The sequence below is a fragment of the Pelobates fuscus genome, chromosome 4 (genome assembly GCF_036172605.1).
Source record: "Pelobates fuscus isolate aPelFus1 chromosome 4, aPelFus1.pri, whole genome shotgun sequence".
Taxonomy (NCBI): Eukaryota; Metazoa; Chordata; class Amphibia; order Anura; family Pelobatidae; genus Pelobates; species Pelobates fuscus.
Genome location: NC_086320.1, coordinates 200,229,375 through 200,806,090, shown reverse-complemented (window position 1 = coordinate 200,806,090; position 576,716 = coordinate 200,229,375). Strand labels below are relative to the sequence as shown.

Here is a 576,716-nt window from a genome sequence, read left to right as displayed (position 1 = left end):
CCTCACTCACTCCCTTACGTTGTTAATTATTATTATATTATGTATATATTTTACAGTATAGTGAAAGGTTCATTTTTGTGCCATTTTAGTTTATATGAATAGGTTTTCCTGAATCATGTGTATTGTCAGGATATTTATATCGGCAGACATTTTGTGCTATGATAGAAATTAAAAGTGTATACTGCCTGAATCACTCAGAACAGAGCAGACTCCATTTTGGATTTCAAGCTAACAAAGACACAAATTTCTATCCTTTCTGTGACTAACCTAGCCGGAGCTAAAGAATGCAAGAAACCAAGTGATAAGAAATGAGAATGGGGGATGGAAGAGTGTCTAAATGTTAATGGAATAGAAATAATTCTAAACCCAGACATTAGTGACAGAGAAGATTAGTAATTAATTTTACTTTCTAAATTTTACAAGATTCCCATTGTAAGTGAAAGGTGAGACTAAGTTTCTAACTGTCATTTTAGAAATTACAGCAGGAATTGGAGACACACTGTCTGGGCAAAATCCAAAGAAATGTTTTGAACTGACAAGTAACTTAAAATTATGGCAACCATAAAGATAAGCTAAATGATGTCAAAATAGCCACCAGGAAAAGTTAACTCTTTCCTGGATAGGAATGTTTAGTGGGACGAGACTGCCCTCTATAGACCAAATACTTAAATTTCTATCTGGAAGGTAACCACACCTCCAGTTTTCTATTGGTCTATCACCTAGTGACGAACAGAGAATTTTTCCCTTTAAAAAGTTAAGACAAAGGGAAGAGAGGGGGCAAAGCAGTCGGAAGCGGGCAAAGTCAAAGAGTCGGAGTTGAAGTAAATTGGAGTTTGGGTTTCAGATTTGGCCATGCAGAGAAATCCATGACAGATATCCACTCCAGGGCACTCAGAATTTCTTACACACCAATCACACGTCCATTCAGTTCCTGAGACTACCTACTCATCTGATGAGAATGTCTACTTAACTGGTAATTATACTGGTTTCATTTAATTAATCTAAATTAATTAACATTTTCTAATAGCATGATATATGACTGGATAAATCACGATCAGATTTCGATATTTAGAAATCTTAGTTACTAAAGAATATATAGTTATAGCATCCCATTCTGCAGGTGGGAAAATAATAATTATATATTAGTGTGATTACATCACATGTTAGCATATCGTGATATTTATCCAGGTGTATTGATTTGCTCTAAAATAAGATAAGATATCTGTTTAGGCAAGTTTAAATTCTGCTTATAGAACATGGTAGATTAGTCTTATTGGATGGTTCCAGAAAATGACTAATGAGCTGGTTTAAATGTTATGTTATTTAAAATTAGATGAGAATAGATCTTATATGTCCAGAAAGATCTAACCAGCATTGAAAGGGTTATTCTAACTGTTAGGTAAAGTTTTATGGCCTTGCGAAAGTTTTTCTTTGTCTCTGTGAAGCCCATCATAAATCTTGTCTTGACAATTGCTATGTTAACCATTGGAATGTGTATTGCCATAGTATTGCATACCATGTTATACTAAATATTCATTGATTATTATCACGCATGTTACATATTATTATTTAATTTGTCACAATAAATTGTATCTATTTTTATAACAAATTGTGATTTTTATTTATATGGAATACATTTCACTTACACGATAACGATCTTTGGGATCTGAGAATTGAAATAGTGGGCAATTCTAAACTGTTTACTATTATTATCCCATAAATATCCCCACAGTATGGAGAAGCTGAACTGCCACATAGATGAAATTCAGTCTGACAGAATTTGTTTTTCTTCTGACTAAATGATTTGACCAAACCAAATTTTACCAGCATGTACAAGTCTTTTCTTTACATTAAAAGTTCCATAACCACTACATGCCACAATACTGGCCATTAGACTGCAAATGTCACCCCATGTTTTTGGTCAGAACTTTTTCAGGTGGTTTATGCAAAACTAATGGCCTCCAAAGCACTAACAGCCTAACCATATGGTCCTGCCGTTTCACGTCGGCATTAGTTATATCAATTATGTTGCTATTTTAAAGTCATTCTGAGTGCAAGGCCAGTACTGCATAAAGACCTTAGGGCACTCCATCAGTGGCGCTCGGAGTGCACCCCAGCTGGCATATGCAGAGGGTGCTGTGTCCCTTCATGGGCCAATAGGAAGATCAAAGATCTCTCTGTCTTTCCAGTACAACCACAGGGAGCAAAACCAGGTTGTCTTCACCTCTGCTGGGTGTAAACCCTGTGTAATGTTCCGGGACCTCCGGCTATTTAGAGCATTTACATGGGTTACCACAGCAGCACTCTGAGAATAACAGGGCCAGACCTAGTGGGAGCACTACACAAGGTCTGTACCAGGTAGAGCGGCAGAAGATCTTACTAATAGACCATCAGGGATCAACATTCCCTCCTTCCCTTGCTCAAGGTAACAAGAGGGAATAAACGTTGTTTTAATTCTAATAACGAAAAAATGAAATTGCTCCAGCAAATGAAATTCCTATCTTACACACACACACACACACACACACACACACAGTTCATCCCCTATTCCATCCCACATTACTTTTGCAAACACACACAACGCATCCCCTACAGACAAACTGCATCTCCTACACATGCACACTGCATCTCCTACACAGACTGCATCTCATACATACATACTAAACATCCTCTATAAAGACAGACACACACTACATCCCCCATACACTCTTACATACTACATCCCCTAAACACAGACAAACCGTGCATCACACACTAACACTGCATCTCCTACACACAGTACATACACTACAAACACAGACATATTACATCCCCTATACAAACATACACTGCATCCTCTATACACACAGGCACTATACCCCCTATTATACAGACAGGGCCGGCCTTAGGCATTTGGGCGCCCTGTGCAAAAAATCTTCACAGCGCCCCCCCTTCCCGTCCCCCCCTCCCCCACTCCTTACCCCTTCCCACACACCCTGTCACACACACGCAGACAGTCACACACACACGCGCAGACAGTCTCACACACACAGGCAAACAGACACACACAGGCAGACAGCCACACACACACACACAGTCAGACACACACACTCACTAACAGACAAACACACTCACAGACACAGACACACACTAACAGACACACACTAACATACACACACACACTAACAGACACAGACACACACTAACACACACACACACACACACACACACACACACACACACTAACAGACACAGACACACACTAACATACACACTAACAGACACACACTAACATACACACACACACACACACACTAACATACACACACACTAACAGACACACACACACTCACCCACATTAGCACATTTTTTAACATTTATTGAGACCCCCCCCCCAGCCTCCTTACCTTTGGGAATGCTGGGGGGGGGTCTCTTCCTCCCTGGTGGTCCAGTGGCTGCTGGGCTGGGCGGGCGGCTGGCGAGGGAGCACTTCCTCTGAGCTGTATGCTCAGCTCACTCGCGTGCTGCAGAGTGAGGCTGGGAGCCGGAATATGACGTCATATTCCGGCTCCCAGCCTCACTCTGCGGCGCGCGAGGGAGCTGAGCATACAGCTCAGAGGAAGTGCTCCCTCGCCAGCCGCCCGCCAGCGCCGCCCGACCGCCAGGCATGTCTGTTAGCCGCAAGGCTAACAAGACATTTGCCTTGGGCATTGGGGGCGGCTTTTTTTGCCGCCCCCTGGAAAATGCCGCCCAAGGCAAATGTCTTGTTAGCATTGCGGCTAACAGACATGCCGCATTGGCGGATCCAGGGGGGGGGCAACGGGGCAATTGCCCCCCCCGAGATTCCCCCCGGCCGGCTAGTGCAGGGCTGGCATTGCCCAAGTGCCAGCCCTGCAATGTGCCTGCGGACCGGGAAGAGAGATCAGTGATCTCCCTCCCCGGTCCGCAAGCACTGTGCTGGCAGCCGGCAGGAGAGTGAGAGAGGACCCGGCAGGAGCTCAGCCTGCAGCTCCTCCGGGTCCTCCTCTCACTAGCATGGAGCGTTGCCGCGGTAACCACGGCAACGCTCCAAATCTCGCGAGAGTGAACTCTAGCCCTGGAGCGCGGGCTAGAGTTCACTCTCCCCACCTGACCACCAGGGAATCACACTGGGACCACCAGGGACGGAGAAATGTCCCCCCTCCTCCTCCTCAATAAAGGTAAGAAGGGAGGGGGGACATAAATATATTCATTTTATTAAATACATTTTTTTTTTATTAAAAAAACCTCCCTTCCCTCCTCCCCCAGTACACACACTGCCCCACAAACACACACTGTCCCCATACACACACTGACCCCTTAAAAACACTGACCCCATAAACACACTGACCCCATACACACACTGACCCCTTAAAAACACTGACCCCATAAACACACTGACCCCATACACACACTGACCCCATAAACACACTGACCCCATAATCACACACTGACCCCATAAACACACTGACCCCATAAACACACTGACCCCATACACACACTGACCCCATAATCACACTGACCCCATACACACACTGACCCCATACACACACTGACCCCATAAACACACTGACCCCATAAACACACTGACCCCATACACACACTGACCCCATACACACACTGACCCCATAATCACACACTGACCCCATAATCACACTGACCCCATACACACACTGACCCCATACACACACTGACCCCATAAACACACTGACCCCATAATCACACACTGACCCCATACACACACGTCCCCATAATCACACTGACCCCATACACACACTGACCCCATACACACACGTCCCCATAATCACACTGACCCCATACACACACTGACCCCATAAACACACTGACCCATACACACACTGCCCCAAAAACACACACTGACCCCATAAACACACACTGACCCCATAAACACACTGTCCCCATACACACACTGACCCCATAAACACACTGACCCCTTAAAAACACTGACCCCATACACACACTGCCCCACAAACACACACTGTCCCCATACACACACTGTCCCCATAAACACACTGTCCCCATACACACACTGTCCCCATACACACACTGACCCCATAAACACACTGACCCCATAAACACACTGACCCCATAAACACTGTCCCCATACACACACTGACCCCATACACACACTGTCCCCATACACACACTGTCCCCATACACACACTGCCCCCATACACACACTGCCCCCATACACACACTGCCCCCATACACACACTGCCCCACAAACACTGTCCCCATACACACACTGCACACCCATACACACACTCCACACACACACACACAGACACATACAGTGCCGTACACACACTGCTGCCCCCCATACACGCATTGCCCCACACACACGACCCCCCCATACACACACTGCCCCACACATACATACAGTGCCTCCCCATACATACAGTGCTCCCCATACACACACTGCCCCACAGACATACAGTGCCCCCCATACACACACTGCCACCCTCACACACACACTGCCCCACACATACACTGCCCCCTAACACACACACTGCAACCCTGAAATACACTGCCGCCCTTACGCACTCACACACACTTTACCGCTCACACACACACTGCACCTTTCACACACACCACTTCTCCTATGCCCTATATCCCAGCAGACCCCAGGTAAGTTGTCAAACTGTTCTTAAACGGTATGACTACTTACTCTGGGGTGGGATCCTGGCACTACTGGCACCATAACTACTACACTGAGCTGTAGTGGTTATTGTGCCATGATTATTTATTTAAATAATCTACAAGTGCCCCTCCCGAGATCAGGCTCTGGATCCGCCACTGACATGCCGTGTGAGCTATGCGGCCGCAGGGCGCCCCCTGCATCATGGCGCCCTGTGCGGCCGCACAGCTCGCACACCCCTAAGGCCGGCCCTGTATACAGACACCCACTACATCCCTTAAACACGTACACACCACATACCCTGTAAACACACATACACATACTACAGCCCCTGTGCATACACGCACTATTTCTCTTCAAGCCCCCTACACACACTGTCTACAACCCATAGCCACACTAAAAAAATTACAAACACAGTCTTGCCTATTTACACATACACCACAAGCAGCCTCCTCTGCACATGTGCAATCCCACAAACAGCTTGCATTTGCAGCTGTACTAAGTTACTTCTGTGATGTTGCGTCCTTATGTTACGGTAACCCAGCACTTACACCCACATAAAATCAGATACTTACTGTTCATTTAGAAAAGTTTAATGTATTTATTGATATTTATGAACCACTTTATTTATAGTATTGCATAGGATATACATTTATACCTTAGTATCCCCTTTTTGCTATTTTCACTTTTATTGATATTGCTTTGTTTAACCATTAACCTATGTATAATTATATCAAAAACATGTTTATTGATATTTTTTTTTTATATTCATTGATTTATTTTAATTATACAGCATGCCTACAGTCTTTTAGTATTTTATTACCTGTTCATGAATAGCTCAGGAAGTAAAGTCTTAATAATTCTGTTTTGCCATTTATTTAATTTTTAATTTTGTGTTATTTTATTCAGTTATTATATATTTCCCAGTATAGATTGTTAGTGTATACAATAAATAGCTGCATCAGAGTATGGCAGAGAAAAGACTATAACAACTGAAAGAAAAAAAAGGGGGTAATTAATAGACATGATTTTCAAATCTTTTGCCTTCTAATTCATTGATGCCCAGAAAGGTTCAGCCCTGACATAATGCCATGTATTTTAATGGGATGTATGTCTGAGAGGTTTGATCCAAAATAATTATTCAGTGAATCTTGGCTATTGTGCTATAAATAAATGAGTTAGAATATTATACTTGGATCTTGACTCTCCATAATGTAATGTAATTATAAAGTATCATATGTGTATTTGAATAAAATAAAAGACCTTTGTGAGTTTTAATGGCATAATAATTGGCAACATTTAATTGTATTTTTGTACAAATTAGCTTTCTGAGTCCATTTTAATGATCATGAAATGTAAGAAGATTTTTGTCATAGGCATATTATCTTTTCCGTTCGGTAGGCTATTGTTGTAGTAACCAAACTGTACATAGTAACATATAAACAGAGGCAGCCATTCATATTATAAAAAGTCATTATTTAGTGATGTTTTCTACTTTCTTTAACTCGTAATAAGTGAGTGGAAAGTCACAACCAGTAAAAGAATGACTTTTAACACTGTATACGTATTGGTTTTCACAATTCATAATCCCTAATATTAATTAGGTGCCCCACTAGAATGACTCAAACACCTCTTTTCTTTAAAAGCTTTAACATAACTTTGGTAACCACCCTGACAAGATGACCATAAAACAATCTGAAGGAATTTGTCTACTGAACAGAGTATGTGGGATCATGCATCAAACTATTAGTGTCTGCACATTGAAGCACTAAAGGAATGCTTTCAAACCCATATTTAACAGAGTAAACCCTCCTACATATGTGGATTATTTCAGCATTCTTGACATTGTGTTTAAGAAGCCCACAAATTGGCCTGTAAAGTCCAGATATTGGGCTAGATTCTATTATAGTACCAGAGTAAAAGCGACACTAAAGGCATTGAGACTACTTCATCTCAATGTAAAACCCTTGATATAAAACATTGCCATTCTTCCGGAATGATAGTGTTTACTAGAGTAAAGTTTAACATACCTGACAGCAACTGGAGGTGCACCCTCTGCTATTACTGAGCAAAAAAAACAACAAACAAATTTTGGTATTGATCAAATTCTGCCCTTGGAGCAGAATTGTATAGGCGCAGTGCAGCATTTTGCCCCTCGTCTTTCTATAGGGAAACATTGGATTAGCTGAGATCACCAACATTGATGATCTCAACCAAAGAGGCAGGACCAGTCGCAAAATGAGCAGTGTGGAGAGGGCTGAAAGGTAAGCAATACTCACCTTTCAAACCCTCACACAAGGGAGAGGGGAATTCTAGATAGGTAGGTAACTAATCCGCAGGAATTTTTCCGGGGGACGGGGGACGGGACATAATTGTAATGACATCCATGCTTGGCCCCTTTTTGACAGTGTCATGAAGGGGAAGGGCATAGTCATTATCACATAAAACCAGGGTGACCAGATTTTGGAAATAAAAAATCCAGGACACCCATGGGGGGGGAGGGGGAAGTGGGGGGGAGGGGGGAGAGGGAGTGGGGTGGGCAGGATACGTAAATAGCGTTTTCACAACTATGGTGTCAGGAATACATGTTTGTAATTCTGACACTATAGTGTTCCTTTAAGAAAATTAAAGGAACATTCTGGTTACCATAACAACTGCATCTAAATGAAAATGCTATGATGCCAGGAGGCCCCTGGGCACTCTCTTTCTTTTAAGGGGTTAAACCCAAAGGCTTCCTCCTGCTCCAGATCTCCAGGTTGCTCAGTGGTATTCGGCTTCTGAAACGGAGTGTCAGGAAGTGCAGATTTATGTCAGGCATGGGTGCCGCTGATTGGCTAGAGTGGTCAGCTGATCTAAGCCAATCGCTAGTTCCCGGTTCATAAAAATGTTTTAGTTTTTTTAAGAATGGGGATCTAGTGATTGGCTTAGAGTGCCAGCTGACCACTCTGCAGCACCCCTACCAGCGGCACTCTGTGCTTCCTGACACTTAGTAAATACAAGTGAACACATTAACACCGATATTTTTTTATTACCAGGGGAGATGAGAAGGTCCAAAGTTTTCCTGCCAGGCCCAGGGACCAAAGCCTTGTGATGTGGTGTCCAGAATGAAGTGGAGGGATCACTTCACTTGTCCTTCCTGCTCCAATCTTCTTTTCTTCTTCTTCATTTAACACATTCTTCTTTTTATTCTGACACTGTCTTCTCTTCTCCTTGGCTACTTCTACTCCTTTACCTTTCAGCTTATTTTGTGCCCTTCTGCTCCTTTCTCTTTCTGATCCCTTTCTGCTACTTTTGCTTCCTTCTGCTCCTTATGATCCTCCCTGCTACTTGCAGACCATTCCTGCTCATTTCTGTTCCTTTCTGCAACTTCTCCTACTTTACCTTTGTGCTCCTTCTGCCCCTTTCAGCTCCACGTTGACCCTTTCTGCTCCTTGCTGCCCTTTACAGCTCCTTGCTGACCCTTTCTGAGTCTTCTCCTACTTTACCGTTGTGCTCCTTCTGTCCCTTTCTGCTCCTTGCTGACCCTTTCTGCTTTTTGCTGACCCTGCCTGCTCCTTGCTACCCCTTTATGCTCCTTCTCCTACTTTACCTTTGTGCAACTTCTGATTCTTTCTGCTCCTTTACCTTTGTGCTCCTTCTGTCCCTTTCTGATGTTTCTGCTCCTTGCTAACCCTTCTTACTTCTTGCTGCCCCTTTCTGCTCCTTCTCCTACGTTACCTTTGTGCTCCTTCTGATTATTTCGGCTATTTTACCTTTGTGTTTCTTCTCCTCCTGGCTCAGTGCTGCACAATAGGCAGCAGTGCCATTCAGCATCTTCACGTTCTGCATGGGGACGCAGAATTGTACTCATAGAGAAGCATTGATTCAAATGTGGGGCGGGGCCAGCGCCGGCAAACCCGTGCCGTGCTGGAAATAAGGTGAGTTTTCTTAACTTTTAAGCGGGCTAAGGAGGGCAAGCCACCTAAATGGTGGGTTTTGCACTATAGGGTCAGGAATACATGTTTGTGTTCCTGGCCCTTTAGTGTTCCTTTAATGTCCCTTCCTGCTCATATCTGCTCCTTCTCCTATCTGCTCTTTCTTCTACTTTCCTTCCAGCTGCTTTCCGACCCTTCCTGTAAGCTGCCCCCATGCTTCACTTACCTGAACTGTAGACTGCCCCCCCACCATGCCTCACTTACCTGATCTGTAGGCTACCCCCATCCCTCACTTACCTGATCTGTAGGTTGCCCCCCATCCCTCACTTACCTGATCTGTAATCTGCCCCATCCCTCACTTACCTGTTATGTAGGCTGCCCCACCATCCCTCACTTACCTGATCTGTAGTCTTCCCCCCATCCCTCACTTACCTGATCTGTAGGCTACCCACCATCCCTCATTTACCTGATCTGTAGTCTGCCCACATCCCTCACTTCCCTGATCTGTAGGCTGCACCCCTATCCCTCACTTACCTGATCTGTAGGCTTTCTCTGCAGTCTGGGAGTTGCTGGCTGCATGTGCTGCTCCCCTGCACATTCAGTCATGAGAGGGAAGCAGGGATAAGATGTAGCTTCCTATCCCTGCCTTTCTCCATACACAACCTACTGGTCGGCGCCGGCATTGCAGTGTATTCTCAATCTCAAAAGGAAAATATCAACACCAGCTAAAAAAATGAGGGGGAGGTAACAGGACATTATAGTGTTAGGAATACATGTCTGTATTCCTAATGCTATATTGTTACTCTAAGTTTACCTTTTAACAAGTCTTGTAATAAAATCCAGTCTATAGCTGGAAATCAAGATTACTTTCTTTAGGGTTGCTGTCTGTTATATTGTGCTGTGCATGCGAGTATATTAAAGTGTTCATTTTTGGATGTTAGTGTAAGCATGACAGTATATTTTCGATGGGCATGTGTGTTATATGTATGAGAGCTCATTTAAGTGTAAGATAAGTGTGAGCGAATGTGTATACACGTGTCATCTAAGTGTGAGATATGTGAGTATGTATGCAGGTGCAAAGTCATTGTATGAAGGGGCAAATAGAATGTTAAGAACATAATGAAAGTTAATTTTTTAAAGTGATAGTAAAGTATACTTTAGTTTATATTAATATTCAGAAAGTCCTTACAAAATGAATATCTGTTGTTGCTATATTTTGTTATACTTATAGCCCCAAGGAAGTCACCTAGGAAATTTAATATGCTGAATTTCTCAAGCCAGAAGTGCCCAATATCTAGTATTTTATGTGTTTTCCCGGAGCCCCTTGATTGTGTCATTAAAGTTTATCTTAACATTATTGAAACCCTAGGGCAATAAAAGGTTAAAAGGAAACTATAGTTATCAAAACAACTTAGCTTAATGAAGACGGTTTGGTGTATAGATCATGTCCAGTGAATTGAGCAGTGAAACTTCAGAAGCATGATCTAAACACACAACCTGCTTCATTAAGTAAAAGTTTTGGTGACTATAATTGTGTTCCTTTAATTGAAAATAACATAATATTGACACTCATAATCTCTATCACGTGTCTTAATCTGCTTAATCTTCTTAATCTGCAGATGGTCCTAAAGAACACCGGTTCTGTCTCATACCACAGCGCAAACCAAAAAAAAAGCCAAGCACATGCCAACTTAGTGACCCACCTCCTGCGCATGTTTACAGTTAAAACATCTAGTGCAGGGGTTATCAACCCAGTCCTCAGGACCCCCTACCAGTCCAGGATTTGGGGATTACCTGGGTGTGTCTAAGGTGTTTAGAAAAAGGGGGAAAAAACACCTTAGACTCTAAGGTGTATTTTTTTTTCTTTTTCTAAACACCTTAGACACACCCAGGTAATCGCTAAACCCTGGACTGGTAGGGGGTCCTTGAGGACAAGGTTGAGAACCCCTGATCTAGTGGTATAAAAAAAAAATATGCATCTGGGAAAAAATCAAGGAAGGCTTAATTCACTGGCAAGTACAGTCTATTTTATGGCCAGGCAGATGTGCTGTAATCAAAATGTCAGTCTTGGCAGAATTCTTATATTTATTTAAAAGAACAATGAAGGTTCAAAAGTGTCTCCCCACACATGAAGGCAGTAAGTACACTTTATTTCTATCCATATAAGTATGTTATGTATGGTATTGTGTGATTTGTTGCAATCCTGATGAAAACCCATGTATGGGGCTGATACGTCGATGATTTTTTTAATTAAATGATGTTAATTAAAAGTTATATTTTATGGGGGGGGGCGTGGCCTGGAGGTGAACCGGAGCGGTCGCATGTGTTAGCAGCTCCGCTCCGAAAACGGCTTCAAAGGTGCAATTAAGCCCGAAAACTATCATATATATACAAAATGTTGCAACCTAAAGGGAAAAGAAACACGGAGAAGACAGAGAAGAACAATTTCTTTGTCTCCAGAGCAAACAAGAACCCAGCCACCACAAGAGCAGGCCCAAGATGGCGCCGACGACACGGCGGACCACAGGGAACACCCGGAGGACACAGAACCTGTGCTAACGCACAGTACACTAAAAGCACTGCTGGACGAAATGTCAACTAAAATTCTACTAAAGCTAGAGTCCGCAATGAAGGACCTTAGAAAAGACATGCAGGAGCTGGGGATGAGAACCTCACGAGTGGAGGACAAGGCGGACTATGACACAGCTCATAACAACCTCGCGGGCACAGTGGACTCCATCCTAGCCAGAATGGATGCACAGGACATGAAACTCGCGGACATGGAAGACCGCGCCCGAAGGAACAATCTCCGCATAAGGGGCATAACAGCAACAGTGAGTGCACCAGACCTCATGGCCCATGTAACAGGCCTTCTGAAACACCTATTGCCAGACTGGCCCCAAGAGATGCTATTGATTGACAGGATACACCACACAGCAAAACCGAGCTTTTTACCCCCAGAAATACCACGAGATGTTCTGCTGCACATGCATTATTTCCACGCCAAAGAGGCTGTCCTGAATGCAAATAGAATGAACAAAAGCTTACCAGAGCCATACAAACAAATTGCAATATACACTGACATCTCAGCCTTCACATTGAAACGCCGCAGAGACTTCAGAGACATAACTCAGAGCCTACGGGAACACCATCTTCCATACCGCTGGGGATACCCGACAAAAATCCTGGTCAACAGAAGAGGAAAAATCACGGCTATCCAGACGCCAGAGGAAGGCCGAAAAATTTTGCAAACATGGGACATCTCTGTACCAGCCCCGGCGACCACAGAGACAGGAGCTTCCGGACTTTCCCCAGACTGGAGAAAATCGAAGAAAAAATTAACGATCCGACAAGAAAATCATTCACAAACCGGGGGTGAACCCCTTAACAGAGACTAAGCCAGATTGAAACCAGGGACGGGTAATGTACTGGAACTTTAAATGTACTAAGCAGGGCAGATATAGAAAATGTGACTTTGCATGCCAAACACCCAGGGAAAAATGCGGAGGGAGGCCACAGAAAGAGAGAGGGTTCAGATCCCCAAATATAGCCTAAAAACAAAACTGGGTATTCAGAGGGCAAGAAAGGGAGATTCACAACCACTATACTGCACACGTACAGACAACACACCCAAACCCTACTGGCAAGGAGATTATTAGAAACACCCCACCGGTAGACTAACTATTAATCCTTTTAAAAATAAAATAAAAAATTTAGCAACGATACCAACATTTAATAAGGTTAAGAGAAGCTATAGGTGCGGAGAAACACCAGGCGAAGAGGCCTAGCTTCAACCCCAAGGCACGTCAATGCAGTGCCCAGCCATACTACTGGCAGTATTATTGACTGTATATACTTTTGTTGTTATGTTACTGTTGAATTTTATATTTTTCTGTTCGGTTTATGGTACCCTTGAAAAACAAAAAGTGGGGAGCAATACATATGACCCCACACAGACATTTTTCTTGCACACAATACTACTGCTTATTACCTATTCTGTACACAGATCTACCCCAACAGCTCTACGGGTCACTCACACCCTGCATACCAGAGGGGAACCAGCACTCGGCTTGCAGAAGCTGGGAGGAGTGCTGACCCCAGACGAAACACACAACATGACACACTACAGCCAGCCAAAACACAAGAAACCACCGTGAGGATATGTACATATAACGTACGGGGATTGAATACCCCCGCAAAAAGACACATGCTAAACAGAGAGCTCAAGTCCCTAAACGCTGATATCGTATGTCTCCAGGAGACTCACTTCAGACATAATGATCACCCCACTATCCAACCGATACAATTCCCGCACCAATATCATGCCACATCACCAGCTAAATCCAGAGGCGCCTCTATCCTCTTAAGCAAACACATAAAATTTGAACCACAACACCATGAAGCAGATGCCAATGGCAGATACGTCCTCTTGCAGGGCAAAATAGATTATAGGACTTACACAATAGTCAACATCTACACACCCAATACGAACCAACGAAATTTCCTACAGAGCATTCTTAAAAAAACAAATGCTATACAACAGGGAATCACGATAATCTGTGGAGATTTCAATCACATTTTGGACCCCAAATTAGACACCACACTATCGCAACACAGGCGTAGACAATGCCCTCTGAAAAGACAATGCAAAGCACTGCAGAAATTCATACACGAGTACCATTTCTATGATACATGGAGAATCACACACCCGGGGGACAAAACATTTACTCATTTCTCAAATGTCCATAACTCTTACTCCCAAATAGATGGGTTCCTCATTTCGGGGCCACACCTAAACCAAATCCATGCCTGTGAAATAAAACAAATCACATAGTCCGACCACGCTCCAGAGCTCCTTGATGTGAAAAACATGTACGATTTCAAACACCGCAGCCCCTGGAAGCTAAATGACACATTACTCCAAAACAACGAATACACGAAAGAACTCACAGCCGATCTCACATTGTATTTTACACTGAACGACAACGGAGAGGTGTCACCGACCACTATCTGGCAGGCACACAAGACAGTAATAAGAGGGCTGCTAATTAGGAAGGCAGCACACATTACAAAAAAGGTGCAGACTAAACTAAAAACATGGCAACAAGAACTATACGACTTAAACACTAGTAACCAACTACAACAAACAGCAGAAAAAAGACGCTGCATCACAACCGTTTCTAGGCTATTACATCAACAGGCACTAGAACAAACACAAACTAACATGACCAAAACTTAAAATATCCCATTACATGCAGGGAAACAAAGTGAGCAAACTCCTAGCTAACCAATTGAAGCAAAAACAGGCCAACCAAAAAATTGCCTATATTCTAGACAACAAAGGCCAGAAACACACCACACCCAGAGAAATAAGCGAAGAGTTCGCTAAGTACTACCACACCCTGTACAACCTAAATGGAGATCTAAACACGACACAACCCACGGACGCCGGCATAAAGGCCTATTTAGACAAACTAAACCTACCACAACTCACACCACAACAACAGGCAGACTTAACCAAACCCATAGACACACAGGAGATTAAAGTCATCCATACACTGCCAACGGGCAAATCACAAGGCACAGATGGCTTGACAAACCTATACTACAAAAAATTCAGCCACATATTAGCACCCTACCTAACAATGGCATTCAATCATGCTACATCCAAGAAATCTCTACCTAAAGAGATGATGTTAGCACATATCGTTACACTGCCGAAACCAAACAAACCCCCCACAGTGGCGCAAAATTTTAGGCCTATTTCGCTTCTAAACACAGATGCGAAGTTGTTCGCCAAACTATATGCCACAAGACTGGGACTAATTATACCACACCTAATACATAACGACCAGGTGGGATTTGTGAAAGGGAGACAGGGAGCAGACAACACAAGGAAAACCATAAACCTGCTATACAAACTACAGACACAAAAAGAGGGAGGACTGTTCCTATCCCTGGACGCTGAAAAAGCCTTTGATAGACTACATTGGGGCTTTTTAAAAGCGGTCCTAAGAAAGTTCGGAATGCCGGACGAATTTGGAGCAATGGTGGAAGCACTATACAGCTCACCCGAGGCACAATAACATGATAATGACATCATGTTGACAATAACACAGCCACATATCTCACTACCAAACCTTCTCGCCGAAATCAAGGAATATGGGGACCAGTCATACTATAAATAGAACGTTACCAAAACACAAGCCATGGGGATAGGGATGACACATACCTCGACAGACAAATTGAAAGACAATTTCCAATTCGACTGGAGGGAGGACTGCATCACTTTCTTGGGATTAAAATTACCAAAACACCCTAACCAATTACTCGAGCTAAACTATGGCAAACTCATGAAGGAGATCGAAGAAACACTGAAGGGATGGGAAGACAAATATTTGTCGTTGGTAGGTAGGCTGACGGCCCTAAAAATGGTTTTACTACTTAAATTCCAATACCTCATAAGAACACTGCAGATTTTCCTCCCAAACACGTACCTGACCAAGCTGCAACGCATATTCACATCATTTGTATGGGCACATAAGAAAATAAGGGTGGCATCAGCAATTCTGAGTAAACCCATCTCCCAAGGGGCCTGGGTCTGCCAGACGTACGCCTCTATTACAGGGCTGCCCTTATGTCCGTCAGTCTCACTCTACACGCAGAAGGAAACATGCCTCAATGGGCAGAGATGGAGGCTGCAGGGATATACCCGGGGGGCATAAAATACATGTTCTGGGTGCCTCATAAACTGAGACCCAAACACAAAGACTTCCTCACAACCACTTCTCTACTCTTAGACACCTGGGATGCAACGACAAAACTCCTAGGGCAGAACAAGAGCTGATGTCAACCCCGATACAGAGCTTACACATCGTAAATCCCTCTCTAGACCACCGACCCTGGATTCAGCAAGGATGCACACGAATTAAACACCTATACCATGAGGGCAAACTAGAGCCATATCCCACACTGAAACAAAAATATCAACTACCAAATACCACTCTGTTTACATACCTCCAAATAAAATTACTTCTGGAGAACGAGACTAACACAACCACACCTACGCCCCTAAAACAAATTAAACACATATGCGACACGGGTACCATCCCAAAAAAGACACTTTCTATACTCTACACAACGCTCAATGATAACCCCAAAACACCACCAGAAGAAAAATTCAAGGAGTACTGGCAAAAGGACCTACACAAACACTTCACTGACAGCCAATGGCAAAAAGCCTTCACCGCCCACAAGGGGAGATCTAGATGTGCATCACATCTGGAACTCATGAGGAAATTGCAATATAGGTGGTACATGGTGCCGACCAGACTGGCAGCCATATATCCACAAACGTCAAAACTGTGTTGGAGATGCGGGATAGAGGAGGGCAACATGTACCACATATGGTGGACATGCAGCCAAATACAACCATATTGGAAAGAAGTAGGAGACATTATCCAGAACACACTAAATACAAAGATGCCCCTACAGCCAGAATGTGGTTTGCTGTTCATGAAACTAGAGACGTACAACAGGCCACAAGCGAAGTATCTTCCATATCCTGATAGCCGCAAACACACTGATCGCAAGGGCCTGGAAACAAACCACGAGACCTGAAAACACTTAATTACTGGCTCAAATCTCTACCAACCTAATGTACGAAAACAAGCTAAACGTCCAATTTGGAGCATCCGCTCATACAATACAAGCCAAAGAGAGATGGGAAGAGGTTATAGAGAACCACATGATGTAAGAACGGGGTACCAAGATATAAAAGACAGCAAGGGGGGTGAAAATAAGAGAGAGAGGAGAAAAAAACAAAAACAAAAAAAAAACAGAGCTGACGAGAGCTGAAAACAAATCACGGCTAAAAAAACACAGGGAAAACCCGGACACACACACCAGTAACAAAAGAGAGCGAGGGAAATATGACAGACAGGTACCAAGTATGTAAATAGTTATGACAGGGAAAGCGAATGAAGTGGCATGCGCTGTACACAGAATAAGCCAACAAAACACCCATGGCGGCATTACACCACTGGGAATAGATGATGTGCAAAGATAAAACTGTTTCCACAAAGGTTATCGCTACACCCTGCTATGTTGAAACCCCCTCCCGTAGGAATCTTGGATGTAACACGAACGAATGTCATAACTTGTACAATGATTCCCTTCCTTTTCATTTCTGTACCCAAACACGAAAATGTTTAAAAAAAAAAAATCAATTGGTAAAAAAGTTATATTTTATTATACTCTACAAAAGACCTGAGAGTGCGGTCATCCCTTGTTTATATATATATATATATATTTGTGTACGAGATAATAGTGGAACGTATGGTTGTAATATAATGTAATTTGATAAGAACAAAGTCGGTTGAGGTGGGCCGACACCAACGTGAGGTTTGACCTGTAAAAAAGAGGGCCCACCTGGATAAATTGATATGAAATAATAAAGGGTGAGGTGGGAGGGGAACTTCCGAAATCGTCAACGACAGGTAAGAAGGGGCTTCTGGGTTTAATAGTCCCTCCCACAATTTCAGGCATAGCCTTCCACTTGTGTACGGGATAATAGTGGAATGTATGGTTGTAATATAATGTAATTTGATAAAAAACAAAGTCAGTTGAGGTGTGCCGAAACCAACGTTAGGTTAGACTTGTAAAAACGAGGGCAAAAGCTTTGAAAAATTATTTGATTTATTTCGCAAGACATTATTTAGACATTTCATGGAAAGCAAGTCTGATTTCCTTTTCTGGGTTTGGAATGTACCTGTTGTATGCAGAGGATTTCCATTGTCCCATATTCTTAATGATATGTGTTGGGACGTGACTACTGGAAGCTGCAGTGGCTGCCTCAATATGGAATGAATGGCCGGAGAATGAATGTGGATTGTGGCCTAGCCTGAGTAATAGTGTGCGTATGTATAGCATGAATTGTTTGGTGGTCAGAGGTTTCCTTTGAAGGGATTATAGAGGGTATTCGGGGTTTGTTGTAAACTGCTTCTTAATTAAGTTATCCAATGTTAATATTGGACACCATTTGGAAGAGGTAGGATAATACTTAATTTCTCCTGGGGGGCCAGACTGGCTAGTTTTGGTATGAGGGATTGACAGTATATAATGGCCGTCCACTTTTGCGAAGTGTTTTTGCTTAAGGCATGACTTAAAGTCTGATGTTTTTTTCCACTGAAAATTCTTTGGGTCTCAAGAAACCGTAAAATGCCGCTGACTTGATTACCATATTAGTGAGGCTGTCAAAAGGGTTACTATCGGAAGTCTTTTAACCCCTTAAGGACACATGACATGTGTGACATGTCATGATTCCCTTTTATTCCAGAAGTTTGGTCCTTAAGGGGTTAAGGGGATTCTGATGTGTTAGCCTCGGCATACCTCTCGAGACACTTTTGACTGGATATGAGGCTAAGATTGGAGCTCCGTTTGGGTAAATAGTTAACATGTAATGTTGGATGCTGTGACGAAACCAATCTCGCCACATTGTATTGGAGGAGCCTGGTTGCCCGCCTGCTGCCTTTGGACTATGGCCCTGGGAGATTGGGCCCTTTACAAACACTATTCGGCCCTAACAGAGTGCATGTCACTCATTCTGGCCCTTTAAATACAGTGGGGCCATTCGGTACTTGCCCTGTGTGAGCAGTGATACCCCCCAGATAGCTATGCCATGGAGCCTATTCATATAATGAAAGACTATGGGAAAGACTTTGGCTCCATGGCAATTAAACTGTATTTGTGTGGTCTGCGTGCCATTCACCTAATAATGTGCACGCAGACCTGAGCTATCTGGGGATATGTTAAATGTCTGTGTTTAATGTATAAAATGTGACTTTATGTATTTTAAAGAGTTTTATGTTGTTTTGCAACCATGTGGTTAATGGAGGCTGCCTCTAGTCCTGGATAATTAGATTTCTTCTCCAATTATCTCCAGGGCAGAAGGGAGGAAGCCAGGATGCATTGTGGGGATGTTTTACTTTTACTGTTTGAGCCAGGGGGAATAAAAGATACTTTTACTAACTTTTTAACCCCTGGTCTGATTCATGCCATTTTTAATATGTTGTTCCCCTGAATGGATTGATTGTGAATATGTATTTTTATGTGAATGTGATGTATGGTTTTAAAGTTATGAAAGTTGTGTAAAAGTATATTTTGAACTGTACACATAATGGGATTAAGTGTCACACTAAGGGGAGGGGATGTGTGGGAGGTAACATCTATGTTATTGGTTATTTTATGCCTCCCCCTGGGTGTGGCCTGTATGTGTACTCATGTAATAAAAACCAGGCTGGGTGCCCAGCACCTCAGACCACTGCTTGACCTTCAACACGGAGCCTTGTCTCGTTCTTGGGGGGATTCACTGTATGCTGTTGGAGATTTGACTGCTAGGAGTGTAAGCTGATGTCTGCTTTTCCTATTCATCTGCTAGCAGCTATTTGTGAGGTTCCAGCTGGAGTGCTACCTTATTCCCCTATATCCAGTTCGTGAGTTCTGATGTTCTGCAGTAGCTGTGCCTTTCTGAGAAAAGGGGATTATCGCCTAAACGGATTTTAACCCCTCATATGCTGAAACGGTCCGTTACAATTGGTGGCAGCGGTGGGATCGTTCCTACAGCCAGAAGGACAGCTACAGGAGACACCATTACTCTGGATTGTACAATTTGAGGGCAACGCATGTCCCAGTACAGCGACCCTAAAAGCAACAGCATGGAACCAGCAGTGGAGTACAATAAGGGTGACATGGATGACCGGGATGCAATAAGGAAAGGCATCTGGTACCAGGCCCTGGATAATGTACAATACCAGCGGGGTGAGAGTCTCCCCAGTGAAGAGCAGCGGTTGCAGAAGCAAGTGGCCCTGCGGATGCCCTTCCTGGGAGAGCAGCCCCTGGAGGAATGGGTGAAGGAACTAGAGCACCGGGTATGGCAGGAGCTATGGCTGGAGGATGCCTACCAGGCGCTCTGGTGGTATATGGCACAGTATATACCCTGGACAGCCGAACATGACAAGCCAGAGGGAGAGGAGTTTGATGGTCCTGGCTTGTTATGGGAGTCCTTTGCAGAGCCTGGCTTCGGGAGCCCTGCGCAAACCAGACTGCAGGACATTTTCTATGAGAGGGAGGCTAGGCATGAGTGGGATGACCCCCATGAGGTAGAGCAAGACCTGGCTCACCTAGCAGCCCTGGAGTGGGAACTGGAGCAAAACTACCAAGATCTCTTCCGCTTCATTGGGAAGGCTCAGCAGGACAGTAAGGTGACAGACCCAGATCCAGACCCCTTCCGCTGGGAAGATATTGTAGAGATTTACTGGGAAGAACCCCAGGTGGCCTGTAGAGATGGGACCGAGGTCTCTCCACCGGTCCTGCAGGGAATTGGGAGCCCAGTCTCCATTCCCCAGCGGCAGGCTGAGTTACAGGGGGCAGAGGTAGTTGGTCCCACCCCCCAGCAGCAGAGTGATATGCCGGGAAGGCAGTGTGAAGTGCAGGGAGAGGAGAGCAGCGTCCTCCCTCCCCAGCGGCAGGCTGAGTTACAGGGGGCAGAAGTAGTTGGTCCTACCCCCCAGCAGCAGAGTGATATGCCGGGAAGGCAGTGTGAAATGCAGGGAGAGGAGAGCAGCGTCCTCCCTCCCCAGCGGCAGGCTGAGTTACAGGGGGCAGAGGTAGTTGGTCCTACCCCCCAGCAGCAGAGTGATATGCCGGGAAGGCAGTGTGAAGTGCAGGGAGAGGAGAGCAGCGTCCTCCCTCCCCAGCGGCAGGCTGAGTTACAGGGGGCAGAGGTAGTTGGTCCTACCCCCCAGCAGCAGCGTGATTTATTGGGAATTGGGAGCCCAGTCTCCATTCCCCAGCGGCAGTGTAAAGTGCAGGGAGAGGAGAGCAGCGTCCTCCCTCCCCAGCGGCAGGCTGAGTTACAGTGGGCAGAGGTAGTTGGTCCTACCCCCCAGCAGCAGCGTGATTTATTGGGAATTGGGAGCCCAGTCTCCATTCCCCAGCGGCAGTGTAAAGTGCAGGGAGAGGAGAGCAGTGTCCTCCCTCCCCAGCGGCAGGCTGAGTTACAGGGGGCAGAGGTAGTTGGTCCTACCCCCCAACAGCAGCGTGATGTTTTGGGAATAGAGAGCCCAGTCTCCTTTCCCCAAAGGCAGAATGTCCAGCAGGGAATAGAGAGCCCAGTCTCCTTTCCCCAACAGCAGGACACTGTATTGGGAGGAGAGACAGTCGGTCTACCTCCACAAAGGTGGAAAGTATGTATGGGAGAGGAGCTTGCTACCACCTCTCCCCAGCGGCGGATCCGTAATGGGCAGGGAATAGAGAGCCCAGTCTCCTTTCCCCAGCGGCAGAGTGTTCTAGTGGGAGAGGAGCCTGTTACCCCCTCTCCCCAGCGGCAGCTTAATATACCAGGGGGAGACTGTAAACCCCCCACCGGTGCAGATGGGACCGTGGTCTCTGCACTCACCACACAGGGGGTAGGGACGGTCGGTCCTAACCCCCCACGAAAGAGCTGTGTATCCAAGGGGGAGACAACCGGTCTCCCCACTCAGCAGCAGAGCTATGCAACTAAGGGGGAGACAGTCCGTCTCCAGCAACCAGGCTCCAACCAGACTACTCCGGTGGTAGTGCTGGCACCAGGACAGAGTACCGCTGGTCTCTGCCCACTCAGCAACCCACCAAGGCAGCCTACCAGTCCCCTACACAGCCGTGGTGAGGCACCTGGACATGGACAAACTTCTCCTCTACCCAGGTGTAGTAACTATTTATTGTGGGTGGGCTGTACTGTTTTTTTTGCTTTATGGGTGGGTTGCTGGACTAACAAGGGCACTGACCGGCAGGAGGTCAGGTACCCTGTTAGTCTTTTTGGAAAGGGGGAGAGATGTGACGAAACCAATCTCGCCACATTGTATTGGAGGAGCCTGGTTGCCCGCCTGCTGCCTTTGGACTATGGCCCTGGGAGATTGGGCCCTTTACAAACACTATTCGGCCCTAACAGAGTGCATGTCACTCATTCTGGCCCTTTAAATACAGTGGGGCCATTCGGTACTTGCCCTGTGTGAGCAGTGATACCCCCCAGATAGCTATGCCATGGAGCCTATTCATATAATGAAAGACTATGGGAAAGACTTTGGCTCCATGGCAATTAAACTGTATTTGTGTGGTCTGCGTGCCATTCACCTAATAATGTGCACGCAGACCTGAGCTATCTGGGGATATGTTAAATGTCTGTGTTTAATGTATAAAATGTGACTTTATGTATTTTAAAGAGTTTTATGTTGTTTTGCAACCATGTGGTTAATGGAGTCTGCCTCTAGTCCTGGATAATTAGATTTCTTCTCCAATTATCTCCAGGGCAGAAGGGAGGAAGCCAGGATGCATTGTGGGGATGTTTTACTTTTACTGTTTGAGCCAGGGGGAATAAAAGATACTTTTACTAACTTTTTAACCCCTGGTCTGATTCATGCCATTTTTTAATATGTTGTTCCCCTGAATGGATTGATTGTGAATATGTATTTTTATGTGAATGTGATGTATGGTTTTAAAGTTATGAAAGTTGTGTAAAAGTATATTTTGAACTGTACACATAATGGGATTAAGTGTCACACTAAGGGGAGGGGATGTGTGGGAGGTAACATCTATGTTATTGGTTATTTTATGCCTCCCCCTGGGTGTGGCCTGTATGTGTACTCATGTAATAAAAACCAGGCTGGGTGCCCAGCACCTCAGACCACTGCTTGACCATCAACACGGAGCCTTGTCTCGTTCTTGGGGGGATTCACTGTATGCTGTTGGAGATTTGACTGCTAGGAGTGTAAGCTGATGTCTGCTTTTCCTATTCATCTGCTAGCAGCTATTTGTGAGGTTCCAGCTGGAGTGCTACCTTATTCCCCTATATCCAGTTCGTGAGTTCTGATGTTCTGCAGTAGCTGTGCCTTTCTGAGAAAAGGGGATTATCGCCTAAACGGATTTTAACCCCTCATATGCTGAAACGGTCCGTTACAGATGCCTGTTAAGTAACGTTTGATTGTATTGTATGCTAGGCTCAAAGAGATGTGGCAAAAGGTTGTGAATGCAACCATGGTTTCTATAGAAAAAAACATTTTTTCTATTATATTCACGCACAAACTTTTTAAACAAATCATTTGCTCTAGCGTAGGCTTTTTTTGTATTGATTGACAAACCAGCTTGTGCTAGTGACCTACTGTGTTCTAACAGCGTATTCAAAGCATAATTAGGTCTGTGTACTGTGGAGGTTCTTTGGGCTGAACGTTCGCTGTAGGATGTATTCTGAAAAACTCCTGTAAATTAGAATGTGACAGAGCGTCAGCTGCGTTGTTCAGAATGTATGGAAGAAGGGGAAGAGAGAGACATGGAAGGAGGGGTGAGTGAGAAACATGGAAGGAGGGTGAAGAGAGTCATGGAAGGAGTGAGGAGAGAGAAATGAAATGCATCTGGTGAACTGGGTACAATATCTAGTGCTGTGGGAAAAGCTATGGGGAAATCTGGTGCCCCCAAATTGTTTGTTAATTACAGGGTGAGTAAACAGAATATTAAAATCCTTGTAAATCCTTATAAAATATATTTTCCTTTAAATATGTGTTTCATCTGGTTGCTCATTTTAATTTAATACTACAATACATCTAGGACTGTTCTATTTTTTTTAACTTGTAATCTATATAGGAACCAGAAGATGGCACTGTAAGTGACAGACTAAACCACTGTAAATGCAAAAATACAGAATGAACTACAAGACTGAACGCAAATACTGCATGTGTAAGGGCATTGCAAGATAAAGCAGCCGTATGAGATAAGCATTTTGAATAGACTTATGAGGACAATAATATTGGAATTTATTAAAATGTGACTTATTACTATTGGCACAAGCTGACATTTCTAAGGAAAATCAAAATAGTAGTTATTCAATTGCAAAGTTCATTGTAAAACAAAGTTGTTTAATTGTACAGCGCTACGGAATTTGATGGCGCTATATATAAAAAAATAATACTAATAATTCAAATAGTATTTATTTTTCTGAGGTTAATTTTAATGCATATTTATAAGGAAAGGAAAGAAAATACAATAAAGAAAGTAGATAAATAAAATTATGTATACATGTATACATTCCTACTTTGGGAAGTACAATAAAGAAGGATGCTATATTAAATCTGTGCTCCTCTGATCTCAGTTAAGTAACGGATTGAAGGTCACTGGAGAGATATAATCAAGGACTTTAAGGCAGCAAGTAATTTTACTATGAGTGGTGTCCTCTATAATCCTAGAGCAAGGGAGGGGGGCAGGTAATATGCCTAATCATACCAGCATCATGTTGGTGGCGAAGGCAGACAAACTGACCAACATAAAAGAAAATGGAAATTAATGGAAATAAAATATATTATAGAAAAGAAAGAGAAATATATGTTCAACAGGAAAACATTCTGACACCATAGAAGTGTGTTAACAATCTGATCCAGTCCATCTCCTCTTGGAGAACTGGAAACACCCAATCTCTTATGCTGTACAAGGAGTGAAGGGAACTACCTGGGACATGTCCCAGGAGTGACTGGGCCCAGCTGAAGTGTTGGTGGATGGAGAGAGGTCTAGGGCAAGCAAGAAGGCAGCAGGTGATGAGAGTGGCCATACTTGAATGCCGTCAGTCTGCAAGAAGGCCCCTATCTGTAAGTTCTGTTTGTGCATCTTAGGGTGTTTGTGATCTGTGTGAAGGACCTTCTCCAGTCCAGGGTAGATCGGCAGAGATACTGTAAGAATAGAAGCTGCATCTCCTCGTAATCTCTTAAACCGTCATCCTATCCAAATCTTGCCCTTCAGTAGTTTAGACCGTGCTGCAGAATTTAAAGTTATTGTGCATTCGCTCATCATTTAGAGCATCCATTGTGACCTGTATAGCCGGGTGGGAAGCTGATAGTTTTTTCATCATATCCTTGGTGACTGTTTGCTTTTGGTCTTCAGCACAGACCTCTTCCTCCGTCCGCTTAACTCTAGCAGTGATCGCTGTAAGCTCTTCCCCTACTGACAGGTCAGCGTTAAAAAGTTGTTGTGCTTTAAAGTTGCCATTGTTGACTGGAGCCATTAGATCTTCCTCCGGCAGTGGAGCACGGAGGCCCCCTCTGCTTGGTATTTTGTCTGGGGGGAGGAGAGGCATGGATCTGGCTGCGCTGCCATTTTAGCTATAGGCCGCGATTGGCAGCAGGTCGCTGATGTCGCATGAACCTTCCCCCATGAGGGCTTTGAGCTTCTTTTCCCTATGTCGACCCAAAGAATCAATAGCGGATCTATGTGGGTATCTGCGGACGGAAAGGTAATAACTGCGGTCTAAATCAGGTAAGCGGTGGGAGCTCGGCCGACATGCGTCCGTTCTCCTCAAGTGCCAAGCCTTGTTTTAAAGACAAATAGATCACAAATGAATTTTAAAAATAGTAGAAAGGAAATTTTGAGGGGACATAGACACTTAAAGACTTATCCTCCTCCCCATTTTGGATTTCCATCTAATTCTGGATGTATCTTATTAACAAATGTATAATAAGATATGCAGATAAGTAATGCAACTAACAACTGATTTTTTTTGCATCAAAATCAGTCGTATGAAACTGGGACAATTTTGTTCCATCAAATTACTGCCAGTTTGAAGACAAATGTGGATATGAAGTCAGCAATGAGCATAAAGCATTTCTAATCACATATACAAAAAGAGATGTCCTGCGCTCCCTCCCATCACTACTGGGCCGGCAAGAAGGGCTACAGTACACATCAGCCCCAATATATAGTAAAAACCAAAGAAAAGAAACAGTTACCTGCGCTCTCTCCTTAATCCCTATGTATATTTAGACACATGGAGGTCATTTAGTTGCTCCAATGGCCATTGGAGGGAATGCCCACCTGCCAACGTCAAGGTAGACCCCCCCTATATACTTATTAACCCTTAATAGGGAACACATGGGATGGGCGGCAGCATTGTAACCAGGCTGTGTGATACAAAGTAAATACAAATACAAAAAGAGAAGTCCTGCGCTCACTCCCATCACTACTGGGCTGGCAGCAAGGACTACAGTACACATCAGCCCCAATATATAGTAAAAACCATGTGTTCCTTATTAAGGGTTAATAAGTATATAGGGGTGTATATAAAAAATACCCCTCTCTGTCTCATTAGAGATATCTTTGCCCGAAGCTCAAGGAAGCAGGCTGAAGGTTCAGTGTTAGGACCCGCTTAGGGGGTCTGCCTTGACGGTGGCAGGCGGGCATTCCCTCCAATGGCCATTGGAGCAACTAAATGACCTCCATTTGTCTAAATATACATAGGGATTAAGGAGAGAGCGCAGATTTCTAATTACATACCTGTATAACTGGAAATCTCTATATTCTATAAGATATGGAAAATTATTTTCACATTATAGCTTTTACTATTTTTTTAATTGTGTGTATCTTATTTAATATTGTATATAACTAAAGGTAAATATGTATTTTCGGGCAGATGATTAATGATAATGATTCTCTTTAGACATGAAGTTGTCTGTATTTTTAAATATAATATTTAATGAGGATACAATTAAGTAAACCATCTTGACAGAATCAAAAAATAACAAGTATTGTAACATTAATTTTACACTATGGGTGGTCCTCTGGTCTTAGTGGTCTGGTTGTTTTACGCAAATTTGTAAATGTACCTTACTTGGGTGTCTTCCAAGTATATCTGGCAGAGCACATAAAACATTAAAGAAATAAAACATGCTGTACTCTGATATCCTCTAGTGCATAAAGCCTTGACCTAAAGATAAATTTAACTTAAAGCATTATTATTAATAGTATACTCTTGCTATAAAAGTAATTAGAGCTTTATGACTTTTACATTTGTGCAGGACCTCACATAAAAATGAAAAAATTGACCATTATCACAATTTTTGGCTAGAAGAAGAAGTTCAGTTTTCTTTGGCATGGTAAAAGGGTCCCGAGGCAATGAGGCAAACAATGGTGGCATGGACAAGTAGTCAATGTTACATTTTAGAACATTTTATAGGTAAAAGAAGCAGATAGACGACATTATGAATAGTTTCACTGTGTCTTGGCATATTTGATAGAGAACTCCTGCAGTTATGTTTATTCAAATCTATCTTTTTCCAAATCAGTTTTACACTGTAGTGTTTATGGTGCTTACAGTGCTCATATCCACTGCGGCAACCTAAAGGAGCACCCTAAAAACTATAACCATTGTAGCCCACTGTAGTGGTTATGGTGCCATTAGTTCAATGACGTTGAAGAGGTCAAACTGTAAAAAGATTGCACCACTTCCAATCTGCTCTTTACAGCTAAAGTGGACTTCTGAATAAGGCTTTAGCGATTTAGCTTTAGTGTATGTTTTCAAGTTGTCCTTAAATGAAAGTGTCAAATTTGACATAGCCATTGCAGAATACAAACTTCTGTGCTTGATATTTGAAGGAGACTGGAAGAGGTGCAGGCATCAATGAACACCCAAATTGTTCACAAAATGATATAATGCCAGGGGACTCCTGGCACTATAGTCACTACAGCAAGAGTGCTGCTTTAAGGTACTGTAGAGGATATGATTTTTTAAAAGCATTTAATACAATATAACACACAGACATTCATTTTACCTACTGAAAGTGGGAGAATGGTAGAGGGAACATGGTTGTATATGGGTTGAAAACTGGCTTTAGTTTTACTGTACTATGAATGGTTATCTAATAGATCAGCTTATCTGAAACCAGTTCTTAGATTTTCTATCAAGGCAGGTTTTCAGGCAAGATGCTTAATCCACGTCTCGTTTTTCTGTAAGCCGTATCTATGTTTATAAAAAGGATCCTGTATCTTAGTACAATCTGACATTTTAAATCAATGGGTCAGCCTCTTCCTCTTTACTCCTTTCCACTTCTGACTATAACAGGTCTCTGAACTACTGCCATCCTGATGTTATGCATTCTCACTTTGAATATTTCTTGAACTATCTCCAACCTTCAATCATCCCTACAACTGTTCTTGCTCAACAAGCAAAGCCTTCGAGCTGTCAAGGAGATACACTTCATTTTCCTCACTCCTTCATTTAATATGATGGGCCTCGCAATACACCATTCCACTTTAATATGAAAAACATATCCATAATCTTACCTTTTTTGCACAGACACATTGAACAATTCCTTTATTTGACCCTATGTATATACACACACACTGCCCCCATCATATACACACACTGCCCCCCCCACACACACACTGCTCACCCATACACACACACTGGCTCCCCTATACACACACACTGCCTCCCCATACACACACGCTGCCCCCATACACACACACTGTTCCCCCATACACACACACACACTGCTTACCCGTACACACACACTGCCCCCATACACACACGCTGTTCCCCCATATACACCCACTGCTTACCTTAAACACACACACGGCTCCCCCATACACTCACTGCCCCTATACACACACACTGCCCCGTCATACACACTGCTCCCCCATACACACACACTGCCCCTCCCATACACACACTGCCCTTCCATCCACACACAATGTCCCCCAAACACACAAAAAAACATACACACACACTGCCCTTCCATCCACACAAACTGTACCCCTCACACACTGTACCCCTCACACAACCTGCCCTCACACACACACACACACACTGTACCCCTCACACACACAATGTGCCCCTCATACAACCTGCCCTCACACACACACACACTATACCCCTCACCCACAAACTTCCCCACATACACACACTGCACCCCTCACACACGCGCACTGCACCCCCCACACACACGCGCACTGCACCCCTTACACACACACATTCCACCACTCACACACGCATATTGCAACCCTTATACACACTACTGCGCCTTCCTCCGTCTACAGCCCCTCCCAAGATTAGGTTCTGGATTTGCGCTTGAACGGCAAGCATTTCTGACGAACAGGGGCCCAGTATATGCCGCTGCGCTTTACATATATACAAATTAGACTTAGGGGCGCCTTGGAAAAATATTAAAATATTAATGGCACCTTGAACCTAGAAAGTTTGGGAACCACTGGTCTACTTCATGACTCATCAGCCTTTTTAGATGTTCCTTAACAATGAGACCTACTGGCTACCATCTTGTACTATCTAAAATCATTTGAAATGCATATTCACAGAGGTATCCATCACAAACATATCTTACCAGTGCATTGTCCTTTGGATATTGCAAACTGTTTCCACTGACCTGTAAAGTTTATGATAATCAATAATAAAGAGAGTAAGAAGTTGAAAAAAGAAACAAAATGACACATGACACTCCTATGACACATACAAATAAAAGCACAAAAAAAGCAGCTGAAATGTATTACCACAATCGACAAATAGATATTAGAAGAAATATATAAAATATGTAATTACAAAAAAAGTAAAAAAAAATCAAAGATGTTAAAAATTAAGAAAATAAGAATAAATATACAACACTAATTCAATTTCTTCAAAATAATGCTAAAAAATCTGTTAACTAAGAGATACTCCATTATTTTAACCTCAACTTCTGTTAAGTATTATTATTTTTTTGTTACAGTAGGGGCTTTGTGGAGTGCTTGGGGGATAAGAGCTACAATATGTGTTCGGGAGGAAATTAAGTCTGTAGTGTGTGGTTAGGGGTTAATTACAGCATGGAGTATGGAGAGTTAAGCTGTAGTGTGTGTGTGTGTGTGTGTGTAGGAATAAGCAAATCTGATTATAGAAAACCCATATTAGACCCAATTATAAGATCATTAATAAGATTCCATTTTAAAATACCTCAAGCAGTCAGATCCCACTGTTTACAGACTGCAGTGGTGTTCTATTATTACAATAACTGTCAATAAGATCCCATTATGACTTATACCTAAAGGGTTAATAAGGCTAACGTGTGCCAAACTCTATGACCCTTAATTACATAAGAACATAGAAACATACATCATACACACATACTGCCATCATAAACACACACTGCCCCCCCCCCCCCCCCCCCATGCACACACAATGCCCCTCCCTCCCATACATACAATAATCCCCAATATACGCACACTAACAGGTGAAAAGGCTCAGAAGATGTTCCTAGTCTTTAAATTGTCTTTTAGATCAGAGGAAGCCCCATCTCCTAGCTTTTAAAGATTTGATTAGACCAGAGGATGGCCAATTCCCTGGCCCTAAACTGTTAAATAATGCCAAATGATTCCAATCCATTTGGTCCTTAACAGGTTAACAGGATCAGGTGATGCCCGATTTAGTGTTCTTATCTATTTAAAAGGGCCCATAGATGCAAATCTCTTGGATTTTAAAGAGTTAAATGTGGCAGAGGATTCCCAATCTCCTGACACTGAAAGTTTAAATTGTTCCCATCCCTCTGGCCCTTAACAAATTTAAAAAGGGCAAGGAGATGCTCAATTTATGGTCCTTATCTTGGTAAAAGGGCCAACAGATACCCAATCTCTGCTTTAAAGGCCTGATAAAGCATTTTTATGTTCAACCTGGCATTAAAGAGTTAGTAGGACCAAATGATGATCATCCCTCTTGCCATTAACAGGCTAAAATGTTGTGAAATGCCCTATCCCTATCTCTGAACTGGTTAAAATGGCCAGGAGATGCCTAACCCTTACCATTTTTCAAAGGCCCTAGCCATCCGCGTCAACACATCCCTTTCTACCTTTTACACTAATACGTTTGTTTATTTTACTCCAGACATATAATTGAATCAGTGGGTTAAAATAAATTGTCATTTTTTTTCATCGCTCCACAGAACAGAATCCCAAAGTCCCAGAGCATATTGGAGCTGACTTTGTTTGTGCTTTTGGGTAAGTAGTGTTGTATGTCTTGAAGTTATGGCATTGAAACCTTCTGTGTTTAGTACGCGCCTTACTGTGCTCACCGAAACCTCAGTTCCTGTTGCCACAAAGTCTTGCTGCAATTCTTTTGCAGTCACTCAAAGGTTTTTCACAACCTGCCTTCTCAGAAATCTGGTTGCAACCATTCATCGCTTCCTTTTCTGCCCCAGCCAGGTATTGTAACCACTGTTCCTTCAACTTTGAACTTGTGAACTATGCTTCAAACAGTGTCTCTAGGGAATTCAGAGACTTCCCTATCTTTTTATATCCTGTTTCTTGTTTGTGAAGGGTGGTGATCTCTTCTCTTAACATTTTGGACCATTCTTTTGACTTATTGATATTTGATTTGATATTTCTAACATGCAGTCAAATGTGACATTCAACAGACCCCTGGCCAGTTTATGTATTTTAAGTGTTCCAACTCAAGTACACCTGGTGCAACTAATGAAGCCCTTGATTAGTTGCATGAGGTGTTTTGCATATTTGTGCTGTTTTGATGGATTCATGTTTGAATGTTTGAAAATAAACTTGATTTTCAATGGAGGTTGAATAATCTTGCGTACAACTATATTTGCTATATGTTTTTCTTTCATTATATATGTTCTTGTCCTACCTTTTCCCCACAGTTAACTAGATCACAACTTAAAAATAAATATATATTTATTAGTAGAGATTTTAGATTTAAGAAAATTATTTTATTTACCTCCCCTTCTCATTTTTTTATACCAACGATATACTAATTTTTAAAGTGAACTAAACAGTAACATTTTTTCTCTAAACATTATTTTGTATGTTTCCATGTCCACTGTTTTGAATTATGTTCACTTAGAAAGAAAAATCAATGCCAGGGAGAAAATAAATGCTCATAAGAAATTCTGAGTTCCATTTAGCATGTGATCAACTTCACTTCCTATGTCTTGCAAACTCCGCCAAGCACACCTGTCATATATGTTGTATCAACAAAATTCTAAACTGCAGATTGGCTGGATAACTACAAATACTTGTTACTGACCAAAAATCAACAACTCCGTGCTAACAGCATGAACAGCTAAATAAACACTACTTACATTTTAATTGCAGATCACTAAGAGAATATTGAAGCAGTCTTAAATTACATTAATCCTCTCATAAAAATATGTGTCTGGTGAGGAAAATAAACATTTTGAACAAGGCACTAGCTAAATGTAAATAAGCCACCATATAAATATACCACATGAATATTTAATAATTGTGTATCTCACAGTAGGGGAGAGGGAATCAGTGATAACATGCCCTCTATCTTTAAGGTCAGCATGTTTTATTGTTAAAAAGAGGCTATGGAGAATAGAAATACAATTGTTAAGGTTTTTTTTTTTTTAATTTTATGTTTTCAGTTTCTTACCAGTTAAACACAAGATTCATTTGTTTTTAAAATATATTGTTACCATGCAATATATGCAGGCCTGGCGCTTCCTATAGGCCAAATAGGCGTCCACCAAGGGCGCATCTCAAGTGGGGGCACCTGCAGTGGCTTTACAGCATTTGGGCCGCCCTTCTATCATGTTGGACAAATTATATTTTGCCGTTCAGCGACCATGGCTCCAGGTGCTAGGGAGAAGTTACATGGCTGCAGACTAACACCCAGTACTCGCCAGCTTCCACCTAAGAGTTTACTTGGAACTAGGCTGCCCTCCCAGACAACCCCTACGGCAGCGCAAGATCACATCATTCACTCAATCCCGCTCTTTGCTTTGTACTTAAGGCCAAGTGGGCGGGAGGAGACAGAGACTGAATACAGCCAGGCAACTTCAAGATGGATCATTCCTGAAACACAAACTGCAAACTGATAAATTAAATTAGGTAAGAAGGTTAACTGGACCTCGCAATGTGTGTCAGTCTGCTTCAGTCATTATGTTTGTGTATGTCAGTCTGCTTAGGTCAGTGTGTGTCTGCATGGATCAGTGTGGGTGTATATGTGTGTGCGTCTGCATAGGTCAATATGTGTGTGTGTGTGTGTGTGTGACTGTATGGATCAGTGTGTGTGTGTGTGTGTGTGTCAGCCTGTCAGTCTATTTGGGTCAGTGTGTGTGTGTGTGTGTGTGTGTATATATGTGTGTGTCTGTATGGGTCAATGTATGTGTGCATGTGTATGTCTACTTGGGTCAGCGTGTGTGTATATGTTGTTATGGATGTTATGTTTGGTTTACCTGCAACTAACTCTGGTCAGGGTGTGTGTACTTGAGTCAGGGTTTGTGTCAGTTTGCATTAGTGGGTGGAGCGAATGGGGTGGCAAAATAGTTTTTTTGCCTAGAGAGCCAAAAATCCTTGCACCGGCCCTGGATATATGATAATGTTAACAATGCTGTAATAGTACATTATTATTTCTTGTTTAAAGTTCCTCATAATCTACAATATTAAACATAAACACACCAATAACAAATGCTCTGTACATAGTATGCCATTATACTTGGTAATATATATATATATATATATATATAATAATTACAGTAACTCAGGGTTTTTCAGTGTTCAAATAATAATTAAACAATGTAAAACAAGTCCCATCATCACAATTATCAGAACAGCACCTGAGTAAAAAAGCATTCATTTTTATTAAAAACACTCCAAAGATCAAAACCCCTACAGACTCCCTGTAGTAGTTATGGTGTCAGTGATCTAGTGCCCTTCAAGTGAACATAGACAAATTAGACTTTACCATTTACCAAGGTACCGCTGGGCACCCACCAGTGCCTTCCCTGCTGCAGAAAACTTATGCTATGTAGGTTAGCCTGCTGTGCAGGCTGTGGTCATTGGGTGAGAGCACAGCAGTTCTGGTGCTTGAAGAGTTCCGTTAACTTCAGTATAACAATAATATATAACTATGTGAAATATTGTCTCCATTACTGCAATGTCAATTGGCCACCAAGAGGTAAACCCAGATAGTAAATGTTTTTTGTCTTCAAAACTCTGAGTTAGACCTTGAACATATGATACAGCTACATTTTCGAGCTGGAAATAATCCAGATAAGGACAAGAGAGGGAATAAGGAGGATGGAAATTTTTAGTTATGAGCAAATGCAAGAGGAATTGGGTTTGTTTATGTTGAAAAAAATGCATGGATCCATTTATTTCACTACAAGGACTTCTCAGTGGGATCTTCTACTCCATAGCCCTTAAACAGCACACATTTAAAGTATCTATTTAGAATCTGATTTTATTTTGTAGGGCAGTTCCCATGGCTCTCTTAGCTAAAGTTAACTTATTGCCTTGATTCACCACTCCTGTAGTACTAAATACCAGGATGATACTTTCCTGCAATGCAGTCTGGAACACTAAATCTATAAAAAACAAACAAAAACAAAACGACGAACGCTATGGACTAGTACTGGCTAATGGGAGAGCGAGGAGGGAGGAATAGTCTATGAGTGGTTAATGGGAGAGACAGGAGGGGAGAATAGAGTAGCAGTGGCTAATGGGAGAGACAAGAGGTAAGAACAGTCTATTAGTGGCTAATGGGAGAGACAGGAGGGGAGAATAGACTAGCAGTGGCTAATGGGAGAGACAGGAGGGGAGAATAGACTAGCAGTGGCTAATGAGAGAGACAATAGACTAGCAGTGGCTAATGGGAGAGACAGGATGGGAGAATGGACTAGTAGTGGCTAATGGGAGAGACTAGTAGTGGCTAATGGGAGAGACAGGAGGGGAGAAACATAGAATGTGACGGCAGATAAGAACCATTCAGCCCATCTAGTCTGCCCAATTTTCTAAATACTTTCATTAGTCCCTGGCCTTATCTTATAGTTAGGATAGCCTTATGCCTATCCCACGCATGCTTAAACTCCTTTACTGTGTTAACCTCTACCACTTCAGCTGGAAGGCTATTCCATGCATCCACTACCCTCTCAGTAAAGTCATACTTCCTGATATTATTTTTAAACCTTTGCCCCTCTAATTTAAGACTGTGTCCTCTTGTTGTGGTAGTTTTTATTATTTTAAATATTCTCCTCCTTTGCTGTGTTGATTCCATTTATGTATTTAAATGTTTCTATCATATCCCCCCTGTCTCGTCTTTCCTCCAAGCTATACATGTTAAGTTCCTTTAACCTTTCCTAGTAAGTTTTATCCTGCAATCGATGAACCAATTTAGTAGCCCTTCTGTGAACTCTCTCTAACGTATCAATATCCTTCTGGAAATACAGTCTCCACTCCAGTACTGCGTACAATACTCCAAGTGAGGTCTCATCAGTGTTCTGTACAATGGCATGAGCACTTACCTCTTTCTACTGCTCTCCCTATACAACCAAGTATTCTGCTATAATTTCCTGCTGCTCTATTGCATTGTCTGCCTACCTTTAAGTCATCAGAAATAATCACCCCTAAATCTTTTTCCTCATATGGTGAGGTAAGGACTCTATCAAATATTCTGTACTCTGCCCTTGCGTTTTTTACGTCCAAGATGCATTATCTTGCACTTATCCACATTTAATGTCAGTTGCCACAACTCTGACCATTTTTCTAGTTTACCGAAATCATTTGCAATTTGGCTTATCCCTCCTGGAACATCAACCCTGTTACATATCTTAGTATCATCAGCAAAAAGACATACCTTACCATCAAGACGTTCTGCAATATCACTAATAGAAATATTACAGAGCATGGGTCCAAGTACAGATCCCTGAGGTACCCCACTGGTGACAAGCCCATGCTTCGAATATACTCCATTGACTACAACCCTCTGTTGCCTGTCACTCAGCCACTGCCTTACCCATTCAACAATATTGGAATCCAAATTTAAATATTGCAGTTTATTGATAAGCCTTCTATGTGCAACAGTGTCAAAAGCCTTACTGAAATCTAGGTAAGCAATGTCTACTGCACCACCCTGATATATTATTTTAGTTACCCAGTCAAAAAAATCAATAAGATAAGTTTGGCATGATCTCCCTGAAGTAAACCCATGTTGTCTCTGAACTTGAAATCCATGTGATTTTAGATGTTCAACAATCCTATCCTTTAACATGGTTTCCATTACATTCCCCACTACTGAAGCAAGGCTTTCTGGCCTATAGTTGCCTGACTCCTACCTACTAACTTTCTTGTGAATGGGCACAAAATTCGCTAACTTCCAATCTTCTGGGACTACTCCTGTTAACAATGATTGGTTAAATAAATCTGTTAATGGTTTTGCTAGTACACCACTAAATTTGTTTAATAACTTTGGGTGTATTCCATCAGGTCCAATTGACTTATATGTCTTTACTTGTGAAAGTTGAAATAGAACCTCTTCCTCTGTAAACTCACATGTAACAAATTACTCATTTGTCTTTTTTCCTAACTGAGGCCCCTTTCCTTCATTTTCATCCATAAATATTGAACAAAAATATTAATTGAGGCAGTCAACTAGACCTTTATCCTCTTCTACATACCTTACTTCTTTTCGTTTTTAATCTAACTAATCCTGTTATGTAATGTTTTACTTTCCTTTTCTCATTTATGTATCTAAAAAAATGTTTTGTCCCCCTTTTTTTTTACTGACTGTGCTATTTTCTCTTCTGTGTGTGATTTGGAAGCTCTTATAACTTGCTTAGCCTCTTTCTGCCTAATCGTATAGATCAGGGGTAGGCAACCATTTGGTAGTGTTGTGCCGAAGTAAACCTTTGACGTCCCTTGGTGTGCCGGCAATATAGTCAGAGGAATGCATGGTTAAGAAAGTTAAATGTTTTATTAATGATAACAACAAATAAAGAAGGTCAGTTTTAAGACAACTAATCGTATTGATTTATCTTTTTCATTTTAATGTAATTTCTAATTACATTTAAACTTGTTGAGAATATTTTAAAAACGTAATAACAAAGAACATACCAGGGCACTACCTGGTTTTTGGCTCAGCACAGGCTGCTCAAGGCAGGAGATCGGTTGCCTCTCCCTTCCCTGGTGCTCACCAGGCCGCAATATACTCGAAGCCCCCTCCAGGACCGTGTCTGCCACAATCACCGCTTGTCGCCAGTAGGAGGGTAAACCCAAGTTAGGGCTACTGCAATATCGATTTAGAATGTGGCAGGGCCCACCAGGGTCCCCAAAAACAAGAACCATAATAATTTCTATTTATCTAAGTAGTTATGTTGCCTGGAGTCCGTGGGTGCCAGGATCCTTGTCATTACTTAATGGTTTTCTCACCATTTAGCAAAGCAGGTTGGTCCCCAGGAACCAGGCCTCCAATGATGATGCAGAGGAGACAGAACTATGCTTCCATCTCACGGCATACCAGAGATTAGGACAGTGATTGTTTGAGAGTGCTTAGTTTACACGCTCAGCCTCACTGACGCTAACTATGTTATGGTGTGAACCTGCATAGAAATTTACGGCATTTAAGTTTATCACAGGTCTCAAACTATGTACGGAGCGTATTTATTGTATCCAGTGGTGTATTTTGGATTTGTGCTGCCCCAGGCATGAGGAACTCTGGAACCCCCTAATTTAAATTTGCCCCACACCTTCCTGCCAAGGTGACACCTCTTCCTGTTAAAGACTAACATTTTAACTGACAGACCCACACTGACACACCCACTCACGGACAAGCACACACTCTCAGATACACTGACATATACACACACACACTCACTGATTTGACACAATTTGACACACACAATCACTCACACACACACACACTCAGACACACACTGAGAGACGCGCACACGCACTGACAGGCACACACGCACTGACAGGCACGCACATGCACTGACAAACAAGAACACTCACTCAGACACACCCACATGCACTGACAGACACACACTCCCTGCCAGACACTGACTCACTGACAGACACTCACTCACATACACACACAAACCCACATTTACTGGCCGACAGACACTGACATAAACACACATTCACAGATACACACAAAAACATTTACTGACAGGCCAACTCAAACTCACTGACAGACACACACAGACACACACACACACACACACACACATTCACTCACAGACACACACATTCGCTGAGAGACCAACAAACACACACACATTCACTGACAAACATACTCATTCACTAACAAACACACACATTTTCCCAAAACACTCACAAATTATTGTTATTTTATTTTTTTAATTTAAATCCAACAGTAACAGTAAGCAGGCTGGGTGGATTATTCACCTGGGGTCCAGTGGGGCTGCTGAGCGGACAGGCAGATGAGGTTGCGAGCAGGCATACAGGAAGGTAGGCAGACTCGCAAAGTAGGCAGCGAGGGAGCTGTGATCTTCGTGCTCAGCTCCCTCGCGCGCCACTTAGTCATGCTGGCATAACTAAGCGGCGCCTGCCTGGAAAACAACTGGCTGCCTGCCCCTGGGGGCCCACAGCCGGACAGCTCTTGGGCCCCCATAAAATCAAAGTGAGTGCATAATTTCATCACAGAGCTCCACAGCAATAAAACTCAGTTATGTGGTTCAGATTGCATCAGTGTTCTACTACTGTGTGTGGAATTATGTGGAATGTATGTGTATTGTGTGGCTGAGTGTAGCTGTATGTGTGGTGGGAGTAGCTGTTGTGCGTATGGTTGGCTGAGTGTGATTTGTGTGAGAGTTTTGGCAATGTAGCAGGGCAGTTGAGTGTGGTTTGTGTGTGTGGATGGTGGAGTTGGTCGCACTTCATATCTGATCTCTCCTAGTCTCTCACACTGCAGGAATGGCTCCAAGAGCTTGCAATCTAACTCAAGCTAGCATTTTTGTTTGTATTCTTTACAGAAGTAGGAAATGATAACTTGACTTTGATTGCAAGCTTTTGGGGCCATTACCTCAAACCTTTACATATAGAAACCAGGGCATGTAGGGAATGGTCTGTACAGCTTGCAATCTAACACAAGTTAAAGGGAAACTCCAGTGCCAGGAAAACGATCCGTTTTCCTGGCACTGGAGGGTCCCTCGCCCTCCCACCCCCCAATCCCCGGTTACTGAAGGGGTGAAAACCCCTTCAGTGACTTACCTGAGGCAGCGGCGATGTCCCTCGTCGCTGTCTCCGCCTCCGCGACGCTCCTCCTCTTCATTGCGTCGGCCAGTGGGCGAGACTGATCTCGCCCACCGGCCGAGGGGACCTAATGCGCATGCCCGGCAATGCCGCGCATGCGCATTACGTCTCCCCATAGGAAAGCATTGAAAAATCATTTCAATGCTTTCCTATGGGGTTTTGAGCGACGCTGGAGGTACTCACACAGCGTGAGGCCGTCCAGCGACGCTCTAGCACAGGTTTCCTGTGCTAGAACCCAGGAAGTGACCTCTAGTGGCTGTCTAATAGACAGCCACTAGAGGTGGAGTTAACCCTGCAAGGTAATTATTGCAGTTTATAAAAAACTGCAATAATTACACTTGCAGGGTTAAGAGTAGTGGGAGTTGGCACCCAGACCACTCCAATGAGCAGAAGTGGTCTGGGTGCCTAGAGTGTCCCTTTAACATTTATGTGATATGAAGAACTGTCTGTATCAGACAGTCCATTTATATCACAGTTAAGTTCACTTAAGTTAGATTGCAAGTTCCTGGGGACCATCCCTTTATGCCCTGATGAGCAATTATTTGTAACATAGTGTGGCACTGGCACCTGGTATATTAAGGGAATTTACCTGATAGTTCAGGGTCAGGGACTGACAGGCAGACACAAGTGAAGAGGTAGTAACAGACACAAGGGTAGTAGTAGAGGCAAACACAAGACACAAGGCAATCTGATTTTGTGAGACAAGTCAGCAGCAGAAGTGATCCCTATGATAACTACTGTTTCTGATTGGCTCCCATAAACAAAAAGCCCCACACAAATTTGCTTGGAGTGACCTGTAAATAACTCACCCAGGCAGAGGATGCTGCTAACAGAGTGGGAGGGCTGGAGGTGGGGCTAAAGCCTGGACAGGAGGTGGGGCTGAAATCAAGACAGGAGGCGGGGCTAAAGTCATGGCAGGAGCTAGGGCTGAGGATGCTGCTAACAGAGTGGGAGGGCCGGAGGCGGGGCTGAAGCCTGGACAGGAGGTGGAGCTAAAATCAAGACAGGAGGTGGGGCTAAAGGCTAGGCAAGAGGCGGGGCTAAATTCTAGGCAAGAGGTGGGGCTTAAGTTTTGGCAGGAGGCGGGGCTTAATGTTAGGTAGGAGGCAGGGCTGAGGATGCTGTTGACAGAGTGGGAGGACTGGAGGCAGTGCACACAGTGGCGGACGTCATTGGAGCCGTGGTAAGAACAGCCTAATATGCGTTACTCCAGATCGCAAGTTCTTGCGATGCTGGAAGTTCCGCCGCCACGCAAGGTCCTCTCTGCTTTCGCTCAATGAAGATCGGTCGGCAGCCTCGCGTGCCGGTTAAATGCACCCTAACATAACCCAAACGGAACTATGTTCACCTCACTAACTTTTATTAGGCTAGATTTTATGCTACCCTTCACATACAGGGCCACCCCTCCCCCTTTCTTGCCTTCCCTGGCAGTAGTGGCTAATGGGAGGGAAAGGAGGGTAGATTGGACTAGTGGTGGCTAATTGGAGAGACAGGAGGGGAGAATAGACTATTAGTGGCTGAGGGGAGAATGGACTAGTTGTGGCTAATAGGAGAGACAGGAGGGGCGAATAGACTAGCAGTGGGTAATGGGAGAGACATGAGAGGAGAATGGACATGAGGTGGCAAATGAGAGAGACAGGCGGGAAGAATAGACTAGCAGTAGCTAATGGGAGAGACAGGAGGGAAGAATGGACAAGAGGTGGCTAATGGTGATAGGAGAGAAGAACAGACTAGCAGTGGCTAATGGGAGAGACAGGAGGGGAGAATGGACAAGCAGTGGCTAATGGTAGAGACAGGAGGGGAGAATGGACTAGCGGTGACTAATGGGAGAGATAGGAGTAGAGATTAAACTAGTAGTCCAGTCTCAAGAGATGTTGATGATATCATTGTTGTGATATGTTTTATTGTTTTAAAACACTCATATTTGTGTTCTGCAAAGTCTCCCGAGTATAACAGTACCCTCCATGTACCGGTTTTATATAGTTTTTAAAGTCAAAATATAAGGCTTGTCCATTTCATTTTTTTTCATTGAAATTTGCCAAATTGGTTATGTTGCCTTTGAGACCGTATGGTAGCCCAGGAATAAGAATTACCCCCATGATGACATACCATTTGCAAAGGTGGACAATCAAAGGTTTTGCAAATAGGGTATGTCCAGTTTTTTCTTGTAGCCACTTAGTCACAAACACTAGCCAAAGTTAGCGTTCATATACGTTTTTTGCATTTTTCACACACAAACAAATATACATGCTAACTTTGGCCAGTGTTTGTGACTAGGTGGCTATGACAAAAGACTGGAGTTACCCCATTTTGAATACCCTGGGCTGTCTACTTTTTCAAATGGTATGTCTTGGTGGGCTTGATTTTCATATCTGGGCTGCCATACCGTCTCAAAGGTAACAAAGCCAATCTGGCAAATAACAATTTGCAAAAATAGAAATTGGCAAATCGGATGTTTGACCCTGTAACTTCCCAAATCAACATTAAAATTATACTTGAGGGGTACTGTTGTACTTGTAAGACATTGCTGTACACAAATATAAGTGTTTTAAAGCAGTTTAACCCCTTAACACCGTTACGCCGTTCTATGCCACCCTGCATTAAATGGGCTTTAAAGCCGTTGCGGCGGCATAGAACGCCGTAACGGCTGAAGCCCCCGAGGAGATCGGAGGTACTTACCTCCGCCATGATCCTCTTCGGGAGGACTACCTGACAGCCCATGGCCCCCTATAGCTGGCTGTGGATCTGCCAGCAGGGGGACTGTCTGAAATGTCAGACAGTACCCCTGCTGGTGGGAAGTGTAAAAAAAAAAAATATTAAACATGTTTTAAAATAAATTAAATGTGTATATATATATATATATATATATATATATATATATATATATATATATTAATAAATTAAATATATAATATATATACATCTTATATATATATATGTAACGTCATACGTAATGTATTTTAATATTAATATAAGTATATAAATTAGTATTAAAATACACTTAGAATGACGTTACATATATATATAATATATATATATTATATATATATAATACATCTACATATATTTTATATGTATATGTACACGTATAATTACAATAACAAATAAATAAAATAATAAAATAAATAAAGAATTTGAATTGCAAGCACTATATTTAACCCTGTAACTTTCCAAGACACCATAAAACCTGTACATGGGGGCTACTGTTTTACTTGGGAGACTCCGCTGAACACAAATATTAGTGTTTCAAAATGGTAACTTGTATTACAACAATGATATTTTTAGTAAAAGTTAGGTTTTTTGCATTTTTCACACATGAACGGCACTTTTACTGACGATATTATTGTTGTAATACAAGTTACCATTTTGAAACACTAATATTTATGTTCAGTGAAGTCTCCCCAGTACAGGTTTTATAGGAATAAGAATTACCCCCATGATGACATACCATTTGCAAAATTAGACAACCCAAGGTATTGCAAACGGGGTATGTCAAGTCATTTTTAGTAGCCACCTAGTTACAAACACTGGCCAAATATTAGTTTTTTGCTTTTTTCATACAAAAACAAATATGAATGCTAACTTTGGCCACTGTTTGTGACTAAGTGGCTACTACAAAAGCCTCGACATACCCCACTTGCAATACCTTGGGTAGTCTACTTTGCAAATGGTATGCCATCATGGGGGTAAATCTTATTCCTGGTCTACCACACGGTCTCAAAGGTAACATACTAATCTGGCAAATTTCAATGTGAAAAAACTGAAAAATTTAATGTGCTATATTTGACCCTTTAACTTTCCAAAACACCGTAAAACCTGTTAATGGGGGCTACTGTTGTACTCGTGAGACTTTGCTGAATCCAAATATGTGCTTTTTTTTTGCAGTAAAAGCTAACAGTATTATGACATTTACAGCTAAAATGTGAGGCGGAACTACAATTTAAAAAAAAAAATGTAAATTTTCTTACAGTTTTTTTTATTTTATTCATAATGAATTATGTTTTATATATAAATATTTGATAATAAATTAAAGCCCTGTTTCTCCTGAACAAAATGATATATAATAAGTGTGGGTGCATATAATATGAAAGAGGTGAATTACGGTTGAACAGACATGTAGCGCAAATTCCAGTTTTTGTTTACATTTTGTTTTGATCAGAACGTGTACTATTGACTCCGTCCTGAAGGGGTTAATGTAATATACTGTTATTAACATCTGTGAAATGGCAGTTTATGTGTAGAAAATGCAAAAAATAAATAAATATATAAATGCTAATTTTGGACAGGGTTTGTGACTAAGTTGCTACTAAAAAAGAATACCCTATTTTGAATACTGTGAGTTGTCTACTTTAAAAAAAATATATGGTTTGATGGAGGTAAATTACATTGGCCAGCTTCAAAAATTTCCCAAATAGGACATGGGTGCATGATGACCAGCTGTGAAAATTCCAAGTTGGAAAACTGGAATGCGCACCCTGGTCACTAAGGGGTTAAACGCGTTTGGCATACAATGCCCATAATCTTTTTTGGCCGGCCACATGACACAGCATCATATTCGCGTGTCACGTGATCAGTCTATTAAATTCAAAATAACCATAGGCGTGCGCAGCCTATTGCATTAGGGTGTGCACCCTAAAGCACAATCACTGTGTGTGTGTGTGTGTATGTATGTACATGGAAAGTTGGGAATGTGAGTGTCAAAGCATGGGTGTCAAGGCGTGTATAGTGTATCCATAAGGTATTGGGCACCTATCACTCATTCAGCCATAAAAACCACACTCATAATTACGCTCTCAAACACACACATAATACCTTTAAAATTACACACCAAACACATTCACAATTACATCCTCAAACATACATACACACACACACACACAATTACATCCTCAAACACACACACACACACACACAATTACATCCTCAAACATACATACAATTACACCTTAAGAATCAGTTAAATAAACATGAATACCTGGGTGCCACTGCCCACTTTGCTCCTTGAAAGCTCTGCGCTCAGCTCCTGACTGAAACTTCTGCTTAAATAGTTGAATTTCCTGCTTCCAACAGAAGGGGAGAAATCAAGAGCACAGTGATAAATGGTACATTGTGGGTCAAAGGTCACCCCCATCCTCTCACCGCCAGCAGCTCTGGACTCCCTGCTCTCCCCCCCTCCCCTCACTGCCAGCAGCTCTGGACTCCCTGCTCACCCCCCTCCCCTCACCGCCAGCAGCTCTGGACTCCCTGCTCACCCCCCCCACCCCTCACTGCCAGCAGCTCTGGACTCCCTGCTACCCCCCCCCTCCCCTCACTGCCAGCAGCTCTGGACTCCCTGCTCACCCCCCTCCCCTCATTGCCAGCAGCTCTGGACTCCCTGCTACCACCCCCCCCCCTCCCCTCACTGCCAGCAGCTCTGGACTCCCTGCTCACCCCCCTCCCCTCATTGCCAGCAGCTCTGGACTCCCTGCTCACCCCCCCCCTCCCCTCATTGCCAGCAGCTCTGGACTCCCTGCTCACCCCCCTCCCCTCACTGCCAGCAGCTCTGGACTCCCTGCTCACCCCCCCTCCCCTCACTGCCAGCAGCACTGGACTCCCTGCTACCCCCCCTCCCCTCACTGCTAGCAGCTCTGGACTCCCTGCTCACCCCCCCCCCCCCTCCCCTCACTGCCAGCAGCTCTGGACTCCCTGCTCACCCCCCCCTCCCCTCACTGCCAGCAGCTCTGGACTCCCTGCTCACCCCCCTCCCCTCATTGCCAGCAGCTCTGGACTCCCTGCTCACCCCCCACCCCCCTCCCATCATTGCCAGCAGCTCTGGACTCCCTGCTCACCCCCAGTCCCCTCACTGCCAGCAGCTCTGGACTACCTGCTACCCCCCCTCCCCTCACTGCCAGCAGCTCTGGACTCCCTGCTCACCCCCCCCCCCCTCCCCTCACTGCCAGCAGCTCTGGACTCCCTGCTCACCCCTCCCCTCACTGCCAGCAGCTCTGGACTCCCTGCTACCCCCCCTCCCCTCACTGCCAGCAGCTCTGGACTCCCTGCTCACCCCCTTCCCCCTCACTGCCAGCAGCTCTGGACTCCCTGCTCACCCCCCTCCCCTCATTGCCAGCAGCTCTGGACTCCCTGCTCACCCCCCCCCCTCCCCTCATTGCCAGCAGCTCTGGACTCCCTGCTCACCCCCCCTCCCCTCACTGCCAGCAGCCCTGGACTCCCTGCTCACCCCCCCCCCCCCCCCTCACTGCCAGCAGCTCTGGACTCCCTGCTACCCCCCCTCCCCTCACTGCTAGCAGCTCTGGACTCCCTGCTCACCCCCCCCTCCCCTCCCCTCACTGCCAGCAGCTCTGGACTCCCTGCTCACCCCCCCCACCCCCTCCCCTCACTGCCAGCAGCTCTGGACTCCCTGCTCACCCCCCCCCCCCACCCCCTCCCCTCACTGCCAGCAGCTCTGGACTCCCTGCTCACCCCCCCCTCCCCTCATTGCCAGCAGCTCTGGACTCCCAGCTCACTCCCCCCCCCCCTCACTGCCAGCAGCTCTAGACTCCCTGCTCACACCCCCCTCTCCTCACTGCCAGCAGCTCTGGACTCCCTGCTACCCCCCCTCCCCTCACTGCCAGCAGCTCTGGACTCCCTGCTCACCCCCCCCCTCACTGCCAGCAGCTCTGGACTCCCTGCTCACCCCCCTCCCCTCATTGCCAGCAGCTCTGGACTCCCTGCTCACCCCCCCCTCCCCTCATTGCCAGCAGCTCTGGACTCCCTGCTCACCCCCCCCTCCCCTCACTGCCAGCAGCCCTGGACTCCCTGCTCACCCCCCCCCCCCCACTGCCAGCAGCTCTGGACTCCCTGCTACCCCCCTCCCCTCACTGCTAGCAGCTCTGGACTCCCTGCTCACCCCCCCCCCCCCTCCCCTCACTGCCAGCAGCTCTGGACTCCCTGCTCACCCCCCCCACCCCCTCCCCTCACTGCCAGCAGCTCTGGACTCCCTGCTCACCCCCCCCCCACCCCTCATTGCCAGCAGCTCTGGACTCCCAGCTCACTCCCCCCCCCCTCACTGCCAGCAGCTCTAGACTCCCTGCTCACACCCCCCTCTCCTCACTGCCAGCAGCTCTGGACTCCCTGCTCACCCCCAGTCCCCTCACTGCCAGCAGCTCTGGACTCCCTGCTACCCCCCCTCCCCTCACTGCCAGCAGCTCTGGACACCCTGCTCACCCCCCTCCCCTCACTGCCAGCAGCTCTAGACTCCCTGCTCACACCCCCCTCTCCTCACTGCCAGCAGCTCTGGACTCCCTGCTCACCCCCAGTCCCCTCATTGCCAGCAGCTCTGGACTCCCTGCTCACCCCCCCTCCCCTCACTGCCAGCAGCCCTGGACTCCCTGCTCACCCCCCCCCCTCCCCTCACTGCTCACCCCCCCCCCTCCCCTCCCCTCACTGCCAGCAGCTCTGGACTCCCTGCTCACCCCCCCCTCCCCTCCCCTCACTGCCAGCAGCTCTGGACTCCCTGCTCACCCCCCCCCCCCTCCCCTCACTGCCAGCAGCTCTGGACTCCCTGCTCACCCCCCCCCCTCCCCTCCCCTCACTGCCAGCAGCTCTGGACTTCCTGCTCACCCCCCCCCCCCCACCCCCTCCCCTCACTGCCAGCAGCTCTGGACTCCCTGCTCACCCCCCCCTCCCCTCCCCTCACTGCCAGCAGCTCTGGACTTCCTGCTCACCCCCCCCCCCACCCCCTCCCCTCACTGCCAGCAGCTCTGGACTCCCTGCTCACCCCCCCCCCTCCCCTCCCCTCACTGCCAGCAGCTCTGGACTTCCTGCTCACCCCCCCCCCCCCCACCCCCTCCCCTCACTGCCAGCAGCTCTGGACTCCCTGCTCACCCCCCCCACCCCCTCCCCTCACTGCCAGCAGCTCTGGACTCCCTGCTCACCCCCCCCCCCCCTCCCCTCACTGCCAGCAGCTCTGGACTCCCTGCTCACCCCCAGTCCCCTCACTGCCAGCAGCTCTGGACTCCCTGCTACCCCCCCTCCCCTCACTTCCAGCAGCTCTGGACACCCTGCTCACCCCCCTCCCCCCCCCCCCTCACTGCCAGCAGCTCTGGACTCCCTGCTCACCTCCCTGCCTGACAGCCTTTCACACAGACAGGAAACAGACCTTTAAGTCCCGCTTGGGCTGCCCGTCTGTGCCTGAATAACAGGTCACATGCTTCCTGTGTGTAAAGGCTGTCAGACGGAGCAGGATCACCAGGGTGGTTTCTCTCCAGAATCGATCCTCCTGGCTGCCTGCTTCATATGTTCAGCTGCTGTGAGTGGAAACACAGTGAAGGCTGTTCCAGGACCCCAGCGTGAGTGTGCTGCTGATGCACTGTGGAGCCCCAGCTGCCGGGAACAGTGAGCCGACAGGGGAGATCTCTCCCCTGCCGGTCTCACTCCAGAGGCGTGCTGCGGGGATTAGGGTGTGCCCAGGCACACCCCGTGCGCACGCCTATGAAAATAACAATTTTTTAACCTTAGTTTCTAAACAAAAATGAAAGGATCACCTACTCATAATGCAAGGTTTTCATCTATAACTCTTCTAATTTGTTTTATAATGTATATTTTAATTTTCTGTCTCATGCTGTCATTTTGGCGCCAAAAATTAACTTGCCATATTGTATGTATTGCCTACATATACCCTAATGTACCAAGTTATATGATTCTATCACCATTTGAAAAAGCCCTGTGTTGGCAAAATGCGTTTTGTTTGTTTTTAAAGCTTATTGAATTATTAAAGGAAAATTGGCCATTTTATCCTGTTTTGCCATGTACCCGTTTCTTTTTATCCTTTTTTATTCATTTTAACCTGGTCACCTAGAATTTTGTAGAACAACTCACCAAAGAATCGCCCTAAAAAAATGAGCAGTAGTTCCTGCTCAACAAATTGTGAGTATAAGACCTTTTATTGGTTATTTTATGTACATTTTATGCAGAGAGCACTATTTTGCCTTGTCTTTTTCCTTTTTGGGACACCCGAAAATCTGTGAGTAGTCACCTATATCCTGCCAGTGGGGGATCAACGCCACTGAATGTGAATCACATCAGATCTTGTACTAGCTTCAAAGTTTGTGAGTAGGACTATTACGCTCTATACACCACTCATCATCTGTTTGTGACATACTACACTATATCAGTCTTTTCTTCTTTTTCATGGTTAAAATGGACTGAAAAGGAAGAATCTTCAGATTCCCCCAAGAAAATCAACAGGATTAAGGTCCTTATTTATTGTACCTCAAACCTTGGACTTTTTTATTCACATTTTATGCTTTAATTTCCAATTGTTTCTGCATTTGAAAGTTTCTGATTGTTATTTTACTGATCAGTATTTTTATCACTATTATAATAGTATTTACCTGTGGCGCAACCTATTTTATTCTATTGTGTACGCCCTTTTACTTTGAGGTTTATGAGGGAGCCCTATATTTTAGAATTTGCTGCCTGTATTCACAGATTTTCTGACTGGTCACTCAGCGCTGATCCATTTGTTGTGTATTTACTCTTTTTACTCTATAATTGTCTAGCCAGCTACCATTTGAGTTATCTTTTATAACACTATTTTAACTTGGCTACACTATGTACAGGGCCATCTATAATATGATTAGGACCCTGGGCATTGTATTTTCTTGGGCCCCATGGGCCCTGCCCCTCCCACCGCCTCACCCCCCAATTACGCCCAACCCGTAATCACACTGACAGACGTACTGGCACATACACACACAGACAGACATTAAAACATTCACAGATAAATACTGACACACACAGTCACTGATACACAAATATATAGTGGCAGACATACTGACACACACACAGACATACATACATACACAGACACATACGCTGACAGATATACTGACACACACAGACACATACACTGACAGACGTAGTGACACACACACACACAGGTATACTGACATACACACTGACACACACACACACAGGCATACTGACATACACACAGACAGACGTACTGGCACATACACACAGACAGACATTAAAACATTCACAGATACATACTGACACACATACACTGACACACAAATATATCCTGGCAGACATACTGACACACACACAGACACACATACACACACACACAGGCACATACACTGACAGACATACTGACATACATAGGCCTACTGACACACACATACACACACACAGACATACTGACATACACACACACAGACATACTGACATACACACACAGACATACTGACACACACACAGACATACTGACATACACACACACAGACATACTGACATACACACACACAGACAGACACACACACACAGACATACTGACACACATACAGACATACGGACACACACACAGACATACTGACACACAGACATACTGACACACACACAGACCTACTGACATACATTTAGCCACCCTCCAGGTTCTTACCTTTTTCTAGAGGGTGGTTTCCCTGGTCCAGTGGCAGGCTAAGGCAGATGGTTTTCCTCTGGAACTCCCCTCCTCCCTGCCTTCCTCCTCCCGCGTGGCTATTATCTCCGGTGGGAGGAAGTGACGTCACTTCCTCCTAGCCGGCTGCTGAACAGGAAGAGGCCCGGTCGCGCTGTTTAAGCGTCGCAGCGCCCGATCGGGCCCCTGCTGACACATGCTCCTCGGGTGGCACTTAGTGCATGGGCCACCCGGGGAGCCTCCTCAGTGTGCGGGCCGGTGCGGCTCTGGGCAGCCGCAACGCCCGGTCCATAGGGGCTGCGCAAATCGCAGGGCCCACGGAGCAGCTGCTCTGGGCCCCCAGGAGCAACTGGGCCTGGGGCAGCTGCCCCGTTTGCCCCGCATTAAAGACGGCCCTGACTGTGTAGTTAAGCATGTTCTCATGCATTATCTTTATGCAACTAATATCTATGTCTGGGAAGTCTTGCTAAAATTTTCACTTAGTTGAACCTACTCACTTTATACATAAATGCCTAGCCTGAATATACCAAAACATAAAATTAGTGCTGTATTCTCACAATGCCACATGTTTATTTGACTGTTATTGTGGATGTGCTTGCCTTGGCTGTTGGGGCATTGCATGCTTATTTGCATTTTTGTAAATGCACTGCAAAAATAAAGAATAAAATAAAAGTAATTTTAAGAGGCATTACAGGCACGCTATAGTATCAGGAATACAAACATGTATTCCAGACATTATAGTGTTAATGTCCCGCCTCCATGGCTGAAATCATACATTTTAAAGATCTCAGTCATTCCATTGCTTTCCTATAGGAAAGCATCAGAAGGTTATTACCTATGCACAATGCTGATTGAGCCAATCCCTTTAGCTGTGAAAAAAGTGGTCAGCAATATTTATAGGTAGCCCTTAACTAATCAGCTATACCTTTATTTTTGTTATATAGTTATATAGAATTACATGAGTATCAGCATCTATTTTATAAAAAAAAACATTTTACATTGAGTGATTATAAATTAATTTCTTCTATGCATTCTTTGACAATCTTTCTTTTATTGAGGCAAGAGAGGTATACGTTACAGAGAAAGAAAAAGGAAGCATAACAATAATACACATATCGGATAGCAATTAAATATACTCCTATTGCAGAACAGCCTCCTTTTTAAGAATAATAAATAATAACTGGAAGCTTTTATGCTAAGTACATGTTGTAGGCACGATGGGCTGCAAGAACCTTTATGTAAGGCAACATGCTGTAGCCTGGACCTCAGTTAAACTGAGTTAAATATTATACTGTGTATCCAGCTAACAACAGCAAATGAGCTTTAATACCACTGGGCACGTATCGCTATTAAAAAAAATAAAGAGGAAAAAGCTTAATGGCTCTGCACTATTAACAGGAGTTATATAAACCACTTGGTTTTAAGATTTAACTATAGCAGATACTCAATTAGGGTACATCAACATTAAATAACAGCTGGATAGTTGCAGGTAAGTTGCAAAGTTTGGTTACCGATGATACCACCAAGCTGCAAACGTGGTATGGGACTCAGTCAGCCGATTCCTGATGGAGGGTACAAGCCACCGCCAATCTCTGGCTCTTGGCCGGATACCGTGGCTGCTGACTGCAGGTCTTGTAGACCCAGGAGCTTGTGTAGTGGGTAGTTGATGCAAGTTGATTGTACAAGGGGTGTGCCTGCTTGCCTGCCCGCTGTGGGGACGAGCCAAGGCTCATATGAGGGTCAGAGTGAAGAGGTACTGAGTGCTGCAGTGGCTTCTTGTACCTTCTTCCCCGCAATACCAAACCAGAGCTGGACTGTCGTATTCAGCATGTATTTCTCCATGCCTGTGAGCGCTTAGTGAAGGTTGCCCCCCACTCCTGTCTGACACATACTAGGAGTAAGCCAGGTGGGTGCCTGCTTAGGGTTGCTGTTTGGCGGGGACTTTCCCCTCCTCTGAGCCCCATTTCTCCCAGCTCCTACCTGAAGCGTTTTCTGGGAGGGCTCCAACAGTGTTTGTAGCTTAGCCCAAAAGCATTGTAATATTACCTCCAGCCGCTGTAGGCAATGATCAATAGAGTTGAGATGAGCTGATCGTAGGCTTAACTCCGGCCTGGTTGGCATGAGTGCGTCCGCCATCTTGGTTTGTGTAGCGCTGTCTGGTAACGGCTGAATTCTGCAGGTATAATCAGTGGAGACCGGGATGACCCCCACCGGTCCAAAGGGGCAGGGAGTAGAAGTCCAGTAGGACTGTATGAGGAGTGTAGAAGCAGGAGGAGTGGCAGCCTCATCCAACTCCAGAGCAAACAGGCTGCGGTGCAGGGTATCGGGTCCCCAGCATTAACAGGTTCGAGTGAGGTGCACCCACGGGAGTTTTGTGGCTATGTGCTATGTTTACACTGGGGGTTAATCCAGCCTCTAGAGCCTCTAGTGGCTGTCTCATTGACAGCCGCTAGAGGCGCTTGCGTGCTTCTCACTGTGAAAATCACAGTGAGAAGACGCCATCATCCATAGGAAAGCATTGCGCATTCAGCCGATGACGTCGCTAGGAAGGAGGAAAGCTCCCTGCCCGGCGCTGGAGAAAGGTAAGATTTTAACCCCTTCCTCTCTCCAGAGCCCGGAGGGAGGGGGATCCTGAGGGTGGGGGCACCCTCAGGGCACTATAGTGCCAGAAAAACGAGTATGTTTTCCTGGCACTATAGTTGTCCTTTAAAGGATTTTAGGCCTGGGGAAAATTTTAAAGTGTGCGGGAGGTCGTTCCATAATTTTGGCGCTCTGTAGGAAAAGGAGGATCAAGACGCTTTCTTTTTGTATTGAGGTAGACTAAATAAAGTGCTGGTACTGGATCGGAGCTTATAGGAGGTGGGAACAGCCGAGGAGAGCATTTTGCTTAGGTAAAGTAGGGGCTTCCCAGAAAAGCTCTTAAACACAAGGATGGAAAGATGAAGGGTGCATCTGGATTCCAGCAACAGTTTATATGCAAGTTTTTCTATGAGGAGGCCAAAAGATAGATTGGGGTCTAACAACATACTCAAGTATTCGAAAGAGTGGACTGTGATCAGTGTGCTATTTGATTTTGTTTTGATGGATAGATGGGAATTTTGTAATTTGTGTAATAATCTGATTTTGTAACAAAGATTATGCTCACTTTTCATGTCTTTCTTTCTTTAGTTAGTTTCTGAATATTTTTCTGCAGTTTGGGAGTGTCAGACAGTGGTTAAATTGCACTCTATAAAATTCAAGCACTGGATCATTAAAATAGTGTAATCAAAGCTTTACTTTTTATAGGTTTCAAATGGCATTCACTTTAAAATGATGTGTGTGGCTTTATATTCTAGGCAATTTTCCTCAGAAATGATGTGGTAGCAAAAAGTATATGTTTTTCTTTTTGTTTTGTTTTAGATTATATTTTTTCATCAGTGTGCTTTTTGTTGAATTATTGGAAAGAAAGGCTTTTGGCAATTATATATAAAAACATAGAAGCAAACATTTTGAGTTTTAACAACAGTCTGTTAATAGTGAGCAATGGAGAAGAAGGACTGGTTTTCACTTAAACTATAAAGTTGTATGCATAATTCCTTACCAAATAATGTATTTTGTTATAGATATAACCCAGATATTCATAAACTCCTATAGTGATAGAAAAAGAACAACAGAAAAAAAAAAAGATACAGAGATACGCAGGGATGAATACATATAGGATGATGCACAGTAGTCTGATGACAGGCTTACATCCTTTACTGCAAGAAGTAAGAAACTGTGATTGAACAGCTGGACAAGTATTTAGAGTTTGTGAGTGTAGAAGCCACAGGGTGCGGCTGATCTGAAACTTAAACTTCCGGGAATCGGATTGTTGAGTGGAACCAGCTGCTGACAAGATGCCCACATTTCTTGAGAGCCTGATTGGACAAAAAACGAACAGCAGCACGTACTACCAAGCCACCCATTTACAAAGATTAGTCGACTGGCATGCCAACCCAAGCCCAAAACTATGGGTGCATATGGAGACATACCAAGCCCACGGAACGATACCGTCTAGACTTTGGCTAGGGAGCTCCACATACGCAGAGCTCCGAACAGGTAATCCGGTAACTGACGCCACGCTACGCGTGTGGTGTTCTGTACGATTCGCCAAACGCCTGACATCCTCACCTAGCCCACTCACCCCCATCACACACAACCCTGATCTGGCAGGAGGACTACACCCCTCCGCTCTGAGGAACTTTCAAGCATCTGACTGGGAATACATACACAAGTGGAGCACCGCACACACGCTCAGGCCGCAAACAGACTTACTCGCACAAAACAGACCATCCCAATTAGACAACTTCCACTACTACCAGATCAAAAGCTATTACACGACACTTACAGGAAAGGGACACTTGCACAGACCGCTGACAAGTTTAGAAACCATATGCACAGCCAGGCAACACCTCTCTCACGGGGTGTCACAACTGTACGCCACCCTCATAACTAACGAAGGCAGACCCCCACTGAGATTCACGACTAAATGGGAGAGGGACACGGGGACCACGCTCACTGACCAGGAATGGGCCAAAATCTTCCTATTAACACACAAGGGATCCATCTCCTCGAAGTACCAGGAGACAAACTACAAACTGCTAACATACTGGTACAGAACTCCCGACACACTACGACACATACATGACACAATCCCCAGCAATTGTTGGAGATGTGGGGGGGGGCACCGGCACCGGAATGCATATCTGGTGGTCGTGCCCACTCATCACACCATACTGGCGGATGATAAACAACAAGGTCAGGGACATCACCGGAGCCGACATACCACTCCAGCCACTAGCGATGCTCCTTAACCACACAACACTACCCACAGCAGTCTACCGGAAAAGTCTAACGATGCAATTGCTCACGGCCGCAAAATCACTCATCCCGACACTCTGGAAACAAACGGTATCGCCCACCTTCCAGCAATGGGTGGCCAGAGTGGAGGACATATACAATATGGAGATAATGACCGCCTCCCTGCAGGGACGTTCTGACAAATGCGCTCAAACCTGGTACCCTTGGAGGGAGTTTGTCTCTAGGGGGATTGGAGACGGGCCCGGGACCACATAATGACCCAACCCCAATCCCACCGCGAAAGACAGTCGTCGCAACCCAACTGAACCAACAACCCCCCCTCCCGCAGACTTGACACAGCCACTTACTCTTCAGGGACATACCCACTTCCCGACACACGTACACACAGAGAAAAAGACGGAATACACAAGTCGTCCCTCGCATCACTAAGACACAAAACATAACGTCGGCAATACCGATAGTAACTGAGACACCAGTGCGCAAGTTAAGCACACACGCACACACACACACACCCAGTTCAGACAACCTACTACACCACACCCACACTCCCCAACTCACCATGCCACTACCCAATTACTGCCGATGATACCCCAGCCAAGAAGGTAACTCATGTGCTCTGCACCTATTTACTGAAAGCCAGTATACAATTACCTACCCACAGTCGCCCAGGTTGTATCTGCGTAATGTTCATTGTTTGCCACTGTTACCATGTACTGATAACCCTGACCAGAGCTGGTTTACAATTATCTACCCACAAGTCGCACAGATTGTACCTGCGCAATGCTCACTGATAGCTTATATCGCCATATACTGTTGACCCTGTTCAGAACCTGCTTACAACCACCTACTCATAAGCCGCCTAGGCTGTACCTGCGCAATGATATTTGTTTACCTCTGTCACCATGTATTGTTAACCATGATCAGAGACTGTTTACAACTACCTACTCATTAGCCACCTAGGCTGTACCTGCGCAATGTTCTTTGTTTGCCTTTGTTACCATGCACTGTTGACCTTGATCAGAAACTGTACAACACATAAAATGACAAAAATGATAAAATAAAGATTGTCAAAAAAAAACGAACAGCAGGACTAATAATGGAACGGGACATGGATTTAAAAGGAGGAAATGAGAGGAAATTTGACAACTTCGATTGAGAAAGCCCGAGGAAAGGGCGGAACGCCTCTCAAAGCAAGCAAGCCCTATATGAGGACACTTTTTATTGTTTTGTATATTTATGTGTATTTTTACGTTTTAATAAATGTATCCACTGGATTTTTAAAGTCCCATTGGCTGCAGACTCCATCTACCTCCAACAAGAAGGTTTACCCCCCTTTGGTGGGTAATATGTTTTTTCTACCCAGAGCCAGGTTATCTATACTGGCTTTGGAAAAGGTGAGCAAATTAAAAATGATTACTATCTGGTTTATTCACCCATACATAATATCTGGCTTACTACACTAGAAGCAATTTATCTGTGTTTTCCTTTGAGCATACGAGGAAAGAAAGAAGAAGAGGGAGGGTGTCACCTTAATACACCAAAGTGGTCGTGATTTGAGCCAGTCCTATACTTGGCTCTTTATTTGTGAGTTTGTTCTTTATATATTTTTGTATTAGCAATACAGTACTTAACATACTTCACCATTAGAATTTTCTCTCTCCATTTTTAAATATGTCCCCATTGGATTTATTGGTACCCTTATATTAAGGGGTATTTGTATACAGTGCTCCACTTAAAGGGACACTATAGTCACCCAGATCACTTCAGCTCAATGAAGTCGTCTGGATGCCAGGTCCCCCAGGTTTTAACCCTTCAGATGTAAACATAGCAGTTTCAGAGCTATGTTTACATTGCAGGGTTAATCCAGCCTCTAATGGCTGTCTTCCCGACAGCCGCTAGAGGCGCTTCTGCGAACCTGGATGTGAAAATCGAATTTGACGTGCAGAAAGTCCTTAGGAAAGCATTGAGAAGTGCTTTCCTGTGGACTGTTTGAATGAGCGCACGGCTCTTGCCACGCATGCGCATTCTGCTCCACTCGGGAGCCAACGTTGAAGTGGGAGGAGAGGTCACCAGCGCCGAGGGAGCCCGCCGCTGGATTAAGGTAAGTGGCTGGTGGGGTTTTAACCCCTCCAGCGCCAAGGGAGGTGGACCCTGCAGGTGGAAGGGACCTAAGGGTTGTATAGTGTCAGGAAAACGAGTTTGTTTTCCTGACACTATAGTGATCCTTTAAGGGATTAATGGTAGATGTTTAATTTTAACTTCCTTTTAATTCCCTTTTTTTTTTCTTTATCTGAATACTTGGTGGATTAGAGAGATCTACACAATAGTGTTGTAGCAGCTAATAGATTGGCATTTCGAATAGTTTTGTCTTATACGCCTACTTTTATACCCAGAGCACTTTTTCACAAAATATATAGTTGAGGCTAACCCTAAAGAACTCACATTTGTAACTGCTGCCAAAGATGGTTCTACCTGTAGATTCATTTATGGGATGGGGAACGCTTATGCAATCAATATGTGTTTTTTTATTGTTTTATAACATTCTTTCATCACAATAAAAATATATTGCAATAGATTCTTATGTATCTTGTGTAAAACAAATGGTAAAAAAATATAAATTTAATTCCAGGCTATAATACTACGAACTATGAAAACATCCTATAAGAGTGTACTTATTCAAGGCACTGTATAAATATAAGTATAATTAAAGTATTCTCGGACACATTCTAAGATGACCTGCATCCATATGTCTCTGGTTTATTTTTGTTTTTCTTTTCAAGAAGGAAAGTATTAGTAGGTTTGGCTTCGAAACATAATATCATCAAATACCAAATTGCTTCTAGCAATGGCAATGTATTTCTATTTTTTTTTTTTTTTCTTTTGACAGGAACATGTTCTTTGCCAAATCGGCCTAAAAATTGAGACTATGGATTCTCCTTTCCTTTCTTTCAAAGTCTGCATATAATTATAGTTAGAAGTGGTTCACATACATCTGTTTACATAAATGTCTATGGTGCGGAGCAAATAGCACATATAGGTACATTAATCTCAGAGTGACTCTATCCATTGCATGAAAACGCAGACTGAAGGTATCCTTTCCTCCATAACATGTTTGTATAGTCTGGCTCTGCGGTAACTGTGGAGATGGCAAGATGTTCGAAAATTCCTCACTGTACTTTTGTCCTTGTGGGTTTATTAGGATATACAATACCACAAGGATATGATTCCAACAAAATAGATTGAGTTTCTTGTTGTCCAATTTGCGCAAAAAAATGTGGTCATTGCAAATTAATCCATTCACTGTCAAATAAGCATAGCTTTTAAAAAATGTATTCTCGCTGAAAATAGTCTACATTTGTTTGCAATATTTCAATACAAAAATCTAAATAAATGGGGATAATGAAAGCTCCCCCTTTTAAATCGAGAAGGATACAACACTCTTCCTGCTTCCATACATGCATGTGTCCAGTCAGAAACAAATACTTTCAAGTAATTGGCCATGTGACTATATGAAACAACCAGCAAAACACAATTAAATATCTAATGACAGGGGGGTATAAAATGGTCATGTGTTCTGTTGGAGCAAATGTTTCTCAAAGACAGGCTATGTTAATTTATTTTTTCTTTTGTGTTTCCATTCTTTTCTCTATACAGAACTCAACAATACTGTGTTAAGGGGTTTTATAGTTAAAGCGACACTGTAGGCACCCAGATAACTTTGTCTCGTTGAATTGGTCTGGTCGCAGTGTCCCTGTCCCCCTTATTCCTGCAATTTTAAACTGAAGTGTTTACATTGCAGTACTAAGACTGCATGAGGACATCCACCGTCAGAGAAAGCCCCATAGAAAAGCATGGAGGCAATGCTTTCCTATGAAGAAGGCCTAATATGCGGGCGCTGCTCGCCAAGCATGCGCATTAGGTCCACCCTGTGGCTGACGTGAGAGGTGGAGCGTGACCCATTACCGAGGTACATCAGCGCTGGAATCGGGTAAGTGAATAAACATTTTTTATCCCTTTATGTGCCACACAGGGGTCACCAAAGGGGTGGAGCAGAGGGCACTATAGTAGTATATATGGAATACAGCTCTCCTAACACTATAGTTTTCCATTAATTGATGTTTATTTTTTAGCAGAAAGTGAGGACTCAAGTCATAGTTTTACCATTCTTAATAATGGTATTAACTATTATATATTTATTTAAAATGGTTGAGATATACATCTCCGTGTCCACATATACATACTACATCCCATATACTAACACTACCAGTGCTGGAATGGCATGCAGAACTAAACCTATGTAGACTCCTAGTAGAATTATTTTATTTTTTTGTCTAAATCTATTCAAACCCTTCAATCTAGCCCTCTAAAATAGATTTATTCCACAAAAAAAATCATAATGTCTATATCTTATCTTTTTTCCATTACTTTTTACTTTGTAAACTTGTCATGCCAAGTTCCCAATCTAAAATAATTTCCATTTTACTTACCATATGTCATGATTTCCTTTCCCAATTTAAGACACTCATGTAAGGTTAACTGAGGTCCGGCATTAGGAACAATTAAATCACTATAAAAACATTTCTGCATGGTATGCCACGTGATTTCCCAGAACCTTAGTTTACCTACAGTATCATGCAGATACTAACATGCATATGATGCACAGTATAGAACAGGCTTTGCTAGGTAAACTAGAAAGGTACCACAGAAAAACTTTCACCACTGAAACATAAATATACATCAACAAGCTGTATTATCATTTGCACTTGCTATTCTTATTTTTTGCATGAACAGGTAACTTGTTTATTGACTATGTAAACCCTTGCAGAATAATGACATTGAATCAACTTCCACAGCCAGACAGCTGAAATCAGACCAAATCCACTGCCTGGATTTAAAAAAAAAAAACATCTGAACTAGTGGCCTGCTGGCAGCTCTAGCAGTCTGAAGACAAATACTTAAATAACCCTCGATGGCACGAGATTTAATTATGTGGCGACTCTCCAGGGCTTGCTATAAATAGAAGCCTATGGGACCAATCAGACCCCCATATTACTGTAAGGAGGTTTACACCTTCCTATTCTCCTATCTGCCAACTACTAACTTGTTAAAACCATTGCCGCCCAGTCGCTAGAAAAGCCCCATTTCATTGGGATAGGGCTGTGAAATAATGGACATTGGATGAGGGACATTAAAACAAGTAATGGGGGTGGACAGGTCACTGTTCACCCACTGCCCCCTCTTTGGCAGCGTGTGGGGGCTATTTAATAAAATAAATGGAGAAAACATCCTTATGCCCAATGATACCGGTAAGAATTTATATATTTTTAACAGGTATTATATTTATTGTCCCCCCTCACTACTGAACGGTGAAGGTGGGTAGGTAAGGTTATTTATTTTTAATAGGGTGTGACTACAGGATTGGAAACTGCTTGCCACTCGGGGGTACACTATGATCCCTGCAATACTTCACAGGTTCTATTCCCATGAGATTGGGTCTATTTTAGTGTCTGGGCAGCAATGACTGTCCAGTCCCTAGTTTTACCAAATTGGTAGATGTCCCTCTACCTGCCGCATGGCAAAAGGGTGGGTAATAGGGAGGTTTAAAATCTCCCTTACAGCAATATGGTGGTCTTATTGACCCCCACAGGCTTTTCATTTGTTTCACTTTTTAATGTGGTGGCTGGCTAGTAAGCGCTGGCTAGCCTTCAAATATTTGACCCTCATGCTGCAGACGGTCAATCAGACATCAGCAGTAGTTCAGGGGATGGAAGGCAATGATGTTAGACAGTAACATCAGTTCAAGCAAGGGACTAGAGGAAGGGATGGTAGAAGGAAACAAACTTTAATCCGCACCGTTTTCCAGCAGTCTAACGTGAACTGAATAAGGACACGTAATCATTTAGCATGGCCAGCAGTCTGACCAGCCCAAGCTAAGACATCCCACCATGAAATCCATTAGCCAGTCCAGCACTGGTAGTGTGGGTATAGGGAATGTATGTATGTGTTTAGATGTAGTGTGTATGTATGTGTATAGAGGCTGTATGTGTATCTACCGGAGTTCTGTGGAAGTGTGTAGCTTATAATTATTAAAATAAAGGCGTGTGCCCCCCCCCCCTCACTTTGTTACCCTTTGCCATGGGTGGGGGGGACATTTGGTGGTCTGAGCGAACTCTGTGGCTAGTGCAGAATATATGTTTATTAACTGAGCTCCAACATGGTAACCTGCAACAACACTCTCAGTGACTGGAGCTAAGTATTTGACCAGTCAAAGGTACAGACCAGCTGCTCTGTTTACACTGGGCCAGTGATGGAGATCTTTGATTTCTCCACCGGTCCATGACTGACTTAATTCCATCTTTGAGAAAGTGTTCACTGAGCATTGTCCAGCATGGGTCGGCTGGGGAGACTGTGCATTCTCACAGGTTAGTCTTGGCCCATGCCCATGATGGCCCAACAGGCATTTGCCAGTTTGTCTGATGGCCAGTCTGTACCTGGTTCCAAGGACACAACAGAAGTTCAATATCAGTATCAGTAGGCACTTTGTGGAGAATCACAATGATATGCACTATACGTTGCATCATCGTTAAAACCAGATGGAACCCACAAATGGAATTGTGGGAAAGTTATTGAATTAGCATATATTAAATTCCTTTCTATGTTAGTACAGAAAGACATTTAATTAAATTAACATTGAAAACAGAAACAGAGTTTTGTAAAAAAAAAAAAAAAATAAGAACAATGAATTGCTATTTTTGTCAGTCATATGAAAATATAAACATGGCCAAAGTCCATATGTGATAGTACATCTTTAAAAAAGCAAAAAAATAAATTCTTTGCAATGACATCATTTATGTGGATCTGCTTAAAATAATTGTCTGGTTTGTGCTCTTTTCTTGCGTCTGTAGCATTTTCAAGCTTATTTTCTTCATTGTATCCTCCTTTTCCAGGCAGGGTTCATTATCTGTATGGGAGAGCAGAACAGTCTTGTTGTCATTCTGCTCAGCAGGGGATACTAATTGTCTGGCTTTTCTATCCTCAGCTGAATGTCACTTATGCAAATAGGCATTTGGGAGCTTTCATTGAACTAACCAATTATGCTGTGTATTTACAGTATGTGACAATAATTCAGGCTTAATATGGACACATGCATAAAGATTGGCTGAACTGACCTGTGTGCTAAGCTGAGCTGAAAAGTATTCTTTTATATTGGATGTGCTTGGCAGCTTATTTGAGTCTGAAATACTCTGAGGGAATTTGTATTCTGGAAGAGACTATGTGTTCTGTTGCTACTTTATTTAAAATTAAGCAACTTTTCCAAGTTAATCCATTGTCTGGCATCTTTGAATTTCTTATAGTATTTCATTAAAGGGGTAGGAAAGCCACAAAACATTTGAACTTACGCATCAGTAGACTTCGGTCATTATTAAAGTCCAGCTCCCATGCTGCTCAGTCAGCCATTTTCACAGACCAGGCATTCTGAGAATTATGGGTAGTTTGTTCTCTTTATGTTAGGTGACGGCAAACGTGTTTGATGATAGATTTATGTGCTTCTGGGTGACAGTGGTTAAAAAATACAACAGAAACTAAATATCAGTCATATATATTTCCAAGCACAATAGCAAATAAAAAGACTGTACTGCAAATAATTGGAAAATTAATATCTGTCATTGATATTCAAAATATCCCTAAATCTGTTATATTATAGAAGGATATGTGTGCAATAGTTTGGAAGCTTAAGAAAGGTTTCATTTTAAATTAACATTTGCTGCAGGTTTACTGTAGTAATAGTGATGTCTATACAGCATTGAAATTATATATTTGGCATACTGACCTATGAATCCCATTGAGTTAAATAACAACTGTTACCTCAAAACTATGTTTTAATAAAATAATGGAATGGAAAACTGACAGTCTCTATGATCATCTCTGTTTCACACCCTGCAAAGAACTTGGTAAGACTATAGAGACTGTCAGTTGACAGTATTCAGATCGTTTGCTATGACACTTGAAATTTAGCTACGATGTAACCATTTTCTAATTTTATGTTAGATGTTTCTAAACTTTGACTAGACTCCACCTCCAATTGATTGAACATTATTTGGAACGGCACCCACCGTGTCTAACTAAGGTTTCACAGCCGTAAAAACATAGAGTAAAAAAATGAAGAATTGGGTCACAAGAAATGTCAACAGAGCTCAGAGACAGGACTTGGTCGAGGCACAGATCTGGGGAAGGCTACAAAAACATTTTGACTGCATTGAATGTTTCCAAGAGCACAGAGCCCTTCATAAATGAGGTTTGGAAAGACCAAGACTTTTCCTAGATGTTGCTGCCAGTTCAAAGTGAGCAATCATGAGAGAAGGACCTTGGTAGGAGAGGTGACAAAGAACCCAATGGTCACTCTGGGTGAGCTCAGGGCCGGCGCGTCCTATAGGAGACTTTGGCAGTCGCCTAGGGCGCACTGGCATGGGGGTTGCCAAATGGGGGTTGCCAAATTTGAGTGACCCAGTAGGAGGGAAGCGCACAGCGCTCCCTCCTACCTGTCACTCAGTGTAGCATGGGCAGGCGGTGCGGACAGCGGTACAGGAGTTCAGTTTCCTGTTCCTGGCCGGACTCAAAGGAAGTGCTCTCTCAGTGAGCACTTCCTGTCAGTCCGGCTGGGTACAGGAAACAGAACTCCTGTACCGCGTTCTGCGCCACTCGGCCACGCTACACTGAGGTAGGAGGCACACAAGGGAAGGGAGTTGGAGAGACCACCAGGGGAGGGGGGAGTGGAAGAGATCATCAGAGGAGGGGGGAAGTGGGAGAGAGACCACCATGGGAGGGGAGAGGGGAAGAGAGGCACAACCAGGGGAGAGGGGGGGAGAGACCACCAGGGGGTGTGGGGGGGAGACCACTAAAGGACAGGGGAGAGGAGAGACCACTAAGGGAAAGGGGAGGGGTGGAGATCACTAAGGAACAGGGAAGCAGGGGAGAGCACTAAGGGACAGGAGGGGAGGGAAGATTAATAAGGGAGACACAGAGGGGCTCAGGAGGGAGAAGCACAGGGGGACCTGGAGTGGGAGGGGAAAGACACACAGAGGGGCCACAACCCCTCTCTTTCACACTACACACATACACAATGCATCCTTACACATACACAGAAACACACAATGCATCCCTATACACACACACATGCCCAGAAACATACAATGCATCCCTACTCACACACCAAAACATACAGTGAACCCTACACACACCAAAACATAGTGAACCCTACACACACAGAAACACACCATGCTTCCCGTACACACTCACCTTTACACACAATGTATCCCTTACACACACAATGCATACCACACATACACAGAAGCACACAATGCATCCCTTACACACACACACACACACACACACTGCTTCTCTTAATGCATCTCTTACACACACTCAATGCACCCATTACAGACACAGATCCTGCATTACATTACATACACAAACACATATTGCATCCCTTACACATACAAACACAATGCATCCCCCACACACACACACACACACACACACATCTGGTGGTATGTAGGCAATCCAGTATATTATTAGTGGCACTATTCTCTAATTTACCTCACATTAAAGGGCCATTATAGTCACCAGAACCACTACAGCTTAATGTAGTGGCTCTGGTGTCTATAGCCTGTCCCTGCTGGCTTTTTAAGTTAAACACACTGCCTTTTCAGAAACACTGCCTTTGCAGATTATATGGGTGGGGTATTGTGATGTAATATGGTGGGCAGAGCAAATTTTTTTTGCCTGAGGCGGCAAAAACCCTTGCACCGGCCCTGGGTGAGCTCAATAGAGCATGTCTGCAGAGGTGAGAAACTTGCAGAAAGACAACCATCACTACAACACTCCCTTGATTTAGCCGTTATGGCAGACTTGCCAAATGGAAGCCTCTCCTCACTGCAAGATGTATGAAAGTCCATCTGGGATTTGAAAAAAAGCATGTAAAGGATTCTCATGTTTTGTTTTTGCTAAAACTTTCTATCCCTAGATAAAAGATTTGCAAAGTTTCAATGATTTTATGATTTTCAATGCTACATTAACAAATAAATAGACAATTAATTTACTAAAGTGAAAATTCTAAGTGAATTTTAAAGATTAGGCCAATGTAGCTGAACTATTTCCAATTTGGTTATTTTAGCCTTAAATTTGAAATTCACTTTGAGTTTGCTTTGACGTCTCACTTTAGTGAATAACCCCAATAATGTTAGAAACAGTTATTTTTCATTTTTGTTGTGTAATAACATTTTTTTTAAAGGTTTTTTTCATACTCCGCTTAGAACCTAATTTTATGTCTCTAAACTTCAAAGTGACTTTGATGGTCTCAAATTAAAATTGAGTGTACTTAGATCATGATCAGTTGAAAGCCCTCAGCAATATCATAATTCACAAAACAGCTGTCATTAGTCCTGAACCAGTTCTCACTGACAACATGAGCTGAGATTAACTGTAGAACCTCAGGTTTCTAGGAACTTGGGCTAATTTTAGTTATTGAATAGCAAAGGTGACCTGTCTCTTTAATCAAAAACAATGGCTATTCAGGTCTGCTAGGCCCAATGCAATCCCTAAAAATGTACTCTTTGTGTGTATGTGTGTATGTGCATTTGAGAAAAAGAGGTACATTACAAACTGGTTCTGTTTCAGTCAACACTCAGTTTTCATGTTTTTATGAAGGAAGGATTTAATCCAGTTTAGAGCAGGTTATACTAACCTCACCACTTGGACTAAACTCGTACATCTGATCTTATAATCAAGATTGAGGAGGTGCATATGAACTTTACCATCAGTCTCTTGTGTCATAGGCATTACTGTATTACTGTGGGATAGAGACAACAATTGATTAAGGGAAGATTTAATTTACCGTAAATAAGAACTCTAATTAGATGAGCCTAATTAAATAAACAGAAATTGTATGGATTTACAGTTTACAATTACACAAATTGTTGTCTTTGTACATGAAACATCACAATATGGGACATAAACATGGCTAATGTGTTTAACTGTATATTGAAACCATACATTGAAGCCAAATGACATTGGTTTATAAAATAAGGTTACTTAGACTCAGGCAGACGACATTGGCTCCCTGGATCTCTTTTTTCCAAACCTGCAATTTTCACAAATCTTTGCCTTTTGTCAACCCACTTTTAGGAAAATATTTTATTAAATCAATTACACTTTTTTTTTTTTCCAATCATTTTACTTGTACACTTTAAAGAAAAGATTAAGTTTGCTGCTAATTATAAAAGGTTTGTATGCTGCAAACTAAATAAATGTTCTAATATTCTAAATTTTTGTTTCATGCTTTATAATGGCATACTGAATTGTTTCAATGATCCCAGAAGCTTACATTTGATACCTTGTGGATGTTCACTGGGTTAAGGCACTGCATTATGGTTTCATTATAAGACACTACAAATGCCGGCTTTTCGTTGATTTTCTTAAAATGTCGTTTTAAAACGTATGTGTTTCTAGATTCAAAAATTAAAAATTGTATAGACTTATGCTTCTCAAAGACTGTGCATGTGCTAACATGGGTTTTGAGAAGAGGTGGGAGACAGTAAAAGTCAGGTGTCAGTTGGTGACCTATGGTAAGAGACATTCCTGAAGAAGAAAACATATTCCATAGACATTTGAGTACTTTAGGGCGTGAGAGGGAGCCCATGAGGCTGAAGGAAAGACACATTCCTTAGGAATAAGGAGGAAACTGGGGCCTGTGGACAGTGGCAAACAAAGGCATGCTCATTTACCTGCTATTTTAATGTATTTGGAGGGTTTATATTTAAGTTATTCAATTTGTCAAGTTATACCATTCCTTTGTTAATTTATACCTATAAAACTATCTCAGTTAGCTAATAGTGATGTCGCAAACACATATTTGTTAGTTCGCACGGGAACTTCCGCAAACGTTCGCGAACAGGGCGAACCGCCATTGACTTCAATGGGCAGGCGAATTTTCAAACCCACAGGGACTCTTTCTGGCCACAAAAGTGATGGAAAAGTTGTTTCAAGGGGACTAACACCTGGACTGTAGCATGCCAGAGCGGGACCCATGGCAAAACTCCCATGGAAAATTCCCCAGTTGATGCAGAGTCTGGTTTTAATCCATAAAGGGCAGAAATCACCTAACATTCCTAAATCACAATGAATATGGATTGACACCTGACATATGACATATTGACACCTTGACATATGGATTGACACCTGTCCTCAGAGCCCCTGATACACACTGACACAGAGCAGAATAGGGACTGTTCCCCCTACATAGGGTCACTTGGCAGATATGGATTGACACCTTTCCTAAGGATCCCTGATACACACTGACACAGAGCAGAATAGGGACTGTTCCCCCTACATAGGGTCACTCAGTTGAAAGTCCTCAGCAATATCATAATTCACAAAACAGCTGTCATTAGTCCTGAACCAGTTCTCACTGACAACATGAGCTGAGATTAACTGTAGAACCTCAGGTTTCTAGGAACTTGGGCTAATTTTAGTTATTGAATAGCAAAGGTGACCTGTGTCTTTATCCAAGAACAATGGCTATTCAGGTCTGCTAGGCCCAATGCAATCCCTAAAAATGTACTCTTTGTGTGTATGTGTGTATGTGCATTTGAGAAAAAGAGGTACATTACAAACTGGTTCTGTTTCAGTCAACACTCAGTTTTCATGTTTTTATGAAGGAAGGATTTAATCCAGTTTAGAGCAGGTTATACTAACCTCACCACTTGGACTAAACTCGTACATCTGATCTTATAATCAAGATTGAGGAGGTGCATATGAAATTTACCATCAGTCTCTTATGTCATAGGCATTACTGTATTACTGTGGAATAGAGACAACAATTGATTAAGGGAAGATTTAATTTAAATAAGAACACTAATTAGATGAGCCTAATTAAATAAACAGAAATTGTATGGATTTACAGTTTACAATTACACAAATTGTTGTCTTTGTACATGAAACATCACAATATGGGACATAAACATGGCTAATGTGTTTAACTGTATATTGAAACCATACATTGAAGCCAAATGACATTGGTTTATAAAATAATGTTACTTAGACTCAGGCAGACGACATTGGCTCCCTGGATCTCTTTTTTCCAAACCTGCAATTTTCACAAATCTTTGCCTTTTGTCAACCCACTTTTAGGAAAATATTTTATTAAATCAATTACACTTTTTTTTTTCAATCATTTTACTTGTACACTAAAGAAAAGATTAAGTTTGCTGCCAATTATAAAAGGTTTGTATGCTGCAAACTAAATAAATGTTCTAATATTCTAAGTTTTTGTTTCATGCTTTATAATGGCATACTGAATTGTTTCAATGATCCCAGAAGCTTACATTTGATACCTTGTGGATATTCACTGGGTTAAGGCACTGCATTATGGTTTCATTATAAGACACTACGAATGCCGGCTTTTCGTTGATTTTCTTAAAATGTCGTTTTAAAACGTATGTGTTTCTAGATTCAAAAATAAAAAATTGTATAGACTTATGCTTCTCAAAGACTGTGCATGTGCTAGCATGGGTTTTGAGAAGAGGTGGGAGACAGTAAAAGTCAGGTGTCAGTTGGTGACCTATGGTAAGAGACATTCCTGAAGAAGAAAACATATTCCATAGGCATTTGAGTACTTTAGGGCGTGAGAGGGAGCCCAGGAGGCTGAAGGAAAGACACATTCCTTAGGAATAAGGAGGAAACTGGGGCCTGTGGACAGTGGCAAACAAAGGCATGCTCATTTACCTGCTATTTTAATGTATTTGGAGGGTTTATATTTAAGTTATTCAATTTGTCAAGTTATACAATTTCTTTGTTAATTTATACCTATAAAACTATCTCCGTTAGCTAATAAAGGTATCATCTGTGCATCAATTTTATCACAACGGTACCTTTTTTCTACTAGTCAAGTTAACAAGATAGGTGGAATTAGAGCCAGGGGGAGTTTTGATGAGATAAACATAACTTGTAAACTTACAGCCACAATATTTGATTTTGGAATTTTTTCCAGCTCTACTATTTTCGATTAAAGCTTAAAGTCAGCTTCTGAACTCATCATAACTCACAGTTTAGTAAATAGGCTCATAAGTTTGCAGCCAATGTGAAAAGTTGTTCCTTAACCTAGGACAATTCTCCCACCCTGCTTTTTTATTCACTGCCTTTGAGAGTTTCCTTTTAAGGAATCACAGATGCAACTTGAGCACCCAGGGGACTGAGACAAGTTGCTAAACTGTACTATGACAGTTTGCCATAAAAATGTGGGATAACTACTACATTGTGCTCCCTCCCACAGAGGTCTCCCACAGTAAGTCTTTTATTTGTACCCCCAAATACACTCCCCTATGAAAACCTTAGCTTTCCACAAAGGCTCGATTAGGACAAATATTCAATCCAAACTGACAGTGGTTTTGTATGTGTTTGAAAGAGGCTAGTGAGGTTGCAGGTGTGGGATTGGCCACCTGTGGTGCTCTTTGTGGTAGATTACCTGTGATGTTGTGTGTGTGGAGAGCCTGCTTGTGTAGTTGAATGTGTGTAGTAGATTACCTCTGGTGTTGTATGTATTTGTGAGGAGGCAACTTGAGGGGTTGTGTGTTTGGGGATTCTTCTTTTGGAGTTATGTGCATAGGGTTGAATGTAGAGCGGAGGCTGCTTGTGTTGTTGTGTGTGGGGTAGATTATTTGTGGTGGTGGTTGTGGCTGCAGGTGGGATTGTTTGTGTGTATTTTGCTCTTTGTTTAATATGTGTGTGTGTGAAGAGGCTGCTTGAGGGGTTGCATGACAAGTTAGACTTATTGTAGGGTTGTGTGTATTTGAATGCGGCTGTTTGCATTGTAGTGTGCTTGTGTAAACAAGGTTGTTGGTGTAGTGAATCTCTGTGTGAGGGGATGTAGGATATGCAATTTGCAAGTGTCTGTAGAGTGTGTGGGATGGAGACTGTAGTGTATGGGGGGTTAGGGCCTGTTGTGCACGTATGTAAATTAGAAACTGTAGTGTATGTGTGGGGGCTAGAAGTTATAGTGTATGTATAGGGTTTAGAAGCTGTGGTGTATGTGTGTGTGGAATAGGAGCTGTAGTATGTGGATACGATAAGGACTGTATTGTGTGGGAATAGGAGGTGTATTGTTTGTGATTGTTAGGGGCAGAAGTTCGTGGGGAGAATTGAGGCCATAGAGCATGGATGTGCAACCTTTTGACTTCCCTGGGCCACATTGAGCGCAGAGGAATTGTCTTGGGCCACACATCAAATATATCATATTGATTATAGATAATGCACACAAGTAATATATCTTTAAAAACCCTTTTCTTAATTTTGATATTTCAATTGTTTAGTAGTAACTCCCATATTTGTTATCCTTGTGTGGGATTGGCATATTTAAAGGGACTCTCCAGGGCCAGCAAAAAATATTGTTTTCCTGGCATGCAGGTTCCTGCAGTGTCCCTCTCCCTCTCACCCTCCATCCCATGTTGCTGAAGGGGTTAAAACCCCTTCAGTGACTTACCTGAATCCAGCACCGATGTCCCTTGGTGCTGGTGCAGGATCCTGCCGTCATCAGCTGGTGGGGGAGACCTAATGCGCATGCGCCCATTAGACCTCCCCATAGGAAAGCAGGTGAAGAAGTTGTGCTGGAGGAGCACAGAATGTAATGGGCTCAGAGGTGTACCTAGAGCTTCCCCAATATAAATGTAAAAAAACCCCACTATTTTTTGTTAATTTTTTTTAATGTTTTCTAGTTCAAATTTTTTTTAAATGCCTCATACAACAGTAGTAGGCAATAAAAAAACCCTTCTAAACCCCCTTCCCCTTCTACAAAACACCTTCCCCCTTTACAAAAACCTGTGCTCAGGCCCCATTTCTACAAAACCCCTGCCCAATCCCACTTCTACAACTTCCCACCTTCTACAAACCCCTGCCCAGTCCCCCTTCTACAAATCCCCTGCCCCACTCCACAAAAACTCTGCCCCCTCTATAAAATCCCCTGCCAAGTCCCCCCCATCCCTCTACAAAATCTCCTGCCCAGTCCCCCTCTACAAAATCTCCTCCCCAGTCCCCCCTCTACAAAATCTCTGCAAAGTCCCCTCTCTACAAAAACCACTGCACAGTCCCTCTCTACAAAATCCACTCCCAGCTCCATTTCTACAATCACCCACCTTCTACAAAACCCATGCCCAGTCCCCTTTCTACAAATCCCCTGCCCCTCCACAAAAACTCTGCCCCCTCTATAAAATCCCCTGCCCAGCCCCCCCTCTACAAAATCCCCTGCCAAGTCCCCGTCTACAAATAATTTATGCCCCCTCTACAATAAACCCTGCCCACCCCCTCCACAATAACCCCTGCTCACCCCCTCTACAAGAACTTTGTCCACCACCTACAAACCCCCTGCATCCCCATTAAAAAAAAACTGCCCCCTCTACAAAGACCCCTGCCCCCCTCTACAAAAAAACCCTTTCCTCCTACAAATCCATTCACAATAAACCCTGCTCCCTCTCAAGACCCTTGCACAAAAAATAAAAAAATAAACACTTTTAAACAAAAAAACAAAACACAACAATATTAGCAAGCACTTACCCTGCTCCCCCGCCTGCTTGCTGCTCCCTGCTGATCCGGACTCCAGACTCTCCCGCCGTGGCGCCGCACGCACAGAGTGTCAGAGCGCGTCTGCTCAGAACACCGTGAGGGCGGAGCATGTGGACAGCGCATTATTGCGCACCTCCGTAATCCTCCTCCTGCTGCCCCCTACACCACTGAATGAGCTCCCTGCCTCCCTCTCTGCCCGGCTTGGACACCCATGCCATAAAGTATATGGAGGATAAGGGCTGTCATATACCCATAAACATTGACATTGATATATTGACACACACTGACAGCACATGCAGGGGCGATGGGTGGGGTGAGTGTAAAACCATTGCTGTCTGTGTCTATCCCTGAATAAGTATGTATTGTGAGCTCTATAAGTTGGACAGCCACTAGTGGAGGATTTAACCTGGCATTTTTTCTAAAAAAAAAATGCAATGTTTTACATTGCAGGGTTAAAACTAAAGGACCACTGCACCCAGACCAATTCATTGAGATGAAGTGGTCTGGGTGACTTTAGTAGTCCCTTCACAAATTTCAGAACTTTTGATCCCACAATACTCTGTTTCATTTCATTGCAATTTATAGATATGTTGGTAGAGATATATCACCACCCAATCTGATATTTAAGAAATATCTAGTGTACTCCCTTTTAATAAGCTTTCCTGGAATGTCCCTGACATAAGGACCACACATATACAGTTCATAAATCTCGTTTACTGTTTAGTGTTGAGCAAACAGCTTCATGAACTTTATTGGATGTTTTGTGGCTTCTGTGGAACATACTTGGCTCCTACTTTTTTTAGTGCTGGGCAAGGAAAGCAATTCAGAAAATTTCAAACATCCCTTACATCCAGATTTTCAACCAAAACAATCCGATAATAGATAATGGATAAATTGGAAAGAACAAATAACTTGGCTAACAGCACCTCTATCTCTTTACGTTTGGATTGCCTTGTTATGTAACCTGTCGATGCATGTGATAATTTACTGTATACTGTCTATTACTTTTTATTGTCTGTTAAATATATATAAGTAATATTGCACAATAACTATGTTCTGTTGTTACAATTGTACTTTAAATGTTTGTTGTGTGTGTGATGTGCCTGCAATACTTCTGGTGATTTTCATTGACAATCAACTCCCATACAAAGAAGCTCTGCTGCTCCACACAAGTGTCTGAACATTGAGTTAATTCTGGTTAGTCTGATAGATGCCATGACCACAAATAGTTATTTTAAAAAACTTTAACAACCCCAAAATGGTTTGCAACACCAATTCAGCAGAGGTATAATATAAAGGCGGCACACTATTTCTTTAAGATAGGAACCAAAAATACAAACCTGAACTGTTTGAATTTAAAAATACTCAAATTTTTTAAAAGAATCAAAAACATAAAGGTGGGTGAAACAATTATTAGATAAACCTTCATTAACAATCAAGGTAAAACTCTAAAACCTTGTAATACAAATATAAATATATTTTTCTTTATTGTATCATATCTGTATCATATATATATTTCATATAATGTTCACAATTTAACCCTCCAACGTTATATATGGCTAATTATATATGATACAATACAGAAAAATAAAATAAATGTAAGAGTAACTATTTAGTAGCTATAGCTCAAATGAAAACATGCATCTATTTTTTACAGTATGTTGTCAATTGGGGGGTATATCTAAAAAGAGCTTACAAAAGCTGTAGCTTTTATCAACACAGCCTTTGCAGGCCCTCCCCTTCTTTTGCAGAAGAGACTACTCGGGTTAAACTTAATGAACGTTAGTCTTTTTTTCAATCTAGGCTACTTTGTAACTAAGTAACTTGAAAAGGTTAAAAGAACACTTTAGGGTCAGATGTTGTGAACTACACCTTCCATGATGCTTTGCTAGCATTATGGCTGTAAGAGCATTATGGGAGATGTAGTCCAAAACATATGGGGTGCCGAAGGTTGCCTACCCCTGGCCCTCTGACGCCCTCTTGCTCTTCTAAATATAGTGAAATCTTAACTTTGTTCCAATCTGCCTCCTTGTTTTCCTCCTTTTTGGAATGGTCGATGGCTCGTGTGGTGGGGTAAGGCACAAGACGGTGGGTCTGGTTACGGTTTTATCCTATTTGGGTCTAGAAATGTACTCGGTAAGCATGGTTTTTTATTTGCCGGTTGTTAAGTTGATTGTTCTTTTGCAGATGGTGGATCTGGTGAAGGGCGCTAAAAAAGTGCAGTTCAGGCAATTGCAGGTTTTGGCTTTTGCGTGTCGGGTTCTGCCTACGGGGAGGGCGCTTTGCAGGCATCTGTCTATGATGACAGTGAGGATTTGCAAGCCTTTTCATTACATCATGGTCTCCCATTGCCTGCAGAATGACTTGCAAGTGTGGATCTCTTTTTTGGAGCGATACAATGGTCATTCATGTCGATTGCGGGAAGCGACATCAAATTCCACAATGGATTTGTTTACGGATGCATCGGGTTCCCTCGGGTTTGGGTCATATTTTCAGGGACAATGGTGTGCGGAGGCGTGGACTCTCGTCTGGGGAGACACACAGTGAATGAAGAATTTGATGTTCTTTGAGTTGTCCCCGATTGTAGTAGCTTTGGAGCTCTGGGGTCCGAAGTTTCGGGAGCATACATTCATTTTTCACATGAACAACATTAGTGTGGTCCACGTGATCAATCGTCTTCGGCTTCCCCACCAGTTTTGGCATTGCTGCGACGGTTGGTATTCTTAAGTTTGCAGTTTAATGTTTGGGTTAAAGTGTGTAATGTTCCAGGGGTGTTGAACGTTGTGACTGATGCTCTGTCTCACTTTCAGTGGCAGTGGTTTCAGCAGGCGGCACCGGAGGTGGAGTCCGTCGGCCTGAGCTGTCCGGCATCCTTATGAGACCTTTATGTTGAGATCTGATGCACCTGTTTGCGGAGTCATTGTCTGAGGCATCTTGGAAAATATATTGGGTAGTCTGGCAACATTGACTTTCACTGTCTACTCCCAATACGGGTTTGTCCTCAGAATTGAGGTTACACTGCTGTACTTGAATGATCTGCTCTGACAAGGTAAGTCTTTTTGTGTTTGTAGAGAGGGTGCTTGTGGCGTAGTACTTCTTGTTTCACTTCACTGGCTGGTGGAATATTACTAAGGAATTTTGTGTCCAGTGCGTCCTTCGGGGTTGGAGGCACAGAAGGGGCGGCGATCGTCAGCATCCTATCTCTGTGGACTGGTTATGGAGGTTATTGTTGGCGTTGCCCGAGGTGTGTTCAGAGTACAAGACATTTTTATTTTGGGTGGCCTTTTCCCTTTTTGTTTTTTTGGGGTGCTTCGGGTGAGCGAATTGGTTTCCAGTAACAGGTGATCGGAGCCATCATTGTCATTGGTTGACCTGAGGTTGTCCGAGGAGGCGGTTGATGTCCAGGTACAGCATTCCAAAACAGATCAGGCGAGCAGAAGAGCACCCTTATGGACAAAACTTGGGTCTCTTTCTTGAGGTAGCCGGGTTAGGTGGAATCAGGTTTACCCCGAGTGTGTGGATTTGAGTAGGTTTATGTCTGGTGCAGTTACATTAGCGGTAATGACCTAGGACGTACATGAACCGTAGTTTGGGTTCATGCGATCAAGCACGACCTTGCTCGTTGTCTCGCTCTCTTTCAGGATATCACCTTGATATGGTCGAAGATTGTTCATAGGCAGGGCCAGCACTTCCTATAAGGCAAACTAGGCAGCCTAGGGCATCATATAGGAGGGGGCGCCCTGCGCCCCCATCGCCGGCCCTTTAAATGCTGCAGCGACCTGGGCGCTCTTTAAAGAGCCTCAAGCGGCTGCAGCACTGCCTCTCTCCTCACCTCCCCTTCCCTGTAGTGTGGCTGAGCTCCTCTCCGGTCCACGGTCCTGGCCAGACTGATAGGAAGTGCCCTCTCAGTGTGCACATCCTGTCAGTCCAGCGGGGTACAGGAAACAGAAACTCCTGTACCGTGGACCGGAGAGGAGAGAGGCCAAGCTACAGGGAAGGGGAGGTGAGGAGAACACAGGGAGGGGAGGGGGGAGAAGATGAGGGGAGGGGGGAGTAAGAATAAGATGGGAGGGGGAGTAAGAAGAAGTGGGGGGTTTAAGAAGAAGAGGGGAGGGGGAGTAAGAAGAAGAGGGGAGGGGGAGTAAGAAGAAGATGGGAGGGGGAGTAAGAAGAAGATGGGAGGGGGGAGTAAGAAGAAGATGGGAGGGGGGAGTAAGAAGAAGAGGGGAGGGAGGAGTAAGAAGAAGAAGAGGGGAGGGAGGAGTAAGAAGAAGAAGAGGGGAGGGGGGGAGTAAGAAGAGGGGAGGGGGGAGTAAGAAGTGGGGAGGGGGGAGTAAAAAGAAGAGGGGAGGGGGGAGTAAGAAGGAGAGGGGAGAGAAGAAGCACGAAGAAGAGGTGTGGTGGGGGAGTAAGAAGAACACAGGGAGGAGGGGTGACTAGAACACAGGGAGGGGGAGGTGAGAAGAACACAGGGAGGGGGGAGTAAGAAGAACTGGTGGAGTAAGAAGAAGATGGGAGGGTGGAGTAAGAAGAAGATGGGAGGGGGGAGTAAGAAGAAGAAGGAAGGGGGGAGTAAGAAGAAGAAGGAAGGGGGGAGTAAGAAGAAGAGGGGGAGGGGGAGTAAGAAGAAGAGGGGAGGGGGAATAAGAAAAAGAGGGGGAGTAAGAAGAAGAGGGGAGGGGGCAGTAAGAAGAAAACAGGGGGATTGGGGAGTAAGAAGAACACGGGGTGAGGAGAAGGGGAGAACATGGGGGGAGTGAGAAGAACACGGGGGGAGTGAGAATAACACAGGGAGGGGGGGAGTAAGAAGAAGAGGGGAGGGGGAAATAAGATAAAGAGGGGGAGGGTGAGTAAGAAGAAGGGGGGAGTAAGAAGAAAACAGGGAAGGGGAGTAAGAAGAAAACAGGGAGATTGGGGAGTAAGAAGAACACGGGGGTGAGGAGAAGGGGAGATGAGGAGAACATGGGGGAGTGAGAAGAACACGGGGGGCGTGAGAATAACACAGGGAGGGGGGGAGTGAGAATAACACGGGGAGTGAGAAGAACACAGGGAGAGGGGGTGAGGAGAAGGGGAGGGGGAGGTAAGGAAGACACAGGGAGGGGGAGGTGAGAAGAACACGGGGCTGAGAAGAACACGGGAGAGGGGGTGAGGAGAAGGGGAGGTGAGGAGCACACAGGGAGGGTGGGGGGTGAGAAGAACACAGGGATGGTGGGTGGGTGTGAGAAGAGACCACTAGGGGAGGGTGGGGGGAGAGGAGAGACCACTAAGGGGCAGGGGAGAGCTCTAAGGGACAGAAGGGAGAGCTCTATAGGTCAGGGTGCAGGACAGGGAGCTCTTTCACACTACGCACACACACACACACAATGCATCCCTACACACACAGAAACAATACATGCTTCCCTTACACACAGAGAAACACACAATGCATCCATTACACACACACAATGCATCCATTAAACACACACACAATGCAACCCTTACACACAAAGACAATGCATCCTTTACACACATACACAGAAACACACAATGCATCCCTTACACACACATGCAAACACACACACTGCTTCTCTTACATACACACAGAAACACAATGCCTTTCTTACACACACTCAATGCACACACTTACAGACACACACCTTGCATCCCTTATGCATACAAACACAGATTCACACAATGCATCCCTTACACACAACCAGAAACACACAATACATCCCTTATACACAAACACATACTGCTTCCACTACACACAAACCCACCTACACAAATTGGTATCCCTATACACTACATTCCATAAGCACACACATAAGATCCTCTACAATAACACATAACACATCCCCTACACACTCCACTCCCTGTGAGTGAACATATAGGTGGACTTATGGGCATACTCACCGTCAGGCCCTGGGGCCCAGACCTTGAGCTGTGTAACGGCCCACTAAAAATGGAGCTGCTTCCCATTCTCCCAGAACATTGAATTTTGTGACCACAGGTACAAACAACCTCCAGATATCCTCTTCTTCACCAGACCAGTGGAGCCAAACTGCAGCCAGAGCCCATCACCATCCTCATCTGGTTGTAAGTAGGCAATCTAGTATATTATCAGTGACTCTAATCTCTAATTCACCTCACATTAAAGGGACACTATAGTTCCCAGAACCACTGCAGCTTAATGAAGTGGTTCCAGTGTCTATAGCCTGTCCCTGCAGGCTTTTTAATGTAAACACACACTGTGTGCAGCACTGGCGTTAGTTCATATGGCAGATCATATGGGTGGGGCATTGTGATGTCACATGGGGAGGGGCGGCAAATTTTATTTTGCCAACGGCGGTAAAACTCCTTGCACCGGCCCTGTTCATAGGCCCTGTTGATACACTTGGGGGCTTAAAAGGAGTAGAAGAAAGCTTAACATGACGGTTGCCAGATTCGCTCACCGTCTCGATGGGTTTGTGGTTAGGCACAGGGAACTTGAAGGGGACAACTTGAATTTAATGTGGAAGATTAGGGTTCACCTCATCTTGATTGGGCTGAACATATTCAATAAGGGTCTCCAGTCAGGGTTGGAAGCGGCGCTGTCTGCGGTAAGCGCGATGATGACATCGCAGTGGCGGTTTTCCTGGCCAGCGCAAATATAGTGGATGATAATGTCAGATCAGCTTGGGGAGTCTCAGCCTGCCCTGAACTTTTGGATTTCAGAGACAGAGCTGTGTGTTGGAGAAACACCCCAACATCTGCCAGATTAATTGTGTTTGCTGGCATGTTGTGTTTAACACATTTGCCCTTACCCAAATTATATAAGTCTCATGTGATTATTGGGCAACGGGGGTTGGGGGAATTCAAGATTAGCAGTCTGAAAAAAACTGTGTTTGCTGCAGAATGCCTGCAGGGACTGACTATACTCATCAGAACAATTACATTAAGATGTAGTTGTTCTGGTGACTATAGTGTGAAATTTACATCTAGGAAATAATGCACTGTCATGTATGTGTTTGTAAGTTCAATATTTTTTTAATGTCAATTGTGTGCTTGTTACATTTTACACTATGGAAGTTTTTATTTATTTATTTTTTATTTATTTTTTAAACGCTCATATCGGGATGACAATTTGGTTTTCAAGTCTTATTTTTTATTTTATTTTTATCTGTAATTCAATCATTTATTGACAGATAAGTATTATACGTTCTAGATATCTGCAATACAGTATGATATGCAATATAAGTAGCAATTGGCAGAGGTAAAAACAGTATATGCAAGAAAAGGGTAGCATGATAAAATAGTTAATGCGTATTGTCCTATGCCATGGAGAATAGCATTGCATTATATCATAAGCAGCTTTTTTCCAACCAAGTTAACTAAATGAAAGAAAATGTTAAGCTAAAATAAACTATTCTATACTTGGCATAGGGCTTGGATTGAAGAATTATAGTGTACAATGTAAATACAATGCAGATGTTATACATTATAGATAGCAGCATTATGGTGTGTGATATTGGTAGCAATTGACAAAGATAAAACAGATAAACTAACGATATTTAAAAATAAGAAAGGTAGGTTGAGAAAATAAAATGAATGCGCATCTGTCAACTATTGACTATATTCCCAAGTCATACACTGTGGAGAATAGCACTCCAGTGTGTATATTGCTCCTTATGTATAAAAAGAGCACTTGAGAAGAAAGTTAAGCAGGGAAGTAATAATATGGTAGTTAGAGAATTATCACAAGGGAAAAGAAATAAAGCAGAAGAGAGAAGAGAAAAACAATTGAGAATAGAATGAGCAAATTAGGAAAGTGAGAAGAAAAACATGGAACAAAAAAGGAATAAAAATAGTGAATAACCTTCATAAAGATCTAATGGCATGTCCTGGTGAGCAATTAATTGTTCTAGTACAAACCAGGAGATCCAGTCCTAGCATGCCCAGTGAAATAACAATTGTGAGCATAAGATAAGCATGTCTGTCCAGAAGCGACTATGTTGCGCCAGAGTTAACTAAATAAAATGAGAAAAATTAATTTGAATCACCCCCGCCCCAGTGCAAAGGAGGCAAAGGCAAAATATGAAGGACTATAGAGATATATCTAATATATTTTATGACTAAAAGCTTGACAGGGAAACAGCTTTAGAGAACTCCATAAACCAGTCCACAGAGATGTAACAACCTCCACTACTCATCCCAAAATAGCACGCACAAAGCCAACTGAACTGGTAAGATGAGTCCAACTTCTCTGTGGGGTCCCCAAGGGCACAGAGGTCACTCGGAGAACCATCTGACCAGCTCTACCTCCCCTCCCCGAAGGACTCAAAGACCAGTAGTCACTGCATCTCCACTCAACCATGCAAGTCCCAGCTGAATCTAACCTGAGCTTCAAAATATTTCTCCTCTTGCCAGCCACTCGTGTGAATTGGAACTCCAACTACCGGCTGTCAGAAATCACCTTGCTTTGATCCCACATGGCTTGCAGCAAAGCAGACACTATTCAGGTCCCTACTACAAAGGCTAGGTTTTTATGATTCAGTAAATGCAAATTAATATTATTTAAAGGTATTCTCTATACCAATTAAGCTAAATCCCTATACACTACATTCCATAATGTAATGTAAAATGTATATTTTTTTAAGTAATTCTTAGGTGGAAAATAAAATGAAAAAAAGTGTCACTATATTTTTGTGGTTTGTCTTTTCTATTTTGCTGAACGTCTATTATTGACTATTATTGACTATTGATTTTCTAGCTACTGACCAAACCCGGGTTTATTGGATTGCCTGATATCTGTTTCCCTGGTCATGGATTTTTATTTCCCAGCTTTTTGTAAACCGTCCTAGACCTTGTCAAGTCTATTTATGTTAGGCTTTACCTGTTATCTATCTAGGACATGGGTCGTCAACCTGGTCCCTACCGCCCACTAGTGGGTGTTTTAGGATTTCAGGTGGGCGGTAGGGATTTCCAGGTTTTGACGACCTGACGACCGGGCGGGCGGGTGCGAGCTGGCGGTACCCCTGCGACTGGGTACCGCCGTGACAATTTGCGGCCCCGGCCCGCGCGGCAAACCGCCGGGGCCGCATATGGAGGGGTCCATCGGGTGGCCCATGCTGTCAGGGCCACCCGATGGATGTGGATTGTGAGGGGGCCCGGTCAGCGCTGGGCGCTTTAACAGCGCGACCGGGCCCCCTGTGATGACATCGCAGAGCTGGGAGGAAGTGACTGCACGTCACTCCTCCCACTAACCCTGAGAGCCGCGCGGGAGGAAGACCAGGGAGTCAGAGTGGGAACTCTGACTCCCATCCACCTGAGCCACCACTGGACCCCAGGGAAAGTCACCCTCCTGAATCTAAAAGGTAGGAAACAGGAGGGTGACTTAAATATAATGTGTGTGTGTGTCTTTGTATGTATGTCTTGTGTGTGTGTGTCTGTATATATGTGTGTCTTGTGTGTGTGTATATATGTGTGTCTTGTGTGTGTCTGTATGTATGTGTCGTGTGTGTATGTGTGTCTGTCTGTGTTCCTGTATGTGTCGTGTGTGTCTTGTGTATGTGTGTGTGTCTTGTGTATGTGTGTGTGTGTCTGTATGTGTTGTGTGTGTCTGTATGTGGTGTGTGTGTCTATCTGTATGTGTGTGTGTGTCTGTATGTGTCGTGTGTGTGTCTGTGTGTGTCTGTATGTGTTGTGTGTGTGTGTGTGTGTGTGTATGTATGTGTCGTGTGTGTGTGTATGTATGTGTCGTGTGTGTGTATATGTGTGTCTGTATGTGTGTCTGTATGTGTGTGTGTGTGTATGTATGTGTGTCTGCGTATGTATGTGTGTCGTGTGTGTGTATGTGTCGTGTGTGTGTATGTATGTGTCGTGTGTGTGTGTTTGTATGTGTCGTGTGTGTGTATGTGTGTCTGTATGTGTGTCTGTATGTGTGTCTGTGTGTGTGTCTGTGTGTGTGTCTGTGTCTGTGTGTGTGTGTGTGTCTGTGTGTGTGTGTGTGTTTGTGTGTGTGTGTGTCTGTGTGTGTGTGTCTGTGTGTCTGTCTGTTATAGTGGACTATATAGTAAGTGGGCTACCTAGCTCAGCCTTCCTACTGGGCATTGCTACAAGGAAGGTTAAAAAATAGAAAAAAGGGGAAAAAAAAGGTGGGGAGGGAAATTGAGGAGGGAGAGGAGATGAGCTGACGCACAAATGAGAAATCATATTATGCGCAAACAGAGAAGTCGTCTGAATATCACTGAAAGAGACCTTCGTTTGTTCCTTACGAAAATCGAACCAGATATCAAATATTTAGTCTTGCAGCATCAACCTCAAGGATCTCATTAATCACTAGTAAAGGTAATTTCAATTTACTTTATTGTTTTCTCATTAAACTTTATAAAGTTAAAAACCTTATAAACCTGCATTAAGTAGAAATAAAAAGATAAATGTACGTACATTTATTTTTTGTAAAACACCCTCCTTTCTAAAAATATTCTGCATTTGCGCGAAAACTGGTGGGCGGTAAGCAAATTTTTTTCAACCAAAAAGATGCATTAGTGGGCGGTAGGTAAAAAAAAGGTTGACTACCACTGATCTAGGAAGATCCTGTGTTTCATTCAGCCTAGCCACTCTAAGGTTATATAATACTAATTTCTAGCCATTTTGTTTCATTCTTAGTGCAACAAAAATGGGTATTGCATAACCCTTGCAGTGCTGCTGAAAACTTGGCCTGCTACAACTACTGGCAATCCTTGCAATTGTGCATTGTGTCTAAATAATTACATGCAAAAGAATTACTTGTATACTTGTTAAAGTCTAAAAGATGGCTTCTCTCTGCTAACCAGTAACATCACACAGAAGCCCTTTTTATTGTATATGTTACAGAATATTTTGTTAGCATTTGCAGGATGTGAAAAAAAAAGTGTCTGGGTAGTGTGAGGGGAGCTATTGTAGTAGTTTAAATAAGGGCAGCTTCGTGAAGATCCCATAAACAGAGGCCAAACACATGCATTTTGGTGGCTGAAATCTCACATCACTTAATACTTTCCCTAGAGATAGCTATGAACGCCAACCACTTTGGCTCAGAGAGCAGTCATGGTGAACGGCAGCCAGCCTCAACTGAACTTGTGGTCAAACACTTTTTTTTTCAACTTGCAACAGAATTACAGATTCTAGTTTAATATAAGTTAAATGGCCTGGAAAAAGTCAAATGAAGTAGGATTTTTGCACTCAAAATGTTCCATCTGGTCTGCAATACAATTACTTTAAAACCAAGATTAGTCTAAGAGACAGTGATACAAAACTGTATGTGTACACTGATACTTTGAACTATGCAAATTATGCAGGTGTCCATGTGTGTGTCTCAAGTTTCAAATGGTAGGTAATGGAAAACACACTTCCACCTTTTAGTATTATAGGTGGAAGGCACAGGTTAAAGGGACACTATTGTCACCAGTGCAGCTTAATGTAGTGGTTCTGATATTCTATAGCTTGTCCTGCATGTTTTTTTAATGGAAACACTACGTTTTCAGAGAAAAGGCAGTGTTTACATTACAACCTAAGGACACCTCCAGTAGTCGTCCCTTAAAGGTCACTGGAGGTGATTCCTGTGAACTGGTGTTCAGCATCTCCAGGCAGAGTGTGGATACACTGAAAATTCCCATAGAGATGCACTGATTCAATGCATCTCTATGAGGAGATGCTGATTGGTGCAGCCCAGCATTTTTCTGCACATGTGCAATAGTCTCCCAATGCTTTCTTATGGGAAAGTATCGGAATGGCTCAGATAATTAAGTTTGATGATCTCAGCCAGGGGGACGAGTGAGGTTGGGCTATTCGGTAGAATGCAGTTCTGCCTTCTTTTTCGGTTGTGTTTATTGCTGCCTAGCAACAACAATCGTATATTCATAGGAACTGCACAAAAAGCCAAGAGCGCTAAACTGGACAACATGCCAGCACAATCCCATTCCCAAAGGAGTCAGTTCAGCATATTTATCCTTCAAAAGGTAAGTATAATATATATGTAGTATAGGACATCATTGTCCTAGTGAACCACCAACATTCCAGTATTTCAGAGCATATGTTGTGCACAGGTGTCACACTACCCGCCAACACTTACCTTCCCCGTGGCGCCCGCAGTCCTTGGAGGTCTCGGGCACTCATGGCTCTGTACCACCGTACTCCCACTGTGGCTCCTTTGGCCCCAGACACTGCTGCCCAGCCCTGGGATCCACTTAGATTGTGCTGCTACAGAAAGATGGCAATGGCCATGTAGACACTGTTGTGGCATGTGGGAGGGATTGGAGAGAGGGCTGGTGGGAGAGTGGCCTGGACAGACTAAGGGGAGGAACTGGGGAATAAATTATATGGCGCTCAGTCTCCTCCCCTCCTTTTTAGGCAGTTGGTGAGCACCTGTGGGAGCTGATCATGTGATCGGCTTAGTCAGTGCTTGGTTGTTCTGGTGCTTGCTCTCAGTCTCCTGGCATTCAACTTTTTGTTCCCGGTTCCTGGTTCTTGATTTCCGGTTACTGGTTCCTGATTCTTGGTAATACTTCTCGGGTTCTGACCTTTGGATTTGGCCCTGACCCTGCTTCTTGTCTTTAACTCTTGGCTTCTGACATCCTGCTCTCCATTCATGGATATCCTGGCTTCTGACCTTGAGCTTGACTCAGCTTCCAGCCCTGACCTTTGGACCACATGACACCACTTCCTGCCTGCTCTTCTCTGGCTTCTTCGCTAACTCTGTAAATAAAGGCCCCGATGCCTTCATAGATCACACAGGTTTCTGTATCACTCTCAGGCACCTGGGAAGATCATGTTTGCAAGGGGTTACCATTGCACGTCCATTCTCTCCAAACAAACCAATCAGTAGGTTGTCACAACAGGAGGCTCACTGAAAATGAACATTTAACTGATCAAAGCAGGAATGTCATGAAATTCTGAACTACTAGGTAACTGCTGAAGACAGGTATGAAGATCACTGACCTAGAACATGGCTGAAAAATAAATAGACATGTATTCTCTCCAGTAAATTAGGGAGGGTGTGTGTGTGTGTGTGTGTGTGTGTGTGGTTTGTTTTTTTACAATATGAAATTAAGTATTTTAACATTCATTAACTCAGCTACAAAGCCTTCTATGTTTGACAGGATACAATCTCTATTTTCATTATTTTAAATATTTACATCCATTTATTTCTTTGCAAATAGCAAAAAATTGTGAAATTAAATGACAACAATTTTGGGTTTATTCACTAAACAAAATGCCAGATAAAAAAAAAAAAAAAGAAAAAATCTCCGTCTCAGCTACACTTATTTCTTGGGTATCTTTCAGTTCCTTACAATTCATGTAATATGATTTTCTAGTCATTTTCTCTTCTGCCGTACATGTAAATTACTGGGTTATTTTATCCGTATTTTTTTTTTTTTTTTTAAATAACAATTTAGAATGCAATATTTTACAGTATACAATAAATAATACTTAATAGAGAAAGAGAAAAAAACTGCAATTACCTTTCCAGGGTTAAGGGGCCACTTCAAGTGGTCTGGGTACCTATAGTGTCTCTTTAACTACTAACTTATTATTCTCTCTATTTCCTTGCAACTGTCACCTATCTGCAACCTCTTGTGAAAATTGCTGAGGTTGTATGGCAAATGTAACCTAGTCTCTCCGGATTTATTGATGGCTTTTATGCCATTTCTTTAATTGTAGTGAAGGTTAACTTATTATTCTCTCTATTTCCTTGCAACTGTCACCTATCTGCAACCTCTTGTGAAAATTGCTGAGGTTGTATGGCAAATGTAACCTAGTCTCTCCGGATCTATTGATGGCTTTTATGCCATTTCTTTAATTGTAGTGAAGGTTGTTATTTTTAAACTTATCGCAAAGAATCTCCATTTCTCATTTGAGATTTCACTACCCAGGTCACATTCAAAGAGTATCTGGCATGGGTCTTTTATCTACTTTTCAATTCTTTATTTTTATTGTGCTTTGAGTGAAAACATAAAAACATAGATTTTCGTGGTGCCTCAATAGCAATCCACAAGCTTTTAAATGACCACTGGAGTCGAGTTAACCCCTGTAACGCTGTTAGGTTCTGTGCAAGGCATGTGGAGAGTAGTTAATAGAGGATAGAATGTTTGGCTGCGATTTATTGTAGGGTGCTTTAGGTCTTAGGCTGCAGGCTATGGACATGAGGTTGCTGCTTCTTGTAAAGTCCATGTACTGTGAGTTTTGAGAGTCTCTGTGTTTGTATGGAGTGCTTGATCCTTGATACTTGTTTAGTAGCATTCAGTTCATATGCCTGTCAAAGGTAGTAGGGACCCTCCCGTCCATCCGGGTGTCTCAGGTGTTCTACTGAGTGCGGTAGGTCTCTCACACCTGTCAGGCATAATGTCCAGTGGAGCGTCACCCGTGTCCTGCGTGTGGGTAGTTATAAAGGTCCCTTTGCAGAAAAACGCTGCGGCTTGGAATCCTTGCTCGCTTCCCACTCCTGGCTCAGCTTTGGGCATCTGGTTCGGTCGGAGGGTCTCTCTTCTCCAGACCGGGGTGGTCGGTGGGTCTTTCAGGTACCCTTCTTTGATGTGTACCACCAGGGCGCATGGCGTGGCTGAGGCTCGCAGGATCTCTGTGGTGTGGGAGTAGGTGGTAAAGTGCAGCGAGCAGCCGCCATTTTATGAGGGAGGCCTTAAGTGCGCTGTATCCCCCAGACGCCTCACAACCTGGGTTCTCTTCAGTAGGGACCAGAATGACCCCCCCGATCCGGGGGGGGGGGGAATGGGAACGGCCAGCAACTCAGGCAGTGGGCATGTGGTAGCCGGGAGGGGAGACCCGGCAGCGGCCGTCCACCTCGCTCTCCCCCCGAGTAGGCCGTGGTACCCAAAGCCTTGTGTACCTCCCAGGGGGCTCTAAACGCCCGGTCTCGGGATCTGCCACTTTTCCCACAGTCGTGGGCATATCGTGGGTTTCAAATTTTTTTTTTGTGTAGCTCTGCTTTTTGTAGCTTAAGAGGCCCGATTTAACGGTTAGCATGGCGGTCCGGCCCCGCCCTCCCTTTTATCTACTTTTGAGTTGATTCTGGAGACTTGATCTTGGCATAGTATGTTTTATTAAATAGTTGGATTGTACCTTTATCTCCAAAGATTATACGTGTGCGAGGTTGTGATTGTTATTAAAAAAAACTCAATATGTAGAGATTACATGATCTATATGCTAATTTAGCCAGTGTTCAGTATACATGAGTTTTTTTTATTTTTTTATTTTGAATTTACATCATGCACTTGTTTAAAAAAAATAATTCTTAAATAAATAAATATATATCTATAAATCTATATACCTATATATCCATTCTGCATCAATTATGTATGACTAATTCCACACAAGGCCAAAACTTTGCTTCTGTTGTGCTCAATAAACAGCTATCTAAGGGCTCGTTTCTATGCTTAATGGTAAAACGCAGCTGTTAAACATCATTAATACCAACATCTGGTAGATGTTTGCAGTTACAAAACAGAAACATTTTCATGTTCCATTGCTGTCTCTAAAATCTATATTTTACATATAAAATAAACTTAGATTTGTTTGTGCTTTAATCATGAGGTATATGCTTATCAACTCTATCAGTATACCAATTTGGAGTTTTTTCAATAAAACGAAGCTGCTACAACACTAAATGTGTAATTCTCCCAAAACCACACAAATACTTGCATATACAGAAAATAGTGGAGCGCTATCTTAGTGTAATACATAGACAATTCATATATACATATGTACTAAAAGACACTTAGCTTCATTCACTATTGAGGAACTTCAATTCTGTGTGTGTTCCTTCAAATAGAGAAATATGAATTTCCAGAGCTATATAACCTAGCTCTGGTATGTATCGCTTATTGGTCCGTTATGGGCGACCACTCAATCTTGTAGTTATGGTACTCTTTCCTTGTTTTACTTGGGATAAAAGAAACACAGTAATGGTGCAGATCCGCGTATACTTCCATATGATGAATAAACAGCAATTATTATACTCACAAGTGTGAAGCCTGAATGCTGGCTCAGTAAAGGTGCATAGTGTGGTTAAGGACCACATACCCTTCTTTAAAACTGCAGGAGTCCAAGTTGATTTTTGAAAATGGATATTTATTTCAACATTTAAAAAATAAAAAATGCAATAAAACAAACTTATTAAATATCAAATATGAAGGTGAAGTCTATAGTAGTCCAGATACGCGTTTCGCCGTCCTATGGATTCCTCAGTCCGGTTATAATATGACTCCTCTGTCTGATTTCTTCTCTTTTATACCTTCTTTATTAGTGTTAACCTACTCCAGCTGATGATGATTGTATCACCCCTCTTTCCGGGTATGCATTGTGTTCCAAGCCAATTTTAAATTCTATTTCCGTTTTTAGTCTCGTCATGTCATTTCCAGTTTCATAAATAACAAATTGAATACATTTTTAAAATTCTGGGTCTCAGAATTAAAATCCTTTATTATACGCCTATGATTATTTGTCCTGTTGCATGCTGTACATTGTCCACAACCATAAAACCCTACATTTTCACTGAATTGATACGTTCCTGTTTTGTCTTTTAAGTGACTTCTTACCACCTCACGTTTAATATCACTGACCCCTCTATGTATAATGTTAGGTTGATCCATTAAAACTTATTTTAAAACAGGGTTCTGCTGCAATATATGCCATTTCCGTTTAATAGTACTTCTCACTTTTCTGTTATTGCTACTAAAATCACATATAAAAGGTACTTGATTAATTTTCTCTTTCTCATTCTTTTTAGGGTTATGTTCCAGCAATTCTTTCCTATCCCTTTTTTTTTTTATTTCTATTCTTGTTTTCTCTAAGTCGGCTTTTCCATATCCCTTCTGTATAAAATCTTGTTTTATTTTTCATAAATGTTCTTATCCGTACAGTTCCTCCCTTTGGGTGCATTTTTCAGCCAGGGTGAATAATGGAAGCTGACCCTTTCAATAAAACTGTTCGTGTCAACCGGTTTAAAATGGTTCTTCATTTTTAAAAATCCATTTTCTATAAAAATATTAAAATCTAAAAATATCACCTCTTTCTTGCTCCACACACTATTGAGTTCTATACCCCATGAGTTATTATTCAGAAATTCTATGAATTTAAACAGGTTCTCTTCAGTGCCATTCCATACGAAAAAAATATCATCGATATATCGGCCATAGGTGACCAAGTTCTGCTGCCAGTCATGTTGACCATAAATAGAGGACTCTTCCCAAAATGACCTAGACAAATTCGTATAACTAGGAGCAAACTTGGTCCCCATGGCCGTACCTTTAACCTGTATAAAAAAAGTTGTCACCGTACCAAAAGTAATTATTTTGCAATATAAGATCATTGCCTTCAATTAAAAATTCCATCTGGACTGGTAAAATTTCTGCTGATTTCACTAGAAAGTTGCTCACAGCGTCGCATCCCTTTACATGTGTGTCACAGCACAGCCCGAGCCCTGCAGACAGCAAGGTATAGCTGCCCCTTTAGGAGACCTGGCTGGGTTTGAACTCACAGCTCCAGCATCCCAGTCAGGTTCTCTGCCGTTCTGTCCACCAGGGGGCTTCATTTTCTGTCTACCTTATTCTGCTTCCTGACCTCTTTCCTGGAATGAGCAGTACTTTGCAGGCTGTAAAAGCCAGCCCTTTCCTGAAACCTATGATCTGGTCATTTTGCCTGTTTGGTGTTTCCTGACGGATCTCTGCTTCGCTACTGACTGATTTCCTGGACTCTGACCTCTGATTTCCTGAAACCTATGATCTGGTCATTTTGCCTGTTTGGTGTTTCCTGACGGATCTCTGCTTCGCTACTGACTGATTTCCTGGACTCTGACCTCTGATTTCCTGGACTCTGGCCTCTTACTGACTATGTTACTCCGCTGCCAGCCCTGACTTCTGTCTGACCCTGCCTTTGGATTACCCCTTTATCTGTACTGTGTTTTTGGATTTTGCCTCCTCCTTGTGCTATCTCCTGCAACTGGGCTCCAACTCCTGGTAAACTGTTACATAAGTCCCCTGGTGACTGTTACAATGTGGGATGTTGCTGTAGAGTGGACATATTGATTTTACACCTGCAGCGCTCTAAGGCCTTACCATTACCCTTAATCTCCAAACCAGTCGAGGGACAATTTCCGACCAAATTAGTGTTAGGTCTTGAGACTGTGAAAAACAGCACGTTATATCATGTCTCACTGCATGAATGAGATCGACCGACCGCCATCGGCCGATGTCATTCCCACCCACATGCAATACTAGGGTCACCGGACCCGAAACGCAGCGGCTGAGCATCCAACATTCTGCATACAGCTGGTCCCAAAACAATTCCCGCCAATGTACCCTTACTGAATGATACAGGAAGCCCAAATTGCAGCCATACCCTCTATCCTCCGCCCTCTTTGCAGTCCAGTATATATATATATATGAATATCCCACAATCCAAACATAACGTGTAACTCCTCCTACAAAACAAACAACACGTTTTAAAACATTAACATACCCATATAGGGGGGGTATGAGGTGGTTTGGTGCTGTTAATTGTTTATAGTGGGTGTGGTGGATTGGGGGATGAGGTTTTCGGGGGGGGGGGTTCTTGCTGTCCTCCCGGGGTCTCCCCCGGGTCCCGGTTGGGTGATTTGGGTGGGTGGTGGGGTTCGTGTTGGTTATCTTAACGGTGTTTGCTGATCAGTGGAGAGAGTGTGAATTGTAATGGTTTTTACCATGGTGGGGCGGTGGGGTTCTCGAGCCATGGGTCCCAGATTTTGTGGAAGGATTTCGGGGTATCATGTATTTGTGCTGTTAGTTTGTCCATGTCGATGTTGTCCGTTATTTTTTGGAGTATTTGGTTGTGGGTAGGTACGTGTGGGGTGGACCATGTTTCCGCTATTGCTCTGCGGGTGGCTAAGGCTATTCTAGCTATTAATTTGTTTTCGTTGCGGGTGAAGGCGTCGATGGGTTTAGAGAGCAAGAGCGCCCATGGGTCCAGGGGTACAGGTCTGCAGAGGAGTTTGGTTAGGCGGTTTGTGATGGACGTCCATAGGGGGATGAGCTTGGGGCAGGTCCACCAGCAGTGGAGGAAGGTGCCTGTGTCCCCTCATAGTTTCCAGCAGAGGTTTGAGGGGGATCGTTTCATGGCCCTCAGGCGGTGGGGTGTGAGGTACCACCTGAAGAGCATTTTATAAGCCTGCTCCTTGTGGGTGACGCAAATTGAAATGGATTTGGTGGTCGCCCATATGTCAGCCCAATCTGTGGGTTCCTCTGGGGGTCCTAAGTCTTTTTCCCATGCAGAGATGTATGGGAGTGTGACCTGGGTGTGGTGAGTTGTTAGTGTTAGGTATAGTTCGGATATTTGGCTTTTACGAGATGGTGCGAGGAGGCTTGTTTTTTCGAATTGCGTGAGGGTTGATGTGGCTGCCAGTCTGACTTCGTTTGTTGATGCAAAGCTGCGGAGCTGTAGGTAGCGAAAGTAGTCGAATGTCGTCAGGGAGTCGGGGTTGGGTAAGTCTGTGAATTGTAGGAGTTTGCCGTCTGGGTAGAGGTGTTTTAGTCTGCTGATGGTCCTCTCTTCAAAATGGGCATAGTGTTGTGGTGTTAGGCCAGGTGGGAACATTTTGTTACGTAATATAGGGGTGAGGGGGGATATGCCAGTGGATAGATCGAATTTGTCGCTGAGGTGGTCCCAGAGGTCTAATGAGTGGGTGATTGTTGGGGATGTGGGGGGTGGTATTTGTCTATGTTGTCTCGGTAGCCACATGTATTGGGATGGGTGGTCGTGTCCGAAGATGAGGTGTTCGAGGTCTACCCATCGCTTGTGAGTTGGGGGGAGGGGCCAGTGTTGGATTTGCGTTAGATGCGCTGCATGAAGGTAATGTGTGAAGTTGGGGAGACCTAGTCCACCTGATGGTGTAGGGACATATAGGGTGGATTGGCGGATCCGAGGTTTCTTTCCGTTCCATATAAAGTGATCTATTGCCGTTTGTAGTTGTTTGAGGTCTGTCTTTTTACATGGGATGGGTAGTGCTTGGAAGGCGTAGAGAAACTTGGGTAGTAGGTTCATCTTTATAGATGTTATTCTACCTAGCCATGAGATGTTCATGGGTTTCCAGCGTTGGAGGTCCGCGTGTGCTTTGCGGAAGAGTGGATGGTAGTTAGTATCGTACAGGGTGGCGGTGTCGTTGGTGATTTGTATGCCTAGGTAGGTTATCGCCGTTGGGCGGATGCGGAAGGGAAATGTATGTTTTAAAGTGTGGAGAGTGTCTGTTGAGAGGTTGAGTGGAAGGAGTTCCGATTTGGCGGCGTTAAGTTGGTATCCAGAGATTGTGGAATAAGTTTGTAGTGTTGACAGGAGTGCAGTGAGGGACGGGGTGGGGTTGGACAATGTCAGGAGAATGTCATCTGCGTATGCTGCAATGGTGAATGTCTTGTCTCTTATGCGTATTCCCTCGATTTGCTGGTTGTTTCTTATGGCTTCTAGGAGGGATAGGGCAAAAAGGAGGGGGGATAGTGGGCAGCCTTGGCGCGTGCCGTTGAAGATGGGGAAGGAGGGGGGCTATGTTCGGGATCAGGAGTTGTGTCGTTGGGTTGTGGTACATGGCTTGCAGGAATCGAGCAAGCTCGGGTGGGAATCCGAACTTGCTCAAGACCTTGTATAGATAGGGCCATAAAAGGCGGTCGAAAGCTTTTTCCGCATCCTGTGAGAGTATTGCTGTTGGGATGTGTCTGTGGTTGGCTACCCATATTAGGTCGATGACTCGCCTTGTGTTGTCTTGTGCTTGTCTCTGTGGGATGAAGCCGACCTGGTCTGGGTTGATCAGTTTGTTTAAGAGGGGGTTTATCCTGTTTGTCATTACTTTGGTCAGCAGTTTTAGGTCCTGGTTCAGGAGGGAGATGGGGCGGTAGTGACCTGGTTCCTCATGTGGCTTTCCTGGCTTTGGTATGAGGGTGATATTTGCTTGTGTCATGTCTTGAGGTAAGTGTTCACCTGAAAGCATTGCATTGTAGACTTTGCATAGTCTGGGGGTGAGGATGTCTCCGTAGGTCTTATAGTATAGGGCGGTTAGGCCGTCTGGGCCTGGGCTTTTGTTAGGTTTTAATGTTTTTATTGCTGCCGTGAGTTCCTCGGGTGTGATTTCCGCTGCTATGGAGGTTCTGGCTTCGCTGGTGAGGGATGGGAGGGAGAGTTTTTGAAGAAAGGTGTCAGTCTGGGCAAGGATTATGTCGGTGGGGGGGTCCAGGGAGTGGTTGTATAGGGTTGCGAAGTATTTTTGAAAGGTTTCGCCTATCTTGCCTGGGATGTCGGTGGGTGTTCCGTCTGTGGTGCGTATTTTGGTGATTCGCTTTGTTTCTGTGAGGGTTCTGAGTCTTTTGGCTAGCATAGAGTCAGCCTTGTTTCCCTTCTCATAGAATTTTTGCTTCGTCCAGGCCAGTGCTTTAGTGGTGGCTATTAGGGAGAGGCTTCTGAGTAGGGCTCTGGCTGCTGTAAGTTGCTCAAGGGTGGAGGGGTTCGGGTCTTGTTTGTGTTGCGTTTCTAGGTGGCCGATCTCTGCCAGGGTATCGACTAATTGTCTATTGTGGTTTTTTTTGCGTGCCGTTGCTATAGCTATCAATTTGCCTCTTATTACAGGTTTGTGGGCTGCCCAGAGTGTGATCGGGGATGCAACTGATTGGTCGTTTAGTGTGAAGTATTCTGTTATTTCTTTGGCTAGGGTGGAAGTGACCACTTTGTCGTGGAGAAGTTGTGGGTTTAGTTTCCATGTCCATGGTCTGGTCATGTTGGGGATTGTGAATGTGAGTGAGATGTCTGCATGATCAGACCATGTGATGTTGCCAATGGAGGTTTGTGTGATTCGTGGTGTGAGGCCTGGGGAGGTAAGGAAGTAGTCTATACGGGAGTAGGTGTCATGGGGGTGGGAGTAAAATGTGTAGTCATGGGCCGAGGGGTGTTGGGCTCTCCATATGTCCAGGAGGTTGCTTTTGGTCAGGAAATATGAGAAGAGTGCGTCGTTGGGTGATGGGCGCATTCCACTGGGGTGTTTGGTAGTCCGGTCTAAGATCGGTGTGTGGGCTGCATTACAGTCTCCTCCTATTATTGTGAAGGTGGCATTGTGCGTTGCTAGGTGTGCTGAGAATGTAGGCCAGAACGTCGGGTCAGGAGATGTGGGGGCATATAGGGATGAGATGGCGTAGGTTGTAGGGCCGATTTTGCCTGTTATCGTTACGTATCTAGCTTGCTTGACTGGGAAGGCTTGTATGTCTGAGAGGGGGCAGGAGGTTTTGAGAACAATTGCTGTGCCCTTGGATTTTGAATCCGGCAAGTTGGCTGTGAAAGATCGGTTGTAGTGTTTTTTGAGGGGGAAGTTTTTTTGAGGGGTGAAATGGGTTTCTTGGATTAGCAGGATATCTGCGTGTTGTGTGTGGGCCCATGGTAGTAGTGAATGTCGTTTTTTGGGATTATTGAGACCTGTAGCGTTAATGGAGATGCATTTTAGTTTGAGGGGCATCATTACGCACGGTGTTTCAGTAGGATGTTATTGTGTTTGGGTGGTATTGTTAAATTCAGGGATTAGGGTCGGAGCTCCGGGAGGAGTCGGGAGGACAGCAAGGGGATGTATCGGGGTTGGTGTGAGGGGTGGTTGCTGGGCTTATCCCTAGTGCCAGCAGGGGTGTTCTGTGTTGCCAACGGGCTCTCTTGCTTGAGGTGCCAAGAGAGGGTGGCAAGGGTCAGAGTGTGTGGGGGAAGTGGCCTGTGTCCCGAGAGAGGGCGGCAGGCAAGTAGCTTATTTTGGCGTGGTGGGACGCGACCGGTCCCATGGTGGGTGGGGGTTTGTGAAGTGGAGGGGGGGTTGGCCTTCTTTTCCTTTATCTCTTCGCTCTTAGGTTAGGATAGTGGGGAAGGCAATTTCAACCTAGGTCCTGGAGGGGTGTTTAAAGTGGAATTGCTGGGATAGTCAACTTATGTACATATGTAGTGGCGTGACAGGCTGCCTCGAGCTTCGGGTTACTCTGGTGGGTTAGGTCCCCTGCATACGGTGTGGGCGACTGTGGCTACGGGCGGGGGCGGGGGGGACCATGCCATCCTGGGCTCCGCAGCAGTGGTCGGGTTGGCGCGGTATGCAGTACAAGGCATTCCTGTGCATCACATTATAGTATATTACATTTCAATTCCCACGACGACCCCCGCCCCACACCCAAGCCTGTCGCTCCCCACCGCCCCCCCGACCCCGTGGGGGGCGCCTCCCGTTCCTTTTTGTCATGAGATTGTCATTGTGCATCTCGTCCGGGGCCGTCATGGCCCCCCGACCCCTGAGTACCCCGATGAGGGGGGGGGGGGGAGGGCTGCAAGAGCCCCGGAACGTCATCCCCCATCTAAGGGTCCTTAGGAGCAATGTCGGAGTAGCTGTTCTGTACGGGGTAGTTCCCAGTTGTCATATAGTTATCTTTCTCGTCATTCTTCGGTCGGGACAGTGGGGAGTGTAGCTGCAATCCGGGGTTTGGTGGGGTATCTTAAGCGGGATTGCCAGGGCAGTCCACCCATGCACATATACGGTGGTGTGTCAGGCAACGTTGTGCTCCGAGTCATTTTGACGGGTTGGGTCTCCTGCATATGGCGTGGGTGACCATGGTCGCTGGCGGGGGGGGAGAGGTCGTGTCGTCCTGGGCCCTGCATCGGTTGTCGGGTCAGTGTGGCATGTGGAACATGGCATTTCAATACATTACATTGTAATACATTACATTTCATGTCCAGAGTTGACTCTCGCCCCCCCCCTCCAAATTTTGGTCTGTCGCGGTCCGCCGCCCCCCCGGACCCGTTAAGGGGGGGGGGAGCGCGAGAGCACCGCTTCCCGTTCCCTCTTTTGTGATGATGACAGCCCCGGAGCAGGGCCGTTACAGCCCCCCGTCCCCCGAGTCCCTCCATGAGGGGGGGAGGGCTGCGAGAGCCCCGGACTGTCACCCCCCTCCCACGGGCCCCCGACAGCAATGTTAGGATAGTTATCCTATATGGTGTAGTTCATAAGTGTCTTACTATGAGCTTTTTGGTAGAGCAGTCTCTGGTTTTGGGCCGGAGCCCCCCATCAATGCGCTGGTGGTTCTGTCCGTAGGGGCTCGGGAAACTGCCCGTCTGTCTGGGGTTTTGCGTTGGTGTTCTCGGAGTTCTGCTCAGGTCTCGTGGCACGGTGCAGTGTGGCGATGGGTCAGCAGCGGTACTTGTGTCTGGTGCCGGTGGGCGAGCCGGGGGCCTGTGCTTCGGGTGTGCTCACAGCGTGCTTGTTCACCTTGTAGGATGGGACGGCTTCAGTTGGATTGTCAGGTCTGCTCTGTGGGCTTTTGGTACAGTCTCGCTTCATTTGGTCCGGGGAGCCGAGGGAGGCCCGAGCCCGGGCAGCCTGGTTGTTTAGTCTTTAGGGGTTGTGTAGCATGGGTGTCTTTATGGGTCGGGATCAGAGGGTTTCTCGGCCCGACTGTCCTGTTCGATTAGTGCTGTGGGGACTGGGTTGGACGCAGTCCACGTCTGGGGTCTCGGTTTCTCTGGGGCAGTTGGTTTTCGGGTCTTCTTGAGGGTGTAGGTTGATGATCGGCTGTAGCGAGGTCTCGACTGAGATCCCGAAGGCCCAGTTGTTCTGCCAGATTCCGGGCCTCTGATGGTTTGTGCAATAGGTAGGTATGATTTTCATGCCGCACCATTAGTTTGAATGGGTGGCCCCAAGAGTAGTGGATGCGTCTGGCTTGCAGGGCTTGTGTTAAAGGCCTCAATTCGCGCCGTTTGCGGATGGTGGTCGGTGCGAGGTCCTGGAACAGTTGGACCGTGTGGCCTTCAATTTGTAGTGGTGCTTCTCTCGTCGCCCTCATGATTGCTTCTTTTACATGGAAGTAGTGACAGCGAATGATTATATCTCGTGGTTGTGTGGCATTCGCTGATGGTGGGCGAAGGGCTCTATGGGCCCTGTCCAGGAGAAGGTCGGATGGCGGGGCGCCAGGGAGTAGGCTGCTGAACGCTTTGTGGAGGATAGTGGTGAGTGCCTCCGGGTTAGATGATTCGGGCAGACCTCTTATGCGTATATTGTTTCGCCTGGACCTGTTGTTTAGGTCCTCTTGTGTGTCTTCCAGATCAGCTATTTGTTCTTTAAGTTCTTTGAGCGCTATTTCTTGAGAGGATGTAGTGGCTGTTATGTCGTCCATTTTGTCTTCTAGCTCACATGTGCGTTTGTTAAGGTCTGATAGGCCTTCTTTGAGTGGGGCCAGTTGTTTGGTGAGCTCAGATGCCACTAGAGATTTCATCTCTAGTAAAAGGTCTTGCAGATCTTTTTTAGTGAGGAGAGCAGGGCCTTTCTTGTGGCTGGTGGTGCTGGCGTCCGATTCTGTGTCAGAGGCCTGCTGCTCCCCTGCGGCTGATGTGTCCCTGTCCGTCCTTATTTTAAAGATCGGGGCCACGGCCGCGCCGGACTTAGATTTTCGTCCCCCTCCCATTCCGGGTGAGTGTTGTGGGGTTCGGGAGTGTGGTGCGGGGTTCGTGGTGTTGTGGGTGGGTGTTTCGCCGCTAGTGTAGGCTGTTATTTTGCCTGCCGCCTCAGAGCCTCTCTAGATCGCGGCCATCTTCTTCAGCGGTCAGGCCCAATGAGTTCTTTTAAGATTGAGCTTCCTATTTTCACAAGAAGCAGCTGTGTGGCAGCCTGGAGTCCTGGTGGGGGCCAATTAGGTGTTTGAAACAGTGCCCCTTGGTAAGGTGATCGATTAAGCAGGGGGAACTAGGTGTGCCTGATATCCTGTACAGGATTGGGGCTCAGCTGTGGTTGTGGGGTTCTGTACCTGCCTGGTGCGGTATACACCGCGGGTATCCCTCCACCGCTGATGTTGGGAGCCCTCAGGGGGTCTCTTCTCCGTGCTGGGAGAGAGATCCAGCTGCTGCTGCTAGGTGGCGGTGGCGGCCCGTCCTATAGTGTCCCTTTAAATAAAGAATTTAATTAAAAAAAAATCAATGCAGACCCTGCAATGATACACGAATACCGTTTTACTGTTAATTTATATTATACGTTAGTGGACAATCTACATGCAGACTTGTAGTTACTTTTGCTTGCGTGTACCTTCTGTCACATTTTGACAGGTCTTCATCAGACCTGCTTGTAGTTCATAACGTTTTTCTTTGGGCAGTTAAGCTTTAGATTTTAGAATATCCTGTGCCTCACTGATGGGTATAATTCTTTGGGACGTACAACCTGTAAGTTATGTTTTAGAACTTTAGCAGATTTCAAATGAATGCATGACTTACTGGCAAACTAGTACAGACAAACAGATCAAAAAGGAACAGTAAATTACTGTCAAACTTGGCAGGAACAGGAAACATTGCATTCTAATGTAGTTTGCTATGGAGTTACCTGCTGTCAGATCTGTTAAACACATACATTATATTTAATAAATGAAGACGTGCTCACGCAGGTAAATGGAAGCTAATTTACAGCTTGTAGGTCACAGTCCTCTCAGTCAGACATCATATGCCTGTGTGTGCTGTCTGGTCCAAATTACTTTAAATCCATATGTTTCAATTAGTGCCCCACTGAGGATACCTTGACTACACTGCCTATTAACATCTCTCACCATAATGCACACACTCTACCCCAGGTTGTCCTATGTGAAATATTTGGAAGAAAGCCAGAGCTTACTGACTTACTCATACAAAAGGCTAGCTCTCTAATTTAATTTAAATTAAATAAAAATTGTTTGTATGAAAAACATTGCTGAATTTTCTCTCTTTTAATTACAGCCACTTGTAATTATAAACTGAATTACAAAATCCATTACCGTCAAATAACTAAAGTGAACATACATTTTCCACTGTTTGCATTTTTCATTCCTGCTGTTTTCTTTTTCTAAGCACAGTCACAAAAACATAGTTTAACACTGATTTCCCCGGGGTACAATTGGAATGACACTATCGTAGGCTTCCGTAAATGGTTTGGACTGGCAGGTCAATGCCTTTACTTAATCTGGAAAATATCTTACTCAAAGAAAAAGTAATCGGGATACATATGCAAATTGAATAATAATTGCTGTATTGTAAGTACATATACCACAGCATCTGGGAAAGAAATGGTAATAAAATCGCTTTATCTTACATTATATAAGAATGTATTTAGAGAAGTTAAAACATAGAATTTTTGTTTTTCATTTTAGATTCGGCAACTTTATGGGTCTGTTATTTGCAGTTGTCTGCTTTTTCTGTTTCTTTGTCATTTACCTTCATTACCTGCTTTCTTTAACATGCTGAATGCCTTGCAACTGTAGAAAATGTCAATCTTATATCTTTTACATATACATTTCTTGTTTTTTTTAAGAGAAGCACTGACATCAATTGACAATGTAATTATTAACCACTACTTATTTTCTTTTTTACAGGACACCCTCCTTATTTTGGTTTTCTGCATCATCCTTAGTACTAGAGGTGTATGTGGGATCCTAATAAAAAGGTCTCCATGCACCATATTTCACGAGGAGGAGAGAAAATCAATCATATTTCTTATATTTTACAAGGGTCCTGAATACAGATGTAATGTAATGTGATGTTTAATATTGCAGATTTTTCTTTATCACATCATTGAGCTATGCACTGTGCCAATCTCTGCTGTGGAACTGAAAGGTTGGGTTTAGTGAGTGTTGTATAAGGTTACTAAGATACCTCCCAACATTAGAAGGTATAGAGTGAGCACAGCCGTCAAGCATGCCTCATCCAGCTCCAATCTACAAAACCATGCTGAAAGTGCTGCAAGAGCATTTAGTGATGTACTCACACTGTGCTGCTGTCTGAAATATAATTGTAGATAATACTAAGGTAGTGTACTTATAATATAAATTTTAGTAATGACAGGCAGTGACTATTTTGCATAAACTTTCTTTACTAAAATCTCCAGCCGTGCAGATCAAGCAAGATAAATGAACCAATCAAAATAAAGTATCTAAACATATATAAGACTCTAACACCCAAAACTCCTCTTTCTTTTGTGTGGAGTAGTGATGTACCGAACTGTACGCCGGCGAACAGTTCCCGGCGAACTTAGCGTGTTCGCGTTCGCCGTGGCGGGCGGACACATGCGCAGTTCGATCCGCCCCCTATTCGTCATCATTGGGCAAACTTTGACCCTGTGCCTCTCGGTCAGCAGACACATTCCAGCCAATCAGCAGCACTACCTCCCTTCCACACCCTCCAACCTCCCTCCCAGCATCCATTTTCGATTCATTCTGAAGCTGCATGCTTAGTGAGAGGAGGGAAAGTTTAGCTGCTGCTGATTAGATAGGGAAATTGATAGCTAGGCTAGGGTATTCAGTGTCCACTACAATCCTAAAGGACTCATCTGATCTCTGCTGTAAGGACAGCACCCCAAAAAGCCCTTTTTAGGGCTAGAACATCAGGCTGCTTTTTTTTTTTTTTCTGTGTAATGTAATTGCAGGTGCCTGCCTGACAGCTTCTGTGTGAGGTTCACATTGGATACTGTGCCCACTTGCCCAGTGCCACCACTCATATCTGTTTTTTCAATAGCTTAAGCTTTAGATTAAAAACAATATTTTTTTCACTGTAATAGAAGAGCAGTTGCCTGCCTGCCAGCTTCTGTGTGAGGTTCACTTAGGATACTGTGCCCACTTGCCCAGTGCCACCACTCATATCTGTTTTACAATAGCTTAAGCTTTAGATTAAAAACAATATTTTTTTCACTGTAATAGAAGAGCAGTTGCCTGCCTGCCAGCTTCTGTGTGAGGTTCACATTAGATACTGTGCCCACTTGCCCAGTGCCACCACTCATATCTGTTTTTACAATAGCTTAAGCTTTAGATTAAAAAAAATATATTTTTTTTCACTGTAATAGAAGAGCAGTTGCCTGCCTGCCAGCTTCTGTGTGAGGTTCACATTGGATACTGTGCCCACTTGCCCAGTGCCACCACTCATATCTGTTTTTACAATAGCTTAAGCTTTAGATTAAAAAAAATATATTTTTTTTCACTGTAATAGAAGAGCAGTTGCCTGCCTGCCATCTTCTGTGTGAGGTTCACATTGGATACTGTGCCCACTTGCCCAGTGCCACCACTCATATCTGTTTTTACAATAGCTTAAGCTTTAGATTAAAAAAAATATTTTTTTCACTGTAATAGAAGAGCAGTTGCCTGCCTGCCAGCTTCTGTGTGAGGTTCACATTGGATACTGTGCCCACTTGCCCAGTGCCACCACTCATATCTGTTTTTACAATAGCTTAAGCTTTAGATTAAAAAAAACATTTTTTTCACTGTAATAGAAGAGCAGTTGCCTGCCTGCCAGCTTCTGTGTGAGGTTCACATTGGATACTGTGCCCACTTGCCCAGTGCCACCACTCATATCTGTTTTTACCATAGCTTAAGCTTTAGATTAAAAAAATACATATTTTTTCACTGTAATAGAAGAGCAGTTGCCTGCCTGCCAGCTTCTGTGTGAGGTTCACATTGGATACTGTGCCCACTTGCCCAGTGCCACCACTCATATCTGTTTTTACAATAGCTTAAGCTTTAGATTAAAAAAATACATATTTTTTCACTGTAATAGAAGAGCAGTTGCCTGCCTGCCAGCTTCTGTGTGAGGTTCACATTGGATACTGTGCCCACTTGCCCAGTGCCACCACTCATATCTGTTTTTACAATAGCTTAAGCTTTAGATTAAAAAAAATATATTTTTTTTCACTGTAATAGAAGAGCACTTGCCTGCCTGCCAGCTTCTGTGTGAGGTTCACATTGGATACTGTGCCCACTTGCCCAGTGCCACCACTCATATCTGTTTTTACAATAGCTTAAGGTTTAGATTTAAAATAAATAATTTTTTTTCACTGTAATAGAAGAGCAGTTAGTTGTCTGCAAGCGTCTGGGTGTCAGGCCTCCTTCAGCGTGTGCTCTGCAGACCTTTGCCAGCGTACTTTGACAGTTGCCAATCATATCTGGTGTCTCTATAGCGTGCTTTTACAAAGAAAAAAGGTTTCCAGTGTAAGCTAATAGCAGCCAGTCAGTGTCCTTCAAGCGGCTCTGTCAGGCCTACAGTGTGTGCTCTCCAGAACTGTTCAAGTGCACATTGCCAATCATATCTGGTGTCTCTATAGCGTGCTTTTAAAACCAAAATTTTGTTTCCACTCTAATAGAAGAGCAGTTGCCTGCCTGCCAGCTTCTGTTTGAGTTTCACAGTGGATACTGTGCCCTCTTGCCCAGTGCCACCACTCATATCTGTTTTTACAATAGCTTAAGCTTTAGATTTAAAATAAATATTTTTTTTTCACTGTAATAGAAGAGCAGTTAGTTGTCTGCAAGCGTCTGGGTGTCAGGCCTCCTTCAGCGTGTGCTCTGCAGACCTTTGCCAGCGTACTTTGACAGTTGCCAATCATATCTGGTGTCTCTATAGCGTGCTTTTACAAAGAAAAAAGGTTTCCAGTGTAAGCTAATAGCAGCCAGTCAGTGTCCTTCAAGCGGCTCTGTCAGGCCTACAGTGTGTGCTCTTCAGAACTGTTCAAGTGCACATTGCCAATCATATCTGGTGTCTCTATAGCGTGCTTTTAAAACCAAAATTTTGTTTCCACTGTAATAGAAGAGCAGTTGCCTGCTTGCCAGCTTCTGTGTGAGTTTCACAGTGGATACTGTGCCCTCTTGCCCAGTGCCACCACTCATATCTGTTTTTACAATAGCTTAAGCTTAAAATAAATAATTTTTTTTCACTGTAATAGAAGAGCAGTTAGTTGTCTGCAAGCGTCTGGGTGTCAGGCCTCCTTCAGCGTGTGCTCTGCAGACCTGTGCCAGCGTACTTTGACAGTTGCCAATCATATCTGGTGTCTCTATAGCGTGCTTTTAAAACCAAAATTTAGTTTCCACTGTAATAGAAGAGCAGTTGCCTGCCTGCCAGCTTCTGTGTGAGTTTCACAGTGGATACTGTGCCCACTTGCCCAGTGCCACCACTCATATCTGTTTTTACAATAGCTTAAGCTTTAGATTTAAAATAAATAATTTTTTTTCACTGTAATAGAAGAGCAGTTAGTTGTCTGCAAGCGTCTGGGTGTCAGGCCTCCTTCAGCGTGTGCTCTGCAGACCTTTGCCAGCGTACTTTGACAGTTGCCAATCATATCTGGTGTCTCTATAGCGTGCTTTTACAAAGAAAAAAGGTTTCCAGTGTAAGCTAATAGCAGCCAGTCAGTGTCCTTCAAGCGGCTCTGTCAGGCCTACAGTGTGTGCTCTCCAGAACTGTTCAAGTGCACATTGCCAATCATATCTGGTGTCTCTATAGCGTGCTTTTAAAACCAAAATTTTGTTTCCACTCTAATAGAAGAGCAGTTGCCTGCCTGCCAGCTTCTGTGTGAGTTTCACAGTGGATACTGTGCCCTCTTGCCCAGTGCCACCACTCATATCTGTTTTTACAATAGCTTAAGCTTTAGATTTAAAATAAATATTTTTTTTTCACTGTAATAGAAGAGCAGTTAGTTGTCTGCAAGCGTCTGGGTGTCAGGCCTCCTTCAGCGTGTGCTCTGCAGACCTTTGCCAGCGTACTTTGACAGTTGCCAATCATATCTGGTGTCTCTATAGCGTGCTTTTACAAAGAAAAAAGGTTTCCAGTGTAAGCTAATAGCAGCCAGTCAGTGTCCTTCAAGCGGCTCTGTCAGGCCTACAGTGTGTGCTCTTCAGAACTGTTCAAGTGCACATTGCCAATCATATCTGGTGTCTCTATAGCGTGCTTTTAAAACCAAAATTTTGTTTCCACTGTAATAGAAGAGCAGTTGCCTGCCTGCCAGCTTCTGTGTGAGTTTCACAGTGGATACTGTGCCCTCTTGCCCAGTGCCACCACTCATATATGTTTTTACAATAGCTTAAGCTTTAGATTTAAAATAAATAATTTTTTTTCACTGTAATAGAAGAGCAGTTAGTTGTCTGCAAGCGTCTGGGTGTCAGGCCTCCTTCAGCGTGTGCTCTGCAGACCTGTGCCAGCGTACTTTGACAGTTGCCAATCATATCTGGTGTCTCTATAGCGTGCTTTTAAAACCAAAATTTTGTTTCCACTGTAATAGAAGAGCAGTTGCCTGCCTGCCAGCTTCTGTGTGAGTTTCACAGTGGATACTGTGCCCACTTGCCCAGTGCCACCACTCATATCTGTTTTTACAATAGCTTAAGCTTTAGATTTAAAATAAATAATTTTTTTTCACTGTAATAGAAGAGCAGTTAGACCTGAGGTAAAGGTGAGCGCTGGGAAGGTGTCCCTACTGTGCCTCATTGTCAGCCAGTCCCTTGAGGCTGTCTTGGGTCCGAGGACCGAGAGCTTCTGTTCCGCGGTACAAACGTTGCGGGGCGCTCTGGATCCCGAATGGTAGTAGAGGGTCTTGAGGGTGAGTTGGCGGTCGGTGGGTCCAGTCCCAAGGCCTGTGTTTTTGTGGGTGCCTCTTCCATGGAGGCAAGTGTGAGTTGGGATCCGTTCTGTGGTATCACCAGGGATCCGTGTGCCCCCCATCAATAGGTGATGTCTGCTGCCCTCAGTCTGTTGGTGAGGGAGCTGAAGGTTTTGCGCCACATGAGGGTAGACTTTGTAAGATCCTGGAAAAAGGTTAGGCTAGCGCCCTCAAATATCAGGGGTGTTTTACCTTTTAATGCAGACATGACCTGAATCTTGTCGTGTACATTTGGGCACCTGAGTATCACATCTCTGGGTGTGTTTGAGCGTACCTTTGTGTGAGGCAGAATAGTGGCCAGAAGGCGCCTTGTGTAGTGCGGTAGTTCATCTGGCAAGATGGCTGCCGGGATGCCTCTAATTTTTATATTAGTGCGCCGATGGCGTTCCTCCATGGTTGTCTGCTGTGCCATTATGGCTCTTTGTTGCGCCTGAAGGTGGTGCATTGATTCTTGCAGCTCAGCTAGGTGAGTTTGCATGTCTGTAATGTGTTTTTCATTAGTGTGTACCCTGTTTATAGTGGCAGTGATGTCCTTTTTGATGGGGGCCAGTTCTGCCGCAAGGATTTTATGGAAGTCCGATAATAGGATTTTTAAATCATGCCTGGATGTTGGGGTCATGTCTGCTGTAGGGTCTAGTTGGTGTTGTGGCCCTATGTGGGCTTCTGAGGTTGTTTCTGCCTCCGGTTGATCCGTGTGTTGGTAGTGGGGCGCCGTACGCAGCATGTCTGCGGGAGTAGTTTTAGCCGGAGCAGGCCTTTGAAGCATGGTCCCTATGTCCCGGTTTTGTTCTATGGCTTGTGGGCGCTGTGAGCGGCAGCCCATGGCTGGTGTGTGTGCCGGATGGTCTGACCTTTGGAGGGAGGCTTCGTCCCGCGCTTGTCGCGCTCCGTAGCCGCCGAGTAGTTTCTCCAGGTCTGGGATTGTGAGCGTGGGGTAGGCCCCAACCTTCCGTCTCTGCTTCTGCTGGGTGGAAGCCGCAAAGAAGGGCATCGATTGGCTCGGGAGTAGGTAGGGAGTCCAGCTGGGGGCTGGAGGAGGTTGGATCGGCTGAGGGTGTTGGGATTTTTAATAGATTGTGCCCGTTTACTGGGGAGCTTGTCGAGATGGCGTCCGTTTAGCTCGCTGGTTAAGCTCTGCCCCCCACGCTGCTGTATTTTAGCTCTGAATGACGTTTGACTTGCGTGACTTATTCGCCACCAACTAGGGTTCAAGCCGCCATGATTTAGGGCACTTTCTGCCTGTGAAACAAACATCAATTTTTCTGCCCGCTGCTACAGCAGCGGCTGCAACAATACCAAATTTTTCAGGCATGTGTACATGCCTAATTTTTAGGCCCACTGGTGCAGCACTGTGGCTTCAAAAACCAAACCCAAAAAAAATCCTCCAAGATGGCACCAATATACAAGTGGTCTAAGCATCTTCCCACCTTGGCCTAAAAAGGGGAGGTGATTCAACAATTAAAAATCGCTGCCATTTACACGTCCACTGATAGGAGACGCGGAAGGTATTAAACTGATATGAACAATACTAAACTCACCACTCCTATCTGGTGGCACATTAGCTTGCCCGCGCAGTGCCCCAAATTTCAAGTAAGAGGACCGACCAAGCATCTTCTTCCATCTCCCTGTTACATAAATCAATGCCATATCCATATAAATTGTACATAATATCCAGGAGAGTTTTACAGGGACAAATCTTGTCGCCTGTTGAAAGAGGTGACCTTGCTCGGGTCCCAGGTGTGCGGTTCCTAAAATGGCTGCCATATACACGTCCACTGATAGGAGACGCGGAAGGTATTAAACTGATATGAACATTTACTAAACTCACCACTCCGAGTGCTGTTATTTATTTAATTTTTTTGTGGTGAGGCTTTACAGGACAGAGTGCTTCTCCACGGGACATGTTAACTCACGGGCAGCTGGCTCATCAAGGAACCAGAGCAGCTTGAACGAGGTGACCTTGCTCGGGTCCCAGGTGTGCGGTTCCTAAAATGGCTGCCATATACACGTCCACTGATAGGAGACGCGGAAGGTATTAAACTGATATGAACAATACTCCACTCCTATCAGTAGGTCCGTCCCATTGTGATTTATGCCCCCCACCCACCGCGCAGGGATGGGGGCCTGGGGGGAGGAAAGTAGGCCCCCCATTGTGATTTATGGCCCCCACCCACCGCGCAGGGGTGGGGGCCGAGGGGGGGAGGACAGTAGGTCCCCCATTGTGATTTATGGCCCCCACTCACCGCGCAGGGGTTGCTCCCCCCAGTGTGTATCATGGGCTTTGAGGACAGGTGTCAATCCATACCTGCCAAGTGACCCTATGTAGGGGGAACAGTCTCTATTCTGCTCTGTGTCAGTGTGTATCATGGTCTCTGTGGACAGGGAACAGTCTCTATTCTGCTCTGTGTCAGTGTGTATCAGGGGCTTTGAGGACAGGTGTCTATCCATACCTGCCAAGTGACCCTATGTAGGGGGAACAGTCTCTATTCTGCTCTGTGTCAGTGTGTATCATGGTCTCTGTGGACGGGGAACAGTCTCTATTCTGCTCTGTGTCAGTGTGTATCATGGTCTCTGTGGACAGGGAACAGTCTCTATTCTGCTCTGTGTCAGTGTGTATCAGGGGCTTTGAGGACAGGTGTCAATCCATATCTGCCAAGTGACCCTATGTAGGGGGAACAGTCCCTATTCTGCTCTGTGTCAGTGTGTATCAGGGGTTTTGAGGACAGGTGTCAATCCATATCTGCCAAGTGACCCTATGTAGGAGGAACAGTCCCTATTCTGCTCTGTGTCAGTGTGTATCAGGGGTTTTGAGGACAGGTGTCAATCCATATCTGCCAAGTGACCCTATGTAGGAGGAACAGTCCCTATTCTGCTCTGTGCCAATGTGTATCAGGGGTTTTGAGGACAGGTGTCAATCCATAGCTGCCAAGTGACCCTATGTAGGAGGAACAGTCCCTATTCTGCTCTGTGTCAGTGTGTATCAGGGGTTTTGAGGACAGGTGTCAATCCATATCTGCCAAGTGACCCTATGTAGGGGGAACATTCTCTATTCTGCTCTGTGTCAGTGTGTATCAGGGATCATTAGGATAGGTGTCAATCCATATCTGCCAAGTGACCCTATGTAGGGGGAACAGTCCCTATTCTGCTCTGTGTCAGTGTGTATCAGGGATTTGACTATCTTTATTCAGATTCAAAAATTACAATTCCAGGAAAAATTTAACAAACATTTACAAGAACATGTTATGCACATCATAGAAACAACGTGAACCTCTTTAAAGCCACAAACTTAAGACAAAAAATACGTACACACAATGTGTAAGGGTTTGAAAGAATATTATGAATCCTTACATGTTTACTTTATCGTTTGTTTGATTTTTGTGAACCATATATAAACTACAAGCAGCGTGAAAACTATAAAAACTCAAGTGGCCATGCTGATCAAATTAAAAAGTATGCTTTACACAGCGTATAAGGGTGATGTCACAGCACAACGGGAATCTAACAGGGGAAGAGGTTAAAGTCATCCTCCCCCTCCCACGACCCCGCCATATCTGCCAAGCAACCCTATGTAGGTGTAACAGTCTCTATTCTGCTCTGTGTCAGTGTGCATCAGGGTCTCTGAGGACAGGTGTCAATCCATATGTCAAGGTGTCAATATGTCATATGTCAGGTGTCAATCCATATCCATTGTTATTTAGGAATGTTAGGTGATTTCTGCCCTTTATGGATTAAAAGCAGACTCTGCGGGGGCGTGGCCAACCACGGAGCTGTATGGACATGCTTTAACTCAGCTCCTCCAGGCCTGATTGTGTATCCGCGTGCATCGGAGACTTAATCGAAAATGGGGAATCCCAAAAAACAGGGGAATAATCAGGAGAAAACGGGGAAGACCCCTCTATCGAAAACGGGCACCCTAAATCATTTCTTCAAAGAAAATTTGGATAGCGACCTCTGCACTGAATCCAACAAAATGGCCGCGCCTGACCTGGGGCCGGAGCAGAATCCCTCCAGCCCATCGGGCTCAGAGCAATCAGTTAAAATATTTGATTCAAGGAAAGTAGCCGATCTTAGAGATTTAATCAAAAACTTACCTTCCAAGTCGGATTTAGCCTCCATGATGGGCAGATTGGAAGCTAAAATGGAGTCCGTCGAGGCCGCAATGCAACAGGTGGCCAACCGTGTCTCAGACCTGGAGGAAGAGAGAGACGTCACCCAGGCACAAATCACCAACCTAGCTAATATGGTTGAATCACAAGGCAACACACTGGCCGGCTTTCAGAGATATGTCGACGACCTAGACAATAGAGGCCGTCGAAATAATCTAAGAGTAAGAGGCCTGCCGGAGCTACAAGGGGAAGACGTAACCTCTACTCTTACCGAGTTATTTAACCTACTCCTAAACAAACCAGGAGATAGCCCAATTTTATTTGACAGGGCACACAGATCCCTTAGACCCAGGGGCCTGGCGCAAGACGCACCCAGGGACATAATTTGCAGACTACATTAATTTTCCGTTAAAGAAGACATCCTCCACTCTCTTAGAGATACATCTCAACCACTTCTATTTCATGAATCACCAATTCAAATATTTCCAGACCTGACCTGGTACACTCTCCAAGCAAGGAGATGCTTGAGACCAATTACATCACTACTGCGCCAATGCTCTATTAAATACCGCTGGGGCTTCCCTTTTGCCCTAATTGTACAGCACAAGGGCACCCTATTTACTATTACCTCTTATCTGGATGTCAAACCATTCTTGAGAGCCTTGGATCTCCCAGACACGGGCGTAATGGACTGGAATTCGCCTCCCACATCTGCAGAAAGCTCCTCCGTTCTTCCAACACAGCGGGGATATACCCCTTTGAAGAAACGCCGACCAGACATCCGTCTATTTTCTCCCAACAGACGAGCTACAACAGCCCATAGAGAGAACAGAAAGTAAAACTTCATCCCATCCCAGCACTCTCGTATCAATTTCTTAATCTTATGGGAATCGACATCATAATCCCCTTATCCACACGCAAACTCTAAGAACTTTCTCTCTGCTTAACACCACTTATCGACCTGTTCCAGCTTTCATTACCTGGAAGACCCACAACATGCTCTTCACCTACTCGCAACTCATCCGAGAATACACCGGAGATGCAACTTGTTCTTGCGATGAAACTGGACTTATAAACTTTTACTCCATGTCCCCTATAGGGAGCCGTCACCCAAAGGGAACTTGCAAATGACTTTCACGGAGGCTTGGATTTCCGCAAAAAAACCTTCTTAAACATATGAATATGGGGACGTTGTTGGTACATCTCCGGTCAGGTTGTATTATCCCCAGCCGTAGAGGCTTCATATCGATTGTAATATACGGTCTACTATCTGGTTTACATCTGGTACAATTCCCCCTATCATCCCTACCATTACCAATCCCTTAATACCCCTCCTACCTAGGTGTTGAATTTAAACCCATGCCTCAACTAAACTAACCAAAGGCAGCAAAGTATAGCGACTAACTAGATGCATTAATATCCTTGCAGATTCACCCACTCCGACAACCCTTACAATACCCCGTCAACCAAAAAAAAATAAAAATAAAAAATATATACCAAGACATTTAGTCCTGCGGTTTTACACCACTATAGACGTATTGAGCTATTAAGCTCTTCAATTATAGCAATATTTTCTTCAAGGTATATTTCGTTCAAGACATTTATATAATATTGTATAACTACCACACGAATCCCTCCTTTCCTCTCTTCGCCTTCCCCACCTCCTATCACCCCCCTCCCCCCCCCTCCCCCCTTCAAATTCATCAACCGCAGGGGGAAGATTTAGGACACACCGGTCGATATCAAAAACCTTACCTATCCGCTTAAGGCCGATCTCCTCCAACACAGGCATTGGGTATATTAGGATCTTGACATATGGGGTCTGTGACGCACATCTTACCTCCTCCTCATCGCTACCTCTCTCACCTCTCCACACAACTTAATGTCTCCACAATATCGCTATATCTCCAATTGCAGTTACTAAATAATGTGAATTTTTGTGTGACACTTACTCACCTTTCCTCGTTCATAAAGAGGGGAGGCGATATTTTCTTATAACCATTTACGCATTGGAATAACCCTATGGAATTATGAATCTATGATCATCTCTGTATATTACAGGTAATGCACACTATTCCATAAGATATTTTTGTAATTACACCACCTATATCCTTGCCTATCCACTTATACTTCCTCCCTCCTCACTCCACCAGATTTACGGTAGAATTGATTTTGCATCTGTCATCCCATACCACTCCTATTCACACCTAACTACCTCAACGTCCCCCCCTCCTTCCCCTCTCTCAGAATAACCCACTCAAAGGGAGACGAGGTACTTACCAGGATGTGCCCAGATTTGATCGGATTTAATATATACAATTGTTTCTCTAACCTAAAGAAACGCCTATGACATAAGGGTCTCATACTATTTTTCCCGGCTTCATATAAATGACAAGTGAAATAGACGAAGCTCGCCCCCCTACATCACCCGTCCCCCCCCCACCCTCTTTCCCTTTATCCTCTCCCCTTCTATATCTTAGTACCAAACACACACCACTAGGTCACGATACAAACACTCAACGAAAGTTCTATAGCTTTATCACCCAATTTGTATTTGAAATGATTGTATGGTTTTATATTATAATGTTTTACGATGTATGCCTGTATATAATGTATATATTACCTAAGCTTTGCCTGGAACTCACACCTGTCCCCCTCTTCTCTCCACTCCTCCCCTCCCCCTATATCCCACATTCATTGGAGAGTTTTGCGTTACAACTAAATTAGAAAACTCACTTTTGGGTATATTTTAAGCATCCCCTAACACAAAGACTCACTTGTCTCCTAACAAAATAAAAAAATCAAATTCTAATAGTGGATTTCACTAATCAGGGCCACTTCTTGACCACCCGCCCAAGAAATTAGCTGTTCCTCTTGTGCACGGAGAGAGAACCAGCACCCCGGTCACCGCTATATAGCGTGACACGCCTCAGGTAGGCACCAGTTGTATCACCACTGTCTGGGTATTCAAGATTGTTCAAAGGGGGGCATACAGTCCGGGGCCCCTCTTGCAACCACCAGACATACATCAGACGAACATTGCTGCTTCCGGGCACACTGCCGTCTGATTACAGTCATTTATCCTTAATACTTTTACCTAATCTTGTTACTTTTATCTATTTTCCTCAGTTTGATTCTATTCTTATCACACAGTTAATAAAAGCGCTAGTTGTCCGCAGCTTGCTAGGCACTTAACCATATACACACACACAAAAAAAAAAAGATTAATAATAAAAAAAAAAAAAAAACATATAAAAAAAAAAAATAAAAAAAAAAAAAAACAACTTCAAATTATAAAGGAATAAATAGAAATATAAAAAAAAAAAAAAAAAAAACAAACAAAGCAAAAAAGATAAAAACAAAGGGAACTCATCTACTTGCAGGGAACAAAGCAGAGATATAAGATAGGCCTTTATTAGGACATCTTTTGGGTTCATTTGTTATAGAAGCAACATACACACACAATCTCACACCATACTTAGCTTGAGCCAACCGCTTAAGACACATTTCTTTTTACAACTCTTGGAGATTTAAGTCACATCGAGCAAACTTAAAAAGACTGATACCACTCCATATTCACTAGGAAGAGATTTCACCTAACCTTAACCAATACCACCGCCATACCCCGTTTTCTCAACTTTGAATATATATAGCCCCCCCCCTCCGTCCCCCCCTCATCTTCCCCTTTTTTCTTTTTTCTTCTCCTGAAGGCACCTAAAATGGCAACTATTAAACTACTAACACAAAATGCAAGAGGTCTAAATACCCCTGAAAAAAGAAGCATAGCTTTATCTGACTTCAAAAGACATAAAGCTGACATTATATTTGTTCAAGAAACACATTTCCGAGCTGATTCGATACCCAATTTGCGAAATAAGGACTATCCGACATCATACTATGGCAACTACACAGGCTCCAAATCCAGGGGAGTGGCGATTTTGATAGGAAACCGTACCCAGTTTGTTTATCAGGACCACCACTCCGATGACTCAGGGAGGTTTGTCTTTGTAAAAGGGAAAATAGGAGACACCCAGGTAACCTTAGCTAATATTTATCTGCCCAACAGAAAACAAAACGCAACACTGAAAAAGATACTACACAAATTAACCTCTTATCAAGAGGGCATTCTTATAGTAGGCGGTGACATAAATATTTCATTGGACGGTGACCTTGACTCCACTGCCACATCTCAACTACACCTAACACAAGCACGGAAACAAATTAACTCAACACTTTTCGAAGCCCAACTATTCGATAGTTGGAGAACTATTCACCCTACACGGAAAGATTTTTCATTTTACTCCCCCCCCCACGGGGACTTACTCCCGTATTGACACCTTCTTCCTCCAACACAGATTCCTCCACTTAGGTAAATCAGCTGCCTACGGGCCGATCACTTGGTCGGACCACGCACCTCTGACACTGATCTGTTGATCCCCTCCATACCTAACCCGACATCCCAATGGAAACTTAACGACCTGATCCTAAACGACACTGAGGTAATTTCACAGCTCCATCATACCATTACTTCCTATTTTTCAGACAACGCACACCCAGACAGCTCACCTGCTCTAATATGGGAGGCACACAAAGCGGTAGTAAGGGGCGAACTGATTAAAATAGCTGCCCAATTAAAGCGGAAGAGAGAACATACAATCACGCAACTGATTCGTGAACTAAAATTACTTGAAAGTAGACACCAGCAAGGTCCCCAAGGCCTGGATGATTATAAAAACATACTAAAAAAGAGATCCGAATTGACTATACTTCTACATCTTCACGCCAAACGTAAAATCTCACTGGTTAAACATACGTACTACACAAAGGGTGGAAAAGCAGGCAAACTCTTGGCACAAACTCTACAACAACCAAAACAGTCCACATTCATCTCTGAAATCAAAACGGAAGATGGCTCTATTTCCAGACATATGCCAGACATCATAAATTCCTTCCATAAGTACTACACTAACTTATACAACCTTAATAATTCAATGCCTTCTTCGGAAGATATCCAACACTTCCTGTGTCCTAGGATCAGACAAACCCTTCCTTCAAGCGATATCGCATACCTAGAGAAACCCATCACAGTAGAAGAATTCACTAACACTGTCAAATCGCTTCGAATGGGTAAAAGCCCTGGTCCAGACGGGTACACTGGGAAATATTATAAATTACTCTCCTCAACACTAGCCCAACACTTCATTGCAGCATTTAACGTACAAAACTTAGCATCCTCACTGCCCACTTCGGCACTGGAGGCTAATATATCTTTAATTCCTAAATCAGGCAAAGATCCCTCACTTTGTGGAAATTATAGGCCAATTTCTTTAATTAACATTGACTTAAAAATTTTAACCAAAATACTTGCCACTAGACTAAAACCCTTTCTTCCTCTACTCATACACCAAGACCAAGCAGGTTTCATCCCCGCTAGAGAAGCTAAACACAACACAACGAAAATTATAAACATCATACACTGGGCACAGAAACACAAGATAAGCAGTGCACTGTTGGCCATAGATGCGGAAAAAGCATTTGATAGGGTTAACTGGGCACTGCTTACACATACAATGAATCACTTAGGCTTTGGTCCCCGATGGATGACTTGGTTGTCTACCATCTACTCCGTTCCGACGGCAAGAATTTGCATCAATGGCCAACTCTCTCGCCCAGTCACAATTACGAACGGTACAAGACAGGGGTGCCCTCTTTCCCCTCTCTTGTTCGTCCTAGTTTTAGAGCCCTTTTTACAAGGGATCAGAGATAATAATCTTATCCAAGGAGTTCGAATTGCAAACTGCGAATACAAGGTTACGGCGTTTGCAGACGACCTCCTGTTCACCATTTCTAACCCTCTTACCACCTTACCACACATCCTCGCAGAAATGAAGACCTATGGTATGGTTTCCAACTTTCAAGCCAACCTGTCTAAATGTGAACTAATGCCCATATGCTCCCCCCCCTCCCACAATAAAATACTCCGGGAAAACTTTCATTTCTCTTGGGCCCCTCACTCAATTAAATACTTAGGAGTTCACATTCCGTCAAACCTAAACAACCTCTTCGATCTTAACTTTCCTCCCCTATTGAAATCCATTGTCCGGGACCTACAATCATGGCAGAAGCCTTGTTTTGGCTGGTTCTGTAGATCTAATATAATAAAGATGAACATCTTGCCACGACTGTTATACCCGCTTCAAACATTGCCCATCACAGTACCGAACAAGTTCTTCAAAACAATCAGATCCTTAATTAATAACTTTATATGGACCAACAAGCATCCACGTTTATCCCTCTCAACGCTAAACAACCCTAGGGAACAAGGAGGAATCAATCTCCCGGACCTTGAAACATACCACAAAGCAACCCACCTGGCCCGAATTTATGAATGGACACGAACTAATCCGAACCTGCACTGGGTACAGATTGAAAACGCAGCTTCGCTGATACCCTTGCAATTAAGACCTTGGCTATTCACAAACCCAGCCCAACGCCATCTCACAATTGATAATCACCCCACGATTAGGCCCACTCTTCAAATCTGGCAGAAACTAATCAAAGTATCATCAATTGCCCCGCACCCCTCCCCCACCTACCCTCTCACACACAATCCAGATTTCCAGAGAGGGCAATCAGGGAACTCGTACGACCTCTACCATTCTGGTGAGGCCTTGCAACTTAAAGACGTCACTGACACCGACAATAACATAAAAGCCTTAACTCAACTACTACCCAATACGATCCCAACAGGCAACCAGCGATTACAATATGCCCAACTGATCCATTTCATTAAAAGCGCTAATCTCCTTCTTACGGAGAAAAGACCACTGACTGACTTTGAACAACTTTGCACTGACCACACAATCACAAAGAAATTACTTTCTACCATGTATAAACTAATAAGGAAATCTAGAGATATATCTTTACCCACTTGCACAGGCCATTGGATGGAGGAACTGCAAATAGACATACCTCAAACAGATTGGAGAACCATTTTTATAACAGCACACAAATCCACTTCATCCACTGCAGCTCAAGAAAGCAACTATAAGCGCATCACCCGCTGGCATTACACCCCAGCCAAACTTCAAAAAATACATAAGCTAACACAACAGACATGCTGGAGATGCAAACACGAGTTAGCGCATCATGCCCACATTTGGTGGCTCTGTCCACAAATAGCAACATTTTGGAAAAGGATACAGGTCATAACACAGCTGATACTTGCTACTATCGTTCCGCTTACACCGCAACATTACTTATTCTCCTTAGCCCCTCCAGGTATGGGTAAAAACAAATAATATAACAACAAAAATAAAGTATATACACTAAAGATGTACACGTATACTATGGGTAGCCCCAGGTGAACTTCACAATCACCTATAGAAATATATAGTGAACAAACAAAAGTGGAAACCACCCAGAATACGTATAGATATATAAAGATTAAATTAAATTGAAAAATGGGACAACCTGATATGGGTCAGCTGTCCTTTGAATCAAAATCTATGAAAGAATTGAAATAGCCTGCATAGCGTAAAAAAGTATATATAAATGGTGAAATATAAGTGAGATAGGAAATGCACTCACAAACGAACGATAATTCAGGCCTTTTACCCTCTCAGGGGTTATGTGATGAGTGTAGATATCCTCCAACACGATATATGTAAATGTAGAAAGTGTAAAAAATGCAATATAGTGAAGTATGTTTAGAAAGGTACAAAATCACATTTATTCATTGCACTTACAAGATGGCAGTTTTAAACTGCCATCTTGTAAGTGCAATGAATAAATGTGATTTTGTACCTTTCTAAACATACTTCACTATATTGCATTTTTTACACTTTCTACATTTACATATATCGTGTTGGAGGATATCTACACTCATCACATAACCCCTGAGAGGGTAAAAGGCCTGAATTATCGTTCGTTTGTGAGTGCATTTCCTATCTCACTTATATTTCACCATTTATATATACTTTTTTACGCTATGCAGGCTATTTCAATTCTTTCATAGATTTTGATTCAAAGGACAGCTGACCCATATCAGGTTGTCCCATTTTTCAATTTAATTTAATCTTTATATATCTATACGTATTTTGGGTGGTTTCCACTTTTGTTTGTTCATGGGTAAAAACAAAGCCTCGCTGTTCAACTTCTTAGTAATGGCGGCGTCACAACTTATCCCTATTTACTGGAAGCAGACGCAGATCCCCTCTATCAGAGAGTGGATTAGTAAAGTAGACGAGGTCAGACAAATGGAAGAAATAACCTATGCGCAAACTAAAAATTATCAAACCTTTACAAAAATTTGGAAGCCATGGCTGCACTTCCTTGCAACTAAAGGCATCGATTACTCAAAGCCCCAACCTGCCTAAGTTTCCTCCTTCCTCCCCTCTCTCCCCTCCCCTCTCCCCCCACGTAACTCATGCTATTTACCATCCTAATGCCCACTTTACGCACATTCTAATGTCACTCTCCTAGCTCAGTAAGGCTACACACACATTTAATGTAATGCTTGAATTTACCCAATGTTTTTGTCCAAACGATTTCATTGATTTACTCATTTAATCCCTGCCATAACTGGCAACACTGCAACAACTGCGCCGCTCTTCTTCGTTAGGATATTTCCTGTTAATTCTACATAGTTGAATTTTGAATATTGTTTTAGATTATGGTTTCTATCTGACCAACGTGTTTATTAACTGAGTAACTACCTTGCCATGACAGTTTATTGATAAGCCTACTCACTTACTTTGTTTTAAAACTCATTTACTGTGTCCCCCACTGTAATGCATTCATTCTCTGAAAATTTATACTGTGAAACTCAAGCACTGTGTTTTCTACTGTATTGTACTCAATGGATGAAAATGCATTCTGTGACACAATTTAATGCTTTATATTTCAATTGCAAAATAAAAACTTAAATAAAAAAAAATAAAAAAAAGCAGACTCTGCATCAACTGTGTAATTTTCCATGGGAGTTTTGCCATGGATCCCCCTCCGGCATGCCACAGTCCAGGTGTTAGTCCCCTTGAAACAACTTTTCCATCACTTTTGTGGCCAGAAAGAGTCCCTGTTGGTTTTAAAATTCGCCTGCCCATTGAAGTCAATGGCGGTTCACGCGGTTCGCCGGTTCGCGAACATTTGCGGAAGTTCGCGTTCGCCGTTCGCAAACCGAAAATTTCGGGTTCGCGACAACACTAGTGTGGAGTAAACAGTTAAAACGGAAATAGGAGGATGGAATTGTAGATAACTTGGTCATATCCAACAGAAGAACCATAATGATATGCATCTTTGGTAGTAGGCATGGAGTTTCACACTGAAAAGAACAGAAACTAGTGTAAGGCGTTTGAAGTGACAACTTGTCCATATATTTAACTTAAGCATTATCATCAGAGTGCTAAGCACATATATATATATATATATATGAGCAGCCGAAATGGCCAACCGCTATACGTTAATGAAGCAATAATGAATGCAGGAAAAGAACAGGTGCAGTACAGTGATTGGAATCTCTCTTCAAACACAAACTAGTCCACTTGTTCCAGGCAGCAAGGTATCTACATCACAACGGCCAGTTCTTGTATGGAATTGGAAGGGATTATATTGCATGTAACCGTACGGACTGTACATATGTATCACTCTGTATACACTTCTGATGTTTAAACTGAGGGTACTAGCTGTCAGAGTGTCCACTGACTCACTGGGGATTCAAGTGAGTTCACGATGATATGTTGAATTATGGCATCTTTATTCGATGACTATCGACTTTAATTAATCGTAACCTCTACAGGTGACGATTTAAAAAAACTAAACGATCAGATTTAACTGTGGATATGGCATCAAAACAATAGGGACAAAATTAATTCATCCATTTAATTAACTATCATGACGTTTTTTCAGCAGTTCAAACTAGTATCCGGCATACTACAGGGTTAATAGCCGACTGTTTTTACTTTTGCACTAACCTGATGCGATTGGACCATTTGAACAGCCTCATTTGCATAACGAGGCACCGGAGTTTTGGCGCCCGACAACGGATACATGCTGAACACTGATAGGTGCATTCTGAATTTTGAGCAACGGACATACACATATAAATAGAGAGCCTGAGGTCAGTTTTTTCTTAGCCCCTCACGAAGGTGCACTATAGAGGCACCGAAACGCGCGTCGGGTTTCCTTCTCTTTCTATCACTTAGTTTCACTGGGCACTCTTTTCGGTATGTGCAGGCAACCAACATTCTAAGTATGGTTCTGCACATCAGCACGTTTGATTTTTAGTTATTTTTTTCACCTCCTGTCTGGCTTTGAACCTTTCTCTATATAGTGAACTATTAAGGCTTATTTAGAAGTAGAAAGGACTGTAGCACATTCAGCCCTGAATTACAAACTGCAGCAGCAAGTGATACTGTGTCTAAGTTGCATCATATATTCAACTTTAGCATTTATATCTTCAGCTACATTGTAGGCGGTTTGCAATCTTGTTTCTACATTGGCCTATGGTTTCACTTATTATACTATCTGTATTCTTGGACTTACTAGACTTACTCTAGGTTAAGTGACCATTTAGTCACAGGTAGTTCATTTGGATATACAGCTAAGATTGGGTTCCTGACCAGTCCCCTATAGATATTTTTACTTATCTTTGCTTTCTTTAATTTTTTGGGATATGACTAGTGATGTCGCGAACACAAAATTTTCGGTTCGCGAACGGCGGACGCGAACTTCCGCAAACTTCAATGGGCAGGCGAATTTTAAAACCCACAGGGACTCTTTCTGGCCACAATAGTGATGGAAAAGTTGTTTCAAGGGGACTAACACCTGGACTGTGGCATGCCGGAGGGGGATCCATGGCAAAACTCCCATGGAAAATTACACAGTTGATGCAGAGTCTGGTTTTAATCCATAAAGGGCATAAATCACGTAACATTCCTAAATCACAATGGATACTGACATAGCGAAGAATAGGGACTGTTCCCCCTACATAGGGTCACTTGGCAGATATGGATTGACACCTATACTAAGGATCCCTGATACACACTGACACACAGCAGAATAGGGACTGTTCCCCCTACATAGGGTCACAGCAAAAGCATATGTGAGGAAGGCTGAACTTGATGGACGCAAGTCTCTTTTCAGCTATGTAACTATGTAATAGGGACTGTTCCTCCTACATAGGGTCACTTGGCAGATATATTGACACCTGTCCTCAGAGACCCTGATACACACTGACACAGAGCAGAATAGGGACTGTTCCCCCCACATAGGGTCACTTGGCAGATATGGATTGACACCTGTCCTCAGGGACCCTGATACACACTGACACAGAGGAGAATATGGACTGTTCCTCCTACATAGGGTCACTTGGCAGATATGGATTAACACCTATCATAAGGATCCCTGATACACACTGACACAGAGCAGAATAGGCACTGTTCCCCCTACATAGGGTCACTTGGCAGATATGGATTGACACCTGTCCTCAGGGACCCTGATGCACACTGACACAGAGCAGAATAGGGACTGTTCCTCCTACATAGGGTCACTTGGCAGATATGGATTGACACCTGTCCTCAGGGACCCTGATACACACTGACACAGAGCAGAATATGGACTGTTCCTCCTACATAGGGTCACCATTTTTAGCCTAAGGCAGCTCATCTCATCAGGCCTTTTTTAGTCGAATGTATCGCCCACTCTCAGTCCCTTCGGTATCCAATCCTCATTCATCTTAATAAAGGTGAGGTAATCTAGACTTTTTTGAACTAGGCAACTTCTCTTCTCAGTGACAATATCTCCTGCTGCACTGAAGGTCCTTTCTGACAGGACACTAGAAGCGGGGCAGGCCAGAAGTTCTATCGCAAATTGGGATAGCTCAGGCCACAGGTCAAGCCTGCACACCCAGTAGTCAAGGGGTTCATCGCTCCTCAGAGTGTCGATATCTGCAGTTAAGGCGAGGTAGTCTGCTACCTGTCGGTCGAGTCATTCTCTGAGGGTGGATCCCGAAGGGCTGTGGCGATGCGTAGGACTTAAAAAGCTCTGCATGTCCTCCATCAACAACACATCTTTGAAGCGTCCTGTCCTTGCCGGCGTGGTCGTGGGAGGAGGAGGATTACTTTCACCTCTTCCCCTGTTAGATTCCCGTTGTGCTGTGACATCACCCTTATACGCTGTGTAAAGCATACTTTAAAATGTATTTTGCAAATGCTGCATCCTTTCCGACTTGTTGTAATTTGGTAACATTTCAGCCACTTTCTGCTTATACCGGGGGTCTAGTAGCGTGGACACCCAGTACAGGTCGTTCTCCTTCAGCCTTTTTATACGAGGGTCCCTCAACAGGCACGACAGCATGAAAGACCCCATTTGCACAAGGTTGGATGCTGAGCTACTCATGGTGACCACAACTCTTCCTCTTCCTCTTCACGCTCATCTGCGGCCTGATTCAGCACTCTTCGCAGGGCACGCTACAGGAAGAAAACAAATTATATGATGTCGCTAATGGTGCCTTCGGTGCGACTGACAAGGTTTGTCACCTCCTCAAAAGGACGCATGAGCCTACAGGCATTGCGCATGAGCGTCCAGTAACGTGGCAAAAAAATTCCCAGCTCCGCAGAGGCTGTCCTAGCACCCCTGTCATTCAAATAGTCGTTAACGGCTTTTTCTTGTTGGAGCAGGCGGTCGAACATTAGGAGTGTTGAATTCCAATGTGTCGGGCTGTCGCAAATCAAGCGCCTCACTGGCATGTTGTTTCGCCGCTGGATATCTGAAAAGTGCGCCATGGCCGTGTAGGAACGCCTGAAATGGCCACACACCTTCCTGGCCTGCTTCAGGACGTCCTGTATGCCTGGGTACTTATGCACAAAGCGTTGTACGATCAGATTACACACATGTGCCATTCACAGCACATGTGTCAACTTGCCCAAATTCAATGCCGCCAACAAATTTCTTCCGTTGTCACAAACCACTTTGCCGATCTCCAGTTGGTGTGGAGTCAGCCACTGATCCACCTGTGCGTTCAGGGCGGACAGGAGTGCTGGTCCGGTGTGACTCTCTGCTTTCAGGCAAGTCAACCCCAAGATGGCGTGACACTGCGTATCCAGGATGTGGAATAGTACCTGGGGAGCTGGAGGGGTGCCGTTGATGTGGAGCAAGACGCAGCAGCAGAAGAGGACTCAGCCGATGAGGTTATGGAAGAGGATGGAGTAGGATGAGTAGAGGAGGTGGCAGCAGGCCTGCCTGCAAGTCGTGGCGGTGTCACCAACTCCTCTGCAGAGCCACGCGTTCCATGCTTGGCAGCCGTCAGCAGGTTTACCCAATGCGCAGTGTAGGTGATATACCTGCCCTGACCATGCTTTGCCCCAACACTGTGTGCCAGACATGCCATTACTTCCTTTTGCACAATCGAGTACAGGTTGGGGATTGCCTTTTGTGCAAAGAAATTTCGGCCGGGTACCTTCCACTGCGGTGTCCCAATAGCTACAAATTTTTGGAACGCCTCAGACTCCATCAGCTTGTATGGTAAAAGCTGGCGGGCTAAGAGTTCAGACAAGCCAGCCGTCAGACGCCGGGCAAGGGGGTGACTTTGTGACATTGGCTTCTTATGCTCAAACATGTCCTTGACAGACACCTGACTGTGGGCAGATGAGCAGGAACTGCTCAAGGCGAGAGACGGAGTGGCGGATGGTTGAGAGGGGGCAAGGAGGACAGCAGTGGTTGACGTGGCTGAAGATGCTGGACCAGGAGGAGGATGGCGGCTTAGAGTAGGCGTGCTGCTTGTACTCATGTGTTGATCCCATAGGCGTTTGTGATGTGCGATCATGTGCCTTCGCAAAGCAGTTGTACCTAGGTGGGTGTTGGACTTCCCACGACTCAGTTTCTTTTAGCACAGGTTGCAAATGGCATCGCTGTTGTCAGAGGCAGACACACAAAAAAAATGCCACACTGCTGAGCTCTGCAATGAGGGCATTCTGGTGGTGGCAACAGCATGCGTTGATTGGTGTGCTGTCTGGCTGACCCCGAGTGCCGATGCATGCACTCTGACTGTGCCACTAGCTCCTTGCGACGACCTCGGCCCTGCTTCCAACTCGTCTCCTCCTCCTCTCTGTCTCCCCATCTGAACTTTCCCCCTGTTCTTCTTCTCTTCTAGCGGGCACCCACTGGACATCCACGGATGCATCGTCATCATCAACCGCTTCACTTGTATCTGACAACTCAGCAAAGGAAGCAGCAGCGGGTACAACATCATCATCATCACACCGTATGTCCATGTGTGTAATGCTGCCTGACTGAGACATATCCCTGTTATCTACATCCTCTGGCAATAATGGTTGCGCATCACTCATTTCTTCCAACAAATGTGTAAATAACTCCTCTGACAGATCAAGTGAAGCGGCTGTGGTGCTAGTGTTGGTGGTGGCGGCAGGCGGGTGAGTGGTAACTTGAGAGGTGCCCGAAGCTAAGCTGGAGGAGGATGGTGCGTCAAGGTTCCGAGTTGAAGCTGTAGAAGATTGGGTGTCCTGTGTTAGCCAGTCAACTATGTCCTCAGAACTTTTCGAATTCAGGGTACGTGGCCTCTGAACACTGGGCATTATTCAAGGGCCAAAAGGAATCACAGCACCACGACCACGACGGCCCCTGCGGGGTGGCCTGCCTCTGCCTGTCATTTTTTTTTTTCGATTAGTGGTACTATGCGTGCAAGCTACTGTGACAACAGATATGAGTGGCACTGTGCACTGGCAGAAGTTGGCAGAGTAGACGCTGTAGGCCTGACACACACGCTTGCAGACAACTAACTGCTATTCAATCTATTACAGTCAAAATTTTATTTTATTTTTTTAAATGTACACTACTGTTACACCAGATATGAGTTGCACTGGTGTGACACTGTGCCCTGGCAGACCCTGAAACGCACACGCGTGAAGGAAACTGACTGCTATTATTATATTACAGTCAAAAAAGTTTTTTGTTTTTTTTTAAATGCAAGCTATTGTGACACCAGATATGAGTGGTGGCACTGGGCAAGTGGGCACAGTATATGCTGTGAGCCTGAAACACACGGTGGCAGGCAGGCAACTGCAATTAGATTACACAGGAAAAAAAAAAGCAGACTGATGTTCTAGCCCTAAAAAGGGCTTTTTGGGGTGCTGTCCTTTCAGCAGAGATCAGGTGAGTCCTTCAGGACTGTAGTGGACAATGAATACACTAGCCTAGCTATCGATTTCCCTATTAAATCAGCAGCAGCACACTATCCCTCTTCTCACTAAGAATGCAGCTTCAGAATGAATCTAAAATGGATGCTGTCCAGGAGGTGGGAGGCTCTGGGAGGGAGGGTCTGCTGCTGATTGGCTGGAATGTGTCAGCTGACTGTGAGGTACAGGGTCAAAGTTTACTCAATGATGACGAATAGGGGGCGGACCGAACATCGCATATGTTCGCCCGCCGTGGCGAACGCGAACAAGCTATGTTCGCAAGGAACTTGTCAGGATCGGGACAGGGATCCAACACGCAGAGTACAAACAGTAGCCAGATACGTATACCGGACCTTAGAATGGCCGGACTAACGTAAGTAGTACAGTATAGAATGGTCAAAGACAAGCCGAGGTCGAGGGTAACAGAAGACAGGTAAGCGAGAGACAAGCCGAATCAAGGGTAACAGAGATAAGCAGAGTAAGGTAAACAAGCCAGGTCAAAACCAAAAGGGATAATAGAATACACAAGCACTGAGTGACTAGAACAAGCTAGAACCACGACAGGGCAATGAGCTAATGAAAGAAGCTCTGTTAAATACCCTGTTCAGAGCAGTAACCACGCCTCCGAGGCGTCCTGATTGGTCCTGCAGCAATTGAGTGACAGGTCGTTCCGGAGGAGTGTCCTGATGACAACTTCCTGCCTAGATGCTGTAAAAGGCAGTCACTCCCTCGCGGCCGGCCTTGCATGACCGGATAGACCGTGGGGAAGGGAGCCATCAGGCCGTCTGGATGGAGGAACAGCTAAGTCTCTACCTCTTTCGGAGGTAGAGACCACAGGTACCCTGACAGAACTATTCGCCAGCGAACTATTCGGGACATCTCTATTGGTCAGCATTAGCAGGAAGGATTTTAGTAAAAGAGGAGTCTTGCAGTAAGTCCAGGAACCAAACTTGACTTGACCATATTGGGGCAATGAGGAGTAGAGATATCTCCTGTACCCTGAATCGTTGTAACACTCTTGCCAGCATCTAGAATGGAGGGAAGGCGTATGTTCCCAGGGGCGGCCAAGTTTTCAGGAAAGCATCCACCGCTTCACATTCTGGGTCCAGGATCTAGCTGAAGAATCTCGGCAGTTGATGATGTGAACAGGTCGAGATGTAGGGAACCTTTTGACAATGTTAGAGATGTTCATGCTCCACCCAGTCGGTTAATGTACTGGACCACCGAAACGTTGTTCATGCAGAGAAGAATGCAACAATCAGACTGTCCCGAGCCAGACTGTGAATGGCAAAAGAACCCGCAATTAGTTCCAGGAAGTTGATGTGCAGCAGTTTTAATTTTGTCGACTAACAATTTTAGTTAGATTTTATTCACCTAAAACTAAACTAAAAGAATTCAGATGACTAAAATAAAAATCATTCTGTCCCTATTTTAACCGAATTCATAATTCAGTGTCAGCAGATGCTCTCAGACAAGTAATTGTCTATTTATGAATATACTGTATACATTGGGCATAGGGAAACAGTCTAATTGCATCAAATGCAACAAGTTCTCCGTTTAATCACAGTAAACCCAGTCAGGGTTTTCCCACTAGTGAGAATTCAAAGTGAATTCAAAGTGAATTTAAAATTTAAAGGGACACTCCAGGCACCCAGACTACTTCTGCCCATTGGAGTGGTCTAGGTGCCAACTCCCACTACCCTTAACCCTGCAAGTGTAATTATTGCAGTTTTTTATAAACTGCAATAATTACCTTGCAGGGTTAACTCCAACCTCTAGTGGCTGTCTACTACACAGCCACTAGAGGGCACTTCCTGCTCTATAGCACAGAAAACCTGTGCTAAAGCGTCGCTGGACGTCTTCACGCTGTGTGAGGACCTCCAGCGTCACTCAGTTCCCGATAGGAAAGCATTGAAAAGCATTTTTAATGCTTTTCTATGAAGAGCTCTAATGCGCATGCGTGGCATTGCCGCGCATGTGCATTAGGTCTCCCCGGCCAGTGGGTGGGATCAGTCTCGCCCACCGGCCGACGTGATGACTGGGAGGAGCGGCGGTGAGAAGAAACCACAACCAAGGGACATCGGCGGGGTCTCAGGTAAGTGACCTGAAGGGGTTTTCACCCCTTCAGCTACCGGGGATTGGGAGGTGGGAGGGAGAGGGGACCCGCAGTGCCAGGAAAACTGATTGTTTTCCTGGCACTGGAGTTTCCCTTTAAGGTAAAAATGCTGGAAAAATGCTCTAACTTTGCCTTTTAGTTCAGCTACTCTGACCTTAAAATTGAAACTTCCTTTGAAACCACTTTGAATTATCACTTTAGTAAATAGTCAAAGTGTGAGTCAAAGTGTCAATGTGTGAACAACTGGTGAAAACAGTAAAAAAAAAAAAAAAAAAAAAAAAAAAAAGGAGTACCCATATATATTCTTGAGCTTCAGGACAATAAGGAACATAAATTGTCAGTGTGCAAGTGACTTAATTGAGGTAAATGAGATTGCTGAGACGCAACACATCAGTTAATTATGTAAAAGTCTTGCATCTATTTTTGTTCTGTTTCTATTTTGGTTAAATGTATGCAGGTCTGATGTGAACTATGTCTATTACAATTCAAGTACATTAGGTATGTCTTATAAATGGTGTAAAATAGGCTGCAGCTGTAGAACTGCTCTTTTGACAATGCTCTGCCATTCTAAAGTTCTACAACATTTGAGGAAATCTCATCTAAAATATAGCCACTAATTGACTTCTTCCTTAAAAAATAAGACTGTTTAAGACTGTCTAAGCACATTGCTTATGTCAAAGAAAATGTCCTATTCAATAAACTGTTGTATTACTTTCATTATGATTATGTAATAAATATGCAATTGGAAACGAATATACATTTTGTAAATTAGTTAGAATATTATATCCATATCTAGTACCCCAATGACTTTAAATCCACTTCTGACGTTTTAAGTCTTCTACTGGTAGCAGATACTAGTACAGGGAACCACTCTGTGTTTGCCTAACTAGAGTTGCAATATATTCAATTTTTTTCACTAAACCAGGAATTATCAGGATTTGAGTCATTACCTCTGGAATTAAGACAAATACTTCTGAAATTAAATTAGCACAGATGTTTTTAAATCCTATCATAAATTCCCCTCTCTGCTTTTCCAGGAAATCCTGAAATCTCTAAAATGGAGTTACTGACTATACTCCAGCACATTTTAGGATATGGTATTTTTAACTAAATATTCTTGAGAACTGATTAGGTTGTGTGAAATTGTGTCTGCTATGTTAAAACTACAGTTCAGCACACATTTCTGTACTTTTCCTTTATCTTCTAGAATGTGTTTATTCGTTGTAGTACAGTAGATTAAATCCTGTTTTTTAGTAGTTGAAAGTAGCAAGCCACCCAAGTGTCCCTATTCAGGAGGAACAGTCCCTATTTAGGAGTGCAAATCCCTCATTCCTTCTTTCCGTCTTAATACCGCTCTTTTCTGGAAGCCTCATATTGCTGTTGTGTCTGAGTGCAGTGGTGTATTTTGGATCTGTTCTGCCCTAGGCATGAAGGAACTCGGGCACCCCCTAATTTACATTTGCCCTGCCCCTTCCTGTCAAGACCACACCTCTTCCTGTTAAAGACTAACACACACTTTGACTGACAGACACACAGGGACACACAAAATCACTGACTTTCAAACACTCTCACATACACTGACAAACACACACACTCATTGATTTGACACAATCTGTCAGACACACATACACACAATCACTCACTCACAGACACATGGACATACACACACACTCACTGACAGATAAACTCACTGACAGACACGCACACACTCACTGACATACACAGATAATCACACATTCACTGACAGACACACACATGCTCACTAACAGACGCACACTGACAGACATACACACACTTATTCACAGACACACTGACTCACAGACACACACACTGTCACAGTTTGACAGACATTGTCACAGACTGACAGGCACACACACACTCACTCACAGACATACACACACTGACAGACACACACACACACATTGACAGATATACACACACACTGACATACACCCTGTTCCAAATTATTATGCAAATTCTATTTAAGTGTCACAAAGATTAAATATTTTGTTTTTCAGTTTAACTCATAGATGGCATTGTGTCTCAGGGCTCTTTTGATAACTGAAAACAATCTCGGACACCTGTGATAATTAGATTGCCAGGGGAGCCCAATTTAAGGAAAAACTACTAAAGGAGAGTGTTCTACATTATTAAGCAGAGCACCATTTTCATGCAATATGGGGAAGAAAAAGGATCTCTCTGCTGCCAAAAAGAGTGAAATATTTCAATGCCTTGGACGAGGTATGAAAATATTAGATATTTCACAAAAACGTAAGCGTGATCATCGCACTATTAAGAGATTTGTGGCTGATTCAGAGCACAGACGGGTTCATGCAGATAAAGGCACATTGAGGAAGATTTCTGCCAGATTCATGCATCACATCAAGAGAGCAGCTGCTAAAATAACATTACATAGCAGCAAACAGATATTTGAAGCTGCTGGTGCCTCCGGAGTCCCACGGACATCAAGGTGTAGAGTCCTCCAGAGTCTTGCAACTGTGCATAAACCTTCTATTCGGCCACCACTAACCAATGCTCACAAGCAGAAACGGCTGCATTGGGCAGAAAAATACATGAAGACTAATTTTCAAACAATCCTGTTCATTGATGAGTGCTGTGCAACCCTGGATGGTCCAGATGGATGGAGTAGTGGATGGTTGGTGTACGTCCACCCGGTTCCAACAAGGCTGCAACGTCAGCAAGCCGGTGGTGGAGTCATGTTTTGGGCCGGAATCATGGGAAGAGAGCTGGTCGGCCCCTTTAGGGTCCCCGAAGGTGTAAAGATGATATCTGCAAAGTATGTGGAGTTTCTGACTAACCACTTTCTTCCCTGGTACAGAAGTAATAATAATAAATAATAAAATCATCTTTATGCATGACAATGCACCATCTCATGCTGCAAAGAATACTTCTGCACCAATGGCTGCTATGGGGATAAAAGGAGAGAAAGTCACAGTGTGGCCTCCATCCTCCCCTGACCTCAATCCTATTGAGAACCTTTGGAGCATCCTCAAGCAAAAGATCTATGAGGGTGGGAGGCAGTTTCCATCCAAACAGCAGCTCTGGGAGGCTATTCTGACATCTTGCAAACAAATTCAAGCACAAACTGTCCAAAAACTCACAATGGATGGATGCAAGACTTGTGAAGCTGCTATCAAATAAGGGGTCCTATGTTAAAATGTAACGTGACCTGTTAAAATGTTTAAAAAGTTAAAATGTAGTTATAAATTTGATTGAAATAGCTTTTGATTTCAGTAAATATTCTGCAAACACAACAAATGACAATTTTCAGTTCTTTGCAACCTATAAATAGAGTTGAGCGGACACCTGGATGTTCGGGTTCGCTGGGTTTGGGTTTGAACTTGACCCCGACCCCTCAAGCAAAAGATCTATGAGGGTGGGAGGCAGTTTCCATCCAAACAGCAGCTCTGGGAGGCTATTCTGACATCTTGCAAACAAATTCAAGCACAAACTGTCCAAAAACTCACAATGGATGGATGCAAGACTTGTGAAGCTGCTATCAAATAAGGGGTCCTATGTTAAAATGTAACGTGACCTGTTAAAATGTTTAAAAAGTTCAAATGTAGTTATAAATTTGATTGAAATAGCTTTTGATTTCAGTAAATATTCTGCAAACACAACAAATGACAATTTTCAGTTCTTTGCAACATATAAATAGAGTTGAGCGGACACCTGGATGTTCGGGTTCGCTGGGTTTGGGTTTGAACTTGACCCCGAACCTGAACCCCATTGAAGTCAATAGGGACCCGAACTTTTGGACACTAAAAAAAGTCCTGGAAAGGGCTAGAGGGATGCAAAAGGAAGTAAAATGGGGGTAAGAGTAGGACAAGTGCCCTGCAAACAAATGTGGATAGGGAAATAACTTAAAATAACCTAAAATACATACATATGTAAAATAATAATCTTGAACTAGGAGGAGGAGGTGGATGTGGAGTAGGAGGTTGAGGAGGCGGTGACCGTGGCGGTGGAGGTGGAAGCGGCGGTGGAGGAGGCGGAGGTAGCCAACACTGTTTTTTATTTAGTAAAAAACAAAGAAAAACAAGTTACCTGCGCTCTCTCCTTAATCCCTATGTATTATTAAACAAATGGAGGTTTTTTAGATGCCTCCAATGGCCATGAGAGGATGAGCCAACGTCAAGGCAGACCCCCCAGGTGGGTCCTAACTCTAACCATTCACCTTGCTTCCTTGAGCCTCTGGCAAAAATCTCTACTGAGACAGAAAGGAGTATTTTTTTATATATACACCCCTATACATTATTAACCCTTAATAGGGAACACATGGGATGGGCGGCTGCATTGTAACAAGGCTGAGTGATACAAAAAATGGATACAAATGCAGAAAGATACGTCCTGCGTTCACTCCCATCACTGGGTGGCTGCAAATGACTACAGTACACTTCAGCCCCAATATATAGTAAAAACCAAAGAAAAATAAGTTACCTGCGCTCTCTCCTTAATGTTTTTTATTTATTTATTTATTTATTTATATATTTTTTATTGGGGTAGCCCCCAAAATATTGGGACATATAAAAAAAGAAAGCAAAGAATAAGTGCCCTTAAGTATAATAATGGCTGGGTGAGGCCGGTATAAATGTCTATTCTGCATAAGGTACAGACAAGTCTGGTGGGATCCATGCCTGGTTTATTTTAATAAATGTGAGCTTGTCCATGTTGGCTGTGCACAGGCGGCAGCGCTTGTCTGTGATAACGCCCCCTGCAGTGCTAAACACATGTTCAGACAATACACTGGCTGCAGGGCAGGCCAGCACCTCCAAGGCATAAAGGGCAAGCTCAGGCCATGTGCACAATTTGGAGACCCAGAAGTTGAATGGAGAAGACCCATCAGTCAGTACGTGTAGGCGTGTGCACACGTACTGTTTCACCATGTTGCTGAAATGCTGCCTCCTGCTAAGACGTTCCATATCAGCTGGTGGTGCTGGTTGTTGTGGCGTGCTGACAAAGCTTTTCCACATTTCGGCCATGCTAACCCTGCCTTCTGAGGTGCTGGCAGTGCCCCAGCTGCGTTGGCGACCTCTTCCTCCTCCTCTGCCTTCGCCTTGTGCTTCCACTGAACCCCCGGTGTCAGTTGAGAAAGTTCTGTGGAATTTTCCCACGCTGTGTAATTTGACTCATAACACTCTGATTGGTGGATTAAGTAACCTATTGTCCTCCCCCCCGGCCCCCACCCCTGAGCGGCAGGTTGGGGCTCTAAATACCAATAGGGGGGGGACCTATTGTCCTCCCCCCCGGTCCCCACCCATAAGTACTTACTTCACCATTGGCTGCTATTTCTTTTTACATATACTACGCATACTGCACTTTGGAAATACCTGTGTCAACCATAACAACATATCCTGAGAGGGGGATCGTACCGTCCAAGTGCATCACAGTTGAGCTCTGTTATAGCTCATATATACGTGAGTGGATTCTGTATAGTTATATTCACCACTTCACAATATAAGTTTACTGTATTGCACTATTATTTTTTATCTGATTTTATTCCAAGGTTTAATCCATTGGAAATACTTGGGAATATATCTACGTACATTTCGTATTTATATAAATTATTAGGCACGGTATACGCCTCTTTTTGTCTTCTCTTTTTGTCCCCTCTTATGCTGTGCTGGTGCCTCTGTGCGACCAGCGCCTCTTCCTCCAAACTGCACACGTCACTCGCATGACCTTGATTCCACGTGGGGTCTAGGACCTCATCATCCTCCACATAATCTTCCACCCACTCCTCAACCCTGCCCTCCTTGCCGGTCTGCACACTGCAGAAAGCCACAGCAGTTGGCACCTGTGTTTCGTCATCATCAGAGATGTGCTGCGGTGGTCCTCGCATGTCCACATCCTGAAACATAAGTGGTTGTGCATCAGTGCACTCAATCTCTTCCACTTCTGGGGCAGGGCTAGGTGGATGGCCCACGGAAACCACGCCAGCAGAGTAATCTCAGAGCTGTGTGACTTGTGGCTCAGACTGCTTGGCTGATTTGCAAGGGGGTGAGGTGAAAGACAGATGGCCATGGGCTGCAGGTGCCAACTCTGAGCTTTCAGCAGGGTGGGAGACAATGTGAAGGAACTGGAGGCACTGTCAGCCATCCAATCTACTATCGCCTGTACTTGTTCTGGCCTCACCATTCGTAGAGCGGCATAGAGCGGTAGAGCCTACCAAATAACGCTGAAGGTTCTGTCACCTACTTGCACCTGAGAAGGGGTTTCACTTGTGCGTGTAGCTGGCGCAGATCGACCACGTCCTCTCCCTGCAACAGGAGCTCCACTAACACCAGCAGCACCACGACCAGGGCCACGTCCCTTATTTGATGCTCTCCTCATTCTTTGCGTTCGCCCACCAAACTAACAGATGGTTTATGTCAGGCGACAATTTAACCGCCAATAGTCAACAATTAAGTTCACTGACAGTAAGGAAGTGCTGGTGTCCTAAAGAGAAAAAAATTCTAGAGGTCACACAACAGTGTGACAGGCGTAATAAATACAGTTACTTCACTGTCTCAAAAAATGTGAATTTGTCAAACAACAATGTAACAGTAGTATTTAACTGTTTTATTGGACTGCAAGAAATGCACGCAGGCCCCAAATGTACTTTTTAGCACCCAAAAATATTTCATTTTTGAAAGTGCGATGTAACCACAGTATTTGACATTTATATTTAACTCTCAGATATGAAGTGCACGCCCAAAATTTACTTTTTAGCACAAAAAAAATGTGAATTGGTCAAACAACAATGTAACAGTAGTATTTCACGGTTTTATTGGACTGCAAGAAATGAACTGCAGGCCCGAAATTTACATTTTAGCACCCAAAATGTTTTTATTTTTTTTCAAAGTACGATGTAACCACAGTATTTGACATTTCTATTTCACTCTCAGATATGAAGTGCAGGCCCCAAATTTACTTTTTAGCACCAAAAAAATTTGAATTATTCAAACTGCAATGTCACAGCAGTATTTGACAGTTCTATTTGACTCTCAGATGTAAAGTGCACGCCCCAAATGTAATTTTTAGCACCAAAAAAATGTGAATTAGTCAAACTGCTATGTCACAGCAGTATTTGACGGTTCTAATTGACTCTCAGATATGAAGTGCACGCCCCAAATGTACTTTTTAGCACCAAAAAATGTGAATTGGTCAAACTGCGATGTAACCACAGTATTTGATGGTTCTATTTGACTCTCAGATATGAAGTGCATGCCCCAAATTTACTTTTTAGCACCAAAGAAATTTGAATTTTTCAAAGTACAATGTAAGCACAGTATTTGACGGTTCTATTTGACTCTCAGATATGAAGTGCATGCCCCAAATTTATTTTTTAGCACCAAAAAAATTAGAAGTTTTCAAAGTGCGATGTAACCACAGTATTTGACGTTTCTATTTCACTCTCAGATATGAAGTGCACGCGCCAAATTAATTTTTAGCACCAAAAAAATGTGAATTAGTCAAACTGAAATGTCACAGCAGTATTTGACAGTTCTATTTGACTCTCTGATATGAAGTGCACGCCCCAAATTAAATTTTTAGCACCAAATATTTTGAATTAGTCAAACTGCTATGTCACAGCAGTATTTGACGGTTCTAGTTGACTCTCAGATATGAAGTGCACGCCCAAAATTTACTTTTTAGCACCAAAAAAATGTGAATTAGTCAAACTGCAATGTCACAGCAGTATTTGACGGTTCTATTTGACTCTCAGATATGAAGTGCACACCCCAAATTTTATTTTGAGCACAAAAAAAATGTGAATTAGTCAAACTGCCATGTCACAGCAGTATTTGACGGTTCCATATGACTCTAAGATATGAAGTGCACGCCCCAAATTTACTTTTTAGCACCCAAAAAAATGTGAATTGTTCAAACTGCGATGTAACCAAAGTATTTAACGGTTCTGTTTGACTCTCAGATATGAAGTGCACGCCCCAAATTAAATTTTTAGCACAAAAGAAATGTGAATTTTTTAAAGTGCGATGTAACCACAGTATTTGACATTTCTATTTCACTCTCAGATATGAAGTGCACGCCCCAAATTTACTTTTTAGCACCAAAAAAATGTGAATTAGTCAAACTGCAATGTCACAGCAGTATATGACGGTTCTCTTTGACTTTCAGATGTAAAGTGCACGCCCCAAATTTATTTTTAGCACCAAAAACATGTGAATTTTTAAAAAGTGCGATGTAACCACAGTATTTGACATTTCTATTTCACTCTCAGATATGAAGTGCATGCCCCAAATTTACTTTTTAGCACCAAAGAAATGTGAATTTTTTAAAGTGCGACGTAACCACAGTATTTGACGCTTCTATTTGACTCTCAGATATGAGGTGCACGCCCCAAATTTAATTTTTAGCACTAAAGAAATGTGAATTTTTCAAATTGCGATGTAACCACAGTATTTGACGTTTCTATTTCACTCTCAGATATGAAGTGCACGCCCCAAATTTACTTTTTAGCACCAAAAAAATGTAATTATTCAAACTGCAATGTCACAGCAGTATTTGACAGTTCTATTTGACTCACAGATGTAAAGTGCACGCCCCAAATTTAATTTTTAGCACCCAAAAAAATTGAATTATTCAAACTGCTATGTCACAGCAGTATTTGACGGTTCTATTTGACTCTCAGATATGAAGTGCACGCCCCAAATGTACTTTTTTTTTTTTTTACATTTATATTTCATTGGTTTTGTACATATGATATACATCTCTCATTATATGTGAAATAGTATGAACAAGTAACAAAGCATTGTGGTTATAAGCATAGTCATATACGGTAGTACAGTCATGAGCCTTACACATCCTTAGTTATAGTAACGGTGTCATGTGAATGCATATAATGGGCGACTTCATGCTGTATACTGCTAATTGTGTGCTGAGAGTGTCGCTTAGTGGGGCTGCCTGGCGTTGGCGTTCTCGCAGCCCTGATCTTTGTGTGTGTAAGGGCAGTTAGGCGAGTAGGGTGCTGGATGTAGTACAGCTTGCCCTGTGTTTGGGATTATCTGGCCGCAGTGTAAACTCTATGTCAAAGAAAGTAGGTAAAACATTTGAAACAATTAAACAATTTAAACATCAGTGGGGAAAGCCGTCTAGCGGTGATGGCTCTGGAGGTCGAGAGAGTAGGCAGTCACCAGCCTCCGTGGATCACGGTCATTAAGTCCTCTTAATTGTTGCGTTTCGTACTGCTCTTGCCGTGCTTGGGGGCAGTCGTGTCAAGGCTTTTGAGGAGAGTCTCTGGATCATCATTGGGGGTCAGAGTGATTGCCTCGGTGCCCCAATGTACCACCAGTGAGCCCGCTGTGTCCCATCTATAGCGGACAGAGAGATCTCTTAATGTCTTAGCGACTGGTGCTAGTTGCCTCCTAGCAGCAAGGACCGAGAAGGGAAGGTCACTGTAAAAGGCCACCTCGCAGCCCTCTAGTTTCACTGTCCCCAGGGTTCTAGAGCTGGCCATAATGGCGGCTCTCGCTGCAACGTCTCTGGTTGTGGCTATGGTGTCTCTGGGGGCCCCTGCTGGTGCCGCTGGCGATTTGCGCACCCGGAAAGCGGTTAAGATTATTGGGGTGTCTGTGTTACACCTGAGGCCCATTGAAGAAACAAGCCTCCGGGTGAAGGGTAGCAGGTCTTCGTCGCTCACCGTTTCAGGGATGCCCCTCATACGTATGTTGCGACGGCGGTGTCTGGACTCCAGCGAGACCACCGTATTGTGTAGGCGTTGGACCTGTTCGGTGAGCTTATCCAGCCTTTCTGTGTTATCATGTAGGTGGTTGTCCCTGCGTTTCTCTCTGGTCTCCACCTCTTGTACCCTCTGCTGTAGGATCCCAATTTCAGCCTGGGTCTCCTTTAGGTCAGCTTTCCAGACTTGTCTGAGGTCGGTTAGCAGCCTCTTGATGTCCCCTTTTGTGGACGGGGAGTCATCGTCGTCCGTGTCAGACATGTGAGGGGTGTCCTCGGGTTGGAGTGAGGTCTGCAAGTCTCTTTCGTCCTGGGACTCCTCTAAGGTTTCCAGCGCCATGTGCGGTTCCGGCGCCATCTTAGCCGGCCGCGCTTGAGTAGACCTCTGGAAGGTGATCCGAATGTCGGGTGCCGCGGGTCGCTCCCCATGGATTATTTTTTTGTGTTTGCGCCCCATGTTGTCGGCTTTCGGGTGGCGGGTAAGTTGGGGGATTGTATAGCTGAAATGTCTATTTTTAGCCTCTTTATCCGTGGGGCCGAGACGGAGCTCCACAGATATGCGACCGTTCAGCTCCCTTGTCGGCCACGCCCTCCCAAATGTACTTTTTAGCACCAAAAAATGTGAATTGGTCAAACTGCGATGTAACCACAGTATTTGACGGTTCTATTTGACTCTGAGATATGAAGTTCACGCTCCAAATATACTTTTTAGCACCAAAAAAATGTGAATTGGTCAAATTGCGATGTAACCACAGTATTTGACGGTTCTATTTGACTGTCAGATATGAAGTGCACGCCCCAAATTTACTTTTTAGCACCAAAAAAATGTGAATTAGTCAAACTGCAATGTCACAGCAGTATATGACGGTTCTATTTGACTCTCAGATATGAAGTGCACGCCCCAAATTTAATTTTTATCACCAAAAAAATGTGAATTAGTCAAACTGCTATGTCACAGCAGTATTTGACGGTTCTATTTGACTATCAGATATGAAGTGCATGCCCCAAATTTACTTTTTAGCAACAAAAAAATTTGAATTGGTCAAACTGCGATGTAACCACAGCATTTGACGGTTCTATTTGGCTCTCAGACATGAAGTGCACGCCCCGAATTTACTTTTTAGCACCAAAAAATGTGAATTGGTCAAACTGCGATGTAACCACAGTATTTGACGGTTCTATTTGACTCTCAGATATGAAGGGCACCCCCAAATGTACTTTTTAGCACCAAAAAATGTGAATTGGTCAAACTGCGATGTAACCACAGTATTTGACAGTTCTATTTGACTCTCAGATATGAAGTGCATGCCCCAAATTTACTTTTTAGCACCAAAAAAATTAGAAGTTTTCAAAGTGCGATGTAACCACAGTATTTGACGTTTCTATTTCACTCTCAGATATGAAGTGCACGCGCCAAATTAATTTTTAGCACCAAAAAAATGTGAATTAGTCGAACTGAAATGTCACAGCAGTATTTGACAGTTCTATTTGACTCTCAGATATGAAGTGCACGCCCCAAATTTAATTTTTATCACCAAAAAAATGTGAATTAGTCAAACTGCTATGTCACAGCAGTATTTGACGGTTCTATTTGACTATCAGATATGAAGTGCATGCCCCAAATTTACTTTTTAGCAACAAAAAAATTTGAATTGGTCAAACTGCGATGTAACCACAGCATTTGACGGTTCTATTTGGCTCTCAGACATGAAGTGCACGCCCCGAATTTACTTTTTAGCACCAAAAAATGTGAATTGGTCAAACTGCGATGTAACCACAGTATTTGACGGTTCTATTTGACTCTCAGATATGAAGGGCACGCCCCAAATGTACTTTTTAGCACCAAAAAATGTGAATTGGTCAAACTGCGATGTAACCACAGTATTTGACAGTTCTATTTGACTCTCAGATATGAAGTGCATGCCCCAAATTTACTTTTTAGCACCAAAAAAATTAGAAGTTTTCAAAGTGCGATGTAACCACAGTATTTGACGTTTCTATTTCACTCTCAGATATGAAGTGCACGCGCCAAATTAATTTTTAGCACCAAAAAAATGTGAATTAGTCGAACTGAAATGTCACAGCAGTATTTGACAGTTCTATTTGACTCTCAGATATGAAGTGCACGCCCCAAATTAAATTTTTAGCACCAAATATTTTGAATTAGTCAAACTGCTATGTCACAGCAGTATTTGACGGTTCTAGTTGACTCTCAGATATGAAGTGCACGCCCCAAATTTACTTTTTAGCACCAAAAAAATGTGAATTAGTCAAACTGCAATGTCACAGCAGTATTTGACGGTTCTATTTGACTCTCAGATATGAAGTGCACACCCCAAATTTTATTTTTAGCACAAAAAAAATGTGAATTAGTCAAACTGCCATGTCACAGCAGTATTTGACGGTTCCATATGACTCTAAGATATGAAGTGCACGCCCCAAATTTACTTTTTAGCACCCAAAAAAATGTGAATTGTTCAAACTGCGATGTAACCACAGTATTTGACGGTTCTGTTTGACTCTCAGATATGAAGTGCACGCCCCAAATTAAATTTTTAGCACAAAAGAAATGTGAATTTTTTAAAGTGCGATGTAACCACAGTATTTGACATTTCTATTTCACTCTCAGATATGAAGTGCACGCCCCGAATTTACTTTTTAGCACCAAAAAAATGTGAATTAGTCAAACTGCAATGTCACAGCAGTATATGACGGTTCTATTTGACTCTCAGATGTAAAGTGCACGCCCCAAATTTATTTTTAGCACCAAAAAAATATGAATTAGTAAAACTGCTATGTCACAGCAGTATTTGATGGTTCTATTTGACTTTCAGATATGAAGTGCATGCTCCAAATTTACTTTTTAGCAACAAAAAAATGTGAATTGGTCAAACTGCGATGTAACCACAGTATTTTACGGTTCTATTTGACTCTCAGATATGAAGTGCACGCCCCAAATTTACTTTTTAGCACCAAAAAAATGTGAATTAGTCAAACTGCAATGTCATAGCAGTATATGACGGTTCTATTTGACTCTCAGATATGAAGTGCACGCCCCAAATTTTATTTTTATCACCAAAAAAATGTGAATTAGTCAAACTGCTATGTCACAGCAGTATTTGACGGTTCTATTTGACTATCAGATATGAAGTGCATGCCCCAAATTTACTTTTTAGCAACAAAAAAATTTGAATTGGTCAAACTGCGATGTAACCACAGTATTTGACGGTTCTATTTGGCTCTCAGGCATGAAGTGCACGCCCCGAATTTACTTTTTAGCACCAAAAAATGTGAATTGGTCAAACTGCGATGTAACCACAGTATTTGACGGTTCTATTTGACACTCAGATATGAAGTGCACGCCCTAAATGTACTTTTTAGCACCAAAACATGTGAATTGGTCAAACTGCGATGTAACCACAGTATTTGACGGTTCTATTTGACTCTCAGATATGAAGTGCATGCCCCAAATTTACTTTTTAGCACCAAAGAAATTTGAATTTTTCAAAGTACAATGTAAGCACAGTATTTGACGGTTCTATTTGACTCTCAGATATGAAGTGCATGCCCCAAATTTACTTTTTAGCACCAAAAAAATTAGAAGTTTTCAAAGTGCGATGTAACCACAGTATTTGACGTTTCTATTTCACTCTCAGATATGAAGTGCACGCGCCAAATTAATTTTTAGCACCAAAAAAATGTGAATTAGTCAAACTGCAATGTCACAGCAGTATATGACGGTTCTATTTGACTCTCAGATGTAAAGTGCACGCCCCAAATTTATTTTTAGCACCAAAAAAATATGAATTAGTAAAACTACTATGTCACAGCAGTATTTGATGGTTCTATTTGACTTTCAGATATGAAGTGCATGCTCCAAATTTACTTTTTAGCAACAAAAAAATGTGAATTGGTCAAACTGCGATGTAACCACAGTATTTTACGGTTCTATTTGACTCTCAGATATGAAGTGCACGCCCCAAATTTACTTTTTAGCACCAAAAACATGTGAATTTTTCAAAGTGCGATGTAACCACAGTATTTGACATTTCTATTTGACTCTCAGATATGAAGTGCACGCCCCAAATTTAATTTTTATCACCAAAAAAATGTGAATTAGTCAAACTGCTATGTCACAACAGTATTTGACGGTTCTATTTGGCTCTCAGACATGAAGTGCACGCCCCGAATTTACTTTTTAGCACCAAAAAATGTGAATTGGTCAAACTGCGATGTAACCACAGTATTTGACGGTTCTATTTGACACTCAGATATGAAGTGCACGCCCTAAATGTACTTTTTAGCACCAAAACATGTGAATCGGTCAAACTGCGATGTAACCACAGAATTTGACGGTTCTATTTGACTCTCAGATATGAAGTGCATGCCCCAAATTTACTTTTTAGCACCAAAGAAATTTGAATTTTTCAAAGTACAATGTAAGCACAGTATTTGACGGTTCTATTTGACTCTCAGATATGAAGTGCATGCCCCAAATTAACTTTTTAGCACCAAAGAAATGTGAATTGGTCAAACTGCGATGTAACCACAGTATTTGACGGTTCTATTTGACTCTCAGATATGAAGTGCACACCCCAAATTTTATTTTTAGCACAAAATAAATGTGAATTAGTCAAACTGCCATGTAACCACAGTATTTGACGGTTCTATTTGACACTCAGATATGAAGTGCACGCCCTAAATGTACTTTTTAGCACCAAAACATGTGAATCGGTCAAACTGCGATGTAACCACAGAATTTGACGGTTCTATTTGACTCTCAGATATGAAGTGCATGCCCCAAATTTACTTTTTAGCACCAAAGAAATGTGAATTTTTTTAAAGTGCGACGTAACCACAGTATTTGACGCTTCTATTTGACTCTCAGATATGAGGTGCACGCCCCAAATGTAATTTTTAGCACTAAAGAAATGTGAATTTTTCAAATTGCGATGTAACCACAGTATTTGACGTTTCTATTTCACTCTCAGATATGAAGTACACGCCCCAAATTTACTTTTTAGCACCAAAAAAATTTAATTATTCAAACTGCAATGTCACAGTAGTATTTGACAGTTCTATTTGACTCACAGATGTAAAGTGCACGCCCCAAATTTAATTATTAGCACCCAAAAAAATTGAATTATTCAAACTGCTATGTCACAGCAGTATTTGACGGTTCTATTTGACTCTCAGATATGAAGTGCACGCCCCAAATGTACTTTTTAGCACCAAAAAATGTGAATTGGTCAAACTGCGATGTAACCACAGTATTTGACGGTTCTATTTGACTCTCAGATATGAAGTTCACGCCCTAAATATACTTTTTAGCACCAAAAAAATGTGAATTGGTCAAATTGCGATGTAACCACAGTATTTGACGGTTCTATTTGACTGTCAGATATGAAGTGCACGCCCCAAATTTACTTTTTAGCACCAAAAAAATGTGAATTAGTCAAACTGCAATGTCACAGCAGTATATGACGGTTCTATTTGACTCTCAGATATGAAGTGCACGCCCCAAATTTAATTTTTATCACCAAAAAAATGTGAATTAGTCAAACTGCTATGTCACAGCAGTATTTGACGGTTCTATCTGACTATCAGATATGAAGTGCATGCCCCAAATTTACTTTTTAGCAACAAAAAAATTTGAATTGGTCAAACTGCGATGTAACCACAGTATTTGACGGTTCTATTTGGCTCTCAGACATGAAGTGCACGCCCCGAATTTACTTTTTAGCACCAAAGAAATGTGAATTTATCAAAGGGCGACGTAACACCAGTATTTGATGGTTCTATTTGACTTTCAGATATGAAGTGCACGCCCCAATGTACTTTTTAGCACCCAAAAAATGTAAATTTTTCAAAGTGCGATGTAACCACAGTATTTGACGGTTCTATTTCACTCTCAGATATGAAGTGCACGCCCCAGATGTACTTTTTAGCACCAAAAAAAATTGAATTATCCAAACTGCAATGTCACAGCAGTATTTAACGGTTCTATTTGACTCTCAGATATGAAGTGCACGCCCCAAATTTACTTTTTAGCACCAAAAAAATGTGAATTATTCAAACTGCAATGTCACAGCAGTATTTGACAATTCTATTTGACTCTCAGATGTAAAGTGCACGCCCCAAATGTAATTTTTAGCACCAAAAAAATGTGAATTAGTCAAACTGCTATGTCACAGCAATATTTGACGGTTCTATTTTACTCTCAGATATGAAGTGCACGCCCCAAATGTACTTTTTAGCACAAAAAATGTGAATCGCTCAAACTGCGATGTAACCACAGTATTTGACGGTTCTATTTGACTGTCAGATATGAAGTGCATGCCCCAAATTTACTTTTTAGCACCAAAAAAATGTGAATTGGTCAAACTGCGATGTAACCACAGTATTTGACGGTTCTATTTCACTCTCAGATATGAAGTGTACGCCCAAAATTTACTTTACAGCACCAAAATAATGTGAATTTGTCAAACTGCAATGTCACAGCAGTATTTAAAAATGCCTAGATGTTGCCCACTGAGCTACCAGAACACGATTAAAGTAATGTGCCTGGCACACATGCAGTTGCAAGTGCGCTGCACTTGCAAAAATGGCCGCCGACGCCCACCTAACAAACAGACTGATTGCTTGCTTATTTCTCTGTGGCACTGGGCTCAGGGCAGGGTACAAAAATGTAGTATAGCACCCACAAAAATTATCGCTGTAGTTTGTAGATTCAACACCAGAATTATTTCCTAATCTGTCCCTCACAGCTGCAGCATCCTCTCCCTACACTAATAAGAGCTCATGTGACGTGAGGCTGGGTCACATGCTGCACTGGCCAATCACAGCCATGCCATTAGTAGGCATGGCTGTGATGGTTTCTAAGGGCACACGAGTCAAATGCTTGTCGATTGGCTGCCCTGCAGCTTTTCAAAACGCGCCATTAAATCGCTGAACACCGAACTCGAACCCGAACTGTTACTGAAATGTCTGGGTTTGGGTTCGGGGTCAAAAAATCGTAATGTTCGGTACAAACCCGAACTTTACAGTTCGGGTTCGCTCAACTCTACCTATAAAGTGTTTTGAAACTTACTGTGCGTAATAATTTGGAACAGTGCATTGTTCAATACAATTTGAATTGTACTCTTAATAGTTGATAACATGAGAATTATACTGACTTATTTACATCAATTATTTAGGTAAATGAGAAAAATATCATTTGCATAATAATTTGGAACAGGGTGTACACACACACACTGACAGACATACACACTCACACTGACAGACATACACACTCACTAACAGACAGACAGACACACACACACACAAATTTCCACCCAACACTCAGATAACTGTTATTTTTAAATTGTATTTTTTAATTTAAATCCACCCAGCCTGCCTACCTTTGGGAGGTGGTAATTTTTAACCTGTGGTCCAGTGGGCTGCTGGGCTAGCTGAGGTCGGGCTCTTGGGTAGGCAGGCAGGCATATATGGGCGTGCAGACATGCGGCCAGTTCTGTGCTAGGTGGACGGGCGCGCCAAGCAGGCAGTGAGGGTGCTGAGCTCTTCCTGCTCAGCTCCCTCGCGTGGCGCAGAGTAATGCAGAGAGCTGGAGTGACATCATATTCCGGCTCCTGGCATTACTCGAGGGCGCTCTAGCAAGCTGAGTAGGAAGAGCTCAGCACCCTCACTGCCTGCTTTGCGTGCCCGACTGCCTGGCACAGAACTGGCCGCCTGTCACGGGGTGCCCAAAGGTGACCAGCCGGCCAGCTCTTGGGCCCTCTTAAAATGAGGCTAACAAGGTATTTGCCTGGGCATTTGGGGGCGGTGTTTTTTGCCGCCCCCTGGAAAATGCCACCCAAGGCAAATGCCTTGTTTGCTTGAGGAAGATACAACGCTGTCTGAGTGTATAACTCACTGACTTAGCTTTATTACATGTTTCCCATAGAAGGCATTGATTATTGCCCTTTTGTTTAAATCTTCCAGATATTGTTGCCAAAAGAGAGTTATATGATGTACAGTGCCTTGCAAAAGTATTCACCCCCTTGGCATTTTTTGTGTTTTGTTGCCTCACAACCTGGAATTAACATGAATTGTTTGAGGATTTGTACAATTTAATTTACAGAACATGCCCACAACTTTGAAGATAATTTTTTTTTTTTAAGCAAACAACAAATAGGACAAAATAACAGAAAAAGTCAATGTGCATAACTATTCACCCCCTAAAGTCAATACTTTGTAGAGGCACCTTTTGCGGCAATCACAGCTCCAAGTCGCTTTGGATAAGTCTCTATGAGCTTGCCACATCTTACCACTGGGATTTTTGCCCATTCCTCCTTGCAAAACTGCTCCAGCTCCTTCAAGTTGGATGGTTTGCGCTTGTGAACAGCAATCTTTAAGTCTGACCACAGATTTTCTATTGGATTGAGGTCTGGGCTTTGACTAGGCCATTCCAACACTTTTACATGTTTCCCCTTAAACCACTCAAGTCTTGCTTTAGCAGTGTGTTTGGGGTCATTGTACTGCTGGAAGGTGAACCTCCGTCCTAGCCTCAAATCACGCACAAAGTGGTACAGGTTTTGCTCAAGGATATCCCTGTATTTAGCACCATCCATCTTTTGCTTAACTCTGACCAGTTTCCCAGTCCCAGCTGCTGAAAAACATCCCCACAGCATGATGCTGCCACTACTATGTTTCACTGTGGGGATGGTGTTCTTTGGGTGATGTGATGTGTTGGGTTTGCGCCAGACACACCGTTTTCTTTGATGGCCGAAAAGTTCAATTTTAGTCTCATCAGACCAGAGCACCATCCTCCATACAGTTTGGGAGTCTCCCACATGCCTTTTTTACAGACTCAAAACATGCCATTTTGTTTTTGATGAAAGTAATGACTTTCTTCTGGCCACTCTGCCATAAAGCCCAACTCTGTGGAGTGTACTGCTTATTGTCGTCCTATGTACAGATATTCCAGTCTCTGCTGTGGAACTCTGCAGCTCCTCCAGGGTTACCTTAGGTCTCTGTGCTGCCTCTCTGATTAATGCCCTTCTTGCCCGGTCCGGGAGTTTTGGTGGGCAGCCGTCTCTTGGCAGGTTTGCTGTTGTGCCATGTTCTTTCCATTTGGTTATGATAGATTTGATGGTGCTCCTGGGGATCATCAAAGATTTGGATATTTTATAGCCTAACCCTGACTTGTACTTCTCAACAACATTGTCCCTTACACTTAGATTGCACAGAGGTGGATATCATTTCACTAATTATGTGACTTCTGAAAGTAATTGGTTGCACCAGAGCTATTTTATGGGCTTCATAACGAGAGTGTTTTTTATGGGCTTCATAACAAAGGGGGTGAATACATACGCACATGCCAATTTTCTGTTTTCTATTTCTAAAAAATGTATATTTTTCTCATTTCACTTCACCAACTTATTGTGTTCTGATCCATCACATAAAATTCAGATTAATAAAATATTGAACTTAAGGCTGCAATGTAACAAAATAGGTAGGAAGTCAAGGGGAGTGAATACTTTTGCAAGGCACGGTAACTGGATGAACTGACTATAGGGAATAGAAGATTGTTAGTTTTTTGAAGATAGTAAACCCCAAGCGCAGTAGTGATTAAGTTCCCCAAACATCAGCCTAGACTTGATGAAGGGTAAAAACGAATGTGCTTAATCTGACCAACTGGCCCACTTATATACAAAATATTGAGGCAGGAAAACACGCCCAGAACACTACCACAAAAATGGTTATAAAATACAGTGTCAGCATAACTAAGCATAAAAGACTTAAAATATTAAACCACATGAAAACACATAATAAACATATAGGTATCCCCACAAATATTATATCCCCGGATATCCTGGATCTGAGCGCCCAAGTTGTCCAAATAGCGTTATGATCCCACGAATAGAGTCAAGGAGCCACCGGGGTAAAGTTTTGACCGACCGCTCATGAGGTCAATTTCGGGAGTTCCAAAACAAACAAAAGGACAAACACTTCCCTTGACTCATAGGTAGCGTTTGTTCGTCTTGTTCATACAAACAAACCTAACGAACAGCGCTCTCCTGGCTTGTCGTGAAAAGAAGCAGGCATTCGTATACTTTAACCGGTGTTCGCGGGGTCGAGTGTTCCAGACACTCACCGACCAAGTCCCGCTGCCTGCATTCATGCGACATGATGGTCGCCGTTTTCTCCAGGTTATACGAATGGCGGCCACACAGAGAGAGCACTTAATGCTGTGTTTTCTTTGTAGTTAATGAGCCAGGGGTTGGTCGGTGTTCGGTAGACTTATATACTGAATGCGGCTGCCATCTTGGGGGGTCTTTGCAGGTATTTGGGGGAGCCAGAACTCAAACTTTCTCTCCTTTTTGTGGGTCCTAGCTTTTAAAGTGTTTCTGCAATTTACCAGGAAAATTAGTCTTTGATATGTTAGATGCCTCTGATAGTGTCTGCTGAAATCCTTAATTACTCAATGGTCTGGTTCTGTCCCATGGGTAATTTCAAGTAGTGGACTTCTAACCCTCCCATGAGCAGGTCTTTCTTAATCAAAAATTTTTGAACGTCTTGACTTCTTACCTTGTGCTTTCCTACCATCTCCCTAGATCTGAAAGTTCCTCAGAGTTTCCGTTAGTAGTCCTGAGTTAGCTGATCAGTCTCAGTCAACTAAGAGCTGCACTGCAGGGTACATCTCAATAGTTCTAACAGTTTCTGTTTAGGAACATATGGCTAAAACTATTTAAATGTGGTGTAACTCCTTGTGATGGGGGGAGGGTGCATCAGAGCACATCATAATAGTGGTGATGGTGCCTGGAGTGTTTCTTTTAGCATGTGTAAATCGCTTCCTGGTTTCAGAGAGGAGATTTCAGAAACAACATTGGCTTTAAATTTGTGGTAAATAGTAATACCATTTATTTGATTTATTGGACCTTTAGACAAATGTAATATATATTGAATAGTTTATGAGAACTGTCTCAAGTGGACAAGGCAACATTTGAGCATCATAGCAATACAAATCTAAATGAGCAATCATGTAATAGGACATGTGTCTGTTGCCATAGTGACTATATAAACAGGAAATATGTTTCTAAGTTGTTGCTATGTTAACAGGAAGCATTTGAATCAAAAGAAGTGAACAATATAACAGAATATGCATCAAAGTGGCAGATATTTGTTTTGAGAAGTGACTGATTCATTCTCAAAAAACAAAAAATAAAATAAGTAAAACTTTTAAAATTCTTATTGTACAGTCCTTCCTAGTAGGCTCATCTGTATTGAAACGCAAAGAGACAAATATCTAGTAATCAGTTACAATTTCACAAAACAAAAACCATCAATCATTTTTATATTGTATATATCATCTTACAGCTGCTAACAATACAGTCGATATTATACCTATTCAAACCACGTTAATATTTTAAATTGTTACAAACTGGAATTAAATTAATTCTTTTTAGGAATTATTCATCCTTTGATTTGTGCAGCAAACCTAAAACGTTAAAGGTTGAACATAAGTTAGACAAAAGGTTAACCAAACAAATTAAAACAAAAACAAACAAACAAACAAAAAAACTGCCATTTATTGATTGCACATGTCTTCAGAGAGATATAACCATCTTTGGCTGCAATTACATCTCTGAGTCTTTGCGTATCTGAATCCTGCAATTTCACACTATTAATCTTGACAAAGTTTTCAAGCCCTGTCAAGTTGTTTGGGGACTAGACTTGTGTGGTTCACCAAAATCAATTTGTCTGGAAAAATAAATAAATCAATTATTCGGGAGGACTGTAATTTGTTTATACGGTGTTTCTGATTGGATGAATTTTGTGCATGCAATTGTTTTGGCAAAGCAGATTGGATGATCTAATGAATTGAAAATAGGTAAATCAGTGTACTGCAAAATATAAATGTTATATAGATATTTTGCAGTACACTGCTGTTTGGTTCGCAGATCAAGTGAAAATAGGTAATTGTGCCCTCTGACTGTGCCTGAGTTAGTCAGGTAACAAGTCCTAAAAATTCCATCCATCTTGGCAGCCTCCTTGACAAATTTCCACATAGTCTGCAAGTCTGTCCCAGTCGGGCGCATGGAACTCTCATAACTGATCACTCTGTGAAAGTCTGGTTTGGGCAGGCCAAACTGGGCTTCCTGGTTACCTTGTGCCCCTAATAAGCACAGGGTGACTTAGACATAAGAGGTGGCATGGAAGTGGAGAAAGGGAGTTCCCAGTAAATCTGCCATGGCTCCCCTCCCAAACTCAAGCCTATCTCCATATGACTCCGCTTTCAGGAGGCCACCGTGACACCAACACACCCCAATAGAAAATCTGGAACCTTGTGTCTCTAGCCCAGGAATGTTTCCAGCATATTTCTCCCCCTACAGAAGGAGAGGAATACAGGAGACCCCAGATGAGTTGACTCCGAAATTAGTCAGTACATCCAGCCCACTAAGGCCCTCACCAAATCGGTACCCCAAACAAATTGCCCATGCAAGAGCAGCATTCACCCAGCCGACCTCTGCATCTACCAAAACAGATACCTGTCGCTGGCAATGCGTGTCCACTGTCCTGTCTCCCTGGATCTCTCTCAGTCGCTGGAGGGAAGGCAGGGTGGTTGGTCCTCCTCTGACATGGGATTGGGGATCGGATCTCACTTTCCTGCCTCCTTGGGGACCACAGGTAAAGACTTTAGTCCCACCCACCTGTACTGGATAGAGATCCCCCAGTGCTTGTAGAGAAGGGATGAGATTAGCGGTGCTTTGCCCTGGGGTCCGCTCTTCCGTGGGGCCAGCTGTATGTGATGCTTCAGGCTCGTGGGTTACCAGTGGGTTTGGGCTGAGGCCAGTAGCGCTCTGCCTCTATGCCAGCGCTTCATCTGGGGGAGTTGCACACTCCTCAAACTCCTGAAGGGTGATCTACTTGCTCTCCAGCTCCGGCGTCGCTGCAAGTTGGGGACAGAGGCCAACAGTGTTCTGTCCAGATGCCAGCACTTCAGCTGGGGCGGTGGTGTACTCCGTGAGCTCCACCATCACCAAAAGGCTGTCCTCCCCACTCTCAATTTCTGACGTCACTGAAAGTTGAGGGCAGAGCCCAGCAGCGCTCTGTCCTGATGCCAGTGCTTCGGCTGGGAAATTAACTAGCATTTTTTGTTTCACTTGCAAAATTCTTTTTCAGACTCCCCTCTTGTTTGCCCAGATAATCTCTGGTGCATGGTCAAGCATTGGCACAATATCTTTGTGTATCACAGTGAAGAGTACCCCCTTTCTATAAACAGGTCAGTACAAAGACCGGGACCCCTGTATGCCTGATGATAAGAGTCTTAGCATGGAAATGGACACCAGGGTTTGTGCGGCCACATGCCAGAGCCCTGATGCAGCTTAGCGGATGCCAGGAGCTGATATTAAGCAGATAAGTATCCAGTAGTGTCACAACCATCATCGTGCCATATGTTAATGTGTGTTCTTGGGCCTGGCTAGGTCTTCTGCATCCCAGTCAGTGACCTTACCTTTGGTTCCACGCATCTTTTCTGGTTTCCTGTTTCTCCTTGTGTTCTGTTCTCAGAGTCTCTACTCCTGGGCCACTGCACACCTGTTCCTGGTTTTCAGATAAGTGGCTGTTATCAGCCTGTTTAAACCCTGCCTTGCTAGAGACTCATTGTCAGATCATTTTGTTCCTCTTTGTGAATCATTGCTGTTCGTCTGACTCCTGGTTTGATCCTCTGCCAGTCTTCCGTTTCTGCCTGATTGCTGCCTGTCCTGACTATTGATTACGGCCACGACTATTCTTTTTGGAATATCTTTGCCTGTACTCCGTTCCTGGAAGCACTGTGTCTTATCAGCCCCAGTGCACTGTTTCACAGCCTTGGAGATTTCTACCTTGAGTCTCCTTGGTTAGTGTCAAATTGCAAAGGGTGCTTTAACGCTGCGTGTCGGACTCCCCCTCAAGGTAAGCTCCCGTTACAACTAGAAAATAAGACAAGACTAGAATAGGCACCAAACAAGATAAGACAAGACTAGGAGAACCCAGAACCGGAGCAGGACAGAAAGCAAAACCCAGAACATGTACACAATACAGAAGGAAAAAAGAACAGGACATGGACAGGACAGGACAGGACTGTACATGAACTGGGAATAAAAGATAAAATAAAACAAGACAAGAGATACAAGGCAAAACAAGAGGAGACATAACTAAGTATTATATATGTAATAAACATTGGAGATTTAGACATGCATAAATGGCCAATATGTATGCGCCAAAGTACTCCAATTACGGTGGGTCCTAACTGCCTAGATATGCATGACTGAATATACAACAATAAAACACACACAGTACTTGCCTGCAAAGAAAGGAGCAGAGGAAATGAGACCACTGCTAGCAGGAACCGACTGAAACAAAAAGGATCAATGGCAAAGGAATGGGCGTGGCAACGAAAAACAAACAATTAAAGGAATCAAGGAGACTGGGAATTCCAGGAACGGAATAAAGGAATGAACCCAGAAAAACCAAACATAGAATAGAAAACCAGAAAAAACATGAAAAACTGAACAAGAATTGTAAAAAGAGTACTGGATAACAGAAAAATATCCGCAGAATGTAACATGACGTGACAATAGTAGTCCTGAGCCACCAAAGCCATAGCCCTCCGGGGACCAGTCACTCTCCAAGCCTAAATATTCCTGCTCTGCCTGCCACTGCAGAGCACAGTACCGGTTGTCCAGCTCCACTTCCTCCTGGACCAGCATTTACAATGCGGATACCCATTCCTCCTGGGGCTGCTTTCCCAGTAATGGTATCCTCAGCTCCCATTGAACTTTGGCTTGTTGTCTTGTAGTTGGGAGATATTGGTTGCAATATATCCTCTTAAACTTGAGCGCCGTCTCCCAGAGCTCCAATCGTATCTGATTCCTGAGCTCCAAGGTCTCCTCCTCTGAAACCAGTCTGTTGAGCAGGTTAAGTGCCTCCCACAGTTGACTCCGGGATTCAGATCCTATGGTTGCTCTTGTAGCCATTGCCATAACCAGAAGCACTATCTTTGCTGGAATGTTTGGCCCAAACAGGGATAGTTTCCATAGTGCATCTTTCAGGAACTCTCATTCCTTAACCTCTTACGATGAGAAACTACTGTACTGATGATTTTTCATCAGGTCTCCTAAGGTTCCAGAGGTATCCTGCAAGGAGGTATCCTGCAACGATCCCGAAGCTGCCACCAGATGTGAGGGAGCTCCAGTACTCTGACCGAGTACCTCCGCCAAGTCTGCTTCCTCGTAGCTATCAGGGACCCTGGAGCACTTCAGACCCAGTCATTGAGGCTTCACTGGGATCACTGAGGGCCTTTTCCACCCTAGACCAGGCTACTGTGTTTATAACCCTGGACACACTTTCCATCAGCAGATTTCCCCAAACACCAGACGACACTTGGTGAAGGTTAAAACAGCAACTAACTTTAATGGACATAGTACACATATTTTAAGCCTCCAACAGCCTCATTTACATACAATAGGTTGATAAGAGCACTATAGTACAATGGAGGGTGGGGTCAGACCCTTCATTGGGCTGATGGGAGATTGAGGAGGGACAGGGCAGCTAGTTCAAACAGGTCTGGCAGTGTCCCTGGAATAAAGCCCTGCTGGGGAAACAATAGGACAGGGAAAAGGGGGCGGGGAGGGGGACAGACGAGCAATACATTCAACATACCCTGCACCAATAATGGGCACAGGGTGACCAAACCACAAAAGGAATCTGGGGACCCTGTCGTCCATCCCAAGTGATGGTGACTACTGTCACAGTAACCTTACAGGGAAAAAGAGGAGGCAGCGCAGTTAAAAATAAATAAATCTATATTTATAGTTAAATGTTATATAGTGATTAAATATATACTATATATGCCATGAGTGCTCTGTGTCATTTTGCACAGCGTGGGAAAGTTCTTTGGAATTTTCCCACGCTGTGTAATTTGACTCATAACTCTCTGATTGGTTACTTAATCCACCAATCAGAGAGTTATGAGTCAAATTACACAGCGTGGGAAAATTCCAAAGAACTTTCCTACGCTGTGTAAAATGCAACAGAGCACTCTGATTGGTGGATTTCAAACCAACCAATCAGAGTGCTGTGACAGGTAAATGTAGAGACTTACCTGTCAGTCTCTTCATTTACCTGTCAGAGCACTCTGATTGGATGGCTTAAACCCACCAATTAGAGTGCTCTGAGCCTAATTGCAGGGCGGGGCAAGGCTTTATAAGCCTTCCCCCACCCTGCAGAGCTCAGTCTGCGCGGAGCTCTGCATGGGTGAAGAAGGATTTTTTTTTATTGCGTCGGTTATTATGGTTTTTTATTTGCCTTTTTGGGGGCTGAAAAAAGAAGATTTTAGAAGAAAGAAAACATTGAATGGTAAGTTATTTATTATTATTTTTTTACAGGTTCTTAGTTAAAGGTCCCCCCTCATTATTTTTAGGGTGAGGGGGGTAGGTAGGGGGATAATTTTTTTTCGGGGGGAGGGGTTGACTTGGGGTTTGGGGACCCCTAGTCACCTGGGGGACGACAACATTTTTTTAGGGCCCCCACCCGCTGCTCAGGGGTGGGGGCCGGGGGGGAGGACAATAGGACCCCCCTTTATTAGTATTTAGGGCCCCCACCCACCACTCAGGGGTGGGGCCAGGGGGGAGGACATTAGGCCCCCCCCTTATTAGAATTTAGGGCCCCCACCCGCCGCTCAGGGGTGGGGGCCAGGGGGTAGGACATTAGGTCCCACCCTTATTAGCATTTAGGGCCCCACCCGCCGCTCAGGGGTGGAGGCCAGAGGGAGGACATTAGGTCCCCCCTTATTAGTATTTAGGGCCCCCACCCGCCGCTCAGGGGTGGGGGCCAGGGGGGAGGACATTAGGTCGTCCCCCCTTATTAGAATGTAGGGCCCCCACTCGCCGCTCAGGGGTGGGGGCAAGGGGGGAGGACATTAGGTCCCCCCCATCATTTTACTTAAGGGCCCCCACCCGCGGGGGGGCCTAGACATGCCCCTACTCGCGGGGGGGGGCTATTTTTTAGTTATTTTTTTTAAACAGTGAGCAGCCACAGGCTGCTCACTGTTTACTAGACATGCCCCTACTCACGGTATAGCGAGTAGGGGCAAAATTTACTAATACTAAGTCATTTTTACTTAGTATTAGTAAATTTGTTTGAAAGACCAATTTAGGTCTTTCAGCCTTTTGGTAGATAACTCCCTAATACCGTGGGAATTAGGGAGTTATCTACTAAGCGGCTGCAATAAAAGTCCCGAAGTGCCGAAGTCCCGAAAGGCCGAAATTCCGAAGTTCCGAAATTCCGAAGTTCCGAAGTGCCGAAGTTGCCGAAGTTCCGAAGTGTTGAAGTGCCAAAGTTCCGAAGTTGCCAAAGTGTTGAAGTGCCGAATTGCCGAAGTCCCGAATTGCGAAAATTCCGAATTTTGGAATGCCGAACCGAACCAAATATTTTCCCCATGCACATGCCTACAAAGAGGTTAGAAACAACAGTCATTATGAAGTTCAAGAAAGTAGTGTATTTTAATGCATGTCCATCGTATATATAAAACACAGTTTTCTTATGGGTGTATACAACAGAAGACAAAATCAACCAATCATAGAAATTTCAGTGACTTATTCATATAACATTATGTATTGCAGTTAGTCTACTGCGCATGTATAGCACGTCTTATCTGAAATATGCAGTCTGAGTTCTCTGTGTCAGTTTGACCTGTGAGAATAAAAAGGGAGTTGCTACTTGCAACAGATAGCAGACAGGGGAGAAAATTCTTGCTTTTAACCCCGGCAGATGTGGAAAGACTTAACTAAGGCAAAGGCTTTTAACCCTTTATTTACCTGTATCTATGACAAGTCCCCTTTTCTGGCACTAGGGACTAGGTGTCCCCATACATTCTCATTTAGCACCCGCACCCGCCGCTCACAGGTGGGGGCCGGGGGGGGAGGTCTAGGTACTCCCTTCAGTTTAATAGCCCCCACTCGGATGGCACGGGTGGAGGCTTGGGAGGGGGGTACTGGCTTCTTTTGTTGTTTTTTTTAACAGTGAGCAGCCACCAACTGCTCACTGTTTAGTAGGCATGCCCTTACTTTCGGCATAGCATTCTTTACTTAGTATTAGTAAATTTGGCTGAAAGACCAATTTAGGTATTTCAGCCTTTTGGTAGATAGCTGCCTGATACCGTGGGAATTAGGGAGTTATCTACTAAGTGGCTGCAAGCTGCAGTCGCAGCACAAATAGGATCGGAGTTTCATTCATTCAAATGAAATTCCGATCCGAACAATGTCCCAAATTGCATCCTAAAAACAAACTGTTCTTATTCTGTTAGGACACAATTCGTTAGTTTCGCCAGCGTTTTGTCTAAGCGACAGGACGTTCGGGAAAAGTGAAAGGAAGCATTGCGGGATCACTGAGGAAAGGTGAGAATTGTGGGAAATTTTCTCTGACCACGGGAAATTAAGCACACTTTGCTCCTCCGCTGGTCAGAGAGAACCTCCAGAAGAGAAATAGTCTCTACTTTGTCTTATGTTTTTAAGAAAACTAGAGCAGACAGGAAGAAATGAAGAACAGATCCTGACAGAGGGAGAGAATAGGAATCGATTAAAGAAAGGTAAGTTCGACATGACAGTGCCGCTTTAACTAAGCTTTAACTTTAACTTTAAAAATTCTTGCTGTGTACATGTCTACAATCTATTTTCCCTTAATAAAAGCTGTGACCTATGACCATATAATTTGTGTTAGTCTATTTATTGTGTGATCTCTCATTTATATTAGGGTTGCTGCATACTCTATTTATGTGGCAGTTCAGGGTGGGAGATGCAAAATTTGCCTTGGGAAGGGAACTGCTACAGAGAGCATCGAACTTTGATGGCTGTAACCCACAATTGGTTGCCGGTGTACCTAGGATTCATGCTTTGCTTTTACCGTATTAACATTTTCAAAGTGTTATGCTGTGTTTTTCTTTATTGTTTTTAAACATTACATAATTAAATAGTTCCATAGTAATCTAGGCTGAAATAAAGACTAAAGTCCATCAAGTTCAACATTTAAAACCAATTCCTTTATGTTATTGATCCACAACATAATGCATTAAAAACTTAGGAGATAACTCAAGGCTGTTTGAAAAAAAGTCTAGCGTTTAAATATTTAATAATATATTCGATAAAATTACATACTGGAAAATGAAACAGCTGTATGATGGAACATAATGTGCAGTGTTACTGGGCATTATTATTGGAAAACTTCATGGATTTAAAGCTTAATGGCAAATTATTAAAGTGGTCTGGCATCTTCTCGGGATAGACAGCATTCAGCTCTCCGGCTGTTTTTACACAATATAGGACAGATGAAAGTCACAGGAGATGAACCTTCAGAAATAGCTGAAAATCTATGCGCTAGACACCTCAGATATAGAATTGTAAAAGTAGAAAATACCATGACATACTGGCCATTGGCCAACGTTGTCTTACCATGAAAACTACAGCGTATTTTGGCAACTGCAAGTTTACCATCTATTTTTAAAGTTAAATATATATGTAGCAGACATTCCACATTACTAAGAATGTCATTCCTTTATGGTCTTTGCTTCCTCAAGTCCCAGTTTAGTCACCTAGTAGCTCTGATAACATAAGCTATGTTATAGAAATATGTAGTGGATGCCAGGGATCTGCAAGCAGTGTCCAAGTAGAGTCTTTTTAGCTAGCCTTGATATGTTGGAATCCTCATGTCATACATAAGGCAGATGTGAAGGAGCTCATTAAGCAACTTGTACAGGCATAGAAAACCCACAAGTATATTTATTATATAATAACCAATATGCTGCATGGATGTAACAGAAAATAAACAATTAATCAAGCAATTAGAATCCAAGCATAGGCGTGCGCACGGGGTGTGCCTTTGTACACACTAATCCCTGCGGCACGCCTATGGATTGAGTCCTGCACTTTATTTTGAGCAGGAACGCCGTTCCTACAGGCACTCAGCGCGCCCCAAATGCCCCCCTTCCTCCCCCCATATTCCCCCAAGAGGTGATGGACTCCCTCCCCCCCTACCTGGAGAGCTGGCGTGGACATGTTCCTGGGGTCCAGTGGGTCGGACGCCTGTCTCCATACCAGATGCGGTGAGGGAGCTGTGTCCTCTCTGCTCCCTCGCGTCGCGCGCCGTTTGCTGATGCCGGGAGCCGGAATATGACGTCATATTCCGGCTCCCAGCTACTGTAGACAGCCCGCGCAGCGAAAGGGAGCAGAGAGCACACAGCTCCCTCACCGCGTCTGGTATGGAGACAGGCGTCCGACCCACTGGACCCCAGGAACATGTCCACGCCAGCTCTCCAGGTAGGGAGGCTGGGTGGACATTTTTTAGTTTAAAAAAAATTATGTGTGTCTGTGAGTGTGTGTGTCTGTGAATGTGTGTGTATGTGTGCCAGTGTATGTGTGTCTGTGAATGTATGAGTGTGTGTCTGTGAGTGTATGTGTGTGTGTCTGAGTATGTGTGTCAGTGTGTGCACGCGTATATATATATATATGTGTGTGTGTCTGTGTATGCGTGTCAGTGTGTGTGCACGCCTATATATATATATATATATATATCCAAAGGTAGTAAAGGGAGCACACTAGGTCTTGTAAATAGTGCAAAAAAGTATTTATTGCATTCAAAAGGAATACAACGCTGTGGTACAGCAAATCAACGTTTCGACCCTGCTGGGTCTTTATCAAGATCACAGTGCAAAACATAAAGTACTGACAATTTATACATAAACATATGTGGAACTTACCAATTAGGATGATCGGACAGCCTGTAGACTGAAACCCGGAAGTGAGGAACCACCACGTGATAGTGTGCGTATAACGTGTTACGTATTGCGTAAATAGCGTAGTTGCTAGGTGTTTACGTCAAAAGAGTGAAAATTGGGTTAAATGTTACGTAAATGGCGTGGTCACCGAGTAACTACGTCTAAAAGTTAAAAACAAACGCCCGGACAGGGCAAATTGAAAATACAGAGGCTACAGTAGCCTGCCAGATTGTATACATGAAGCCCTTAAGCCCCTTTCATAAAAATCCCCTAATGTGCATCAATGTGTGTATTGAACTAAAGTGCCGTGAATATGTGAAAGAAGTACATAAAAAAACTTATAGTGCGTAAACCGTGTACAAATCTACACATAAGAGGTTGGGAGCGGGGCTGGACCATATGGCAAACAATAAAATAGTAAGTATTATTGTATCGTCTACCCCTATGAGGTATATTGGCTTTCTACTAGCTGCCCCAAAAGGGGTATATGAGTAAGTCTTAGTTGCTGTGCCAAACTGCAGGTATTGAGCTGGGGAAAAGGTGGATAACTAGATATTAGTCTTCTCATGTATATACACGGATAGAGATATATCTACATAAAAAATTAATCAATAAAGAAATTAGTACATAAACAAATTAATAAATAAATTTATGTCTGATCCTCTCCCTGACTATCTAAACTGGCCCACTGCGTAAGGGGCGTGTATTGCCTATACACATTAGACTCCATTTATACATATATATATCTAATGAGAATCAAGTTCTACTAATTAAGGTGTTAATGGCAAAAGGAAAATTGGGTGCGATCTTTTCTTTATGGACTAATAGGTAGTTCCATCTAATGAGGAGTGGGAAATATCGCTTGTTTAACAAGTGGGCACTGTACTATAAGGTTGCAGCAATGATTATTATCGTACTGTATACTATAATGTGTAAACATAATATAGATTATAGCAATGAAGGTTCTGTTTCAAAGGAACATGGACAATGCAAGGTGTTCATTCAGTCCATTCGGAGTCACTGTGTTAAGATGATGAATCCAGTAGGCCTCGCGTTGCAGAAGTAGCTTGGATCTGTCACCTCCTCTCGGTTGTACCGGGACGTGGTCAATGGCGATGAATCGTAGTAAGGGTAAATGGTGGTTGTTAGCTAGGAAATGTTTGGCAACGGGTTTTTCGGTTCGTTTATCTCTAAATGCCGTCATTATTCCTGACCGGTGTCCCCTGATCCGGTCCCTCAAAGTCATATCGGTTTTGCCAACATACGAGAGTCCACAGGGGCATGTGATCATGTATATGACATGTGTGGTCATGCACGTAATATAGTGTTTGATTGCTATTCTTTTGCCACTGTGGGGGTGAGCGAATGTTGATCCCGTAAGCATATGGCTGCAGGTAACACATCCGCTACATTTGAAGCAGCCTTTTTTATGAATGAGCGGTGGTTTCGCATAGCAATGCCGAGGGTCGTTTCGAACCAATAGGTCCCTTAGATTTCGGCCCCGTCTATAGCTGATCATAGGACTCTGTTTAAATTTTTTAGGAAGGTTATGATCCGCATGGAGTATGTTCCAGTTTTTAAATATAGATCTTTTGAGTGATGCAGTTGCGGTGTTGTAAGTTAAAGGAAGAAACAGTCTGTCCTTGGTGTTGGATTTAGTAGTTTTAGCTTGTTTGAATTTGCTTCGAGCTTTATCCAATGCAATATCCAATATTCTGGGATGGAATCCCCTTGCTAGGAAGCGGTCACGAACTTCGTGCAGTTGCTCTTCACACTTACTTGGGTCGCTGTTAAATCGTAGCACCCTTAGAAACTGTGATATGGGTAAAGAGTCCTTGATGTGTTGAGGATGGAAACTGGTAGCTGATAGGAGAGTGTTACGGTCAGTCACCTTTCTGTATAGGGTGAACCCCAGCCGGTCCTCTTCCTTAAAGATCGAAACATCTAGAAATTCAATGTTGGTATTATGCCAACTAAGTGTCAGTGTTACTGGTATTGGTAGACTATTGATATTCTCCACCATTTCCTCAAGTGTAGTCGTAGTCCCTTTCCAGATCATGAAGATATCGTCAACATATCTTAAGTACTTAATTATCTGATGTTGGTATATAGGGAGAATGTACGTATTTTCAAACCAGTACATGAATCCATTGGCATATGCCGGTGCCATGGCCGCCCCCATGGCCGTACCGGAGGTCTGTAGATAGAAGTGCTCCTCGAATTTAAAGTAGTTGCAGGTTAGAGCAATATCGAGCCATTCCATTAAGTATGGAATCGGAGGACCTTGGTATGCTTCATCTTGCTGTAAAATTTCACTGATGGCTTCCATACCTTCCTTCTTTGGTATTATCGTATAAAGGCTTTTGACGTCCATAGTGGCTAGAATGGTATCTGTGTTGGTTAGCTCTATGTTTTCTATCTGACTAATGAAGTGCTGGGTGTCCAGTAAACATGTCGGTAGCTTCCTTATGCTGCTGTTGATGTGAAAGTCTATGAATTGAGCAATGGGCTCTATTAACCCTTCTTTTGCTGACACAATCGGTCTGCCCGGTGGACGATCAGCATCTTTGTGTATTTTTGGTAGGGTGTACATCACCGGATGTTTGGGATGTTTCACAAATAAAAATTCGGCAGTGCGTTCATCCAGGTAGCGGTGTGCTAATCCTTCCTTAATCACGGATGTGATCCTTTTCTGGAATTTTGAAACTGGATCAAACGTGAGTTTTAAATATGTTGATTCCTCCTGTAGTTGTTGTAAAATTTCGGTTCTATAATCATCATAGGCTTGGATTACCACAGCACCCCCCTTGTCCGCTGGTCTAATTATTATATTGGGATCCTGCATTAGATCTTTAAGTGCCGTGTGCTCCTCTGGTGACAGATTATCACGATGGACAGGTGGTATGATACATGGCGTTGTGGTTTCATGGCGTATCGTTTGCATGAAAGTTTTGATTGAAGGGTTCGGTGTATATATGTCTTTTTTGTTCCGTGTAGGGAACCTGTACGTTTTGGTTGTAGGTGTCTCTTTTATTATCTCATTACTGTAGAGGGTTCTTTGAAGTTTGTACAAATCGATTGCCATCTCAAATGGTTTCGGATGGGTAACCGGTATAAATGTAAGCCCTTTTTGTAGAACCGAAAGATGGTTATGATCCAATACTTTCTGGGATAAATTAAATATCGGTATTATCTCCGTTGTCTGGGAGGTTTTCCCATGTTGCCTGTATTTCTTGTGACCCTTTTGTCCACGTCTGGGGTGTCTCTTGCGTCTCTTCCATCCCGTCTGCTGGTATTGTATGCTCGTGGTGGATCGTTTAGATGTTCTCCCGTTTTTAAAAAAGTCACCTGTTTCGCAGATTGTTGATCGGTGTGAGTGTCACCCTCAGAGGCAGATTCTCCTGAACTGACATCTACAGTTTGTAATGAAGGCTTCCTAATGCGTGTGCGAAATCGTGGAGGTGGGTTGCGCGTGTTGGAGTCTGAGCCGCTGAGCCAGCGATACACCTGGTGGAACTTATAGTCATGATTTACCTTTTCCAGTTTTACTTTCTTGAAACGAATCAGCTCATCTTGGTATCTTTGTATATCGTCCTGGAGTTTTAGCATAAAATCTGTAGATGGTATGGATTGTAAGGCGCTTACATGTGCAAGTTCAAAATCCTGTATCGACTTTTTAACTTGTACCAATTCTGTTCCAACCTCCTCAATAACGATCACCAGCCAGTCTAAGGAACATTTATTAGAAATGTTCATCCACTTTTTGCAGAACTCAGGGTTTTGTCTCCCTATAGTGGGAGCATTTTTGATGCGGAAGCCCCTCGGGATCCGCTTGGATCTGTAATAGTCCGATAGGAACACACCGTGCAGGTCAAGGTCCACCTCTCGTTTTTTGAGTCTGGATAGATCATTGTAAAGATCTTTTGCTGTGTGTCTATGTGGTAGATCTTGTGAGCTGCGTGGCCATAGTACAGATTGAGCCTTTTCATCCGTAATAGATAGTGTTTCTGCTACCTCCGTTAAAGCCCCAGCTCTTTGTAAGAAATCCTCCATATTGAAACGATCTTGATGGCTATGTCCAAATCACCGTTTAGATAATAAATCCAATTTTAATCGTGGGGGTGCTGGCAATACAGGCAACATGGGAAAACCTCCCAGACAACGGAGATAATACCGATATTTAATTTATCCCAGAAAGTATTGGATCATAACCATCTTTCGGTTCTACAAAAAGGGCTTACATTTATACCGGTTACCCATCCGAAACCATTTGAGATGGCAATCGATTTGTACAAACTTCAAAGAACCCTCTACAGTAATGAGATAATAAAAGAGACACCTACAACCAAAACGTACAGGTTCCCTACACGGAACAAAAAAGACATATATACACCGAACCCTTCAATCAAAACTTTCATGCAAACGATACGCCATGAAACCACAACGCCATGTATCATACCACCTGTCCATCGTGATAATCTGTCACCAGAGGAGCACACGGCACTTAAAGATCTAATGCAGGATCCCAATATAATAATTAGACCAGCGGACAAGGGGGGTGCTGTGGTAATCCAAGCCTATGATGATTATAGAACCGAAATTTTACAACAACTACAGGAGGAATCAACATATTTAAAACTCACGTTTGATCCAGTTTCAAAATTCCAGAAAAGGATCACATCCGTGATTAAGGAAGGATTAGCACACCGCTACCTGGATGAACGCACTGCCGAATTTTTATTTGTGAAACATCCCAAACATCCGGTGATGTACACCCTACCAAAAATACACAAAGATGCTGATCGTCCACCGGGCAGACCGATTGTGTCAGCAAAAGAAGGGTTAATAGAGCCCATTGCTCAATTCATAGACTTTCACATCAACAGCAGCATAAGGAAGCTACCGACATGTTTACTGGACACCCAGCACTTCATTAGTCAGATAGAAAACATAGAGCTAACCAACACAGATACCATTCTAGCCACTATGGACGTCAAAAGCCTTTATACGATAATACCAAAGAAGGAAGGTATGGAAGCCATCAGTGAAATTTTACAGCAAGATGAAGCATACCAAGGTCCTCCGATTCCATACTTAATGGAATGGCTCGATATTGCTCTAACCTGCAACTACTTTAAATTCGAGGAGCACTTCTATCTACAGACCTCCGGTACGGCCATGGGGGCGGCCATGGCACCGGCATATGCCAATGGATTCATGTACTGGTTTGAAAATACGTACATTCTCCCTATATACCAACATCAGATAATTAAGTACTTAAGATATGTTGACGATATCTTCATGATCTGGAAAGGGACTACGACTACACTTGAGGAAATGGTGGAGAATATCAATAGTCTACCAATACCAGTAACACTGACACTTAGTTGGCATAATACCAACATTGAATTTCTAGATGTTTCGATCTTTAAGGAAGAGGACCGGCTGGGGTTCACCCTATACAGAAAGGTGACTGACCGTAACACTCTCCTATCAGCTACCAGTTTCCATCCTCAACACATCAAGGACTCTTTACCCATATCACAGTTTCTAAGGGTGCTACGATTTAACAGCGACCCAAGTAAGTGTGAAGAGCAACTGCACGAAGTTCGTGACCGCTTCCTAGCAAGGGGATTCCATCCCAGAATATTGGATATTGCATTGGATAAAGCTCGAAGCAAATTCAAACAAGCTAAAACTACTAAATCCAACACCAAGGACAGACTGTTTCTTCCTTTAACTTACAACACCGCAACTGCATCACTCAAAAGATCTATATTTAAAAACTGGAACATACTCCATGCGGATCATAACCTTCCTAAAAAATTTAAACAGAGTCCTATGATCAGCTATAGACGGGGCCGAAATCTAAGGGACCTATTGGTTCGAAACGACCCTCGGCATTGCTATGCGAAACCACCGCTCATTCATAAAAAAGGCTGCTTCAAATGTAGCGGATGTGTTACCTGCAGCCATATGCTTACGGGATCAACATTCGCTCACCCCCACAGTGGCAAAAGAATAGCAATCAAACACTATATTACGTGCATGACCACACATGTCATATACATGATCACATGCCCCTGTGGACTCTCGTATGTTGGCAAAACCGATATGACTTTGAGGGACCGGATCAGGGGACACCGGTCAGGAATAATGACGGCATTTAGAGATAAACGAACCGAAAAACCCGTTGCCAAACATTTCCTAGCTAACAACCACCATTTACCCTTACTACGATTCATCGCCATTGACCACGTCCCGGTACAACCGAGAGGAGGTGACAGATCCAAGCTACTTCTGCAACGCGAGGCCTACTGGATTCATCATCTTAACACAGTGACTCCGAATGGACTGAATGAACACCTTGCATTGTCCATGTTCCTTTGAAACAGAACCTTCATTGCTATAATCTATATTATGTTTACACATTATAGTATACAGTACGATAATAATCATTGCTGCAACCTTATAGTACAGTGCCCACTTGTTAAACAAGCGATATTTCCCACTCCTCATTAGATGGAACTACCTATTAGTCCATAAAGAAAAGATCGCACCCAATTTTCCTTTTGCCATTAACACCTTAATTAGTAGAACTTGATTCTCATTAGATATATATATGTATAAATGGAGTCTAATGTGTATAGGCAATACACGCCCCTTACGCAGTGGGCCAGTTTAGATAGTCAGGGAGAGGATCAGACATAAATTTATTTATTAATTTGTTTATGTACTAATTTCTTTATTGATTAATTTTTTATGTAGATATATCTCTATCCGTGTATATACATGAGAAGACTAATATCTAGTTATCCACCTTTTCCCCAGCTCAATACCTGCAGTTTGGCACAGCAACTAAGACTTACTCATATACCCCTTTTGGGGCAGCTAGTAGAAAGCCAATATACCTCATAGGGGTAGACGATACAATAATACTTACTATTTTATTGTTTGCCATATGGTCCAGCCCCGCTCCCAACCTCTTATGTGTAGATTTGTACACGGTTTACGCACTATAAGTTTTTTTATGTACTTCTTTCACATATTCACGGCACTTTAGTTCAATACACACATTGATGCACATTAGGGGATTTTTATGAAAGGGGCTTAAGGGCTTCATGTATACAATCTGGCAGGCTACTGTAGCCTCTGTATTTTCAATTTGCCCTGTCCGGGCGTTTGTTTTTAACTTTTAGACGTAGTTACTCGGTGACCACGCCATTTACGTAACATTTAACCCAATTTTCACTCTTTTGACGTAAACACCTAGCAACTACGCTATTTACGCAATACGTAACACGTTATACGCACACTATCACGTGGTGGTTCCTCACTTCCGGGTTTCAGTCTACAGGCTGTCCGATCATCCTAATTGGTAAGTTCCACATATGTTTATGTATAAATTGTCAGTACTTTATGTTTTGCACTGTGATCTTGATAAAGACCCAGCAGGGTCGAAACGTTGATTTGCTGTACCACAGCGTTGTATTCCTTTTGAATGCAATAAATACTTTTTTGCACTATTTACAAGACCTAGTGTGCTCCCTTTACTACCTTTGGATATATAAAACGCGGGATTGCACCTAGGCTCAGAATACCTAAATTATAAACACGGAGGAGTGCCTGGCTTGGGTATTTTGTTTATATATATATATATATATATATGTGTGTGTGTGTGTCAGTGTGTGCACGTGTATATATATATATATATATATATATATATATATAAAACAAAGAAAAAAGCCCGCACTCCTATTCACTCAGTGTACATTGGACCCAGTGCTCGACTGCACTTGTAGACATAAAACAAAATAATCAGCACTCCCAGGGTTTGTAAAAAAATTCAAATTTGACTCCAATAGTCCACGTTTCAGCTCCACTTGGGAGCTTTCATCAGAACAGCATACATCATGTATATCTGGATCTCCCCTGTCGGCCCACGCAGAGCTGGCGCTCAAAGATCTACCTCACCGGCCCACAGCAGCATGGAGGGAGGCAGGAGAGGACCCAGGGAGCTCTAGACAGCAGCTCCGCCAGGTTCCTCTCTCAAGATCTGAGCATTGCCGTGGCAACGCTCAGATCTCGCGAGAGTTAACTCTAGCCCCACAGGCTAGAGTTCACTCTCCACTGGACCACCAGGGATGGCACATGGCAGTAAGGAACCCCCCTCCTTACATAAGGTAAGAAGGGAGGGGGGATATTTACTAAACTGCCCCCACCTCCACAATCCCTCCAAACATACAGCACACACACACATACAGCACCCACACACATACAGCACCCTTACACAAACAGCACACAAACAGCACCCACACACATACAGTACACATAAAGCACCCTCACACACACAGCACCCTCACACACAGCATGCTCACACACACAGTACACTAACCGCACCCTCACAAACACACACAGCACCTTTACAAACTCACAACACCCTCACACACCACACACAAACAGCACCCTCACAAATACACGACACCCACACACATCACACAAACAGCACCCTCACACACATAGCACCATCACACACACACACACACATCACACAAACAGTACCCTCACACGCACAGCACCCTCACACAGCACACTAACAGGACCCTAACAAACACACACACACAAACACCCTCACACACAGCACACTACCAGCACCCTCACACACAAACAGCACCCTCACAAACACACACACACAAACACCCTCACCCACATAGCACACTACCAGCACCCTCACACACACATCACACTAACAGCACCCTCACACACACACACACATAGCACCCTTACACACACAGCACCCTCACACAGCACACGAACAGCACACTAACAGCACACACACACACAGCAGTGTACGTATGTGTGTGTGTATATATCTGTGTGTACATACATATATACATACATATACATGCGGCGTGTGTTTGTGCTTTAGGGTGCACACCCTAATGCAATAGGCTGCGCACGCCTATGAATCCAAGTAAAGAGATACAAAAGGCAAATGTATTGAGAACATAAATAGATGCATAGTAAGTGTGTTCACCACACAGCAAGAAAAGAAACCCAACTCCTAAGACTGTGAGTAAAACAACTGCACAAAACTCGCAGTTTGCTGAAAATCTCTGCAAACGCACCAGTGATATACTCTGCAAACCTACTTTATCCACCCACTTTATTACAAGAAACAAAAAATAATTACCATGAAAAACAATTGCTTGTTCAAAGTGTTGAGGAAAAATACTGTGCATATTGCTGAAAAACTGGAGAAGGCCATTGAATATCCTTATAAGAAACAACACTAGTAGAGGACGCTCACCAGACTTTCACATAATCACTACAAATTCTCCATAGAGATTAAGAAAAAACAGTGTATGGATTATAATGCAGACCACTCAAGATCTCAAACTATAAACTATCACCACCTGGCATGTCTGTCCTGGCTAAAGGATTATTATTTGAACCTACCACTATGTTAAATGACATTGAGCCCTCTTCAGAACTGGAATAATTTTTAATTAGGCTGCAATCAAAATAGTTATTTAACGATAAGGAGAATGCCACTACTATGGTAGAGTACAGCATCAAGAAAAAGAACATGGGTTTTACTCCATCAGAACACAATATAAAATGGTATACCTACATATAAAGCTTCTGCCTATGAGCTTCTGTCCTAGTGACCAAACAACTTGGAGATAAAACAGAGGGAAATTGAGCTGCATCAATAGCAGGCATGAACATCTGGTTTTAAAGTAAAAAACTCGATTTCTTGTTTATCTTTCACAATCTGGTGTAATACCTTTACATGCAAAATAAAGTGCAATAGTGTAAAACCTTAAAACATATTTTTACAAATGAAGGTACTAATGGAACACTCACATAGTCCAGGGCTATAAGACTCTATGAGACACTATAAGCTCTGACATTTATATCTGTTTGGTCTGTTTTGGGCAACCACTCCTTTCTACAATACTGTGAATGTAGTGATTGACTTTATATTCTCAGGATATCTCAAATCAAAGGAAATGTGCAACAATAGTGAAGTTCCACTTTTAAAGGTGCTTATTATGGTGGGACTGGATGCATGACTGCTGCTCTCCCAGCTCTGAAACACTAAACGGCACAAAATATACCACTACAAAACCTCACACGACCTGACAGACTGTCAGAAAAAAAAACACCAACACCAATGGGAAGAAAAACTAAAAAGCCACGACCAGATTGGACGCGGTCTACAGCAGACATTGGAGACTTACTGCGGAGACTGCATGGCGCGGCCGGACCGAATATGGCGGCTGTGGCAAACCTAGCCACTTTATCATCCAAGAGACTGGGGTCATTCGCCTACCTTTTCCTGCAAAAACATTTGTATGCCAGTTTCACGAACAAGATTGGGATACATTGTTCGTGAAACGAATACACTGTCGAATGGGAGACCACACAAGGGAGTCGTGTGTCTCCAATTAACAACTGGCAACATCGGGGAAACAGCAAAACCCTAATGATTTAATGGGTGGGCGCCGTTTGTATAACCGAACACGTGGCGGCTGCAATCTTTGCTTGAGAACGCCCAGCGGTGTTTGGTCGTCGAGTGCATGAAACCAAAATCGGCTACTCGACTTCGCGAACACCGCTGGACTTCCATGCCGTTCGTATGGACAGATCCATTCATCAAAAGAGAACGGCATTCGGTGAAATCAACCCCACGGACATCTTATACCACACTAGCCAGTAAATTTGTGTATTTGTTCATTCACAGGAACTCCCGAAAGGAGACCGGTAAAAGCAGCCAACTACCTGGAACTATTTTGGGGCTTGCGCCTCGTGGCTGGCGGGTCCATAACTTCATTCGATTGGCATTTCAATTCTAACGAATGGATCTGAGCGGTATTTCGCCAGATTGTGTGCTCAAATCCCAGCCATTAAATGAAGGGTTGTTTCGGCAAGTCCAGGTGTATATTTCGTGAGTTATGTATTTTTAAGTTATATTGTATATTTTTCTGTACGGAGAGATAATGTAATTGAAGGTGTACTCTTATGCAATTATCTCTCCAGTACAGAAAAGCATGATGGGAGATATTATTTCATGTTAAGTTTTCCACAGAGTCCACCAGGGAAAAGGCCCTGGAATGTCAGTAAGGAAACCTCTTGCATGGGGATTTGTATATAAACGGTTGTGGTGCAATAAAAGCTCAGTTGACTCCCAAACTGTGTGTCGTCCAGTTCTTGGAAAAAAAGGTATTGTACTTACGCTACCTGTATTTTGTATGCTGACTAAAGACTACCAGCAGAAATATCGTGGATAATATTACTACTCCGCTACAGCGGCCGACTTTGTTGACTTTGCGGATAGCTCAGAGGATGTCCCATTACACACTCTAGGGTATGAAGGGCCCCCCAAGCCTCAACAGTCGGCCACCATTCACAATGGCCAAATTAGAGTCCAGAGAGACTTGGACCACACAAGAGAACGCAAAAATGTTTTCCACCTTTCTCAGGTTTTTTATGGATAGCCTTGAGTTCAGCCACTACCATGTGACAAAACCCACTATTTTGCCTGCATAGGAGATGTTCCCCTCCCAAGTTCACTAACAGGCTCCTGAACCCTATTCATGTTTTCCCTGCATTCAATATATAAGTCTACTGAACACCGACCACCCCCTGGCTCATTAACTACAAAGAAAACACAGGATTAAGTGCGCTCTCTGTGTGGTCGCTATTCATATAACCGAACGCCACTTGCTGGAGAAAATGGTGGCCATCACACGAACGCAGGCAACGGGACTTGGTCTTGGAGAACACCAGTTAAACCATACGAATGCCTGCTTCTTTTCATGAACAAGATGAACAAACACTACCTATGAGCCAGGGGAACCGTTCGTCCTTTTGTTCATTTTGGAACTCCCGAACTTGACCTACCGCTACCACTGAAACTATGGAACTAATTTGGGCAGACGCCTCATGAGCGGTTGGTCAAAACTTTACCCCGGTGGTGATTCGACTGTATTAGTGGGATCTGAGCGCTATGTGGACAACTTGGGCACTCAGATCCAGGCTATCCGGGGACATAACATTTGTGGGGGTTGCTATATTATTTTCTTGCTTCCTGATTTTGTATATAAGTGGGCCAGTTGGACAGATTTAACACATTCGTTTCAACCCTTCATCAAGTCTAGGCTGATGTTTGGGGAACTTGGGCTATAATCACTACTGCGCTTGGGACTCGGGAGATTTATAACGGTTATACTCAGCCGGAGTATAGGGGATCCGTTACACTGGTGGCAAGCGGCAGGACTCGTCTCTGGAATGCGCTCCATAGGTACAGCCATTTTGGTAAGATGTATGCTTTTAGGATATTGATCCTTCCCGACCACGAAAATCCCATATCTTTCCAGTCCCTTCAGTTTTTATTACTCTGTGTTAGTAAGGGTAAAAAGTTGGCTTCTACTAGGTCTTTTAAATATGATGTTAATGTTATACCTAACTATTTTAGCCTGTCCTTGTTTTTTGAGAGCCCATGGGTTTATAAAAGAAAATTAATTAACCTTTTGTTCAAATTTTTAGCTATAAATATTGATTTATCTATATTCATTTTATATCCTGACACTTTGGAGTATTTATTTATCTCCTTTAGAAGCTCTGGGCAGGCCCGGCCCCACCGTTAAGCAAACTAGGCATTCGCCTAGGGTGCCGGCCTGCTGGGGGCGCCCACCGGGATGTTTCCCCCTGCTCCCCGTGTCTGGGGCAGCAGCACTGGGTGAGCAGCTGTAGAGCTGCCCCACCTCAGCGCCGGGCCGCTCCTCCTGGTGCCCGAAGGTGGGGGCGCCCAGAGGAGCCCTGCCACAGTATGGCAGAGCAGGCACCTTCTTACCTTGATGACAGGTGCCTGCTCTGCCATCCAATGCTGGTGACTGGAGGAGAGGGGGATGAAGCAGCCAGGCGGCAAAGAAGGCTCTTCTTGCAGACTCTCACTCCTCCCTCGCACAACCTCTGTGATGCTGGGAGCCGGAATATGAAGTCATTCTGGCCCCGGCATACTAAACGGCGCACTGGAGGAGTGAGAGGTTGCCCCACACTGGACCCCATGGAGGTGAGTGTTAGAGTGTATGTCAGTAAGTGTCTGTTTGTGTGAGTGTATGTCTGTCAGTGAGTGTTTGTGTGTGTGTATATGTCTGTCAGTGAGTGTGAGTGAGTGTATGTCTGTCAGTGACTGTCTGTGTGTGTGTGTGTGTGTCTGTGTGAGTGTATGTCTGTCTGTGTGTGTGTCTGTCAGTGAGTGAGTGTATGTCTGTCTGTCAGTAAGTGTGTGTGTATGTGTCTGTCAGTGAATGTGTGTGTGTTTCTGTCTGTCACTGAGTAATTGTGTATCTGTCAGTGAGTGTGATTGAGTGCATGTCTGTAAGTGAGTATGTGTGTGTCAGTGAGTGAATGTATGTTAGTGAGTGAGTGTATTTCTGTCAGTGAGTGTGTGTGTGTGTGTGTATGTCTGTCAGTGAGTGTCTGTGTGTGTGTGTCAGTGAGTGAGTGTATGTGTGTCAGCGTGTGTGTCTGTCAGTGAGTGAGTGACATGAAGGGGCGGCAAAATGGATGTTTGCCTAGGGCGGCAAAAATCCATGCACCGGTCCTGGCCCTGGCTCTGGGTCTGAGGTTTTTGGTTCTTCTAAAGTTAGTAAGATGTCACCTGCGTAAATATTTAATTTACTTTGTCCTAAGGAAAATCCTTACATTTTTTTATTTTGTCTTATTAGAATCGCAAGGGGTTCTAACACCATTATGTACAGTAAAGGGAAAAGAGGGCACCCTTGTCTAGTCCCATTTTTAACACTGAAGTTTCTAAAGTTAGTAAGATGTCACCTGCGTAAATATTTTATTTACTTTGTCCTAAGGAGTTCGTAAATCCTTACAATTTTTTATTTTGTCTTATTAGAATCGCAAGGGGTTCTAACACCATTATGTACAGTAAAGGGAAAAGAGGGCACTCTTGTCTAGTCCCATTTTTAACACTGAAGTTTTGTGATGTGAATCCTGACCCAGTTACTTTAGCTGATGGAGAGTTGTAGAGAGTGGATATAGCTTGTAATATTGATGCAGTGATTCCAAATTGTTTTAAAGTGGCAAACATGAAACCCCATCCAACCCTATCAAACGCTTCTCTGCGTCTACTGACAGTAGCATTAGAGGGGTCCATAATTCTCTGTTTCTTCTAATATGTTTATTATTTTTCTAAGATTGTTGATTGAAGACCTCCCTGGTATGAATCCTACTTGGTCATTATTAATTAATTGTAGTATGACTATTTTTAATCGATCAGCAAGCAAATATGTTTTATTATTATTATTTTATTACGTCCTCCCTTTCCTCATGCCTTTCCTTCCTATTCTGTTTCTTATTCTGTTGCGCACTAAGTAACAGGAGTAGGGGAGAAGTGCAAGTGGTGTGACAGCAAAGAAAAAAAATCCAGACAATAACTAAAAGGGAAAGCACTAGAAGTAACTGAAGCCTCTGGGCAATTCTCCCTAGCACACTATGGACCACGCTATTGGCAGAAATTAACTTGATTTTAATAATCTTTAAGTCATGTATTGCCCCCTGTATGCAACTACACAACTCCTGGCAAATGCATGGGCACCGGGAATACGACATGCCTATACTGCGGCCTGGAGACAGTGGGCCAATTGGTGCTTGGAACGATCGTTTGATCCTGTATCAGCCTCTGTGAAAACGGTGTTGGACTTCCTGACACATCTGTTCGAATCAGGCAAAGCTTTCCGCACCTTTAACCTGTACCGCTCTGCAATCTCGGCGGGCCATGATAACGTGGACGGACTCACACTCGGACAGAACCCCATGGTCTGTCATCTGCTCAAGGGTGTTCGTTTCTCACACCCACCTAAACCTAGATATGGATCATTTTGGGATGTCAACGTGGTGTTCAAGCTCCTAGACGAATGGCCCCCTAATACGGAATTGTCATTAAAACAACTGTCGGCAAAACTGCTTATGCTGTTTTGTCTGCTATCCTGTAAGTGAGTGTCCGACGTAAGAGCTTTGGATTGGCAAGCCCGTGTGTTTACTCCGGAAGGAGTGTCATTCAATATCTCGCGGAGAACAATATCAGCAACTAAACAGGTTTTCTACCCAAGAATCACAAATCAACCCAATCTATGCCCGATGCTGTGCCTAAAAGAATACGAATCTCGCACTTCTACTCTGCGCCCGTCTAATGACGGACCTCTGTTCATCTCACTGAGGAAACCACATCTTCCTGTAACTACACCTAGGCTCGTGCGGTCAAATGGTTATTGGCTTCGGCCGGGATAGATGTCACGGTTTTCTCATCCCACTCCGTCAGGGGCGCTATGGCCTCCAAGGCATCGGCGATAGGATGTCGATTGGAAGACATCTTGAGGGCCGCAGATTGGTCTATGGAATCCACATTCCGGAATTTTTTTTTAAACCAATACAGCACTTCTCAGATAGGGTTATAGCTCAGCTTTAAAAAAGCATAATAGGAGCCTCCATGTCTTTAATAAAATTCCAAGATTTCACTATTAACATGACGTAAAGTCATGATTTTATTAATGACACAGAGGCGAGTATTATTCCCTCCCACCCTCCCTGGGTGGAGTTTGCGGAATTCACATGCCTGTCAGTCTTAGATTGGGTCTGCCTCTATCCTCATACCTTACATGTTGGATTTTTCCTGTTTCTTATCAGATAATTGACTATAAAGCTTAGCTTATTGCGCTAGTTTTACAATATGTTTCACGTCTGATAATGTTATGACTATGGTTTTTCTCCAGACCTAGGTAGCCATATATATATATTGTGGTATGTTACAACCAGGTGTCAATCGAGATATTACCATATTTCTCCTCTCTCTTAGCCTGAATACTTATATCAGGGTGATAAAGAAGATTTAAAGGACAGCTCTACCGTTTTCCCATGAGGAAGGGATGTATGACTGCTATCTGATGTTTCAGTTCCGGTTCAAGTTTATCGTTCGGTTATTGGCTGATCTTCGGATTGCTACAGAAAGAGGAAGAGGAAGAGAGTGCTACACCTTATATACTGAAGGGGGAGGATACCGATTAGTAGCACTGTAAATATACTAATGTTATGTTGTTTTTTATCTTTTACATACATTTTCTCTTCGCTGCTGAGGGAAATTAAAGAAAGAGAAGCATAATACTCGCCTCCGTGTCATTAATAAAATCATGACTTTACGTCATGTTAATAGTAAAATCTCGGAATTATTCATTAGTGATACATCCATATACACAACTCTTTAAATAAAGGTATCTACTCACTAATCGGTAATTGTGAAAAATTAACAATGCTATTGTAGGTTTTAGGCCAAGGTTTTTCTTCTAAGCTATTTTGACCAGGTCAGCTACCTTGGCCTTAAATGTACAATTTTATTAAAGACCCGGAGGCTCCTATTATGCTGCACTCTTTCTTTATTTCCCTCAGCAGCAAAGAAACATTATTGAAAAAAAAAACATTAAAACAGGTCTGCCTTCCAACAGGCAATGTCCGCCTAGCAACATGATCATCCAATCAGTGACATCCTTTCTCTATAGCTGGCTGAGTGTTGATGACCATTTCCTCTTTCTTTGCTGCTTTCCCTCAGATAAGTACAACTCTCTCAGCTCTGGCTGTGGGAATTCTGTATTTGTTAATGATTGCAACTATTTGTTTATATTGAATGCATCGATTGCTGGTATACATAAAATGTGTTATTTTACATATTATTCAATGTTTCCTTTAATTGCTGTGCCTTATTGAAGTGTGCTGTGATAGGCACATACTACTTTAATTTGGCAATCCCATTTATGTATTACGCTATTCACATAGTTTTTGGTACATTTGTTGCTCCTTAGGAGTTAACTCCTGGGGAGGTTTTTCGGCGACACCGCGGATCCCGGTATTGCCTTACTCAGCCGCGCACGCGCTCCCCGTCAGGGACGCCTCCAGCGGCCATCTTGCGGCTCGGCTGCTGTGTCCGCGCTCGGAATCTTCGTTACCGAGCGCGGTAGACAGCCACAACCGCCGAGCACTAACTATACACAATCTTCTGCCGCCTCGCGGCTAAACGCTTGACACTTTAAACGCTCAATTCAGCCGGAATTTCACCGGCGGCCATTTAAACGGCGCTTTCGCGCCCTTTTCATCTGTGACACGCCCACTCCGTCCCCTGAATCGGAGTTGGTGTCCAGAGTTGTGGCGGACGGTCCCCCCTTTCTCCTGCTCCCAAAATTTCGTTATTAATCTACAGTGAGTAATATTCAGCTACCTGTTGCTAGTTTTTTCTGTTCTATAGTCCTTTGCTGGGTTACTTAACCTTGCCAATACCACTTCTAACAACTACTTATATCATTTTGCCTATTCCTTATTAGCAATATGCAGTCCTCTAACGACTTGCCTGGTCCCTCAGGGACACAAACTAATCCTCACACTGTTTTGGGTATTCCCCCTGTAACTCCTGGGGATGAGGTGGATTTCCCAGCATCTGAGGAAATCCAGGCCATCATGGAGACTACTGTTTCCAATTCTGTATCCAAAGCCCTGGCATCTGCCATGGACATTATGTCCTCTTCTATCTCCAAATCTTTTACCCAAGCATTACTACAGGCCCAACTCATGGTCCCTCCGCCTGCTATGTCAGCCGCGATACCACCTGTTTCTCAACCCCCACGCCTCGGCCGCAAAGCCCTGGCAAAAGTTAAGCACTCCTCCAAACTAATGATGGACAGTATAACACCTGTCATGGATGGCGCGAATATTGAACCACCGCGCAAGAGAGCCTCTAGCCGGGCAAAAACGGCTAGACACTGGAAGTGGGCTAAAACCCAGCCTGATAATACTGAGTCAGAGCTCAGTTCAGATGAGGAGAGTGCACCCACCCTAGACTCAGATCAGTCTAATGACTTATCCGACTTAGAGTCGGAGTACGATATGGATAAGGAGCATGATCCCTCCACTAAAATGGCTACCACTGGCATGCCCAGTTCTGATATACACAAAGAGGGTAAAATACTTGACCCACAGGGTGAACCGTTATTCGAACCCGACGATTTACGGCATCCCCGCTCTGCGGAATGGTCACCGGCTGAGCATGTGGCGAAATACATCGCATCTCGAGCCCGTAAGCCTTTAGACAAGGCAACACGTAACAAACTAAGGGCCGAATGCCCACGTCCCACCGTGCCAGACGAAGTCTGTAAGACACCCCAGGTGGACCCTAAAATCATACAATTTCTAAGTAAAACCAATTGGAAACCTAAGAAAGGTCTAGACTTCTCCCTCTATAATTGCCAAGATAAAGTCTTGGATATTTTGGGTCCGGCAACCAAAATTTTCGAAGCCGTAGAGGAATCCTTGGCGCACGACGAAGCCTTAGATCGCCTCACTATTAGAGGTTGGATTCAAAGAGTGATATGCCTTATAGGCAATGCCAATACGGCCCTGGCTACTGAGCGCAGGAAATCTATCCTAATTAAAATAGAACCTAAACTGGTGAATATGGCCATTACTGAGCCAGGAGCCCAAGCAAAAGGGTATCTTTTTGGAGAATCTTTTGTAAAAGACCTGGGCTCTTATGTCCAGACATTCACAGCCTTGGACAAGGCACAAACTAATCTAAAAAGGGTGTTCCACCCAAAGGTTTTTGGTGGGGCCGGCAGAGCAAGGGGCCGTCTGTCCGGCAGACTCAGTAGAGGTTCGCGCCCGAACCGAGGCTCCTATATGGGGAGAACCCCCTTCCACGACCAGAGGCCCGCTCCAACCTTCTTTCCCCAACGAGGTAGACCTTGGTTGTCGAGAGGTGCACGAGGCGCTCCTTCCGGAAGACGCCCTTACGGTAAGCTCCCCTTCTCAATTTTCTTCACATGTATTGATAGGGGGCAGACTCACACATTTTTCCCATGTATGGGCCCAAATTACATCAGATGTTTGGATTCTCAGGGCAGTCCAAGGATATCTCATAGATTTTGTATCCCTGCCCACTCAGCTCTCCCCACCCAGGGAGATTGCTTTTTCCCAAATAGACACGACCCTCGTTTCCGAGGAAATTCTAGACTTGGCACTCAAGGGTGCTATCCAAGAAATCCCAATGTGTACCCCGGGATTTGTGAGCAATTTATTCATTGTCCCCAAAAAAGGGGGCGGATCCCGCCCAGTTATCAACCTCAAACATTTAAACACCTATGTAGCCTACCATCATTTCAAGATGGAAGGCATCCATTGCCTACGGGATTTGCTCCAACCAGCGGACTGGATGGTCAAACTCGACCTGAGAGACGCTTATCTTACAGTACCCATTGCGCAAGCACACCAAAACTTCCTGCAATTCATATGGCAGGGAAGAAAATGGCGGTTCCGCTGCCTTCCCTTCGGTCTCTCTTCCGCACCTTGGTGTTTCACCAAGCTCATGAAGCCCGTTATCGCGCTCCTACGCAGTCGGGGGATTCGTCTAATCATATACTTAGACGACATCCTGCTGCTATCCCAGTCAATACCATTACTCCATACTCACCTCGGTTGGACCACAACCTTGCTACAGAATTTGGGCTTCATAATCAATTGGGAAAAGTCCATCCTGGCCCCCACTCAACAAATAGAGTTCCTAGGACTCTTGGTGGACTCAGAAACGCAAACATTGCTTTTACCAGCCTCCAAGATGAGAAATATCAAGAAAGAGATAAGACGTGTGCTTACCTTTCCTCAAATATCGCTCAAACACCTGGCCAGAGTGATTGGGCTTCTAGCGGCCTCCATACAGGCCATATTTCCGGGCCCCCTTCATTACAGAGCCCTACAACGCTTACAAGCGTCACACCTCAGAGGCGGTGCCTCATACGAGGATACTCTGACTCTAGACGCGGAAGCGAAGAAAGAACTCCAATGGTGGCTCCTACACATGGAGGCGTGGAACGGCAGAGCCATCTTCGGCTCAGCCCCAGATATAGTCATCGAATCGGACGCGAGTTCTTACGGTTGGGGCGCACGCTGCGGAGATACCTCCACAGGCGGACGCTGGTCAGAAGCGGAATCCAGGCTCCACATAAATTGCTTGGAACTCCTAGCGGGATCCTTTGCGATTCGCAGCCTCTCCCCAACACTGTCCCAGTGTTCAATCCTACTGAAGATGGACAACATATCGGCTGTCCGTTATATCAACCACCTTGGTGGCACAAGATCCAAAGTTCTAGCGAATTTGGCTCGAGATTTTTGGCAGTTCTGTCTGCAACACAACATGACGGTCAAGGCGGAATATTTGCCAGGGTCATACAACACTACGGCAGATTGGTACTCCCGTCACCTGCGGGACTCCAGCGACTGGCACCTCGATCCCCAAATCTTCCAACGCATTTGGGATCTGTGGGGTCCTCTGGCAATAGACTTATTTGCCTCTCGCTTGAACGCCCAACTTCCGACCTTCTTCAGTTGGAGGCCGGACCCCACGGCAACGGCTACGAATGCATTCTCACAAGACTGGTCAACAACCAGGAACTATGCATTCCCTCCATTTGCCCTTATCCCTCGTTGCCTCCTCCACCTACGGCGCCACTTGGGCGACATGGTTCTAATAACCCCCCTATGGCCGGCACAACCTTGGTTTCCGCCTCTGCTGGAGATGGCCATAGACCCTCCACGTCTCCTCCCGGACACCCAATCTCTCCTCCGGGACCCCGAAGGGAATCCCCACCCCCTGATACTTCAGGGCCTCCTCCGCCTCATGGCATGGCTGATTTCCGGGGACCCTGGTCAATCGAAGGAGTTTCGCAATCGACTCTACGACTTCTCGAGGGCGCATGGGCACCCGGCACGAGACAGTCTTACAAGTCTGCTTGGCGCACATGGGATGGTTGGTGCGTGGCACGGGGTGTGGATCCCCTATCAACTCCTGTGACAACTGTCCTGCAATTCTTGACCTCCCTCTATGATAACGGGAAAGCATACAGAACGGTAAACCTCTACCGATCAGCTATCTCAGCCGGCCATACCGGCATTGACGGGGTTCCAATAGGACGACATCCCTTAATATGTCGCCTCCTAAGAGGCATCCGCTTCGCTAGGCCACCTTTACCTCGCTATTCCTCCCTATGGGACGTCTCCCTGGTACTAACTTTCCTGACTAGGTGGCCAGACAACGAGTCTCTATCCTTAAAACAAATCTCAGCTAAACTAGTGATGCTGTTATGTCTAGTCTCTTGCAAAAGAGTATCAGACGTTCGAGCTCTTGATGTCAATGCCCGATCCTTCACCCCAGAAGGAGTCGTCTTTGACATCTCACGGAGGACAAAATCGTCCTCCAGATCGGTCCTGTATCCAGCGTTTCCCGCGACACCGATCCTCTGCCCAGTTACATGTCTTGGGGCGTACGAAGCTCGTACTGCACCCCTCCGGATTGAGTCGAACCCCCAACTCTTCATCTCCTTCCGTAAACCGCATGCTCCGGTATCCTCTCCTACCTTGGCCCGCTGGGTCAAATGGATCATGTCTTTGGCAGGTATTGATACCTCCATATTCTCACCTCACTCAGTTCGCGGTGCCATGGCCTCCAAAGCCTCTATGGCGGGTTGTCGCCTGGAAGATATACTGAAGGCGGCTGATTGGTCCGCAGAATCTACTTTCCGTAACTTCTATTTCAAACCTATCCAACATTTCGCAGAAGCCGTGATTTCACAGCTTTAAAATAGCATAATAGGAGCCTCCGGGTCTTTAATAAAATTCAAGGATTTTACAATTATCATGACGGAAAGTCATGATTTTATTAAAGACACGGAGGCGAGTATTATCCCACCCACCCACCCGCAGACGGCTCAGTGGTGGGTCGAGGTAAGTTTTCAAAGACTAAGACCTCTCCAAGATAAGTTCGACTTGGCGGTAGTGATGGTATCACATTTTTACATCGCTCTAGAGCAATATATAATGATGGGACTTTATTACCTCTATGGTCCTCAGATTAGTAGTTGCCTCTTACTACTGTTATGAAAGGTTATCACTGTTTACTCAGACATTTAGATCAATATATATGCGGTCAACCCATAACTTTCAAGAAATTACCATATTTCTCTTGTTTCTTTAGCGTGACCTGGCTTAAAGACCTACTGGAATCACATGCTCTGTTAAGAATCGTTTGGTTTACTCTGGTTTTCCTGTTCCGAGTTTTGAGTTTCTTCGGGAGTCGCAAGAAAGAAAGAGGAAATGGTCATCAACACTCAGCCAGCTATAGAGAAAGGATGTCACTGATTGGATGATCATGTTGCTAGGCGGACATTGCCTGTTGGAAGGCAGACCTGTTTTAATGTTTTTTTTTTCAATAATGTTTCTTTGCTGCTGAGGGAAATAAAGAAAGAGTGCAGCATAATACTCGCCTCCGTGTCTTTAATAAAATCATGACTTTCCGTCATGATAATTGTAAAATCCTTGAATTAATAAATGAAAACTAACACATGCCTCTCACCCTATCTGCAAAGCGGTTAAATGTATGCATGACCACATTCAGTGAATATTTAGGTCTCTTTTTTTCCATTGCATTTGTCATTTTTGAACCAAAAGAAGATGTTAAAACATGTTTCATGAAATATCAATGTATTAATACAGGATAAACACTAACAGTGGATGTTGCAAAATGTTACATTGTAAGTGTGTGTTTTGGGCTTTTTCTTTTTTTCAAAGAAAGATTGCAATTTTATTAAAGACACATTTAAAGACACATAGGCTCATATTATGCATAACTCTTTCTTTATTTCCTCAGCAGCAAAGATAGAGGAATATAAATATTATCAAACTGAAAGGAAAAAACTGTATAGGTACACAGGCAACCAATAACATAACAGAGGAAGTGACTATATAAGGCCTGTGTCTCCCACAATCCCCCTCTTTCTTTGCTGCTTCCTCAGACAGCTAAGTATCTTACTTGAGCTCTCTTACTCATTGCATTTTATTTGTGATATTTACTTGTGGTTACTGTTTCTTTTTGCTTATTGCTTATTGCTGTTATTATTCTACTTATTGTTGGTATTTTATTGTAACCTACATCGTTGGTGTGCTTGGGTGTTCCCCTGGGACTTTGCCCGCGACCGCAGGCTCTTTTCCCCTCCCTCCCGACCCTGTTTACACTGTGCGCTTCCCAGCGATACCCTCAGCCGCGGCGGTCCCTTCTCCTTGCGACCGCGGCTGGGTGTGCTCGTTTCATTCAGGTGTGCTAGTTTCATTCTCACGGGCTGCCCGCGCGGGTAGGTGCACGCGCCCCTTCCCCCGCCAGGAGCCTGTCCGCGAGCGTACATTTTGGGAGATCACTCGCATCACTCACTGTTCTGCCGTGCGGTCGGTCACTGTTTTCCTCCGGGTCCCCCTGCTACACCAACAATCAGGTCATATTTGTGTTGCCTTTTGCTGGGTTAATCGACCCATTTATTTAGTGCTTCTTTTCTAATTCCACTAGTGCCCGTTTTTTCTCTAGTTATTACTGCCATTATGCAGGATAGGGAGGATGGGCCTACTGATCCCCCTGGGGATTTCCCAATTGATAACCCTGAGGGTGCTATGGCCTCTCAGGAGTCCCAAGCCTTATTAGAGGCCACTATGGCTTCCTCCCTTCAAAAGGCTATTGCCTCAGCAATGGGGGCTGTTTCATCCTCCTTTACCCAGTCACTACACTCTGTGTTTTAGCCTTCCGTGGCTACCCCTGCCCCCCTAGGTGTGGGGTCCATTCCCCTGCGCAAACTGTGCCGGGTGCCCGTAAGGCGAAGGCAAAGTCTCGACATATCGGCTCCCACTCCTCGATGCAGGTTTGGCCTGCCATGACTGACAAGCCTCTGGCGGTCACAGATAGCGCGCCTCCCACGCGCACAAGAGCCCCTTGCGGGCTAAAAAGGCTAGATTATGGAAACGGGCTAGAGCCCTGGATAATGGGTCGGATACCAACCGGAGTGTGGAAGATGATTCCGATATTATGGAGTACGACTCCTTTGTTGAGGGCGAGTCAGGCGAGGACCTACCCCCTACGGGTGTCACCCCTTCTGGGTCCTCTGCCAACCCCCGAGGGAAGGTGCCAGGCCCCGCTGGGGATAATAAAGCGCTTTTAGACCCACAGGGTAACCCCCTGGTTGACCCGGACGACCTCCGTCACCCGCGGTCTGCTGAATGGGTCCCTACGGACCATATCGCCCAATATGTGGCTAAACGGATACGCACGCCTCTATCTAAAGAAGGCCGCAATAAGTTGCGCGCCGAGTGCCCACGGCCTTCCCTCCCTGGCGCTGCCTGTAAGACCCCAGACGTTGACCCCCAAATTGCCCAATTTCTAAATAAGTCTGGCTGGAAGCCTAAGAAGGGTCTTGATCACTCCCTGAAAGGATGCCAAGACAAAATCCTAGATACACTGGGCCCCCTGTCGAAGCTGTACGAGCTTCTTGACGCCGCTAGAACTGGGGACTCTGTTTTGGATAACGATGTGGCCATCGGGTGGGTCCAGCGGGCTATCTGCCTTCTAGGGAACGCTAACACGGCTATGTCTTCCGAGAGAAATAAGGCGATCCTCTTAAAAATAGACCCTAAATTGGCCGCTATGACCGTGGCAGAGCCTGATTCAGCCGATGAGGGGATGTTGTTCGGCACATCCTTCGTGAAGGACATGGGATCTTATGTCAAGACCTTTACGGCAATTGACAAGGCGCAGGCAAATATGAAGCGCGTATTCGCGCCCAAGGTTTTCGGAGGGGCCGGGCGTAGCAGGAACCGTCCACCCGGCCGTGGTTTCCGAGGCTCGTTCCGTGCCACCAGAGGTTCCTTTTTTCCATCCTGACGATTCCAGGATCCGAAAACGCCTCCCTTCTTCCCGGCAAGAGGGAGATCGTGGGGCTCCAGATACCCCCGTGGTGGGATTTCGGGCAGACGCCCTTACAGTGAGTACCCTTTCTTCCCCTCTCGATCATGTTCGGGTGGCGGGGAGGCTGGCTTTATTCTACCTAAGGTGGGCAGATATAACCTCAGATGCTTGGGTTCTGCAATGCGTAAAGGGTTATCAACTAGAGTTTGTTTCCCTGCCTGTTCAAATTTCTGCCCCCATGGAATTGTCTCTCCCACCGGAGCAGGACACGATGATCTCCGCGGAAGTCGAGGAGATGTTCTCGAAAGGCACTATCGAAGAATTGCCGTTCGCCGCTCCAGGCTTTACGAGCAATCTCTTCCTAGTGCGCAAGAAAGGGGGCAGGGTCCGCCCGGTGATAAATCTCCGCCCTCTCAACGCGTTCCTACGCTACCAACATTTTCAGATGGAAGGCATTCATTGTCTCAGAGATCTTCTGCGTCAGTCAGATTGGATGGCCAAGTTGGACCTGAAGGACGCGTACTTCACGGTTCCAATAGCGGTAGAGTCCAGGGACTACTTACACTTCACTTGGCATGGACGGCGTTGGCGTTTTACCTGCCTGCCGTTTGGTCTCTTCCCGGCCCCTTGGTGTTTCACCAAGGTAATGAAGCCGGTGGTGGCGTACCTCCGTACCCGGGGGGTTCGCCTGATCATTTACCTGGACGACATCTTGATCATGTCCCAATCGATGGAATGCCTGAGGCTGCATTTGGACTGGACAATCAACCTTTTGCAGGACCTAGGTTTTCTGATCAACTGGGACAAGTCGGTCCTGACCCCCGCCCAGTCGATAGAGTTTTTGGGGTTCCAGGTGGATTCCATACGGCAATTCCTGTACTTGCCGGAATCCAAGATGAAGGCCATCCAGAAGGAGCTTCGGCGAGCTCTTAGAGCTTCAGACTTATCGGTACGGCAGTTAGCGAGGATCATCGGTCTGCTTGCGTCCTCCATTCAGGCGATATTCCCAGGCCCTTTGCATTACCGGGCCCTCCAGCGACTCAAGGGGTCACACCTACGTTCGGGCCACTCATACGAATCACGGATATGTTTGGACGAGGAAACCAGGGACGAGCTGGTATGGTGGCTAGCGCACATGGAAGCCTGGAACGGAAGGGTGATTTTCGGTTCCATTCCGGACGTGGTCATAGAATCAGATGCCAGCTTGCACGGCTGGGGTGTTCGTTGTGGCAACGTTTCCACAGGAGGCAGATGGTCCGACACGGAGAAGTCGTTGCACATCAACTGCCTAGAACTCCTGGCAGGGGCTTTTGCGATTCGCAGCCTTACCCCTGGACGGGCGAACTGTTGCGTTCTCCTCAAGTTGGACAACGTATCGGCGGTCCGATACATAAATCACCTGGGTGGCACCAAATCCAGGATGTTGGCTCTCTTGGCAAAAGATTTTTGACAGTTCTGCCTTTGCAACAACGTTTCGGTGACGGCGGAACATATTCCGGGTCTGGACAATTCGGGTGCGGATTGGAATTCCAGACATTTAAGAGACTCGGGAGACTGGCGCTTGCACGCCTCGGTCTTCTGAAGCCTAGCCAGTTTGTGGGGGCGATTCGAGATGGACCTGTTCGCCTCTCGCCTGAACACTCAGTTACCGAAGTTCTACAGTTGGAGACCGGACCCGGCGGCAGTGGCGACGGATGCCTTTCTTCAGGAATGGCCGCCGGGCCGCCTGTATACTTTCCCTCCATTCAACATGATTGCTCGCACGATCTCGAAACTGGTTCGTCACGACTGTTGTCTGGTTCTGATCACCCCTCTGTGGAGATCCCGTCCGTGGTTCCTTCGACTGATGGAGTTGTCAATAGACTTCCCACGTCTGTTACCGAACTTCCAGGACCTCCTTCTGGATCCGGATGGGAACTCGCACGAATTGGTATTACGGCGTCAGTTGCCCCTGGTAGCGTGGTTCCTTTCAGGGGACGCTGGGTTGTCCCGGACGTTCCACAGAAACTCTCTTGCTCCTCGATAACGCCTGGGCTCCGGGCACACGATCAGCTTACCATGCTGCATGGAAGTCTTGGTCTGGTTGGTGCATGGAAGGGCAATGGATCCCGTATCTGCCCCTCTCCATTTGATCCTGGAGTTCCTCACGTTCCTGTTCGATTCGGGCACAGCGTACAGAACTATCAATCTTTTCCGCTCGGCTATCTCTGCCGGACACGGCGGTTTGGAAGGTTTACCCGTCGGCAGGCATCCTTTTGTATGCCGCCTTCTTAAGGGTATTCGCCTCGCTTGTCCGCCTCGGTCCCGTTTTTCGGCCTTTTGGGACGTCAACGTTATGTTACAGTTCCTGTCGGCTTGGTACCTTAACCAAGAATTGACTCTCAAGCAGTTATCCTCCAAGCTGGTTATGCTGCTTTGTTTGATCTCTTGTAAGAGGATCTCCGATGTCAGGGCCCTTGACTGGGGTGCCATTGTGTTTACTCCTGAAGGTGTCACTTTCAACATATCTAGGAGGACTAAGTCGGCATCCAAATCCTTCGTGTATCCCAGATTCTCGGGAGGCCCGGCACTCTGTCCGGTGGATTGTCTGAAGGCTTACCTGGATGCTACACGGATGTTTTGTTCGTCTGATCGACATCCTCTCTTCATTTCCTTTAAGGCACCTCATCAGCCGGTTTCGACACCGACGCTAGCGCGCTGGATTTGTTGGCTTTTATCACTAGTGGGTATAGACACGTCTATCTTTACGCCTCATTCTGTACGGGGTGCTATGGCCTCGAAGGCATCTACAGTAGGTTGCCGTCTGGAGGACATCATGCGCACAGCGGACTGGTCTCGAGAGTCGACCTTCAGGGACTTCTATTTCAGACCAATTGAACACATCGCATCTCAAGTGGTGGCACAGCTTTGAACTTGCATAATATGAGCCTCCGTGTCTTTAATAAAATTCCCAGATTTTACTAGTAACATGACGTAAAGTCATGATTTTATTAAAGACACGGAGGCGGGTATTATTCCCTCCCACCCTCCCGGTGTGGGGTCTGCGAGTAAGATGCGTTTTGGACTATTCAGGTATGTTGCATATTGGTCCATTTTTGTGGTTAATTGCATATGCCACTTATGATAGCTTGATACTAATCATATTTTGTATTTTCGAGATTTCAGTTCTGTTCTGTGGATGATCAACAGTCTTAACTGGTAAGCACACAGTTTTGAGTTTGGTTATTACCATATTTCTCTCTCTCTTTTAGCTTGAAGTTGTTGGAGTGCTTCTGTTTCCTGTTCTGACCAAGTGGGATATCGTTCGTCTTAGCTGGTCTTCGGTTTTCGCAAGAAAGAGGGGGATTGTGGGAGACACAGGCCTTATATAGTCACTTCCTCTGTTATGTTATTGGTTGCCTGTGTATCTATACAGTTTTTTCCTTTCAGTTTGATAATATTTATATTCCTCTATCTTTGCTGCTGAGGAAATAAAGAAAGAGTTATGCATAATACTCGCCTCCGTGTCTTTAATAAAATCAGGACTTTACGTCATGTTACTAGTAAAATCTGGGAATTATGGCTTCTTTTTGGCTCTATTTCTTTTTGTTGAATAATTTGCCACAATAGCAGAAACATCTGTCTCCCTTTCTTCACTCAGTACAAGCCTTTATGAGTCCCAGATCTGCATGCAGTATCAGTTTCATACAGTAGACCTCATTCTCAGTCTGATTAACTACTTACCAATGGCACACCCATCCAGCATCTTGTACATGTTATCGAATATACTGAAATCAAGCATTTGACTTTATGGGTTTGTTTGGGTAAATTTGTTCTGACCTTGGCTTGTGAAAAAAACACAAAAACACAAAAAACATATCTTATCTTCATGTACTCCTAAGGGAAACACACCATAAATGTAAATATTTAACAAATTGTCATGACATTCAAAGAGTAACCATTTTTTATTCAAATTTTTTATTTAGAAGTAGTAGTAGTATAAATTAAAATCAGTGTTTAGTAGATATACCCAAAATGAAAACATTTAAAGGGACACTATAGTCCCCTGAACAACTTTAGCTTAATGAAGCAGTTTTGGGTGTATAGAACATGCCCCTGCAGCCTCACTGCTCAATCCTCTGCCATTTAGGAGTTTAATCCCTTTGTTTATGAACCCTAGTCACACCTCCCTGCATGTGACTTGCACAGCCTTCCATAAACACTTCCTGTAAAGAGAGCCCTATTTAGGCTTTCTTTATTGCAAGTTCTGTTTAATTAAGATGTTCTTATCCCCTGCAATGTTAATAGCTTGCTAGACCCTGCAAGAGCCTCCTGTATGTGATTAAAGTTCAATTTAGAGATTTAGATACAATTATTTAAGGTAAATTACATCTGTTTGAAAGTGAAACCAGTTTTTTTCATGCAGGCTCTGTCAATCATAGCCAGGGGAGGTGTGGCTAGGGCTGTATAAACAGAAACAAAGTGATTTAACTCCTAAATGACAGTGAATTGAGCAGTGAAATTGCAGGGGAATGATCTATACACTAAAACTGCTTTATTTAGCTAAAGTAATTTAGGTGACTATAGTGTTCCTTTTAATTATGGTTGTTTTTTTCTCATTGGGGAAATATATAAAAACAGCTTGCAAAAGTGGAAGTTCTCTTGTCTGCAGACTTTGCAATCCTTCCCCTTCTAACACACCCAGACTTCCTGTGGCTGTCAAATCACAGACTTCCCAATGCAGCTCAATGAGAAGTCTTTGCAAGGCAGGTGCTCTTGGGAATTACCTGCCTCCACTGAGCTAACCAACCTGCAAGTAACAAGACAGCAAGCATGGTGTTGCAAGATTAATTTATAAATGAGACAATTTCTATTTAAATCTGCACTTTTTGTAAAACGAAAAAAAAAGGAACATACTTTTCATACATAAAGAACTTCAGCAAGCTTAATTGATTTAGGAGTCTGGAGTCTTCCTTTAATATTTTTACATCTTAGGACGAAGCTTTGAAGTTTGGTCCGCACTGGTTGTGGTGCTTTGTTAGAGGAAGATAGAATGAGCTGCCAGTCTCTGTGCAGAAATGCAGTTGGACAGGATGAAGCCATGTCATAAAGGTTTCTTTATAGAAACATAAAAAACATAGAATGTGACGGCAGATAAGAACCATTCGGCCCATCTAGTCTGCCCAATTTTCTAAATACTTATTAGTTCCTGGCCTTATCTTATAGTTAGGGTAGCCATATGCCTATCCCACGCATGCTTAAACTCCTTTACTGTGTTAACCTCTACCACTTCAGCTGGAAGGCTATTCCATGCATCCACTACCCTCTCAGTAAAGTAATACTAACTGATATTATTTTTAAACCTTTGTCCCTCTAATTTAAGACTATGTCCTCTTGTTGTGGTAGTTTTTCTTCTTTTAAATATGGTCTCCTCCTTTACTGTGTTGATTCCCTTTATGTATTTAAATGTTTCTATTATATCCCCCCTGTCTCGTCTTTCCTCCAAGCTAAACATGTTAAGATCCTTTAGCCTTCACTTGTAAGTTTTATCCTGCAATCCATGAACCAGTTTAGTAGCCCTTCTCTGAACTCTCTCTAAAGTATCAATATCCTTCTGAAGATACGGTCTCCAGTACTGCGTACATTAAATGTAGGATGAAAACCAACCTGTAGCCAAAAGTAAAGATAAGTGAAATGAGTAATATATGTGAGGGGAGATGTAAAATGTTGTTCTTATCAGAATAGTTTATGATGTTCAATCATAACTTTATTTTAAAATTACATCATTATTATATGAGACCTCCAGAGTCAGGGCCGCCACCAGAAATTTTGGGGCCCCTAACTCAGCTCAGGGTCTGGGCCCCCTGGGGCCCGCCTCCAATCCCGCCCACAGGGTCCGCCTCCAAACCCCGCCCACAGGAATACACACAGACACAAAAACACACACTGATACAAAAGGACACAGACACACACACACACAAAAATACATACTAACAGACACACATACTGAAACAGAAATACACGCATATAGGCATACGTACTGACACACACATACTGAGACATACACACATATACAAACACACAGGCATACATAGTGACAGATAGACACATACTAACATACATACATACAGACACACATGCATGAGGACTTACACACACATACACACAGACATACATTAATTCATACTGGCATACATACATATAGACATACTGACATACACACACAGACAGTCACAGACATTCTGACATACACACAGACATTCTGACATACATACAGACATACTAACATACGTACAGACATTCTGACATACACACAGACATACTGACATACGTACAGACATACTGACATACATACATTCTTACATACATACTGACATACGTACAGACATTCTGACATACGTACAGACATTCTGACATACACACAGACATTCTGACATACACACAGACTTACTGACATACACACAGACTTACTGACATACACACAGACTTACTGACTTACACACAGACTTTCTGACATACACACAGACATTCTGACATACACACAGACATTCTGACATACGTACAGACATTCTGACATACGTACAGACATTCTGACATACATACAGACATTCTAACATACATACAGACATTCTAACATACACACAGACATTCTAACATACATACAGACATTCTAACATACATACAGACATTCTAACATACATACAGACATTCTGACATACACACAGACATTCTAACATACACACAGACATTCTGACATACACACAGACATACTAACATACACACAGACATACTAACATACACACAGACATACTGACATACGTACAGACATTCTAACATACACACAGACATTCTAACATACACACAGACATTCTGACATACACACAGACATTCTGACATACACACAGACATACTGACATACACACAGACATTCTAACATACACACAGACATTCTAACATACACACAGACATTCTAACATACATACAGACATTCTAACATACATACAGACATTCTAACATACATACAGACATTCTAACATACACACAGACATTCTAGCATACATACAGACATTCTAGCATACATACAGACATTCTAACATACACACAGACATTCTAACATACACACAGACATTCTAACATACATACAGACATTCTAAAATACATACATACAGACATACATACACAAATACAGCTAATTTTTCTTACCTTTTTTTGCAGGTGGAAGGCTGTGGCTGATGGGAGTCGGCGTGGCTCCTGCGGGCTGCGGCCTGTCTTTCTTGCCTCCCGCGCGGTGCTGAGGGGAGGGGAGGGAGCTGGGAGGAAGTGACGGCCACTTCCTCCCAGCAGTACTTTGCGGTTGGGATTTTTTTTAAAGGGGCCCGGTCGCGCTATTGCACGGCCGCAGCGCTGACCGGGCCCCTGAAGATACAGGGCCCATGGGGTGGCCCTAAGTGAGTGGGCCACCCAATGGGCCCCATCAGCATGCGCTACACGTGGGGCCCGGGCGGCCGGGCCCCCCAGGGCCGCCGGGCCCGTGACAACCGTTATGGTTGTCACCCCCTGATGGCGGCCCTGTCCAGAGTGGGGGGTAACCGCTGTTGTAGACAATAAACAAAAAGTGAAAGAGGAGGATGCAGAAACTAATAAATAAGATGGAATACTGTATGAATGAAACAATATATGTAACAAGACTTAACTTTTAATAAGTAATAAGAATAAAAAGTCCAAAATAGGACTGTTACTTTTTTTTTACTTAATCTGTGAACCAAATGGTAGAAAAAATGCTCATATCAGTGTACTGAAAAATATATACCTGTACATAATATTTATACTAATACTGCAGTTGTGGTGCACTGGACGACTCCACTCAGCCTGACAAAACTCCGTTAGGGGACTGAAACCTTGACAGACACATTTGGTATGTAAATAAAGAAGATATTTTGCCTATATACAAAGCCCACCGAAATATGGCAGCTGGTTATATTTATATCATGTGTATATTTAGCAGTGCATTGATTGGTCAATTTTCATACCCTTTAGTCTAATTCTTTTGCCAAATCATTTTTTCGGAACTGAGGTTCTGCCAAGCCGAATTGACATATGGCCAAAATTAGGCTGTCTTGAATTTTTATTTTTTTGAATTTTCTCTTCATGCACAATTCTAATCATGATAATTGCGTTGTTTCCTAAATATAAATTTGTCTTGCGCTGAGCTGACGTATCCAGGCTTTCTCTCTGATCTTTTTTATTATGTTATATTACACAAGATATAACATTTCATAAAATGTTTCCTTTATAAAAAGAGTCATTAATATTTAGACCTTTGTTTTTTCACAAAGTTTTAAATATGGCATAGGAAAATATATATAATATGTTCATATTAGCATTTTGATTTCCAACTGCATGCAAAGATATTCTAATTCTAAGTATTCTTGGTATCGGTAGTTCATGTAATTTGATAAATACTGGCAAAGAAGAGGAAGACAAGAAAAATTATATACAAAGAATGATTCCTATTCTTCAATGCAGGGCTTCTTTATAGAATAGCTTGGAGTATGGCCATAGGAAGTGGCTGTTGAATTATAGTAATTAGATTAAAAAATGATATTTTGTTCATAAATTTCCTTCTATTTAGGCAGCTAATGTGGTAAATAATATATTGTATTATTTGCCACCACTAATACCCGTTTTCTTTCACAGAGCTATAATTTTCATGTCATTTTGCTTGCCTTATATCCTTCAGAACCACAATATTGAAGAAAGGTTTAATAACGGAAATCCCCACAAACATACAACTATGTTACAGCAAAATGATATTGTCAGTTCAGTAGATGGTTCCTCGTCCTGAGTTTTATTAAATACCACAAAGCAATTAACATCTCATTTTTTTTATTTTTTTTTATATAAAAATATATAGGTTGGAATCTGTGCTGCTTGGCTGACATGCAAAAATGTAGTGTAGCGTTTTACATGATATAAAACCAGCCCTTTTATTTTATATGGAATGAGTACCTTAGTAAAATGCTGACTTTGAAGTTTGGAGATCTAATTGTAATCCCAGTAAACTACACTTGCCACATTGTTAGCATTTTTTTTTTACTTTGCCATGTGTGCATTGGGCACCAAGTAAGGTATGGGTTTTTGTTGGATGGCTTTATTTTGCCTGCACATTTTTAATATGCAAAACTTTGAAAATTGTCGGAGGCTCATGGAAATATTATTCTGAATTGTCCACCAAATGGCTCATATCAAGCAACGCCTGCTCTTAATTTAAATGTTGAATACATGAAATCACAAATTAATAATCCAAATGCTTCAGCATCTAGTATGGAGTAGGAAGGACTAGGATACAAGTTATTTGAGAATTAATATATATAATACAACAGTGCCATCCCCGAGAAGATCTCTTCTGAGCGCCAAATCTGTCCAAGAAGAGCTAAGATCGGAGGTGTCTGACCCGAGTTAGATGGAAGGTAAAGATTTTAGTGGGCTGCAACCATCCTCCAATCTGGCTCTGAGTTCCACAGCACTGGGTAGAAATCCTGGTCACCTCATTTGATTGTGCACTCAAACGGTACATGGAGCTCTCTCAAGTCCTTGATGTCATTCAATGCCTCGCCTCCTCCTCTGTCAGCACTCCAAAAAGCGCCCTGTAAGGTGGTTCTGGGACTCAAAGTTTTACCGGACCGGGGCAATTCTGCAGAAAAAGAAGAACTATGCCGCATGCAAGGCTGGGCGGCACAAGCAGGAGGGTAAATAATAGTGATATAGTCCTTTTGGTAGGTTGGGAGACATGCACAGTCCTAGTTGACTGTAACAGATTACTACTGCCTACAGGTTACTACTGATTGAAGCCTTGAACTGGAACTGAAGTGAAAGGGCAAATTAATTGAGTGCTGTTCCATCAGTTTAACAGTTTAACCCTATTTAGATATACAGGCACCAAAGACCTCCAAGCAAACTAACAATTTTATTACAAATAAGTTGTATTGGTGCCCTTGCCAATTAACCTATCTATTTTGGTAGGCCCCTTTATTCAACATGGGAAACCTATTGGGAAGGCATTTTAACATTGCCTTTGTCACAGCAAAATCAAAGAACAGGGATAAGTTATACAACTGGAAAGACTACCTAAAGGCACTGACTGTCCCGGGATATTATACACACATACCTTTACTATACAGAGAACAGCACTATACAGGGAGCACTGACTAGGCTGTGATATTATACAGACATATATTATACAGACATATACCTGTATTATACAGAGAGCAGCACTATGCAGGGAGCACTGACTGTCCCAGGATATTATACACACATACATACGCGTGTGCATATATGATGCCAAAATACCAGTATTGCAATACTCTGGTATTTTGGCATCTTGTCTACTGGACTAATATGGCTAATCCAATCTACACTATATATATATATATATATATATATATATATATATATATATATATATATATGTGTGTGTGTGTGTATATGTATATGTATATGAATGTGTATATGTATATGCATGTATATATAGGCTGGTTCCGCCACATTTCAAGGTATCTGACCTCCTGTCGGTCAGTGCCCTGGTTAGTCCAGCAACCCACCCACAAAACATAGTCAGTAGTGCAGCCCACCCACAATGAAAAGTTACTGCACCTGAGGAAACGTTCAGCCAGTCTTTGTCCAGGGGCTCCATCACAGCTTTGTGGGGTATGGGTACTCCGGATCTTTGGGTTGCTGAGTGGGCAGAGACCAGCGGTACTCTGCCCTGATGCCAGCGCTTCAGCTGGAGTAGTCTGGTTGGAGCCCAGCTGTGAAGAGGGGGAAGTAGGCTCCTCTCCCTGGACCCGGTGCTGCTGCTGGAGGGGGAAACCGACTTTTGATAAACAGTCCTGCTGCTGGGGATCTGGACCCTTTGAGACATAAGCTGCCACTGGGGAGAGGTGGTAACCGGCTTCTCTCCCTGATACTCTCTCTGATGTTGGAGAGGGGGACCGACTGTCTCCCCTTCCTGTAATACAGTCTGCCACTGGGGAGAGAGGGTGCTGTGCTCCTCTCCCTGAAACACAGGCTGCCGCTGGATAGGGAGACCGACTGTCTCCACTCCCGTAACATAGTCCTGCTGCTGGGGAGAGAGACCAACTGTCTCTGCTCCCTGTAGGACACACTGCTGCAGGGGGGAAGGACGACACCTTCGGCCCCCTGGAACTCACACTGCCGCTGGGGAGGAAGGACGAAACCTTTGGCTCCCTGGAACTCACACTGCCGCTGGGGAGGAAGGACGGCACCTTCGGCTCCCTGGAACTCACACTGCCGCTGGGGAGGAAGGACGAAACCTTTGGCTCCCTGGAACTCACACTGCCGCTGGGGAGGAAGGATGGCACCTTCGGCTCCCTGGAACTCACACTGCTGCTGGGGAGGAAGGACGGCACCTTCGGCTCCCTGGAACTCACATTGCCGCTGGGGAGGAAGGACGACACCTTCGGCTCCCTGGAACTCACACTGCCGCTGGGGAGGAAGAACGACACCTTCGGCTCCCTGTAACTCACACTGCTGCTGGGGAGGAAGGACGACACCTTCGGCTCCCTGGAACTTACACTGCCGCTGGGGAGGAAGGACGACATCTCCCAGTTTATTATACACACAGACCTGTACTATACAGAGAGCAGCACTATACAGGGAGCACTGACTGTCCCAGCTTATTATACACACAGGACTTTAACTATCCCACAGAGGAAATTACTAGAAAGAGGCCTTAAGTTTGCACCAACAAAAAACCTAAACAAGTTTAGTCTGTATATAGATTTACAAAGATTTAGGAGGAAACTAAGCCTCAAAAATGTTTTCCTAAAAAACCCAATGATAAGACCTAATCCCCCAGATGAAGAAAACAAAATTGTCCACTCTGATCTAAAAGAACCATCCACTTTCTTCCCTAGCTCATATATTTCAGAGGAAATGTGTACATTTGAAAAAATGGTAATGCAGGAAATTAGCAAAATAAAGAATCCAAAAAAATCAGATTATAACTAAAGCTTTGAGGAAAGAACTCCTGAAAAAAAAGACGAGACATTGGTAATCAAACCAGCGGATAAAGGGGGAGGGATTGCTCTAATGGAAAGAGAGGACTATATAGCTGAGTGCCTCAGATTATTAGAAGACTCGAATACCTATAAGAAATTGACAACTGGAGAAATGAAAAATATCATACAGTCAACTGATAGAAAAAGGTAGGGCATATCCTAAATGATAAAGAATTTAAATCTTTAAATATGACCCATACATGCAGACCTATAGTGTCTGGGATCGGCTCTATATCTAGCAGACTATCTCAGTACATAGATGCTTGCAGCCCACAGTACACAAATGTCCAAGCCATCTGAAAAACACCTTAAGTATTCTTAATGATCTGCAAAATCAGAAATAGGATCAGGGATACTATCTAGTGACTGCAGATGTTAGCTCATTATACACCAACATTATACACCAACATGAGCAAGAATGTAAAGCAGTTAAACATGTCTTTGAATTTTTTTATGCATTCCCTAAAACGCACATCGATTTTATTATAGAAGGAATCCAGTGGATCCTAGAAAACAATTATTCTTGGTTTGGAGATTAATTTTATCTTCAGATCTGCGGAACGGCAAAGGGGAACTAGGTTCGCTCCAAGTTATGCAAATCTATTCATGTTCCTACGGGAACATGAGTATATATACGATACATGTGGCTGGGAGGTGAACCTGGTGCTCTATAGCCTTATGGTGTGGTGTCCAGAATAAAGTAGATGGTTCTCTTCACTTGTCCTTTCTGCTTCAATCTCCTTTTCTTCTCCTTCATTTGACGCAGTCTTCTTTTTCTTCTGACACTGTCTTCTCTCCACCTTGGCTCCTTCTGCTCCTTTACCTTTCTGCTACGTTCTGCTTATTTTGCCCTCTTCTGCACCTTTCTCTTTCTGATCCCTTTCTGCTCCTTGCAGACCCTTTTTTGCTCCTTCTCCTACTTAAACTTTGTGCTCCTTTTGATTCTTTCTGCTCCTTTACCTTTGTGCTCCTTCTGTCCCTTCCTGCTCCTTGCTGCCCCTTGCAGACCCTTCCTGCTCCTTGCTGACCCTTCCTGCTCATTTCTGTTCCTTCTCCTACTTTACCTTTGTGCTCCTTCTGTCCCATCCTGCTCCTTGCTGACCCTTTCTGCTCGTTCTACTTTATCGTTCTCCTTTCCTGATCACTTTCCCTGATCTATAGGCTGCCCCCATGCCTCACTTACATGATCTATAAGCTGTCCCCCCATACCTCACTTCCCTGATCTATAAGCTGTCCCCCCATACCTCACTTCCCTGATCTATAGGCTGCCCCTCCATGCCTCACTTACATGATCTGTAGGCTGTCCTCCATGCCTCACTTTCCTGATCTATAGGCTGCCCCCCCATCCCTCACTTTCCTGATCTATAGTGTCCCCTGCACCCACAACAGCCTCTATCTCTCGCTAAACCCACCTCAGCCTCTATCCCTCCCTGTACCAACAACAGCCCCTATGCACACACCACAGCCCCTATGCCTTTCTGCACCCACTACTGCTTCTATACCTCCCTGCATTCACTACAGCCGCTATGCGCCCTCTACAGACTCTCTGCCTATCTGCACCCACCTCATTCTCTATCCATCCCTGTACCTACCTATGCCCCTATGCTTTCCTGCACCCACAACAGCCTCTATCTCTTACTAAACCCATGTCAGCCTCTATCCCTCCCTGTACCCACTACAGCCCCTATGCACCCAGCAGAGGCCCTATTCCTTTCTGCACCCACTAGAGCTCCTATCCCGTCCAGTGCCCACTACAGTCCCTATTCCCTCCTTTGCTCACTACAGGCTTTATACCCTCATGCTCCCACTACATCCATGATTCCCCTGTGTGTCCACTACAACTCTATCCGCCACACACCTACTACAACCCCTGTCCCCCCGACACACACTGCAGCCACTATATCGCCCACACAGAAACCAGAACTTTGCTTTCATTTTTATTTTAATAAGGGGGGATGCATGCATACCAGCCAGGGTTACTCCATTAACCCCTTAAATGAAATCTGACACTGGTTGGTGGCCCTGCGGGTGTGGGTGGCATGACTGGGCAGCCTGCACACAATATCTATGTGAGAGTCACTTAAAGTAGGAAGTGGAGAGTAGCCAAAAAACCTTGCACCAAGAGTGGACCTTGACCTCCTCTTGCCCGAGTGCCCTGTGAGTTGTCAGATTGCCCCTGGTTGAAGTATGTTTCCTCATCAGATATTTGGGAACTTGCAGTAACTTAGCGATAGTAGTAGTGAATAAACTGCAAATACTTTTATATTTTCAAACAGGTGCAACGAAAGAGAAAGCTATTTTAAGTAGTCTCTATAATGGCTCACTCATTCCAGGGTGCTGTAAAGGATATTCCACCCTTGCCTCACTTGGGATTCACTAGAACTCAACACAGTGGATAGGGTCTCTTCAATTTTATCTGCAAACCAAACCTTAATGAGGCTATTTTGGGACATGCACAACATTCACAGTAAAAAAAAAGAAAACGGAAGGCGCTATTGGACTCTAAAATCATACTCACTGGAGTCCTCTATAATGACAGTCTATTGAAGCTTCACTTGTGCATTTACTGTAGTGGCTCAGTTTCTACATTCAACCTTTTTAGTGTCACTCTCTTACAAATTGTGTAGCTTGACCCTGCAGTCTACTGCTGAACTCGATCTATAGGTATGAAACGATCATTATTTACACACTTGGATAAGTAGTAAAAGTAGTCCTTGTTAATTCCATATATCCCATTGTCTTTTTAATCTCAATTGTTATAATCTTTACAGCATAGAGATTGGTATTCCCTAGAAAGGGATAGGTAACATTCTTCACACCAGATGTTGTGAACTACATTTATTCTCACTACATAATGCTTTTACAGTCATAATGCTGACAAAGCATCAGTGGAGATGTAGCCAGGGCCGGCGCGTCCAGAAGGCGGCACAGGCGGCCGCCTTAGGGCGCACCGGCTCTGGGGGCGCAAAATTCCAGTGACCGGCAGGAGGGAAGTGCTCCCTCCTGCCAGGTCACCTCCTGGCTCCCCGGCGCGGCGTGCGGCTGAACAGGATTCCGAGGCGGCGAGGGAGCTCTGATCTCTCTGATCTGCTCCCTCACACGCCTTTTGCTGATGCCGCGGGAGCCGGAATATGACGTCATATTCCAGCTCCCGCGACATCAGAAAACAGCCTGCGAGGGAGCAGATCAAAGAGATCAGAGCTCCCTCGCCGCCTCGGAATCCTGTTCAGCCGCATGCCTCCCAGCAGCCCCACTGGACCACCAATGAGAGACCCACGCCAGCTCTCCAGGTAGGGAGGCTGGGTGGGAAATTTAAATTAAATTTATAGTATTAATTACTGTGAGTGTGTGTATGTGTGTATGCATGTGAGTGTGTCTGTGAGTTTGTGTGTGTGTGTGCATGTGAGTATGTATGTTTGTCAGTGTGTGTGTGAGTATTGTTTCCTCAATATGGGCGCTGGAGGTAGATACTGTAGGGGTCTCGTCCCATGTCAAACCACCCCTACGCTATGGTGGAGCACCGGAAGGTTGCTGTTTGTTTTTTTTTTTTTTTTTAAACCAAATAAGCATTCACTTTGAGCTACAGCCATGATCCTATCCTACCGATAGAGCCAAGGTAAAACATTTTGGTAGATAGAGCTTTGACATGGGCTAATCCCTTATGGGAGAATAACAATCCTGGTAGATTATGCTCTAGAATTTCAGTCTATAGCATCGGAAATCGATTGGAACAATCAGGCATTTGTTGATGTATTTCTTAACGGTCTCTCTGATGTTATATTAGATGAAATAGCTACTAGAGATATTCCAGAGAACCTTCAGGAAATTATAACATATATATCACTCATAGACGAACGCCTGAGATACAGACAGAATACTAGAGATAGACATAGAAGAAATTCTATTCGTATGGCACCTGTATTTAATAATCCTAATTCTATGACACTTACTTTACCAGAACCTATGCAAGTAGGGGTGACTAGAATAAGTGAAGCAGAGAGAAAATACAGAAGAAGGGAAGGCCTGTGTCTTTATTGTGGACAAAGGGGTAATCTTTGCCTTAATTGCCCTAATAGGTCAGAAAACTCTCACACGAGGGGGACAGGTCCTGAGTAATTCTTTTGTGTCCTCTACTAATGCTCATAAGGAATATTGTCTTAACTTGGGACAATACGAGGGTTAACACCTTGGCATTAATAGATTCTGGTGCAGCTGAGAACTTTATTGAAAAAGATTTTGCTAAAGCTAACTCTCTACCTTCTAAGTTAAGAAATATGCCATTAGCCGTCGAAGCGGTCTCCGGGTACCCATGATCACTCAAGAATCCATTCCAGTTATTCTAATAGTGGGTGTGTTGCATAAGGAGGTCTGTGTATTCCAACACATTACTTCTCTTACCTTCCCAGCAGTATTAGGATATCCCTGGCTAAGGAAACACAACCCATCTATCAACTGAGAATTGGGAGAAATTGTCTCTTGGGTAAGAATTGTCTGGAGAATTGTATCACCAAAGTACTTCCCATTCATCTTACTAATGTACCTAATATATCCCCTTTGACCATCAAAATAACTGAACAGTATTTAACGGTGAAATACGTTTTTGACAAACATTGGTCCATTCTTCAGCATGATGAGAAACATTGGTCCATTTATTAGCACGATGAGTACAGTGAGACCTCGGTTTACGAATTTAATGCGTTCTCCAGGACGTTTTTTTTATTTAGTTCTTTATTTTTAATGTGCGAAGAGGAAAACATTGTGCTTGTAGCACCCCGGAAGTGTTAACAAGCGCTGCATTGACATACAGGAGTATACAGTGTCATGGCATTAGTTAAACGTGCACATTTTTTTTTTATAACAAAAATAAAACAGGCAGGTCTGCATTTCACTTGTAGCATATAGAGAGAGTTTGGTTGTGTTGTTAGGTAATTCAAGTGAAATTAGCTATGTTTGTATATAAGCAACACAATTGTCACATGTCTTGTTCTGTAACAGGTTGGATTTTCACATCATCTACAGGCATTATAGGATGTAAAGTACACGATTAGTTTGTACCCCAGAGTCTCTTTACAGGTGTGTGTCTTATTGTTGTGTAGGTGTTAAGAGTACTGGCCTATATGGGTATTCCTTCACAGTGTCGTGCTGGGTGTTTTAAGTTTGCGTGACTGGCTCAGACGCAACAAGCCTGCTAGGTTGGGTAGTGCTTGAGTGCTGAGCCTTAGTGGGCCTGGATTCAGGGTATTGGGAGTTATAGGTAATGTGGGTACAGTGTTGTTAGGGGGTTGTGTGCCTTGCTTGACGCCCATGTCTATGGCTGCTTAATTTACCCCCATGTTGCGGGGGGGGGGGGGTCACTTATGATGTGCCCTTAGTGGGCTGGGGCTGTGCTCCTTCTAGCTAATGAGGTAGATTACCCCTTTGCGTGTTATTCACTTGGGTAAATCTACGGTGTGGTGAGTGTAGAACGTAGTAAATTAAAATAGTAACTTAGTATATACATGGTGAACAGTATTGTACTCATGTGTACCCATCAGAACAGTAGGGGTATTAACAGCGTTTTCGGACTTGCCTGGCATCAGGTATCCGGGTGAACCTCCCTTTGGTCTCGTGGGACGAAGGGAACTACATGACTTGGGTTCCAGGTTGGGATCGTGCGTGTTGCCTCTGGGGGTAGTGCAGGCAGTCCCAGAGCTTGGAAGAAAGCGGGGGCCTCGGTGATATTGGAGAGCCGGTGAACAGTTCCTTGGTGTGTCACTATGAGGGACCTTGGGGGGCCCCAGTTGTAGGTCACTCCAGAGTCTTTCAAGTGGCTAGTCACTGGCTTGAGGGATCTGCGCCATTGGAGCGTGGATCTAGTGAGGTCATGATAAAACGTGAGAGGAGAGTTCTCAAAGGAGTAGGGGGTCTTGTCTCGGATTGCTGACATGATATGTCTCTTGTCTTGCAGGGAGGAACATCGCACCATTACGTCCCTTGTCACGTTGGGGGGTGCATTGGGAGACTTCGGGAGGCGATATGCCCCATCTAGGGTTATCTTTCTTGCCTGCTGCTGAGGTAGTATGGTCACCAGCAGCCGTCTTAGATAGTGTGGTAATTCTTCCAGGGGGATGTTATCAGGTATGCCCCGAATCTTAATGTGTTGTCGTCTATAACGCTCTTCCATGGTTGTTATTTGTGTGCTGAGTGCCTGTTGGAAGGTCTGGACTTGCCTTATGGTGTCGTGCATTGCGGACATGTCCTGGCGTATGTCCAGAATGTCCTCAGAGGCCCGGACCCTGTCTGTCACCACTCGTACCTCCTCCTTTATTACTGTATTGTCCGTTTCTAGCCACTTCCGGATCTCCAGCATGAAGGTTTGTATGTCTTGCTTGGTAGCTAGCTCAGGCCCCCCCTGGGTTGTCAGAGGTGCTGCAGGTTCTGTGAGCTCTGCTCCCATTGAGGGTAGTAGCGTTGATGCTGCTGGTTCTGCAGGGCTGGGTGCAGAAGAGGGGTCCTGGTTCTTTGCGACCGCCATCTTGTGTTGCGGTTGTTGCTGCAGGAGAATGCTGATGTCTCTCGTGTCGGACCCTGTGTCTGGTGCAGGTCTCTGGGATCGGCGTCCCATTGTTGTTCTCTCTGCTTGTGAGGTGGGTGCCGGTGATTTTGGCCAGAGTAGGTCGCTTTCTTGAAATCCGCCGAGGATGTACTCGAGTCTGGGGATGGAGGACGCGTGGAAGGCCTCAGACCTGCACTTCGGTCCCTTTGTCCGTGGGGTGTGGAAAAAGGGCATCGGGCACTATAGCGGGCTACCCGGGTGTGCTGTCACCGTGTACCGTTATGTGTTTTCTTAAATTGCTCGTTTTTAGGGCGATTTTGGTGCGTTTCTTGCGGGAGCTCAGTGAGATGGCGTCCGCCCTCCGGGACGTTTTTTATTGCGAAAAATTTGTAAACTGAAATGCGGTTTTCCATAGGAATGCATTGAAAACCAATTAATCCGGTCTGGAGGTCAGAAAAAAGTCAAAATGTGCTGGCATGGAAACCAACCCACAATGCAGAACATGCAATAAAAGGCATGCAAATGACGAAGCTCAGCTCGCTACCTTTCCACAGCCTTAGAAAGGCACCAAAAAGTCCCAAAGCAACTGCTAGGCATGTGCATGGGAAAAAATTTCGGTTCGGTTCGGCATTCCGAAATTCGGGATTTTCGCAATTCGGGACTTTGGCAATTCGGCACTTCGGCAACTTCGGAACTTCGGCACTTCGACACTTCGGAAATTCTGTAACTTCGGCACTTCGGCACTTTGACATTTCGGAACTTCGGCATTTCAGAATTTCGGGACTTCGGCACCTCGGCACTTCTCTTGCAGCCGCTTGGTAGATAACTCCCTAATTCCCACGGTATCAGAGAGTTATCTACCAAAAGGCTGAAAGACCTAAATCGGTCTTTCAGCCAAATTTACTAATACTAAGTAAAAATAACTTAGTATTAGTAAATGTTGCCCCTACTCGCTATACCACGAGTAGGGGCATGTCTAGTAAACAGTGAGCAGCCTGTGCTTGCTCACTGTTTTAAAAAAAAAAAATAGTGCCCCCGCCTTTGCCCCCACCCCTGAGCGGCGGGTGGGGGCCCTACGTACTAATAAAGGGGGGGACCTAATGTCCTCCCCCTGGCCCCCACCCCTGAACGATGGGTGGGGGCCCTAAACTAGAATAGGTGGGGGGCTAGTGTCCTCAGCGGCGGGTGGGGCCCCTAAATACTAATAAGGGGGGGACCTAAGGTCCTCCCCTCTGGCCGCCACCCCTGAGCGGCGGGTGGGGAGCCCTAAAAAAATGCCCCCCCCAGATGACTAGGGGTCCCAAAAACCATAGTCACCCCCTCCCCCAATACAACTTATCCCCCTACCTACCCCCCTCACCCTAAAAACTAATGAGGGGGGGACCTTTAACTAAGTACCTGTAAAAAAAAAAAAAAAAAAACTTACCATTCAATGTTTTCTTTCTTCTAAAATCTTCTTTTTTCAGCCCCCAAAAAGGCCAAATAAAAAAACATAATAACTGACGCAATTGTAAAAAAAAAAAAGAAAAACGAGCACAAAAAAAATAATCTATCTTCACCCATGGAGGGCTCCGCACAGACTGAGCTCTGCAGGGCGGGGGAAGGCTTATAAAGCCTTGCTCCACCCTGCAATTAGGCTCAGAGCACTCTGATTGGTGGGTTTAAGCCATCCAATCAGAGTGCTCTGACAGGTAAATGAAGAGACTGACAGGTAAGTCTCTACATTTACCTGTCACAGCACTCTGATTGGTTGGTTTGAAATCCACCAATCAGATTGCTCTGTGTCATTTTACACAGCGTGGTGGAATTTTCCCACGCGGTGTAATTTGACACAGAGCACTCTGGTGGATTTCAAACCAACTAGAGTGTTGTGACAGGTAAATGTAGAGACTTACCTGTCGGTCTCTTCATTTACCTGTCAGATCACTCTGATTGGATGGCTTAAACCCACCAATCAGAGTAATCTGAGCCTAATTGCAGGGCGGGGCAAGGTTTTATAAGCCTTCCCCCACCCTACAGAGCTCAGTCTGCGCGGAGCCCTCCATGGGTAAAGATGGATTATTGTTTTTTGCGCTGGTTTTTTTTTTTTATAATTGCGTCGGTCATTATGGTTTTTTATTTGGCCTTTTTTGGGGCTGAAAAAAGAAGATTTTAGAAGAAAGAAAACATCAAATGGTAAGTTTTTTTTTTTTTACAGGTACTTAGTTAAAGGTCCCCCCCTCATTATTTTTAGGGTGAGGGGGGTAGGTAGGGGGATAATTTTTATGGGGGGTGACTAGGGGTTTGGGGACCCCTAGTCACCTGGGGGGGACATTTTTTTAGGGCCCCCACCCGCCGCTCAAGGGTGGGGGCCAGGGGGGAGGACCTTAGGTCCCCCCCTTATTAGTATTTAGGGCCCCCACCCGCCGCTGAGGGGTGGGGGCCAGGGTGGAGGACACTAGGTCCCCTCCTTATTCCAATTTAGGGCCCCCACCCGCCACTTAGGGGTGGGGGCCAGGGGGGAAGACATAAGGTCTCCCCCTTATTACAATTTAGGGCCGTCCCCCCATTATTTTACATTAGGGCCCCCACCCGCTGCTCAGGGGTGGGGTCCGGGGGGGCATTAGGTCCCCCCCCTTAGTTTGACGCGCGGGTGGGGGCTCGGGAGGGGGGGACCTTATTTTTTTTTTTTTAGTAGATAGCTCCCTAATACCGTGGGAATTAGGGAGTTATCTACTTATGCATTCCTGTCATTACACTGACTGGCCAAGTAACTTACATTTTATATGAATGTATGTTACTTGATTGTTGTAAGTGTTGCAAATGCTTACAGCTGAATCCTGGCTATGTTTGTATACTTTTTATTTAAAATTGTATGCAATGTAACATTCGGCAACTTCTGAACTTCGGCACTTCAGCACTTCGGAACTTCGACACTTCGGAAATTCGGTAATTTCTGAACTTTGGGACCTCAGCAATTCGGCACTTCGGCAATTCGGTACTTCGGCAATTCGGACATTCGGAAGTACCCGAATGCCCGAATTGGCCGAAATTCGTCCGAATTCCTATTCGGACCAAAACGAATTGCACATGTCTAACAACTGCAAACAATTTCCAGAATGGCTCCAAAACTCGATACAAAAGCCGCTCCAACACCTCCACACTTGATGCTACTTGCTACCCACAGGCTCCAGCATGCAGGGGGCGGTGCTATAAACCTCCCAGGTGCAATGCATCCTGGAGAAAGTTGCTTTGTATGCCGAAATTTTTTTGTAAACCGAGGCATTATTTTCAATGGATTTTCATTTGTAAACCGAAAATTGTTAACCGACGCGTTTGTAAACCGAGGTCCCACTGTACTTGGGACGAGAATTGCCAGATAGACCACAAGTCATCTATAGGAAAGGAAGGAATTTTGCAATCTATTTGACACCTAGTTTGTTTTCCAATAAGAGAAGACAAGTCTACACTTGAAAGGGTTTTTACACTTGTGGACATTGCTAGGCATACCGCATTGTACCATCACATTCCCATTCTTTCTTTAGTATCACTACTGGGGAGATATTCAAAATTAAGGGAGGGACTACTTGCTCTTCCACACATGTTATGTACCTCCTCACATGTGGATGTGGTGCACAATATGTGGGAAGGACGGGTAGAAAGGCCAAAACTCGCTTTCTTGAACATCTCGATAATAAAAGGAATCACTCCATCCCTGTACATTGTAATGTTTGTCCCAACTTTAAGGTGGGATTTTTTTCATGGATAATCATCGAACAGGTGACTTTGGATGTGAGAGGTAGGAATATTATATTGAAACTAAGACAACGAAAGGGATTTTGGATACACAGGCTTAACCCTTTAAAGGGACACTATAGTCACCTGAACAACTTCAGCTTAATGAGGTTGTTCAGGTGAGTGCTACAGCTACCCGGAGCCTTTTTCTTGTAACCACTGTATTTTCTGAGAAAATGCAGTGTTTACATTGGAAGCTTGGAACACCTCTTGTAGCAGTCAATCAGACGGCCACCAGAGGGACTTCTGAGTTCAGAGGCCCTAAAAAGGCCTCACGTCTGACGTATTCACGCATGGGTGAATACTTTAGACGGGCTATCAGCACACAAAGCACTGTGAACGCGCTTTGTGTGCTGAGGCTGTCAGCTCTGCAGTGGGAGTGGCTAGAGCTGACAGCTGAAGCCCGAACCCACAGGGACTCTTTCTGTCCACAATAGTGGTTGAAGGGGGGGGAGGAGACCTACTCACCCACCCCTGAGCGGCGGGTGGGGGCCCTAAAATTAAAAATAAGGGGGGACCTATTGTCCCCCCCGGCCCCCACCCCTGTGCGGCGGGTGGGGGCCCTAAAAATAACAATGGGGGGGACCTACTGCCCCCTCCGGCCCCCACCCCTGAGCGGCGGGTGGGGGCCCTAAAAATAACAATAGGGGGGGGACCTACTGTCCCCCCCAGGCCCCCACCCCTGAGCGGCGGGTGGGGGCCCTAAAATTAAAAATAAGGGGGGGACCTACTGTCCCTCCCGGCCTCCACCCCTGTGCGGCGGGTGGGGGCCCGAAAAATAACAATAGGGGGGGACCTACTGTCCCCCCCGGCCCCCACCCCTGAGCGGTGGGTGGGGGCCCTAAAATTAAAAATAAGGGGGGGACCTACTGACCCCCCCGGCCCCCACCCCTGAGCGGTGGGTGGGGGCCCTAAAACTAACAATAGGGGGGCCTACTGTCCCCCCCCGGCCCCCACCCCTGAGCGGTGGATGGGGGCCCTAAATACAAAGGGGGGGACCCTAGTCACCCCTCCCCCCCACAAAAAATAATATCTCCCTACCTACCCCCCTCACCCTAAAATAATGAGGGGGGGACCTTTAACTAAAACCCTGTTAAAAAAAAAAAAGGAGAGATAAAAACAACTTACCATTCGATGTTTTCTTTCTTCTAAAATCTTCTTTCTTCAGCCCCCAAAAAGGCCAAATAAAAATCCATAATACCCGACGCAATCAAAAACAAAACAAAAAAAAAACGAGCGCAAAAAAAAAAATCCATCTTCACCCATGGAGGGCTCCACGCAGACTGAGCTCTGCAGGGCGGGGGAAGGCTTATAAAGCCTTGCCACGCCCTGCAATTAGGCTAAGAACACTTTGATTGGCTGGTTTAAGCCAATCACAGTGCTCTGTGTCATTTTACAAGCGTGGGAAATTTCTTTGGAATTTTCCCACGCTTGTAAAATTGACCCAGAGCTCTGTGATTGGATGGCTTGAAATCCATCCAATCACAGTGCTCTGTGTCATTTTACAAGCGTGGGAAAGTTCTTTGGAATTTTCCCACGCTTGTAAAATGACACAGAGCACTGTGATTGGATGGATTTCAAGCCATCCAATCACAGTGCTCTGTGTCATTTTACAAGCGTGGGAAAGTTCTTTGGAATTTTCCCACGCTGTGTAAAATGACACAGAGCACTCTGATTGGCTTAAACCAGCCAATCAGAGTGTTCTTAGCCTAATTGCAGGGCGTGGCAAGGCTTTATAAGCCTTCCCCCGCCCTGCAGAGCTCAGTCTGCGCGGAGCCCTCCATGGGTGAAGATGGATTATTTCTTTTTTTGCGCTCGTTTTTTTTTTTTTTTTTTTATTGCGTCGGTTATTATGGATTTATATTTGGCCTCTTTGGGGGCTGAAGAAAGAAGATTTTAGAAGAAAGAAAACATCGAATGGTAAGTTGTTTTTATCTCTCCTTTTTTAAACAGGGTTTTAGTTAAAGGTCCCCCCCTCATTATTTTTAGGGTGAGGGGGGTCGGTAGGGAGATATTATTTTTTGTGGGGGGGAGGGGTGACTAGGGTCCCCCCCTTTGTATTTAGGGCCCCCACCCACCGCTCAGGGGTGGGGGTCGGGGGGGACAGTAGGTTCCCCCCTATTGATAGTTTTAGGGCCCCCACCCACCGCTCAGGGGTGGGGGCCGGGGGGGACAGTAGGTCCCCCCCTTATTTTTAATTTTAGGGCCCCCACCCACCGCTCAGGGGTGGGGGCCGGGTGGGGACAGTAGGTCCCCCCCTATTGTTATTTTTAGGGCCCCCAACTGCCGCTCAGGGGTGGGGGCCGGGGGGGACAGTAGGTCCCCCCTTATTTTTAATTTTAGGGCCCCCACCCACCGCTCAGGGGTGGGGGCCGGGGGGGGACAGTAGGTCCCCCCCATATTTTTAATTTTAGGGCCCCCACCCACCGCTCAGGGGTGGGGGCCAGGGGGGACAGTAGGTCCCCCCCTATTGTTATTTTTCGGGCCCCCACCCGCCGCACAGGGATGGGGGCCGGGGGGGAACAGTAGGTCCCCCCCTATTCTTATTTTTAGGGCCCCCACCCACCGCTCAGGGGTGGGGGCCGGGGGGGACAGTAGGTCCCCCCCTATTGTTAGTTTTAGGGCCCCCAACTGCCGCTCAGGGGTGGGGGCCGGGGGGGACAGTAGGTCCCCCCCTTATTTTTAATTTTAGGGCCCCCACCCACCGCTCAGGGGTGGGGGCCGGGGGGGACAGTAGGTCCCCCCCATATTTTTAATTTTAGGGCCCCCACCCACCGCTCAGGGGTGGGGGCCAGGGGGAACAGTAGGTCCCCCCCTATTGTTATTTTTCGGGCCCCCACCCGCCGCACAGGGATGGGGGCCGGGGGGGAACAGTAGGTCCCCCCCTATTCTTATTTTTAGGGCCCCCACCCACCGCTCAGGGGTGGGGGCCGGGGGGGACAGTAGGTCCCCCCCTATTGTTAGTTTTAGGGCCCCCACCCGCCGCACAGAGGTGGGGGCCGGGGGGGACAGTAGGTCCCCCCTTATTTTTTATTTTAGGGCCCCCACCAACCGCTCAGGGGTGGGGGCCGGGGGGGACAGTAGGTCCCCCCCTATTGTTATTTTTCGGGCCCCCACCCGCCGCACAGGGCCGGGGGGGGACAGTAGGTCCCCCCATTGTTATTTTTAGGGCCCCCACAAGCCGCACAGGGGTGGGGGCCGGGGGGGACAGTAGGTCCCCCCTTATTTTTTATTTTAGGGCCCCCACCAACCGCTCAGGGGTGGGGGCCGGGGGGGACAGTAGGTCCCCCCCTATTGTTATTTTTCGGGCCCCCACCTGCCGCACAGGGCCGGGGGGGACAGTAGGTCCCCCCCTTATTTTTAATTTTAGGGCCCCCACCCACCGCTCAGGGGGACCTACTGTCCCCCCCCTTATTGTTCATTTGTGTGTGTGTGTGTGTATGCAAACACTATATATAGAGAAATCTGTATATATAGTGTTTGGAGTAGGAGGGGGGCGGGTATAGAAAGCGAGCTGAGCTGTCAGTCAGACAGCTCAGCTCGCGAACGCGCATTCCGCGCACATGCGCGGTAAAGTGCTGAATTTCTTCATAGGGCGGCTGTCAATGCCGCTCTATGAAGAACGCGATTGGTGCAGCGCAAAGCCGCGCATGCGCACCACATCATGATGATGCTTCTCTCAGAGAAGCGTCCTATTGGGCCCCGCGATTTAGTCATTATGACGAAAAAGGGGGCGCGGCATGGCTGGGAGCTCGTCGCTGGAACGGAGGTAAATTTTTTATATAAAAAAGCCTCGAAAATATTTTTTTTTTGCTTTAAGTACATATAAAAGCAAGAAGGAAGGCTGGGGGACCTGTCTTTCTTGCTTTTATATGTTGGCTATAGAGTCCCTTTAAGGACCAAACTTCTGGAATAAAAGGGAATCATGACATGCCACACATGTCATGTGTCCTTAAGGGGTTAAAACACTTCAGCCATGTGGGCTCAATGTGGATTTTGCTTTAGTTTGTTTTTTATGATTTCTTTTAGATGATTCTACAATAGTGATATATTTTCCATTTTTCTATTTATTTTCATTTTTATGTTTATTTTTATTTTTATATTTATTTTTATTTTGAATTTAATTTTTATTTTTTTATTTTTTTACTTGTATTTACTTTTTTTATTCTTATCCTTATTTTCATTGTGATTCATATTATTTATTTATTTTTTACTTTTATTATTTTTTTCTTTGACCATTATTTATTATTCTTTTTTAAGCCACCTCCCTTTTTTGGGTTTGATAGTATCTACAGACTCCCTCTCTAATGTCTGCTACAATGTATGTGGACCACGATCCACTTGGGATATCTAGCACACATTGGGTGAAATGATTTTATTAGTCCCTTTACTATGTATTATCATTTGTTATTAATTCGTGTTTCCAGACTTTTTTCTCTATGTCCGATGCACTTATTGCGGATTATCAATTGCTCTTGTTTCTAGGCAATATATTATGTACAAGATACTATACATTAAAACAAACAAAAGAAAGAGATGCTAGGGGGTCTCAATATAGAACAAAACCTGAGACCCCGTGCATCACCTGGATATAGAAATAGCCATATATAGAACGATGGTGGATAGCTCAATAACCCCCAAAGAGAAGGGGGGGGGGGGGCTAGGAATAAATAAATAAAGTATATACAAAATGCCAAATCCCTTCTTTACCACAATACTTGGTATAGGGGACAACTGTACTGCGAAATAAGCTTAGAGGGATCCAGGATGTAGATAGTACAAAAAAATTACGTTTTATTAAGAGTGGCTTCATCCAAAGTATCCTCCCCCCAAGTGTCCCTATAACCACATAACCCTCTGCTAGATGCAGGGTTGGAACCTAAAAGAGTATCAACCAAAATTCCAGGCAAAAGTGTATAGGTCCCAAACCTATCCCCCTGTGGAGTCCTAATATAGAGACTCCAGATAGGGACTATATATATATATACACCAGGAGTCCTGATAATACAGGTAGGGAACTAGATAGAAAACAGGGAGAGAGAAGTATAAGTGAAATAAGGGGTCAGTTACAAATGTACTGACAATAACTTTATAAAGCCTCTCTCCCTGTAAAACTAACTAGACAGATAGAGTATAGGAAAGGGAAAATCAATAGTATAAAATTAGACCATCTTCAAAGTGCTCCACACCCATAATGTCAAGTGTCCATGTAAGAACAAAGAAGTAGAAACAAAAAACGGCCGACGCGCTTATCGGTGCTTAGGTATTGCACCTTCGTCAGGGACTACTATACATTATAATCATATGTTTTTTCTGTTTGATCGCTAATTATTCTTTTGCCTTCTATGTGTGTATGTGTGGCTGAGGATTCCTCGTGTGTACATGAACAATTTGGAACGCATTTTGTATTCCGGGCGCACCCACATCATCAATTACAGCAGACCCACTATTACAACTTCCAGGTGTGTGAAATGCATTTGCGTTCCGGGGTGAACTAACCGGAATTCCATAAATGGACTGTGGCCATCCAAGAAAGTTCAAACACATGTGAAGAAAAGAAGGCATTGGCTGATAGCCAAAAGAGGGATATTTTAAAAAAAAAGTTTTGATTTCTACACAAGTACAGCACTTTACTCATGCACTAACCAGCACTTTTTAATACTCCTGATATAGGAGTATATGTCTTAGACGAAATGCGTAGAGTGAGTTTTTATTTTATTTGTATTATATGCTGCTGTTGTCAGGATCGGGACAGGGATCCAACACGCAGAGTACAAAGAGTGGAAAGGTACGTATACCGGGCCTTAGAATGGCCGGACTAACGTACCGAGAGTAATAAAGAATAGTCAGAGACAAGCCGAGGTCGAGGGAACGAGAAGACAGATAAGCGAGAGACAAGCCGGGTCAAGGGATAACAGAGAAGCAGGGAAGTACAACGAGCCGAGTCAAAACCAATAGAGCAAACTAGAATACCAGAGCACTGAGTGACTAGACAAGCTAGAACCACGACAGGGCAATGAGCTGAAGTGAGAAGTAAGCTTAAATACCCTGGCTCTGGATGGTAATCACGCCTCTGACAAGTACCGATTGGATATCGGACACTTGAGTGACAGGTCGCTCGTGATAGCGTCATGACGTCACGTATTGAGCGTCCTGTTAGAAAAGGACGTGAATTCCTCGCGGCCGGTGTTTAAGTGACTGGATGAACCGCGAGGAACGGAGGAAACAGCTCACCTGGACGGATAAACCACCAAGTCTCTACCTCCCTTAGAGGTAGAGGCCTCAGGTACCCTGACAGTACCCCCCCTCTCAGATACGCCCACCGGGCGGAATGAACCGGGGCGAGATGGGAAGCGGAGGTGAAATGCTCTGCGAAGGCGAGAAGCATGAACGTCCTCCTGAGGTACCCAACTCCTCTCCTCAGGACCATATCCCCTCCAGTTGACCAGATATTGCAATTTTCCCCTTGAAATTCTGGAGTCAATGATGGAGCTGACCTCGTACTCCTCCCGACCCTCCACCTGAACAGGACGAGGTGAGGAGACCTTAGAGGAGAATTTGTTGCAAATAAGAGGTTTCAACAAGGAGACATGAAAGGAGTTAGGAATGCGTAAGGCAGGTGGCAGAGCAAGGCGATACGCAACCGGATTGATACGAGTGAGAACCCTGTAAGGGCCTATGTAGCGAGGAGCAAATTTCATAGATGGAACTTTTAGGCGAATATTCTTAGTACTCAACCATACCCTATCCCCAGGAACAAAAACAGGAGCCGCTCTTCTATGCTTGTCAGCGTGTTTCTTGAACAGCGAGGAACTATGTAATAGAATTTGCCGAGTCTGATCCCATAATTTCTTCAGGTTGGCGACATGATCATCAACCGACGGTATCCCTTGAGAAGAGGAAACCGAAGGAAAAATCGAAGGATGAAAGCCATAGTTCATGAAGAAAGGGCTAGAGCGAGTTGAATCGCAAACAAGGTTATTGTGTGCGAACTCTGCCCAAGGAATCAGACCGACCCAATCGTCCTGGTGTTCGGAAACAAAGCAACGCAGATACTGTTCGATCTTTTGATTAGTACGTTCAGCAGCTCCGTTAGACTGAGGGTGATAGGCAGAGGAGAAGTTCAATTTGATACCCATTTGAGAACAAAAGGATCTCCAGAAACGTGAGACAAATTGAGAACCTCTATCAGAAACAATCTCCGAAGGAATCCCATGTAGGCGAAAAACCTCTCTCGCAAAAATCTCCGCCAATTCAGGAGAAGTCGGAAGTTTAGGTAATGGCACGAAATGGGCCATCTTAGTAAATCTATCCACCACCGTGAGAATAACAGTCTGTCTCTTGGAAGCAGGCAAATCAACGATAAAGTCTATGGACAAACAGGACCAAGGTTTCTCAGGAATGTCCAAGGGGTGTAACAGGCCACATGGAGATGCATGAGGTAGTTTAGTCTTGGCACAAGTCTCACAAGCTGCGACGAACTCCTCAATATCTTTTCGAAGTGAAGGCCACCAGAAATCCTTGGATATCAGAGAGTATGTCTTGCGAATACCAGGATGACCAGCTATTTTACTTTCGTGAAAGCATTGTAAGAGCTCCAGTTGAAGTTCAGGAGGAACAAAGTTTCTTCCCTCAGGAGTGTTTCCGGGAGCTAGATGTTGTGACTTCAAGATCTGGTCAAGTAGCGGAGAATGAATTTTGAGACTGGTATTAGCAATAATATTGCATTTGGGTACAATGGAGGACAACAGTGGTTCAACTGAGGCAGAGGGTTCATATTGGCGAGATAGCGCATCGGCTTTAGAATTCTTTGACCCAGGTCTGTAAGTCAGAACGTAATTGAAATGGGTAAGAAACAACGACCAACGAGCCTGCCTGGAGGACAGACGCTTGGCCTCTCCGATATACGACAAGTTTTTGTGGTCTGTCAGAATGGTAACAGGATGTAAAGTACCTTCCAATAAATGTCTCCACTCTTTCAAAGCCTTGATAACCGCTAGTAATTCTCTGTCACCAATGTCATACCTGCTCTCAGTACCGGTCAATTTTTTAGAGAAAAATCCACATGGATGTAATGGTTTATCAATACCCAACCTTTGAGATAGGACAGCACCTAAACCAGTCTCTGATGCGTCTACCTCAAGTAAAAAAGGCAGAGAAGTGTCGGGGTGAACTAAAATTGGAGCGGAAGCGAAAAGCTCCTTGAGAGTTTTGAACGCCAGGAGAGCTTCAGTAGTCCAATTCTTAGTATCAGCCCCCTGTTTGGTCATGTTAGTGATAGGTGCGATAATGGAAGAATAGCCCTTAATAAAGCGCCTATAATAATTAGAAAAACCAATAAATCTCTGTACGGCTTTAAGACCTTTGGGTAAAGGCCACTCTAGGATGGATTGGAGCTTATCCGGATCCATCTTAAATCCCTCCCCAGAGATCACATAGCCGAGAAAGGTTACCTGGGTTTGATCAAAGCTACATTTCTCCAACTTGCAGTACAAGCCATGCTGGAGGAGCTTGTGCAAAACCCTCCTGACTTGCTTGTGATGAATCTCAATGTCACTAGAATGAATGAGTATATCATCTAGGTATACAATGACGCAATCTTGCTGAAATTCCCTAAGAACCTCATTTATCAGATCCTGGAATACAGCTGGTGCATTGCATAACCCAAAAGGCATAACAGTATATTCATAGTGACCATATCGAGTATTGAATGCCGTCATCCACTCATGTCCCTGCTGGATTCTCACCAAGTTATATGCCCCTCTGAGGTCTAACTTGGTGAAAATTGTAGAGCCCTTCAAACGATCGAAGAGTTCGGTAATCAAGGGGATCGGGTAGGCATTTTTAATGGTTATCTTATTTAGGCCTCGATAATCAATACAAGGTCTCAAAGAACCATCCTTCTTTTTAACAAAAAAAAATCCAGCCCCGGCAGGGGAGGAGGACCTTCTAATGAATCCCTTGTCTAAATTTTCGTGAATATACTCCTCTAGAACTGAGTTCTCTTTCGTAGATAACGGGTATACATGACCTCTGGGCGGCATGGTACCAGGGAGTAGGTTAATTTTGCAATCAAAGGACCTGTGTGGGGGTAAGGTATCGGCTTTCTTTTTGTCAAATACAGCCTTTAAATCTAGATACTGAGACGGAATTTGTGTCTCTGTAGGATTGTCAGAGTTAGCCGATGTATTGGTTAAGCCGAGAGGTGAGACTTTCCGCAAGCATTTCTCTTGACAATTCTCTCCCCACGAAACTATCTCCCCTGACTCCCAATTAATAATAGGGTTATGTCTCCTCAACCAGGAGTACCCCAGAACTATGGGAATAGACGGAGAAGAAATGAGCAGTAAGGATATGTCTTCTCTATGTAGGATGCCAACAGTTAAGTTAATCGGTATGGTCTCATGGAAAATAACAGGCTCAAGTAACGGTCTACCATCGATGGCCTCAACGGCCAGTGGTGTCTCTTTTAACTGAGATGGAATAGCATGCTTGGCAGCAAAACCCTGATCTATAAAGCTCTCAGCAGCTCCAGAATCGATTAGTGCCATAGTCTTAACTACTCCCTTCTCCCACTTTAAAGAAACGGGTAACAGAAGCCTGAGCTCTTTGTAGTTGTGAATAGAGGACAAAGTAGAAACACCCAAGGCCTGTCCTCTAGAGGAACTTAGGTGCGAGCGTTTCCCGAACGATTGGGACAATTTAGGCGTAAATGACCCCTGACTCCACAATACATACATAAACCCTCCCTTCTCCTGTACTGTCTCTCCCTCTCTGTGAGATGAGTACTGCCTATCTGCATAGGTTCAGGAATACGTGAGTCCTCGAACTCAGAAATTTGAAAGGTAGGCGCTAGTTTAAAGGAGGGTCTACGGGTCCTATCTCGAGTGTTCTGCCTCTCTCTTAAGCGTTCATCAATACGAGATATAAAAGAAATTAAATCCTCCAAATTTTCAGGGAGTTCTCTAGTAGCAACCTCGTCAAGAATTACATCTGATAACCCATTCAGAAACACATCTATATAAGCCTGTTCGTTCCACTTAATTTCTGCCGCCAAGGACCTGAACTCTAGTGAATAATCCACAAGTGTTCGATTGTCCTGTCTAAGGCGCAACAGTAATCTAGCTGCATTGACCTTTCTACCAGGAGGGTCAAAAGTTCTTCTAAACGCAGCTACAAAGGCATTATAATTATAGACTAGTGGATTATCATTCTCCCATAAAGGATTGGCCCATCTCAAAGCTTTTTCAATGAGTAGAGTAATAATAAATCCAACCTTCGCTCTATCTGTAGGATAAGAGCGGGGTTGTAATTCGAAATGGATGCTAATCTGGTTTAGAAAGCCACGACACTTCTCCGGTGACCCGCCATAACGTACTGGTGGGGTAATACGGGAAGAAGCACCTACAGTGGCTACCTCTAGACCTGAGACTGCAGGAGAAATAGAAGGAGTACGTGTCTCCTCAGGTGGATTACTAGCACGAGACAAAAGTGCCTGTAGTGCCAAAGCCATCTGATCCATCCTATGCTCCATGGCGTCAAACCTGGGATCCGAAGAACCAAGCTGACTGTTTGTACCTGCAGGATCCATTGGCCCTGTCGTAATGTCAGGATCGGGACAGGGATCCAACACGCAGAGTACAAAGAGTGGAAAGGTACGTATACCGGGCCTTAGAATGGCCGGACTAACGTACCGAGAGTAATAAAGAATAGTCAGAGACAAGCCGAGGTCGAGGGAACGAGAAGACAGATAAGCGAGAGACAAGCCGGGTCAAGGGATAACAGAGAAGCAGGGAAGTACAACGAGCCGAGTCAAAACCAATAGAGCAAACTAGAATACCAGAGCACTGAGTGACTAGACAAGCTAGAACCACGACAGGGCAATGAGCTGAAGTGAGAAGTAAGCTTAAATACCCTGGCTCTGGATGGTAATCACGCCTCTGACAAGTACCGATTGGATATCGGACACTTGAGTGACAGGTCGCTCGTGATAGCGTCATGACGTCACGTATTGAGCGTCCTGTTAGAAAAGGACGTGAATTCCTCGCGGCCGGTGTTTAAGTGACTGGATGAACCGCGAGGAACGGAGGAAACAGCTCACCTGGACGGATAAACCACCAAGTCTCTACCTCCCTTAGAGGTAGAGGCCTCAGGTACCCTGACAGCTGTCTTGTTTTGCCTACAGTACCTGTGAGGATTTCAGTTACATATATCATTGAAATCTGGACTGGGGACCATGGGATTATACTGATGGGCTTTTTATCTACTTCTACTTTGTAAGTGTGACCATTAAAGCATGTATTTTTTATTTTATATCACTGTTGCACTATGGTTCTTTTAATTTCTTTCCACATGAACCTTTGGATTTCTGAATGCTATTGAATCTGGTGGAATCTACATATTATTGATGAGCCCGAATTTTCTCCAACTCTGTGAGTGCAACTTTAAATTCTGAGGGTCTCTTAATATTTCATTATTACCCTATGAGTTCTTTCTCCATGTTATGTTTTTAGGTATATTTTGCTTGTTATTTGTATATGAGGATTGAGAGGAATCCTTTTGTAATACCGTATATCCAAAAAAAGGGGTAATTACCTTTTTTTTTTTATTGATTTTGCACTCACTGCACCTGGGTGGTCTATATCCTTGTTTTGTTCCTATTTGTCACAAAGCTGAATTATTACCACCTCATAGACCATATGATTGTGCCATTAACTTCCTGGAACTATGCCCCCTAGAGGTACTGTATAAACTCTTTCTGCGAAAGAGAATCAGGTCTTGTAATATTGTAATGGAGCTTCCTTTACCCCGGTTGGTCACCACTGCCGACGGATGCTTCTAGTGCTTACCGAGGGCTCCAAGCACTTCTCAAGACACCATAAGCACTGTAGACCCCACGAACCGCTGCAGCTTGGTTGGGGTCTCGCCATCTCCTACCCACCCTGGACCTACGACAAGGCTCCAGGTTCCAGTGGGGGACCTTTCTTCCTCCAGAGAGTCAAGTAGGAACAGCTCTTACAAGAGTTAAGGAAATCCAAGGGAGTATAGTGATTATAGCAATCCCTTGTAGTGATATAGTGGCTCCCTACAATAAGAGACAGAACTCAGTATTGAGGGTGAATAAGTCTTAGAGTTTATTGGAGGCACACTGGCCTTTTATGCAAGTTTCCCAACAAGGGTGACACCCACGTGGACACACAAGTTAACAAACCAATAAAAACAGTAATTAAATGTACGACACTCCCATAACAAGCATACAATCCCTCCCCTCTGCCTGTGATATAATTAAGACAGATAATGCATTAACTTAATTATCCTCAGGCATAAAAAAATACTATTTTTTTTACAAAGTCTCATAAGTACCCCAAAACACAACATATCCTCATGTTACATCTCCTGATAGCCCTGATCTGGGTGAACAACATGACGTCATCTTCCGGCTCCGGCATCAGTACGCGGCGCGCGAGGGAGCTGAAGAGGGAGCACTCAGGGGACAGTGCTCCCTCGCGCGCCCGCCAGCCAGCCGGGTGATAGCCTGGCCAGCAACACCACTGGACCCCAGGGAATCCCCCCAGCTCTCCCACAGGTAAGGAGGCTGGGGGGATTAAATTAAATTAAAAAAAACAAAAAAACGTGTGAGTGTGTTAGTGTGAGTGTGTTAGTGTGAGTGAGTGTGTGAGTGAGTGTGTGAGTGAGTGTGTGAGTGAGTGTGTGAGTGAGTGTGTGAGTGAGTGTGAGTGTGTTAGTGAGTGTGTTAGTGAGTGTGTGAGTGAGTGTGTTAGTGAGTGTGTTAGTGTGTGTGTGTGTGTTAGTGAGTGTGTTAGTGTTAGTGTGTGTGTTAGTGAGTGTGTTAGTGTGAGTGATTGTGTTAGTGTGAGTGATTGTGTTAGTGTGAGTGATTGTGTTAGTGTGAGTGTGTTAGTGTGAGTGATTGTGTTAGTGAGTGTTAGTGTGTTAGTGAGTGTGTTAGTGTGTGTGAGTGTTAGTGAGTGCGAGTGTTAGTGAGTGCGTTAGTGTTAGTGAGTGTGTGTGAGTGAGTGTGTGTGTGTGTGTTAGTGAGTGTGTGTGTGTCTGCAACTGAGTGTGTGTCTGTCAGTAAATGTGTGCGTCTGTTCATGAGAGTGTGTGTGTGTCTAAAGCACTTACCTTTCTCCAGCGCCGGGCTCCCTTGGCGCTGGGGATCTCTCCGTCCCGATCCGCCTCTCAGCTCCGAATGCACATGCGTGGCAAGAGCCACGCGCGCATTCAAACCGCCCATAGGAAAACATTACTCAATGCTTTCCTATGGACGTTCAGCGTCTTCTCACTGTGATTTTCACAGTGAGAATCACAGAAAATCCTCCAGCGGCTGTCAATGAGACAGCCACTAGAGGCTGGATTAACCCTCAGTGAAACATAGTTTCTCTGAAACTGCTATGTTTTCAGCTGCAGTGTTAAAACTAGAGACCTGGCACCCAGACCACTTCATTGAGCTGATTTGATCTGGGTGTCTGTAGTGGTCCTTTAAGTGTATGTGTTTATGCATGCACTGGCGTACATACCGCGGTCGCACGGTTCGCAGCCCTGCGACCAGGTGCCCGCCGCCATGTGTTGCGGCCCCAGCCCGCGCAGAGTAAGCGCGGGGGGGCCCACGGATCAGTTTTCGCACCGGGGCCCCATGGTTGTGTGTACGCCACTGCCAGGGTAGTCTCTGTTCATGCAGTTGTTCGGTAAACGAACCATATAGTCCCAATTGCACGAACAGAGCCTGTTTCAAGCATATTATCCAGTTTTATTGCAGGGGGCTGGCAAACAGACCCCTCCAAAAACCAGTGGCGATGTCACTCTCGCAACAAATATATTAAAGAAAACCTGAAAAAAGTTTTATTAGGAAATTTTCTTCACCAGCTGGTGGAGGATTTTTCTTTGTGCCAAAAAAGGAAGGGGACCTCAAACCTTGCATAGATTAAAGAGGATTGAATAGGATTACTGTACGTAATGCCTATCCAGTATCCCTGATAACCGATTTATTTGACAGGCTGAGAGGGGCTAAGATTTTTACCAAGCTACACTTGAGAAGTGCTTACAATCTTGTTAGAATCCATAAAAATGATGAATGGAAGACAGCCTTTAACACCAGATATGGGCATTATGAATACACTGTTATGCCTTTCGGGTTATGTAGAGACCCGCCTGTCTTCCAAGATCTCATTAATGACGTATTACGTGACTTCCAGCAAGAGTGTGTGATAGTGTATCTTGACGATATCCTAATATACTTGAAGGACAAAGAAATACATCACAAACAGGTTAAAAGAGTATTGTCTCGTTTTTTACAACATATTCTATTTTGTAAGTTAGAGAAATTTCTTTTTGACCAAACTGAAATTAGTTTTCTGGGTTATGTAATCTCGGAGACAGGATTCGCTTTGGATCCCAGTAAGTTGGACTCCATACTCAAATGGCCACTACCTAATGGCCTTAAAGCAGTTCAAAGATTGATTGGTTTCTCAAACTACTATCGACGATTCATCAAGGGATTTCCGTCCATAGTAGCACCCATAACAAATCTGACTAAAAAATGGAAAAATCCCCCAAATAAGTCTGATGAAGCTCTTCCGGCATTTGAAGATCTCAAAAGGTCCTTTTCTTCCATCCCAATACTAGTCCATCCTGATCTTAGTCTTGTATTTCTGTTAGAAGTCGACGCATCAGAGACTGGTATAGGAGCAGTGTTGTCTCGGCGTAAAGAACCTGATCAACCTCTCCATCCCTGTGGATTTTATTCCAAGAAACTATCTGACACTGAAAGGAGGTATGTGTCAGGGTACCTGTAGTCTCTACCTCAGAGGAGGTGAGAGACTTAGACGTTTATCCTCCCAGAGGGGTTGTTTCTTCCGTTCCTCGCGGTTCTCTCGGCCATTTACAAGCCGACCGCGAGGGATCCACTTCCTTATATGACGCGACGCTCAGTAGTCGACGTCATGACGCCAACCCGGGTCGACCTGTCAGGCAAGTCCCGAGCACTAATCAGGACTCGTCGGGGGCGTGATTACCCTCTAGAATCAAGGTATAAAGTAAGGCTTTCGGCATCTGCTCATTGCCCTGTCGTGGTTCTAGCCTGTCTAGTCACTCAGTGCTCTTGTATTCTAGTTGTCTCTTTGGTTCTGACCCGGCTTGTTTGTACTACCCTGTTTATCTCTGTTACCCTTTGACTCGGCTTGTCTCTCGCTTACCTGTCCTCTCGTTCCCTCGACCTCGGCTTGTTCCTAGACCATTCTCTACTTACTCCTTACGTTAAGTCCGGCCATTCTAAGGTCCGGTATACGTACCTACCACCTGTTTGTACTCTGCGTGTTGGATCCCTGTCCCGATCCTGACATTACGACAGGGCCAATGGATCCTGCAGGTACAAACACTCAGGTTGGTCCTTCTGACTCTAGGTTCGACGCCATGGATCACAGAATGGACCAGATGGCTCTAGCACTACAGGCGTTACTATCTCGTTCTAGTAATCAACCAGAGGAGATGCGTAATACTTCTATCTCTCCTGTGAGTTCAGGTCTAGAGGTAGCCACTGTAGGTGCTTCTTCCCGTATCACTCCACCTGTACGTTATGGTGGTTCTCCAGAGAAGTGTCGTGGTTTCTTAAACCAAATAGGTATCCATTTCGAATTACAACCCCGCTCCTATCCTACAGATAGGGCGAAGGTTGGATTTATTATCACATTACTTGTTGAGAAAGCTTTGAGATGGGCCAATCCATTGTGGGAAAATGATAATCCGTTAGTATATAATTATAATGCCTGTGTAGCTGCTTTCAGAAGAACTTTTGACCCTCCAGGTAGAAAGGTCAATGCAGCTAGATTACTGTTGCGCCTTAGACAAGAAAACCGAACACTTGTGGATTATGCACTAGAGTTCAGGTCCTTGGCGGCAGAGGTTAAGTGGAATGAACAGGCTTATATAGATGTATTTTTAAACGGGTTATCAGACATAATCCTTGACGAGGTTGCTACTAGAGAGCTTCCTGAAAATTTGGAGGATTTAATTTCTTTTATTTCTCGCATTGACGAACGTTTAAGAGAGAGGCAGAACACTCGAGAGAGAAAGCGTAGACCTTCCTTTAAACTAGCTCCTTCATTTCAAAGTTCTGAATCCACAACCTCACTTTTTCCAGAACCTATGCAGATAGGCAATACTCGCCTCTCAGAAGAGGAGAGACAGTACAGGAGAAGGGAGGGGTTGTGTATGTACTGTGGAGTCAGAGGTCATTTACGCCTAAATTGTCCTAATCGCTCGGGAAACACTCGCACCTAAGTTTCTCTAGAGGACAGGCCTTGGGTGTTTCTATTTTGTCCTCTAATCTTAATTATAAAGATCACAGGCTTCTGCTACCCGTTTCTTTAACTTGGGAGAAGGGAGTACTAGAAACTATGGCATTGATAGATTCCGGAGCTGCTGAGAGCTTTATCGACCAAGTTTTTGTTACCAAACACGCTATCCCATCCCAGTTAAGGGAGACACCCTTGGCCGTTGAGGCCATAGATGGTAGACCTTTAGTTGAGCCTGTTATTTTCCGTGAAACCATACCCGTTAAATTAACTGTTGGTATCTTACACGAGGAAGACATATCTTTATTGCTTATTTCTTCTCCTTCTGTTCCCATAGTCCTGGGGTACCCTTGGTTAAAAAAACATAACCCTATTATTGATTGGGAATTAGGGGAGATAATCTCATGGGGTCAGGGTTGTCAGGACAGGTGCTTACGGACAGTGTCACCGCTTTGCGCAGTTAACACACCGATTAATTCTACCTACTCTACAGAGGTACAAATACCGCCCCTGTACCTGGATTTAAAGGCAGTATTTGACAAAAAGAATGCTGATACTTTACCTCCACACAGGTCTTTTGATTGTAAGATTAATCTACTACCTGGTACTATGCCCCCCAGGGGTAATGTATATCCTTTGTCCACTAAAGAGAACTTAGTCTTAGAGGAGTATATTCGTGAGAACCTTGAAAAAGGATTCATTAGGAGATCCTCCTCTCCTGCCGGGGCTGGGGTTTTTTTTGTTAAAAAGAAGGATGGTACACTAAGACCTTGCATTGATTATCGAGGTTTGAACAAAATAACCATTAGAAATGCCTACCCAATTCCTTTGATTACCGAGCTCTTTGATCGTCTAAAAGGCTCCAAGATTTTCACCAAGTTAGATCTCAGAGGGGCGTATAACTTGGTGAGAATTCAGCAGGGACACGAGTGGATGACGGCGTTCAATACCCGTTATGGGCACTATGAATACACAGTAATGCCTTTTGGCCTCTGTAATGCACCGGCAGTATTTCAGGACCTGATCAATGAAGTTCTTAGGGAATTTCAACATGACTGCGTTATTGTATATCTGGATGATATACTTATACACTCTAGAGAGATTGAGACTCACCACAGACAAGTCAGAAGGGTATTGCGCAAGCTTCTTCAACATGGCCTGTACTGCAAATTGGAGAAATGCAGCTTTGACCAATCCCAGATAAACTTTCTTGGTTATGTGATTTCTGGGGAAGGGTTTAAGATGGACCCGGATAAGCTCCAGTCCATTTTGGATTGGCCTTTACCCAGGGGCCTCAAGGCCATTCAGAGGTTTATTGGATTCTCCAACTATTATAGGCGCTTCATTAAGGGTTACTCTTCAATTATAGCTCCTATTACCAATATGACCAGACAGGGGGCTGACACTAAGAACTGGTCTACTGAAGCCCTTCTTGCCTTCAAAACACTCAAGGAACTGTTTGCTTCTGCACCAATTTTAGTTCACCCTGATACGACTCTGCCTTTCCTACTCGAGGTAGACGCCTCAGAGACAGGTATAGGTGCCATCCTGTCCCAAAGGTTAGGTGTGGATAAGCCCTTACATCCATGTGGTTTTTTTTCCAAGAAACTATCAGGCCCTGAGAGCAGATATGACATTGGTGACAGGGAACTACTAGCAGTTATCATGGCTTTAAAGGAGTGGAGACATTTACTGGAGGGCACCTTACATCCTGTTACTATTTTGACAGACCACAAGAACCTGTCCTATATTGGGGAGGCCAAGCGCTTGTCCTCCAGGCAAGCTCGTTGGTCTTTATTCCTCACGCATTTCAATTACGTGCTCACTTATAGACCTGGTTCTAAGAATTCTAAAGCCGATGCTTTGTCTCGACAATATGAACCTTCTGCGATATCTGAGCCGGTTTTGTCTTCTATAGTACCCAGGTGCAATATTATCGCCAACACGAGTCTTAAGATTCACTCTCCGTTGCTTGGTCAGATCATGAAGTTGCAGCATCTGGCGCCTAGACAGACTCCTGGGGCAAGGCATTTCGTTCCTCCTGAACTCCAACTGGAACTCTTACAGTGTTTTCACAACAGTAAGGCGGCTGGGCATCCGGGTATTCGCAAGACATGTTCCTTGATCTCTAAAGATTTCTGGTGGCCTTCTTTGCGGAAGGATATTAGGGATTTCATCGGAGCATGTGAGGTCTGTATGAAGACTAAGCAACCTCATACGCTTCCATGTGGGTTGTTACATCCCTTGAACATTCCAGAGAGACCATGGTCCTGTTTGGCTATGGACTTCATTGTAGATTTGCCTGTTTCTAAAAAACAGACTGTGATCCTCACGGTGGTTGATAGGTTTACTAAGATGGCTCATTTCGTGCCCTTAACTAAACTCCCGACTTCTCCTGAATTGGCGGAGATATTCGCGAGAGAGATTTTTCGCTTACATGGGATACCTTCCGAAATTGTTTCCGATAGAGGTTCCCAATTTGTTTCACGTTTTTGGAGATCCTTCTGTTCTCAACTAGGCATCAAATTGAATTTTTCTTCTGCCTATCACCCTCAGTCTAACGGAGCTGCTGAACGTACCAATCAAAAGATTGAACAATATTTGCGTTGTTTTGTTTCTGAACACCAGGACGATTGGGTCGGTTTGATTCCTTGGGCGGAGTTTGCACACAATAATCTCGTTTGTGATTCTACTCGTTCCAGCCCCTTCTTCATGAATTATGGCTTTCATCCTTCCATTCTTCCCTCGGTTTCTCCTTCCCAAGGGGTACCGTCGGTTGATGTTCATGTTGCCAATTTGAGGAAGTTGTGGGATCAGACTCGACAAATTCTCCTACATAATTCCATGTTGTTCAAGAAACACGCTGATAAGCACAGAAGGGCGGCTCCGGTTTTTGTTCCAGGTGATAGGGTATGGTTGAGTACTAGAAACATTCGTTTGAAGGTTCCTTCTATGAAATTCGCTCCTCGTTACATTGGCCCTTACAGGGTTCTGACTCGAATTAACCCAGTTGCGTATCGCCTAGCTCTTCCAGCTGCCTTACGCATTCCTAACTCCTTTCATGTTTCTTTACTGAAACCGCTAGTCTGTAACAGATTTTCCTCCACTATATCCTCTCCTCGCTCTGTTCAGGTTGAGGGTCAGGAGGAGTATGAAATCAACTCCATCATCGATTCTCGAATCTCCCGGGGGAAGTTACAATACCTTATTGACTGGAAGGGATATGGTCCTGAGGAGAGGACTTGGGTACCTCAGGAGGATGTACATGCTCCTCGCCTCCGCAGGGCTTTTCACTCCCGTTTTCCATCTCGTCCCGGTTCCTTCCGCCCGGTGGGCGTTTCTGAGAGGGGGGGGTACTGTCAGGGTACCTGTAGTCTCTACCTCAGAGGAGGTGAGAGACTTAGACGTTTATCCTCCCAGAGGGGTTGTTTCTTCCGTTCCTCGCGGTTCTCTCGGCCATTTACAAGCCGACCGCGAGGGATCCACTTCCTTATATGATGCGACGCTCAGTAGTCGACGTCATGACGCCAACCCGGGTCGACCTGTCAGTCAAGTCCCGAGCACTAATCAGGACTCGTCGGGGGCGTGATTACCCTCTAGAATCAAGGTATAAAGTAAGGCTTTCGGCATCTGCTCATTGCCCTGTCGTGGTTCTAGCCTGTCTAGTCACTCAGTGCTCTTGTATTCTAGTTGTCTCTTTGGTTCTGACCCGGCTTGTTTGTACTACCCTGTTTATCTCTGTTACCCTTTGACTCGGCTTGTCTCTCGCTTACCTGTCCTCTCGTTCCCTCGACCTCGGCTTGTTCCTAGACCATTCTCTACTTACTCCTTACGTTAAGTCCGGCCATTCTAAGGTCCGGTATACGTACCTACCACCTGTTTGTACTCTGCGTGTTGGATCCCTGTCCCGATCCTGACAGTATGATATTGGAGATAGGAAACTCCTTGCTATTATTTTGGCATTGAAGGAATGGTGCCATCTTTTAGAAGGTACTCCAACTCCAATAACTATACTTACAGACCACAAGAACCTCTCCTATATTGGAGAGGCCAAACATCTGTCTGCCAGACAAGCTCATTGGTCTCTTTTCTTGACCAGGCTTAACTATGTGCTGACATATAACCTGGGTAAAAAAAACTCCAAGGCTGATGCGTTGTCCAGACAGTTCGAACCTCTTGCATGTCCTGTGACCAGTATGACTTCTATAGTTCCTCAGCAAAGTATTATTGCTAATGCTAGAAAAGATATATAGTCCCCACTGGCTTTGGAAATTTATTCCAAACAAATCCTAGCTCCTAGGAATATTCCTGAGGGAAAGATACATGTTCCTCCTGAACACTAGAAAGAGTTATTGTTTTGTTTCCTTTATAGTAAAATTGCAGGTCACTTATGTATACACAAACCTTCAATTTGATTTAGAAGGAATACTGGTGGTCAACTATGCGTAAAGACATCACGGATTATGTTTCCGCTTGCTGCATATGTAACAGAACCAAACTGTCTCATATTCTCCCTTGTGGGTTACGGCAACCTATTGCCATACCCAATAAACCTTGGGCAAGCATTGCCATGGATTTCATAGTTGAATTGCCTATGTCTGAGAGAATGAAGGTAATTCTAACAGTAGTGGACATATTCCCTGAAAATGGCTTCATTCCGTTACCTAAGTTGCCTTCCTCTCCGGAATTGGCTAAAGTCTTTGCTAAAGAGGTATTCCGTATACATGGGATACCCCAAGAAAATATCTCTGACAGAGGCTCTCAATTTGTGTCCAAATTCTGGAGAGCATTTTGTTCACAGATGAGAATATCTTGTCCGCTTAAATTAAATTCTTGTCCGCTTCTCATCCTATAACTAACAGGGCAGCAGAAAGGTACAGGGAGTGCAGAATTATTAGGCAAGTTGTATTTTTGAGGATTAATTTTATTATTGAACAACAACCATGTTCTCAATGAACCCAAAAAACTCATTAATATCAAAGCTGAATATTTTTGGAAGTAGTTTTTAGTTTGTTTTTAGTTTTAGCTATTTTAGGGGGATATCTGTGTGTGCAGGTGACTATTACTGTGCATAATTATTAGGCAACTTAACAAAAAACGAATATATACCCATTTCAATTATTTATTTTTACCAGTGAAACCAATATAACATCTCAACATTCACAAATATACATTTCTGACATTCAAAAACAAAACAAAAACAAATCAGTGACCAATATAGCCACCTTTCTTTGCAAGGACACTCAAAAGCCTGCCATCTATGGATTCTGTCAGTGTTTTGATCTGTTCACCATCAACATTGCGTGCAGAAGCAACCACAGCCTCCCAGACACTGTTCAGAGAGGTGTACTGTTTTCCCTCCTTGTAAATCTCACATTTGATGATGGACCACAGGTTCTCAATGGGGTTCAGATCAGGTGAACAAGGAGATTAGATTTTCTTCTTTTATACCCTTTCTTGCCAGCCACGCTGTGGAGTACTTGGACGCGTGTGATGGAGCATTGTCCTGCATGAAAATCATGTTTTTTCTTGAAGGATGCAGACTTCTTCCTGTACCACTGCTTGAAGAAGGTGTCTTCCAGAAGCTGGCAGTAGGACTGGGAGTTGAGCTTGACTCCATCCTCAACCCGAAAAGGCCCCACAAGCTCATCTTTGATGATACCAGCCCAAACCAGTACTCCACCTCCACCTTGCTGGCGTCTGAGTCGGACTGGAGCTCTCTGCCCTTTACCAATCCAGCCACGGGCCCATCCATCTGGCCCATCAAGACTCACTCTCATTTCATCAGTCCATAAAACCTTAGAAAAATCAGTCTTGAGATATTTCTTGGCCCAGTCTTGACGTTTCAGCTTGTGTGTCTTGTTCAGTGGTGGTCGTCTTTCAGCCTTTCTTACCTTGGCCATGTTTCTGAGTATTGCACACCTTGTGCTTTTGGGCACTCCAGTGATGTTGCAGCTCTGAAATATGGCCAAACTGGTGGCAAGTGGCATCTTGGCAGCTGCACGCTTGACTTTTCTCAGTTCATGGGCAGTTATTTTGCGCCATGGTTTTTCCACACGCTTCTTGCGACCCTGTTGACTATTTTGAATGAAACACTTGATTGTTCGATGATCATGCTTCAGAAGCTTTGCAATTTTAAGAGTGCTGCATCCCTCTGCAAGATATCTCACTATTTTTGACTTTTCTGAGCCTGTCAAGTCCTTCTTTTGACCCATTTTGCCAAAGGAAAGGAAGTTGCCTAATAATTAGGCACACCTGATATAGGGTGTTGATGTCATTAGACCACACCCCTTCTCATTACAGAGATGCACATCACCTAATATGCTTAATTGGTAGTAGGCTTTCGAGCCTATACAGCTTGGAGTAAGACAACATGCATAAAGAGGAGGATGTGGTCAAAATACTCATTTGCCTAATAATTCTGCACTCCCTGTATAATCAGAGAGTAAAACAATATTTACGTTATTTGTCTCTGCTCACCAAGATGATTGGGTTGACTTGCTTCCTTGGGCTGAGTTTGCTCTAAATAATGCGATTTCTGATGCGACTCAACAAAGCCCCTTCTTCTTAAACTGTGGTCCTTCCAACTGCATTTCCTTCACGGTTATTGCCGATGGTGGATCAACATGTTGAGGACCTAAAGAAAAGTCTGGGAGTCAAGTTCAACAATTGCTAGCTAATAAATCGTCTCTTGATAAAAAGCATGCAGATAGGAATAGACTTGATGCCCCTGTATATTACCTGGGTAAGGTTTGGATAAGGATAAGGTTTGGTTGAGTACTAAACATATCCGCCTTAAAGTCCCATCTTTGCAATTTGCACCAAGATTCATTGATCCATATAAGGTGGTTAGACGGGTCAACCCTGTGGCATATTATATTGAATTGCCTCACTCCTTTCGCATCCCCAATGTTTTCCACGTATCCTTATTGAAACCCTTGACGTATAACAGGTTCACTAGTCCTGTGTTACCCACTTCTCCGGTTCAGGTGGAGGACCAGGAGGAATTTGAGGTCAGTGCTATCCTGGACTCACGGATTTCTAGGGCTTCTCTCCAATATTTGGTGGACTGGAAGGGATACGATCCTTAGGACAGGTCCTGGGTGGCTGGTTCTGACATTCATGCTCCTCGCTTGCTCCGTTCATTCCACTCTCTGTTTCCTAACCACCCTGGCACTTCCCATCCGGTGTTCGGTCATCGAGTTGGTTGTACTGTCAGGTTACCTTATGTATCAGTCAGGAGCATGTCACAGGCTGTCATCTCATTGCAGGGTACTGGGGACACTCCTACTAACTTTCAGTTTGTCCCCTAAGATTCTCACGCCAGCTACGATAAACCGAGCCATTGTAATACAGGTAGGTCGCTAAGTGAGGACCACCTGTTGTCTACTTTACTGCTCAACCTCCTCCATGACCCTTATTACAATAACAGTGTGACAATCCTACACATTTTCTGAATACTTTGGGACACCTGTAATGGATGGGTGGGCTGCTTAACCAAACAAGCCTGGCAACATCTCTACTTATATGCAGAAAGACAAAAAATGTGCAATGTAGATTGTGTTAGAATGTGTAACAGCTATGTAATCTTCACTAGGTATTTCAAGTCTCCCTTAGTTCTTACCAATTGTGAAGACAAATCTATTGCAGGATACTTCACAAGTGAGGTATCTAAAAAAGTATCCTTACCCCACCCAGTAGTCAGTAGTCTCCCACGTTATTCAATCGCTGTTTTACCATACCACAGCCATCATTTGCTCAGAATTATGGTGCTGTATCAGGGAACTCAGGGAGTCCTTGTACATGCTGAGACAGCTGAATACCAGAATACTGTTGGCTGTCTCAAGCATGGGCAGTTCTGCAACATCCCAACTAAGGTTGCCTCAGGAATCTGTGATAGTCTGTCATACTACAAAACTGGTGACAGCCACAGACCAGGTGCCGGCAGGTGCTGGGGTTTTCCTTATTTAGTATTGTAAAAAACCTCAACTAAGCAACACATGTAGCGTGCTGCTTTTCCCACTTTTGTTTTTCCTAAAGTAGATTGGTATGGTCTTACATTGAGTATGACAATAATATTGAATATTAAAATAAATTACACGAGACATTAAAATAACAGTTGATATAAGACTGTGGTGATATTTATTAGGGTTTACACCCTGTTACAAATTATTATGCAAACGATATTTTTCTCACCTAAATAATTTATGTAAATAACAGTCAGCATCATTCTCATGTTATCAACTATTAAGAGTACAATTCAGGGGGCGGGGCCTGACTGCCATGGAGGGAAGACGTGCCTCACTAGAGCTCCCTACGAAAATGGGAAAAATTGCTAAAAGGGCACTCTTTGACTCACCACATGAGACCCCAAGCCACTTACCACCTCCAAGTCCACACAGTGAACCGGTAAAGCGGCCCATGAGCGGACAATTGACAGCAGATTACACCCGCGAAGGCATGCGGCCCGGCATGCGCCAGGTGGGAGAGGCGGCCGACCTCTCAACCTGGAGCCATCCAGAGACTAAAAGCCACAAATGGGCACCCCGCAACCCCCCCCCTTGGACCGGTGCGGGTGATCCTGGTCCACCCCTACATAGAGCTAATGCCAGAGAAAATGGCTGGAGAGAAGAGAGGCCCACCTAAAATGGCGGAGATCATGTGGCCCCCAGGCAACCACGAGGCCCAGCTCGTCCCCGGGTCCAACCTGGACCGCATATTCATGGACTTTTGGCTTAAACTCGAGCAAATACTACAACAAAGCGACACTTGACCACCCAGCTGAAGCCACCCACCACGACAGTGGCCACCTGACCCTCTCTGCACCGGCGGGACATAAAACCAAAAAATGGCGGCGGAGTGGTAGGTGTGTATCTCACCCACGCAGAGCAATAACGCGAAGGCCACCGCAGAAATCAAGCATAGGCCCACTCCGGGCACCCGTAGCCACAGGGATGACCCCACGAGGGCACCAAGGTACCAACCGTCGCCAAACACTTACCGCACGCAGTGGGAGATCCACAGGCAACCCCAGCAGGGAACAGCACAGCCCCAACGACGCATCGGGTGAGCCAGCAAGGACACGCCGAAAGCAGAGTTCCGAAACCGAATAGGTCACATGGCGTTGCACTGAAATCTGAGGGAATCGATCTTCCGAAAAAAAAGCCCGGCCAGAGAGGGACTCATTCCTGGGAGACTTTACTGTATTATCGTGCTCCACACTAGAAATACGCAAGTTTGATCTGCTTACTCAATTTTTATTTTTTGTATCATTCTTTTTACCAATGTATCTCCTTTGCTTAAGCAGCACTCAGCAAGCACATGATTAAGCAGCCAGAGATAGACCAGTTGCATGCTCCACTCAAATTTATGTTACTTAAAATATACCAATCATACTTTGCATAGCATAACTGTACCAATACTTCAGATATTTTACCACGTTTGTCCAACATGACTCTTCAGTTATAACTATCGATAACAGTCTGTTCTTTTCAATCTTTGTGTTTTTATGTGTTCTCATTTGACTTGCCTATTGCACTGCTGTAGCCTACATGTGACTGTTATTACTAGAATAGAATGCACACTGACATAGCCTGTGTGTGTTATTATTCTTCACTTAAAGTCAATGATATACTGATCTACCTACCTAAGCCTTAATATACCAAAAATATTGTGCCTGTTTATCATATGCCCCGCATGTTCGGCGAGGGGACCACTGAGGACTGCTTTTGGGGCCCCTCAAGCCTACTTGTAACAATTATATGCACTGTATAAAAAAATAATAAAAAATAAATGTAAAAAAGTACAATTCAAACCTTCTAATGAAAACCGTATTTTTTTAAACATAAAAAACTTACAATGCACTGTTCCAAATTATTACGCACAGTAAGTTTCAAAACACTTTTTAGGTTGTAAAGAACTGAAAATTGTAATTTGTTGTGTTTGCAGCATATTTACTGAAATCAAAAGCTATTTAACCCCTTAAGGACCAAACTTCTGGAATAAAAGGGAATCATGACATGTCACACATGTCATGTGTCCTTAAGGGGTTAAAAAAATTTATAACCACATTTTAACTTTTTAAACATTTTAACAGGTCACGTTACATTTTAACATAGGACCCCTTATTTGATAGCAGTTTCACAAGTCTTGCATCCATTGAACTTGTGAGTTTTTGGACAGTTTTTGCTTGAATTTGTTTGCAAGATGTCAGAATAGCCTCCCAGAGCTGCTGTTTGGATGTAAACTGTCTCCCACCTTCATAGATCTTTTGCTTGAGGATGCTCCAAAGGTTCTCAATAGAATTGAGGTCAGGGGAGGATGGAGGCCACACCATGACTTTCTCTCCTTTTATCCCCATAGCAGCCATTGATGCAGATGTATTCTTTGCAGCATGAGGTGGTGCATTGTCATGCATGAAGATGATTTTATTACGGAAAGCATAGTTCTTCCTTCTGTACCAGGGAAGAAAGTGGTCAGTCAGAAACTCCACATACTTTGCAGAGGTCATCTTTACACCTTCAGGGACCCTAAAGGGGCCGACCAGCTCTCTTCCCATGATTCCGGCCCAAAACATGACTCCACAACTGCCTTGCTGACGTCGCAGCCTTGTTGGAACAGGGTGGCCGTCCACCAACCATCCACTACGCCATCCATCTGGACCATCCAGGGTTGCACGGCACTCATCAGTGAACAGGACTGTTTGAAAATTAGTCTTCATGTATTTTTCTGCCCAATGCAGCCATTTCTGCTTGTGAGCATTGATTAGTGGTGGCCAAATAGAAGGTTTATGCACAGTTGCAAGACTCTGGAGGACCTTGATGTCAGTGGGACTCCAGAGGCACCAACATCTTCAAATATCTGTTTGCTGCTATATAATGGTATTTTAGCAGCTGCTCTCTTGATCCGATGCATGGATCTGGCAGAAATCTTCCTCAATGTGCCTTTATCTGCACGAACCCGTCTGTGCCATGAATCAGCCACAAATCTCTTAATAGTGCGATGATCACGCTTAAGTTTTCGTGAAATAGCTAATGTTTTCATACCTCGTCCAAGGCATTTCACTCTTTTCGGCAGCAGAGAGTTCCTTTTTCTTCCCCATTTTGCATGAAAATGGTGCTCTGCTTAATAATGTGGACTACCCACTTTTAGTAGTTTTTCCTTAAATTGGGCTCACCTGGCAATCTAATTATCACAGATGTCCGAGATTGTTTTCAGTGATCAAAAGAGCCCTGAGACACAATGCCATCCATGAGTTAAACTGAAAAACAAAATATTTAATCTTTGTGACACTTAAATAGAATTTGCATAATAATTTGGAACAGGGTTTATAATTATTAGCTAGTCAGCAATATTTGAACTGACCGCCTTAACAAAAAAGATTCCCATAACAGTCTGTTCCCCCATTAATAGCAGAACAACCTTATCCCTAAATTGAAACTAAGATTAAACAAAACTTTGTTTCGGCTGCCCAACCATGGCCTTTTCAACCGATGATTGCAAGCCAATATTAAATTTTTTTTTTATATCAGATAAACCACTTATAAGTTTAAAATAAACATCAGTAGCATGTTAGTCCTGGTAGTACCAGCGCTACCTTGGACATGTACCCTTTAGAATATCACAAAATTGAAATTCCCATGTTAAAAATAACACAACTATTGCTGAAAGATGTACCTTTTGTATACAAAATAAACCTTCATCGCCTCCCTCTAACTCAACATACCTCAACATAACCTCAACATACCTATGACTAAAACCATTAAAACAAAAACATAATTCTAGAGATAGCTAAACCAAACTTGTTTCTGGTTTTTTCTAAAGCATGGAAAGCCAAATGAAATGGGATATAATTTCTGACCAAAATATGCATACATTCAGGAACATATTCTGAATAGAAAACAAAATGTTCTTTATAGTTTGAATGAAGAGCAGTGAATTTACGCAAGTTATATTATTACACCCTATTTGCAAAATAATAATATCTGGATATTGAGCTTCACAGAATTTAAATTAATAATGTCCATTACTTGTAATCATTTCAAACAGTTCACACCCCACAAATATATTACACAAAATTTGACATTATACCCCAGGTTAACACCAAAATATGTTTCATGGCCATATCCTTGACAGCACAACAATGGGTAGCTCCTCCCTATCCTTAATTAGGCAGGAACTAATTAAAACAGAAGGTATATATACCCCTCCCCCTCCTACCCTCAGTCTTTTTGTTCCTGAAGATAGTCTTTTTAAGACTAAAATTAATTTTAAATAAAATTCTTTTTGGCTTACCTGAGGGTTGTTCGCACTCTGCCCCAAGGGAGTTCAGCCTCTCTTCCTTAGGAAGCTTCAGGATACGACCTTCTGCAAACGTGATCTACTGAAGAAATCCCTTTATTTTTACTTGCTGTGACCCTAGGGGTAGTGTGAAAGAATTTACCTTGATGCCAAGGTTCAAGCTTATAGGTGTCATATTAGTTATCCTATATTAAAATTGGCTAACTTGGACTCTCTTGGAAAATGTTTAATGCTTAAAATGACACTTGAGACCCTTCTTACTACTGTTCTATAAGTATTTGCACGTAAGCACTTACTTTTTAATTTATAAAAACACAACTGACAAAATAAAGGTCAGAGGCTTATTTTGATAACCAACATGCGTCTGATGTTTAATTCACGCTTCTCCAAGTGCACTTCAAAGATCAAATTGGATCTATATCAATTGGTGCCGTGACCCCGGGATGTGACGGTCAAAAGACTCAGACACTAGCTTACAGGTGGACATCCCTCTGACCGCGAAATCAGCTGCAGTAAGGGTAAGGAAAACTTTGTTCTACCTATATCAATTTCGCTCTCAGATCCACGTTTTACTGGTCTGTCTGGGTAAGGAACGACGAAGTCAGATCCAAAGAACTGTTTTAAGAGTTATATTATATTCAGGTGGATGTTGTTATGTCTTGTTAAAGGAATCTTGATACAGTGGAATATATCTGTGGGTTTTAAGTTATTTTTATTGTTTGCCTGATCTGTTTTTAGAATAACGAAGACAAGACTGTGAAAATTCCACTGCAGTGGTCCTAAGTGTCTTATACACTGTTTTGTACAGTTTGTCTTGTGTAAGGAAGTAATTAGCCCGTACAAGTTTTAAGATGGTTAGCTCTCAGAGCACTGCGGAGGAATTTACAGCTTTGACTATAGTCAAGCATCACAAAGGACAAGGAGCTATTAAGAAAATTAAAAAGTTACTTAAGAAAGCTTGCATACCCTCAGAGGGCACTCTAGACCCACATATATGGAGGGAATTTAGGTTAGAAGATATTGACAGTAGAAGTTGCCCCAAAAAATCATGATACTGCAGTTGAATTAACTAAATGTGGTTGTAGAGAAACCACCAGAAAGGGTATACCATATTATCAATGTTTTGGACCGCTAGTATCCCAGAGTAGGAAAGATCCTGGGAAAATATTGTAAACCCACCCCTTACCCGGATAAGGCAGAGACTCCTTTTGTCCCTAAAGACCACACCATTTGCCAAAATCAGGCATCTCTTGGTTCTGCTACCAATAGTCAGAAAGAATATTGGATATGTCCACAGTGCAAATGGACAAATTCTTGGGGGGTGGAAACGTGTACAAGTTGTGTACAAATACAAAAAAAAAGTCCTGCACTCAAACTCTCATCACTCTCATCACTGGCAGCAACAACCATAGCACATATCAAACCCAATACATACATTAAACACTAAAGAAAGAAAAGTTACCTGCACTCTCTCCCAAATCCCTATGTATATTTAAACAAATGGAGGTTATTTAATTACTACAATGGCCATTGGAGGGAATGCCCACTTGCCACGTCAATGCAAACCTCTCAGGTGGGTCGTACACTGACCTTTCACCTTGCTTCCTTGAGCTTCTGGCAAAGATATCTCTAATGATACAGAGAGGGGTATTTTTTATATACACCCCTACATACTTAACCCTTACTAGGGAACACATGGGATGGGTGGCCCATTAAGGGTTAAGTATGTAGGGGTATAGTTCATCTATCTCAAGAAATAGGGGAAAAACTGGTTGCATATTTTAAATTTTTTTTATAATTTTTTATTTAAAATTATTTTAATTAAGAAAAAACCTGAACAGAAGTTTAGCTTAATGTATGTTAGAAATATATAGTTAGAATATATTCCTCTCACATTTTACAAATGTAGCAAATTATGCATTTGTTGTTTTGTTTTTTTACAAACGCAAATAAAAACAGGAAACACAAAAAAAAAAAAAAGAAAAACTGGTTGCACTCAATGTAACATCGGCGGAGAAGATTAAGAGCCTGCTAGGATCTATGTCCTCCACCGTAGGGATGACAAGCTGGGTACAATTGAGGATGAGGACCTTCCAAAATAATTTTCTGCAGCTGCAAAGACACAGCAACTTGCTGCAGCTTATACGAATTTCACCTTCAGTTCATCAATCCCTGAGATGATGGTTACATAAAAATACCTGTTTCAAGGTTTTCCCTTAGGAGAAATACCTTGGATAGTATTGACTATCCAATATACCAGCAATTGGGGTTGGAGGGCATATCTTTATAACAGATACATCCAAGGGAAATTGACTTTCTCAGCAAACAGGTCCCCTTCCAACTTTCTAGAGCTCCTAACGACGATCCATGCCCTGAAGCATTTCAAGATACAACTCCAGAAGCGATGGGTCAAAGTGTAGGCAGCCGGCAGGCAATGCCACTATTGTGGCATACATCAACCCCCAAGGAGGAACTCAAAGTCCAAAAGTCATGAGATCAATGAGACCACTCATGAGTTGGGCCCAATGGAAACTTTTAGGTCTGACTGCAGTGCATCTTCCAGGGCCATTGTTCTATAAAAAAATGTTTTGCATTGGCATGATTCTATCAGCATTAGGCCATTAGACACAGTAATGAATGTAAACACTTAATTGTTGCCTTCTTTAGCAATAACTCGAGTCTCAAATGTAAAATCTTCTCAAACAGAAGCCAACACTCCATAGCCACAAAACCAACAGTTATTCCAAGAAATTGCCAACACCATGTAGGTTTGAATGTCTTCTCAGCCACCAAAGGAATATCTACCTCTTTGGTGAATGTATAAAATACGTCCAAAAGTAACTTACATTCATTACCTTGAGAGGCACCAATAAATAAACAATCATCCAAATAATGAACAATTGAAAAAAGTCTGGTATGATTTAAAACCAATAACCCAATTTAAAAAATTGTAAAATAATAACATGAAATTTAACAACCTATTGGTAAACACTTATCAAAACGATAGCTAACTTCAAATGAAAAACCTAATGAATTAAAACAACTAGGTGAACAGGCAACAACTGAAAAGTCAATTTAGTATCCGCCTTAGCCATCAGAACCCCCTTCCACAAAATCAAATCCAACGTGTCATCCAAACATAAATAGGAAACTCCAAAAGACTCTTTTTGTAACTCGTTATTCAATGACGCTCCCCATGGAAAAGATAGATGATGAAATAAACAAAATGAGCCAGGCTCTTTTTTAGGAAGTAAATCCAAAGCCGCCAATCTAAAATTAGGAAATGAGGGACTCTGAAAAGGCCATTCAACCCAACCTAATTCCAACTCCTTACCAATATTTTTCTTGACAACATTAACATTCCTAAAAACTGATACTAAATTCTTAACTTAACTGGGTAAAACATTTAATATCACAGAATGGATTAACTTTTTAAATGCATTGAGGGGTATTTAAATTTATAGTCCCATTATAAAATGTTATGCCGTTGGTACCTTACTCCCTCAAGATTACACACATTGATTTCATCACATACAAATACATGCTGGAGAGGGTGTGGAGAAAGGGGATCTTTGAGTCACATACTGTGGTCGTGCCCTTAAATTAGACATTATTGGAATTCGATACATAAATTAATGAAAACTGTTTAAATTTACAAAATTATAATAAAAATATACTAAGCCATATTCTAATTTCCGCAACAACAATTATCTCCCTACACTGGAAAGCTATTAAATCACCACAAATCACCACACATAAATGAGGCCATACAATACATATTTGAAAATAGACATTGAGAGCTAGTTTTCCATTTACAAACACCGAAAACTGACATTTCAAGGCTTTTATGGGAAGAAAACTTCAAAATCAATTCTAATCCTATTTCGTAGTTCGTTCCTGGCGGATGATGATTGCTAATATGTTGTATATATATTTGATTGTATATAATACCGTGTTTCCCCAAAAATAAGACTAGGCACTAGGACTTATTTTTGGGGGAGGTCTTATTTTGGGGAAAAACGTGCTAAAGAGAAGGTCTATGTTCAATTTCCAAACAGAGATTAGCTTACTCACTAATGGAATACCGCAAATCTATGTTCTGGGAATCTTCCCCGAACATGGATTAACGAACAACTAGGACTTATTTTCAGGGTATGGCTTATATTAGGAGCATCCCTCAAAAATAAGCTAGGCCTTATTTTCGGGTGATGTCTTATTTTCAAGGAAAGACGGTAACACTATGTAAACTGATCAGTTATTACTCGTATACCACTGGATGATTGTATTTATAGAGATTATCCCCTGTTTTATTACGTTATTTTATGTATTTATTATTATTATTGTAACTTACAGTCTAAATTTATATATTATTTGAAAAATCTTCAATACAAATACTTGAAAAAAATCTTAACTTTAATACAACCAGAAACTAAAAACTCAGGAATTAAAAAGCCATCTCTAAAACTAAACTGTCTTTAATTAATTTTGCCATCGACCGGTTTGAATAAAGTTTTAGATTAGGTTGAAGCATTCCAAAAATTACCGGTATCTTGACTTTTAAAAAAGTAATTGGGTTTGGTCGCTACTGTGCTACCAATTTCTTAAAGCAACGAAAACAGGGTTACTGCCGAACAAGGAGAACACTCATGCTTGAACTTACAAATGTTCGGTCGTTTACACTGGTTTTCATTGTAAGCCCAACCTTCATCTGCATCACAATTAGGAGACATTTGTAGCGGAGCTGCAATATTAAAATCAATATCTCAGCTGGTAGACTGTAAGTACGTCCAAGAGAAGCGTAGTTCAGCAGTACAATCCCAATTTCCCAATAATCGGACGATACACAATTTTGGGAGTCAACTGATTTTTATTCAGCCACAGCTGGATTTTATGCAATTCCCCATGCAAGGGGTTTCTCTAATCACATTCCAGGGGTTTTTCACTGGTGGACCTTTATGGGGACAGGGGACAAAGTAAAATTTCCCAGACTCCTCCTCTATACCTGGGAGATAATTGAGTGAGGACAACTCTTTAACTACATCATCTCCCAAGTAGAGAAAATATACAATATTTCAAACCATCAAAACATACATTAATATTAGTCAGAACTCCGAATAGCAGGGATCTGAGTGCCCACTGTCGAAATATCACTCAGATCCGTTTAGTAGAATAGGAACGCCATTCATGTGAAGTTTAAACCGGTGAACTACGAGGTGAAGCCCCAAAGTGGTTCCAGAGGGGTTTATGCTTTGACCGGTCTTCTTTCTGGAGTATTCACCATTAAAATACAGAATGGAACTGTTCATGTAATAGGGGGCCGTGTGCCTTGTGTTCAATAGTTTCTTTCATGAGACTGCTCTGTATATGTGAAGGGGAATGAAAATATGAAAGGTTGGAAGTCAGCGGCCGCCGCCACGTGTTCAGTCATATGAACGACGGCCACCCATCCGACCATCTAGAACCTTGCGGTTTCTAAGTGTGAACACTGTCAGTTGGAGACACACGACTCCCCTGGGTGGTCTCACTGTTTGGTAGTTGGTTCGACTGACGAACAAAATTCCCCAAACTATCGAACCAACTCAGTCTTGCATATGAATAGGTGGCTAGTTTTGCCACAACATTCTGTTTGTTATGTTACGCAATGTAATTAGCCATAATCCCACATTCTTCATACCGCATTTAGGATTAGGATTGATCACTAACGTTTGATGAAAAAGCTTGTCATACGTGAACCAACCCAAACCAGTAACATTTTTAAAAGCTTTCAAAATAATTTTGTCTGAAGCTGAAATAAACCACTATGGGCATTAAAGGACCACTATAGGCACCCAGACCACTTCAGCTCAATGAAGTGGTCTGGGTGCCAGATCCCTCTTGTTGTAACCCTGCAGAGAAACTGCTATGTTTCACTGAGGGTTAATCCAGCCTCTAGTGGCTGTCTCACTGACAGCCGCTAGAGGTGCTTCCGCGATTCTCACTGTGAAAATCACAGTGAGAAGACGCTGGACTTCCATAGGAAAGCATTGAGTAATGCTTTCCTATGGGCAGTTAGAATGCGCGCGTGGCTCTTGCCGCGCATGCGCATTCAGATCTGTCGTCGGCAGGGGGAGGAGAGGTCACCAACGCCGAGGGAGCCCGGTGTTGGCGAAAGGTAAGTGGCTGAAGGGGTTTTAACCCTTCTAGCCCAGTGGGAGTGGGGCCATAAGGGTGGGGGGGACCTAATGACCCTATAGTGCCAGGAAAATTAGTTTGTTTTCCTAGCACTATAGTGGTCCTTTAAGGTGTGTTTCATCTAAAGCTGCCATTAAAATACTACATGCTTGCAACCAGTTGTTAAAAGATTTCGGAACTGTTATATGTCTATTATCCTCTTTATCATTATCACTTTTGTGGAGTTCCTTAATCGATAGTAGAAGTGATAAATCTGTGTGTGTGTGTATATATATCCGGATGGAGACTCAAAATAAGCTAGATAAATTGTTAGAATACAGAATTTTACATCTTAACCTTCCTCAAAAAAAAAACATTTAAAATGATTCTTACATATATAAACATTGTAATAGCAAGGAATTGGAAAAGCCAAAATTATCCAGATTGATACAGTATTAAAGCTCAACTTATTTACCAATTAAAAATGGAAGGAGGCATACTAACACCAGCTAATATCAGGCTCCAAGCTACCGGCTTTTGGGACAAATGGTTGACAAAAATGCAACACCTTTGATCACCTATATGTGTATAAAAAAGGGCCCTATGCTTGTTTGAGAAATACTTTCTCTCCTTTTTTTTTTTTATTTATAGGGAAACCCAAGGATCTATTTAATATCTGTATTTAACACATTCTATATATAGATATGACATACCCAGGGTTTCTAAATGTAGTTTCTCATCATATAAAAACATAAAGTGTTGGGTTTTTTCTTGTGTTGTTTTGTAATTACGGTATGTATAAAAAACTGAATAAAGATGAATTTATAAAAAAAAAAAAAATGATCTGTATGTTCAACTCTCAATATTTTTTCTTTAAAGTTTAATGACAAATGACAACCTAAAGAGGAAACCTCACATGCTAATGCTTCTTTTCTACACATTTCATTGATAAGGACCGCACTTTGACCTGCTACCCATGTCTGAGCTGGAATATACATTGACATAGATTTCATTAAACTAGAGGGATTATTTGAAGCAGCATTAATCTCGTCAATGGATTTATACTCCACATTGCTGCCCTAAGGTTTCTCCAGAACAGCCAACCTCAGAACTAGAGAAGTGTTGCTGAAACTCATCAGCTGTAAGCTCTTCCACAGCTAAGATTAAATCCAAGGGAACAGAAGACACGTTTTCTTCTGTTAATCTTTTCTTTGGCTCTAAAGCCCCTTTGTCTTACTTTTCTGTGCTGAATTTCCACTTTGGGCCGAGTTAGGCTTTTCAGGTTTGACTCAAGACGCTCACATGAAAGGAGTGCTGCGATGACATTTGCATGCTCGCATCGCCAATCTCACTGGCTGATGATGCTACACTGCCCAATTGTCTTGCCTACCCTCTTCAACTCTGAGGCGGCCAGAAGGGGCAGGACCTTAACCAATACTCTCCACCGGCGGTTGTCCTTCTTCGCGCTACTTCCTCGAGGAACTGTTCTATATTCAGCTAGGACAAACAAGGGGCCTGATTTAGCCATTTGTGATATAGCTTCCACAACTACCACTCAAACATTCCCTGACACAGACAAGTAAAGGGTTAAAAACAGCCTTTTATACACTTAGATTCCAAGACCCACGCTGCTACTAGCCAATCAGCTAAGTCCTTCTCAACATTCTACTGCAGAAGCTAAATAGAGCCAGACAATACAATCACAAATTTTATACTAACCAACCACCAAAAAATGCCCCAAACCAGTTTAAACTTACCCTTATACTACCTTATACCAGCAGCATCGCATAAGCTGTATTTGATCTTATAGCCCATAGCAATGCACAACGTTCATTCTAACCAACTGCAACCTCAAGCTGCAAACCCAGCAACAGCTAACAGAACCATTCTGTGCGTAGCAGCTCCACATCACTTGACCAAAAAAACATAAACATCCCAACTTCTTCAATCTAAATGCCAAACCTCTATTTAATTTAACCCTCTGTTTTTCAGTCGCTTCCTGAAAACAGCCTCATTTTACTCTTGAAATAATGTTATTCCACTCTTGGAATAACATCTGGCCAAATAATTATAGGCCTTGGAAACAATAGTCTAATTTGTGTAAAGTCTCTGTACATGCTATTAAATGATTCCACTGATCTTACTTACTTAAATCATTTCCAAAAACACATATAATTATAACTTTTGATTCTGTAATTGCATTTTTTTTAACAGACACACATAGACATATATTATATTATTTCTTATGTCCACTCAATACAGAAGTCCAATATTATGACCAGTTTGTTAAAAGAATTGACTCGGTGTTACTATGTTTCAGCTAGATTTATATTTGAAACTTATATTACCTTTGTTGTAATAAACTATATTCGCAGTGGTTACACACATATTATCCAGAATAAAACAGGGTCCAATTCTAGAAAGAGAGAGCGAAAAGGGAGAGAGCGAGGGGAATATACGATGCAAAATGGTGAATTATGGAGAATAACGCCATCAAGGAGTTTTGGAGACAAATGTTCATTATTATTATTATTACATCAACTAAAAACACTTCACTGTTATGTGTGTTAAATTACATGGTTGTATTTTTCACTTACCTAAACGGAAATTTTGTTACACAGCAGCTGGAGTGACGGATATTGTCTGTTCCTTAAAACCGCTGTTGCTGTGAACAGAAAAACAAACACAGACATACAAACACATTTAATCGTACTGACTGTGGAAGGTAAATAGATTGGCGAGTTTGGTGGGGATTAGAGATGGTTGAACATTATATAATGGAGTGGTACTGAGCTTGATAAAGACCCTTATATACATGGAAAGCTGATATTGTGTTTGCTCTCATGTGTGAAACGGTCAGGTTTGGATGAATTATGTGTGTCCTTGAACAAAAGCATGAAGGTGGGTGAGTGCCATGTAAAGATACCAGTAATTTAAAAAAGCCAGTAAAATATATTCTTGGCCAGAATCCCTGGAGTAATTTACACAGTTTTATGTTTGTTTTTAACAGTTTTAGTAGTTGTAGTAGGGTGATAGTGTTTGATTTAAAAAAAAATAATCCAGAAAGCAGTCTATCGGTATGAATTTGTCAGTGTTACATCATTTTTCAATTTTTCAAATATCCTAAATAAATTGTACCCTATTGCCCATTTTTATCTACTTTGAGAAATGACCTTCTAGACTAAACGTTAAGTGTTTTTTTCACTATGGCACTTGGGGTTTAATTCTTATATGGAAACAAAATATTATTTATTTATTTTTTATTTTTATTAGATGTGCTTTTTTACTATAAGGGCCAAGTGCTTGCATTCTTAAAACATTTAGGCTTATTAGAAGTGCCAATGTACTAGAAACCAAAATATGGAACAGCACTCAATTCATTAATACAAGCCCAGGTGCAGCCAAGCCATGGGCCAGCACCAATGGTTGTGAAATAGTTAATAGTCACCAAAGAAAGGTCCAGGCACTCCAAGGCTTAGATATGCATTTTTATTAGAACAACAGTGTCCAGCAGCAACATTTCAACCCTAAGGTCTTTTGAAGAAGATCTTAGATTCGAACATTTTTGCTGGTCCCTGTGGTTCTAACACAAATGCCTATATGAGCCTTGCAGTGCCTGGACCTTTCTTTGGTGACTTTTAGAAGGGCCACGGCTTGCTTTTCCTGAAACAGAGAATTTCTTAGGGACTTGTACTAAGAGTGACACTTATTGGAAAGGATTCATCTCAAAAGTAATTTGAGACTATAATTTAATCTGTTCTAGACATTTAGGCTATTACAAGACATTTTTGTCCATAAGAGAACACTTCAGCAACACTCTGGGGATAGACAGCCCTGCTTCTTCTCCTGGAGCAGGTGCATACATCCCAACATTTCAAATTGACAAAGAGGGACACTTTAATTTGGAGGTGTAAGGTGCGGGGCTGTTCTAAGAAATTTTAGTTTACTAATAACAATTTATGCAAATCAAATGTCATTTAGAACAAGAACAATGTACTCTGTTTACGCAGACTTATTTCTAAACACATTTATTGGGAGTATTATTGCTGTTGAGCTCTGTTCTACACTCAGACACACCAACAATACAGTAGACATGTGCAATTTTTTCATTCCAAATGTCAATTTGGATGAATTTCAGGCAACCCGGACATTCGGATACTTCCGAATGTCCGAATAGCTGAATTGCCGAATTTCCGAAGTGCCGAACCAAAACGAACTGCTGAAGTCCCAAAGCGGCGAATGTCCGAATAGCTGAAGTGCCGAATTTCGGATTAGCCAAACCAAACTGCCGAAGTCCCGAAGCACCGAATGTCCGAATAGCCGAAGTACAGTATTTTGGATTTGCCGAATTGCCGAATTGCCGAAGCACAGAATTGCCGAAGTACTAATATACCCAGTGGAAGAATGAAGAATGTTACACTGTATACCAGTTTAAATAAAAAGTATACACACATAGCCAGGATTCAGCTGTAAGCATTTGCAATACTTACAACAATCAACTAACACGTTCATATAAAATGTAAGTTACTTAGCCAGTCAATGGATGGGAATTCCAACGGTATTAGGGAGCTATCTACCAAAAGGCTGAAAGAACAAAATTGGTCTTCCAGTCAAATTTACTAATATTAAGTAAAAATTACTTAGTATTGGTAAATTCTGCCCCTACTCACTATACTGCATGTAGGGGCATGTCTAGCAAACAGTGAGCAGGTGGGGGCCCTAAATCGGAATAAGGGGGGGGACCTATTGTCCTCCCCCGCCATCCACTCCTGAGCAGCAAGAGGGGGCCCTAAAGTAGAATAAGGGGGGGAGACCTATTGTCCTCCCCACCCCGCCCCCACACCTGAGCGGCGGGTAGGGGCCCATAATAAAAATTTTACTCCAGAGCGGCTACACCGGATGAACCCAGACGCCACCGACTTATGCTGGAGATGTGAGGAGGCAATCGGGACAGACCTACACATTTGGTGGTCCTGTAGAAAAATAACCCAATTCTGGACTCAAGTCCACACACAGATCAAGATAATTCTGGACACCGACCTCCAGCTACACCCTCTCCAGATGCTCCTCCATCACACGGAGATGCCCGTATCGAAATATAAAAAATCGCTTACGAAACATCTGCTGAACGCAGCCAAACTGCTCATCCCAACCAGATGGCGTACCGTGCAGGTTCCTGACCTTCAACAGTGGATGGACAAGGTAGAAGAGATCCATGGGATGGAAACACTCACAGCATCTCTACGGGGAACCACTGAGCGATGCCTACAGACGTGGACGCCGTGGATAGACTTCATCTCCCGAAGAGGGACCTAGAGCCCCAGACCTGCACTCTGGAAGGATGGAACACTGGGAGACAGCGCAACCTGGACCTGGGTGGAAGTGGAGGAAAAGCATGACTGGGACGGTTGTGATCGGCTGGGGATGGCGCACGGGGGCGGGTCTTTCCCTGACCTCCACACGCTTAGTCCTCTCCTCCCTGCTCTACCCCAACCCATTAGACAGCCCACCACAATGGCCCCAGCACCAACACACACTTAGTACATCCCCGGCTCGGACACGAACCTTAAACCATCCAGAATGACTCACGACCCTAACAACTGCACCTGCGCGGATGAAGGGACCATAAGATCCTGGATGGATCCGATTTAGCCGCACTTGGGAGCCCATCAAGCACAAAGGGGAGCCACAGATAGCGCACACTCAGAGTTTGAGCGGGGATATAGGAGGCACAGAGGGTCCCGCAGCGAGCCCGACGGATGCTTGCTCGACAGAAGACGCACACGGAATGCCCCGGGGGTGATGAGGGTAGGGGGGGTGGATAACGGACACGCCAAACTACACAGGACAATCACTGAGACAGGGCCGTAACACACAGACGCATTCGGAGCATTGAGCATTAGTGGCCCCGGACATATAGTGACCCGCTTAGAACAAGGTCGCTACCCCTTGGGATTATTAGAACACCGAACCATCGGTGCTACTGTCAGCGAAGCCAGCTCAGATGCTAGCGGTGAACGATACGGTCTTGCATAAGGCTAAGACTCCCCGAAATACGTAGATGCGTTTATTGTGCTGTCACACACACGCTACTCTAGGACACAATGCAGATCAGCAGTAAAAAATAGATTGCCCAGCACTGCATTGCATGCTCCCAGACATGGGAAACCTAGATAGCGCACTAGTCCACTGACATACTCCCGCCCTCCTGCACCCTCACCTGCCCTGGCCCCATTTCCCTACCACTGGATCGGACCCTCAACTGGCAGTCGCCACAATCGACCTGTTATGATCTACATTTTTATATAGCAGACTGATTTCAGTAAGACCGCCACAGACTACTTGACTTTCCCTAACTTGCTTTCTGACCAATACAGCTGTTTAGTTCTGGTAACACTGGCCAAAACTTAGCTAACGGTTAATGACAACATGTCTTTCCACTTTGACGTAAACGTTGATACTGTACATAGGACGTGAAGTTTAAATTGTATTTGTTTACCCATGTACTATGGTTTTGCTACAATATCCTTGTTCAAATGTCGTAACTTTTTGCAACAATGACAAATAAACAGAAATTAATACAAAAAAAAATGTACCCCCAAAACCCTAGTCACCCCCCTCCCCCAAAAAATTAATAAACCCCCTACCTCCCTACTCATAACTCTCTTGCTTTCAATTAACCAATCAGAGTGTTATGAGTCAAATTACACATCGTGGGAAAATGCCAAAGAACTTCCCCACGCTGTGTAAAATGACACAGAGCACTCTGATTGGTTGGATTTCAAGCCAACCAATTAGAGTGCTGTGACAGGTAAATGTAGAGACTTACCTGTTAGTCTCTTCATTTACCTGTCAAAGCACTCTGATTGGTTGGCTTAAACCAACCAATCAGAGTGCTCTGAGCCTAATTGCAGGGCTGGGCAAAGCTTCATAAGCCTTGCCCTGCCCTGCGGAGCTTAGACTGCGGGTTCCCCTTATGGGTGAAGATGGATTACTTTTTCAGCGTCTGGGTTTTTTGTTTTTTTTTCATCTCGTTTTTTTGTTTTTTTGTTTTTCAAAGTGCGGCGGGTATTATGGTTTTTTATTTGGCCTTTTTGGGGGCTGAAAAAATAAGATTTTAGAAAAAAGAAGACATCAAATTGTAAGTTTTATTTCTTTTTTACAGGTACTTAGTTCTTGTTCCCCCCTCACTATTTTTACGGCGAAGGGGGTAGGTAGGGTTTATTAATTTTTTTGGGAGGGGGGTGACTAGGGGTTTAGGGACCCCTAGTCACCTGGGGGGGAAAAAACATTTTATTTAGGGTCCCCACCTGCCGCTCAGGGATGGGGGCCGGAGGGAGGACAATAGGTCCCCTCCCTATTGGTATTCCACAGGCTGCTCACTGTTTACTAGACATGCTATACCGTGAGTAGGGGCAGAATTTACTAATACTAAGTAATCTTTACTTAGTATTAGTAAATTTGACTGAAAGACCAATTTAGGTCATTTAGCCTTTTGGTAGATAGCTCCCTAATACCATGGGAATTAGGGAGTTATCTACTAAGCGGCTGCAAGTGAACATATCTGAAGTCCCGAAGTGCCAAAGTTCTGAAATGAACCGAAGTCACACATTTCGGAATGTCGAACCAAAGTGCCCGAAGTCCCGAAGTGCCGAACTGAACAGAATTCCCGAAGTCACGAATTTCGGAATGCCGAACCGAAGTGCCGAAGTCCCAAAGTACCGAATTGCTGAAGTCCCGAAGTTCGGAATGCCGAACCGAAAATTTTACCCATGCACATCCCTACAATACAGAGCCCATATAAACTAAAATACAAAATAAGGACAGATAGGTTTGCCAAAAATAGAGACTGTCTCTTCTAAATAGAGACTCTTGGGAGATACGTGATGTACTCCAGATTACACTGGCCATTTAACAACGCAAGCATCACCAGTGAGATAAATTGTATCACGACAACCCCACAATTACAATGACTCATTTTTATATACGCCACATCAGTAAACTCTGATATTGGAGATATATCAAAAAGAAAACATAGAGTTAAGTTTATGGACCGGCAGTGAAATTTAAAGTCTATGGTAAGGACCACTGTCCATTAAAAGTGTTGATTTCTTATGTTGTCCTTAGTTGGTCTCCTTAATATTTTGTGTATCCGCGTAGTAAAAAAAGCCGCAGCTTAAGTCCTCACTAACGACAATACAAAACCCTGCACATTAAAACACAGTTGACACCAGTGTGAGTCTACATTTGTAGGTAAGTATAAAATGGGGGTCTTACTCTTTATACATTTGCAGGTAAGTAAATTCGCAATATGTGTTTCTATGAATATACCATTTGAACATATTCTATGTAGGTGTCTAAATTTTAAGCCAACGTAATAACAAATATTTCTCAGAAGGTTGATTGGATACTTGGGAGTTTTTATAGTTTATTATTGTTTAGGGTTTTTTTTTAAACATAGCTTCTCTTAAAATATACAATTTACTCTTTTTAATGGCACTTTAATTGCACTAACAGTGTAATGTTTTGCTGTTACATCATGCCCTACAATTAGCCTCATTTCTGATTACGTTTAAAGTAAGTACATTAGAGTAGAATAACAGAGCAATGTGTGCATTTGAAAAAAATGTCATTACTTACCTTTTAAAAAGAATTCAAAGTATGAACATTGAGTATCAATTGCATAAAGAAATTGTACTAATTTAAAAGAAAATAAAGAATATGCAGCACATGAGAATGAGAGGCAGAGACAGGGTAACAGGTTTAGATGTGAAAATACTTATGCTCAGTATGATTTCTGTTATCTCTTACTGTCAGCCTGTGATCCACAAATTGTGTAGATCACAAATTCGCAATCAGAGGGTTGAAGATTCACTCTAAAAGTTGCGCTAGTAAGATTATCAGCGTGTGCGCTCACAAAAAAAGTTTGATTTATCACCCTGGCATCTGGAGAGAGATACTTCTGCCTGATCCCTAAATAATAGACTCAGCATCCATATCAGCCAAATAATAGACCCTGCATTCATAGCTGGAACGTCTAGACCAGGGGTCCTCAAACTCCGGCCCCCCAGATGTTGCGTTTGAGGACCCCTGGTCTAGACAGTTAGGACTTGATAAGGAGAATATGGCAACTGCATTTTAAATCTATTGCAGTGCAATTAAAAACATTTTGTCAAAGTCCAAACAGGATAATGTAAAGATAAAGGAGTGCACTCTTTTAGGAGTTTTGTAGCAAAGGATAGAAACAGATTTCAGGGATATTGGAGAGAAAGAAACATAAAAAATTAATGTTAGCATACAATGTACTACTATCTGCAGTATATAAGAAGACAGGCATTGTACTGTTAACATCTATAAAGTAAGGGAGAAGACATAAGATAATTTCCGCTACACTCAACTGTTACACTTTATAGTTTGAGACCATTAATGCCCTTTGAACACCTTTGGTCTTCTGTGAATAATTCTGGTCACTTGATTTTTAAATTCTACAACTATACAACATTCAAATAGCAACATAGGTTAGATTATAATACCTTTTAGAAAAGACATTGAGGACAAGAATAAAGGTAGTGCCCTATGTAGTACAAGATAGCAGTTATACTGAAACTTTACGTTTTAGTCGATAACTTGGAATTGAAGAAATGTGAAATGTATTGCTATACGTAGTTAAAGGAGTTAATCTGAATATATGCTATTATTGTACATGCTATATATGATGACTAGTGATGTCGCGAACATAAAAATTTTCGGTTCGCGAACGGCGAACGCGAGCTTCCGCAAATGTTCGCGAACGGGCGAACTGGGCGAACCGCCATAGACTTAAATGGGCAGGCGAATTTTAAAACCCACAGGGACTCTTTCTGGCCACAATAGTGATGGAAAAGTTGTTTCAAGGGGACTAACACCTGGACTGTGGCATGCCGGAGGGGGATCCATGGCAAAACTCCCATGGAAAATTACATAGTTGATGCAGAGTCTGGTTTTAATCCATAAAGGGCATAAATCACCTAACAGTCCTAAATTGTTTGGAATAACGTGCTTTGAAACATCAGGTATGATGTTGTATCGATCAAGTAGTGTAAGGGTTACGCCCTCTTCACAGTGACAGACCAAACTCCCCGTTTAACGCACCGCAAACAACCACAAACAGTCCATTTGCACAATCGCAAACTCCCCATTTGCACAAGGTTGGATACCAAGCTAGCCATGTCCCGTTCCTTGTCCTAACTGATGTCATTGAAGGTCTCTCTTCCTCCACCCAGGAAGCGGGAGATGGAAAAAGATGCTTGCTCGGTCCTCCTACTTCAAATTTGGGGCACTGCGCGTGCAATCTAATGTGCCACCAGATAGGAATAGTACTACTTAACACACCACTCCTATCAGTTTAATCCCTGTTACGTCCCCTATCAGGGGACGTGTATATAAGGCATCGATTTTAGGAAGCGGGAGATGGATAAAAGATGCTTGGTCAGGACCTCCTACTTCAAATTAGGGGCACTGCGCGTGCAATCTAATGTGCCACCAGATAGGAGTAGTGTGTTAAGTAGTACTATTCTTATCAGTTTAATCCCTGTTACGTCCCCTATCAGGGGACGTGTATATAAGGCATCGATTTTAGGAAGCTGGAGATGGAAAAAGATGCTTGGTCGGTCCTCCTACTTCAAATTTGGGGCACTGCGCGTGCAATCTAATGTGCCACCAGATAGGAGTGGTGTGTTAAGTAGTACTATTCCTATCAGTTTAATCCCTGTTACGTCCCCTATCAGGGGACGTGTATATAAGGCATCGATTTTAGGAAGCGGGAGATGGAAAAAGATGCTTGGTCGGTCATCCTACTTCAAATTTGGGGCACTGCGCGTGCAGTCTAATGTGCCACCAGATAGGAGTGGTGTGTTAATTAGTCCCCCTCATCAGACCTTTTTTTAGTCGAATGTATCGCCCACTGTCAGTGCGTTCGGGATCCATCCCTCATTCATCTTAATAAAGGTGAGGTAATCTAGACTTTTTTTTACCTAGGCGACTTCTCTTCTCAGTGACAATACCTCCTGCTGCACTGAAGGCCCTTTCTGACAGGACACTTGAAGTGGGGCAGGCCAGAAGTTCTATCGCAAATTGGGATAGCTCAAGCCACAGGTCAAGCCTGCACACCCAGTAGTCAAGGGGTTCATCGCTCCTCAGAGTGTCGATATCTGCAGTTAAGGTGAGGTAGTCTGCTACCTGTCGGTCGAGTCGTTCTCTGAGGGTGGACCCCGAAGGGCTGTGACGATGCGTAGGACTTAAAAAGTTCCGCATGTCCTCCATCAACAACACGTCTGTAAAGCGTCCTGTCCTTGCCGGCGTGGTCGTGGGAGGAGGAGGATTACTTTCACCTCTTCCCCTGTTAGATTCCCGTTGTGCTGTGACATCACCCTTATATGCTGTGTAAAGCATACTTTTTAATTGATTTTGGAACTGCTGCATCCTTTCCGACTTGCCGTAATTCGGTAACATTTCAGGCACGTTCTGCTTATACCGGGGGTCTAGTAGCGTGGACACCCAGTACAGGTCGTTCTCCTTCAGCCTTTTTATACGAGGGTCCCTCAACAGGCACGACAGCATGAAAGACCCCATTTGCACAAGGTTGGATGCCGAGCTACTCATGTCCCGTTCCTCCTACTCAGTGATCTCTCTGAAGGTATGTTCTTCCCCCCAGCCACGTACAACACCACAGGTACCAGATAGGTGACAACGAGCACCCTGGGATGCCTGTTGTGGTTGGTCTTCCTCCTCCTCCTCAAAGCCACATTCCTCCTCTGACTCCTCTTCCTCACAATCCTCTTCCAGCGTTGCCGCAGGTCTAGCAAGCGATGCTGATGAGGCTGTTTCTGGTGGTGATGATGACCACAACTCTTCCTCCTCACGCTCATCTACGGCCTGATCCAGCACTCTTCGCAGGGCACGCTCCAGGAAGAAAACAAATGGTATGATGATGCTGATGGTGCCTTCGGTGCGACTGACTAGGTTTGTGACCTCCTCAAAAGGACGCATGAGCCTACAGGCATTGCGCATGAGCGTCCAGTAACGTGGCAAAAAAATTCCCAGCTCCGCAGTGGCTGTCCTAGCACCCCGGTCATACAAATACTTGTCAATGGCTTTTTCTTGTTGGAGCAGGCGGTCGAACATTAGGAGTGTTGAATTCCAACGTGTCGGGCTGTCGCAAATCAAGCACCTCACTGGCATGTTGTTTCGTCACTGGATATCGAAAATGTGCGCCATAGCCGTGTAGGAACGCCTGAAATGGCCACACACCTTCCTGGCCTGCTTAAGGACGTCCTGTAAGCCTGGGTACTTATGCACAAAGCATTGTACGATCAGATTACACACATGTGCCATGCACGGCACATGTGTCAACTTGCCCAAATGCAATGCCGCCAACAAATTTCTTCCGTTGTCACAAAACACTTTTCCGATCTCCAGTTGGTGCGGAGTCAGCCACTGATCCACCTGTGCGTTCAGGAGTGCTGGTCCGGTATGACTCTCTGCTTTCAGGCAAGTCAACCCCAAGACGGCGTGACACTGCCGTATCCGGGATGTGGAACAGTACCTGGGGAACTGGGGGGGTGCCGTTGATGTGGAGCAAGACGCAGCAGCAGAAGAGGACTCAGCTGAGGAGGTTATGGAAGAAGATGGAGTAGGAGGAGTAGAGGAGGTGGCAGCAGGCCTGCCTGCAAGTCGTGGCGGTGTCACCAACTCCTCTGCAGAGCCACGCGTTCCATGCTTGGCAGCCGTCAGCAGGTTTACCCAATGCGCAGTGTAGGTGATATACCTGCCCTGACCATGCTTTGCAGACCAGGTATCAGTGGTCAGATGGACCCTTGCCCCAGCACTGTGTGCCAGACATGCCATTACTTCCTTTTGCACAATCAAGTACAGGTTGGGGATTGCCTTTTGTGCAAAGACATTTCGGCCGGGTACCTTCCACTGCAGTGTCCCAATAGCTACAAATTTTTTGAATGCCTCAGACTCCACCAGCTTGTATGGTAAAAGCTGGCGGGCTAAGAGTTCAGTCAAGCCAGCTGTCAGACGCCGGGCAAGGGGGTGACTTTGTAACATTGGCTTCTTACGCTCAAACATGTCCTTGACAGACACCTGACTGTGGGCAGATGAGCAGGAACTGCTCAAGGCGAGAGACGGAGGGGCGGATGGTTGAGAGGGGGCAAGGAGGACAGCAGTGGTTAACGTGGCTGAAGATGCTGGACCAGGAGGAGGATGGCGGCTTTGAGTTTGTGTGCTGCTTGTACTCATGTGTTGATCCCATAGGCATTTGTGATGTGCGATCATGTGCCTTCGCAATGCAGTTGTACCTAGGTGGGTGTTGGACTTCCCACGACTCAGTTTCTTTTAGCACAGGTTGCAAATGGCATCGATGTTGTCAGAGGCAGACACACACAAAAAATGCCACATTGCTGAGCTCTGCAATGATGGCATTCTGTTGGTGGCAACAGCATGCGTTGATTGGCGTGCTGTCTGGCTGACCCCGTGTGCCGATGCATGCTGTCTGACTGTGCTACTAGCTCCTTGCGATGACCTCCTCCTGCTTCCAACTCATCTCCTCCTCCTCCTCTCTGTCTCCCCATCTGAACTTTCCCCCTGTTCTTTTTCTCTTCTAGCGGGCATCCACGTGACATCCACGGACGCATCGTCATCATCAAACGCTTCACTTGTATCTGACAACTCAGCAAAGGAAGCAGCAGTGGGTACAACATTATCATCATCACACCGTACGTGTGTAATGCTGCTTGACTGAGACATATGCCTGTTATCTACATCCTCTGGCAATAATGGTTGCGCATCACTCATTTCTTCCAACTGATGTGTAAATAACTCCTCTGACATACCAAGTGAAGCGGCTGTGGTGCTAGTGTTGGTGGTGGCGGCAGGCGGGCGAGTGGTAACTTGAGAGGTGCTCGAAGCTAAGCTGGAGGAGGATTGTGCGTCGAGGTTCCGAGCGGAAGCTGTAGAAGATTGGGTGTCCTGTGTTAGCCAGTCAACTATGTCCTCAGAACTTTTCAAGTTCAGGGTACGTGGCCTCTGAACACTAGGGCCAAAGGGAATCACAGCAACACGACCACGACGGCCCCTGCGGGGTGGCCAGCCTCTGCCTGTCATTTTTTGATGTTCTAGCCCTAAAAGGGCTTTTTGGGGTGCTGTCCTTACAGCAGAGATCAGATGAGTCCTTCAGGACTGTAGTGGACACTGAATACATGTCAGGGTACCTGTTGTCTCTACCTCAGAGGAGGTGAGACACTTAGACGTTCATCCTCTCAGAGGGGCTGACTCACTCGTTCCTCGCAGTTCTCTCGGTCGTTTACACGCCGGCCGCGAGGGACCCGCTTCCTTTTATGACGCGGCGCTCAGTAGCCGACGTCATGACGACAATCCGTTCCGACCTGTCAATCAAGTCCCGAGCACGAATCAGGACTCGTCGGGGGCGTGATTACCTATCTAGAACCAGGGTATAAAGTAGGGCTTTCTGCATTTGTTCATTGCCCTGTCGTGGTTCTAGCTTGTCTAGTCACTCAGTGCTCTTGTTATCTATTTGTCTCTTTGATTTTGACCCGGCTTGTTTGTTCTACCCTGCTTACCTCTATTACCCTTTGACTCGGCTTGTCTCTCGCTTATCTGCTCTCTCGTTCCCTCGACCTCGGCTTGTCTCTAGATCATTCTTTGCTTACTCCTTACGTTAGTCCGGCCATTCTAAGGTCCGGTATACGTACCTACCTCCTGTTTGTACTTTGCGTGTTGGATCCCTGTCCCGATCCTGACAATACACTAGCCTATCTATCAATTTCCCTATCAAATCAGCAGCAGCTACACTGTCCCTACTCTCACTAAGAATGCAGCTTCACAATGAATGTAAAATGGATGCTGTCCAGGAGGTGGGAGGGTCTGGGAGGGAGGGTCTGCTGCTGATTGGCTGGAATGTGTCTGCTGACTGTGAGGTACAGGCAGGGTCAAGGTTTACTCAATGATGATGAATAGGTGGCGGACTGAACAGCGCATGTGTTCGCCGTCCGTGGCGAACGCGAACAAGCGATGTTCGTCAGGAACTATTCGCCAGCGAACAGTTCGGGACATCACTAATGATGACATATAACTGTTAAAAAAGAATTGCTCTGATATGTATATTATATTACTATAATTATATGCCTGTCTTTTTTCCCTTTGTTTCTGTTGTTTGTAACAAATATTAAAGTAAAAAATAAAATAAAATAAATTATATATTGAGACATATAGCAAAATACCAAATTTTGCCAGGATATAATACCCCATAGTCAAGAGACTTTGTGATTCAATTTCAGATAAGAATGGTACAAGGCAGAGGCATTCCTAGGTTTCCTGGAACCAAGATCGGAATTGTATTTTGGCATCCCTGCCCTCGTACTGTGGAATTTTTTTTAATGTATCACTGTGTATCGCCCAACCCTTTTTTGTTACTTAAATTACACACACATACTCACATTTATATACACATTTATATTTACAAATACTTATATTCATAAAAACATACATCTGTATACACACCGAAACATGCAGACAGAAAAAAACATTGAAAAAAAAAAAAACAATGTAGTTGCAACACAAAGTATATACTGACAAAGATATTTATTCCATCAAAGTGAATTGGCAACATGCAAAACATACAGTACAACACATACAGTATAAATACTTATTTAATTATAGCAATTTTTATTCGGTCCACCCTAAGGCACAATCTGCTGAACATTAACCACATATGTGCAAAGGCATAATATACATTTATAACAAATAATAATATTTCATATATATGCATAAGCCATAAAGTTAAGTACAAAAAAAACCTGTGAATTACTACTGAAAACAAAATAAGCATACACTGTAATCATATCGTCCTTTAGAACACAGCGGGCACACTGAAACTAATAGACTAGCTTGAGTTCTTGGTATTAAATAATACAAGATAAAAAATACATTTAAACAATCTTGTACCTACGCGTCCATTGCAAAATTTCAACAAAGCAGCTCCATATAGTAGCAATGATGCCTATGTAAAACAGTAAATCGGCAGCAACCCATGCGACATTACACTCTAGAGAAAGGCAAAACAAGAGGAATATGGTCAACTGATGCTATACTGCACAAGTAGATACACTTCACAAAACATAAAACATTTGTAAGAGCAAAGAGAGGTCGAAATTGATATCTAACCCTTTAGGTTCCAAATGATCTCACAGTGGAGCAGGGTGGGATAGCAGGAGTAGTGAAGTGGTAGTTGGGGGAGCAGGGGCAGTGTAGTGGTAGGTGGAGGAGCAGAAGTAGTGTAGTGGTAGGAGAGAGGGCAGAAACAGTGTAGTGGTAGGTGGGGGAGCAGGGGCACAGTAGGTAGGTCGGGGAGCAGGGGCAATGTGGTGGTAGTTGGGGGAGCAGAGGCAGTGTAGTGGTAGGTGGGGGAGCAGGGGGACAGTGGGTAGGTGGGGAGCAGAGGCATCGTGGTGGTAGGTAGGGGAGCAGGGGCACAGTGGATGAGGATGGGGGAGCAGGGGAAGTGTAGAGCTAGGTGTGGGAGCTGGAGCTGTGTAGTAGTAGGTGGGGGAGCAGGAACTACTTCCTGCTTCCTCTTACCAGGCAGATGGTTTGGCCTCATTTAACTCAACCCACCTGCCGCTTAGCCCCACCCCCGTGTTCTCGCTCTCTGAGCACCTCACATCCCTCGGAGAATGTGCGAGCTGTGTTGGCCACATGGCGCCCTGTGCGGCCGCACAGCTCTCCCACCCCTAAGGCCAGCCATGCATGGAAACATAAGCACACACAGGTTCACACACAATATATATATATATATATATATATATTGTATAATATATTGTATTATTATATTTATGTATTTTTATACTGAGGTCCATTGAGCCTCCTTTTTCTTACCTTGAAAGGGAGAGTTGAAGTGGAACCTCATTTGTGGTGGCCAGTGGCTTTCGTCACTGGGATCTCTTTGCTCCCTGCTGCTTTCTACAAATGACAGCTTGGAGTGATATCACATCCCAGCTCCAGCATCATTACAGGGTGCGTGAGGGAGCTGGAAAATCAGCACAAGAGAGATCTTACCAGCTCTCTCGCTGCCTGCTCTGAAGCCCAATACAACAGCCACAGGGCAGGCAAATGTTCCGTGGCACACCCTCCAGCAATGTGCCACTAGGAATGTGCCTGCTTCTTCCCCCCACATAGTACAAGGTCTTCTATACTGCATATCAGTCAACCAACAATATATTTGATTTAAAAAAAAAAAACTTCCAGACCAGATATTTTTTCTCTGGTATATGATGCCATTAGACCTACACTGGATTTCCAACTACCTCATGAATGTGCTGGAGATACCACTACTAAAACAGGTACACTGGGCTACCAATTATTTTAAAGGGACACTCTAAACGATCACTGTTTAGTAGATATAAAAGTATTAAACCATGTGTGTATTTCATTCTGCATTTTCTCATTGTTGTTATCTCTAAAAAAAAGTTGCAAAAGCTGCAGATCTCTTGTCTGTAGTCTTTGCAAGCCCTCCCCCTCTAACTCCACCCAGACTTTCTGTGGCTGTCCAACCACAGACTTCCCAACTCAATGAGAAGTCTTTGTAAGGCAGATGCTGTGAACAATTGCTGCCTCTTAAGTTTAGCTTCACTGATAGACAGCCGTGGGGGTGCATTCAGGTTAATTTATAAAAGTGTAAATTTCTATTGAAATCTTCACTTGCTGTAAAATTTAAAAAAAGAGGACACACTTTTTACACATAAATCATTTTGGCACACTATAGGTGTCCAAAGAGTCCGTTTACACTGTTGGGAAGTTATAACTTCTCTCATTTCTCAAATTAAAGGTACTTTTAAACTTAACTCTGCAAAAGAAATCATACTTACAGTAGCTATACTACTTTATCCTCTAAAATATACAGGTTTCTTTATTTTCTTACTCTATTGATGGCCGCAAAAAAAGCTTTAATTCCTAAAAACTGTGCACAGTGCAAGCAAATGTAATTAATTTAATTATTCTGCATTTGCTAGTGACTTGTCTCTGGTATCTCCATAAATGAAATATTATATACTATTGCCATGGCAAAAAAAGGAAGGTGTAGCGCTATATACAAATATCTAATAAATCCAAACTTTTTAGAAGTATTCACTTCCCAACTGGTCACAGGGTGGATGATATTATTTCAAGTGTTCTGAAAAGAAATTAAATCCTCATAGTGTAACTCTGTGATTCAATATATAGATATACAGTGTGTGTATAGAACCACTCACATATTGTAGAGCTTATAGCCAAGCTCAGGTGTACACGCTTTCAGGTCCGTAAAGGCAACCTTTTTCCCTTCTTCAGCTCCAATCTTTTTTTTCTCACGATGTAACTAGAGCTCAAGCAGAAGGTATATAGTACAGCACAGTTTGTTACCAATATTTCATCAGAAAGAGATGTAGATGTTATACTCACAAATAAGGAGCCACTTTTTAGGCTCAATTTCAGTACGATGTGTAGTTAAGGACTACACTCCTATAGAGCAGGAACCAATAGCCCAAATGTTTGCAAAAGATAATTATTTTATTAAGTATTAAAGATCTAAAATTGTAATGGCCAATTACAATCTATACGAACAAATATACTATAAAAACAAATTAATAACTATATATATAGTACAATGGGCATAAAGGTGATAATGTTGATAATATTGCAATTCCCAGTTTGCCATGGCAGCCCACTGATCATTTGCCCAGTTTGCCTGATTTGTGTACATACTCACTAGACTTAACATGCTTTACAAAGTGCTGGCTCAACAAGTAAATTAAAGATATATATGTGTGTGTCTGTTTTTTTTTTATTATTTTATTTTATTTTATTTTATTTAGACAGTAATATTGATATTTCTTATGACTTCAATAAATCAGTAGGTGAGAACAGAGGCGTAACTTGAAATCACTGGGCCCCGGTGTGAAAATTGCCCATGTGTCTCGTCCCCCCACGACAGCCCCTCTGTAAGTCTCTTTCCCTCTCCCTAGCCCCTCCATGCGTCTTACTTCCCCCCAGCCCCTCCATGTGTCTCATTTCCTCCCTAGCCCCTCCATGCATCTTACTTCCCACCAGCCCTTCCATGTGTCTCATTTCCTCCCTAGCCCCTCCATGTGTCTCATTCCCCAGCCCCTCCATGTGTCTCATTCCCTCCCCCTAGACCCTTCATGTGTGTCATTTCCTTCTCTCCAGTCCCTCCATCTCTCTCATTCCCTTCCCCCCCAGTGTCACTCCCACCCCTCAATGTGTCATTCCCCTCCCTCTCAGTCCCTCCACGTGTCATTCCCAACTCCCCCCAGCTCCCCTATGTGTGTCATTTCCCCCCCAGAACACCAATATAGGTAATTTCCTCCCCCTTTCCCCCCCTCCCCTCGCATACCTGTCCACTGGACCACGGTACCAGGACTGACAGAAAAAGCTCTCTTAATGAGCACTTCCTGTCAGACTGCGATCTGCTCAGCCATGCTACAGATAGCGGCAGGAGGGGAACAGCACAGCTGTGAGGCAGTGCACCGGCCCTGAGGTGATGCCGGTAGTCTACAGTCACAGGGGTCACAGCTGCGGCCTGGCCAATTGGAGTGACGGGCCAGGTCTCAGCCGTGACTCCTGCCACTATGGTAGGTACGCCACTGGGTCAGAAGGTGAGAATTCCACGAGAATACAAATAATTTATTTCCATGGGTGAAATCTGGCTCCCCACTATATTAAAACTGTCCAGACACTGGTCAGGTGGCTGAATCCTTTTCATGTCCTACACAACAGCATAAAAAACAGCTAAACAAAAAAACTATAATGTTTTGAGTAAACAGTGGTGTAGGGTGTAAAAACAACAGCCACACCAATAGTGATTTTCGAAGTCACCAAGGGCAGCACTTTTCATATCCTGTACAATAGCAAAAAACAATTCCAAAAAAAATCTACCAAACAGCACCCTAATTTAGTATCCTTTAATATTTTAGGAAGCTATCTACCATCTACTAAAAAAGCCCTTTTTCTTAAATTTGCTCTTTCAGTTGCTTAGTAGACAAGTCCCTAATTTGTTACCCTTAATTATGGTAATCCAATGTAAGGAAAGTATACCAAATTAGGAAGCTATCTACTAAACAGTTGAAAGAGGAAAAATAAGAAATGTCTTTTTAGTAACTTTGCTCTTTCAGTTCCTTAGTAGAGTCCCTAATCTGCTATCTTTGTAAACATGAATGGATCTTTGTTTTTGGTAATTTCAGATGCTGTCGAATTCAGAAGCTTCCAAACTCAGTTAAAATTTAATTAGTGCAAACACTAATGCACATGTCTATGAACCAAAGTTAGTGGTTGGTTTTGCTTCAATGCTTCATTGGGGATTACAGTATCCTAAATTTTGTTTTCATTTAGATATTACATTTTCATAACATTTCTAGCAAATGTGTAGGTGAAATAATTAAATTATAGTGCATGAATCTGTATCTTACAGCAATACTGAAAGCAGATTTTTGTAAATAAATCATTTTCAGTCTTTTTTGAGAAACATTGCCAAAAATAGCACAAAACCTGAGACACAAATGTGCATAAAAACCTTCATTTTATGCAATTTTAATTAAATTAACATGTCAATTACTATTCCAGTTATAATTTTAAGTTTGTGGCAGTGGTTAAGTTACATTGTACCAGAAAATGTGCTTAATTGAAACTAAAGTAATTAAGTAACACTCCAAACACCATAGCTATTGCTGCAGTAGTTATGTTGTCCTTGCATTCCTCAATAAGAAGTTAAATCATTTGCTAATTGTTTTACTTATTTCTGGATTCTGCCAGGAGCTGCCTTCTGCCTCTACTTGTGTGGGTAGCCAGAACGTCCTGCTAGGAGCTTTGTTGGTTCTCCTGAGCTAATTCCTTGTCTGACAAGATCAGCTGCTTGCTCTCAGCCTATAACCTAAGCCCTGCACTGTTGTGTGGGCTGTATTGCTTAGCTCTGCAAGAGAGTACACATAATATTATAGAATTAAAAAGAGAAAGGAAAATCGGAACAGAAATAATTTTGAGGAAGAAAAGGGGGGGGGGGCGTGACCTGAGGTCCGAGCAGCATGGCCGACTAAACCCTGAGCTCCTCGCCACCGCGCTCCTAACAGCCACATACCGCATGCACACCGACCCTGATGGGGCGCACAAAGCGAGCGGAACACCCGCAGACCCCCAGGGCTGCACCCCAGGCATCCTCCTCGGGCCCGATGGATGGTTTTCTTCAAACCCCGCTGAGGTCTAGCCGGGATGCGCATGGCTCCAAAATTGCGCTGGTCTCCCCTGCCTCCTCCAGTTTAGACCAGGAGCAGCCCACGCTGGCAAGCAGAGATCAGACGCCTGGCAAGTAATATGGTCACTAAAGCTGACCTGCAATCTCTCACCTCCACCCTCACAGCTTCCCTCACCTCAGCAGTGACTGCACTGAGGACTGACATGGAGGCACAGGACAGCCGGATACAGGCTCTGGAAGCACAGGCCCAGACCACGCAACGCCAAACTTCAGCTGCTGATATGGCCCTCACCAGACTGGGTAACATGCTACTGGCCCTGCGCCGTCAGGTGGAGGACCTGGACAACAGGAGCCGCCGCTCCAACATCCGGGTAAGAGGGGTACCTGAGCAGGAGGGCACAGAAAATGCAGAGGTCCTGCTGACCGGGCTATTCCGGCCAATTCTAGGGGGAGATGCGCCAGCGGAGATACGCTTTGAATCAGCGCACAGGGCCCTGAGACCCCGACTCCGAGAGGGGGACCCCCGAGATCTCATTTGCTGCCTTCACTCCTTCCCACTAATGGAACGCATAATGCGCACCACCAGAACGCAGCCCACATGGTAATACCAGGGCACTGAGGTCTCTCTATACCAAGACCTCTCCCCTGGCATGTTAGAAGTGCAACAAGCCCTCAGACCCATAACAGCTGCCCTCAGGGAACGCAATATACCATATAAATGGGGCTTCCCCTTCAGCATACAGGTGCGCCACCGCAATGAGTGGGTAGCCGCACGCTGGCCAGATTAAGTCCCACGTTTCCTGCAGTGTTTGGATTTACCACCTATAGCTGTGCCGGACTGGATCCTGGAACCATTAGACAGGGAACCCAGACCCCAGAGGCCGCCCCCGCGAACACGGAGGGATTCCAGGGAGAACCGCCCGGGCGTCATACTCCCCCACCTGACTAATCCAGAAGAATAGCTGGCTACGACTGGGAACAAGCCCACCTGTGACCTGATGGCCCAGTAGGTCTACGCAAGACGGACTTCCTGTGAAAGGTTGCCCATAAGCTACACCTTAGCCATGGCTGGCTGGCACTTGAAAATGTTTTTATTCTTTTTCTTTTATTATTTCTCTCTTTTGTCTCTTTGGGTGGGGGACGGGAATAGGTTTACAGGTATTGCTGCCATGGACTGGGCGGGGGGCTCCCTCGTCTCACTGCAGAGGTCGGGATACAGGCCTAACACCGCCACATGTCTTTCCTACGGTGACTTGGTCCTCATTTGCCCCCCCTCCCAAAAAAAACAGGGGAACAGGTGGGGGGGGAACGGGAATGCAAAGGAAAATAGCAAAAAGGGGAACAATTAACAGATAACAGGAGCGTGCGGGGGGTTGAAGGGTAAGAGGCGCAGCCCTGGGAACTGTGTAATACATACAGGCTATTATTTAACCAACTGTCTTAAATCCAGGCCTACATGCTAAAGGAGGAATGTACTGTGTATTATGCATTTGACCATGTACATGTATACCGGCATTTATATACCTGGCTGTCTCAAGTTTAGGCATCAATGCGATGGGTGACATGTCATGTATGTTATACCTTTTTCCCATGTGACATATCTGCGCCTTCCCCACCTCGGGTAGGCAGATGTCATTGGTCTAGCCCACCCCCTAGACCACTAACACCCCATGTCACACAGAAAACGCTGCATGAGCTACTGCTGGTGGCGGTGGCTTGGCCCCCTCCCGACTCCCACACGCTACACTAGACCTTATGACGAGCATTGGGCACGTCCAACTTGACCGGCCAACACCCCTGTTTATGGACCTTAGTCCCCCAGCCCGAGGTTATGTTGTGCTCCCGCCCCTCCCCACACCCCAACGATACTTGACGACCTACACTGACTCATACTGCCCTCACAGAAGACTGTGATATAGGTAAGGTTAGCCCCCGCCAGGACCACACCGTACTTCCTAAAAAGACGACGTATGACCCCCCTTCATAGAGGTCTATTTAGGCCGATGATACAACTTGCTGTATACACTAATCTACGTAAGTGACATATGACTAATGACGAGGTGGCGGAGCACCCGTAGGCTGCCCACGACCCTAATCTAACTCTTCACACAGGAGAGGAACCACCCAGGGTGGTGATGCTTGCCGGACACACCCACTAACCCCGAACGTACTAGTGTGAACAAACCCTTCCCACGGGGAATCGGTAGTTGGACGCTGCTGGACTTGTTCTAGCAGGCCCGACTGTCGCTTGCCGCCGTGGTCACACGAAAACACCCTCCTAGGAGGGTTCCTTTGCACCTACATATAGGTGTAATTGCCATCTCTCATCTGAGGCGAGCACTCTAACTCTCATTTACTAACTTCAATTCTAACTGAGGTAACTTCGCTTGGAAGGGGAGTTAAGGGGTGACTGTCGCCCCCTTCATTCTCTCATGCTCTCTCTTAAGGAATCACAACGACAAATAACCGACCTTATGGTCCGCATATCTACACTCGAGGCACAGCATAAGAGATCACACATGAAACACACATGACGACCCGTCACTATCGTTCATTGCAACGCTCGAACGCTGGCCAGGATGCTTAAAGGTCCACAGGGACTAGCCCAGGTCAACAGACTACGAATAACTGATGGCTCAACTTCACAATTCCCGGATAAGATCGCCTCGAAATTTCGGACGTTCTACTCCTCACTGTATAATATCCCGCAAACGACACAGCCAAATGAGATAGCGGATAGGAACGAATAAATGCGGAACTATCTCGAAACCTATGTGGGGACGAGATTGCAACGAGGGGAATCGGAGGACTTGGAGGTACCGATTACAGAGGCGGAGGTGGCAGGAGCGATCGAGCGCCAGGCCCAGACGGCTTCACCCTAGAATATTATAAGAAATTCCAACACATCTTAATCCCAAAACTTACTAATGCATTCAACGCTATCATCGAAGACGCTCAGTTCCACCAGGAATCACTGGCGGCTACCATCATGGCTCTCCCGAAGCCAGGGAAAGACCCCGGACTCTGCAGCAGCTATAGATCGATCTCCCTACTCAATGTAGATGTAAAACTATTGACCAAGATACTGTCCACCAGGATCGGAGGCCTACTGACGAAACTGGTCCACCCAGACCAGACGGGATTCATACCCGGATGTGAGGCCAGAGATAGCACTCTCAGGGTCCAATCCATCCAACACCTGGTGAGACGATCGAAAGACAACCTCTATTGCTCTCCACGGATGCTGAGAAAGCGTTCGACCGGGTAAACTGGTCGTTCCTTTACGGCTACGCTGCAGGAGATGGGCTTTGGGGAGAACATAATGAAGTGGATAGGAGCGCTATATCACTGCCCAAGTGCCAAAGTGAGAGTGAACGGTGCACTCACCGAACCCTTTCAGATCTGGAATGGAACACGGCAGGGATGTCCGCTCTCTCCTATGCTCTTCGTCCTCACCCTTGAACCGTTCCTGGAAGTAGTGCGCAGATCAGATGAGATCCTAGGATTCCCCAACAAGGACGTTACCCACAAAGTAGCGGCGTATGCGGACGATCTCTTATTTATTATCAACAAACCCGAGACCACCCTGCCTCACTTGATGTCGGCATTTGAGACCTATGGGGAGATATCGGGATTTAAACTGAATATACCTAAATGTGAGGTACTTAACATTTCGACCTCACCCACGCAGGTCGACGTACAGAAGCGCCAATTCCCATTCAGATGGTGCCCGAACCACATGCAATACCTGGGCATCGCCCTTAACAGGAATCTGGGAGACATGTACCGGACGAACTTCCTACCCTTGCTACAAAAAATACAACGGGATTTACAGACGTGGTCGTACCCATATATTTCGTGGTTCGGCCGTATAGCTATCCTGAAAATGAACATACTGCCCCGGATCCAATACCTCTACCAAACGATACCTCTGGCCCTACCAACGGCGTACTTTCAATTGCTCCGGACCGCTATGATACGATTTGTGTGGAGTGGGGGGACAGGCGAGACTCAGACAGGAGATCCTATGCCTGCCACGAGCGTGGGGTGGAACAGCACTTCCGGATCTCCGCAAATACCATCATGCTACAGTGCTACAACGGGTCTTGGAATGGCATACTCATCCAGCACACAAACAATGGATAAGAACCACATGGGGTCACTACAGTATGGAACTCGAAGAGACCTCCGACGTCGCCCCAAGACTGCACCTCCACTGTGGCACAAACGCTAAAAACGTGGGACAGCATCAGAAGAATTCCACAGCTGTCTCCAACACCGAGCCCGTTGATACAGCTGTCATATAACCCTCAAATAGGAGGTGGGCTACCGCCGACATCTTGGAGTATCCTAGGTGGGGGAGAATCCCTCTCCATCCATAAGATGCTGAATAACACAGGCATAATACCACTACGGGAACTGATAGACAATGACCAACCGTCCGCAATGCAAATCTTCCGCTACACACAAATTACACACTTCTACCAAACCCTACCGCACAGAGAAGCCCTACATAGAGACCTGACGTGGTTTGAGACACTCTGTGACCAAAGGACTAACCTAGCAAAGTCCACATCCCTCATTTACCAGCACCTCCTTATAGGTCACCTGGAGAACGCGGACACCTTTCGCCGATGCTGGGAACGCATCCTGGGTACATCATTCACCGCGACTCAATGGGAAAAGATCCTGGTCCTGCACCACAAATGCTCCTCTAGCTCCAACTATCAGGAAACCAATTATAAGCTTCTATCGTTCTGGTACAGAACACCCGACAGCCTGCACAGGATCTTCCCAGCGGTACCCGACACATGCTGGAGATGTGGGGAAGGGCGCAGAACGATCCTACATATCTGGTGGGAATGCCCACGCATCACGCCATTTTGGGACGAGGTCAAACGACGAACGGAGGAAATACTGGGGTTGGACGGCAGGTTTGATAACGAGGCAGCTCTCCTACACTCTACAACAGACACCATCGAGGTGTATAGAAGATCTATACTCTGACACCTGTTGAACGCCGCCATGGCTCTGATCCCACTGCACTGGAAGCAAGATGTAACCCCGACGATTGGACTATGGATGGAACGGGTGGAGGAGATATACAGGGCGGAATCGATTCACGCTTCATTGATAGGTATGGAGGAGAAGCATGTTGAGAGGTGGCGGTCGTGGCTAGCTTACGTGGCGGGGCGGGGTGTGGGGGAAGGGCGGGGGCGTGGCCCGTGAGGGGTGCCTCGGATCCGAATCTACCACGGGCACGACGAGGGTGCTCCTCGAGATCACCCCTCCCCCCCTTTTTTTTTTACTCTCTCTCTCTCTCTTCCCTATCTCCTTCTGTTTTTGTGTTCTCCTTTCTACACCACTTGCTTTTTTTTCCCTGATCCCACGCAAGACTCTGACCTCATTGCCCGTGCACACTAGTCTTAACAACAGTAAAACGGGAGGGTATGGCAGGCTTGGGCCTCAGGTGCTATACGGATGCTCCGCTAATTCGTTAATGCCCACTACTATAGACTAAACCAACAGATTTTACCGCCCGCACGAAAAAACAGGACCCGCGCGAGGCAATGAGACCCAATGGAAACCCACTATTTATCAGTAATATATGGGACGGCGAGTCCTCTCTATGACTTAAACCTTCAGGTTAGCTATACCACAGACGTTATAATGGCCCCTATCCGCCTAGAAGATACTCCTAGGCTATATGCAACCATTATGATGACAGGCGAATCTTGACCATGTACTACACAGTCACTACCTGGCTCACACAGAGATAACACACTCACCCCTTAATATACGACCATAAGATGTTTGCATATTTACTACATGTAACATAACGAAGTTAACGACACTGCTACTGTACTACCTTCTAATTGTTAATATTGTTTAGGTTTTCATTTCTTTATAATCATATGGCTGCTCCAGATGTTGCGAGACCTGCGTGTCTCCCATTTTACTATCCTATCGCCCTGTTATACATTTTCGGTGACACAAATAAAAGCCGTTTGAACCACAAAGAAAAGAAAACTTGAGTTTAATATTGCATAATAAATCACACCAATGGTTGCATATTTAAATTGTATTTAGTATTTCCAGCTTGGCCTGTTTTATGGCAGATTTACTTTACCTAATAAAACACATCACCCCATAACTATAACCCACTAACACTACATGATTGCAGTAGTCACATACATAAAAGCATAACTTTGATTTGAGGTAAATCTATTTCCAGCCCATAATGTAGAAATTAACTTCACATACATTTTATTTTGGTAAATCTTGTAAATTGAATGTAAACTTTAAGCGTTATTTTTTTCCATTGTATATCATACCACTAATTATTTCCTACTTGGTTGTTTCCTGGAAGTTTTTTTGGGGGGGATGGAAGGAGGGGGGGAAAGCTAATACTTTTTATTAAGAGGAGTAATGGAATAGAAAGTGGATCATACTTTAAGGATTCACTATTGCATAAATGTTTAATATACAATGCAATAATATGCAATACAATAATACAATAATATATTTGTAATAACATCTTTCAATTGTACAGCATGTACCAGATCCCACTCTCCTGATATTTTTGTTTCTATTAGAAATTCACAAATTCAGGACAAAGCCAAAATATCTATGGTGCCATATTTAAAAAATCAACAAAAACCATATGAAAGGAATTCAACTTTAATAAAACAAATTATACAGACAACACATAAAGACCTAGATTAAACAAATACAAAAATTAGAAAACTAGGAGAAATGGACAAAAAACATTGAACATTTATATAAAATATAAGAAGAGAGAAAGAAAAAAAATGAAAAAGGGTGACTGGTAGGTGAAAAGGGCTTGCAGAGAGGAAAGGAGAAACGTGTAAAATAAAAAAAAACTATATATAGATAAGAAATAAAAATAATGGTAAAGATTTTTGCATGGAGGGAGGAAGGTCGGGTACTGTACACACTCAATAGATGTGAACTTGAAGATATAAGTCATGGCCCTTCTGTTAATCCCTTAAGGACACATGACATGTGTGACATGTCATGATTCCCTTTTATTCCAGAAGTTTGGTCCTTAAGGTGTTAAGCCTCTGTATCCATTCCATGCATGTCACACCTTGCTATGTAATACCAAATTGCCTTGAAGCCTAGGAGACATTTCTTCCATCTTATACATGATTCACAGTTTTCCAAAAGCATCTCTAAGACTCTAATTTGAGTCTTTCCCCCTCTTTCCTAGCATAGTCTTCCTGTTGCACATATTTTCTCACAATCTGCTAATGATGATCAGGACAAGCGAGTAAATGAATGGATGCAATTTAGTAATGCCAATATTATAATATTATAATATAATGTACAGCACATACAAAATAAGGGGGTGGGACAACGCTAACAAACTTACCAAATAGAAGTACGGCAGGCGGCACTTAAGACCCCAGACAGAGTGGCACAGGGGAGTGATTATTGGATATTGTTTAAATAAAGGTGTGCATGCAATAATGTGTGGGAGCAACATTGACTAATGTGTGGGAGCAACAAAAAGCTATAATCACAGCTGCTGTATAGGAGAGAAGGCTTTTTAATGACTCCAGAGAGCTATAAGCACTGCAGCCTGGACCAGTGGAAGAGGTCCTTAGAGACCTCAGCCCAGCTTCGGCTCCCCAGTTGCAGCGAGGAAGCTGACCTAACAGAAATAGTCAGCCTGAGTACAGGAGCTACATTACAAACAAAGTACAATCTTGTTAATACTCTGTTTTATTCAGTGTTCAAAGAAAAAATTAGGTCCCCGCAAACAGTTTTAAAACGCGTGTTCAGCTTTACACAGAGCTAAAACTAAAACCTATTAAACAGACTGACAGCCCTGCCTTACCTCTAAGTAAATGTCTGTCTGAGTCTCACACACTGCCGTTTATAGAATCTACCTAGTTTCATTTAAAAAAAAAATAAAAAAAAAAAATTGGACTATGGATCAAAAAAAATCTCCACTTTTCAGAGGATAGGATTAATTCTGTCACCAGTTCTAGGCAGAAACTACCTAGGTTAAGTAATAGTAATACCTAATGCCTGCGTTCCAATGCCAAACCAACATACTGTGTGCTCACTGCTTAACGACTCAGCTCACACTGTCTCACTCTCAGTGTTCCAGAAGAAACAGGAAATGACAGCCTGCCAATCTTAACGGACCACTCCACACCCCAAGCACTTCAGCTTACTGAAGTGCTTTATGGATGAGGAGTACTCTAGTTTAACTATAGTTCATAAAAGTTCTGAGATTTAGAAAGGGTCCGGTGATGGAACACACGGTCTCTCTAGGAGTGATCCAAATGATTAGGAAGGAAGTTGATCCAATCAGTCAGATTAACACATTAATTGTGCACTGAGGTGTTGGAGATTGGAGTTTAGATAACCAAAGGGGTGTGTACTTCCATGCCGTCTTAAAGCGTCAGTAATAAACAAATAAAATTCCTGACATAACCCCCCAAGGACCTACCTCAGGGAGCGAAAAGGTTTATGAGGAAATTTTTAAACTCCCCCCTGGTTGTCAAACAGCCAGGCAGGATTCTTTCCTACTTCTGATAGCTCTCCTGAGCTAACGGAAATGGCAGGCATTCTCTACTTGAGCGTGCCTGCCTCCCATTCCCTCACATACCTCAGACCAACTCCTCTGTGTAGACAGGCGCACGTAACCACTAAATCAGAGGCTTCTTCACGAGAAGCCTCTGATTGGTTATTTTTCTGTGAAGTGACTGAATGTCTCTTCCAGGAAAAAGGGGGGGGGAGGGGGGACCTTACAAAGGCAGCAGTTCTTAAGAATTGTAACCTTTGCCAACTCTCTTAAGATACACCCCCAATTAATACATGCATGAAAATTCATGGACAGAATGATGATTGGTTCACAATTTTAGTCACATGATTGGACAGAAAACATCCTCACCAGACATTGTGTTTGCTGCACTCTGGCTGAATTTTGCATCACACACACAAGATTAATTAGGTGGCAGGATGTTGTCTAAACAATTCAGTCATTGAGCTTTTTTGTCATTCTGACATTCATAGAACAGCATTTTTTCTTTTTCTGACTAAATTGATGAACATTTTAGTTGTTGGTACTTTCTGATAAAGTATTCAGGGAAACAATCAGGAAAGGTAAGGTAAAAAAACTAGTTTTATTTAAAACAAAGATAATAAAACCAATGACATAAAAACACTAACGCATTTCACCCAAAGGGGCTTTTTCAAAACCACTTTTTACCTCCTTGGTGGGGAGAAAACCACTTACGCTACACAGTATTGAGCAAACACCTCATTTATTGTATACCTCTTTTTTTTTTGCTTTTACAACAAAACAAAGAGCACTATTTTTCTGTTTATTCTCATTTTACGGAATTGGTGAATATTTGTGGTGCAATTTGGAGGGAAATACCCATGAACATTCGACACTTCAATTGGTCCTTAACCCTGACCTACCATTTACAAGAAACTAAACTGAGCGACATATCCACAGACAGGAATTATACAGACCAGGCACATGTATCTGGAGCTGAACTTAAGCTCCAGAAAATTTCAAGTGACGTTTCTCGTACTGTACCTCACCACCTATAGAATATACTACACTATATTCTATTTTATGTCTTCATAGTTTCCATATTGACTCACCACCATAAGAGTTTGTTTGTTTGTTTTTTGCTTCCCTGTACCCTTTCCTGACCTATACCTAGTTACGACCAGAGAGAAGAGACTCTGGTTTGGGAATCTAACAAGCGCTAGGAACCTTACTACAGCATTGAGCGGATTGGAGGCAATGCCAGCTTTGGCAGACCCGCCCAGCACTGCAGTAAAGGTTTTTAATTTAACTTATTTAAGTTTTTAACTTACTTTAAGGGGGATGAAGGGAGCAAGGAATACATGTTTGTATTCCTGACCTTATAGTGTTCCTTTAATGCAAGTAGCAGTCCAATAGAGGTATCTCACTGTTAAGAAAAACAAAATACAGATTTATATTGCATGTATATTTGAAATTTTACGGTTTTTTTTTACTTATTTTGACAAGTCAACTGGGGGGGAGGCAATTGCAGGTTTTTCTCTCTGTCAGCTTTCCCATGCATCAATCTCAATAACTTATTTCTATATGAAAAGTTAAATGTGCAATGTCAATGTGAAGCAGGAAACGGTCTTGCTAAACCAGTTGTCACATAGTTGAAAGCTAGGAGCAGATCCGCAGCACAATTTCAGGAGGGTTTCTGAAAGCTTATATTGTGGCAACATAAGGGCAAATATTGCTGGAGACTCGCAATTGGACAATTCAAGGCTGGACTAGGCTGCCTCTCACGGTGGCAGACAAGTGCAGGGAATATTATTTCTAGTATATCGCTGCAACAGCAGGTAAATTCTGCATGATACACTACAGCTTTACTAATCTAGAGTATGGTATTGAACAGTTACTGATCTAGAACAGGCATGATGGTTGCAGGACATGCTGTGCAGAAAACTATAGACTACCACGAGGAAGCCCTCCGCCTACCTATGCTCAGAGGAGGCATACACATGTTGCAGTCCTGGGATTTGAATTGCAACTGAACCACAAATCCCAGAAGTACATTACGTATTTTGTTTCTCTTGGATAGTATTAGTTATGTTACTATATGTGTAGATAGGTTATAGGTTCAGTCTCTGGTATTTTCATCTGGTGCTTTCGGTTTAGTCTCTGGTGATTCCATTTTTACAAAGCACAGAAAATAGGAAGCTTTTTTTCTAATGCAATACATATAAAGCATCTCTGAAAACAAGCAATATTTTTTTAACTTCTGGTTCTAGTTTGAGCTCTAAAAAAAACTTGGAGTTAATTTAATTTAAACAAAATACCAGCATGTGCTGCAGTAATATGTCTACATGTATTTGTCTGTTTCTTGATTATACTACACAGATTTCACTTTGGTTTTAAACAGATCATATGCCTCCTTTTATAATGGAAAAAAATAATTGTCTGTAGTTTCTGGGGGCATTCTTTTGGGAATCTGGGTGAAAATCGGAGGTTGAGTTTCAGAATATTTGTGGTATGGGTATATGATAAGAGTAACATTGGGGGGACAGTTGCACCAATCAGATACATTTATGTGGGGGTAGTGGGGACAATCATGCTCACCCATGATGGTCTAAACCATCACTATCTACTAGTTGGTCTCTGAGACCTGACCAGTTACAGCTATCAGACTTTACCAGTTATCAAAGCGCAGGAGCTGATTGTTAAACTAAATTATGCCTGGCAGATTCAAACAGGGAAGTGCATAGGTTATGTTTGGCATCAGACTATAAGAGATTGGTGACAATCCATCTCATCTTTGCTGCTGTATGTGCAGCCGTAAAATAACCCATAATTGAAGAGAAGAATGCTGTGTAACTATGTTAAAGGACCATTTTAAACCTTCCTAAAAGCAACGCAAAAAAAAAACCCATTAACTTGTTTAATCTAGAATTGATGTGCATATGAGTACAGTGGTTTGCATGCATGTGAGTGTGTTTGCATATTGCTTACTGTTGGAATGACACTGAGAAAAGTTTCAGCATAAAAAAGGTGTGAATTAAAAACGTCACCTGTGTCAAACAGACATAGAGAAAATGCTGAATACATCACAGATTATGCAAACATGCATGTTATATAGGATCAGACCATATCCAAAATCCTCTAGATGTTTAAGCCAAACTGTATGTCTAAACTAGCCCAAACCCCAACATTCTAACTTTAATCCTACACTTTTATACAGCAGCCTGTGATTTTCGTTATTCGGCACTTCAGCACTTTGGTTCGGTTCGGCACTTCCGAAATTCGGGACTTCAGCAATCTAGCACTTTGGTTCGGTTCGGCACTTCCAAAATGCGGGACTTTGGCACTTCGGCAATTCGGACATTCAGAAGCATCCCTCTCTTGCCACCACAATCACTTACACATCTGTAGGGCTCCCCAAGGCCTAACCCGAATCCTATCCCTAACCCTACCTCTAGGGTTAGGTGGTGAGAGGTAGGGTTAGGTGCCCGGACTGCCACCACAACCACTTACACATTTATGGGGCTCCCAGTGCCAGGAATTAGCTTATTGGTCTAGATTCCTGTAATCATTCACGTCATTTTCCCTCATTCTCTTGTTTTACCACTTTTCAGAAATCCAAAGCACTTCGGCACTTCCGAAATTTGGCACTTCGGCAATTTGGTTCGGTTTGGTACTTCAGTAATTCAGCACTTCGGCAATTCGGTTTGGTTCGGCACTTCCGAAATTCGGGACTTCGGCAAATCGAAGGCATGCGAATGTCCGCATTTCCGAAATTCATCTGAATTTACATTCCGAACGAAATGAATTGTACATGTCTATTAGAAGAATCCTAGAAAGTAGTTCATTAATCAAAGCCTTTATTCTACCAGAGAATCCGACTGACAGTTTAGGGTAGAGAAGAGAGGGAGGGGCTAGTATCAGATGCCAAGGTCAAGTCCAGTGAGTCAGTAAGCAGGAGGAATAGTCATATAGAAAGATTTGGTGTACAAGCAAGAAGTCAGTCTGATAAGGAGTGAAAAGAGGAAGCCCTATCTAAAGTTGTCCCAAGGTCTAGTATGAGTACAATTTCCTGTGTGAACCAAGACTTGGTTTCTTAATTAGAGGACGATCAGTCAGGAAGGGGATTGGTGGGCTCCATGTAGGTAAAGCCTGCAGGGTGGAGAGAAATTTTCATAGCATGTAGCAAAGTTAATGAACACAATAACAGTGCTTAGAGGCACTGATGGCATGTGTTTATATTCCATTAGGTCTGTCAGTTCTCTTAAAGTCACAAGTAACACATATTACATTTCATAGGAACAGTTTTCATAATGCCTGATGCCTAGTACAAATGAGGGGCACTTTGTGCCAAGGAGACTGGACATCCCATAGCACTTTAAGGAAAGTGAGTATAGCACTATTATTATGCTAGAAATTGTCACATTGCCTGTTGCTCCTGCTCCAATACTGCACTAATGTTCCATATATTGTGATACGAGGCATCATATCTGCTAAACTCTTTTTCATAACCAGACCATAGCTATGGAGTGTTTCCTGCTACACATTTTCTGCCCTTGTATTTCTAATGTCAACCAATGATTATTTCATGACATGCTATTTAAACACGATCATACACTAATGTGGTCTCTTGTTACTCGCTAGTGGATTATTGATAGAGAAGTCAAAATCTGTGCCAAAGTCACCAGAAAACCAACATTTTTTTCTGTCACTCTTAGCTTTTTACTTATACATGACCCTCCATACTTCTTTCCCCTGATCTCTCCCTTTTCATAGTCAGTTTCACTATTCTAAGTACCAGTAATATGGCCATTCTATAGGTAAGGTGATACCACTATTAAGATACTTGGCATTTCATTATTTGTCAATGAAACTCCCTCAAGGAAAAACTGAAAATAATCTTTAAGTCAGATATGCTTACATTTTAGCTGCTGTGGCCTAATATTTGAAATTCATTTTGAGTTAATTTTGAATTCTTATTTTAGTAAATAATCTTGTTAGTGTTTAGTAACCATTCACTTGCTTTTCAATAGTTATACCTCCTAGCATTGGGTGGAATGTGATCAGGACGGTGTGAGTGGGGTTACTTGGGTCACTGGCAATGATAATCTACCCACATAAGGGACATGTCATGCTGGTGTCAATACACACCGGGCTGACTGACAGTCTCCAGGCCAGATCCATACACAGAAGACCTTGCAGAGAACTTGTGATTTCTATCCACCTGTTTTCTTTTTTACTATTTATTTATGTGTTATATAGATCCAAACAAATGCAAAAAAAAACTGGTTGATGCACTTTTTACAACAAACTAGGAAACAATTTCTTCTTGACCCCAGAATGACAGTCAGATCTCTCCTTGAATCAAAAAAATATTACCCTACTAATTAGAAATTATATCCATGAATATTGTGTTTTAGAAAGTATTAATTCAATTGCTTTTTAAATATCTGTATAGACTCTGATAAAACCACCTCTTCAGGAAGAGGATTCCACATCCTTATTGTTCTTGTAAAAAAAAACTTTTCTTTGCCTTAGACAAAATCTCCTCTGTTCCAGTCTAAGTGTGAAACCTTGTGTCCTATGTATATTAATGGTTATGAATACTATTCTAGCAACCTAGTTTGTTACCCTACCCTTACATTTGGTGTCACTATACCCCATTCCCTCTAGCATGTACGTAAGTCTTCAGTGAATACTATTCTACCAACCTAGATTTCTACCCTACCCTTACCTTTTGTGTTATTATACCCCACTCCCTCTAGCATGTAAGCTCATTGAGCTGGGTCCTCAACCATCTTGTGTGTCAAACTCGTCTGGTTACAAACACGTTTGTTTGACCACCCATTGTATAGCGCTGCGGAAATTGTTTGTGGTTTATAAATAATAATATTAATAATATGCCATTGGAGTGCCCAGTCCCCCAATCTATCTAAATCCCTCTTCAGCAAAGCAATATCCTGCTCACATTGTATTACTGTCCAGGGTTTTGAGCCATCTGCAGACACTGAAACATGACTTTACTGCAAATGTCAAGATCATTTATAAATGTTGCATTATGTATATGTTGCAAAGAAGCGACAGAAAATTGAGAGACACCACTTACCACTTTTGTCCAGTAAGAACATTTACCATTAATGAGAACTTTCTGTACTCTATCCTTAAAGGGACACTCCAGGCACCCAGACCACTTCTGCTCATTGGAGTGGTCTGGGTGCCAACTCCCACTACCCTTAACCCTGCAAGTGTAATTACTGCAGTTTTTTTTAAACTGCAATAATTACCTTGCAGGGTTAAGTCCTCCCCTAGTGGCTGTCTATTAGACAGCCACTAGAGGACACTTCCTGCTCTATAGCACAGGTTTTCTGTGCTAGAGCGTCGCTGGACGTCCTCACGCTGTGTGAGGACCTCCAGCGTCGCTCTATTCCCCATAGGGGACGTAAGCAGACGTAAGCAGAAGGAGGAGCGGCAGGGGAGGAGGAAGCAGCGACGTGGGACCTGTCGCTGCCTCTGGTAAGTCACTGAAGGGGTTTTCCCCCCTTCAGCAACTGGGGATTGGGGGGTGGGAGGGAGAGGGACCCTCCAGTGCCAGGAAAACGGATCGTTTTCCTGGCACGGGAGTTTCCCTTTAAGCCAATGCTCTACCCAAGAACAAGAATTTTAATCTAGGCCAATTTCTTTTAGTTTGAACAGTAACCTAATGTAACAGTATCAAATGCCTTGGCAAAATCCAAGTAGATCACATCACTGCAACACCCTGATTTATACATCTACTTACTTCTTTGTAGAATACATTTAGGTTAGTTTGGTATGACCTATGTTTCATAAAACTATGCTATGCTAATAACAATATTCTTACCAGTGAGATCCACCCTCCCCCCCCCTCCCAAACCCCCAGCAGTAAACCTACTGTAGCGGAATGCCGTAAGCCTGTCCTATAACATGCCTGTGTGATTGTATTCGGTATATTTTTCCTGTGTTAATTTTCCTATTCGTATGTTTTCTGTGTGAATTGTATGCTATTCGGTAGTTTCCATCCGTACCATATGCATATGGAAACTACCGAACAGAGGGACCACCCCAGAGAGAAGTGTGTTAGCAATTAAGGTTCACATATTTCCTAAACCGCAAGTTAACAAGCTCGTTAGGATTGTATCTGGGTGGCCGCCATTCGGCATGCGTACACGTGGCGGCGGCCATCTTACGCATGAAAATCTCAGCGGTGTTTGGTCGTCGAGTGTCTGGAACTCAAATCAGACACTCAAACAACCGAACACCGCTGAGACCTCCAGAGCTCCGTAACTACCGAACGGAGAGTCCTAACGAATCCCCATTCGGTAGAAACAAAGTACCGAATGAGGGAACCAATATCTAGGCGGATGGAAGTATGGATGGCAATTGTAAGAGTATGTTTTAACTGCCGAACGGAGACCGACCGCAGGGCCCAATCTTATGGAACCCTTTTCGGATACCAACTCGTGTGCGGTCGGTCAAACTTCACCTTCCCGTAACTACCGAACCACTGGTCCGATCTGGGTGAATTTTGGATATAATAGTCACCCAGATCAGGGCTACCTAGCGGTACCCTAATATTAATGTTATGTGATGGTTTAGGGGTACATCCAGGTTTGGGGTAAATTACTGTGCAAGTTAAGGGGATTATGACTCACTCTGAGGGGAGGAGAGGTGTGGGAGGTAACAAGCACTGTATTGGTTACTGTCCTAATTAATGTGAATCCCTCCCTTGCATGGGAGCAGGCTTTATAAGAAACCCTGGAATAAACGATTGTTAGTTCTACTCCTGAAACTGTGTGTCGTCCAGTTATTGGGAGTGCTGTGGGGATATTGCTGTACCTTTTTACCTGCTGGAAACTCTGCTGTGGATTTACTAATGACTTGTTCCTGAGCCCCCCTAGGATCTTAAGTGGAGAATAGCTGCGAGAAATCAGCTCTCCGCTACATTGGTTGGCAGCGCTGGGATCCAGACTCACAGAGGAACAAGGATTAATGGAGATTGACCTTTCTACTCTAAAGAGATCCACATTGAAAGAACTTCTGGAAGCAAAAGGTGTTTCAGCCAGCTGCAAATCTAAAGCAACGCTTATCACTGAAGTAATGGCAGAATACAGAGCAGAAGAGGTCCAGGCCACGGAACAAAGACCTGAAACAGAACAGGAAGAGTTCCAAAGACAATTACAATTCAGGCTGGCTTTTTATGGAGAAAACCCACCAACAGAGATCATCTCTAAAACGATGACAGAGGTGCAGGAGTTTGTGATGAGCAAAAGGAGACCACAAACACCGGAAAGAAGTGCAGCAGGAGCTGTGACACAAGAGGGTAAGCCCAAAATTCCCTATCAAGCTTTTAAAACGTATGTGGAAGCAGAGGAGGATATAGATGCCTTCCTCCAAGACTTTGAGAGACTATGTACGCTGCATAACATACCAAGGGAAGAGTGGGTACCCATATTAGCAGGACGGCTGTCAGGGAGGGCAGCTGAAGCCTACCGCACTGTACCAGATGTTGAAATTAGGAACTATAGCCGGGTAAAAGAGATTATCCTGGCCCGGTATGCAATAACACCAGAGGCATACCGGAGGCGCTTCAGGGAACTGAAAAAGGCTGACAAAGACTCGCACGCAGAGTGGGCTTGCCGACTAGAAAGGGCAGCTCTTGGGTGGATGCAGTCCAGTAAAGCGCGGTCCATGGAGGACTTGTTACAAATGTTGCTATTGGAACAGTTTTATGAGGGGATATCCGCAGAACTGCAGGAATGGGTGAGGGATCGTAACCCCACCTCCCTCACCGAGGCTGCCAAAAAGGCAGATGATTTTATGGATGCCCGCAGACAAACCAAGGCAGTGAATACTAAAACTGCCATGCGGCCGCTGGGAGGAAATTCCTTCTCCCCTAACCCGCAGCCCCCACCAAGACAACTCCCTCCACCAGCACCAGCAGCAGCGCAACCGAGATACCGCACACCTGCTTCTGTGCAATGCCACCGGTGCCAGAAGTGGGGACATTTCCAGCGAGATTGTCCGCAGTCTAGAGACCGCACCACCTGGATCCGACCAGGGCCTCCACCACCACCACCGAGAGCAGCAGCGCACCACTACCAGGACGAGGTACCACTTCCCTACAGCTCTGCAGTTCCAGTCACGACTGTGGAACAGTGGGAAGTGCTGCATGAGGCCAACCCATTACAGGCACAGGCGGACAATCGACAGCACCATAGGCAGACCGTGTATCTAGAAGGGAAGCCTATGCAGGGGCTCAGAGACTCGGGAGCCACCATCACCTTGGTTCAAAGTCATTTGGTTTCTGACAAGGCCAAACTGAATAAGACTGTGGCTGTCAGGGTTGCAGGGGGAGCCGTGTATCGGCTAGACACAGCCAGGGTACACTTGCATTGGGGTGCGGGGTTTGGGAATGTAGAAGTGAGACTAATGCCGCAATTACCTGCTGAGGTGGTCCTGGGGAATGATCTGGGCAAACTCACCTCCGCATTTGAGCCCCAAACTACTGAGGAAGCGCACCCAGTAGTCACCAGGCAACAGGCCCGCACCCAGCACAACAACGCACTGCCGGAGGTCCAGGTAAGAGATTCATCCCCTTCCCTAGACTGTATCCCTTGGGCCCCTCCTGACGAGTTTGTAGCCGAAGTGATCACTGACCCTACCCTACAAGTATACCGAGACAAGGTCACCTCTAACCAACCGGGGGCGGAGGGGGAAAGATTTGTGTGGGACAGACAGTTATTGTACCGAGAGACGAGTAAACAGATAGCTGGGTCAGACCCCATTGCTGCAAGGCAGCTGGTAGTACCCCAGAGGTACCGAACCGAATTACTCCGGATAGCGCACGATATTCCGCTATCCGGACATTTGGGGGTCAGTCGTACCAGATATCGACTGACCCAAAGTTTCTTCTGGCCAGGGATTAGCCAGGAGGTGCGCAGATATTGCAATACCTGCGATACGTGCCAGAGGGTAGGAAAGAGGGGGGATAAGCGTAAGGCTAAACTGCACCCACTACCCATAATCGAAGAACCCTTTCATAGGGTCGCAGTAGATATTGTAGGCCCCCTCCGGAAGCCTAGCCCATCGGGCAAACGGTACATCTTGACCGTAGTGGACTACGCCACTCGCTACCCCGAGGCGGTAGCCCTAACTAACATACATGCAGAGACGGTGGCTGAGGCGCTGATGCAGATTTTCTCCCGGATGGGGTTACCCAGGGAGATCATCTCGGATCAGGGCACTCAGTTCACGGCAGAAGTCACCCAACAGCTCTGGAAGTTTTGTAAAGTTAAGCCCATAATTAGTGCTCCCTACCACCCCCAGACTAATGGGCTCTGCGAACGGTTCAATGGCACCTTAAAACAGATGCTCCGAACCTTCGCAGAGACTCACCGAGACTGGGAAAAATTCCTGCCGCACCTACTGTTCGCTTACAGGGAGGTGCCGCAAGAATCTACGGGATTCTCCCCCTTTGAACTGCTATTCGGGAGGAGGGTAAGGGGGCCCCTAGACTTAATTAGAGAACATTGGGAGGGAGACCGTAGCGCCGACGGCACCCCTATTGTACCATATGTGTTGGCCCTCCGAGATCGCCTGGAAGCACTCACGAAGACGGTGAAGGAAAACCTACAGGTGGCTCAGACGCGTCAGCGCACCTGGTACGATAAGGGCGCCAGGGACCGTAGCTTCCAGGTCGGGCAGAAAGTTTTAATTTTAAAACCTGTCCGACACGATAAGCTACAGGCCGCCTGGCAAGGCCCTTATAAAGTGGTAGAACAACGATGTGACACCACTTATATAATTGGCCACTGCGCAGGGACTGGGGGGCAACGCATGATCCATGTGAACATGATGAAGCCCTACCAGGAACGTTCAGAGGAGGTGACAGCTATCTGCGCACCCACCTCTGAAGAAGGCGACAGCCTACCCCTCCCCGATCTGTTAGAAGACGGACAGCTGGCTGGGGATTTAGGAGCAGTTGTATTGGGGGATCGGTTGAGCCCACAGGAGCGTATCGAGGTACAACAGCTACTGCACGAAAAGCAGGAAACCTTTTCTAATGTACCTGGATACACCCCTCTGGCTACCCACCGAGTAGAAACCCCAGGACAACTTCCCATGCGCCAGCCGGCGTACCGCATCACTGAAGCGGTACGGGAGAATATGCGCAAAGAGATTGAGGAGATGATTCAGTTAGGAGTAATTGAACCCTCAGATAGCCCCTGGGCTTCTCCAGTGGTCCTCGTACCAAAACGGGACGGCACGACCCGCTTTTGCGTAGACTACAGGAGATTGAATGAGAAGACAGTATCCGACGCATACCCGATGCCTAGGATAGATGAGTTACTGGACCGGATGGCCAGGGGTCAATACCTTACCACTATTGATTTGTGTAAAGGGTATTGGCAGATTCCCTTGGCCCCGGACGCCATCCCTAAGTCCGCCTTTGTCACCCCATTCGGCCTGTACCATTTCAAGGTCATGCCGTTTGGGATGAAAAACGCGCCGGCTACCTTCCAGCGGATGGTGGACCGCCTCCTAGATGGGTTCCAAGACTATACCTGCGCATATCTCGATGATATTGCCATATTTAGCAATACCTGGCAGGAGCACTTGGCCCATATAGGAGCGGTCCTAGACAGGATCAGGGAGGCTGGTTTAACCTTAAAACCAGCTAAATGTAGCATTGGGATGGCCGAGGTACAGTACCTGGGCCACAGAGTGGGCTGTGGTAAACAAAAGCCGGAACCAGCCAAAGTAGAGGCGGTAGCACAGTGGCCTACCCCGAAAACTAAAACCCAGGTGTTAGCCTTCCGAGGGACAGCAGGGTACTACCGGAAGTTTGTCCCCAATTTTAGTGCCCTGGCCAAACCCCTCACTGACCTGACACGTAAAAACCTTCCCCGCCAAGTAACCTGGACCCCGGAGTGTGAGCAGGCATTCCAACACCTGAAAGATGCACTTGTTAATGCCCCTGTCTTGGCCGCTCCCAATTCAACTAAACATTTTCTTGTTCACACAGACGCTTCTATGTTTGGATTGGGGGCAGTACTGAGCCAAGTCGGGGCCGATGGCGGAGAACACCCCGTGGCTTACATCAGTCGCAAACTTTTACCCCGGGAAGTAAGCTACGCCGCCATCGAGAAGGAATGCCTGGCTGTGGTGTGGGCCTTGAAGAAGTTGCAACCCTATTTATATGGACAGGCTTTTTCTCTGCTCACGGATCACAACCCGTTAGTCTGGCTGAACCGGGTGGCTGGGGACAATGCCAGGCTGCTGCGCTGGAGTTTGGCGCTGCAGCCTTTTGACTTTAACATTCAATACCGCCCGGGTAAGCAAAATGGAAACGCCGACGGGTTGTCACGACAAACTGATCTGGAGAAATGATCCGTGAGCACCCCGGTCATCCCCAAGCCGATCCGTATGGGATCAGACTGTGTATGCCGGCTTGTGGGCAAGGGGGAGCAGTGTAGCGGAATGCCGTAAGCCTGTCCTATAACATGCCTGTGTGATTGTATTCGGTGTATTTTTCCTGTGTTAATTTTCCTATTCGTATGTTTTCTGTGTGAATTGTATGCTATTCGGTAGTTTCCATCCGTACCATATGCATATGGAAACTACCGAACGGAGGGACCACCCCAGAGAGAAGTGTGTTAGCAATTAAGGTTCACATATTTCCTAAACCGCAAGTTAACAAGCTCGTTAGGATTGTATCTGGGTGGCCGCCATTCGGCATGCGTACACGTGGCGGCGGCCATCTTACGCATGAAAATCTCAGCGGTGTTTGGTCGTCGAGTGTCTGGAACTCAAATCGGACACTCAAACAACCGAACACCGCTGAGACCTCCAGAGCTCCGTAACTACCGAACGGAGAGTCCTAACGAATCCCCATTCGGTAGAAACAAAGTACCGAATGAGGGAACCAATATCTAAGCGGATGGAAATATGGATGGCAATTGTAAGAGTATGTTTTAACTGCTGAACGGAGACCGACCGCAGGGCCCAATCTTATGGAACCCTTTTCGGATACCAACTCGTGTGCGGTCGGTCAAACTTCACCTTCCCGTAACTACCGAACCACTGGTCCGATCTGGGTGAATTTTGGATATAATAGTCACCCAGATCAGGGCTACCTAGCGGTACCCTAATATTAATGTTATGTGATGGTTTAGGGGTACATCCAGGTTTGGGGTAAATTACTGTGCAAGTTAAGGGGATTATGACTCACTCTGAGGGGAGGAGAGGTGTGGGAGGTAACAAGCACTGTATTGGTTACTGTCCTAATTAATGTGAATCCCTCCCTTGCATGGGAGCAGGCTTTATAAGAAACCCTGGAATAAACGATTGTTAGTTCTACTCCTGAAACTGTGTGTCGTCCAGTTATTGGGAGTGCTGTGGGGATATTGCTGTACCTTTCTACCTGCTGGAAACTTTGCTGTGGATTTACTAATGACTTGTTCCTGAGCCCCCCTAGGATCTTAAGTGGAGAATAGCTGCGAGAAATCAGCTCTCCGCTACACCTACTGTCACTAAATACTTTTCCCCCTAAATAGTGTAAAAATGAGCTTTAGAATTACCTGTTTTAATATTTACTATGATCAGATTCTCTGCTCCTCCTCTGATTCTTTGTCATATCTCATTGCTTCCTGTATTTCAGTCAGACTGTCCACCAATGGCCGTGCTCCAGTGATTCTCTATAAATCAGTAATGGCATGCCTTAAAGGGAGTGCTCAACACGTGCCCACAATGCCTGTCCAAGCCTACTCGGAGTCCTCAGCATTTAGACAGTAGAACTTACACACCATATCACACACACAAACATTTCCTCACCACATTAAATATCATATAGTGTCATATGTTTATTATAAAAAATATATATAAAGAGACAGATAAACTGATAAATACCTATAGACATTTGTGTTATCTCTCAGAGATCTTTCTATCTATCTATCTATCTATATATCTATCTATCTCTGTCTAACTGTTTCTCTCTCTTGGGAGGTTAATTAACAGGGGCTGGAGGGAAAGGGATTAAGACTGGGTAGTGCGGTTGGAAAAAAAAAGGAAAAAAACAAAAACAACTTTTCATTATTGACACAGCACTACTTTGCAAAATAAATTCACAAATAACATATCGTATACAAATACAGGTGTATTCACAAACTTAGACATAGAGGAAATGAAATCACTAACTACAGACATGTTCTAAAACACCACACACTGAAAAAATAATACAGGATTGTTTTTGTGCTTTTTAACTGTTTCCCAAAAAGTCTCAATATAACTTTTCTGCATGGAGTATTTTGTTTTATTTGTGGAAGTAAGAAGTCCTGCACGTTTACTATGTGCCTGAGGGTCTATGTATGTCGCAAATACAAAAAAAAGCTGATAAGGAGAACCAGCACTCTGAACAGTATATATAGGCTCAGATCTCCTTCTTTCAAGAACCTCTCAGTAGTTAAACAACAAATAATGTAGTTGCAAACCATATAGAATCAGAAGAAGATTTGATGCCACCTACAACATTTTGACCAGAATGCAGGGTCTTGGTCAGGCCTGAGTTTACAAAAACAGTTTAAACACCCACTTAAAGGGAAACTCCAGTGCCAGGAAAACGATCCGTTTTCCTGGCACTGGAGGGTCCCTCTCCCTCCCACCCCCCAATCCCCAGTTGCTGAAGGGGTGAAAACCCCTTCAGTGACTTACCAGAGGCAGCGACAGGTCCCACGTCGCTGCTTCCTCCTCCCCCGCCGCTCCTCCTTCTGCTAACGTCGGACTGATCTCGCCCGCCGGCCGAGGAGACCTAATGCGCATGCGCGGCAATGCCGCGCATGCGCATTAGCGCACCCCATAGGAAAGCATTGAAAATGAATTTCAATGCTTCCCTATGGGGAATAGAGCGACGCTGGAGGTCCTCACACAGCGTGAGGACGTCCAGCGACACTCTAGCACAGAAAACCTGTGCTATGAAGCAGGAAGTTCCCTCTAGTGGCTGTCTAATAGACAGCCACTAGGGGAGGACTTAACCCTGCAAGGTAATTATTGCAGTTTAAAAAAAACTGCAATAATTACACTTGCAGGGTTAAGAGTAGTGGGAGTTGGCACCCAGACCACTCCAATGAGCAGAAGTGGTCTGGGTGCCTGGAGTGTCCCTTTAATTATGCATTATGTGTACATGAACCGCCCCAAAGTCAAGCTAGATAATTGTATGTTAACATTAACCCCTTATGTACATTTGTGAAAAAAATACAAACGTATTTCACAATATGGCTGTGCTCAAACGTTTGCATACCCTTGAAGAATCAGTAATATATGTACCATTTTTGAAAAAAACATGAGTGAGCAGGCATTTCTTTTATTTCTTATGGAATTGATATTCAACTGTAGGTTATAACAGAATTACACACCAAAATAGTATAAGTGGAGCTCTAAAATACCTGAGTAATCTAATTTATATAATAACAGAATTGCACAATCATAAAACAAAACATGGCAACTAAGAAAAAAAATAAAATGACCCCTGTTCAAAAGTCTGCATACCCTTAGATCTTAATACTGTGTATTGCCCTCTTTAGCATCAATGACAGAGTGCAGTCTTTTGTAATTGTTGTCTCTGAGGCCCCAAATTCTTGCAGGTGGTATAGCTTCCCATTTGTCTTGGCAAAATTCCTCCAGGTCATATAAAGTCTTTGGTCATCTTGCATGAACGTTTGAGATCTTCCCAGAGTGGCTTGTTGATATTAAGGTCAGGAGACTGTGATGTCCACTTAAGAACCATCAGCTTTCCTGCTGTAACAACTGGAGGGTCAACTTGGCCTTGTGCTTAGGGTCATTGTCATGCTGAAAAGTCGAAGAGCGGCCCATGCGCAGCCTTCGTGCAGAAGAATGCAAATTGTCTGCCAGTATTTTCTGATAACATGCTGCATTCATCTTGCCATCATTTTTCACAAGAACCCCCATACCTTTAGAGCTCACACACCCCTAAAACATCAGTGAGCAACCACCATGCTTCACAGTGGGAATGGTATTCGCAGTGAGGATGGTCTTTTCACTCCAAATTACAGTGTGCCAGAAGCTGTGAGGCATGTCAAGATGTTATCAGGCATATTGTAACCGGGGTTTTTTGTGGCATGGGCGCAGTAAAGACTTCTTTCTCGCAACTCAACCATGCAGCTCATTTATGTTCAAGTATCGTAGTATTGTGCTAATTGAAAAACAAACACCATCTTTTAAAAGGGCAGCCTAAATTAGAGTTTGAGCACAACTGTAAATGCAATAAGCAGTAGAAGAGACCATTGCAAAGAATAATATAAAAAGAAGACCTCCTTAAAAATCAGTGTCCCTAGAGGGGGTGGAGAGGAACGTCGCTAGGAATGGCCGCTTGATTTGTGAGCTCCTCCACAGGCGGACAATACACGTAGCTCTAGCCCGGCGAAAACTCAGAAAATCCTGGTACAAAGAGTGGGACTCCAGGCCAAAACATGGCGCACCACGAACCCAAGCAAAAAAGCGTAAAATCAGGGGTTTTTACCGCAAAAAAAGTAAGCCAAACCGCTGCACCTCCTGGAGGGCCTAGAGGAAGATGGCGACCGAGAGTCAGAGGACAGCCATGACTCAAGCTCCCTGTTCCCTAAATCGAAACAGCATGACAACCAGCTGACAGCCTCCAGACTCCAAGCCATGCTGGGCGCGCAATTGACACAACTGCTATCCCAATTCCAGACTTCCATTGCTGGTATACAAAAGGATATTCAGGACGTCAGAGCCAAAACTACATCCCTGGAGAGTAAACTAGAGGAACAGGCCACAGCCCAAGACTCGTTAACAGCCCAACTGCACCAAATGGAAACAAGGCTGAACATACACGAGGCAAAACTCACTGACCTCGAGGACCGTTCCCACCGGAATAACCTGTGGCTGAGGGGAATCCCTGAAATTGTGCAAGTGGGGGACCTACAAACATACACGGTGGACTTGTTCTGTTGCCTGTGCCCAGACATCCCTGCAGAAATGTTCATGTTGGACAGAATACACCAAGTGGCGAAAGCCAGAACGGCCCCACCAACTGTGCCCAGGGATGTTCTGCTGCGGGCCCATTACCACCACATCAAAGAAGAACTCCTCAAAGCTAGCTGAACTACCAACAATCTGGCGGATTATGTGACTACATGTGACTGTATGTGACTGTGTGCATTTGACTGTGACTGACTATGGGTGATTGTATGAGACTGTTTGTATGTAATAACTGTATGTGTGAATGTGTATGCCTGTATATGACAATTCGGCAGTGCCAACATACAGGCCTGCCTTTACTGCAAAGTAAATTTGGTATTCCTCTGCCTTTAACAATTTAACTGCACAAACTATGGAAAATTGTCACGTTGAGACTTCCTTAGAAATGTTTGTTTAATCTGGATAGGGGCATTATATTCTGCATGGACCAAATGGTCATGTATTGATCTCCCATTTCCAAAGGCCATCACAGGAAACCATCTAAAATCCTCAATGTCTGGCTGTGCCCATTGTAAAATGTGACATTGTGTTTGCAGGATTGACCAAATTGGAATAGTCGAACTTCCGGTGTGTACCTGCTGGATACAATCAGGCAGCAGATCATGTATGTTAATGCCTTTTAAGGTGGATAGTTCCTTAGAAAGAAGTCTTTGTGGGTAATGTCGGAATTTATTACACACTTAATTTAGCCGAATGTTGCACGATTCAGTGTCAGTCATGATATGTTTTACCCTATACCCTAACCTAATGTGTATCTGTGTTTTATTGTGTTACTCTGACTTTGTGCTTATAGGCTTCACATAAATGTTCATGGGTGTTTTACTGGGCAACTGTATGTTAGCCTAACCCTTTTCATGTGTAGTTGTCTGTGGCCCTGCATAGGTGAAAATGGGTCTTTGTGATTTACTGTCTAACCATTGAGTGATGGAAATTGTGTTGTATGACTGAGGATGGGGATGTGTACTTTTCTTGTTGCTATGAGATAGTGCTAAGTAGTTGGGCGATCACATGGCCACAGGGGTCCTAATCCGCCATGGGGAGACTGTCTGGGCTGCAGGCAGTCTCCCCACAACGGGAGCACCGCCGATCGCCGCCGGGGGAACGACGGCGATCGGGTAAGTACATTGGACCGTTAGGACGGTTCAGGACCGTCCTCGGTCGGCAATGCAAAAATGCCGATGACGGTCCTGAACCGTCCTCGGTCCTTAAGGGGTTAATTGTGTTTAATATCTCTTTTATGCCTGACTGTAATGTTTTGTCTGATGTTTAGATGTGCTCGCTTTAGCATGTTTTTTTATTTTAAAAAAAGAACTGAGACAGTTTTTCCAGTATATCTAATAGAAGCTTATTTGACACATGTTTATCTGATATGGCTTCTTTTTTCTTTTCTGTACTGTACTATGCAATGTCTCAATTAAAGAATGATTGACAAAAATAAAATAAAAAATGCACACTTGTACGCTGTGATGTCCAACAAAGTGTTTTGGAAAGTTACAGGGTCAAATATAGGGCTTGCCCATTTTAATTTTTACACATTTCAATTTGCCGTTGGTTTGCTGGGCCTATGTTGCTTATAAGACCGTATGGAAGCCCATGAATGAAAATTACCCCTTTCATGGTATTTCGGACCGTTTCAGCATAAAAGGGGAAAAATCCGTTTAGGCGATAATCCCCTTTTCCCAAACAAGGCACAGCTACTATAAAAGCACCAAAACTCACGAATTCGGATATAAATGAATGCACCAAACTCCCGAACTGCATACAAGGGAATAAGGTAGCACTCCAGCTGGAACCTCACGAATAGCTGCTAGCAGACGAACAGGAAAAGCAGACATCAGCTTACACTCCTAGCAGTCAATCTCCAGCAGCATACAGTGAATCCCCCCAAGAACGAGACAAGGCTCCGTGTTGAAGGTCAAGCAGTGGTCTGTTTATTCAGGGCTACCTGCCCCTGTATTTATGCAGGTCTCCCACCTGGTGGACACTCCCCTAGGGGACCAGATGGAAGACTGAAACAGCAGACAGACATGTATCATTTTCGTACACACAGCCACAATACTTTCCCACCATGCATCTTGGTTTCCTCCTCCCTGCCCTGGAGATAATTAATGAAGTAATTCAATTATCTCCTAAGACAAAGGCCAGACTCCATTATGCACATGGTGACACAGAAACAGACTATCACTTTAAAATACATACAGACACATTTTATACATAAAACACAGACATGTAACATATCCCCAGATAGCTCAGGTCTGGGTGCACATTATTAGGTGAATGGCACCCAGATCACACAAATACATTTTAATTGCCATGGAGCCAAAGTCTTTAATTATACGAACAGGCTCCATGGCAGGCTATCTGGGTTACTACAGTTCACATAAAACAAACTACCGAATTTCCCTGCATTCACCAAATCCATACGAATGAGAACCAGGGGCTGGAGGTTCAGCGGTGCCTGCACGGAAAAGTGTCCGATTTTGGTGCATGAAAGCCGGGCAGAAAAGTGCTGGCTGCCCGGGGAGCTCCAGACCAGCGCCACTTAGCGGCCGCTAAGTGTAACAGCGGCCACACAGTTAACAGGCAATTAACCGCAGCTTCAGGGAGGTAAATTGGCAGCACACTCCAGCTTCTGGGTGGCCAATTAACAACGCAGGCTGGCTTCCCACGGCTCTGGGGAGGTTAGTGAACGGCTGTTGTTCGGTAGATGAAATCTACCGAACTGCTGTGCAGAAAGGGAGAAATAAATCCTTCTGCACAGTAAAATTAACCCTTTAGCTGCCGGTCCATAGTCCAGAGGCAGCAGGCGGGTAACCAGGCTCCTCCAATACAATGTGGCGAGATTGGTTTCGTCACACATGGCATACCACCTGCAAAAGTAGACAACATATGTTATTCAAAATGGGGATGTCTAGTCTGTTTTAGTAGCCACTTGGTCACAAACCCAATGCTTTGCACTGTACTTGGTTACTTGATGATGTGAGGCTTGCATGCAGTTGCTTGGCCATACAAATATATTCCTTGAAGCTCCCTCTGCACAGTTTTTGTGTTGTTATTAATGCCAGTATATAACTCTTCACCTATGGAATCAGCATGTTCGCAGATGTCTTAGCAGCAATTCACTGGAAACACGCTAATTTTTCCAACCCCTGACATTTTGGCGGCTTGGTTCTAACCCAAAGGACGCTGCCCTATAAATAGAGTGTATTTTGCTTCTGTTCAGTGCCCTACTTTGTTTAATTTGTTAGTTCCCTCTAGTGCTGTTATTATTTTGATTGCTTCTTACTGGTTTTCGACTCCTCTTTTTTATTTTGGTTATTCTACTTCTCTGGTATACCTGTCTTGGCTCATTTATTCGCTTATCTTGCTTTCTGGTTTCCTGACTATTCTTTCGCTACCCACGTTAAGCTCGTACATTCTAAGATCCGGTATTCAGTTATCTTTAATTTAGGGTACACTTTGTGTGTTGGGGTCACTTTATCGTGACAGATACTTTCCGGACAAACCGTGACAATATTATATATTAAGGGTTCTGCCTCTGTCATATCAAGTCAAGTCATGTGATCGTTGTGTCACACATGGTTTGGCAGGGAAGGAGCTAAAGGCACACTATAGTAACCAGAACAACTACAGAGTATACAGAGTCTGTGCAGGCATTTTTTATTTAAACAGCGCCTGAAGGAGCTGAATCTTCCCCATAGAGATGCATTGATTTAACACATCTCTATGAGGAGATGCTGATTGGCACAGCGTTGCGTTTTGCTGAGCCAGCTGGAATAAAGATGACTTTTTGCTCCATTTAAGGGTTGAAAGTGGGGTAGATCCAGGGCCGCCACCAGAAATTTTGGGACCCCTAACTCAGCTCAGGGTCTGGGCCCCCGGGGGCCCGCCTCCAAGCCCGCCCACATGGTCCGCCTCCACATCCCACCCACAGGAATACACACACAGACACAAACACACACACTGATACAAAAGGACATATATACACACACAGATATATACTAACAGACACACATACTGAAACAGACATACACGCATATAGGCATACATACTGACATACATACTGAGACATACACACATATACAGACACATAGGCATACATAGTGACAGACAGACACATACTAACATACATACAGACACACATGCATAAGGACATACAGACACATACATACATACATTCATACAGACATACATACATGCATACAGACACTGACATCCATACACACATAGACATACATTCATAATGACATACAGACATACATACATTCATACTGACATACATTGATACTGGCATACATACAGACATACTGACAGACATGCATGCATATACTGACATCCATACACCCATACTGACATACATACACTGACATCCATACATTCATACTGACATACAGACATACATTCATGCATACTGACATACACGCATACATAGAGACATACACACACACACAGACATACATTCATAATGACATACAGACATACATTGATACTGTCATACATACTGACATACATTCATGCATACTGTCATACAGACATACATTGATACTGGAATACATACATACATAGTGACAGACATACAGACATATATACATACTGACAGACATACATGCATACATTCATACAGACAGACATGCATACTGACATACAGACATACATACATACATTCATACTGACATACATTGATACTGGCATACATACATATATACATTCATACATACTGACATACATGCATACAGACACTGACATCCATACTGACATACATACATTCATACAGACATACATTGATACTGGAATACATACATACATACTGACAAACATACATACTGACATACATACATTCATACAGACATACATTGATACTGGCATATATACATACATACATACATACTGACAGACATACATGCATGCATACAGACACACACAGAACCAGGGCTCGAGTCCTGCAGGAACGCGTGGGAACGGCGTTCCTGCACTTTTTTTAGTGCAGGAACGCCGTTCCCGTTTATGGTCCTGCAGGCACTCAGGGGGCGGCAAAGAATGCCGCCCACAAATGTCCCCGTGTTCCCCCTGTCATGGGGGGCCCAAGAGGTGGCCTAATGGCCACCTGAAGGATCCCCCCGGCCAGCTCTTGTCTCGCTGTCAGACACGGCGAGGGAGCTGTGTCCTCTCTGCTCCCTCTCGCCGCGCCGTTTGCTGATGCTGGGAGCCGGAATATGACATCATTTCCGGCTCTCGGCATCAGCAGACAACCCGCGCGGCAAGAGGGAGCAGAGAGGACACAGCTCCCTCGCCGCGTCTGACAGCGAGACAAGAGCCGGCCGCACTGAAGCCCCACTGGACCCCAGGGACAGGTCCACGCCAGCTCTCCAGGTAGGGAGGCTGGGTGGACATTTTAAAATTTTAAAAAATATATACAAATCATTTTTGTGTATGTGAGTGTGTGTAAGTGTCTGTGAGTGTATGTGTGTGTGTATGTGTCTGGGAGTGTGTCTGTGTGTGTGTGTCTGTGAGTGTATGTGTGTGTCTGTGAGTGTCTGTGAGTGTATGTGTGTGTGAGTGTGTGTGTGTGTGTGTGTGTGTGTGTGTGTGTGTGTGAGTGTGTCTGTGAGTGTATGTGTGTGTGTGTGTGTGTGAGAGTGTATGTGTGTATGTGTGTGTGTCTGTGAGTGTGTGTGTGTGTGTGTGTGTCTGGGAGTGTGTGTGTGTATGTGTCTGGGAGTGTGTGTGTGTGTCTGTGTGTGTGTCTGTGTGTGTGTGTGTGTGTGTCTGGGTGTGTGTGTGTGTGTATGTGTCTGGGAGTGTGTGTGTGTGTCTGTGAGTGTATGTGTGTGTGTCTGTGGGTGTGTGTGTGTATGTCTCTGTGAGTGTATGTGTGTGTGTCTGGGAGTGTGTGTGTGTGTATGTGTCTGGGAGTGTGTGTGTGTGTGTGTGTGTCTGTGAGTGTATGTGTGTGTGTCTGTGTATGTGTCTGGGAGTGTGTGTGTGTGTGTATGTGTCTGGGAGTGTGTGTGTCTGGGAGTGTGTGTGTCTGTGAGTGTGTGTCTGTGAGTGTGTTTGTCTGGGAGTGTGTTTGTCTGGGAGTGTGTGTCTGTGAGTGTATGTATCTGGGAGTGTGTGTGTATGTGAGTGTGTGTGTGTGTCTGAGTGTGTGTGTCTGTGAGTATGTGTGTCTGTCTGTGAGTCTGTGTGTGTGTCTGTGAGTGTGTGTGTGTGTCTGTGAGTGTATGTGTGCACCTGAGTGTGTGTGTACATGTTTATATATGCATGCAAGTTTTGTTTTTTTCTGGTGGTGGGGTGAGGGTGGAACTTGAGTGAGTTCCCACACTTTATTCCCCAGGACTTGACCCCTGCACAGAACTCATTTTTCAGCCACCATCCTGCACAGCTCTCCCTCTTCAAGGCCTCCACGCTGGCTTTTCCTCCCAGCAGCACTTGCGCTACGGCTGCAATTTTTTTTTTAAAGGGGCCCGGTCGCGCTATAACAAGGCCACAGCGCTGACCGGGCCCCTGAAGATATAGGGCCCATCGGGTGGACCTAAGTGCGTGGGCCACTCGATGGGCCCCATCAGTGTGCGTGCCCCGGATAACTGCACCGGCGGTAATTCCGCTGCTACACGTGGGGGCCAGGCCCCCCAGGGCCGCCGGGCCCGTGACCGCTGTCATGGTTGTCACCCCCTGATGGCGGCCCTTGGTAGATCACCTAAATAGTGTTTTAAACACTAAAGGGTCAGGAATATATGTTTGTATTCCTGGCCCTATAGTGTTCCTTTAACCTGAAGGAGTATTTCTGTTTATACACAGTCTGAGTACAGTGTGGTTCCCATTAAGATTCTCTGAATGGAGACACTATATCCAGGATAATTGCTGCATTTCTGATTTGTCTAATAGTCTTGGGATACTGTTCAAAGGAGTCAAGGAAAAGGATGTGACAAATTCGAATACGCTTAGTATCCCCTCATGACAAGACAAAAAGGTTCCCATCTAAATAACCTACATATGCACTCTTAATTCACGTCACTGAATTGTGGAGATAAAAATAAGCTCATTGGACAGGGAAAATAACCATTATTTGTGCATTTCCTATCAGTGTAGCAACCAGTAAAAATCGGTTATGAGGGCCTTTAATAACAAATATGTACACTCAGACATACTCCTATACTCCAAGATGAGTTTTTCATAAAGATAGAATCTTTCACTAAAATTCCAACCCAGTCAAGGGATATACTGAGATAAAGAATGGACTAGTATTTTTCCTACGCTTGACAAAAGGAGGAGTTACCTTTTGTCAAGCATGTCATATCCCCAGGGAGCAGATCCCACAGTATTCTCCAAAGACTTGTGCACATGATTACTGAGATTGGCTCCTGGCAACTGAAGCACCAAGAGCTGAAGAGGACAGGTTCAGGTAAGTAATCTCATCTTTCCCTGGTTTAGCCTTAGGTCTTTAGGTGCCCTTTGCGAATATAGTGGCTTTATTAAACTAATAATTATTGAAGAACCAAAAAAACTAATATTAATTTATTCTTCCCTGGTACCTTGCAGAGAGGGGTGAGTATGCTAATCTCTGGTGGTCCAGTGTGCTGGGAATCTGAACTGTGGCTCCATCTCCGTGTTTGATATTTGTAATGGGTATTTATTTCAATTTTTTTTTAAAAGGCCCATGTGTGAATGGAGGTGTGTATTTTTGCAGTGTCACATGCACAAAGTCCCACAGTAAAACACACAGTCATACACATATACGGTCTAGTACAGCCATATGCACACAGTTCCTGGCACATAATCACTCGCACAAAATCACACACATATAGCCAACTCTTTAACCCCTTAAAGACCGCGGACGTACCAGGTACGTCCGACACCAAACGGCCCTTAAGAACCTTGGACATACCTGGTATGTCTGTGGCTATTTTGAGTGCTGGAAGAGATCGTGATCACTTCCAGCCGCTCTGATGATATTACACGATGCCTCGATATCGAGGCACCGTATAATACCTAGACATGTGCAATTCGTTTCGGTCCGAATATGAATTCGGACGAATTTCGGGCAATTCGGACATTCGGGTACTTCCGAATGCCCGAATTGCCGAAGTGCTGAAATGCCGAGGTCCCGAAGTTCCGAAATTACCGAATTTCCGAAGTGTCGAAGTGCCGAATTTCCGAAGTGTTGAAGAGCCGAAGTTCCGAAGTTCCGAAGTGCTGAAGTGCCAAAGTTCCGAAGTTGCCGAAGTTCCGAAGTGCCGAAGTGCCGAAGTTCCAAAGCACAGTATTGCCTAAGTACTAATATACTTACCCAGTGAAAGAAGAAGAATGTTACATTGTATACAATTATAAATAAAAAGTATACAAACATAGCCAGGATTCACCTGTAAGCATTTGCAACACTTACAACAATCAAGTAACATACATTCATATAAAATGTAAGTTACTTGGCCAGTCAATGTAATGACAGGAATGAATAAGTAGATAACTTCCTAATTCCCACGGTATTAGGGAGCTATCTACTAAAAGGCTGAAAGACCTAAATTGGTCTTTCAGCCAAAATTTACTAATACTAAGTAAAGATGACTTAGTATTAGTAAATTATGCCCCTACTCGCTATACCGCGAGTAGGGGCATGTCTATAAAACCGTGAGCAGCCTGTGACTGCTCACTGTTAAAAAAAAAAAAGGTCCCCCTTCCCGAGCCCCCACCCGCGCTTTTAAACTAAAGGGGGGACCAGTTGCCCTCCGCCCCCACCCCTGAGCGGCGGGTGGGGGCCCTAAATACTAATAAGGGGGGACGACCTAATGACCTCCCCCTGGCCCCCACCCCTGAGTGGTGGGTGGGGGCCCTAAATACTAATAAGGGGGGACGACCTAATGACCTCCCCCTGGCCCCCACCCCTGAGTGGTGGGTGGGGGCCATACAGTAAAATAAGGGGGTGGACCTAATGTCCTCCCCCCTGGCCCCCACCCCTGAGCGGTGGGTGGGGGCCCTAAATACTAATAAGGGGGGGACCTAATGTCCTCCCCCTGGCCCCCACCCCTGAGCGGTGGGTGGGGCTCTAAATACCAATAGGGGGGACCTATTGTCCTCCCCCCGGCCCCCACCCCTGAGAGGTGGGTGGGGGCCCTAATGAAAATGCCCCCCCCAGGTGACTAGGGGTCCCCAAACCCCTAGTAACCCCCTCCCCCCAAAAAAAACAAAATTATCCCCCTACCTACACCCCTCACCCTAAAAATAATGAGGGGGAACCTTCAACTAAGAACCTGTAAAAAAATAAAAAATAAATAACTTACCATTCGATGTTTTCTTTCTTCTAAAATCTTCTTTTTTTCAGGGCGGGGTAAGGCTTATAAAATATTGAAATCCACCAATCAGAGTGCTCTGTGTCATTTTACACAGCGTGGGAAAGTTCTTTGGAATATTCCCACGCTGTGTAATTTATTTATTTATTTATAAAATATTTTACCAGGAAAGATACATTGAGATTTCTCTTGTTTTCAAGTATGTCCTGGGTCCACAAATCATTGCATTGTTACAATTAGGGTACAATAAAATACAAAAACAATATTAATACACAATAAATACAAAATTTAACATAGAACAGGTAGGAAATATATAATCAACCATGACAGGTGCATTCTGTTTTGAGGTAAGTAGAGAGGGATCTCTTAAAGGACTTTAGGCTTGGGGAAGATTTGAAAGTGTGCGGGACGTCGTTCCACAATTGCGGTGCTCTGTAGGAGAAGGAGGATCAGGCTGCTTTCTTTTTGTAATGAGGTAGACTAAGTAAAGTGTTGGTACTAGATTGGAGGTTATAGGAAGTGGGAATAGCCGGGGAAAGCATTGTGCTCAGGTAGGGTGGGAGCTTCCCAGAAAAGCTCTTAAACACAAGGCTGGAAAGATGAAGGGTGCGTCTGGATTACAGCGACAGCCAGTTTAGTTCTTTTAGCATGTCACAATGGTGGGTCCTGTAATTACATTGTAGCATAAATCGGCAGCACGAGTTATACAATGTGTTGAGTTTATTAATGTGGGATTACGATGCAGATGCATATACTACATCCCCATAATCAATGATTGGCATCAGCATTTGCTGTACAATCGTTTCCTTTACTGTAGGGCTTAGGCAGGATTTGTTTCTGTACGGGGCACCTAGTTTTGGATAAAGTTTAGATGCATGTTTTTCTATGTGCAGGCCAAAAGATAGATTGGGGTCTAACATCATACCCAAGTATTTGAAAGAGTGGACTGCGGTCAGTGTGCCATTTTAATTTGTTTTGATGGGTAGGTGGGAATTGTGTAATTTGTGTAATTTAGATTCTGTTCCAAAGATCATTGTGACAGTTTTGTCAGTGTTCATGAAGAGTTTGTTTTTTGCGATCCACTTTTCTACCTCTGTAAACTGGCACAGCCTCAAGCTGTGGTAGATTGGAATTGCTTGCATAGATTACCACGTCATCTGCGTACATGTGTACATTTGAGCATTTGCAGACATTAGGCAGATCATTTATAAATAATGTAAATAGTAGGGGGCCGAGAATGGAACCTTGGGGAACACCACACGTGACTGGGAGAGGGAGGGAGTCGCTGTCAGAAATGGACACATATTGTGAGCGATCCGATACATATGATCGAAACCAGTCTAGCGAATGATCACCAATACCGGAGTTTTTGAGTTTGTGCAGTAGAATGTCGTGGTCTATGTGTCAAAGGCCTTAGCAAAATCAAGGAAAACAGCTCCAGTTAGGTCTCCTTGTTCCATGCCAGTTTGGATGTCATTGCAAACTTTTAAGAGGGCAGTTGTAGTGAAGTGATTCTGGCGAAAGCCTGATTGATAAGGGGTCAGATAGTTTGATTGTTGGTAGTACTCACAGAGTTGCGTATGGACACATTTTTCCAAGATTTTTGACAATACCAGGAGCAATGTTCTAGGGCGATAGTTAGAAACCAAAGTAGTGTCACCACTTTTATGGATAGGCACTACTCTCGCAGTCTTCCAAAGTTTGGGTATGTATCCAGACACCAAAGATTTGTTAATTAGAGTTGCGACGGGTTTAGCAATTGCCGGTGCACTGAGCTTCAACAGCATTGCTGGGATTTGATCAGGTCCAGACTGGTTTTTCATTTTTAGATTATTAAGATGTTTTTCAATGACACTAACAGGTACAGGTCTGAAAATGAACTGGTCTATATTGGAATTTTGCAAATTTAGTGGGACTTGAACCACATTTGTAGTTTCAGGATGCGTGTCATTTATTAGCTTGGCAATCAGGGCAGTAGAGCACCCGACAAAATAATTGTTAAAGGCATTTGCAGTTGCAGGGTTTGACAGTGGAGGGTTGGGAGTGGATTGGAGGAGTTTGTAGTTTATTTATGACTTTCCAAAAGATTCTAGGGTTTGAGATGTTATTGTTCAGATTTTCATAGAAATATTGGGCCTTGGCCAATTTTGCCTGTTTTGTGCATATATTTCGCCATTGTCTATACGCACAGTGATCATTCATAGAGCCAGTACGCTTAAACTTTGACTACAAGAAAGCCCGAAACTGGTACATTTGGATGAGGTCAGCTGTGATCCAGTTCATATGTGCTCCTTTTACCCTCAGCTTACGCAGCAGGGCATGCAAATTCCAAATTTGTAGGAGTTCAGACTGAAAGAATTCAACAGCACAGTCTAGATCTGGGATAATGTTTAATCTGTGCCATGGGAGGTTCTTAATGTCCTTTAGAAAGGATTCAAGATTACATTTTTTGAATGACCTAGTTATTTTAACCTTGGGAGAGAATTTAATAGCCTTTATTTTGCGCACACAGTACACTAAGCAGTGATCACTGAAAGTGTTTGGGAGAACACCGGTGGATTAAGTAACCAATCAGAGAGTTATGAGTCAAATTACACAGCATGGGAAAATTCCAAAGAACGTTCCCACGCTGTGTAAAATGACACAGAGCACTCTGATTGGTGGATTTCAAACCAACCAATCAGAGTGCTGTGACAGGTAAATATAGAGACTTACCTGTCTGTCTATTCATTTACCTGTCAGAGCACTCTGATTGGATGGCTTAAACCCACCAATCAGAGTGCTCTGAGCCTAATTGCAGGGCGGGGCAAGGCTTTATAAGCCTTCCCCTGCCCAGCAGAGCTCAGTCTGCGCGGAGCCCTCCATGGGTGAATAAGGATTATTTTTTTTGCGCTTTTTTTTTTTTATTCTTTATTTTTGTAGTGCGTACGATGGTAACAAATGTTTAAGAGGTACCCCAAAGGCATTCCTCTAGCGTAGTATACACAGTTAAAACATAAGCGTAAACAGTAGATCTTGCACATTTTTTGGTAAGGAAGTTGACAGAATAGGTTTACGTTGTTTAGGTTCAAAAAGCAGCATAGATTCCATTTATATAAGACAATAAGTAGTACCAAGATTTTCATTGCAAAGTTTAGCAGTTTAAACAGTAACATTTTTGTTCAGTCCCTGGATAAAGACTGGTTATGAGACCTCGCTAGTTTGCAATAAACATGCTAGACTAGTTAGCTATATGGCTAAGTGTAACTAAGTGTACAGGTTTGTATAGGGTGAATTTTATCTGTTACATCGATCCTGCTTGATCTATCATTGCGTCGCCATAGGTCCCCCTAAGATGATAAGTTATGTGTAGTTATCTTGGTGTATCTAAGCATGTTCAACTCTGATTGTTGTACTACGATCGCTTATTTCGTGTGAGTGAGTCTTAGTGGACGCTCTGGCGACACAGGTTCGTCCCACCTACTCGCCTATGTATCCCTCATCCAGGACAATGTGGTTGGGTGTATTGTGCGTGGACTTAGGTCTCTCTATCATGAAGTTGCCCTGTGTGCCTCATGGGTAATTGTACAATGTGTGTGTGGTCTTTGGGGGCCTCGGGGGGGGGGGGGGTGGAGCTATACTAGTGGTATACTAGCTTAACGGTTGCTTTTGTGGGTATTGCGGTGTCCAGTAAATGTGTTATTGGTATGTGGGTCGTCGCCTGCGAGTTGGCCCTGCAACTTTAGAAGGTGTTACATGGGTGTGTGCCCCGCTAGGTACCCTAATTGGTGTTAAACCCTTGGTATACAAGTAATCGTAGAACTGGTAAAAGAAAAACATTGTTAACTCTGGTCATTTTTGTCAGCGGGCTGAGCAACAATCAAGTATGTCAAGTGTCCGCTATCCGTATTTCTCTTCTCCTCTGTACAAAGGGTACGGTTCTGTTGGGGTCCCATGTATGGGAGCTGGTGGGCTCGTCAGCTGGCTCTGGTCTCTGTTGGAGCTTCAGCGCCTTGAGGAAAGAGTCCGCCTCCTGGGTGGAGGTGAGATGCAGGGTAGTGCCGTTGTGATCCACAGACAAGGTTTTGGGCATTGTCCAACGGTAGATTATCTTGGCGTCTTGAAGGCAACGGGTCACTGGGCGTAGGTTTCGTCTCCATTGGAGTGTGGATCATGTTAAGTCTTGGTAAAAGGCAAGACTTGCAGATTCAAAGTCCAGTGGCGTCTTGCCCTTTAGCGCTGCAAAGATGGCGTTTCTGTCCGCCTGTGTGTGGCACCTGACGATTACATCCCTGGTTGGGGGGGTGCCTGTGGTGATTTGCGGATGCGAAACATCTCTGCGATGGCCAGTTTTTTGGCTTGTGATTGAGGCAATATGGTGTCTACCAGTCGCCTGAGGTAATGCGGCAACTCTGACTGGCTGACGTCGTCGGGGATTCCCCTGATTTTTACATTGCATTTGCGTCTCCTCTCCTCTGTTGCCTCTAGTTTGTTGAGCAGAGTTGAGTGAGAGGACTTAATTTGTGATATCGTGTCTTTAAGGCCTTTTATTTCTTGTTGTATGTCGTTTATATCTTCCTCTGAGGCTTTTATGCGGTCCGTGACCGCTTGGACCTCCGTTTTTATTATGGCCATGCCTGCCGCTGCCATTCGTTTTAGTTCCAGTAATAGGTTTTTAATGTCCAGTTTGGTGGCTGGTGTTAGCGCATCTGGGTCAGCATGTGTGTCATGGGTTGGTTGCTGGTCCAGTGTATCTCCCTCGGCATGATCCGAGCATGTGGAGTTAGTCTATGGGTCAGGCGTGGCCGCCATCTTTGGGCCCGCCGGGCGCTGGAGCATGGCGCTAATGTCATGGGTATCTTTGCACGCACCTGCAGCCGTCCGCTGGGATTTTCTTCCCATGGTGTCTGGATCGGTATATTTGTTCTCTGCTGGCTGTGCGGGTATGGAGAGTGCCGCGTTGTATAGCGCCGTTTCGAGGGCCCTATAATCTGCGTAGGCCTTGGCTTTGCAGCGGACTTTCCGACCCGTCTGCTGGAATGTAAAGGGCATCAGTTGGGTGTCTGCTGTGCTCTCCCGGTCTGCCTGCTGGGTTTCAGAGGTATGTGGGCTCTTTTAGTTTTATTTTCTCGTCGTTTTTGTTTCGTTTTGGCTGGAGCTCCCCGCGTGTGCGACCGCTTGGTTCCGTGGCTAATCTCCGCCCCCCCCCCTTTTTTTTTTATTGCGTTGGTTATTATGGTTTTTTATTTGGCCTTTTTTGGGGCTGAAAAAAGAAGATTTTAGAAGAAAGAAAACATTGAATGGTAACTAATTTATTTATTAATTTTTTTACAGGTTCTTAGTTAAAGGTCCCCCCCTCATTATTTTTAGGATGAGAGGGGTAGGTAGGGGGATAATTTTTTGGGGGGGGGAGGGGGTGACTAGGGGTTTGGGGGCTCCTAGTCACCTGGGGGGACGGGACATTTTTTTTAGGGCCCCCACCCGCCGCTCAGGGGTGGGGGCCGGGGGGAGGACAATAGGTTCCCCCCTATTGGTATTTAGGGCCCCCAACTGCCGCTCAGGGGTGGGGGGCAGGGGGGAGGACATTAGGTCTCCTCCCTTTATTAGTATTTAGGGCCCCCACCCACCGCTCAGGGGTGGGGGCCAGGGGAGAGGGGCCAGGGGCGCTTTCTCCTTAATCCCTATGTATATTTAGACAAATGGAGGTCATTTAGTTGCTCCAATGGCCATTGGAGGGAATGCCCGCCTGCCAACGTCAAGGCAGACTCCCCTACGCGGGTCCTAACACTGACCCTTCAGCCTGCTTCCTTGAGCTTCTGGCAAAGATATCATTTGTCTAAATATACATAGGGATTAAGGAGAAAGCGCAAGTAACATTTTCTTCTCTTTGGTTTTTACTATATATTGGGGCTGATGTGTATTGTAGTCCTTGCTGCTGGCCCAGCAGTAATGGGACTAGAGGCAGGACTTCTCTTTTTGTATTTGTATTTACTTTGTATCACACAGCCTGGTTACAATGCTGCTGCCCATCCCATGTGTTCCCTATTAAGGGTTAATAAGTATAGGGTTGTATATAAAAAATACCCCTTTCTGTCTCATTAGAGATATCTTTGCCAGAAGCTCAAGGAAGCAGGCTGAAGGGTCGGTGTTAGGACCCGCTTAGGGGGGTCTGCCTTGACGTTGGCAGGCGGGCATTCCCTCCAATGGCCATTGGAGCAACTAAATGACCTCCATTTGTCTAAATATACATAGGGATTAAGGAGAAAGCGCAAGTAACATTTTCTTTTCTTTGGTTTTTACTATATATTGGGGCTGATGTGTATAGTAGTCCTTGCTGCTGGCCCAGCAGTAATGGGACTAAGCGCAGGACTTCTCTTTTTGTATTTGTATTTACCCCCCTTATTAGTAGTTAGGGCCCCCACCCGCCGCTCAGGGGTGGGGGCCATGGGGGAGGACTTTAGGTCCCCCCCTTTTTAGTATTTAGGGCCCTCACTCGCTGCTCAGGGCTGGGGGCCAGGGGGGAGGACATTAGGTTCCCCCCCTTATTAGTATTTAGGGCCCCCACCCACCGCTCAGGGGTGGGGGCCAGGGGGAGAACATTAGGTCCCACCCTCATACCAATTTAGGGCCCCCACACACCGCTCAGGGGTGGAGGCCAGGGGGGAGGACATTAGGTCCCCCCCTTATTAGTATTTAGTGCCCCCACCGCACAGGGGTGGGGGCCGGGGGGGAGGTCAATAGGTCCCCCCCATAATTTTACTTAAGGGCCCCCACCCTCTGGGGGGGGCCTATTTTTTTTTAACACAGTGAGCAGCCATAGGCTGCTCACTGTTTACTAGACATGCCCCTACTCGCGGTATAGCGAGTAGGGGCAAAATTGACTAATACTAAGTCATTTTTAACTTAGTATTAGTAAATTTGTCTGAAATACCAATTTAGGTCTTTCAGCCTTTTGGTAGATAACTCCCTAATACCGTGGGAATTAGGGAGTTATCTACTAAGCAGCTGCAATAGAAGTCCCGAAGTCCCGAAATGTCGAACTGCCGAAATGTCGAACTGCCGAAATGTCGAACTGCCGAAATGTCGAACCTCCGAAGTGCCAAAGTTGCCAAGTTCCGAAGTGCCGAAGTTCCGAAGTTGCCGAATTTCCAAAGTGTCGAACTGCCGAAGTTCCGAAGTTGCCTAAGTTCGGAAGTGTTGAAGTGCCGAATTGTCGAAGTCCCGAATTTTTAAAATTCCGAATTTTGGAATGCCGAACTGAACTGAAAATTTTCCCCATGCACATGCCTAATAATACCCCCTTACACTGCCGGGGACCCGAGTGATCTGGACTGAGCCTGTAACTTTCCAAAACACCATAAAACCTGTACATGGCGGGTGTTGTTATACTCTGGAAACTTAATTGAACACAAATATGAGTGTTCTAAATCAGTAAAACGTATTCCGACGATGAAATCACCAGTAAAAGTGCAGTTTTTGTGTAAAAAAATGCAAAAAAACTAAGAAAAATGCTAACTTTGGCCAGCGTTTGTGACTAAGTGGCTACTACAAAAGACTGGACATACCCCATTTGAATACCCTGGGTTGCCTACTTTTACAAATGGTATGCCATGATGGGGTTAATTTTCATTCCTGGGCTGCTATATGGTCTCAAAGGCAACATAGGCCCAGCAAACCAATCTGGCAAATTTCAACGTGCAAACATGGAAAAGCCCATAAAACCTGTACAGTGGGGGCACTTTTGTACTCAGGAGATGTTGCTGAACACATATGGGGGTTTCTTTGTCAGTAACACATAACAGGAGCTAAAAATCCATGCCTAAAGTACAATGTGAGAGAAAAATAACACAAAAAAAAACGACTACCCAAAAGTTTGACAAAGACTGGTGGTAGAATTAGTGCATGGAAAGTGTTAAAATACCACCATTTGAAATATCCTAGGGTGTCTACTTTTCATAAATATATAGTTGGATGGGAGTAAATTACATTGCCCGGCTTCAAAAATGTCCCAAATAGGACATGGGGGAATGATAACCAGCTGAGAAAATTCCAAGTTGGAAAGCTGGAATGCGCACCCTCCAAATAAGGTATTTTAGCCCCCAGAGAACCCAACACACTTATACATGGGTGGTATCACTGTACTCGGGAGATGTTGCTGAACACATATTGGGGTGTTCTTTGTCAGTAACACATAACAGGAACTGAGAATCCATGCCTAAAGTACAATCAGGGCCGTCTTTAAAATTGATTTGGCCCTGGGCAAGAATTTGATGGGGCTCCCTGACCCCCACTCCCTGACATGCAATCACGCTCTCCACTTCCCAACGCAGTAGCGGAACCATTTTCCCATGCTTGCAGAGTCGTATTTAGCAGAGTTGTGTTTGTGTGTTTGAATGGAAGCATGTTTGTGTATGGAGTATGTTTGTGTAAATGTAGGGGTGTGTTTGTATGTGGTGTTGGTGTTGGTGTTTGAATGCAAGCATGCATCTATGTGTATTTTTGTTTGCTTGTTTTTTTAAATGCTGGGGTGTGTTTATATATATTTTTGGTGTTTATGTATTGTTGACGTTTCAATGCAGGACTGTGTTTGTATGTAGTGTTGAAGGTTGAATGCAGGGGTGCACTTGTGTGTAGTGTTGGTGATTTGAATGATGAGATGTATGCACATGTACACATAGATTGCAACACACACACACACACACACACACACTGAAACACATGCAGATACACAGACATAAACACTGAAACTCACACTAACACACAGGCAGATACACACACACTAACACATACAGACACACAGACACACAACCTGACACATATACATAGACATATATACAAACACTGACACATATGGATACTCAGACACACTGATGCATATACTGACACACATGCATACACAGATAAAAACACTGACTATATACAGATGCACACACAGATATACACACGCAGATAAGCAACCTGACACACATGCAGATACACACAGACCACATAGAGAAACATAGATATACTAAATACAGATACACCGATATACATACTGACAACAGAGATACACACTGACAGACATACTGATACACACACAGACACCCTGACAGACATACACAGACATACTGACACACATGTACAGTTTACATTTTTACACACTGACAGACATACTGACACACTAACATACTGACAGACAAACTGACATGCCCACTGACGGACAAACTGACACGCACAGACAGACATACTGACACGCACAGACAGACAAACTGACACACAGACAGACATACTGACACAGACAGACATACTGACACACAGAGACATACTGACACACACAAAGGCCCTGACATACTGACACACGCACAGACATACTGACACACGCACAGGCATACTGACACACGCACAGACACATACTGACACACACAGAGACATACTGACACACACAGAGACATACTGACACACAGACATAGTGACACACACACAGACACCCTGACAGACATACTGACACACACAGACATACTAAGACACACATACTGACACACACAGACACCCTAAAAGACATACTCACACACATACTAAGACACACACAGATATACTGACACACACAGACAGACATACTAAGACACACACACACACACACACAGAAATGGTGACACACACAGACACCCTGACAGACATACTCACACACATACTAAGACACACAGACATACTGACACACACAGACACCCTGACAGACATACTGACACACTGACAGACATACTGACACACACACAGAAATGGTGACACACACACACAGACATCCTGACAGACATACTCACACACATACACACATAGTAAGACACACACACACATGCAAAGTTTACATTTATAAAGCCAGCCTCCAGCCTACCTTATGGGTTCCCTGGGGTCCAGTGGCAGGCTGAGGTCGTTGGGAGTGTGAGGCTCCTGCACTCCAGCTCCCTCCTGATGGCCTCCTCCTCCTCCATCCCGCGCGGCTTCACTCTATCTGGGAGGAAGTGACTCACGGCAGTCACTTCCTTCCAGCCTGCTGCGGTAAAACAAGGGGGCCCGGTCGCGCTGTTAAAGGGCAACAGCGCACGACTGGGCCCTCTTAGTGTGTGGGCTCCCAGTGCAGCCGCAGCACAGGGGGCAAATAAAAAAAATTTGGACGGACAGCGGGGCCCACGGGGTAGCTGCCTTGGGCCCCCCAGGAGTGAGTGGGCCCGGGGCAGCTGCCCCGTTTGCCCTGCTTTAAAGACGGCCGTGAGTACAATGTGAGTGAAAAACAACACAAAAAAACGACTACCCAAAAGTTTGACAAAGACTGGTGGTAGAATTAGTGCATGGAAAGTGTTAAAATACCACCATTTGAATTACTCTAGGATGTCTACTTTTCAGAAATATATAGTTTGATGGGGGTAAATTACATTGGCCGGCTTCATAAATGACCCAAATAGGACATGGGGGCATGATGACCAGCTGAGAAAATTCCAAGTTGGAAAATTGGAATGCGCACCCTCCAAATAAGCCCCCAGAGAACCCAACACACCTATACATGGGGGGTATCACTGTACTCAGGAGATGTTGCTAAACACATATTTGGGTGTTCTTTGGCAGTAACTCTTCGTACATGTATTCTTAAATTGCTGTTGCCGACTGTCTCGGAACCAGGAAGTGATTTGGAGACAGTCGGCAACAGCAGCCAGGATAGCAGCCGGAAGATTTTTTTACATTACATGAGTATATGGAACTTTCTTTGCGGTTTCCTGAGGCTGGTGAGCGGACTAACTACCTCCACAACAAGTTTTGCTGTTTTTAAATTGCTATTAATAAAGTATACTTACCTGAGATACGGATTGCAAGCTTCCTTTCCACGGATCCCACACACTCTAGGGGCTGACCCTCCCTGAGTGCTATAGCAACGAGTGGTGATTTTACCACTCCAATCTTGTGAGTGTAACACCTAAAGGGCACCTCTGTTTGCTTTATTCTATATATTTATAAGTAAATTACTATGCTGCACTAGGAGCTCTCTTTCTGTTTTTGTCTCCTTAATAGGTGTCAGAGTGATTTCCATGTTTGCAAAAATATACCTACAGATTGTGTTTTGTTTCACCACAACCACTGTTTGTTTTTCAATTATTTATAATATTTCCACTCTGTAAACACCTAATTTCATGTACACAGGGTTACTTTCACTCTCTAACAGAGGTCCATAGTGAATACGATTTTTGTTGTTGCGCATCATCACTTGTACTTATAGCCCTATAACCTTTCAAAAAAAGCTAAGAACATGTTAACATTGGGCATTTTTAATCTCAGGACAAAATTTAGAAACTATTTAGCATGGGTGTTTTTTGGCGGTTGTATATGCGTAACAGGTTTTGGCGGTCAAAGTTAGAAAAAGTGTGTTTTTTTTTAAATTTTCAGCATATTTTATTATTTTTTTTATAGTAAATTATATGATATGATGAAAAACAATGGTATCTTTAGAAAGACCATTTAATGGCGAGAAAAACAGTATATAATATGTGTGGATACATTAATGAGTAAGAGGAAAATTACAGCTAAACACAAACACTGCAGAAATGTAAAAACAGCCCTTGTCCTAAATAGTAAGAAAATTGAAAAGTGGTCTGGTCACTAAGGGGTTAAAAAATATTTAATTTTTCTAATTTTTCTTAAAAACAGTAAAACATGATTTTGAAAGCAACGCCATCATGACTGGGGGAGTCTCCCCCTTTCATCTCCCCCCATCGTTTAAGGTGATCACCCACTTTCTACACCCATGCCATTTACCCGGTATAACCCTATAAGCCAGAATATACACCTCTATGCATTTCTTTCTCATTTCCCCCTAGGTAAATACTCCTTAACCACTTCTGTGCCACGTCTGGAGTATAAATTTAAAGATGGAATGTATGGCAACCTTATTGAGTAGGGAAAGTGTTAAATGTCATTTGAATTCAGGGTGTAGTGTGCTAACTGGTCTATTGGAACTAAACTGAGCCTTTTCTTGGAGCCCTTCCAGACAGCTAGGTTATAAATCTTGCAGGGTGTTTTCCTTTCCCCTGAAATCCTGCTTCTTTATGATGGTCGCATTGACCTTGCCTGTTGAGCTCTGCCCCAAGTACAGACAAAAGGACGAATGAGATGTAGCACTTAATACTCCTGGGTAGCATGCCTTTCTCCTCTATTGTTTTAATTGATATCTGATGCTGTGGACTGCTCCTGGCGGTATTGCAGGAGTGAGGTAAGAAGAAGGGAAGGAATCATGCCTGACGTGTGGATTGGGAGGAGGGAAAGGAGGGTCTGCTGCTCCTGATCCTCCTACATTTGTCCAGAGGGTATGGCTGTTAGGAGAGTCTTTCCTCAGTGATGGTGATGTACTGTATATGTGCACATATTGCTACAAGTCTTCCATGCCCCAAGGGGAAACTTCTTAAAACAAGTGGTGCAGAGTCACCCTCCCCAGGGTGGATGTAAGGGGTTAATAGGAGTGAGAGACACAGGACAGATCAGTCTTCATTCACCATGGATAGATAAACCCTGTCTTCCCTCCTGTGGATTAGAATGTCATGGATCTGTGTGTTTAAATCTCCATCCACTGCAGCCTGTGGAGTGAAGCCATCTGAGGATATCAGCAATAGTCCAGCTCTGGGAGAGTGCATCTGATCTGCTGGGATCTGAGGGCTGTTATTTTTTTTCTCCTTTTTTCACATTGTTAAAATCATTGCGTGGGATCTAACGGGACCCTGGCCATGGAAAGGTGTGATGGGTGTGTGTTGTTTAGCCTGCTGGAAATGCTTTGTTCCTGGCTGATAGGAGTATGAAGCCTGCAGGATGGGAGCGAACAGTGGCAAATACGGCAGTGAGGGTGAGTAACAATCAGTAACAATGCCCTCTGTTACTCAGATCTGAGGAGGAGTCTCCAACTCCTTATTGTTCTAGCGAGTTCTCCTACAAAAAACTCACTTCTCGTTTGTTCCAAATTGCCATTGCATTGACCATTCAACTTCTGGCTTCTTAAACAGAACTATTTTCTGTAACCACTTGTGTGCCAGTGGAGGGAGCGATACTGTTACCTCTTTAGGATCCTCAACATTCTAGAACTCCCTGGGTTAAAAGTTCATTACAGAAGGTCCTTAAAAAGTCTTACTATACAAATAGATAGATGCCATTGTTTCATTGGGAAGTTATTGAGTTGTGTTTTTTGTTTTTTTCATTTTAGGCGGTGTTTTGTACATCTTATATTTGTATATCTAATTAGGTGCTAACGGTGTGATTTGTTCTGCGTTGCAGTAGTTAGACACCTAAACACCGGTTCTTTAGCCAGATGGTTTGTGAAAATGAGCAATCCATCATCTGATTTAAATGGTGATTGTCACAGTCACATCGTCCGAGTGGGTGTCAGGATATGGACTGTATCCTGTCAGCCCTGGGAAGGTGCCTGTCTGGGGTCTTAGTGTTGCTAGTCTATAGGCAGAGCTGCAGGAATGCTGTGCTCAGCGCTTTGTCTGGCTCTGAGCGTTGAGAGACAGGCTCTGCAGTACCAATTGCCTATCTACTGCCACTTACCATTTCATACTAAGGCAACTAAACCCGATCATCCTGTGTCCTGTGGGTGAGACCTATGGATGTATTCACTAAATAACAAAGTATGGCGAATTGTAAAACAAAGTACACAATTTAGGCTATATGTATATATAAATACATTTTGTTTTTCACATCACTACATTTCTCTGTTTAATGAATAATCTATTTTTCTAGTAAGAAAATACCGTTATTGGGGAACATTTCTTAAAACCGGCAAATCCAAATGGCAAAACCTGGGCTAAACAGCTGATCTAGAAAAAGCTCAACTCTACTATAGTGCTAGTCTATTCTAGCCTTCATTTTGCCATTCAGTGTTTAGTTCGATACAATTTGAAGTTTAGCAAGCAGATTAAGCAAACCCAGATTGTAACAAAAGTCCATATTGATCTTGCATTACCAATATGATGCTGAATTTTGAAAACTTTGAAGTAAAGTAACAAGGGATCTTACTGAGTTTTGTTAAAAGTGTCTAGGCCATACAGCCCCCATCGCTTTCTAGAGTTCATTCCTTAGGGTCTATTTACTAAACTGTGAACTGCAGTTTATTGAAAACGGAATTTTCTAAATTTAGTTCATCACAGCTTAAATTTATATATCTATTTTTTATAGTCTTAGGGATTATCAGATGAAAACTGGATTGTGAATTGAAAACTGAAATGCTAAATTTAGTCAACAAAAGCTGATTTGGAAATGTTCTTTAACTCAACTTTAGTCATAGCCTGGGGATTTTTCAATTAGCTTTTCAAATCACTATCATCCAGTGTTTAGTGAAAAGGACCTTCGGTTTTACACACTTTATATAATTTCAGTTCTCTGTTTAGTAAGTACACCCCTCATGCATAATGTTAAGACATTTAAATGGTCAGCACTGCATACTATACTTATGTGTACGCTGTATGGATGCCCTCTTTTATTTCCTAGTACTTTCAACAGTTTCTAAGTATTAAGTGTAGTTCTGTATAGTAAAACACAAGAAGGTGTCTTTAACAAACACCAGATCCTGCTGTAATTCAGAACCATTACTTTGCAAATTTAATAAAAGTATAGTGATGCAGGCTTACAGCTGTGCAGAAAATAGTCCTTCCCCCAGCTGCTGCTATACTGCCAATCATATTCTTTGTAACAAGCAGATGTAACAACTCCCTGTTGTAAATATCCAATCACATTTACAGCTATCACACAAATTACAAATACTTGGATATCTTGCCCCTTTTCATGAAAAAAAAAGTTTAAAATTTTTTTTATCTCGATTAACTCAGTTTAGCAAATAATGTTGTGACTAAATTAGCACTAGAAATATCATAGCTGTTACACAGAAATGTAAGGGCAGTGATACATTAATGATTTTCTTGCTACTGCAGCAAAAATAAACTAATAATTTTCTATATGTATTTATGTGTTATGTATTGGCCAAATATTTAACAGAGAGAGACATTTGAGATGTCTCTCCTTTACAAATATGTCCAGCAGAACGTGTTAAGTTTTTAACCTATGCAAGAAAAATGGTTCCATAAAAACTCCCTCAGGGCTGAAGCTAATCTTAGTTTTTAAAAATATTTGCCAAATTTTTCTTTATTGTACTTCATGTTACAATTGTAATATTCTGGTGCTTTATTGTTCATTCTTTTTTAAATATATGCCTGCATGTCAATTGTTTAAAAAAAAAAAAATGAAATATATGCACACAGAATGGAAGAATTAGATTATACCTGTCAACCAATCCTAGGTATCCCATTATTTTAGTAGGTTTATTGAGCATATCCCAGAAGCCTCTGCTCAGCATGCGTTTATGGATTAGGTAGTTGAACAGAAAATGTAACTGAAACTGCAGCCATACCCACATCTATGTATTTTATGAATGAGCCATAGAGTTAACTGCATATGATCTTACAACTTGCTCATACTTCTACACAAACGAGAGACCTGTTAGAGGAGGTAGAGACTTGTTTAGCATGCGCCAACCCAGTGGGTGCAACTACACAACTACTTGGATAGGTATTGCTACATCCGTGTGAAGTCTGAGACCTAGGTGGTCTCATTTTTGCTAATTAAAGCAGTTATAAGCTGTGTGCAAGCAGTGTCACAATGACAGAGGACCTTTTGGCACTGCAACCTATTTAAGAAGCACAAGTTCGTGGACCGGCCCTTTAAGGTAATCTGGGCTAGAAACAGAAGGATTCTTCCAGGTTAATGGTCCCTGATTTATGAGTATGCATACTACAAAACATGGAATAATATACATTTGCTTTGAATGATGAATAAAAATTGACAGGTTTAAGACATCATAAGACAATGATTTGTTATTACTTGATTGATTTGCAAAATACAGGCTAAAATGGCTGAATTCAAAATAACTCTCTCGCTCAGCCAAGTTTAATGTCCTGCTTTGGCCTACATTTTGCAAGTCTGTTTCAAGTTCACCACAACTTGCTGTTTTTGTCTAGTGAAAGGTTGAAAAAAGCTGTACTATAAGCCATTCATCATTTCAATTCCTTTCACATCAGGATTTATTCATATTGAGTTGTGGTTTATGGGTAACCTTTTAAAATCTATGTCCTAATAGCAGAGTTGAAAACTCTCAATTATTTTTCAAGATGGCTTTTAATTCTTTCATCTTGGCTGTCCATGCACTAAACTTCAATATTAAGTGAATAATATTTCTTGGTAATGTATCGAATGCAAATTAAGTGAGTTAATGAGTTAGAGAACATAAGTGATCCATTAATAGGGAAGTTAATACATATGGAGAAATTAATTTGCAAACATGTGCCTTTCCCATAAATTCACAACCACTAGGGGTCAGATTTACAAATCGCATAAACTGTTATATTTTGAGATAGCCTTCCATCACAGGTAGAAGAAGCTAATAAAATGGAAGAGTTCAACAATGCACAGTATAAATACAATGCTGCCCTCAGCAGGAAACAATTTCACCCCATAAAGTCAAAAGCTCATTTGAGATGTGTTAAGTTTGTGATCTAGGCCTTTTTGGTATGCATTAATTCTACCACAATTTCACACTTTCTATGCGTCCATACATATTAAATGTCATTTTTAGAGCTTTCTTTTGATATACTTTGCGTAGACATAACATAATATCAAATATGAGTAAAATATTAACAAAATAAAAAAAATATTTTGCTCAGTTTTAACTTTACTAATTTCTACACTCCAAGTGTAACTATAGAATAGTAACTCAAATTAGATTCACTGATTAGTCCTGATTGTTAGGACTGTTAGGATTTAACCCCTTAAGGACCACACTTCTGGAATAAAAGGGAATCATGACATGTCACACATGTCATGTGTCCTTAAGGGGTTAGACACATTATTGGAAGTTATAAAACAAATATTCCAAGAAGTGAATTACAGATTTAAGACGAAAGCATTCCAAAACCTGGCATGATTACGTTTTTAGTAGTCACAGAATCCAAACCCGCTACACAATAATATATAACTCTATTTGTAGAATATGCATCCCCTGGCTATTTAACTAAGAGCATTTTGACATTTTCTTTTAACCATTTTGTCAACCTCAAAATATTAAATGTTTGTGTTTTTCACATGTTTTATTTGGGGGAAATCCACAGACCACACATGTTCTATCCATATAAGCACACCATATTTGTATTATGCCAAAATGTTTGAGTACAATAATAGGCCACATGTATACCTTTTCCCCTAATTCTACATGTAATCCATCTCCTAATCCAACCCGCTAATCTTACCTCGGTGGGATTCCCTCTGCTAACATCAGAACTGACATAAATAGATGGATTTCACAGCTCACACTGTACAGAGCACTCTGTGAACACTCTGTACTGTGTGACTGCAGCATGAGAGGGAGATTTCCCCTCTCATTTTACAGCGCCTGTACACTGTGAACTGGCAAAGCTAAGCAGAGATCACTGGGAAGGGGGGTATGCAGGGAGACCTGACAAAGGTCTTTTCAACCCTTGAGGGTCTACCCATGGGCAGGGTTGGATTAACATACGGGCTAATGAAGCTGCAGCTCCATGGCCATGGCTATGGAATTGGCCCATTGATTTAAAAAAAATATATATATATTTTTTTTTTATTACTCTTCACATGCTCTTGCTTAAGTATAGAAACTTAAGAAGCATGTAGGGGAACAAAACTGGTGTGGACTGGCTGATTGCACACTGTGTAAATGCTCTTGTTGCTTCAGTCTCTCTAACACTGTGGCATGTTCCCTTTCTTCTACACTCACTACGTACACTTTTTCTCTGTCCCAGACTGTATAATAGGAGCTTCTGTCTGGTACTAAGAAGGTTAGGAGAGGTGTGGACCAGCGAGTGCTTGGAAATGGTCCTTAGAAAGCATGAAGCGAGTGCATCATTAGACGCATTTATGCCAAGCTCAGAGTGCGGACTGCACAGTATGCCTTTGGTTGGTCATCCTGCATGATTGGCAGACAACCTGACCAACCATCTTAATTCTTCTTGCAGACACACCTCCTTTTTGGGCATGTTTGTCCCTTTGGGTAGTTCTGGTTAAGTGATTCACATCAGTGGCCCACCCTTTTACCCTACCCACCAAAATCCTGCTACACCGGATACTGCTGTTAGGGGGTATGGATATACGTGAAAGATGAAAGCAAGAGATTAGAATAGGGTATGTGTTTTCTTATAGCTATATCCTGTGAGTTTCCCCCCCAGCACCACCTCCACCAGATACATGACGCTTACGAGGTATAACTGTTTTAGGGTTTTCTGTCAATAATATTCTGTAATTAGGACCATTATAATTGTCTGCACAAGTCCAATGGGCTCTTAATCCTGCCCCTGCCCATGGGACAAGCTCAGAATCACCATGTCTGAGCACAATCACCTGGAACAATGTACCATTCAGCTCTAGTCCTCACAATTTTAGGATAGGGTGGGGCTGAAACACACGGCAAGCAAAAATTAATTGTACTGATATACTACTATGCAGCAAATATTAGGTTTTTCAGAGAAATGTGTATGAAAATAAGGATATTTCCCTTATGCATTACTGACAGAACATTTATCTAGTACAGTAAACCTTCTCTACATATTTTCTTCTAAGTGCATAATATCTCATTTATTAAAGTCAATTTTGTTTATCAGCTTTATATTCCTACTTCTCTTTACTTTTACATAATAATGATTTTTTTTAATTTCTCACTTTCTGTTATTACCCAGCTGTGTCCAGTGGTTTATACATAACTAACCCAGTCTTTTGAGTATTTTCTACCTGTTATCCATTAGTTTTATATATATATATATATATATATATATATATATATATATATATATATATATATGTGTATATATATATATATATATATATATATATATATATATAAACTTATTTATTCATTGTTATTTTTACTCTTTCATGTTAGACATATGTTACATTAAATCCTGCAACATTTTTGAAAAATGTCGTTTTTGGGACCTATTTAAACGATGTTAAACTATTTTCATTACCAAATTTGGAGCAAGACATTTGCTGGGTGTATAACAGCATGCAAAAATCAAAACATGGCTCCAACAAAGTATTTGTGAGATGATTGTGTGTATCTTGCATATTCTTCCATGTACTGCACAGAGCCTGTCTGCATTCTTTCCAAGCAGTGATAGAGGAAACCCCTTGAGGAAGAGAAGGAGAAGGAGAAGGCTGAAGCAAATGTTTTCCAGCTGTTTTATATAAATGCTACCAATGTAATTTCTGTTCATTTAAGGAGTGAATTTTTGGGGGCTATGAAATGCAACCAGGGCCTTTTAGGAGGGGCTGTAAAGATGGTTAGTTTAAAGCGGCACTGTCATGCCGAACTTACCTTTCTTTAATCGATTCCTCCTCTCTCCCTCTCTTAGGATCTGTTCTTCATTTCTTCCTGTCTGCTCTAGTTTTCTTTAAAACATAAGACAAAGTAGGTACTATTTGTCTTATGGAGGTTTCCTACACCTGACCAGCTATGAACAGCGGAGGAGCAAAGTGTGCTTCATTTCCAGTGGTCAGAGCAATTTTCCCACAATTCTTACCTTTCCTCCGTGTTCCCGTGAAGCCTCCTTTCATTTTTCCTGAACGTCCTGTCATTTAGACAGAACGCCGGCGAAACTACTGAATTGCGTCCTAACAGAATGAGAACAGTTCCTCCATTCATGTTAGGACGCAATTCGGGACTTTGTTCGGATCGGAAATTTCATTTGAATGAATGAAACTCCGATCCTATTCGTGCCGCGGCTGCATCTTGCAGCCACTTAGTAGATAACTCCCTAATTCCCATGGGCACATTTTACAATGGGCACAGCCAGACATTGAGGATTTTAGATGGTTTCCTGTGATGGCCTTTGGAAATGAGAGATCAATACATGATCATTTGGTCCATGCAGAGTATAACCAGTCCTATCCAGATTAAACAAACATTTCTAAGGAAGTCTCAACGTGACAATTTTCCATAGTTTATGCAGTTAAATTGTTAAAGGCAGAGGAATACCAAGTTTACTTTGCACTAAAGGCAGGCCTGTATGTTGGCACTGCCGAATTGTCATATACAGGCATACACATTCACACATACAGTTATTACATACAAACCGTCTCATACAATCACACATAGTCAGTCACAGTCACACGCACACAGTCACATGTAGTCACATAATCACTCACATTTACACACAGAGTAACCTAGAGTTACGTATGGTCACCCACAGTCACTCACAGTTACACAGCAGTCACATACATACAAACAACTACACACAGTCACCCAAAGTTGTAATCACACAGTCACAAAAAGTCAAATGCATACAGTCACCCAAAGTCACATACACACAGCCACATTCAGTCACCTACACACAGTCATAAAATCTCCTTCTCCTGCTCACGGGTGGGGGCTTTTAAACTGAAGGGGGGACCTGGCATCCCTCCTGGTCCCCACCCCTGAGTGGTGGGGGCCCTAAATGAGAATGAGGGGGAGGTTACCTATTGTCACCCCCCAGCCCCAACCCTGAGCAGCTTGTGGGGGCCCTAAATGAGAATGGGGGGCCTATTGTCCGCCCCCTGACCCCCACCCCTGAGTGGCGGGTGGGGGTCCTAAATAACAATAAGGGGGGGAACCTATTGTCCTCTCCCCCGGCCCCCACCCCTGAGCAGCGGGTGGGGGCCATAAATGAGAATGAGGGGGTGGGGACCTATTGTGACTAGGGGTCCCCAAGGTGACTAGGGGTCCCCAAGCCCCTAGTCACCCCCTACCCACAAAATAAATAAACCCCTACCTACCCCCTCACCCTAAAAATTGTGGAGGGGGAACAAAAGAAGTGCCTGTAACAAAAATAAAACTTACTATTTGATGTCTTCTTTTTTCTAAAATCTTCATTCTTCAGCCCCAAAAAAGACCAAATAAAATTCCATAATACCCGTCGAACTTGTAAAAAAATAAATAAAAATCAGACGAAAAAGAAAAAAACTGCAACTAAAAAATTAATCCATCGTCACCCATGGAGGGCACAGCGCAGCCTGAGCTCCGCAGGGCGGGGAAAGGCTTATAAAGCCTTCCTACGCCCTGCAATTAGGCTCAGAGCGCTCTGATTGGTTGGTTTAAGCCAACCAATTTGGAGTGCTCTGACAGGTAAATGAAGAGACTGACAGGTAAGTCTCTACATTTACCTGTCACAGCACTCTAATTGAGTGGCTTGAAATCCAATCAGAGTGCTCTGTGTCATTTTACACATTGTTGGAGCCATAGGCTGTCACTGTTTAATAGACATGAAGCGAGTAGGGGCAGAATTTACTAATACTAAGTAATCTCTTTTAGGTCTTTCAGCCTTTTGGTAGATAGCTCCCTAATACCATGGGAATTAGGGAGTTGTCTACTAAGCGGCTGCAAGATGCAGCCGCGGCACGAATAGGATCGGAGTTTCATTCATTCTAATGAAATTCCGATCCAAAGTCCCAAATTGTGTCCTAACATGAATGGAGAAACTGTTCTCATTCTGTTAGGACACAATTCGGTAGTTTCTGTCTAAATGACAGGACGTTCGGGAAAAGTGAAAGGAGGTTTCGCAGGAACACGGAGGAAAGGTAAGAATTGTGGGGAAATTGCTCTGACCACCGGAAATGAAGCACACTTTGCTCCTCTGCTGGTCATACCTGGTCAGGCGTAGGAAACCTCCATAAGACAAATAGTCCCTACTTTGTCTTATGTTTTAAAGAAAACTAGAGCAGACAGGAAGAAATGAAGAACATATTCTGACAGAGGGAGAGAAGAGGAATCCATTTAAGAAAGATACGTTTGGCATGACAGTGCCGCTTTAAGACAGTAAAACTCACATAAACACAACTGGAAGTATAGTTTTGTGATTAATATTATGTGTTTTGGTTATTGGACCTAGAAGAAATGCTGTTAACCTCTTCATGAAAAGGAGGCAGACAAATACATTGACAACTGTGAAAGCAATAACATGTCATCTGTCATTATGGTGTCACTGGAGCAATGACGCGCCTATTAAAGCCTGCATTGTTTGCTTTTATTTCTAATAATCCAGAAATACTGAGGGTTATGTATGCATGTACATTGCTGCTTGTACACATATACACGTCTCTTTTATTGACATCCTGGATTCATGTGCCCTGATGTCAGGGAATGGACTTTGCAAACTTTTTTTGCAGTTTCTTTGAACATTGTGAATTTTCATTGTTTTTAAGGTTTGTTACACTGTACAGGTTCATGAACATTGTGTGTGTCAAGATTGAATTATTTTCCATAACATGTCCAGAATTCCATGCAAAATGTATAAATTAGCGCAAACCACATGTTCACTATTACAGATTTCCTGCCCACATTTCTGAAGATTCCCTTACTGCAGCATAGTTTACTAACCAAAAGCACAGGGTTTTATGTACATGAACAAGTGTCCACAGACAGCAGCTTCATTCTTTCAGGTCCCTCATTGTGGTCTTAAGTTTTTAATATTTATTTTTATTTTTTATTTCCTATTCCTTATCTTTGTTTAACCTTTTACCATTTTCTTTCCTTTGTGTTACAACTTTCTTGTAATGACCACTCTTTTCCTTCGTTTGAACATTTCCCGGTAAGTTGGTATGTTGATAACTGTAGGCTGTAATCATCTGCTGTGACTAACTGGACTTGGGGCATTATTCTTAAACAAACCACAGTGGCTCAGCCCGGCTTCCCAGGCCCTGTTCATATTACTAGGCTAAAAGCATCTGGTATGGGAAATGAACACTAGGGGTATTTCTGCAGAGTATGATGATTCGAAGGAGATGCTTATAGATTAGGGCATTGTAGGGACTGATGGCTGTTACAGAGTGTTAGGCTGACAAAAAAGCCCCTCATTGTGTACTTGGAAAGTGTCATAGGTACTTGCTTCATGACAGCCCAATTCTGCATGGCCTCTCTGACGCTGCCTGCACCCATGCTGTGCTGCTTTATAGTCGAAAACTAATAACGTAGACTGTCCACCCAGAGTAGTAGTTGGCTCCTCTGCTCATGCACACAACTGTCAATGGAGGCAGCTGATTGACACCCATTTCTCAAGCTTGTAAAACACTATAGTAGGACATTGTGAGCACAATAACGTGCACTGTTTTGGTTTCTTGGTCCATTAGCATTGAACTATTCTGTTTTGCTCTCACATACTGATCTTGGCTACTTTTTTGCTTTCCCATCTCTCTGGTACTTTTATTCTCCCTGTTCACATGTTCACTATTTTTGCCCTTAGTTTAAGTATTGCATTGATCCATCAATTCCCAGGACTGGTAATATACCTCAATGATTTTCCATTATTGATCTCAGCTCCACTTTCACAAAACGGAGTGAAAAAGGTATGCCCTAATTTCACCACCATCTTGAAGGCACTTAGAAATGTAGTAGGGTATATAGTGTGTGTTTATAGTGGATGCAATGTGTGTGTTTAGGTATGTAGTTTATGTGTATAGGGATTCCATTGTGTGAGAATGGGATGTGTGTGTGTAGTGGATGTAGTGGATGTATAGTGTATGTAAATGGCTACCAGGAATACACATTTGTACTCCTAATGCTATATTGTTTTTTCCCCACTCCCTGCTTTTTAATTCTGGTCAGGAAAGGGCTCACTTGACATTCCCTGGTCGTCTGGTGGAACCTGGTGACTCTTGTTTGCCAGGTCAGGCTCTTCTTGCCGAGCACTGCTGTGGTAACCCTGGTAAACTCTCTGACAACTGGGGCTTGTAAGAGAGACAAATGACCTTCTGAAACAATGGCTGCCATTGTCCTGCTCCCACCCATTGCCATATCTGCCTGCAATGGCCTGGAGACCCATAGCTGTATTTATGTATAGCAATGCTCGCTGTATGGCCTGTGCCACCTGATGGCAGCACTGTGTACAAATTAACTTGCACCCAAGTGCCACATTCAGTCACATATACACATTTGTAAGAAATCTACGCCTTGGTAGCTGGTTTGCCACTTGATTTTGGATGTTGGGTATAGGTAGTGTATTCCACCTACATATACAATGTTATGGTTAATCATCATGACCACATCTCTCTAGAGTTTTGAGGACTGCAGGGTTATTTATCAAAATTCAGTACTTTAGATCACTTTTTAGAACAGAATTCTTTGATAAATAATCCCCTGTGTTACATATGCCACCTTTTATTGTGATAGGATTGAGGTCTATAAAGAGATGTGCACAAAAAATGGAAAGGTAAGCAATGAGTCAACATACATTGGTGGCACCAAAAAGTTCCACACTCAATGTCAGTGACTCTTGGCTCACTCCTGCCCTCGTCTTCTGTGTGTGTATAAAAATATATGTATTGTGCACATTTTAGGAAACAGAAATATTGTATATAAGTAAATAAATAGAGCAGTTTCAGTTTTCATTTCATTTCCACCCATAATTCAGTTTTTGGGATAACATCGCCAAAAGTTTTTATGGTGTTCATTTGTTTTGTGTTCAATACACTTTTCTCACATTGTGGATCATATGATTAGTTCAAAAGCTCATGTTTGTCCTTGGTTATTATACAGCCTGTAAAAAGCAGTCAAAGTATGTGATTCTTTATCAACTGATTAGGAGATGTTTGATGTAGATGTCGGTTTACTGCAGGGGTAGGCAACCTTTTAGCAGCACTGTGCCGAAATAGGATTGTGATGTCCCGTAGCGTGCCGGGCCTATTTTTTTAAATTGAGGTGTGTATGTTGCTGTATTCTGCTTGTGTTATTTACACTGAAGTTGCTTTGTATCATTGTAATTGCGTTTATATGAGCTATTATATTATATATGTTCAAAAGTAGTTTGTGGTATCGTTTATGATACAAATGAATGTGGGCTGTGTATGGGGGCTGCTTGTGGAATTGTGAGTGTGTGGATGGATTTGTCACATTGTGTGTATGTATGGGGCTGTTTGTGGTATTGCAGGTGAGAGGCTGCATGCGGGGTTGTGTGCATGTATGTGGATTGTCAGTGGTGTTGAGTTTGTGGGGATTGAGAGTATGTTTGTGTGTGGGCTGTTCATATTATTTGTATGAGGGGAGGGTTTTTCTGCATTGCTGTATATCTTGCAGTGTGGGTGGCTTCCCTGGGTTCCAGTATGGACCGGGCTGGCCAGGTACAGGTCAAGGACAGGAGCTGCAACAGCAACTGTGGGCTGCTCTACTACAGTGTGGATTCCTATTTACAAGTGCTGGGAGGAAGTGATCTGAGATCACTTCCTCTGCATGCTGCAATGAATAAATTGAGGATTGTCCTTTACCACCTTTTATATCTGAAGTTTCACTGGGACTCCTTATAGGCCAGAGCCTGTTTGGCTCTAGCAGCCTTGAGTGCCGTGCAAAGACACCTCGAGTGCCGTGCATGGCACACGTGCCATAGGTTGCCTACCCCTGGTTTAGTGAATTAAGTTACTGTATATACTGTTATAGTGGAAAAAATATTAAATTAACTTTTTGTGTTAATAAACTTTTTATAAATGTTACCGTAAAAGGGTTGTCTTTTAGAAAGCAAACCTTTGTGGCTCCTTTGTTTTCAGAAACCTTTGTGATAATAGACAGTTCATTAGAGATCTGTTTGGTTTGCATTCCGTGACCTAGATACACTGTCTTTTAAATAGTTGGAATTTTTTTTACCAGTTTATGTTCTGTATAAGAATCTTGCGTTATCTTTTACTTAAAAGAAGATTTACATTACATTTTACACCTTCCTTGTATGTATTTTTTTCCTTCTTCTTGTGTGTTTGACTCTGTTGCAATGATTAAACTATTTCAATTCACTATTGAGCTAATTTTATTCTCCTATAATTCTGTCTAACCTAATGGATAATGCACTCAATCAGTGAGTGAAGATTTCTGATAAAAGCAGAGTAGATGGAGAACCCACAGACTTTCCTGCACAGTTTTTGTGGCCAGAACAAGAAGTTTGGGCTAGGGCTTGCAATTGGAGTAAAAGAAGAGAGAGAAGAAAACTTAGCTATCAAAAGAAAAAAGAATATTAAAATATGTAATATTTTTTGATTGCAGTGACCAGATCATTCGAATACTAGCTCCCATGAAATGTATATATTTGCACTACACTATAACTGCTGCAGATCGATGTAGTGATGCTATGAGTATAGGACCATCCCATAATTTTCTCTCAAACCAATTTAGAGATTTTTGACATTAACACAAATCTTTCCAACCCTGAGGCACTTACCCTAATATTGCTTTTCAAGGTTGGATGTGTATATACTTTATAATGTGGAAATCACTCTTTATTAGTCTGGCTGCAGAAGAGTTGGGCTGTAGGTGTTTATGTCAGACTGCTCCAAAATAATTTTATTAGCAAACGGGAACAGGGGATGGGACCACAAACGTATATTCCTGACCCTTTAGGGATAAAACCACCATCTAGCCCCCCTGGTCCCCTCATGCCTCCCTAAAAATAGTAAAATCTTACTTGTATTCAAGATTGAAGCTGCTGGCTTTGTCACTGTTTCCTTTTGACCTGCTCAGTGCCTGCTGACATCATCAGAAGTGGTAGCCTGATCCAATCACTATGCTTCCCCATAGGATTGGCTGAGACTTACAAAGAGGCAGATCAGGGGCAGAGCCAGCACAATTCAAACACATCCCTGGCCAATCAGCAGCTCCTCATAGAGATGAATTGGATCAATGCATCTCTAGGAGAAAAGTTCAGTGTCTGCATGCAGAGGGAGGAGACACTGAATGTTTGGATGCATTTTAGGTATCCATGACCCAGGAAGGATCTCTAACAGCCATCTGAGGAGTGGCCAGTGAAGTTATCACTAGGTTGTAATGTAAACACTGCATTTTCTTTGAAAAGACAGTGTTTACTGCAAAAAGCCTGAAGGTAATGATTCTACTCACCAGAACAAATTCAATAAGCTGTAGTTGTTCTGGTGACTATAGTGTCCCTTTAAATACAAATAGTGCATAGCCCTTTCTGTAGCAGGTGTCTAAAGCAGTGTTCTGCAACCTTTTAGCACCCATGGGCCGGCAAAAAGAGGAGGAATATTTCTCGGACCGGCATCAGCCAGCAATAAAAACCAATGGTATATGTGTGGGAGATGCAGTGTGTTTGTGATGGGTGCAGTTTGTGTGTGTGTGTATGGGGTGCAGTATGTGTTTGTGAGGAGAGCAGTGTGTGTGGGGGGGGCAGTGTGTGTATGGGGGCAGTGTGTGTATTTATAGGGGGCAGTGTGTGTGTGTGTATGGGGGCAGTGAAATTTAATGTAGAGAAATGCAAAGTTATGCACTTTGGGGTCAGGAATGCACAAGCAACTTACAACCTAAATGGTAGTGAATTAGGGATAACCACACATGAGAAGTAGTGATGTCGCGAACATAACATTTTCCGTTCGCGAACGGCAAACACGGACTTCCGCAAATGTTCGCGAACGGGCGAACCGGGCGAACCGCCATAGACTTTAATAGGCAGGCGAATTTTAAAACCAACAGGGACTCTTTCTGGCAGGCCCTGAAACGCACACGTATGAAGGAAACTGACTGCTATTATATTACAGTCAAAAAAGTGTTTTGTTTTTTTTTAAATGCAAGCTATTGTGACACCAGATATGAGTAGTGGCACTGGGCAAGTGGGCACAGTATACGCTGTGAGCCTGACACACACGCTGGCAGGCAGGCAACTGCAATTAGATTACACAGGAAAAAAAAAAAAGCAGACTGATGTTCTAGCCCTAAAAAGGGCTTTTCGGGGTGCTGTCCTTACAGCAGAGATCAGATGAGTCCTTCAGGACTGTAGTGGACACTGAATACACTAGCCTAGCTATCGATTTCCATATTAAATCAGCAGCAGCTACACTGTCCCTCCTCTCACTAAGAATGCAGCTTCCGGGGGGTGGGGCCTAGCTGTCATGGAGGACTTCGTGTGAGCTCCCTCAATATCTCACTTTAAGCAGCTATCAACAAGCGAATTTCACCCCAGAAGGGGATGACCCAGCAATGTTGCTCCTACCTGACCGACCCGACATGCTTAATAGCGGTCAGCAACTCGACAGAGTCTTACTTACCTCCGCGTGGCAAGCGTGGCCTGGTGCTCACCGGGCGGGAGAGGCGGCCGATCTGCCGATCCAGGGATGCCCAGGAGCAGCTACTTCCCGGCAGGAGCTCCGTTACCCCCCCCCCTCGGACCGGTGGGGGTTATCCCGGTCCACCCCTGAGAGGCTGTCTGGGGCTAATGGACGCACAGAGCACAGCCGCCCAGGCTGACATACTCATCTGCGACTCTCCCAATATGGCGGCAGCCGCGTGTCCTCCTGGTACCAGCAAAGCATGGCAGGATATTGAGTCTAAGCTGGACAGACTCTTTAATCAATTTTGGAAGCAAATAACAAGCAGGAAGCCCCAACAAGCTCCACCACATCCCCAACAAGCTCCACCACAGCTAAGCGAAGCAGTCCCCATTAAAATCCACCAACGCAAAAGGCGTCGAAGACGGGACCGGAGGCACAAACAGAAATGCAGAGCCTGCCCCACATCAAGCACTCGCCTCCACCTTAACCCCTTAAGGACACATGACGTGTGTGACACGTCATGATTCCCTTTTATTCCAGAAGTTTGGTCCTTAAGGGGTTAAGCCACCACAATCCCGCACCGGATGTGAAGCACCATCCGGACAGATCCGACCACCCGACAAAACAAGCTTCCACCACCTCAAGCCGCGAACCCGGCACTCAGCCAGAGACTTGCCTTTGTTGTTCCAGGTATCAGGGACTCCCAGGGTCTGCACCTGGCGCCCAGAAGGGTTTGGATGAGCACAAGCAGTAAACAGCAGCCTGCCAAGCATGTCCCACTATAGCCGATCCTCCACACCATGCCTTTGATCACATGAAATGCTCTCTGCACATTAACTAATCGTAAAGTAGCAAGCGTTTAAACATGTCATTATTTCACCTCCTAAAGAGTTTATTGTCGTAGTTCCTTACATGCCTTTACCTTAACCATTCATGTATTATGTTATTCACTAGTCTCATCTCATGGGGCGACTCACACTTGATTTATAACTAGTGGTGGAGCTGCTGATATAAATACACAGTTGATAACATGCAAGCTACACCCTAAACATAACAGCCATCTTTCACAACAATGTACTGCTATATACTCGTACCCTCAGTGCAACTAGCCATGATATACGCACATTCAGCCTAGCATGCTCAAATATAACACACTTCTGTCTAAAAAAAAAAAATAATAATAATACAAAAAAAAAAGAATACAGCTTCCGTATGAATCTAAAATGGATGCTGTCCAGGAGTTGGGAGGGTCTGGGAGGAAGGGTCTGCTGCTGATTGGTTGGAATGTGTCTGCTGACTGTGAGGTACAGGGTCAAAGTTTACTCAATGATGACGAATAGGGGGCGGACCGAACATCGCATATGTTCGCCGTCCGTGGCAAACGCGAACAAGCTATGTTCGCCGGGAACTATTCGCCAGCAAACCATTCAGGACATCACTAATGAGAAGGATTTGGGAATTGTTATAGACAACAAATTAGGCAGCAATATGCAATGTCAATCTGCAGTTGCTAAGGCCAGTAAGGTTTTGGCATGTATAAATAGGGGCATAAATTCTCAGGATGAAAATATAATGTTGCCTCTTTATAAATCGCTGGTAAGACCACACCTTGAATATGCTGTGCAATTTTGGGCACCTGTTCTAAAGAAGGATATCATGGCACTAGAAAAAGTGCAAAGATGAGCTAAAAAAATAATAAAAGGATTTGAGCATTTTAGTTACGAAGAAAGGTTAAAAAATGTTAATCTTTTTAGTTTGGAAAAACGGTGCATCAGATGGGATATGATAACATTATACAAATATATTTGGGGCTGGTACAAACAATTATCTGGAAATCTATGTATTAACAGGGCTATACATAGGACACGAGGTCACGCATTTAGACTGGAAGAACAGAGATTTAATCTAAGGCAAATAATTTTTTTTTACAGTAAGAGCAATTAGGATATTGAATTCTCTGTGGTTTTATCAGAGTCCATACAGGTGTTTAAACTGCAATTGGATAAATACTTGCAAAAACATAATATACAGGGATATCATTTCTAATTAGTGGGGTAATAGCTGCTTGATCCAAGGAGACATCTGACTGCTATTTTGGGGTCAAAAATGATTTTTTTCCGGGGCGTGGTTTGAGCGCTGAACGAGATGGCCGCCTAGAGAAGGAGCTCCGCACCCGAGACTCCCAATACCGCCCTGTAACCCGCTGAAAACCTCGACTCACCACGTTAAAATCCCGATCCTGACTCAGCCCGAGGAGGTGCACCCCCGTACCCGCGGATGTCCAGCCGCAAAACCGGCAAGCACGGCCGCAGAGAGGCAGTATCAGTAGCAGACATGCTCACCACGCCGAGGCCCGCTGCACGTGGCGCACACAGAGACCAGGCTGCATCTCAGAGAGGAGACGAGAGCCCACCCGCGTGGTCGGATGCCCCCCCAGAAGCCTCCAACGCTGCCATCGTCCAATCCCTGGCAGAGGTAAAGGGGTATTTAGCAGCAGAGATCGCACGAACGGCGGCGGAAGTTAAGGCCGAAATCGCCACCATTGGGGCCCGCACCACGGCCATAGAGCAACGCATGGCTCGCATAGTTACAGCACACAACGGCTCCACAGCAGCCTCCAACGCCATGAAACAGCGAATCACGGACATGGAACTCGAGATAGAAGATATCTCTAACAAAGCGCGCAGAAACAACCTGCGCGTCCGCGGCCTACCTGAGTCTGTACCAGATGCTGAACTGGAGACTACCCTTATACACTGCCTCCGCCAAGGTCTGCCTGACATACCAGATCAACACTGGCTAATCGACAGAGTCCACAGAGCCCTCCGGGCCAAGGGCCCCAACAACAGCCCGCCCAGAGATGTGATTATAAAGTGGCACTATTTCCAAACCAAAGAAGCCATACTGAAACGCAACAGAACACAAATATATAAATGGAACGAAGTAGAGCTGCAGCTATACCAGGACGTAGCGCCGGCAACGTTACAACGAAGGCGAGAATGGAAACCGATCACAGACCTCCTCAGAGCAAAGGGAATCCGGTTCGCATGGGGATATCCATTCAAGATAATAGCATTTAATGGCGCGAAGCCTGCCGTCCTCCTACCCTCTATGGACGTTCATGCCTTTCTGAAGAGCGTCGACATCACGGCTCCTGCGGACCTCCATATCCCCACCAGCAACACGGAGGGACTAACCCTGCTACCAGAAGCGTGGGGAGCTGGCGGCTCACACCACCCCAGCACGAGGGACTCCAGATAAGAAGGACATAAAACACGCAAGCTTCAGCTGATTACCATAAGTTTTACATTGCCATACTGCATATTGTTATTGCACCTAAGATAGCTCATTATGTTTGGGACATAGGATAGTGGGGGGGTAATTTGCACTATGTCACTACGGGCGGGGGGGGGAGGGATGGGGGGGGAGACGAGTTGTGCCTCAGGGGCCCTTGCTACTCTTACAAGCACCAGCCCACCTACTGTGCGGACAGGGGGTGATGTGGGAACTCCGACCACCCAAACACGTGGCAATAAGCCACCAGCAGAGGGGGACACCCGCAGGCCTGCTAGCCAAACTAGAGCCGGGAGCGGCCTGGATGCCCGCCCTACGGGGGGCAGCCTGGTCACCTCTACCTAACCGCAGCCATCGGACAGCGATGTCTTACGGGCATGATACGGGAGACCCAGCACAAGCACACGCACAAAAAAAGAAAAACTAGGAATAAATAAATAACCATATGATTGTTAAAAAATGTTTATTGATATATTAAAAAAAAAAAAAAAAAAAACAGCCACAAGCACCAACCACCTACGAACTCTATACTAAAACCCTAGAAGGAAAATGACAGGCCCTATGCCTACCCCAGTCCTGCCCTGCCCACCAACTACAGCATGTGAACCCTACTACCTAAGGTTGTATTTGTTCTAAATGGGAGCCTCGTTAGGGTGCTAGGCGGCTGAGCCTCCACCCCGCCTGAGGCGAATCCCTCGGCGCGGTGGATGCACACCCCCATAGCTCCTGGCGACTGGTAAGACCCGGAATTGTTATATTGTTATATTATTATTTTGTTACAGTATCGTATTTATACACTGTTATACCGACCCACCACTTAGGGGGTTGTATTGTAGAACTGTGAACGGTAAAACACGCAGATCAATACTAAATTGTATTTTGCTTTCTCTAAGGTAGCAGACCACCTATCGTCTACTACCCCTTCTCCTCATCTTCTCTTTTCTTCCTACCACTCTCTTGCTTTCCTCTCTCTCCCCCCCCCCGCCCCCCACCTTCTCCCCCTCGGAGGCGCTACAACTCCTGAAAGGACACAGATTACACGGAAGCAGACGGGCGAGCCTTGGACCTACAGTAAGCGACAAGGCACAGAGTGAGTACACCTTTACAACACACACTGACAAAAAATGGACCTCAAACTGACCTCACTGAACGTTAACGGACTTAACGCCCCTAACAAACGCAGGTTACTTCTCAGGGAGCTACGCAGACAACAAACAGACATTGCATTCATACAGGAATCCCACATACCGCGCTCAGCTAAAACGCAGCTAACAAACCATATTTTCACAAAAGCATACACCTCCAGAGCTCCTTATAAAAAAAAACGGAGTGGAGATCCTCATACATAAAAGGTGCCCCATTCAAATCACGGGCACACACACTGACACTGAAGGCCGGTACGTGGTACTCACAGGCACTCTGCACGCTAATACGTATCACCTAATAAATGTATACGCCCCAAACACCCCCACCCCGCAGTTCTGGACGAACCTAACCAGCCTGATTAGGGACCTCCCCAGGGGGATACTCATCCTGGGAGGCGACCTCAATGCCACACCCTGTCCCGCTTCTGACCGTAGTGGAGGCACACGCCTCCCCCGTTCGCATAACAGGGGAGCGCAAGATAAACTCCTACACCAGTTTATCCAGAGCACAGGCCTGCTGGATCCATGGAGACTCCAGCACCCTGGAGAACGGGACTACACGTTCTTTTCCGCGGCACATACCACTTACTCACGTATAGACCTGTTCCTTACAAACAAACTCGGCATACATTGGCTTAAGACCACCGAGATTAACCCCATATCGTGGTCCGATCATGCAGACATTGCTCTTACTCTAAAAACCCCAAGCAACCACACCCCCTGGAAGTGGAGACTAAACGCCTCCCTCCTCAGGGATCCACACATCAAAGAGGACCTCCTCAAAGAAATAGCCCTCTACTTCCAAACCAACGACACCCCTGATATATCCCCAACCACCCTCTGGGCGGCCCATAAAACAGTAATCCGGGGTCTCCTTATAAAGATAGCGACACGACAAAAACAAAAAAAACACGAGAGGTTAGTAGACCTGCAAAATCAACTACGCAAGCTAGAAGCACAACACAAGCAAACAGCCACCCCGGCCACGACTAGCGAATTGACAAACACAAGAAGATCCCTCAGAGAACTCATGACAGATGACGTTGCTAAAGACCTCCTCAGGACTAAAAGACTTTTCTATGAAAAGTCTAACAAAATGGACACCCTCCTTGCGAGAGCCCTTAGACCCAGAGCTGCCAACACCTTCATAACAGCTATAAGAAACAAACATGGACAGGTCCTCACAACCCCTAAAGAGATAAATGAGGAATTCACAAACTATTTCGAGTCCGTGTATAACCACTCCCCCACACTAGCAGGAGATAATGCAACATACGCAGCAACGGTGTCCTCCTTCCTAGATGAAACCCAGCTACCACAGATAGGGGCCGACCTTATGGCACCCCTGGGAGAGCACATAGATGCGGAAGAGGTAGAAAGAGCAATCGCAGGGCTCAAGGGGAACAAAGCCCCGGGCCCCGATGGTTTTGACGGCACCTACTACAGGGCCTTCAAGGACGAATTAACACCCTACTTAACGAAAATGTACACACAGTGGACTGGGGGGGCTGCCCCCAACCCAGACATGGCGACCGCGAATATAACACTCCTCCCCAAGCCAGGGAGGGATGCCACGCAAGTCACCAACTATCGCCCCATCTCTCTCATAAACTATGACGTGAAGGTCTATGCCAAGGTACTTGCAAATAGATTAAACCCCCTCCTTACCACATGCATACACGCTGATCAAGTGGGCTTCGTCCCCACCAGACAGCTCTATGAAAACACGAGAAGGGCCACTGACCTCATGTGGTGGGCCGGGAGGACTCGAACGCCTTCTCTGATCCTCTCTCTGGATGCGGAGAAGGCGTTCGACAGAATCCAGTGGCACTACATGTTCGCGGTCTTGCGTAAGCTACAACTACCAGACCTTTTTATAACGGCTGTGAAGGCCCTGTACACCAACACCAGAGCGCAAACGCTTATCCAGGGCGCTGAAACACGCCCATTTACTTTGACGAACGGAACACGCCAGGGTTGTCCCCTCTCGCCCCTTCTATTTATAATAGCCCTTGAACCACTACTACAACGCATCAGAGCCCACCCCCACATAACGGGCATGACTATAGCGCAGACAGACTTCGTGGTCTCTGCTTACGCAGACGACATATTGCTCACCCTCACCGACCCAACACGCTCAGTACCTAACCTCATCACCCTACTGGAAGAGTACCGACTGGTCTCTGGCTATAAGATCAATCTGGACAAGTCGGTGGGCATGCCACTGGGGTTGACAGAGACGGACGTGACTTAGCTGCAACGAGCCACGAACCTACACATCACCCCCCGACCAATCAAGTACCTAGGTGTACAACTAACCGCCGACCCCAAGGACCTCTATGCGGAAAACCATCAGAGACTCATGACCACCCTAATAAAAGACCTTGATAAATGGCACGAAAAACCCATCTCTTGGATAGGGAGACTCCATAGCGTTAAGATGAACCTTCTCCCTCGCCTCCTGTTCCTTTTCCAAGCACTACCAGTCAAAGTAACTAAGGGAGATCTCAAAACACTACAAACATCCATAGACAACTTTATCTGGGCGCACAAGAGGCACAGGATAGCCAGACAGACATTGTATACTCCAAAGAGCAAGGGGGGACTGGGGCTCCCGAACCTCTACCTCTACTACCTTTCAGCACAGCTTGCACAAATCATCGAATGGCATTCACCACCAGATGCCCATAGATGGGTCGACTTAGAGACCCTGCTCATGAGCTCCGACCTCCCGCAGTTCTGGATCTGGGTGCCACGACCCGACAGACCAGAACTTCGAACGAGGTGCCCGGCCATCCTGAACTCAATCAGGATCTGGGACTTAACAGCACATAAATATGCCCTAACACACCAAGTGTCGCCACTAACCCCATACCTCCGTAATAAAGCATTCCCACCAGGACTAGTGGCGAGGGATTTCCGCAACATCGAAAATACGGACATACAGCGTTATCACCAACTATATCAGGGGAATCACATCAAAACATTTGACGACCTCAAAGCATTGGCCCCACTAACCACGAAAGACTTCTTTCGTTATATGCAACTGCGTGACTTTGCGGGACAACCGCAAATACGCACAGCAGCTCAGGCCAAATTTACCTTCTACGAAACAATGTGCACAACCGGGGGACCACGTACCGGCCTCATCACCCTCCTCTACACACAGTTAAGCGCACCAACAAAAAACACACAGACACCCACATATGTGGCACAATGGGAGGCAGATCTACAACAACCCCTTGAGTGCGGGGAATGGCAGGACGTGTGGGAGGCGGCAGCAAAGGCATCCATTTGCGTCCTACACCAGGAACAATGCTACAAAACCCTGATGAGGTGGTACACCACCCCAGTCAAACTCTGCAGAATGGGTAAAACAACCACAGACACATGTTGGAGGGGATGCGGGGACAAGGGGACATACTTCCACATGTGGTGGACTTGCCCAAAAGCGAGCGCCTTCTGGAGCGAGATAGCCAAGCTACAAACAGAAGTACTACACAAACACATACAACCGGACCCCGGTGCATTCTTAATCGCAAAACCACTAGATGCTCTGACACACAGGGAACAAAAACTATTCAATAAAATAAACTTAGCAGCCAGACGAGCCATGGCACAGACGTGGTTGCACGCCGACTTACCCCCAATGGACAGAGTTACTGGTAACATAAAAGAAGCACATATCATGGACAAACTCACAGCTCAACTCAGAGACACGTACCCCTCCTTTATCAAAACGTGGGAACCCTGGGAAGACTATACCGACCATTAGACGACATAACACTGACTCGCACACACATACAAGAACATTGCGCGCATTTACAGACGAATAGCCCAAGCTCCAACTGCAAAGTGTAAGTCCGTCCTCCCCCCTAAGCTTCTCCCCACCCCCCACCTCTCTTTCTTTCTCTCTCCTTATCTTTCACTACCTCATACTGCATCTCACCTCTACTAAAATAAAGGAAAACTCATGCCTAAACTCAAGCACTCTCGATCGTGGCATGAGTACTTAAAGTACAAACTACGGATAGGGAACGACACTAATACGCAACGTTGAAATACAATGGCCAGGTATTGACAAAAGCACCACCAACAGCAACCAGAAGAACTGAAGGTGCATGCCGTGTGGAGTGCCCCTAGCGGGTGTCGGGGTGGGAACGAGTGGCCTACTGTGTGTGGCCGTCTTGGCGGCGGTGCAGGGCCATCTTTGGTGTCTCTGTGTGGCCGCCTGGATGTCCGCGCATGGGGGCTGTGGCTCGGGTACACAAAAGCAATGATGCCTGTATATAACCACTATGAAGGCTTCCTGTAACCACCATACTGAATGTAAATAGACAGCTTACAATGAACATGTGTCCATCCCGGCATCCCTGTGTGGCCGCCCCTCTGTATATGTGTAACAGATATGTAAAATGTGCATGGCTAACCCGGCATCTTTCCTAGACCTTCTCAGAGACTAAGCAAAATCGATTGAATATGTTTCCCTATGTATATGTTACCATGAGTAATGTGCTCACTTTTGTACCCAGCTTGTGCATGACCTGACAAATAAAGAATTTAAAAAAAATAAATGATTTTTTTCCTAGTTTGTTGCAAAATTGGAAGCGCTTCAGGCTAGGTTTTTTGCCTTCTTTTGGATAAACAACAAAAACATATGTGAGGAAGGCTGAACTTGATGGATGCAAGTCTCTTTTCAGCTATGTACCAATGTAACAGTGTGTGTGTATGGGGGCAGTGTGTGTGTATGGGGGGCAGTATATGTATGGGAGCAGTGTGTGTGTGTATGGGGGCAGTGTGTGTGTATGGGGGGCAGTATGTGTATGGGAGCAGTGTATGTGTGTATGGGGGCAGTGTGTGTGTATGGGGGGCAGTATGTGTATGGGGGCAGTGTGTGGGGGGGCAGTCTGTGTATGGGAGCAGTGTATGCGTGTATGGGGGCAGTGTGTGTGTATAGGCGAGAATGATTGTAGGTCTGTGAGGTTTGGGGGTAGAATTGTTACATTTACATTAGAATTTATATAGTGCAAATACATTCCACAGCACTTTTTTTCACTTTTTTTTTACAAAAAAGGGATATTTAGGAGTAAGGTAGGCCCTGCTCAAACTAACACAACTGATGAACGTTTCAGTTAATCTATGTGAACTTTTTATCAGGAAACATATGTCCTGATGAAAGTTCAGAAGGTGAACTGAATGGTTAACTTGTTTATTTTGGATTCACGTATGAATAAAAGAAGATTGCATTTTTTTAAAGACCTTGAATGCTAGCATAAATTTGGACTGTGTGTGTATATATATATATATATAATATTCTGCTACACAACAGGTTAAAAAATCCATAGTGACAGGAAGTTCTCTCTCCTATGCATGATTTAGCCAGGAAATAGCTGCATAAATTTGACTTGGATATTGTATTTGTGTGACATTCTTTATCCCCTGGGTTTGCGGAAAGCGTTTCATACTGTGCAGCAAAAAGACAGGATAGGGAAAGCCAAAATTCTTTCTCTGTTTTGTATTCTCATTTTGGAAGTTGATGTATTAGACATGTGTTTTTTGCCAACAGCAGGCCATTTAAATGGAACTGGAAGATTAAAGAAGTCAACAGGTGTCTTTCCTTTATTTCTGAGGGAGTAGGGTCACATAACCAGCCAAACATGCACCCCAAACTCAACGTAAATATATCCATCTATGCTACATTTAGTTACCAAACAGTAACTCATATGTCATGAGCCATTACTGCTGCTAATTGCATATAGCATGCAAATTGGAAGTTTTAAGCCAATGAAACCTGTTTAATATTCAGGTAGAGTGATGAAGATGGAGTTGAAGGAACAGGCTATTTTTAATGCATTATCTATCCCAGTGGTAGTCAACTTTTTTCTACCTACCGCCCACTAATGCATCTTTCTTGATGGAAAAATGTCCTTACCGCCCACAAGTTTTCGCGCAAGTGCAGAATATTTTTTAGAAAGGAGGGTGTTTAAAAAAAAAGTACGTACATTTATCTTTTTATTTCTACTTTATGCATGTTTATAATGTTTTTAACTTTATGAAGTTTAATGAGAACACAAAGTAAATTGAAATTACCTTTACCAGTGAGGTCCTTGAGGTTGATGTTGCGAGACTAAATATTTGATATCTGGCTACATTTTCGCAAGGAACAAACGAAGGTCTCCTCTTTCGGTGATATTCAGACGACTTCTCTGTTTGCGCATAATATGATTTCTCATCTGTGCATCAGCTCCCATCCTCTCTCTCCTCAATTCCCCTCCCCACCTTCCCCCCCCCCCCCACCTTTTCTATTTTTTTAACCTTCCTTATAGCAATGCCCAGTAAGAAGGCTGAGCTAGGTAGCCCACTTACTATTATTAGCCAACAACAATTCTCTTTTCATTTTCCTTCTTTCTCCTTTTTTACAAGTACTCTACTTCTTATTTCTCCTTTTTACAAGTACTCTGCTCCTTCTTTCTCCTATTCTACAAGTACTCTGCTCCTTCTTTCTCCTTTTTACAAGTACTCTGCTCCTTCTTTCTCCTATTCTACAAATACTCTGCTCCTTCTTTCTTCTTTTTACAAGTACTCTGCTCTTTCTTTCTCCTATTCTACAAATACTCCGCTCCTTCTTTCTTCTATTCTACAAGTACTCTGCTCACAGACAAACACATATACACACTCACACATACACTTACAGACACACACACTCACAGACAAACACACACACATACACTTACAGACACACACACTCACAGACAAACACACTCACACATACACACACACTCAAAGAGAAACACATACACACAAACATAAAAACACTCACACATACACTTACAGACACACACACACTCACATATACACTTACAGACACACACTCACAGACAAACACATACACTTACAGACACACACACTCAAAGACAAACACACACACATACACTTACAGACACACACACTCACAGAGAAACACATCCACACAGACAAACATACACACACTCACACATACACTTACAGACACACACACATATACTTACAGACACACACACATACACACTCACACATACACTTACAGACACACAAATTATTAATATTAAATGTCCACCCAGCCTCCCTACTTGGAGAGCTGGTGTGGATCTGTCCCTGCTCCCTGGGGTCCAGTGGGGCATCACTTCGGCGGGCGGCAGAGTTCTAATCCGAGGCGGCGAGGGAGCTCTAACCTCTCTGCTCTGCTCCCTCGCGGGCTGTCTACTGATGCCAGGAGCCGGAATATGACGTCATATTCCGGCTCCCGGGGCATCAGCAAACATCGCGTGAGGGAGCAGAGCAGAGAGGTTAGAGCCCCTCGCCGCCTCGGATTAGAACTCTGCCGCGCCAGGGGGTCCAGAAGGTGGCCTGGCAGGAGGAAGGGTCACTGAAATCTTGCGCCCCCAAGCCGCTGGCGCCCGCCCGCCAACTCTAAAAAGGAGAAATCCTCTCAAAAAGAGGATTTAGCCGCCGAAATCCCTACCGCCCACCTGGAATCCTGGAACGCCCACTAGTGGGCGGTAGAGACCAGGTTGACGACCCATGATCTATCCTATCTGTAATGCATTATCTAAATAATGATGAAAAAAATATGAAAAAAACATTAATAACACAAAAACATATATTTACCTTTAAGATACCTACATTTGATGGAGTTCTGCCCAGACCAGAAAATGGCTCAGTCAGTAAGGATGTTCTCGTTCTATTCAGTGGAGCCATAATGGAACATGACCTGCCCTTGACCCCCTTAAATATAGTAATAAGGCATCTTATTTCCAGAGCCTTCTGCTAGCACCGGCTTCGCTCGAATCTATCTCCTTGGCTGGCATCACAGGAAAGCATTGGATTGGCTGAGATCGTCAATTCTGATGATCTCCGTCAATGAGGCGTGACAGGGCGGAGACAAATGATGCCCTGGCCAATCAGCATCGCTTCATATAGATCCATTGAATCAATGCATCTCTATTTGGAATGTTTGGCATGGAGATGCTGAACGTCAGTGCTTTTTGAAGTCTGTCTGTGAAGAAAATAGACTTATTTTCTTTATTTTCTTCTTTAATTCTTGACTTTCTGCTGTATTTCGTTATTTTGGATTTATTGGTTTGGTAGATTAAACTACCGAACACCGACCACCCTCCTGGCTCATCATCTTCAAAGGGAACCTATTAAGCGCTCTCTGGGCGGCCACCGTTCGTATAGTCGATTGCCACATGGAAGAGAAAACAGATGCCATCTTGTTTGCACAAAAGGAGGCAGCGGGACTTGGTTTTTAGCGGTGTTCAGTAAGTCGAGTGTCCGATTTTAGTTCCACTTGACTTACTGAACTGGAAATGGAAACTATTCAAACAAATATTAGAAAGGTACATTTCACAGTATGTACCATTGGGTAATAAATATAAAAGAAACAAATTAAAACCAATGTGGCTTAGTAGAGAAGTAAAACAAGAGATTAAAAATAAGAAAAGGGCATTTAAAGCATTTAAATGGGACAAATCAGAGGCATCCTATATAAGATATAAGTAAGCCAATAATACTTGCAAATAGGCAATTAAAGTGGCTAAACTAGAAAATGAGAAATTGATAGCCAAAGAATGCAAAACCAAACCCAATTTTTTTTTCAAGTACATCAATTCTAAAAAAACAAAAAATGAAAGTGTAGGTACACTGAAAACAGAGATGGGTCTGCTAGTCAATGAAGACCAGGAAAAGGGAGCAATTTTAAAAAACTATTTTTCTTCAGTATATATTAATGAGGGTCCTATGGCAAGAGATAAGCAAATGATTGCTGCAACAAACTTGCTGATAACTTGTGATTGGATAAATCGAGACAAGGTGCTACACCTATTAAAGAAAATTAAATTGTAAAAATTTAAATAAAGCTCCGGGGCCTGACGGTATCCACACACGAGTACTTAAGGAGCTAAGTGGGGAAATAAGTGAACCTCTGTATTTAATTTTTCAAGATTCTTTTGTTTCAGGTATTGTACCGGAGGATTGGAGGAAGGCAGATGTTGTTCCTATATTATAAAGGGTTAAAAATCCTTGCCTGGAAATTATAGACCTGTGAGCTTAACTTCTGTGACTGGGAAATTATTTGAACGGCTATTAAGGGATAATATTCAGGAATTCATTGGGAAGAACTGTGTTATTAGCAATAATCAGCATGTTTTTATGAAACATAGGTCATGTCAAACTAACCTAATTGCATTCTACGAAGAAGTAAGTAGAAGTATAGATCAGGGTGTTGCAGTGGATGTGATCTACTTGGATTTTGCCAAGGCATTTGATACGGTTCCTCACAATAGGTTAGTCTTCAAACTAAAAGAAATTGCTATAGATGAATATTCTTGTTCTTGGGTAGAACATTGGCTTAAGGATAGAGTACAACGAGTTGTCATTAATGGTAAATTTTCAAGCTGGACAAAAGTGGTAGGTGGTGTCCCTCAGGGTTCTGTTTTGGGACCGCTTCTATTTAACATATTTATAAATGATCTTGAAATGGGCATTGAAAGACATGTATCAGTGTTTGCAGATGACACAAAACTTTGTAAAGTAATAAAATGTGAGCAGGATATTGCCTTGCTGCAGAGGGATTTGGATAGATTGGGGGACAGGGCGCTAAAATGGCAGATGAAATTTAACGTAGAGAAATGCAAAGTTATTTTGGGCACCTGTTCTAAAGAAAGATATCATGGCACTAGAAAAAGTGCAGAGACGAGCTACAAAATTGATAAAAGGAATGGAGCATTTTAGTTATGAAGAAAGGTTAAAAAATGTAAATCTCTCTAGTTTGGAAAAACGGCGCCTAAGAGGGGATATGATAACATTATACAAATATATTCGGGGCCAGTACAAACCATTATCTGGAAATCTATTCATAAACAGGGCTATACATAGGACACAAGGTCACACATTTAGGCTTGAAGAAAGAAGATTTCATCTAAGGAAAAGAAAAGTTTTTTTTACAGTAAGAGCAATAAGGATATGGAATTCTTTGCCTGAAGAGGTGGTTTTGTCAGAGTCTATACAGATGTTTAAACTGCAATTGGATAAATACTTGCAAAAACATAACATACAGGGATATAATTTCTAATTAGTGGGGTAATAGCTGCTTGATCCAAGGAGACATCTGACTGCTATTTTGGGGTCAAGAAGGAATTCTTTCCTAGTTTGTTGCAAAATTGGAAGCGCTTCAGACTGGGTTTTTTGCCTTCTTTTGGATCAACAGCAAAAACATATGTGAGGAAGGCTGAACTTGATGGACCTCTTTTCAGCTATGTAACTATGTAACTATGTAACTGAAGGGTGTTTCCAAATTACCTAAAAACAAGGGAGCATGCAGTGTGAAAATGTACAAAATTCGGGGGCGTGGTTTGACTGCAGAGTGGAGCGGTCGCATGTCGCGGCTGCTCCCGCTTCTAGAAGCGCTTACCGGCGATTATAGACGAGCTGAGGCCTCGAACCGACTCCTAGTGACGCCCAAGCGACAGAGGTCACCGAGACCTACGGGCCGACACCAAGCAGGTAGATGTCCGCTCCGGTTTCGACCTTCCCGAAGTTGCGGCCTGCAAGCATGGCGGCGGTGGGGGAGACGGCCGCTCTCCCGCCGCGGAAACACTCAGCAAAATGCAGATTGGACCTCCGTTCCCCCCCCTTTGGACCGGTGGGGGTTATCCCGGTCCCCATCGACTGGACACACGCGACAACTTGGGCTGCAGCTCCCCGCTCAAGACCGAGCTCCGGATGCTCCGGGCCCGGCCTAACCAATCGGACTCACAGTGCCCCTGAAATTGATGCCGAGGTAACTGCCACGCCACTCAGGGAGAGCACAAAGGGCCCAAGAGACTACCACGCAGAACAAGCTGCACAAACTGCAAGACTAGCAGCGATATTTGAGGCGTTCTGGACTAAACTGGAGCGGCGCATGCAGCAACATGCCAAGCAAACACATGGCGCCCGCTCACAAAAGCACCCAAGAAGAGAGCACAAAATGGCCGCAGCAAGACAAACACGGCGCCGGAGCAACTGCCCTAAAGCACCATCCCGACCGGGAAAATCCGGCAACCTGCTGAAGGACAAGCACTACCGCAAGCACTACCGCAAGTGTTCCTCCAACCCACTTCAACCCAGCCAACATCAACAGAGACTCTCAGTCTACCCTGCTCTGAGCAGCATGGTACCTCCAAGCCCGAAGAGCCTGCCTCGTGACGCACTGCGGAGGTCAGAGCCACCAGGACTGACACTGCAAGCCGCAACATGTACGCCCAACACCCACAACAGACCAGCAGTTCGGGGGCGTCTGAGCCTGGCAATGGGACTCTCGCCCTGCTGCAATACGATTGATCCAAGCGGGACATTCACTTCCAGCATGACTCTGGTAGATACCACGGGCATTGGTTGAGTGGCATCCAGGTCGGGGGTGGGGGGCATGCAGAGGCTCTAGCTGCCTTGTGTCGAATATATGCCAGGGCCCCTTCTCACCTGAGACCGACCGCAGAGGTCCCTTACGTCTACAGCACATAAAAACCGTGTAGGAACTTGTTCCCTGTTAATTCTTGTTACCTTAGTTAAGCATGTTTCCTTATACAACCGGTCAATTTATTTTACTAGTTAGGGTGCCCTATAATCAGCTGTGCTATGTAACTACACATTAGGGGAAGCCTGGACCATAAGTACTTATTAAGCAGGTCTGTATACAGCCTCACTATCTTGTTACCCGTATAGATGACACTAACATAGCATTGTTAAACGATGTCTAGCTTACTATACTTTAGAATTCCCACTATTTAGCCACGCTTGTTACAATCCTATTACTGTGGTCTAAAGTTTCCCGGCAGTAAATATTCATCAATGTTAAGCCTGTTATATATTGTTTGTATTCAAAAAAAAAAAAAATGTGCACGCACTCATGCCACTGCTCAATCTATGTGAATAACTATGTACGCTGTTGTGGCGCTTACAATGTCATGTACCTACCTGCACAGCAAAAATAAAGAATTAAAAAAAAAAAAAAAAAAAAAAGAAAATGTACAAAATTCAACAGCAAAATTTCAGTGTATAACACCCAATGCAACACATATTCTATCATTTCATTCATGTCTTTATAAAACATGTTTATTTTTGAATGTTTTTTGTTTTTTGTCTTTTTTAATTCTTTATTTTTCAGTTGTGCTTATGGCTACAAACATGTTTGTTCTGCCACACCAGCAAGAACTAAAATATTCAAGTGTTTCAGGTATTTCAACATTATGGCATTTGAGATTTGCTCACAATTTTTTATTTTTTGGAATAAGGCATTTTATGAAGATGTGTATGTCAGCAAGAGTGGTTTCTAGGCCTAACAGTGTTATGTTTCACGAGCATCAGTTATGGCCTGTCCGGTATACATGTGAGATTGTGCACGAGAAACAATCAGTTTGTGTGGTCTGGGGAGTCGTACGGTTGTTGTGCTCAGTTGTGTTGTGTCACCGGGCTTATAAGATTTCAGGATAGTAAGTGACCCAGGTTACTGTTGGATTAAAATGATATGGATTTGCGTAGGTTGGTTTATAGGGTGGGTCATGTGGCAAGGTAACCCCATAGTGTTTTAGGTGCGAGCGTAGGACGCAGGGGGCGTGTCTAGTGGCCAAGGTCCCCATTGGGTGTTTTGCCCCTGACCTATGGGGTGGCGGGGGGTGGAGGGGACTGTAGGGTTCCTGCCTCTCCGACAGGTGTATGTAGCCTCCAGCCTTTATTGGTCATTTGGGAGTTAGTGTTGTCATGTGGATTGTCAGGCGTGTGTAACTTAGCAACACATGTTAAACTGGAAAACTAGCAATACAGTAGTTGTGAACACTAGAAAACATTTTTTTAAGAGTAAAATCAGATAGTCATAAGTAGCAGGAGCAGTCGACAGCGCCGCCCTTCTCCAGGCACTGTGTGTGAAGTGTGGGAGTTATCTCTCGCCTTTGCCGGTCAGGTAGTTTGGTCTGCCGGTGTCATGGTTCGCGGGGTGAATGGTTGTCAGGGTACCTGTAGTCTCTACCCCTGAGACGGGTAGAGACTTAGACGTTTTTCCATCCAGACGGCATGATTCTCCCGTTCCTCGCGGTCCCCTCGCGCATGTAAACGCCGGCCGCGAGAGAACTATGCCTTTTTGTAACGTGACGCTCAATAGTCAACGTCATGACGCTATTCTAGCCCGACCTGTCAGTCAAATCCCGGACACGAATCAGGTCTCGGTGGAGGCGTGATTAGTCTCTAGAACCAGGGTATTTAAGGGAGCTCTCAGCATTTGCTCATTGCCCTGTCGTGGTTCTAGCCAGCCTAGTCACACAGTGCTCTTGTATTCTCTTGTCTTTTGGTTCTGACCCGGCTTTGTTATTACTTACCTGTCTTCTCTGTTATCCTTGACCCGGCTTGTCTCTCGCTTACCTGTCTTGTCGTTCCCTCGACCTCGGCTTGTCCCTGACCATTCTATACGTAGTTTTACGTTAAGTCCGGCCATTCTAAGGTCCGGTATACGTATCTGCTACTCTTTGTACTCTGCGTGTTGGATCCCTGTCCCGATCCTGACATTACGACAGGGCCAATGGATCCTGCCGGTACAAACTGTCAGCTTGGTTCTCCTGATCCTAGGTTTGACGCCATGGATCATAGAATGGATCAGATGGCACTGGCACTACAGGCGTTACTATCACGTTACTATCCTAATAATCCACCTGAGGAGATGCGTAATACTTCTATTCCTCCTGTGAGTTCAGGGCTAGAGGTAGCCACTGTAGGTGCTTCTTCCCGAGTTACCCCACCTGTACGTTATGCTGGTTCTCCTGAAAGGTGTCGTGGCTTTTTGAACCAGATCAGTATCCATTTCGAGCTACAACCCCGTTCCTACCCTACTGATAGGGCAAAGGTGGGATTTATTATCACCTTACTCATTGAGAAGGGCTAATCCCTTGTGGGAGAATGATAATCCATTAGTCTATAACTATAATGCCTTTGTAGCTGCTTTTAGAAGAACTTTTGACCCCCCTGGCAGAAAGGTCAATGCAGCTAGATTACTGTTGCGCCTTAGACAAGAGAACCGAACACTTGTGGATTACGCACTAGAGTTCAGGTCTTTGGCGGCAGAGGTTAAGTGGAATGAACAGGCTTATATAGACGTATTTTTAAACGGATTATCCGATGTAATACTTGACGAGGTAGCGACGAGAGAGCTTCCCGAGAATTTGGAGGACTTAATTTCCTTTATCTCCCGCATTGACGAACGTCTAAGAGAGAGGCAGAACACTCGAGATAGAACCGGTAGACCTTCCTTTAGACTAGCTCTTTCATTTCAAAGTCCTGAAACCAAAACTCCACAGTTTCCAGAACCTATGCAGATAGGCCTTACTCGCCCCTCAGAAGAGGAGAGACAGTACAGGAGAAGGGAGGGACTGTGTATATATTGTGGAGTCAGAGGTCACTTACATTTGAATTGTCCCAATCGCCCGGGAAACGCTCGCACCTAAGTTTCTCTAGAGGACAGGCCTTGGGTGTTTCTATTTTGTCCTCTACTCATAACTACAAAGAACACAGGCTTCTATTACCCGTTTCTTTAACTTGGGAGAAGGGAACTTTAGAGACTGTGGCATTGATAGACTCCGGAGCTGCTGAGAGCTTTATCGACCAAGTTTTTCTCACCAAACATGCTATCCCATCCCAGTTAAGGAAGACACCTTTGGCTGTTGAGGCCATAGATGGTAGACCTTTAGTTGAGCCTGTGATTTTCTGGGAGACCACACCTCTTAACTTAACTACTGGTATTCTACACAAGGAGGAGATATCTCTACTACTCATTTAATCTCCTTCTGTTCCCATAGTCCTGGGATACTCCTGGCTGAAGAGACATAACCCCATTATAGATTGGAAATCAGGGGAAATAGTCTCGTGGGGTCAGGGTTGTCAAGAGAGATGTTTAAAGAGAGTGTCACCCCTTTGTATTGTTAACACACTTAATAACTCTACCGACTCTACTAAAGTACAGATACCGTCCTTGTATCTAGATTTAAAGGCGGTATTTGACAAAGGAAAGGCTGATACCTTACCACCACACAGGCCTTTTGATTGCAAAATTAATTTACTTCCTGGTACTATGCCTCCCAGGGACCATGTATACCCTTTGTCTACGAATGAGAACTTAGTCTTAGAGGAGTATATTCGTGAGAACCTAGACAAAGGGTTCATTAGGAGATCCTCCTCCCCTGCTGGGGCTGGATTTTTTTTTGTTAAAAAGAAGGATGGTTCTTTAAGACCTTGCATTGACTACCGAGGTTTGAACAAGATAACCATTAGAAATGCCTATCCGATCCCCTTGATCACCGAGCTTTTTGATCGATTAAAGGGTTCCAAGATTTTCACTAAGTTAGACCTCAGAGGTGCTTATAACTTGGTGAGAATTCAGCAGGGACACGAGTGGAAGACTGCGTTCAATACTCGTTATGGGCACTATGAGTATACTGTAATGCCTTTTGGTCTCTGTAATGCCCCGGCGGTATTTCAGGATCTTATTAATGAAGTTCTTAGGGAGTTTCAGCATGACTGTGTTATTGTATACCTCGATGATATACTTATACATTCCAGGGATATTGAGACTCACCACGGACAGGTCAGAAGGGTTTTGCACAAACTTCTTCAACATGGCTTGTACTGCAAATTAGAGAAATGTAGCTTTGACCAATCCCAGACTACCTTTCTTGGTTACGTGATTTCTGGAGAGGGGTTTGAAATGGATCCGGAGAAACTCCAATCCATTTTAGATTGGCCTTTACCTAAGGGTCTCAAGGCCATTCAGAGATTTATTGGTTTCTCTAATTATTACAGACGTTTCATTAAGGGTTACTTCTCTATTATTGCTCCTATCACCAATATGACCAGACAAGGGGCAGACACTAAGAATTGGTCTACTGAAGCACTTCTGGCTTTTAAGACTCTCAAGGAGCTGTTTGCTTCCGCACCAATTTTAGTTCACCCTGATACTACTCTACCTTTCCTACTCGAAGTTGACGCTTCTGAGACAGGTATAGGTGCCATCCTGTCCCAAAGGTTGGGTGTGGATAAACCATTACATCCATGTGGGTATTTTTCCAAAAAATTATCGGGTACTGAGAGCAGATATGACATTGGTGACAGGGAACTCCTAGCGGTTATCATGGCTTTAAAGGAGTGGAGACATCTATTGGAGGGGACTTTGCATCCTGTTACCATTTTGACGGATCATAAAAACTTATCCTATATTGGGGAGGCTAAACGATTATCATCTAGACAGGCCCGTTGGTCTATATTCCTCACTCACTTCAATTACATACTCACATATAGGCCTGGTTCTAAGAATTCTAAAGCTGATGCCTTGTCTCGCCAACATGAACCTTCTGCCATATCTGAGCCGGTTTTATCCTCTATAGTACCTAAGTGTAATATCATCGCTAACACAACTCTCAAAATCCATTCTCCGCTTCTGGATCAGATCAGGAGCTTGCAGCATCTGGCACCTAGACTGACTCCTGCATCTAGACACTTCGTTCCTCCTGAACTCCAACTGGAGCTCTTACAGTGTCTTCACGAGAGTAAGGTGGCTGGTCATCCGGGCGTTCGCAAAACATATTCCTTGATCTCTAAGGATTTCTGGTGGCCTTCTTTACGGAGGGATATTAAGGATTTTATCGGAGCCTGTGAGGTCTGTACTAAGACTAAACTACCTCATTCGCTTCCTTGTGGTCTCTTACATCCCCTGGAAGTTCCAGAAAAACCTTGGTCCTGTTTGGCGATGGATTTTATTGTGGATTTGCCTGTTTCGAAAAAGCACACTGTTATTCTCACAGTGGTGGATAGGTTTACCAAGATGGCTCATTTCGTGCCTTTACCTAAACTTCCGACTTCACCTGAATTAGCGGAGATTTTTGCTAAAGAGATCTTTCGCTTACATGGGATACCTTCCGAGATTACTTCTGATAGAGGTTCCCAGTTTGTTTCACGTTTCTGGAGATCATTCTGTTCTCAACTAGGCATTAAATTGAATTTTTCTTCTGCTTATCACCCTCAGTCTAACGGAGCCGCTGAACGTACCAATCAAAAGATTGAACAATATCTGCGTTGTTTTGTTTCTGAACACCAGGACGATTGGGTCGGTCTGATTCCTTGGGCAGAGTTCGCACACAATAATCTTGTTTGCGATTCAACTCGCTCTAGCCCCTTTTTCATGAATTATGGTTTTCATCCTTCCATTCTTCCGTCGGTTCCTTCTTCCCAGGGGGTACCGTCGGTTGATACTCATGTTGCCAATCTGAAGAAGTTGTGGGATCAGACTCGACAAATTCTCCTACATAATTCTATACTGTATAAAAAACACGCTGACAAACGCAGAAGGCCAGCTCCTAGTTTTGTCCCTGGTGATAGGGTATGGTTGAGTACTAGAAACATTCGTTTGAAAGTACCGTCTATGAAATTCGCTCCTCGCTACATTGGACCCTATAGGATCCTGAATCGAATTAATCCTGTTGCGTATCGCCTAGCGCTCCCCTCTGCCTTACGTATTCCTAATTCCTTTCATGTTTCCTTGCTAAAACCCCTGGTCTGTAACAGATTCTCCTCCAAGGCCTCCGCTCCTCACTCTGTTCAGGTTGAGGGCCAGGAGGAGTACGAAATCAACTCCATCATCGATTCTCGAATCTCCCGGGGGAAAATTCAATACCTGGTTGACTGGAAGGGATATGGTCCAGAAGAAAGGACCTGGGTACCACAGAAGGATGTCCATGCTCCTCGTCTTCGCAGGGCTTTTCATTCCCGCTTTCCATCTCGTCCCGGTTCCTTCCGCCCGGTGGGCGTTTCTGAGAGGGGGGGTACTGTCAGGGTATCTGTAGTCTCTACCCCTGAGACGGGTAGAGACTTAGACGTTTTTCCATCCAGACGGCATGATTCTCCCGTTCCTCGCGGTCCCCTCGCGCATGTAAACGCCGGCCGCGAGAGAACTATGCCTTTTTGTAACGTGACGCTCAATAGTCAACGTCATGACGCTATTCTAGCCCGACCTGTCAGTCAAATCCCGGACACGAATCAGGTCTCGGCGGAGGCGTGATTAGTCTCTAGAACCAGGGTATTTAAGGGAGCTCTCAGCATTTGCTCATTGCCCTGTCGTGGTTCTAGCCAGCCTAGTCACACAGTGCTCTTGTATTCTCTTGTCTTTTGGTTCTGACCCGGCTTTGTTATTACTTACCTGTCTTATCTGTTATCCTTGAACCGGCTTGTCTCTCGCTTACCTGTCTTCTCGTTCCCTCGACCTCGGCTTGTCCCTGACCATTCTATACGTTTCTTACGTTAAGTCCGGCTATTCTAAGGTCCGGTATACGTATCTGCTACTCTTTGTACACTGCGTGTTGGATCCCTGTCCCGATCCTGACAATGGTACTGTGTTTTCCGGGTCCCATCTCTGTGTAGTGGTGTTTGCTGTGTTGGCTTTGTCCTGTGAGGTGGCACAGCGTAGAATGACATCCCTGGGGGTTGTGCTGGACATGGTAGCTGATGGTGGGAGCCTGTATAGCCCTTCAAGGATTGTTTTCTTAGGTGTCACTGGCGGCAAGATGGTAGCGAGGAGCCTCCTGACATAATGAGGCAGTTCATCGGGTGTGATGTCCGAGGGTACCCTACGTATTTTAATGTGATTGCGATGGGCACGATCTTCATGGAGTGACATTTGTAGGGAGAGTCCCTGCTGGGTGGTCTGTTTTTGTTGTATCACTTCTCTTACTTGAGTGATGTCAGTTAGGATGTCCACGATGCTTTCCTCTATTACCCGTACCCGTTCTGTTACGTTGTGTAAGTCCCCTTTAAGTGAGCTCACATCTGTGGCCAGCGTTTTCTTGATGTCTTGCACCCAATTATATAGGTCCTGTTTGGTGGCCAGTGTGTTATCAGGTGGTGCCTGTGGTAGTGTCAGGGTGTACTCACTGTCTGGCTCCGTTTGTACAGGTGTTTGGGGATCCAACCGGGATGGTATCAGGGCTTGTGGGGCCTCCGCTGCCATTTTGGAGTGCGCCTGCCTCTGCAGCAAGGTCCCGATGTCTACTTGCTCCGCTGAGTGGCCGGGCTGTGATCTTTGCCCATGTTCGTTGGGGTAGTGTTGTGGGTCGGCAGAGGATTGCTGGCTGGGTCCGGCTCCCTTTGGCTGTACACTCCATCCAGGAAGTACTCAAGTCCGGTGATAGATCGTGGAGTGTAAAGAAAAGGCATCAATATGTGCGCTCCGTTGTCCCGATGCCGATTTCAAGGTGGGTTTGGTAATTGGTCAGTCCCTCAGGATGTTTGCGGATTTGTTTCAGGGATTTAGGGTGCTGGCAGAAATGGTTGCCGCTCCGGATCAGGTTCAAGCTCCGCCCCCATTTCCTTCTCTTTTTGGTCTAGATGTTTTATTGTTTTAATTTTTTTTTTAACTGGAACGAGAAATACAGTATGCCATGACTGACTTAATAGAGTAATTGCAGGTTTTGGAGATGTGTACCTCTCCTTATGGTAAAATCTTATCATGATAAATACTGTAGGTGTATAATCTAGCAGGGCTCTGTACTGTTTATGCTGCATATTTTTATATTATCCATCTTACACAGTTACTGTTACAAACTCTTTGTAATGTGCTTTGTACTCAGGAAACAATAGTAAACAGAACTAATATCCAGTTGGAAGAGTAATTGTTCCCTTTAAACTATTTCCTACACAATGTCTTGGTGATTTCGCCTGTTAAAATCAGGCAATTACTACTGCATACATAACAATGTATATAGTGTCATGAGTCTTTTGTCATTGTTTAAACCTAATTTAATTTAGCCTCAGTTGGTTTTGAAGCCCGTGTTCATTTTACAGGAGTGGACTTCCTGGCAGTCATTTCCCATGTATTTTCCCATGTGATGCCCTCATGATCTTGAGGCCCTGACCCAGAAAGGAAAATGCAGATGAGGGTAATATAAACACTTTACAAATGAAACAATAGTGATGCAGCCAGTCCTAGTAGTACTGTTTATTCGATACTCGAATGCAGAAAAAGCTGCCCCTGTTGCATAAACTAGGTGGAGATTAAAAAAAAAATTGTAGTCCAGCATCAGGCGAGGGACTGCAGGTTCATAAAGCTCAAAGTGGAGTTCCCATACATGGAGTAGTGATACTGCTTTATTTCCTCCATACATGTGTTGAAGACAAGGAACAATTGGCAATGTTTAAAAGAAGACTGCATACAATACATATGCCATACTTAAAATAGGTTAATTTATCATGCTATTTACATTTATTATTTTGAACCATTAATTAATATTTTACTTCTTTGAAATGAACCACTTGGGGACGGAGGTAATTGTACAAGTTCTAATCAAGGCAAAATCTGGAATTTGAACTTTGTTTGTTCAACCATAATTTACCTCTATGAATGTGTGTGTCTGTCAGTATGTGCATTTCAAAGCCGCAAGAGTGTTTCTGTCAATGAGAGTGTGTTTCTGTCAGTGAAAGTGTGTGTCCGTCAGTGAGTGTGTTTCAAATCAGTGAGCGTTTGTGGCTGACAGACACACACTCTCACAGATTTCAAACACATTCACTGACAGACACTGATTGACAGACACACACTCATATACACTCTTGATATCAGTGAGTACATCTGTGAAGGTGCACACTAGCTGTAGGAGGAAAGGGTGGGCAAAGGGAGCTTCTAGTCTGCACCCTTTGAAATGTAGACTTAGTGTATGCCTTCTGCGAGCTCCAGGCCGTTCAGAGTGTTGTTGTGATTTACCGCACCAAATCTCTGATACTCTGTCTGGAGCTCAGAGCCATGTACCAAGTCTGTACTCAGAACAGGGTGTAGACCAGAAGCGCTACATCAATATAGTACATACTCAGGCACGGACTGACCACTCAGGCAGATCGGTCATGGACCGAGGACCCGAGGCAGTCAGGTCCCGGCAGGCTGCACAAACATGAATTGCATTTGCACATATTCCCTAGCGCTCTCTCAGTTTCCCCGCTCTGCTTCCCCTCCACCCCCACCTTCTGAGAGCTGTTAGGAATCCTGCTGCTCCTGGTTGTTCTCCTCCATGCAATGTCTGCAGAGCTCTGTGTGAGGGGAAGAGGTGGGGCTGAAAGAGGGGAAGTTATATCACTTCCTGCCCTGCCTCTCCTGCAGAATCTGCTGAATCCTGGCAGACAGCAGGTAAGTAAATATTATTTTTTAAACTAATATTCCCCCTTACCCATCCCAGCCCCCAGTGCCCCCTTCACCATCTCAGCCCCAGTGCCCTCTTTCACCCATCCCAGTACCTGTGCCCCTTCACCCAGCCCAGCACCTGTGCCCCCCTTTAGCCATCCCAGCCCCTGTGTCCCCTTCACCCATCCCAGCCCCAGTGCCCCCTTTCACCCATCCCAGCCCTAGTACCCCCTTCACCCATCCCAGTGCCCCCTTCACCCATCCCAGCTTTTGCAAACTTGAAACAAGTCAGAATTGCACTCCTGTACCATTTTAACAAAATCAAAATATTTATATACCCCGGTTGAAAGTTGTAATCCTAAACATAATATATGTAATAACATTATACCATTTTGTACTGTGGGAGGTATATATATAGTCACAAGGTCATATAGCAGTGGTCCCCAACCTTTTTTCACTTGAGTACCCCTTGGCAGCCCATTTCCATAAATTGTACCCCTCATATTAGCGAAATGTTTGTTCTTAATATAGTTGCTATTATTTCAAATTTATAGGTTTTTCTTTTTCCCAGACTCCCCAGTTTTTCTGCCCCAGGCTACCTCTGCTTCTCCTCTGCCCCATGCTCTCCCTGCTTCTCTTCTGCCCCAGGTTCTCCCTGCTTTTCTTCTGCCCCAGGCTCTCCCTGATCCTCCTCTGCCCCAGGCTCTCCCTACCTCTCCAGGCTCCCCCTGCTTCTCACTGTGCAGATAGACACACTGACACAAATCCAGATACACAGACACATACACTGACATGTGCAGATATAAACACCAATACAGATACAGACACACAAAATCACACAAAGACACTGATACACACACTGACACACATACAGATTTACAGACACACAAATCCAGATATGACACACTCACAGAGATACAGATATACACACTGACACACATGCAAATACATGTACAGAAAATCACACAAATACACAAATACAAACAATTATACTGATGGACAGATACATAGACACAGACACACACAGTTGCACAGACAAACGGATACACATTGTCACACATACAGATGTACAGACACACAGATACAAGCAATGACACTCATACAGATACAGATATACAGGTACCAACACTCAAACACATGCAAATATAAACACTGGCACTACAGATGCACAGACACTGATACACATACTGACAAACATGCAGGTACACAGATACAAACACTGATACACACACTGACACACATGCATATACAGATACAAACACACACATACAGATACACAGATTCAAACACTTACACACATAAGGAGGACGACGGCATGATGAGTGGTCGCGGAGGCGGATAGCTGGCTGTGCGTATTGTTACCGGCATCATGCACATATTGTTATGGAGGAGGACAGCATGCTGAGTGGTCGTGGATGCGGGCAGCACACGACCATAATCCCCCAGCTTGCTGCCGCCCCACACAACCATAATCCCCCAGCTTGCTGCCGCCCACCTCGAAGGTAAGGCCATATCCCAGGCACCAAGGTAAAATTCCTAGCAACCTGGTGCCTGGTGCCACACATTGACACATGCAGACACACACACACTGACACACACACACACACTGACAGACATACAGATACACACACTGACATGCCTTGTGGCATGGGCCACCCGATGGACCTGTACCTTTGCATATCCCAACCTGTGTGGCGGCCGGCACCGCCGCCATTGCCGATTTTTTTTCGCCAACCCTCAGGGGCACTGGATTGTACCCCTGGATTTACGTGTACCACGGGTTGGGAACCCCTATTATATAGTAATGCTGAGTGGGTAAGGAAGAAGAATAGTTGTGAGGATAACTGGCAATAGCATTGAATAATCGTACAGAGCAGATGTCCAGAGATGATGTGCGAGTATAATAATAAGGAGGATACTTGGAGTAAATTGGAGAGAGCTATGTAAAGTATCAGGAGGTCTGTCCGAGAAAAGACGAAGGTACAGTAGGCCTTGGCAGAGCATGGAGATCAATGAGCCAGATCGTAATCTGAGAACTCTGTCCAATAAAGCAAAGATACTATGGAAATTTGAGAGAGCATAGTCAGCAAAGCAGAACTGCAATTAAAAACTGCTGGAGCCGAATCAGGTCACTTTGGAGAACAGGAACAGTGTCTGATAGGCTATTGAAAGCTCACAGAGCATGTTGGAGACTAAATAATCAAGCAATTACTAGATGGAGATCTGGTGTTAAAGGGACTCTATAGTCACCATATAAAAGCAAGAAAGACAGGTCCCCCAGCCTTCCTTCTTGCTTTTATATGAACTTTCATTCATTAAAAAAAAAAAAATCGGTGTTTTTATATTAAAAACTTACCTCCGTTCCAGCGCCGAGCTCCCCGCTAGGCCGCGCCCCCTTTTTCGTCAAAATGACGAAATCGCGGGGCCCAATGGGACGGCTTCGCGCTGGACCAATCGCGTTCTTCATAGAGCGGCATTGAATGCCGCCCTATGAAGAACCTGAGCGCTTTACCGCGCATGTGCGCGGAATGCGCGTTCGCGAGCTGAGCTGTCTGACTGACAGCTCAGCTCGCTTTCTAAAATTATCAATAATAATTTAGGGCCCCCACCCGCCCTGTGCGGCGGGTGGGGGCCCTAAAATTATCAATGAGGGGGGACCTACTGTCCCCCCCCGGCCCCCACCCCTGAGCGGCGGGTGGGGGCCCTACAATTATCAATGAGGGGGGGGACCTACTGCCCCCCCCCCGGCCCCCACCCCTGAGCGGCGGGTGGGGGCCCTAAAATTATCAATAAGGGGGGGGGACCTACTGTCCCCCCCCCCGGCCCCCACCCCTGAGCGGCGGGTGGGGGCCCTAAAATTATCAATAAGGGGGGGGGACCTACTGTCCCCCCCCCCCGGCCCCCACCCCTGAGCGGCGGGTGGGGGCCCTAAAATTATCAATAAGGGGGGGGGACCTATTGTCCCCCCCCCGGCCCCCACCCCTGAGCGGTGGGTGGGGGCCCTAAATACAAAGGGGGGGGGGGACCCTAGTTAACCCTCCCCCCCCCAAAAAAAAATATCTCCCTACCTACCCCCCTCACCCTAAAAATAATGAGGGGGGACCATTAACTAAAAACCTGTAAAAAAATGAGATAAAATCAACTTACCATTCGATGTTTTCTTTCTTCTAAAATCTTCTTTCTTCAGCCCCCAAAAAGGCCAAATAAAAATCCATAATAACCGACGCAATTAAAAAAAAAAAAAAAACCGAGCGCAAAAAAAAATAATCCATCTTCACCCAAGGAGGGCTCCGCGCAGACTGAGCTCCGCAGGGCGGGGGAAGGCTTATAAAGCCTTGCCCCGCCCTGCAATTAGGCTAAGAACACTCTGATTGGTGGGTTTAAGCCAATCAGAGTGCTCTTTGTCATTTTACAAGCGTGGGAAAGTTCTTTGGAATTTTCCCACGCTTGTAAAATGACACAGAGCACTGTGATTGGATGGATTTCAAGCCATCCAATCACAGTGCTCTGTGTCATTTTACAAGCGTGGGAAAGTTCTTTGGAATTTTCCCACGCTTGTAAAATGACAAAGAGCACTGTGATTGGATGGATTTCAAGCCATCCAATCACCGTGCTCTGTGTCATTTTACAAGCGTGGGAAAGTTCTTTGGAATTTTCCCACGCTTGTAAAATGACACAGAGCAATGTGATTGGATGGCTTGAAATCCATCCAATCACAGTGCTCTGTGTCATTTTACAAGCGTGGGAAAATTCCAAAGAACTTTCCCACGCTTGTAAAATGACAAAGAGCACTGTGATTGGATGGATTTCAAGCCATCCAATCACATTGCTCTGTGTCATTTTACAAGCGTGGGAAAATTCCAAAGAACTTTCCCACGCTTGTAAAATGACAAAGAGCACTCTGATTGGCTTAAACCCACCAATCAGAGTGTTCTTAGCCTAATTGCAGGGCGGGGCAAGGCTTTATAAGCCTTCCCCCGCCCTGCGGAGCTCAGTCTGCGCGGAGCCCTCCATGGGTGAAGATGGATTATTTTTTTTGCGCTCGGGTTTTTTTTTTTTTTTTTTTTTATTGCGTCGGTTATTATGGATTTTTATTTGGCCTTTTTTGGGGCTGAAGAAAGAAGATTTTAGAAGAAAGAAAACATCGAATGGTAAGTTGTTTTTATCTTATTTTTTTTTTTCTTTACAGGTTTTTAGTTAAAGGGTCCCCCCTCATTATTTTTAGGGTGAGGGGGTAGGTAGGGAGATAAGTTTTTTTTTTTTTGGGGGGGGGGGGGGGAGAGGGTTAACTAGGGTCCCCACCCCCTTTGTATTTAGGGCCCCCACCCACCGCTCAGGGGTGGGGGCCGGGGGGGGACAATAGGTCCCCCCCTATTGATAATTTTAGGGCCCCCACCCACCGCTCAGGGGTGGGGGCCGGGGGGGGGCAGTAGGTCCCCCCCCTTATTGTGAATTTTAGGGCCCCCACCCGCCGCACAGGGGTGGGGGCCGGGGGGGGACAGTAGGTCCCCCCCCTATTGTGAATTTTAGGGCCCCCACCCACCGCTCAGGGGTGGGGGCCGGGGGGGGGGGGCAGTAGGTCCCCCCCCTTATTGTGAATTTTAGGGCCCCCACCCACCGCTCAGGGGTGGGGGCCGGGGGGGGGGCAGTAGGCCCCCCCCTTATTGTGAATTTTAGGGCCCCCACCCGCCGCACAGGGGTGGGGGTGGGGGCCGGGGGGGGGCAGTATGTCCCCCCCTTATTTTTTATTTTAAGGCCCCCACCCACCGCACAGGGGTGGGGGCCGGGGGGGGACAATAGGTCCCCCCTTATTGATAATTTTAGTGCCCCCACCCGCCGCACAGGGGTGGGGGCCGGGGGGGCAGTATGTGCCACCCTTATTTTTAGGGCCCCCACTCACCGCTCAGGGGTGGGGGCCGGGGGGGGGGGGGGGGAGGAGAGTAGGTCCGTCCCCCCCCTCCCTTCAACCACTATTGTGGCCAGACAGCATCCCTGTGGGTTCGGGCTTCAGCTGTCAGCTGAAGCCACGCCCACAGCAGTGCTGACAGGCTGTCAGCACACAAAGCGCGTTCACAGTGCTTTGTGTGCTGATAGCCCGTCTGATGCATTCACCCAGAATGCATCGGACGAGAGGCCTTTTTAGGGCCTCTGAACTCGGAAGTCCCTCTGGTGGCCGTCTGATTGACTGCAACAAGAGGTGTTCCAAGCTTCCAATGTAAACACTGCATTTTCTCAGAAAATACAGTGCTTACAAGAAAAAGGCTCCGGGTAGCTGTAGCACTCACCTAAACAACCTCATTAAGCTGAAGTTGTTCAGGTGACTATAGTGTCCCTTTAATAGGGAATGATGGGTGTGTGCCTGAGTAAGAGTAAGCCTTTATAGAGACATTCTAACACCATATGTAATATCAACTCACCTCTGCATGAAGTGTTTAAAAACACAATGTATCAAAATCTATACAGTGGCTAAAGTTTTAGATATTATAGCAGGGCTTAAAATTTGTTTTTGTTTTTAAACTAACAAAGCTTTATTTTCAACAACAAAAATAAATTTCTTAAAGGGATACTATAGTCACTAGAAAAACTTCAGCTTAACCCCTTAAGGACACAGCTTCAGAAGCTTGACTTACGCTTAATGACACAAGCAATTTTTGCATTTTCTTGCTGTTTGCGTTCAACTGCAATTTGCATCTCTCTCATTTATTGCACCGACACATATTATATACTGTTTTTTTAAAGGACAGAAAGGGCTTTAATTTGATATAACATATATATATATATATAAATGCTTACTTATTATAAAAAAAAATACATAAAAATGCAAAAAAAATGAAAAATATTGTTTTTTTTTTACAGTTTTTGCAATCATAATGTGTGCATAATTAGTGCAGGTTAAGGGAAGTAATTAAAAATAAATTCATTTATTTGTTCTGATTTACAGAATATATAATGTGTCTGGGATTTTAAGTTTTTTTTGGTAGTTACAGGTCACAAAGCACAAGGAGTAAAATAAAATTTTAATGTGGAGCGATTTTAGAATTTGGTATGTTTGTCTTGTAAGCCTAATGGCCATAAAAGAAAACAAAATTGCCACACAAAAGTATATATTTATATAAAGTAGACACCACAGGCTATTTACCAAAGGTTGTTTTGACACTTTCTACGAAGCCATTTTACCGCCAACCTCTGCTAAATATTGGAGTAAAATTGTGTTTTTGGGGAGTTTTCGCACACAAACGTATAACAAAGAACGTCTCATGTGTATTTTGTAAAGTTGGTGTGTGCTATTCCTGTACAAAGTTTTGTTATGTGTTCAGTTACTTCTGCTGAGTACAACGGTACCCCCATTGTATGTCTTTGGCACTATTTTGTGAAGCTACAGTGCCATATAGGAGACCTGTCCTTTTCAGTATTCACAGTAGAATTTTGAGAGAGGGATTTAATGAGCCTATGCTTCCATTTGGGGTATTATAACAGTTTGACTGTTCAAAAACCCCCACAAAGGCCTACCATTTGTAAAAGTAGACACTCCAGGGTATCTCATAAGGTGCATATTGTGCCTTAACATGCCCCCATTTTTTTACCATTACATGCCAAAGTATGTGGTAAAAAATAATTTTGTGCATTTTTTACATACGGATTGCATTTTTGCTGGGCATTTTGTATATTTCATATGTGCCACTAAGTTCAAACCCCCCAAATTATGCTCAGCTAAGTCTTCTGAGTAAAAGGACACCCCCATTGTATGTCTATGGCACTATTTCGTGAAGCTACAGTGCCATACAGGAGACCTGTCCTTTTCAGTATTCACAGTAGAATTTTGAGAGACGGATTTAATGAGCCTATGCTTCCATTTGGGGTATTATAACAGTTTGACTGTTCAAAAAAAACCCACAAAGGCCTACCATTTGTAAAAGTAGACACTCCAGGGTATATCATAAGGTGCATATTGTGCCTTAGCATGCCCCCATTTTTTCACCAATATATGCCAAAGTATGTGGTAAAAAATAATTTTGTGCATTTTTTGACATACGGATTGCATTTTTGCTGGGCATTTTGTATATTTCATATGTGCCACTAAGTTCAAAACCTCCAAATTATGCTCAGCTAAGTCTTCTGAGTAAAAAGACATCCCCAATGAATGTCTTTGGCACTATTTTGTGAAGCTACAGTGGCATATTGGAGACCAAGCCATATCAGTATTTACAGAACTTTGAATTTTGACGCTGGGCCTATGTGCAATTTCCAAGCATCTTCGCAGGTTTTAAATTCAAACTACCCCACAAAGGCCTACCATTTCTTAAAGTAGACACCCCAGGGTATTTCAAAAGGCATATTTTGAACCTTAGCGTGGGATCATTTTTCCGCTAGCTTGTACCAGGTGTAGTGGTAATGAGCGTTATTAAATTAATTTTTTAACTTTTTAAAACTTTTTTTACTTTTTAAAACTATTTTTTAAACTTTTGTTTTGCTTATTAATTTTTTTAAAGTTTCCTAAACTTTCGTAAAACTTTTTTTTACAGATTTAACATTTTTCTAAGCTTTTTCTTTTACCGTTAACCCCTAACTAGCAGTAAGCAGCACTAACAGTAAATTCCCCATTTTCCCATAACTCCCACCCACCCCAGCTAGCAAAATATTTAATTATACAATATTTAAATTAGTTAATTAAATAAATTTAACCCCTGAGGGTTAACAAATAAATAAAAGTTAATCGTCAGGGGTTAAAAAAAATTAGATCACAGTATAATACTGTGATCTGTATTTTGATCACTGTAGGCAGTGATAGACTGGCAGGGAAGGGGTTAATTTTTATTTGGACTGGGTAAATGGTTTATTTTTTTTAATTTTTTACTTAAACGTTATTAAAACCTTTTTTTAGCTTAATTTTTTAACTTTTTAAAGCTTATTTTAAAACTTTTTTTAACGTTAACCCCTAGTTAGCCTAACACTAATTCCCCCAATTCCCCACTAACTTCCACCCTCCCAGCTAGCTAAATTTATAATTTTAAAATATTTAAATTAATTAATAAAATAAATTTAACCCCTGAGGGTTAAAAAAAAAAGAATTAACCCTCAGGGGTTAAAAAACAAAATCAGATCATATTAAAATGTAATCCCTGCCAATTGATCACTGTAGCCAGTGATCAATTGGCAGGGAAGGGGTTAATATTTTATTAATATGGGTAAAGGGGGGTGGGATTTTAATTTAACTTTTTTTTTTACACACCAGGGGGCAGGATCACTGAAGATCCGTCTCCCTGCACTTCACACTGAACCCGGAAGTGCAGGGAGGCGGAGGTGAGTATGCAGAGCACATGTGCCCGCTCAGACATGCTGTCAGAGCGGGCACATGTACTGGGGCAGCCCAATCCGGTGCTCCCGGTCTGCCTCTAATACAGAGGCAGACCGGAGCACCATTAACCCCACGATCGCCGCGATTGCGGCGATCTGGGGTTAATTTTACCGCGTGACGGACGAGGTCGTCATCCGTCGTTAAGGGTATCCCCTGGATGACGGACCTCGTCCGTCACCCGTCCTGAAGGGGTTAAAGGGAAACTCCAGTGCCAGGAAAACGATCTGTTTTCCTGGCACTGGAGGGTCCCTCTCCCTCCCACCCCCCAATCCCCGGTTACTGAAGGGGTGAAAACCCCTTCAGTGACTTACCTGAGGCAGCGGCGATGTCCCTCGTCGCGGTCTCCGCCTCCGCGACGCTCCTCCTCTTCATTGCGTCGGCCGGTGGGCGAGACTGATCTCACCAACCGGCCGAGGGGACCTCGCATGCGCATGCGCATTACGTCTCCCCATAGGAAAGCATTGAAAAATAATTTCAATGCTTTCCTATGGGGTTTTGAGCGACGCTGGAGGTCCTCACACAGCGTGAGGACGTCCAGCGACGCTCTAGCACAGGTTTCCTGTGCTAGAACCCAGGAAGTGACCTCTAGTGGCTGTCTAATAGACAGCCACTAGAGGTGGAGTTAACCCTGCAATGTAATTATTGCAGTTTATTAAAAAACTGCAATAATTACACTTGCAGGGTTAAGAGTAGTGGGAGTTGGCACCCAGACCACTCCAATGAGCAGAAGTGGTCTGGGTGCCTAGAGTGTCCCTTTAATGTAGTGGTTCTGGTATCTATAGCTTGTCCCTTCAGGCTTTTCAATGTAAATACTGCCTTTTCAGAAAAAGGCAGCGTTTACATTGCTGTCTATTAACACGTCTGTTGACAGTCACTCAGACAGCCACTAGAGGTGCTTCTCAATGCTGCACAGTAAACAGACACACTCGCTGACAGACACACCCACTCACTGATAGACAGACACACTCACTGACAGACAGACAGAGACACACACACACTTACGCAATTTCAGACACTAACAGACAGACAGACACTTAATGACAGACAGAGCAAGAAGAGCTTAACAAATACATCTCACCTCCATTCTCCCTCGGCCAGCTGCCTCCATTCTCCCTTATCTGGCCAATGCAGGGGGACTGACATCCGGTGTCAGTGAAATCCCCATAGGAAAGCATTGACGCAATGCTTTGCCATGGCTAGGGCCTAATGCGCTTGCGGAGCTAACTAACCTCACATGCGCATTTGGCCCCCCTTTTGGAAGACCTCGGAGGAGGTGGATTGCCAACTCAGCCCTGAGGGGAATCAGCACTGGAATCGGGTAAGTAAATAAAGAGTTTTTTTAACTCTTTATGATCCACATGGGGGGGGGGGGAGCATGATGGAGGGGGGACTAGAAGGCACTATATTGTTAGGAATACAGATTTGCATTTCTAACACTATAGATTTCCTTTAACTTTGCACTTAATTTCAAGATTTTTTTTATTTATTTAAATATTTTAGTCAACATTGAGATTTTTTAGTTAAACTAGAATGGGTCTAAGATTACCTTGTTAATTTTGTTCAAATACATTAAGACACCCAGGACACCATCGGTCCCAGGAAACATTATTCGTTTTTAAATGTATTTCAAAGAATTTTGTGATAAATATTTATACTGTATACCTTATATCTGCAGTATGTGTAGGTACCAAGCTAGAATTTGGGGCTTCACATATATTGAAGTATCTGAAACTCTCTTGGGTCGCGTGTTCACCTCTCTCTTTTTTGTGCAGACTGAGAGAAAAATTTTTTTTTAGTTCCAGCCGAGATGTTGTTGGATTAGTTTGCTGAATTCAGACCATTTGGCATTTTATCACCCAGGGCGGTAAAGAACTGCTGTGAAAAGCTTAAACTTACGGGGTGAAATATGAAACAAGACTACAGGGGATTCTGGTAAGCTTCAAAGTAACACCAGTTATACGGGAGAGCAATGGATATAAAAAGTGGAAGATAGGGAGAGGAATGGGACATTGAGATAAAAACAGCAAAGGGAGCAGAGCAGTCTAATGTGGCAACGAGATAGTAATGCCAATGCTGATGAGAGAATGAAAGGTGGGAAAGATTGAGAGAGCATTTAGAAATAATAAATAATTCAGACATTTAAGCATAGTGGCATTAACATAACGTTATAAACAATTATACATAAGTTACACTTAAATGGCTGGGAGCAAATATAATCATGCTTTGTTGCATAACTATAATACTGGTTTTGAAACAGTCAAAGTGAACAAATTTATGTCATAACATTTTTTTTAATCTGTTCTGTAATTTGTTATGAAAATGCCTGTAATACAATAGAACCTTTTTACATAAGACTAATAATTCTTTGTTTCATCATTCGTTTCAACTTTCCTTAATACTTTTTTACATTGATATTATGATTCGCTACACAAAGAGAAAGACCAGGTTTAAAAATGATAGCAGACATTTCATAGTGCTGGGGTTACAAGTTCATGTGTCATTATCCTACATAAATACATCGTACCGCAACCTTTCTAAACATCTATGAAAACGTACAGTGCAACGTGATCCTCGTGCTTAATGTTACAGCCAGAGAAGCTCACAATTATAATTCCGAAATAATCCCCATTTCCTTCCTTACATCACAATGTCGCACTTAGCATTTGCTGTTGGCTACAGACATCTGTACCATGCTAATTAACATGAGTACATAAAGGGCTCACTTCATAGTGTAACGGTTTTAAATATGCCAGGTCTTTCCAATATCTTTTGAAGAATAGATTGGAAAAAGTGACTTTGACATCTAGCTTACATTTTAATTTTAATTTTTTTGTACAGGTTTGCATTTTTGCCTTCCAGCAGCACTTTCCCATGCCATGAAGCCCCAAATTAAAGAGGAAGGGGAGAAAGACAATCACTCCTTTTCACTACTACCCTTCCCTTCTATAATTGAAGACAGAAGCAAATTACATTTAAAATACCTGATGAGTTCATGACTTCAGATTTTACATGAACCAAGCAAAATGTGAATATTCTGTCACTGGTTAGTCTTTTTAAATTAATAGAAATAAAAAATGGAGACTTCAGGCACTTTTATTCCTACTAATAATGAACACCTGCTGTCCATCTTTCATTCCATACTAGGTTCCATATTCTAGATTACAAAAATGAAATATTTTTGATATAGAAAGTGTTACGTTTTTACGTATAAGGAACATTAAAGAAACACTATAGTGTCAGGAATACAAACAAGTATTGCTGACACTATAGTTCTAAGATAGGATTTTAGGTCCCTGGCCCCCTTATCCCAGGTTAACAAGGTGTGTTTACTCACCTTGTTTCCAGCGCGGTGTGGGTCCATCATGGCTGGTTCTGCCTCCTTAGTTGAGATCACCAAACGTGATGATCTCAGCCAATCCAATGTTTTTCTACAGGAAAGCATTGGGAGGCTATTGATCGTGTGTGGCAAATCGCCACGCTGCGCCAAACAGCATCTCCTCATTGAATCAATGCATTTCAATGAGGAAGTTTAACTCCTCCACACAGAGCAATGGAGACACTGAACGGCAGTGCAGCAACACTGTGCAGCACTGACCCAGGAAGCACCTATACTGGCTGTCTGAGTGGCTGCCACTGTAGATATCCCTAGACAGCAATGTAAACATTGCCTTTTCCTTAAAAGGGTAGTGTTTAAATGGCTGCTGGGACAGGCTATAGACACCAGAACAACAAGTTAAGCTGTAGTTGTTCTGGTACTATTGTGTCCATTTATAAGAAAAGTACCCTTTCAAAACCAATATACTCAAAACTAAATCTATAAAATATATGTTAATCAGACAGAAAATATTTTTACATTTCATCAAAGTATGAGAACAGTCAAAGTTTGAAATGCTTTTGGCATTTGGCTTCCAGGATTGCCATAGATGTACATTTCTGAAACGGCAGGTCTTTTTTTATTATTTAGTTTATTTAGCTATGGCAAACAAAAGTAAATTTTAACTATACAAAAGTAGTCAGCAGTTTTATTTTGGCATTAAAAACTTTGGACCATCAGGAATATTAGCCGGCTTGCCAAAGCACTAAATGGTTAGCGTTAAGCCAATTAAGTATTTCAGTTAGGGTTGCATGATCTAAAATGTAGCACTTTAGGAACAATATTGGAGCCAGCCTAATATTATTAAGGACCGGTGATATATATATATATATTCAAGAAAATAGAGAGCACTCACGAGACTTTAGACAATGTTTTCAAAAATTCCAAAAATTGTTGCTTTATTTGCAAATAGTGATAGTCGACGTTTCAGTCTCTAAAGACTTTTATCAAGACAAAATACAAATCATTTGTGATTCAATATAAACCTGACACAAACAAAGCTGATTGGATGATGAGGTTCGTGCAAACCAGATTATAACACGTCACTAATGACATTAAGTGAACTCAGATTGTGCATTTTCCAAAAGAGATATAATTAACCCTATCTGAGTGCTTGCTAGTGCAAGAGTATTATAAACCATGAAAAATAAAAAATAATTTAACAAGAAATATATACAAATATTTACACGATTCCACTGTATCTATTAGATTTATACTTCGTAGAAGACTTGATAGAAAGCTCATATAATTATTTTCCAAAAAATTAGACTTTTAAGGCTCAAACTTGTCATATATGCAACACAATGTGACAAATATATTGTCACGTTCGTCTATTAATGTAGCTGTTTATCAAACTACGTTGACTAATTTTTATGGATGAATTATATCTCTTTAATTTATAAGATAATGTCGTTAGCTTTGGCTAATGTAGTTTGATAATTAGTCAATGTAGTTTGATAAACAGCTACATTAATAGACGAACGTGACAATATATTTGTCACATTGTGTTGCATATATGGCAAGTGTTGTTGGTGTTTCTAACAGAGCTTCACAGCAATAATACTCACCTGTCTTTTAAATTATAATAAATGTGTTTAGAAAACAGTCTGTGTAAATAATATATATTGTTCTTGTTCTTAATTACCTTTGAGAATTAGATGCAAAAATGTAAGTAAGTCATCTAAAATGTAGGTAAGTCATCTAAAATTTCACAGAACAGTTTTGCCCCTGGCCACACCCCCATTCACACCCCTACAATTAAAGTGATCCTCTTTGTCCATTTGAAATGTTGGGAGGTATGCATTCACTAGTAGAAACCTCTCGACACGTTAAACTGATTTAGCAAACTCGGCAATTAAAGTAACTAATGTCTCATCAAATTATTATGTCCCATCAAATTATAAGTGATTACAGGTGTGAAACGGTGTAAACGTTATCCCACCTTGATTTGGAAGCAGTACATATAGTTCACAAAAGAGAAGTAAACATAATATTGATTTATCAGTAGAAATATTTTATCTCTGCACACTGTGTGCTGCACAAGAATTCACATGAGCTGCTCAAATGCTACAATGGATATGTTATATAGTGTGCAACCTCCTGAAACCATAACCTTCACTTTTCTTCACTAGATTGTGTCCTGAAAATCTGGCCAATAATAAATACTGCAATTTGACAAGAAATGTATGGAGACAGTACATTTCAGCCATTCTCTTCACTTCTTCCAGTCCTACTAAATGGAGTTAACAACGGTGAATATTTAGTCCTTAGCATTGCCAAATGTATTCTACTTACAGGGGGGAACGCAGATGAAGTCTGGAAATGCCAATCCTGACTCAAAAATCCTAGTCTAGTAATTTCTGGCATACCAGCATATCCTGTTGGAAATTTAACCCCTTAAGGACCAAACTTCTTGAATAACAGGGAATCATGACATGTCACACATGTCATGTGTCCTTAAGGGGTTAAACTGTTCAAATATTAGCATAAACAAGAAACAGCATTAAAAAATCTGTTTATAATTAACTGGGGTTTTTTTTCAAACAATGTAAGCTTATTGATTTTTGATTGTTTTTAAAGGTAGTTTTTTTCCCTTTGTCCTCCTTTTTGCCTTTGTTTCAATTGGACAGCAAGTATTGTGTGTCCATGACAGCAGAACTTTACTTTAAATATTCTATTGTTGGAGAGCTCGACAAATCCCAGGCACCCGATTGCCATGGCAACTAAGAATTTTGTCTTAACGCCTGGGTATTTGTCAGCATGTTCCCTCCAAGGCGGGCTGCTGAGGGAGAATGGAGGTGGCAGCAAACAATGCAGGTGGGCAGCAAATAAAATATAGTCTTCAAGCTCCTCCTGCTCTGCTTCCTCGCACGTTCTGCTGTGATGCTGGTAGCCAGAATATGATGTCACTCCTGCCCCGGCATTACTAAGATCAAGAAGAGCTTGAAGATTACAGCAGCCACACTGAACCCCAGGAAAAGGATCTCCATTGGAAAAAATCACTCCAGGTAGAGAGGCTGGGTGGACTTAAATTAAAATACAATTACAAAAATGATAATGTGTGAGTGTGTCACTATTAGTGTGTGTGTCTGTCAATGTGCGTGTCTGTCAGTAAGTGCGTGTGTGTCTGTCAGTGTGTATCAAATCAGTGAGTGTGTGTCTGTCTGTCAATTAGTGTGAGTTAGTGTCTGTTTAGGTCACCGACCCCTTCTAATCACATGGGAAAAGTGTTTATTTTTTTCCACTTTTTTCCCCACACCGTGCCGATCTCGCCATGGCTGGTCACGTCTACATGGCTGAGATCCTCATTCTTGAAGGTCTCAGCCAATCCAATACTTTCCATAGGAAAGCATTGGAAGAATATGGCACATGCATGGCAAAACGCTGTGGTGTGCCAATTCTCACCGCCAGAAAAAGGAAACCATAATGGGAGAAATTATCCCCCTGAGTTATATATGGAAAATTTCCATGTCCCAAATTAGCTAGTGTGCCCTAACCTCCTCCTCACCCCCAGCACTTTATAAATATATATATATATTTTAATTATTATAAATTCCCACTTGCAAAGTCTGGTGTGAGGGTGACAGTTTATAGGCATTGGGAAGCAATACTGTGACAACTGTTTATCTGAGTGCAGGACAATGGTGGAGTACAAGCGAGCAGCTCATTGACCTGATAGTGACCATATAGTAAATAGAGTAAATAGAGTGAGATTCAGGCATCGCTGTACCAAAGATCATTATTAAAATTACACAAAATAGGATATTTTCCTCACACAACTATCGTTATCAGTCTGCAGGTTCTGCAATCTGCTATTAATTAATAGTATATATAACATATGAGTCTTCGTGCGTACGTGAAAAGCAGTATAGTGATGGAGAATATATTATTAATTGTATAGAGATAGTTACTACTATCGTAATAGTACACAGACTTCCAGGATATAGTTAATGCACAAAAGAGTTAAAATACATGAGATGGTATACAGGGCGGCCACATGGGCACATGTGAGGTAGTGAGTGAAGCTATGCATGTGTAAAAAGCGATGCAGGCAGTGAGGGGGTTAACCGCAAGGAGGGTAGAAAAACGGGACGTGCAGCAAGCTGAGCCGCCAGCGGAGGTGAGCAGCGTGGTAGCCGGGCTGACTCCACAAGAGCCAGGGCAGAAAGGGGGCGACATGGAGGACGAAAGGCAAAGCTCCGGACAGAGCACCAACTACCCATACCCTGCTATGCAGTGAAGTGAGCCCGCGGACCGCAACTACCTGAAATGGCAACTAAATAAGCAGCACTCACCGAAACCAAGCCCCTGCCTGACACGCAACCACTATGGACAGCACAGCAAAGGACCCCCTCCACGGCCATGCAAGTAGGACCCGCCGACAAGACCCCTGAGAAAAGACCGCGGATGGGAAGAAACAAGCGATAGAAAAACGTCAGGTCAGGTAAGGAGAACCACGAGGGAGCAGACGGCGACCGGAAACAGCTTCCATGCGAATTGCCAAAAAACGAACGAGGCTGAGGAAGGTGAGGAGGGGGTTTAAGTAGGTAACATGCCCCTCCCACAACTGCAGGCCAAGCCTTCACATTTGTATCAGGTCAATGATTGGGTGCAATGCTATTTTAGAGGTCTGTTTTTTTTTCTGTATAGGTTTTCTTTTTACATTGCTTAAAATGTAAAATCAGAAGCATTTCTTTATTCTCCAACTGTTAAGTGATACCAGCTTCTAACGTTACTAAGTAACAGGTAAGACTCTGAGGCCAATGTAGGTTTATAGGCTAATAGTCAGAGGGAAACGACGTGCAGAACCCATTAATATTTCCTTTGTGCCATAAAAGATGCCATATACAAAAGGCTGTGGAGACTGCAAGTACTTTATACCATTAAGATTTACCGCTAACATTTATAGAAGACGTTTCATATATTCCGCTGTGGCCTTATCCCAAGCATTTCAATTTGGTCTGTGCGTTTATTTTTTCAATTTCTTTTTCATCTGTTTTCAATATTTTTTTAAATGGTGCAGGTTTTAAATCATAAACTTACCATAAAGAATTCCATATATAATATCATTTCGATCAATTTTGCCTCCAAAAGGCTTAGTGCACGTTTGGAACATGGTTCCGCTTTTGAAGTTTTTATGTTGTTTAAAAAGGTTTTGTTAGTAATCTTGGTTCCCCAAATGGCACTGTTCTCTTTTGGCTGCAATAGGCAGTATTTATTTATCATGACAATGGTGTACAGATGTGGGCTGCTAGCAACTGGGACCACCAAAGTCTTCGTGAAACTACCATGCTTTGGTCTCAAAATATTATGTACAGGGTGAAAGCGTGATGAATGTTGTCATAAGCATAAATGCATTGACTTGAATATCATTTTTTGATGCTGCTCTATGGTTATATAGATGCTAAGGATGGTTTGGCCCGTGTAGTAGATGACTTGTTTAATGACTCAAACAAAAAGGAATAGAGGGGCAACTCCAGGTATAATTCAGAAAGCGTTTATTTCACCATAGAATTTACCTGGTTATGTTTCAATTCACAGGCGTCTTTGTCAAGCATTTGTTCTCTGAAAAGGCAGCGTTTACATTGAAAAGCCTGCAGGGACGGGCTACAGACACCAGAACAACTACGTTAACCTGCAGTTGTTTTGGTAACTATAGTGTCCCTTTAATGGCTGTGCTTGTGTATCCTAGATATCTTGCACCCAAATAGAGAGATCCAACTAAAAAAATAAAAATAAGTAATTTAAATAAAGGCAAGTGGCAGGGGTTATAATCATTAAGATTTTTTTTTTTTTTTTAAACGACAAAACACGCAATTGTCGCTTTAAATAGAATGCTAAGTTGTGTAATTAAATGGAACTAAGATCAGTTATATGCAGTGTTTCTTACTGAACGGAATTACAAGACAAATAATCAAACACAATTTTTGTCTTGTCTGCTAGGGTATAGGCATTTGGCATTTAGAAACACATTAAGCAGAACAAAAGGAAAAGCGCAAGCAACTGGTTTCTGAAAAAAATCATAGTGTCAGCAATCTAAACAGTGTTACTGAATAAAATAGTTAATAAAATCCCATGTGTTTAAATTGCATCATACCCGATTTTAGTGGAAGACAATATACAGATGAAGTTTGAAATAGCAGAATTTAATTGAGTTTCACTTTTCCACTGAATTAGACATGTGATATGTGTGATATATTAGACATGTGATGTATATTTATTAATGAACTGTATTTTTAGTATATTTGACTTCGATTTTTTCTAGGATGCTATAATACTAATTTATAGTGAGCATTGTTCATCATGTCCATTTAATTGTTTTTTGGCAATGTAATCTAATCTCATGTTTCTAATGAAGGCTAACTATAATTGGTGCATAATAAAAAATAATAATAATAAAGATCGTTATCATTGGTGTCCTATGAAAGCTGAAAATTTCAAATTATAGCAAGATGTTATTCTGGGATTCAGATATGGCAAATGTCTTCTGTATATTTTCTAATGCCCATATATGTCTTATACAATCTTTGATACTGTATATTTTAAGCATTCTTGTCTACTATAGTAAAGGTTTAATTTAAAGGGATACAAATAAAAAATGTGTTTAATGAAGCAGTTTCGGTGCATAGATAATGTCCCTGCAGCCTCATTGTTTAATTCTCAATTTAGGGGTTAAATTACTTTGGTTTTTGTTCATGCAGCCCTAACCACAAATGCCCTGGCTGTGACTCACACAGCTTCCATTAAAACGGATTTCATTTTTAATCAGATGTTAACTTACTTTAGAAATTGTATCTCCTGCTCTGTAAATTTAACTTAATCACACATGAGGTTCATGCAGCGTCTACAAGGCTTTTAACATAGCAGGACATACACAATTTTAAATTAAACCTACTGTGCAATAAAGGAAGTTTAAACATTAGATGACTCTTTAAATGAAGTTTTTAGGAATTTTGTGTAAGTCACATGCAGGGAGGTGTGCCTAGGGCTGCATTAACAAAGTGATTTAATACATAGATGGCAGAGAATTAAACAGTTAGACTACAGGGGGAATGATCTATACACCCAAACCATTTCATCAAGATAAAGCTGATTCAGTGACTTTAGTGCCAGGAGTGCACTGGTTTCCTCCCCTTCTTAACTGGGTCTCACTAGGGCTGGAGAGTCATAGTGTTTATGGTGCTTGGAGTGTTGCTTTAAGGGATACACATTCATGCATGTTCAAACTGTAATGAAGTGATTACATTTTCCAGCTTCATTACACCGATGACAGTAACATTAATGAGTTTACCACTTTGGTCTCAAAGTCACCCTTACCACAGGGTGCGGTGACTCTGTAGTTTTTACCCCGCAATGCAAAACATTGCTGTTTTGTATAAATTACAATGTTTACATTGCAGGTTTAAACACATCTCTAGTGGCACCAATAGTGGACTCTTCTTGTTTTCTTTTGGTATTCTGATAATTATCACACTTTATTACTGTTTATATCACATGACCCTCACTCCCATATTTCCATGAATACTACAACACCTACTAGGGATTGGCCTGTCTATTTATGTGCCAACTTTGAACTCTCCCACTCTGTTTTACCAAATGGGCAAGGTACTTCTCATTGAGGAGCAGGATATACTGCCCCTTTAGATTTATAGTGCAAATATTTTACAATTATTATTATTGTTATTATTAGCATGTATATAACGCCAACATAGTCCGCAGCGCTTTGCAAGAATAGAACTGGTATATTTTACAAGTTATTCACACACAGAATATAATAGAGACAAAAGGTGGGAGCCGGGGGGAGGACATTAGGTCCCCCCCATTGTGATTTATGGCCCCCACCCTCCGCTCAGGGGTGTGGGCCGGGGGGGGGGAGGACACCTTATTGTTATTTAGGGCCCACACCCGCCATTCGGGGGAGGAGCCGGGGGGCAGGCCAGTAGGTGTCCCCCCTCATTGTAATGTAGGGCCTCCACCCACCGTTTAGGGGTGGGGGCCGTGGGGGGAGGGGTGGTGGCAATAGGCTTTTAATTTTTTTTTACAGTGTTACACTGTTTACTAGACATGCCCCTACTCACGGTATAGCGAGTAGAGGCAGAATTTACTAATACTTAGTAATCTATACCTAGTATTAGTAAATGTGGCTGAAAGACCAATTTAGGTCTTTCAGACTTTTGGTAGATAGCTCCCTAATAACGTGGGAATTAGGGAGTTATCTACTAAGCGGCTGCAAGATGGAGCCACAGCACGAATAGGATCGGAGTTTCATTTATTCGAATGAAATTCCGATACGAACAAAGTCCCGAATTGTGTTCTAACACGAATTGAGAAACTGTTAGTACGCAATTAGGCAGTTTTGCCGGCGTTCTGTCTAAATGAGGAAAGGGAGGAAAGCTAAGGATTGTGGGAAAATCGCTCTGACCACCGGAAACAAAGCACACTTTGCTCCTTCGCTGGTCATAGCTGGTCATGGCGTAGGAAACCTCCAGAAGAGAAATAGTACCTACTTTGTCTTAATTTTTAAAGAAAACTAGAGCAGACAGGAAGAAATGAAGAACAGATCCTGAGATAAGGAGAGAAGAGGAATCAATTGGGGAAAGGTAAGTTCGGCATGACAGTGCCGCTTTAATGGTTGCTAGAAATGAAGAAATGTTACTAATAATAATGAACAAATATTTTTGTTCAAACTGACCTTTGGCGAAAAAATCAAACATGATTCCACATTGAACATGAGTCCTCTGTTATATGTGCCCTTCGCTTAATCTGCAGTGTGTATGAAATTAATGCCAGTTATATTCCCACGTAAACATTTCCCCTGGAAAATATATGTAAAATACAATAATAAAAAATAAATAAATCTCCCCAGAAAAGGAATTTCTACTTACCGTATATACTCGAGTATAAGCCGACCCGAATATAAGCCGAGGCCCCTAATTTTACCCCAAAAAACTGGGAAAACTTATTGACTTGAGTATAAGACTAGGGTGGGAAATGCAGCAGCTACTGGTAAATTTCTAAATAAAATTAGATCCTAAAAAAATTATATTAATTGAATATTTATTTACAGTGTGTGTATATAATGAATGCAGTGTGTGCGTATGAGTGCAGTGCGTGTATGAGTGCAGTGCGTGTATGAGTGCAGTGCGTGTATGAGTGCAGTGCATGTATGAGTGCAGTGTGTGTGCGTATATATTAATTGATAATTTATTTCCAGTGTGTGTATATAATGAATGCAGTGTGTGTGTGTATGAGTGCAGTGTGTGTGAGTGCAGTGTGTATGAATGCAGTGTGTGTGAGTGCAGTGTGTGTATGAATGCAGTGTGTGTGAGTGCAGTGTGTATGAGTGCAGTGTGTGTGAGTTCAGTGTGTGTGAGTGCAGTGTGTGTATATGAATGAAGTGTGAGTGTGTGTGATGCAGTGTGTGTTTGTGTATGTGTTGGTGGGGGTGGGGGTGGGCATTTAATATATTATTAATTATTATTTTTTTTAATTTTTTTTATATTATTATTTTTTTTATAGTATTATTTATTATTTAATTATTATTTTTTTAAATTTTTTTATATTATTATTTTTTTTGTATTATTATTTATTATTATTATTTTTTTTTTTAATTATATATTTTTTTCGTCCCCCCTCCCTGCTTGATACATGGCAGGGAGGGGGGCTCCTTCCCTGGTGATCCAGTGTCATTGGTAGTTCAGTGGGGGGGAGAGGGGGGCTGGCAGAGCTGTACTTACCTTTCCTGCAGCTCCTGTCAGCTCCCTCCTCCTCCGCGCGGTCTGTGCAGCTCCCTCTGTCAGCTCCCAGTGTAAGTCTCGCGAGAGCCGCGGCTCTCGCGAGACTTACACTGGGAGCTGACCGAGGTGCTGAACGGACGGCGCGGAGGAGGAGGGAGCTGACAGGAGCTGCAGGAAAGGTAAGTACAGCTCTGCCAGCACCCCACTCTCCCCCGGTCTGTATTATGGCAATGCAAATTGCCATAATACAGACTATGACTCGAGTATAAGCCGAGTTGGGGTTTTTCAGCACAAAAAATGTGCTGAAAAACTCGGCTTATACTCGAGTATATACGGTACATTATAATTAGAGTCATTTGAGACTTGAAATGTATAACTAGTATCTGATGAAAGGATGGTGGGATGACAGTAAGAGGAAGGAAATTAAAGATATTAGACTAAATAGGCCATAAAGATTATGGGTGATTTAACATAAAAAAATAAAGTAAGTGGGATCTGGAGGTGATTGGAAGGAGTTTACATATTATGTTACATCATTGTAAAAATAAAACAAAAAGCAAGGCACCTATAATTTATGAACATCTATGTGTCTTCCTCTGTCAAAAACCCTGTGTCGCTCTTGTGTGTCTCATCCCCATCCTATGTCTATTACTGGTTTAACCCCTTAAGGACACATGACATGTGTGACATGTCATGATTCCCTTTTATTCCAGAAGTTTGGTCCTTAAGGGGTTAAGCAGGGATAGGCAACCTTCGGCTCTCCAGATGTTGTGGACTACATCCCCCATAATGCTCTTACACACATAATGCTGGCAAAGCATCATGGGAGTTGTAGTCCAAAACATCTGGAGAGCCGAAGGTTCCCCACCCCTAGACTTTAAGGTCTTCATTGGCCTGCAGCAGAAAATTATGTGGGACTTTAATTCAGTATCCAAATCTGTGTTTATGGTCTTGTGCATCTGACCTCCATTGCAACAAGACTTTTCAACCCCAGACGCATTTCTATACTAAAAATTTCAAGTATACAAGCCCTTATCTTCATGAGCAGGCTAAGCTACAGAGCAATTAGCTGGGAAAGCATTGGGTACTTGTGGTCATAACCCATCCTTAGGGTTACGGGGCAAAGATAATCCATCCTATGTTCACAAAGCACGTAAGGTGTGAAAATAGACTGAAGAAGAGATAGGCCTAGGGGAATTTGGGCCCCTCTAGTTAATCAGAGCACAGAGCAGATGTAAATAAGCATATTCAGTGTACATGGATTACTAGGAGTGGCATTTGGGGAGTGAGTCTCTTTAGCCCTGGACTTCTAAAGGTGGTGTAGGGGGCCAGGGGATATTGGCGTTATTCTTCATTTTACATCAGACAGCTGCTTCTCAAAGAAACCGCCTATTATAAAAACAAATATTATTTGTATAGTGACCCCGCGGTGACTATTGGGTGCTGGGGAAGAGAAATCTGCTGTGCTCTGCTTTATTGGTCACATCCAATAACTGAGTGTGCAGCATGGGCTTGTTTCCAGGAACATGTAAAAGAAAAATAACCTAACTGCTTGATGGATGAAATTTGTCCATGCAATTTGTTATGCTGTTGTTATGTTAATCACTGTCTTCAGCTTTGTTAGTTAGTAATTATTGGTTATGGGACCTTTAATAATGGAAGAACTCGGTACAGAGTTCTCTCAATGCCCATCTCAATCAACTCTAGTGAATAAGCCATTTTACCATAAATAAGTGTTGGAGCATGCACACTGTATAAAGTCCTTGTGCACCACAGATGGATACAGTACTCGGTAATCAACTGGGCTGATTGGCTGATTACAAGTTAATTAGAGAATCCATATAATAATATTTGGAGCTTGCTGCTAATGGCCAAGAGCCATTTAATCATTATACTGTTAAGCAACTGTATTACATTTTAATACACTATGGATGCAAACAAACATATCATTAAGCCAAACTACATAAAGAAACTGCAGTTTTAGTTTCTACTTTTCTTGCTTTCTTTCCAGAACATAGGGTGCCTTAACGTTTTCTAAGCATTTTGGTATTTTAATATCTTTTTATGAGATTTTTTTGGCAGATAGATATCAGAGCGTGCTTAAAGCTTATAAACAGACTGGCTGTTGTATTTTACGGAAAGTGCCGGGAATTGAGGTACGCTACATTTCATTGCATGGCGTATGCCAGCATTTTAGAGATTCATTTGAGGGCACTAGGCTATGGTTACACTATTAGTTTTGCATAACAGTAGCACACTAACGAATGTGCAAACATTTCAAAATGTTTCTACTATCCTCTCTAAAATAATCAAAGTAATAAGCTGCAGTAGACTGTGCTGCTTTATACACCAAGATGTGTTAATGACGGTTGCTTTATATGTTATCTTGTCCACTAGACTAAAGTCTGCTGCTCTGTTGTATCAGCATTCAAATCAGGGACAGATGGATGTAGGGTTTATTGAATCTGCTGCTGTCCTGAATTGCAGGATGCAGACAGTGCTTATAGCATGTGACCAGCATGTGTCACTAATCTATATCTGCTCTTTAACCCCTTAAGGACCAAGCTTCTGGAATTAAAGGGAATCATGACATGTCACACATGTCATGTGTCCTTAAGGGGTTAAACTAATTAACAAGTGGAGGGGCCCATATGTACCCTAGACTGGTGGCATCGAGGAGTAACCTATTTTTTCTTGAAGTTCACTGTACACAGGTCTAGGTGTACCTCCCAGCATTTCAAATGCACAAAGGGGTGTGAGTAGTGGCAGGGCTGTTCTGAGATTCTTATAGATTCCTTACTAATAATGTATGAAACTAAAATACAATGTAGAACAAGAACAATGTATCTTATTAATACAGACTGATTCCTAAACATGTATTTAATTTTAAACACACATTACTGTGAATATTATTGCTGTTTTGCTCTGTAATACATTCAACTCACCAATAATTTTGAGATTTTAGAAAAGAGGGACCTGAGCAGGGTTGTTCAAGACAGAGGGATATGGGTCCAAAATACAGACTGTTCCATCCTACAAGGGCCACTTGGGAGGTATGCTTATGATGGATTCCCTGTGGCCCATGATATATAAGGAATTCTGTGGCCCCTTGCTTTCCCAACAACTATCTTTTTTACCCGGCCTACTTGCGCAGATGGATTTTATTTACTTGAAATTTCCAGTTTACAAATACATGTGGGGATAGGATTATAAATGGATGCAAAGTGTAGTAGCAGATGGAGGTCAGACAAATTCAAATGTTGTACGTAGGCCCAGATTAATTTGCATCTCCATGTCCTGAGGCCCCTAATGCAGCACTATACTGGTGAAGTCAGCAATGTTAAAGGAACCCATGTATTATTGGGCACCCAACAAAATGCTGTATGTAGTTGAAGTACAGTTCTCCACCTTTTCAGTATGCTTAACTTGGCATCGTCATCTTTATGAATGATATGCTAGCACTTAAAGGGACACTATAGGCACCTTGAACACTTCAGCTAATTGAAGTGGTCTGGGTGCTGTGTCCCTTTTGCACTTAGTGTTGCATTGTAAAACATTGCAGTTAAAGAGAACTGCAATATTTACATTACAGTGCTAAGTTTGCCCACAGTGGTTGTCTAACAGACAGCCACTGAGGGCGCTTCCGAATTTGTAAGGGACTTTTTGGTCTGTTATCTGACGCTGGACATCCTCACGGACCTCCAGCATCAGATTTTCCCCGTAGAAAAACATTGAATAATGCATTCCTATGGGGAGGTCTAATGCGTGCGCGGCCATTGCCGTGCATGCGCATTAGGTCTCCCCAGCCGACTGACGTCGGCGGAGGAGGAGCTTGGGTGGAGCTTGAGCCAGCGCTGAGGGACATGGGATGGGGGGAGGGGGACACTCCAGGATTATCTAGTGCCTGGGAAACGGGTTTGTTTTCCTGACACTGGAGAATCCCTTTAAAGCAACAGAAGTGACTGCAAGGCTTCATCATAAAAACGTCTCACATAAAAGGCAGTCTTGGTTCCTAGATATATCCCAACTCACAGCTTATGAGAAAATAAAGCTTAATATTTAAATTCTGAGTGAAATATGTGGCTTTTACAATTATAGCTTATTAGTTTGTAGCACTTATGTAAATTTTAAAAATTTACTAAACTTTTAAATGCACGTAAGGCGCAAAATGTTTTTAAGTCTTTTTGAGACTTGAAGTGATAATATATCTGGAATCTTAGAGAATGTATTTTCCATCAAGACTGGGACTCCTGGGCGCCGTGGCTCATTTTCTTTGCATCTCAGAGAATTAAAGATTAATTCAAAGTGAATTTAAAAATTAAGTTTAAATAGCCAAAATGGAAAAAGAAATTAAGACAGGTAACTGACATGACTTTTTCACCAGAAGTGTATTTTTTATTAAAAACAAACAATTATTAACATTAGTAGTAATACATTTTAAATTGAGTCTCACATGGTTATTCACCAATTGTCTTGAATTTAAAGTTTATTTCAAATCTAAGACTAAAATAGCTGAATGGCAAATTCTCCAAGACAACTATGCTTTCAGTTTAGCCTTAAATTTGAAATTCAATTTGAATTCCAGACAATTATCACTTAAGTAAATAACAATGTCAGTAGGCATACTGCAGACCGTTCACCTCTGGATTCTGAATCTAATGGTTTTGTATGCCAAACTCTGTGCTCATAGTGACTGGCAGATTATCTGCTTACACTTACCGTATATCCTATATTCTACAAAGATTTCATGAACTGATGCTTCTGCTGTCCATTTTTTTTTAAATCCCCCTGCTTAATCATCAGTATCAGCACTGACATTTCAGTTCACAATTTAGTAAGTTGTGGAGGAGCCATGACCTGTGCAAGGAGAATGAATTGTAATGGTGGTGGGAGTGCTTATCTAGATCTTTATAAAGAAATTGCTTAAAGGGACAGTATAGTCATCAAAACAACTTTAGCTTACTTAAGCAGTTTCGGTGTGTGTATATATCATGCCTCTGTAGTCTCACTGCTCAATTCTCAGCCATTTAGGAGTTAAGTCATTCCTAAACACTTCCTGTAAAGAGTCATCTAATGTTTACACTTCTTTTATTACAAATTCTGTTTAGTTTATAATTTCTTTTTTCCTGCTCTTTTAAAAGATTGCTAGACCCTGCAGGATCATCCTGTTTGTACTTGAAGTTCAAATGATAGAAAAGGAGATAAAAACATTTAACATAAGTTAATATCTTATTGAAAGTGAAACTATTTTGTTTTCATGCAGGCTGTGTCAGTCACAGCCACGAGGTGTGTGGCTAGTGTTGCATAAACAGAAACAAAAGTGATTTAATGCCTAAATGGCAGAGAATTGTGCAGTGAAACTTCAGAGGCATGATCAGTACACAAAAACGGCTTCATTAAAGGGACACTCCAGGCACCCAGACCACTTCTGCTCATTGGAGTGGTCTGGGTGCCAACTCCCACTACCCTTAACCCTGCAACTGTAATTATTGCAGTTTTTCATAAACTGCAATATTTACATTGCAGGGTTAACTCCACCTCTAGTGGCTGTCTATTAGACAGCCACTAGAGGTCACTTCCTTGTTTCTAGCACAGGTTTCCTGTGCTAGAGCGTCGCTGGACGTCCTCACGCTGTGTGAGGACCTCCAGCGTCGCTCTATTCCCCATAGGAAAGCATTGAAATTATTTTTCAATGCTTTCCTATGGGGAGACGTAATGCGCATGCGCGGCATTTCCGCGCATGCGCATTAGGTCTCCTCGGCCGGTGAGCGAGATTAGTCTCGCCCACCGGCCGACGTAATCACTAGGAGGAGCGTCGCGGAGGCGGAGACAGCGGCGAGGGACATCGCCGCTGTCCCAGGTAAGTGACTGAAGGGGTTTTCACCCCTTCAGTAACCGGGGATTGGTGGGTGGGAGGGAGAGGGACCCTCCAGTGCCAGAAAAACAGATCGTTTTTCTGGCACTGGAGTTTCCCTTTAAGCCTAAGTTGTTTTGGTGACTATAGTGTCTCTTTAAACCTGTCTGTATGCTTTTGTAGCTCACATATAACATACTATGCTGTAGATTCATTGACATCTTTGCAGTAAATAGTTTGAAAAAGTTCCATCATTTTAGCTTTAGGCCTTTCTACAGCTGTTTTGCATGTGGCTATTTTTTTTTCTTCTTTAAGAATGACATAAGTTTCCAAGATCTCAAATCTGGGCTCTCTGACAATCCCTCTAGCGCTAGGTATCTAGGAATGTCTGATAGGTTAGCTTTAAGATTTATTGCCCATTACAGGCTGGATCTAGGTCACCAAATATGAAACATATTAGACTATACATTGTGTTATCTGTCCCTTGGGCTTGTGTTGGTATGAGTGCTGCATAGCATTGCGAAATATTTAGACACAATAGCTCTTACAGCATTTTTTATCGGCTTGAATTGCACAAGTCTAAAGAGTGTAGAAATAAAACAAAACTTTTTTTTATTATTTCTTTTTTTTTATTATTTCTTTTTTTAGCAAATGCCTAATATATAAATGTGTCTCTGCATTGGTGAGCATCGAAACAACTAAACGATTCTAAATCAACATAAGTATTTAAAGGGACACTATAGTCACCAAAATAACTTAATAAAGCAGGTTTGGTGCATAGATCATGCCTCTGCAATCTCTCTGCTCCATTCTCTGCCATTTAAGAGTTAAATCACCTTTGTTTCTGTTTATGCAGCCCTAGCCACACCTAAATTAAACAGAATGTGCAATAAAGAAAGTGTAAACATTAGATGACTCTTTACAGGAAGTGTGTAGGAAGGTTGTGCAAGTCACATACAGGGAGGTGTGACTAAGACTGTATAAAAAAAAAGTGATTTAACTCCTAAATGGCAAAGAACTGAGCAGTGAGACTGCATGAGGATGATCTATACACCAAAACGGCTTAATTCAGCTGAAGTTGTAGGCTATAGCGTACCTTTAACTCACATAACCATCCTATGTACCCTGTTTAAACATTGCAGCCCTTCGTTGGTATCTACATCTCTCTCTTCCTATTTTTTGTCCCAATATCCATGATTTTACATGTTCTCAATCAGAGGTGGCTCTAGACTTAGTGACACCTTGAGCAAAGCTCAGATATGAGGCACTTGTGATTTCATCACCTTCCGTCTCCTAGACTCAATAAATCACATATCGCCAGCCTCCTAATCCCCTCATCACCTTTTGCCAGATTGTCCTGGTTACACTACCTCATCCCCAAATAATTTCATAAACCTATCTCCACACACCTCACAACCATAGGCGTGTGCAAGGGGTGTACCGGGTGTGACCAGCACACCCTAATGCCTCCTGAGTGCTTGGCTTCTGCACAAACCGGCTAAGAGATCAAAAGATCTTCCTGACCGGCCTTGCATGGTCATGCATTGTCATTATTTCCCAACATGTTGTTGATTGCTTTGACTGGCACCATGTTGCTATCTATTATTGTGTTGTGCCTGCTCACACTGCTCACCTCACGCGGTATTTTCCTAAGCAGCAGAGCTTTCATGGGCGAGACATGTGACATCACAGTCCTTCTCCATTTGGCCCTGTTAGAGGGATACCGAGTAGGGAGAGCAGTGTCATGCACACAGAATGGCCTAGCAAGTGGCTACACCGCCTGCTCTGTATTGCCCCTCACTAGACCCGTGAGCAGCAAATAGAAGGGTTCTTTGCCATGAGGTGCCATGTTAAACTTCCAGTGACCAGTATGAGAGAGTGTGAGAGTGATAACACCAAATTTAACACAACTGCACCCCATTCACACCTGAGACCTTGTAACACTAACGAGTCACATGACACCAGGGAGGGAAAATGGCTAATTGGGCCCAATTCGTACATTTCCACTTAGGGGTGTACTCACTTTTGTTGGCAATGGTTTAGACATTAATGGCTGTGTGTTGAGTTATTTTGAGGGGACAGCACATTAACACTGTTATACAGGCTGTACACTTACTACTTTACATTGTAGCAGAGTGTCATTTATTCAGTGTTGTCACATGAAAAGATATAATAAAATATATACATAAATGTGAAGTATCTACTCACTTTTGTGAGATACTGCAGATATATATATATATATATATATATATATATATATTTTCTTTATTTTTGCAGTGCATATGATTAAAACAAATGTGCATGGTGTACCCCAACGGCAATCCTCATGCTTTTTTTTTTTTTTTTTCAAACATTTGTTGAGGTATCGTTGGTACAATTTTTTAGTTAGGAAGAGGTACATATATCTATTCATACAGGCTGAGCATTGGCATAAGTGTGTGCACATTTTTAGAATATAGACAAGCTTAATAAAACAGGCTTAACATTACTGAAGAGCTACTGCAGTGTGGTTTAGCATGTGTGTGGGCTAGGGTTGGGGTTGCTTTGCAGTGGTCTTTTGCAGTATATTGAATGCTGGAGCACGGGTCTGCATGAAAAACAAGGTAGTGGATTCATATATAAGGAACAACAGACATGCTGATTTTAATGAAGTAGGATAGTTAAGTAAGATAGTACGCTAACCAGAGGAGGTTAGCCCTTGGTAGCCGCTCAGTATTCAAGTGTACGGCAACTGGGGATAGCCCTCATGAGGCCGGGGACAGACAGTGAGAAACACCACAGTATACAATGCGTTTGTGCATGTCGGCTGGCTGAAAGGCTAACTGCCGGTTTCAATGGGCATCTCTGGGCGACGGGTCAAGCATACAGATCAATATGTAGCCAGGATTAAAGCACGCTAAACTGTTGCATCTAGTAGGTAAAACGTGAATAGGTGCACAAGAGTAAAACATTAGTAGGCGTGCTATATAGAAACAGTATGTAGGTAATTACGTAAGAATAGACTGACTAGACTAATATAGCGAAGATTATCTGCCTAGGGTGTGTAAATTACTGTCATGGAGTCTTAAAGTACATTGAGTGGTACATAACACCTTTGGATCTGCGTATATGCCGGGTAGATGCTCCGCCAAAACTGCGCTATCTGCCCTCTGACTCTAGAAATGTGTAAGTGGTGATGCTTAGTAGTCTCAGTTCACGGGCTACCTCACTGGCCCCTCAATGCAAGCAGTTGGACAATCAGCCAACACCCGTGCGAGGGTCACCGCTTGTATATGGGCTCAGTCCACTCAAGGGAGCAATGCAGTGTCGTGGAGGTGGGGTGGCTCTCCGGCCCTGGAACTGCGTGAGAGCTGTTACCCTCCGGCCACGAGCCTGGAGTCCTTCAGGTTCCAGGGTCTTCCCGGTTGGGAGGGTGCGGAGGACCCTGTGTCAGTTATGCGTCGTCGTGTGCGTCTTGCGGCCCTCCGCTTGTGTGGTCGGTACCTGTGGGTCTGGACCCATTGTGCCCACAGCCCATGTGGGCATCTTGTGCGAGGTGCAGGTGTGGGGGACAGCGTTGTGCCCATTAGAGGTTTCCCAAGCCTCCCCATACTGCGAACTAGATCCCTGGTAGGTGGTGCTTGAATAGCCACATCAGGTCGTGTGCGGGCCAGCAGTTGAGCCCATAATCTGTCAAAAATCTAATCAAGGGAGTCTCTGGCATTGAGAGTGTTGCTGGGCATTTCAGGCTGCTGCAGCTGCTTGCCTCGTGTATCCAAGTTAAGTGGGACCGCCATCTTGGAGACCTTCTCCTCCGTTCAGCTTATGATGGATATCGGCCATCTCTGACAGGTATGAGGCTAAGCTGTCTCCGTTCGGCGGGGACCGGGATATCCCCCACCCGTCCACAGGGTGGAGGGGGGGTGAATGATTAGTGTTTGCATGCGGCTTAGGTCAGCGAGCGGAAAGCGGCCGCCTTCCCACCCACCTTCTCCTGTAGGCCTCAACCTGCTGTCACGGTTCCCGGGTACTCGGGGTGTCAGATTCGGTATCCCAAGGTGTGCGCCGGCTTCCCCGAACTGTAGGGCTTCTTTAAGAAAATTTCCAGGCACTTCAGCCCGAGATATCATGCAATTATTGTCCGTGTAGAAGGAGCACATGCAAGACTCGTCTTGCTTGCTTGCTGGTCAGGCTCCACCCCCCCCCCCTTCCCCACCCCCTTACCCCTCCTTCCCCCCCTTACCCCTCCTTCCCCTCCCTTCCCCCCCTTCAGAGATTTCACAGCAAATACTTCTCCTTATTCGTTTTTTGTTTTTCTTGTGTAGTTCTGCCTATTTGATAAATGTTGCATTTTGCTCAGACAGTAAACAGGCCTATAAAGAAACCCATTTCGGAGACACAAGTAAATAGTTTACTATTTTTGTCTGCCTGAAGGCTTGATGTAACATAACTATTTACACAAAGGCTGGAAATTAGACTGTTTTGGTTTACATTCCCCATTTGTCCAAGCAATAAAGAGTAAAATGTGTTGGAATGGGTTTAGCTGGGCCAAACAATGCACGCAGGTTTACTCCATTAATACATGCTATTGCTCAGTTTACATAAGTCATATAGCTCTTAAACACGTTTAAAGATGATAAATGAGCAAAGGCTGGGGAAGCGTGAGCTATTGCTTTGTTTTAAATGGTGACAACATGCTTAAAAAATTTGAAATTCTTCATATGGCACTATAAATGTCAGCATTATTAACATGTTTTCCTTTTTGATGATCTGATAGTAATAAGAGTAATGCACATCCTGAATCACATAAATACTTAGATACGTCTGCCCTGAAATTTGAACTTAATGAATGTATTCCTTGAGCATCAGCGTGTATTGGCTGGCTCTTCTTATAAACCCAACTTAAAGAATCACATGTCCATAAATCACAATACTGACAAATGCCAGGGAACTGCAGATCCCTTATATGTTAATAGTGACTAACAGTTTTACATAGTTTAAGGTTCTTTGAAAAAAAAACAGCTTTGAGTTCTAAGTGTTTCTTATATATGTCTTGCACCTAGATTTCACAAACAGCTGTCAAGCACTGGATTTAATTCATACATGTTAATGCTATTTTAAGCCTACTGCTTACTCTTGAGAAAAGACACATTTAAATCGGGATATATTTCTACAGTGATGCTGTTAAGATTTACTGATCCAGTTAAGTTTATGAAGATTCTCCTTAGCCTGCATGTCACTCTTCCATGTATAATAAAAAAGGAAAAAAAAAGCATCGTTAGTAATAAAATCATTACTTTTTTTTTAAATTTTATTTAACAGATGCATAGATCAAAGCATAATAGTTTTTGGGGTACTTTTGGGTATTTGTGAGAGTAACCTCTTATTATGCCAGACTTTACTTACGTCATCTGATGATTTATCCTCTCCTGTGTACCAGACTGTTGTCATAGATGGTTATGGGCTCAGTTTCAGTTTTGAACCAAGTTACCATAGGCAATACATTACTAGTAGATGTATCCACTTACACTATGTATAAATATTTACCTTCTTTTTATTTGACTATCAGTTTATTTCTGAAACCAGTTAGTGCATACATGGTTAGTGGTTCTGAATTACATAAAATAAATATCTAAACTATTGAAGACTCTTTTTTTAAAGCTTACATTTACTTATCTATTAATTGGGACGTTTACAGGTTCATACTCTGGATTCCAAATGCTTGTCTCACACCAACTTGTCAAGTGTGGGATATTTGGATCAGCAAAAAATAAAGATTTCCATTTCCTTCTTCAATTACACATATATTGCCATTACTAGTATAGATACCTCCCAGATATCCTTCATCATGCAGACCCGCTGCTTGAGCCTATGTGATTCTCTTTACCTGAAGAGGAGGCTATAAATCACAAATCCGCCAGAGTTACATCTACAACAGTTTGTACCATCAGCCAAGTGTGTACATATTACACTTAACTCAGGAGAAAAAAACACTAAATTACAGTATTTCCATTTTTCCTTAAACATTATGTCAGTAATTTAGTTTTGGCACAATGAAGTCTGTATAGCAGATCCCTGTCTCTTGGAGTACAGCCGCAAGCTGCTGAGTAATTAGGAGTCTCCATTACCTGACTCAAGTCATTGTGAGGAGTTGCTGGGGCCCTGTGGGTCACTATGCCTGTGATACGATTAGAGGAACTCAGGCTGTGCTACCACTGAACCTTGCTGTGGCCTCCTCACTGCCCTGCACTCATCTACTTTACTCCTCATCTTCCGAGACCACGCATATCTTAAGCTCTTGTAGACTGCGAGAAATAGTCTCTGAATAAACTGCTTGTCTCACACCCTCTTGTCAAGTTAAACCACAATATTTCACTGAATTAGGCATATGTATAAGTCTCCATCACCAACCAATAAAGGAGCAATAAAGGAGTTTGTCAGCCTCTGTCTCCCCTCTGATCGTGTCACACAGTGTGGTCCACATGCCCATAATGACACCAAAGCCCTTGCAACATTCATTGTGGGGAAAATACGATTTGCAAGGATTGACTATATAGTTGTTTCCCCAATACAACTAGTTGCAGGTGTTTCCGTAGAACATTTTATACCTGTGGTTCTATAAAGCTTTAGCATACAAGACTTCTACTAGAACAATATGTACTTGATGGCCTGCATGAGGCACTTGAGAACTTTTTATTTTAAATAAGAACTTAGTGCTTTTAGAATATTGGCCAGATGAATCAAACAATGTAGGTTTGTTTTTTAATGGTAAATAAATGCTAAAATGTTTACATTGGTTTTATGTTGGAAGGACTAAAACACACAGTGTCATGGTTGTGTGGAACAAAGGTTATGTCACCAAATGCCTTTGTTTTATAAATAACTAGTATGTATTTTGGAATGTCAAGCATTTTCATGATAAAATAAAGCTCAGCTACTTTCTAGCATGGGCAATATGCAATACTGTTTTTGCAAAAACTGTTCCGCAATGGTCTGTAGATCAGTTGACTGTCTAAAACAGTTGTTTTTAACCCCATGGCTGGGTCCCAAAATTGTGTTCCTGTGCTATTTAAGTGGATCCGAAAGGCTGGGTGTGTCTCTAGGCAATATTATATTGCTTTCGGTATATATAATATTACACCTGAAAATGAATGACAAGGTAATTTAAAAATGAAAAAGCGTATGCTGATATGCTAATTTGAAAATTAGGTACCCAAACTAATGTCAATGTTATAATGTGGATCCTGACAAAAAGTTAAACACCAATGGTCTAAGCAGTGTAATAAAAGAGATCAAAGGAGAAAAAAAACAAAAAAAAACAGAAGTCTCTTTGTAGCTCACAGGCCATAATTAACACCCGTGGCAATAATGTTTTTCTTCCTCCATAGCTGAGGTTTTAGTTTGTATGTTTAGACAAATTAAGGGGAAACTAGATGCAGCTGTCAGTGCTTTAAAGGATCACTATAGTCACCTAAATTACTTCAGCTAAATAAAGCAGTTTTAGTGTATAGATCATTCCCCTGCAATTTCACTGCTCAATTCACTGTCATTTAGGAGTTAAATCACTTTGTTTCTGTTTATGCAGCCCTAGCCACACCTCCCCTGGTTTTGATTGACAGAGCCTGCATGAAAAAAAAAACTGGTTTTACTTTCAAACAGATGTAATTTACCTTAAATAATTGTATCTCAATCTCTAAATTGAACTTTAATCACATACAGGAGGCTCTTGCAGGGTCTAGCAAGCTATTAACATAGCAGGGGATAAGAAAATCTTAATTAAACAGAACTTGCAATAAAAAAAGCCTAAATAGGGCTCTCTTTACAGGAAGTGTTTATGGAAGGTTGTGCAAGTCACATGCAGGGAGGTGTGACTAGGGTTCATAAACAAAGGGATTTAACTCCTAAATGGCAGAGGATTGAGCAGTGAGGCTGCAGGGGCATGTTCTATACACCAAAACTGCTTCATTAAGCAAAAGTTGTTCAGGTGACCATAGTGTCCCTTTAAATATATTTTGTATTTTTTTTTTGGGGGGGGGGGGGGGGGTGGGAGGGGGTGTTGATGTACTGTCTGTGAATCAGGCACTTTTTAGGTGTGTTCTCTTTGATTCTTACTTCATTATAAATGCAAAAATACCCACACAGATACTATACGTTTAAATTGTGCCACATTAGTGGGAGAATCACGGTTTTAGGTCACCTCCCTGCAACCTTGGCCTTTTCCCTGGTATCCACGGAAGTAATCAAAAGTGTCAATGAAAAAGGAAAAAACAAAACATACATTATGGTTGTCTATTATTAAGCCACAGAAGTAGATCAATGCAAACTCTACTTTCAGAAAATTGGTGTCATTGAATATGTATGAAAAACTCTTATTGACGGTGTTGGAATTTCTTTGAAATATACATGAGAGGATATATATATATATATATATATATATATATATATATGAAAGTTCCTGAATGGAACTGAAACATTGACTGTTACACTTATTAGTAAAAGAAGTTCCTAACAAAGCTACCTGGAAGTGCTGATTTTTTTCCCCATACATTTAGTGCAATCAAGCACTGAGTCAAATAACTGTGAGTAGGAATGCAAGGCTTTTTTCATGATATATATATATGTTCTAGTTGAAGTGCACTCACAGGACTCAATAATATTTCTAATCGTGCTGTTTATTCAAGCATCAAGTAATTTAAAGAAGTGTCAACGTTTCAGCCCTTGCCGGACTTTTTTCAAGATACTTATGGTCGGAGTTTGCACCGAGGCATTAAGAAGACGGGGAGCAGTGAGTGCGGGACACGTGGAAAGTTTTATATATATATATATATATATATATATATATATATATATTAGTATAAGACTGCTCTGTCTTATGTAATTGCCAATCTATGGCAATCATTGTCAAAAAGCTGAGTTTCTTAACCCCTTAAGGACCAAACTTCTGGAATAAAAGGGAATCATGACGTGTCAGACATGTCATGTGTCCTTAAGGGGTTAAACAGGTATCATCTCACATAGATGCCTATGGTACTTTAATTCACATGCACCATAATATATATGAAAGATCCCACAGTTTCATGGAAGCCTCTACAAGCTGTTTGTATTAAAACTGAACAAGAGTACAATAGTGACGATGGTTCCTGACAGATACATTTTCTTGGAGCTAAAATATTGTGATGACAAGAAGATGCTGCAGAGGAGGGACAGCTTAGGGTCTTCCTATCTGTTCCTATCCCTTGGCCACATTATGTCACCTTGTTGGGTATTTCAAAACCCCAAGAAGGGACAAAGCCTCTTTAAAACATTAATAATAAGTCAGTTCCTTTAACAGCCACAACCACACACCCCAGGATTAAATTCATAAGGAGACAAATATTCATATTAGTCATACATTATTTAAAGGAATACTCCAAACACCGAAGGCACATTAACCAGCTCAAGTGCTTTAAGAGTTCCCCTTTTTCATAATAAGTAAAGAGAAATCAGCATTTTTATATAGGTGCTTGGTTATATTGTCCCATATTTAAGCAGATAGCCAGTAGAATGCTCTTCCCAGCAGAAAGCAGTGCTCTCAACGAGAATCATTGGATTCATCGCATTTCTATGAAAAGCACTGCTGTTGCAGGTCCTTATGGCTGTGCATGCTCCTTCCTAATGCTTCTCTATGAGAACTATTGGATTGATGATCTCCAGGAAAGTAGCTGCAAAGAGGAAACCTTTGTGTGTTTGTTGACAGATAAGTAACCCATTTTTTAGATAAAGGGGGAAGGCAAATGGGACCAACAAGACTAATCTGTACAGCTTTATAAATTAATGTGTTTCATTAATTCTCTACATGACACAGAAAACAAGTTTAAAGGGGCACCCAGACCACTTCTGCCCATTGGAGTGTTCTGGGTGCCAACTCCCATCACCCTTAACCCTGCAAGTGTAATTAGTGCAGCTTTTATAAACTGCAATAATTACCTTGCAGGGTTAAGTCCTCCTCTAGCGGCTGTCTGGGTTCTTAAAACTTCCGGGTTCTTAAAACCCGAAACTTCTTAAAACCCGGAAAGTGCTTTAAACGACGCTGGATGTCCTCACGCTATGCATGAGGACCTCCAGCGTTGCCGGAATATGCGCATGCGCAATTGATCTCCCCAGCTGACATCAGAGGAGCGTGGTCGGAGCATGACCAGCGCAGAGGGACATCGGCAATGGATTCAGATAAGTCACTAAAGGAGTTTTAACCCCTTCAGCAACATGGGATGGGGGGTGGGAGTGAGAGGGGCACTGCTGTATCCTGCAGTGCCAGGAAAACGAATATGTTTTCCTGGCACTGGAGAGTCCCTTTAAATAAAAATATGCCTTCTACTGGCTTTAGGCTTTTGACAGGTTTTGGGAATAGTATAATAATAAGATTATCTCATAAAACTGTGCGTGCCTATTTAAACTATCAGTAAAGTTTAAGTGTATCCTGTTTAAAAATATTATTTTGTATCAGTTCATATTTACACATAAATGTTACCATACTCAAGTTGTCAAGAGAAGCAAATACATTTCCTTCCTATTTATTATCATGGAACTTCCTGAACCGGAGACTATTGTAAAATTACAAAAAAATGCTTTCCCACCGCAAGCTTAGAGGCACACTCTGAACTATTTTCCTAGAGACCTAGATGATTTATTACAGTGCAGTCCATAAGTATTTGGACAGTGACTCATGCTTTGTTATTTTGGCTCTGTATTCTAGCATACTGATTTTTAGATGAAACCGTGAGTAACAGGATAAAGTACAGACTGTTCGATATTTTTGTCCATAAACCAAGAACTATTTAGGAATTGGTGCCCAGTCTATATAGTGAACCAATTTTTAGGCAGCAAAAATAATTAGCCATTTTAGTGCTCCACTGTGTGCTGGCCATGTATGTTTCACTATATCATTTGTATTTTATAGATTGTAAGTTTGTTTGTTTAAACAGGACTCTCTCTGCCGCTTGTGTCTGTTGACTTTTATTCTGTTTGTCAGTTATTCAGTGTGACATTGCCCTAATGAATAATTGAAAGTGAGGTGGAATAAGTTGGGACTATATTAATGTTGATGAGGATAATTTTAATAATAATACACAAACGAGCTAACAAATGTTCAATAGGTGATTCTAGATCTGTCTTTTGCATTGATAGTCTGTTTCTGTTTTGTGCTGCTGTGTATGAATATAAGGTGCAAAGAAGTGTCAGTGTCAGTAAAGCAGACATTTATGAGGCTGAAATTCAAAACATATGATTTAAAGAGCTAACAAATATTTAAAGGGATCCGTTAGCCATGAGGGGTAGGTAAAGGTAGGATTACTTACCTATCTCTCTTTCTTGCACTTCTCCTCTTTAACAAGCGCCAGGACGTCGTTGCAGTACTCTGGCGCATGTGTATTTCCTCCATAGATACAGCCAATTCTCTGCAGCTGTCACTGGTGATGGCTGTAGGGATTGACTCTTAGACTCCACATTGAGTCTAATAAAGTCAGGCGGAGGAGACATAGAGAGATAAAACTTCTTTATGAAACACAGATTTTTCGTGGGGGGTTACAGTGCCGCTTTAAGTAGTTATGGTGCTCGGAGCCCCCTTGCAACATCTAATCTTTCAGTGTTAAACAACGTTTAAAAGATTTAAAACTGAAGTAATGCCCAAAGCAACCATCATGCTCCCCTTTAGTGCTCAAGTGATGCAGAATTGTTCAGTCAAGCACCTGTGGGAGTAATTGATGGGCAGAAATATTTGTAGGTTTACTCACAATTGCCTGAGAGTGTGTCACATTCACTGTCAAAATACTGTTTATAGAGATGTATTTAAAGGACCACTATGGTGCCAGGAAAACATACTCGTTTTCCTGGCACTATAGTACCCTGAGGGTGCCCCCACCCTCAGGGTCCACCTCCCGCCGGGCTCTGGGGGAGGAAGGGGTTAAACTTACCTCTTTCTCCAGCACCGGGCGGGGGACTCTCCGCCTCCTCTCTTCCTTGGCTGAATGCGCATGTGCGGCAAGAGCCGCGCGCGCATTCAGCCAGTCTCATAGGAAAGCATTCGCAATGCGTTCCTATGGACGCTGGTGTCTTCTCACAAAACTGATACATTTTAGCCATAACTTTATGCCAAAAGTACAAACTGTCTCTTGTAGCATTTATTATTACCAACAATGAATAGTTCTCATAGCAGCTGATCCTACAGAGATATCAATGGGCTGACTCAAAGTGTACAAATCACGTTTGCTCTTCAAGATAATTTTACGAGAGCAACCAATCTGAAACTATTTATGTGAATAAAAGTTTTCATGTGCGTGAAATGTATAAATCTGACTAAATACATGTGTGAGTGACTATTTTGAATTTCTGATCACAATTAACATTCCTTTTCTCACAGTACTTGCTTTCCTCTTTTATCCCTGATGAAAGCAGTTTGAAGGGACCTTTGTGTGATTAGATCTGAATTGTAATGCCACACAAATCCCACTTAACTGCCTGTTGACATATGATATCAGTTATCAGTCACATCAAGTTTGGATGGTATAAATAGATTTAATGCAAGTGTGACAAAATGCATCGAACTTGACTGTTGTCAGCAAATAAACAGCTGTGTTCATGCTGCTAATGGTATATAGCTTGATCCATAACAAAAGCAATTGTGCACAATATGAAACTACAGTTTTATTTATATTTAAACACTTAAACAGGCGAGAATGTGTCCTGTTTAATTAAATGACGGGGAGTAAATTACACAGGAAGGCCTATTAGCTGAGTCAAGGCCTATTTTGTAGTCACCAGAGCTGCTGACACATTCATTGTACGGGGTCTTATATTACTGCAGCACAGACTAAAATGAAATTGTAGTATAATGTCCTGCTAAAATGAAGTAGTATATAATGACTATTAACATCTGTACTGGGAAAGTTGAGTTTTAACTTGATTTTAAGCAGGTTAAACTGTTCAGGAGACTGTTATAATTGAAGTGTCTCTTTGACGCTAGGGATTCAGTTTTTATATAAATTGGTTGAAAACTCCCCATATATTTTAGTAACATTTTGTTTGACAAAGAGTTAAATCATTTTATGTACTCCATGGTTGTGAACTATTGACTTCATCTGAGATTTGAAAAATCCACTTATACAAACACAGGTAAACCAGGTTTTACTTATTTTACACTGAATTCAGCAAGATTATATTATTCTGAGAGACAACTGAATTAAGCTCCCAGGATGGGACACAGTTAAAGTGTTACTTCTAGCACCTTTAACAATCCAATGCTTTGAAGTTGTCATGGTGTAAGGATTCAGCTTTTCTACATAAACACTGCTTACACATATATATTTTAATCATGGCATTGTCCTTAGTGCTGCCATCGGACACTCCATGTACCTGTCTCCAGCCCACCACTCTCCTCATTGTCTTAGGGTAAGCATGATTGTCATGCATGTGCTGTAGGTTCAATAATGTTTGTCTAGGAGAAGCATTTATCTGTACGGTGTTTCTATAGCGCTCACATATTGGTTTGATTTTGAAGCATTTTATTGGCCTGGAGTAAATTGGCCAGGATTGAATTCACAGAAGGCGGATTTTCCCACCAAACCCAGCTAGTTTTTCTCTGACATGAGTTTCTGTACCAGGTTATGGTTAACATATGATGCCATCACTTTTTGTGAAAAAGTTAAATCATTTTTATAAGTGGTTTATAGTTGACAGTTTTTATATTTGTGAATATCATATTGAATATAGTACATCTATCTCCTATGCATTTTTCAAGATCAGTTCACTTTCTTTTGTGCTTTATAAAGGGAACCTTTAGCTGATTATATAAAATACCTTTCATTCAACTATTGATAAGTTAGGTTACTATCCCACATGTAAACGCTCAATTAAATCCTTAGCCTAAGGAATTTTTCAGCAGCCTTTCTTTCCTAGTTAATAGCAGAGAGTGTTTTAAATACTCTTGATAGTCTTCTATCAAGAGTATCTAAAACACGTTGTGCTTCTCAGCTCAGTTACATGTACTGAAATCTTCTGTAATTGAAATTTGCCCAGGTTGCGCCTTTTTGTAATTAAAGGAACACTATAGTCACCAAAACAACTTAAGCTTAATGAAGCAGTTTTGGTGTATAGATCATGCCCCTGCAGTCTCACTGCTCAATTCTCTGCCATTTAGGAGTTAAATCACTTTGTTTATAAACCCTAGTCATACCTCCCTGCATGTGGCTTGCACAGCCTTCCTAAATACTTCCTGTAAAGAGTCGTCTAAAGTTTATCCTTCCTTTATTGCAAGTTCTGTATAATTTAGATTTTCGTATCCCCTGCTCTGTTAATAGCTTGCTAGACCCTGCAAGAGCCTCCTGTATGTGATTAAAGTTCAATTTACAGAGAAAGAGATATAATTGTTTAAGGTAAATTGCATTTTATTGAAAGTGAAACCAGACTTTTTTTTCATGCAGGCTGTGTCAATCAGCGCCAGGGGAGGTGCATAAACAGAAACAGAGTGATTTAACTCCTAAATGGCAGTGAATTGAGCAGTGAAACATGAGAAGCATGATCTATACACTAAAACTGCTTCATTAAGCTAAAGTTGTTTAGGTTGTTGGTAGAAACTTGATTGATTGCTAAGTGAAAGCAACAAAATGTTCAGTGTGAAATGACTAACAAAGGGGGGAAAAAAGCATCAGCAAAAAAAATCTCTATTTATATTAGATTTTATTTAATATTTATATTATGTATATATTTTGCGGCAAGATAATTGGCCCATTTTCGTGTTGTTTTTATAATATAATATGTTTTACAAATCTTTTTTTCAAAATTCGAAAGAGCCAAAACACCATTTGGCTGACATTTAGCCAACCCCAATGTTTTATTTTATTTTTGTTTTTGGATGAAGTGATTCTACTGAAACAAATATATATATATATTTTTTTATTCTTTATTTGTTTTTTGTGCACAGATAACATATAATCTTGCAGTGCCCCGAGAGCATAAGCAAGAGCATTACAGTAGCACATATCAGTAGTCGATGTCGGCACAATTTGTGTTACATAGAAAAGAAAGAACAGGAATAAAATATGTCAGCATGCATAAATGAAATAGCAAGTTAAGGTCTAGTTATGTTAACTGACAGCTTGTAAGATATAAGTAGTATGAAACATGCTAGATACAGTTGCAAGAAAAAGTATGTGAACCCTTTGGAATGATGTGGATTTCTGTTTAAATTGGTCATAAAATGTGATCTGATCATCATCTAAGTCACAACAATAGACAATAACAGTCTGCTTAAACTAATAACACACAAAGAATGAAATGTTGCCATGTTATTGAACACACCATGTAAACATTCACAGTGCAGGTGGAAAAAGTATGTAACACAGCAAAGGTAAAATACTGGGGCTTTGTAATGCTTTGCTGTTCTGTTGAGAAGATATTAATATTTTTGACCACCATCACCTATACAGTGAAACAACTTGCGGCAATCTGTTCAGACTGTTTTTTTATTGTATTGTATCAACTGGATTTTAATATTGTGGTCCCTGAGGAAGTCCCTATTTTGTAAAAGGGACGAAAAGCGTAGGACCTTGTTTATATTGATTTTATCTTTATATTTTAATATTGAATTAAAGCCGCTTTTTCAAAACTTCACCCGGAGTCCTGTGTTGGAGTGGAAATATCCAAGGGATCTCCCCAGGCCCCCCATATCTTCAGGGGAGGCACCATACATCCTTGAATTGTCCAAAATCCTGTGAGTGCATTTCATATGGATGGATACGCATGGATTACTGTAACTCTCTCCTGATTGGTCTCCCCAAAAGCCGTACTGCCCCGCTACAGTCTGTAATGAATGCTGCAGCTAGACTGATTTTCCTATCCAGTCGGTCCTCTCACACCTCGCCCCTCTGCCAGTCCTTACATTGGCTCCCTGTATCCTATCGGAGTCAATTCAAAGTGCTAACCCATACATTTAAAGCACTGAACAATTCCAGCCCCTCTTATATCTCTTCACTGATCCAGAGGTATGCCCCTCCTCGTACCCTCCGCTCTGCCCGCGACCACCTCCTGACCGCTGCTCGCACCCGTACGGCCAACTCGCGCTTGCAGGACCTCTCACGGGCGGCTCCTCTCCTTTGGAATAACTTGCCTACTGCCATCAGACTCTCCCCTAGTCTTCAATCATTTAAGAAGGGCCTTAAAACCCATCTCTTCAGGAAAGCGTATGGCCTCCCAGAGTAATCTCTCCCTTACATACCTGTCTCTTGCTCTCTCCTATGGGATAGTGCTTTGCTCTCTTCTCCAGCTCTGCTTCACTCCTACCTGATATTTCCTATCCTAATGTTTCTAATACCCCACCTCCTATAGACTGTAAGCTCATTTGAGCAGGGTTCTCTTCAACCTATTGTTCCTGTAAGTTTTCTTGTAATTGTCTTATTTATTGTTACATCCCCCCTCTCAAAATATTGTAAAGCGCTACGGAATCTGTTGGCGCTATATAAATGGCAATAATAATAATAATAATAATAATATTGCGCAGTGTTTATATGGTAAACTGTATTACACTATATTTTCTTTATTCATTCTTATTTAGACCAACAGCCGGTTCCCTCGTTGTGTTTTGCAGATAGCTGGAGAAGTTGGCATCAAGAGACAGAGTTCTGGTACAATTAAAGAGTTCAGTTTATTAAGCAAAAAGTCAGAGGTCTTATTTACATTTCTTTCAATTTATTTCAATGACTGCTACAAAACTAAGCAATTTCATTGGCTAGTATATTATCTGTCTTTCCCAGTTCCATGCTGTAGAGGAGGGTGTTGCTGAACTTGCTGTGTAACACCTAACCCTTTGTATGATGTCTTATTTGAAGATCATTAGTTTTAAACATACACTTCACTGCACATGTTATAATATACCTTACCAAAGTTCTATTGTCTCAGTCTTTTACAGTGGCGTACATACTGCGGTCACAGGGGTTGCAGCTGCGACCTGGCCCGTCACTTCAGGGGGCCCGGCCGCCCTGCGGACCCCTGCGACCGGGTGCCCACCTCCATGTGTTGCAGCCCTGGCCCGCGTGACAAACCACCAGGGCCACACGTTCAAGGGGCCCATCGGGTGGCCCATGCTGTTAGGGACACCCAATAGAGATGAATTTCCAGAGGACCCCGGTCAGCGCTGCGGCTCTCCTCCCAGCTATCAAAAATAATTTGCTGAATTATTTTGGATGGTACGTATGGCACCATAACCCACTACAATAAGCAGAATTTTCTGTGTGTGCTCAGTAGATAGACAGAGGTGGAAATCAGGCTAGATGCAGTTTATGTAAGTACTTTATCTTCAATGTCCCATGTGTGAACCAGGAACTTACAGAATTCATTTATATTATCTTTCAAAGCACACATTTTGCTTGTGTGATTTTACAGCTCTTTTTCAGCATTTTTCTTATAATTTAATCAAACTCCACAACTAAAGTTTGCCATTTGATATTTACCTTTTAAAATGTGTTAGACATTAACTAAGTGATTGACACAGACATGTATGTTTTGGTTTTATATTCAAAGAAAAAATCCTTATCCTCTTTGCTATTCTTTGAAAATAGATCTATTTATTGTGTGGTTTAAAAATCCCTGCCCTGTGATTGTTTCCTCTGCTCTTGACCTTGGAGGAAACACCTGCTCAGCACGCTGCGATATCATATGAAAGGGAGGACACACCGGAAGTTCAACACTTCCCCAAATTCAACATGAACTTTAAATACCAAGAATATAACTGGTTCACACTGGTAAAGGTGGGGACTTACATTCTAACATCTGTACCCCCTTACACATCAGTATTTTACATATTTAGTTCATCTCTTTATAGGAATTGTAAGTGAATTTCATATTAAAGCCCAAAGTAGCCAAACTGGCAGCACAACTGACTCGGAGACACCAAGATTATTTTGATCTTAAATTTTAATTTCGCTTTGAATTCCGAAAATTTTTCACTGTGGTGAGTAACCATTGTTGGTGTTTTATAATAGTATAAAGTCAAAATGCTATACTTATCAAGACAATAATGGTGCACAATGCTAAATGAGGATCAATGAGCATAGAAACCTTTAGAATTATCCACATTTCTGACAGTTTGCCTAATATATGTGTCAGTATTTATCTAACTCTATGTGTGTGTCCCTTGTTTCATGGGTGAACAAAAGGATGACTTTCCCTAAACTGGCATTACTGTTACATTAAAGGGACTCTCCAGGGAAGAGATTTTATTTACCTGGTTCCAGCGCCGGGAGCCTCGTGAAGCCGCGCCCCCTATTTCGTCAAAATGACGAAATAGGCGGGCGCGAGCAGGGAGCAATCAGACGCTTCCATTTGGAAGCGTCATTGCTCCCTTGTGCGCATGCGCGGCTTCGCCGCACATGCGCACATACTTCAGAGGGCGGCATTCATGCCGCCCTCTGAAGTCCTGAGCGCACTACCGCGCATGCGCGCGGTGTGTGCGGCCGCGAGCTGAGCTGAGTGACAGCTCAGCTCGTGGTCTTTGCCCGCCCCCCTCCTCCGCTGACAGGCTGGAGAGAGAAGGCGCGCACACAGTGCCTTCTCTCTCCTGAACACGTCAGACGTATTTTAAACGTGTACAGGGCCTTTTTAGGGCCCTGCGTGATAGGAAGTCCCTCTAGTGGCCGTCTGAGTGACGGACACTGGAGGTATTCCTATCAATCAGTGTAAACACTGTATTTTCTCTGAAAATACAGTGTTTACATTAGATTGCCTGCAGGGAGCTATAGATAATACCTGAACAACTACATTAAGCTGTAGTTGTTCAGGTGACTATAGTGTCCCTTTAATAAATGGTCTAAAGACTGCCACTAGCTTCCCTATTATTGTCCTATGCTCACGCCCCACTGGTGTCCCATCACCAGTATTTTGGTCAGAAGAAGATAGACCATGGATTTAGTGCTGACAAAATGTCATTGAACGTGCCTATATCAGCTTCTTTAAAGTCTTACCATCTATAATGGAAAATGACGTTCCTCCTACAGTGATCAGCTGGGCAGGTGATTTTGTTAGCCTGCTGTTTTGACATGACCCTGGAGTATAAACCCACAAAATGTTAAGTGGGCTGGCAGGCACTTCCCTGGGATGATAGTGAGTCCAACTGTCCCTGTACAACTTGCCTCTATCTACTACTGGAACTATGCTTATCATGAACACCACTACTCCAGGCAGTTTAAGCATGTTTAAGCATGCATGGAATAGGCATAAGATAAGGCCAGGGATTAATGAAAGTATTTATAAAAATGGGCAGACTACATGGGCCGAATGGTTCTTATCTGCCGTCACATTCTATGTTTTTATGTTTCAGGCATGTGACTTACTGTAATGGATAAAAGGGTTAAATAACATTATTTGTGGGCACTGGGCCTAAAATAATTAATTAATAAAAATAAATGCCTCTACATATCTTTAGTATTAAAAACTGCCATGACCAAGACAATTTATAAATGGGGCGCCTTTGGTCACCCCAACAAATCAGATTTAAAAAAACAAAACAAAAAAAAGCATTATTTGGCAACATATCTATGAGATAAAATTACTGTTAATTAGGTCTCTGCGGGTAACGTGATTCTTATACCAGACAAAGAAAAAAGCGTAATAAAGGAACATTTAGCATGAACAAAAAATCCATATGAACAGTGTATACACCGATAGAAAATTTGTTACAAACACATTTACATATACCAACAAACAGAGAAAAATAAAGAAGAAAAAATTAATGGTAAACCCCAATACTCACTCTACTAATGAAATGCCAATATTTTTGCCCGAAGAAAGCTTGGGAAATTTGATTTCGCTCTGAAAATGGATTATAAAATTTTAGATTTCAGCAGATATTATATTCACTATATTTCTGATCCTCTCTGGCTCTGCAGCGTCCCTGTGAGGAAGGACAGGGACCCTGTGAGGGGCCATTAATGTATTCCAAACCTAGGTGAAAATGCACAATGTAAGATATCTATGTCCAGGTGTTTCTTATCTCTTTGTGACCAGGTCTAATCATCTCAGTAAATCTAGACAATTAGATTGATAGATTTCATAAATAATGCTCCGAAAAAAAACTTAGTTTCACAACCAGAGACCAGTAGAAAATTCCTCTATACTATATGATTTACAAATGGGAAAATAAAACATGCCTTATATATACCATTTCACGGTATTTTCCAAACACCATTAAGGTTTACCCCATTGTTTTCCAGTCATAGCCCACCTTATACTGTATGAGTGTGTCACCTATACTACCAACCATAAGAGTTTATATTATAGGTCGGCTCCCTGACTTGGCAAAGCTGAATCTATAACTACTACACATGGTGCCAGTCATCGCTCAGCATCATATTAAAAAATATATATGTATGTGAAAATATATGTACATGTAAAATGCTGATGGGTGCAGGACCTGGGCAGCTTACATGCCCATTCTCTAAGGAAGCTCTTGCCCTGGTGCCCAACCCCCCTTTATTAACCACTTGTACTAATATTATTAACCTCTTAAGGACACATGACATGTGTGACACGTCATGATTCCCTTTTATTCAAGAAGTTTGGTCCTTAGGGGGTTAAAAAGCATACATATCCATGAGCCTGACTGTGTGACCTATAATATATTAAATGGAGTCTAGAAATGGCATTATGTATTGGACCGTGCCTCATGTGATGGAACGCATGTTTTCAATTATACATGTGAAATATACTTCATGATCCTTGTGCCATGCAGTGCAATATGATCATCCCTGCAAATATCTACACATATGCTTGTCATTTGGAGCGAACAGGGCCAAATCTGATCTACACACTAAAATGTATTATTGTATGTGATCACGTGACTTAAGTTTATGTTGCTTAAAATGTTAACGTGTGCTGTCAGATATGATTTCAATCCAGAAAGGGAGTCAGTATGTTGTTGAGCTCATTTCAGCCAGTCATTTTTGTTGTATGTTTATGACAATACAAAATCACTATTTTGAATCATTGCATAGTGTGCATGAGTTATTTAGACAATCTATCATTGCTGCTGTTATGTCACACTAAAGTTCTAAAAAAATAACCAAGTAAACAATGCACTGTTTACCAAACTATAAAGAAACAATAAACAAACCAGGCTTAGAAGAAAAGCAAAGCACAGACACATAGACATTTCTCCTCAAACTGTGGCCGGTTAATGCTTCGCACAAAAATTATTGAAATACAATTATTTTGCTCACTTTAGTTTGCCTGTGATTAATGCCATTGTTTATTACCAGCCATATCGGACCAACAGGAGCCACAAATCCTATAATCACAAGAACAATAGCTAGCATTGATAATTACTGGGGAGAGTGTAGCCATGTAGCCTTTTTGAGGCCAACACAAAGGGACACTATAGGCACTATGTAAATCTCAATGATGTGGTCTGGTTGCAATGCCCATGTCGTATTAACAATGTACCGTATATACTCGAGTATAAGACGAGTTTTCCGGGACATTTTTTGTGCTGAAAAACACCCACTCGACTTATATTCGAGTCACTGTCTGTATTATGGCAACTTACATTGTAATGAGCCCAGCGGTCCTGTTGGGGGCTGGCAGAGAGCTGTAACTTACCTTTCCAGCAGCTCCTGTCAGCTCCCTTCTCTCTCCTGCGTTCCAGTCAGCTCCCCTGTCAGCTCCCACTGTAAGTCTCACGAGAGCCGCGGGGTCAGAGCCGTGGCAACGCTCCACGCGGCACTCAGACCGAGAGACTTACAGTGGAGGAGAAGGGAGCTGACAGGAGCTGCAGGAAAGGTAAGTTACAGCTCTCTGCCAGCCCCCCCCCCCCCTACACAGCACATCCACTGGACCTCCAGGGAATAAGAGCCCCCCTCCCTGGCCAGCTAACAAGCAGGGAGGGGGGACGAAAAAAATGTAAATAATAATAAAACAAAAATAAAATATTAATAATATTAAAAAAATAATAATAATATAAAAAATATATATTATTAATAAAAAAATAATAATAATCTAAAAATAAAATATTAATAATATAACAAAAAAGAATATTAAAATAATAATAATTAAAAATAATAATAAAAATGCCCACCGCCCACCGCCCACCAAGGCTCTGCATCACATACACACACTGCATTCATACACAGACACACTGCACTCATACACACACACACACACACACACACTGCATTCATACACACACACACTGCACTCACACACACACTGCACTCACACACACACACTGCATTCATACACACACTGCATTCACACACACACACACTGCATTCATACACACTCTGCATTCATAAACACACACACTGCATTCATACACACACACACCGCATTCATACACACACCGCATTCATACAAACACACTGCATTATATACACACACACACACTGCATTCATTATATACACACACTGTAAATAAATATTCAATTAATATAATTTTTTGGGGATATAATTTTATTTAGAAATTTACCAGTAGCTGCTGCATTTCTCACCCTAGTCTTATACTCGAGTCAATAAGTTTTCCCTGTTTTTTGGGGTAAAATTAGGGGTCTCGACTTATTTTCGGGTCGACTTATACTCAAATATATACGGTAAATGAAAAAAGTCCTGTTCTGCAGGAATGGCAATGTTTACATTCCAGGGCTAAAATACATCAAGCCACTAAAGGCGATTCCACCAAAATTGCCAAGAGAAACCATCTAAGAGGCATTTTGCCGTGTATCTGCACTGGCCTCCAAAAGCATTGTAGATGATCTCATGTAGATGAGTTTCCCCACGGAGACTGGCATGGTGCGGGGTGAAAAAAAGTAAAACTCATCCTTCCAACCCTCATACTGCACGGGGAAACTAGTATAGATAGATAAAAAATATAGTCTTAGGAATACAGTTTGCATTCCTAATGGTTTGGAACACTTCTGATGCTCAAAAGGATATACTTTGTTAGTTATCAATACTCAAACAAAATAAAAGATGAAATACACAACATTCTGCAAAGTAAATATAAAATCATTAAAACTCTCATTGGAGGTATATCCTGTTAAGTTAAAAGCACGTTACAGTATGAGTCTTGCATAAAGAGATAAGAATATTGATTGGCATTCATTCACAAATGTGGAAGGAGGTTTGAATCCTTTAGTTTTCAAACTTTTGGGATAAAACATATCAATTATTTAATCTTTTCCGTGCACTTTGTTATTTTTAGTTGAGTGTAAAGACTGTGTTAAATAATATGTACCGGTATGTGTGTTATATGTAAATCATGGCTTGATATGGAGAATCCTTGTAAATAGTGAGAGTTAGTCATCACAAGTTTGGCGCCAAGTAAACTTTCACCATCGTAAAACAACAAAAAAATGTTAATGACTCGTAAGTTCCCAGACTTGATTGTATGCAGCACTAATACTATACTGGGAAATCCAGGAAACATAGATAACTGTGAGTGCTGGCAATATGAGGTTCTGCAGCTAATCCATCACAATGGACAAGAATGAGGGCAGGAAAACAGTGGAAGGCTTTACTGGAGGAAATTAGTAACCAAGTGCCAAGTGGATTATGTTTGTTCCATGCTTTAATGCTTCTCTTGATAGGTTGATAGATTGTATATCTTGAACTTTTTTCTTTCTCTTTTATCATTCTCAGTAGCACCCATATTAAAGCATCATTCATCATTCAGGGTTTATTCAACTTGGAATTTCATCAGGGATGGGTTCCAGACACTAAACTATAATATCGCCACCCCATCTTTTCTTCTTACCATAACATATTGTCTGGATCTTCAATAACAACTACATTTTCTTATCTCTTTTTTTGTCTTTCTTTCTTCTCCTCACTATGTTTTCCCCTCTTATCATGATCTTTCCTTGCTGCCCCTTAAAATCTTGATACCACTTCTCAATTGTTATCTTATCTCTTTTTCTATGTTTTTTCATCTTCCTTAATTCATTATTCTCTGTTTGTAACCTACTAGTTTAGGCAGCTCCACTACCTTCTTCCAGGTGATTCTTTACCACAGGGCTCGACAAATCCCAGGTCACCATGGCGACAAGGCCATTTGTCCTGGCGCCTGCCTGGGATTTGTGAGCCTGTTCAGCCACTAAAGGTGACCAGATGCCCGAGATTGGAGGTGGGGCAGTTGCCTTACCCAGGGCTGAGGCGGGCAGGCAAACGGACCGTCAGCTCATTGAGAGCTGAGGGAGGGAGGTGGATTGCTAAATGAGGGAGGCGGGCCGGGGAATAAGTGCGGCAGGCCTGCGGGCGGCTGACTTTGTGTGGCAGCGAGGGAGGGAGCTGTAATGACAGGAGCCCCACTGCACCCCAGTGAAAGCTAATCCACTCCAGCTTTCCCAAATGTAGGGACGCTGGGTGGATTTAAAATAATAAAAGTCATGATTAGTGAGTGAGTAAGTGTGAGTGTTGCAGTGAGCGTGAGTGTTGCAGTATGTGTGTGTGTGTGTGTGTGTGTGAATGTATCTGTGTGAGTGAGTGTGTGTATGTGTGTCAGTGAGTGAGTGTATGTATGTGGGTCTGTCTGTGAGTGTGTGTATATCTGTCAGTGTGTGTGTATGTGTGTGTGTGTCTATCAGTGAGTGTATGTATTAAATCAGTTTGTCTATCAGTGAGTGTGTATGTGTGGGTCACTTTCCCCTCCCCAATCACATGGGAAAGGTGTTTTTACTCACCCTTTTCCCACGCCGTGCTGGTGACGCTGCAGCTGGCCCCACCATCATGGCTGTGATCATCAATCTAGCTGATCTCAGACAATCCAATGCTTCCCAATATAAAAACATTGGGAGGCCATTGTGGATGCGTGGCAAAATGTCATGCTGCGCAATCAACTTCTCCTCCTAGAGATGCATTAAACTGACCCGGGAAGCACTTCTAGAGGCCGTCTGATTGACTGAAAAGTCAGTGTTTACATTGAAAAGCCTGCAGGGGCAGGCTATAGACAACTAAATTAAGCTGTAGTGGTTCTGGTGACTAAAGTGTCCCTTTAAGAATTGTATTTTTGATGTTGAAAAATCTGGCTCCTGGGGGCGGGGCCTGACCAGCATGGCGACTGAAAGCATTTTCTCTGAGCTCCAGCTTCAAGCCATATATTGAACCAACAAATCAACTCCCACCACACTCTGCAGCCCTTAAATTGTGACTTACCTGTGTCTAGAGCCCGCGGGGGCATTTACACAGCTTTCTCCCTCTGTGATCCCCGGTAGTGCAAGTGAGGCCCAGTGAGCCCGTCGGACAGGCGAGACGGCTGCTTGCCTGTACTGTGTATCACTGAGCCTACACAGGACAAGCTACAGCTCCATCCCCCGTTCCCCTTCTGGACCTGCGGAGGTCCACAATGGCTGTCCTGCTACACCAGCGAGACTCTGTGTCACTGATCCTGAATCGGCAAACTTCGCGACTCACCTACTCAAGATGGTGGCGGACTCAGGAGCTAGCAAGACACTACACACACAGCACGAAAGGCTGCAACTCGACCTCATAGGCAAGTCACTACAGTGACTAGACGCAATCTTTGACCGGCTTTGGGCCAACTTGGAGGCAAGACAGGTAACTGCAGTACCACATCAGCCTGCACAGGAGACGAAGAGCAAAGTGAGGAGTGGGGGTGATGGGGCACTCCACTGTCCCAAGCACAAGAAACCTCTGTTTTAAGTCCACCTGGGCTGAAGGCTACTAAGGACGAGACCCTGACGCATCGACCACATGAGCAGGAGACCACCCGCTTCCAGCGGAGACATACCAACAGGGTCTTCTGTCTCTCCAATATGGGGCAGCACTTGGACTCTTTGAGCCCCCAACATGGATGCAGGCCTGCATACCGGCCTGGAGTGGGAGGTCTGTCCTCCAGCGCACACCCTCTTACGAATTATTGGACTCTCAATGCACCTATATCCCGTGCATGCCAACAGCTGGCATAAGCTGAGCAAGTCTCTCGGAGGGGCACCAACATAGTCCACACTATTGGATCATCGCATAACCTACTGATGACATAGCGCTCTCTATAGCTCACCCTGTCTCTCTTTACCAACTTGCATATACTCCCCCTGTTAACACTACATGTCCTTATAATATGGCACAGTGTGAGGCTTTACATGTCAAAGCAGCATATAACATTAGAGAATAGGAGCTTGAGGGTCACTAACAGTTTGTCTTAGGGTACCTTAATGCTGGTGTTTCGTCCTCTCCTTCACTATACCTTAAGCACCCCGAAATGGGGGAATAGCAGAGAGAGCACCGCATAACTTGTCCCCTGTCAAAGTTAGCTCTCGTGTCATACTAGCACCATATGCGACGGCGTTTACCGAATCTCAAAGCACCAGCCAGTGGCACAAACACCTCTGTTTTAGTATTTTTGTTCTATAGCTTCCCCAGTACACTCTACTTTGCTTACTCGTAAGTAACTATATAGGTGACATGCCAATCTAGAGTAACCTCTCCTTTACAACTAGCCATGGAAGCATACCTTGCATATGTTGTTATCATACTATAAAATATGCATGTTTTTCTCAAGTACTCCAACTGTTAAACATGAAAATATGCTTGAGGATTGCTGTTGGGGCACCCCAAGCTTGTCTGTATCGATATTATGCACCACAAAAATACAAAATAAAAAAAATGAAAATATGAAAAATCTGACTCCCAACTTTTTTTAGCTGGCTACTAGATTTAAAACAAATTTGTCAAGCCCTGCTTTACCACCACCTCAGAATTATCCTTTTTTCTCTTTGTTTCTAACTCTTTTTTTAGCCTATTGTCATCCTTACGTTATTACGTTTAGCCCATTTCACTTTCAAAATTTTTATTAATAATTTTGCATGCCTATGTCTATTGTCCTTCTCTGTCTATCTCCTAACACTTACTAGAACTGTTGCTTTCTAAGGGTTATTCTGCAAACTCTGAATTGTAGTGTCTTGAAATCCAGATGAAAAAACTAATGCAAAAGTGATCATGTTGTGCCTATAGTTAGAGATTTTTTTCAGAACAGCTAGTTTAGCCTAAGTTTTGCCATTTAGATTTTAATTTGGTACTATTCCGAGTTTAGTTTATAACACTGTCTGGTGAAGGACTGCTTACCAGCTACAGAGTTAAAGGAATGCGTCGATCCCCATAACAACTTCATCTAAATTAAGTTATTGTGCCCCCCAGCAAATTCTTACCTTATGGGGTTAAACCGTTCTGTAATAGCGTAACCCAAAAGGCTGCCTCCAGCTCTGATCTCCAGGTCACCAAAGCGACATCCGACTGCAGAATCTAAGTTACAGGAAGCGTGCAGTGACGCCAGGCAGGGGAGCAGCTGATTGGGTAGAATAGTCAGCTGATGCTCTAAGCCAGGCATAGGCAACCTTTGGCACTGCAGATGTTTTGGTCTAAACCTCCCATGATGCTTTGCCAGCATTATGGGTGTAAGAGCATTATGGGGGATGTAGTCCACAACATCTGGAGTGCCAAAGGTTGCCTACCCCTGCTCTAAGCCAATCAGAAGCTTCCCAATTGATAAAAAAAAAGGTATGCACTTCATGGGGGACCTGGAAATCAGGGCTGGACCTCGAGAACGGTTTAACACCTCAAGGGAAGAGTGTGCCCAGGGGTCTCTTGGTAAGGATTGCAGTAAATGTTCTATAACTCGGTTTACCTATGTAGTAAATGTTTCAGATTAACAATCAATTTATATTTTTAACGTTTTAAAAAGTAGCATTAACCCTTTCATCAGCATGGCAGAATCACTGTTAACCACTTCAGAGTCACTGAGTTACATGGGAAGGGGGGTCTGGATTCTATTAAAAGCAACAAACAATTGGTAACTGAATAGCAGTTCTCTTATAGACACTATGAGAAATCTTCTATTCAGTTACCAGAGATAGGCGTATCCAGGGGCGGACTGAGAACCCTCAGGGCCCCCGGGAAAAATAAATCCCCCTTACAGGCCCCACCCATACTCCGCAGCAAGCGCCACCCATGTCCCGCCTCCATGCACCGCCTCCAGCCACACCCTACACAATCTTTAGACACAAGGAACAAAAGTGCAATAATCCCTTCGAGGCCCCAGTAGAGACTACAATTGAGGGCTAATGGGCCATGGAGGGGGGTCTTTCTAGCTGAGGCTATCTCAGTGTCCTTTAGAGAGTGTGTTAGAAAGAATCCCCTCCAGACCCTATTAGAGACTACAATGGAGTCTAATAGGCTTGGAAGGGGGTCTTTCTAACAGAGGCCATCTCAGTGTCCCTGCTGGAAACAGTCGCCTCCAGGCCCCAGTAGAGATTACAATTGAGGGCTAATGGGCCATGGAGGGGGGGAGCATTCTAGCAGAGGCTATCTCAGTGTCCTTTAGAGAGTGTGTTAGAAAGAATTTCCTCCAGGTCCCATTAGAGACTACAATGGAGTATAATGGGGCCTCGAGGGCGGTCTCTCCAACACTCTGGTTCCTATTCACAATATAGCAACACAACATAGCTCGCTGATACCTAGGCCAAGTTGGCTCCTCTTACCTTAATTACTATTGCTGGCTGGCAGTCTGTGGGCTTGCTGGAAGGCTGTGGGCTTACTGGCTGCGGCTGCCAGGCTGTGGGCTTGCTGGCAGGCTGTGGGCTTGCTGGCTGTAAGCCTAACTGGTGGCCTGTGGGCTGGCTGGCATGCTACTGGCCAGCCTGTGGGCTGGCTGGCCGGCCTGTGGGCTGGCTGGCTGGCCGGCCTGTGGGCTGGGTGGCTTGCTGGCTACTGGGGCACTTGTAGATTATTTAAAAAAATAATCCATGCACAATAACCACTACTGCTCTGTGTAGTCGTTATGGTGCCAGGAGGGCCGGGCCCCCCTTTCAGAGTAAGTAGTCAAACCGTTTAAGAACAGTTTGACAACTTACCTGGGGTCTGCTGGGATATGAGGCTGTAGTAGGGTATAGGAGCAGTGATGCAATGTGTAAGGGGTGCAGTGTGTGTGAAAGGTTCAGTGTGTGTGAGGGGGTGTAGTGTGTGAATGTGTAGGGTGTGTGGGGCAATGTGTGTATGAGGGGGCTGTGTATGTGTGTGGCAATGTTAGTATGGGGGGCTGTGTGTGTATGGGTGGGCAGTGTATGTGTGTGTGTGTGAGGCAATGTGTGTAAATGTGTATGGTGTGTGTGGGTGTATGGGGGGCAGTGTGTGAATGTGTATGGTGTGTGGGGGCAGTGTGTTTATGGGGCTAGAGTTCACTCTCACCACTGCGACCACCAGGAATCCCTGGTGGTCACAGTGTTGAGAGTGAACTCTAGCCCGTAGCTCCAGGGCTAGAGTTTACTCTCGCAAGAGCCGTAACGTTGCCGTGGTAACCGCGGCAACGATCTGTGCTCGCGCAAGAAGGACCCAGAGGAGCTGAAGACTGAGCTCCCGGGTCCTCTCTTCCTCCCTCCCCTGCCGGCTGCCCGCACGGTGCCTGCGGACAGGGGAGGGGGCAATTGCCCTCCTCTTACTCCCCCCTCTTCTTACCCCCCTTCGTACTCCTCCCCTCTTCTTACTCTCCCCCTCTTCTTACTCCCCCTTCTTACTCTCCCCCTCTTCTTACTCCCCCTTCTTACCCCCCTCTTCTTACTCCCCCTCTTCTTACTCCCCCTCCCCTCTTCTTACTCCCACCTCTTCTTACTCCCCCCTCTTCTTACTCCCCTCCCCCCTCTTCTTACCCCCTCCCCCCTCTTCTTACACCCCCCTCTTCTTACTCCCCTCCCCCTATTCTTACCCCCCTCCCCCTTCTTACTCCTCCCTCCCCCTCTTCTTACTCCCCCTCTTCTTACCCTCTTCTTACCCCCCTCCCCCCTCTTCTTACTCCCCCCTCTCCCTCTTCTTACTCCCCCTTCCTCTTTTTACTCCCCCTCCCCCTCTTCTTACCCCTTCTTACTCCTCCCCCTCTTCTTACCCCCTTCTTACTCCCCCCTCTCTTATTACTCCCCCCTCCTCTCTTCTTACCCCCCTCTCTCTCTTCTTACTCCCACTCCCTCTCTTCTTACCCCCCCTTCCTCTCTCTTCTTACCCCCTCCCTCTCTCTTCTTACCCCCCTCCCTCTCTCTTCTTACCCCCTCCCTCTCTCTTCTTACCCCCCCTCCCTTTCTCTTCTTACCCCCCTCCCTTTCTCTTCTTACCTCCTCCCTCTTTCTTCTTACCCCCCTCCCTCTTTCTTCTTACCCCCTCCCTCTTTCTTCTTACCACCCGTCCTCCCTCTTTCTTCTTACCCCCCTACCTCTTTCTTCTTACCCCCCCTACCTCTTTCTTCTTACCCCCCCTACCCCTTTCTTCTTATCCCCCTCCTCCCTCTTTCTTCTTACCCCCTCCCTCTTTCTTCTTACCCCCCTCCCTCTTTCTTCGGAGTTAATCTGCCAGGGAATCTGCTGTTTATTTTTATTTTATTTTTAATTCTTTATTTATTCCAAGGCAAAACACCACATGAATACAAACATAGTAATGCAGTTAGACACAAAGAACTGAATATACATCCGAAAGTGCACAAGTGAAATAAACAAGCATAGTATACAAAGTCAATCTTCAAGTGCATGAGGCTGTTGTGTACAAACTGCCATAGCCCGTTCTCCATTGGTGTCCCGCCAGGTTTTTAGATAAAGGTAAAAAATAAAAATAAAAATTGTGAGGATCTGACCAACCAGTGTGTGCAGGACCTTTTCATACAGCGCCCATGTTTAGTGACCTAAATAGAGCACAGGTGGGCTCGTATCGTTTGAGAGAGCTAGCACCGCTCACAGATCCTCCAGCATAGTGCCTCCAGTTTCCTGTTATTACCACCTGTGGCTCGACATATGAAAAATGATGCCCACATACTCGGTGCGTTTGAGATGCAAGTACCGGTCAGATCCGAGAAGAAAGTGATGTTAGGAATGATAGAAGTAGACAAAACTTCCAAGAAGGAAAGAGGGAGGAGAGAGAGGGAGGGAGAAGGGATAGAAGGGGGGGGGGGGGAAAGAGAGGAACAGGAGGGAGTGGAACAGGGAGTCAATCGCCATGACTATGGTAGGACTAAACTACCCAATCACAAAGGGGTCCAATAATGGTTAGCAACAGCGCAACGGTAATGTAGAGAACTAACTCGCGAGGGTAGTCCGTAAGTTCCGATCGCCCCCCTGTGGGAGCGTAGAGTGGGCGAGTCAAAAATTGGTGTAGATCGGCCACCAAAAGATATGGGGGCCGGGGGGATAACCCTCCCCCCATCTCCTAGTCGCCAACTCCGCTATCTACCCATGGGCCCCAGACCTTTTCGAATTTAGACAAAGTACCCCGGACCTGTGCTGTTTATTTGTCCATCAAGAAATTATCTCAAATTTTTTGTATAACCAGGTCTAGCGAGGGGATCCCTCTCTGCAGCCAGACCTGTGCCAAAGCCCTCCTAGCAGCTAAGTTTACCTTAAGTAATAATTTCTGTTCAGTTCTAGTCCAGTTATCCATAGACCTGGCCAAGAGGAAGACCCAGGGGTCCAGGCGGACCTCTCTGTCAAAGATGTCCCACAGCAGGTCCGCAATCTGTTTCCAGTATTTTTGTGCCTCTGGGCAATCCCACCACATGTGATAATAAGTCCCCTTCTGGCCACAGCCTCTCCAACATAAATCTGTGGATATTGTATTCATTCTGCAAAGCTTTACCGGTGTGGCGTACCATCTGAACATGGTCTTATAAGCCTGTTCCTGCATGGAGACACATATCGACGAGGTCGCTGTGGCCTCCCAAATCTCCTGCCATTCAAGGCCCTCCAACTCCTCGTTTAAGTCCGCCTCCCATTGGGCAATATAAGTGAGTTCCCCCCACTCAGACGTAGTCGTGCTCAAATGCGCATACAAATTCGTAATCAGACCTTTTGGAAATTGTTCTTTCGTGCACATCTGCTCGAAAAACGTAAGTGGGGTTAACGCAGCTGTTTTCACCCCTGGGGTCTGAGCGAAGTCCCTAAGTTGGAGGTATCTAAAAAAGTCAGACGGACGTAAAGGGGCTCTGGATTTCAATCCCTCGAAGGATATAAGCGATCCGCCCTCATATAGTTGGTATAAACGCTGTACCCCAGTACTCTCTAAGCCTCTAAAGTCCCTTGCCTCCATCCCAGGGAGAAATGCCGTATTCCTCAGATAAGGAGCCAATGGAGACATGCGGGGGGATAAACCATATTTTGAAGATGCAGCGTCCAATATTTTTAGGGAGTTATTAATAGCCGGGCACGCAATGCTGTTTATTTTTGACATTTTGCCACACGTCTACCATACTCAGATATGATGTTTCTAAATATTTGAAATATTGATTATTGTTTGCTTCTGCTTTATTCATATTGTTAGAACCTTGATCTAGAATATGTCTCTAGGATCATGATTTAATTCAGTATTACATAAATCTCACAAAGCACAGAAACCACAAGGAATTAATGATTTAGATGGCAGGCCATGGAAATCTCATGTGGTAATTCTACTGATTGCCTTTTTACCAATATGTTACATGGCAAAACATGCTATTGTTTAATCATGTCCCCCGCCCTTAATTATATGTTTCCTGCAAAAAAAAGACACATTATGAGCATGCATTTTTGCAGTGATTTAGAGTTTCACATGTACTTCTCACTAAATATTTAGCTATTCAACTACGGCTCAGTTATTCATGATTAAAATAAATAAATATATAGATATAGGCACAGCTATTAATATTTATATATATATATATATATATATATATATATATATACCCTGCTGATTTTGAACGTTTGCCCACTGACAAAGACATGATCAGTCTATAATTTTAATGGTAGGTGTATTTTAACAGTGAGAGACAGAATAACCAAAACAAAAATCCAGAAAAATGCATGTCAAAAAGTTATAAATTGGTGGCAAAACCCTTGCTGGAAACCACAGAGTTTAGACGTTTCTCTTAGTTGGCCACCAGGTTTGCACACATCTCAGGAGGGATTTTGTCCCACTCCTCTTTGCAGATCCTCTCCAAGTCATTAAGGTTTTGAGGCTGAAGTTTGGCAACTCAAACCTTTAGCTCCCTCCACAGATTTTCTATAGGATTAAGGTCTGGAGACTGGCTAGGCCACTCCAGGACCTTAATGTGCTTCTTCTTGAGCCACTCCTTTGCTGCCTTGGCTGTGTGTTTTGGGTAATTATCATGCTTTAATACCCATCCATGACCCATTTTCAATGCCCTGGCTGAGGGAAGGAGGTTCTCACCCTAGATTTGATGGTACATGGCCCCGTCCATCGTCCCTTTGATGCGGTGCAGTTGTCATGTCCCCTAAGCAGAACCCCCCACCCCCCCCCCCCCCCAAGCTTAATTTTTCCACCTCCATGTTTGATATTGGGGATGGTGTTCTTGGGGTCATAGGCAGCATTCCTACTCCTCAAAACATGGCGAGTTGAGTTGATGCCAAAGAGCTTGATTTTGGTTCCATCTGACCACAACACTTTCACTCAGTTCTCCTCTGAATCATTCAGATTATCCTTGGCAAATTTCAGACGGGCCTTTGATTGATTGCTTCTGTGAACAGGTTCCTTTTATATGGGTAACAAGCTGAGATTAGGAGCACTCCCTTTAAGAGAGTTCTCCTAATCTAAGCTTGTTACCAGTATAAAAGACACCTGGGAGCCAGAAATATTGCTGATTGACAGGGGATCAAATACTTATTTCACTCATTGACATGCAAATCAATTTATAACTTTTTGACATATATATACATACACGCACAATCAAAGACATAAACCCACATAGACAAACACACAATCACATACATAAACACACATAATCACAACACACACAATCACAGACACAATCACATACACACACAAACATTACATACATACACACATTTACTAATTAAGAGGTCCACCCAGCCTCCCTACCTTGCTCTAGAAGGGCTGGAGTGGATCCTCAGTCCATGGTGGTCAGTGGTTGCTGCTAGGATCTCTGTGCCCTTCCTGCACAGGCACCTCGCAGGCCCCTCGCGCATCCTGTAATGACGCAGAGGCCGCAGTCAGATGCACACAGTGCCCCACACAGTCACTCGCACACAGTCACACTGTTACAGGCAGACAGTCACACACAAAGTCACAGGCAGACAGTCACACAGGCAGTCACAGGTAGACAGTAACACAGGCAGACAGAACCCTTTTTGTTCCCTAACATGATGGGAAAACATCCTAACACCATGTTTCTAAAATAGAGAGTGCCCGTATGTGTCTGTGCAATTCCCACTGCTTTGCGCACACTTGGAGGTTTGTTCACTCTCCCCTCGCAATATTTTATTTGTTCTCAAAGTGTTTAGAGATCCACCATTTCAGTTACAATAAACATCTTTGTTCTCCAGAATGTCATGTTCTCTCAGTTTATTATTCTTGCTTCAGTCCAGTATTAGATCTTTTGTCATGCACTTGCCCTACTACAATTGATTCAATGTAATCATAACAATATGAATATTATTTTCTTCTTTTACCTTTTACAAAGTTAAAACAAAACCACTCCAAGCATCATAACTCACCTTTCTAAGGAGTCAAACAGTATTTTAATGATTTGACTTCTTACCTGGGGTCTCACAGACAGGTAGGTAGGCAGAAATGCACTCTCTTGGATCCTGAGGTTGGTCAATCATCACAATATACCGTATATACTCGAGTATAAGCAGAGTTTTTCAGCACATTTTTTGTGCTGAAAAACCCCAACTCGGCTTATACTCGAGTCATAGTCTGTATTATGGCAATTTTCATTGCCATAATACAGACTGGGGGCTGCAGAGATGTTACTTACCTCTCCTGCAGCTCCTGTCAGCTCTCTCCTCCGCGCCGTCCGTTCAGCACCTCGGTCGGCTCTCGCGAGACTTACAGTGTGAGCTGACAGAGGGAGCTGACCGGACGGCGCGGAGGAAGAGAGAGCTGACAGGAGCTGCAGGAGAGGTAAGTAACATCTCTGCAGCCCCCACAGCCCCCCCTCTGAACTACCAACCCCACTGGACCACCAGGGAAGGAGCCCCCCTCCCTGGCCAGCTAGCAAGCAGGGAGGGGGGACGAAACAAAAATAAATTAATAATAAAATAATAATTAAAAAAAAAAAAATAACATTAAAAATTATAAATAATAATAAAAAAATATGAAAATAATTAAAAAAATAATAAGTAAATAAAAAAAATAATTAAAAAAAATATTAAAATAATGTAAAAAAAAATAATAAAATTGCCCACCCCCCCAAGGCTCTGCAACACACACATACACACACACACACACTGCACTCATACACACACACACTGCATTCATACACACTGCACTCATACACACACTGCACTCATACACACACTGCACTCATACACACACTGCACTCATACACACACTGCATTCATACACACACACTGCATTCATACACACACACTGCATTCATACACACACACTGCACTCATACACACACACACTGCACTCATACACACACACTGCACTCATACACACGCTGCACTCATACACACACACTGCATTCATTATATACACACACTGGAAATAAATATTCAATTAATGTAATTTTTTTTTAGGATCTAATTTTATTTAGAAATTTACCAGTAGCTGCTGCATTTCCCACCCTAGTCTTATACTCGAGTCAATAAGTTTTCCCAGTTTTTTGGGGTAAAATTAGGGGCCTTGGCTTATATTCGGGTCGGCTTATACTCGAGTATATACGGTAATTTGCAGATAATAAACTATGGTCCAGGCACTCAAGGTAAATCCAAATTGAGCAGGTTTATTCCTTTATAGCACCCATTCATTTTAATCAGGGCATACACAGTCATATATGTGCAGTCATGCAGTAGTTGTATATTTGAAATGACTAAGAAAAACAGTATTGGCTGAGATACTGTGTGAGAAAGCAAAAAATGTGGTGTTTTAATACATTTTTTACAAATCCATTATAAAAATGATGTATTAAAGTTACATAATACAAGGATTGCTTAGGCCATCGACCTTTATAGGAGCCAGGAATCTACATCTTGTTTTTGAGATAAACCTTGACAGTGATACAATTAGGGTAGGGGGACGGAACATCTGTGTTCTAACACAATGTCTCGTTATATGTGAAAAAATGTCTGACACTTATTAAACTTACATTGGCTCCTATTTTATGCTTCATTACCTCGGTAAATCTGCCATTAAGCCAGCATATTATTGTTTTTACTTTAAAAGAGTTGACATAATTAACTGTGACTTAAGACCTTACACTATATCAAGAGATAGGGCGTTTGTCAATTTTTTCACGGTAACCTCCTTGTGGTGTCATAGAGGCCCTATGGAATTTTCACCTTAGCTCAAATGCAGCCCTTCCATAATCAGAAATATCCATTTTGGCAAACTTGCTTATTGTATTGAAGATTTCAAGTTTATGTGATGCACAGTCTATATTGTTATACATACTGTCTATATGTTTGATAACGAATAAAGTCCACTCTGCATGCTCCTGTGTCATCACAATACTTCAAAAGTAGAAATTGGTTCTGTTATATTATGTAGAAATTGCAAATTATTGAAAACCAGTTGATATTTCATTCTAGATCAGATTGCTGGGAGCAAAGAGCACTTTTATACTCTTTCTGGGCCTGTATCTGAATTACCTTAAATAAAATCGTTCTGTCTGTCGATTCCATGAGATATTCTTTATTAGAGTAGTTGACAATAAACAAAAGTATACAAATGCAAATATCTTCCCAAAAGTCTTTTTTTTCAGTTAGTTAAGGAAAGCTCACAAAGCAATGATTTAAAATTCTCATTTACATGTATTGATGGCATATCTCCCCTATAGCCATAATCTGAGGCATTTGACTTGCACCACTTGTAAATGTCACTTAGATGTTGAGTGGTTGCAAGAAAGGTGTTTTGTATTTTGGTGTGTGTTGACACATTGAAGTAGGTGTTATAACCTCAACATGACAAGTTCAATGCGCTGCAGTAGGTGAAGTGATTAGAATTTCATCTAATGGTCTTGTTGCCATTTTGCTACAACTGGGAAATGTTGCTTTAAATATACTTTTTTACACTGCAATGTCTATGATAGAAAGTGTCAATATGACTCGTGAATAAGTTAGATAGTGAAAACTGTAGAGATGCACTAAATATCTCTTAATGAATCTCCTAACTTTGTAATTTTGTTTGTGTTTTTTTCTCTTATTTTAGGCAAAGGCAGCTCAAGCATCTCATCCGACGTGAGTTCAAGTACAGATCACACTCCAACTAAAGCCTTGAAAAATGTGGCTACCAGCGAAGGTATGCATCTGCTCTTGTAATTTTCTGATCATGTTAGCCTGGGAAGTTAAATCAATATACAAAAATGAAGTAGCACGCACTGTTTTAGCACCCAACTTGTGTCCAGATTTCGCCTTTCAACCAAGTACGTACAGCATAGCCCAGGTATAGAAATGGGGTATTAGTGCACATCCGTAAACCTCTCAAACTTGTGAAGTGTGCTGTTGTACAAAAGCTTATTGGAACCAAAACATTGCCTTGTGTGGGTAACGGTACCCTAAGGAACTCTTTAAATGCCTGTATGGGACCTGGAGAGCTGAGTTCTGTATTCTGGTTCAATGTAATGTTGCAATTGCATTTATGGAGATACGTTTCTAATTTCTTTAAACACTTAACAAGGTTAGGGTGTGTTTTTATGTCCTAAAGCATGGGCTTTTAATGATATTAAGGTATAATGATGAGACATCGTAAAGTTTTGGTGTGAGCTAAGTTCAAGTTAAGTCCCGGGGGCCCCCTTCTGTCAGCTGGGGCATATTTAATGACCAAGACTGGCAGATGAGCTCTATGTAGCACTCAAAGTCAGCACTACATATAGCTCTTTAATTAAGGGATTTTAATACCCAGTTTGAAAGTCTGGTGTACCTGGGAGACCCAGGTATCAGCTCTGTCAGCTGAGGCCATATTTAGTCTAGTGGCCTCAGGCTGAGTGATAAGCTGTATATACACCATTTATATCCACTGAAAATGGATCACGCTCAACTGCAGTGTTTCTCCAGCTGCCATTTGATCAAGGGATAATGTCTGAAAATAGTCTGACAGGGTCTCTCTGCATGCCCCCCTACTAACTGCGAAAGTGCTGGGCATCAGTGGTGTATTTTGGTTTCATGCTGCCCTAAGCATGACAAAACCTGGGCACCCCCCTAATCTAAATATGCCCACCCCTTCTAAATATGCCCACCCCTTCAAGGCTGCACCTCTTCCTGATTAAGAACCCACCCCTTCCTCTTTAGACTCCACCTTTCCTACTCCTTTTAAAGGGATACTATAGTGCCAGGACTGGTAGACTAGAGGTGGACTTAACCCCTGCGAAACTGCAATAATAACACTTTCAGGATTAAGGAGACTGGGACACTGCACCCAGACCACTTCAATAATCTGAAGTGGTCTGGGTGCCTATAGTGCACACCCTTTAAGCACACACTCTGACAGACACAAGCACATTCACTGACAGACACACACTGGCTGATACACATGGACAGTCACACACACACACACACACACTCAATGACAAACACATAGATGTCACTGACAGACACAGACTCACTGATTTGACCAACACATTTGCGGACTGACACACACTGACAGATACACATTGACAGTCACACTGACAGACTCAAACTCACTGATTTGACACTCACACATTCACTGACAAACACTCACTCATTAACAGACATACACACACACACTGACTGACACACAAACACTGACAGACACTCATTGACAGACACCCTGATAGTCACACATACACACTCAATGACAGACTCTCACTGATTTGACAAACATTCACTAATTATTACAATTATAAATTAAGATTTTCCACCCAGCCCCCCTACCTAGAGAGCTAGTGTGGATCTGTCTCTGGGATCCAGTGGGGCTGCTGGGAGGCGTGCGGCTGTGTTAGAATCAGCAGTGGTGAGGGAGCTGTGATCTCCCTGCTCTGCTGCCTCATGGACCGTCTACTGAAGCCGGGACCCGGAATATGACGTCATATTCCGGTTCCCGCGGCATCAGTAAACGGTGTGCTAGGAAGCAGAGCAAGGAGATCACAGCTCCCTCGCTGCTGCTGATTCTAACACAGCCACACTCCTCCACGCAGCCCCACTGGACCCAGGGGACAGGGCGAACACCGGGAAAGCTGGAGTGGGGATGGCATTTTTTACCGCACCCTGGTTAGTGCCTCCCAAGGCAAATGCCTAGTTTGTACACCAATGCTGGAGCACCGATCTCAGTGTGATCATCAGGGAAAGCATGCTGGAGGTTCAGCATTACAGGGAGATATCCCTCTCATGCTGAAAAAAACTAGTAGATGGCGGTCACAGAGCACTTTCTATTGTTTTATGTGGAAAATCCATGTGCTGATATCAGTACTGATATTAGTAGAAGGAATTCATTTGGGGTAGGGTTGATGCTGGGTTAGGGTTAGGGATAGTGCAGGGTTATAGTTAGGGTAGACATATTGTTAGAGCTACTGTTAGGGTTGTTATAGGGTTAGCCTATACCAAACACTAATTTAGATCCTAGATATATGAGGCATGTAACAATCAGGACTGATACGCAAATCTACTGTGAGTCCTTTTTCTTTAGTTGCACTGGATGTGTAAAAATGATGATAGGCAAAAATGTGACAAAATGCATACGTTAACATTTTATTCACTCTTAATATTATGTATATTAAGGTGGATATTTTGGATACTAAAAGAAAGTTATTTCTTTCATTTATAGACAATATATAATATGTACGGGGAACCTAACCTTATGGTGAAACAAACACATGCAAAGTGCAAAGTCTAGGTTTGGTTTGGTTTAGAACTTGGAGAATTGTCTCTGTCCTTAAAGGATTAAATAGTTAATGTTGATATTTCTGGCATCTAACTTAACAATTACACTGGTCCTTAATTGTTCCTGACAATACTTTTAAGCAGTACTTGTATGATTACTGTATAGCTTCTGGGCATATATTGAACACTATTGACTGGTCCTTTACTGTTTGCTGGATGATATTGCTTTCTGCAGAATTTGCACTTTATCAGTCTTCAGAAGGAAAATTTGCAATACTGTTAAGGAATGATATTTAGTGATTTCTTGTGCGCTATCACCACTTTGCAAGATTTACACCACAATGGCAACAAATTGTCTTTAACCCAATTTTTGATTTTGCAAATCTGTTGTCACCTTACTGTTAAGTGAATAAACATTGGGATACAGAGTTGCAGACGTCGCTATTGGAGTTTCTTGCTGCTTTGTGATGATATAAATTCCTGCATCATCAGAATCATCCTGACAACCGGAGCTTGAGACTTGGACGGTTACTTTGTGCTTGGACATGGGAAGAGTGCAGTTTCAAATGTTAACGGTTGCTTGATGTATAATAATATTAGATTTAATGGGCTATGCAATGCATGGTTTATTCACATGGCACTTAAAAGTTGGGAGAATTATTGTATGGGAAAGTATATGGTGTTGCAATCAGTCGAGCAGTTTGCTCTCTTCCCTGTGCCCCTCCGGTGTGCATTAGAAGGAGGGCACATAAGATGGAGAAGGTAGTAGAAAGCTATGTTTTCCTGAAGCTCCACTTGACCTTCTGTAACCCAAACACATATAATATGGGTTAGGCAGTGTGTGGTGAGGTTTATAGCCGTAATGGGGGAAAAAAGGTTTATTTTCCACAACACTATCATACACCTATGTATACCTCTGGCCTTATCTAAAAATATCTGAACAAATCACTAATAGGTCCTAAAGTGTAATATCTTAGTTGACCTCTGTATTTAGACATATTGACCCAAAACTCACCAGTGGGCAAAATGCTGTTATATAGGTAATATATATATATTTCTTCTGTACGTAGATTTACATGTTTCTGGCCTTAAAATGTGTCAATTTGCCAAACAGATGATTTTATTGTGGCCAGGTGAATTCAGGTTCCCTACAGGGAAAAAAAAAACTAGGTTTGCCTCAGGCCCAGAAAAATGTGGATGTGAAACAGCACACAATAAGGTTATTGCTAATTTGTATTATGACTGTGTGATGTAAGGAAAAAAGTAACTCTGAGTCAGCATTCTAAAAGCAAAATAATTGGACCATTCCATTGGTTTCCCCGGTTATTGTGCCAATTCTAAACCATTATTGGCTTTCCACATACAGGCTCCTTTGGGATCATCTACTATGATAGTCAACCTAGGCATGACCCTCTGTGTGATTGATGGAAATACTTTCCTTCACTATTCGTATAGCTGTTCTCTGGCTTTGCTTTATCCTGAATCCGTAACTATAGCCCCCAATCACAACTTCCTAATCGCACACAGAGAGATGCTATATTTGATACACACTCCATCCTATACCAACACACAGGGGATACATGAAAATAAACATCTATCTCTGGTTGTCAAAGAGACAATGTGGGATGTATTTTAATTTTCCTTTATTTTCAGATTCCTCTTCCCTGTATCCTTCATCAGCATCATTTCTTACAAACAGGTCCTTGTAATCATTAATATATTTAATTATTTCAATATGTGCTGTTGTCAACCATTCATATATGTTCACAAGTAATGCTGTATATATTCCAATCCCTCTAAGGGTTAATTACTTTCAGCATAGAAAATTCTGCTGTGCAGCGCTAAAAGCCAACAGTAGAAGATAAATGAGTGGTTACATGTGTGTATCCTCTGTGGAGATTGAGATATGAAGAATGAAATAGTTGATGGATCAGGTTCATGCTAGTGTAGTCTTATACAGCTCTGAAATGTAAACTCGCCAGCATGACATTCGAATCTAGATTGCCAGAGGCCAGAACTACCTTAGCCACTGATGATATGGTCATTCCCAGCTTCCTCTCTCTTTCCATGAGAATTCCGGAAGATTATCACATAATAAATGTCTTACTGTCTTCTTAACCCTTTAAGTGCCGGGCTTTCACTTTATTTATTTTACTGTACACAGCTGATCCAGAGCAATTAATGTCATGGAAGAAAAAATACATTTGTATTCTTTAGGCGATTGTATAAGAGCACTTTAACTATTTCAGTGCCAAGCACTCTAGTTCAAAGCATGGCATCACCGCCCAACCTAATGGCACTGAGGAGTTATAGAAATGGCGAAGTATGTAAGTCAGATTATATTCAACTCTGACCGTGCTTCCCAACTTAAATTCCAGCCACTGTGAGAATTCACTTTAATTGTTTTCAGTTATTCTGTTACCAGTCGCTAAAGAATAAGTCAGACCTTCTGCTTTAAAAGCAAAGGGACCCCTGTCCACTGCACAGTGCCACCAGCTTGTCACTCTAGTCTCCTCTGTCTTTTTCTGTTTTTTTTTCTTTTTCTTTTTTTTCAAAAACCTTTGGAATTTAGGGGAGGTGGGGGGTGGAAACGACCTCATGGAACACATCCAGATGTATATCCATTGTGGCTTCCAGCCAACCTCTGGTTAAAACAATTCAAGAATGTTATTTATTTTATGTTTTTTTTTCCCCTCTACAATCCCCTCCTCCCTTCTCCTTTAGTGCTGTGCTGGCATAGAAAGAAATGAAATCATTTTATAGTGACCTTCTAAATACCTTCACTAACAAGCCAAAAAACCCCAACAGCCAATTACTTGTTACAATGCTTTTGTCTCCATAGGATAGTGACGGCTAACCTTTGACACTTTGGCTGGCTGAGTATCAAGGGAACTGTAGTCCATAACAGCTGTACATCAAAAAATAGCCTTGAGTCCCTCAGGATATATATGACAGTTGTAACTGACAGCAGTTGGATGCAATGTTTTCCAAGCTCCATGTTAGCAGATATGTAATCCATTAAAAAGGGTGTACCATTACCGTGTACTGTTATTGTGGTTCGAGGTTTTTTTTTTTTGTTTTTTTTTTATTAAACATTTTAAGTTATATTTGTATGAATAATATTATATATTGTATTTAGTATAACCAATTGATGTATTTATTGAGGTTATGAATTAAAAATCATTAATGCTATACAATACCTGGGCTCAACAAATAAACCCAATCAGTATAAATGGTATTAATGCCAGCCAAGGATTATCCCGAAGGCATGCATATTGTAAAACAAGCATACATGACATGTGTTCTCTTTAAGTAAAATAGGGGAGTTGGGATGTTTGCTTCAAAAAAATGTAAAAACCATGGGAGAAATGTTCCACTGATTCCAACTGAAAATTTTTAGTAATTCTATTTACGTGTGAAAAGATTACAGAACGTAAACAGGCAAAACAGCTATGATGAGCAATAGTACCTAGTTATGAAGATACTATGCAGTTTAGAAACCGAGACATTTTAGAATTGACCAATGGATTTAAAGGGACACTATAGTCACCTGAACAACTTTAGCTTAATGGAGCAGTTTTGGTGTATAGAACATGCCCCTGCAGCCTCACTGCTCAATCCTCTGCCAATTATGAGTTAAATCCCTTTGTTTATGAACCCTAGTCACACCTCCCTGCATGTGACTTGCACAGCCTTCCATAAACACTTCCTGTAAAGAGAGCCCTATTTAGGCTTTCTTTATTGCAAGTTCTGTTTAATTAAGATTTTCTTATCCCGTGCTATGTTAATAGCTTGCTAGACCATGCAAGAGGCTCCTGTATGTGATTAAAGTTCAATTTAGAGATTGAGATACAATTATTTAAGGTAAATTACATCTGTTTGAAAGTGAAACCAGTTTTTTTTTTTCATGCAGGCTCTGTCAATCATAGCCAGGGGAGGTGTGGCTAGGGCTGCATAAACAGAAACAAAGTGATTTAACTCCTAAATGACAGTGAATTGAGCAGTGAAATTGCAGGGGAATGATCTATACACTAAAACTGCTTTATTTAGCTAAAGTAATTTAGGTGACTATAGTGTTCCTTTAACATTTTACATCTGTACAACTCATTTGGAAAAAATATCCAACATATCTATGTTTCCAGCTCAGCTGTGACATACAATGTAAAATGCCCTGATTTATTCCCAGCAATTCACAGTTTAGTGATGGTAGCTGCTCTTGCCTGCAACTTGTATCAAACCTTCAAAGGAATGTTTAATATTTATAATATTTATACATTCCATATGCCAACATGCAAACATATATTATATGGATAAAAGAAAACATAGACCACAAATATACAAAAAAGATATTCTGCCAACATAGGTGGTTGGTTCATTTGTACTTATCTATGGTTCTTGAGGGTTTCCTGTCGGTACTCATAATGTAGCAATTTATTATACAAGTGGGATTAATGAAATCTCACTGTGTCCTTTATGTAACATTGCTACATTGCCGATAAAACAATTTGGCTTCTAATTTTGTAAACCGCCAAAACAATACAATAAATTGCAGATTCCCTTTTCAGTTAGTGGGTCCTCGCAAGCAATGTTAGTAGTTACTGGGCAAGGATTGCCATAATTTGTTGAGACCAGTTTTGCTAGCCCTATGACATGCTTTGTAGTAGTTTTTAAAGTAATAGCATGATATTTTCTATGAAAAGAATGAATTATGCATACAATTGCAACAAAGCAGAGGCTTAATTATGCTGTAATTAATCTCACTTGGTGCCAGATGGTTTAGTGTTATGCTTGACCTCCTGGCTGTACACTTAGTGATAATCAGTAGTTTACCATTGCTAATACTCTTATCAGTCTTTTTCTTCTTAAAAAACCCATTAACTAAATTAAACTAAGAACTAAAATGTTTAAACGTGTTTTGGTTTGTTTGATGTTAAAGTAAAAATATATCTTTTACAAACGAAGTGTAATTAAAAATACATTTTATGCTTATAATATATATATATATATATTATTAATTTTTTTTTTACTAAAATACTTAACAGTGTATTATGCTCATCAGCTGTAATCGTTTTTTATGCAGTCTTCATGCATTTCTCTTTTTTTTGGAACATGTTTTAGAAAAATTGTCATTTAAATTTTTTTTTACAGCAATATTAAAACAAATGTTAAGTCTTTCTGATAGCTACTAAATGCTATTTATATAACAAGTCTGAATTTCTCTAGCTTCCCTGACATAATTGATGTAACTGACCGATACATTTTGAACGGCCATTACTTTAACTTTTAACTTCCTGTCACCAATGCCTCTTGGTAAACAAAGACCAGCTGAATAACTAAAAAACAACAACACATTTTCCAACTTTTTTGTGAATATGGTTTTACCAGTTTATGTGACTCACTTTAACAGCTAGAATAATAATTTTAAAAAACGCAATGCCCAAGCGAAAAGTTAAATTAAAACCAGCAAAAACACCAGCACGTTCTAAGCTTTGAATGTAAAACACTCCCATAAGACTTTTTTTCCTTCTCAAGTTGCCTTCCTCCGCATTCCAGCTGCACATAGCTAGACATCTTTGAATCTTCTCTAGTTTAGAAAAGTGTGAAGGACAAGCCTAGTCTAATGTGCCTGTCTAGATTTATTTCACACCATTTTAACAAAACAGACATTTGTACATAGGTGATTTAATTACTCTGTATTAAGTGTACCAAGAGTAATAAATATTTACTTTTATTATTAATTGTTTCAAATGTTGGCTTCTGTGTAATTACTGAACTATTTTATTACTGGTACATTTAGAAGTTACTTTTCAGAGTAAAAGTGAGTTTATTTTTGAATGAAATAAATATAATTTTTCTTTATATTTGTAAGATTTACTGCTCCTGAGGAATGATTCATTCATGGGCCCCATGAAGGCAGTAAAGGTGGAGGTATGTTATGCTGACAAGACGCCACACAGAGAGCGATGTTCTAGTTAGACTACGTAATAACAACACGCAGGCAACATAAATAAATATATGTGGGTCCCTCAGTCATTGTCGGGTCATATTTACTGTCTGCACCAATAAATTCTTGTGCAGTCCATTTAAGTCCGGGAATGACAGGTCCTCAAGCCCTTAATGTCTGGTAACAGAAGAATGAGAAACAATCATTATTTTCCCACATACCTGAGATAATACGCTTTGTTAATGTGGTTCAGGAATGGTAATTTTGAGATTTATCATTGTATGTTACTCTGTGTGAGGTAGTTAAAAAGTAGGAGCCAGCAATGAGAGAAAAGGATAAATCAGTAGCTGGTTTGAGTTAGTAGTCAGGGCCAAGTAGTTATACATATGAGTAAAGCCTAGATTTAGGATTTATCAAGATACATCTGCATGGATTAATATATCTTTTTTTTTTAGGAAACAAATTAAATTACGTTCTTCCTAATAAAATTACTTACTTAAAATATGCTTAAAATATAAAATTACTTACTTAAAATATAGAAATATGCACACCCTAAAGTAAGAGAACATTGCCACTGACAGTTCTAAGAACTCAAGTTCTTAGACACAAACACAAGTCAACCAATATCAATAAGGGCTTGGGTTAGCAATTAATAAAATATTAAAATTACAGTCAGTATATCTGAGCACTTTTTTTTTTTACAAGGAAGAGTGGGGAGATTCAATGGCAAGGACTGTGGACCACATGGGAGACTTAAGGGTGTGGTAGACCAATTTGAACTGGTCTGAAAGCCCTCTCCTGGTACAATGGGATAATGCCCTGCTAGAAAAGCTACTACGCAGGTATCGGGGAGGAAGAGAACACACAAAATGGGCACAAGTGGAACCACACAATGTAGAAAGTAAGCCCAGATGGTGAGTTTAGTTTCAGCCATAACATATGTTCCATAGACTCTAGGAACGAGGCTGGTCTCAAAGCTCCCTCACAAGCCATATTGTGTCCATTACATGACAGATGAGAGCAGACATGTACAAGACCTATATACCAGGCATGTAACAGGTCTGTGCACGAGTAGAGCCTTTTCAATCCAGTTCCCATATGTAGGTCAAGTTCACCATTATATGTTTCCTGGGGGGACGTCACCAGCAATTTTGGCTATTGCCCGACTTTGTTTTCTCTGATCCAGCCAGTGAGCCCCTTTTGATTTTCCTAGATATAAGCTGGAGTTACCTTGGGCAAAGAGCTCCATCAACATTAACATCCAGGCAAGGAATATCCTTTGTGGAAACAGTCAGAAAAGGCCACCTACCCCTTACTAACCTAACTGTTCTGATATATTAATAAATAAAATAAATTTCATTTGAGGAGGATGATATTCTACTCTGCTGCCTCCAAATCATGCACTTTGTCTAATTTATTATTATTGTGATTATGTTAACAATCTGGGGGCACACTGGATATAGTAGTGTCTCTTAATTAACTAGCTGGTTGATACTCGCAAATACAGTTCTTCTCTGTAGGTTTTTGTTGTTGTTTTGTTTTTACCAGTTCAGGTATGCAAATGTATTTCATAATTTTTAACATTAGATTTGGACTTAGTGATGAGCTAGGGTTAGGGTGTCTCTAATTTGGAAAGAACCAGGATATGCATGTAATAGTCTGTCTGAAACTGGTCAGAGTTACACTCTTACACTCACTAAGTCAGTTCCTTCCCAATAGTGATATGTTGAGGAGCTGGGGAGATAGAATTGAGCTGTTCTTGTTTCCTAAGCTCCAATCTCACCAATTCATTATTGGAATAGGGCTGAATTCAAATAATATCAGTGGCAAATTGCTTTGCTGTCAAAGACTGTTATTTTTATTATATATATTTTTTTATTCTGTGCAAATTTGGCATCTGATAGACAATGGAGTCACATCTCCATGCTGACAATATACTCCCTTTAACCATTCCTCCGTCACCTTGGTAAGCATTGCCCATCAGTCTCGGAGGATCAGTTCTAGATCATGGTAAGTTTTAGATTTATTTTATTTCTTCATTTATTTATTTTTTTGAAATGGGGTGGGGGGCAGATCAGAGTAGCAAGGGTTATTCTAACTACAACCAGTGTTATGAACAGTTATGAACACACTGTTTTTTTTGGTGGGAGTAACCCCATTAAAGCACTGCACAGCATTAGTTGAGGTACATTGAATAAACCATCCACCATTCAGTACGTAATTTGAAAACTATATATATACACAGACATACACATAAATGACTGGAGCACTGTATTGCATTGTGCCATAAATCTAAACTTTACTGGGTAGTAAAAGCGATCACCTATAGACTGGGATTTAAACATTGACCTTTTCTATCACCTGGTAAAGTTACACTTTTTTCCCACTACAACAGTATCTTAGTTATTTATATTTATTTGAATCCAGGGTCATCTATCCCAGTTTTTGTTTCACTGACTATATTTATGGATAGTTGTAAATGTTATACATATAATACATTATTAACTGTGCTTTATTTAAAAAAATAATACAATTAAGAGATCTGTGGAGTCATAAACAACAAAACCTAAAGTTGGTACATGTTTATTTTGTTCTGGTACTTAATACGCTGTATTGTGTAGGTAAGCAGAAGATTGACTCTTTAAACCAAGCATGTCAAACTCAAAGGCTAGCATGGACCAAATAAACCAGGTTTAAGTTTATGTGGGCTGCAAAAAAAAACCAACTTACATTTTCATAGAAACATAGTTTTTTGTTTTTTTTTAAAGTACAGTATAAAAAAAACATCATCCTCCAAACAAACCCCAGTTCCCCCCTCTATACCCTTGTTTTAAAAAAAATATTAGCCAAGAAGCAGACTCTGCGCTGCCAGTATGCGACTCCAGAGGCCTCTGGTATACCCCCAATGGAGTCGTCCGCATCCTGTGCCAAAGCGGATCCTCCCGCTACTCCTTAAAACCCTGTGAAGGTGGCGCATGTTGCGTGCCTCTGTGCACCTTCAGGTCCTCCACTGTCCAGCCGCGGTCATCGCAACACTGACCAACACACACTCGCTGCAGACACACACACATACACTGACAGACACACACACACACACAAATTCACTGACATACACACACTCATTAACAGGCACACTCATTGACAGACAGACACACTCACTCTCTGACAGACACACACACACTCACTCTCTGACAGACACACTCACTGACAGACAAATAGACACACACTCTTTGACAGACACACTCACTGACTGACAGACACACACACTGACAGACACACACTGACAGACACACAGTCTCTGACAGACAGACACACACACTCTGACAGACACACCTACTCACTCACTGACAGACACACACACACTGACAGGCACACACACTTACTGACAGACAGACACACGCACACTCACTGACAGACAGACAGACAGACACACACACACATTTACACATTCTTGCACACACTCACATCGTTTTATGTATTGTTCCCTACCTTTGGGGGCTGGTGTGGGGCCACTCCTTGGGGTCCAGTGGGGACCTTCGCTCAGGAGGTCTCCTACCTGCTCCTCACTGTTCCCTCACGCGCGCAGTTTAGTGATGCCGGTTGCCACTATGACATCATATTATCACTACAGAGGGCACGCATGAGGGAGCAGTGAGGAGCAGGAAGACTGAGCTCCCTCGCTGCCGCCAGTGACCTGCAATGTGGGGAGAGCAGGTGCCTACTCTTCCTTAGTAAGCATGTCAAACTTATTCATTGTGGCCCACATGCGGCTCGCAGCCCGTGATTTTGACATGCTTGCTTTAAACCATTCACTCCAATAGATGTTGTAACTTCTTTTATTTAGAATGTAGTGATTCACTAGTTAACTAGTTAAACATCCTTTTAATTACAGGTGTGATTGTTTTGTTATTAATGATGAAGAATTAAAAAAGAGGTATAGCCATCCAAAGCTAAAAAGAAACATATTAGACACATAATTAATTTAACAGCACACATTATAAATAGATGGAATAGCCCCTGTGGTTACAATTATAACCTCAATCCAGCAATATTTAAATTATGATTTGGCAATGATCATTTCTAACAAAATATGCAGAAGTACAGCTCAGTGTAATCACACAACCGTACCATAACTTGGCATATCTTTAAAAATTATAATTCGCCATAAGGTTAATGATGATGGGGGGGAAATTGGTTGTCTCAGGAGAAATTACTTTGAGGAATGGAGCAATATCAAAGCTACAAGATTGATATAATTAACTATGAGAGAACAAATTATGTTGCTTAGTTGTGTATGAGAAACACACAGAGTGCCATTTAACTTAAAGGACCAATCTTAGCACCAATAGCACTGTAATGCAATCATTAATATGCTGTATTTTTGCATGTTCAAAAAAATGACATAGCGTTTGCTGACTTCATACAAACAACCAGCTTCACAAACATGCAAATAGATGGAGTCCTTATCCACTCCTGCTTGTACCTTCAACACGATTCCATCCAATGGTAAAGGAATTAGAGAATACACGAAAGGTATAGTCTGTGAGCTTTCAGGTTTTGGCAGCTCACAGCCTTACAACACCACTGCTTACTAAGGTAAGCTTACTTCTAATGACGAAAAAGGAATTTGCTTAAGGGTATCCCAGGACATTGGAAATTGGCAGAATTCTATTTATTTATATTCAATATTTTTCTTTTAAGAAATAATTTTAAACAGCAAAAAGTCATAGAACCCCAAAAACTGAAGCATAGTTTTGAATAGCAGCAAGTAAGAGTTACATTTGGCATATTCAGTGGAACTTGCTATACTTCCACTTGTTGTGGAATGTAATAGAGATCATGAGAGAATCCCAGCTGTGTCTCTGTGTTCAATACAATAAAAGTGGCAAGGGAACAGAAGAACAGGACAATAAAAGGTGGAGGGGTCTGTGTCATTGCCAAGCTTGTTTCTTGTCTGCTGTACCATCGACAACACATGAGTCTTATTGACTGTCGACAAATTACTTATTTCATTGGGTAACTTATGCTGATCTCTGTGTTATTTCCATCAAGTGACATAGTCTAGCCATGGGTACCAGATGGTATGAAATAGGTCTGTTATGCCTTGGGGAGAAGCTGTTCCATATAGTATCTCTTTGACCTTGGCTATCCATTGCTGTGGGATAGGATTTGCTTTGTTTCCTTCAAAGGACAAACCAATGCTACATAAAGAAGGTATCTCATGAACTGTTGTTCTACTAAGAAATGGTAAGCCTAGAGGAGTACAGAAGCAAGTTGTCATTTGGAAGTGTGCACCAGGCCCCACAATTGAGACTGTTTTGGAATGCATCATTTTCCAGTACCGAAAAATGAATTTTGAAGACCACGAAATGTGGAGTAAGGAACCCATCTATCCCTGGCATCTCAAACACTTCTGTGGGTCAAAATTCCATGTTTACACATGCAGGGTGCAATACCTTCTTGTCAGGAGGTTACAGTTCATTTATTGGATAGTGGAATTTACAAATGTTTGGTGAACATGAATAAATATGTTCAATCATTGTGATTCCGAGAAAAATCTCCCAGGTCAGTCTCACACCTGGATATGAATGTGTCTATACTAGAGACCAAGATAAAGACAATTGAAGACCACAGTGATTTTTTTGTTTTGTTTTGCTTTGTCCCAAACTTATTGTAACCAAAGCAAGTACTCAGACTTGATTATAGCTGGGTCAATTGCCTCTGAACTACGATGAATCGCCAAGTGTGAAATAGATTTTGAACAATCATTGCAACTTAGTTGTAAACTAAGGGCAACCACTTATCTGCTAATTAATAAACATATATGCTAAACAAAGGTATCATGCAGAAAATATTGTGTGGCTTGTGCTGTTATCTGAAATAGTAAAACAATCTGTTTAGTTTGTTATAGTTTATGAATTGCACTTGGCATGCAATCTATGTACTCTATTGGCACACGTAACATCCGGTTAAAAAAAAAAAATGTTATTTATATATATATATATATATGAGACTCCCATCCAAAAATAATTCTATATCAGCATCTGGAATACATTGTTTGGAAAAATCATTTTACTAATGTTTCATTTGCTTGTCTTATGTTGCCTCATCTGAAGGAATTTGCATCCTTCAACTTCGTGTCTACTCCAATTATAATAATCACCATTATTACTTACAGTAATCCCATGCTATCTAGCATCCTTATAAACTATATTTGTTTCTGCTTTAGAACTCTGGCCAGTCAGTTGCTAATGGTTCCTGCAGATGGTTCTGCTTTTTTTCTTCATTTTCAAGCTTGGTATTTTCCTTTAGTCCCTTGAGGAGCCAGCAGAACAGCTGAGACTTTAAAAGGCATTCAGTAATACAATAATGTAGTGCACAGCTCACAACTTCACACCGCCATCCACATCCAAACTCAAGATTGTCACCTTTTTCTGGAAATCAAAATGACACTTTTCTAGATTCTAGATATGCCATGAAGAAATTTGGCAGCAGGACAAAATAATCTCTCTTAACAGGGAATAGAAAAAAGTATTACATGGCTGTTTTTTGTTTTTAATTCTTTGTTTTTCTTGTGCATGTGAAGACAGTTAACATTTTGTCTTGCGTTGCCACAAGAGCATTAGCAAGCCTATTAGGAACAATGGATTTGACATGGCATGCGATTTGACAGCACATTTTTATATTAGTATCAGGCTTAAGCTGGTACGGTTATGTCTAAACAAGGTATACAACTTTAAACTAAAGGTTACGGTAATTCAAGCTTAGTCACAGGTACAGTTGATTATAAGCATTTGTAGCAAAATTGCTAAAACAAGCTAAATACAAGCTGATTAATGATGTCTATGGTAGTGGTGCTCGTTTGCCGGCTTAAACTATGAAGCATATTGTGCTCCTGAGGGGTATAAGAGAGAGTAAAGATATCCACACAGGTTGTCAGCATTACACATTGTCTAGGGTGAGTGAAGGCATGTAGAAATAAGTGGGTCGGTAGTGTCTAGCTGTTATGTTGAGGAACTATCCTGTTTTCAGTATGCTCAGCTGTATGTAATAGTAACACTCGTCAAACAGCCTGCAAGATGAATTTCCTAGTGCGGTCTGCTTCAATTCTAAGTCTCAGGTACGTTTATTTAAAACAGATTTAGGGTCTTGTGTCTAAACATATGTTGGTATGTTTTCTAGGCAAGGTACATCAGGCTTAATAATGCTAAAAAGGGAAAGATTATGAGTAGACATGCTATGTTAACACTGGGAGATCCAACAGCATGGTAGTGGCATGCATAAAAGTGACAATGAGCATGATGGCTGGACTTGAGCCCACAAGTGCAAACCGACCAGGAGCTAAATCTGCTAGGCTTAGTAAACGGTGCCATATATAGACTAGCAAGCTTATAAAACAGATACAACAGATTGACCGTAACGTTGTGTTGCTGGGCATTTATCAGTTAATACAATTGTGAACACACATTAAGTCCTGCTCTGTGACCAGGAGGGTGGGATAAAGGCATCTTCTCCCAATACCATTGGTATGATCTCACGTTAGTCCATTCCCTGGCCCTTCAAGGTGTCTCCCATGGTAGTCTCACCAGGTGTATTGATGCTGACAGTACCGGGGGATATGTTCCAGTGGCTCTTTGCGTGGGTTGGAGACCGCATAGGTGAGAGTCTCTGGATGTGCCACGTGAGTCAGCCGATGCCCCTTCTGGAGGCTGGGTTTCCAGGTGCTGCGTGTGGATACTGCTTTCCCGTGTTGCAGGCAAGCTGCCAGTCATGCCTCTTTGATGGTGTGTACCCGTCCTGTTCCTGCTGAGGCCACTTTACTGCCGGGGAGTCATTGCGAGACGGGGGCTGGCTCCAGCTTCTCTCTTCGGTATATCTCCTGTCCTGCTTCCTCTGCCAGGTGTTTGTGTGGCCTTTTGAGGGAACAGTTGGTCGGCGCCATTCAGGAGCCGCCCTGGAGGCGCGAGGCGTACTCCTGCCTAGACTCCGCCGGATCGCTGGGCGGATCCAGGCCTCCACCTCCCTCATCGCCCTCCTGAATGTCCATTTCTGGGCATGAAGCCTGGCCCAGAGAGTGGCGCGGATCTGTTCGTGGAACTCCCATGTGTGTTTGGGAGGCTTGATTTGCAAGCGTGGTAAGGTTGGCTGTGTGTGGGCCGCCATCTTGTTTGGGCCCGGACATGCCCGTTTTGCTTGGGGTGCCGTCGCTTGGCCATGCTTTGTTGCGGGGGTATTCGCCCCCATCGAGGACCGGGATATCCCCCGCCGGTCCAGAGGGGGGGTAGCAGGGCTATGCTTGTGTGCAGAACCCGTGCCGAGAGATCGGCCACTTCTCTCAGGCCTCGGGCTCCGCTCCACCGCAGGCCGCATGTTTGGCCCAGGCCGTTCCACCTTACTTCGGTACCCAACTGGTATCCTTCTGCTTCTCTCATTTTCCTGAGATTGTGTTCGGTCACCTCGTTCTACCAGCATTAATGGGCCGGTCGGTAGTCGCGTGTTTGTATATTTTACCGCTGGAGCTCTTAGATTGTGCGCCCGGCCATCTTGGCTGTCAGGCCCTGCCCCCTACATGGCTGTTTTAGCCCAAGTATAGACAGTCTGACTTTAGACAATGAAAGTGAATCATGTTAACACAAAGAAAAGGATAGCAGGCCTTGACCAGGAGAAGACATGTTTCTACAGTTATTCTAATATGTTTACTGGTTTGTAAATCAAAAGTATTTCTGATGTTCTCAAAATTCTTCTCAAAATTATGTATTTGAATTTCTTGATAATACTGTATACAGTATGTACATATATTGACATAATGTAATGCATGCGAGCACACAATAAATCCACCAAGTGGATTGCAAATAAGTGCAGTTTTATGTATTTAATGACTTCTGCTTGAGTGCAGTGCAGGTACTGTCACTAAAATCTTTCCCTAGAGGACCGGTCATATCACTGGCTTGGTGCTCAATAATGTACTGTGACTGGGAGAAGGAAATTAGAGCATAGCACAAAACCTTCTCCTCTCTGTTGTTTTTGCAAAGACACACTATAGTCACCAGAACAACTACAGCTTAATGTAGTTGTTCTGGTGAGTATAATCATTGCCTCCAGGCATTTTCAGAGAAAAGGCAATGTCTACATTGCCCCCTAGGGACACCACCAAGTGGCCACTCCTCAGATGGCCACTGGAGGTGCTTCCTGAGGCAGTGCTGCACAGTAGGCAGCACTGCCGTTCAGCATCTCCACACTCTGCATGGAGACGCAGAATTTTCCTCATAGAGATGCATTGATCCAATGCATCTCTATAAGGAGGTGCTGATTTGCCAAAACGGTGTTTGGCCATACCTCCTTGCAGATTTTATCCAATCCAATGCTTTCCAGTATGGGAAATTCTGATTATGTCATCAAGGAGGCGGATCGGGGTGGAGCCAGCGTCGGCATCCCAGACAGTCACCCTGAGGCTGTTTCCCCCCCGCCCCCCTCCCACATGGCCGGAATAGCCGGCTTGTGCAGTGCCTGCAGGGGGCCTGCCTGAGCTCTCAAGTTGTCCCCCTCATGCCTGCAAAAAATTTAAAAAGTCAATAAAATGTATTTATATATATATATATATATATTTATATATAATCTAAGTACTTTTATATACACATACACAATCCATTATTCTAAGTGTATTGGAATATATATATATATATATATATATATATATTAAAATACACTTAGAATGTCGTTAATTTTATATATATATATATATATATATATATATATATAATTAGCAGCTCTGGCCCTCCACTATGATCACATGGCCGCAATAGGAGTCTATGGAGCTGCCAGCATGGGGACTGCCTGAGCTTTCCGGCAGCCCCCCAGGCTGCTAAAAAGTAAAAAAATATATATATGTAATAATAAAATAAATATATTATATAAGTATAATATATTATAAAATTAAAGCATTTTATAATATATTATACATATATAATGCATCTATATGATTTCCTTATAAGTCTTCTTTGAGATATATAAATATATCTAAAAATACACTTATAACGAAATCATATATATGCATTATATATGTATAATATATTATAAAATGCTTTAATTATTTTATAATATATTATACATATACAGTGAAATAAAATTGTCTGTGTATATATATATATATATATATATATATATATATATATATATATATATATATAAACACACACACAGTTATCACAACGATAAAGCAGTTTTTGTGTAAAAAATTTAAAAAAACAAATATGAAGGCTAATTTTGGCAAGCGTTTGTGGCTAAGTGGCTACTACAAAAGACTGAACATACTCCATTTTGAATACCGTGGGTTGTCTACTTTTACAAATGATATGTCATGGTGGGGTTAATTTTCATTCTTGGACTGCCTTACGGTCTCAAAGGCAACATAGGCCCAGCAAACCAATCTGACAAATTTCAATGTGCAAACATGGAAAAGGGAAAACCCTGGGTTGTCTACTTTGTGTCTTCTTTTTCAAATGGTATGTCATGGTGGGGTTAATTTTAATTTCTGGGCTGCCATACCATCTATATATGTGTGTGTGTGTGTGTGTGTGTATATATATATATATATATATATATGTGTGTGTGTATACATCTATGAGTTCCACATATATATATACACACACGTATTATATACACTTGTATTAAATGTATATGTGTGTGTATATTTATATATATACACACATACATATATATTATTATTATATTATTATTTATATAGCGCCAACAAATTCCACAGCGCTTTACAGTGGGTGGACGAACAAACATGTAGTTGTAACCAGACAAGGTGGGCACACAGGAACAGAGGGGATGAGGGCCCTGCTCAATGAGCTTACATGCTAGAGGGAGTGGGGTAAAGTGAAACAAAAGGTAAGGATAGTATTAGACTCAGGGCCGGCCTTACCCCTTTGGACACCCTGTGCGAAAAATCTTCACAGCGCCCCCCTTCCCACACACCCTGTCACACACACACACACACACACACAGGCAGCCAGCCATATACACACAAATATACGCAGGCAGTCACACACAGACAGCCACACACAAACAAACACACACACACACAGACATAGAATGTGACGGAAGATAAGAACCATTCGGCCCATCTAGTCTGTTCAGACACGCATAGGCAGTCACACACACACACAGGCAGACAGCCATACACATACACATAAACACACACACAGGCAGTGGTGTATCCTGGTTTTGTGCTGCCCTAGGCAGCACAAAACTCAGGCGCCCCCCCCGCGCGCCACCCCCACCCAACCTTTACCCCGCCCCGCATTCTAAATACACACACACACATTCACTGACAGATACGCATATACTAGCTAACAGAAACACACACTCGCTAACAGAAACACACACACTAACAGACAAACTCACACTCAGTAACAGACAAACACACACACTAACAGACACACACTCACTCACTAGCAGACACAAACTAGCAGACACACACACTCACTAACATACACACACACACACTCACAGGCAAACACACACACTAACAGACACACACAGTCAGACACACACTAAAAGACACACACAGTCAGACACACACACTCACAGGCAAACACACTAACAGACACCCACACTAACAGACACCCACACTAACAGACACCCACACTAACAGACTAACAGACACACACACACACTAACAGACACACACTAACAGACACACACACACACACACACTAACAGACACACACACTAACAAACACACACACACACACTAACAGACACACACACACTCACTAAGACACACACACACACTCACTAAGACACACACTCACTAACAGACACACACTCACTCACTAACAGACACACACACACTCACTCACTAACAGACACACACACACTCACACTCACTAACAGACACACACACACACTCACACTCACTAACAGACACACACACACTCACACTCACTACAGACACACACACTCACTAACAGACACACACACACTCACTAACAGTCACTCACATTAACACTTTTCTTTTTTTTTCACTTTAACCCCCCCCCAGCCTCCTTACCTTTGGGAATGCTGGGGGGGGTCATCTTTCTCCCTGGTGGTCCAGTGGCTGCTGGGTGGTCGGGCGGCGCTGCTGGGCGGGCGGCGAGGGAGCACTCCCCCTGAGCTGTCTGCTCAGCTCCCTCGCGCGCCGCACAGTGAGGCTGGGAGGCGGAGCCGGAATATGACGTCATATTCCGGCTCCCAGCCTCACTCTGCGGTGCGCGAGGGAGCTGAGCAGACAGCTCAGGGGGAGTGCTCCCTCGCCGCCCGCCCAGCAGCGCCGCCCAACCGCTCAGCAGCAGCCCAGCATGTCTGTTAGCCGCAAGGCTAACAAGACATTTGCCTTGGGCATTTGGGGGGCGGCTTTTTTTGCCGCCCCCTGGAAAATGCCGCCCAAGGCAAATGCCTTGTTTGCCTCGCGGCTAATACGCCCCTGCACACAGGCAGACAGCCATACACATACACATAAACACACACAGGCAGACAGCCACACACACACACTCACACACACAGACAGTGACACACACACTAGCAGACAGCCACACACAGACAGACAGTCACACACACAGACAGTCACACACACACAGGCAGACAGTCACACACACACAGGCAGACAGTCACACACACACAGGCAGACAGTCACACACACACAGGCAGACAGTCACACAGACAGACACACACACAGGCAGACAAACACACACACACACACACAGGCAGACAGCCACACACACAGGCAGACAAACACACAGACACATACACACACAGGCAGACAAACACACAGACACACACACACAAGCAGACAATCACATTGTTACCTCTGTTCCTTGTGGAGGCAGACAGGCAGTGCAGCTCCTGGATTCTGGTTGTTGGAGGAAGCAGGGACTCCTTCCTGCTTCCCCTGCAGCAGTTACCCAGCACTTTTAGCTCCGCCCCCGCCGCACGGTAAGCCCCGCCCCCACCACAAATTATTATTATTATTTTTTTTATGCCGGCCGTGTGTGAGCTGTGCGCCCGCAGGGCGCCCCCTGCTCCATGGCGCCCTGTGCGGCCGCACAGCTCGCACACCCTAAGGCTGGCCCTGATTAGACTAATGACAGTTGCAAGAGAGGAGTCAGTCGGGAGTTAAGTTACAGTTTTATTAATATTAAAGAAGTGGGCTTTTATAAAGAAGTGAGTTTTTAATTATTTTTTTGAAGGAGTGGAGACTGGGTGAGCATCTAACGGAGGATAGAAGTGAGTTCCACAGGAACTCTGCAGCCCTCGAGAAATCTTGAAGGCGAGCATCAGAGGTGGAAGTACGGACAGAAAATAGACGTAATTCTTCAGCAGAGGGCAAGGGGCTAGACGGGACATACTTGTGTATTAGGGAGGATAGATAGGTGGGAGCAACATTATGTAGATATTTGAAAGCAAGAACCAGAATTTTAAATTGAGCCCTATATCTTACAGGAAGCCAATGTAGGGACTGGCAAAAGGGTAAGGCGTGGGCAGTGCGGACGGAAAGGAAGTTGAGCCTCACCGCTGCTTTCATAATACACTGTAACAACGCAAGTTGGGAGCACGTAAGACCACTGAGAAGCGGATTACAGTAGTCAAGACAAGAAAGGACAGTGGAAATATGCCAGAGGAGAGAGAGAGATTGAGAATTTTAGTAAGAGGTAGAGAAAGACAGAGTATGGATGAGATGCGAGGGAATTGGATCTAGGGAGCAGGTGGTGGGGCGGAAGGACTGGAGCAGAGCAGAAACCTCTTCTGCTGTAGCGGGTGCGAATGAACATAGAACAGCAGAGGGAGTGAGGCTAGGGGAAGCATTGTAAGGTCAAGAAGAAAGATGAGAGATCTCTTCCCTGATTGTAGAGATCTTGTCAGTGAAGTGAGTTGCAAAGTCTGAGGCGGTCAAGTTAGTAGGTGGAGGAGGAGCAATAGGGCGAAGAAGAGAATTAAATGTGTGAAATAGAAATTTATATTATAAATATATATAATATAAATTTAAAAAAACATTTGATTTATTTATATATATATATATATATATATATATATATATATATAAATATATATATATATATAAAATACAAGTATAAAGTTGGCTGCACCCTGGTCTTAAAAATTAAAATATTTATTAAGTAAACAAAATAAAAATGATGGTTTTTGTTTTGTTTACTTAGTAAATATTAGAATTTTAAAGACCGGAGTGCAGCCAACTTTTATATTAAATAAAATGTTATACATTTGGGAGCCCAGGGAATGGGCACACGGCATTTGGAAACCCTCAAAGCGTGAGTGCAAGGAACTGTTTGGTTTTATATATATATATATATATATATATATATATATATATATATATACATACACATTCTACATATATATTTAACTATTAACTACATAGTTATTTGAGTTTATTAATTGTAATTTGAGTGACCTGCCTGACAACCCAGGCAGACAGTCCAGAGAATTTAATTGGCAAGACCTATATTTAACCCCGTAACTTTCCAAAACACAATAAAACCTTTACATGGGGGATATTGTTATACTCGGGAGACTTCGATGAACACAAATATGAGTGTATTAAAAAGCAAAACATATCACAACGATAATATCACCAGCAAAAGTGCAGTTTTTGTTTAAACAAATGCAAAAAACTAATAAAACTTTGACTTTGGCCAACATTTGTGACTAAGTGGCTACTACAAAAGACTGGACATACCCAATTTGGAATACCCTGGGTTGTCTACATTTTCAAATGGTATGTCATGGTGTGGTTAATTTTCATTACGGGCTGCCATACCGTCTCAAAGGCAACATAGCCAATCTGGAAAATAGCAATTTACAAAAACAGAAACTGACAAATCTTATGTTTGACCCTGTAACTTTCCAAATCACCATAAAACCTGTACTTGAGGGGTACTGTTGTTCTCCTGAGACATTACTGTACATAAATATGAGTGTTTTAGAGCAGTAAAATGTATTATACTGATAATAGCATTATTGAAATTGCAGTTTATGTGTGAAAAATGCAAAAAAAAACTAATATAAATGCTCATTCTTGGCCAGGGTTTGTGACTGGACATACCCCATTTTGAATACCTGTGGGTTGTCTATTTTTACAAATGGTATGTCATGGTGGGGTTATTTTCATTCCTGGACTGCCATACAGTCTCAAAGGCAACATAGGCCCAGCAAACCAATCTGACAAATTTCAATGTGCAAATATGGAAAAGGGGAAAGTCCTACATTTGACCCCTGTAGGTTTGCTGTTGTACTCAGGAGATGTTGCTGAACACATATTGGGGTGTTCTTTGTCAGTAACACATAACAGGGACTGAGAATCCATGCCTAAATGTGAGTGAAAAATATCACACAAAAAATGACCACCCAAAAGTTTGACAAAGATTGGTAGTAGAATTAGTGCATGGAAAGTGTTAAAATACCACCATTTGAAATACCCTAGGGTTTCTACTTTTCAAAAATATATGGTTTGATGGGGGTAAATTACATTGCCCGGCTTCAAAAATGTCCCAAATAGGACATGGGTGCATGATGACCAGATGTGAAAATTCCATGTTGGAAAACTGGAATGTGCACCCTCCAAATAAGGTATTTTATCCTCCTGAGAACCCAACACACCTATACATGGGGGTTATCACTGTAATCAGGAGATGTTGCTGAACACATATTGGGATGTTCTGTGGCAGTAACCCTTAAAGTTCTTAGTACATGTATTCTTAAATTGCTATGTGTGTAAAAAATAACTATTTTTAATTATTTTTTTTTTTATTTTGTCATAGATTGGTGGTAAAATGGTTGCATGAAAAGAGTCAAAATACCCCAGGTTTAATACTTTAGGTTATCTTCTTTTAACAAATATATACATGTGAAGGGGTTATTCAGGGATTCCTGACAGATATCAGTGTTACAATGTAACTTGCGCTAATTTTGGGGAAAAAAATGGTTTGTAAATAGCAAAGTGCTACTTATTGCCCTATGACTTGTAAAAAAATACAAAACAAAAAAAAAACAACTAAGAACATGTTAACATTGGGTATTTCTAAACTCAGGACAAAGTTTAGAAACTATTTAGCGTGGGTGTTTTTTGGCGGTTGTAGATGCGTAACATATTTTGGGGGTCAAATTTAGAAAAAGTGTTTTTTTATTTTTTCATCATATATTATAATTTTTTATATAGTAAATTATATGATATGATGAAAATAATAGTATATTTTGAAAGACCATTTAATGGTGAGAAAAACGGTATATAATATGAGTGGGTACAGTAAATGACTAAGAGGAAAATACCAGCTAAACACAAACACAGTAGAAATTTAAAAACAGCCCTGGTCCTTAATGGTAAGAAAAAGGTCTGGTCACTAAGGGGTTAAAGTAAGCCCCCATAAACTTTAATTACCCCTGTTAATAGTGATGTACACAGTTTATGTTTAATTCCTGATAACACACTTTTCAGTTATAAACCTCCTTCATTTTAAAACCCAATAATTGTTAAAGGACAGACACTTGTAATTAAACTTTAACTTGTAATCAGATTGGCTAAAATGTGTACACCACAATTGGAAAAGATTGTATCAAAGTGGAGATATTAAAACCAAAGTGTACACAAAAAGAAAAGATACACTAGATGGACCCACATACCATGACACATGGTCACTACACCAGTATGGTCTTTTAATAACATTACATTCTAAATACATTGTAATATGTGATTGGTCCCCCATTTGCAGTGATAATAGTTTCTACTTTTCTGCAAATGCTTTCCACAAGATTTTAGTGTTTCTGTGGGGGCTTTTGCCCATTCATCCAGTAGAGTAATGTTCCCCAACCCCCGGTACCGGTCCGTGGATCAAACGGTACCGGGCCGCCCAGGGGTGTGCGAGTCTGCCGGCTAATGCAGGGCTGGCTTTGCCCAAGTGCCAGCCCTGCAATGTGCCTGCGGACCGGAGGGGAGATCAGAGACCTCCCTCCCCGGTCCGCAGGCACTGTGCTGACAGCTCCTCCGGGTCCTCCTCTCGCGAGATTTGGAGCGTTGCCGCGATAACCACAGCAACGCTCCAAATCTCGCGAGAGTGAACTCTAGCCCTGTAGCTGGGCTAGAGTTCACCTCACCACCACTGGGACCACCAGGGATTCCCCACCGGACCACCAGGGACTAAGAAATGTCCCCCCTCCTCCCAGTAAAGGTAAGAAGGGAGGGGGGACATGAATATATTAATTTTAATTAAATAAAAAAAATATAAAAAAGCCTCCCTACCCTCCTTACCCCCCATACACACACTGCCCCCATGCACACACTACACACACTGCCCCCTACACACACTGCCCCACAAACACTGCCCCCATGCACACACTACACACACTGCCCCATGCACACACTACACACACTGCCCCACAAACACTGCCCCCATGCACTCACTACACACACTGCCCCATGCACACACTAAACACACTTCCCCATGCACACACTACACACACTACACACACTGCCCCACACACACTGCCCCCATGCACACACTATACACACTGCCCCACAAACACTGCCCCCATACACACACTACACACATTGCCCCACAAACACTGCCCCCATACACACACTGCCCCCATGCACACACTACACACACTGCCCCACAAACACTGCCCCACACACACACTACACACACTGCCCCACAAACACTGCCCCATACACACACTACACACACTGCCCCACAAACACTGCCCCCATGCACACACTACACACACTGCCCCACAAACACTGCCCCATGCACACACTACACACACTGCCCCATACACACACTGCCCCCATGCACACACTACACACACTGCCCCACAAACACTGCCCCATACACACACTACACACACTGCCCCACAAACACTGCCCCCATGCACACACTACACACACTGCCCCACAAACACTGCCCCATGCACACACTACACACATTGCCCCACAAACACTGCCCCATGCACACACTACACACATTGCCCCACAAACACTGCCCCCATACACACACTACACACACTGCCCCACAAACACTGCCCCATGCACACACTACACACACTGCCCCACAAACACTGCCCCATGCACACACTACACACACTGCCCCATACACACACTGCCCCCATGCACACACTACACACACTGCCCCACAAACACTGTCCCCATGCACACACTACACACATTGCCCCACAAACACTGCCCCCATACACACACTACACACACTGCCCCACAAACACTGCCCCTATACACACACTACACACACTGCCCCACAAACACTGCCCCCATGCACACACTACTGGCGCCATAACTACTACACTGAGCTGTAGTGGTTATTGTGCCTGGATTATTTCTTTAAATAATCTACAAGTGCCCCTCCCGAGATCAGGTTCTGCATCCGCCACTGGTGCGAACTGTGCGGTCGCACAGGGCGCCATAACACAAGGGGCGCCCTGGCAGCCGACATGGCTCGCAAGCTGAATCCCTGATGGTCCAGTGGTGCACCTAGCAGGAGCTGCAGCTAGATCATCATAACTTCTTTCCCTTGCGGTTCTGGCGCTCACTTAGTGAGTCAGAGGCAGCCTCAGAGATTCACAGCCTGCGCTCTGACTCCACATAGCGCCAGAACCTCAAGGGAGAAGTTATGATCAGCACTCCCTGCTATTCACCTCCAGCCCACCAGAGGCCGGCACTGGAGACCAGGGACAGAGGAGACTTGTGATCGGGCACCAGAGAGAAGGGGCACTGCATGGAAGCAGAGGCAGCTTGGGACAAGGTAGGTAGGAGACTGAAATACAGCCTTGAGTTCCCAGCCACAGAAACTCCCCCAGTCTGTGACTGGGAAAGAAGCTGCTGAGTATAGGTGGTGTTACATCAGCATTAGTCTGCTGGTGTAACACTACCTACCTATCCTGTCTGTCACATACCCTCATATGTACCCCATTTTTATTAACTCTCACATGAACATGCTATATACATTCAGTCTGCGTATGTGTGGGACCGTGAACCAACAATTTTGAGTCTATGTCTTTATGTGACTGTGTTTGTGATTTTCTCACTATGTATGTGTCTGTGTGTTTTTTTTAATACATGTGACTGTTTTTTATTTTTGTCTTATTAAATCAAAACAAGCGGGCCACGGAAAAATGATAAAACGTTCACCGGTCCGCGGCGATAAAAAGGTTGGGGAGCACTGCAGTAGAGCATTTGGGAGGTCAGGTACTGATGCAAGTAAATTGATCTTTACAACAAATTTCAAAATCCACATCTGTTTAAAAAAATAAACAATAATAATATATAGTACACAAACTCACATACCTTAACCCCTTAACACCGCAGCCAAATGTACAAGTTGTGAACGAAACAAAATGTAAACAAAACCTGGCATTTGCGCTATATGTCTGTCAAACCGTAATTCACCTCTTTCATATTAAATGCACCCCCCCCTTATTACATATCATTTTATTCAGGGGAAACAGGGCTTTCATTTAATATAAAATATTTAGCTATGAAACATAATTTAATATGAAAAACATGGGAGAAAATAAGATTTTTTTTATTTTTTTAGTTCTACATGACATTTTAACTGTCAATGTCATAATACTGTTTGCTTTTACTGCAATAAAATACACATATTTGTATTCAGCAAAGTCTCACGTGTAAAACAGTACCCCCTATGTACAGGTTTTATGGTGTTTTGGGAAGTTACAGGGTCAAATATAGCGTGTTACATTTGAAATTGAAATTCGTCAGATTGGTTACGTTGCCTTTGAGACTGTATAGTAGCCCAGGAAATAAATTTACACCCATAATGGCATACCATTTGCAATAGTAGACGACCCAAGGTATTGCAAATGGGGTATGTCCAGTCTTTTTTAATAGCCATTTGGTCACAAACACTGGCCAAAGTTAGCGTTAGTATTTGTTTGTGTGTGAAAAATGCAAAAAACGCCAATTTTGGCCAGTGTTTGTGACTAAGTGGCTACTAAAAAAGACTGGACATACCCCATTTGCAATACCTTGGGTTGTCTACTATTGCAAATAGTATGCCATCATAGGGGTAATTTTCATTCTTGGGCTACCATAGGGTCATAAAGGCAACGTAAGCAATCTGGCGAATTTTAATGTGAAAAAAATTAAACACAAGCCTTATATTTGACGCTGTAATTTTTAAAAACACCATAAAACCTGTACATGAGGGGTACTGTTGTACTCGGGAGACTTCGCTGAACACAAATATTTGTGTTTCAAAACAGTAAAAAGTATTGCAGCAGTAATATCGTCCGTGTAAGTGCTGTTTGTGCGTGAATAATGCAAAAAACGTCACTTTTACTGGCGATATCATCGTTGTAATACATTTTACTGTTTTGAAACACTAATATTTGTGTTCCGCAAGTCTCCCGAGTAAAACAGTACCCCCCATGTACAGGTTTTATGGTGTCTTGGAAAGTTATAGGGTTAAATATAGTGCTAGCAAATTAAATTCCTTATACTTTCGGCATGGGTTGTCAGGCAGGTCCCGCTAATTGTAATTAATTAGGATACCTAATTATGTAAAATTATTACATAAATATATGTGTAGAATTAATATATGTATATATATACATATGTGTATATATACGTATATATATATATATATATTTTTAAAAATATTTTTATTTATATAGGTATATATATAGTGATATATACGTATATATTTATGTATATAGATATATATATTATTTCGTTCTACGTGTTTTTTGATATAAATATATATATATTAATATCACAATACAGTTAGAACTAAATAAAACGCATCTATATATTTTTTAATATTTTATTTTTAATTATTTTTTTTATTTAATTTTTTTACGTATTTACATATTTTTTTTTAATATTATTTATAAATATATATATAACAATAATTATATATATATATTTAATCAGTATCAGTCTACGTGTAATTTGATATTAATATATATATATAATTATATATATATTAATATTAAAATACACCTAGACGGTGTATGTGTGTGTGTGTATATGTGTATATATATACTTAGATCATATATATATATAATATATATATATATATATATGATCTAAGTATATATATATTTTTTTACACTTATTTAATTAATTTTAATTTGATTTTCAGCCAGCAGGGGGACCAACTGTCATTACAGTTGGTCCCCCTGCTGGCAATGCCTGAGCCAGCTATCCCGGCCATGTGATTGTGAGGTCCTCGCAAGGACCTCACTCTCACATGACCGGGAGGGACCGGAGGAGGAAGATCTGCCGCGGGGGGGCTCCCTGGGAGTCCCCCCAACCGCGATTGCCGGCGTGGGACCATTGACAGCCGCTAGAGGCACTTGCGTGCTTCTCACTGTGAAAATCACAGTGAGAAGACGCCAGCGTGCATAGGAAAGCATTGTAAATGCTTTCCTATGCGACCGGCTGAATGCGCGCGTGGCTCTTGCCGCGCATGTGCATTCAGACGATGACGTCGCAAGCAGGGGCGTATTAGCCGCGAGGCAAACAAGGCATTTGCCTTGGGCGGCATTTTCCAGGGGGCGGCAAAAAAAAGCCGCCCCCAAATGCCCAAGGCAAATGTCTTGTTAGCCTTGCGGCTAACCGACATGCTGGGCTGCCGGGCGGTCGGGCGGCGCTGGTGGGCGGCTGGCGAGGGAGCACTTCCTCTGAGCTGTCTGCTCAGCTCCCTTGCGCGCCGCAGAGCGAGGCTGGGAGCCGGAATATGCCGTCATATTCCGGCTCCGCCTCCCAGCCTCACTCTGCGGCGCGCGAGGGAGCTGAGCAGACAGCTCAGAGGAAGACCACCAGGGAGGAAGAGACACCCCCCCAGCATTCCCAAAGGTAAGGAGGCTGCGGGGGGGGGGGGGGGTTTAAATAAATTTTAAAAAAGTGTTAATGTGGGTGAGTGTGTGTGTGGGTTAGTGTGAGTGTGTGTGTTAGTGTGTGTGTCTGTGTCTGTTAGTGTGTGTCTGTTAGTGTGTGTCTGTTAGTGTGTGTCTGTTAGTGTGTGTCTGTTAGTGTGTTTGTCTGTTAGTGTGTGTCTGTTAGTGTGTGTGTGTTAGTGTGTGTGTTAGTGCGTGTGTCTGTTAGTGTGTGCCTGTGTCTGTTAGTGTGTGTCTGTGTCTGTTAGTGTGTGTCTGTTAGTGTGTGTCTGTTAGTGTGTGTCTGTTAGTGTGTGTCTGTGTCTGTTAGTGTGTGTCTGTTAGTGTGTGTCTGTTAGTGTGTGTCTGTTAGTGTGTGTGTGTGTGTGTGTTAGTGTGTGTGTGTTAGTGCGTGTGTCTGTTAGTGTGTGCCTGTGTCTGTTAGTGTGTGTCTGTGTCTGTTAGTGTGTGTCTGTTAGTGTGTGTCTGTTAGTGTGTGTCTGTTAGTGTGTGTCTGTTAGTGTGTGTGTGTGTGTGTCTGTTAGTGTGTGTGTGTCTGTTAGTGTGTGTCTGTGTCTGTTAGTGTGTTTGTCTGTTAGTGTGTGTGTGTCTGTTAGTGTGTGTCTGTGTCTGTTAGTGTGTTTGTCTGTTAGTGTGTGTGTGTGTGTGTGTGTCTGTTAGTGTGTGTGTCTGTTAGTGTGTGTGTCTGTTAGTGAGTGTGTGTGTCTGACTGTGTGTGTCTGACTGTGTGTGTGTTTGCCTGTGAGTGTGTGTGTCTGCTAGTTTGTGTCTGTTAGTGAGTGTGTTTGTCTGTTACTGAGTGTGAGTGTGTCTGTTACTGAGTGTGTGTGTGTTTCTGTTAGCGAATGTGTGTTTCTGTTAGCTAGTGTATGCGTATCTGTCAGTGAATGTGTGTGTATTTAGAATGCGGGGTGGGGGGAAAGGTTGGGTGGGGGTGGCGCGGGGGGGGCGCCTGAGTTTTGTCCTGCCTAGGGCAGCACAAAACCAGGATACACCACTGGTCGCAAGGAAGGAGGAGAGGAGGAGGAAAGCTCCCCGCCCGGCGCTGGAGAAAGGTAAGTGTTTAACCCCTTCCTCTCTCCAGAGCCCGGCGGGAGAGGGACCCTGAGGGCGGGGGCACCCTCAGGGCACTATAGTGCCAGGAAAACGAGTATGTTTTCCTGGCACTATAGTGGTCCTTTAAAGAATGTGAATAGTTAATGAAACAAAAAAAGCAAAAATACATATTCTATATGTAGATTGTGTGTGTGTGTGTGTGCACGTGCGTGTTGTGTATGTATGTGTATAGATAGATGGTTGCATTTTCTTTATTTATTAAAGAAAAGGATAACCATTATAATAAAGCAGTTTCTGTAAAAAGAGGAAATAAAAAGAGTGGATGGACATTACATCCATAAATGGTAAAAACGTGAGCCTGATTCACTGCCAAGACTCAGCTGAGGGAGTATGGTTTTGATTTACAGGAACGGCAGAGTTAGGTTCGAGTAGCAAACTGCTACGTGATTTTGATTATTGAGGGATTTAACAAAGGAATGGCAGCAGGGATCTTTTTTAATTCTTGTTTTACCAAGAGTTTGGGGGTTTAATTTTTTTTTTTCTTGTGAACACATTAGAAGCTGGAAACTGAATCTGTCACAGAGTACTGCAGCATAATGGGCTAAGGTGCTCCATGTTCCAAAAGACATACTGTTCTTGGTATATACAAATAATTACTTTCATTCTGGGGCAACACATCTTTGAAATCTGTTTGTATCCCTTGGACCATGTAACCATTGATGTTGATAGGGGAGAAACATTATTTTACAATTCATATTAGTTTCGCCATAATAAAAAAATAACAATAAAATCAAACCTTATTTGTATTTAATAACCAATGAATTATTCCATTATGATAAATAAGCTTTTACAGACCCTGTATCGGAATGCAATGTATAACTCCTTTAACTGTGGCAGGACTGCACAAAGCAGCAAACAATATATAAATAGGACAATCTGCTGGCAAAGAGTCAGAGACCTATTGAAATAAGCTGACATAAGGTGTCAGGCAGGGCCAGACAAGGGGGGAAAAAATCGGCTCAGGCATTTAAAGGTAGAGCAGAGGAATGTGAGGGGGCAAGGCTAGAGAGGTGGTGTGTTTGCCAATAGCATGCACTCCCCCATAGTGAGTATCTTAGCTTGATGTCCAGGGAATCCCATGTGCAGACCCCTTCTGAAATGCTCCTGCATAGGGAAATAAAGTGTGTGTGTGTGTGTGGCGTACACATGACCCATGGGGCCCCGGTGCGAAAATGGATCCGTGTCCCCCCCCCGCCGGGGCCGCAACACATGGCAGCGGGCACCTGGTCGCAGGGGTTGCAGAGCTGCGACCCCTGCAACCACGGTATGTACGCCAGTGCATGCAGATGCACACACACTTAAAGGACCACTACAGACACCCAGATCACATCAGCTCAATGAAGTGGTCTGGGTGCCAAGTCCCTCTAGTTTTAACCCTGCAGCTGAAAACATAGCAGTTTCAGAGAAACTGCTATGTTTCACTGAGGCTTAATCCAGCCTCTAGTGGCTGTCTCATTGACAGCCGCTAGAGGAGCTTCGCGATTCTAAGACACTGAACTTCCATAGGAAAGCATTGCTTTCCTATGGGCGGTTTGAATGCGCGCGCGGCTCTTGCCTCGCATGCGCATCCGGAGCTGAGAGGCTGAGGGATCCCCAGCGCCAAGGGAGTCCGGCGCTGGAGAAAGGTAAGTGCTGAAGACACACACACTCTCACGAACCGACGCATACACACTAGCTAACAGACACACACATTTACTGACAGAGACACACTCAGCGACAGACATACATACACACTCCCTTACAAAACACACACTCTCGCTGACAAACACACACTCACTAACAGACATCAAACAGACTCACTAACAGACACACTCAGTAACAGACACACACAGTAACACACTCACTGACACTCACTAGCAGACACACACTCAATAACAGACACACTCACTGACAATCACTAGCAGGCACACACACTAACACACACACTCACACACTCTAACACACACACACACTAACACTCACACACTAACACTCACACACTAACACTCACACACTAACACACACACACACACACTAACACACACTCACACACTCTAACACACACACACTAACACTCACACACTAACACTAACACTTACACACTAACACACACACACACACACTTTGTTTTATTTAATCCCCCAGCCTCCTTACCTTTTTGAGTGCTGAGGGGATTCCCTGGGGTCCAGTGGTGCTGCTGGGCTCCTGGGCGGCCGGTCACTGGGCTGGATGGCTGGCTGGCGCGCGAGGGAGCACTCTCCCTGGCTGAGAGCTTCCTGTTCAGCTCCCTCGCGCGCCGCGTACTGATACCGGAGCCGGAAGATGACGTCATCTTCCGGCTCCGGTATCAGTGCGGTGCGCGAGGGAGCTGAAGAGGGAGCACACAGGGGAGAGTGCTCCCTCACGCGCCCACCAGCCTGCCCGCCCGGTGACACCAGGGCCAGCCTCGGGGGGCCCTGAGGTGGCCAGCCCTTGGGCCCCCCAGGAGAAGAGGCCACACTGGGTACATACCGGGTAGCAGGGCGGCCGTGCCCCCTGGTGGGCCAAGCCCGGTTGCAGCCACGACCCCTGCGACCCCGGTATGTACGCCACTGTGTGTGTGTGTGTGTGTGTGTGTGTATAGGGGTGTAGTCTGTGTGTAATTATGAGTACAGGTGCTGTAGTGTTGGTGTGTATATTCCATGCCAGGAGGCCCTTGGGGGCACTCTTACCTCAAGTGGTTAACCTGTTCTCAAATGGTTTAACCCTGAAGTTGCCTACAAGAGTGATGTCCACTTCCTCCCAAGTAGCATCCGACTTCTGAAACCTCACTTTTGGCAAAGGTGCCTCTGATTGACTGAGAGCTGTCTGCTGACGCTCTCAGACAATCAGTGACTCCCCATTTACAAAACTGGCTTGGACAAGGTACGATCCTTTCGAGAACAGTTTAACCCCTTGAGGTAAGAGTGTCCCCGGGGGCCTCCTGGCCAATGTGGGGGGGGGGGGGGGGGGGGGGTGACACCTAAGTGTAAATAACTACAAACACAAGTGTTATCAGATTAAAACTAAACTTTATAAAAATGCATACCAGTAATCTTAATATCACAAGACCGTCAGTCATTATTTGAGTCTCACTTTTCCTATATTTACATAATACCAAAAACCTGGGAGTGCAAAAGAGTTATCTCAATTCTCCCTACATAACAATTCCCCCAATTGTCCATTATAGGATAGAGACAATGCCGGTCTCCTAAACAGAATGACTGATAGAACTTCACTTTATGAGTTTAGGTATAGTTAACCTCAAATGACTGTTCTAACAGTTGTAATACATATCTTACTATTATATAAACAGATATACATTACCAAATATAATAGGAATGCATCAACCAGAGATGATGTTATAATTAGCCAATATGTTTCTTTAAGAACTGAGTAGCTGAATGGAAATCATAGCTGATTTAGAGATTTTTTTTTTCCAGTTTAGTTATTTTGCCATTCAATTTGAAATTCACTTTGAAATCACCTTAAATTCTCACAGAGTGGCAGAGAGATTTGGCACTGGGGTTAAATTATTTGAGAAGATTTAACTCCTTAAGGTGAACCAGCACCAGGGACCGCTGGAACCTCTTTATTTTGATGAAATGACGTTCTGGAAGGCAAAACACGTAGATGAGTGGAGGATCCTGCAAAATTTGCAAAGATGCATCTTGCTTTTGAGGACTTACCTGTTACTAAAAGCGTATGTGAAACTTTGTGAACTTTACCTCCATTATACTCCCCTTCAGCAGTCAGTAAGAGGCTGGAATTTCTTCTTCTTTTATAATTTGTGTGTTTAATAAAATGTTTGTGTGGAATATTGTGATCGCTGAATATTCCTTAGTATCTTGGGGTCTGCCCATATTTTTCAGCTCAGGAAGATGTGAGTGGGAGTCCTAATTATTGTTCTTAGAGTTATCTAACTGACAGAATTGCATCAAAATTAGTTTTTCTCTTTTTTTCCACACATATACTCCAACCATGTGATTCTGAATTGAGACACGAATACGAAACATCCTATTTTATATATAAATATACTTGTTTATGATCGAAAATTATCTCCCAATGCCACAAAGGAGTCAAAGGGATGCTCAGATTTCCACGCTCTCTCTCTCTGTAAACAACAAGAGTACTGTATGTAAAGAAAGATAATGAATATGTGAGGATCTTAGAATGCCCTCCACTGAGTTAAAAAAAATAAAACAATATTTGAGCAAAATAAAAAAGAAAACAAACGTATTCTAAACTATAACACAAAAATAATGTACAATTGTTGAATATAGTTAAAAGTCAATTTATAATTGTATTTGTATGTGTCAGCTTGGAAGCTGTAGCGTATCCCTTGCTGCATATCTGGAAATTTAAATCAAGATAAAAACGGAACATTAGGTATTCCAACATGTCCTCTATGAATTTGGTTGTTTCCAGATGTTCTAAAATAAATATTTTATTCAAATTATTTATCACAGGCATTTTTCAGTATTGTCTGTCCTGCGGTACATTTCTTGGCCTTTCTAATGATACTTTTTGGAAAATCTAAAGTAACTGGAGTGAAGCTGAGCATCTCTAATTAAAAAGAATGTGATCAATACCTGGCAATAAACACTTCCTTAGTGGTGAATCACAGTGTTACTTACCAAAGCTGCTTTTAGTTATGTTTTCCTTCCACATCTGTGCTCAACAATTCACATTGCTGAAAAAGCAACAAAACACTAAATGTTTTTTTGATGATGAAGCTCGATGAGTACAAGATCAATATCATCAAGTAAAAGAGTAGCCAGCCAATGTTTTCTTAAACTTTTTTCCATTTTCATACACAATAAAAATGTATTGAGCAGTGGCAAATTACTGCACACAAAGGAGTAGCTATTATATTTGAGAGGAGTAGTCTGTTAGAAAAACCTTCTCCCTGGATTTCTTTTTAAGTTTGTCGCTCCCCTCTATGTTTTTCTGCACTTCTTTCACCATTCATGTGTGTCTATATACCTCAATAATAATAAAAAATGTATAGTCCCTGTGTGAGACAAAGCCAACAACAATGTTCATAATACCTGTGTTGGACCCCTAAAAACACCACACCCAACAATCTAATAAACTATACAAAATCGTAGAGCAGTCACAGTGTATATGATGTAAAATAACTCTTGGTATAAGCTGTGTAAAATAAAAATAAAATAATAGTGCAGGTAGAAAAACCCTGGTGTTAAATAGAAGAGATAAAGGTGGACTCACAAACATTAAGCCAGTGAGTGCACCTGGCTCACGTGGTCCACATCCAACTGAGGAATCCAGAAAGGCATAATGCTTTTTAGAGGAGTGGTGCCAATATTATAATCACTGCATTTGGGGATTCATAAAACCAGAAATCTACAGAGGGGAAAGGACTACCCGTAAGAGCTACCGTTAAGCCCTACCATGTTGACCATCTTAACCAGTAAGCACATTTTTGTGAGTTGTATTCGTCTGCACCATTTTCTTTTGTCCACACAAAGGTTTATTCAAGAGTCATGTTTTTTATACACCAGTCCATATGTTAAGCAGTTTGTGAAATATTTTGCGATTGCCACCTTTTTGCATTGTTATTTATAGACCTCCTTTAACTACTTCTGTGTCTTTCTTTACTTCTTTATGGGTTGTGTCTTACCCCCTCGGCCCTTGCCGTCTTGTGTGTTTTCTCTTACCCAGGCCCGGATTGTAATATAACTGTCCCGATTCGGGAACCTAACACGCTAACAGGTCACAGAAAGTTAAGGATGCAATACCGGTCCTTAGAATGGCCGGGTTAAGCACACTAAGAATAGTCAGGAGACAAGCCAAGTAAAGGGAGCCAGAAAACAGGAGAACGAGAAACAAGCCGAGGTCAAAGGAATGGAGAATACAGGAAAATCGGAATAACAAGCCAACTAATCAGTAACCAGAGAGACGCACGAACAGACTGCAATACAGGTATCACAAGACCACAACAGGGCACTGAGAGACAGGAAAGGTATGTATATAAATCCTATGGTTAATTCTGATTGGATAACTTCCAATCAGAATTAACAATCACACGTGGGAGATAATAACACCTCCCACTGTGATTATGGTACTGTGACTTTAACGCCGGGTCACGTGACCGACCCTGGCGTTCGTAAAAACGTGCGGGCTCCCAGCATGCAGCGTTATACATGCTGCCGCTGGGAGGCGAGGAGGAGGATGCGAGCGGCGCCTGGAGCTGAGAGGACGCCGCTCGCTGACAGGTAGGGGAAGGGGAGACCGCGGGCGGCGAGGGACTGAGGGTGAGTGCTGCAAATGGATTGCAGCTTCCCCTTACTGCCGCCCGCAGTGCCCTGACAATAACCATGGAAATTTTCTAGTTCTACATCAGAGACAGATGGTCTGTCACTTTACCCACTCCCTAAGTGAACAACTTTCTTGTTGAGTTGAAAGAGTGCAGGTATACGTTCTATACCTGATATATTTTCTCTAGTCCCTGCCATAACTTTACTGCTCTGTCCACACAGGAAAAGGGAATATTCCAGGTGTCCAGTCATTCATCTTCCTACATAGTATTATGAGGAAACTGCTGCAACAAAATGTTCAGCCATATGGTAGTTCCACGCATCCATGTTCCATAACAAAAAACTATTTAGGAAAACAAATCAGACAAACCAAAAGGGTGTGAAAATGGGCCAATCAGTGTACTGCAAAATATATTTGTATGTATATATTTTTAATTACACTGATAAGTGCGTTTTGAGACTATTTGTTTTTTTTAAGTCAAGTGAGTAGAAATCTCTATTTATATAGCCATATATTACATATTTATTAAATATGTATTATATTAACTGTTTATTGTTTTTTTGTTTTGTTTTTTATGAACCCTCAACCCCCCTCTATTAACCACTTCTTACTTGATCTGTGAATAAAAACATCTAGTAGTTCTCCCCTAGCCATCAATCATTTATTTTTTTGGTGCCATGGGCAGAATTCCAAAACACGAGTTCAGGAACTCATGCGATTACCCAATCGACCTCAATTTGGATGAACTGTAGTTAGTAACAGAGACCTGTAGTGGTTATGGTATTTGGAGTGTTCCTTTAACAGTACAGTATTTGGAAATCTATGTTAAAAACTAACTATAGCAATATGGAGGATTTTGTCCCTGGCAACATAAGTAAGTAAATGTTTAGAATATAACGCATAACCATAAAGTGAATTCAAGAGTCCAGTCACTTATCTGTGTTTTCTGGCTTTTGTGTGCCATTTTAAAGCTGGGTATGTGCTAAACTACCCATAGACAAACTATTGCCAGAAATAACAATTTCTCTTATACCGTACTCTGTTGTCAAATACAAACATATCTATCTAGAGCACATTTCCTCACTTAACCCCTTAAGGACGCAGGACGGTTCAGGACCGTCATCGGCATTTTTCCCTTGCCGACCGACGACGGTCCTGAACCATCCTAAATTTAAGATGTACTTACCCAATCGCCGTCGTGTCCTCGGCGGCGATCGGCGGTGCTCCCGTTGTGGGGAGACTGCCTGCAGCCCAGACAGTCTCCCCATGGCGGATTAGGACCCCTGTGGCCATGTGATCGCCCAACAGGGCGACCACATGGTCACAATAGGTGTCCTAGTGTCTGCCTGCAGGGGGACTGTCTGTGCTGACAGGCAGTCTCCCTTCAACTGTAAAATCATAAAAATAAAGTTAATGTTAATAAAAAAAATTATTATTATATATGTGTATATATATATGATATATAGACATATATTATACCTATATAATATATGTCTATATATCATATATATAATGTCATGCTAAGTGTATTTTTATATTAATATGTACATATATTAATATAAAAATACACTTATAATTAAATTACACACGTATATATATAATATATATAATAACTATATATATTGTATATATATATATATATATTATTATAAAATACAAATAATAAGTAATTTAAATTAAATTAAACATGTAAAAATAATAATACAAATTTTTTAAAAATTATATATCTATACGAAATTTTATTCTAACTGTATTTTGATATTAATATATATATTTATATCAAAATACACTTAGAATGAAATTGTATATATATCTATATATACGAACTATTCATATGTCCATATACAAAATTACATAAATAATTATATAAATATACACGTAGACTTCAAATATATAAATATGCATATATATTTAAATTCTACGTGCGTATTTATGTAATATTTTTACATAATGAAGTTATTTTATTGATTGCAAATTAAGGGACCTGCCTGCCAACCCAGGCCGAAAGTCCAGAGAATTTAATTTGCTAGCACTGTATTTTACCCTGTAACGTTCTACGACACCCTAAAACCTGTACATGGGGGGTACTGTTTTACTTTGCTGAACACAAATATTAGTGATTCAAAACAGTAAAACATATCACAGCGATGATATTGTCAGTGAAAGTTACTTTTTTGCATTTTTCACACACAAACAGCACTTTTACTGATGATATAATTGTTGTGATACATTTTCCAGTTTTTAAACACTAATATTTGTGTTCAGCAAAGTCTCCCCATGTACAGGTTTTATAGCGTTTTTGAAAGTTACAGGGTCAAATATATGGGTCAAATATTTTTACATTGAAAATGGCCAGGTTGGTTACGTTGCCTTTGAGAGCGTATGGTAGCCCAGGAATGAGAATTACCCCCATGATGGCATACCATTTGCAAAAGAAGACAACCCAAGGTATTGCAAATGGGGTATGTCCAGTCTTTTTCAGTAGCCACTTAGTCACAAACACTGGCCAAAATTAGCGTTCAATTTAGTTTTTTACTTTTTTCACACACAAACAAATATGAACGCTAACTTTGGCCAGTGTTTGCGACTAAGTGGCTACTAAAAAAGTCTGGACATACCCCATATTGAATACCCTGGGTTGTCTACTTTAAAAAAAATATGTACATGTGGGGTGTTATTCAGCGATTTATGACACATAATAGTGTTAAAATGTCACTATTGATACATTTTAAAAATGTATGTTTTGAAACCGCAATATCCTACTTGTACTTATAGCCCTATAACATGCAAAAAAAATAGCAAAAAGCATGTAAACACTGGGTATTTTTAAACTCAGGACAAAATTTTGAATCTATTTAGCAGTTTTTTTCATTCGCTTTTGTAGATGAGTAAAAGATTTTTCACATAAAAGTCAAAAAACATGTATTTTTTTCAATTTTTCATCATATTTTTTCATTTTTTTAAAATTAAATTACATGAGATTATATAAATAATGGTATGTAAAGAAAGCCCCTTTTGTCCTGAAAAAAACAATATATAATTTGTATGGGAACAGTAAATGAGAGAGCGGAAATTTACAGCTAAACACAAACACCACAAAAGTGTAAAAAGATGCCTGGTCGCAAATGTACAACATCGCAAAAACAGTCCGGTCCTTAAGGGGTTAATAAAACAATATATTTAGAGATGGAAAAAGTCTGCTTTTTATCAGCCATGTCTTTATATTTATTCTTTACAGATCTTTTGCTGGAGATAAGAGTAGGATTTTATATATTTTTTTTATATTCACCTGTCTGTTCTTTATTAAGTGTGACCAATTACACACTTCTCTAGAAATACACCAGAAAAATCTGGAAATAATGCCACCAAGGGTGTTTTAGCTCTGAAATGTTAGACACCAGGGTCTTAAAGGGACACTCCATTGCCCATATACAAATAAGTACAAATCACTGTTTAGTAGATATATCTCAAATTAAAACTTGCGTGCATTTAATTAGGCATGTTTTTAATTGGGGTAAATCTAAAAACATCTTGCAAAACCTACAGTTGTATTGTCTGCAGCCTTTGCAATCCCTCCCCTGCTAACCCCACTCAGACTTCCTTTGGCTGTCCAATCACAGTCTTCTCAATGCTGCTCAATGAGAAGTATTTTCAAGACAGGTGCTCTGGGCAATTGTTGCCTTTTAAGTTTAGCTCCACTGAGCTAACCAAACCAAGAAGTAACAGGGCCTGTTGTCTGCTTGAAAGCCAAGGGAGTGTAACTGGGTTAATTTATAAAAGTGTCAATTTCTATTGAAATCTGCACTTTTTGCAAAATGAAAAAAAAGAGGACACACTCTTCACTTAGAAAGCTTTTCAGCAAGCTAAAGTGCTTTAGGGGTCTAGAGTGTCCCTTTTATTATAGAAATAAGGCCTAACATGTCCAGAACCATGGGATATGTAATATATGAAACATGTAAGACAAAATAGAGTATATCTAGACCTATAGAAAATAAAAGAAAGCGCTCATAGGGGATTAACGTTAAAACACAGGTATCCCCTTGTGTTTATGTCACACTCACAGAATTTCTGTAGGTTTCAGGCTCATCAAATTGATGGATATCCCCAGATTCCTCAGAGTTAGGATGGTAGGTTAAGCATGTAAACGATAAAAAATAACATAGTGTAGCACTGTTGAAAAATAAAATATCAGCTTTAATGGTTACACTTACAATATGATAGTTGTAAAAAAGCCCATCAAAACAATTCTGTTTCTTCCATCAATGTGGAGCCAAAACGTCCTTGTAGAGAGGTCAGGCAGGCAGAACAGATACACAATTATAAAATAATAAAATGCCAATCAATAAAAGTCTCAAGTCTCTACGCGTTTCGTCTGGGTCACCAGACTTCCTCAGGAGTAGTGCTTCTGTCTTTCTGGGGACTTCAACTTCCTTTTATAGGTCTCCCCGCCGGTATTTCAATCTAATTTTTCGATTCCGATCAGCTGGATGCTGGTTTGTTTATTCACTCCATATATGGAGTTCCGGATCCTGTTCGTGGACCGCACGTGCGTTCCATAGACCCGGAAACATCCACATCTTCCTTAACTGAGCGGACGTGCGTCACTGGAACGCACGTGCGTTCCACTTCGTCCGGTTTTCACATTGATATTGGAAAAGGTCCCCATGTTGGAAACAAAAATAAAATTACGTCGTGTTAATTTTATACACGGTCCTTGCACATTTGACTTACTTCTTTTCTTTATACAGGCAACATTATCATAACCAAAATGTATAATATCAAATTAAATTCAAAACATAACAGGATCGAGATTTTGTATTCCCATAATTTATATTGGCCTTTCGGGACCTAAATGCTTCCCATTTACATGCTATGATCTTATACTATGGACAAAAATACTATGGACAAAAATACTAAGCAATTCATACCCCAGATAAGATTGTGTATTAGAAGTACACTTTAGATATAGTCCATATGACTATTTGTGCATTAGAAATATGTTATATCATTAATATGTGAATTAATCCAAATGGGTAAAAAAGGCGAAACATGTTGAAAGGAGTAACAGAAAAAAGGGAAGGTATACATAAGAGGTGATAATGATAAAGGGGAAGATTCTGGAGCCACTTGGCTAAATATATATATATATATATATATATATATATATATATATATATATATATAAATAAATGTATAAACAAAAATTAAAATTAAAATTAAAATTAAAATAAAATTAAAATTAAAAAGTAAAATAAAAAAAAATAAAGATAAAAATAAAAATAAAAATAAAGATGGATTTTATAAAAAACAAATCAAATCAAAATCCATATTAAGTCCTAGTGGTCCTAGTGGTTGTAAAGTTTTGAGCCTATGGATCCAGAATCCCTCCCTTTGTCTTATTTTTCCATCCAAATTAACTTGTTCAATGATGATCCAGGACAAGCTATGAGTTATAAAACTGGGACACTGATTACAGTGTGTGGGGACTGAATGGTTCTGGACCCCCTTCCTTATGTTGTTCAAGTGCTCCAAAAAGCGTATTTTCGCTTTCCGTCCAGTTCTCCCCACATACTGTGCCCCACAACCACATATGAGTAGATATACTACATTAGTGGATGAGCATGTTACATTTCCTTTGATTTTAAATTCTTCTCCAGTGGTTGTACTTTTAAAGGTTTCATTATGGCTTGGTCTCAGTTTGCAGGCTTTACATTGCCCACAAGTATAAAAACCCCTTCTGCTACTTTTACCTCCAGTTGTATTAGGTAGTTTGAAGAAACTAGGTGTAAGATGTGTCGAGAGGTTTCTCCCTTTTCTGTATATAACTTTGGGAATGTCTGGTAATTTACGTCCCAAAAATTCATCAAGTTGAAGGATAGACCAATGTTTCTTAAAAATTTTGTTAATATGAAATGCTTTTGAATTAAACTGCGTATTAAATGAAAACTCAAAGGGATTTCTTGTGTTGGTTGGTGGTTTGGATCTGTTGACCAAAAGGTCCCCCCTATTGGTATTCCTAATCTTTTTTGCCTCTGTTTGTAATTGCTCTTTTCTATAACCCTTTTCTACGAACTTCTTAATCAAAAGATCTGCTTGCTCTTCATATAGCTTCTCATCCGTACAATTCCGTCTCAACCTTGTGAATTGACTTTTTGGGACTCCTGAGAGCCATTTGGGATGATGTCCACTGTTTGATTGAATAAAGCTATTTACATCTGTGGGCTTAAAGAAGGTTTTTGTTTTTATTTCTGAATTTTCAATAACAATTGTCAGGTCCAAAAAATCTATGCTAATTGGGTTGAAAATTGGTGTGAACCCCAGGGACAACGTGTTGTTATTAAGATATGAGAAAAAAATCATCGAGTTGTTCATCAGACCCTTTCCAGATTACAAGAATATCATCAATGTACCAACGCCAGAGCACCAGGTTTGCCCCAAATGGACTGTCCGTCCAAATGAATGAACGTTCCCAACTGTTCATGAAGATGTTTGCATAGCTAGGGGCAAACCTGGTGCCCATAGCCGTACCCTTGATCTGCAGAAAGAAATCATCATTGAACATTAAGTTATGTGTCAAAATAAACTCTATTGATTCAAGTAAGAACAACCTAAAGTTGGGATCCAATGTTTCGTCTCCCTCAAGATTTTCTCTCACAGCCTGCAACCCTTGTTTGTGATCTATCACAGAATATAAAGAACTAACATCTAGCGTTATCCAGATGTAGTCTTTACACCATTCAATCGAGTCCAGTTCTTGTAATAGATGTTTCGTATCTTTTAAATAGGACTTTGCTGCTTGGGCGTATTTTTGTAGTGAGTGGTCTATGAATTGGCATAATTTAGATGTAAGGGAGTCAATACCACTTATTATGGGTCTGTCACGGCTAGTAGTGTGGTCCAGCACGCAGAAACTATGTAAACATATACATAAGTAAGAAAAGGAAAATAACAGGATAGAGCGTAAACCGGACCTTAGAATGGCCGGACTAATACGCTAGAGACAGAGAATGGTCAAAGGGAAAGCCGAGGTCAAGGAAGCCAGAAAATACTCAATACCGTTTAAACAAGCCAAGTCAGGGAAACCAGAGATCAGAATAACCAGGGAAAAGCCAAGATCAGGATACCAGGAGATCATAAACACGAAAATAGCACTCTCAGGAAACCAGGAAACGGAAACCACGACAGGGCAAAGTACTGGAGTGAATTAGGGGTTTAAATACCCCTCTCTATGCTATGATTGGTCAGAGGGCGACCTCTGACCCCAAAACGTGCGTGTGCGTTGACGTCGTGACACGCACGCACACGTCGGTATAACTCTCGGGGGCGGGGCTATCCATAGACGCGACCACGTGGTCGGCGCCATGTTGGATTCGGGCATTATGCCCGGAAGAAGTAAGTGAGCGGTTCCCGGCTTGCCGACGAGCAGGTAAGCTCATGTTGTCGGCGCGGTCGTGCCGGTCGGGCATGGCCGTGAGGCTCGACGGGCCGGTGACTGCAACAGGGTCTTCCAGGTGGATTGGTTTTGGACTTATGTACTTTCGGAAGAAAGTAGAAAGTCGGAATTCTGGGATGTTCTTGGAAAAGAAACCTATAAATATTGGTATCAATTATGTTATCAGTTAGAGCTTTCTCTAATAATGATTTTAATTCACCCTTAAAAGATGTATTAGGGTTACTAGAGAGTTTAGTGTATGTAGTGGTATCCCCTAGCAATCTTTAGGCCTCTCCAAGGTAAAAGTCTGTAGACATGACCACTATACCTCCCCCTTTATCTGAGTTCTTAATGACTATATAATCTCTTTTTTTCAGATGGTCTAAAGTTTCCATCTCTTTCTTAGTCATATTATTGCAGAACTCTTTTTTGTTAGTTAACTCTTCTAGATCTAACATGTCCAGAACCATGGGATATGTAATATATGAAACATGTAATGAAACACGTTAATTATGTTTTTATAATAAATAGGGAGAGATGTGATTAAATATAAATAAAATATTATATAAGTCTGAAAATAAAATACCAGCTTATATCAAACCGCTTAAGGCCATAATATCTAAGGGCCTCAATTGTTAAAAGGGTGATAAACCTTGAGGTTGAGAGATGAAGAATGGGGTAATGATGGAAAAGACATGGATGAAAACTATGAAGCCAATAATCAGGTAAGTGTGAACAAAACCTTGGTCCAAGACTGAAACAGTGTTTTAACAATACTCTATTGGTATGCGAATTGCCAAAATCTGTATATTATTCAATTAGGATGAACTCTATTGAATATTTGAAAACAGCACTCATTCGTGTGATTTAATTGAGGTTTATGTACATAACCATTATTTCGAACCTGATGTTTAGGTGATAGATCCCTAGTACATAAAGTAGGAGTGTAGTGCTTACAAATATATAATAGGGACTTAACCCTTGATTGAACTGGAAGTAAAATGAAATATATGTGAAAACAAGAAAGGCATAGAAATATAGTGTATTAAAAGTATTTTTTATATATTATATTTTTAAGAAAAAGTAAGTAAAAATAATCTCACATATGGTAGAGCCTTTTCACAGTTCTAAATTGTGTAGCTTTCTTCTAGAGTTATTCCAAACAGCAACTCCCAAAAGAATACATAGAAGTAGAGAATACTTCTAGGTGTAGTACTTCTGGTGATAAATGTGAATCCTCAAAGCAGATAGGAGACAATGCTCACCTTATTAGGAGCCTTTTAAAAGTGGCTCCAAGTTATGTAGCCTTGTGTCCCTTCTGGAACCATGAATGCCAAATAAGGAAAGGAGTGTGTAAGTACAATACCTTTTATTACCAGATAAAAATTAAATTATAAAACAATAGTATATTAAAATAAACAAAAAGCAATATATGTGTAATCTTCTCCTTCCCCCGAAGATGTATTTTGCCTATGTATTAGGCTTTCTCAATCAATTGAGAAAGCCTAGTACATAGGCAAAATGAATTAATGAACTTGCATAAATTCTGGTCTTAAAACGGCACTGTCACCGTCTGGGGACTTTGCAAAATTTATAAAGATTTTCAATGGTAACATTGCCACTTGTGGTCCAGTGTCTGGGGAGGGGCAAGGTGAAAATGTACTTACCTGAACTTGTCCCTTGCAGATGCCGCTATCTTCTTCCAGCCGGTCCTCTTCTGCTCCCGGCACTTCAGCTTCTGGAGCTGACTTCACTTCACTGCATCTGCAAGAGTGCAACATTGAGGTCTATGGAGGATCCTCCATAGACACAGTTAATATCTATGCAGCCATGTGTGGTGATGGCTGGCAGATTGACACTTGAAGATAGCAGTAGCTCTGCCCACCCAGTGTCTAGAAGTGTCAGGCATAGGAAGTATACTGAGAGAAGGTTTTCCCTACTTTGTCTTGGGATATCTTTCGACTGGGTTGAAATTTTCAGTAAAATCCCAAACAATCTGTATGCATGTTTCATAAAGATTTTACCTTTATGAAAGACTCATTTTGCATGGGAGAAAGGAGGGTGGCAGAGCTGCTATAATGTTGTTCCAAAATATGGGAATGATTGCCCATTAAGTCACACTCTATTTTATGGCTGCAAATAAGACTTATCAAGAAGTTCATTTTTCATGGCATTTTAGGGACTCTGTGCCTTTTTTCAGATATTGTACTGTCCTCAAGTGTTTGCAGAAAAGGTTTAGTAAGGCAGCTCTAAGGATAGAATGTCTTGTAAAAATATCTTGTTAGAAAAATTTAATTTCTTAGAAATGTTCTCCAGAAATGAATTAAACCTAATGTTTACTTACCATTTCTTAGTTGTCAAGTATCCAGAAACAATTTTCATTTTGGTAATTGATAGAAGTACAAGACAAAACAAATGTTGCCTGAAGTAACCATGACAAGTTATGTATTATAGTCAGATTATATATTATATCCCTTTTTGATTGGCATGCAATATACCAAACTCTATGGACCCTTTTGCCATGCTCGTCTGTACAAATTAGCCATTAAATAACTTTTTAAAGCAAAGAGCCTGTAGGTCTTTGCAGCTGAAAAATTCAGGCACACTATTCACGTCTGACCCCACTGGTATGAACAACCAGTTAGCATTTGTTATTTTGCAAATTGGGGGAAAAAAGGCACATTTTCTAATCAACTCCCATAGCAACTCCACCAGCATATAATAAAAGGTGCACTATGCACATGCGTATTTCGAGTGCAGTCGCTCTTATGAGATTATCTCTAAACAACACATTTTTCACAATACTCCTAGCCGAAGTGCTGTAAAGTTGAATAAGTTAGCAACTGTCTAACCTATTGGTAACTTTTACCATTTCCATGTTAATCTTTATTGCACACATTATAATGTGCATCAGCTGCTATTTAGAAGTCATTAACGGTAAGATTTTATAACATGTAAACAACCATGAGTAAATAACTTTACCAACAACGATTTTCAACATGATGATAATTGGTTGCATGGAAACAAACATTATATAAGGACTTCAAATATATTAAAGGGATACTATAGGCTCCCAGACCCCTTCTTCTTATTGAAGTGGTTTGGGTGCAGTGTGCCTGTCCCCATTAGATGCTTTAAAATATTGTAAACTGCAGTTTAAGGCTGTCTCACAGACATCCAGTAGAGCAGGGGTGTCAAACTCAAATTAATCGGGAGCCGCATCAGCAGTTTCTGTATCTGTAGGACTAGTGGCGGATCCAGAGCCTGATCTCGGGAGGGGCACTCGTAGATTATTTAAATAAATAATCCAGACACAATAACCACTACAGCTCAGTGTAGTGGTTATTGTGCCAATAGTGCCGAGACCCCCTCCCAGAGTAAGTAGTCAAACTGTTTAAGAACAGTTTGACAACTTACCTGAGGTCCTCTGGGAAATGGGGCTGTAGTAGGGCAGAGGAGCAGTGGTATGTGTGAGTGGTGCAATGTGTGAGGGGTGCAGTGTGTGTGTGTGTGAGGGGGACAGTGTGTTAGCAGTGTGTGTGTGTGAAGGTTGCAGTGTGTAAGTGAGGGCGGCAGTATATGTCAGGGGTGCAGTGTGTGTGTGGGTCAGTATGTGTGTGTGACAGTTACAGTGTGTGTGTGTATTGCAGTGTATGTGTGTGGGGGCAATGTGTTTATGGGGGGCAGTGTGTGTGTATGTGGGGGCAGTGTGTATGGGGGCAGTATGTATCTGGGGGCAGTGTGTGTATGGGGGGCAGGGGCAATGTGTGTGTTTATGGGGGCAGGGGCAATGTGTGTGTGTATGGGGGCAGGGGCAATGTGTGTGTGTATGGGGGGGCAGGGGCAATGTGTGTGTATGATAAGAAGGATAGGGGGGGCTTTTTTTTTTTTTAAAATGTGTGTGTTTTTTTTAATTTAATTAAAATAAATATATACTTTATGTCCCCCCTCCCTTCTTACCTTTACTGGGAGGAGGGGGGACATCTTTCTTTCTCTGGTGGTCCCAGTGGGATTCATTGGTGGTCCCAGTGGTAGGAGTGAACTCTAGCCCGCGCTCCATGGCTAGAGTTCACTCTCGCAAGATTTGGAGCGTTGCCGTGGTAACCGCGACAACGCTCCAAATCTCGCGAGAGAAGGACCCGGAGGAGCTGCTGGCTGAGCTCCCGGGTCCTCTCTCCCTCCCCTGCCGGCTGTCAGCACAGTGCCTGCGGACCGGGGAGGGAGATCTCTGAACTCCCCGGTCCGCAGGCACATTGCAGGGCTGGCACTTGGGCAATGCCAGCCCTGCACTAGCCGGCGGGGGGAGAATCTCGGGGGGGGGACAATTGCCCCGTTGCCCCCCCCTGGATCCGCCACTGCGGGCCACATGACGAGGTCTGGCGGGCCGGATTCGGCCCGCGGGCCTTGTGTTTGACACCCGTCCAGTAGAGGCACTTCTAGCAGATTTATGGAGTTTAGTGTGCAGCACCTTCAAATCCTCCATAGGAAAGCCTTCACCCATTCCTATAGTGCGTGTGCTCTCATTGCGCCTGCACATTATGTCCCCTCCCCAACACAGACGTCACACAAATTGTTACTAGACTGTAATCTAAATACAAATAATATGCTAAAGTTAAACTTTGCCAAACTATTATTATTTATGAACAAATTCTCCTATAGCTGATATTCACGTATAAATGTGTGTTGGGCTTTGAGATTATCTATCTGTTGGCGCCTCATTGATCCATGATTTTCTCTCTGTTTCACTATTGGTCAGACATTTATTTCGAGAAACCATGACCATTCCTCCTAACAAAACAGTTTGGATTATAAAAATAGGAAGACCCTCACAAGTCATCATTTACAGTTTACCTTATCTCCTGATGTTATTCTGTACTACGTCCTGAAACTGCATGATTCAATGTGTTCCTGATAAAAAAAATGTAATTAAAAAAAATCCCAAAGGCTGCAAAGCAACCCCAAATCATCAAATTTCCAACACCAAGTGTGACATTTGGGTGAAATTATTCACTCCTTTTCTATGTGTGAAGTAAAAGCCTTCTCACTGAGCCAAAACATCAACCTCTGACTTGACTATAAAGTCAACATTGTCCCAAGACTAGTTTTGATTCATGAAAGGCAATCATGGTACCAACTTAGAATGTCTTTACTTCTCATTGGTATTCACAAACATTTTCTCACAATCATAGACGTTTGAGTTTGAAATGCTAGTTTTCTTGAGTTTGAGAAGCAATGTGTTACTACAATATCTTTACTTTTTTTAAATCCTCTGTCGAGTAAATAAAATTAGTAATTATTGTTTAATTACATCACAAGTAGACGGACTATTTCAAGATCAAGAACTCTTATTACTTCTTAACAAAAAATAATATGTGATTGCAATGCATAATAAACATTGCAATAATATAACCATTGTAGCTACGGAATTTGGTGGCGCTATATAAATAATAAAATAATAAATAATGTGTATGTATTTCTTAGAATTTGTACTTCTATTTTACTTTTTTTAAAGAGTCGGGCTAGGCCACATGGCCACTTTGCATCACTACAAAGTGTATGGTGCTTACTGCACTCTGAGCCCACTCTAACATCTGTGAATGGCTTCTAGCAGCAGCAAGTTGTAAAAATCACTACCAGTATATGGCAACGGACCATGGATGTCAATTAGGCACCAGGGACATTTACTAAACAATTCAGTTAAAATGACAAGATTACAACCAAATTTGCAGTTCTCATATTTACAAAAGCAAATTCTGGTCAAAATTAAGCCATACGGACTGAATGATCATTAATTTCAGTAATTTGTATATGCAAATGATGTATGAAATATAGGATTCACATATTTACTAAACACTGAATCCTGCAAAACCTCCAACTCTGTGGGAGGAGGTGACCATGGAACTTCTTGCACCATAAATACTACAGTGGGCTGTAGTGGTTATAGTTAGATCGAATCTATGAAAGAATTGAAATAGCTTGCATAGCGTAAAAAAGTATATATAAATGGTGAAATATAAGTGAGATTGGAAATACACTCACAAACAAACGATAATTCAGGCCTTTCACCCTCTCAGGGGTTATGTGATGAGTGTGGATATCCTCCAACACGATATATGTAAATGTAGAAAATGTAAAAAATGCAATATAGTGAAGTATGTTTAGAAAGGTACAAAATCACATTTATTCATTGCACTTACAAGATAGCAGTAAAAAAAAGGTATCTCTCCATATACATATGGAACTCCTAGTGGTGGTAGTGTAGTGTCCACAGTGGAGGTCTAAAATTGATAGAAGGATTACAGGATTCAAAACAAGTAAATAAAAGCAATTAAAAGTTCAATAATATCCGGTTATTATCCAACGCCTTTCGTCCTGTCAGATGTCGGACTTCTTCAGGGATAACCTTGGGTCCATCTCGGATGGTATATATACCGTCGTGGGCAATTTTCGGAATCCTATACACATTAAGAAAACTTGCGTTCCACTAATGAAACGCACCAATCGGGCGCGAAATCCGTAGTGTTTTCCAAACAAAGTGTTTTCACGATTGTATATCACTATTGTTATGGCCGCACAGAATGTTTATGATGAGATGAGACATGACAGAAAACTAAGGATTGATACCTTATTTAGGGGGGGAAATATATCGATAGACAGTTCCTTAAATCATAAATTTATTCAGCTGGAACGTCTATTAGAGAAAGAGACTCGAAAATGGTGGGAAATTACATCATTAGAACAATACCTAGCCTATGACATCATCCCACGTGGTTTAAGAATACAAAAAATGCCAGCTTTTGGTTTAGAGGATAAACTACTAATGCAAGATTGGTATAATGCTAATGACGAATGTTCGAAAAAATACATGACAGGCTTAATTAATTATCAAAAAAGATCTTTAAAATCATTAGAGGATGAAATCAATAAAATAGAAAATGAGTTATCTACACATGCAGAACTTAAAGCAGTAGAAAATAACTACACAATCTTAAAAGAGAAAATCAAAGCCGTTGATGAAAAAATCGCTAACACAAAATCAACTAAGTTTAGGAGGGATCAAGATGATTACCAAAAGGGGAATCAAAGGAATTGGCCCAAGTCAAAACAGGAACATGGGCCTTTAAGGTACCCATATCAAAACCAACAAAACTCAAAAAACCAACAAAATTCTAGATTCCAAGACCCCAATCCAAAAAGATTATACACAAGACGGCATTCCAATTCTAACTCTAATTTGTACCCTAAGCCTTCATTTAGAAAAAATCTACGTGAGAATCCTAATTCCACACACCAAAAAAACACCCCCCCTTATACATCAAAAGGTTATTCCTCCAATTACTCTAAATACTCCAGAAGTAATCAGGAAGTTTTTTTAGGCAAGGAGCCAGACCTAAAATTAGATCAAACTCAATTTTCCATACACACTCAAAACAGATTCCAAAATTTAAAATCTCCCACAAAGAAAAGACCGCACCTGGAGGTGGAGGAGGAGGATCCTCCACTCCACCTCTCTTACAGACAGAACTAAATCATCTTGAGGGCATTTTTAATTTTTTTTTTTTTTTTTTTTATAATTCTTTATTTTTGTTGTGCAAATATTAACAGTACAACCTACATTGCCAAGGCAGCATAAGTAAACGTAGTTTAGGCATAGTGGTACATTTTGGCATAGTAGTACATTTGTATGAATTTTGGTTTCTGCACATTTTTTTTAAAGGATTAAGGTAAACAAGATGTTCTAACTCGTGTGCTGCAGGTCTCGACTTTTGTGTAGCTTGTAACATCTCACGAAGATGAGGGGCAGTCGCCGTGAACTGCAGAGCGTTATGAGTAGTACGCCATTTAACCGGTTGAGGCTATAAGGGATGAAGTCCCTGGTTATAGGCCTCCATGTGTTCTGCCTGTATGTTTTTGTATTGGCTGTTGGTTTCGTGGGCTAAGTGTTTAGTCCGTAGTCGTGCGTGTTGTCTGTAGGTTGGCCACGAGCTGTTTGTTGTTTGTGTTTGGTTTTGGTCGTGCGTGTTACTGACTTTTAAGCATGTGTTGCGGGTCCGCTTTGTGTCTTCCTTTCATGTTCATGCTCGGTAGTTTAGTTGGGGTGTCTAGTGCAGTGGGGTGTCTATTTGTAGATCCCCTGTCTCTTTGTGTCCCCCTATGGGGGGGGGGTAAGGTGCGTTTCGGGGGTTGCTTCGGTCCCTTGTGCGTGGGTTATGCGTGCGTGGTTGTGGGTAGTCTGGTCGTGTCTATTTGACCGTGTAAGAGGGCAGTCACGGTGCCTGTCTGTGTGGACCTATGGGGGTCTCTTGTGCCTCTTGTGGTGTCATATGTGGGGGCCATCTAACTTCGGGAGGTAGTAGTGAGAGGGGGGGGGGCGTAGTCTCGTGTTCCACGTATTGTCGTTGGGTTGTGAGGGTGGGGGAGGTGTGACTGAGATATGTCTCGTCTCTTGTCTGGTATGTGTGTGTTGTGTGCGTGGGAGAGTCCATGCGCCGTTTAAGGAGCAAAGCCTATCTTGGCGCGGTAGTGCCAGTGCGGGATAGGTTAATGTACATTGTGATGCACTTTAAAATAATACTGTCAAAACTTAAACATAGTAATAAAACATAATAAAACATAATAAAGCAGAGCCATCAATTGGTGTGACTGAGGCTCAGAGTCCCGGTTGTTCTGTATGGCATGTTTCTTTGTGTTGGCCTGTTTTGTCAGGTTGGGGCCATTGTATGTTCAGTGTCTCTCGGAGTAAAGGGTACTGATCCCGCTGGGTCCCAGGAATGTGAGCTCGATGGGATTGCTGCCTCCGAATTCGGCATGGGAATCCCCAGGTTGAGGAGGTATGAGGTAGCGTTTTGCAGCGTGGATAGTCTCTTAGTGGTCCCGTCTTTAGTGATTAGTAGAGTGCGTGGTAGTGCCCACCGGTATTCAATGCCCATGGTGCGTAGGTGGTTGGTCACCGGGCCCAGCGATCTGCGCCATAAGAGTGTGGTGTGGGTGACATCTTGGTAGAAAGTTAGTTGGGCACCCTCGAAGTTTAGCGGGGTTTTACCCCTGACCGCTGTCATTATTTGAATTTTGTCAGCGGTTGAGTGGCAGCGGGCGATGACGTCTTGCGGTGCCCCCTGTGGTGCTTGCCTCGGCTTGGGTATACGGAAGAAGCCTTCGAAGGCGATTTTCTTAGTTTGAGTGTGTGACATGATGGAAGCGGTGAGCCGTCTCATGTAGTGGGGGAGTTCCGTGGAACCAATAGTTTCGGGTATGCCCCTTATCTTTATATTCGCCCGCCTGTGGCGGTCTTCTGCCTGGTCTGCCCTAGTGAGTAGCATGGCCTGGGAGTTTTGTAGCAGTTGCAGGGCGCCTTTTAGACCTTGTACTTCTAGCTTTAGTTCTGCTATGTCTCCTTCTGAGGTTTGTGTGCGTGCTGCGACCGCAGTTATCTCCGTTTTGAGCAAGTCCAGATCCGCTGCATGCAGCTGCCGCATTTCATGCAGCAGGTCCGCTATGTCCTGCTTTGTCGCTGGGGTCATATTGGGTTCTGTTAGCTGGGCTGTATGCGGTTGGGTTTGCAGGGGTGTTGGGGGCCTCCCCTTGGGTCCTTCCCGAGCGTCTGGGCCTTCTGGCTGTTCCAGCGCTGTCTGGGTAGTGGGTTGCCTTTGCGTTTCAGGCCCCTGTCCCGTTGTCCTGGGTGCCTCCCTAGGTTGGGCACTGTGGGGGCTACCCGGGTGATCTGGGCTTTGCCATGTGTGGAGCGGTGCCTGGGTGTGTTCCGGCGGTAATGCCGCGGGTGCCGGCGGGGGGTTGTTGGGCTTCTGGAACATGACCCCTATATCTCTGTCCCCAGTACCTTGCTGTCTCTGAGAGCGGCGTCCCATTGCCGGAGTATGATCCGGTGAGTCAGTGGGATGCGGGTTTATCTGGCTGGTGTATTTCGCCAGGTGTCCGCACAGGATTTCCTCGAGGTCCAGGCTCGATGGTGCGTGGTAGGCCCCGTTCTTGATTTTCCGCTTCTGCAGCTTCTGTGGCTGAAAGAACGGCATCTATGGATGCAGTACGGTGAGCTGCTGCCGTTGGTGTTAGTGTTGTGGTTAGATGGGTTCAGGGTTTCAGGATATTTTTGGATTTTGTCTGTCGGTTGTGGGAGCTGTTAGAAATGGCGTCTGTTCGTGTTGAGTTGCTAGCTCCGCCCCCGAGGGCATTTTTAATTTATCTGATACATCTCTCACACCACAAGAATTATCATTACTCAAGAAGGGCCTAAATTTTGCTCCATCCTCAAGGAGTAATCCCTTCAATCTTTACCTAGATAACCAAAAATTTCTAAGAAAACTAACATTAAAAAGATTCTTCAAAAGTAAGGAAATGAATATGACTGAACTAGAACCAAATGTAAATACACCAATAGATTCTAGCAAAGAAAATGAGGTCCCCAATACGGAGTTGAAAATTATTCACACCACTCTAAAACCCAAATCTAATTTTTTCCCATGGGCAGCTAAAGGGAAATTCTTGGAAGTCTTTAATGACTTGGTACAAGAAGATTTAAATAAAATTGCGGATAGCAAATTTAAGCCAAACCTTACAAAGAAAGAAAAATCAGCATTAACTACCCTCACAGAAAACCACAATTTGGTTATAAAAGAAGCAGACAAGGGAGGGGGGATTGTTATTATGAACAAATCGTATTATTTACAGGAAGCTTATAATATTTTGCACGATGTCAACACATACCAAATTTTGGACAAAAATCCCTCTTCTGGATTCTTGGCAGAATTAAATACACTGTTATCTACAGGTTTAGATCAACAGATTATCAACTCAGATGAATTTAAATACATCTATAATCCGAACTGCAAAGTGGCAGTTTTTTATTTTTTGCCAAAAATCCACAAGAATACAAAAAAAACCCCAGGCCGCCCTATAATTAGCGGAATTAATTCTTTGACATGTAATTTATCAGAGTATGTGGATTTATTTTTACAACCGTATGTCCCATTACACAATACCTTTATTAAAGATACCAAACACATTTTACAAGATCTACAATCTATAGATTGGAAACCTTCCTACCTTCTAGCCACAGCAGACATTACAGCTTTATACTCTAACATTCCCCATGCTAAGGGGATTTCTTGTATTCAAGATACCCTAAAATCACAACAAGTTTTAGAAGATTCCCAGATTGAGTTTTTGGTGAGTTGTATTCAATTCGTACTCACCAAGAACTTTTTCTGGTTTAACGGACAGTTTTTTCTCCAGCGATGCAGCGTCGCCATGGGTACTAAATTTGCCCCCAGCTTCGCCAACTTGTATGTGTCCCATTGGGAACGTCAACACATCAAGTTGGCGGATCAGGATGGGGGTGGTTTGGTCCTGTGGCGGCGCTTCATCGATGATGTTCTGATCATCTGGGATGGACCTCTGGAGGGCCTTAATTCTTTTTTGGTGCAAATTAACAATAACGAGTATAATTTGAAATTTACTTCAGTATCTAGTAGTTCAAGTATTAATTTCTTGGATTTAACTATATACGTAGAAAACAACCAGCTAAAAACATATTTTAAGCCCACCGATTGCAATACAGCGATAGAATATTCCAGTACTCATTACCCTTCCTGGCTCTCCAACATTCCTAAGAGCCAATTTACCCGGCTTAGAAGGAATTGTACAGATGATCATACGTTTCTGGAACAGTCCAAAATTATTCAACAGAGATATGCAGAGAAAGGGTATAACGTTCAAAAAATGGAAATCTCTAAAACTGAAATACTAAATTCTGATAGGTCACTATTTCTGATCAACAAAGATAAAGAGGGTTCAGAACCTCTAACTGCCGAGCAAAAATTAAAAGACAGATTTAAATGGAGTAACAAAAATAAAAATAAAAATGGAGATAAATGTAAGAATATTAATATTAACAACAAATTCGAATTTGCGTTTGTCACACAATATAACTCTCAAGCGAGACAGGTGGAAAAAATCCTCAAAAAACATTGGTACATCCTAAAAAGAGATGAGATCCTAAAAGATATATTACCAGATCGCCCCACGGTAATTTATAAAAAATCAAATAATTTAAAGAATAAACTGGAACCTAGCCTATTACCTATTACCCCTACTAGTAACAACTTTCTAAAGGTCCAAATACAAGGGTTTTACAGCTGTGGTCATTGTTCTACATGTACTCATCTAAAAAGGAAAATTCATGACTTCATGGGTACATATACGAAAAAAACATACAAAATAAAAAATCATATTCAATGTTCTTCTTCTTTTGTAATTTATTTATTACAATGTGGCTGTGGGGCCCAATATGTGGGCCGCACATCCAGAAAATTACACACCCGAATATTAGAACATTACAATAATATACGTAAAAATAAAATTGATCACAGTGTACCTAAACACTACAATTCCTGTCCTTTATTTTCTTGGAACACCCTACAAGTTTTTGGAATAGATTCAGTCCAATTAGGGTGGAGAGGTGGTGATAGGCTACAGGAGCTAGTTAGAAAAGAAGCTCTGTGGATTTTTAATTTAAAAACTTTAAACCTAGGACTCAATCAAGAAATTGATCTACAAGGCCTTATCTAATCAAGTTTTCTTCATGCGATCTCTTTGGGGGATGTTTATGAAAATGTATATATTGTTTATGTAAATATTTATATGTAAATTTATAATTTCACAATACTCTCTAAGTATTTATCTTCATGTAATATGAGTCTCATGTAACATTATTATAATGTCACCACATTTATATTTATATTTTTATTTTTGTTTTTTGTATTTCTAATCTCTGATCTACATATATTATTCTAAGATTCAACTCCATTTACTCTGTATTTTTTCAAGCAATATGTGAATTCCATTTATATAAGGGTGAATGTGCCTTTAATGGCATTTATATGAGGGTGAGTGTGCCTTTAACAGCACTACATATATCAAGTCAAATTTCCAATCAAGTAAAATTCCCTTAAAATCTCTAAATATAGCTGTACATATCAGTTTCTGTAAGTATCTATATATATATTGGTGGTATTGGAAATAATATACATGCAAAATAATATGGGACAATAGCTATACCACTACACCTGGAGTTCTATTTTTTGTACTCTAGGGTATAGAACAGGCGTGATTATCTTGCTCAGGCGTTTTTTCGCCGTTTTCTGTCTTTTGTCCCCTCTAGGCAGCGGTATTTTCAAGTTGACGCATGCGCGTTCTTACGCGCATGCGCACTACAACCCGGAACCGATTGGTGCGTTTCATTAGTGGAACGCAAGTTTTCTTCATGTGTATAGGATTCCGAAAATTGCCCACGACGGTATATAAACCATCCGAGATGGACCCAAGGTTATCCCTGAAGAAGTCTGACATCTGACAGGACGAAACGCGTTGGATAATAACCGGATATTATTGAACTTTTAATTGCTTTTATTTACTTGTTTTGAATCCTGTAATCCTTCTATCAATTTTGGACCTCCACTGTGGACACTACACTACCACCACTAGGAGTTCCATATGTATATGGAGAGATGCCTTTTTTTTACTGCTATCTTGTAAGTGCAATGAATAAATGTGATTTTGTACCTTTCTAAACATACTTCACTATATTGCATTTTTTACATTTTCTACATTTACGTATATCGTGTTGGAGGATATCTACACTCATCACATAACCCCTGAGAGGGTGAAAGGCCTGAATTATTGTTTGTTTGTGAGTGTATTTCCAATCTCACTTATATTTCACCATTTATATATACTTTTTTACGCTATGCAAGCTATTTCAATTCTTTCATAGATTCGATCTAAGGACAGCTGACCCATATCAGGTTGTCCCATTTTTCAATCTAAATTTAATCTTTATATATCTATACGTATTCTGGGTGGTTTCCACTTCTGTTTGTTCGCTATATATTTCCATAGGTGGTTGTGAAGTTCACCTGGGGCTACCCACAGTATACGTGTATATCTTTAGTGTATATACTTTATTTTTTGTTGTTGTAGTGGTTATAGTGTTTGGATTTTTCCTTTACTGCATCTTTTCACTTTGCCTATTCATCACCGTTTCTGACAAATGTAGTGGTGAGTTTTCATTTTTCAAATTATTTCTTCAAATGCATATTGAACTTTAAAGGACCACTCTAGTGCCAGGAAAGCATACTCGTTTTCCTGGCACTAGAGTGCCCTGAGGGTGCCCCCACCCTCAGGGACCCCCTCCCGCCCGGCTCTGGAAAGGGGAAAAGGGGTAAAACTTACCTTTTTCCAGCGCTGGGCGGGGAGCTCTCCTCCTCCTCTCCGCCTCCGTTCCTCCCAGTCGGCTGAATGCGCACGCGCGGCAAGAGCTGCGCGCGCATTCAGCCGGTCACATAGGAAAGCATTCATAATGCTTTCCTATGGACGCTTGCGTGCTCTCACTGTGATTTTCACAGTGAGAATCACGCAAGCGCCTCTAGCGGCTGTCAGTGAGACAGCCGCTAGAGGCTTTGGGGGAAGGCTTAACTAATTGATAAACATAGCAGTTTCTCTGAAACTGCTATGTTTATAAAACAATTAGTTAGCCCTAGCTGGACCTGGCACCCAGACCACTTCATTAATCTGAAGTGGTCTGGGTGCCTAGAGTGGTCCTTTAATGGTGGATATCACAGAGCTTGTCTTTTCTGCTATTTCAGAGACCATGTATTTGTACAATACTTTATCTGCCAAGTACATTGAAAGCCCACACGGATGCCATGTGATCCAAAATCAATACACGTGTAGTAATAAGTGTTTGACTCTCTTGCAATTTCTAATACACAATATTTTCACATCAGTGCAACATTGCATTACTTTCTAGCATTGATGGAGTTTACACCTAAATTAGATGCATGTGGAAAAAGTTACCTCGCCACTTGTACTTGGAGGGTCCTGCTTGCCAGCCTCCTGCCCACAGTAGGGATCGACCGATATTGATTTTTTAGAGCCGATACCGATACCGATACCGATATTCTGTGAACTTTCAGGCCGATAGCCGATATAATTTGCTGATATTCTGTACATTTACCATTTTGGAAAATAAAAACTATTTCTAAAGGTAAATGCACAAAATATACATGCCACGTGTAGTGGATGCAGTGTGTTTAGACATGGGAGCTGTGTGTGTTTGTGTAGTGTGTGTGTAGTGGATGCAGTGTGTGTTTGTGTAGTGTGTGTGTAGTGGATGCAGTGTGTGTTTGTGTAGTGTGAGTGTTGTGGATGCAGTGTGTGTTTGTGTAGTGTGTGTGTTGTGGATGCAGTGTGTGTTTGTGTAGTGTGTGTGTTGTGGATGCAGTGTGTGTTTTTGTAGTGGATGCAGTGTGTATTTGTCAAGTGTGTGTAGTGGATGCTGTGTGTATTTGTCTAGTGTGTAAATAATGAAAGCAGAGTGTTTGTGTAGTGTGTGGGTAGTGTGCGTAAAGTTAATGCAGTGTGTGTGTAAAGTGAATTCTGTATATACTAAATGCAAAGTGTGTGTGTGTGTGTGTGTGTGTTTGTGTAGTGTGTGTATATAAGGAATGCAGAGTGTGTGTATTTGTGTAGTGTGTGTATAGTGAATGTAGTGTTTGTATAATGTAGAGTGTGTGTGTTTGTATAGTGTGTGTATATAATGCAGTGTGTTTGTGTAGTGTGCATTATATAAACACACTACACAAACACACACTGAATTATATAAACACACTACACAAACACACTGTGTATATAATGCAGTGTTTATATCATGCAGTGTGTTTGTTTAGTGTGTTTATAACATGCAGTGTGTTTGTATTGTGTGTGTATATAATGCAGTGTGTTTGTATAGTGTGTGTATATAATGCAGTGTGTTTGTATAGTGTGTGTGTATATAATGCAGTGTGTGTCTGTATAGTGTGTGTATATAATGCAGTGTGTGTGTATATAATGCAGTGTGTGTTTGTATAGTGTGTGTGCGTGTATAATGCAGTGTGTGTTTGTATAGTGTGTGTGTATATAATGCAGTGTATGTTACACACACACACTGCATTATATACACGCACTATACAAACACACTGCATTATATATACACACACTATACAAACACACACTGCATTATATACACACACACTATACAAACACGCACTGCATTATATACACACACTGAATTATATACACACACTATACAAACACACACTGTATTATATACACACACACTATACAAACACACTGCATTATATAAACACTGCATTATATACACAGTGTGTTTGTGTAGTGTATGTGTATAATAATGGAGTGTGTGTGTGAGGGGTCATTTTTTATAAAAAAAACAATTTTATATTAAATTATTATTTTTTTTTTTTATATTTAATCATTATTTTTTGTTGTTGTCCCCCCTCCCTGCTTGTTGCCTGACCAGGGAGGGGGGATATAGCAATCCCTGGTGGTCCAGTGGCATTGGCTGAGCTGTGGGGGGGGAAGGGGGCGGGCAGCAAGCGTTTACTCACCTCCCTGCAGCTCCTCCAGCTCCCCAGTGTAAGTCTCGCAAGAGTTACACTGGGGAGCTGGAGGAGCTGCAGGGAGGTGAGTAAATGCTTGCTACCTGCCCCCCCCCCCCCCCCCAGGACCGCCGGGCTTGTAATGAGCCTGGCGGTCCTGGGAGGTATTATCGGCAATATCAGTATCTCTATTGGCCGATACCGATATTGCCGAAAATACCGAAAATCGGCCGATTATATCGGTAAAACCGATAATCGGTCGATCCCTAGTCCACAGACTATGGGTCCTGCAGGGAAACCTGTAAAAGACTACCGAACTTGACCGACTGTTAGCACTGATTTCCCTGGAACTATTTTCGGCATAGGACCATGTGCATGGTCGGTCAAAACTATGACTTGCAGGAAATTCCTGAACCCCTGAACTGATCTGGGTGATTTTTGGATATGTTGATCACCCAGATCGGGGCTATCAGGGATGTATGGGGTTTTATGTGTTTTTAAGGTTTCATAAAATTGTATGTTTTTCTGTGCTTGGAGATAATTGGGTTAAATTAGTACCGTTCCTGATTCAATTATCTCCCAAGCACAGAGGAGGGATTCTATTGTTTGTGTATGGGACAGTCTCGCTGCATGACTCTGTTTTTATTGGTTTATTCACTTTGTGTCCCTGTGCCCAACAAGGTGCACCTGGGTGTCACCCTTGTTGGGAAACTTGCATAAGAGGCCAATGTGTCTCCATTAAAATTCTGTTCCTGCTTCCCCTCAACATAGAGTCTCATCTATCCTGGGGATTGCTATATCACTATACTCCCAAGGAATTATAATCACTAGCTCTTATAAGAGCTGTTCCTGCTACGCTTACTGGGAGTAGGAGAGGTCTGCCCACTGGAAGCTGGATAACAGTCTTGGGTCCAGGGTGGGTGAAGGACAGCGAGACCCCGGTGCAGCTGCATCACTGGAAGTGGGGTCTGCAGTGCTTATGGTGTCTGGTGGAGTGCTGGAATTCCTCGGTGAGCACTAGGAGCATCGATTGGTGGAGGCACTCGGTCGGATTGATAGGCCGTCTGTCACAATGCATGTTTCTCCTGCTGCATTTTTGTAATTTGTTTGGATGTCTTTTAATTATGCCTTTGTTACCAGCAAACTTTCAAACCATCCACAATTAATTAGGATGACCATGTACATAGCATTGTTCATGGCTTAAATAACAACTATGGTTAAAAGGCTAGTGTAACTTTAAAGATTGCATTCATTCATGGAGTGAGCAGGACATGCAATCATATAGAGCATATAATCCTTATTTTTATTATGAAATAGATTCACCAGCATACAGATCATTCTAGTAATGGAATCGCAATCAATGTAGAAACCATCGCAGGCACTGACATCTCTCTAAAAATGAAGACGCAATCTGCCAAACAAGGAGAACATACCAAACCATACCAAAGACCAATAATGAATGCAGATCATTTTGCACGCTACAATGTTCCAGAACAGATAGATATGCCATCAAACTCAATTCATTGTACCAAAATAATAAAGTTAATCAAATACAGGAGAAAGGCTTACACAGCAAGTAGTCAATTAAGGGACACTATACTCACCCAGACCACTTGAGCTCAATGAAGTGGTCGGAGCCTCACTCAGCTGAAAGACACAGTGTTGATGGATGTAAAAGCTGGATACATTTTTTTTTAACCCCGCCCAAGGAACGACTCTTAAGTTTAATAGGTAAACAAATTAACTACTTATTTGAACTTATTGAACACTGATAGTATGGAAATTCAGAAGGTGAAAAGATCCCAGTATCAGAAATGTAAAAGTCCATATTAAAATACATCTGACATATTTGCTCCGTCTCTGGTTGATAAGATACAAATATCTATACAAAGTACAAAGTTAGTGGAATAAAAGGGAGTAATATATTCATAGAAATCGGGCCAAACTTGCCATCCAGATAGTATTAGTTCTTTGTCCTTGACTTGGCAGAGACTCTCGTTTTGAATGTTCTTAGCATTCCATGCTCTTTGTGTATGTACCCTGCATTTAGATTTTGAGGAAATCCTTTTTTAAATACTGCCGCTTTGCCTTACATTTTAAACTTTTCTGGAAAAATGGGAATTAAACGTTATTTTAAATGATTATATTTAAAATGCTTAAATATCCTATTTTATTTGCCAGACAAATAAATATGCCTTGTAATCTCAGGATAATATTCATGCTGTGTGATAAAAAATGAATGATGGGGGGAAAAAAACAAGTCAATAATGTAAATTCACAGCTTAAATCGTTGATAGACACATCAATTTATTTTCTAAATGTGATTTGTCTGAATTGTCTGAATTGTCTGAATTGTGAATTAACAAATCATTATTTGAACTAATTGAATGAAAACGGGATGGCAATATAAGGAAATCGTGATTGTGCGCTGAACCCCAAAGTTAAAAATAATTCTTAGTGGTGCATTAAGGCCTTCTGCCCTCTAGACGAGACTAGACTTAGCCTAGTCTACAACCCTAACTCTTAGTAATAATAAGTACTTTTTAGTGACCTAATATCTAAACTATTAAAACATTAACTTTTTTTTTTGTCTTCAGAGTTAGGAATTTAAAAGAAAAATGGCTACTATGTGTAGTTGTATTGTAGGTGCAAGATAGTCCATGTAGCATCTACACCAGGGGTAGTCAACCTGGTCCCTACCGGTTTGGGATTTCAGGTGGGCGCTGGTGGTTTCTGCAGAAAACGTCCAGTGGGCCTCGATGGCCATGGACCAAAGCTGGCAGGAGAGATCCTTTCATCCGACCCATGCAAAGCCAGCCTTGCTGTTAGTCCAGGGCTGTATTTACCGCAAGGCTAACAAGGCATTTGCCTTGGGTGGCACTTTCCAGGGGGTGGCAAAAAACACAGCCCCCAAATGCCCGGGCAAATGTCTTCTTAGCCTCCTTTCAAGGGGGCCCAAGAGCTAGCCGGCTGGCCACCTTTGGGCTCCCGCAGGGCGGGTAACCAGTTCTGTCCCAGGCGGGCTGGGAGCCGGAATATGACATCACTCCAACTCTCTGCATTACTCTGCGGCGAGCAAGGGAGCTGAGCAAGGGAGCTGAGCAAGAAGAGCTCAGCTCCCTCACTTCCTGCTTTGTCCGCCTGCCTTCCTGCCTGCCCAGCAGCCTCATCAGTCAGCCCAGCAGCCCCAATGGACCCAAGGTAAAAAAAATCCACCCAGCTCACCCAAAGCTAGGCTGGGTAGATTTAAATTGGCAGTCACACTTTGCATATGATTCCTACATATCATTTTGTCAGTCATTATACATGCATGCACAGTAGCCCTTTGCATCCTCTTTTAGATGTTCCTTTGATATCATTTTGATATAATTTCAACACTGACAGTATTTTAGTTATGTTTTTTTAGTTAACTGGTAATTCTTCATTAGGGCACTTGTTATAGCACCTTACAAGTGCATTATTTATATAAAATGTTAATTCAGGCAATAATGCAGCAATTTGGTGTCTGTATATGACATAAATATCAAAGGGAGAGATTAGGCTAAGGCGGGAGCTCTGTCCTCTTAGTCTTCCATCTGAAATATTATATGTTGAATATTGATAAAAGTAAGCTAGTTTTCCCTAGAATATGTTGTATATTCTAAACTTTATTTTTTATATATATATATATAACTTGTTTTATCTCTTTTTAAGGGAACTATTAGTCTACTGCTCTTTTATTTTATTGCTTTCTAGCTTTGTATTTGGTAGTGACCAAATATTGTGTGTGTCTATGTCTGTGTGTGTGTGTGTGTCTATGTCTGTGTGTGTGTGTGTGTGTGTGTCTGTCAGTGTGTGAGTGTGTGTATCTGTCTGTCAGTGTGTCTGAGTGTGTGTGTCTGTGAGTCTGTCAGTGAATGTGGTTCTGTCTGTCAGTGTGTACCTGGGAGTGTGTATGTGTCTGTCTGTCAGTGCATGTGGTTCTGTCTGTCAGTGTGTACCTGGGAGTGTGTATGTGTCTGTCTGTCAGTGAATGTGGGTGTGTGTCTGTGAGCGAGTGTGTGTGTGTGTGTGTGTCAATGAGTGTGTGTGTGTCTATCAGTCAGTGTGTGTGTCTGTCAGTGTGTGTCTGTGAGTGAGTGAGTGTGTCATGTCTGTCAGTCAGCGTCTGTGAGTGAGTGATTGGGTGTGTGTGTGTCTGTCAGATTGTGTCAAATCAGTGAGTATAAGTCTGAAGTCAAAGTGTATAAGAGAAAGAGATGTGGCTTTGACAGGAAGGGGTGGGGCAAATTTATTTTAGGGGGTGCCCAAGTTTTGTCATGCCTAGGGCAGCACAGATTCAAAATACACCACTGTGTAAGCCATCTCGGGCTGGTGAGGAGATCAAAGATCTCCCTCACCGGTCCACTGGCACTTAGAGGGATGGAAGGGCCTGGGTGGCTCTGTGTTCCTCTCGCAGGCTGGTTGGAGCGTTGCCGCGCGTTACCATGCCAACACCCGGATACAGTGCTGTGCTCACAGGAGAGTCAGCCTGCAGGCCGAGTAGCTGCAGGCTAAAGTAAACATGCCATCACTGGACCACCAGGGCTTGCAGCATTATGTCTCCCTCTCTGGTAAAAGGTAAGAGGGGAGGGAAAGACATTAAGATAGATTTTCACATCTCACCCATCTACACACAGCATAGACCCTATGCACCCTTCACACACACACACTGTCCCCTCCACATACATGCACTGTCCCCCTCCACACACACACCCTGCCCCCCTACACAGACACACAGCACCTCACAGACACATAGAGAAAAAAAAAGATACATTTAAGTACATTTTTATTTTGTTTTTAAAAACCCTCCTTTCAAAAAATCCAGATATCGCACTTGCGCTATAAAATTAGTTACTGCGGCACTGGTGGGCGGTAAGGAAATGTTACCATCAACAAAGATACAAAAGTGGGCGGTAGGAATTAAACGGTTTACTACCCTTGATCTACCCAGTCGAAAGTGCTAAGTAAATGTCTTATTTTAGGTTAATTTTAATTAGCTGAACATCTAGTGACATAACTGTCTGTGGCAATGTTTCTTGTTAAATTTTATCTATTTGTTTAATTTACTCACATCCAGCAATTAAGTTTAATGATGGTGTTAGTTTTTCTAATCTCATTTCTATTTAATTTGGCATCCTAAGCAGATGTGAAATTAATTGTTTACTAGGCTTTAATTGTTTCTCAAAGCAATCCTCAAAAGTACCTTTGTCATTGTTTTACTTTAAATGCAAATTTTCTAAACAAACTGACAGTGATTTACTTTATCAGCTAGATAAACAGCTGTCACTAGTATTATCTAGATCAGGGGTAGTCCACCTCGTCCCTACTGCCCACTTGTGATTTCAGGTGGGCGGCGGTGGTGGTGGGTTCTGCAGAAAATGCCCAGTGGGCCTCAATGGCCGTGGACCAAGGCCGCCAGGGGAGATCCTTTCATCTCCCCTGCCAGCCCATGCAGAGCCAGCCTTGCTGTAAGCCCTCTCGGGCTGGTGAGGAGATCAAAGATCTCCCTCTCTGGCCCGCTGGCACTTAGTTCAAGCAGAGGGATCGAAGAGTCTGGGAGGCTTTTTTGTTCCTCCCGCGAGCAGGCTGGACGGAGTGTTGCTGTGTGTTACCATGGCAATGCTCTAAAATAGTGCTGTTCTTGCAGGAGGACAGGAGAGTCAGCCTGCAGCCGAAAGAGTTGCAGGATAAAGTGAAGATGCCACCACTGGACCACCAGGGCTTGAAGCATTATGTCCCCCCTCCCTGGTAAAAGGTAAGAAGAAAGAGTGGGGAGACATTAAGATCGATTTTCAAATATCACCCACCTATACACAGCATAGACCCTATGTATCCTTCACACACAAACACACACTATACCCCTCACACACACACTCTGCAACCCTCACACACACACACACTGCCCCCCTCACACACATTACACCCCTCACAAACACACTACAGCCCTCACACATACACACTGACCCCCTCACACACACACTGCCCCTTCACATACACTGTCCCCTCACACACGCACTGCACCCTTCATACACGCACTGCACCCTTCATACACTCACTGCACCCTTCATACACTCACTGCACCCATCACACACGCACTGCACCTATCACACACGCACTGCACCCTTCACACACACACAACAAACACACAGCACCCTTCACACAAACAGCACCTCACAAACACAAATAGAAAAAAAAGATTAGATTAGAAAATAGAAAAAAAGGAAAAAAATAGATACATTTGAGTACATATTTAAAAAACAAAACAAAAAAAAACCTCCTTTCTAAAAAAAACAAAAAAAAATAAAATTGCCCTTGGGCTATAAAGTTAGTTCATGTGGCACTGGTGGGCGGTAAGGAAATTTTACCATCAACAAAGATACAGCTAAGAACAGGTGTACAATCCGCTACCATCCGGGACTCCAGTGGGTCCCAGACATACCCACACGAGTGCCTTGTTACCCCGGCACCATGGGCTATACAATGCCCTTATTGTACACACAGAAGGGCAGGAAAACCCGATGTAGAACACGTGACTACCTCAAGCTCTCAACGGTGGAGATCCTGACGCGACGCCTTGAACAGTACATGGAGCTCGCACATGAGGTACAATCGACACCGTGAGGCCCCTGCTCACCGACCACAACATGGTAAGGAAATCCCTCAAATCCCAGGCTGGGGTCCCTAAAGAAACCCGGGACATAGGGACTTTATTGCAAAGGCCACAAAGCCACAAAATGGCGGCCAGCCCAGACCTGACATCCAGTACCCACAGCCCCAACCTGACTTCAGAGGGGCAGAGAAGCTCCTATCAACCTCAGCCACCTCCGGAGATACAGGATGAGTGGGAAGACCTAGCACCTGCCACAAAACGGGATATCAGGCAGCTAATAAGGGAAATGAAGCAAATGTTCGATGCTGACATGAACTTAGCTCGAACGGAGATACAGGCTGTGTCCCAAAGAGTCCAGGCCTCAGAGGACTCTTGACAAGAAGTGAAAACAAGAAGTGAAAACAATGGGAGATACCATACGCCTGCATACGCCTGCTGCAATCATCTGACTCTGCGTTCCAACTTAGACTGGATACTATGGAAGGCCACAACCGGCGGATCAACATCAAAATCCGGGGAATACCGGACTCTGTAGGCCCGACAGAACTGTCTCACTACCTACGGAGGTTAACTGCTACACTGTTGCCTCACACCCAGGCCAAGAAATTGGAATTCGACAGACACTTCAGCATCAATAAGGCTAAACAAGCCTCGACTGCAGCCCTGCGTGATGTAATTGTGCGCTGTCACTCCATACTAGACAAACTGCGCTCTCTAACTGCAATCAGAAACAAGACCACACTACAATGGCGAAAGTCACTAAGCCCTATAACCGCCCAACTTCAAAACGCAAAGGTGAACTACCAATGGCTGCTGCTAAGAACCTTAGCAGTGGTACATAATGACACTGTCCTAAAACTCGCCTCTCTCGTTGAAGCCCCTGCTTTCCTGCAGGCCTTGGGACTCTCACAAGACATAGGGACCCAAGAGACACCCTCCACGTCCAAACCTCACAAATGGGATCCTGAGAGGACTGTCTCATTCACCCCCAGAGGTGACCGGAATAAAACAGCGGTGACCTGAACAGACACCACGCGGAGCCATATGGATAACATAGTATCGCTGATGTTATAAGCCTACCAGTTTCTATCTCACCATTTGATGTATAACATTTATTTTGTTTCTTTTCTTACCTAGTTGAATGTTACTTGTATACGTTAATGGAGAACCAAGTATTGTGCCTTCCTTAGTTTAAGGGAGCAGTTCAGCACCTACAACATAGTTACATAGTTACATAGTTACATAGCTGAAAAGAGACTTGCGTCCATCAAGTTCAGCCTTCCTCACATATGCTTTTGCTGTTGATCCAAAAGAAGGCAAAAAACCCAGTCTGAAGCGCTTCCAATTTTGCAACAAACTAGGAAAAAATTCCTTCTTGACCCCAAAATAGCAGTCAGATGTCTCCTTGGATCAAGCAGCTATTACCCCACTAATTAGAAATTGTATCCCTGTATGTTATGTTTTTGCAAGTATTTATCCAATTGCAACTTAAACATCTGTATAGACTCTGACAAAACCACCTCTTCCGTCAACGACTCATGATGTTTACCAGCCACTGCCTGACTAGACCTCACCCGTGACCCCCATAGGTAAGGGGTCGTCACTCGACGAGCCCTACCACATGCCCCACACACGTTCCCTAGGAGACGGACAGGGCATACGCTACAGCAATACACCATAATCCTCACATTGCAACCCAAGAAGGGAGACGCTACCAGATGCCTAACAGCACTTGACTTACTCTTGTAGATGAAGCAACCAGGTTGCGCTTCAGGGAGTGTTACGCACATCATTCCAGAGCACAGTGCACTACTCTCTTTCCCTACATCACACAGCCTCATTCATTCACACTGTCAGGTGCACACCCTGAGACGCCTCATAGATTTGTCTAACTACACACAGCAGATCTAGACTTTTATTATTACTAACGTGTTTAAGACCTTTTCAATCACAGCCATAACCATACTAACTAATAGTTCCTACACAGGTCTTGTGATGTATCATGATGTTCCTAACTTGTCTTTACTAAAGCCTAAAAATGTGCTGTTTGATATGTCCAGATTACGATTGTTACTGCATTGCTTGCTCCAGCTGTCATGGAGGAACAAGCCTGTTTGTACCCTTAAACACAACAAAATAAAGAATTAAAAAAAAAAAAAAAGATACAAAAGTTACCATCAACAAAGATACAAAAGTGGGCGGTAGGGATTAAAAGGTTGACTACCCCTGATCTAGATTGATATTTTGTTCCTGTTTATTTCTTCAAAATGTATATAGATCCAACTGTAATTTTATTAAAAAGATTATCAAAAAGAGTGTTCTACTTGATTGCTCAGTTGCAGATGGCAATCAAAAGGTCTCAGTGCTACCTCAATTATTTTTCTACCATCTTTTTTAGTTTTCATTTTAAGTTTGTATAAATAGGTAAGTAGTTAGCTAACAGTAATTTAGATTTTAATTTAGCTACAAATTACAGAAAAACACCAAATAACAAATGCAAGTGTAAAAAGTAAAATACCAAAACCTAAAGTTCTTTATTCTCACAAAAAAACAACATAGGGTTTGGTAAATGGTTAGTTACACCATTACTCCATTTTGCTCCATTTCAATACAGCAAAATGTGGAAGACCAAATGGACCTTGCTATCCTTGTGTTGTCCAAGAGGGAGACTGAAGATATGAGTACTTTATAACCCACTTCTACCACCATCACTAAGAACAATCGTGTGCGTTCCCCAATATAAGTAGTCAAAGTGTTTGCTAACGGTTTGACTTCTTACCTAGGGTCGCAGGGTCTGCATAAAATTTCTGTTAGCGGGGGCAGAGCCAAGCAGGCAAGCAGCCCAGACGTGAGTACAGCACCCGAAAACGACACCCCACAGACTACTGCACATCGTGCCTCATCTCAGGAGGGGCTACCGACTAAAACTGTGCCTCTCACGAGGCACCGTTAGCTCTCCTGAGCTAAACCCTGTCAAGGCGAAAGCTGATCTCAGCCAATGAGCTAAGCCATACCCTCATAAATCCGAAATGCTGAAATGTGGCACTTTCATATAACATATAACAAAATTTGTCGCTGTACATTGTTTTCCTTTATTGGATGTACTGTTTAAATTGAAGTCTACCTTTAAACTTCATTAAGCACTCCTCAATGGTGATGTTTTGGGCTGGTTTGTAAACTTCTGAAAACTTCTGTCTCTCACTGAACAAGTGACCAACGCCTGGTCAATGCCTGGACACTTCTAGTACCATAACCACTACTGTAATTTTATGATGCATGGAATGTTTCCTTAAACCATCACTTAATAAATATTACATTACATGATATATAATAAACCATGTAGTATCTACCAGTTTATTCCCTTACTATTCTCTGGTCTCATACTTGTGGCACTTTTCTGCATTTTCTGCTGTTTGCGGTGCAAATTTGACACGACCTCTTAACGATCAACTTTGGTATATGCCATCATAACATTATAGTCTAGTGGTACCTTCACTGTTTCTGAGCTATATTTCCAGAAACATCTGGGGTGCTAAAGTTTATACAATATACTTTATACACTATAAAAATAAATTAACATTACCTTTGTGTTTTACTAAATAGAGCGTACTATTACTCTCTAGACTCTATGTATTGAAGTCACTTGGAGACTAGTGCTGGCATAGACCATATTTTAGTACGTCAATGGTAAAATTGTAAGCCCCCACTACTTATCTGGCAGGAAGGTCATCATTGATGTTACAAAACATTTGGTGATGTTGATGTTTGCATTTTTTGTAAAAGGTTTATTGTGGAGACTTGAAGTAAAAATGACGAATATCAGAACCAGATGGAAAACTTGGACAGCTAATCATTGCAAGGTCAAGACTCAGTTGTGCAACAGGGTCATCCAATTTTAGCTTGATGTGAAGGTGAACTCAGTAGATTACATCATTATGAGTTTTAACATTGGCTTTGACAATTTATAGGTTATCAACAGTAAACCTACTTACTATAAAACCATCTTTCATCCCATGAGCTTATCTATTTTTTCCATTTTTGCTTAATTTCTTTTTCTTTTGCCTTTCCGAGAACAGTCATACATAGTTTTGTTAATCCAGAAGTTTATTCTGCCGTACAAGTTTTATAATAAGGTTTTCTAAGGTCACCACTTAAAAACAAATTCAAATAAGAACATCAGTGACTATAGAAGAAAATATATATTAACAAAAACCTTGAATATGAGAATTCTGAGAGCGGACAAAAGATTAGAGAAAGTCAGTAACTTGCCCTTCGGTAAATCCCCGCTCAGGTCTCTAAATACTTTTTGCTCACTTGTGCCATTACAGAGAGAACGTATTCTGAAGCATATTAGACTGATCCCACGCGTAAGGGTATTTCAGAACTGAAATACCGTCAAGGTCTCTCTGCATGAGAGACAATCATTTCAGCCTTCTTTGGGCCTCATCAGTGATGTATAGCTGATACCTCGTCTGAATTACTCTTTTAGCTTGGGGAGAGCCAAGTTAATGCATTGCAACAAAAACAAAGAATATGAGAACTCTGACAATGGACAAAAGCTTAGATAAATTCAGGAGCTTGCCCTTCGGTATATCCCTGCTCAGGGATTCATGATTCTTTGTTTTTTGCTGTAATGCATTAACTTGGATCTCCCCAAGTTAAAATGGTAACCTAGACATGGACTGCATGTTCACTGTGCCTAGAGGGGTATCAACAACATCTGACTGATAAGGCCCAAATAAGGCTGGAACAATCGTCTAGGGTGGTTGTTTCTCTCGTGCAGAAAGAACTTGCTGGCATTTTGGTTCTGGACTGCATGTACAGGTGGGATCAGTCTTATATGCTTCAGAATATGTTCTCTATGTAATAGCACAAGAGAGCAAAAACTAGACCTGAGTGTGGATTTACTGAAGGGTAACCTACTGAGTTGCTCTAAGCTTTTGTCTGTTCTCAGAGTTTTCATATTTTTTTGTTCCAGTTGCAATACATATACTTGACTCTCCCTAAATTAAAAGGGTAATCCAGACGTGGACTGTGTGCTTACTGTTCCTAGTGGGGTATCAGCTGTATCTCTCATGCAGAAAGACCTTGCTTGCATTTCAGTTCTGGACTGCCCTTATGGATGAGATCAGTCTGTTTTTTAATATATATTTATATACATAGTCTTGGCAAATGGTAAACAGAAAGTACACCCTCTTTGAATTCTACAGTTTTACAAATCAAGACATAATAACAATAATTTGTTCCTTAGTGGGTCTTAAAATTATGTAAATACAACCTCAGATGAACAACAACACATGACATTTTACATTGTGTCGTGATTTATTAAACAAAAATAAAGCCAAACAGGAGAAGCCATGTGTGAAAACCAAAGTACGCCTTATGATTCAATACCTTGAGAACCACCTTTAGCAGTAATCGTTTTCTGCATGACTTTATCAGTCTCTCACATTGCTGTGAAGGGATTTTGACCCACTTCTCTTTACAACGCTGCTTCAGTTCTTAGAGGTTTGCTGGCATTTGTTGATACACAGCTCTCTTAAGACCCTGTCACAGCATTTCAATCAGGTTGAGGTCTGCACACAGGCGCGCAATTCAGTTTTCCAACATGGAATATCGAAACGTCCCAACTGAGATATTTCTGAAGCCTATTTAGATATTTTTGAAGCAAAAGTAGAAACCCTAGAGTATCTGAAATAGTGATAGTTTAACACTTTCTACCACCGCACTTCTTATACCACTTCTAAAGTAGACTAAAATAAAATAAAACATTTCAGAAAAGATTAATTTAAAAAAATGAATCACTTCAGGATCCCTGCATTCCCTATTACAGCATCCACCAGTATTTGTAAAATGTATGGTACAACTTAAAGCAGTCCCTAATACACAGGTCTGACTTAGATGGGCAGTCATGATAGTAGTGAGATTAATCCCTTTGTATGCCTTTTTTTAGAGCAGACTCTACACCGCTTCTGTGGCATCTGAACGGGCAGTGTTAGTTTGAATGCCTCAAACTGATACAGGCACAGTGGTATCATTATGTATAGTTGCCAATATGTCAAAAGGTATACATTTTTCTTATCAGTGAAATTTAGAGCCAACAGTTTTAAAACAGAATACAAATGTAAACAAGGGCACACTTGTATAAAAATTGTCTAGATATAATTGATACCCTTTATTTAGCAGTGGGTAGATTAAATCACACACTATTTTGCCAGAAGTTCCCAAAAAACTCATGGCAACCTGGCAGGTTTAGCTGACTGTCTTTACCCTCATATATCTGAAATGCCAAAAAGTGGCGCTTTCATATAACTTGCAAAATTTGTCACTGGACATTGTTTTCTTTGATTGGGTGTACTGTTTGAATTGAAGTCTAGCTTTTAACTTAATCAAGCCCTCCTCAATGGTGATATTTTGGGCTGGTGTAAACTTCGGAAAATGTATTATGGAAATGGGCGCTCTCTGGTTAGGCATTTGTTGTTGTTATTGAAGTGCATAAACTTCAGGACCATCTCATTTCTAGACCTAAGCATTACATGAGATAAGTGGCATTGAGTAGACAAGACTTTTGCACCAGTAGGAGCGGATACTAGGATATTTTCTAATACCCATAGGTTAAAGCCCAACATGGTTAAAGCCCAACATTTTTTAAATTCATCTTTGTCTATTGGCAGCCAGCCATTATAACGGCATTGAGCTGAAGTGAGTAACATTACTTCCAGGGCAGCTGGTAAAAATGGGGACATCTGCTATATAATTTTTTGGAGGTGCCCACCCCATAATGAAAAGGTCAGGATATGCCTTTTCAGCAATTGCCCTCCTCTTACTCAGCCTTCCCCCTCTTCTTACCCCCCTTCTTACTCCCCCCTCTTCTTACTCCCCTTCTTCTTACTCCCCCCTCACTCTCTTCTTACTCCCCCTTCTTACTCTCCCCCTCTTCTTACTCCCCCCTCCCCCTCTTCTTACTCCTCCCGCTTCTTACTCCCCTCCCCGTCTTCTTACTCCCCTACCCCCTCTTCTTACTCCCCCTTCTCACCACCCTCCCCCTCTTCTTACTCCCCCCTCTTCTTACCCCCCCTCTTCTTACTCCCACCTCCCCCTCTTCTTACTCCCCCTTCCTCTTTTTACTCCCCCCTTCTTACTCCCCCCCTCCCCCCTCCCCCTCTTCTTACCCCCTCCTCTCTTCTTACTCCCCTCTCTTCTTACTCCCCTCTCTCTCTTCTTACCCCCTTTCTCTCTTCTTACCCCCCTTTCTCTTCTTACCCCCTCTCTCTTCTTACCCCCCCTCTCTTCTTACCCCCCTCTCTTCTTACCCCCCCTCCCTCTTCTTACCCCCTCTCTCTTCTTACCCCCTCCTCTCTTCTTACTCCCCTCTCTTCTTACTCCCCTCTCTCTCTTCTTACCCCCTTTCTCTCTTCTTACCTCCCTTTCTCTTCCTACCCCCCTCCCTCTTCTTACCCCCCTCCCTTTCTCTTCCTACCCCCTCCCTCTTCTTACCCCCCCTCTTTGTTCTTACCCCCCTCTTTGTTCTTACCCCCCTCTTCTTACCCCCCTCCCTCTTTGTTCTTACCCCCCTCCCTCTTTGTTCTTACCCAACCTCTTTGTTCTTAACCCCCCCTCCCTCTTTGTTCTAACCCCCCCTCCCTCTTTGTTCTTACCCCCCCTCCCTCTCTCTTTGTTCTTACCCCCCTCTTTGTTCTTACCCCCCCCTCTTTGTTCTTACCCCCCCATTTGTTCTTACCCCCCTCCCTCTTCTTACCCCCCTCTTTGTTCTTACCCCCTCCCTCTTTCTTCTTACCCCCCTCTTCTTACCCCCCTCCCTCTTTGTTCTTACCCCCCCTCTTTGTTCTTAACCCCCCCTCACTCCTTCTTCTTACCCCCTCCCTCTTTGTTCTTACCCCCTCCCTCTTTCTTCTTACCCCCTCTTCTTACCCCCCTCCCTCCTTCTTCTTACCCCCCTCCCTCTTTGTTCTTACCCCCCTCTTTGTTCTTAACCCCCCCTCCCTCCTTCTTCTTACCCCCTCCCTCTTTGTTCTTACCCCCTCCCTCTTTGTTCTTACCCAACCTCTTTGTTCTTAACCCCCCTCCCTCTTTGTTCTAACCCCCCTCCCTCTTTGTTCTTACCCCCCCTCCCTCTCTCTTTGTTCTTACCCCCCTCTTTGTTCTTACCCCCCCTCCCTCTCTCTTTGTTCTTACCCCCCTCTTTGTTCTTACCCCCCCTCTTTGTTCTTAACCCCCCCTCCCTCCTTCTTCTTACCCACTCCCTCTTTGTTCTTACCCCCTCCCTCTTTGTTCTTACCCAACCTCTTTGTTCTTAACCCCCCTCCCTCTTTGTTCTAACCCCCCTCCCTCTTTGTTCTTACCCCCCCTCCCTCTCTCTTTGTTCTTACCCCCCTCTTTGTTCTTACCCCCCCCTCCCTCTCTCTTTGTTCTTACCCCCCTCTTTGTTCTTACCCCCCCTCTTTGTTCTTACCCCCCTCTTTGTTCTTACCCCCATTTGTTCTTACCCCCCTCTTTGTTCTTACCCCCTCTTTGTTCTTACCCCCCCTATTTGTTCCTACCCCCTCTCTCTTTGTTCTTACCCCCCTCCCTCTTTGTTCTTACCCCCCTCCCTCTTTGTTCTTACCCCCTCCCTCTTTGTTCTTACCCCCCTCCCTCTTTGTTCTTACCCCCCCTCCCTCTTTGTTCTTACCCCCCCCCCCCACTCCCTCCCTCCCTCTTTGTTCTTACCCCCTCCCCTGTAGCGTGGCCGAGCTGCTCTCCGGTCCGCGGTGCCAGGCCGGAGTGATAGGAAGGTGCACACTGAGTGTGCACCTTCCTGTCAGTCCGGCCAGGTACAGGAAACAGAAACTCATGTTCCGCGCGGAGCAGGAGTTTCTGTTTCTTGTACCCAGCCGGACTAACCTTCTTATCACTCCGGCCGGCAACGCGGACCGGAGAGCAGCTCGGCCACGCTACAGGGGAGGTGAGGTGAGAAGCTGCAGCCGCCTGAGGCTCTTAAGAGAGCGCTCAGGCGGCTGCAGCATTTAAAGGGGCGGCCGGGCCCCCTCAAAGTGTGCCGCCGGGCCCCCTGATGGCGGGCCCCCCTCCCGGCCGGGCCCTCGGACCATGTCCGAAGTGCCCGACCGGTCAGTCCGCCCCTGGTCCTCAGCATGTTAATAGTCACCTTGCTTGTTCTAGAGCAAGAAGCTGATCATAATATCTTACATTGAATATAAGTTAAATTTGTGGTATCCAGTAAATAGAATCCTTAATTCTGTTGACAGGACAAAATACAAAACACACAACAGCATTCTAATTATATTGGACCCATTAGGAAACAAACCAATAGCTAAAATCAAGATAATCATGTGTATCTTTTATGACTGCAATATACCTTGAGGGGATATTAGCAAGATGTGTAAAAGCAAGTTCCAATTAAGGGGATGTACAGTGACACATGCTTTGGTTAATTACAGAAGCATATAGAAAGCAATAAGCTCTGCTTTCCTAAGTGGTTTATGTCATGTGTTGTTAATATGGAAATGATTAGTTAACTTAATAGGTTTATGAGATTTTATTAAAACAAGCCAAGATTTTATTATGTTCCATGTCAATCAAATGTTTAGCGTTATTACAAAACCACGGAGGAACATTGTAACATTTTTGTTAACACAGATCTAGACATTAAAAGAAAAAGTCCAATATTTGCTATAAAATGCAGACCACAGCTTAACGTTTGTGACAGTGTACTTTTAACTGAACCCACTATGGACCCTAGAGAGAGTTATTAAAATCTAAATTAAGATGGCATTTTTTCCATCAGATCATGGGAATTGCATCTTCCTGGCTATAGTTATTCATATTTATTTGCAACCAAATGTTTAACCCCTTAAGGACCAAACTTCTGGAATAAAAGGGAATCATGACATGTCACACATGTCATGTGTCCTTAAGGGGTTAAACATCTTCCACCTTTTCACCCTCAGCACATCGTTCTTGCTCCACCTCCATTGCTGAAATGATCACTCTTAATGATCTTAGTCAATCCCATGCTTTACCATAGGAAAGCATTGGGAGGCTATTATGCATGCGCGACAAATCGTTGCACTGCGCTAATTAGCATCTCCTCATTGAGATTTGAATCAATGCATCTCTATGGGGAACATTCAGTGCCTCCATTCACTGGACCAAGATGCACCTAGTGGCCATGTAAGTGAGTGACTGCCACTAGATGTGTTACTAGGCACCAATGTAAACACTGTCATTTCTTTGAAAATGCAGCATTTACATTGAAATGCAGGGACAGGCTTTAGACACCAGAACAACTACATTGATCTGTAGTGGTTCTGGTGACTATAGTCTCCCTTTAATACATAGATTTGTATTCATTGCTATGTAGAATGTATTTTATCTCATCTTAGAGAACAATGTGGAAATGGAAGTTGATATGTCTACAAGAATGGGACTACCTGTTTAATTATTTTGACTCTTAGAAGGACTGCCTGTGGGTAGTGGGAGATGGTGATTTCTCTCCTTTTGGACAAGTTCTGCCACCTTGCGTCTGTGTGATACAGAGACTTGTATTTAACATCTGTGCTAGATTTTGCAAACTCTGTTCCAAATACTCCCGAAGGACATTTACAGTTAGGGTGTGGAGGCCGTGTGGTGCTGTAGAAGGTAGGCTATCCCTAACTGCCACTGTCATCTTCTTCCTGCACACCCTCTTTGGCGCTTTATCTGCTAGGAACTACACCTCCATAGATCACGTCTCTTGAAGAGTGAGACAATAGCTGCATCCCACACCTGTTGCTTGCTGGGATTGGAAACAACTTGACAGTGGTTGGGACTCTCCCTTTTATCAACTTTTGTCAACCTCAGACTTGCCTATAAAACAAAGTGATCCCAACTTTGCCTTTTGATATTTATGGATTGTGTTGGATTAATTCTAACGTAGTCAGCTTGAGATTATATCTTTTTGAAATACTGAGAACAGACACAGCCGCTTTAACTAATAATAGTGCTGACAGACCTCCAGTGATTCATTCAAAGACTTCATGCCTACTCTTCATACAAAGCATGCTACTGTGTTTAGTTTTATGATTAATATACATCAGTGGCTAAACTTCCATAAAAACGCAGAATGTTTTTATTAGATTGTGAACCTGATCAAAAGGAAATTATATTTGTATTATTACAGCAGTCTTTAATTTGGTACATTTGTATCTTCTACCACAATTAAATCTCTCTGCTACAAAGCATGCTTCAAGCTATGTCCTTATGATTCCTTCGGTACTACAGCTACATGTAACATGCTTTAATAAAATGTTTGTAGTCCATTGCAGAGGCTGCTCTGCTGCAATAATAGTAAAAAAAAATGACTAATAGAACAAGATTTTATTTCTACCTAATGTATGTCACAATATTAAAGGGGTGACTGCAACATACGCAACAGTCGTCATAACCATTGCACGCAGGTGTACTGGTTATGGTATTATTAGGCTGTGGACAACACATTTCAATTCTGCGGCTAACAATTTTCAAGAAGGCCAGGGATTTCCGAGGCAGCACATGTACAACTCCTTAATTACTGTGTCAGTATCAATGTCATCTAAATTGAACAGTATTGATGGGCTGTAGTAGAAAGATGTCTGGGACACACAGAGAGTTCCTTCTGCGCAGACTTTATTTGGACATTGGAGCTGGCAATGTTTTGGCTCTGTCAAAGAGCCTTTCTCATGTGTCTGCTCGTACACCATGCTTTTGTCTATTACAGGGGAATATTGCCATTCCAGTCTTAGTGGCAGCACAAATGAATTGACTATTATTGAGCATGTTCAGTCCCAGCATTGACAGACTGAAAATGCCACCTGACAGGCTCGTTCTATCAATACCATACAAACATAGATGAAATCGAAATTGTAAATGCAACAGTGAAACTTTCACATTAGCAATTGATGATCAGGGAGGAGGAACCCACATGCTTTGAGTACATCCAGTTTTGGTTAAGCTACTTTAAATGTAGGCTTGACACAGTAATGACCCAGTAATGACACCATGGCTTACTAATGCGCCCAAAAGCCAATTTATGAGATTAAAAAGAAACTGCACGCAAGAAGGTGATTTTATTACACAAACTCATATAATCAAAGAGCAGTTCATAGAGAACGGTTACAAAGAAGAAGATCTCCAAACAAGCCTGGAAGAAGTTAAGAGAAATTGGAAAGAAAATAATTACTTAAATATAAGAAAAAAAGATGTGAGGAGGACAAAAATATGACCAAGAGCAAAGGATTTTTTGGATGTGGAGGGTGCTCAGCATGTAGGGAAACCAATAGCAAAAAAAGAAGTGTAAAAAACACAAATTAATTTACAAAAAAGAATTTTGAAAGAAGAGACCAATTAACTTTTTAACAATTAATTTATTTATTAAAATGTCCCTGTGACTTGTTGTATGTAGGGAGAACTATCTGATGTTTACACACTAGAGTTTCCCAACATGTGAGAAATATTAAAAAAGGAATAGAGACACATAGCATCTCACATCACTTTAAAAACTTTCACAATCAAAATCCAAAAGATCTCACATTTTGTGCACTGAAGGTAGTCAATAAAAACTGGAGGGGAGGAGATTTTGAAGAAATTTAATTTATTTTTAATTTCAACACTCTAGCACCTTATGGTCTCAATCTAGATTTTGAACTGTGTCTTTTTTTTAATCATGATTTTTATTTTTTAGCCTACACAATTTTATTCAGCATATTTATATTTTACCTCTTTAAATCCAAATTGTGCAGAATTTGCAAAACTTGTTTTTAAGCCCCTTATTAAATTTTATAATTTAATCAGAAATTGTATATATTATAGTTTATTTTATATTATTTAGAAACCGTTATCTCATCCCTCCTCCATGTTTTACAAGGATATCACCAATTACTATTAAGTAATCACTATTACTATTAAGGATGCAATAGACATACCCAAACAACCTCTGTGCAGGCACCAAAAGTCATCACGGCAGCTAGGTGAAAGGAACCTCGGCGCAGGCAAAAAAACCGCTATGATAGATGTATTGAGAAACACGCATCTGCGCAGGCAACTAAACGCGATGTTAGCTGCAGGGTATGAAACGCCCCCGCGCAGACGACTGACTGCTTCGAGTAATACAACGAAGAACACACTTTCACACAGGCGACCGACTGCAATGTGCACATGCAGCCGTAAACCACATCCACGACATGACACGGATGATAATACGTGCAACACAATTACATGAGTCACAAATAACCATCCACGGGATAGCCATGCGAAATGTTAAAAGCATAGCACTTTCGCTATCCACCTAGGTAACGCACCTACATGGCACAAGCCTTTACATACTCCTTAAGGTACCACTACATCTTCACAAGGGCCAATTTAGAACCACCCTATACAGTTGTATGCAATACACAACTAATGTTTTTCTTCTAGACAAGTATGTTGAAATGTTAATTCAGAATACTGTGGTTAAATGTTAGATTAAAGCCTAGACATAGTTTATGTACGATAAAAATGACCTGATTGATTCGCCTCTGCGCAGGCGATAATTTACAACTGTAATTTTATACTGATGCTTAAGCCTCTGCGCAGGCGACTGTTCGCTTTCATGAAACTCTGTTTGAAGTAAGAAAACTTGACATGATACCAATAAATATATTTAAAACAAGGATATCACCAATAGAAGTACTATATGAGGATATGGCAATCTATATTGTTTTGCACTGATCTACACAAGCACTTTCGAAAGAAAGTTGGGCACAAATTGTCTTGGTATAAAGAAATAGATGTGAATATTCATGGAATGTTTCTTTGTTTTGTAATAATCTCTGTCATTGCTTCAGTATGCTCATATTTCCTGTAATGCTCGAACTCAGACGCTTTAGGACTATCTGTAATGTCTCAAACACCTCAGAGTGAATTTATTTCAAGCAGTGGAATGCACAGATGCGTTCCACATGACAAAGGGAGGCACTTCCGGGTCATGTGATCAAAATGCGAACGGAACGTGCGTTCCACCGAGGACACTTCCGGGTTCACGGATGCCGGCAACTTCACAATGAAAGCGATATATAAGACGGAAAGAACGCCTTACAAACTACACAGCCAACTGAGGAAGCCAGTAAATGGAGAAACACGTTTTGGACATTTTGGACATTGGACTTATTTTGGATTTTATATTATACTAGTTTCCTGTCCATTCTTACCTAAGAATCTGAAGGTGGAGGAGACCAGAAGGAGGTACAAGGGGGTAGTGGATCTCCCTTAAAAGATCCTGAAGCATTATATACTAGAGCCAGGTGACCAATTGGCTCTAAAACCTGTGAGTTGTGAATTATCACTTCCTTATTTATATTGAAATTGTTCAGACCATCTGCACTATATTTGTGTTATATATTATTTACAGATCTCTGTTTAAGATTGTAACCAAGTGCATTTATGTTATAACACTCACTGCATTCACTATACACACTACACAAACATACTCTGCATTCATTATATGCACACTACACAAATTCACACTGCATCCACTACACACACTACACAAACACACACAACTCCCCTGTCTAAACACACTGCATCCACTACATGTGGCATGTATATTTTGTGCATTTACCTTTAGAAATAGTTTATTTTTTCAAAATGGTAAATGTACAGAAGTTTTTTATCGGCTATCGGCCTGAAAGTTCACAGATTATCGGTATTGGTATCGGCTCTAAAAGAATCAATATCGGTCGATCCCTACTGTGAATTCTTACTTACAAAGTTTGAATGCACTAAAAAAGCAAATGACAAGAAAAAACTTCTCTAAAGAAAGAGAATTGTAAAAACCGTGAGGTAATTAGCTATTTACTAGACAGCATTGTGGTTTCTAAGGACTCTTATGGATTGTTTTATTGACTAACAAGTATAACTACATATTTCAGATACTGCGTTTGTATGTCACAAACTTTAAAAATATCATATAAGAAAAGTAACTATTTTTCTGCTCTAAAGTGGGATATATATATAAAATGTATGGAACATGACTTTAATATCCTGATTGTTTTGGGTTTTTTTCTGTATGGAACATCCCTTACTGATGGAATTTTTACACTAATGTACTTTAGAGTTTGCTGACTGTTTAATAGGTTTGCTTTCACTGGCCTTTCTGCTTCAAGGACAGAATTACCACATCATGATGTTCAAAGACAGTAACATTAGAAGGAGTTCGAGAAAGAAAAAGGGGGGGAAAGACAAGCACGTGCGAGCTTCATGTTTCATAACCAAGAGTCTGTCTGGGATTGTATTGATTGGGCTTGTGTTCTACTGCTGCTTTGTAAGTTACACACTAGACCATAAAAACTGATTTTTATTGTATCCTGCCAAATCTCTTCATTTGCATTTTACATAAAGTTGTTCTGATAAGCATCACATGTGGCTTGCAAATGGCATATACCAAGCAGTAATGTATTAAATTGCCTATTAACTGCTGTCTGGTTACTAATACCAATTTAAACATTCGTAACATGATAATCTGCAAGAAAACCTGTCGTTACACTAATGCATCAGAACAAATTCTTTTTTTGTGACATGGCAATTAAATCATTCATCTTGACACAATAAAACAGTGCTTTTATTAAAGGAACACTATAGTCACCTAAATTACTTTAGCTAAATAAAGCAGTTTTAGTGTATAGATCATTCCCCTGCAATTTCACTGCGCAATTCACTGTAATTTAGGAGTTAAATCACTTTGTTTCTGTTTATGCAGCCCTAGCCACACCTCCCCTGGCTATGATTGACAGAGTCTGCATGAAAAAAAAACTGGTTTCACTTTCAAACAGATGTAATTTACCTTAAATAATTCTATCTCAATCTCTAAATTGAACTTTAATCACATACAGGAGGTTCTTGCAGGGCCTAGCAAGCTATTAACATAGCAGGGGATAAGAAAATCTTAATTAAACAAAACTTGCAATAAAGAAAGCCTAAATAGGGCTCTCTTTACAGGAAGTGTTTATGGAAGGCTGTGCAAGTCACATGCAGGGAGGTGTGACTAGGGTTCATAAACAAAGGGATTCAACTCCTAAATGGCAGAGGATTGAGCAGTGAGGCTGCAGGGGCATGTTCTATACACCAAAACTGCTTCATTAAGCTAAAGTTGTTCAGGTGACTATAGTGTCCCTTTAATTCTGGAAGTATTGCAACTGCACACACACACTGCACTCATACACACACACTGCATTCATACACACACACTGCATTCATACACACACACTGCACTCATACACACACACTGCACTCATACACACACTGCACTCATACACACACTGCACTCATACGCCCACCTGCATTCATACACACACACTGCATTCATTATACACACACTGTAAATAAATATTCAATTAATATATATTTTTTTAGGATCTAATTTTATTTAGAAATTTACCAGTAGCTGCTGCATTTCCCACCCTAGTCTTATACTCGAGTCAATATGTTTTCCCAGTTTTTGGGGGTAAAATTAGGGGCCTCGGCTTATATTCGGGTCGGCTTATACTCGAGTATATACGGGTAAATAGAAACACAACCTAATTTGTTAGCTGAAGCGACAGTTCCTCTTTCACAATCTAGATAAATCACAATTAACAATGAGGAACCCTTCCCGGGAATAACATTGGGACAAGCTCTGTGTCTTTTTTTAATCGTCTCATCAGTGTTAGACTTGTTGTTTTGCTTTTTTTCCCCCCTCAATTGTCTTTTGTAAGTGTGCATTAAGAGAATGAAAGATATTAGTAATGGGATACAGACTGAGCTAATGCTCACACAATTGTTTTTATCGCTCTGGTGACCTTACATTGTAAGAGAAAAACAATTGTTTACACTGTAATATTGTTATTAGAGCGTTTGTACATAGAAGGCATTTTGACTGGGAACCAAAGAACAAGAATTACCATGGTCTATTGTTTGCCTAACTACCATAGAGTCATTTTCTTACAATCTGTTTTGTATTTAATTAGAGAATTCTGTAAAATGATATTATATTTATACATATTCAGGGAATTGTGCCAGCACTATTTGATTATCCTCACAACAAATAGTTAGTAACCACCCAAAAAACGTTGTCAGTCAACTTTTGGTCAAGTTTGGGTTGACATCTTATGTTTCTTAGGAGAAAAAATAGTGTGAAGCTGCTCAACACTAGATGTCGTTTTTAGCTTACGTATTTTTAAAATAAAGATAAAGATTACATGGTAGTTTGATGTGAAAAAATATCCTTTGTGATATCAACTAAATTGCAAATGTATGAAGTCAAATCAGGGATTCACTGCAGTAAAGAGATTCATAGGAAAATAACTATATGCAAATTGCAATTAAATGACAATTGAACAAGAGACAAATGTCACAACAATAAAAATAATACAGTTGTACCTCGGTTTACAAACGCCTCAGTTAACATAATTTTCAGTTTACAAATGAAAATCCATTGAAAATAATGTCTCAGTTTACAAATTTTTCGCAATAAGAAATGTCCCGGAGAACGCATTAAATTTGTAAACCGAGGTCCCACTGTAATAGTAATAAAATAACAAAGATACCGCTGACGTAAGAGTATGGTTTGGGGCATATATAAACCCTTGGTATGATATTAGGATCAGGGGGTTAGAGGTTACATTAGGGTGATATAGGATTAAAAAGGCTATAAATTATTGAAATTTGGTAACAATTTACCATTTGTGAAAAGGTAAATTAGAAAACTCATGGAAAGTTTCAGCTGTTTTAAAAGACAAATAAACAACCTGTCCATTTTAACTGCAGGTTATAATAAATTAGAGTGTTTATTAAAAAAATAAAACTACATTTGGGTGAGTTTTGTTTAATGCTGTGGTGTTGTTAAAGCTTTATATATTAGAGATACTTAGCTTGGGACATTTCTATCCTGCAGTAAATCCAAATGCTCGATGAATCATTGTGCTTGATTTCATTAATAGAAATTAAATGGTATCAGCCATCCAGAGCCTTGCACTGTAGAACTCTATGCTTTAGTACTATATGGTTGTACCCACTAACTTTTTGGGTTTTTTAATATAACAGCAGTGGGCAAAAGACACAATATACTACACGCACAGCATGTTCAATCAAATTTATTCTGAGCAATTTCTATTGTATTCTCTCGGATCAAGAAGAGAAGATCAAGCTAAACAAGCCAATCAGTCCAGTCCATGGATATTTCTACTATTACTGTGAACATTGCTGCAGAATATGTGTAGAGCTCTAAAATGACATGAAAAATAACAATAGAAAAACAGGAAATGGTTCAGGTACCTCTGCTGGATGGCCAGTGAATAAATAGGAAGGTGTTAAAATGTCACATGACTTAAAGTATGCTATAGCTTACATACAACCTATTGGTGTTCCGCAGCTCTGCCAAGATTTTGGCAAATAAAATGGCCACCGTGATAATTGAGGTGGGCGGTTAGGGAGTTGAGCAGGGGAGACATCACTCAGGCTCTGGCATCACTAAGCCAGCCGCTCAGCCCAGCAGCCACACTGGACCCCAGGGATTGCACTCCAGCCGCTCAGCCCAAAAGCCACACTGTACCCCAAGGAAATAGAGACTCCATGCCAGCACTCCCAAAAGTAGGGAGGCTGGGTGGAGCGAAATTTAAAATAAATAAATATATTGTGTGTGTGTCTGTTAAGGAGTTTGTATGTGTGTTTTTCAATGAGTGTGTGTGTATTTGTGTTTGTCAGTGAGAGTGTATGTGTGCTTCTCAGTGAGTGTGTATGTGTTTGTCAGTGAGAGTGTATGTGTGTTTGTATGTGTGTCTGTCAAAGAGTATGTGTGTTTGTATCTGTGGGTGCAAGTGTGTGTATATGTCACTGTGTGTATCTGAGTGTGTCAGATACGTACACACGCACAGATACACACCGATACACACACCAGCACATACAAACACAGATACACACTCTTTGACATACAGATACATGCACACACACACACACACATAGATACACACTGCGTGTCAAAGTGTGTGTACCTGTGTGTCAGTGTGTGTACATGTGTGCCAGTGTGTGTATCTGTGTGTCAGATTAATACACACTGATACACACACTGACACATACAAACACAGATACACACACCTTGATACACAGACACACACCGGCACATACAAGCACAGATACACACACTTTCACACATCGATACACACATGTTGACACACCAATACACACACCTTGACACACTGATGCATACACCTTGACACACAGATACATACATACACACACACAAACACACATACACACTGTGTGTCAAGGTGTGTGTATCTGTGTGTCAGTGTGTGTATTTGTGTGCCACTATGTGCCAGTGTTTGTGTATCTGTGTGTCAGATACATACACACACACACACACACAGATACACATTGACACACAGATACACACACTGGCACTAGTGATGTACCGAACGGTTCGCCGTCGAATAGTTCCTGGCGAACATAGCGTGTTCGCGTTCGCTGCGGCGGGCGAACACATGCGCGGTTCGATTCGCCCCCTATTCATCATCGAGTAAACTTTGACCCTGTACCTCACAGTCAGCAGACACATTCCAGCCAATCAGCAGCACACCCTCCCTAGCAGACCCTCCCACCTCCTGGACAGCATCCATTTTAGATTCATTTGGAAGCTGCATACATTTTTATTTTATTTTATTTTTTTATTTTTTATTTTTTTATTTATTTTTATTTTATTTTTAAATTCTTTATTTTTGTAGTGCATGGAGGTATAACAAATGAGCATGTGGTACCCCAAAGGCATTCCTCATGCTTTTCAAGTAACAATTGTAACAATAGGTTATATGTTAATACCCTAGTCTGCGCGGAGCCCTCCATGGGTGAAGATGGATTAATTTTTTTTTTGCGCTCGGGTTTTTTATTTTATTTTTAAGTTCGACGGGTATGATAGCTTTTTATTTGGCCTTTTTTGGGGCTGAAAAATGAAGATTTTAGAAAAAAGAAGACGTTGAATTTTACTTTACAGGGTAGTCATTTTATTCCCCTCTCACTATTTTTTAGGGTGAGTAGGGGCTTTTTTATTTGGGTGTGTGACTAGGGGCTTGGGGACCCCTAGTCACCTTTGATGGGGGAGGGCGAGATTTTCATTTAGGGCCCCCACCCGCCGCTCAGGGGTGGGGGCCGGGGGGGACAGTAGGTCCCCCCCCCTTATTGTTGTTTAGGGCCCCCACCCGCAGCTCAGGGGTGGGGGCCGGGGGGAGGACAGTAGGTCCCCCCCTCTTATTGTAACTTAGGACCCCCACCCGCCGCTCAGGGGTGGGGGCGGGAGAGAGGACAGTAGGTCCCCCCCCCCATTATTCTTTTATAGGGCCCCCACCTGCAGCTCAGGAGCCATGTTACTCTGTATATAGAGAGGAGCCATGTTTACACTGTATATAGAGGGAGCCATGTTACTCTGTATATAGAGAGGAGCCATGTTTACACTGTATATAGAGGGGAGCCTTGTTACTCTGTATATAGAGGGAGCCATGTTATTCTGTATATAGAGGGAGCCATGTTTACACGGTATATAGAGGGAAGCCATGTTACTCTGTATATAGAGAGGAGCCATGTTATTCTGTATATAGAGGGAGCCATGTTTACACGGTATATAGAGGGAAGCCATGTTTACTCTGTATATAGAGGGAGCCATGTTTACTCTGTATATAGAGGGAGCCATGTTATTCTGTATATAGAGGGAGCCATGTTTACACGGTATATAGAGGGAAGCCATGTTACTCTGTATATAGAGAGGAGCCATGTTATTCTGTATATAGAGGGAGCCATGTTTACACGGTATATAGAGGGAATCCATGTTACTCTGTATATAGAGAGGAGCCATGTTTACACTGTATATAGAGGGAGCCATGTTACTCTGTATATAGAGAGGAGCCATGTTTACACTGTATATAGAGGGGAGCCATGTTACTCTGTATATAGAGGGGAGCCATGTTACACTGTATATAGAGGGAGCCATGTTACACTGTATATAGAGGGAGCCATGTTACTCTGTATATAGAGGGAGCCATGTTTACTCTGTATATAGAGGGAGCCATGTTTACTCTGTATATAGAGGGAGCCATGTTACTATCTGAGGTGGTTAACTATGATTGGCCCTGGCATGTTTGTTAGTCTGGCCTGCATGGTTGTCTGGCATGAATAAAAGTAGCATGTTTCAACTATGTTAGTAGTTAGACTAGTTTGCACTAAAACATGTGCAAATGGGGAATTTGCGGTTGTGCAAATGGACTGTTTGCGGTGCATTAAACGGGGAGTTTGGTCTGTCACTGTGAAGCGGGCGTAACCCTTACACTACCTGATCGATACAACATCATACCTGATGTTTTAAAGCACGTTATTCCAAGCAATTTAGGAATGTTAGGTGATTTATGCCCTTTATGGATTAAAACCAGACTCTGCATCAACTATGTAATTTTCCATGGGAGTTTTGCCATGGATCCCCCTCCGGCATGCCACAGTCCAGGTGTTAGTCCCCTTGAAACAACTTTTCCATCACTATTGTGGCCAGAAAGAGTCCCTGTGGGTTTTAAAAATCGCCTGCCCATTGAAGTCTATGGCGGTTCGCCCAGTTCGCCCGTTCGCGAACATTTGCGTAAGTTCGCGTTCGCCGTTCGCGAACAGAAAATTTTATGTTCGTGACATCACTAACTGGCACATACAAACAGAGATACGCACACCTTGACACACAGACACACACCGGCACATTTTTAAAAAACGGCGCAATTTGTTTTTTGGTTTTCTTTTTTAACCTGGGGGTGGGGTTTCCACGATGTTGATACACTGTGTCAAAGGGTTCCACGGGAAAAAATTATTGTGAACCCCTGCTATAGAGAGAGTATATATCAATGTGTTCCAGCTTCTGGACATCAGGGTTGCGTAGGCTTTAAGCAAGACATTAGAAATTGATTTTATTATCCTTCAATCTTTTTATGATGACATAAAATTACCTTCCATATGTTAATCATTGGCCCCGTTTTATAGTTAATATTTATGAAACAAAAATTATACACCTTTCTAAGGGAAGTAATTGATTTTCCAGGAGTCCTGGCAGCTTACTTGACGCTAGCTAGCTTTACACAGATGACATGTACCATCTATGATTTGTAGCTTTGGGAACAAAAACCATAAGATTTTATTTAGAACCAGAGAATAACATTAAATGTTTTCCTTTAAAGAAAGAAGTGGAGCTGGTCAATTTATTTCATCTTGACTTTCTGATTTGTAAGCCTAAGATTTTTCTATAATAAATAAAATAACTTTTTTTATGGAATTAATAATATCCTATATATATATATATATATATATATAACATCATTGTATTAATGCATTTTGGATGGGGTGCTAGGAAGAGTCTTTGAGTGTTCTCCGATGCTAAAGAGCATCAATCGTAAATAAAAATGAAATTGACACATTTAAAGGGACACTATAGTCACCTGAACAACTTTAGCTTAATGAAGCAGTTTTGGTGTATAGAACATGCCCCTGCAGCCTCACTGCTAAATCCTCTGCCATTTAGGAGATAAATCCCTTTGTTTATGAACCCTAGTCACACCTCCCTGCATGTGACTTGCACAGCCTTCCATAAACACTTCCTGTAAAGAGAGCCCTATTTAGGTTTTCTTTATTGCAAGTTCTGTTTAATTAAGATTTTCTTATCCCCTACTATGTTATTAGCTTGCTAGACCCTGCAAGAGCCTCCTGTATGTGATTAAAGTACAATTTAGAGATTGAGATACAATTATTTAAGGTAAATTACATCTGTTTGAAAGTGAAACCAGTTTTTTTTTTTCATGCAGGCTCTGTCAATCATAGCCAGGGGAGGTGTGGCTAGGGCTGCATAAACAGAAACAAAGTGATTTAACTCCTAAATGGCAGTGAATTGAGCAGTGAAATTGCAGGGGAATGATCTATACACTAAAACTGCTTTATTTAGCTGAAGTAATTTAGGTGACTATAGTGTTCCTTTAATAATTTGGAAAGTGTTCTAACATCTTAACATACAGTACAGGCATAGTTTTGTGTAAGCAATTAAAAAAATAAAGTAATTGAAATTATGTAACTTACAGGGAAGTAGAATTTAAAGGAAAACTAAAGCATTAAGAATACAAACCTGTATTCCATATAAAATATTACAATTAAATGTTTTACTGCACACACAAAAGAAATGAGTAATATTTATAATCATGGTTCATGCTGGGTTGACTTCCGAGCTTAACTCACCATTTTCAGCATATTTTCCCGGTGTAATTACACTATGTGCGCACAGCAAGTTGCAAGTTACAGTTGCAAAAATAGTTTTTTTTTACTATTTGCAGCCATTACACAGCCAGACAGAAAACCAAGTATTTTTGATTTCAGTGAGTCCCCAAAATCTATCAACAGAGATGATGGACTCCATTCAGGGCCGGCCCAAGACATTGTGCTGCCTGGGTCCAAGGATGAAATGCTGCCCCCCACCCTCCCACCTTGCGTCTTTCTAGCAGAGGCTATCTCAGTGTCCTTTAGAGAGTGTGTTAGAAAGAATCCCCTCCAGGCCCTATTAGAGACTACAATGGAGTCTAATAGGCTTGGAAGGGGGTCTTTCTAACAGAGGCCATCTCAGTGTCCCTGCTGGAAACAGTCGCCTCCAGGCCCCTGTAGAGACTACAATTGAGGGCTAATGGGCCATGGAGGGGGGGGGAGCATTCTAGCAGAGGCTATCTCAGTGTCCTTTAGAGAGTGTGTTAGAAAGAATTTCCTCCAGGTCCCATTAGAGACTACAATGGAGTCTAATGGGGCCTGGAGGGGGGTCTCTCCAACACTCTGGTTCCTATTCACAATATAGCAACACAACATAGCTCGCTGATACCTAGGCCAAGTTGGCTCCTCTTACCTTAATTACTGTTGCTGGGTGGCAGTCTGTGGGCTTGCTGGAAGGCTGTGGGCTTACTGGCTGAAGCTGGCAGGCTGTGGGCTTGCTGGCAGGCTGTGGGCTTGCTGGCAGGCTGTGGGCTTGCTGGCTACAGCCGGCAGGCTGTGGGCTTGCTGGCTGCGGCTGGCATGCTGTTGGCTTGCTGGCTGTGGCTTGCTGGCTGTGGCTTGCTGGCTGGCAGGCTGTGGCTTGCTGGCTGTGGTTGGCAGGCTCTGGGCTTGCTGGCTGTAAGCCTAACTGGTGGCCTGTGGGCTGGCTGGCTGGCTACTGGCCAGCCTGTGGGCTGGCTGGCCAGCCTGTGGGCTGGCTGGCTTGCTGGCTACTGGGGCACTTGTAGATTATTTAAAGAAATAATCCATGCACAATAACCACTACTGCTCTGTGTAGTCGTTATGGTGCCAGGAGGGCAGGGCCCCCCTTTCAGAGTAAGTAGTCAAACCGTTTAAGAACAGTTTGACAACTTACCTGGGGTCTGCTGGGATATGAGGCTGTAGTAGGGTATAGGAGCAGTGGTGCAATGTGTAAGGGGTGCAGTGTGTGTGAAAGGTTCAGTGTGTGTGAGGGGGTGTAGTGTGTGAATGTGTAGGGTGTGTGGGGCAATGTGTGTATGAGGGGGCTGTGTATGTGTGTGGCAATGTTAGTATGGGGGGCTGTGTGTGCATGGGTGGGCAGTGTATGTGTGTGTGTGTGTGAGGTAATGTGTGTGAATGTGTATGGTGTGTGGGGGCAGTGTGTTTATGGGGCTAGAGTTCACTCTCACCACTGCGACCACCAGGAATCCCTGGTGGTCACAGTGTTGAGAGTGAACTCTAGCCCGTAGCTCCAGGGCTAGAGTTTACTCTCGCAAGAGCCGTAACGTTGCCGTGATCTGTGCTCGCGCAAGAAGGACCCAGAGGAGCTGAAGGCTGAGCTCCCGGGTCCTCTCTTCCTCCCTCCCCTGCCCGCACGGTGCCTGCGGACAGGGGAGGGGGCAATTGCCCTCCTCTTACTCCCCCCTCACCCTCTTCATACCCCCCTTCTTACTCCCCCCTCTTCTTACTCCCCCCTCACTCTCTTCTTACCCCCCTTCTTACTCCCCCTCTTCTTACTCACCCCTCCCCCTCTTCTTACTCCCCCTTCTTACTCTTCCCCTCTTCTTACTCCCCCTTCTTCTTACTCCCCCCTCCCCCTCTTCTTACTCCCACCTCTTCTTACTCCTCCCTTTTCTTACTCCCCTCCCCCCTCTTCTTACTCCCCCCTCGCCCCTCCCTTCTTACTCCCCCCTCCCCCTCTTCTTACCCCCTCCTCTCTTCTTACTCCCCCCTCCTCTCTTCTTACCCCCCTCCCTCTCTCTTCTTACCCCCCTCCCTCTCCCTTCTTACCCCCCTCCCTCTCTTCTTACCCCCCACCCTCTCTCTTCTTACCCCCTCGCTTTCTCTTCTTACCCCCCTCTCTTCTTACCCCCTCCCTCTCTCTTCTTACCCCCCTCCCTCTCTCTTCTTACCCCCCTCGCTTTCTCTTCTTACCCCCTCCCTCTCTCTTCTTAACCCCCCTCCCTTTCTCTTCTTACCCCCCCTCCCTTTCTCTTCTTACCACCCCTCCCTTTCTCTTCTTACCCCCTCCCCCTCCCTCTTTCTTCTTTGTTCTTACCACTCCCCCCTCCCTCCCTCCCTCTTTGTTCTTACCACCCCCCCTCCCTCCCTCTTTGTTCTTACCCCCCCTCTTTGTTCTTACCCCCCCCTTTGTTCTTACCCCCTCCACCGTAGCGTGGCCGAGCTGCACTCCGGTCCGCGGTGCCCGGCCGGAGTGATAGGAAGGTGCACACTGAGTGTGCACCTTTCTATCACTCCGGACGGGTACAGGAAACAGAAACTCCTGTTCCTCGCGGAACAGGAGTTTCTGTTTCCTGTACCCTGCCGGACTGACAGGAAGGTGCACACTCAGTGTGCACCTTCCTATCACTCCGGCCGGGCACCGCGGACCGGAGTGCAGCTCGCTACAGGGGAGGGGAGGTGAGAAGCTGCAGCCGCCTGAGGTTCTTAAGAGAGCGCTCAGGCGGCTGCAGCATTTAAAGGGGCGGCCGGGCCCCCTGATGGTGGGCCCCCCTCCCTGCCGGGCCCCCGGACCATGTCCGAAGTGCCCGACCGGTCAGTCCGCCCCTGGTTATCCCCCCTTCCTGCCTCTTACTTGTGTGTAGGAAGGTGACAGTATAGAGGGAACCGTGTGTAGGAAGGTAAGAGTATAGGGGAACATCGGGGGGGCAGTATGTAGGAAAGGGACAGTGTGGGGGGGCAGTGTGTGAGGATAACACTATGGGGCAGGATGTGAGGGAGACAGTAAGGGGGCAGGACGTGAGGGTGACAGTGTCAGTGTGACAGTGGGGGGGCAGGGTGTGAAGGTGACCGTGACAGGGGGACAGTGGGGGGGGCAGAGTGTGAATGTGACAGTGACTGGGTGACAGTGGGGGGCAGGGTATGAGGATGAAAGTGACAGTGTGACGGGGGCAGGGTGTGAGGGTGACAGTGACAGTCGGGGGATGGGTATGAGGGTGACAGTGGGGGGGGGGCAGGGTGTGAGGGTGACAGTGTCAGGGTGACCGTGGGGGGCAGGGTGTGAGGGTGAGAGTGGGGGTGGGGGGCATGGTGAGGGGGTGACAGGCTGTGGGGACATACCTTGTTTCTCAGTGCTCCCCATTTCCTGGTGGTCCAGTGGCTGGCTCTACAGGTTTGCAGCTCCGCCGGGAGGCGCCCCCTGGGCAAACTGATGGAGAGGCCCGGCGGCATACAGGGCAAGCTGCCAGTCCCCCTCCTTGTGTCAGGTGACCCGACAAATCAGTCAGAGAGCCGCCTCTGCTGCATATATATGCAGCAAATTCCTGGCCCTGCTTCCATCACACAATGTTTTAAAGAAAAAAACGAAAATAAACTTCCTATTAACTGGGGCTAGCAAATGGTCTCCCCACTTTCTCCACATTGCCTTTGAAGGTATGATAGTCAGAATTAACCTTGTAAGAGCCTAGCAAATGTCTCCTATCCTTTCCTCTACCCTGTATGTGGAGGGGTGGAAGTTAATATACAACCAAGCAGGAGACTGAGAAATAGTCTCTAAACACGTGTATTCATTTGTTTAGGTTCTATGATATATAAGTGGTCACTTTAATATTAAATAGGATACTTTGTCCACGATTACTAATGTATTGTACTTTATATATATATATATATATAAACATAATAAATAAATATACTACTTACTTGCAAACAAGCTCATGTTGTACTATGTCTTCAATTAAAGTTAGATTATTAAATAAAACATTTGTTTTCTGCACGTCGAGTAGCGATTAATATATTTGATTTAATTAAGTGGTGAAAAAGAAGCTGTTTACTGCTTTCAAAAAAATACAAATGTCTTAAAAAGCTTAATGAGTTTGCCTAAATAATGAATCAGTTGGGAATTCAGTTTCCATGGTAAGTAGCAAAACATTCTCTCCTAACCTATGGCTTGCTTCTGGTAATTGGTATTTTCATCACACAAATTGGCATCTTGTTTAATCCCATCTACGCCATACAATACAGAAAGAACAGCAGAAATATTGTTGGATCACAATGTGGAAAATCCGTAATTATGGAGAGATTTCTGGGAACTAATCAGTGTTTTGTGGTTGGGTGTGTAAAAAATTTGTAGTTTTTTTTTTTTTTATCCCACAATTCTCAAAGGCAATCACAAATGGATGCCTCTGTGCAATTTAATGAGTAGTTACATAGAACTAGTTTAAAATAAACTTTTCACACAAACTATGGGATTTACCCTATCTCATTCTTTTCTTTCACTACTCATGATCCCCAATCATGATTGATCCATGGCAAAGTGTGAGCTGTATCCTTTCCAAGCCAAGAGAGTTCAGTGTTCCCTATCCTGGACAATCACATTTTTGCACATCCATAAGAAAAAAACAAGGACCTGTCATCAACGCCAGGTTACACATTAGGTAGCCAAGGTGCTTGGACTTAGGGGCCTAACAGGCCCTTGCCTAAGCCTTAAGCTTAAGCTCTGGCTATGAGAGGGGCCTCATTACTTTTTCTTTGTTGAAAGAGCATTGTGGTTTGCACCAATATCGGGTGCAGACCACTTTAAGAGATCCACTGTGGTCCCCTGACATTTCTCAATGACTGACTGCCACAGAGGGCTGGAACCACAAGGTAGCTCTTAAAGTCTACACCAGTTTTGTTCCCCTGCATCCCTCTTTAGTTTCCATACTTAAGCAAGAGCATGTGAAGAGTAGTGAATCAATGGGCCTATTCCATAGGGATGGGCCTGGAGCTGCCACTCCATCAGCCCCTATGTTAATCTGGCCCTGACCAGGGGTGATACACACCCCTGCTAAAAGGTAAGCTAGAGAGGAGCAAATTAAAACACTACACACAATAATCATTCACACTTTATGGAATGTGACAGCAGATAAGAACCATTCGGCCCATCTAGGCTGCCCAATTTTCTAAATGCTTTCATTAATCCCTGGCCTTATCTTATAGTTGGCATAGCCCTATGCCTATCACCATACACACACAGACACATACGCACAATATTCATCTAACACAAATAACACTAAGCAAGCACACAAAGGCGCGCTCAGCCCCTAGTCCTACATACAGTTCTTAGCCGCCTGCACATATAACACTCATACACTGCACACAGTTTCTGACACAAACAACATTCACATAAACTGAGCTTAGGATATTAGGAATGTGTCCTCATCTGGAACCTAGGGCAATGGGGAATGTTAATATGGCTCTGCTTCACATTCACAAGTAATGTAAATGACTATGTCAACTTCATACAGTATATTAAAAAGGCACTCTAAGCACCATAACCACTGCAGCTCATTGTAATTGTTCTAGTGCAAAGAGTTTTCAGTCTTTCCCTCATGTTATGTCAAATGATTTTAAAGTGGCTTGATGAAGATGCTCACGTGTGCATTAGCTAAGCGGAAGATGAGGGACAGAATTGTCAACACCAGACGAGCACCATTTTTTGTCCTATTGTTTTACACAATCTAGGGTAGATTTACACACTCTCATAACCACTACAATGAACTGTAATATCTTTGGTGCTTAAAATCCCTCACTAATACCTATATGAAGTTGACCTTGTCATTCAAACCTTCTGTGGATTACAGGTCCATATGGTGCTAAGAGTCCATATGGTCTACCTGATGCTAAGATTGTCCCTTTAAACATTACTCTGTCTGGTAGATGGGAAAAGTGGGGTCATCTTCATTGTCTGAATTATGATCTGCCGTGGGACTAATGAATACGCAATAACAAGTACACAGGTTTCACGGAACAATAGCAGGGGGCCTGTGAATGTTTTGCAAGATATTCAGATCTGATGTGATTGTGAGTTGGCCAGACTACCAAAGCTTTTCCTATATTAAACATGCTGTATTAACAAAACAGACATTGACAGGCATGTCTAGAGTTTTGTGTTCATAACCCCTTTATTTCAGGGTAACTGGATTGAGGTATTACTGGTTTATGATTAACTTGTGATTGTTAATACTTTAATTAAGTGTAAGTATAGTCACACTTGCAAGTATGTAATGCATTTAAAATATAGGTTATAAAATGTGTGATGTGTCTACCAAAATCTTGAGGTATTCTAAATGTAGAGCCAAATGCCAAAAGTGTGCTTGCATTTTACGTCTCAATGTATCTAGTGGTTCTGACTAAGGCACTTTTAATAACTGAACGTCAAGATTAATGCATCCTTTGTGCACCACATACCTTAAGGCATTACTCACAACAGGCGATAATTAATTAGGATGCCTTTCAAACATTCCCAGGGATAGTTTTCCACAGAGAACTTATTAGAACGTATTATTAATTTTATTAGATTCAATAGAGAATTTATATTTAAAAAAATGTAATGTGTGTACACATATATTTTGACATAACATTGGCTTTGTATCTGATCATATATTTAAAGGGACATTCTAAGCACCATATTCACTCCTTATATAATGTATTCATTGTTAATATTGTATTTTATTGTAGAATTTATACTCCAGCATTCATCTCAATGTGGACAGCACTGATGGGCTGATATACCTGTGATTCCATACACATTTATCCCAAAAATTATAATGTAAGTGCAACTGCAATATGGGGAGCAATGGGCCTGGATAATAGCACCATGCTATCCTTCTGTTTGTGTCAAACCACACATAAATAGTTTGACACAGAAGCAGAGGATGCCAAAACCAGAACCTCTAAACTTGCTGCTCCTTGGGAATAGAAATTACAGATTTATGTTGATTTAACATATTTATTGTAGAAGCTCCCAGTTTCAAGATATGGAAAAAAAAATGTCCTAACAAGGACACAACTATCCTACCATAGGCAACTGTCAAGGAGCCATTCAATTTGTTTCCACTCAATAAGGATAAAACCTGCGCTATTGAAGTACCACTGGCCAAGCCTTCATTGATTGAAGGACTATCAAGGTCAAATATCATACATCTTTCTTCTGTCCGTACTCCCACCTCTGATGCTTGCTTTCAAGACTTCTCGAGGGCTGCACTGTTCCTGTGGAACTCGCTTCCCTCCTCCGTTAGATACTCACCCAGTCTCCACTCCTTCAAAAAATCATTAAAAACACACTTCTTCATAAAAGCGTATCAATTAAACTCTTAATAGCTCCCAACTGATTCCTCTTCTGCAACTGTCACTAGTCTAATACTATCCTTACCTTTTGTGTCATTTTACCCCACTCCCTCTAGCATGTAAGCTCATTGAGCAGGGCCCTCAACCCCTCTGTTCCTGTGTGTCCAACTTGTCTGGTTACAACTACATGTCTGTTCGTCCACCCATTGTAAAGCGCTGCGGAATTTGACGGCGCTCTATAAATAATATAATAATAATCATACAAAAGCATATATTAGGAGATGGGAACACCATCATATTTAACATGCTGATTTAGGTTTTTGAGAAATGTTCAGGGTAGTTAGATTGTGAAATGTGCAGGGTAGTTAGATTGGCAAGTGCATTATCTGCTTACATGATTTAGATTAATTTTCATGAGTGTACAGTATGTCTTAAATGTGAATTTTTACTTTGAGCACTTTAAGAAGTTTTTGTGTTTGCTCACCACGCAGATGTAAGCTTACCAAATAGCAGAGCTACATTGAGGGCAACTGTACTCTTTGCATGTTGTCTGCCTGTTAACAAACAAAATACCAGGGAAGAGTAATGAAGAAATTGTGGTCAGATTTTTTTCAAAGATATTGTGAGGCACAGAAAATGTGTTTCAACCTAAATCTATTTCTTCTTGAAAAAAAAACAAAACATGTTCTGTAACTTTTGCTTGATGCATGGCAATTGTGATTGGCTCTAATACAGGATTGTTATGTTTAAACATCTCATTAACCCCTTAAGGACCAAACTTCTGGAATAAAAGGGAATCATGACATGTCACACAAGGACCACTATAGTGCCAGGAAAACATACTCTACAGGGTCCTCGGGACCCCCGCACCCTCTGGGTCCCCCTTCCACCGGGCTCTAGGGTGAGGAAGGGGTTACATTCCTACCTTTTTTCAGCGCCGGGCCTCGGCGCTGGGTAATCTCCTCCTTCTTCTGCCGTCATCGGCTGAATGCGCATGCGCCTCTATCGGCTGTCAATGAGACAGCCACTAGAGGCTGGATTAACCCATTTGTAAACATAGCAGTTTCTCTGAAACTGCTATGTTTACAAAAGGCAGGGTTAACCCTAGATGGACCTGGCACCCAGACCACTTCATTAAGCTGAAGTGGTCTGGGTGCCTATAGTGGTCCTTTAAGGGGTTAAGCTGAAGGAATCAGGAAGGAATTGTTACATCACATCAACAAAATGCTGCCTCTGAAAACCCAGTCCCCAAACAGGGAGAAGACCTGGGAGAATCCAACCATTATTTTGAATAAGTTACAGCACAGATAGCAGGGACTGGGGGGGGGGGTTACTGTTATTTTTATTTTTTATTTATTATTGCCATTTATATAGCGCCAACAGATTCCGTAGCGCTTTACAATATTATGAGAGGGGGATTTAACTATAAATAGGACAATTACAAATAAACTTACAGGAACAATAGGTTGAAGAGGACCCTGCTCAAACGAGCTTACATTCTATAGGAGGTGGGGTGTAAAACACATTAGGACAGGAATTTACAATCAAATAAGGTGGGCTGCCCTTTAGGAGAGGGCAAGAGACAGGACAGTTATCAAATCAATTTATTCAATTTTGCCCACGTGTTATCTGAATGTTCTCTTTTTACTATGTGTTTATGCATACTGCCAAACATTTCAAATGGATAAAGAGGGGCACTATAATTTTAAGAGTGTGGGGGGAGTTTCCAGGAGTGGGGCTGTTCTCAGAAATTTTGGGTGACTTACTAATAAGGAAAAATGCAACTAAAATAGAACAGGAGCAATGTATCTTATTTACACAGACTGGTTTCTAAACACATTTATTGTAGTTTAAAGACATATTACTGTGAATATTATTGCAGTAAATGCTGTGTTATACACTCAAATACACCAGCAATATGGACACTTAGGAGTTGTGGGTTTTGCAATAATTTGTATTTTGCCAATTACATATCATAGGTATGCACTTATGCATTGTATTTTATTCCTCTTTGATTTTTCTTTTTTGTCGTAAGAAAACAGATAAGTGTTAATAACTTCACAATAAACAAAAGAAAGCCAGAGGACTTGAAGAGAAAGTAAGTTTGCTGCAGAACCTTTCCCTTGGCAGTTGAATACATATATTTATATTAAAAAATAAGTCCTGCGCTCAAACTCCCACTACTCCTGGGCAGCAGCAATGACCATTGTACACATCAGCCCCAATACATACCATAAAACCCTAAAACTGTTGCAAATCCCCATGGACAATTAAATAACTGGAGTTTTTTAGTATCACTCCAGTGGCCAGCTTAATATATAGGCCAACCTCCATGAGATAATTGCATGTAAACAGTAAAAAATTGTCAGAGGAAAGGGTAAAAATACATCAGTTAAATTCAGCTTGCACATTTAAAATGCAGAAAAAGTATAAAAGAATCAGCAACAAGGGATTAAATTTCTTGCAGTGCTTGCTAAGTATAAATTCAGGATCTCAGTCAGTATCATTGCTATTGCTGAGTGATTGAAGGCTGGTTAATAACATTATATTTCCAAGGATCCTTGCAGAATTACAGCCAATTTGATTTGGCAACAAACGCTTTTTTCTCCAGACATGCTCCTATTGTTGTTTTTATAGGGACCTGTCTCCTAATCCTTTAATCCCTGGATCGGCCTCTTAAAGTTGGCTTTTACCATTCTAATATCTTTCCGATGTGCTCAGGTCTGTAAACTTTGTTAAATTCATAGACTCACATGTGTGATATTTGGCAATTGGTAGATTCCCCATTTTATTTTTATTACTACATACAACCTTCTTCAAATCTGTTCATCTTGTGATACACAGGCCATGCTTGTCACTCCTTACCTGTTGGATTCCGGGTGCCTGAAATATGCTCTTGTCAAGTCATCATGTTCTTTACTGTATTGTATCCATTACATGTTTTATGCTTTTGTCCATCTCACGTAAATCGAGAACATGGACATATGGTTCTTTGACAGTTTGAGCTGGAGGTGTCCAGTACCCATATCCAAGTTGGATCCTTTGCGGTAGTGCAATTATTCTGAGAGCCTCACACACCCAAGCATTCAATTTCACGTCTTACTTCATCTAGAATATTCAAACCAGGTGCTTTTTAAGAATGTTTGTATTGTTTGGACAAACCAAATGTTCCTATTTTATAATGCAACCCTTTTTTTATGTACAGTTAAAAATGTACTTATTTTCTACCAAGCACGATAAAGTAGCCTGATACTTGTTAAATACGGCCTACAATTAGACAAGTAGGATTTGTTGCAGACATTTTTCCTTGATTTTTACTGAAGTGTACTTCTTCCTTTGTCTCTGCTTTGAATTGCTCTAGATCACAAACAATAACACGATCGAAGCACAAATGCCAAATTCTCTGTTATGGCAGTCTCCCAGGCATTGTTACTCTAATGAAATCCATTTTAATGCCTAGCAGTCTATTTACATATTTGCTCATTGGTACATAATCACCTACACCTGTATGACTTTGTAGAAGGAGACGTAACTAATTCAAGGTGTAGTTCTCATCTCTATTTAACAATCTTAGTTTTTGCTTTGATGTGAAGGGGCTGAAATAAATCTAAAGTCGCATCTGAATGAGAATATTCATCTGAATATTAATGAAAGAATATTAATAATAATTAACGTATTAAGGACCTTGCTGTCTTTTACCTATAGTGGACACGCTAGCTTTTAGAATCGGGGATCATGATATACTAACAGGTTTTCTAGACCCTAATAAAATATATATATAATATATTGCTAAAAATCCATGACTGTACTTCTGGAGATTTTCCACCCCACCAGGCTGCAGCTCTCCTTCCAGGAAGGTAGCGTCCCCCTGTATCATACACTGCAAACCTGCTTCCAGGCAGGTATAGTACCCTCTGCAGGTATCCACATCCATCTGCAATGTTATAGCTCTTGTCTTTAAAAAGACATATGTGGTTCTCAGGCCTTATAATTATTATTACATAACATTTTTATAAAGGGGTGGGGAAGACGATATTAAACACAACACATCTCTCCTGCCTGCAGAAACAGCAATATGCAAATCAGCTGAATATGCAAATTAACCAGCCTTGCTATTCAGTTAGTGCATATTACTGTTGCTACCAACAGAGGGCGCTACACAGGCTCCATAGCCAAACCCACCTAGTTGGTAGCAATCCTCAGCAGTACAGGAGAGCAGGCAAAATATTTAACAGTATACACACACACACACATTATAAAATCCCTGCACCTATAATGGGCACATGGTGACTGAGACATAGGAGCCATTTAAGAACCATTGTAAAGTGTCTGTAGTGATGGTGGCTACCGTCACAACTATGAATTGCACACACGCAAATGCTTGTAAAATTCCAAACTTTATTCACAGACCAGTGTTTTCTGACTCTACTTGAAAGCCATATATGAAAAATGCTGGTAAAAATAACAATTTTAAAAATGAATCATTTTTATTTTACATAAGATTTCTTTGGTCTAAACTTGTATGTATCATAAAACACTGACCGGAGATGAACAAAATACATATATAAATAAGGTCAAATTTCTTACTGGATCACATGTTAGTCTCTGAGAAAGTGCCACAGGTGAAATGTGTTGGGTGTCTTCTTTCTCTGCATCCACATATATACACTTTTTTTAAATGAAATAAATACATTTTCTCAAGATTCACGGACCAGTCTAGGTATTTATTCCCTGATGAATTATCTGGAATAGTGTATATTTTAGAATAAATTTGCAATACTAGATGATCAACTCACCAATCTTTTTATTTAAACTCCATTGTGTTAATACAGAATACAAATGCAAGATAAATTAAGAATACACCATAGATAAGGCATGGCTAGATTATTTGTCAAACTGACTTGTTTCTTCCCAAGATATATATGTTTATCTAATTAGTACATTGTATATTGCTATGGGTATGTCTTGCTGGCATACCTTTTCTCAAATGTGTTTTAGACATGTTACACAACTCATTAAAGGATCACTATAGGGTCAGGAACACAAACATGTATTCCTGACCCTATAGTGTTAACACCACCATCTAGCCCCCCTGGACCCCTCATGCCTCCATAAACATAGCAAAATCTTACTGTATTCAAGCCTGAAGCTGTAACTCTGCATGCTGTTGTACTCAGAAAAACAAGCAGTCTGCTGACATGTGGTAGAGTGATCCAATCACAGTGCTTCCCCATATGATTGGCTGAGACTGACAAAGAGGCAGATCAGGGGCAGAGCCAGCATGATTCAAACACAGCCCTGGCCAATCAGAATTGAATCAATGCATCTCTATGAGGAAAGTTCAGTGTCTGCCTGCAGAGGGAGGAGACACTGAATGTTTGGATGCATTTTAGGCAGCCATGACCCAGGAAGGGTCTCTAACAGACATCTAAGGAGTGGCCAGTGAAGTTATCACTAGGCTGTAATGTAAATACTGAATTTGCTCTGAAAAGACAGTGTTTACAACAAAAAGCCTTAAGGTAATGATTCTACTCACCAGAACAAATTCAATAAGCTGTAGTTGTTCTGGTGACTATAGTGTCCCTTTAAATAATACATAGTTACATTATTGTTATTATTATTATTATTATTATTATTATTATTATTGCCATTTATATAGCGCCAACAGATTCCATAGCGCTTTACAATATTATGAGAGGGGTATTTAAATATAAATAAGACAATTACAAAAAACTTACGGGAACAATAGGTTAGAGAGGACCCTGCGCAATCGAGCTTACATTCTATAGGAGGTGGGGTGTAAAACACATTAGGACAGGAATTTGCAGTCAAATAAGGTGGGCTGCCCTTTAGGAGAGAGCAATAGACAGGTATGTGAGGTAGAGGTTAGTCTTGGAGGCCATAAGCTTTCCTAAAGAGATGGGTTTTAAAAGATGCAAGACTAGGGGAGAGTCTGATGCTGGTAGGCAGGATATTCCATAGGAAGGGAGCCACCCGCGAGAAGTCCTGCAAGCGTATGTTTGCCGTACGGCTGCGGACAACGGACAGGAGGTGGTCACGGAGAGAGCGGAGAGACCGGGAAGGGACATACCTATGGATCTGTGAGGAGATATAAGAGGGGCTAGAGTTGTTCAGTGCTTTATAGGTGGGAATTAGTACCTAGAATTGACTCCTTTAGCATACAGGAAACCAATGTAAGGACTGGCAAAGGGGTTAGGTGTGAGAGAACCGACTAGAGAGGAAAATCAGTCTGGCAGCAGTGTTCATTATGGACTGTAGCGGTGCAGTACGGCTTTTGGGAAGACCAAGATCTGAGAAGAGATATAAGAGGGGCTGGAATTGTTCAGTGCTTTAAATGTATGGGTTAGCACTTTGAATTGACTCCTATAGGATACAGGGAGCCAATGTAAGGACTGACAGAGGGGTGAGGTGTGGGGGGACCGACTAGAGAGGGAAATCAGTCTGGCGGCGGCATTCATTACAGACTGTAGTGGGGCAATACGGCTTTTGGGGAGACCAATCAGGAGAAGGTTACAATAATCCTTGCAGGAAATTACTAGAGCATGGACAAGCTCCTTGGTAGCATCTTGTGTAAGAAAGGGTCGGATGCGGGCTATGTTTTTAAAATGGAATCTACAGGATTTGGCAACATGCTGGATGTGAGGCTCAAAGGTGAGGCCAGAATCAAGCATGACGCCAAGACATCGCGCTTGCAAGGATGGACTGATGTGGGTGCCACAAACTTGAAGGGAGAGCGAAAGAGGAGGATCATTATTAGGAGGAGGAAAGGCAAGGAGCTTAGTTTTAGAGAGATTGAGTTTCAGAAAGCGGGAGGACATCCAGTCAGAGATGGAAGAAAGGCAAGCAGTGACACTTTGCTGGACGGCAGGGGAGAGGTCCGGGGAGGAGAGATATAACTGGGTGTCATCAGCATACAGGTGGTAGTGGAATCCAAAAGAGGTAATAAGTTTGCCAAGAGAGGCAGTATAAAGAGAAAATAGAAGGGGGCCAAGGACAGAGCCTTGGGGGACTCCAACCGAGACAGGACGAGGGGAGGAGGTATCATTAGAAAAGGAGACACTGAATGAGCGTTGGGAGAGATAAGAGGAAAACCACGAGAGGACTGAGTCACAGAGACCAAGTGATTGAAGAGTTTGAAAAAGGAGAGCATGATCAACGGTGTCAAAGGCTGCAGAGAGGTCAAGAAGAATTAGTATGGAGTAGTGGCCTTTGGATTTAGCTGTGATTAGGTCGTTAGTTACATAGTTACATAGAAAGTTACATAGTTACATAGTTACATAGAAAAGAGACTTGAGTCCATCAAGTTCAGTCTTCCTCACATTTGTTTTTTGCTGTTGATCCAAAAGAAGGCAAAAAAAAACCATGACTAGCCATATCTATATGAGTAGTATTTTTGTTTTTACATACTTTATATATTCTAGTGGCAGAATTACAAAACCTGTAACATATTTCTATATACACTATAATTATATTCTTAAGATATTTTTTCTTTATATAATATGTCAACTCATCTTTTGTTATTATGAAAACATATAAATATTTACATTTTCTCTCTAATTAGAACTTTTTCTTGTTTTTAGTTCATTTTTGATTGAAATATCATGCATTTAATTTATATTTGGCTATATTTCTTGCGCAGTGTACTGATCCATGTCCAATTGCCTTTCTAAGTTCAAATACTTTCCTTGAGTGGAGGATATACTATGAAAGTCACCTTTTTCTATTAAATTAGCATGAACTATAAACCATTGTCCATTCTTCTGTCAACATTAATGTGATATATTTACACAGTCTGTAACTTCATGATGGGTGGTAACTACATTCCTGGAGTGGTAGAAATATAACTGAACACTGTTGCTTCACACTTCAGCATATTAAATAGTGAGGTGGTCAGCTTTTGCACACTAACCAAAAGCTTTTGTAGACAAGAACATGGTCTTATCTCAAAGATGTAAACTTACTGATGGGTCAGGCATGTATATACAGTCATTGAGGCTTTATTTGGTATAGATTGTCTTTAATAACCCACAGCCTTAGATGGCAATGTTAAGTCACAGACAAAAGCACATGCTTTGTTAGTTATTCTATTTTCATTGGTTATCTTTACAAGTGATATGTGGACTTTTGATTTTCCAACACATTTCTTAACACAGTTTTAGGAAGTTCTGAAAGTGTTGCTGATGAGCTTCATGTATGGATATCTTCATTTATAGTTGTAATGTCTTTTCTTTCAAGGACAGGGGTCCTCAAACTTTTTAAACAGGGGGCCAGTTCACGGTCCCTCAGACACTGTTGAGGGCCGGACTATAGTTTGAAAAAAATTTGAACAAATTCCTATACATACTGAAACAGACACATAGACATATACAGACACACAGACACATACTAACATACATACAGACACAAACACGCATAAGGACATACATACACATACATACTGACATACTGACATACATACTGGCATACATACATACTGACATACATACATACATACATACATAGACAGACAGACAGACAGACATATACATACATACATACATAGACAGACAGACAGACATTTACATACTGGCATACATACACATACATACTGACATACATACACATACATACATACATGCATACATACTGACATATATACACATACATACATACTGAAATACATACAGACATACACATACTGACATACATACAAACATACATACAGATACATACATACACATACACAGACATAAACATACTGACATACATACATACACACATAGGCATACATACATACGGAAATACATACACACAGTTAGACATACATACAGACATACAGACATACATATGCATACATACAAACACATACATACATACATACATACACACAGACAGACAGACAGACAGACATACACATACCGACATACAGACATACATATAGATAGACACATACATACAAACACATACATGCATACAGACACAGACATACATACTGAAATACATACACAAACACACACACACACACAGACATACATACAAACACTGACATAAATACAAACACTGGCATGCATACATACACACATAGCTAATATGTATTTACTTTTTTTTGCATGAGGGTGCCTGTGGCTGATGGGAGTCAGCGTGGATCTTCTGTCCATGGCCTGTCTTTCTTCCCTCCCGCGTGGAGGGAGCTGGGAGGAAGTGACCAGCCGTCACTTTTTCCCAGCACTAGTTTGCGGCTGCAATTTTTTAAAGGGGCCCGGTCGCGCTATTGCACGGCCGCAGCGCTGACCAGGCTCCTGAAGATATAGGGCCCAACGGGTGGCCATAAATGCTTGAGCCGATTTCAGTACCCTTGCGGGCCGGGTACGGTCTGTGGGCCGTAGTTTGAGGACCCCTGCTCTAAGACATCTGTCAATCTGTAACTTATTTCTGAAACTCATTTGCACAGAAACAGCTACTCAAGTAGTCCTTCAAAAGTCACCTCTTCAAACAAGCCCGCCATTGATGTGACTTGCATACAGCCTAATTGTCCATTAGGCTGTTTGCTGCGTTGGTCTGTCTGCATCAGTTTCTCTAACACTGTAGCATGTTCTATTTTCTTATACACTCACTACATCCACCTTTTTCTCTGTCCAAGTCTGCATTCCACAAACTTCTGCTTGCTAGGTAGACAGGTAGAAGAGGCGTGGTCAAGTGAGTGCTAAGGAACACCAGGGAACTAGCCCCAGAATGCATAGAGCGAGTGCATCATAAGACATATTAACACCAAGCTCAGGGTGCTAAAACAGAGCTGTCTGCATAGTCAAATGTTAGCTTTCCCACCCCATTTGTGGACAGGCCCACCCCTTTGAGTGGTGCCTGTTACATGATTCGCATCACTGGCCTACCTCCTTTTATCCTGCCCACAAATACCCTGCTTCACGGGACACCGCTTTTGAGGGGTATGAATTTGGTTGAGAGATAAAAGTGAGAGATTAGCACAGGCTATGTGTATTCTTATAAATACATCCTGTTCCCTCCAGCACCACCTCTAGCAGATAGTCCCAATGGGCTCTTAATCCGACCCTGTGTGGGTGCACGCATGCCCTGGGACTTTGAAACAATCCACATAAAACACAAAACATTAGTACTTTATTTCCCTTTTTTGTATTCTCCCTATGAAGGAGATATAAGTATTTTTGTAAAAAAAATTTATGTTTTACCGGGATGTAGATACAAGTGCTGAATTTTCTGTGAGTGCCGATTATTTTGTTGTGTAATGAGTCATAGGAATACAGTCTACAGCACCTTTAAGGGAGGACACGCCCAGGTCCCCCATAAGACTAAATTTCCCCGAATCCTAAAACTCTCAAACCTAAAATAACAGTTAGTGTGGAGTACAGTAATGCATCCTGAACATTTTTTGAACTGTCTTTTTTTTTTGTATAGGTTTAATCAATCTTCGGTCATATAAAAGCCACTCCTTCTGTATGTGTACACGTACAGTTTAGCCCACATAAGTATTGGCTGTTGGAGTTAGCATGATGTATTCTCTAATTTTGATTATATGTCTACAGTGTCTTAGCGTACTCTTCTAGATGGCAGTCTATCAGCACGCTGCTGGTACTTTACTAGGGATTCAATGTTTATGGCTGTCATCATGCAGGCTATTGACGTGCATACAGCTCAGCCCATACTGATTTAATCAGGCTGGCAAGGGTTTGTTATTAGTATTTTAATGTAATATCTGCAACTCAGTTTTACATTAACATTTTTTTTCTCTGTAAGTGAAATGCTTGCCAGAAAACCTTTTTGGCTCAGATTATTTTGTTTACAAATCGCGTCTGCCAAGGCATTATTTTCTCTTTTTGCTGTGACTAAAAAAGCAAGGTTATTCATAAACATAAGTGAAATGGGGCCTTGTAAAGTTTGCCAAGAATGTGCGTTTGTGAAAAAAAAGAAAAAGAAAGCTTTTGGTAATTTGCAGACTAGACATAAATCTATTTATTTTTATTCAGTTATAAAACACAAGATCGAAATCATTATAAGTATTGCTGTGTTTGTTGCCTAAATATCACGTTCCAGAGAAAATGATCCTTAGTTTGTAAGTGAATAGGGCAGGTGTACACGTAGTTCATAATTTGGTATTATATAGAGGAATAAAATTGCATTCAAAAAAAGTATTTCTATGGTTTTTATTATTTTCATCACAAATTGCTGATATTTGGGGAAAATGGATGTATTGCAAGTTACTCACAATACCCATCCTGCTTTTGTCATGTCTGTTCAACACTTAAACCCCATTCATGTTGTTTGAGACCTTCTCAAAGCGGCAATGTCACGCGGAACTTACTTCCTCCTATAATTTCACCTTCTCTTCCTCTCTCAGGATCTGTTCTTCTTTTCTTTCTATCTGCTCTAGTTTTCTTTAAAACATAAGACAAAGTAGGGACAACTTTGTCTTGTGTATTTTTCCCACACTTGACTTTATTTGACCAAAGGAGGCGCTTAAGTCAGCTCACTTTCCTGTGTCAAAGAAAGTTTTGTCATCATACTCACCTTCCTCTATGATCTTGCGATGCTTCGTTCTCCTTTCCCAAAAATCCAGCCATATAGACAGGGCGCTGGCAAATTGACCGAATGTAATTCTCCTTGACCTCTCTGCTGCCTTCGACACCATTGATCATGCTCTCCTCCTTCAAACTCTTCAATCGCTCGGTCTCTGTGACTCTGTCCTCTTATGGTTTTCCTCTTATCTCTCCCAACGCTCATTCAGTGTCTCCTTTTCCAGGGATACCTCCTCCCCTCGTCCTGTCTCCGTTGGAGTTCCCCAAGGCTCTGTCCTTGGTCCCCTTCTATTTTCTCTTTATACTGCCTCTCTTGGCAAACGTATTGCCTCTTTTGGATTCCACTACCACTTGTAGGCTGATGACACTCAGATATACCTCTCCTCCCCGGACCTCTCCCCTGCCGTCCTGCAACGCATCACTGCTTGCCTTTCTTCCATTTCTGACTGGATGTCCTCACGCTTTCTGAAACCCAATATCTCTAAAACTGAACTCCTTGTCTTTCCTCCTCCTAATACTGATCCTCCTCTCTCGCTTTCCCTTCAAGTCAGTGATATCCACATAAGTCCATCCTTGCAAGCGCGCTGTCTTGGCGTCATACTTGAATCTGGCCTCACCTTTGAGCCTCACATCCAGAATGTTGCCAAATCCTGTAGGTGCTCTATATCTTTCTGTTTAGGTATGTGTATGCTTTGGTAAACTGTATGTAGATTCTTTAGCAATCTATTATCAAATGTCTGTTAAACACCAACTAGTCTCTAATCATGTTTTATTGCACAGTGTTGCAGGATCAAATAATGAGGAATACACTTAAAAAACACCCAGAGGGCTGTATTATTTCCGCTAGAGTGTACAAGTGCCCGGTTTGCTGTAAAGTGCTGAAAAAAAAGTTTATACTTATGTTTTCACCTCTCACAACGTCATCCAGATTTCTCTATAATGGCCAACCCAATGCTTCTCATAGAGGAGCATTGAAGACTGATGGGAATGCGAGGCATGCAATGCGTGCATCCAAATGGTCCTCCAAGGAAAGCATTGAATGAATGATAATAGTGTAGTGTTTTATGATAATATAAGATTATGGTAAGTTAAGGGTGCAGTGGAAGATACTTATTCAAGTTCTGCCTGAGATTAGTTGGAGTTACATTCTGTAGTATTTCAGCTGCTGTCATACAATTGTCACTGGTACAGCTTGGCAGTGTACAGTAACTCCCACTAATTTCAGGTAAGCTATAAATTATTTAATGGATGACATCACCTCTAATGCAGTACTACATTCGCCACTAACATAAAATGAATATATCTGTATAAATATGTATGTGTGTAGAAATTTGTATGTATAAAATATAATTTATATGTATATACAGATATATATGTATATACATCATTTTTATATATATATATATATAATTTACTGTTTATTTTTGATTTGGTCTGTTTGAGAATTAAGCCCATTAAATGTGTCCTTACTTATTTAATGTTATTTTAACTTTTTTCACAGACTTTTTATATTTTGTTTCTTCTTTCTCACTCTCCGTGTTGGCCAGTAACAGCACTGTAAAAGGTGTGAAGCAGACCTGTGCTCTACCTACACTGCCCTTCTAGTCTGCGCAGGGGGAAGCTAATATCTGCCATTACGTGTTAAGGAATATAAACATTGCTCTTGGTCACGAATTTGCAAACATTTATTGTGGTTCCTTTGACTTTTCTGCTGAAACGTCAGTAATTATTTTAAACAGTGCCAGTGTTTATTTGAGTTTAGAATTCTGTGGGTTTTATAGCTGTATCTCTGGCAGCACAGGCTGATGAGCATCCAGTGAGCTGCAATGAGTTCACTGTTCTGTTTATGATGCTTTAAAATCATAGCTGATACCCTCTGATACTGGTGGATAAAGCTGAATTCTCCTTCAACCCAATACTTTTTGACACTGATTGATTAGTGCTATGGTCATAACATCAGCATTTAGACAGACTACAGTTCCTCTCTTTTAAAAACATTTTTTAATTAAAATTATTTTAACAATGCACATATATCATATATTTAGTCACTTACATAAAGCATTTAATAAATTTCAACGCAAGCCTCAAGATAAGCGAGACCTGCCTGTCAGAGGGGACTGTGTTGTTTGGCTTTCAACCCTTATAATGGCTTTTCCGTCATGCATCCTCAGTCTGTGCCAAGCCTTCGTTGGATGGGTTTTCCTTTTTTATATTAACAGTAGTGACGGGACTTAAGAGATAATTATATGACTTTGTTTTTTTACAAGTATTAGTTTTATTTGCCCCTTTCAGTATTGCTAGGGAGAGGGGAGTAGGTAGAGTGCATTATTTGGGGGATGATTCAGGGCTTATGGGGGATGTTAATTTTTTATTAAAAAGTGGCACAGTTTTTAGAGAGTGGACAGCAGTATGTCCATCCTCTTGCGTATTATACAGTTGATGCCTACGGGTGTACGTCTCTCCGTATATTGTTGATGACTGGGCAGCTATAGTTGCCCAGTTGCTAGTCTTTATTACAGCAAGCTGCCAATTGCGGTTCGCTGTTTAGTGCATATGGCCCTAATTTGGGCGTGAGGGAGGTTTAAAACCTCACTCTTACTATTAATGTTCTACTGGCTTTTGCTGATAATAATGAATCAACGCCATTGTTAGGAGGAAATAATATCACATCAATGCATTTGAAAAAAAATGGTGCTTTATACTGTTTTGTATGTAAATAATGAAAACTACTACCCTACTAATACAGTTCGGTATCTCCAGTTAAGAGTCTTTGTGTAACCCACTTGTGTGCGTCTCTCTTAAAATTCAATAAACCGCCATTTAAAAAACAAGAATAAGTATTTTTTATCTTCATATTTCCATATTGTAACTCCTTGTTTTTGCAGATTGGAAATATATCAGGCACTTCTATTTTATTTTTTCTAAGCCATGTTGAAATTAGTGTTCTTTGGCACCATGCCTTTAATTCTTTTTTTTTTTTGTTTTGTTATTGCATATTTATATATAAAAACATATACACATGGCCTGCAGTGTTCGTAGTGTGTGCAGAGCCTTCTAAGCAGTGTGAAAAGTGCATCTTGCAGGAGCCATTAAACTAGTTCTTGAACTGCTTCCAAGAAAAGCAAACTCATCTAGAGCTGGAAGCCTAAAAAATGTTAGCTATGTATGGGGTGTTCTATAAATATACTGCATACAACAATATGTTCCCTAAAGGTCTTGATGGAGAAACACATTGGTTTTTTTTCTCTAACTCAGGTTAGTTGTGATACAATTCAGATATTATAGACACATGTGAATAATATTCAGTCCAAATTAGTTTTATTTCAAGACTTCTTAGTACTAAGTACATATCTGTGAAACAAAAATGTTATATTCTATTGTGAGTCCCTTTTTATTCTTCACTTAAAGGGCCACTATAGGCACCCAGGCCACTTCAGCTTACTGAAGTGGTCTGGGTGCCAGGTCCAGCTTAATGAAGTGGTCTGGGGGCCAGGTCCAGCTAGGATTAACCCTTTTTGCTGTAAACATAGCAGTTTCAGAGAAACTGCTATGTTTACAAATGGGCTAATCCAGCATCTAGTGGCTGTCTCATTGACAGCCGCTAGAGGCGCTTCCGCGCTTCTCACTGTGATTTTCATTGTGATGCTTTTTTTTTTGTTAAAAACACAATTCCACCTTATAAGCTTGTCAAATTATTGATACAAAATGTATAGGAAACTCATATTTTATCTGCGTACCAGACCCAAAGTACCAGTACACTGAATTGAATTTTCTAGGTACAAAAACCGATAGTGCCAGTAAATTCTCTGTGTACCAGACCCAGAGTGCCAGTAGGCCGAAACACATTTTCTGGTTAGAAGATTTAGAGTGTAAGTAGACTGAAGTGCATTATGTGGCTATAAGACTAGAGTGTTAGTAGACTGAAGTGTATTTTCTGACTATAAGAACTAGAGTGTCAGTACAATGAAGTACATTTTCTGGCTATATGACCTAGAGCAAGCATGTCAAACTCAAAGGACAACACGGGCCAAATAAACAAGGTTTAAGTTTATGTGGGCCGCAAAAAAATAAAACTTCAGTTTTCATAGAAACTTAGGTTTATTTCGAAAAAGTACAGTATAAAAAAAAGTATCCTGACACTGGACGTCCTCACGCTCGTAGGGCTCCAAAGTAAACAAAAGAATGAATTTATTTTAAGGAGACATGTATTTGCATATAACCAACCAATGTTTCAGTCCAACTACCTTGACATATTAAGAAAAGTTTAATAATGGGACTGAAATGGTGAATGTAACAAGACGTTATCTTGTTGATTTTGAAGTCCTATGATTGTGTTCTTCACTTTGGCTGAGATCATCAAACTTGATGATATCAGCCAATCCAATGCAAAGGAAAGCATTGGGTGGCTATTGTGCATGTGTGGCAAAAAGCTGCACGGCCAATCAGCATCTCAATGGGGAGATTTCAGCGCCTCCATGCAGATCCAACCTAATGCACTGCCCCTATTTCCACTCTAATACATTTCCCCCAAATCCAACACACTCCCCCTCCTCCATCCACTCCACCATACACTGCCCCTTCACCTAATCTAATACACTGCCCCTCCCTCCATTCTAATACACTGCCCACAAATCCAATACATTGCCCCCAAATCCAATACACTGACCTCCCTCCCTCCACTCTATTACACTGCCCCTCCTCCATCCACTCTAATTGAATACACTGCCCCTCCTCCCAGCACTCTAATTTAATACACTGTTCTCCGTTCCCTAATTTAATACACTGCCCCCCTCCCTCCCCAATTTAACACACTGCCTCTCCTCCCACCACTCTAATATACTGCCCCACTCCCTCCCTTAATTTAAAACACTGCCCCCTCTCTCCCCCATATTAATACACTGCCCCCTACCTCCCCCAACTTAATACAGTACCCCCGCCCTAAAATTAACATAGTGCCCCCTCCTCAATTTAACACACTACACAGTCCCCCAAGCCCCTCTTCCCCTATCTTAAGATGAGCCGCCCGTCCTCCAGTTCCAGCCCTGCTCTTCTCTACTCAAGCAGGCCTGACACTCCTCTGGCACTGTGAGCAGGCAGAAAGGGGGAGTGGCTGGCCTGCGGGAGTACGCGATCGGCCGTGGGAAGGAAGACAAGAATCAGACAGGAAATATTCCTGTCTTGCGGCTCGTTGCAGCTACAACACAAAGTGGCCCCGTGGCAGGTGGACTGCAAATATATCCATTGTGGGCCGCAAGTTTGACATGCTTGACCTAGAATGTCAGTACAATGAAGTAAAGTTTCTTGCTATAAGATCTAGAGTGTCAGTAGAATGGAGTACATTTTCTAGCTATAAGACCTAGAGTGTCAGTAGAATGGAGTATATTTTCTGGCTCTGAAACCTAGAATGTCAGTAGAATGGAGTACATTTTCTAGCTATGAGACCTAGAGTGTCAGTAGAATGGAGTATATTTTCTGGCTCTGAGACCTAGAATGTCAGTAGAATGGAGTACATTTTCTAGCTATAAGACCTACAGTAACCATAGAATGAAGTACATTATCTGGGTACCAGACCTAGAATGTGTGAGTATACTGAAGTATGCAAGTCTCTTCTTCTATTTAGTAAGTAGAAGGCAATGTCAGTTGTGGTGAGATAGATATGTACCATAAATGGTCAAGTAGTCAAGTAGTAGTCATAGTCTTACACAACTAGACATATAACTTTCAGAGTCACTAGTCCTATCTTGGCTAACCGGTATAAAAAGCTATATATCATCTGAATGGTTATGCAGGATATAGAAATGTAAATTCCAGCTTTGAAGGTCTATGGGAATTCACATAATGGGAGCATTTACTGAAAAATTGCCCACGTATTAACTCTGGGATTCGGCGGCTTGTGATCACACATCCCTAAACCCATTACATCATAGTAACATGTAAACATTGCCTAATGGAAAATCCGGCTCTGACCAGAAGTGGTCAGAAGTAATTACTGATATATTATCAGTAATTAGTTGTCTATACTTCTGATTGAAGTTTAAAGTTACATTGTTAGGAACAGTCATTGATTTTCCTTTTTTTAAATGAGGTCATATTGAATACAGTGAAATGTTTCCCCATCTGCTTCCATTCAGATAACCTAAATAATCTGTGTTCAGGCATCTGAACTGTGCACTTATATGGTATACACAGGACTCAGTCCTGGTAGACTATACTTTTGTCTGTGCTCACTGATTAGCTGTTACAGGTGTGACTTGGCATGTCGTTTATCCTTGAGAAGACATATGTGTTATATTGTATTAACCAACCTGCCAAAGATACCACTATTAGGAATCAAAAAGTGGATTTCATGGCTGTTCTCAAAGTATTATGCTGGATCACAACATCATCAGGTCAATTAAGCTTACTACAGCGGAACACGGATAAAAGTAAAGAAGCTAGTCAGATCCATATGCATTTGCTAATTGCAAGTGATGTTGCCAGTACAACATAAGCAATATCATGTCACACTGCAAGGCCACCCGGTAATAATCTCTGTCTCAGTCCTAATGGAGTGTGTCTGTAAACAAAACAGCTTGTGTCACAAACTAATTGATTTATGCCTCTGAGTGCTGATACCACTGGCTGCACTGAATGTAAATGTATGCAGTCATCTAAATGCTGCCTAAGGTCATTCTTAGCAGGAGGGCCAGATTAACATTCATAAAAAGATCAATTATAAAATAAAATGTAAAAATGAATGCTGAAGTTCTCTTTCATAAAGGCTTTCCCTCGTAATTGATGGTTTTAATTAATAGATAGATGCACAGACACAACATACGGATGAAATTCAATTCTTGATATCACATAAACGTTCACCTTGCATGCACACCATATACATCCGCAAGAAAAACATTGCTGTGCTCTGATATTGTCTATTGAATATTATGAACTACACCAGGACCATAGAGCACTGGGTGTTAAAACCGCTTCTACAAATGAGGGAGCCTAAAGCACACTCCTTCCCCAGTGTTTTTTTGTTTGTTTGTCTGTTTTAATTGTTCTTCCTTCCATTTTTGTTTTTTAGTTGTTGTTGTTTCTTTAATATATATTCAGTGTTTTCTCATCTGGCTGAGTCGCTTATAAACCATACTCTACTCTACAACCATCATCAGAATACCAAAGACTTACTACCACTGATACATGCATCACCACTATCTATGGGAACTGAAGCAGTTAATAGCAAATCCGCATCCTGTGTCTAAATCCTATCGAAGTTCAGCCAACTTGAGCTTGGCGTCTCCAAGGTTGACTCCATAATGTTGTAGTTAAAACATAACTTTGCAAAAAGAGCAGAAATTAAACTCGATGGTATTCCATGGTCCAATTCTACTTTTATATTTATTTATATTTATTGATTAAACTCGATGGTATTCCATGGTCCAATTATCCTTTTATATTTATTCATTTTGTTCTGACATGCTGTCTGGTATTGTGTTAGTGCACAGAAAAGTTTAAATAGGGCTGGCTAGATTAGAATTAGAAACTCGGGCACTCAGACACATAGGAAATCCAACTCCAAATTACCCTAAATTGCCACTTAGAACATAATGAAATATAAAATAAAAGGACAATAATAAACATGGAACAGATAAAAGATGTTATGTAAGCATGATAAACAGTAAATATGCTTCTATTGGGTAATATGCTCCATGTAAAGTAATGATCTCTTCCAGATGACTGAACTTTCACCATGCAAGTTTCTCTTACTTTTTAAGTGCCACTTTGCACTTCCCTCCGATACTCAAGGACTAAAAATACCCTCCAACATCTGGGCTTAGTTTTGTATCTTTGGTCCTTAATGCTGTCCCAGGATGCAATATTTTATTACCCTGACACTTAATATTTCAACTGCTCATTTCTCATTAGCAAAGCTAAGCAGGAGATGCTGCAATGTAGATAAGATACAAAGCTCAGTCAAGTGCCTATGTTCATCATTAACGTAATGCTAAGTTTCATTTTTTATTTCTCTCTCCTACACAATATTTTAATAGTAGGGTACAGCTGGCAGTGTCCTGACGCCTGGCGTGTGTCTAAATATGTGTATTAGTATGTGTGTTATTGTGTGAGTGGGTTTCCCTATGTTTGTGCGAGCACAATGATAATTATGTTGGTGTATCTGACTAGCTATGTACTAAATAATGAGTGGGACTGAAAAAAGGAGGGACGGGGAATAATAATGTGTGATGTGTATGGTTTGTGAGTGTGTCACAGAACTCATACACTTTGCATTGTCTTTTTTATGTGGATACACTAATGCACACTGGGCATTGAATGTAGTATGAGTTGCTCTGTAAAATGTTAGCAACAATTCTGCATTGGTTACATTACTGCAATATGTTTATTTTTGTAGCATCAATAAACAAAATTTGTATTCCTCATTGTAAAGAATTCCCATAATATCCAATGAACCCTATACATGGGTGACATGGTTATATAGTGGTCAAACAAATGGAATATATATCAATTCCACTTATTAGTAATACACAGTAATACACTTATCTATTTGTTTATTTATTAATTATTATTATTATTTTTAATTAGTTTTTTTGTTTGTTTTTGGATGTTACGACAAGCAGGTAAATAGAGGAATATGATTGAAATGCATTCAAATCCCTGTAAATGTTTTGAATTATTGCACATTTAAAAGACATCTAATTAAAAATGATTGACACTATAAAAATGTTACAAGCAAGCATTGGGAGGAATTTTAGACTAATACATTAGTGTCCAGCAATGTTCAGTCAAATAAAATCTATGAACTTTCTGTCTAATGAATTGCACATGCAGAGCTGCTGCAGTACAACACATTAAAGTAGTGCTAATTCTGTTACTTTCTAAATATATAGGATATTAATAGCGGGCACTGCTTATTATGGAGCCCTAGTGATTTCTTTTACTGAAGCCAGTTCCCAATATACCTTTTCACCTAGTCAGTATGATTAATGTAGGTAATATCCTGTTATTTGAGCTATCACCAGTGTCAAGATATGTTAAGGTTAAAGGGCACTTTGTAAAAGCTCTAGTAAAGTTAGACATACGGGTTATAGGAAGGTAACCCTTAAAATATCCACATTTGAGAATTTAAAAAACATTTGACCTAGGGGACCCTTAAAATATGAACGCATACTGGGCTCATTCATATGGATTCCATATAAAGATTTGCTTTTTATTTAGCCCCTTAACATAACAGGAATTATTCACAATGTACCTGTGTGTTCGAGTATAGATATCATTCATTTCTCAGACGAAGAAAGCGGCTTTCTGGGTTGTTGACTAAAATGTAAAATTGTCAAGAATTCAAAGTGCAATTAAAATGAATTTCAAATTTTATGCTAAATAAGCCAAACTTAAAACATAGCGGAAATTTTCCAAGTCAGCTGTTTTGGTTACTCTTTAGCTGGTTTTGAATTCTCTTTGAGGTCCAGACAAGTCAAACTTTTGCAAATATAACTGCTAGTGTGAGAGTGTGAGAGATATGAAAAAAAACATACACATGTATTTTTAATGTTTTTCAGTTACAAAACACACTTTTGACATCTTTATACATGTGGCCAGTAGAACCCCAACAAAATGAAGGGGCTTATTGTGTGCATGCCAACCCCATAGCATCGTGCAGGTCTTCATGACTTTTCTTTGGCCACACATTTGTGTTACAAATTTACTGTTCAATCTTACATCCCATCATGAAGGTCACCTCCTGGATTGAAATCTGGACGATGCGAAGTCCAGTGAAATAAACTTAAGTCATGTTTGCATATCCAGTTTAAGATGCATGTTTTCTGTAAAATGTCCATTTGATCGTGAGCCATAGAGGGATGTTTATAAGGTGCCTTCTATAGTTTTCCTTTTCTATTCTTTGCTGACTACTGTAGAACTTGACATGGTCTTCGGCTGGTGTAGTCACTAACCCAGTAAAGAAGAGTAAGTATTTATGGCCCTTCTGCCAGAACAAACAAGTCTGTCCAATGCAATCTATCCTCATTTGTTAACAAGGTGTGTTCACATACATAATAAAGACCACTCACTGGGTGATTTTATTATCATCTCTTCTTTTTTTTAATTTTATTATTTTTGGCACTTAAATAGAGCCTATTTATTCTGCAGTGCTTTACAATATTATAAACTGAGAAATTTAACAATAAGTAACACCATTGCAAAATGTTACAGAAACAATAGATTGATGAGGACACTGCTCAAATGAGCTTACAGTGCCTGTAAGATAATTTACAAACTGCAGTATGTATGGTAAACTTTTTCTACAATTTCTGAAACCAACAATTCTATACCAGTCAACATCATTTATACTGTAAATGTTCTCAATTACAATATTTTGTGTAACAAATAGCATCTGGACAATATGCTTTACATTTTGAGCTGCAGTAACGTAATTCACAGGTTGGCTATATGAGAAAGTGAGCATTAGTAGTGCCTTGTAACGAGACACACATACAGATACACAGATACAAACACTGACACACATGCATATACACAGATACAAACACTGACACACATGCATATACACAGATACAAACACTGACACATACATATGTACATACACACAGTTACAAACAGTACCACGCATGCAGATATACAGATATACAGATACAAACAATGGCAAATACAGATAAAGACACACATATACAAAAACTGACACACATGCAGATGCACAGACACAAAGATACAAACATTGACACATATACACAGATACAGACAAACACACACACACACACACTAACACACATGCAGATACAGACACAAACACTGACACACATACAAACACAGAAACACATGCAGATACACAGACACAGACTGAGAACTAGGCAATCTTAACCCCTTAAGGACACATGACATGTGTGACATGTCATGATTCCCTTTTATTCCAGAAGTTTGGTCCTTAAGGGGTTAAAGTGGCACAATTACCTGAAATTGTAAATCCATAAATCACTTTAAACAATAGTTCAAATAGATTAATATTATTTTTATCTAACCAATCTATAGAAAACCTAGCTGTAATTACCACTTGAAGGTCAAGCAGTGTTTCAGTGTGGAGGTGGCCATCTTGTAATTCCAATATATGTTTCAAACCCCTGGTGATGGTTTCTGGGGGAAAAAAAACCTGCAAAGAACTTGTGATATCAGCAGCCAATTAGAGCCTGTGATTTGCTGACTAGCTCCCAACTTTCCAATGTGTGGAAAACAGGAAATGCTTCTTTGAACCCTACTATGATGCTCTGATCCCGAAATACTGTAATGCACAGCTGGAATATTTTGTTTGTTTTTTACTGAAATTGTGTGTGTATATATATATATATATATATATATATATATATACACATACATACACACACACACACATATATATATATTTGTTTATTTATTTAAAAATTATTAAAACATGAACTGTGTGGAGCATAAACTATATCTGATGGACTACTGTGTATATAAATGGTGACAGCTGTCCTTCTAATCTTCAATTTGTCTTCTGAACATGCAACAATATAACTATGATATGGCAATTATGTAGCTTCTTCCAAACAAGGTTACTAGAAGTTTCAGAACATGAAAGTTGTTAACGATCCTTAGCTCTCCGGGTATTGTTTTCAAACTGTCATAACGACCCATAACAAGAGATTAAAATACACTACTAATAAATATGCAGCTTTGGTGTTCTACTAGGATGCTAGTAAGTTTTGACCACAGGTTAAATATACAAGGACATAGAATCACAGGGTTGATGGACAGGCTCACAAAATGGTACTACATAGAAACGAGCATGACCATCACAAGATGTTAACATATGTATCTATGAGTCTCAGCGGTAGACAACTTAGTTTCCCCATACCAAATAACAGAGAGACTTGTACAACACTTGTCCCACTGTGTCAAATGCCCTATTGTACAATGCTTTTTAATGTACGTTATCAATGTTCTTTTCACACCCTGTAATGTAACTTCAAAAATATGTCAATAAAAATCTTTATTAAAAATAAATAAATAAAGTGATGCAGATGATGGCATTTTCTCTACTGTGTGATAATTTAATTTTTCTTTAGATTTTTATTTTTGTCATTGCAGATGTTTCCTAAAAGTATTAAAAACACATGTATGGCATATGCAATTTCAACGTAGAAATTTAAACACTATGAATCTACTGTTACCACAATATTTTCTGGTACATGTATAAATATATATTTTAATTCACTACAATTCAGAGTTTAATGAATAAAGCTCCATCAGATTTACATATGGATCCCTTAGTTCACTGTCCCTATCCTATTTTAGTAGGTTCTCACTGGTTTAACTTTCACATTCAACAGGCTACAGGCCACTGTATACAATAAGTTGTTTTAAAATGATTCACTCTTTTGTGGGACATTTACGTAATCATTCTGTAACGGTTATGGTAAATAGAGTGTCCCATTAAGAAGCACTGTCTTAACAACACATTTCTGCTTTATATATATATATATATATATGTTTTGGACTAAAGCATGGTTTTGGATATAAAGGGTTATCGAACCACTATAGGCACCATAACCACTTCAGATCATTTCAGTAAGCGGGCAACGTGTCCTGCATATAAAAAGGTTTACACACCATTTAGCAGACATGTTTGTTACCCAGAAGCCTACAGCTGTGTTCCCAATGACAACAGTGTACAATGGGGTTATACTCCATCTCACATCATACCGGGGTAGCTGGCAGTGATAGGCTAGGAGGGTAATGGCTTTTAACCCCTAACTGCCAGCAATCCAAGGTAACAATTGGTTTGGTATGAAACAAAGCCATATAATCATTGGGGGCTAGCTTGCAGGTGGCCGGGGAGAGAGCATATCTGCTAAATGGTGAGTAAACTGCAGTCTGAAAGTATTATGTTTATTTATCACGCTCCCTGAATCCTGTGTAGCCATGTAATATTTGTATGCATAAACATTAGTTTTGCTAAGGCAATCCATAGCAATGCATGCTGGTATTTCAAGTGGAACACAAGGGGTTATTCACTCCTCTGAGAATTATGGAGAATTGCCAAAGGATTTGCATAATTTAGATTACTAAAGCCAAAGTGGAAAAGTTCTCCCACTCAGCATTTTTTCAGCAAAGCTGTTTTGGCATTCCTATTATAGAATTCCTTTGCCATTTCTCCACAATCCCTGGCTCTGTGAACACACTCAAAACCTGTACTGATTTGCATACTATTGCACGGTACACTGGGAGTGTTATATCATGTTCTATTTTTGGTGCTGTATTTATTTTGTTGTGTAATTATTGTGTTAATGACTTCCTGTATTTCAGAGTCGACTTCTATAAACTGAAAGGCTTTTCCCAAACATTTCAACTCTTACTGTCATTTATAGTGCATGTCCAGCTAAATAAATATAGCATTGTACATCTTGGAAATATAATGCCGTAGTAGCCCAAGTGCAGGAATGTTTACAAACCAAGAAAGTCTGTTTGTGTGCTCCAAGTATTTCTATTTGAAATTCAGTTAAGTTTGTCAATTCTTCTGTTGTATGTCCTGGGAGCTTGTGCCAAGATTACACTCTGGAAAGGCATTTTACTCCTTATGTTTATTCCTGTTAAGAAGAGACAAGCTCTGGGGATTTCCTGCAAGCTGTCCAAAATAGCAGACATTGTTACCTAGGGGGGGAAAAAACTGCAAAGATATGATAGATTTGAAGTGATATACACGTGCAGATTTATGAAAACCATATGGTCACCATCACTTCAATTGGAAATGTTATTCAAGAAGCAGGAAAACCTATAATAAAAATATATCCAACTGTAATACAATTATTTGGTAGTTTGGTAGTTTTGAAATGTGATAACCCAAAAGATACACTGCTGTTATGACGCTAAAACAAAACAAGTGCCTATAAACTATTGTACCTTGTGTTACATATAACTTTCAGCCAACATCATTTCCAAACATTTTTTAATCTCTATTAATAACTAGCAAGCCAATCTGATCAGTGAGAGTGCTCTGGTTGGTTGGCTTACACAACTGGGGACATGTCTGCTAAGCAGTGAGTGCTCCAAATAACGAGAGAATGAACAGATTACATTCGATCTGTGAGCCAAGTGGTCATTATGTAATTTGGACAGATCTTTGGTCTTGTTGTTTATTATGATCTCTTCAGAACTCCTTGTTTGCATAATTTTCAATCCCATAATACACAATTTACTGTCATGTATCTTAAATATAATATTTACAAAGTCCAACTTGAGATACACACTCTTAAAGAGACTAACTACCAGACCAGAACTGGTGTCATGCTGAAGCAGTACAGTCCATGGCTAGTTTCTGGTCTCTTGTTCTTTTGGATTACTATCCATGCTGTAATTTCAAAAAAGCTGTGTTTAAATAAGTGCCCACTGCTCAAATGCAGGATAAAGTCTGAAACACTGTTACGGTCTGTGCTTATTGACCTGTACTTACACATGCGCAGGGCTATAAAGTTCATACTACAGTCAGGCCTCAAAAGTTACTTTCCACTACATGCCTGGAGGATTTATTACACACTCACCAGGGTGAGTTTCTAATTGCCAGGGCTTAATTTTAACTCGTCAATGATTCCAAAATTCTGTTTCAGCAGACATAAATATGCTTTAAAAATATAGTTAAGAAAGGTAGATCAGAAAATATGATAGCTAATTTGGTATTGCAGATGTTTATTATCTAATATATTTGTGGTTGCCACAGTAGATATTAGTGCAACCACTTAGTAATGGTTTGACTTCTTACCTGTAGTGTGCCATGTGACACTCCACATCTCATCTCTTCATTGAGCTATGCCCGATGCTGCAGGGCTTAGCTCATTTGCTGAGAGCAACCAGTGAGCTAGTCCTGCACTTCAGAGGTAGGTAATGGATGTTCCTAAGCAGGAGCTTCAGGCTCTCCTTCTGGCAGAGGGGAAATGTGGGGCGGCACTAGGTGGACCTCACTTAACAAAAGTCATACCATTACTAAATGTTGTGACGGCTTACATTTGGGGGGCAACATGGCACTGCTGACACCACCTAAAGCACCTTAATCAAAATGCTTTAGTTGTTATGGTCCTTGGAGTGTTTAAGCTACCAAAAACCATACTCCTGTCTTGGATCATAAAATATAACTAAGAGAGGTCAGTACCAGTGTCAAGTCATGTTCCTTTCCCAAGAATGATTGTCCCTGACTGCATATACAATTCTTTCTTTGCTTACAATATGTGTGCACTGATTGTTCAATTGATCAGTTTGTCAAAACAAATCGTTTGGCCATCAAGCTAATCAAGCATCTTATTCTACGTTAGGAGTGCATCTTGAACAAGTACTGCAGTGTTTCTGATTGAATTATATATATTCTGTAGCTATTTTTTCTAGATTTTCATTAGTCACTATAATGAATGGATATAAATGCAAGCCAATTATAGTAGGAATCTTATGAATGGCAAAGCACATTAATTTGACATGGAATGGAAACTTTAGGCAGCACGTTCCACAGGAAAATTCATGTATTTGGGTAGCTGAACTACCACTTTGTAAAATAGTGACTCCACCTATCCAAATATATAGGAAAATAAACATTTGGGAAGGCATAATATTTTTACAAAGTATTCTCTCTGTTCCAGAAACTGTAATATTTTTCCTGGCTGAGTTTATGTGTCAGAACATGTCACAGCCTATATTAAGGATATCACTATTAGACTCAAACTGCATACTCCCTAATGTTACCCTCAGACTGATCATTTATCCCCTCCCCCCCCCCCCCCCCCCCCGTTATGTCGTTGATGCATACTGTTGGATGTTATTACTATTATTCTATTTTTGTAACTATTTCATTAGACCCTTATGCTATATTTGCTTCTTTCTAATGACAGGAAAATAAGAGCCAATAAATGAGTCACCAAATAAAAAGGCACACGCAAAGGACGCACCAACCAACCGAGAGCCAGCAGTCTAGAGCTGTCAAACTTGTCCACACTATTAATAGTAAAGACAGACTGGACAAAGCAGAGGTGTATACGGCTGAATTATTACATTTTCTCTCTAAACAAGCGTTTTTCAAGCTTGGAAAAAGCCAGTTTAGAGTCAAAATGTTGCACTTTATGAATGAATTAAGCTGCATCATACACATGTAATTTATGCCCAGTCTGTCTTTAATAATGTGGTTGATTTTGTATTAGACCAGGATTCTTGGAAATTATGTTTATTGCTTAATATTAAAGTGGCACTATGCATCGTTAAGTTACTGTACATGCACCGCTCTCATTACTTCCAAGAACATTTAATGATCAGTTTCCTACATTTTTTATTTGAGATATTAGGTAAAAACATGATGAAAAACCTAAATGATTGATAAAAACAGAACGCAAACCCTATTGATAAAGTATAACACGTAGTAGTAGTTTGTTGTAGTCCAAGTACAACTTTAAAAGCAAAACACCAGGTCATAGAGCAATGCATACATTAAATGCATGGGACTTTACATATAAAAGTGTACAGCACCATACGGGACATTCAGACGTCCGCAAGTTTCATGGGATTAAACAACAAATGAATGAGTCTGTGATATCTGTTTTATATTGAGGACTGCATATCCAGTCATACCAAATCTAGTAGAAAGATTGGAGAGAATGCATAGCAGGTCAGTTGTGAGCTGTGAATAGGTTTTTCTGAATTTGGTTACGTACTTGAGTAAATAAGTAGATACACATAACATCCAGGATTAAAGCCAAGCTTTTAACTCCAGCAAAGGATCATTAAAATGTATTTTCATTTTCTTTAATATTACACCAGTTCCAATATGTGGTGGTAATGTACTCTAGCATTATAATCTAAAAAAAAAAAAAAAAAAAAAGATGTAATTAATTACAAAAGGGCCTTCACACAAGAATCTTGAAACATTCCATAACTACATTATGTACCTTCTCTCCTCTTGCTCATATACAATATATCTTAGTCCAGGAAGGATGCTGACAGACCTGATTTCTTTGCACCCCACTGGTTCTCAAACAACAGGATTCTGCAACTTCCTGGAGGCACTAGTAACAGATAGATGTCTTTGATTTGTGAGTTTGTTCGGCTACATATTTAGTTGATTTGTGTGTTTGGATGAAATCTGTATGTACAAGAAGAGCATTTGTAAATGTTGGAGTGTTTTCAGAGGATGAGAAAGTTATTTGATATAAACCATGATTTACCATTCAGATAACATATGGAAAGCCACATACACTTTGAGATCTATTCATAAAATAGTTTATTGCGATCTTTTGGAAATTGAACTGGCAAAACATTTTAAACAAATAGTTTATTTGTAATTGTTGTTGAGATAGAAAATGTTTACAACTCTTCGGCCTTGAGTCATGTTGGCCTAGATATTGACAATTTGGATTTTCAATTCACCTAAGTTCAGAGCTTCAATAAACCCATTGATGCTATATATTGTTAGGTTACGGTATGTATATATTTTCTATAAGTGACATTTAACTGCGCGTTAATATAAATCAGAAATGTACAGCTTCATAACTTGAAGCTCATAATACACAGAGGGTTTATCAAACATCTGGAATTTAATAACTAATTCTGTTTGAACATCTTTGGGGACTTTTAACTATCTGTGAAATTACTTATATTATCACAGTGATCTGGAATGTCAATATTATTTGAAATCCTACAATGTGAGCTGGCAAATGTAAAAATCACAGGTTTAGTTTAATGACCACAGGCAATAGTCTGGTGCATATTTGATAAACCTTTCAACAAATTCTAGGTTACAATATTTTTTATCAGTACTGTAATGGAATTATAAATATCTTTATAACTTGCTGTGCTTTTCTAAGCATAAATCTAATCTAACAGGTTCTCTGAGAAAAAATAGGAAATAGGAGAGAATAGGCAAGGCTGCAGATGGGTAGGGAGGAAAGTTTGGGGAAGTTAAAGAGAGATATTAGAAATGGCACAAGAAGTGGGTGTGTTTTGGCTGGTGAAGAAGACTTCATCTTGCCAGCCAGATTAGTGGCAAAAGGTAATAGAGAGAGTTGTGGAACTTGGGGAGGTGAAAGAGATGAGCACTCAGACATAGTACACAGAACACAGGCTAGTGGGCCAGTCTGTGACTGGTGAGAGTGGTGGAGTCTACTGGCCATTCACACTTGAGGAACAGGCAGAGAGAGGATAGATACACTGTTGAGGAAAAGGAAAATGTGATTGAGGCCTGTATGGATACTAGGTAATAAGAAATTCCTACCTTTGTCCTGTAAAACATATGATGTTTGATTTAATAACTCTAACGGTTTTCCTGCCTATTCTTCTCCACTCATCTGCCCATATCATGATGATGTGAGTCAATGATGGACCTAGAGAATCACGTTTGTCTACACTCAGAATGATTACTGAGGATGTCAGGGAAGAAAGGAAATTGGAAAGGAGGAGGGGGCTGATCTATTTGCTTACCATATACATTTTGTCTATTGACAATTGTCCAATATCTTGACATGCACAGTTGCCTTGAAGAACTTCTTGTGACAGTCATATATAAAAGGGGAGGGGACATTGCAAAACTGTAAGTATAACAGACACACATACAGCAAAGTTCCTCTTAAAAAGGTTCTGTCACCTTCTGGAGTGTGTGCATAGTTTGCAAAAATCCCCTGCAGTGACTTCTCATCTAGTAGTGCATTGACCAAGGGGTGCAGGGAATAGTGAGTTATACTTAATTGAACCTGTCCTCTCAGCTGCCGCAATCTTCTTCCTGCTGTTCTTTTTCAACCCCTGGCGCTTCAGCTGCCAGTAGCTCATACATGAGTAAGGGTACAAGATTGTAGTCTATGGAAGATCACACGAGACAACAGGGTCCTCCATTGACAGAGCCTTTTTCCCCTTGGCCATCACTGCTGATGGGAGAGGGCTTGACAATGCCTGACAAAAGGCATCTCTGCCTTTTGGGAAGTGTAGGAAATATACTAAGAAAATATAGAAGCTAATTATAACCTTCCATAAAAATGTCAGTAGTCTACAACTTTATTCTGGTTTTAAATTTTTATTATAATTTTTTTCTTCATGTTTCCTTCCACAATTATCTGTTATTATCTATTATCTATTATTACACTAATAATGATAAGAAACAAGTATGAAAGACCTGCTTTTAAAAATGCTGAACGATTTTTTATAAACTACATTGCGTGTTGTAATTCCCATTATAGAGTATCTTTTCAGTTGAAAAAAAATCCACAAAGATCACGGGGAACAAATAATTATGCTTAATCATATGCATGTTAACCAAACAGATACAATTCCATTAAATAATGTTGCCTTGCAGATTTAATTATATAATATTATATATTATTACACATTGTTTGTAAGGTCTCTAATAGATGATCACAACCACAAACCAGTACAATCTGCAATCTCCAGCTCCCATGAGAATGCTAAAGTCGAAAATAACCCGTAGCTGACCCTTTGTTTCTGAAATCATTTAACTGGCACATTACATTTAAACTATTATTTAGATTCCCATATTTATAGAGAATAATTGGAAGTAGTTAAGTAAGCATGCACTTTATTAATTCATGATTCATTTAACAGAAATTGCTAAGAATGTCAATTTTAGAGTCTTCCAAATATGTTAAAATGATGATCCAGAAACAGCTCATTATAGTTTAACTGCACTTCCTGAAATGTCTTCGATACACTATTTACACTATGTCTGTTGTTGACAATGTGCTCGTCTGGCTCCATCTTTTTATGGAAAACTGTGGTTTCCAAAAACGATGTACTTGTAAATCAATCATGTAATAAAAAGTCAGAGTTTTACCTTAAATGGCTGCTCTAGTACAGGATTTTACAACCCTACAGTAGTTAGATTTACATAGCTGGTATTTTTGTTAATTCAGAATACCTAGCAGTATATATAGTTTACATTTGTAGCCATTGTATTACTTCTGCATGGGAAAACACAGTCACATCTGTACAGAGAAACACTGTCATATGAGGCTGCCTAATATGCAGGCCAAACCTTAAGTAAGGAACCACCCAAATACTTGTAAGATGCCTAAATTGGCTCTCTAAGTGCCATCAGAAATGCACAATATTGCAAAAAGATGGTATTTAGAGCACCCTTTGATTACTTTCAGCTACAAGAGTGAATACAAATTGCAGTGATTTGTAAAAAAAATCACAGCAGCTCCTAGACTGCCCCTCTGAGCTGTCAAGCAGATAGCGCAGAACGTACAATGAATGGAACTACTCTTTGAGGAAAAATATTTATCCCATAAACCTCTGTTCGATGGGGTTTAATGGGAACAAATCAGACCCTGTAGAGCAGAATAAGGAATTCCTGATTGGAGCATTATTAACTTGGCTGCCGCTGCTATAGCCAGGCCCACAAAGCAGTAATTCTCTGGTGACCAGAAGATATGTGTGGTGGAACCAACCTCGCCACTGGTCATTGGAGAAGCCTGTTTGCCCGCCTCCTGCCTGCTGACTATGGCCCCTGGGAGATTTGACCCTTTAAATACAGGATTTGGGCATGTTGTATTGTATTATGCTGCTACTGGCCCTTTAAGAACCATCTGGGGACATACTGTGGAGTTACTGGGTGGCCACCATTTCATGTATCAGAGGCACATGGTGAGAACAATGGATGAAGCACATGATGAGAACAATGGATGGCGGCCATTTTAACTCACAGACACTGTTGTGACTTTTCTATACGGTGCCATCTCGCCGGTATTTGGTGCACAAAGACATTGTGCAGTAGTTTTAAACTATACAACAGGGGACACATTATACAGTAATTATTTTTTTATATAATCTGTATATGTTCTGCGGAATCTGCATTAAACCGTATCTTCCAAACTACTGAACGGATCTGGGTGAATTTTGGATATGTGGTTCACCCAGATCCCCTGGTTCTGAGGGTATACTGGGGTTATTGCATGTTTTGGGGTCCCTGTGATATGTTTTATAAAACTGTACTTCTCTGTCTGTGATAATTATATTTCCCATTGTGTTCAGTAATCATATCACAGGCAGAGGGGAGGATTTTGTGTGGGAGTGTCTGTGTGTATTGTACGTATTGATTGGCTGTTCTGTAAAACCCTTTGGGCAGTACTATGTTTGTGGATTGGGAATAAAAGAGGCTGTATGTGCCAGTACAGTTAGTTCTGCTTGACCTCAAAACGAAGTGTTGTCTCGTTATTGGGGGGAATTGGATTGTATGCTGATTGCCAGGAGTGTAAGCTGATTGTATGCTTTTCCTGTTCAGCTGTTTACAACATTCATATGCTTGAGAGCATTTGTATGCTTCTCCGGTTCGGTGGTTGTGGTGTCTGCTGCAGTGCTTGGAGTCCTCAGGAAGCGCTAGGAGCATCCTTCAACGGAGGTACCCAGTCGGGGTGCCAGGTGATCCGTTACAATATGTATTTTTGTTTTTTAATTCTTTATTGATTTTTAAAGAACTTGTAACAAAATATTTGAAAATTGCTAAACATTTCAAAATTACAGAATATATGAATATTTTATGCTCATGGAATGGAGTTGTTAAATCAACAGTTTGTACTATTTTCAAATTTCCATTTACTCCGTAGTTGCTGAACTACAACTCCCATGATTCTTTGAATTGCATAGATAGTCAGAGAATCATGGGAATTGTAGTTCAGCAACATCTGGGGGGCCGGAGTTTGAGGACCCATGATTTATACAATTGTTTATGCTTGTCTCTAAGAAACATAGATTAAGACTTATCAATAATTAAGACAAACATAACAACATTAAAGGAACACTATATAGTCAGGAACACAAACATGTATTCCTGACCCTATGGTGTGAAAATCACCATCTAGCCCCCCTGGGCCCCACTAGCCTCCTAAAAATAGCAAAATCTTACTTTTATTCCAGTCTGCTGCTGCTGGCTCTGCCCCTGATCTGCCTGCTTGGCTAACATCATCAAAAGTGATGCTCTCAGCCAATCACAATGCTTTCACATAGGAAAGCACTGGATTGGCTAAGACTGTCAAGAAGGCAGATCCGGGGCAAAGGCAACACAAGTCAAACACAGCGCTGGCCTATCAGCAGCTCTTCATAGCAGAGGATGAAGCCACTGAATGGCAGTGCTGCACAGTGCAGCACTGTCACAGGAAGCACCTCTAGTAGCAATCTGAGGAGTGGCCAGTGAAGGTATCCCTAGGCTGTAATGTAAACAATGACTTTTCCCTGAAAACAGTGTTTACTGCAAAAAGCCTGAAGGGAATGATACTACTCACCAGAACAAATACAATAAGCTGTAGTTATTCGAGTGACCATAGTGTCCCTTTAGCAACATTGTGCAGTCTATATTATTTTATTATTGATCTTTTTTACCTTTCGTTCCCCTCTTTACTTTTCCTCTCCCTTCTATCTACCCTTTTTTTTTTTTTTTAACCTTTCTCTTTTCTTTGAATGTAGGGTGTACAATATGTATTTTAATATATGTATATCATTAACAATATTGGCTAAATTGGAAATTATTTTTTCAATTTGCCCATTGTGTTACAAAAGTTCTAAGCAAGGTAACAAAAATAAATATATAGATACCAAAGACTGGCGTATTGCTTTACTATGATACTGTTTGTTATCCATGTTCTGTAGTTTTCCTGACATATAATGTAAGTAATTAGCACTGGTTAACACATGGAGTTAGCTATATGGGTGTTTTTTGTTTAAACAAGCGCTGTAATCCAGCAACCTCTGATTTCTGCATTTGGCTGACCACCCAAGAGGCCATTTGACAAGGAGAGTTATTGGAAAGTAAACTAGCTGATAGATCTGGAGGCTTAAAGGGGTTTATACACATAACCATCACGCTATCTTCTCTGTTCTGCTCATCAAGCAACATTCCAGTTTAATGTCAGTAACTGTCACAAGGATCATAAAGCAACTGACTGGGAGTTTATCTTCTACTGACAGATTGACAAGAGAATAACTGCGGGATTCGTTTCTTTACTTTAGATAAAAATAGCACAATTATTATTATCAATAATGTATATGTTAACGTATACATGAGGAGTATTTTCCTTATGGCTTTTCACACACAAAAAAACACTATCCCAAAATACTGTGTTTTCCCCATATAAAATTCCGTTAAGTTCCAGAGTGCAGAAAATGTAGTGATTACAGGATGGTACAGCGTACAAGAATCCAGTTGATAAGACCCAATTAACAGAAATGGTGAGATATACAAATAGCTCTGGAATGTAACAGATAAGAATTTGAATCTGACAAACTGTGATAATTTTAAAAAATAAATAAAGTGTGAATAGTGAATCTTTGTGAATCTTTAAAAAAAATATGTGTACACCTTTCAGTTATGTCTGCTCATCTATTTTAGTTTTTACTTTTAATTGTTGGATAAATCATCTCCTATCAGAAAGAGTAGTAGTTTCTTCAGTGAAAATGTGTTTACATAATATGTTAAAGGACCACTATAGGCACCCAGACCACTTCAGCTCAATGAAGTGGTCTGAGTGCCAGGTCCCCCCTAGTTTTAACCCTGCAGCTGAAAACATAGCAGTTTCAGAGAAACTGCTATGTTTACATTGAGGATTAATCCAGCCTCTACTGGCTGCCTGACAACCACTAGAGGCCGCTTCCGCGATTCTCAGTGTGAAAATCACTTTGAGATAATGCTGGACATCCATAGGAAAGCATTGAGTAATGCTTTCCTATGGGCGGTTTGAATGCGCGCGCGACTCTAGTCACGCATGCGCATTCGAAGCTGATGTCGGCAGGGGGAGGAGAGATTACCAGCGCCGAGGGAGCCTGGCGCTGGATTAAGGTAAGTGGCTGAAGGGGCTTTAACCCCTTCAGCCCTGCGGGAGGGGGGGGCCCAAGGGAGGGGGGACCTAATAACCCTATAGTGCCAGAAAAATGAGTTTGTTTTCCAGGCACTATAGTGCTCCCAGGGCCGGCGCGTCCATAAGGCGGCACAGGCGGCCGCCTTAGGGCGCACCGGCTGTGGGGGCGCAAAATTCCAGTGACCGGCAGGAGGGAAGTGCTCCCTCCTGCCTGGTCACCTCCTGGATCCCCGGAGCTGCTGCGCGGCGTGCGGCTGAAGTTGATCAGGAGGCGGCGAGGGAGCTCTCTGATCTCTCTGACCGGCTCCCTCGCGCGCCTTTTGCTGATGCCGCGGGAGCCGGAATATGACGTCATATTCCGGCTCCCGCGGCATCAGAAAACAGCCTGCGAGGGAGCCGGTCAGAGAGATCAGAGAGCTCCCTCGCCGCCTCCTGATCAACTTCAGCCGCACGCTGCGCAGCAGCCTCACTGGACCACCAATGAAAGACCCACGCCAGCACTCCAGGTAGGGAGGCTGGGTGGGAAATTTAAATTTAATTTAGATAATTAATTACTGTGTGTGCATGTGAGTGTGAGTGTGTGTGTGTGTGTGTGTGTCTGTCAGTGTGTGTGTGTTCGAGTATGTGTCTGTGAGTTTGTGTGTGTCTGTCAGTGTGTGTGTGTGAGTGAGTGAGTGTGTGTGTGTGTGTGTGTCTGTCAGTGTGTGTGTGTGTGTGTCTGTCTGTGTGTGTGTGTGTCAGTGTGTGTGTGCATGTGAGTATGTGTGTCTGTCAGTGTGTGTGTGTTCGAGTATGTGTCTGTGAGTTTGTGTGTGTGTGTGAGTATGTATTTTTCTGTAAGCCTGTCTGTATGTATGTATCTGTATGACGGTATGCCTCTGTATGTATGTATGTGTCTGTATGTCTTGTACGTATGTTTCTGTATGCATGTATGTAACTGGATGTATGTTTGTCTCTGAATGTCTGTATATATGTCTCTGTATGCATGTATGTAACTGTATGCATTTATGTCTCTGTATGTACGTATGTGTGTGTCTCTGTATGCCTGTATGTCTTTGTATGCATGTTTCTGTATGTATGTATGTGTCTGTATGACGGTATGCCTCTGTATGTATGTATGTATGTCTCTGTATGTATGTTTCTTTATGCCTGTATGTCTGTATGTATGTGCCTGAATGTCTTTGTATGTATGTTTCTGTATGCCTGTCTGTATGTATGTGTCTGTATGACGGTATGCCTCTGTATGCATGTATGTCTTTATATGCCTGCATGTCTCTGTATGCATGTATATCTCTGCTTGTATGTCTCTGACTGTATGTGTCTGTATGTCTCTGTATGATTATTTCTGTCTTTGTATGACAGTGTACCTGTATGACTTTGACTGTGTGACTGAAAAATGATGCCTGTGTGCCTGTGGCTTGGGAGGAAAGACACACAGGTGAAGATGCATTTTTTTTTTTAAATTAGGGTTGGGGGCGCCAAAATGCATCTTCGCCTGTGTAACTAAAAATCCTAGCACCGGCCCTGAGTGCTCCTTTAATGATATATTACTATTTACTGTAATATTTTGTGTGTATTTGCTATATTAAAGTAGGCATGACATCTAACTATCACAATGTCCACTTTTGATAAATCAATGTTTGCAGAACATTATTCCACGAAGAACTGCTTAGAATCTAGTGATACAGAGAACGCTTGTTTAATTTTCACACATATCCAAATTCTTATAAGTTTTTTTCTTCTTTTTTTCATTCTTTCTAGACTCCGACTTGAGCATGCGAACACTCAGCACACCAAGCCCAGCACTAATATGTCCACAAAACATACATGGCTTTCAGAACGGCAGAGGATCCTCCACCTCATCTTCCTCTATTACCGGCGAGACTGTGGCAATAGTTCATTCACCGCCTCCAACTCGTCTGACCCATCCTCTTATTCGTGTTGCTTCAAAGCACCTGAAAGAACAAGCAAACATCGACAGATTGCCTGACCAATGTATTATTCAAGTTTTCTCTTATCTGCCCACTAACCAGCTCTGCCGTTGTGCCAGAGTGTGTCGGCGCTGGTATAATCTAGCTTGGGATCCAAGGCTATGGAGGACTATTAGACTGACCGGGGAAACAATAAATGTTGACAGAGCCTTGAAGGTTCTAACCCGCAGACTGTGTCAAGATACACCCAACGTCTGTCTCATGTTGGAGACAGTAATTGTTAGTGGCTGCAGGCGGCTCACAGATAGAGGACTTTATACCATCGCTCAGTGCTGCCCAGAATTGAGAAGGCTTGAGGTTTCCAGTTGTTACAACATATCTAATGAAGCAGTATTTGACGTGGTATCATTGTGCCCAAATTTGGAGCATCTAGATGTATCAGGTAAAAAAAAAAAAAATAATAATGAAATGTTTGTTGTATTATCCTTTGTTAAAAATCACTACCCATGAGATTTTTTAATTAGCCAAGTGGAAAATTGTTCAAGTTACACCTCACAAAGCAATGCTTAAGGGGGGCTGACAAGACAGTTATAAATCCTAATGACATAATGGTGTAATTCACCTGACACTAGATAATCTTCTGTTCTGGTCTGTGTAGAGTGTTTTCTACAGTTATACATCTAATATACAGGATGGTTACCCCTTTTTTTTCTATTACACACAGTTTTCATGTTTTAAATGAATTTGAGGCAGTACATACCACCATGATGGAAGGGTTTAGTGGAATAATTACTGTAATTATAGTGGGCCTTGCTTATAGGACACCTAGACTACCATTAGAAAGCATTTAAATTACCTATTATTTGTCAGAATGTCACATTGATGGTTAGGTTCCTTCCGAAAGGCTTTGGTAATGGTGTTTTTAATACAGAGGGGGGATTGGCAACCTGTTTTAGTGATGTAGTATGGTTAAGAAATTGCCTGGTAGTTGCTGGACCACAGTGATTGTTGGCACACTAGAGAGCGATGTTGGATAAGCAGTCACTATCTGTAATTTCCTAGATATGTTTGTTTGGTCCATACCCCAGGATTTTGAACCTGACAGTTATTTCTTACTGTGAACTAATAGTGTGTATATAATCCCAACATTAACTATTAAGGCAATGGGGTGCAGTAATCCATGCATGAAGAAAGAGTAAAGTTGGGGCAACACTCACTGCTTTATGGTCGGTGTGGCCATGAAGCCAGGACGTCAGGGAACACAGGAGATAATAGGCACAGAAACTTTATTCCGATAAAGTAAACAGAAACAATGTTTTGCCCCATTTCAGAAATGGTACTTCCAATGGATGTCATTCTCTTTAACTGGTCAAAGAGAAAATCTTCCCGACAACAATAGCTTTCCAGTGACATTTTGAAATAACCGGCAGGGAGACGCTAATAAAGGGGCACATGACGCTTTTAAAATGCCAGGATGCTGAGATAAACTGCTCTCTTTCTGTGTATCTCATATGTTTGTAATTGCATTACTTTATCTGGAGAACATCAATATGGCATGGGTTACAACATATTTAAATGATGTAAGATTTGTTCTGAGATACAACTAAAACTGAATTTTATCATTCCATTTATCTGGTTATAATGCTTTTGAAATGCGCAAATACAACAGTGAAGTCTATGTCATGCTGCTTAATTATTTGTAAATGTTGAATGCAACCAGCATTCCTTGCTTAACAACTTTCAGTTAGAGTAGTACAGGACTCCCTTAAGGCATGTAGATCATTGGAGTTTACAGCCCACAAAATTATGAAGAACAGAGGGCAATTTGTATCCAGAGCTGCATATGGCTGACTGTAGGCTGATGTTTAGACTGATCATTTCATGTTCTCTTTGTTTGAATCCAAGTCTCAGAGTGCTATACACAAAATTCATGCTGTTTTTATTTACGAATGACTAGCAATGGTTATTGAAGCAGATAGGAAGGAAAGTGAATGTAGCAGGATTTTTTTTTTAATTCTTACAGACTGAAATGGAAACTAACATGTAATGAAAAGTCACATAGAATATAGAAAATATAAAGCTTACCATCCAAGTTCTAAAATGTCCTCTTAAAAGGTACCTATAATGCCTATAACTATGTATGCTCTATTGAACGAGCATCAAATTTCAGTTAGACCTGCTAGCAAACGATCAGTTGGGAGAAAAACCTATTTAAAAACATATATTTAGCTCTGGTTAGGGAGTATAGGAATGGAATGACTGTCAGTGGTGGCTGGTGAAATTTTAAGATGGTGGGTCACCAGACTCCTTCCCCCAAATTTTACTCCTCCCTTTACAGTACAGAGATCCTCATACAATGCAAAGAGCTGAGCATAATACAGAGATGTTCATAAATTAAAACAAACTGGACACCTTATAAATATATCTATAAAATACATAGAGCTGGGTACAATACAGATTCCGTGTGGCGGAGTTTCAAATCTGTAGGTGTGCTCATGCGTACGTTCATATGGATCGAGCGTGATGACGCGTAACCATACTACAAACAGAGTTGAGAAGAAATAGAAATATTATACACAGAACTGGGCACTTAGGGTTTGATGCTATGCGGCCAGTGCCGATACTGCAAAAATAAAGACATACAATTGCCGGTATTCTTCTTTGAGGAGAATGTGCTGAAATATCGGCACCGGCCACCAGGGTGTGCAGTGCTCTCAGGCTGTTCTAGAAAAACTTGTTGGTGCCTGAACTGTGTGTAGAGGGCTGAGGTGTGTGTGTGTGTGTGTGTGTGTATTCAGCAGTGTGTGTGTGTGTGTATTCAGCAGTCTGTGTGTGTGTGTGTGTATTCAGCAGTCTGTGTATATGTATTCAGCAGTCTGTGTGTGTGTGTGTATGTATTCAGCAGTCTGTGTGTGTGTGTGTATTCAGCAGTCTGTGTGTGTATTCACAAGTAAATAGCAGTGCAAAATATTCCCTATATTTGTAACTTTTGCAAATCGGATAGCGTAACAATAAGTTCAATAAAAGTAAAAGCTAAATAAAACGTATCACAAAAAAAGTAATACGCAGAATAACCTCTACCAGCATAGGAAAAAAGCACTGTAATGTCCAATGGTGAAATTTACCAAATTAAGGGTGATAGGAGCAATAGGTAATACAGAAGGGCTTAACAAAGATTCCTTACCTAAAAAAAAAATGCAGGTACCAGGAACACAAGTCACAAAATTAGTTACCATGCAAATTCTTCTAGTCTCTGTGTGTGTGTACTCAGCAGTCTGTGTGTGTCCTCAACAGTCTGTCGGTGTATGTATTCAGCAGTCTATATACGTGTATTCTGCAGTCTACGACACACTGCTATACACACACACACTCATACAGACAGTATATACACACACTGCCTCACATATACAACACTATACACACAGTCAGACAAAGTACAAACATTGTAAGTATTTTATTAGTGATTTAGGGAATTTTCTCCTTCCAAATGTTTTCCTTCCTTTATGTACATCCTGTGCTGTGATGTCACGCATGTATAATTAATTATGCAAATTAGTATGGCCAGTAGTTTTTCCAAAAAAGGTGGTAACCCTAGGCACAATACAAAGGTACATATGCAATACACAGAGCAGGGTAGATTAGAGATATACCCATACAGCAGGCATGATTTCATCTTCAGTGGTGTTTCTGCTATAACTTTAGTTTTCTATGAAATATTGCTGCTGTTATAAAGAAGGCCGGCCTTAGGCCTTTAGGAGCCCCGTGCGAAAAATCTTTACAGCGCCCCTCTGTGGTTACACCCGCTCATCTAGGTATAGTATCGTATAGAAGTGTAGTGTTTGTATAAGGGGCTTTATGAAACTAATAATGATTTAAAAAAAAAAAAAAACTAAAACAGCATTTCATCCTGTCATCCAGGCAGCACAATGCCTTGGGCCAACCATGAATGCAGGTGTATATGTTTGCAGTGTCACATGCACAAAGTCACACAGGCAGTCACACACACACAGTTACAGGCAAACAGCCACACACACACACACACACACACACACACACACACACACTGTAACAGGCAGTATGTCTCACACACACACACACACACAAACAGGCAGACAGTCACATATACAGTTAAAGCTAGACAGTCACACACACTGTCACATATATACACAGTTACAGACAGGCAGTCACACACACACAGTCACAGGCAGGCAGTCACAGACACAGTTACAAGTAGAGACACACATAGTCACAGGCAGTCACACACACACACACACAGTCACAGGAAATCACACACACAGTTACAGTCAGTCACACACAAACGCACACACACACACACACACACACACACACACAGTTGCAGACATCACACACACACACACAGTTTTATCTTTTTCCATTGTGGGCTGGAGGGGGAGGGGTGGAGGCAGTACAGTCCCTTGTCTAGTGTGCTGCAGTAAGGACAGCCGGATCAGGCCACATTTGGCCTTACCCCTGCTGCCAGTTTAGCGATGCCTCCCGTTTAGCTCTACCTTGCTTCCCACTTTGCTCCGCCCTCTCTTGCTTACGTTAGGTAGACTTTAGAACTCTGCATTGCTGGCCCCTGCATGTGCGAGACGAGTCAGCCGACCGGCGCCCCTGTTGCACACCCCAAAGGCCGACCCTAGTTATGAAACATGTCAGCTACTCCATTAGTTCTCAGCACACTGTGTGCATATTGCTAATGCCTCAAGATACTGATAGATTCTAACTATGTCAGCTTCTACTGACACACTATTAGCTCTCAGCACACAGTGTACATAACGTTGCAGCAGCAGGATACTGATAGACTCCTTTTTAGCTTTGTGTCTGGCAAAATAATTATTCCGCAGTGGTAATGGGGAGCAAAGAAGAAGCTAACATGATTAACAGATGCAACGTTTATTACAGTTCAACAAATTGAAATCAGAATCAGATCAGTCCTCAGCGTTAGAGCCAAAGTCCTGCACTTTAAAATTTCACAACAATTTAACTGTCTGCAGCATGAGTTATCTCAGGTCTCAGCTGTAAAGTGATTGAGCATATTAAAGAAGATGGTGGGTATGTGCAGTAGGAAGTATTAAAACTATTAGTGACAGGCAACACAGTTCTCTCGGTCAGATATGTCTCCCTTTGATACCCTTGGACTTCCCTGGCTTTATGTGTATTAATTATATATTTGAGTAAATCCCGTGCTTAATCAACCCACAGGCAGTCACTGGTACTATTGGGGGAGAGAAAAAGCTATTATACATTTACATTTGGGAAGGGCCAGGAGCTGCTGTCTTCTTGCTTCTCTCCTCTATGGGCACTGTAAACCCTGAATGACAGCCAGATCTCTCCATATATCAATAAGCTCTTACTTTGTATATTAAAAATTATATCCCTGGATGTTATGTCTGCAAGTATCTTAAGAAGTATGTAGCAGGAACTGGGTGACTGGTCCCTGGCTTAGAATCCAGACCTTGTACAGATATGTCTGTGCCCCTTCTCCTCTGCCACCAGCGACCACCTGAGGTAGTGCTTGTTTTGGGTAAGGCATTGCCTTTAATTAAAGGACCACTATAGTGCCAGGAAAACATACTCGTTTTCCTGGCACTATAGGGTCTCTAGCTCCCCCCCACCCTTAGGGTCCCCCTCCCAGGGCCGCCACCAGAAATTTTGGGGCCCCTAACTGAGCTCAGGGTCTGGGCCCCTGGGGGCCCGCCTCCAAAACCGCCCACAGAGACCGCCTCCAAATCCCGCCCACAGGAATACACACACAGACACAAACACATTCACTGATACAAAAGGACACAGATACACACACACACACACACACACACTGATACATACTAACAGACACACATACTGATACGCATATAGGCATACATACTGACACACAAATACTGAGACATACACACATATAGACACACAGGCGTACATAGTGACAGACACATACTAACATAGATACAGACACACATGCATAAGGACATACAGACACAGACACATTCATAATGACATACAGACAGACATTCATACAGACATACACACATTCATACTGACATGCAGACATACATACACTGACATTCATACACACATAATGACATGCATACAGATATACATACATGCATACATACATACAGACATACATTCATACTGGCATACATACATTCATACAGACACTGACATCCATACATTCATAATGACATACATTCATACTGGCATACATGCATTCATACAGACACACATTCATAATGACATGCAGACATACATACACTGACATGCATACACATAGACATACATGCATACAGACAGACATACACACATTCATAATGACATGCATACATACACTGACATTCATACACATAATGACATGCATACAGATAGACATACATTCACACACAGACACACAGACAGACATACACACAGACAGACACAGACATAGACAAACAGACAGACATACATACACACAGACAGACATACAGACATACACACACACACAGACAGACATACACACACAGACAGACAGACATACACACAGACATACACAAAAACAGACATACACACAGACAGACATACATACACACACACAAACATACATACATACATACACACAGACAGACATACACACAAACAGACAGACAGACATACACACAAACAGACAGACAGACATACATACAGACAGACATACATTCACACACACACACACACACACACACAGAGCTCATTTTCCAGCCACCCTCCTGTTTCTTACCTTGTCTTTGCAGGAGGGTGGCTGGCTGGGGCTGATGGGACTGTCAGTCGGCTGGCTCTCCCTCTTCATTGTCGAGCGGGCGGGGCTCTCCCTCTTCATTGTCGGGCGGGCGGGCGCTCCCTCCTCCCGCGCGGAGTGAGCTGGGAGGAAGTGACCACTTCCTCCCAGCAGCACTTGCGCTGCGGCGGCAATTTATTTTTTAAAGGGGCCCGGTCGCGCTATACCACGGCCACAGCGCTGACCGGGCCCCTGAAGATATGGGGCCCATCGGGTGGCCCTAAGGCAACCCGATGGGCCCCATCAGCGTGCGGGCGCCGCAGTTCCGCCGCTACACGTGGGGCCCGGGCCGCCGGGCCCCCCAGGGCCGCCGGGCCCCCCAGGGCCGCCGGGCCCGTGACAACCGTTACGGTTGTCACCCCCTAATGGCGGCCCTGCCCCCTCCCGGCTCTAGGGTGAGGAAGGAGTTAAACACATACCTTTTCTCCACCGCCGGACTCTCCGCCTCCTTTCCTTGTCATCGGCTGAATGCACATGCATGGCAAAAGCCGCGCGCGCATTCAGCCAGTCTCATAGGAAAGCATTCTCAATGCTTTCCTATGGACGCTGGCGTCTTTTCACTGTGAAAAATCACAGTAAGAAGCGCGGAAGCGCCTCTAGCGGCTGTCAATGAGACAGCCACTAGAGGCTGGATTAACCCATAGGTAAGCATAGCAGTTTCTCTGAAACTGCTATGTTTACAGCCGAAAGGGTTAATCCTAGATGGACCTAGCACCCAGATCACTTCATTAGTGGTCCTTTAAATGGAACCACCAGCTAGTATGTATCATCCCTTTTGCCTACTCTTTATACATTGAGTGTACTGTCCCCTATTCCATGAGATCTCTGGATGCTATCTTTACAAAGATGCTATTTACATTATTAATGTCTCTTGCTAACAAAAGGTATAAAGTTTTATGTTTGAATGAGGTTTTGACTTAAATAGCTCACTCCATCGGAAAAACTCACACAATGAATAAAATAAAAATACAAATGCAGGCTTATGTGTGAAATGACAAAGTGGTACTAACAGTATCTCATCTATGTGGGAGGTTTATGCTGTTAATGCTATTCCCCTGACATGAATTAGGTAAAAAATGTAACCTATTGGGCAATACTTTCATTTTTTCTATATCTTTTAGAACAAAAGCTGGGAAATAAGGGGAAAATACCCGCATTGTAAGCAAAGTTTACAGTTCCAGTGGAAGCATAAATAGACAGCTGTTGAACAAACAGCTTGCTCATCCTTTTAAAAACTGTATAATTTCACTGACAGGAAACAAAGACATGCAATGAGTTCTTCAATACAGTTTGGTAAATGATTTTGCCAAGAATGCCAAGAACAGATATAATGGTCATGGATCAAGAGGTATTAAAGGAAATTGTTTTACTTTTGTTAAAATCACTTTGAACATTATTGATATTAAACAGGCTTCTGTGGCCTTTTATGCAAAACATTTGTGATCTAGCCAGCTAACTCAGCTCTGAACGTGATGAGCTGTTTTGCATAAGAAGTTTTCTACATCATAAAGACTAAACAGTCTTTGACATTTCAGAAATTTAAATGTGATTTAACACACCAAAGATAATAATATAAAATGTTAAATTCCATTGTCAATTCATTACATTTCCCTGTTTAGCAAATAATGACCAGGTTTTAATCTTTAAAAAGAGAACGTTACTGGTCAATATATTTAATACCTTCACTTGACATTTTAATGTATTAATTGATTTTACTATCACAAATTATTTTTGCTTGCAGTGTTTTGGCAAACAGAAAATGCAAACAAATGCAGAAAAAATGAGGAGTTGTTTGGTTGTATTTATTGTGATATTGTTTTTCAGTAAGTACTCCAAGTCTCTAAACTATATTTTTCTTTCCATAGGATGTTCTAAAGTGACTTGTATTAGTTTGACCAGGGAGGCTTCAATCAAGTTGTCTCCAATGCATGGCAAACAGATCTCGATTCGTTATTTGGACATGACAGATTGCTTTGTATTAGAGGATGAAGGTCTACACACCATAGCAGCACACTGCACGCAATTAACCCATTTATATCTGCGCCGCTGTATCCGCATTACTGACGAAGGCCTCAGATACATCATGATCTATTGTACATCCATCAAGGAACTGAGTGTGAGTGACTGCCGCTTTGTAAGTGACTTTGGAATGCGGGAGATTGCTAAATTGGAGTCCCGTCTGCGATACCTAAGCATAGCCCACTGTGGTAGGATTACAGACGTGGGTATCCGTTATATTGCCAAGTACTGCAGCAAGCTGCGCTACCTCAATGCACGAGGATGTGAAGGCATCACAGACCATGGGGTGGAATATCTAGCAAAAAATTGCACAAAACTCAAATCTTTGGATATTGGGAAGTGCCCATTAGTGTCTGACATTGGCTTAGAGTTCTTAGCTTTGAACTGCTTTAACTTAAAGCGCTTGAGTCTGAAGTCTTGTGAGAGCATTACAGGTCAGGGACTACAGATTGTTGCCGCCAACTGCTTTGATCTACAGATGCTCAACGTACAGGATTGTGAAGTCTCGGTAGAGGCTCTTCGGTTCGTCAAACGCCATTGCAAGCGTTGTATCATTGAACATACAAATCCAGCATTTTTCTGAGTGAACATGTATTGCACTCAGGATAGTTATCTTAACATTTGTGTGCCAAAAGAGCTTGCAGAACAATGCAAGCCAACATGTTTATCCCTCTGGTACCCAAATGACTAATTATCAAGACGAGAAAAGAAAAAAAATTACATACACATGCGGCAATTTATCCTTATGTGATTCAGCTTTTTGTATGGTCTGGTTAGCAAACGTCTTTTTTTATAAATATTTTTTTGTCTACAATTTAAATATTTAGCTACAGAAGGTGTATAATGAACTTGCATTATTTCATTAATGCATAAAATGTGTGTATGCCATATATAAAAATATATATTAAACTAAACAAGTGTTTTTTTTCATACTCTGAATGTCATTACACCACAGGAAAAAGGATATTGCTAATCAAGGTGAATGTTGTGAGACCAGAAGAATTAAGAATAAAATCTGTTTCTGTCTTTCATGTTATGAGTGAAAGAAAGCATGCTGATGGGGCGTGAAAGCGGACATGATTAACAGAATTAAATAAGTATAATAAGTATAATAATAATTGTACCAATTATCTGGTTATATCTTAAAAACAAGGCATTCTGAGCAGCATGACTATCAAAGCTTGTTAGTGATAGATATGCTGCAAAGAGGTTCTGGGCACTGTTCTAGTGGACAGGGCCGGATTTACATAGGGGCTGACTCCAGGCCCATGGAATAGGCCCATTTGAAAAAATTTTTTTTTTACACACTACTCTTAGGTTTTGCCACCTGACTGGTATTTTAAGGCACAGCCGGTATTTGAGGCTGCCTGGTTGTGATGGTATTGCAGTAATACCGGCAATACAAATGCAAATATTTTTTTCAGTATAAACTGAGATTACTCTGCAATATCAGCACTGGCCAGTAGGGGTCACTGTGTATGGAGAGAGGCAGGGATAGGAAGTTACAGCATCTCCCTGCCTCTCTCTACTCACTGATCCGTGGGGGGAGCAGCTACACAGCACAGAGTCCAGACAGCAGCTCCCAGCCTGCAGAGACAGACTACAGCTCAGGTATGTGAAGTATGGGGGGGGAAAGGCAGCAGGGAGACATGGGGACACTGAGACACTAGAGAACACTGGGAAACATGGGGACACTGAGACACTAGTGTCTCTGTGTCCCTAGTGTCTGTCACCCCATTTCTCCCAGTGTTCCCAAATGTCTGTGTCCCCATGTCTCCCAGTGTCTCCCCATGCCTGTATCCCAAAGTGCCCCCATGTGTCTCAGTGTCCCCATGTGTCTTAGTGTCCCCGTGTCTCCCAGTGTCCCCAAGTGTCTCAGTGTTCCCATGTCTCACTGTGTCCCCATGTCTCTGTGTCGCCTAGTATCCTAGTGACACAGGACACACTGAAACATGGGGACGCTGGGAGAAATGGGGACACAGACACTGGGAGACTAGGGGACATAGGGACACTGACACTGTGATACATATGGACACAGATGCTAGGCTGGACAGATATGCCCCCTTTTTGGACATGTTCGCCCCTTTTGGCAATTCTGGTCACGTGATGCGCGTCAGTGGCCCACCCTTTTACCCCGCCCATTGACTTCCTGCTTCACTGGACACTGCTGTTAGGGGGTATGGATTTACTTAAAAGATGAAAGCATAAATTAGATAAAGAGATTAGCACAGAGATGTCTGTTATGAGATGTCAGGTATGACTGTTTTAGTGTTTTTGGTCGATATGATTCTGTAATTAGGCCCCATCATAATTGTCAGCACAAGGCCCACTGGGCTCTTAATCTGGCCCTGCTAGTGGTTTATATCAAAGTGCTTTAGCGCAGTTTGATATGTGTGATATCTTACAGATATACACACATGCACACAAACACGCTCACATGGAAAATAATAGGTTACTGACAGATTTATCATTTATTAGTCATCAATGCACATGGCTGTCTGTAATCTTCAAACTGTGATGTGATTGAACATGCCTTTTGTTGTTGTTGTTTACATTGCAGTCTTCCAAGACCAATATAGCTAGATTAATGGTAAAATCATGTCACGCGCACAGTTTTAATACAATAACATTTTCTGATTTTGACCATGTTCCCACTTGTAAAATGTTTTGTAAATACTGAATTGTAACTACTCTGATAGCTGTCACACAACACCACATTATCAACGTGGCCAAAGAGAAGGTGGACTCCGGCTCTAGGAATCATTGAACCATTTGGAAATCGTTTGACATTAAACCAGGCAGACAAAGACTCAAGAAAACATAACTAGAACATAATAAAACCTGTACATAGGGAGTACTGTTGTACTCGTGAGACATCGTTGAACACAAATATGTGTATTTTATTGCAATAAAAGCTAACAGTATTATGACAAACACAGTTAAAATGCAGAACTAAAAAAATAAAATGTCTTAATTTCTCACAATTTTATTCATATTAAATTATGTTTCATATATAAATATGTTATGTTAAATGAAAGCCCTATTTCGCCTGAACAAAATGACATATACTAAGTGTTGGTGCACTGAATATTAGGAGGTAAATTATTGTTGTGCAGATATATATTTTGATTTTGTTTTGTACAGAACGTGTACAATTGCCTCCATCGTTAAGGGGTTAAAGATTGTACAAGTTCTGAACCAAAACAAAACTTGGAATTTGAGCTATTTGTTTGTTCAACCATAATTTACCGCTTTCATGTTAAATGCTCCCACACCTATTGTATATTATTTTGTTCAGCAAAAACCCAAAAGCAGACTACATGTGCGTCTAATGACACACTATATCAATACTGTGTTCCACTGCCCTGCAAACCACAAGATGGCCGCCCAGACGGATCAGGAGTGTCCTGCTCTGGACCGATTGCCTACACTAGAGGTAGTGGTAGATGAGGATACTCAGGCACCAACTACAAAGCAAGACAACTACTAAATTACATCAAAAAGTAGTTTGTAGTAGACCTGCAGCTGGTAAAAGTAGATGTGCAGTTGGTGACAGCTAAGCTTCATCCATTGGAGGTGGAGATTATTGACTTGCGTCACCACTATGAGAGAACCTATTCAGCAAATCCAGACAACTCAGGCTAACCTGGCTCTGAGGGCGCGATCTGTTTGATGATCGCAGCTTGCAGACCAATATTAAAATAAGGGGCATCCTGGACTACATCTTTGTCAAAGGAATTGCCTCACTATTTAAGACACTTCACAGCCTCTCTTTTACCTGTCACTCAGGCTAAGAAAAAAAGAGTATTATGGATGTTATTGTATCACCAAATCTCCAAAGGCTCCTACGTAAGCTTTCCATGACGTCATAGTTTATTTTCAACAGCTCCTCAACAGAAGCCACATTATGCCTGCGTATCCTGGAAAAACACCTTATGCCTTTGAATCTTAAAATCTCACCTTTTTCCAAGACACAGGTCTACGCTACAGTGAAGGTGATCATTAGGCCCAATCAAATGCCAACTCTAACAGACAGGGATGGCTCCATTTTTTGGCTATCCTCTCCAACTGAGGCCACAGCTTTCCTCCAATCTATGAGCCCTCACACCAAACCTCCAAACCCCTCAGCCTCTTCTGCCACACATGGGTGGGACAAAGGGAGAATAACCCCATGTTTCCTAAGAGGAAGAGAGGGATTGAATTTAGTGACACGAGCACTGTCACAGCATATTTTAAGTTTAATTTTCAGTTTGATTTATTATTCATTTTACTCTCAGCTTTATTTTTTCATAAATGTTACCTACACACTCCTTATAACTTGGATATAAGCGTATATGGCTGTTACATGAACCTCTGGCACGCATTGAGAGCGGACATTTATTCTCCTCCTAAACCTGTGGGACCCTCTAAGTTAGGGGTAATAAAGTCCAACTGAGCTTCCTATTCCAAGGCTTTGTAGTTAACGCCTCTAACACAACTAAATTGTTATACACTGTTCAGGGCCGAACTGGGACAAAAATTCAGCAATAGCAAATGAAGGCAGAGCAGCCCATTGGAGGGGTGTGGCCTGAAGAGGGCATGTTATGTCATCATTAATGACAAGGATGCCCCTCTCCCCCGCTCCATCCTTAAATGAGTATGTTAGTGTGATGCCCCTCCAGAGCATCCAGTGCTCTGGGGTGGAATAAATGTCCTGGGTTGTATTGTGCAACACAACAAAATAAGCAGACTCTGCATTTGCTAGTGTCTTGTTTCTGGTGTTCCCAATACTGCAGTACCAGAGAAGAAAAGTGGAACAGGGCTGGTAAAGTGTGTATGGGTAGATACTCCCTGTGGTGTTGTGTGTGTTTGGAGGTTGCTTGTGAGACTGCATGTGTGTAGAGGAGACTATTTGTGTTGTAGTGTGTGTGTAAAGGGGTCTGTTTGAGGCTTATTATGTGTAGCTAGGAGTTGTAGGATGTGTGTTTCTGGGCTGTAAAGTATGTGTGTTTGTTTTTATAGGACCTGTAGAGTGTGTGGGCCTAAGGGGTGTTCTGTGTGCATGTAAGGCCTGTACTGCGTGTGTGTATTTAGGGGATGCAGGGGTTTGCATTGTGCGTATATAGGAGCTTTAGTATGTGTATGCGTATGTGTATGCGTATAGTGCACATGTGTATAGGTACGGCAATGTGTGTAGTGGGGGGGTTTAGTGGGAATGTGTGCATAGAAGGTGTAGTGTGGGTATAGTGGGTGTAGAGTGTGTATAGGGATATAGTATGTGTATGTATAGGGGATAAAGAAAAGTGTGTAGTGTGTGTTTTTTTAATGCATACATGGGGTGTGGTATATGTATAAGGGGTATAGAGTGTGTTGTGTATGTGTGAGTGTAGGGGTGTAATGTGTGTTTATAGGGGGTATACACCCTTTTTCAAATTATTATGCAAATTCTATTTAAGTGTCACAAAGATTAAATATTTTGTTTTTCAGTTTAACTCATGGATGGCATTGTGTTTTAGGGCTCTTTTGATCACTGAAAACAATCTTGGACACCTGTGATAATTAGATTGCCAGGTGAGCCCAATTTAAGGAAAAACTAATAAAGGAGGTTGTTCCACATTATTAAGCAGAGCACCATTTTCATGCAACATGGGGAAGAAAGAGGATCTCTCTGCTGCCAAAAAGAGTGAAATAGTTCAATGCCTTGGATGAGGTATGAAAACATTAGATATTTCACTAAAACTTAAGCGTGATCATCGTACTATTAAGAGATTTGTGGCTGATTCAGAGCACAGACAGGTTTGTGCAGATAAAGGCACATTGAGGAAGATTTCTGCCAGATCCATGCATCGGATCAAGAGAGCAGCTGCTTAATATACAATTACATAGCAGCAAACCGATATTTGAAGCTGCTGGTGCCTCTGGAGTCCCACGGACATCAAGGTGAAGAGTCCTCTAGAGTCTTGCAACTGTGCATAAACCTTCTATTTGGCCACCAGTAACCAATGCTCGCAAGCAGAAACGGCTGCATTGGGCAGAAAAATACATGAATACTAATTTTCAAACAGTCTTGTTCACTGATGAGTGCCGTGCAACCCTGGATGGTCCAGATGGATGGCGTAGTGGATGGTTGGTGGACGGCCACCCTGTTCCAACAAGGCTGCGACGTCAGCAAGGCGGTGGTGGAGTCATGTTTTGGGCCGGAATCATGGGAAGAGAGCTGGTCGGCCCCTTTAGGGTCCCCGAAGGTGTAAAGATGACCTCTGCAAAGCATGTGGAGTTTCTGACTGACCACTTTCTTGCCTGGTACAGAAGGAAGAACTATGCTTTCCGTAATAAAATCATCTTCATGCATGACAATGCACCACCTCATGCTGCAAAGAATACATCTGCATCAATGGCTGCTATGGGGATAAAAGGAGAGAAAGTCATGGTGTGGCCTCCATCCTCCCCTGACCTCAATTCTATTGAGAACCTTTGGAGCATCCTCAAGCAAAATATCTATGAAGGTGGGAGACAGTTTACATCCAAACAGCAGCTCTGGGAGGCTATTCTGACATCTTGCAAACAAATTCAAGCAAAAACTGTCCAAAAACTCACAAGTTCAATGTATGCAAGACTTGTGAAACTGCTATCAAATAAGGGGTTCTATGTTAAAATGTAATGTGACCTGTTAAAATGTTTAAAAAGTTAAAATGTTGTTATAAGTCTGATTGAAATAGCTTTTGATTTCAGTAAATATGCTTCAAACAAAACAAATGACAATTTTCAGTTCTTTACAACCTATAAAGTGTTTTTAAACTCACTGTGCGTAATAATTTGGAACAGTGCATTGTAAGTTTATGTTTAAAACAAATACTGTTATCATTAGGAGGTTTGTTCAACAAAATTTTAATTGTACTCTTAATAGTTGATAACATGAGAATTATGCTGACTGTTATTTACATAAATTATTTAGGTAAATGAGAAAAATATAATTTGCATAATAATTTGGAACAGGGTGTAGTGTGTGTGAGTGCAGGAGTATAGTGCATGTTTAGGGGGTATAGCGTTTGTGTACTATATGTGTATGTAAATGCAGGGGATGTGGTGTGTATACAGGAGTGGATATAGACAAAAAATGGGATACAGCTGAATAACTAGAAAAAAAAGAATATATAGCACATAGTGAAGTACATTAACAATAATTGGATTTAACCCACAAAGATTGCACTCACGAGATGGTGTAGGGTAATGCGCCTTTAAGCCCAAAATGGGCTGAAATGGTATTTGCCTTCCACGGATAGGTTGCTCTGTCTTTCACAGGAAATGGAAGAATGCCAGTTGAAATGTAAAAAATGTTTTTCTTTATTCAAAAGGCAATAAATAGCCTGGACTTCATCAGAGAAAATTCTGCAGTTTAAACAATCACATAAAATACAAAGCATGCATAATCCCACCCCCAACAGAGTCCCTTAAATACAACCAGTCCGTGTGTTGATTGGAGAATTCTCTCCTGGAACCACTTCTCCCATCAGGGTATATTGCCTCCAGATGGCTCTCATTCTGTAATTTCGCGGCAAAAAGACATAGCCGTTTTTCGTCCGTCTAGTTCATCTAGATTTGCGTTCCAAATGTCCGTTTCCGGTTGCGTTCCATGCGCATACTTCCGGTTGCGGACGGCGACGTACGTCGTGGCGTCAACGTTGCGTTCCAAATGCGGCATATGCGTTCCAAGCATGGAACAGCCACTCGAGTAGTTAAATGACTGAAAATAATCTCAAAATAATCGCAATCAGTCATCAGACTTTCGAATTGAAAGTAAACACTTATAAATAACAAAGAGATACATCATCATCCAATAGAGCTGTAGGACTTTCATCTTCTGCCAATTGCTATAGTATAAATATATACATAGACTACAAAAAAAATATATAAATACTATATGTATACAATAAAATAAATAATTAAATAAAAAATAAATATAAATATGAATAAAATAAAATGAACTAGAAATAAAGGAAAAAATAAATAAATAAAAAAATAAATAAAAATAAATATAAAAATAAATATTAAAAAAATAAATAAAAAAAAAAAAAAAAAATAAGAATAAAAATAAAAGAAAAAGTATAAACAAATTATATAATAAAAAAATAATAATAGTAATAATAAAAAAAATAATAATAAACAGTTAAATAAAATAAAGTAAAAATAAATATAAATGAAATTAAAATTAAAATTAAAAATAAGAACAAAAAACAATAATAAAAAATAAAATAAAATAAAAATATAAAAATAAAATAAAATAAAATAAAATAAAAATAAAATAAAATGTTTTTTTATTATTGTTTTTTGTTCTTATTTTTAATTTTAATTTCATTTATATTTATTTTTACTTTATTTTATTTAACTGTTTATTATTATTTTTTTATTATTACTATTATTATTATTATTTTTTTTTTTTTTTTTTAATATTTATTTTTATATTTATTTTTATTTTTATTTTTATTTATTTATTTTTTCCTTTATTTCTAGTTCATTTTATTTTATTCATATTTATATTTATTTTTTATTTAATTATTTATTTTATTGTATACATATAGTATTTATATATTTTTTTGTAGTCTATGTATATATTTATACTATAGCAATTGGCAGAAGATGAAAGTCCTACAGCTCTATTGGATGATGATGTATCTCTTTGTTATTTATAAGTGTTTACTTTCAATTCGAAAGTCTGATGACTGATTGCGATTATTTTGAGATTATTTTCAGTCATTTAACTACTCGAGTGGCTGTTCCATGCTTGGAACGCATATGCCGCATTTGGAACGCAACGTTGACGCCACGACGTACGTCGCCGTCCGCAACCGGAAGTATGCGCATGGAACGCAACCGGAAACGGACATTTGGAACGCAAATCTAGATGAACTAGACGGACGAAAAACGGCTATGTCTTTTTGCCGCGAAATTACAGAATGAGAGCCATCTGGAGGCAATATACCCTGATGGGAGAAGTGGTTCCAGGAGAGAATTCTCCAATCAACACACGGACTGGTTGTATTTAAGGGACTCTGTTGGGGGTGGGATTATGCATGCTTTGTATTTTATGTGATTGTTTAAACTGCAGAATTTTCTCTGATGAAGTCCAAGTTGTTTGGACGAAACGCGTTAGATTGCAGTTATTTTTAAAATTTTACTGATTGAATTTTTCAAGGCTATTTATTGCCTTTTGAATAAAGAAAAACATTTTTTACATTTCAACTGGCATTCTTCCATTTCCTGTGAAAGACAGAGCAACCTATCCGTGGAAGGCAAATACCATTTCAGCCCATTTTGGGCTTAAAGGCGCATTACCCTACACCATCTCATGAGTGCAATCTTTGTGGGTTAAATCCAATTATTGTTAATGTACTTCACTATGTGCTATATATTCTTTTTTTTCTAGTTATTCAGCTGTATCCCATTTTTTGTCTATATCCATATCTATATTTGAGGTTCGTTTGGGGGAAACCTCTTGGGAAGCTGTATCCATCTTATACGCAGTTAAGTACCTCTGCATATTCCTACCATTGAGTTGGTTAGGTGTACTTGTGTATATATATTTTTGTGTGCATTTTTTCTTTTTCATGTGTATACAGGAGGTATAGAGTATGTGTGTAGTGTGTTTGTGTCATCTACAAACAGTTTAATAATTTCAAATCAGCGGGTTCCTTCTGACACCCTATTTCTTTTGGACATTAAAACACCCTGGATTGCACCATGAGATTGGATTAATGACACTTTAATTATTAAGCCTAAAATGATCAACTATAAGAAGTAATAACGGTGCCCTTAATGGGTTTGCCTATTCCTTGTATGGGGAGGTAGGGTAGTGGCTTAATGAAATAATGAAATAATATATATGTATATCACATTTGCTCCCCCCCCCTCTAATTACCTTGTCGGGGCACAGGGGGCACGCTAATGATAATCCCAGGTGGTCCAGTGGGCTTATTATTTGGTCTGTACCCCCGCACTCTTGTGAGCGCCTGTATTTCAGAGCGTTGCCATGGAGTTACCATGGCAATGCTCTGATCATATAGGAGCTTGCGAGAAGACAGAGGCTGTCCGGCGTTCACGGAGCTTGTCCAGCTCAATTCTTCCTCTCCATGCTCGTTAATCTCTTTGGATCTCTAACTGGGCCCATGAAGGGACAGTGTTCCCTCTTTGGGCCAGTGCTGCACTGCATGGTCCCGCAGGGGAAATCCTTTGATCTCTCTTGGTCATCACGGTCCTCTGGGCATTTTCCTGGTTTGCCCAATAGCCAGTCTGGGCCCGACCCTGTCATTTGGATCATTGGAGCTTACTGCTATACTAGTCCTCTTTCATGTTTTGTTTTATACATAGATCTTAAACGACTAGCACATCTTCAGATAATAATAATAATTGCATATATTAGAAAAAGTCCCTTGCTTAGTCAATCCTCAAGCAAATACTAAGGCTATCCAAGGAGAGAAAATTATAATTTTGTACACTTACACAGGCAGGGGCCAGGAGGTGTTGCTGCTGTGCTCTCTCTGCGTGACTTTCAACATGACTTCTTGCTTCTCTATCCTGTGGGTCTTGTAACCCCACCCCCTGGTGCTTGGGAGTCCCCTGAAATTCCAACTTAAAGGGACACTATAGCCACCAAATATTTGTCTCACTGCTCAATTCACTGCCATTCAGGAGTTAAATTAGTTTTGTTTCTGTTCTCCTGGCTGGTTTCATTTTCAATTCAGATGTAATTTACTTTAAACGTTTTTATCTCCTGCTCTGTAATTAGAACTTTAATTACATACAAGAGACTCCTGTGGGGTCTAGCAGGCTTTTAACAGATCAGGAAATAAAATATGCTAAATTAAACAGAATTTGCTATAAAGGCAGTATAAACATTAGATGGCTATCTATAGGATGTGTTTAGGAAGGCTGTGTAAGTCACATGTAGGGAGGTGTGCCTAGGGCTGCATTAACAAAGTGATTTAACTCCTAAATACACCAAAACAGCTTCCGTAAGTAAAAGTTGTTTTGAAGTCCCTTTAAAAGAGACTAGACATGTGCAAAACATGACAAAGCATGATAGATTTTACTCCCCGCTCCAGAAAAATAATTATTTTTTCCCACATAAAAATTAGTGGGGAGCTGACCCAGGTGTCCTAATGGACAAGCCACCACTGCTGTAAAGGCTTAAACAAACATATATAAACTATATATAATTCAAAGCAATTTGGCTAGCACAAAATATATACTATATTTTCTTTTCTATAAAGTTATACCATGTAATAACTGTAACGGAGCTCCGTGTACCCCGACCGAGTACCCTCCGTTGGTGGATGCTCCTAGCGCTCTCAGAGGACTCCAAGCACTGCAGACGACACCACAACCACCGCAGGCTCCACAACCGCCGTAGCTTAACTGGAGCCGCGCCGTCTTCCGTCCACCCTGGATCGGCTTCTGTCCTCCAGGACCGTGTGGGGAAGACCTCTCCTCCAGGAGAGCGTAACAGGAACAAACTCTTAAAAGAGCTAAGTGATTAAGAGCTCAGGGGAATATGCAGAGCATAGCAATCCCCAGTGTGATATAGCAGTTCCCTCCAATAACGAGACAAGGCTACGTATTGAGGGTCAGAAGAGGTCTGAGGACTGGAACACCCAGCCTGTTTTTTATTAGGATAAGGTACACACAGGACACTCCCAGGGGGAGGATGAAATTAACCAATAACAGCATAGTACAGCCCACAGGTTCCCTCCCCTCAGATAAACAGTTAAACCAATTATTACATACAATAAAAATACAGTTTTTACACACACACTGTAACTTTAAAACCATACATCCAATTTCAATAAAAATGCATATTCAGACTCAGCATACATCAAACATAAACACTTCCAAAAATCAGCCAAATCCCTCCAGTGGATCGAAAGTTAGCTGGAAGTCCTTTATGACCGACCGCAAGCACAATTTCCTGCCCAAAACAGTTCCATAGATTTGGGCTGTGCGGCCGGTCAATTTCATGCCGAAAAACGACTAAGTCCCATTTCGAACGGGACTTAGTCTCTGGAGCTGCAAGTTCCGTATGGGAGAAGGTAAGGGTCAGCGGTGTTCGGCAGAATGTGTAGCCGATTTCGGTTCCACAGAATCTTTAGCATACACCGCTGACCGCATTCGAGGAAACCAAGATGGCCGCCGCCACGTGCAATTGACCTGCAGTAACCTCACAGCCTGGGAGGTAAATTGCCTGCACACTTTAACTTCTGGGTGGTCCGCCTGTGTGGTACTTGGTTCAGTAAGCCCTATTTACTGAACCAAGTGGGGGAAAGCCAGGAACAAGTTATTTTACCGGTCTGGGGACATAGTCTTAAAGGGGCATTGTTCAGCAAAGTCACAATATGTCCCCAGACGGTTCTTAAAGGGCCATACACACCCAATAAATGTTAATAAGTTTTCAGGGGCACAATCTTCCAGGGGCCATAGTCATGAGGCAGGAGGCTGGCAAACATGCTTCTCCACAATCCAGGGAAGCAGGGCAATTTCTCATTTAAAGGGCCAGTTACAAATAGCGATTTGTAACACATCTCCCCTTTGGGGGGAAGACTAACCAGGCACCTGACCTTCTGTCGGTCAGTGCCTCCGTTAGTCGATCCACCAACCCACAATAAACAGATGTCCGAGTAGCCCCCCCACAACATCAAAGTACAGGAACAGCCCACCCACAACACACAGTCACTGCACCTGGGTATTTGGCTGTGGTAATGAGGCCACATGCCGAGGGTACTTGAAGGGCAGAGGCCAACTGCACTCTGCCCAGATGCCAGCTCTTCTGCTGGGGTAGCCTGCAGGACATCAGGCTCTGGACCAGGGACAAAGGTAGGGCAGAGGCCGACTGCACTCTGCCCAGCTGCCAGCTCTTCTGCTGGGGTAGCCTGCAGGACATCAGGCTCTGGACCAGGGAAAAAGGTAGGGCAGAGGCCGACTGCACTCTGCCCAGCTGCCAGCTCTTCTGCTGGGGTAGCCTGCAGGACATCAGGCTCTGGACCAGGGAAAAAGGTAGGGCAGAGGCCGACTGCACTCTGCCCAGCTGCCAGCTCTTCTGCTGGGGTAGCCTGCAGGACATCAGGCTCTGGACCAGGGACAAAGGTAGGGCAGAGGCCGACTGCACTCTGCCCAGCTGCCAGCTCTTCTGCTGGGGTAGCCTGCAGGACATCAGGCTCTGGACCAGGGACAAAGGTAGGGCAGAGGCCGACTGCACTCTGCCCAGCTGCCAGCTCGTCTGCTGGGATGCTTGGGACATAGTCCGGCTCAGTAGCCAAGGGAACATGGACGTCAGTAGGGGTTAACATTGCCTCTGTTAACTCTGGTGCCACGCTAGGAGTTACCTGGGGAGGGGAATTTGTACTTACCCCCTCCTCTGGGTGTCCCGGTGAGGGTAGTTGGGGATCTGGAAAGGCTGTCCAGCATCCCTGTAGGTCAGGCACAGAGACCACGGTCCCATCTGCGCCGTCTGGGGGATTGGTGTCTCCCCTTGTTAGGGTAAGCTGCCGCTGGGGAGAGGGGGTGCTGTGCTCCTTTCCCGGAAACACAGGCTGCCGCTGGAGAGGGAGACCGCCTGTCTCCACTCCCGTAACATTGTCCTGTTGCTGTAGAGAGGGACCAACTGTCTCTGCTCTCTGTAGGACACACTGCTGCTGGGGGGGAAGGTCGGCACCTTCGGCCCCCTGGGGTACACACTGCCGCTGGAGAGGGAGACCGCCTGTCTCCACTCCCTTACCATTGTCCTGTTGCTGTAGAGAGGGACCAACTGTCTCTGCTCTCTGTAGGACACACTGCTGCTGGGGGGGAAGGACGGCACCTTCGGCCCCCTGGGGTACACACTGCCGCTGGAGAGGGAGACCGCCTGTCTCCACTCCCTTACCATTGTCCTGTTGCTGTAGAGAGGGACCAACTGTCTCTGCTCTCTGTAGGACACACTGCTGCTGGGGGGGAAGGACGGCACCTTCGGCCCCCTGGGGTACACACTGCCGCTGGAGCGGGAGACCGCCTGTCTCCACTCCCTTACCATTGTCCTGTTGCTGTAGAGAGGGACCAACTGTCTCTGCTCTCTGTAGGACACACTGCTGCTGGGGGGGAAGGACGGCACCTTCGGCTCCCTGACACTCACTCTGGGGTTGGGGATCTTCCCAGTAAACCTCTACGATATCCTTCCAGCTGAAGGGCTCTAGACCTGGTTCTGCTTGTCGGGTAGGTTGGGGCTGCACGGAGCTGAGCAGGTGTAGGTAGTCTTGCTCCAGCTCCCACTCCCTTGTTACCAGGTGGGTCATGTCTTCTCTCACCTCGCGTTCGTCAGCCCAGACATACATGCCCATCCGGTAGTCGTAGATGTCCCAAAACCTAGACTCCTCCGTGCTGCCGAAATCAAGATCCTCCTCCATGGCATCCTGAAGTAGACCAGGACCATCATAATCATCCCCCTCCGGTAGGTCGTGCTCGGCCGTCCAGGGAGTAAGTCGAATGGTATGCCACCAGAGGGCCTGGTATGCGTTGTCTAGCCCGATCTCTCGCCATACCAGGGTCTCCAGTCTTGCCACCCACTCATCTAGGGGCTGCTCCCCCAATAGACATATTCGCATTGCCACACGCTTCTGTAGCCGCTGCTCATCACTGGGGAGGTCCTCACCTCGCCGCCACTGGGCATCTTCCAGGGCATCATACCAGAGTTCCCTTCTGGCTGCATCCCTGTAATCTGCGGCCTCCTTCTCCTCCTCATCATGGAACGCTGTCCGCAAACCAGCTGATTCCATCCTGTTGTAGCCAGGGGCGCTGCCCAATGGCTAGCGTTGCCCTCAATTGTAACTCCAAACGTTACCAGTGTCTCTGAGCTGCTTCTCCTCGCACTAGGACGCCATCCCACCGCTGCCACCAATGTAACGGAGCTCCGTGTACCCCGACCGAGTACCCTCCGTTGGTGGATGCTCCTAGCGCTCTCAGAGGACTCCAAGCACTGCAGACGACACCACAACCACCGCAGGCTCCACAACCGCCGTAGCTTAACTGGAGCCGCGCCGTCTTCCGTCCACCCTGGATCGGCTTCTGTCCTCCAGGACCGTGTGGGGAAGACCTCTCCTCCAGGAGAGCGTAACAGGAACAAGCTCTTAAAAGAGCTAAGTGATTAAGAGCTCAGGGGAATATGCAGAGCATAGCAATCCCCAGTGTGATATAGCAGTTCCCTCCAATAACGAGACAAGGCTACGTATTGAGGGTCAGAAGAGGTCTGAGGACTGGAACACCCAGCCTGTTTTTTATTAGGATAAGGTACACACAGGACACTCCCAGGGGGAGGATGAAATTAACCAATAACAGCATAGTACAGCCCACAGGTTCCCTCCCCTCAGATAAACAGTTAAACCAATTATTACATACAATAAAAATACAGTTTTTACACACACACTGTAACTTTAAAACCATACATCCAATTTCAATAAAAATGCATATTCAGACTCAGCATACATCAAACATAAACACTTCCAAAAATCAGCCAAATCCCTCCAGTGGATCGAAAGTTAGCTGGAAGTCCTTTATGACCGACCGCAAGCACAATTTCCTGCCCAAAACAGTTCCATAGATTTGGGCTGTGCGGCCGGTCAATTTCATGCCGAAAAACGACTAAGTCCCATTTCGAACGGGACTTAGTCTCTGGAGCTGCAAGTTCCGTATGGGAGAAGGTAAGGGTCAGCGGTGTTCGGCAGAATGTGTAGCCGATTTCGGTTCCACAGAATCTTTAGCATACACCGCTGACCGCATTCGAGGAAACCAAGATGGCCGCCGCCACGTGCAATTGACCTGCAGTAACCTCACAGCCTGGGAGGTAAATTGCCTGCACACTTTAACTTCTGGGTGGTCCGCCTGTGTGGTACTTGGTTCAGTAAGCCCTATTTACTGAACCAAGTGGGGGAAAGCCAGGAACAAGTTATTTTACCGGTCTGGGGACATAGTCTTAAAGGGGCATTGTTCAGCAAAGTCACAATATGTCCCCAGACGGTTCTTAAAGGGCCATACACACCCAATAAATGTTAATAAGTTTTCAGGGGCACAATCTTCCAGGGGCCATAGTCATGAGGCAGGAGGCTGGCAAACATGCTTCTCCACAATCCAGGGAAGCAGGGCAATTTCTCATTTAAAGGGCCAGTTACAAATAGCGATTTGTAACAATAACAATTACAATTTAAGCACACATTTACTTTCTATGAAATGGTATTACATAAGCTATTATAAATTTCAAGGTTATTCCAACCACAATGAAACTTTGTGTTTTTAAAAAAAACGGTCATGGCGGTAGGAATCTGTATGCGCAATGTTTCAGCTTGGAACACTGCACGTACAGAGAAATGTGCACTTTAGTGCTGGGAGTTTGTTACACTTAGGCCAGGAACTCTCTGGCAACAGACATAATAGGCATCGTGCATCTCCCCATCTGCTTTCATTTATGCTCCCCACCACCTCCGCCTCCCTATACATTTACGTTATGTTTTTTCCCGAAAGATTTATCCTTACTCCTTCTGTCCTCCTACATGCTCAGAAATTCTGCATGAGTTCTGAGCTAGTGTAAGGATCCAATCAAATGGTTCCCTATGAGAAGAATTCGAGTGGAAAACAAGAGGACACAAATTACATCAGAGGGAGCATGGAATTTGGTAAGGGGAGCTTCTAGCTGGATTCCAGGTATTTCTATGCCTATTTTTTAGGGAAAAGGGGGACCTAATTGCTAATGCCCAATAGGGTATTGTAATTTAAATATATATATATATATTTAGAAAGTATTGTAGTAACCCATTAAGATAAATTAACAGACATATAGCGCAAATACAGACATATAGCGCAAATACCAGTTTTTGTTTACGTTTTGTTTTGATCAGAACGTGCACTATTGACTCCGTCCTGAAGGGGTTAACACTGTCTTTTCAGAAAAAACACAGTGTTTACATTACAGCCTAGCGATATCTCCACTGGCCATTCATCAGATGGCTGCTAAAGCTGCTTCATTTGGCAGTGCTGCAGAGTAAGCAGCAATGCTATTCAGTGTCTCCACCCTATGTATGCAGACAATGAACTTTCCTCATAGAAATGCATTGATTTAATTAATCTTAATGAGGAGATGCTGATTGGCCAGGGCTGTGTTTGACTTGTGATGTCTCTGCCACTGATCTGCCTGCTTGACAGTCTCAGCCAATCCTATGGGAAATCATTGTGATTGGCTCAGGCCACTAATTCTGATGATGTCAGCAGGCAGCAGTTTCAGACTTGAATACAAGTAAGATCTTACTATATTTAGGGAGGCAAGATGGGGCCAGGGGGACTTGATGGTGGTTTTAACACTTCAGGGTCAGGAATACATGTTTGTGTTCCTGACCCTATAGTACTCCTTTAAGTTGCACACTCATAGTTATGCCATTTTAGCAAATATATCTGGTGTTTTAAGCATGTTTATTCACATCAGAATTTTAAAAAAAATATATTATGTGGCTTTTTTTTCTATATAAGAATTACATCCAAACGGCATAATGTGCTTTGTCTGATCAAATGTTTTTATTTTCCTTTCTATGTCCAATCATTACACCTTCAGAAGCACATATGTGTCTCTTTGGTCAGATCCCCAGAAGGATTTCTAAGCAGGAGCTCATGGTTTTCTCCAACAGCCAGAACATGAACAGCAACAGGCAAAATAATCCAGCCGCAAACTGTTTTCTAAAATCTTGGAATCATTACCAAGGTTTCCATAAGAACAGTAGCATCCAAATCTCATGATAACATTTGTAAAAATGCTGACACAGAAGGAAACTCTCTCCAAAGCCAATAGAGATATAAAGATGACATTTCCAACAAGTCCATCATTGAAATGTGATATTTTGCCCAATTTCTGCACAGAAATAAATGTTTTACTGATGGCATCTCCATTTGTAATATGTTTTTGTTTCCACTTAGGTTGTATTACTCCAGGCTGATGTCATTGATACTGAGATTTCTGTGCTAAGGAACCGACAGAAATGGGAAAAAAAAATTATAGTTATTGAAGAATTTGGTCTAAGAAATATGGTGTATTTATTGGAAGTATAGCTTTCAGACTGATGAAGTAAAGCTGCAAGAGGAAGAGAGAGTCCAGGAAAGCATTTAATCAGGATAGCAGGAATTGTTTATGATACTCAACATTCCCAATCAATATGTCAAAGAACTGTTGGTAGCCAGTAAGAGTTATTTTTGAGTGAGGTATTGGATAGCATTGCCCCCTACACTTCCCCAGCTCACTGTGGACAGCTCCAAAAACAATGGCAAAAAATGATTTGCCCCTCTCCACCCTACAAAAAAATCAGCAAACCATACAGTTAAAGGACCACTATAGTGCCAGGAAAACATACTCGTTTTCCTGGCACTATAGTGCCCTGAGGGTGCCCCCACCCTCAGGGTCCCCCTCCCGCCCGGCTCTGGAAAGGGGTAAAGGGGTAATAGATTTATCTAGCCATAGATTTATCTAGTGCTCATTATCCCCCTTGGCTTTCTAATGTACCTAGAAGTCAGCTTATCCGTCTCAGGAGAAACTGCTCAGACAATCATATATTTTTACAACAAGCCGAATTAATTAAAAAGAGGTACTTGGAAAAGGGCTATAATCAGGATCAAATTGACCTAGATATACAGAGTATGTTGGACACGGACAGATCACAATTTCTACAACATCGATCTAAGAAACAAAATAATAGGAATTCAGATACTCAAAAGAAAAATTTACAGTTTGCATTTATTACTCAATACAACTCACAGGCTAAACATATTAAGAAAATCCTAAACAAATATTGGTATATCTTACAAAATGACAATATACTGAGAGATATTATTCCCAAAAGACCTACTATTATATACAAACGAGCAGCCAATCTTAAAAATAAACTGGCCCCTAGTCTCCTTCCCGTATATCCTACATTCTCTACTGGCTCTTTTCTACAACCTGTTAAAGGCTTCTACAGCTGTGGACATTGTTCCACATGCAAATACCAAAAGAGAAAAATTACTAATTTTGCAAGTACTCAAACTACTAAAATATATCCCATTAAGAAACACATTCAATGTTCAACCACCTTTGTGATTTATTTACTCCAATGTGGGTGCGGAGCCCAATATGTGGGCCGCACCACCAGAAAGCTTCATATCAGACTTTTGGAACACTTTAATAACATCAAAAAGGGTAAACTTGATCATAGTGTTCCAAAACATTGTAGTACGTGTCCACTCTTTAGGTGGGAAAATTTTCAAGCCTTTGGCATAGAACATGTTACCCTAGGATGTAGGGGAGGAGATAAACTCCAAGAACTTATCCGCCAAGAAGCCTTTTGGATATACACTTTAAGAACATTACATTGTGGTCTTAATGCTGAAATAGACCTACAAGGTCTTATTTAGCACTTCACAATGTACTGTTTATCATTTTTTCGATTTGGTATTAATATATATATAATATAATATTATACCTATATTTGGTTTGGGTTGATCCATTTTGGATAATACTATAAAACATATATTTTTTGTTATATTTTACTTCCATATTTTGTTCCTTTATTATGTATCTTTTCGGATATGTTCT

The 576,716-nt window shown here is 42.7% G+C and overlaps 1 protein-coding gene across 2 annotated transcripts; it reads left to right on the top strand.

Moving 5' to 3' along the window:
* The first annotated feature begins 306,054 nt into the window (after nucleotides 1-306,054).
* Nucleotides 306,055-558,322, top strand: FBXL7 (F-box and leucine rich repeat protein 7). 2 transcript variants are annotated; one of them, XM_063450563.1, is made up of 4 exons: nucleotides 306,055-306,574; nucleotides 411,930-412,019; nucleotides 548,117-548,728; nucleotides 556,960-558,322. In XM_063450563.1, the coding sequence occupies exons 1-4, from the start codon at nucleotides 306,541-306,543 to the stop codon at nucleotides 557,694-557,696; spliced, it is 1,473 nt and encodes a 490-aa protein (XP_063306633.1). In that variant the 5' UTR covers nucleotides 306,055-306,540; the 3' UTR covers nucleotides 557,697-558,322. The 2 variants fall into 2 exon arrangements, with proteins under 2 accessions (XP_063306633.1, XP_063306634.1); XM_063450564.1 differs by lacking the exon at nucleotides 306,055-306,574 and adding an exon at nucleotides 402,335-402,377.
* Nucleotides 558,323-576,716: the final 18,394 nt, after the last annotated feature.

Excerpts from the sequence above, each read along its gene's own strand:
- FBXL7 (XM_063450563.1), top strand. The coding sequence starts at position 306,541 with ATGGGAGCGAACAGTGGCAAATACGGCAGTGAGG. Across the intron at positions 412,020-548,116 it reads AAATGTGGCTACCAGCGAAG|ACTCCGACTTGAGCATGCGA; the intron begins GTATGCATCTGC and ends CATTCTTTCTAG. Across the intron at positions 548,729-556,959 it reads GGAGCATCTAGATGTATCAG|GATGTTCTAAAGTGACTTGT; the intron begins GTAAAAAAAAAA and ends TTCTTTCCATAG.